Here is a 576,716-nt window from a genome sequence, read left to right on the forward strand (position 1 = left end):
CGGCGGGCTCTGAGAGCAAAGCAGGCCTGGCTGGAGTTGCCTCCTGCTGCTGGGATCCCCCATGCCGGATTCCCCAACCCTGGTCAACACTGATCGCCACTGGTTATTATGCACCAGGCTGCACTGATAGGAATCATTCTCATTAATATTCAGTAACTAACACTCACTATTAATTACCATTCCCAAATATCATAGAATATCAGGGTTGGAAGGGACCTCAGGAGGTCATCTAGTCCAACCCCCAGCTCAAAGCAGGACGGATACCCAATTAAATCATCCCAGCCAGGGCTTTGTAAAGCCTGACCTTAAAAACTTCTAAGGAAGGAGATTTCACCACCTCCCTAGGTAATGCATTCCAGTGTTTCACCGCCCTCCTTGTGAAAAAGTTTTTCCTAATATCCAACCTAAATCTCCCCCACTGCAACTTGAGACCATTACTCCTTGTTCTGTCATCCGCTACCACTGAGAATAGTCTAGATCCATCCTCTTTGGAACCCCCTTTCAGGTAGTTGAAAGCAGCTATCAAATCCCCCCTCATTCTTCTCTTCCACAAGACTAAACAATCCCAGTTCCCTCAGCCTCTCCTCGTAAGTCATGTGTTCCAGTCCCCTAATCATTTTTGTTGCCCTCCGCTGGACTCTCTCCAATTTTTCCACATCCTTCTTGTAGAGTGGGGCCCAAAACTGGACACAGTACTCCAGATGAGGCCTCACCAATGCCGAATAGAGGGGAACGATCAGGTCCCTCAATCTGCTGGCAATGCCCCTACTTATACAGCCCAAAATGCCATTGGCCTTCTTGGCAACAAGGGCACACTCTTGACTCATACCCAGCTTCTCGTCCACTATAACCCCTAGGTCCTTTTCTGCAGAACTGCTGCCTAGCCATTCGGTCCCTAGTCCGTAGCGGTGCATTGGATTCTTCCATCCTAAGTGCAGGACTCTGCACTTGTCCTTGTTGAACCTCATCAGATTTCTTTTGGCCCAATCCTCCAATTTGTCTAGGTCCCTCTGTATCTTATCCCTACCCTCCAGGGTGTCTACCACTCCTCTTAGTTTAGTGTCATCTGCAAACTTGCTGAGGGTGCAATCCATACCATCCTCCAGATCATTAATGAAGATATTGAACAAAACCGGCCCCAGGACCAACCCTTGGGGCACTCCACTTGATACTGGCTGCCAACTAGACATGGAGCCATTGATCACTACCCGTTGAGCCCGACAATCTAGCCAATTTTCTACTTATAGTGCATTCATCCAGCCCATACTTCTTTAACTTGCTGGCAAGAATACTGTGGGAGACCATGTCAAAAGCTTTGCTAAAGTCAAGGAACAACACGTCTACCATTTTCCCTTCATCCACAGAACCAGTTATCTCGTCATAGAAGGCAATTAGATTAGTCTAATTATTTGGGGAAGGATAGCTCAATGGTTTGAGCATTGGCCTGCTAAACCCAGGGTTGTGAGTTCAATCCTTGAGGAGGCCATTTCGGGATCTGGGGCAAAAATTGGGGATTGGTCCTGCTTTGAGCAGGGGGTTGGATTATATGACCTCCTGAGGTCCCTTCCAACCCTGATAGTCTATGATTCTAGTCAGGCATGACTTGCCCTTGGTGAATCCGTGCTGACTGTTCCTGATCACTTTCCTCTCCTCTAAGTGCTTCAGAATTGATTCCTTGAGGACCTGCTCCATGATTTTTCCAGGGACTGAGGTGAGGCTGACTGGCCTGTAGTTCCCAGGATCCTCTTTCTTCCCTTTTTTAAAGATGGGCACTACATTAGCCTTTTTCCAGTCATCTGGGACTTCCCCGGATCGCCATGAGTTTTCAAAGATAATGGCCAATGGCTCTGCAATCACATCCGCCAACTCCTTTAGCACTCTCGGATGCAACGCATCCGGCCCCATGAACTTGTGCACATCCAGCTTTTCTAAATAGTCCCGAACCACTTCTTTCTCCACAGAGGCCTGGTCACCTCCTCCCCATGCTGTGCTGCCCAGTGCAGCAGTCTGGGAGCTGACCTTGTTCGTGAAGACAGAGGCAAAAAAAGCATTGAGTACATTAGCTTTTTCCACATCCTCTGTCACTAGGTTGCCTCCCTCATTCAGTACGGGGCCTCATTCAACTTTCTTCTTGTTGCCAACATACCTGAAGAAACCCTTCTTGTTACTCTTAACATCTCTTGCTAGCTGCAACTCCAGGTGTGATTCGGCCTTCCTGATTTCACTCCTGCATGCCCGAGCAGTATTTTTATACTCATCCCTGGTTATTTGTCCAATCTTCCACTTCTTATAAGCTTCTTTTTTGTGTTCAAGATCAGCAAAGATTTCAGTGTTAAGCCAAGGTGGTCACCTGCCATATTTACTATTCTTTCTACACATCAGTATGGTTTGCCCCTGTAACTTCAATAAGGATTCTTTAAAATAGAGCCAGCTCTCCTGGACTCCTTTCCCCCTCATGTTATTCTCCCAGGGGATCTTGCCCATCAATTCCCTGAGGGAGTCAAAGTCTCCTTTTCTGAAGTCCAGGGTCCGTATTCTGCTGCTTTCCTTTCCTCCTTGTGTCAGGATCCTGAACTCCACCATCTCATGGTCACTGCTCCCCAGGTTCCCATCCACTTTTGCTTCCCCTACTAATTCTTCCTGGTTTGTGAGCAGCAGGTCAAGAAGAGCTCTGCCCCTAGTTGGTTCCTCCAGCACTTGCACCAGGAAATTGTCCCCTACATTTTCCAAAAACTTCCTGGATTGTCTGTGTACCGCTGTATTGCTCTCCCAGCAGATATCAGGGTGATTGAAGTCTCCCATGAGAACCAGGGTGTGCAATCTAGTAACTTCTGTGAGTTGCTGGAAGAAAGCCTCGTCCACCTCATCCCCCTGGTCTGGTGGTCTCTAGCAGACTCCCACCACGACATCACCCTTGGTGCTCACACTTCTATACTTAATCCAGAGTCTGATCATTACTGATCATTTTTAACTAGCACACAGGTGTATTGAGTATATTTGATCATCCATTACTCTTGATATTCATTACTATCTATACAGCTTCTTTAATATTTATTAACATCCAGAGAGAGGAAGGGGGATTATTACTAATAGGTCAGCTGTAAAAGACGTGTTCTTGGGGGGAGCAGCGACTAAGCCATCCTAAACAGCACAGGGCAGAGGGAAAGCACATTTCAGTTTAACATAATAACTCTCACCCAGACCTAGGGATCTATCTGCTGTCTCCTCCTGTCCAGATGCCACCCTTCAGCCTCAGATGTATTCCAAGCCATGGTTATCACCACCATGATCAACAGGGTGCACCTGCAAATCATCCACTAATAGCACACCAACCAGCCTCCTCCCCTAGGACTGAGACCATATAATCACCCTTATGCCATGGCTCCAAAAATGCCTTACGTGGGGGAAGGAGATCCCAATCTGCTCTATCCACCCTTCCAGTTTAGGGTGGACACCATATTGTATGCACCTGCTTTCCCCTCACAATGTGGGTCAGAGAAGCCACCCTGTATGGCTATGTCTACTGTGCAATTAAAATCAGTGCCAGCTGATGGGAGCTTCCTGGGCTCGGGCTGCAGAGCTGTTTAGTTGCAGTGTAGACACTCAGGCTCGGGTAGAAGCCAAGGCTTTAGGACCCTGCAGGGTGGGTGAGTCCCATAGCTTGGGCTGCAGCAGAAACCCAAACCTCTACACAGCAATTAAACAGCCCTTAGCCCAAGCCCCACAAGGCCAAACTGGCCCTGACCAGCTCTGGGTGTCTAATTACCATGTAGAAATACCTAAATATAGGCCAGAGATGCTCCTTTATCACATTCACTCTCCACATATCTGTCAGAAATCCAAGAGGATCCCTATACACCTGAGTAGGTGGAATCATAACTTCTGTTCCTCTGCGAGTGAGAGAGGAACTGGCTTGGATCAAGCATAGGCCCTGCTTGGTAGCCTTGCTTCTCAGCAGCACACAAGTGCCAGCTGCTATGTGCGTCTCTCCTTCAGTTGGCTCTTTGACCAGGCAGCACATTTCCAGCTCATCTGCTCATTCAGCCTTTATTGTACCTGCTGTACAATACTTCAGTGAGTCTGGGTGCACAATAAAGGTGAGATAATCATGATATCTGGGATGTCTCTGCTGTGGAGGATTTCATTCCTCCTAGCAGTGCTGTACTTAGGCATACGCAGCTGCATGGGCAGGACTAGCTCGAACTTTTTTGCCGCCCCAAGCAAAAAAAAAGAAAAAAAACCGCCACAAGGCCTGCCTTAGCCAAAAAAAAGGAGGTTGGAGAATCGCGGAAACACCACCCCAACAGGGGCCACCCCAGGCACGTGATTCCTTAGCTGGTGCCTGGAGCCGGCCCTGCGCATGGGGTACCACTGGGTCTTAGTGTCCACAGCCTCCGCTCTTCCTATCCCTGTTCTGATCCTTCCTGCAGGCTCCCACCAAAGCTGGCTGCTGCAGCCTGGTGAATCTTCCTCTGGAGGGGATCTAGCAGTTACAAGTGAAAAAGCTTCCAGCCTGCCAGACCTATTAGCATAACACTGAAACTGTTAAAGAGCCATTCAAGTGGTAATGAATCCATTTAACAGGCATTTGCCAAACCCCAGGTATATACTATCAGGTTTTGAATTTACTGACAAAAACAGTTGTACATTACTGTAATATTTACTCAGAACATGTTATTCTACAGGACCTTAGTTTAAAATTTGCTTTAAAAATATTTTGTTAGTGAGTTTGTGAAGATTATAAAATCACATCTCTAAAAAAATCCTTGCATAGATTTTTAGATGCACAATCATCTTTAGCCTTAAATGCTTGGATCTTCAGACATATAGTTTTTTAAATAAATCCTTCAAAAGACCACCCTTATCTAAAATACACATTTTAATTACTTATAGTAAAAAAAACTTGCTTCCAAAGTCTTCCTGTCCTTTCTGTCCATCCCTTTCTCCCTTCACACACACAACCCTCCACCCTTGAAGAGAGCATTTAAAGGGACAACACCCTTTTCCTTCCAGATAGCTGGACAGAGAGTTTCCATTTCTTTACTTCTGACTATCTGATAAATTAGTTTTAAGAGAACCCTCCAGCAAAATCAACACCTTAGTAAGATATAAAATCCTTTGTTAGGCCTAAAATCTTTGGAAACATATTTTTTAAAGGTTTCAGAGTAACAGCCGTGTTAGTTTGTATTCGCAAAAAAAAGAGGAGTACTTGTGGCACCTTAGAGACTAACCAATTTATTTGAGCATAAGCTTTCGTGAGCTACAGCTCACTTTGTAGCTCACGAAAGCTCATGCTCAAATAAATTGGTTAGTCTCTAAGGTGCCACAAGTACTCCTCATATTTTTTAAAGTTGGTGAAATTTCATAAACATGTCTATTGTTATGGAGATCACACAAAGTAAATTAGTGTTCCCTTTTTCTAAAAGCAATGAACATTGTTATGAACACACTAAACCTCTGTGACTGATTAATTCAATATAATGTTTTTGTTTCAGTGAGTTAAATATGTAGTAATCTGGAATGATTAATCTGGAATCATGTCTCCCCTTAGCCATCTATTTTCCAAGCAGAAAAGTCCCAGTTTTATTAATCTCTCCTCATAGGGATATGGAATGGCTTCAATCTGAGGAGAGATTAATAAGACTGGGACTTTTCATCTTGGAAAAAAGACAGCTAAGGGGAGATATGATCAAGGTCTATAAAATCATGACTGGTGTAGAGAAAGTAGATAAGGAAGTATTGTTTTACTACTTCTCATAACACAAGAACTAGGGGTCACCAAATGAAATTAATAGGCAGCAGGTTTAAAACAAATAAAAGGAAGTATTTCTTCACACAACGCACAGTCAACCTGTGGGACTCCTTGCAGGAGGATGTTGTGAAGGCCAAGACCATAACAAGTTCAAAAAAGAACTAGATAAATTCATGGAGGATAGGTCCATCAATGGCTATTAGCCAGGATGGGCAGGAATGGTGTCCCTAGCCTCTGTTTGCCAGAGCAGGAGTTTGCCTGGGAGTTCGCCTGGAGTGAGCCCAGTGAGGCTTACGTCTTGCAAACTGCTCTGAGGAAGCTCATAGTAGGAAGGTGATGTGGAAGGGGGGGGTTCAGCTGTTGTGACCTGCACTGGATGTGCCATGTTTGTCTTTCTTCCACAGGACAGAAGCGACTTTGTCTGTACAAAGTGCAAGCTGGTCTCCATATTGGAAGAGAAGATTGAAGGTCTGGAGCAACAGATAACGACCCTGCGTTGCATACGAGAAACTGAGGATTTTCTGGACAAAACTCAGGATAGGCTTCTAGGGGCACAAAGCTCTAAAGATATAGAGCAGGTTGCACAGAGGAGCCAAGAGGCCAGTGAAAAAGCTTGGCAACATGTGACCTCCAGAAGAGGTAAGCAGAATGTCCGGGTTCCAGTAACACAGACACAGGTAACTAACCGCTTTCATGTTCTCTCCACAGGTACCGTTGCGGAGAGTGGACCAGATGATATGTCTGGGGCGAGAAAGCAGAAGGAGACTCCGCTGGTTGGAAGGCATGAGATGCGATGTCCTGAGGTTGGGGGTTCCATGACCACCACTCCCAAGAGGAGAAGGTGGGTGGTGGTGGTCGGGGACTCTCTCCTCCGGTGGACTGAGTCATCTATCTGCCGCCCTGACCGGGAAAACCGAGAAGTCTGTTGCTTGCCAGGGGCTAAGATTCGCGATGTGACGGAGAGACTGCCGAGACTCATCAAGCTGGATGAGAAGCTGGATATGAGTCAGCAGTGTGCCCTTGTTGCCAAGAAGGCCAATGGCATTTTGGGATGTATAAGTAGGGGCATAGCGAGCAGATCGAGGGACGTGATCGTTCCCCTCTATTCGACATTGGTGAGGCCTCATCTGGAGTACTGTGTCCAGTTTTGGGCCCCACACTACAAGAAGGATGTGGATAAATTGGAGAGAGTCCAGCGAAGGGCAACAAAAATGATTAGGGGTCTAGAACACATGACTTATGAGGAGAGGCTGAGGGAGCTGGGATTGTTTAGCCTGCAGAAGAGAAGAATGAGGGGGGATTTGATAGCTGCTTTCAACTACCTGAAAGGGGGTTCCAAAGAGGATGGCTCTAGACTGTTCTCAATGGTAGCAGATGACAGAACGAGGAGTAATGGTCTCAAGTTGCAGTGGGGGAGGTTTAGATTGGATATTAGGAAAAACTTTTTCACTAAGAGGGTGGTGAAACACTGGAATGCGTTACCTAGGGAGGTGGTAGAATCTCCTTCCTTAGAGGTTTTTAAGGTCAGGCTTGACAAAGCCCTGGCTGGGATGATTTAACTGGGAATTGGTCCTGCTTCGAGCAGGGGGTTGGACTAGATGACCTTCAGGGGTCCCTTCCAACCCTGATATTCTATGATTCTATGAAGCTGGGAATGAGTGACAGGTGATGAATCACTTGATGATTACCATTCTGTTCTGTTCTGTTCATTCCCTCTAGGGCACCTGGCACTGGCTACTGTCAGAAGACAAGATATTGGGCTAGATGGACCTTTGGTCTGACCCAGTAGGGTCATTCTTATGTTCTTATTACTTTATGAAGACTTAAGAGTACATTTAAAATATAAAATCAGCTTAGAAATACTGATTTAGAAAATGTAAAACAGAGAAGAGCTGCATCATGTATTCCATAATATTTAATGTGGTATTCAGCAAGATAGTGACTCGCCCTTACTACAAAGTTTTTGCAAATAAATGTCTGACAAACTTTAGGGCAGATCAAAAAACCTGTGACTCACATTTTTTATTCCCAAATTTAGTGCTTTTAATTAGGTACCTCTGCATGTCCATTCTGCGTGAGGAAGAGGGTTTGGGGGTCTCTGCGGGGAACTGTGACTCTCCGTTGCCACGAGGTGGGCCAGGTATCTCACTATCCTTTGCTGCCTCATCCCTTCCCTCCCCCCGCACTCGGGCTGTGAGCCCAGGCTGCCGTCGGGCATAGGGGCACCAGTTTAATAATACTGCATAGGGCCCCATATATCCTAAGGACGGCCCTGCCTCCCGGCCCACAGATATTCAAGGGCTGGCTCTGTTGTTATGGACCCTCCTTCCACATGAGCAATGTCCACTGGAGTTTCCAAAGAGGAGAATACGTTTCTTTCCCATACACAAGTCTCACGCTTTCCTCTCCATTTTGTCTTAAATAATCTGCAAATAGATGTAAAATTCTTATACAAAATATACATAGTAATATCTGTTACTATAATTTGTCTTTAAAGATACTACACCCTGTATCCACATGCACATTAATTATACCAGACAAACCTAAAATGGAGGTAACACAAAACTGTGTCTTCTCACGAGAAAAAAGTAGCTATCTTCAGCAGCTTTGCAGGAGCCATAACTACATTCCTATACCCACACTGATCAGACTTGCATAGGAACACACCTTTTCCTTTAGATCAGACTACACCCCACTGCAATGAAACCCAGTGGAGCTGTTTATCTGCCAAGGACAAACCAGCCTTGTCTATGTGGGCCCCTGAGTGAATTCAGAGGTGCAGATTTTGGACATGCTTTTAGGGGCTGGAGTCAGGTCCCAACAATAGTACAATTTCTAACTAACGTAGAGTTAGTATTTACAAGATGAGATAGGGCTTGTAATGAAAATAAAAGGGATTCTTTACTGAGGCAGATAGTTTTCTCTGGATCTCCAGCATCCAGTCTAAAGAGGATCTCCCTGGATCCTGACCTGAAATGAGCACTCATAAGGGAAGTGATCATTATGCAGGACATTATTCGCTCTTAGAAATTTTTTTTTAAAAGTTGTCATTTAAACAACACACTCGAAATTCAGGCCATTCACTGTTATATTTCCAACCCCATCCTCAAAGCTGCCCCACCCTTCATCTCCTGCCACTTACAGATCTCACGATTCACAACACAGAACTTCAACCTGTGTTGAAGCAGAGGAGTTGACCACGCTACAAGTACTCCAGGAAGGTTTAGTGGCCTCACTTTGGATTCAAATAGATTTAAGACAAATTGTCAGAGCAGGACTATGGACAGTATTTGGTCAGACCAGTACTCCAAGCTGAATCCTGTGTAACCCAATGGGCAGTGTGTGTTACACATTCCCCCACTGTGCTGGATTCACAAGGATGTGTTAGTCTCTAAGGTGCCACAAGTACTCCTTTTCTCCTAGCTACAGGGTACACCTGCACTGCAACTGGGGGACATGGCTGCAGCTTTTGAAGCTGTGGCAGCACGGGGTAGCCCCACCCCCCCTAAGATTCTGGGTACATACTTGAGTGGCTTCCACTGGTGTAATGTAACCTGAGCCAGCTTTGATCTGCCTACACATACTCCAGTTACATTTCCTGACTGCAGTATAGCCTGAGCTACACGGGCTCGCTCTTTAGTTTAAGCCATAGGGACTCTTCCTTTCAGTTTGGAGCATCTCCAGTTCAGTCCCTAAGATGGTGGCCTTCCCAATACACTCTCATCTGTAACTGGGTTGCACTAGAGTCTGTGAAGAAAAAGTAGGCACCTGCTGATATTTCTTTGTGCCCCTCTTTCACTTTCTTGTTCTCCTCCTTTATCTGGTTCTGTTGCTCTCTTGGGGCCTGATCTGGTTCCCACTGAAGTCAATGAAAATTTTGCCATTGAATTTAATGGGAGCAAGAGGCCCTTGATAATCTCAGTTGTACTATGGCTGGGACCTGATCCCAGCCTTAAAAGCATGTCTGGAATCAGTGACACTGCTAAATCAAGCATGTTCTTTTGAACTCTAAAAGGCTTCCCAACCCTTTCCCCAGATTAAATATTTGCGGTGCATGGGTTTGTGGGGGAAGGGGTTTCTGCCATTCCTTGGTAAATTAATGGATTGCTAACTAATGGAAGAACTGACTCAGCAGGATTGTTTGCTCTGGAGGGGCAGGGGAGCAGGATGTGAGGAAAGCTGGGGGGTTACTCCAGAGTAGGTAGTGGACAAAGGTGCTTCTATTTCCTGGACTAGTAACTCTGAACGGTAGCTGGAGGCTGCATCCGGGATGGAAGGAATGCTGCGGGGCTGCATGCCTGGCTCTGCTTATCTATGCACCAAGGTCAGAGTGGGGGACCATGACACAGAACAGAGGAAGCCTTTGTTCACCTGTACTCTGTGGTTAATGTCCCCTATTTACTTGGCTAAAAGACAATGGAGAGGGAAGAAGGGGCAAGAACCCTGGAGCCACAGAGAATATGGAATTCAGACATACAGTACATAGCAAAGAGTGGCTGGGGCCCCATTCAGATCCAACTAAAGGCAATGGAATTTTTGCCAATGGGAATGGGACTGGGCCCTGTGGACATAGTTTGCTGTTGCTCTGCTCCTTGTACAGTTTTTCCCACCAGAGCTGAGTGAACGCAAAATGCTCAGATCTCAAAGCATTCCACATTCACATTGTACTGATTGAAATGATTGCACAAGGGAATTAGGCCTTCGTTTGCATTTGGTACCTTTGAATTGGTAACCCTCCGGAGGACTTTGACTCCCTCAGGGAACTGACGGGCAGGATCCCCTGGGAGAATAACATGAGGGGGAAAGGAGTCTAGGAGAGCTTGCTGTATTTTAAAGAAACTTTCTTGAGGTTACAGGGACAAACCATCCCGATGTGTAGAAAGAATAGTAAATATGGCAAGCGATCAGCTTGGCTTAACAGTGAAATCCTTGCTGATCTTGAACACAAAAAAGAATCTGACAAGAAGTGGAAGATTGGACAAATGACCAGGGAAGTCATGGAAAGTGTGGGCCCCTTACTGAATGAGGGAGGCAACCTAGTGACAGAGGATGTGGAAAAAGCTAATGTACTCAATGCTTTTTTTGCCTCTGTCTTCACGAACAAGGTCAGCTCCCAGACTGCTGCGCTGGGCATCACAGCATGGAGAGGAGGTGACCAGCCCTCTGTGGAGAAAGAAGTGGTTCGGGACTATTTAGAAAAGCTGGACGAGCACAAGTCCATGGGGCCAGATGTGCTACATCCGAGAGTGCTAAAGGAGTTGGCGGATGTGATTGCAGAGCCATTGGCCATTATCTTTGAAAACTCATGGCGATCTGGGGAAGTCCCAGATGACTGGAAAAAGGCTAATGTAGTGCCATCTTTAAAAAAGGGAAGAAAGAGGATCTTGGGAACTACAGGCCAGTCAGCCTCACCTCAGTCCCTGGAAAAATCATGGAGCAGATCCTCAAGGAATCAATTCTGAAGCACTTAGAGGAGAGGAAAGTGATCAGGAACAGTCAGCATGGATTCACCAAGGGCAAGTCATGCCTGACTAATCTAATTGCCTTCTATGATGAGATAACTGGTTCTGTGGATGAGGGGAAAGTGGTAGACGTGTTGTTCCTTGACTTTAGCAAAGCTTTTGACACCGTCTCCCACAGTATTCTTGCCAGCAAGTTAAAGAAGTATGGGCTGGATGAATGGACTATAAGGTGGATAGAAAGTTGGCTAGATTGTCGGGCTCAACGGGTAGTGATCAATGGCTCCATGTCTAGTTGGCAGCCGGTATCCAGGAGAGTGCCCCAAGGGTCGGTCCTCGGGCCGGTTTTGTTCAATAACTTCATCAATGATCTGGAGGACGCTGTGGATTGCACCCTCAGCAAGTTTGCAGATGACACTAAACTGGGAGGAGAGGAAGATACGCTGGAGGGTAGGGATAGGATACAGAGGGCCCTAGACAAATTGGAGGATTGGGCCAAAAGAAATCTGATGAGGTTCAACAAAGATAAGTGCAGAGTCCTGCACTTAGGACGGAAGAACCCCATGCACTGCTACAGACTAGGGACCGAATGGCTAGGCAGCAGTTCTGCAGAAAAGGACCTAGGGGTTACAGTGGACGAGAAATTGGATATGAGTCAAGAGTGTGCCCTTGTTTCCAAGAAGGCCAATGGCATTTTGGGATGTATAAGTAGGGGCATTGCCAGCAGATTGAGGGACGTGATCGTTCCCCTCTATTCAACATTGGTGAGGCTTCATCTGGAGTACTGTGTCCAGTTTTGCGCCCCACACTACAAGGAGGATGTGGAAAAATTGGAGAGAGTCCAGTGGAGGGCAACAAAAATGATTAGGGGTCTAGAACACATGAGTTATGAGAAGAGACTGAGGGAACTGGGATTATTTAGTCTGCAGAAGAGAAGAATGAGGGGGGATTTGATAGCTGCTTTCAACTACCTGAAAGGGGGTTCCAAAGAGGATAGAGCTAGACTGTTCTCATTGGTAGCTGGTGACAGAACAAGGAGTAATGGTCTCAAGTTGCAGTGGGGGAGGTTTAGGTTGGATATTAGGAAAATCTTTTTCACTAGGAGGGTGGTAAAATACTGGGATGCATTACCTAGGGAGGTGGTGGAATCTCCTTCCTTAGAAGTTTTTAAGGTCAGGTATGACAAAGCCCTGGCTGGGATGATTTACTTGGGGATTGGTCCTGCTTTGAGCACGGGGTTGAACTAGATGACCTCCTGAGGTCCCTTCCAACCCTGATATTCTATGATTCTATGAAGTCTCTTCCAGGGCTTGTCCATACACAGAGTTACACCTGTTTAACTAAAGGTGTGGCTTTACATCTTTGAATGGGTGCAAAGGCTGGGTGGATGCTCTTTTTGGTTTTAAACTAGGCTTATTTCAGTTTAGCTGATGTTGATATAGAGCAAGTTGAAGCTAAATTGAAAAACGTTTCTCTTAAACTGAAATGAGAAGTGTTCACATAGGGGTTTGCATCAAAACCAGTAGAAGTTTGTGTAGACGAGGCCTAAATCTTCCTCTCATCAACTTGTGTGACTGCAAAGAGCAGTGTGGAGTAATAATAGACATGGCTTGTGTAACCCATAGACCTCCTGAGTGTGGTGTTCTGTCCCATCTAGTGGCACCGAGACCACTTAGAAAGAGAGAGAGAGAGAAAACGAATCTGCTCTACAGCCTTAGGTAACAGCCAGTGGGCTTTTGGCTCATGCACTAAGCTCCAGAGATCCCAGGTTCAATCCTGCTGGGGTCTGTCAGCGTTGCACTTGCAGTACCATTATGTTGCTCATTGTGCTGGCTGGGATGATGAAAGGTTGCAAATCTGCTTGCACTCTAACCCCTTATCTGCACTTGGTCCAACTTCTGCAAAGTTTGCCCTTTGCAAGGAAACCTTCCGTAATTGATTTGCTCCCAAAGGCCAATGTTTTGGAAAGAGCGAGTTCACTCCACTGCCATTTTTATATTACACAATAGAGGGAGTGTTAGGGTTCCCTCCCTACTCTGAACTTTAGGGTACAGATGTGGGGACCTGCATGAAAGACCCCCTAAGCTTATTTTTACCAACTTAGGTCAAAAACTTCCCCAAGGTACAAATTTTTTTCTTGTCCTTGTACAGTATCGCTGCCACCACCAAGTGAGTTAGACAAAGATTTAGGGAAAGGACCACTTGGAGTTCCTGTTTCCCCAAAATATTCCCCCAAGCCTCTTCACCCCCTTTTTTGGAGAGGCTTGAGAATAATATACCAACCAAATAGGTAAACAAGGTGAGCACAGACCAGACCCTTGGGTTTTTAGGACACTAAAAACCAATCCGATTTTTAAAAACAGAACTTTATTATAAAGAAAAAATAAAAGAAGCACCTCTGTAAAATCAGGATGGAAGGTAATTTTACAGGATAATAAGATTTAAAAACACTGAGGATTCCCCTCTAGGCAAAACTTTAAAGTTACAAAAACAGGAATAAACCTCCCTCTTATCATAGGGAAAATTTACAAGCTAAAACAAAAAATAATCTAACGCATTTCCTTGCTTTACTTAAAATTTTTGTAATCTAGATGCTTATTTCTGGTAGGATTTTAAAAAATGATTTTTCCTACCCTGGTCCCTCTCTGTCCAAAAAAACAACAACAAAAAGAGCACACAATCAAAACCTCCTGCTCCCCCACAGATTTAAAAGGATTTTCTTCCCTTATTGGTCCTTTTGGTCAGGTGCCAACCAAGTTATTTGAGCTTCTTAACCCCTTACAGGAAAAGGAGAGATTTTATGCTATCCTTAGCTGTATGTTTATAACAGGAGGGATACTTTGTAAAGAACTGCAAAGTGGCTAGTATTCCTTCCTTTCTAGCCCAATCCCATGGTTCTTTTCCCATGAGAGAGAGGCATGATTTGGGCCCATAGCTTTTAGCAGGAACATAGATTTTCATCTGGAAATATACTTAAAGAAATTGATTTGCAGAAGAGACCCAAGAGTTCCCATTTAGACTCCTAAATCAGTGATAAGATTTTCAAAAGAGCTCATCACCTAAATACAGTGATCAACAGGAGAGAATAAAGAGAACAATGGGGCACTGAGAACTACAGTACTACATTAAGTAGCTAAAGGGGAGCAGAGTTCTTTTGAAAATCTGGCTTTAAAAGTATGTGCTGGTATCTAAAGACATTTTCTGTCATGGGTCAGTTTATTCATGATAATTAGAACATAAGGCTGGTACTTTCAAAGGTGCCAGTGGGATTTAGGCACCCAGACCCAATTGAACCTTTCAGTGGATGTGGGTGCCTAACTCCTCCAGGGTCCTTTGGAAAGACTGCAAGTTGTTTGGGGCAGGGAGCAGCTGTTTGTTCTGTTTGTGCAGCACCTAATGCAATGTGCTCCTGGGCATGACTGGGGCTCCCAGGCACTGCTGGAGTAATAATAATACATACTTCTGTGCTGACTGTATTAGGTCATTTTGTTTTCATATGAAAGTTGGCTTACATTTTTTACAGCCTGGTTCTCATTTACAGTAAGGCCTCTCTCTGGCAGTGAACTGGAAACTTAGAATGCGTGCAGCATCACACCCTGCTAATATGCATTTTCTCCCTCCCGCTCCCCCGTCTTTCCTTTTTCTTGTAATTTTCACCATCTTTTCACTACCGGAGAGGTGAACAGAAAGGGCCCTGAGTGTAAATGAGAATCATAGAATCATAGAATATCAGGGTTGGAAGGGACCTCAGGAGGTCATCTAGTCCAACCCCCTTTGGCCTTCTTGGCAACAAGAACCAAGCCCTTCAATTTGCATTGCCTCTTCTTATATGATTGGTACCTTTTTAGGATACATAGAACATATTGGAAAACACTGCACATCATTTTTCTAGATGTAGTGCTAGTGGGTTAATCACTGCCTTGCTTCCAGGCTCTGCCTCTGTGTTGACCAAGATGCAAGAGCCAGAAATTGGCAGAGAGAGAGGCAGATACAGTATGATAGGAACAATCCTTAGCTCTGGCACAGTGCTTTTCATCAGTGGATCTCAAAGTACTTTATATTTACTTGTCAGTACAAGGCCCAGTCTCAAAAGGAATTGTACTCAGGCGATAGTTCAGTGCATTTTTAGTCTGGCATATGCAACATGGATGATCTGTGCAACAGAGATTAATTACACTGAAAGAATGTATCAGAGTGAGCTGACAGATGACATGAAGAGAAGAAACTCTCCCTGTTCTGAAGGGACCACTTGACTTTTTTCAATTTTGAGGATTTCAAATGGCATCCAGTGCTAATTTCTGACATACTTGGTGTTTTAATCATCTTATTGTTACACAATGGATTGGCCAAAGTCCTCAATGAACATTCACCTCAAAGGCATTTCTTGCCTTGTTGGGATACCAGCTGTGGGGTTGGTTGGCAGAGAGCCAGCCTGAAGTGGTTTTAAAGCAGCAAGCATCAATAGCAACTTGCGAGTGGCAAATGGAACAATGTAGGCTGGCATGTCACATTGGGGGGCGTCTGTTTCAAGGCTGTTCACTAATACAGGCCCAAAGTCTTGGATTCTAACTGTATTTCCTCCTCCCTTGATAACGCCAAGCACAGAGCACTCCAAGAGAGCAGACCCCAGCACAGTGCTCACCAGAGACTTGACCCAGCATTCACTAAAGTCAACAGAACTCTCTCCATTGTTTTCAATGGGCATTGGATCAAACTCTGAACTTTACTCTGGGCCCAGTGCAGCTCTGGGCAGGAGCAAAAGCTTTTCTTTTCCATTTGCTCACAGATTTAGACTAGCAAATAGAAAATAATGCTGACAGTACTAGTGGGCAGTGTGGATAACTGCAGGGCAGATCGTACCCCCTGCCATAGCAGAAGGAAACAGAGCATGGACATTTGCCAGAGTGAAAAGTACAGGTTCACACAGTGGAGTGATAGCACAGCATCCAAACCCCTGTCAGGGGCTGGACTGGGCCCTTTATGAGGGAATTGGTCCAGCCCATCAGCTTCTCATGACAGCTGGGGCAGGGAGAACAGCAGAGTGAAGCTGCCGGAAGAATGAATCTCCTGCTGTGGTCCCTGAGGAAGGGAGTCATAGCTGGGTAGAAAGAAACCCCTGGCTGGAAGTTTAGTTTTCCTTTTGGGGAGAAGGCAAAGAAGACAGGCCAGGCCTTGCATCTTCTTCAGCTGCTGAAGAGCAGAAAGAGACAGCCCTTAGGGAACAGGGCCTGCGGTGAAAGACCTTTTTGTATTTATTTTTGACCTTTATGTTAAACAGCCAGACCCCAAGAAGGGTTGTTGCAATTGCACTCACAAAAGTCTTTTGTGTGTAGTCTTTTGTGTGTTCTCTCCACAGGTACCGTTGAGGAGAGTGGACCAGATGATATGTCTGGGGCGAGAAAGCAGAAGGAGACTCCGCTGGTTGGAAGGCATGAGATGCGATGTCCTGAGGTTGGGGGTTCCACGACCACCACTCCCAAGAGGAGAAGGCGGGTGGTGGTGGTCGGGGACTCTCTCCTCTGGGGGACTGAGTCATCTATCTGCCGCCCTGACCGGGAAAACCGAGAAGTCTGCTGCTTGCCAGGGGCTAAGATTCGTGATGTGACAGAGAGACTGCCGAGACTCATCAAGCCCTCGGATCGCTACCCCTTCCTGCTTCTCCACGTGGGCACCAATGATACTGCCAAGAATGACCTTGAGCGGATCACTGCGGACTACGTGGCTCTGGGAAGAAGGATAAAGGAGTTGGAGGCGCAAGTGGTGTTCTCATCCATCCTCCCAGTGGAAGGAAAAGGCCTGGGTAGGGACCGTCGAATCGTGGAAGTCAACGAATGGCTATGCAGGTGGTGTCGGAGAGAAGGCTTTGGATTCTTTGACCATGGGATGGTGTTCCATGAAGGAGGAGTGCTGGGCAGAGACGGGCTCCATCTTACGAAGAGAGGGAAGAGCATCTTTGCTGGCTAACCTAGTGAGGAGGGCTTTAAACTAGGTTCACCGGGGGAAGGAGACCAAAGCCCTGAGGTAAGTGGGAAAGCGGGATACCGGGAGGAAGCACAGGCAGGAATGTCTGTGAGGGGAGGGCTCCTGCCTCATACTGGGAATGAGGGGCGATCAACAGGTTATCTCAACTGCTTATATACAAATGCACAAAGCCTTGGAAACAAGCAGGGAGAACTGGAGGTCCTGGTGATGTCAAGGAACTATGACGTGATTGGAATAACAGAGACTTGGTGGGATAACTCACATGACTGGAGTACTGTCATGGATGGTTATAAACTGTTCAGGAAGGACAGGCAGGGCAGAAAAGGTGGGGGAGTAGCACTGTATGTAAGGGAGCAGTATGACTGCTCAGAGCTCCGGTACGAAACTGTAGAGAAACCTGAGTGTCTCTGGATTAAGTTTAGAAGTGTGTGCAACAAGAGTGATGTAGTGGTGGGAGTCTGCTATAGACCACCGGACCAGGGGGATGAGGTAGATGAGGCTTTCTTCCAGCAGCTCATGGAAGCTACTAGATCGCATGCCCTGATTCTCATGGGTGACTTTAATTTTCCTGATATCTGCTGGGAGAGCAATACAGCGGTGCATAGACAATCCAGGAAGTTTTTGGAAAGTGTAGGGGACAATTTCCTGGCGCAAGTGCTAGAGGAGCCAACTAGGGGGGGCGCTTTTCTTGACCTGCTGCTCACAAACCGGGTAGAATTAGTGGGAGAAGCAAAAGTGGATGGGAATCTGGGAGGCAGTGACCATGAGTTGGTTGAGTTCAGGATCCTGACACAGGGAAGAAAGGTAAGCAGCAGGATACGGACCCTGGACTTCAGGAAAGCAGACTTTGACTCCCTCAGGGAACGGATGGCCAGGATCCCCTGGGGGACTAACTTGAAGGGGAAAGGAGTCCAGGAGAGCTGGCTGTATTTCAAGGAATCCCTGTTGAGGTTACAGGGACAAACCATCCCAATGAGTCGAAAGAATGGTAAATATGGCAGGCGACCAGCTTGGCTTAATGGTGAAATCCTAGCGGATCTTAAACATAAAAAAGAAGCTTACAAGAAGTGGAAGGTTGGGCATATGACCAGGGAAGAGTATAAAAATATTGCTCGGGCATGTAGGAATGATATCAGGAGGGCCAAATCGCACCTGGAGCTGCAGCTAGCGAGAGATGTTAAGAGTAACAAGAAGGGTTTCTTCAGGTATGTTGGCAACAAGAAGAAAGCCAAGGAAAGTGTGGGCCCCTTACTGAATGAGGGAGGCAACCTAGTGACAGAGGATGTGGAAAAAGCTAATGTACTCAATGCTTTTTTTGCCTCTGTCTTCACTAACAAGGTCAGCTCCCAGACTGCTGCGCTGGGCATCACAAAATGGGGAAGAGATGGCCAGCCCTCTGTGGAGATAGAGGTGGTTAGGGACTATTTAGAAAAGCTGGATGTGCACAAGTCCATGGGGCCGGACGAGTTGCATCCGAGAGTGCTGAAGGAATTGGCAGCTGTGATTGCAGAGCCATTGGCCATTATCTTTGAAAACTCGTGGCGAACTGGGGAAGTCCCGGATGACTGGAAAAAGGCTAATGTAGTGCCAATCTTTAAAAAAGGGAAGAAGGAGGATCCTGGGAACTACAGGCCAGTCAGCCTCACCTCAGTCCCTGGAAAAATCATGGAGCAGGTCCTCAAAGAATCAATCCTGAAGCACTTGCATGAGAGGAAAGTGATCAGGAACAGCCAGCATGGATTCACCAAGGGAAGGTCATGCCTCACTAATCTAATCGCCTTTTATGATGAGATTACTGGTTCTGTGGATGAAGGGAAAGCAGTGGATGTATTGTTTCTTGACTTTAGCAAAGCTTTTGACACGGTCTCCCATAGTATTCTTGTCAGCAAGTTAAGGAAGTATGGGCTGGATGAATGCACTATAAGGTGGGTAGAAAGCTGGCTAGATTGTCGGGCTCAACGGGTAGTGATCAATGGCTCCATGTCTAGTTGGCAGCCGGTATCAAGTGGAGTGACCCAAGGGTCGGTCCTGGGGCCGGTTTTGTTCAATATCTTCATAAATGATCTGGAGGATGGTGTGGATTGCACTCTCAGCAAATTTGCAGATGATACTAAACTGGGAGGAGTGGTAGATACGCTGGAGGGCAGGGATAGGATACAGAGGGACCTAGACAAATTGGAGGATTGGGCCAAAAGAAATCTGATGAGGTTCAATAAGGATAAGTGCAGGGTCCTGCACTTAGGATGGAAGAATCCAATGCACTGCTACAGACTAGGGGCCGAATGGCTAGGCAGCAGTTCTGCGGAAAAGGACCTAGGGGTGACAGTGGACGAGAAGCTGGATATGAGTCAGTAGTGTGCCCTTGTTGCCAAGAAGGCCAATGGCATTTTGGGATGTATAAGTAGGGGCATAGCGAGCAGATCGAGGGACGTGATCGTTCCCCTCTATTCGATATTGGTGAGGCCTCATCTGGAGTACTGTGTCCAGTTTTGGGCCCCACACTACAAGAAGGATGTGGATAAATTGGAGAGAGTCCAGCGAAGGGCAACAAAAATGATTAGGGGTCTAGAACACATGACTTATGAGGAGAGGCTGAGGGAGCTGGGATTGTTTAGCCTGCAGAAGAGAAGAATGAGGGGGGATTTGATAGCTGCTTTCAACTACCTGAAAGGGGGTTCCAAAGAGGATGGCTCTAGACTGTTCTCAATGGTAGCAGATGACAGAACGAGGAGTAATGGTCTCAAGTTGCAGTGGGGGAGGTTTAGATTGGATATTAGGAAAAACTTTTTCACTAAGAGGGTGGTGAAACACTGGAATGCGTTACCTAGGGAGGTGGTAGAATCTCCTTCCTTAGAGGTTTTTAAGGTCAGGCTTGACAAAGCCCTGGCTGGGATGATTTAACTGGGAATTGGTCCTGCTTCGAGCAGGGGGTTGGACTACATGACCTTCAGGGGTCCCTTCCAACCCTGATATTCTATGATTCTAGAGTTTATTGAGGAGCCTGAAGAGGGGAAACTGAGACAGTTCCACGCCAGGTCACAAGGGGCATTCAGGAGGTAGCTGACCCTGTTATACTCCCTAAATAATAGGGATCTATCTGCAGGCTTTTCAGTCTGGATTAAGGCATAGGCCCGGTAGGTCCATGCCTGGGGCCCCAGCTCCTGTCATTACAGGATGAGATCGGAATTCTGCTTGCATTAAAAATCAACTATACTTCGAGCCCTTGTGGATGCAAAGAATACTTGAAAATATGTTCTGAGCATAACTGATGTCTGCAGACAGCCTGGAACAAGAGGTCCCAGAGGTGTGAACTGGCCCATTCATCTTAACTCGGACACCTGCTGCCATCCTAGGGAGGGGCAGAGCCATAACAAGGGGGGAGGCAGTGTGGGGGCCTCACATGGATTGTGGGTAGGACCTCAGATTGCCATCATCTGACACCAAGGCTTTCTAAGTGGTGCATGAGGAAATGGATGGGCACAGAGTCCAAGTGATCAGTGGACTGGCCACCTGTGGGCCATGAGGAGACATGTGACTTAGTCAAATGGACAGAAAGCATCTCAAGCAAACCTCTGTGTTGTGTACTGTACCTCTGCTCCTTCTCCACAGCTACAGAGGGCTGCTCTGTGACTCAGCTCACAGGGAAATCCTTTACTGCCTCTTTGTGTTTCATATAAATGCTGCTAACGACTCATTGCTATGGACACTGAGTCAGCTCCTCACCTGATGTAAATCAGCATCTCTCCATTGAAGCCAGATCCCCAGCAGGCATAAATCAGTATCTTTCCACTGAAATCAATGGAGTGATGTCTCTTTACACTAGCTGAGGATCAGGCCTGACCATTTCCTATTTGCCGAGTAGGATAGCTATGTGCTGTGCCTCAGACTTATCAGCTTGGCTGGATCTCTTGCCAGATACACCTGATTGTTAGGTAGCCACCTTGGCAATGAATAGCTCAGATGGAGTTTGCACTCTTTCAGTTATGTAGGAGGAAAACACTGGGCTTATTAATGCCTTAGAATGTCTCTCCACTGGCTGCTCCTCCCACAAGGCACCTGCTCCCAGCCTTCTCTGCCTTCCCTCCCCCACCTGCATGCATACCTGGCTGTACTGGGGAAGGTAAGGCTTGCACCACCAAAGGAGCTCTGCAGAGAGGAGGGGATCTTTGCCCTGGCTTTGTAGCCATGGCTGTGAAAGTTTCTCATTGGCGCAGCTATCTGTGAGTGATACTTTCCCACGAAGGTCAGAGGATGGAGCATTTCCAGAGGGCAGAGAAAATCTTGCTGACTGTGCTGGAGAAGGTCACTGCCATGGATTTCAGATTTATAGCGGATTATTCAAGAAACCTGGAAGCTTTTGAATTTGCCCTCTGTACCTCAGAGAATGCAGTAACTGTGGGGGTTCCCTTGTGGATTGCAGCTGATGCCCTCTGTGACCATGCACTCCTCAGGCTTTATGGAAATATGTTTATGAATGTATATATGGTATAACTGGAATATGTTTTATGCTACATATCTCTGTGAAGGTTATAGAATCATAGAATATCAGAGTTGGAAGGGACCTCAGGAGGTCATCTAGTCCAACCCCCTGTTCAAAGCACGACCAATCCCCAACTAAATCATTCCAGCCAGGGCTTTGTCAAGCCTGACCTTAAAAACTTCTAAGGAAGGAGATTCCAACACCTCCCTAGGTAACGCATTCCAGTGTTTCACCACCCTCCTAGTGAAAAAATGTTTCCTAATATCCAACTTAAACTTCCCCCACTGCAACTTGAGACCATTACTCCTCGTTCTGTCATCTGCTACCACTGAGAGCAGTCTAGATCCTTTGGAACCCCCTTTCAGGTAGTTGAAAGCAGCTATCAAATCCCCCCTCATTCTTCTCTTCCACAAGACTAAACAATCCCAGTTCCCTCAGCCTCTCCTCGTAAGTCATGTGTTCCAGTCCCCTAATCATTTTTGTTGCCCTCCGCTGGATGTTTTCCAATGTTTCCACATCCTTCTTGTAGTGTGGGGCCCAAAACTGGACACAGTACTCCAGATGAGGCCTCACCAGTGCCGAATAGAGGGGAACGATCACGTCCCTCGATCTGTTGGCAATGTCCCAACTTATACATCCCAAAATGCTATTAGCCTTCTTGGCAACAAGGGCACACTCTTGACTCATATCCAGCTTCTCATCCAGTATAACGCCTAGGTCCGTTTCTGCAGAACTGCTGTCTAGCCATTCAGTCCCTAGTCTGTAGCAGTGCATGGGATTCTTCTGTCCTAAGTGCAGGACTCTGCACTTGTCCTTGTTGAACCTCATCAGATTTCTTTTGGCCCAATCCTCTAATTTGTCTAGGGCCCTCTGTATCCTATCCCTACCCTCCAGTGTATCTAGCACTCCTCCCAGTTTAGTGTCATCTGCAAACTTGCTGAGGGTGCAATCCACACCATCCTCCAGATCTTTAAGAAAGATATTGAACAAAACCGGTCCGAGGACCGACCTTTGGGGCACTCCACTGGATACCGGCTGCCAACTAGACATGCAGCCATTGATCACTACCCGTTGAGCCCGACAATCTAGCCAGCTTTCTATACACCTTATCATCCATTCATCCATCCCATACTTCTTTAACTTACTGTCAAGAATACTGTGGGAGACCGTGTCAAAAGCTTTGCTAAAGTCAAGGAACAACATGTCCACTGCTTTCCCCTCATCCACAGAGCCAGTTATCTCATCACAGAAGGCAATTAGATTAGTCAGGCATGACTTGCCCTTGGTGAATCCATGCTGACTGTTCCTGATCACTTTCCTCTCCTCTAAATACTTCAGAATTGATTCCTTGAGGATCTGCTCCATGATTTTTCCAGGGACTGAGGTGAGGCTGACTGGCCTGTAGTTCCCAGGATACTCCTTCTTCCCTTGTTAAAGATGGGCACTACGTTAGCCTTTTTCCAGTCGTCCGGGACCTCCCCCGATCGCGACAAGTTTTCAAAGATAATGGCCAATGGCTCTGCAATCACAACTGCCAACTTCTTTAGCACCTTCAGATGCAGTGCATCTGACTCCATGGACTTGTGCTCATCCAGCTTTTCTAAATAGTCCCGAACCACTTCTTCCTTCACAGAGGGCTGGCCACCTCCTCCCCATGCTGTGCTGCCCAGTGCAGCAGTCTGGGAGCTGACCTTGTTCGTGAAGACAGAGGCAAAAAAAGCATTGAGTACATTAGCTTTTTCCACATCCTCTGTCACTAGGTTGCCTCCCTCATTCAGTAAGGGGCCCACACTTTCCTTGAATTTCTTCTTGTTGCTAACATACCTGAAGAAACCCTTCTTGTTACTCTTAACATCTCTTGCTAGCTGCACCTCCAGGTGTGATTTGGCCTTCCTGATTTCACTCCTGCATGCCTGAGCAATATTTATATACGCTTCCCTGGTCATTTGTCCAATCTTCCAGTTCTTGTCAGCTTCTTTTTTGTGTTTAAGATCAAGAAGGATTTCACTGTTAAGCCAAGCTGGTCACTTGCCATATTTACTATTCTTTCTACACATCGGGATGGTTTGTCCCTGTAACCTCAATAAGGATTCTTTAAAATACAGCCAGCTCTCCTGGACTCCTTTCCCCATCATGTTATTCTCCCAGGGGATCCTGCCCATCAGTTCCCTGAGCTTGTCAAAGTCTGCTTTTCTGAAGTCCAGGATCGGTATTCTGCTGCTCTCCTTTCTTCCCTGTGTCAGGATCCTGAACTCCACCATCTCATGGTCACTGCCTCCCAGGTTCCCATCCACTTTTGCTTCCCCTACTAATTCTTCCTGGTTTGTGAGCAGCAGGTCAAGAAGAGCTCTGCCCCTAGTTGGTTCCTCCAGCACTTGCACCAGGAAATTGTCCTCTACACTTTCCAAAAACTTCCTGGATTGTCTGTGTACCACTGTATTGCTCTGCCAGCAGATATCAGGGCGATTGAAGTCTCCCATGAGAACCAGGGCCTGTGATCTAGTAACTTCCGTTAGTTGCCGGAAGAAAGCTACCTCATCCCCCTGATCCGATGTTCTATAGCAGACTCCCACCATGACATCACCTTTGTTGCACACACTTCTAAACTTAATCCAGAGACACTCAGGTTTTTCTGCAGTTTCATAGCAGAGCTCTGAACAGTCATATTGCTCTCTTACATCCAGTGCTACTCCCCCACCTTTTCTGCCCTGCCTGTCCTTCCTGAACAGTTTATATCCACCCATCACAGTACTCCAGTCATGTTATCCCACCAAGTCTCTGTGATTCCAATCACATCATAATTCCTTGACTGTGCCAGGACTTCCAGTTCTCCCTGCTTGTTTCCCAGGCTTCTTGCATTTGTGTATAGGCACTTGAGATAACTTGCTGTTTGTCCTGCTTTCTTAGTATGAGGCAGGAGCCCTCCCTTTTCGTGTTCTCCTGCCTGTGCTTCCTCCCGGTATCCTGCTTTCCCACTTACCTCAGGGCTTTGGTCTCCTTCCCCTGGTGAACCTAGTTTAAAGCCCTCCTCACGAGGTTAGCCAGCCTGATTGGGAAGATGCTCTTCCCTCTCTTCGTTAGGTGGAGCCTGTCTCTGCCTAGCACTCCTCCTTCTTGGAACACCGTTCCATGATCAAAGAATCCAGTTATGATCTACTGAATCTATTCATCCTATTTGTATGCATGTGTCATTGTTGTATTCAAAGTTATGAATATTAGCTGTATACTTGTTTGATTTTAAATAGCATTAGTAAGGCATTTGGTCAGCTTCTTTAGAAAGGAATTTGCAAGTTAAGTGCCCAATCAAGAAGCACTTAATGCACAATGGATCATGGAAGGCTCCAATCCACATAAGAGGTCTACATGAAGATGTTCAAGGTAGCATGTGGACAATGGCTGCTGCCTGTAAAAACTGAATCATGCATGGACATGTGACTTGCCCAAGTGACTCCAGAACTCCATCCTGGAGCTGGACTTTACATAGAAGAGAGGAGGGGGTCTGCACTCACAAGAGAATGGCTATTTAAACCTCTGGCAGACCCCTCCATTTTGTCTTCAGCTAGCTAAAGAGGGAGCCTCTCCACCCCCAAGGATACCTGAAAGAAACTGGAACAAAGGACAGTAACTACAGCGGGTGTGAGTGGTTGCTGGACCCAGACTAGAAGGAGACTAGTCTGTAAAAGGAAGCTTACTGGAATTCCTCTGAGGGTGAGGTATTTATCTATATTCAGTTGTCTTACTGTATTAGACATAGACTTGCATGTTCTATTTTATTTTGCTTGGTAATCAACTTTGTTCTGTCTACTATTACTTGGAACCACTTAAATCCTACTTTCTGTATTTAATAAAATCACTTTTTACTTATCAGTTAACCCAGAGTATGTATTAATACCTGGGAGGGCAAACAGCTGTGCATATCTCTCTCTCAGTGTTATAGACGGTGAACAATTTATGAGTTTACCCTGTATAAGCTTTATACAGGGTAAAACGGATTTATTTGGGGTTTGGACCCCATTGGGAGTTGGGCATCTGAGTGTTAAAGACAGGAACACTTCTTAAGCTGCTTTCAATTAAGCCTACAGCTGTTAGGGGACGTGGTTCAGACCTGGGTCTGGGTTTGCAGCAGGCTAGCAGGTCTGGCTCAAACTGGACAGGGCACTGAAGTCCCAAGCTGGGATGGCAGGGGCAGCAGGGGTAGAAGTAGTCTTGGCACATCAGTTGGCAGCCCCAAGGTGGTTTCTGTGTCACACTCTCCTGCTGCAGGAGTGCTCTAGTAAACAGGGCCAGTCAGAGACAGTTACCAATGGGCACCATCAGATGTCAGGCTGCTGTGACCTAGGAGTGCCCAAAGAAGGAGCTGGCTGGGAAAATTGGACCAGAGAGGATGTGTTCAGTGTGGTGGACAGCGCTGAGTGCAGGGGGCACATACTGCCAGGCAAGGTCCTTAGGCTCCTGAAAGAGCTAATTTTCATTGCCATTGTCCACTGCAGGCACCAGTTCCTCATTAAGCCAGGTCTGTATGCCAACTACATCTGTGGGGGTGTGGGCCAGTGGAGCAGAGTGACCACAGGGGTTCTGTGGTTTGACTAGAGGCCTGCTATCTCTTTGCTCCTGGCCCAGAACGGGGGAAGGGGACAGAGATGCAGATGGCAAGAGACAAAAAGGGAAACAAGGAGAGGCACAGACAGAGGCTGAGAGGTGCGGGGAATGGGAAGAGGAGAAGGAGAGAGGAAGAAGATGGAACAAGTTGGAAAAGACACATCAGGTTATTCAGACCATATGATATGTGATATGACAAGAAAGGTCTTTAATAGGTTTCAGATCGATAACGGGTCAATAAACTATATAGAAGTGATGGTTGTTACCCCAAAATGAACATAAACTGAAAGGCTGGATTCCGAACTCCCATCGATGCCAGGAAAGAGAAAAGCTATTCAGTCAGAACTGGAATCTACCAGTAAAGCACAGAGCAATGACAGAGAAACTCAGTTCCCCTCTCATCCCAAGATACACTGCTTGGTCCACTGAGGACAGAGTGGCCCATTGATGGAGACATAAAAAAGAGGTTGCCAACTTTAGATCCCAGTGTCTGTTCAAACTCTGACTTAGTTAGTTACATACTCTGCAGAGTGGGGAAAATAAACAACAAAACAAAACCCCTAGGTTTCATCTAGAGAGGTTAATTTCTTCGTGTTGTGTAATGCTGTTGGCACAGGATATCTTCAGTGTTTCACTCTAGAGGTGGTTGCATTTCAGTGGTGGGTGAGAAAGCCCCATGGAGTGGCTATAGTCTAGAGTGCTTTGGGATTTTTCAGGTCGAAAGGGCTCGATATGCCATTTGATTACAATTCAGTACCACACTGAAATAAAGTTCCTTGACACCAGTAAAGTCAATGGGAGTTTTCCACTGACTTGAAAGGGGCCGGGGTTTCCCCACTGTAACTAAGGATACCCTAATAAAAGGTTACCCAGTGCATCTCAATGACTACAAAGCTTTGTTATGAACCAGCTATATATTCTACTTCCCTGTTCTTGTCTAGCTTCACTTGACTGTTGCCTTCAGTCTCCAGACGTTTTTATGTCACGCTTCTCCTGCTTCTCAATGACCAGATGACTGTTAAACTGTGGACATTGTCCTGGTCTCAGGTCTTGCTCTCTAGATTAAAAACATCACTGCTAGTGGTATGATAAAGAAGTGACCATATTGAAGTTAATCATAGGCTAGTGAGGCAGTGCTAACCTCTCTGCTCTGTGAAACAGAACTGTGAGTGGGACCAGTTCAAAGAGGGCTTACTACAAGCTCAGCTAAGCAGGACACTTGTTCCAGGTAGGGAGAAGACACTGGGGGGTCATCGCTTGATACAAGATCCAGAAGGAACTACGTAGGGTCTGGAAAGAGGTAAAGAGTCTGCAGAGAGGGAGCCCAGGCAGGGGCTGGGGAAAGGGGCAGGCTGAGGCAGGAAGTGGTCCAGGAAGGCAGTTAAAACATAGCTATTTACCACAAGCACCCAGGACTGGACCCTAGAGAAGAGGAAGGGCCAGGGTTCCCCTACCAGCCGCTGAGGAAGGGGCTGTGGAAACTGACCTGATACAAGGGGTAAGGACTGTTGGAAGCTCTGGGGAAAAGGGGTGTAAGGAGAACTGGGCCCAGAGTTGGGGCTAGGGTTGCCACCTGTCCAGGTTTTCCCAGGATTGCCCCTTTGTTGAGGTAGCAGACACGGATGAAATGGTTCAGATGTCCCAGTTAGTTGTACCTCAGAGGTGGCAAGCCTGGCTGGGGCTGAGGACCTGGCATAATGTCACTGGACAGTTGTTCATGGAACTCTGTTACCCTTGAAGGGATTGAATGTGACATAGTCAGAGGGCCAAGTCATATGATGAGGCAGACTGCTCCAAGGCCAAAGATGCTGTCGGTAGGGGTGTTAGAGGAGGAGGGACTGCTATCCCATGCCCAGCCACAAGCGGGTGCCAGCCAGTGAGTCACTCTTCTACGCACAACTGTTTGTCTGTCCGACCATCTGACTCACCAAACACCCACTTGTCTGTCTAGCTAAGCATCCTTCTCCATGTTTCCATCAACACATATTTCTGTCAGGTGCCACCTCATGCCAAGCTCACCTCAATCCCTGGAAAGTCATGGAGCAGGTCCTCAAGGAATCAATTTTAAAGCACTTATAGGAGAGGAAAGTGATCAGGAACAGTCAGCATGGATTCACCAAGGGCAAGTCATGCCTGACTAATCTAATTGCCTTCTATGATGAGATAACTGGCTCTGTGGATGAGGGGAAAGCAGTGGATGTGTTATTCCTTGACTTTAGCAAAGCTTTTGACACGGTCTCCCACAGTATTCTTGACAGTAAGTTAAAGAAGTATGGGCTGGATGAATGGACTATAAGGTGGGTAGAAAGCTGGCTAGATTGTCGGGCTCAACGGGTAGTGATCAATGGCTCCATGTCTAGTTGGCAGCCAGTATCAAGCGGAGTGCCCCAAGGGTCGGCCCTGGGGCCGGTTTTGTTCAATATCTTCCTTAATGATCTGGAGGATGGCGTGGATTGCATCCTCAGCAAGTTTGCAGATGACACTAAACTGGGAGGAGTGGTAGATATGCTGGAAGGTTGGGATAGGATACAGAGGGCCCTAGACAAATTAGAGGATTGGGCCAAAAGAGATCTGATGAGGTTCAACAAGGATACGTGCAGAGTCCTGACAGACTAGGGACTGAATGGCTAGGCAGCAGTTCTGCAGAAAAGGACCTAGGGGTTACAGTGGACAAGAAGCTGGATATGAGTCAACAGTGTGCCCTTGTTGCCAAGAAGGCCAATCCAATTTGGGCTGTATAAGTATGGGCATTGCCATCAGATCAAGGGACGTGATAATTCCCCTCTATTCGGCATTGGTGAGGCCTCATCCGGAATACTGTGTCCAGTATTGGGCCCTACACTACAATGAGGATGTGGAAAAATTGGAAAGAGTCCAGCGGAGGGCAACAAAAATGATTAGGGGACTGGAACACATGACTTATGAGGAGAGGCTGTGGGAACTGGGATTATTTAGTCTGCAGAAGAGAAGAATGAGGGGGGATTTGATAGCTGCTTTCAACTACCTGAAAGGGGGTTCCAAAGAGGATGGATCTAGGCTGTTCTCAGTGGTACCAGATGACAGAACAAGGAGTAATGGTCTCAAGTTGGAGTGAGAGAGGTTTAGGTTGGATATTAGGAAAACGTTTTTCACTAGGAGGGTGGTGAAACACTGGAATGGGTTACCTAGTGAGGTGGTGATTCTATGAAGATCCCCTTGCCTCACTTGAACACTGACATATACCGAGTTGGAATCAGTCTGGCTCACCTGACTGTTAGTATGGTTAAAACAGGAGCTAGAATGCTAAGAATGTGTTTAATCTTTAGAGTTATGGAATGCTGGTGAGCTGCTATGTGCATTAATCTTACTTATCACACCTGTATCCCATAGTGTAAGGTTATATTTGAGCGGTTGTATTGTGAGCCGCTGTGACTGTGTAAATCACCATACAGGAGAGCGACATTAATTAGTGCGAAGGGTTGATCCCAACAGAAGGTGTTACGCCCTTTCCAAAAGGACGATCTATCAATACCAGATAGACTATTGTGGGATGTTGCAACTGGAATTTCCGTATGTGCCACCAACAAGAGGACAAAAGACTTTTCTTGTTATTGTGCATCCTCCCTGTGAAGATGACTCTTCGCATCCGCTGAGCTTTGCAACTGAAAGCATGTGGGAAGAAGAGAATAAAACCCCTATCAAGAAGGGACTGATTATTTCTATGTTGCTTGTGAGGAGCAAGATATTTTTAAGAATAAGCAAGAGATCCCAAGCTGCTTAGCCTGGATTAGCCCTAAAGGACGTATAGAGCTTGTTGGTTATAGAAGCTTCTATTACCTTTTGAAATTGAAGATTGTAACTCATTTGTGTGTCTATTGTTTATCCGCTTTAACCTTTTAAATAACTTTCTTGTTTCCTTTTCATATTTAATAAGTCTTTATGTAGTTTATTATAGGCTAGAGGGGGATAGAATGAACTCACATGCATCCGAGCAGAGATGCCAGGTTCTTCATTTCAAAACTTTTTCTTAATTTCATCCATTGATCTCGCTCCAGCAGCAGCCATTGCCATGGTCTGTTGCCCTTGCCCATAGGTGCTGAAACAAGGTGAATTCTCATTCTCTCCCAGACTGTCTTGCCTGGTATGCAGTGGAGACTGGATGATGCACTACTGCTAAACATCCATCCAGGAAAAGCAGTTCTATTTTAAAGAACAGGGCAAGAGCTACCAGTCTCAGGGTCCTGCTCGGCTGAACTGGAACTTGTCTCCAAGGCAGACAAGGCTTAAAGAGGAAAGGGTGGGGGAGGGAAGAGAGGATCAGGAGATTTCTGACTGTTGTTTTCTAAAAGCAACTTCTGCCCTTGACCAGGTGACCTCAGCGCTGAAAGCCTAAAGGAAGAAGGTCTGCAGCTGTCCCTGCTGCTGTCCAGTGGCTGGAAAATGATCAGGTTCAACATTATCCCTGTGGTGCAGAGAAAGCAGAGTGCTCTGAAACTCCACAACAGATGCAGAGAAGGAAGTTTTGCAGAAGGCAGCCTGCAAAAAGTAACACGGGGCTGACTTCGTCCCCAGCAGCTACTATCACTGGAGGTAAACACCAAGCTATACTCCTGCCATCCGAACCCCTTCCTGAAACCTTACCGGGAGAGAGACAGAGGGTTTGTCTGCCATACAGACTACCAGTGGGGATGCAGTCTTAAGCAATGGAGTATAGTTCTGTAGAATTTAAAAGAGCTAGTGAAAAATGGAGGGAACTTCTTGATTCTGTAAATTTTGATGATTTTGTTTGCTGTTTTCCATCCAAATTTGAAGTTTCAATGAAAATTTTCATCAACATTTGAAAATGTTATCTTCAAAATTTGAAAAATTTCAATCAACTCTAAATAAAGTTCAGCCTTTCACTAGGAAGAAAAGTCCTAATAAAATGAGGACCCTGCAATGGAGTTCAGGGCCAGTGTAATACATGGTGAACCACAAGATCTACTGCTGAGTTCAACTGCCATACCATGCTGGCCGCTCCTGGGTTCTTCTATGGTGTTGTCATGATCACTACTATCTTCACCCTGGAGCACAGGGCAGATTCTGTTGCCTCAGCTGGGAGCTCTGTTACTGTCCCAGCTCTGTTGCTCCCAGCTGGGAATGCTGTTACTGAGCTATCAGTGATGGTCTCTCTTTGGGCTACTCATCCTGCTCTGTCTCCCCTGCTGCCAACCACAGGAACCCACCTCTTAGACTGGGATATTGGAGATCCACCACCAGCCCAGTCTTAGCCCCAGTGCCCTTTTGGGAGGTGAGGTCTCTGACTCCACAGAGGGGTAGGCAAGAAGTTTGGAGTCACAAAGCCACCAGACTGCCTCCCCCTGAGAGGGTGGTGTGACATTGCACTCCATTTGTTTTATGCAAATATGCTTATAAATGTGAATATGATGTAACTGGAATATGCTTTATGCAAAAGGTCTCTTGTAAGGTATCATTACAAAACTTATAATCTACTGAGTGTGTTCATCCTATTTGTTTGCATGTATTATTTCTATGTCTGGAGTTAGAAGAATAAGATATAAACTTGTATTACTAATGTAAACATGTTAAGTGGAAGCCATTAAGGGTTCTTCAAAATCAATGAACTGTAAATGGCTCTGTTTACTTGCAAACTTTCCTGTGTTAGTGTGGGCCAGCCCAGGAAGAATGGAGGCTGGGGTCTCACAGGATATGTGACCATGTCACATGATGCTGGAATCCATCTTAAATCTGGTACTTTTCCATTTAGAAGGAGGGGTGGGATCCCAGAGAGGCTAGTGGCGTTCATCATCTGGACCCATGGAAAAGAAGCCCTTGAGGAATTCCACCATGATTTCAACTATTTCCATCCCACCATCAACCTCAGCCTGGACCAGTCCACACAAGAGATCCACTTCCTGGACACTACAGTGCTAATAAGCAATGGTCACATAAACACCACCCTATACCAGAAACCTACTGACCGCTATGCCTACCTATATGCCTCCAGCTTTCATCCAGACCACACCACGTGTTCCATTGTCTACAGCCAAGCTCTACGATACAACCGCATTTGCTCCAACCCCTCAGACAGAGACAAACACCTACAAGATCTCTATCAAGCATTCTTACAGCTACAATACCCACCTGCTGAAGTGAAGAAACAGATTGACAGAGTCAGAAGAGTACCCAGAAGTCACCTACCACAGGACAGGCCCAACAAAGAAAATAACAGAATGCCACTAGCCATCACCTTCAGCCCCCAACTAAAACCTCTCCAACGCATCATCAAGGATCTACAGCCTATCCTGAAGAACGACCCATCACTCTCACAGATCTTGGGAGACAGGCCAGTCCTTGCTTACAGACAGCCCCCCAACCTGAAGCAAATACTCACCAGCAACCACACACCACACAACAGAACCACTAACCCAGGAACCTATCCTTGCAACAAAGCCCGTTGCCAACTGTGTCCACATATCTATTCAGGGGACACCATCATAGGGCCTAATCACATCAACCACAATATCAGAGGCTCGTTTACTGCACATCTACCAATGTGATATATGACATTATGTGCCAGCAATGCCCCTCTGCCATGTACATTGGTCAAACTGGACAGTCTCTACATAAAAGGATAAATGGACACAAATCAGACATCAAGAATTATAACATTCAAAAACCAGTCGGAGAACACTTCAATCTCTCTGGTCACTCGATTACAGGCCTAAAAGTGGCAATACTTCAACAAAAAAACTTCAAAAACAGACTCCAACGAGAGACTGCTGAATTGGAATTAATTTGCAAACTGGATACGATTAACTTCGGCTTGAATAGAGTCCAGGAGTGGATGGGTCATTACACGAAGTAAAACTATTTCCTCATGTTTATCCCCCACCCCCACCCCCCACTGTTCCTCAGACATTCTTGTCAACTGCTGGAAATGGCCCACCTTGATTATCACTGCAAAAGGTTCCCCTCTTCCTCCCACCGCTCTCCTGCTGGTAATAGCTCACCTTAAGTGATCACTCTGGTTATAGTGTGTATGGTAACACCCATTGTTTCATGTTCTCTTTGTATATAAATCTCCCCACTGTATTTTCCACTGAATGCATCCGATGAAGTGAGCTGTAGCTCATGAAAACTTATGCTCAAATAAATTGGTTAGTCTCTAAGGTGCCACAAGTACTCCTTTTCTTTTTTGCGAATACAGACTAACATGGCTGCTACTCTGAAACCTACCTGTAATCAGTTTCTTAATGTATTAGGCTTAGACTTGTATGTTTTGTTTTATTTTGCTTTGTGACTTACTTTGTTCTGTCTGTTATTACTTGAAACCACTTAAATCCCACTTTTCATACTTAATAAAATCACTTTTGTTTATTAGTAAATGCAGAGTAAGTGATTAATAGCTGGGGGAGCAAACAGCTGTGCATATCTCTCTATCCGTGTTATAGAGGGCGGACAATTTATGAGTTTACCCTATATAAGCTTTATACAGAGTAAAACAGATTTATTTGGGGTTTGGATCCCATTGGGAGCTGGGTGTCTGGGTGCTGGAGGCAGGAAACCTGCTGAGCATTTTTTAGTTAAAGTCTGCAGCTTTGTGGGCATGGACTAGACCTGGGTCTGTGCTGCAGCAAGCTATTGTGTCTGTCTCAACAAGGCAGTGTTCTGGAGTCCCAAGCTGACAGGGAAAACGGGCTCAGGAGTTACTTCACCTCACCAGGTGACAGTCCCAAGGGGATCTCTGTGACCGAACCCATCACAGTGGGATCATCCTCTGGCTAGAGTTTTGTCATGGCCAGAATTTAATTTGAGCTGGGGCTTGCCAGGGCTCAGCCCCAGCACCTCTTTTCATGCCAGGGTGCAGCCTTGGCAGCTCTTCTGTCAGTGTCCTTTAGTAAGGCATGCAATTCTACACTTGCCTGTAAGGCGTGACCTTGCAAGTACAGTGTATGAGAGGTCACACTGTGTGGAGGATGCCGTTTTGTTTTGCTTGAGCTCCGGCACCTCTTTACAAATGAAGCACTGGGCAAGGCTGGGCCTCCCAGGTCTGGATGGGCTCTGCAGTGTGAGGAGAAACACAAAGAGACATGCTTTAAACGGCAACTGGAGACCTCCCTGAACCAGGAAGAACTCATGTTTATTAAGCTTCCTGCTGCAACCATCCTGGTCCTCTCTGGTAAACTGTGGAGGACCAGGAACTCTATAACCACTCCACATCTCCCTTTATGATACATGATTAAAATTTAACCTATAAACCAATGTGTAAAAAGAAAAGGAGTACTTGTGGCACCTTAGAGACTAACAAATTTATCTGAGCATAAGCTTTCGTGAGCTACAGCTCACTTCATTGGATGAAGTGCATCCGATGAAGTGAGCTGTAGCTCACAAAAGCTTATGCTCAAATAAATTAAAAAAAAAATTGTTAGTCTCTAAGGTACCACAAGTACTCCTTTTCTTTTAGCGGATACAGACTAACATGGCTGCTCCTCTGAAACCAATGTGTGTACTCACACCACAATCCAAAATAAACTTAAATTCCTTAATACTATTTACACAGCTATGTCCCTTTATCCATTCCATTTAAGTAGTCCTGAACATTATTCTATAGATCACATCTTTGAGGGATTCTCATCAGCCTTACAAACCTTGTTTTCACTTTGGCTGAGTTCTCATGTAGTGTTCCCTGTGGAAACGGCTCAGTTCCTGACAGAGTACCTGCAGATTCTAGAGCCTCTCTTTGTCGTGCTGGGGAATACTGAGAATGAACCCAATTGCTCTGGAGAAGTCCTTTTGGAGTCTCTGCTTGGGAGGATCTGGGAGTTCCTGCTGAGTTTTGAACAGTTCCAAAAGCGAGGAGCTTTTATCTACAATTTTTTCCCTGGGCTCAGTTCAGGCAGTGCTTTAGTTCTGTACTGAACATTGAAGTTTTATTGCTGCTGAATTTTTGTTGCAGCATTCAGTTTTCAAATTCCTTCAGGTCAAGCCACTTTGGTTTAAGTCTACATTGAACTTGTTCTGGCAGCAATTCCAGCATCAGCCGGCTGACTTCAGCAAATTAGAGATGAACAACTAAAGCCTGAAACTTGCCAGAAATTGACTCACCTCTACTAAAGAAGACATCTTCCAACAGGCCTACTACCATATTAGCAGGACCAAAGTGATGTTCACAGAGCTGATGGCCTGCTTCTGAAAGGACGGCACTTTTTTATGCTGGCAGTATTTCAGAAAGATGCCCTCCAAAATCTATTTTAGGGACACCAAGATATAACCAAGTGCAGGGATGAGCACAAGAATTTACATAGTGACCTGATCTGAGGAGGAACCTTAATAGAGGGTACCATGATGCTATAGACTTCCTTGGCCTCCACTGCTCCCTGGCATCAGAGCTCCGGTACGAAACTGCAGAAAAACCTGAGTGTCTCTGGATTAAGTTTAGAAGTGTGTGCAACAAGAGTGATGTAGTGGTGGGAGTCTGCTATAGACCACCGGACCAGGGGGATGAGGTGGATGAGGCTTTCTTCCGGCAGCTCACGGAAGCTACTAGATCGCATGCCCTGATTCTCATGGGTGACTTTAATTTTCCTGATATCTGCTGGGAGAGCAATACAGCGGTGCATAGACAATCCAGGAAGTTTTTGGAAAGCATAGGGGACAATTTCCTGGCGCAAGTGCTAGAGGAGCCAACTGGGGGGGCGCTTTTCTTGACCTGCTGCTCACAAACCGGGTAGAATTAGTGGGGGAAGCAAAAGTGGATGGGAATCTGGGAGGCAGTGACCATGAGTTGGTTGAGTTCAGGATCCTGACGCAGGGAAGAAAGGTAAGCAGCAGGATACGGACCCTGGACTTCAGGAAAGCAGACTTCGACTCCCTCAGGGAACGGATGGCCAGGATCCCCTGGGGGACTAACTTGAAGGGGAAAGGAGTCCAGGAGAGCTGGCTGTATTTCAAGGAATCCCTGTTGAGGTTACAGGGACAAACCATCCCGATGAGTCGAAAGAATAGTAAATATGGCAGGCGACCAGCTTGGCTTAATGGTGAAATCCTAGCGGATCTTAAACATAAAAAAGAAGCTTACAAGAAGTGGAAGGTTGGACATATGACCAGGGAAGAGTATAAAAATATTGCTCGGGCATGTAGGAATGTTATCAGGAGGGCCAAATCGCACCTGGAGCTGCAGCTAGCCAGAGATGTCAAGAGTAACAAGAAGGGTTTCTTCAGGTATGTTGGCAACAAGAAGAAAGCCAAAGAATGTGTGGGCCCCTTACTGAATGAGGGAGGCAACCTAGTGACAGAGGATGTGGAAAAAGCTAATGTACTCAATGCTTTTTTTGCCTCTGTTTTCACTAACAAGGTCAGCTCCCAGACTGCTGCGCTGGGCATCACAAAATGCGGAAGAGATGGCCAGCCCTCTGTGGAGATAGAGGTGGTTAGGGACTATTTAGAAAAGCTGGACGTGCACAAGTCCATGGGGCCGGATGAGTTGCATCCGAGAGTGCTGAAGGAATTGGCGGCTGTGATTGCAGAGCCACTGGCCATTATCTTTGAAAACTCGTGGCGAACCGGGGAAATCCCGGATGACTGGAAAAAGGCTAATGTAGTGCCAATCTTTAAAAAAGGGAAGAAGGAAGATCCTGGGAACTACAGGCCAGTCAGCCTCACCTCAGTCCCTGGAAAAATCATGGAGCAGGTCCTCAAAGAATCAATCCTGAAGCACTTGCATGAGAGGAAAGTGATCAGGAACAGCCAGCATGGATTCACCAAGGGAAGGTCATGCCTCACTAATCTAATCGCCTTTTATGATGAGATTACTGGTTCTGTGGATGAAGGGAAAGCAGTGGATGTATTGTTTCTTGACTTTAGCAAAGCTTTTGACACGGTCTCCCATAGTATTCTTGTCAGCAAGTTAAGGAAGTATGGGCTGGATGAATGCACTATAAGGTGGGTAGAAAGCTGGCTAGATTGTCGGGCTCCATGGGTAGTGATCAATGGCTCCATGTCTAGTTGGCAGCCGGTATCAAGTGGAGTGCCCCAAGGGTCGGTCCTGGGGCCGGTTTTATTCAATATCTTCATAAATGATCTGGAGGATGGTGTGGATTGCACTCTCAGCAAATTTGTGGATGATACTAAACTGGGAGGAGTGGTAGATACGCTGGAGGGGAGGGATAGGATACAGAAGGACCTAGACCAATTGGAAGATTGGGCCAAAAGGAATCTGATGAGGTTCAATAAGGATAAGTGCAGGGTCCTGCACTTAGGACGGAAGAACCCAATGCACAGCTACAGACTAGGGACCGAATGGCTAGGCAGCAGTTCTGCGGAAAAGGACCTAGGGGTGACAGTGGACGAGAAGCTGGATATGAGTCAGCAGTGTGCCCTTGTTGCCAAGAAGGCCAATGGCATTTTGGGATGTATAAGTAGGGGCATAGCGAGCAGATCGAGGGACGTGATCGTTCCCCTCTATTCGACATTGGTGAGGCCTCATCTGGAGTACTGTGTCCAGTTTTGGGCCCCACACTTCAAGAAGGATGTGGATAAATTGGAAAGAGTCCAGCGAAGGGCAACAAAAATGATTAGGGGACTGGAACACATGAGTTATGAGGAGAGGCTGAGGGAGCTGGGATTGTTTAGCCTGCAGAAGAGAAGAATGAGGGGGGATTTGATAGCTGCTTTCAACTACCTGAAAGGGGGTTCCAAAGAGGATGCCTCTAGACTGTTCTCAATGGTAGCAGATGACAGAACGAGGAGTAATGGTCTCAAGTTGCAGTGGGGGAGGTTTAGACTGGATATTAGGAAAAACTTTTTCACTAAGAGGGTGGTGAAACACTGGAATGCGTTACCTAGGGGGGTGGTAGAATCTCCTTCCTTAGAGGTTTTTAAGGTCAGGCTTGACAAAGCCCTGGCTGGGATGATTTAACTGGGAATTGGTCCTGCTTTGAGCAGGGGGTTGGACTAGATGACCTTCAGGGGTCCCTTCCAACCCTGATATTCTATGATTCTATGATCTTCCCCTTGCTTGGGAGGATCCAGGAGAAAGGGCAAACCTGCTCATATTAATGTTGATTCAATCCATACCAGCTCTAGAAAAGCCCTGGAAAGACAATGAGCAGTTCAGCTGCAGCCTATACAGTTCTCTCACCAGGTACTCCACCAATTTCCCTGTCATAAAACTGCTCCATATTGCAGGCACACTGAAGGGCCACCATCTGGACAGCCTTCGCCTACTGGACCAGGTCAACAGTGAGGTCTGGAAAGAAGAGGGCAGGAAATGAGGGCTCACATTTAATCACTTAAAGATATGTTTTCCTGAGAGACCAGCTTGGGACACTGTACTTGTGACTGTGAATAGCCCGTATTCTGGTGTATGGCACCGTATTCTGATCTGAGTCACTTTGACCCTATGAGAATTGTGCACCTTACACATCTTTACTGAAAGAAACATTCAATTAACCTTGGCATACGAACCCAACAAGATGGGAATAATATAGCTAGGTGTGTATTTGTACCATTGTCTTATGCTGAACAGAATGCCAGGCCTGGTCAGGTGTATCAGAATAGTCACGCTCTTGTTCCCATGAGCCAGAGAAGGTACATAAGCCTTAATACTACTAAAGCTAATAGTGATTCTTGTTCCGCTCATGTGACAGGAGCGTGTGTTTCCAGCCCTGAAGATCTTGTGTTCTATTCCCTGTGCTCCATGTGTGATGGCTAGGGCTGCACATTTGTCATGGGTGGGAAACTCTCACAAAGAGTGTGATTTTTGTGTTTGTCTGTGACTTTTCTCCATGTCTATGACTCACCCCACAACAGCGGTTCCTGCAGCCGCTCCAGGTGTTGCAACCTGGTGCATCTGGTTGCAGCGCTGCTCAGCTTTTGCCCACCTGACCCTCCATAATGATTGCACGGAGGGGAGGGGGAACCTGAGCAGCACTGTGACCCCACACACCAGGTCACAACACCTGGAACGTGGAACCATGCCCAGCCACATGGAACACAGGAACTGCAGGAGCTGCCACTGCTGGGGGAGTGCAGGGCAGGCTCAGTGCTGGGGGAGTGCAGGGCAGGCTTACTCTCCAGCCTCCATCCCCCCAGGGACTCTCCTCCATAGCGGGCCAGGATTAGGGTTGCAGTACCAGGGGGAGAGGGTGCTTCAGTGGTGGTCAGGGCCCCATTGGTGGGGCAGTGAGGAGAGTTTTCTTTTTAAAAAAATCAGGGAGCAGGCACTGGAAGTGTAGCAACCCATGCCTTTTACTACAGTTACTGTGACTGCTCTGGGATTTTTGATAAAAAATAATGTGACAAATGTTCCGCTCTAGTGATGCTTGATACATGGGGAATGGAACCAGGGGCCTCCAGAGTTAAGAGCATGAGATGAGCTAAACAGCCAAGACTCTATAGATGGGGGTTACATATATTTTGGGCTCAGCCCCTGCCCGAGGGGCATGCTACTGACTCTCGCTGGCGCTCCCCTGCCCGAGGGGCGCGCTACTGAGTCTCGCTGGCGCTCCCCTGCCCAAGGGGGGCATTATTGACTCTCGCCGGCGCTCCCCTGCCTGAGGGGCACGCTACCGAGTTTTCCCGATGGCCCGAGTCAACACCACTCTCCGGCCCTGGACGCTTAACCCGACCACCAGGCTCCAGCCCACTCTGCAGCCCCACTGGTGCCCCCACATGGCCGGCGCGCCCAGAGGTAGGACTTGTTTCCGATGTGGTGAGTATGGGCATCTGCAACGGGGCTGTCCAGCAATGGACTGCAACTTTGGCCTGGTATGCGCCGGGGAGCGACGGGCCCGTCTGCCCTCCGTGGCCAAACTGACAGCTCCCATGAAAGTCGCCGGGGTCCCCGTGGTGGGTCTAGTCAATTCGGGCTGTGGGCAGACCCTTGTCCGCCAGGCACTCTTCTCGGACCCCCAGCAGACCATCGGGGAAGTATGGATTCAGTGCATCCACGGAGATGTAAAATCGTACCCCACGGTGCGGGTCCCCATTACGGTGCATGGAGTAACGCAGTTAATGAATGTGGCAGTGGCGTCATCCCTCGCCTATCCAGTGATCCTGGGCCGGGACTGGCCAGACTTCGTCGAGGTGCTCCAATCCCTACCCACCAAAGAGGCGTTCGAGGGAGCCCCACCTGAGAAGAGGACAGGATCTGACTTGAGCTCCGACCCTGGAGCGGAACCAGGACCCACCCCTGGGCAGGAGGCCCTGGAAATGGTGGGTCCCCCTCCTGACCTGGTGGACTTTAGCCGAGATCAAAGGGAGGATCCTACGCTCTGGTTTGCCTACGAGCAGCTGGCCCGGGTGGATGGTGAGGTCGTGGAGGCGCAGCGCACCACCCAGTGGCCCAGGTTTGAACTCAACCACTAGCAGCTCTACCACCTTGACCGAGACCCCCAGACCCAAGAGGTCCGGACCCAACTCGTGGTCCCCCGCATCCATCGTCGGGCTGTCCTGAAGCTTGCACATGACATCCTGGCTGCCAGCCATTTAGGGCAGGAAAAAACTGTGGCCAGGGTCCTGGCCAGGTTCTTCTGGCCCGGCGTCCACCGTGAGGTGAAGGAGTACTGTGCATCGTGCCCGGACTGCCAACATGCAACCCCAGCCGGGGTACGGAATGCCCCCCTGGTTCCGTTACCAGTCGTAGGTGTGCCATTTGAGCGGGTAGCAATGGACCTGGTCAGGCCTTTCCCAAAAAGCAAGGCGGGCCATCAATACATCCTCGTCCTGATGGACTACGCCACCCGCTTCCCGCAGGCCATCCCCTTAAGAAGTATCACCGCCCGCACTATCGCTGTGGAGCTCGTGAAGATCTTCGCAAGGGTGGGCCTCCCATGGGAGATACTCACTGATCAAGGGACCAACTTCACATCTAAGCTGTTCCGCCAGGTATGTGCCCTATTGGGGATTAAGAAATTGCAGACCTCGGTCTACCATCCCCAGACTGACGGATTGGTCGAGCGGTTCAACTGGACCCTGAAGGGGATGTTGCGGCGTTTCCCCACCCAGGATCTCTGCCAGTGGGACCAGCGGCTCCCTCCTTTACTACTGGCGATTCGAGAAGTCCCACAGGCGTCCAAGAAGTTCTCCCCGTTCGAGCTCCTCTATGGGCGGCGACCCCGCGGGGTGTTGGACCTCTTGAGGGAGACTTGGGAACACAACCCATCCGCAACACAGGGTCTCTTGCAATATGTCTTACAACTGCAGGGGTGGCTGGTGCGGGCGGGCGAGTTCGCGAGTGAGAACTTAAACACCGCCCAAAGAGCCCAGGAGCAACACTACAATCGGGGCGCCCAGGCTCGATCATTCGGGCCAGGGGACCGAGTACTCCTCCTGCTTCCCTCGGAGGAATCAAAGCTTTTTGCCCGCTGGCAGGGTCCGTATGAGGTCCTCCGCCAGGTAGGGCCGGTAACTTATGAAATTCAGCAACCTGGTCGCTGTAAGGAAAAGCAGATTTATCATGTGAACTCTTAAAACCTTTGCAGGACTGGGAAGGGCTCATAGTGGCCCCATATCCCCCCGAACCGGAACTGGGGCCCCAACCACCCGAGGAGTTGGATAATGGTGAACCCCAGCTAGCAGAGACACTCACCGTTGAGCAGCAAGACCAGGCACTCTGCTTAGTGAGGGCGTTCCCCAAGACGTTCACCACGAAACCTGGGCAGACTACGCTCACCTACCATGTGATCCAGATGGAACCCGGGGTGGTGGTCCCAGAGACAACCTGGCCATTGCCGAGGCGAATGCGGAAGGCCGTAGAGGAGGAAGTCCAGGCGATGTTGGAGCTGGGTGTTATTGAGCCCTCCCAGAGCGAGTGGCGGAGCCCCGTTGTCCTTGTACCGAAGCCCGATGGGAGCCGGCGGTTTTGCATTGACTTCCGGAGGGTCAACACCATCTCAAAATTTGACGCCTATCCGATGCCCCACATCGACGAGCTCCTCGACCGGCTCAGGGAGGCCTGTTATATCACCACTTTAGATCTCACCAAAGGGTACTGGCAGATCCCCTTGGATCCCAGGTCCAAGGAGAAGACCGTGTTTGCCACCCCTTCAGGGTTATACCATTTCACCCGGATGCCTTTCGGCCTACATGGGGCCCCGGCAACCTTCCAGCGTTTGATGGACCGGGTATTGCAACCACACACGAAATACGCGGCGGCCTACCTGGACGATGTGGTCATCTATGGCAATAACTGGGAGGAGCATCTTAACCAAGTAGCGGCAGTCCTCCGGGACCTCCGCACCGCCGGGCTGACGGCCAACCCGAAAAAATGCCGAATCGGGTGGGAGTAAACCACTTACCTGGGGTACACCTTGGGCCGGGGACAGGTCCGCCCCCTCGTCAGGAAGGTCCAAGCACTCCAGGAATGTCTGGTGCCGACCACGAAGAGGCAAGTACGTCAATTTTTGGGCTTAGCTGGTTATTACCGGCGGTTTGTACCCCACTTCGCAAGCATTACGGCCCCGCTAATGGATCTCTTGACCAAGGACAGTCCCCGCCGGGTGCATTGGTCCAACGAGTATGAGACGGCCTTTCGAACCATCAAAGAACGGCTGTGTAGCGATCCAATACTCTTCAGCCCCGACTTTCATCGTGACTTTATTGTACAGAGAGATGCCTCAGGCGTTGGGCTTGGAGGCGGTCCTCTCGCAGGAGGTGGACGGGGAGGAACACCCGATTGTTTACCTCAGTCGGAAGCTGTTCCCCAGAGAATGGAACTACTCCGTTGTGGAGAAAGAGGCCCTAGCCGTTAAGTGGGCAGTCGATGCTCTCCGCTACTACCTCCTCGGGGCCCCCTTTATACTGGTTACGGACCACGCACCCCTGAAATGGCTCAGTAAGATGAAGGACAATAATGCCAGGCTGATGCGATGGTATCTCGCTCTGCAGCCCTATGTCTTCACGATCCACCATCGGGCGGGACGAGACAATGCCAATGCAGATTTCCTATCCCGCCTCGGAGAAGGTGAGGACGCCAGCTCCGAAGATCGGGAGCTGGATTTGAGGGGTGGGGTATGTAGGGAGCCAGGGTGGCTCCCCTCCGAACCCGAGGGTAAAGAGCCACCCTCTGAGCCTGAGTGGGCGGGGCCAGGCCAAGCTTCCGCCAATCCCCGGAAGGGGAGGGGTGGGACAGGAAGTACAAAGGGCGGGGCCCTCTGCCCAGTGAGGAGAGCACCAGGGAGGGAGACAGACACAGGCTGCGGGCTGCTCCCTCGCGATCCTGCTGCTGACCCAGACGAAGCCCTGGGCAAGGAGGAGCCTGACCGGGGGGAAGGCCTGTGGCAACCAGGGCTGCTGGCCGCTGAATACCCAGAGGACCTGGAGGGGCCTGACTGCAGCCCGGGCCAGCGTGAGTCCAATACCGAGAGGGAGCGGGGGTGGCCCGCAGCGGAATACCCGAAGGAACCGGAGCTGCCCGCAGCGGATTACCCAGAGGAGATGGAGGGACCGGAGCAACCCGCCTGAGAGAGACCGGGTAGGAAGTAGCCCAGGGGCCCAACTACACCATGGGGTGGGTGTGTTTGGTCAGCGGGTGCAGATTGCCCCACTGACCCAGCAGCGGGACCTTCGCCTCCCACCACTGTCAGGGCCCTGGGCTGGAACGCAGTGGAGTTGGGTGGGCCTGCCTTCCCCCACCCCGGCGCTCCCCTGCCTGAGGGGCGTGCTACTGACTCTCGCCGGCGCTCCCCTGCCTGAGGGGCGCGCTACTGACTCCGGCTGGCACACCTTCCCGCTAATTCCCCAACACCCGGGAGGTGGGGCCGAGGCCTGCCACGGAGACCATTGCTCTCCATCGCCCCTAGGGGCTCGGAGGACCGACCGACGCCTGTCACACCACTGAATTTGTTTTTCACAACCTGAGCATGCACCAGCTGCTAACATTGCAGCCTGATGTTGAGGATGTTGTGCTAGTGGCAGTACCATCTTTAATAATTTGGAGATGCTCCATCTCATGGGACCTCAGCTAAGGTATTACGAGGCACCACGCTCTTGGATATGCTCCCTTTCATGGTTGAGACATGTTCTGTTCTCCAGAACCATAGATGGTGTTGAGGAATTTGTCCTTCAGATTTTAACCCAGTTAATACAACACTCCACAGCAGTTTGGAGTGCCCACTTTGGGCAGTGCTAACCTTTATGACTTGCGTATACTTCATGTTTTAGCATGGTATTAGAAGGTACTAGCCATTGTGACCAGTGCTCCATTTCTCAGTATCCCGGCGTGGCAGTAGGCCTGTGCTATGCTAATTACAGACACAAGTGTGTTAGTAGAAGAGTAACATGCCAGTGATGGCTGGTATGGAATTGTGCCCTGGCCTTGCTGATAGTTTCAATGTGATGATGCCTCCATGTAAATTGCCACAGAAATGCAGATTATTTTCAAGTTGCTGAATAATTTGAATCAAGCTTTCATTAGACAAAAATTAAGACACTTATTAATATGAAGAAAATCTTCAGAATATGAACCGAGTGTCCCTGATGTGCTGATGTCTGCTGGAGTCCGCACCTCTGGGAGACAGAACAGCCCCCGTCAAGTCAATGGGATGCAAATTAAAGTCTGTCCACTTTTAAATGTCCACATTAAGCATTTAGATACCACAATTACAAACATAAATAATGGGTAGAGGTTTCAACATTACTGAGGGATTTGGATGCCCAATTCCCATTAATGTTAGTGGTGCCTAAATTCCTTTGGCAGCTTTGAACATCCCAGCCATAGCTGTATAACCCATGATAGTTTACATGTTCTGTATTCTCCCTCTCTGAGTAAATCCTTTTGGTTTCCTCTAGATGGTGCTGCTGTGGGCCACTGATGTTCCCTTCCCCTGAGGACTGGGAGGACCTGGAAGGATCAGTCTATAGGCTCCTGGTGATCCTGCTTTGTTGCTTAGCAACCAAAAATCTCCCCCACTTCCTATATCCAGAAGAAAATCTTTTCCAAGGAGAGGATCTAGACCTGAGTGCTTTGTACCACAGAGTCGAGGGGTTTGCCAGCTCACCAGAGCACTTCCTCAAGTGCCATTTCACCCAAGCAAGGCAGAACAATCACCCGTGGCTAGACAATGGTATCAAGACCTCGCTGCAGCTCCCAGATGAGGACGGAGCCTACTAGGACCCAGCCTACTTTGATGTGCTGCTTAGTAAGGTAATTCAGAATCATGGGCCAGGATCCCATCAGAGTGCTGGAACAGTTGGAGGCCCAGATTCTCAGGTGTCTGTAGTGTAAACTGAACCCAGCAGAGGAGGGAAGGCTGACAGGAAGAGAAGAAACTGGGCTGAGGGAACTGGGATTGTTTAGTTTGCAGAAGAGAAGAATGAGGGGGGATTTGATAGCATCCTTCAACTACCTGAAAGGGGGTTTCAAAGAGGATGGATCTAGACTGTTCTCGGTGATAGCAGATGACAGAACAAGGAGTAATGGTCTCAAGTTGCAGTGGGGGAGGTTTGGGTTGGATATTGGGAAAAACTTTTTCACTAGAAGGATGGTGAAGCACTGGAATGCATCACCTAGGGAGGTGGTGGAATCTCCTTCCTTAGAAGTTTTTAAGGTCAGGCTTGACAAAGCCCTGGCTGGGATGATTTAATTGGGGATTGGTTCTGCTTTGAGCAGGGGGTTGGACTAGATGACCTCCTGAGGTCCCTTCCAATCCTGATATTCTATGATTCTATGAAAGCTGGTTACAGTTCCCTGATTCTCTGCCCTGGGTGCAAGATAGAGTGGGTTAGGAGATGCTCTAATCTGTGTTAGCTGACTGTGATCCTCAGAGAAACTTCCACCAGCTGGGCATTGCTGAAGCTCCTTGCCATACCCACACTGTCATGTGGCTAGAGGTAGGATTCCTCAGAAATATCCAAATAGGTCAGCATGGTGCTAGAGTGCTAGAGCCACACGCAGCTCTCTGGGGCTGAGAAATGCCTCTGATCGGCAGCATTTTCTGATCAGAGTGGGCCTCCCATCTAACTCCTCCTCTTTCCCTTTTGTTCAGTTCCAGGTTTATCACATCCAGGACAAAGAACAGATCTCTGCTCTGTCGAACATCTTGTCAAAGGCCGAGAAGGTGGTTAATGACCAGAGCTGAGCCAGCTCACCTCACATGGTCACGCCCTGAACCTATAGACTGAATGGGTTCCCCGCACATTTGCCTTTACTGCCTTGATCACAGCAGCTGTTCTGGGAACCCAATATCCATTGGCTTCACAGTGCACAAATGGGAAAAAGAGCAATTGGGACAGAGCTGAAATAAGCTGGTGGTGGAGGCTGGGTGTTGACACCTGAGTGTCACCAGAACAGGAGAGGGGATGGGGCTACCCATGGCGCATAGACCCTTTTCAGTCCTCTGCCTTTGAATTGCTAGATGAATGGACACAAGATACAGTTCTCTGTATATGACACACTCAAGTACACTACTACCACATGGCTGCATAGCTGAGCTCCAGTCAGTGTAGGGTAAGCCATGCTCTGTGGAATTACTCTTAGTATTGCCGATCACTTGTACTGTGTGGTCTGCTAGAGGAAGAATGGTGTTCTGTAGCAAATTAGAGTCACACACAATCTGTGCTGTGCCATATGTCACTGTTTATTAATCCAGTATGATCTATTCCGGGGTCATGCCCTGTGCATCAGTGAATTTACACATGTATATAGCATACGTTTTTTGCATGGGTGTGCCAGTAGAGCTTGGCTGTTGAAGGGAGCTTCCAAGTCCCTGATTGGTTGTAATATCTGCTTTGATGATGTAGTTTCCTGTTTGTGGTACTACTGTAAGCAGGATCATGAGCCCCTCCAGGCTGCTGTGCTCATGCTGAAAGGACCAACATGGCAGAGGGCAAGAAGGAGGAGGAATAGGAAACCTTGATCCCAGGAATCCAGGGGCCTGCAAGTCAGTGTGCAGCAGGGAGCATGAAGCTGTTGTGCTGGAGGGCAGGTGTGAACAGAGCGGGCATGGATGCACCAGTCCAGCCCTTGGCACTCAGCACATGCCTGCATGCCTGCTGTCTTAAAAGAGGGCAGGGTGTGAAAGGGGGAGAGCATAGGAAGAGAATGGGCCTGGCTGAGGAGACCAGGACTTAACTTTAGCTCGGTGCTTGCCTCTCTGGCCTTGCTGTCGCTGCTAGGCAGGAGCACCAGGGTGCCCAGCAGCACTCTCACTGATGCAGGTTCAGGTTCCACTGTACTCTCAAGTCCTTCCCATCCCTTTTTCTTCATCCTTCACCTGAATGCTGCCAGATAAAGTCCTGAGAGGGGGTGTAGGTTGATTCTGTAGCATGCTGCCTCTCTCAAACTCCTGATTTGGGTAAGATGGCAGCCCAAGCAGATCTGGAGTTCTGCAGCTGGCAACAAGTTGGAACGCTTTATCCCTCTCCTCATACATCTCATCTGCCCTTACCCCCTCTCCCCCCCGCCCAGTCACCTCCCCGCTCTTGCACTGTCAGTTCCACACTACCCTGATCACATCTTGGTCATTCATCAATAAAGCGAAAACTCTGAATATCTATGTGCAGATCCACCTGACACTGCTAATAATCAATTCTCAATGGAGCATGGCTCCCTGGGTATGGCATGGTTCATTTTTCCCCCGTAGGGTGCTGCAGCTGGTCTGGCGCTCACCAATATTTCATCGGGTACAACAGACATGAGGGAAATGAGAGCAGTGGCCCCACTTCAGCCTCCTGCTTGAGTTTGGGAGAAGACAGTGGCATGAGCAAGGCCTGAAATGATCTCTTTGTACTTGTGTCTGCAGCTGCACTAGGAGCAGCTCACAGCTTGTTCTTGTGGCAGTGCTGGAGGGCATCTTTCAGGGCATGCAGGACTTGGTCCGCATTGAATTTGGTGGAGTTATAGCCCATGAGTCCTATTCGAAGAACCTGAAATTGAGAGAAAAGGAAACTCAATAGAGAGTAGTAAATATTAATGAGATCAAATTGGTTTTCCAGGATCAGCCCAGTGACATGTCGGATTGCATGACTGCAGGAGATGCAAGGCTCACGGGGGAGGTGAGAACCATACCAGTGACTTCAAAAAAAAACACATACCATATAATAGGCCAGATTCTCCAGTGCCCTGCACCATGTACTGTCACTTATGCCTGGGCAAAGTGAATGCAAAGGAGGTGTAAAAAGGTAGCAGATCAGAATGGTGTCAAGCTCCCGGCACAGCCATACTGCAGTAGTGTACGCTGTAGAAGGTGCACGACAGTGGGGGAATCAGACCACATAGATGTAATTGTTTTTGTTATCATTAATTGAAGCAAATACAAGTAAAATGAAAACACAAGAAATCTTCAGCTTCTTTGGTGGCACCTGCTTTAGTTCTGCTGGCCAGTATGCCAAAGGTAAAATATACTAGGGAGCAAATTTGTGGCTGAGTTGCAGCTAGGGTGACCACCTACAGTTAGAGATAATAAATTACATGATATGAAACACTAAAACAAAGCTTATTTGTAAGGGGCCACCCCTCCCAATGCTTTATTCATCCCTTTGTATCATGTTATACTATTCCTTATGACTACTGGAGAAAAAAGAAAAGGAGTACTTGTGGCACCTTAGAGACTAACCAATTTATTTGAGCATGAGCTTTCATGAGCTACAGCTCACTTCATCGGATGCATCACGAAAGCTTATGCTCAAATAAATTGGTTAGTCTCTAAGGTGCCACAAGTACTCCTTTTCTTTTTGCAAATACAGATTAACATGGCCGTTACTGGAGAAAAGTACCTCATATATTGACATGGGTTGATCCAATTCCAATTGAAAGCAATGGGAGTCTTTCTATTGACTTCAGTAGGAGTTGGATCGTGCCTCCAATAAGGAATAGCTCTTAAAATAAGGAATCAGTGGTCAACCTAGGTTCTCCTAGCCAAGGCCCTGCAAGAATAGCTTTGCTTTTAAACTCATCCCTGTAATTCTGTAAGCTTCTCACAAGTGTTATGCCCAACCCAGAACAAGGTATACTCTCTACTGAGTCTTGGAAAAAGTGCTCAAAGTACTAGACCTAAAGCCAGCATAAATATCATGCTGTTATTGAAACTTCCCTCTCCTCTAATAAATTATTGCATTTGAACTTTTTCATTTTCCCTAGTCTCTTCCAGTTTAGGGTAATGATTGGTTAGTAACAAGCCTATGGAAAAAGACTCTTCAATGCAGCTCTGTCTTAGGTATCCTCTTTTAATTTGCATTCATTAACACAAACAAGGAAAATATGGAAAGAACAAAGGCTAGCTTTTCCTCTCCTCTGAAATTTGCTTATGCAAATTTGTCTACAAGCAATTCCATTCTCTCTTGGAAAGACCTACAAATGCTGCACCTTCTACCACACAAATAGTGTTGTGTGTTGCGGGGGGGAGGAGGTTGTTTGTTATTGCATCCCCTAATTAAACAGACTTCTTTGTTAGAATTCCCTCACAGAACGACTGGCCCCTTTAAAAGGAAATGGGTCCAAGTTCACCTGTGTCTAGTTAGTTGCCTGATAGAGGGCACCTGACCTCTATAGAGACCCAGGCATCAGTTGAGAAAGGGGAGTAGGAAGTAGCAGCAGGAAGGTAGAGAAGAGCAACTTGGCCAGCCCTGGGGACCATGAGGGAAACGGAGGCAGGACTCATCTGTATCGCTGTGGTTGGCTACAGAAGGGTGGTAAACCCTGCTACAGGTTCCCAATAGTCACTGCTTATTTCGCAAGTGGCTGTAAGAACACAGCATGCCAGGCCTTATCTTGAGAGCTTTTTCTCCAAGTTTGCTTGTGGCTGGATCTCAATGCATGAAGCCCTGAGGCAGTGGTTTGTATCAGTCTTGGGCTGCATTCCGTAGGGAAGGCTCCTCCCCAGCACTACACATAAGTCTATCTAGACGCCTCGAGAGATCTGCAACCTTGGCACCAGGCAGGCAAGTCACCATACGGTTCTCCCGGTCATCACAAACCCAGCTCTCTATGTTTCTAATGATTAAATCTCCCATTACTAACACCTGCCTTTTCCTAATGACTAGAGTTCCCTCCCCGGAGAGGTTCCCTCCCTCAGTGCGAGAGGATACCCCAACATCATCTGGAAGGAGGGTCCCAACTATGGGAAGGACTACTTGTGGCACCTTAGAGACTAACCAATTTATTTGAGCATAAGCTTTCGTGAACTACAGCTCACTTCATCGGATGCATCCGATGAAGTGAGCTGTAGCTCATGAAAGCTTATGCTCAAATAAATTGGTTAGTCTCTAAGGTGCCAGAAGTACTCCTTTTCTTTTTGCGAATACAGACTAACACGGCTGCTACTCTGAAACCTGTAACTATGGGAAGGTTTCCCTCTGTTCCCGTTGACTGCTCTCCTTCTCTGGGCTTTTCATCCTCCTTAACAGTGCAGGGGCTGTCTAACCAGAGGTGGGACAAATCTACAGTGTCCCAGAAAGCCTCATCAGCATACCTCTCTGCCTCCCTTAGCTCCTCCAGTTCCGCCACCCTGGCCTCCAAAGCCCATACACGGTCTCTGAGGGCCAGGAGTTCCTTGCACCAAATGCACATATACTCCACTCGCCCACAGGGCAGGTAATCATACATGCTACACTTAGTGCAATAAACAGGATAGTCCCCATTCTGCTGCTGGGCTTCTGCCTGCATTTTCTCCTACAGCTACCAAGGTTAATGACAGGGTTTTTATTTAAATCAAGAAGTTCTGATTATAGGTTAGTTTTGATTATAGATTATAGTTTAGTTTAAAGGTTTTAAAGAATGGCAAGTGTACTTTGTCCCCTTTCCAAACTTCCTCTCGAAACTCCCTGTTAGCAGTCCTTGGTCGCTTGCTCACTGCTTTATAAAGCCCTGGCCTTCTTGATAGCCCTGCCCCCGACTAAGGCTCAGCCAATGAACAGAGGCTTCGAGATTTCAAACCTTGTTTAGAAGCTCACAGCTTCCAACTGCTGGCCCCATAGCACATGGTCCTTCAAACAAAAAAACAGACAGACAAACACAAGTTCAGCACACAGCAAGTAACCCCCAAACACACACTACAGACAGCCACTTACCCCAAGGGTCCAGTATTTGCTCCTCCTTCACCTGGAGAACTCCCTCTCAAAACTCCCTATTAGCGGTTCCTGTTCGCAAAGTACCTGACTAGCCACAGAGACTTGCATTGTTCAACCCTGGTTGGCAGCTTGGACCTACCTTCCCCGCCGATGGTCCCAGGCCCCCTGAGATCTCTATTGCATGTTTATTCATAATAAACGTTGTGACCTCCTTCCAGTCATATCCCTCAGGTAGGACAAAGGTGGTGATTGTAGGGAGCCGCACCTCCTGAAAAACAGAGACATGGTGTCAGATCCACGCAGGAGGTCTCCTCTGGGCGTGTGCAAACAGTCCTCTTCCCCCTCCTCCCTATTCCTTCTGCACCTTGCTGCAAACCTTGCAGTCTGGAACAAAGATTCCTTTCTATGGGGAAGATCCTGCTTTTCCATCCTTGGTTGGCTGGGAATCTCCCAGCGTGTGAAACCTCCTGAGAAATTCAGAGCTGGGCGAGATCCCCAACTGTTAGCAATCAGCATAACTCTGCCAAAGTCAGTGGAGCTACACTGATTTACATGAGCCAAGAATCTGGCCTCATCTGTCCCAAACTATCCCCTTAACTCTCTCTTTCTCTCTAGCCCAGCCGGATGACACTGCGTCCACAGTGTCACTCTACCAACACCAGTGAGATCCAGCAGGTCTATACAGTGTCCAGTAATATCAGCCCAAGTCCTACCTGTTCCTTCACAAAGAGTTGGAGACCCAGCTGCTGCAGCCCTGCACACAGGTAGAGACTGTTCTCCTTGTGAAGCTTCCAGGAGTTCTCCAGCCCCTGGGCCAACGGGGAGAAGAGCAGAGCCATTAGCTAGGAGGTTACTGTCCTAGGGCCAGACATGTAACAGGCAGACACAAATCCTGGGTCAGATAGGTTGATTTCACGTTTCATCTTGATGGGGAGAAGAAGGCTCAGGTGATCCTTTATGGGACCGCTCATCTCCCAAGCACCAGTTCCCATCTAGTCCAGGTCTGGAACGACCACAATTTGTTACCCCTTGATGGCTGCTCGATGGCCACACAAACCGAGCCCAGTCCTCGGCAGTGTCTCCACCACAAAAAGCAGCTCCCCCAAGATTGGCCTCCTGCCTGGCAGGCTCAGCAAGAGGCCAGGACTGAATGGCAGTGGAGACTGGACTGGACTATTGCCCCTCCAGGAGATCCCTCCTGGTCAGGATCTAGGCAAACGCTTTGATGTTTGCGTGGCAGCTGCCCATACAGTGGTTAAATAAAAGACTTCAATCTCCAGGGCTGTCCAACTGGTTTCTTCCATAAGCACCAAGCATAGATTTTTAAAGGCATTTAGGTGCCTACAGAAGCAGACAGGCATCTAGCTCCATTTGAAAATCCCACCTGGCCTCTGTTTGATCTTTAAGCACCTAAATACTTTAAAAAATAGCAGTGTTGTCTTCAACTATATTTCTAAATAGCAATCCCAGCAACCAGCTCGGTGATGATAGTCACAGTCTTGTTTTCCCACTAATGTTCCTTCTCTTTGCCTTTCTCCACCCTGCCTGGCCCGAGTGCCTCCTGCCGTTGCTCACCTGTTCTGCAAGGATTGCCAAGCCCTCCCGCAGGCTGAAGAAGCTATTGATTGGTGCAGTATGATGGTATCTGTAATATACATGTGACATGCTGGAGAAGGGCTCATGACCACAATGACTAAATACATTATTGGATCAAATCAATACATTACAATCAATACTGAACCCTAGACAAATCCTGGAGGCTAAGCCACCAAAACCATACTTCAGCCTGACCTCCTCTTTCTATCCCACCATAGCAGGGGAAAAGGAAATGAATGAGGTTACTACACTGACATCAGAGATTGGAACTTCATGAAGACTAAGCAGGAGCACTGGATCTGCTGACGCCAAGGATGTGGATAGCAGGATGCTGTAAATTGGTGCTATGTGAGAAGTACTGTATTCTTTGATTCACCTCTCCTCTTCTAGTGAGGTGAGAGGGGTGGGGCATTAATTAGTTTTGGGGAAAGAATGAGGATTAGCTCAGGGTTAGGGTGAGGGTGGACACAAGGGGCTTCGGGTCAGGTTGAAGTTTAGATGAGAAGTAAGTATGTTGTGAGGTCTGAATGGATGTCAAGTATGGGGCTGGGGTGAGTGCTGGGTTCAGATGTGATTTGGGTGGGATTTCAATCCGGACTGAAGTGGAAATGCTTTGTGATTTGGATGAAAGTCCATCTGGACTCAGGTCGTGGTGTGTTAAATCCCTGGTCAGAGAGCTGCCTCCTGGACACCCCAAAGCTCGCCCCTCACATTCTTGGCTTGTCGTCACAGCCCCAGTAATTGGCCAGCCAGCCCATGTCCAGGAAGAAGGAAGGTGGCTTCGTCCTCCTGCTGAAAATCTTCTTCCTGACAACATGGATATGACAAAGCTGAGTAAACGATCCTAGGAGCTCTGCCCTCCAGCCAGAACCTTTACTTAGTTTTCCTACTACATGCACCACACAGACACACTCCTGGCTCCTCTGTGCCTCATTTTCCCCACCTGTAAAATGGGGATAACGATATTGCCCTCCTGTAAGGCACTTTGAGATCAGGCAAGGGAAGCACTAGATACAAGGTAGGTGTAGTTATTGTTAACTAGTTGAGCTTACTCCCACTGACTAGGGAAGGGAGGGGTTGCTTGGGTGGCACTCAGACGTGACACTGACAGAGGAACTGCTGGGACCGAAATCGATACAACAGATTAGATAATGGTGAGGTGGAAAGGAATCCCGCTGAGTGCCCCATGGGGGAGAAGGCAGCCACTGCACCAGTCAGAACCAACCCAATGAGATAGTGACAGTGCCTGGCTTCCTGCAGCTTGAACTGGCTGTGGGTGCAGAGGGCTCCTGTGTGCTGGGGAGGCTCTGAGAGGCCGGGGCTTCAGGGGTAATGCCTGCACCTCAGGCTTAACTGGAAGTTTTAGGCCTGGTCAGCGGTTGCTTTTACTCCCTTCTGCATATGATGTAGGGCCCAAGCTTGCCACCCTTCCTCCCATAGCGCAGCACGGACTCATGGGAGGGGTCCCCTAGATTCCAGTGGCACTGCCCTCAGGAGTGATAGCCCTGCTGCTTGAGGGCTGAGCGATCACCCAGCTGTACACCTAGGAATCAATGGTCTCAGTCACTGGGAGCGGGGATATTTCTGGGTGCTTGAACACCTTGGGCTGGACTTGCCCATGTGTAACAGAGGGTTGCATGTGGGCCACCTTTTCCCTCTTTCAGGGACATTGTTCAACCTGTGTAGGTGCTTCTACACATCTGTGGACCTTAGTCACCTGCTGCTTAGCCTGCCCTAGTGTTGTGTACATGAGCACCTCTACCTGGCCCTGTGCTTTCACCAATGTGTTTCACAATCCACAGGGATGGCAGCGTTGTCCTCACCTGGCTCGCTCACTGAAGGAGATAGGGGCACTGCCAGGGGGAGCATTCAAGACTTTTTGAGATCCCGAGTACAAGATGTCAATACCTGTGTTAAATGGAAAAGTAGTGTGTTAGAAACCCAGCCATTTAAGATTGATTGTGGAGGAAAGGCAGCAACACCATCCTTTCAGTCCTGACTAGCAACTAGCTTTCCGTTAGGAGTCCAGTTCTGCACCCAGGGCCAGATTAACTCTCCTGTGGGCCCGGGGCTATTAGATTTTGGAGGGCGCTGTATACGAGTCTTTTTCCTAGTTTAAAACAAAAGGATCACAATTATGGCATCGAAGCTATTAACGCTGTACTAAACTTGCCTTTTAATTAACATAAAGCCATTCTGTGGTTACATTTCAGTCTTAAAACATGTAGAATATAGTTAAGTTAATTCAAAATAGCCTACTTCTTACCTTAGAACAGCTGTTATATTTCTTTCTGGTCTTCAGAGCTGAGAAATCCTTGATGATGTCACTGAAATCTAGTTGACAAAGCAAGTCATACTCTATTGACATTAGAGTCAAATTATTCAGTTTCATCAGCTTGTTTTTTATTAGCGCCAGTTTTGAAAACGATCATTCTCCTCCAGTGTTAATTACTGGCAGTGTCAAAAAAATCCATAAGGCAATGTCTACATTGAGAAACACAGACTGCAGACGAAAAGTAGTGTCTTTACTGTTTTGTTTTTCTCGTGTTTTGTGAACTCCCTAAATTGAACCACTTCATCTGCAAAATCCTCTTGTAAGTTGTACTATATTTGTTTTGTAGTTTAACAGCTGAATCATGTTCTGATGCAGAAAGTAGATGAAGATTGTTCATAAATCCGAAGTAGCCGCATATCTCTTTGTATGCCTCATACCTGCAATGCAGCTCTGCAACAGGTTTATCAGTAACAATGTTGAAAACCTCCACACCAAATTTCTCTAGGCCTGACAACTTACTGTCTGGCTCCCCAGACTCGTCCTGTTGTTTTTTACGCTTCAGTTCACAGTGCTTTTCTGATTTATACTGTTGAGAAACTCGAGGTATCATTTGTTTAGTGGTAGTTTCAAAGCTGTCAAACTGAACTCATAGACCAGCCACAAAATCCTTTAAAGAGCCCACCAACTTTACAGCATTAGGCAAGTCAAGGTCAACAACCTGAAGTGCAGTGCTTGTTGCTTGAAATCTCTGCGGAACTGTGTTCCAGAGGTTGCAAAGAAAAACAATTTCCAGCTTGTCCATTTTCATGACCAGTGATCGAGCATCATTGTACATATTTGGGTTCTGATTTGGATCATCAACTAGTTTTTGGAGAGATTCCTGAATATTTTCATAATTCAGTCGTAGTGCTTTTGTAGCCTGGGAATGTGTGGACCACCTTGTATCTGAAAGAGCTTTCAGCATCTCGATTTGCTTATTGTCATTTGGCTCTAATCCTGCCGTAACAATTTGCCAGCGAATGGTTGATTTCGAGCAGAAATTAAAAAGTGACTGGACAAAGGAAAAAAACATGTTTGCCTCCAAGCAGCTGTTTACGCTCCTAACCCAACTAAAATGAGAGTGTGAGCTGCACAAGGTACCCATTCTACTAAAGGGTTTATCTCCCAAATTCGTGATTGCAGACCTCTGTATGCCCCTGACATGCTACTAGCATTGTCATAACACTGACCTCTGCAATTTGCTATGTCAATGTCCATCTTCTGCAAAACTGTCAAAACTGAATTACAAAGTGATTCTCCAGTATGACTTGTTATTGCGAGAAATTAAAGAAAACACTCTTGAATCTGCCCCTCTTGCGACACACTGCAGACAATGAACGTACGTTGATTTACATGAGATATGTCAGGAGTGGAATCTACAATAATTGAAAAGTTCTTTGCAATCTGCAACTGACTGTTTATTTCTAAAAGCACCCTTTGTCCCATTAAAATTACAAATTCCTCACAAATTGCTGAAGAAAGGTATGAAGACCTTCCTTTATCAGCATTCCCATATTTTTTTATATGTTCATTTAGAAAAGGATCAAACTGACTCAATAATTCCAAGGTGCCCAAGTAATTCCCATTATTGGGGGATCCAACAATTTCATTGTCTCCTTTGAAAGAAAGCCCACACTCCGCCAGAAACTTAACAACTGCAACAACCCATCTGAGAACCTCTTTCCAATAAGCATGGTCAGTTTGAAACTGTTTTTCCAGTTCTGAGTCAATTTGCCCTTTGGCTTGTGTCCAAGAAATCCTGGTAAGCATTGTATTTCTGTGACAAATGTTGTTCTCGTGCTAAACAACACAAACTGCATCATGTTTCCAGTCATTAAAGCCACAACCACTAAATGCCCTTGTATGAGAGGATAAATCTTCAATCGACACATAAAACAAAAAACAGACCCTGTTGATGGAGAATAAAGAAGCCACTCATGAGGTACAGATTCCCCATTTTGAAGAGTACGTGTGAAGAGGGTTTTTGATAAACACCATTTCTAATGTTTGTATTGTTTTTCAGATGCTGTAAAATCACAATTTTTGTTTTGACATAGTGTTGGCCCTTTTGTGATCCAATAAGATCACACTGTTTCATTTATTGGGCCCCAGCGTGCTGCATCAGTGCTGTATGGACAAAGTTAGCTGCGTTTTTACCTTCATCACATGGAGCTATTTCACTCTCATCCAAAACTGGCTGACTGACTGTGTCTGCTGTGGCTGCTGTCGTTCGCTTGTGAGGATTTGTGATGCTTGTTGACTTATTTTCCAAATCACTAATATCTGGTGCATTTGTTGGTGGTTTACTGAAATAGCCTGTCAATTTTGGTATTTTGTTTAACAACTGTTCCTCATGAATCGTTTTTAACTTCTGCGCTTTCCTCTTTTGAGCTCTGCTATCATATTTTCTAGGTGTACCATTATCCGACATTTTTATAAAACCCCTGCACAGGCACACAGATCCAAGCGATAAGAAATGGCACATGATTTGATTTTATCGCTTGATAATTATGATCAGGAAGTTGTTTTAATAAGATACATTGGTAAAATAGATTTGTTCTATCCCAAACCATAGATCATACATTTATATAGATATATATATATTTTCATGTATATAATTATGGATTTATTTTTGTGGGGCCCCCTTTAGCCCAAGGCCCTGGGTTGCAGCCCCCTAAACCCTCTGAGTTAATCCGGCCCTGTCTGCACCCTATCATTTCCTCAAAAATGCCTCATGTCTCATTACATATGGGCCAGCAGCTCCAACACACACCCTCTTGAACTTCAACCACTGACTGCAATACACCAGGACATCTCATCTCACACTGCACATACATTACCTTAGAACGACCATTCCATTGCCAGCCAGCCAAGCCAATCTGCATAATGCACAATTCACTATTCTCAACTCATTATCCATTACCCTAAGGATAGAGTGGTTTTAATATCCCATTAGTGCCTCTTAGTCACCCTGTGATCTGGTTCAAACTACTCCTGAAAGTGAATAGAAACTGCACCAGCAGATAATATCCCTAGTGAGCCATAGTGACATGACAAACTAATCATAGGTCCATTGAGGAGAGGGCTATGGGTCAGAGTTAAGGCTCTTTGTGAACACAAACTATAAGGATTTACAGTCCTGACTACATTTTCTCCAGTTTTGGGAGGAATTTCTCTCACAATGGAGAGAGGTAAATCAAGGGGTTCCCCAAAGGTCTGTACTGAGACCAGGGCTGTTCAACATATTCATAAATTATTTGGAAAAAGGGGTAAACAGTGAGGTGGCAACATTTGCAGATGACACAAAATTACTCAATATAGTTAAGTCCAAAGCTGACTGTGAACAGTTACAAAGGGATTTCACAAAACTGGGTGACTGGGTAAATGAAATTCAATGTTGATAAATATAAAGTAATGCACATTAGAAAACATAATCCCAACATACATACTCCAGAAAAAGATCTTAGAGTCATCGTGGATAGTTCTCTAAAAACAAATGCTCAATGTGAAGCAGCAATCAAAAAAGCTAACCGAATGTTAGGAACCATTAGGCAAGAGAGAGACAATAAGACAGAAAATACCATAATGCCCCTATATTAATCTACAGTACACCCTGTCACGGTTCCTCCCCCACTCTGAACTCTAGGCTACACATGTGGGGACCTGCATGAAAAACCTCCTCAGCTTATCTTTACCAGCTTAGGTCAAAACTTCCCCAAGGTACAAAATATTCCACCCTTTGTCCTTGGATTGGCCGCTACCACCACCAAACTAATACTGGTTACTGGGGAAGAGCTGTTTGGACGCGTCTTTCCCCCCAAAATACTTCCCAAAACCTTGCACCCCACTTCCTGGACAAGGTTTGGTAAAAAGCCTCACCAATTTGCCTAGGTGACTACAGACCCAGACCCTTGGATCTTAAGAACAATGAACAATCCTCCCAACACTTGCACCCCTCCTTTCCTGGGAAATGCTGGATAAAAAGCCTCACCAATTTGCATAGGTGACCACAGACCCAAACCCTTGGATCTGAGAACAATGAAAAAGCATTCAGTTTTCTTACAAGAAGACTTTTAATAAAAATAGAAGTAAATAGAAATAAAGAAATCCCCCCTGTAAAATCAGGATGGTAGATACCTTACAGGGTAATTAGATTCAAAAACATAGAGAACCCCTCTTAACCTTAAGTTACAAAAAAGATACACAGACAGAAATAGTTATTCTATTCAGCACAGTTCTTTTCTCAGCCATTTAAAGAAATCATAATCTAACACGTACCTAGCTAGATTACTTACTAAAAGTTCTAAGACTCCATTCCTGGTCTATCCCCGGCCAAGACAGAATATAGACAGACCCACAGACCCTTTGTTTCTCTCCCTCCTCCCAGCTTCTGAAAGTATCTTGTCTCCTCATTGGTCATTTTGGTCAGGTGCCAGTGAGGTTACCTTTAGCTTCTTAACCCTTTACAGGTGAGAGGAGCTTTCCCCTGGCCAGGAGGGATTTCAAAGGGGTTTACCCTTCCCTTTATATTTATGACACACCCACATCTTGAATACCGAGTGCAGAGTTGGTCTCCCCATTGCTACAAAGATATATTAGAATTGGAAAAGGTGCAGAGACGGGCAACAAAATGACTAGGGATATGGAACAGCTTCCATATGAGGAGAGATTAAAAAGACAGGGACTGTTTAGTTTAGAAAAGAGACATCCGGGGGGGGGGGGGGGGAGAGAGGGAGGGATCTGGTAGAGGTTTATAAAATCATAAATGATGTGGAAAAATGAATAGGGAAGTGTTATTTACCCATTGACATGACACAGGAACCAGGGGTAATCCAATAAAATTAATAGGCAGCAGATATAAAACAAACATAAGGAAGTACTTCTTCATACAGCACAAAGTCAACCTGTGGAACTCATTGTCAGGGGATGTTGTGAAGGCCAAAGTATAAGTGGATTTAAAAAAGAATTAGATAAAGTCATGCAGGATAGGTCAATCTATGGCTACTAGCCGAGATGGTCAGGACACAACCCTATGCAATGGGTATCCCTAAGCCTCTGACTGCCAGAGGCTGTGACACGGCAAGAGGGGGTAGATCACTCGATAAATTGCTCTGTTCTGTTCATTCCCTTGGAAGCACCTGGCATTGGCCAATGTCAGAAGACAGGATACTGGGCTAGACGGACCACTTGTCCAACCCAGTATGGACACTATTATGTTCTTCTGAACAGGAAATGCAGTTACAGCCCCACCCTCTGGATCCCGAACCCTAGGCCGGAGAGCCCCACCCTCTGGAACCTGAACCCTAGGCTGGAGAGCCCTACCCTCTGAACCTGAACCCTAGGCCAGGGAGCCCTACCCTTTGGAAAGTTAACCCTAGCCTGTGCAGCCCGAAGTGGTGGTGAACAGCAGAGAGGCTAACAGAGGGAGTTTGCCTGGGATCTGTCTGAAAGGAGGTACGCTAAGGGCTACATTAAGGAGGCTATGTTGCTGAGTATCTGAGTGTCTGTTGTGGTGACAGTTTGACCATGTGCTTGATTGGTTGTTTGTTTGAAAAGTGTGAATTGGGAATGCTTTCTTCCAGGTGAGCTTTGAGTGGGCCTGACTGTTATAAAAAGCCAGTCAGCTGTGAGCCAGCTGAGTAGCAAACAGCAGAGAGGCTAACAGAGGGAGTTTGCCAGGGAGTTCACCCGGGGAGAGCCCACTGAGGCTTACATCTTGCCGGCTTCTCTGAGTAGTTACTGCAACTCCTGAGGAAGCTCGTAGAAGGAAGGTAATATGGATGGGGAGCGTTCAGCTGTTGTGACCTGCACTGGATGTGCCATGTTTGTCTTTCTTCCACAGGACAGAAGCGACTTTGTCTGTACAAAGTGCAAGCTGGTCTCCATATTGGAAGAGAAGGTTCAAGTCTGGAAAAAGAAGTATCGACCCTGCGTTGCATAAGAGAAGCTGAAGATTTCCTGGACAGATGTCAGGATATGCTTCTACGGACACAAAGTTCTGAAGATTCAGAGCAGGCTGCGCAGCGGGGACAGGAGGACGGTGAAAAAATTTGGTAGCATGTGACCTCCAGAAGAAGAAAGGGGAGCGTCCATGTACCAGCAGCACAGATACAGGTAAGCAACTGTTTTCATGTTCTCTCCACAGGTACTAATGCGGAGAGTGGACTAGATGATACATCTGAGGGAAGGGAACAGAAGGAGACTCCGCCGATTGGAAGGCATGAGATGCACTGTCCTAGGGATGGGGGTTCCATGACCACCGGTCCCAAGAGGAGGAGGCGGGCGGTGGTGGTCAGAGACTCTGTCCTCAGGGGGACTGAGTCATCTATCTGCCGCCCCGACCAGGAAAACCAAGAAGTCTGCTGCTTGCCAGTAGCTAGGATTCACGATGTGACAGAGAGACTACCGAGACTCATCAAGCCCTCGGATCACTACCCCTTCCTACTTCTCCACGTGGGCACCAATGATACTGCCAAGAATGACCTTGAGCTGATCACTTCAGAATATGTGGCTCTGGGAAAAAGGATAAAGGAGTTTGAGGCGCAAGTGGTGTTTTCGTCCATCCTCCCCATAGAAGAAAAAGGCCTGGGTAGAGACTGTCGAATCGTGGAAGTCAACGAATGGCTATGTAGGTGGTGTCGGAGAGAAGGCTTTGGATTTTTTGACCATGGGATGGTGTTGCAAGAAGGAGGAGTGCTAGGGAGAGACGGGCTCAACCTAACGAAGAGAGGGAAGAGCATCTTCGGAAGCAGGCTGGCTAACCTAGTGAGGAGGGCTTTAAACTAGGTTCACTGGAGGAAGGAGACCAAAGCCCTGAGATAAGTGGGGACGTGGGATACCAGGAGGAAGCACGAGCAGGAGAACGCAAAAGGGGAGGGCTCCTGCCTCATACTAAGAAAGCAGGACAAACAGCCAGTTATCTCAAGTGCCTATACACAAATTCAAGAAGCCTGGAAAACAAGCAGGGAGAACTGGAAGTCCTGGCACAGTCAAGGAATTATGATGTGATTGGAATAACAGAGACTTGGTGGAATAACTCACATGACTGGAGTACTGTGATGGGTGGATATAAACTGCTCAGGAAGGACAGGCAGGGCAGAAAAGGTCGGGGAGTTGCACTGTATGTAAGAGAGCAGTATGACTGCTCAGAGCTCCGGTATGAAACTGCAGAAAAACCTGAGTGTCTCTGGATTAAGTTTAGAAGCGTGAGCAACAAGGGTGATGTCATGGTGGGAGCCTGCTATAGACCACCGGATCAGGAGGATGAGGTGGACGAGGCTTTCTTCCGGCAACTAACAGAAGTTACTAGATCGTAGGCCCTGGTTCTCATGGGAGACTTCAATCACCCTGATATCTACAGCGGTGCACAGACAATCCAGGAAGATTTTGGAAAGTGTAGGGGACAATTTCCTGGTGCAAGTGCTGGAGGAACCAACTAGGGGCAGAGCTCTTCTTGACCTGCTGCTCACAAACAGGGAAGAATTAGTAGGGGAAGCAAAAGTGGATGGGAACCTGGGAGACAGTGACCATGAGATGGTCGACTTCAGGATCCTGACACAGGGAAGAAAGGAGAGCAGCAGAATACCTATCCTGGACTTCAGAAAAGCAGACTTTGACAACCTCAGGGAACTGATGGGCAGGATCCCCTGGGAGAATAACATGAGGGGGAAAGGAGTCCAGGAGAGCTGGCTTGTTTTTAAAGAATCCTTATTGAGGTTACAGGGACAAACCATTCTGATGTGTAGAAAGAATAGCAAATATGGCAGGCAACCAGCTTAGCTTAACAGTGAAATCCTTGCTGACCTTAAACACAAAGAAGAAGCTGACAAGAAGTGGAAGATTGGACAAATGACCAGGGAAGCGTATATAAATATTGCTCAGGCATGCAGGAGTGAAATCAGGAAGGCCAAATCACACCTGGAGGTGCAGCTAGCAAGAGATGTTAAGAGTAACAAGAAGGGTTTCTTCAGGTATGTTAGCAACAAGAAGAAATTCAAGGAAAGTGTGGGCCCCTTACTGAATGAGGGAGGCAACCTAGTGACAGAGGATGTGGAAAAAGCTAATGTACTCAATGCTTTTTTTGCCTCTGTCTTCACAACAAGGTCAGCTCGCAGACTGCTGCACTGGGCAGCACAGCATGGGGAGGAGGTGACCAGCCCTCTGAGAAGAAAGAAGTGATTCGGGACTATTTAGAAAAGCTGTACAAGCACAAGTCAATGGGGCCGGATGCGTTGCATCCGAGAGTGCTAAAGGAGTTGGTGGATGTGAGTGCAGAGCCATTGGCCATTATCTTTGAAAACTCATGGTGATCGGGTGAGGTCCTGGACAACTGGAAAAAGGCTAATGAGGTGCCCATCTTTAAAAAAGGGAAGGAGGAGGATCCTGGGAACTACAGGCCAGTCAGCCTCACCTCAGTCCCTGGAAAAATCATGGAGCAGGTCCTCAAGGAATCAATTCTGAAGCACTTAGAGGAGCGGAAAGTGATCAGGAACAGTCAGCATGGATTCACCAAGGCCTGACTAATCTAATTGCCTTCTATGACGAGATAACTGGCTCTGTGGATGAGGGGAAAGCAGTGGACGTGTTGTTCCTTGACTTTAGCAAAGCTTTGACACGGTCTCCCACAGTATTCTAGCCAGTAAGTTAAAGAAGTATGGGCTGGATGAATGCACTATAAGTAGGAAATTGGCTAGATTGTCGGGCTCAACGGGTAGTGATCAATGGCTCCATGTCTAGTTGGCAGCCGGTATCAAATGGAGTGCCCCAAGGGTCGGTCCTCGGTCCAGTTTTGTTCAATATCTTCCTTAATGATCTGGAGGATGGTATGGATTGCACCCTCAGCAAGTTTGCAGATGACACTAAACTGGGAGGAGAGGTAGATACGCTGGAGGGTAGGGATAGGATACAGAGGGACCTAGACAAATGAGAGGATTGGGCCAAAAGAAATCTGATGAGGTTCAACAAGGACAAGTGCAGAGTCCTGCACTTAGGATGGAAGAATCCCATGCACCGCTACAGACTAGGGACCCAATGGCTCGGTGGCAGTTCTGCGGAAAAGGACCTAGGGGTTACAGTGGATGAGAAGCTGGATATGAGTCAGCAGTGTGCCCTTGTTGCCAAGAAGGCCAATAGTATTTTGGGATGTATAAGTAGGGGCACTGCCAGCAGATCGAGGGACGTGATCATTCCCCTCTATTCGACATTGGTGAGGCCTCATCTGGAATACTGTGTCCAGTTTTGGGCCCCACACTACAAGAAGGATGTGGAAAAATTGGACAGAGAGTCCAGCGGAGGGCAACAAAAATTATTAGGGGACTGGAACACATGACTTATGAGGAGAGGCTGAGGGAACTGGGATTGTTTAGTCTGCAGAAGAGAAGAATGAGGGGGGATTTGATAGCTGCTTTCAACTACCTGAAAGGGGGTTCCAAAGAGGATGGATCTAGACTGCTCTCAGTGGAAGTGGATGACAGAACGAGGAGTAATGGTCTCAAGTTGCAGTGGGGGAGGATTAGGTTGGATATTAGGAAAAACTTTCTCACTAGGAGGGTGGTGAAACACTGGAATACATTACCTAGGGAGGTGGTGGAATCTCCTTCCTTTGAAGTTTTTAAGGTCAGGCTTGACAAAGCCCTGGCTGGGGTGATTTATTTGGGGATTGTGCCTGCTTTGAGCTGGGGGTTGGACTAGATGACCTCCTGGAGGTGCCTTCCAATCCTGATATTCTATGTTTGTATGATTCTATGTATACCAACCCTATCCTGCAGAGTCTTACCCTTTGAAAGCCTACCCACAGCTCAAGGAGCCCCACACTTTGGTTCCCTAAGCGTAGTTTGGAGAGTCTTCTCCATTGTAACCTTAACCCCAGCCTGGGTAAGCCTACCCATGGAAACATAGCCCTAGTTTGGGAGCCTTGTCCTCTGGAATCATTCCTCTAGCCCAGATAGCCTTACCATGTGGGACATTAATGTTACCCCGACATGTCCTGCCCTTGGACCCCCTAACCCTAGCATAGGCAGCACTACCCTCTGAAAGCTTAACTAAGCTTGGGGAACGCCTGCAGTAGAAGATCTCATCACTACCCTAAACCCAGTTTCTCCCAACAGAAATCACTCTAGAGAATATGGTTCAGGATGAACCCTCTGGTAATCCTCCCCCCACCACCATCTGGAATGGCCCAGGAGCTCTGGTTTTTAAGACAATCACAGTTACCGTTTCCCCAGCCTCCCCTGTAGAGAGGACCTTTCTATCCACACATACATTCTTTCTTGTTTATTTTATGGGGCTGGTGAATACTCTAGTTAAGAAGATGAGTTCTTTGCTCCTTACCCTGTTGGTCCATGAGGATGGGAGCTCCACCTAATGATGCCACAGAGTCCACCAGTAGTAAGCACTTATATCTAGCAAAGGGAAAGGAAGAGCAGACATTACTTAGCAAACATCAACCTGTTTGTGTTGGTGTCTGAAAGCTTCTCATTCATTCTGGTTCTTATCATTTCTCTGACCAGACAATAGTTTTCCAGAGTCCTGGATTTCCCAGGACCCTCCTGAAATGTGTTAAGCACCATTGCAACAGCTCTAGCAGAGTCACTAACCTGCCCATTACTTTGCCTATGGACAGTGGTGAAAGAGAAACATGCAATTTTGTCTTACCTGGGAATGCTATTATACCCCACTGTTCGATGAGTATTCAACACCCCTCTGGGCACCTGATCCATAGAGGATCTGAGTCTGCAATAGCTGCCTAGGAGGGGCTTGGAACCCTAACCTGAGCCCCCTACCTTCTTGAACCCTAACCTTAGTCCAGTGGCTCTCAACCTTTCCAGACTATACCTTTCTGGAGTCTGATTTGTTTTGCATACCCCCAAGTTTCACCTCACTTAAAAACTACTTGCTTACAAAATCAGACACAAAAATACAAAAGTGTCACAGCACAGTAGTACTGAAACATTGCTACTGCCTCATTTTACCATTTAATTATCAACTAAATTAATTGAAATATAAATATTGTACTTACATTTCAGTGTATATGTAAGTGGACTGTTAGTCCCTTACTAAAACTCAGTGGAGTTTTTTTGGTTGGTTAGCTCCCAGTACTAAAAGTAAGGGGAAGGGTCAATGGGAAATCAGGACCCTGAGACTGACAGTCCCCAGGAGCAATGGGGAGAGGCCCATGCTCCAGATGAGCCTGATTGACAGGGCGGGCAGGCCAATGAGTGAGTCAGGAGGCATGGGTTGGGGGGGTCCCATCCTCTGTGTGAGCTGGAATTGCCTGGAACAGAGTGGGGCCAAGCTAAGGAGAGAGCAGGGGCCTGAGCTGAGCTGGGGAGTAGGGCTGTGCCAGCCAGAAAACCTGAGAATCATACAATCATAGAAGATTAGGGTTGGAAGAGACTTCAGGAGGTCATCTAGTCGAACCCCCTGCCAAAGCAGGACGAACACCAACTAAGTCATCCGAGCCAGGGCTTTGTCAAGCCAGGCCTTAAAAACCTCTAAGGATGGAGATTCCACCACCTCCCTAGGTAACCTATTCCAGTGCTTCACCCCACTCCTAGTGAAATAGTGTTTCCTAATATCCAACCTAAACCTCCCTCACTGCAACTTGAGACCATTGCTACATGTTCTGTCATCTGCCACCACTAAGAACACCCAAGCTCCATCCTCTTTGGAACCTCCCTTCAGGAAGTTGAAGGCTGCTAACCCCCCCGCCCCCCACTCTTCTCTTCTGCAGACTAAACAAGCCCAGTTCCCTCAACCTCTCCTCAAAAGTCATGTGTCCCAGAACCCTGATCATTTTCATTGCCCTCCGCTGGACTCTCTCCAATTTGTCCACATCCTTTCTGTAGTGGGGGGCCCAAAACTGGACTCAGTACTCCAGATGTGGCCCCACCAGTGCCGAATAGAGGGGAACAATCACTTCCCTCGATCTGCTGGCAATGCTCCGACAATGCAGCCCAATATGCCATTAGCCTTCATGGCAACAAGGGCACACTGCTGACTCATATCCAGCTTCTCATCCACTGTAATCCCCAGGTCCTTTTCTGCAGAACTGCTGCTTAGCCAGTCGGTCTCCAGTCTGTAGCGGTGCATGGGATTCTTCCGTCCTAAGTGCAGGACTCTGCACTTGTCCTTGTTGAACCTCATCAGATTTCTTTTGGCTCAATCCTCCAATTTGCCTAGATCACTCTGGACCCTATGCCTACCCTCCAGCGTATCTACCTCTCCCCACAGCTTAGTGTCATCCATGAACTTGCTGAGGGTGCAATCTATCACATCATCCAGATCATTAATAAAAATGTGGGAGGAGGGATACCTCAGTGGTTAGAGCATTGGCCTGCTAAACCCAGGGTTGTGAGTTCAATCCTTGAGGGGGCCATTTAGAGATCTGGGGCAAAAATTGGGGATTGGTCCTGCTTTGAGCAAGGGGTTGAACTTGATGACCTCCTGAGGTTCCTTTTAACCCTGATATTCTATAAAACAAAACCATCCCAAGGACTGACCCTTGGAGCACTCCGCTTGATACCAGCTGCCAAATAGATATCAAGCCATTGATCATTGCCCAATGAGCTAGCCAACTTTCTATCCACCTTATAGTCCATTCATCCAATCCATACTTTTTTAACTTACTGGCAAGAATACTGTGGGATACCATAATAAAAGCTTTGCTAAAGTCAAGATATATCACATCCACTGCTTTCCCCATATCCAGAGAACCAGTTATCTCATCATAGAAGGCCAGCAGGTTGGTCAGGCATGACTTGCCCTTGGTGAATCCATGTTGACTGTTTCTGATCACCTTCCTCTCCTCCAAGAGCTTTAAAATGGTTTCCTTGAGGACTTTCTCAATGATCAGAAGCAGCAGCCCAGGGAGCAGGTCAGTGATGGGAGCAGAGCCACAGAAGCAGCCCAGAGAGCAGACCTGTGCTAGGTGGAGAAGTGTAGCAACCAGAGCCAGAGGGGCCAGAGAAGCAGCCCAGGGGGCAGGAGGCAGAGCAGCAGCAGTACTGAGGCAGAGTGAAGCTGGAGCTGGGGCTGGGGCTGGAGCAGTCTGGAGCCGGGTGCGGTGAGCAGCTGGGGAGAGCAAGGGGGACACTGGGCAGTAGGTCCAATGCAGGGAGATGCCTCCCCTAGCCAAGAGGTCTTCCAGGTGGTACTGGGAGGGGGATCATAACCCTGACAGGGGGTGGGAGAGCTGATGCTGGGAAGAAGGGTTCTGCCACCTACAGCCTGAGGGTGTGTGCCCTCCGCCAGAGCAAGTGTCCGACCCTCAGCATCCCTGCAGCACATCCAGGGCCTGGGCAGGAGGCCTGGGACATGTGAGAAACAGACTGAACTGCCCTTACCCTCCAGAGATGGCTGGTTGTGGTGTCCCCATACCACAGAGCGGGGTGATGTATTTTCCTTTAACCTTTCCCATTTTTTCCTTTTTTTAAAAAAAATTTATTTCTGTTTAATAAATTGTGTTTGCTTGAACTATATGCAATGATCAGTGAGTCCTAGGTGGGAGGACCATGGGGCTCCGTGCACTGCCCTGCCCTGAGCACCAGCTCCGCACTCCCATTGGCTGGGAACCACAGCCAACGGGAGCTGGGGTGGTGGTGCCTGCGGGCAAGAGCAGGGCGCAGAGCCCCTTGGCCCTGAGCCCCAAATCCCTACCCCAGCCCTGAGCCCCCCAAGCCTGCCGCCTCCTCCTGAACTCCAAACACCTCATCCCCAGCCCCACCCCAGAGCCCACACCCCCAGCCCAGCGTCCGTACCCCCTGCTGCCCCCCCACCTCCTGCCTCAATCCACAGCCCCCTCCTGCACTCTGAATCCCTCGGCCCCAGCCCCCGTCTGGAGCCGCCTCCTGCACCCCAAACCCCTCAGCCCCATCATTTCTAGCCCCACCCTGGAGCCCGCACCCTCAGTTAGAGCCATCACCCCCTCCTGCACCCCAACCCCCTGCCCCAGCCCAGTGAAAGTGAATGAGGATGGGGGCGAGCGAGCCACCGAGGGAGGGGAAATGTAGTGAGCGGGGGAGAAGGGGGCAGGGCCTCAGTAAAGGGGCGGGGCTAGGGTATTCAGTTTTGTGTGATTAGAATGTTGGCAACCCTAATATAGAGCAGTATAAACAAGTCATTGTCTGTATGAAATTTTAGTTTGTACTGACTTCGCTACTGCTTTTTATGTAGCCTGTTATAAAACTAGGCAAACATCTAGGTGAGTTGATGTACCCCCTGGAAGACCTCTGAGTACCCCCAAGGGTCTGCATTCTGTTTGAGAATCACTGCCCTATCCTACATAGCCCTACTCTCTGGAACCCAAACCCTAGCCTGGAGAGCCCTACCCTCTGGAACCTGAACCCTAATCCAGGAAGCATTACTCTTTGCATCCCTAACTCTTGCTGAGGGAATCTTATCTGTTAGAACCCTAGCCCGTGGAGCCCTGCTCTCTTGAACCCTAACCTGAACCTAGGACGGCCTATCCTTTGGAACATTAACCCTAGCCCGTGAAGCTTGAAGTGCTAGAACACCAACCCTATCCTACAGAGTCTTACCCTTTGAAAGCCTACCCACAGCTCAAGGAGCCCCACACTTTGGTTCCCTAAGCATAGTTTGGAGAGTCTTCTCCATTGTAACCTTAACCCAAGCCTGGGTAAGCCTACCCTTGGAAACATAGCCCTAGCTTGGGAGCCTTGTCCTCTGGAATTGTTCCTCTAGCCCAAACAGCTCTACCATGTGAGACATTAATGTTACCCCGACATATCCTACCCTTGGACACCCAGATTCAGCACCTAGCAATGACCTGGCTGATGGTTGTTGTGCTGTGCCTGATTGCAGAACCCTCTCCTAACCAATGCGCTGTCTGTCACTTTGCCCCCCACATTCAGTCCCTCTGAATAGAGGCTGTTGATAGACGTTTGCTCCCCTTACTACTGCTTTGTCGCCTATCTCTTCTCTGCTGCACTTAGCAAACAATAATGTGTGTTCCCTGGGCTCTCGCAGGGCCACCTGCTGATCTCCCGTGACTTAGAACAAGAATAAAATGCAGGTGTGGCAACTTGGTGGTGGTGGAGCTTTGTGGTTTCTAGAGAGCATGATGCTCATTGGGCGTTGTTAGTAAGTGTAGTGATTGTTTTGAGTTTCCCAGCACACCCCGACATCCCTGCCTTCCTGTAGTGCGTCCATGGTCCAGACAGTCTGTCCAGCCACAGGGCACCGTGTGGAGGATCCCACTGACCTGTGGCAGAGCTCTCCAAGGCCATCCAGGGGCTGAAGCACCCCGCTGGATGATTCTCCATGTGTGATGAAAAACAGTGAGGGCTTGTGCTGCGCCAGAGCCTACATGGGAGAGAGAGAGAGAGAGAGAGAGAGAAAAAATTAAATACACCAACCAAGCTGAGGAGGCTCTGGCACAGGGGTGGGTAAACTTTTTGGCCCAAGGGCCACATCTGGGTGGGGAAATTGTATGCAGGGCCATGAATGTAGGGCTGGGCAGGGGGTTGGGGTGCGGGAGGGAGTGCGGGGTGTAGGAGGGAGTGCAGGGTGCAGGAAGGGACTCAGGGCAAGCGGTTGGGGTGCAGGAAAGGTGCAGAGTGCAGGAGGGGGCTCAGGGCAGGGGGTTCGGGTGCAGAAGGCATGCAGCAGGGGGCTCAAGGCAGGGGTTTAGGGGCTCAGGGCAGGGGGTTGGGGTGCAGATGCAGCAGGGGGCTAAGGGCAGGAGGTTAGGGTGCGGGGTGCAGGAGGGGTTCAGGGTATGGGCTCCAGCCCAGCGCCACTTACCTCGAGCGGCTCTGGGGTGGCAGCGGTGTGCAGCGGGGCTAAGGCAGGCAGGCTCCCAACCTGCCCTGGCCCTGCGCCACTCCTGGATGTGGCCAGCATATCTGGCAGTGGCTCCTGGGGGTGGGCTGGGGCAAGCGGCTCTGCAGCACGGTGCCCTGGTCTGTGTGTACCGCTCCCAGCCAATGGGAGCTATGTGGGGGGGGGTGCCTGCAGGCGAGGGAAGTGCATGGAGCCCTCTGCTCTCCCCTGTCCCCAAGGGGCCGTAGGGACGTGATGCTGGCCGCTTCTGGGAGCAGTGCGGGGCCAGGGCAGGCAGGGAGCCTGCTTTAGCCCCACTGCGCCATGGGGCTGGCAATCCCGCAGGCTGCAGTTTGCCCTCCCCTGCTCTGGCAGAAACCCTACCATACACAGAGAACAGGGGCATTTCATGGGCAAAATTGTCCCTTGTGTTTGCACTCTGCGAGGCAGGGATAATACGCAGCCCCCTCAGTCCTCACATCATGAGAGTAACCTGCCGTCATGAGGTGTAGAGATCCCATTCTACCACTGTCACTAAGGTAGGCTAGCCATCTTCTCAGCTGCAGCAACAGCTGCAGGATAAGAAGGCAAGCAGGGCCCAGGAGAGGGGGGCTGCAGAGGGACTACAGAGAAGGAGTTGCCTTCAGCTGCAGACTGGCAGGAAACTGGACTTATAGAGAGGCAGAAGTAAAGATTGTGAGTCTGGCAAAAGCCTCCAGGAGAGCTGAGGTAGATAGCAGCTCAGGGAAACATTGACGGTTTGTGAGGAGTCAGTCCCCACTGTTTAATGCATGGTCACTGGGCTGGAGCTTGGAGGAGTGGGTGGGCAGGCTGGGGTTCCAGCAACTTCTTGGAGCAAAGGGGTCAGAGTGCTCCTCCGGGGGCTTGGAATTACTGACCCTTCATTAGACTCCTGGTCAGTCAGACTCTTTATTGCCCCAGAAGGGAGGGAATATAAATGACCAGGCTGGAGTCATAGGAGCAGCCGCCCAGCACAGGGCCAATGACTGTTGGGGGAACGTGAGGCAGAATTTCTGCAACACCACACCCAATGCTGAGATGGCTTTGGCTGGCAAAGGCACTGTCAGATGCCTGCATGGGCAGTGGTGCACTGGGAGCTCTCCTGTGGCTGCTGTCAGGTGTAGGTATTGGTGGGCTGCAGAGGTTGCACACCTGCTGGAAGACAGGAGTGTCTGTGCAATGAGAGCAGTGCCACAAGATGCTCCTATTTATTGTAGACATGCACCATCATCATCTCCCACTTGTTACCTCAAACAAGCTCCTTCATGCTTCCTCCAACCTGCCCCTGACTCTTGGTGCTGCTCCCTACAAACCTCTACAAAGACACCTCATAATCCACCTTAAAACTCTCCTTTGCTGTGAGGCCTACCAAAAGCTGATCCTGATGGGCAGGATCCCCTGGGAGAATAACATGAGGAGGAAAGGAGTTCAGGAGAGCTGGCTGCATTTTAAAGAATCCTTATTGAGGTTACAGGGACAAACCATTCCAATGTGTAGAAAGAATAGTAAAGATGGCAGGTGACCAGCTTGGCTTAACAGTGAAATCCTTGCTGATCTTAAACACAAAAAAGAAGCTTACAAGAAATGGAAGCTTGGATAAATGACCAGGGAAGAGTATAAAAATATTGCTCAAGCATGCAGGAGTGAAATCAGGAAGGCCAAGTCACATCTGGAGTTGCAGCTAGCAAGAGATGTTAAGAGTAACAAGAAGGGTTTCTTCAGGTATGTTAGCAACAAGAAGAAAGTCAAGGAAAGTGTGGGCCCCTTACTGAAAGAGGGAGGCAACCTAGTGACAGAGGATGTGGAAAAAGCTAATGTACTCAATGCTTTTTTTGCCTCTGTCTTCACGAACAAGGTCAGCTCCCAGACTGCTGCACTGGGCAGCACAGCATGGGGAGGAGGTGACCAGCCCTCTGTGAAGGAAGAAGTGGTTCGGGACTATTAGAAAACCTGGACAAGCACAAGTCAATGGGGCTGGATGCGGTGCATCCAAGAGTGCTAAAGGAGTTGGCGGATGTGATTGCAGAGCCATTGGCCATTATCTTTGAAAACTTGTGGCGATCGGAGGAGGTCCCGGACGACTGGAAAAAGGCTAATGTAGAGCCCATCTTTAAAAAAGGGATGGAGGAGGATCTGGGGAATTACAGGCCAGTCAGCCTCACCTCAGTCCCTGGAAAAATCATGGAGCAGCTCCTCAAGGAATCAATTCTGAAGCACTTAGAGGAGAGGAAAGTGATCAGGAACAGTCAGCATTGATTCACCAAGGGCAAGTCATGCCTGACTAACCTAATTGCCTACTATGATGAGATAACTGGCTCTGTGGATGAGGGGAAAGCAGTGGACGTGGTGTTCCTTGACTTTAGCAAAGCTTTTGACAGTCTCCCACAGTATTCTAGCCAGTAAGTTAAAGAAGTATGGGCTGGATGAATGGACGATAAGGTGGATAGAAAGCTGGCTAGATCATCGGGCTCAAGGGGTCGTGATCAATGGCTCCATGTCTAGTTGGCAGCCAGTATCAAGTGGAGTGCCCCAAGGGTCGGTCCTCGGGCTGGTTTTGTTCAATATCTTCCTTAATGATCTGGAGGATGGTATGGATTGCACCCTCAGCAAGTTTGCAGATGACACTAAACTGGGAGGAGAGGTAGATACGCTGGAGGATAGGGGTAGGATACAGAGGGCCCTAGACAAATTAGAGGACTGGGCCAAAAGAAATCTGATGAGGTTCAACAAGGACAAGTGCAGAGTCCTACACTTAGGACGGAAGAATCCCATGCACCGCTATAGACTAGGGACCGAATGGCTAGGCAGCAGTTCTGCAGAAAAGGACCTAGGGGTTACAGTGGACAAGAAGCTGGATATGAGTCAACAGTGTGCCCTTGTTGCCAAGAAGGCCAATGGCATTTTGGGATGTATAAGTAGGGGCGTTGCCAGCAGATCGAGGGACGTGATCAGTCCCCTCTATTCAACATTGGTGAGGCCTCAACTGGAGTACTGTGTCCAGTTTTGGGCCCCACACTACAAGAAGGATGTGGAAAAATTGGAGAGAGTCCAGCGGAGGGCAACATAAATGATTAGGTGACTGGAACACATGACTTATGAGGAGAGGCTGAGGGAACTGGGATAGTTTAGTCTGCGGAAGAGAAGAATGAGGGTGGGAATTGATAGCTGCTTTCAACTACCTGAAAGGGGGTTCCAAAGAGGATGGATCTAGACTGTTCTCAGTGGTACCAGATGACAGAATGAAGAGTAATGGTCTCAAGTTGCAGTGGGGAAGGTTTAGATTGGATATTGGGAAAAACTTTTTCACTGGTGGTGAAACACTGGAATGGGTTACCTATGGAGGTGGTGGAATCTGCTTCCGTAGAAGTTTTTAAGGTCAGGCTTGACAAAGCCCTGGCTAGGATGATTTAGTTGGGGATTGGTCCTGCTTTTGAGCAGGGGGTTGGACAAGATGACCTCCTGAGGTCCCTTCCAACCCTGATATTGTATGATACCATGATTCTATGAACCCTGAGGATGGCTGGCGAGCCAAGACCCTGCCTGTTGTCTCATTGTTTCCTTGTGCTCCCCTGTCTGTCTGTAGCCATCTGTTGTCTCCTATCTTACACTTGGACTGTCAGCTCTTTGGGGAAGGCTCTCTTTGTGCTGTGTTTGTACCTCTCCTAGCACAGTGGGATCCTGGTCCATGGCAACTCTAAGGTGCTAACACAACACAAATGAATAATGTTGTTATGAAGCCATGTGGGCTTGTTAGTGATGAACACTCTCCCTCTACTGGACACTGTGGGTGTATCAGGCACTCAACTCTGCTAGGAACCTACACAGCAATCTCGGCGTGAGGGAGCCCTGCCTGAAAATGCTCGCATTACACTTAACAGACCCTAGGGAGCTGAGAGGGGCTGTATATTCTAGCAGTTAAATGCATGCGCGTCCAATGGAAACAGTGCATGGTTCTCTCTCTTACTTCTCCATGCTTTCTTCCTGTACTCCCTCATGTCTTTCCTCTGAAGAGCCAAGGAGACAACACTTAGCCCCAAACACTTATACAAACAAAGCAAAGGGTGTGTGGATGGCAACATGAGAAATGTAGGGCCAGGACATCAGCTTGTGTAAACTAGCATCGCTTCCATTGCACCAAGCTGGGGCTCAGCCCTTTGCTTTCCTGCTAGCAGTGAAGGACAGAGTTGCCACATGAGGGCTGCGTTTTTGGCAGGAGCCAGCGGAGACACACAGTGCCCCTACTGTCAGGTAGGATGGGGAATGCTCCTCTTCCCAATATTTCTCATGGCTGCAGGCAGAACTGGGCAGGGAGTTGAGGCTCTGCAGTCGTGCTCTGATAGTGTGAGTAGCTGCCCACCCTCCACTTGGTGAGCTGCAGGGTTCTCCTGGGCAGGGCAGCTACTTGTAAGCCCAGAAGATGCATTAGGGGACTGTTGAGAATAGTTTCTCCTCTGGGCATAACCCATTCTTGCTTTCTCTGCCTGCCATTGCAGCAACATAAGGATTCCTGCCTCTCCTTATGTCCCAGGAGGCCGCAGTCACCCAGGCTATTCTAGCCAACGCCAGTGCACTGCAGTCTAGTCCCAACGTCCTTGCTCCGATACATGCAGCACTCACCTCCTCAATCTCCTTTAGTGCAAAGTATTCTCCAGGGGGCTTCACCAGTTGGTGGACATCAGCTCCTGAAAGGGGCAGGACAGAGAGTCAGTGCCCTGGCAGAAGTGCCCTAGCAGACCCTGCTGTGCAGTTCCATCTCTAACAACAGCCCTGAATAGCACCAGTAGCCTCGAACCCCCAACATTAAACAATGAGGGACAGATTGTGCTGGCTGTGCTGCGATATGCAAGTGTGGGACAGGATGCACAGAGCCATTCCCCACAGGCACCTTGGCACAGTGCAACCAACATCCCAGGGTTGGTGCAATGATGCCACAAAGCACCCCGAAGGGGGTGGGGGTGGGGTCGCCATGGTGCCAAGCCTCCACTCATCAGTGGATGGACCATGACCAACTTCGAGTTGTTGTTCTGGGTGTGTAATAAGTCATGTATTAACTGGGAAGCAGAGACACCTGTCAAAGTCCAGCCTGGCCTCATGGGAATTTGTCCACCTGAAAACTGGGAAAATGCTGAAAGCCCTCCCAATATCACTGATTAGACTTATACACGCTGTGCCCCTGGGTAACAGCCCCCCTGTTCCCCATCCCAACCACTGGCTCACTAGAAAGGAAGGGAAATAGAAATTTCCCTGTGTGGGTCAGAGATGTAAAGGCCAGGAGGCACCATGGAGCACAAAGACTGTGTCAGTGTAACGTAGCCCAGTCAGATTCTCACTGAAAGACTGGGAACTGCAGCTGTCATAGCTTCCACTGGGGTATCACATACAGGGACTCCATGCATTTCTGAGAAAGGCAAAGGTGATGGTTCCGTGAGATGTCTGTTCCTTTTAAGGCTCCCTGGGTGGATTCAGTTCCCCTTTATTACCCCCAAAGGTCTGTATTGATGGCAGGGTCCCTGGACCTACTTCTACTCAGTGAGGTCTGCTCTATGCTGGGGTTTTTGCAGCAGGGTACTGTGATGGATGTGCCCAAAGCAAACCCTTAGTAATGCTTGTATTAGTGTAAAATACATCACTTGCACTGGTTTAATTTACCTAGTCTTGCAACTCCCCTGGTATAATTCATGACTTACACTAGTGCAGTGTGTCTACACCAGGCTTTTGCACTAGGGGTTTACACTGGTCCAGCTACCCCAGTGTAATTACACCAATGCATAGAACCCCAGTGTAGACAAGGATTTATGGCAGATCCTCAAAGGTATTTAGGCACCTAACTCTCATTTAAATCAAGTGGGAAATAAATGTCTTTGGGGATCTTACATACGGTTCAGTCCTGCCCAACTTCTTCTCTCCTTCAGCACCTGAAAGCTTTCTCTCTATTCTGCAGCAAGCCCCTTGCTAACAAAATCTGCCTTTGCCAAAACTTCCCTGATTTCTATGAGCTCCCAGAAGACAGTCAGTGGAAAAGGGAGAGAGGGCTATTTCTTCCAAATTCTCTCAGGCCTGCCAAGTGCCCAGCCAGGGCAGAGTGAGCAGGGCCATACTGTATCTGAGCAGCAAGAGTCCAAGTGAGCTGTCAATTACACTAGGTCAGTGTAATCACTCCAGAGTTGGACAAAGCAATTTGGCCCTAAGTGTCAAGATGCAGCATGTCTCTGTATAATGGTTCTGACCTAGCCACAGCGCACATTTTACTGAGATCCACTGGCAGTGAGCAAGAATCTAACTTAGTCCCTGGTCTGAGCCATCCTGGAGCTGTTTGTAGCTTGGGCCCTCAGACAGCAAACAGAAAGGGGGTCAAGTCCCATACCCAGTCTCTTGGAGATGTCTGTTGCGCGCTCGCCCCAGATTCCATTCACTGCTATCAGCACCACCTCTCCAGCCTCCACCGCATTCAGAAGCGCAGCCTCCATGGCACAGTGGCCAGGGCCACTGATGGCCAGAGTCAGTGAGTTCTGAGTCTGGAAGGCATACTGGATTCCCAACTTGATTTCATCCATAATCTGAGGAGAACAGACAAGATGCCAGGGTTAAAGCAGCCACCTGCAGTCTGGCAGTGTAACTGCATTGAAATCAACACCCACTAATAGTAAAAAGAAACGGAGTACTTGTGGCACCTTAGAGACTAACAAATTTATTTGAGCATAAGCTTTCGTGAGCTACAGCTCACTTCATCGGATGCATTGAATGCATCCACTGAATGCATCCAATGAAGTGAGCTGTAGCTCACGAAAGCTTATGCTCAAATAAATTTGTTAGTCTCTAAGGTGCCACAAGTACTCCTTTTCTTTTTGCGGATACAGACTAACACGGCTGCTACTCTGAAACCTGAGTTCATGATGTGACCCAGTAGTGCTGTCACTTACTGCAGAGTATTTGACTTTAAGCCACAAACACACTATATTTACAACTTTTAGCTATTTCTTACAGAAATGAGTTTTACCAAAAATAAAACCGATCCCTACCCCTATCTTTGTGGGAGGCCTCTCTTGTGGTGCCCATGGGGCACTGCTGAACTAGACAGACACTCTACTCAGTTCTGAAAGGAAACTAAAGAGCTAGAGACCAACACCAAACAGCTAGGCACAACGAATGCCAGACCCTGCTGGCACCGCTCATGGAGAGCTTTGCCATGGAAGCACTGAAGGAGGTTAGGGAAAGGATTTTGTTTCTACCCCTGAGTTCTCCAAATGCTGGGAGAATTGGGAATCCGACAGGCAGTGGATGGTGGTCTTCTAGGCAGTTCCCCAAACTGCTTGTCAGCTTGATCCAAAGCCCATTCAAATCAGTGGGAATCTTTCCACTGACTGAAAGGTCACAGGCTTTAGAGCAGCCTCAGAGTGTGAATGGGGAGGAATCAGAACTGTGGCTCTGAGTCTGCAAGAGCCTGAAGCACATGAGTCATCCCCATGGCCGTGAAGGCAGAGGCACATGCACAGAGGAAAGATTTCAAGAAACACACTGACACCAAAAGCTGAAAGAAGCCAGGAGAAATGACAGCCCAACAGTGACTTATAATTAGTATTGCTAAAGCACCTCTTCTGTACTCTAGGAGACTCAGAAAGTGACGTCTTGTGGGAATGGAACCCAGAAGAGGGGAAAAGAAGGTCAGGAGCAAGGGAAAGTGCTATCTAAAACATTGCACTGGTGCCTGAGGAGAGGGGGAGGCTGCAGATCAGGAAACACTTCGAATGAGTGACCACGTTCTGGAGAAGTTGAGTCATAGTCCTCACCTGGAACATTTCCTTGTGGAGGTGTCCAATTAGCTGCCGACCTCCTGCAGCCAAGATCCGAGGAGGGACGTTTGAGGGCCCAGGCCCCAGGAGCAGCCTGTCTGGAATGGCCAGGGGCTGCCACAGTACTGCAGGGGGTGGCACCAGCAGCTGTTGTGAAGACATTGCGCGATAACGTGGAGCTGGGAGCCCAGGCAGAAGGAGAGGAGCCTGAACCGTAGCCTGGAGCACTCGGGAGGCACTGCCCATCACTGCTCGATGCATCTTTGGGGCCTGAGATAACAGAATGAACCTTCACCCTGACAGCAACCAGCCCCGGGCCTGCTGCCACTAGCTGTCGAGCTCCTGTTCCTCTCTGACAGAGCCTCTGCTGGGAGTGGTGACTCAAAGGCTGTCAAACCCTCTGCTCTGTCACACTGACCTTCACAGTCCTGGCAATAAAAGCCTAAGTCTAAAGCAACACAGCCCACTTCCCAATGGCCCGGCTGCTCCCTGGCTCCTCCTCGATGTTCTCGCAGAGAGCTCCTCTTGAAAACACACCCCCATTGGCCCTCCTGGCCTATGAACTCTGCACCTGGTAGGAGCTGGCACTGACCGCCGCTGTTCATGTGGCACTAATAACGTTGCTGCTTCTTGCTTCAGCCACATAATTTCCTGGTGCGGGAGAAAATCCCCATGTTTGTCTAAGCTGCTCAGTCAGAGCGGTTTTCCCCATAGCTCAGTGAGATAACAAGACACTGCTGTGCTCTGCCAGACTGCCCTGTTGTGGTCTTGGTGAGGGTGCCCCGGTCCTCACTCCCTGTACTATGTCCTTTTTACCATGCCATGGTTTCTGGTAGCTCCAAGAGGCCGCAGCCATGCTACTGAGCACTCAGAGAAGACCTGCCCCGAAGAGCTTCCAGTCTCAATAGCCAAGATGTACAGAGGGTGAGAAGGAAAACAGGCACAGAAAAGTGAGGGGTCTTGCCCCAGGTCACCCAGCAGGGCAGTGGCAGAGCTGGGAATGGATCCCAGCTTTCCTGAGTCCCACTCCCGTTCAAGAAATCACTTTTCATCACTGTGGGTTACTCAGATACTGGTGTGTGAACAGTCCCAGGCTGCTTCCCTGGCACTTCCATTCAAGCATGCGTTTGTGACATCCAATCCCTATCCTGTGATCAGGGATGTCACAGACATTGCCTAGGAAGCGCTAGATTCTGCAGTGGGTTTGCAGCCTGAACACCAAAGCACAGCTTGTCGAAGAGGAGGAGTGTGGAATACAAAGAGCTCTGAACTCTCATGAGGTGTTTCTCTGTCTCTCTCTCTTTTCCTTCTCACGTTCTCCCTCCCTCTTCCCACATTTCGTCTGCTTTCCTTCCCTTCCTCCCCTCCTCCTCTCAGCCTTACTTGGGCCCGGAACCAAAGCCTGGGAAAGTTAGCAGGAATCATTCCATTGATTTGGGATCAGGCCCCTAGGCCCCATCACGTGCCAAAGAAATCAATGGGATGCTTACTATTGATTTCAGTAGTGCAGGATTAGGCCCTTGAATTAGCACTGTTACTAGTTGGCCAAGACTAGCAAGTGGAGAAGCAGGATTAACTGGGGTTAATAGCTGGCCACATCAGTGCGCTTCTCAGATCTTCGGATCTCAACTTACTGGTAGTGAAATTCCACAAACCAGTGCACAAGCAATAACTGCCCCCTGTGGTTTGCTGCCTCCCTCTCTCGGACGAGTCTCCTGCCCCGTGCTGTGCCTTTGTGTTTCTGTGATTTTCCTGGATGCTGCCACATTTTGCTCACTCAAGTCCCAATCCTCATTTACTGTCGATTAATCTCTGCAGTTTCTATATGAGTGCTTTCGTGGGGAGAGGGATAGCTCAGTGGTTTGAGCATTAGCCTGCTAAACCCAGGGTTATGAGTTCAATCCTTGAGGGGGCCATTTAGGGATCTGGGGCAAAAATTGGGGATTGGTCCTACTTTGAGCAGGGGGTTGGACTAGATGACCTCCTGAGGTCCCTTCCAACTCTGATATTCTATTATTATGATTCTATGACCCTGGATTTAAAAAAAAGAGAGAGAAACCAAAACATGTAGAGGCTAGGTACATTTCCCTTCATTGGGAAGCACTTTACAAGCTGAGTCAATGAGTATATAGGACTTCTGTCACTACCCACTGACATGCAGCTGTCTCTGGGCTGACACATAGCAGCTGTTTAACAGTACACAGCAGCAGTGAAGAAGAAAGATGTATTGAACCTTCAGGGGGGATTTAGAAAGGCAGACTGCAACTAGCCCACCTGGAACTTGGCTAGGGCTGCATGGCTAATGCACATGTTCACTCTTACAAAAATGCATTCCTTTAATCACCCAAGCGGTCAGGACCTCAGCTGTGTGTCTCACAAGAAAGCCAGCCTCAAGCAGTATGGTGTGGCACTGATTCAGTAGGTCCACAGGTAGAGCGGCATTTGGGGAAGCAACTTTTCCTGCTGCTTTGTGGCTTTTCCAGGAGGTCATCCATCCAAGTCCAACCTCCTCTGACAAGAGGACAGCCCAGAGTGGTGTCACTCTCTCAGGCCAGGGGGCTCCTCTAAACGCTTAAAAGCTAGGCTGTTTTCTTCCATCATGGATCAGAAATGGCAACCAGTCGTTGTTGGCTTCTGCTTTCTTCATGGCAAGAACTCCATGCTGGTGGTATTAGAATGGCTAATAATCCCCCACAGGGGACAGGAGCCCCCAGCTTGGTAATAGTAAGAGACAGGCATGTCACAGTGGTAATGCAGGCAGTGATGAGAAGCGGCTGTGCAGGAAGGGGCTGAAGAAAGGAGCAACATTCATGACAAGGTTTGAAGCTCTTAGCTTTGCCAGCCTAAAGCTCTTTCCCTTTTTATAATCCATCAGATGCCAAATTCTGCTCTGTCCCCCGGTACAAATCTAAAGTAACTCCGTTGACTTAGAGCCACTCAGGGCTTATGCTGGCATAACCAAGTGTAGTACAGGATTTACACCAATTTAACTGTGAGCAGCATTTCGCCCAGTTGCTTCATGCTTTAGGAGTATGGGCCCAGTCAGAGCCTCTGTGATGTCCAAGGAGCTCACGGTACAGTTTAGGATGTAGAATACAAACCTGGCCTTTGACCTCCTCCACCTGTGTGCTTGGCTGGGGCCTTGACATAAGTTGGAGCAGGGATTCTCAGCCTCTTTCTTTCTGGGGCCCCCCAACCAGAGGTGAAAGTAAGCTGGTACACCCCGGTACGGCATACTGGTAATAGCCGGTGCACCGTACTGGGGCAGCCCGGATTCCCCAGGGGGCAATTTAAAGGGTCTGGGGCTCCCAGCAGTGGCTGGAGCCCCAGGCCCTTTAAATTGCCTCCAGAGCCCCCACTGCTGGAGCCCTGGGGTAGCGGCTGCAAGGCTCTGGAGCCCTGCGGGGCTCTAGCGGCTATTTAAAGGGCCTGGGGCTCCCCTGCTTCTACCGCCCTGGCCCTTTAAATAGCCGCTAGAGCCCCGCAGCCGCTACTCTAGGGCTCCGGCGGCTATTTAAAGGACCGGGGTGGCAGAGGCAGTGGAGCCACAGGCCCTTTAAATAGCCCCTGGAGCCCTGGGGTAGCAGGGGCTCCGGGGGCTATTTAAAGGGTTGGGGCTCCAGGTGCCTCTGCCGCCTGGTCCTTTAAATAGCCGGTGGAGCCCCGCCACTTCCCCAGGGCTCCGGCGGCTATTTAAAGGGCCAGGGCAGTACAAGAGGAGAGCCCCGGGCAGCTGCTGCTACCCCAGTGTGAGGGCACTTCCTTACAGGGTGGCCTGGGACTGGCTCTGATCTCCTCAGCCTCGCCCCTTCCGTCCTAGGCCCCGCCCCTTCAGGGGCCCAGAGCTGGCCCTGGAGTACTGGTAAGTCACTGGACTTACTTTCACCCCTGCCCCCAACATACTCCCAAAATTCCAGGGCCCAGCAGGGGAGAGGCCAGGGCTCCAGGCTCCAGCTGCAGGGAGGCTCTGGGCTTCAGGCGCTGGGGGGAGAGGGGGCTTGGGGCTTTAGCCTTGTGGGGTAGAGCAGGGGTCTTGGGGCTCTAGGCTCGACTGTGTGGGAGGGTAGCTCAGGGCTCTGGGTTTCAGCTGCTGGCGGAGGAGCTCAGGGCTTGGGGCTTCTGCCATGTGGGGCACTGGACTTGGGGTTCTGGGCTCCCAGCTTTAGCCCCGCAGGGTAGGGGGACTTGAGGCTTTAGATCCACAGGACACTGGGGTGCTGGGGCTTGTGGACCCTGTGAAATGGCTCACAGAGCCCCGAGTCACAGAGGAGAACTGCTGATTTAGAGCATCTAGGAGCTGCTCTCAATTACACTGCCAGTTAAGCAGCCGGGGATCAATGTGATACAACGATGCCCTGGCACACCCCTTTCCCCAGGCCATACCCTACGCTATTACCTGCATGGGAATGTCTCCTGAGTTATCCTGGGGTAGCTAAGAGTAGGAACCAGTCTTCTTTGTTTGTTTTCCTCAAGACCCCAATTTGACTGGTTCTGGGGAAAGGTATTGTATGCCCAGATGATGGTGTGTGTGGGGGGGTAGAATTTACCACGATCACAAAGAGTCATACCGGCAGCCATGCCCAACATGTAGTTGTAAGAGTGAGGCTATCGGACAAGTGTTTACCCCACTGTTAATTAGTTCCCCCTTTGCCTGGTCCTCCTGCACCTTCCTGGCCAGCATGGAATATATGGAGTGTGTAACCGACTTGCGGAGGACTCTGTTTCACCCCAGCTGGGGAAGGCTGGCGTGTCACCTAGAGCAGCACCACAGCCAGGCTGTCAGACCCCCAGCTGCTTTTGTTCTTTATTGACTTAGCTGAGCTGTGTGTGGTTTTATTTTTCTTGTGAGACAACAGTGCAGTTGAAAGAGCACTCCCTTGACGTGAAAGCTGACTGGATAACTGCATGGGTGTTTGTGTAGGATAACTTACTCAATCAGCATGGTGGTGGAGCCAAGCCTCCCATCCAGGATTGCTTAAGCAATTGAGTGTTTAGGCAGAGCTGTGCGGTGAGGTTGCACTGTGTTAACCCACTGGTCAATGCATGTGACACAGCAGTTAGAGCTGAGCCACTGAAGAGTTGGATCTGGTGCAGCTCTTGGCTATAATAATAATAATATCTAGCTCTTATACAAGGCTTTTCTTGAGTAGATCTCAGTGCACTCTACCAAGGAGGGATCAGGATCACTATCCTCAATTTACAGATGGGGAAACTGAGGCACAGCAGTGCAGAGACTTACCCAAGGTCAGCAGCAGGCCAGTGGTAGAGCCAGGACTAGAACTCAGGTTTCCACCATGCCAGTTCCATGTGCTTCCATCCGCTTGATCACACTATAAAAGGTTGCTTTCTAGCAGCTCATGCAGTTAGCTCGGGAGCCCCCTGGTTCAGTGCTGAGTGTGTTGGCCAAGCTGGCAGCCATCACAGAGGTAGGGGCTGGTTTGGGAGTCAAACTGCAGTGGGTGTAAGATGCTTGGGATGAGCTTCCTCTGTCTGGAAGAAACATGTAACATGCTGGTCAGTGTGTGTTATGTGTCCCCATCCAGAAAGGCTGTCAGGCTGTTGTAGCCTCAAGCCAAAGAGCCTTGGCCAGGCTATAAAGGTTCATACTTTCAGCTCTGGAGGTCTCCAGGTCAATACCAGATGCATCAGCCAAGACTGCAGCTGTCACACAGCACAGTCTCCTGTCTGAGAGCTACAGAGGATGTGCATGTCCAGCAGCATCTTAACTGATGCAGCCCCTCTGTGTTTATTGCACTGGAGACCTGTCTGTTCTCTCTCATAAGGGACACTACAGTTCTTATCTGGGCAACACTTAGACTATGTCCCACTACACTCTCTGGAGCCTCAGTCAGCACAAACCAGTGGTCTGATTTATGAATGCAGAAGATACAGTTGCATCTACTTATAAGACCATGTAATGTGTTTGCATGTCCAGTAGACATGGAGCATAGCTGAGCTCTTGAATCCACATGCAAGAATTCAGGTCGGGGAACCCAGATTTGAACCAGTTTCAAGGACCTTAAAAACCCACCTCCCAGGATCAGGAGGCTTATTTTCCATCTTGGGTTCTGGGTTGGCCAAATCTCTTGAGATTCTTTGTGAGTTTGGGCCCATGGTGGTGGTGAAACCATACAATAATACTCATTGGCCCCCAGGGTTCTGATTTCAGGCCCATCTGGAGCCACTGCACCACAAGGAGAGAGTGCGTAAGAAGGGAAGCCTTCTTCAGTTTCACAGAGTCCTCTAGAGAGTCTACGAGTCCAATGTCTCCAAAGTCATAGAATCATAGAAGATTAGGGTTAGAAGAGACCTCAGGAGGTCATCTAGTCTGACCCCCTGCTCAAAGCAGGATCAACCCCAACTAAATCATCCCAGCCAGGGCTTTGTCAAGCCGGGGCCTTAAACTTCTGAAGATGGAGATTCCACCACCTCCCTAGGTAACCCATTCCAGTGATTCACCACCCTCCTAGTGAAGTAGTTTTCCTAATATCAAACCTAGACCTTCCCCACTGCAACTTGCCACCATTGCTTCTTGTTCTGTCATCTGCCACCACTGAGAACAGCCTAGCTCCATCCTCTTTGGAAGCCCTCTTCAGGTAATTGAAGGCTGCCTTCTCTTCTGCAGACTAAATAACCCCAGTTCCCTCAGCCTCTCCTCATAAGTCATGTGCTGCAGCCCCCTAATAATTGTTGTTGCCCTCTGCTGGACTCTCTAATTTGTCCACATCCTTTCTGTAATGAGGGGCCCAAAACTGGATGCAATATTCCAGATGTGGCCTCACCAGTGGCGAATAGAGGGGAATAATCACTTCCCTTGATCTGTTGGCAACGCTCCTACTAATGCAGCCCAATATGCCATTAGCCTTCTTGGCAAAAAGGGCACACTGTTGACTCATATCCAGCTTCTCATCCACTTTAATCCCCAGTTCCTTTTCTGCAGAACTGCCCCTTAGCCAGTCGGTCCCCAGCCTGTAGCGGTGCATGGGATTCTTCTATCCTAAGTGCAGGACTCTGTACTTGTCCTTGTTGAACCTCAGATTTCTTTTGGCCCAATTCTCCAATTTGCCTAGGTCACTCTGGACCCTATCCCTACCCTCCAGTGTACTACCTCTCCCTTCAGCTTAGTGTCATCCGCAAACTTGCAGAGGGTGCAATCCATCCCATCATCCAGATCATTAATGAAGATGTTGAACAAAATCGGCCCCAGGACCGACCCTTGGTGCACTCCGCTTGACACCAGCTGCCAACTAGATAGAGCTGTTGATCACTACCCATTGAGCCCTATGATCTAGCCAGCTTTCTATCCACTTTATAGTCCATTCATCCAATTCATACTTTTTTTAACTTGCTGTCAAGAATACTGTGGGAGACTGTATGAAAAAACTTTGCTAAAGTCAAGGTATATCACGTCCACCGCTTTCCCCATATCCACAGAGCCAGTTATCTCATCATAGAAGGCAATCAGGTTGGTTAGGCATGACTTGCCCTTGGTGAATCTATGTTGACTGTTCCTGATCACCTTCCTCTCCTCCAAGTCCTTCAAAATGGTTTCCTTGAGGACCTGCTCCATGATTTTTCCAGGGACTGAGGTGAGGCTGACCAGTCTATAGTTTCCCAGATTCTCCTTCTTCCCTTTTTTAAAGATGGGCACTATATTTGCCTTTTTCCAATCATCCGGCATGGCAATTGCCATGACTTTTCAAAGATAATGGCCAATGGCTCTGCAATCATAGTCATAGAATATTAATAATAGAATCACATCAGCCAACTCCCTCAGAACCCTCGGATGCATTAGATCCGGACCCATGGACTTGTCCTTGTCCAGCTTTTTAAAATAGTCCTTAACCTGTTCTTTCACTCACCTCCTCCACATACTGTGCTGCCCAGTGCAGCAGTCTGAGGGCTGACCTTGTCTGTGAAGACTGAGGCAAAAAAAAAAAAAAGCATTGAGTACTTCAGTTTTTTCCACATCACCTGTCACTATGTTGCCTCCCCCATTCAGTAAGGGTACCACACTTTCCCTGACCACCTTTTTGTTGCTAACATACCTGTAGAAACCCTTCTTGTTACCCTTCACATTGCTTGCTAGCTGCAACTCCATTTGTGCCTTGGCCTTCCTGTTTACACCTCTGCATACTCAAGCAATATTTTTATGCTCCTCCCTAGTCATCTGTCCAAGCTTCCACTTCTTGTAAGCTTCCTTTTTGAGTTTAAGCTCACCGAAGATTTCACTGTTAACCCAAGCTGGTCACCTGCCATATTTGCTATTTGTTCCTATGCCCTCAATAAGGCTTCTTTAAAATACAGCCAGCTCTCCTGGACTCCTTTCCCCCTCATATTAGCCTCCCAGGGGATCCTGCCCTTCAGTTCCATGAGGGAGTCAGTCTGCTTTTCTGAAGTCCAGGGTCTGTATTCTGCTGCTCTCCGTTCTTCTTTTTATCAGGATCCTGAACTCAACCATCTCCTGATCACCCACTTTTACTTCCCCTACCAATTCTTCCCTGTTTGTGAGCAGCAGGTTTTATGCCGTCCTACGTCTGCAAGAGAGTCCTATATCTGCTCTTTCTTGGGAGCCCAAGAACCTTCCTTAGAACCAATCTCTGCCTCGCTGGATGTAGAGCCTTGCACTGCTCCCTATATCCGGTGAATCCAAAGCAGAACAAGGTATTTCATTTACAAAACCAATACAGGGCAATCAACCCTCTTGCCCCAGCCTATCCTACCTGGTGTGAGCAGTGTGAGCAGCAGTGATGCCTGCCTGGTGTTCTTTTCTGCCTTCAGGTGTGCACAGGAATGAGCAGGCAAGGTTGGTGTGTCTTACTGTGTCCATCCCTCTCCTTCACAGAGCATGTGTGAGGGTTTGGGGCTGTTCCTCGAGATCGGCATGTCCCTTGGCTCTGAATTCTTCTGGGGGAGTTCCCCTAGGTGCCCCTATGGGGGTGGGCTGAGCATGTGGGGAGCGCATGTTGTTGGGTTTGCTCTCTTTGCCTTTGTATGCTCGAGTGTCTTGTTTTTAACTGATCCCCTGGGCAACACTTAATTTACTGCAACCTCAGGTTAAATTAATTGAGCAACTGGGCCCCCTCTCAGCTAGGGCGCCACTATCTAGGTGCTGATCCAAGGCCCCTGGATGTCCTTAAAGGGGTTCCAGAGAGAGCAGCGAGCTAAGCTTTGGAGCTAATAGGTTTCCAGGGCTGACACTCCCCTCCCCAGGCCAGCCAGAAAACCCCTGAAGAGAGTGAGCAGGGCAGGGGCGGATTCTGCCAGGAAAGTTTCATGAAGTCCCCCTGCTGTTCCCCTCCTCTCCCTGGCTTTTCTGCAAGAGGGAGTGATCGAGGCAAGAAAAATTATTGCCTAATTCAATTGATACATACACACAAGTAACAAGCATAGATCTCGCTCTCATGCAGACGCACACACCACCGCCCTCCACCCCCCAGTCATAAGGTTAAGATAAAACATCAGCCAGTCTCTCAGCGAGTTATCAATGTTTGCTTCCCTCTTATGACAGCACCAAAGTCAGTTTACTCTGCTCCTGATGTTTTTAAAAGGAGGGTGAAGGCTGAGCAGACTGCATTGCACTAGGCTATGTTTGGGAAAATCTTGTGTAAGCTGCTGATAACATGCAGCAGCACAGAGACCATGCAATGGTCACACTCTGATGGGACAGTTGTGCAAGGGGCTTTGTGTACTCAGAAGGCATGGTGGAAATTTTTCCAGCAGAACTGTGCATTTGGTGGAAAATTAGGTTTTTAACTAAAAAATGTGCATGGAAAAAGTCTTCTTCTCAAGGAAAACCTGAACTTTTCAACCTCCCCCTCAGGGGTTCAGTGTTGTGATGAAAAGGTGACAATATCCACTTGAAAAAAACCCAGAGGCTGACTGGGACTAGAATTCAGATCTTCTGAATCCCAAGCCAGTGTTCTAGCCATTAGGCAACACTGCCTTTGGCACCATGGAGCACTTCATCTTCCTGGAAACACTCCATTTCTGAGGCTGCAGAGCTTGCACTTTCCTGCTTCTCCTACTGCTTATCTGCAGATCCTGTGGTACCTCCCTTAGCAGTACCTCCCCTCCTCCCTCTGTCATTGTCCTTGGCCCTCTCCACCCCATGAAACTTAAGCACCAACCACATGGTTCAGCTAGGAAAGTTTTGTGTTGGTGACCCTCAGTCCTACCTTCCTGTCCTTAACCAGGCACCCTCTCTTCAGCCTGAGAGAAATAGTCTCTGTTCAGACCCTCTGTAACCCCTCCCACTCTCCCTCCACAACATGTCCAAACCCCACCCATTCCTTTCTGTTCCACAGGTAAGCCCCTTGTCTGGGCCTTGGTCACCTAGAGCCTTAGCCACTGTAGCCACTTCCTTCCCAAGCCTCGCTGTGTCCCACGACAGCCCATCCCAAGCCTGTACCATGTTTGATTGAGGCCACACTCAGGGATTCACTGCCAGGTGACTGAAGCAGAGGAGAGATGAGTGACAGAGTTGCCTGAATTCTGCAGAATGGGAGTGAGGGGCAAGAGGATGGGATCCACGAGATTGAAGAGCTGGCCCAGTCTGACTTTTGGTGCTCCTGAAATGTATCTTCTTAGATGGTGGCCTTGTTTCCCTCCTTTGCTGGTACCCCCTTCCCCCAGCCCTGGTTATGCTCGTGGCATTTGATTTCTTGGGCTGAGATTCCCTTCTGGAGCCCCTCTAGGTCTCATTAGCTGATTGGTTTTGGCTCTGATAGGAGGACAGCACTTGTAGTACGTGCCCCCGGGTGGAATGTGTTCAGACGTCAGGGTGAGGTAGTGGTGAGCAGTCTCTATAGTGAGTGGCGCCCCTTTCTGGCGAGCTTCTCTGATGATGGGCGGGGCTTGAGCAGAGGAGAGGTGGAGGATGTGGCAGGGCACCCTGTTAGGAGAGAGCATGAGACCGTTATCTTGCTGGCTGGGCAGCTCCCAGGCCAGTGACTTCACTCATCTCGTGATGATTGAGAGCAGAGCTGCAGTGTCACCACTAGAGGGGCCTGTGGGTTACGGGGAGGGCTAGTGGCCTTGTTCATGACTTAGCCACTGTCCTCAGTCTCATTGATGAGCTGGCAACACAAGTGGTAATTAGTGACCCCCAGCTGGGTCTCCTGGGGCTTAAAGAGAGACTGACCCCAGCTGTGGTGGTGAAGCACCAGAGCTAAGGAGGAGGGTCCTCTCTGGTAAGAGCCTGCAGAAGCCAGCATGAGAGCCACACAAGGAGCAGAGGGGAGCCCCAAGCTAGGGTGTGTGAGGCTGAGGGAATAGAGGAGACACCCAGGAGGCATGTGAGTTAGAAGAGAAGCTCTGCAGCAGGGAGATCCGTGGGGAAAGGAGGCAGAAGAACCCTGCAGGAGAAGCTCTGCAGGGCCAGGAGACGAGGCCAACACTGCATCTGGGCTGGAGGGGGTGCCTGAGAGGTAAGGACACACACTTATGCCAAATCACCACACCTATGAGATTGGGGGGAGGGGGGGGTCCACTGGCTTCCCTGCTGGAGAGGAAGCCTGGGTGTGTGTGAGCCTTTCTGCCCAGTGACAGGTTGTCCTCGGTTTACATTGCCACAGCTCTCTTGGCACGGACAGGGGCCTCACACCCTTTTGTGCAATGAAAGCAGAGAGCCAGATGGTGGGAGGGAGGGCTACAGAGAATGACTTTCTGGAGGTCAAAGGTCACTTCTGTTAAAGCTCATGTGTCTCCTCCCTGCTTCCCAGCCCCCAGGAGAACGGTTCCTTACTTATACTAGAGGCAGAGATCAGGGATGGTCTGGACGGCCTCCACTTCCATTGCATCAGGGCAGGAGTCCAGGAGTGCCCTGTACTCTGTGGGGTCTGCACAGACGCCAGAGAAGGAAATAGAGTCAGGTTTGCATCCTGAGGTGCAGAAGGTTTGTGCCTAAGGGACATAGTGATGTGCTCCTGGACTCCATGGGCTATTTACACCAGCGGAGGAGCTGACCCCAGAAGCGTACAGAGTAGCTAACTGCCTAGCAAGGGTTACAGCTAGGGGAGTTTTATTCCGTGACTCCCCTCTCAATAGGCTCTTGCTTGCAACATTCATCGGTGTTGTGGGGTGTCTGTGTGTGCCCTGCCCATTCATTGCCATGTGCAGATCTTGGAGGCTGACATGGGGGAATTCCTCCACTCCACTTGCAATCAGGGAGCATTTAAAGCCTGGGACTCCAGCCTGCAGCATGGACAGGAGCTCATCCTAAAGCAGGCAACAGAAGGGATGCACTCAGGTTATCAGACACCTGGTTCAGCCAGCCCTTCTGGATGGCTCCAGCTATGAGAGCCACATTTAAGCAAAATATGCCAAAGGATGAGCACCTAAACTACTGTCCATATGCCCCACGAGGCATCATCCTAGCCAATAACTCAGTATGTATATGGGTCAGTTCTGCTCCACAATGGATAGGGTCATCAGTTTCTTCATAGAATCATAGAATATCAGGGTTGGAAGGGACCCCAGAAGGTCATCTAGTCCAACCCCCTGCTCAAAGCAGGACCAATTCCCAGTTAAATCATCCCAGCCAGGGCTTTGTCAAGCCTGACCTTAAAAACCTCTAAGGAAGGAGATTCTACCACCTCCCTAGGTAACGCATTCCAGTGTTTCACCACCCTCTTAGTGAAAAAGTTTTTCCTAATATCCAATCTAAACCTCCCCCACTGCAACTTGAGACCATTACTCCTCGTTCTGTCATCTGCTACCATTGAGAACAGTCTAGAGCCATCCTCTTTGGAACCCCCTTTCAGGTAGTTGAAAGCAGCTATCAAATCCCCCCTCATTCTTCTCTTCTGCAGGCTAAACAATCCCAGCTCCCTCAGCCTCTCCTCATAAGTCATGTGTTCCAGTCCCCTAATCATTTTTGTTGCCCTTCGCTGGACTCTCTCCAATTTATCCACATCCTTCTTGAAGTGTGGGGCCCAAAACTGGACACAGTACTCCAGATGAGGCCTCACCAATGTCGAATAGAGGGGAACGATCACGTCCCTCGATCTGCTCGCTATGCCCCTACTTATACATCCCAAAATGCCATTGGCCTTCTTCAACATTTACCTCCGCAGAAAGTCAAATTCCAGTAGACTTTGAAGGTCAAGATGCCCCTCAGTAGACAAACCCTTCATTTCAACAGATCAAAGCTGTGTTTGTGCTAGTGGTTACCCAACAACTTTGCTCAGCTAATGCCCACTAATCTCTGACCCCATGCTAGGACAATGGGATTCTATGGTTATTATGATATTTGCTGCCCCATTGCTAATAGATTGGACCAATACAAACCTCCCAACATCTGCAAGCTGGCCCAGCCCAGACACCTCTTCTAACAGCAGCAGGGAATGGGATTCTCTCATCAGCCTCACAGGAGCCAGGGCCAAACCTTGGCCTCATTGAAGTCAATGGGAGCCTTGCCAGTGGATGCAGATTCGTTAGTAGCATCCCTGGGACATTGTTCTGTGTCCCTTCCCCAGTGTGGTTATACAGATCAGCTGAGTGGGAGGTATGTTCAGCATTATTGACTGAATCATTCACCAAGACTTTGTTGGACTGATCAGTTTCCTCTGCTTTATTTTGCAGTTTGCATTGACTGTGCAGCATTTTTTTTAGTGACTTGCAGCCAGGTTTCCAGAAGCACTAAGCATGTTGGCTCCCTGCACTGAAACTCCCCAGAGAGGAGGTGAGACCTGGGTATCTGCCCTTGCCCCTATTCCAGCTGGTACTTCATGCTGTTGCATTTGCTGAATAACACCCACTGACATGGTTTCCAGGGACGACTCCACCCCAGAAGGCTACATCCACACGGCACTGCCCTTCGGCAGACTGCAGCTTGTCAAAGTTTGCCAGAGCTGTGGCTGGGGGAAGACAGCTCCTGGAGGGCATAGAGAGACAGCAGCTTAGCTAGGCCCAAACCCCTTCCTTGACTGGAAGGGAGAATGCTACAGAGATGTAGGGAAAGAGTGCATGAGGAATGCAGGATGAGGAGAGCTGGGTAGACAGCGGCCTAGCTAGCTCCCATAGAGGATCATAGGCAGATCTCATTTTCCAGTGTGGCGCTGGGAGCAAAAGTGTGTAATATAGCGGGATGGGAGTAGACAGAGGATGATTAAGACAAAGTGGGGACCAGAGCTACCAACACTTTGGTGCTCCCCTAGAATCATAGAATATCAGGGTTGGAAGGGACCCCTGAAGGTCATCTAGTCCAACCCCCTGCTCGAAGCAGGACCAATTCCCAGTTAAATCATCCGAGCCAGGGCTTTGTCAAGCCTGACCTTAAAAACCTCTAAGGAAGGAGATTCTACCACCTCCCTAGGTAACGCATTCCAGTGTTTCACCACCCTCTTAGTGAAAAAGTTTTTCCTAATATCCAATCTAAACCTCCCCCACTGCAACTTGAGACCATTACTCCTCGTTCTGTCATCTGCTACCATTGAGAACAGTCTAGAGCCATCCTCTTTGGAACCCCCTTTCAGGTAGTTGAAGGATGCTATCAAATCCCCCCTCATTCTTCTCTTCTGCAGACTAAAAAATCCCAGCTCCCTCAGCCTCTCCTCATAAAAGTCATGTGTTCTAGACCCCTAATCATTTTTGTTGCCCTTCTCTGGACTCTCTCCAATTTATCCACATCCTTCTTGTAGTGTGGGGCCCAAAACTGGACACAGTACTCCAGATGAGGCCTCACCAATGTCGAATAGAGGGGAACGATCACGTCCCTCGATCTGCTGGCAACGCCCCTACTTATACATCCCAAAATGCCATTGGCCTTCTTGGCAACAAGGGCACACTGCTGACTCATATCCAGCTTCTCGTCCACTGTCACCCCTAGGTCCTTTTCCACAGAACTGCTGCCTAGCCATTCAGTCCCTAGTCTGTAGCGGTGCAATGGATTCTTCCATCCTAAGTGCAGGACCCTGCACTTATCCTTATTGAACCTCATCAGATTTCTTTTGGCCCAATCCTCCAATTTGTCTAGGTCCTTCTGTATCCTATCCCTCCCCTCCAGCGTATCTACCACTCCTCCCAGTTTAGTATCATCCGCAAATTTGCTGAGAGTGCAATCCACACCATCCTCCAGATCATTTATGAAGATATTGAACAAAACCGGCCCCAGGACCGACCCTTGGGGCACTCCACTTGATACCGGCTGCCAACTAGACATGGAGCCATTGATCACTACCCATGGAGCCCGACAATCTAGCCAGCTTTCTACCCACCTTATAGTGCATTCATCCAGCCCATACTTCCTTAACTTGCTGACAAGAATACTGTGGGCGACAGTGTCAAAAGCTTTGCTAAAGTCAAGAAACAATACATCCACTGCTTTCCCTTCATCCACAGAACCAGTAATCTCATCATAAAAGGCGATTAGATTAGTGAGGCATGACCTTCCCTTGGTGAATCCATGCTGGCTGTTCCTGATCACTTTCCTCTCATGCAAGTGCTTCAGGATTGATTCTTTGAGGACCTGCTCCATGATTTTTCCAGGGACTGAGGTGAGGCTGACTGTCCTGTAGTTCCCAGGATCCTCCTTCTTCCCTTTTTTAAAGATTGGCACTACATTAGCCTTTTTCCAGTCATCCGGGACTTCCCCAGTTCGCCACGAGTTTTCAAAGATAATGGCCAATGGCTCTGCAATCACAGCCGCCAATTCCTTCAGCACTCTCGGATGCAACTCATCCGGCCCCATGGACTTGTGCACATCCAACTTTTCTAAATAGTCCCTAACCACCTCTATCTCCACAGAGGGCTGGCCATCTCTTCCCCATTTTGTGATGCCCAGCGCAGCAGTCTGGGAGCTGACCTTGTTAGTGAAGACAGAGGCAAAAAAAGCATTGAGTACATTAGCTTTTTCCACATCCTCTGTCACTAGGTTGCCTCCCTCATTCAGTAAGGGGCCCACGCTTTCCTTGGCTTTCTTCTTGTTGCCAACATACCTGAAGAAACCCTTCTTGTTACTCGTGACATCTCTTGCTATCTGCAGCTCCAGGTGCTATTTGGCCCTCCTGATATCATTCCTACATGCCCGAGCAATATTTTTATATTCTTCCCTGGTCATTTGTCCAACCTTACACTTCTTGTAAGCTTCTTTTTTATGTTTAAGATCCGCTAGGATTTCATTATTAAGCCAAGCTGGTCGCCTGCCATATTTATATTCTTTCGACTCATCGGGATGGTTTGTCCCTGTAACCTCAACAGGGACACTCGTCCCCACCAGACACTACCTCGAAAGCCCTTAGCCCCTACAAATGGATTATACTTCCTAGTCCCCTGCCAATGGCAAGCCCCTTTATGTTCTCATCCCCTGTAGATGGTCTCCTTCTGCTATCGGGACCCTCCCTGCCTGGATCCCTGCTTCCCCTAGTTCAGCCTTGGGATGGACATCAGAATGAGGATCTTTGCCCTCCTCTCAGAATAAACTTCTCCAGAGTGTGAAGTCCTGAGGGTACTAGCTGTGGCCAGCAGAGAGCACTATTGGACCACATTTGTCATTCAGGAGCTGGGCCCAGTGGCAGCACTTGCTGGGAGCAGGCAAATTTGGATGCAGTTTATTTCCCTGAATGCAGCCGATGAAGTGAGCTGTAGCTCACGAAAGCTTATGCTCAAATAAATTTGTTAGTCTCTAAGGTGCCACAAGTACTCCTTTACTTTTATTTCCCTTGCAATTCTGAGCTGCAGTTTGTAGAGGGTTTGTCCTGCGTGCCAAGCTCCGTGGGGTGGCAGAGAATAGCTTCACCCAGCAGCACGAGCCACAAAGGAACTTTCCCCCAGCAAAGGCTAGGCTTTCCCTGACCTGGCAGGAGTTTAACAAATAGCATACACCCATTGAGCTCCCATTCTTTTGTCACCCCACACCCTTCACAGACAGAATAACTCAGCAGCATTGCAGAGGGAAAGGGCAACCAGAACAGCACATGTTCAACACCTGCAAAGAGTGGGCTAAAGTCTTGGGGCCAGATAGTCAGCTGGTGTAAATTTGCTTAGGTTCGTCCTTTATATCAACGGAGGGTCTGCCCCATTCTGTAGGGGGCCCTGATCCACCTCCCGTTGCAGGTGATGAAAAGATGCCCATAGATTTCAATGGGAGATGGTATGGGCCTAACTATCCACATGGAGAACAGGTGGGTCTCCAAGACCCATCAAACCCAGTGTAATGCACAGTGAGGAGCCACTTCACTCGCCGCTCCATCCTTCCCTTTACAAAGGTCATGCTATCATTGTATAGGCCCCTTCCAATGCATGGCAACAAGGAGGTAACCCATAGGTGCGTGTGGTAATGCTGCTCCCTCCCTGCCTTCGGTACCGTACAGTGGCATAGCCACCAGGGTTGTGACGCCTCCTGCAGCAGCAGCCTTGGTTGCAGAAGAGTAACCCTCTGAGGCCGTGTGCCCTGGCTCACATGTGTGGACATGAGGGTCTATGATCCCGGGCATCACTACCAGATCGCCGACGTCCAGCACCTGCGGGGAGAAAGGAACGCATGGACAATCCCGGGGGAGGGAGGTCATGTTAGAATCCACTCAGCCCGCATCAACATTGTTATTACCACTGAAAAGGCCCAATGTCCCTGGGTGGCTGGTCCTTTATGGGGAGATGGGTTCAGCCCCAGCCACTCTCCTGGGGGGAGGAGAGATGAGGTAAGCCATATGACCCAGTCAGGCCTTGAGGGTAGATAGGGATTTTCTGGATGGAGCCGAGGATGAGCCAAAGTCTCCTGCAGGAGTCCCAGAGAGATTTAGAAGGAGAGGCTGCTGGCTGGGTACTGTGAGCTGGCAGGCAGCATGTGCCTCAGCAGAGCTGTCTGGAAGTCTTTCAAGACTTTGTTGCCCCCCATGATGGAGCTGCTGGAGGGCAAGGAGAAGCACAGAAGTAGCTCTGGCAGGAGGGTGGTGGAGTCCCTTAGCAACGCAGGAAGGCTTTGGGAGTGGAGGCCGGGCTTCAAGGGTGTGGTGCAGACCTGGCAAAGCAAATACAAACTGAGCTGGGTCACTGAGGGTGCATTTTAAGCACTGTTACTACAGCAGCTGCCCCCAGATTATGATTACTGCTCCCCCCCCCCCCCCACACACACACACACAAACACACACACTCTTCAGGTGGTGCTAGAAGTGGCCTGAAAGGAGAGGGCTGCTGGAAGCTGTACAGTCACAATAAATCAGACTCCAGAAGAGGAACTTTTTATATTGAGTACTCTAGACTATGGAAAGTCATGGGGAGGCCCAGGAGGGGGAATGTGGGGTGCCTGAAGGGCCACCCTTTACCATGAAGGGGTGCTCTAGAGGTGATGTCCCTGCTACATCCAGTTTCTTGCATACAGGTTAGAATCCTGCAGTGGGACTGGGTGGGATCCTGTGGATCCCAGGACTGCTGCCATAACAGTGGGAGCAGGTAAAATGTACTTTGTTGTGGTCAGGAGTGGGTGGGGAATAAAATCCAGTCTGTGGAGATTTGCAAGAAAACACTAACTCTATCACCTTGTCCTGTATAGAATTTGAGCAATACAAAGCAAGTTTCTCTTTTTAAAATAAAAATTTTAATACTTTAAGCAAGGGATAGAAAGATTTGATGTCTATTATAACAGAAGTTAAAATATTTCTACACGGTGGGGCAAGACAGCCAATGTTAGTATAGTGGATTCGGAGCATTTCTTGGCAGGGGGCCACTGAGGTCCCCAATAGTAGCCCAGGAAGGTGGTAGAGGAGGGAAGCAGGGGAGGGGTCTGGGTTTGCACCTCACTCTGAGCCCCAGCCCCTCTCAACCCCTGAGAGTTCTTACCCACTTCTCCCTTGTGTGGGGAACCTTCAGTCCTTAGATGCTGGGAGAGGAAGTCTCCCTCACTTCAGTGCTCTGATTTTTCAACTCTTACAACACACCTTCCAACTCCAGTCCCCAGCTGCCTGAAGCAGGGGGGTTTTATTAGGTTCCTGACAGGGCTTAATTGACTACAGGTGCTCAAATTAACCTGTAGCAACCCTCCCTAGTCTACAGGGAACCATGCCTTAATTAGCCTAGGGCTTATATATTTCCCCTCTAGCACTGCTCCCTGGCCCTCCTGTATCACTATGGTTTAAGCAAGATTTCTTTTATTCTTTTAGTGGTAAAATTGTCATTTTAGTAATATGAGAGAATCTGTCGTTTTTGCAGGTGGAGGTGAGATAAAAATGCAAGAAACTATGTGGGAGTGGGTGGGAGTGTATTACGGGGCGGGATGGGATCAGCATTTTAAAAATAGTCCCATGCAGGGCTCTGTTGCAGACTGTCACCATCAGGAAGTGACTTCCAGAGCAATGGGAAGATGTGGATTTCCCAGTGGTTACCATGAATACCTCCGACAGATGTACTAGGCCAATGAGGTAGTAAATGTTCTAAAGTTCATCTACACCCAGGTACAATTCCTACAGACTGTCAAAACAGCTCCCTAATCTCAGACATGCTAGTCTGAGGGTCCCAGTTAATAAACTATTTACTTTGCTATTCTTTTCATGTCTCCAGTTTGCTCCTGTGCACTAGATCCTGCTAAGATCTTTCAATCAGGTATTAAAAATATGCCAAACAGATTTGATGGCTGACTTCACATGTTCATGTCTCTGATACCAAGGGCCAAACTTGCAAAAGGGTGTTCTTCCTATTGTGCGTAAAATTTGCCCTGGCCAAGTTTGCACCTCTAATTTAGAGGTGCAAGTGCTCAGATGTGCACCTTCAGTTCATCTAAGAAGTGTAACATTGTAGGTTCAAATTGCACCTACAGAATGGGAGGCTTGGCTTCAGCCTGTTTGAAAATACACTGTTAAGGAGGACCAGAGGCAACCTGTGCCTGCCGATAGTGGGGGGGCGGATTGAGGGCAGGCGGCTTCAGCAGTGTGACTGAGCATGCTCAGTACAAGCCAAGCAGCAAATCTGGGGGGAGAAGGACCCTGTCCCCTCTGAGGAGGATTTCACCTCTGAACGCTCTAGCACTTATCTGACAGAATAGAGGTGATCTTGATGAGCTGGGCCCAGCTGGTTTGCCCATGCTGTGAACTTCACCATAGCTGTGTGTGGGTGTGATTTTTGTGTCTCTTTCAGACCCATGATTCTGATTCAGGCCAATCTCTAGGCCAGATCCTCCACTGGTGTAAACTGGCATAGCCCATTGACTTAAACAGTGCTACACTAACTTATACCATCTGGGGATCTAGCCCAAAGTAATCAAGTTTTCTGGCTTCCCTCTCCTTATCCAGACACTGGTAAGCATCTGTTTTCCCCCATTACACATACCTGAAATTGTGATAACGGAGCACAGCTAGGGTATTTACTAAAAATGTTAGTGGGAACTTTAAAGGAAATGTGTCCTGGCCAGCCACTCTGGTATCTGAAAGCCCTGGCTCACTACGGTAAGAGTCAGCACTGAGGTAAAGAAAGAACAGCTTGATTACTCTCAGTGATGCCAGTTGAACTCTGGAGTAGTTCCATTCAAATGTGTGGAGTTACTCTCAGGTCACGGAGGTCACAGGCTAGCCATCTATGTGGAACTAATAAAATGGCCCAGCATCTTGCCTACAGTTAGGGATGGGTACTTAAGAGGCTGCCACTACATTATTTGTGCCAAGTTCCAGGGGCCTGATCTCACTTCCACCAGTATAATCCACTGGGTTAGACCCTTATGGTGTAAATCTGTCTGAAGTCTTTGGAGTCTGTGGATTCACCTGAGAATCTGCCTCAAGATTTCATTTTTTGTATTAATTTTTAAATGCAACTACTCTGTCCCTGATAGCTGTTCCTTCTAACGTCTCTCTAATCTTTGATACATGTAGATTTGGGACCAGATTCTTAACTGCTGCAAATCAGCAAAGCTGCCTCTGGTCCTTGAATTCTAGAGCTGATGAATATGAGACTGGCCAGAGCCAGCTGTCCTCCCCTTCCAGCTTTCTGGCCTGGATTAGCCCTGCTAAACCATTGCTAGCTTTGAGCAGTGGGCAGTAGACCATGGGATCCCCTTCTGAAGCTAGGCTTGATGAAAGGAGATGCCTGGCAAACTTCTGCCAACACGCCTCATTCTTTGTAACAACCTGCAGCTGTGGGTCCCTTGCTGCTCCTCTCCTGAGCCGAGATGTAGTTTAATAACTTATCAAGTGGTCAGGAGTACTGTGACAAAGCAGAGGGATGGGAGTGGTCCATCCCTTGTTTAAAAAGCTGACTGTCAACAGCAGAGCCACGTGAGTCACATTTTCCACCTGAATAAAAACTTAGCATTGGCTGTGCTGACAGCCTTCCGGGATTTGCTTTCAAGAAGCATCCCCAGGGAGCTAGTTGGCTGGAGGGAGCACACAGGGCAATGGGCCATTATTTGAAGAAGGCAAATCTTCAACTTGAAAATGCAAGAATTCATACTGGACACCTAACTCTATAAGTTACTCCAGCAATCAGGAGCCAAACATACCATGTGACCTTCATGTCCAATCAAAACAGCTCACATTTCTAATATGAAGTCGAAGATACAGTGACCTGCCTGCGAACTCTCTGCAGTGCAAGGGACCTGGTGAGAATAACTAACCAGGCTGAGCAAATCGTAAGCTGCTTGCACACAGACTGGGAACAGGAAAAGAAGTTCAGAATTACCATCTCTGCTCCACCAGCAGCAGGTCCTTGGGGAAGGGTCACTGGGCTGCTGGCTGGAATTGCAACCCCAAGGGCACTGCTGTTAGATGGGGCAGAGCCCACATTAATGGCATGAGCTGTTTGCTTTCCTCACCATCCCACTCTGACATTGTAGCCAGAGGATCTAATGCTCCACTCTCCACCTGAAGTCAGTGGAGTCTCAATGGCAGAAAGCTGGTGCACGGGAGTGGAGAAGCAGGCCCCATCTAAGTAATAGGAGGTGGCAGAATGTTTCACACTATGGGCTCCTTTCTGACCTCCCATCGTTGAGCTCTGGCATTCGGCAAAGGAGTCCCCTCTAGATATCCCTGGACCATGGGTTTCAGTGAGGCCTGCTGGCAGCCCCATCACACAGCACAAACACAGGGAGAGATGTAGAGTTATGTGCCCCAGCCTATAGCAACTTGGCAAAAAGGACAATGGCCCCACACCAAGTTCTGCAGCACATGTGATTAGCTGGAAGGTACCCCAGGCAAGCGTTGGGTCAGAGCTAGGTCAGGGGTGGCCAACCTGAGCCTGAGAAGGAGCCAGAATTTACCAATGTACATTGCCAAAGAGCCACAATAATATGTCAGCAGCCCTCCATCAGCTCCCCCTGCCCCGCTTCCAGCGCCTCCTACCCACTGGCAGCCCCGCCGATCAATGCCTCCCCATCCCTCCCCGCACCTCCCGATCAGCTGTTTCATGGCATGCAGGAGGCTCGGGGAGGTACGAGGGCATGGCAGGCTCGGGGAGGGGGCAGAAAGAGGTGGAGTGGGGGCAGGGCCTGTGGCAGAGCCAGGGGTTGAGCAGTGAGCACCCCCCAGCACGTTGGAAAGTTAGTGCCTGTAGCTCCACCCCCGGAGTCGGTGCCTATAAAAGGAGCCGCATATTAACTTCTGAAGAGTCACATGTGGCTCCGGAGCCACAGGCTGGTCACCCCTGAGCTAGGTATTATTATTATTATTGGTATAGCTGGTCATGCAAACCCAGCACAGCCTTCCCCCAGGGTTGTTTCCTCAATACCAGTTCATCTAGCACTTTGGCCCAAACTTGCCTTCTCTCCGCTGACAAGAGCCTGGCTCCTCTTGGGCAGAATGTCAGTTATCTTGTCGTTGCAGATGATGATTTCAGCCGGGCAGATGGTATTATCCAGCACAACCCTGTTACTTCTCACAGCCGTGACCTCTGACCCCACCTCCACTCTGGCTGCCCCTTAGTAGGATGGGTAAGAGAAAGGGAGCACACTTAGAATCCAAGGACATAGTGTAGTTAAGGAGAAGACCAAGCAGTTGGACTCTTTGGTGTTTAAGAGAAGTAAATTGACAGTGGAATATTGTTGTTGTGAGCAGGCTGGAGAGAAGGGAGCTGCTCCCAAAGTAAGCCATTTTGTGAGGGCATCTTGATAAAACACAATTCGATTCCCTCCTCTGCCTGCTTATGGTCTTTATTGTCAGATCAGAGCCCAGAGGTCCAACATGAGCTGGAGATCTCATGGAGCTAGGCCCGGAACATATACAGAGTCAGAGACTGTCCCTGTCCCCACAACTTACCATCTCCATAGACCAGAAAGGCACAGGGGTGGGGGGGACGGCAGGGGAGGGAGGCGCATTATTACTGTTGTATGGATGGGAAGCTATAGAGAGCGAGTGACTTGCGAAAGGTCACCTAATAAGCCAGGCAGACCCTGAACTGAGCCAGCACTCTGAGGCTAGTGCTTGAAGCCCAAGCACCCTTCCTCTCTAAAGTTCTGCTCTCTGCGCACCTGTACCCCCAGCATAGCCCCAAACATCCAGCATCCAAACATCTAAGTGGTGCTTGTTAATTCCTTCCTACATCTACAGCTCGGTCTTGCTCCAGTGAAATCAGTGGGAGCTTTGCTATTGATTTTAATAGTAGCAGAATTTGGCCCCACCCCTTTACAGTTGCAGATTTCCCCCTCGCTTTCCTTGTGAAGTGTTTTTCTTTTATGGGTGTGTGCGTATGCAGATGTGTGTGTGTGTGTGTCAGTTCAGGCCCTTATTCAATGGAGACCACCTCCTCCATCCCCCAGGAAACAGTATTTGAAGCCTTCCCATCCCATTGCACTGCTGCTGGGGGTTCTCACCCCCATCCACTTGCTAACTGCATGTGGAACCCAAGACAACAGCTCAAGCGGCCTATGACATAGAGACCTCTCCTCCTAGTGCTCAGTGGGTGTGGTTGGCAGTTTGAGGAGCTAAGACTGGCTACCACACCAGCTCAGAAGCAAGGACAGGGAACCACGAGAGACCAGCGGGGGTTGGCTAATGTTCAAAGGGATTGATGAGGCCCAGCTCCCTGACCAGAATGTTCACTGGCAGTTTAACTCTGTGGAATTGCTGCTTTTAACCCTGCGAACAGAGCCCTACCGGAGGAGGATTTCTGCCAGCTAGTCCTAAGTGTTCTTTCACCTGGAGGTTGGATCTGTTCCTTACTCACCTGTTTGGGAGGCTTCCCCATGTTTTGTAGACATCCTACGCTGGCACGTGCTCTGCCTTTCTACCTGGCACCTCCTCAGTATTGATTCCACTTCCCTGTCTTACGCTTGCGAATGGCTCCTCTGTCAGTGAAGCTCTGGAGCAGGGGAAACTTTCCAAATGACCCCAGTGGGGATTTTCCTCACTCCCTCAGCAGGGATGGGATAGTTAATGTTTGATGAGCTCTGAGCTTTGCAAACAGACAGCCACTTTTACCCAGTGCAGGCCAAGTATTTCCATGGCTTTGACCTTTGAACTCATTTATTTTGTTTCATTTCTTAGCATAACTTTAGTGCTGTGGCAAGCCACTGAACTGATGACAGTGCAACAAGGGACAAGTGCCAGCTTCCTCCCAGCCCAGCCAGTGAGCTTTGGGCACGTTGTGGGAGGAGCACCTCCAGGAGTGCTTCAGCCTTGCTGCTTATCCATGTCTTTCATTGTACATTCTTTGGAGATGGCTACAGTGGGTTATGTGAATCTGAACTTTCTGAGATCAAGTTCTTGCTTAGATTGTCAGCGCTCTGGGGCAGGGACTCTTCTGTGTTTGTCCAACACCTCGCACACCGGGCTCCTGGGCTATGGCTGAGGTTCCTATGTACTACTACAATAGAATCATAGAATCATAGAATATCAGGGTTGGAAGGGACCCCAGAAGGTCATCTAGTCCAACCCCCTGCTCGAAGCAGGACCAATTCCCAGTTAAATCATCCCAGCCAGGGCTTTGTCAAGCCTGACCTTAAAAACCCCTAAGGAAGGAGATTCTACCACCTCCCTAGGTAACGCATTCCAGTGTTTCACCACCCTCTTAGTGAAAAAGATTTTCCTAATATCCAATCTAAACCTCTCCCACTGCAACTTGAGACCATTACTCCTCGTTCTGTCATCTGCTACCATTGAGAACAGTCTAGAGCCATCCTCTTTGGAACCTCCTTTCAGGTAGTTGAAAGCAGCTATCAAATCCCCCCTCATTCTTCTCTTCTGCAGGCTAAACAATCCCAGCTCCCTCAGCCTCTCCTCATAACTCATGTGTTCCAGTCCCCTAATCATTTTTGTTGCCCTTCGCTGGACTCTCTCCAATTTATCCACATCCTTCTTGAAGTGTGGGGCCCAAAACTGGACACAGTACTCCAGATGAGGCCTCACCAATGTCGAATAGAGGGGAACGATCATGTCCCTCGATCTGCTCGCTATGCCCCTACTTATACATCCCAAAATGCCATTGGCCTTTTTGGCAACAAGGGAACACTGCTGACTCATATCCAGCTTCTCGTCCACTGTCACCCCTAGGTCCTTTTCCGCAGAACTGCTGCCTAGCCATTCGGTCCCTAGTCTGTAGCTGTGCATTGGGTTCTTCCGTCCTAAGTGCAGGACCCTGCACTTATCCTTATTGAACCTCATCAGATTTCTTTTGGCCCAATCCTCCAATTTGTCTAGGTCCTTCTGTATCCTATCCCTCCCCTCCAGCGTATCTACCACTCCTCCCAGTTAGTCAAAATATATTTGACTGACTCTGTAGGCAGTTAGATCTTGGAGAAATGCTGATTATTAACTATCATTTTAGAAGCTGTGCATGTCACTGATGATGTTTGTTTACTTCCTTTAGTCCCTCTGATTGGATAATTCCTTAGGTGCAATGCTGCCTCTGGGATATGGCAAGTAGACAAAAACATTACATGGTGTAAATGCACTCCAGGCACTACGTCCAATTATCTAGTACCTGCACCACCAAGTGCCTTCGCTTTATTTCTAATGATTTTTTTTTTTTGCATGGCAAGGAAACCAATACTGCATAAATGCTGCACTCTCTTCTTATACTATTAAGCAACTGATGGGAACACTGAGCCTTAGGGTGGCTCTGGGGGATCGGACTGTCATTTTGGTGGGTGTGCATGAAAACTCTGTGGGCATGGGTGGACCTTTTGGACCTTTTGGAGCCCTAATAGGATTTTAATGAAGTACCATGCTTTATTTGCATTTCTTTTACCCCTTCTCCAATATACACTGCACACGTCCTGGGAAAATGCACATTCCTTCCATATAGTTTAACCTCCATAACATTATATTAACCATATTAATTTTACACAAGGTGTAAGGAAGGAAACTGGAATCATGCTTGCTGGAAGTTCACCCCAATAAACATCGAATTGTTTGCACCTTTGGACTTTGGGTATTGTTGCTCTCTGTTCATGCGAGAAGGACCAGGGAAGTAAGTGGGTGAAGGAATAAGCCCCCTAACAACAACCATAATGTCAAAGGCACATTCAGCCCTAATGATACGTTAGTCTAGATTTGGAAATATATTAATTATTAATAAACCTCCAACCTAGGCTTTATTCTGTCCCCCTAGATAGGCAAATAATTTCCCCAACGGTAGGAAGAGACAGTCTAACACAAGCAATACCCATGCCTAACTAGTCAAAGTGAGCATTTAAAATACCCAGGAAAGCCATACTGAAGCTGACCTACTTATCCTTTCTCTACTCATCCTTTCTAATTAGTACAGCGGCAGAAACAGGCCCCAACAAGATCAGGGCCCCATTGTAGTAGGTGCTGTACATCCATGTAGGGCCAGCCCCAAGGTGCTTGCAATATAAATACACCAGACAAAGGCAACATACCTTGGCTAAGGCCACCCATGACTTGGGTGTGGGGAGTAAAACCCTGATTTTCCAGTCAGCTACTGCATCCTGCTGGCCAGTATAAGAAGTCAGAATGTATATCATAAAAGCAGGCGCAGCTCCATGGAAATCAACTGAGCTATGTAGATCTGCACCAGCTGAGGAGCTGTGCTCTTGCATTTCTCAAAAATACAAATGATTTTGTAGCTCTTCAGTTTCCCTGGATGGGCCAGAATCCAATTAACAAACCAGCCAACCAACTCTCTCCACCCACATTCCCCCCAAAAGCACCATTGCCATCCCCAGCTGGTGCCTTCCTTTGACCTGTGCTACAATTTTTAGCCTTAATGGAGACATTAAAAAAAAATCCTCATCCCTCTTAAAAGAAAGTCTCCATGTCATTTCATATACCATTAGTGTATAGGATACTGGACAGGAGTAAGAGTTAATAATACGTAGCTCTTTTCATCAGTAGATCTCACAAGTGCTTTACAAAGGAGGTCAGCCTCATTAGCCCCATTGAACTGATGGGGAAACTGAGGCATGGGCAGGTGCCGTGACTTATCCAAGCTCACCTTCCCACAGAACTCAGGTCTCCCAAGTCCCACTGTAATGCTCTATTCACTGATCACACTGCGAGCTGAGTTTGTTTGACAGCCTAAATCCTGAACCCTTGTGTGAAGTGCAGACTTTACCTGAGGATTTTCATGCCAGCAAGGGAGATGGAATCCTCCCCCCCAGGACACAGAACATCAGTTTAGCCACTGCTCTGGTAGCTGATCCCTGGGCTGCAGTACTAGCTCTGGCACCCTTTCTCAGTGGGGGCGGGGGTTGTGCAGCGCATCATAGAATCATAGAATCATAGACTATCAGGGTTGGAAGGGACCTCTGGAGCTCATCTAGTCCAACCTCCTGCTCAAAGCAGGACCAATCCCCAACTAAATCATCCCAGCCAGGGCTTTTTCAAGCCTGACCTTAAAAACCTCTAAGGAAGGAGATTCTACCACCTCCCTAGGTAACGCATTCCAGTGTTTCACCACCCTCTTAGTGAAAAAGTTTTTCCTAATATCCAACCTAAATCTCCCCCACTGCAACTTGAGACCATTACTCCTTGTCCTGTCCTCTTCCACCACTGAGAATAGTCTAGAACCATCCTCTCTGGAACCACCTCTCAGGTAGTTGAAAACAGCTATCAAATCCCCCCTCATTCTTCTCTTCTGCAGACTAAACAATCCCAGTTCCCTCAGCCTCTCCTCATAAGTCAAGTGTTCCTGACCCCTAATCATTTTTGTTGCCCTAATCATTTTTGTTGCCCTTCGCTGGACTCTCTCCAATTTATCCACATCCTTCTTGTAGTGTGGGGCCCAAAACTGGACACAGTACTCCAGATGAGGCCTCACCAATGTCGAATACAGGGGAACGATCACGTCCCTCGATCGGCTCGGTATGCCCCTACTTATACATCCCAAAATGCCATTGGCCTTCTTGGCAACAAGGGCACACTGCTGACTCATATCCAGCTTCTTGCCCACTGTCACCCCTAGGTCCTTTTCCGCAGAACTGCTGCCTAGACATTCGGTCCCTAGTCTGTAGCTGTGCATTGGGTTCTTCAGTCCTAAGTGCAGGACTCTGCACTTATCCTTATTGAACCTCATCAGATTTCTTTTGGCCCAATCCTCCAATTTGTCTAGGTCCCTCTGAATCCTATCCCTGCCCTCCAGCATATCTACCACTCCTCCTAGTTTAGTATCATCTGCAGATTTGCTGAGGGTGCAATCCACACCATCCTCCAGATCATTTATGAAGATATTGAACAAAATCGGCCCCAGGACCGACACCTGGGGCACTCCACTTGACACCGGCTGCCAACTAGACATGGAGCTATTGATCACTACCCATGGAGCCCGACAATCTAGCCAACTTTCTACCCACCTTATAGTGCATTCATCCAGCCCATACTTCTTTAACTTGCTGACAAGAATACTGTGGGAGACCGTGTCAAAAGCTTTGCTAAAGTCAAGAAACAATACATCTACTGTTTTCCCTTCATCAGCAGAACCAGTAATCTTATCATAGAAGGCGATTAGATTAGTCAGGCATGACCTTCCCTTGGTGAATCCATGCTGGCTGTTCCTGATCACTTTCCTCTCATGTAACTGCTTCAGGATTGATTCTTTGAGGACCTGCTCCATGATTTTTCCGGGGATTGAGGTGAGGCTGACTGGCCTGTAGTTCCCAGTATCCTCCTTCTTCCCTTTTTTAAAGATTGGCACTACATTAGCCTTTTTCCAGTCATCTGGGACTTCCCCCATTCGCCACGAGTTTTCAAAGATAATGGCCAATGGCTCTGCAATCACAGCCGCCAATTCCTTTCGCACTCTCGGATGCAACTCGTCCGGCCCCATGGACTTGTGCACATCCAGCTTTTCTAAATAGTCCCTAACCACCTCTTTCTCCACAGAGGGCTGGCCATCTACTCCCCATGTTGTGATGCCCAGCTCAGCAGTCTGGGAGCTGACCTTGTTGTGAAGACAGAGGCAAAAAAAGCATTGAGTACATTAGCTTTTTCCACATCCTCTGTCACTAGGTTGCCTCCCTCATTCAGTAAGGGGCCCACACTTTCCTTGGCTTTCTTCTTGTTGCCAATATACCTGAAGAAACCCTTCTTGTTACTCTTGACATCTCTTGCTAGCTGCAGTTCCAGGTGCGATTTGGCCCTCCTGATTTCATTCCTACATGCCTGAGCAATATTTTTATATTCTTCCCTGGTCATATGTCCAGCCTTCCACTTCTTGTAAGCTTCTTTTTTATGTTTTAGATCCGCTAGGATTTCACCGTTAAGCCAAGCTGGTCGCCTGCCATATTTACTATTCTTTCAACTCATCGGGATGGTTTGTCCCTGTAACCTCAATAGGGATTCCTTGAAATACAGTCAGCTCTCCTGGACTCCTTTCCCCTTCATGTTAGTCCCTCCTACCTAATGGATCCTACCCATCCATTCCCTGAGGGAGTCGAAGTCTGCTTTCCTGAAGTCCAGGGTCCGTATCCTGCTGCTTACCTTTCTTCCCTGTGTCAGGATCCTGAACTCAACCAACTCATGGTCACTGCCTCCCAGATTCCCATGCACTTTTGCTTCCCCCACTAATTCTTTCCGGTTTGTGAGCGGCAGGTCAAGAAAAGCATCTACATGTGAACCTATCCATTGTCTCATTGTCTGTCCATCTCTCCTGCTGGGCTACCCCAGAGATAGCTCCTGTGGAGCCCAGTTCCCCTGCGCCATGGAATACAGGTGCCCCCATTTCCCTATGCAAATGCACCATTGCCCACTGTGGTGCTGCTGCGCTAGGCAAAGGGGCTGGAACCCATGCTCTCAAAGGAGAAACGTGCTGGATTTTTCTATATTGTGCTTCTGTTTATAATTTATTGTCACGGACCCATCCAGTAAGAACACACCCAGAACTCCAGACGCTGCTGACAAATGTTAAAGTGACAGCTCTGATAGAGAGCCATAGATATTTCTTGAGCATTCCAGGTTGATTGGGCTGGAGAGGGTTAATATCTGTTTGTAGGAGGCAGAGGTGGCAAACAATTGGCTCAGTGTAAATTGTAAATTGTAAAATTATCTTGGCAGCTTTCCCTTTTCTCTGTGTTTTGATGATTTTTTGAAAAAGAAAGCAAAGCCAGCTGAAGGCTTCTGTGAAACTGGCTGATTGACAGGATTGGAAATGCTATTCACTAGAGCTGCTCCAACAATAAAGGCACAGCAGGCACTTACCTAGTGCAGGGAGATGCTTAGTGGTTCAGTGTGGAGCAATTTTTAATAAAGGTCTAGAGACAGGTTAGAAAAAGAACCACTGAGTTTAGCAAGAGTTTAGATGATTTTCATGCCAGCAGAGGAGCTTCTCTTTCCTCTTCCACCTCTGGACCCTCCAGAAGGATAGAAACTAAAAGTGTTATGGGCTGGGTTGTGAAGTCCTTCAGTCACCCTCCTGCTTGCATCACAGCATGTAACAGTGTGAATAAGAGAAGGAACAGTGGGGATGACAAATGGCTCTTGGTTTTGGGTTTTTTTTGGGTGGGCTCTGGGTGCCTGAAGACTTGACCAAGCCACTCAGTGACTCTGCCAGGTGGGCCTAAATGATGCAGGCACAGGGTACGGTGAGCACAGGGCATGCTCATTAGCTGTTTGAAACTGCCTGGTTGATCTCTATTGTGAGCAAGTAGCCTGACAATAGAGTCCCTCTCTGAGAACCAATGGGGATTCTAGGGGAGGGAGGGGAGTTTATAAATAGGAGGGGTGGGAGCCAGAGTGGAAATCTCAGTGGTGGAGCAGCGCAAGGACCAGAGGGTGCTGCTGCATGGATTGGGATTCAGGGCCTTTGCCACTTTTGTTGATTTAGACAGCAGGCCCCCTAACGCCTCTGGAGAAGATGAAGACTAGGATGGCTGCAGATTGAGCAAATTGCAGACCGTTGTTGCACAGACTCAAGAGAGTTTGAAGGAGACTGTGGGGCTATCCTTTGTTTCCCAACTTTAAAGAGCCAGCATGCCCTACAGAGGGATTGGACACCATTCCACAGAGATAGTGAAGGGTAAATTTTTCCTCCCAGAGAAGAGCCCTAGGACAGTGTATGTATGTACATGTGTATAATTATATCCTGTATTGCACTTGTGAGGAAACTTGACGTTGCAAGCTTCCACAGGGCTATCGCCACTCACTTCTCAAATGTCATGGCAGGTCTCGTCTTGGTATTCCTGAGCTTCAGGGCGGGGGAAAGCTACTCACAAAGTTCCATGAAAGTGGCCTTATGCATGCGAAAGTTTCACAGCCACTAGGAATCATCCCATACCTGCAACACTGTGTGGTCCCACCAGTCTGTGCTGTTTGCTGGGCCCAGAATTGGCATTCCACTGTATTAACATGCCCCAATGCCGCCATTGTGGGTGCTGGTGTTTTGGTGTGGTTTGTGTTTCCCAGATTAACAGGATTTAGGTGGGAAGGCTATGACAGATTCAGAGGCAGCAGTGGGAGTGACCCAAGTAGTGGAAGACACAATGAAGATGACTGGATGTGGAAGCTGCGGTATGTACATGGTCCTGGAGCGGGTACCTGGAAAGAGTTTTGTCTGCATGAAGTGCCATCTGATAGAGCTGATGGAAGAAAAGATCCGAGGATTGGAGACTGGGAGAGATCAGCAAGGAAAGCTACCTTGCAGGTGGAAAGTCTGATTGAGTTTAGAAGGGGGTTCGAGCGGATTATGGAGCAAAGACATGAGGCGGCTGAAGGGAAAATCTCAGACTTGCACATGGAAGCAGGACCGAAGAACTCTGAGGGGAGACTGCTGGGTGAAGAAAATGGACAGTGGAAGCATGTGACTACGAGAACCAGGAAGAGGAAAAGACGGGCTAGTGAAGGAGAAATAGAGCTCAAGAACAGATTTGCAGAGTTGGAAAATGAAGAAGGGGCTCAGCAGGTGGTCACTGAAGGTGGAAGGGAAAGGAAGAAGAGAAGAGCGGCTAGTCCTATAGGAAAAGGGGAAGAGTCAATGGAGACTACACCAAATATGAGCCCCAGGAGGATTCAGGATGGGTTGAAGAGGATTACAAGGGAGAATAGGAATGGAAAGAACTTGCAGCCAGAGGGAACAGGGGATAGACCACAGAATCGCACCGTCATGAGGAAAAGGCAGGTCTACGTGATTGGGGACTCCTTACTGAGAAGAATGGACAGGCCTGTAACCACAGCTGATCCAGAGAAAAGAAGACGTGCTGTCTTCCAGGTGCTAAGATATGGGATGTGGACCTGAGGTTGAAGAGGATCCTAAAGGGAGCGGGAAAGAATCCACTGATTGTCCTTCATGTGGGAACAAATGATACCGGTAGATTCTTGCTGGAACATATCAAGGGAGACTATGCCAGGCTGGGGAAAACACTTAAGGAAATCGAGGCTCAGGTGATCTTCAGTGGAATTCTGCCTCTTCCTAGAGAAGGGCAACAAAGGTGTGACAAGATTGACTATCAACAGATGGCTCAGGCAGTGGTGCTATAAGGAGAGCTTTGGGATGTATGGCCACTGGGAGGCATTCATGGACAGAGGACAGTTCTCTCGGGATGGACTTCGTCTGAGTAGGGAAGGAAATGGACTTCTAGGATGGAGGCTGGCACAACTGATTAAGAGAGCTTTAAACTAGGAATCTTGGGGAGATGGTTGGGATGTCCAGGTAATCTCCATGCTGGATTTTAACATTGAGAGGGAAGAAAACAAAGTAAGAAAGGATACAGCCATGGGTAGGAGAATGGACATAAGGAGGAAGGACAGTGTGGATATCAGTCTAATAGGTCATACTGGCTGTAGAATGTCCATGCCTCATTGAGTAAAGAATGTGAGCGAGGCCAAACAGCAAAAATTAAGATATTTGTACACCAATGCGAGGAGCCAAGGTAACAAAATGGAGGAACTAGAGCTACTGGTGCAGAAAGTGAAACCAGATATTATAGGGATAACAGAAAATTGATGGAATAGTAGTTCTGCAGAAAAGGACCTAGGGGTTACAGTGGACGAGAAGCTGGATATGAGTCAACAGTGTGCCCTTGCCAATAGCATTTTGGGATGCATAGGTAGGGGCATTGCCAGCAGATCGAGGGACGTGATCATTCCCCTCTATTCAACATTGGTGAGGCCTCATCTGGAGTACTATGTCCAGTTTTGGGCCCCACACTACAAGAAGGATGTGGAAAAATTGGAAAGAGTCCAGTGGAGGGCAACAAAAATGATTAGGGGACTGGAACACATGACTTATGAGGAGAGGCTGAGGGAACTGGGATTGTTTAGTCTGCAGAAGAGAAGAATGAGGGGGGATTTGATAGCTGCTTTCAACTACCTGAAAGGGGGTTCCAAAGAGGATGGATCTAGACTGTTCTCAGTGGTAGCTGATGACAGAACAAGGAGTAATGGTCTCAAGTTGCAGTGGGGAAGGTTTAGGTTGGATATTAGGAAAAACTTTTTCACTAGGAGGGTGGTGAAACACTGGAATGTGTTACCTAGGGAGGTGGTGGAATCTCCTTCCTTAGATATTTTTAAGGTCAGGCTTGACAAAGCCCTGGCTGGGATGATTTAGTTGGGGATTGGCCCTGCTTTGAGCAGGGGGTTGGACTAGATGACTCCTGAGGTGACTTCCAACCCTGATCTTCTATGATTCTATGACTGGACTACAGCTATTGAAGGGTGAAGGTGTTTAGAAAAGTCAGAAACAAAGGTAAAGGTGGTGGAGCAGCATTGTATATCAGTGATGAGGTTGGACCTTGCAAAGAGAATTAAAACCAATAGTAAAAGGTTCTATAGCCATATAAATAAGAAGACCAAAGAAAGAAGAAGTGGGACCGCTAAACACTGAGGATGGAGTGGAGGCTAAGGATAATCTAGGCATGGCCCAATATCTAAACAAATACTTTGCCTCAGTCTTTAATGAGGCTAATGAGGATTTTAGGGATAATGGTAGCATGACAAATGGGAATGAGGATATGGAGGTAGATATTACCATATCTGAGGCAGAAACGAAACTCGAACAACTTAAGGGGACTAAATCAGGGGGCCCAGATAATCTTCATCCAAGAATATTAAATGAATTGGCACATGAAATTGCAAGCCCATTAACAAGAATTTTTAATGAATCTGTAAACTTAGGGGTTCTACAGTATGACTGGAGAATTGCTAACATAGTTCCTATTTTTAAGAAAGGGGAAAAAAGTGATCCAGGTAACTACAGGCCTGTTAGTTTGACATCTGTAGCATGCAAGGTCTTGGAAAAAATTTTGAAGGAGAAAGTAGTTAAGGACATTGAGGTCAACGGTATTTGGGACAAAATACAACATGGTTTTACAAAAGGTAGATCGTGCCAAACCAACCTGATCTCCTTCTTTGAGAAAGTAACAGATTTTTAGACAAAGGAAATGCAGTGGATCTAATTTACTTAGATTTCAGTAAGGCGTTTGATACAGGGCCACATGGGGAATTATTAGTTAAATTGGAACAGGTGGGGATCAATATGAAAATTGAAAGGTGGATAAGGAATTGGTTAAAGGGGAGACTACAGCTGGTCCCACTGAAAGGTGAACTGTCAGACTGGAGGGAGGTTACCAGTGGAGTTCCTCAGGGATCTGTTTTGGGACCAATCTTAATCTTTTTATTACTGACCTCAGCACAAAAAGTGGGAGTGTGCTAATAAAGAAAGCTGGGAGGTATTGCCAATACAGAGAGGGACCAGGATATCATACAGGAAGATCTGGAAGAGGCCCTGGGGGGTTTTCGCCTTCCTCTGCAGCATGGGGCACGGGTCACTTGCTGGAGGATTCTCTGCACCTTGAAGTCTTTAAACCATGATCTGAGGACTTCAATAGCTCAGACATAGATGAGAGGTTTATTGCAGGAGTGGGTGGGTGAGATTCGGTGGCCTGCATTGTGCAGGAAGTCAGACTAGATGATCATAATGGTCCCTTCTGACTTTAATATCTGTGAATCTAAGATATCTCAATTGCCACATCCTGTGCTTTCAGGAACATCTGTGTCCATGTCCTCCTCACAATCTTCCTCCTGCTGGCGGCTCCTAGCTAGGCTCTGCACATACTCCGGGATAATGCGCAAGGTGTTTACAATGCTCACAAAAGCAACGCGCAGCTGAGCGGGCTCCATTCTTGCTGTGCTATGGTGTCTGCATGGATAACCCAGGAAAAAAGGAGCGAAATGATTGTTTGCCATTGCTTTCAGGGAGGGAGGGAGAGAGGTGAGACTGATGATATGTACCCAAAACCACCCGCGACAATGGTTTTGCCCCCATCAGGCATTGGGAGCTTAACCCAGAATTCCAATTGGCAGCAGGGACTGTGAGTTAGCTACCCACAGTGCACCACTCCATGAGTCGATGCTAAACACAGTACTGAGGACCCACTCCACCGATCTAATGCGTTCTAGTGGGGACATGCATGATCGACTGTATAAAATCGCTTTCTGAAGATCGCCTTCTATAAAATCGACCTAATTTCGTTTTATAGACATGCCCTTGGGGTAGTTAAGCTCTTGAACGAGCTTCCAAGGGAGCTTGTGGAATCCCCATCACTGGAGGTTTTTAAGAACAGGTTCAACAAACACCTGTCAGGGATGATCTACGTTTGCTTGGTCCTGGCTCAGCACAAGGGGCTGGACTTGATGACCTCTCAAAGTCCCTCCCAGCCTTACCTTTCTGTGATTCTATGAAGTGTGGAATTGGTACAGCAGAGAGACATGCGTGTCAAACATTCCATTTCATTAGATGTGTCCTGACTGGCATGTATGTGACACGCACATCCCTGCTATCAGATTCATGCCACAGGCATGTCAGCCAGTGGCTGACAAAGTGGAGCATATAAAGAAAACCAGCCAGGCACTGTTTGGTGTCACTACGATAGCTATGGATCTGATTCTCTGTTGCCCGCCACATCATGTACTCATTTACCACAGTGTGTGGGGGAAGTGCTACGAAGTCAGAGTGGTGGTGTATTTTTACATATGTTAAGGTGCTGGGCAATAAGGAATCAAGCCCAAGTGGGAGTTGGGATCTTGGGTTTAACAAAAAAGTACTTGGCCTTTAGGAGCTGGACAGCATGGTTGTGCTGAGAACAGGCAAGTGATTTCTGTGCATGTGACGCTGTACTGAGGCACCACCGTTCACCCTGGTGGGACCCATCCATCCCACGCTGACCCCAACTGAGGGCTTCCAGATGTTTCCCCAGCCCAATCTGTCCCTTCAGCCCCTCTGCATAAAGGCAGGTAGCTGAGCTTTTCAGCAAGAAAGCCAGAAACTGCAGGCTTGCGTTGTTACCATGACAACTGGCCTTCTGACAAAATGCAGTCAAATTCCAAACCAAGAAAAGTGGAGATGCAGATCCTGTGGTTGTTATGGTAACAGAAGAAACAGGCTGGTTATTGAACTTGTAAGTGCTGCAATCCATAAATATATGGACATTGGCTTAAAGATTTATGGCTTCCCTTCCTCGGTGCCCTGGTTGTATTCTGATGAACAGTGCCAACTTTCCCCTGTCAAGATGCCTCAGACCCCTTCCCTCAGGAACTGCTCATTCCTTGGTGAGACCTTTCTTTGCAGACAGCACCCTCTGCCTGCTGCTCCACTGGAGCGAGCAGGAAACACTTTGCAGTGATCTCCCCTGAATCCAACCATCTACTTTTACAGATACTAGGCAGGGAGATGAGGTGAGCCCCTGGTGAGCTGGTGACAAGAAACCCATCATCCCAGCTGGTATTGCTCAACCTCCAAGCACGCAGTAGAGAAGGATCTGGATGTGACGTTGAACTCCATATGCTTTATGAAAATATACTTATGAATGTGAATATGATGTAACTGGAATATGCTTTATGCAAAAGTTCTCTTGTAAGGAATCATTACAAAGCTTATAATCTATTGAGTGTGTTCATCCTATTTGTATGCATGTATCATTCTTGTATCTGCAGGTAGAAATATGAAGTATAACTCTGAGGTCCTATTGTAATTATGCAAAGTGTGGGCCATTAATTGTGGCTTAGAATCTTGATGGCTCCCATTGACTAGGACAATTGGTTGTGAATGGGATTATTTACCTGCAAGCCTTCCTGTGTACGTGTGGGCCAGTCCGTGGGTAATGAAGAATGAGGTCTCACAGGGACATGTGACCATGTCACCTGATGCTAGAATCCATCTTAAATCTGGTACTTTTCCATTTAGAAGGAGGGGTGAGGACCCAGAGAGAAAAAAGATTCCTGCCCTGTGCCAAAGCTGTAAAAGGGGGTGGAGCAGAACAAAGGGGACTAGTCATGAGAAAGCCCCTGTTTTCCACCTAAGATGTCTGCTGGAACTAACAAGGACTGTACCAGGGGAAAGGATTGGGCCCAGACTAGGAAGGAGTCTAATCTGTGAAAGAAGCTTATTGGGATGAGATATTATCTGTAATCAGTTTCTTAGTGTATTAGGCTTAGACTTGTGTGGTTTTTCTTCATTTTGCTTGGTGATTTACTCTGTTCTGTCTGTTATTACCTGAAACCACTTAAATCCTACTTTTTATACTTAATAAAATCACTTTTGTTTATTAATTAATCCAGAGTAAATGATTAATACCTGGGGGAGCAAACAGCTGTGCATATCTCTCTATCAGTGTTATAGAAGGCGGACAATTTATGGGTTTACTCTGTATAAGCTTTATACAGAGTAAAACGGATTTATTTGGGGTTTGGATCCCAGTGGGAGCTGGTTGTGAGGGTGCTGGAGTCAGGTAACTTGCAGAGCTGTTTTCACGTAAAGCCTGCAGCTTTGGGGGCGTGGCCCAGACCCTGGGTCTGTGTTGCACCAGGCTAGTGTGTCTGGCTCAACAAGGCAGAGTTTTGGAAGTCCCAGGCTGGCAGGGAAAACAGACTCAGAGGTAGAATCATAGAATAGAATAATAGAATATCAGGGTTGGAAGGCACCTCAGGAGGTCATCTAGTCCAACCCCCTGCTCAAAGCAGGACCAATCCCCAACTAAATCATCCCAGCCAGGGCTTTGTCAAGCCTGACCTTAAAAATATCTAAGGAAGGCGATTTCACCACCTCCCTAGGTAACGCATTCCAGTGTTTCACCACCCTCCTAGTGAAAAAGTTTTTCCTAATATCCAACCTAAACCTCCCCCACTGCAACTTGACTCCATTACTCCTTTTTCTCTCATCAGCTACCACTGAGAGCAGTCTAGATCCATCCTCTTTGGAACCCCCTTTCAGGTAGTTGAAAGCAGCTATCAAATCCCCCCCTCATTCTTCTCTTCTGCAGACTAAACAATCTCAGTTCCCTCAGCCTCTCCTCATAAGTCATGTGTTCCAGTCCCCTAATCATTTTTGTTGCTCTCCGCTGGACGTTTTCCAATGTTTCCACATCCTTCTTGTAGTGTGGGGCCCAAAACTGGACACAGTACTCCAGATGAGGCCTCACCAATGTTGAATAGAGGGGAACGATCACACGTCTCGATCTGCTGGCAATGCCCCTATGTTTACATCCCAAAATGCCATTGGTCTTCTTGGCAACAAGGGCACACTGTTGACTCATATCCAGCTTCTCATCCACTGTAACCCCTAGGTCCTTTTCTGCAGAACTGCTGCCTAGCCATTCGGTCCCTCATCTGCAGCAGTGCATAGGATTCTTCTGTCCTAAGTGCAGGACTCTGCACTTGTCCTTGTTGAACCTCATCAGATTTCTTTTGGCCCAATCCTCTAATTTGTCTAGGGCCCTCTGTATCCTATCCCTACCCTCTAGCGTATCTACCTCTCCTCCCAGTTTAGTGTCATCTGCAAACTTGCTGAGGGTGCAATCCACACCATCCTCCAGATCATTTTTGAAGATATTGAACAAAACCGGCCCCAGGACCGACCCTTGGGGCACTCCACTGGATACCGGCTGCCAACTAGACATCAAGACATTGATCACTACCCGTTGAGCCCGACAATCTAGCCAACTTTCTATCCACCTTAGAGTCCATTCATCCAGCCCATACTTCTTTAACTTGCTGGCAAGAATATTGTGGGAGACCGTGTCAAAAGCTTTGCTAAAGTCAAGGAACAACACGTCCACCATTTTCCCCTCATCCACAGAGCCAGTTATCTCGTCATAGAAGGCGATTAGATTAGTCAGGCATGACTTGCCCTTGGTGAATCCATGCTGACTGTTCCTGATCACTTTCCTCTCCTCTAAGTGCTTCAGAATTGATTCCTTGAGGAGCTGCTCCATGATTTTTCCAGGGACTGAGGTGAGGCTGACTGGCCTGTAGTTCCCAGGATCCTCCTCCTTCCCTTTTTTAAAGATGGGCACCACATTAGCCTTTTTCCAGTCGTCCGGGACTTCCCTGGATAGCCATGAGTTTTCAAAGATAATGGCTAATGGCTCTGCAATCACATCCGCCAACTCCTTTAGCACTCTCGTAATCTTAGCACGTCAGGTGACAGTCCCAAGGGGATCTCTGTGACCGAACCCGTCACACTGGAGTTGGTTAATTTCTCATTGGAAGGGAAAGGAGGGGGCAGAGTCAGGCTATTCTCCTTAGACTGCTTTTTAAAGCTGGTCAAACAAAGGGAAAACTCTCAATATTTTTCAGACTAATTTTTGTTTTGTTCGTTTTCTGACCGGGATGAATTTTTTTCCCCAGGAAGGTTTTTTTATTGCTATTTTATAAAAAATGCTATTTTTTGTTGGTGGTGCTGGTTCAAAAATAGGTTTTTTTTTAAACAACAGGCATCAATCTGGACAGTGGGCAATTTTAAGAATTGAAAAATACTAAATGGAAAATGATGACAAAGCCTAGATGCCATTTTCATGAAATACGTCATCAAATGGCCCTTTGGGGCAAACCATTTCCAAGGCAGGGAAAAAGTGACTTTCAACTAAACACGTTTTGTTCAAAAATGTCAGCCATCTCGACTGATTTAGTCATGACACACCTCAAACACCTGTTTGCCTTGAACTGCTGCGGCTGCAACAGTAGAAGCAGCGAGGTGGCTCACCCATGGAGCCATGTAGCAGGGTGACCCAGGTGTGCTGGCCACAGATGGGGAAAATGAAGATGGTCTGGTGACCGGTGGGACATCTGACCTGACGCAATCAGGCCTCTCCCTTACCTGGCCTGGGGGCCTGGCCTTGGGAAGAAAGAGGAAGTGATGGAGGATGCCGCAGAAAGGCTGTGCGGAGCCAGTGGAGAGCATGAGGTTGTCAGAGACCTGTGGATGACTCCTGGGAGGGTCTGCTTGGGAAAGAGCAGGAAGAAACTCAAAGGAGTGGCTGAAAGGAGAAATGGAAAGGAGCCCAGGAAGAGCTGAAAGCTGAGCGCAGAGGGCGGGCAGAAGAATTAGAGGAGTGAAGACAAATCCTTGGGAAAGGGGGGCTGGGCTCAGTTTGAGACAGGACAAAGACTTTTTGTTTTGTTTATTTTGAACTTGAACATAGAAACTCTGTTTCCCTAAAAGGGGTGGACTTTTGTTAAGGATTTAGCCATAGGGCTATTCACTCCATCAGGTTACAACAGCAAGCCATGTCAGCTGCTGCAGCAGGCTGAGCAGGGGCGTGCTGGAGGAGGTGACTGGTCACACAGGGCACCAACTGACATTCAGCAATGTGTTCAAGTTCTGAAGCCAAAAAGATTGCACAAAACAACTGTCCAGACAAAGTTGTTCCCAGCCCTAAGCCACAGCCCTTCACCAGAGGCGTCTTTTGTTCCAAATGTATGAAAGCTTATGCACTGACCAAAGGGCCGGGTTGTTGGGCAGGTATTCCCCCTTTGAAACACAAAAGGAAAGCCCCTCTGCTTTCATAATCCTCTGGTTAACACAACAACCCCAGGGTCTATGGCTAACATTGTACCTTTAAGCTATGAGTTTGGTGAAATCTCCAATATTTTATAGAATCATAAAAGATTAGGATTGGAAGAGACCTCAGGAGGTCATCTAGTCCAACCCCCTGCTCAAAGCAGGACCAACACCAACTAAATCATCCCAGCCAGGGCTTTGTCAAGCTGGCCTTAAAAACCTCTAAGGACGGAGATTCCACCGCTTCCCTGGGTAACCCATTCCAGTGTTTCACCACCCTCCTAGTGAAATAGTGTTTCCTAATATCCAACCTAGACTTCCCGCACTGCAACTTGAGACCATTGCACCTTGCTCTGTCATCTGCCACCACTGAGAACAGCCAAGATCCATCCTCTTTGGAACCCCCCTTCAGGTAGTTGAAGGCTGCTATCAAATCCCCCCTCACTCTTCTCTTCTGCAGACTAAACAGGCCCAGTTCCCTCAGCCTCTCCTCTAAGTCATGTGCCCCAGACACCTGATCATTTTCATTGCCCTCCACTGGACTCTCTCCAATTTGTCCACATCCTTTCTGTAGTGGGGGGCCCAAAACTGGACACAATACTCCAGATGTGGCCTCATCAGTGCTGAATAGAGGGGAATAATCACTTCCCTTGATCTGCTGGCAACGCTCCTACTGATGCAGCCCCATATTCCACGAGCCTTCTTGGCAACAAGGGCACACTGCTGACTCATATCCAGCTTCTCATCCACTGAAATCCCCAGGTCCTTTTCTGCAGAACTGCTGCTTAACCAGTCTGTCCCCAGCTTGTAGCAGTGCTTGGGATTCTTCCGTCCTAAATGCACTTGTCCTTGTTGAACCTCATCAGATTTCTTTTGGCCCCATCCTCCAATTTGTCAGGGTCACTCTGGACCCTATTCCTACCCTCCAGCATATCTACCTCTCCCTCCAGCTCAGTGTCATCTGTGAACTTGCTGAGGGTGCAATCCATCCCACAAAACTGGCCCCGGTACCAACCCCTGGGGTACTCTGCTTGATACCGGCTGCCAACTAGACATCAAGCCATTGATCACTACCCATTAAGCCTGACAATCTGGCCAGCTTTCTATCCACCTTATAGTCCATTCATCCAATTCATACTTTTTTAACTTGTTAGCAAGGATACTGTGGGAGATCGCATCAAAAGCTTTGGTAAAGTCAAGCCATATCACATCCACTGCTTTCCCCACATCCACAGAGCCATTTATCTCATCATAGAAGGCAATCAGGTTGGTCAGGCATGACTTTCCCTTAGTGAATCCATGCTGACTGTTCCTGATCACCTTGCTCTCCTCCAAGTGCTTCAGAATGGTTTCCTTGAGGACCTGCTCCATGATTTTTCCAGGGACTGAGTTGAGTCTGTAGTTCCCTGGGTTCTCCTTCTTCTGTTTTCTAAAGATAGGCACTATATTGCCTTTTTCCAATTGCCCGGGACCTCCCCCAATCACCACAAGTTTTCAGAGATAATGGCCAATGGCTCTGCAATCACATCAGCCAATTCCCTCAGCATCCTCAGATGCATTAGATCTGGACCCATGGACTTGTGCATGTCCAGCTTTTCTAAATAGTCCTTAACGTGTTCTTTCACCACTGAGGGCTGCTCACCTCCTCCCCATACTGTGTTGCCCAGGATGATATTTTATGTCAATAACATTGTTAGTCTGCCATCTTTATCACTTTGATTACAATATTCCTATCCCTCTCTAACATGCTCGGGAAAAGTCCTTTCCCAGTCCAAACTCTGTCTGTGTCTTAGCCCAATCATGAATTCTGGACAACCAGTAGGATTATGACATAGTAAGAGACTGAAACCTGAGCAGTGGCATAGGGCAACCGGTTTTATCCAGACTGCTAAAAACACGTTGGCTTCTATTATTGTTAATGACTCAAACTCCTAATAAATACAGGGTGGAAATGTTCTTTACGAAAGATTAAACAACACCCATTCAGCTGAAGGCCAAGAAATCAGATGTCTAGGTCTCCAGTCCTCCAAGGAGATCTCCATTTAAAAAACAAGGGAGAAAAAACTAGATATTTCTAAGGTAAAAAGCAAAGAAACCTTTCTTTAAAAAAAACCCCCTCTTTTGGGCCTCTGTCCATTATACAGAGATAAAAAAGAGCACACAGTTTTATTTTCCCTTAGTAGCTCATCATTAAAAGGTTAAAAAAATGCAAATACACGTTAAAACTTTCAGATACTGTTCTAGCAAGCAGAAGATCCAAAATATGCTGCCTAAAACAGCTGTCAGCTATGATGAAATCTTCTTTGGTCTAAATACTGCTAGGTTTTTTATTTGAAAACTGATGCAAAAAAAAAGGCAAGGAAATGTCCTTATGCTGGAGATAAGTCTCTAAAGATTCAAGCCCAATCCCGCTACCATCAGTGTGAGTCAGGAGTAACTCCACATGAGTCAATAGAATCATACCGGCTGTAAGGGAGATTTGAATCAGGCCCATAGCAATTACTGACGTGGGAAAATCTTTTCCAGATGTTAGTTTAAATAAGCAACCCCTGGGAAGCCTGAAAGAGTTAGGATAAAATTTAGCATAAGCTCAGAAATCGGGAATTCCTAAGCAGGTGTATTGGCGTGCAGGGGTCAACAGAAAGAGTGCAGGAGTAAGGGAGCTGTTTGGATGACTGGGTAGAGAGCATGGGGGGTGAGGAGGTTGTAAACTCAGCAAGGGGCATGGGAGAGGAGTGAAAATGTTGGTGGTGTGAGGGTCTGAGTTTCTTTAAGCCTGTAGCAGGAAGCCAGGTACCGGCTGGCTCTGGGTGGGGGTGTGGCTCTGGGGTGGAGTGAGGGATGAGGGGTTTGAGGTGCAGAAGTGTGCTCCGGGCTGGGATCAAGGGGTTCTGAGGATGGAAGGGGGATCAGGGCTGGAATAGGAGGTTGGGGTGTGTGTTGGGGGTTAGGGCTCTGGCTGTCAGTGCAGGCTCTGTGGTTGGGCTGGGGTTGAGGCGTTTGGGGTACAGGAGGGTGCTCCGGGCTGGGATCGAGGGGTTCAGAGGGCAGAAAGGGGATCAGGGCTAGAGCAGGGAGTTGGGGCGCAGGAGGAGGTCAGGGGTGCAGGCTCCTGGCGTCGCTTACCTCAGGCAGCTCCTGGAAGCAGCTGCATGTCCCCACCCTCCAGCTCCTACACGGAAGCTGTGGCCAGGTTGCTCTGCATGCTGCCCCATCCACAGGTTCTGCCCCACAGCTCCCATTGGCCATGGTTCCCAGCCAATAGGAGCTGCAGAGCTAGTGCTTGGGGAGGGCATAGCGCATGGAGCCCCCTGGCTGTCCCTATGCATAGGAGACGGAGTGGGGACACACCACTGCTTCCGGGAGCCGCGCAGAGCCCAGGGAGCCTGCCTTAGCCCTGCTGTGCTGCTGACTGGACTTTTAACGGCCTTGTCAGCAGTGCAGACTGGAGACGCCAGGGTCCCTCTTCAACCTGGCATTCCGGTTGACAACCGGACACCTGGCAACCCAATGAGGTGCGTGGAGTGGTGGGGCACCAGACTGGGGCACCAGACTGGGGCACACTGAGTGGTGTGGCATGTGGAGTGTTGGGGTGCCAAGGTGGTGCGCACAGACCGGTGGTGCATCAGGCTGGGGCACACTGAGTAGGAGGGTGCTGGGCTGGGAGGGGCTGAGCTGCAGGGGTCAGGCACTCATTAGGAACCAAGGCTTCAGTCATGACTTTGATTTATTCTTTAGCCTTTTTCTGTTGCCAGTGCTGGGGGTTGCAGGTGGGCTGGGCTGTCCTGTACAATACATCTGTCTTAAATATAAAGAAAAGGGTAGCATAAAATCCCTCATTGGCAGCTGTACTGAATCGCGTTACCTGAAAGGGGTAAAGTAGCTCAAATCACCTAGTTGGCACCTGACCAGAAGGACCAATAAGGAAAGAAGATACTTTCAAATCTGTGGGGGGTGGGAGGATTTGTTTGTGGCTCTCTTTGTTTGTTCCCTCTCCAGACGGAGGGAGGGACCAAGCAGGTACAACATCTCCTGAAAATATACCTGAAATGATACATATCAAATTATAGAAATCGTAAGTAGGCAAGGAAATGCGTTAGGTTATCTTTTGTTTTAGCTTGTGAATTTTCCTATGCTACAAAGGTAGTTTTATTCCTGTTTTTGTAACTGTGAAGCTGAGTCCAGAGGGGAGTTCTCTGTGTTTCAAATCTTTTTATTACCCTGTAAAGTTACCTTCCATCCTGATTTTGCAGGTGTGATTCTTTTCCTTTTTTCTTTATAATAAAATTCTTCTTTTAAGAACCTGATTGATTTTAGTGTCCAAAAGATAAAGGGTCTGGTCTGTGCTCACATTGCTAAGGCAATTGGTTGGTATATTATTCTCAAGCCTCCCCAGGAAAGGGGATGAAGGAGTTTGGGGGGATATTTTGGAAGTATAGGGATTCCATGTGACCCTCCCCTGAATTTTTGTGTAAATCACTTGGTGGTGGCAGCAATACCATCCAAGGACAAGGAAAGGAATTTGTGCCTTGGGGAAGTTTTTAACCTAAGCTGGTAGAATGTAAGCTTAGGGGTCTTTCATGTGGGTCCCCACATCTGTACCCCAGAGTTCAGAGTGGGGGGAGGTACCCTGACAACATCCATGTGTGGCCACCTTGCCTGCATGGTGAATGTGCCCATCGCATCAGGCAGGGCTCATTCACGAGCAGCAGACCCACCTGATCCTTGATCTTTCTTTTTTGTCTGTGATATTTGAAGAAGCCCTTCTTGTTGTCTCTAACATTCCTTGCCAGTATTTCAATCTGTGCCTTGGCTTTCCTGATTTTGTTCCTACACGCTAATAAATATTGATTTATTTATAAGTGGGTATACGAATGACACACATTGATTGCTCTGAAATAGAAGTCCACATATATCATCTCACCATAAACTTATGTTATATCCTTTTTAGTACTAAACTGTATATATGACATTACTCTCAAGAAGTATCAGTTCTGCTTCATGGGCAATGTGTGCTCTCAGTTAATAAATATTTGACTGCTGTTTCCCAGGATAAAAAATATCTTTATTTTGGTATCTAAATAATATTCTAATAAACCTACAATTATCCCTGGGTCACAGACTCATCTAATCAAGAGCTTTAAAAGGGAAACTTATAGCTGGCTTAAAAGAGAGACTTTTTTCATGAACATTTTCATGAAAAAATTTATCCCTAGCTTTTTTATTTAAAAAACTCAAAAATTTTCAACCAGTTTTAAACCCCATCTAGAACCTGGCTGTGTCCAGTGAAGAAGTTCCCTTTGCAGGTAAGAAAAGGGATCTATCCTTTGTTTTCAGTGTAGCCACAGGAAGTTGTGGGTAAGGAGGGCTAGTGCATAGAGCATTGGACTGGGATTCAGGACACCTCGTTCTATTCTCAGCTCTGGCCTGCTGGGTTATCCTCAGGCAATCCTCTGTGCTCAGTTTCTCCATCTGCAAAATGGGAATAATGGCAGTGCCCTCCTTTCATCTACTGATGAAAAATGCTACATAAGAGGTAGGTATTATGTCATTATTATAAATTTGCTCCATTGCAACTGCAGCCCTGATTTGAGGGTCTTCTCTTCCATAGAATCATAGAATATCAGGGTTGGAAGGCACCTCAGGAGGTCATCTAGCCCAACCCTCTGCTCAAAGCAGGACCAATCCCCAACTAAATCATCCCAGCCAGGGCTTTGTCAAGCCTGACCTTAAAAACTTCTAAGGAAGGAGGTTCCACCACCTCCCTAGGTAACGCATTCCAGTGTTTCACCACCCTTCTAGTGAAAAAGCTTTTCCTAATATCCAACCTAAACCTCCCCCACTGCAACTTGAGACCATTACTCCTCGTTCTGTCATCTGCTACCACTGAGAACAGTCTAGATCCATCCTCTTTGGAACCCCCTTTCAGGTAGTTGAAAGCAGCTATCAAATCCCCCCTCATTCTTCTCTTCCGCAGACTAAACAATCCCAGTTCCCTCAGCCTCTCCTCATAAGTCATGTGTTCCAGTCCCCTAATCATTTTTATTGCCCTCCGCTGGACTCTTTCCAATTTTTCCACATCCTTCTTGTAGTGTGGGGCCCAAAACTGGACACAGTACTCCAGATGAGGCCTCACCAATGTCGAATAGAGGGGAATGATCACGTCCCTCGATCTGCTGGCAATGCCCCTACTTATACAGCCCAAAATGCCATTGGCCTTCTTGGCAACAAGGGCACACTGTTGACTCATATCCAGCTTCTCACCCACTGTAACTTTCTGCAGAACTGCTGCCTAGCCATTCGGTCCCTAGTCTGCAGCGGTGCATAGGATTCTTCTGTCCTAAGTGCAAGACTCAGCACTTGTCCTTGTTGTACCTCATCAGATTTCTGTTGGCCCAATCTTCTAATTTGTCTAGGTCCCTCTGTATCTTATCCCTACCCTCCAGAGTATCTACCGCTCCTCCCAGTTTAGTGTCACCTGCAAACTTGCTGAGGGTGCAGTCCATGCCATTCTCCAGATCATTAATGAAGATATTGAACAAAACCGGCACCAGGACTGACCCTTGGGGCACTCCACTTGATACCGGCTGCCAACTAGACATCAAGCCATTGATCACTACCCGTTGAGCCCGACAATCTAGCCAACTTTCTATCCACCTTAGAGTCCATTCATCCATACTTCTTTAACTTTCTGGCCAGAATACTGTGGGAGACCGTGTCAAAAGCTTTGCTAAAGTCAAGGAACACATCCACTGCTTTCCCCTCATCCACAGAGCCAGTTATCTCGTCACAGAAGGCAATTAGATTAGTTAGGCATGACTTGCCCTTGGTTAATCCATGCTGACTGTTCCTGATCAATTTCCTCTCCTCTAAGTGCTTCAGAATTGATTCCTTGAGGACCTGCTCCATGATTTTTCCGGGGACTGAGGTGAGGCTGACTGACCTGTAGTACCCAGGATCCTCCTACTTCCCTTTTTTAAAGATGGGCACTACATTAGCCGTTGTCCAGGACCTCCCCCGATTGCCATGAAGTTTCAAAAGATAATGGCCAATGGCTCTGCAATCACATCTGCCAACTCCTTTAGCACCCTTCGATGCAGCGCATCCGGCCCCATAGACTTGTGCTCATCCAGCTTTTCTAAATAGTCCCGAACCACTTCTTTCTTCACAGAGTGCTGGTCACCTACTCCCCATGCTGTGCTGCCCAGGGCAGTAGTCTGGGAGCTGACCTTGTTCGTGGAGACAGAGGCAAAAAAAGCATTGAGTACATTAGCTTTTTCCACATCCTCTGTCACTAGGTTGCCTCCCTCATTCAGTAAGGGGCCCACACTTTCCTTGACTTTCTTCTTGTTGCTAACATACCTGAAGAAACCCTTCTTGTTACTCTTAACATCTCTTCGAGTTGCAACTCCAGGTGTGATTTAGCCTTCCTGATTTCACTCCTGCATGCCTGAGCAATATTTTTATACTCCTCCCTGGTCATTTGTCCAATCTTCCACTTCTTGTAAGCTTGTTTTTTGGGTTTAAGATCAGCAAGGATTTCACTGTTAAGCCAAGCTGGTTGCCTGCCATATTTACTATTCTTTCTACACATCAGAATGGTTTGTTCCTGTAACCTCAATTAGGATTCTTGAAAATACAGCCAGCTCTCCTGGACTCCTTTCCCCCTCATGTTATTCTCCCACGGGATCCTGCCGATCAGTTCCCTGAGGGAATCAAAGTCTGCTTTTCTGAAGTCCATGGTCCGTATTCTGCTGCTCTCCTTTCTTCCTTGTGTCAGGGTCCTGAACTCGACCATCTCATGGTCACTGCCTCCCAGGTTCCCATCCACTTTTGCTTCCCCTATTAATTCTTCCCTGTTTGTGAGGATCAGGTCAAGAAGAGCTCTGCCCCTAGTTGGTTCCTCCAGCACTTACACCAGGAAATTGTCCCCTACACTTTCCAAAAACTTCTTGGATTGTCTGTGCACTGCTGTATTGCTCTCCCAGCAGATATCGGGGTGATTGAAGTCCCCCAGGAGAACTAGGGCTCGTGATCTAGTAACTTCTGTTAGTTGCCTGAAGAAAGCCTTGTCCACCTCATCTCCCTGGTGTGGTGGTCTATAGCAGACTCCCACCACGACATCAGCCTTGTTGCTCACTCTTCTAAACTTGATCCAGAGACTCTCAGGTTTTTCTGCAGTTTCATACCGGAGCTCTGAGCAGTCATACTGCTCTCTTATAATACAATGCTTTTCTGCTCTGCCTGTCCTTGCTGAGCAGTTTATATCCATCCATGACAGTACTCCAGTCATGTGAGTTATCCCACCAAGTCTCTGTTATTCCAATCACATCATAATTCCTTGACTGTGTCAGGACTTCAAGTTCCCCCTGCTTGTTTCCCAGGCTTCTTGCATTTGTGAGTAAGCACTTAAGATAACTTGCTGATCGTCCTGTTTTCTCAGTATGAGGCAGGAGCCTTCCTGTCTTGCGCTCTCTGGCTCATGCTTCCTTCCGGTATCCCACTTCCCCACTTACCTCAGGGCTTTGGTCTCTTTCCCCTGATGAACCTAGTTAAAAGCCCTCCTCACTAGGTTAGCCAGCCTGATTGCGAAGATGCTTTTTCCTCTCTTTGTCAGGTGGAGCCCGTCTCTTCCTAGCACTCCTCCTTCTTGGAACACCATCCCCATGGTCAAAGAATCCAAAGCCTTCTCTCCGACACCACCTGTGTAGCCATTCGTTGACTTCCACAATTTGACAGTCTCTACCTGGGCCTTTTCCTTCCACAGGGAGGATGGATGAGAATACCACTTGCACCTGAAACGCTTTATCCTTCTTCCCAGAGCCACGTAGTTTTCAGTGATCCGCTCAAGGTCATTCTTGGCAGTATCATTGGTGCCCACATGGAGAAGTAGGAAGGGGTGGCGATCCGAGGGCTTGAGGAGTCTCAGCAGAAATAGATGACTCAGTCCACCTGAGGAGGGAGTCCCCGACCACCAACACTCACCTCCTTCTCTTGGGAGCGGTGATCATGGAACCCCCTTCCCTAAGACAGTGCATCTCATGCCTTCCAATCGGCGGAGTCTCTTTCTGCTCCCTTCACTTAGATGTATCATCTAGTCCACTCTCCGCATTAGTACCTGTGGAGAGAACATGAAAACGGTTGCTTACCTGTATCTGTATTGCTGGTACATGGACACATGTTTTGTTTGCATTTTTTAACCCCTTCTCCAATATACATTGCACACTAGGAAAATGCACATTTCTTCCGTAGTTTAACCTTCACAATATTAGCCATATTAATTTTACACAAGGTGTAACTGCCTTCAGAGTTTTTATGCACCCCCAGCAAAGCAACAGTCCGAACCCCCAGAGCCACCCCAAGGCTCAGTGTTCCCATCATTGCTTCCTTTTCCTTTTTTTTCTGTGGACACACACACTTTTTTTTTGGCTAACATTTTTTGCTGTGCACTTTTTTTTTTTTTAAACACAACTATACCCTGATTACACTTTCATCTTGTACAACCAGAGACAGCCGGGGCAGCCAAGTTAAGTTTCAATAGAAACCCTTTACATTCCTTTAGTGATTTTAATTACATTACTCAATAGTTAAATAATTTTGATTAGATTATTTTTTCACCTGCTGCCTGCAGCAGTCCCTTATAGACCATTTTTGCGGGAAGAGGGCCCTTTTTTTTAGAATTGCTGTAAAAGCTTCTGGGGGCAGAAGCATATAGTGGTGGTAGTAGCCACTTTACCTGACCCCTTGTATAATTTAATTATCAAGCTTTTATTCAATGTGACTGCACAGAGTTGCACATTCAGTTACATTTATATAACTGGGTTTGATTATTAAACCAAAAACTTTCTTCTTGTAACACCACAACTTTTACCATTTTCACAACTTCCAAATGTTTACTTTTTTTCAAACCCTGTATTGTTAATTTTTGCAAAAGGTATTTGTAACTTTTTACTTACTTTTTAAAATCACTTACTTTTACATTTAGTTCATTAAGATAGTGCAATTTGTTTGTAACAACTTAGTCACCAAGTACAATTATTGCCACATAGCTGCCTTACTTAATCTGTGCTGTTTTTACCTTGAGACGGTTTTAAAAGGCAGTAAAACATTTGTTTTTATGGTTACACATGGATTTTTTTACTTTAAAAAATTTTAGTGGAATACAGCAGAACTTCATTATACTTTGTTTAAAAATAACCATCAACATTTTACATAAATATCCAAATATCCCTTCATTAAAACTTTAGAAAAACAAAAGTGTGGAAAGGTGGGGAGAGAGAAGGGGGAAGAGGTGGAAAGAAACCAATTAAGCTTGTTAGGTTACTTTAAAGTACAGGCTACCAGCAGCAAATTAAGTAAACTGAGAAAAAGAAGAAGGAAAAGAAGAAGAGGATATAGTTAGCTTTGAGCCAAGAGTAGGCTTTCTGGGTTAAAACAGTTGGGAACCCTTACCCCAGGTTTTTATTTTGGCTTTGGAAGAAGAGTGGAGGTTGTTACCTGCTCCTGCAAACCCTGCCATTTTTTTACTTTGAAACCTTCCCCCCACACCCCGACCAAGTCCCAACTCCTGTCTCTAAAGTGGTTTGTTAACTCTGCTTCTGACTCTAAACCCTGTTGCGCCAAATTATCTTTAACCACCCCTAACTCATTTACAACCCTTCAGCAGCCTTTGCTGAAGCAGCACCAAACTTGAAAGATTACTGGCAGCTTCCCATAATGCTGCCCTAACTTCAAACCTCTCACAAGTGGACGGAAGTGCCTCCTTTCCCTGGAAGGCATCCAGTCCCTATGGGCAGGGACCTTCTTCCACTACCCATATACCAGGGAGGGTGGACTCCTCAGCCACCCCCCATCCCTCTGGGTCGCCTAACAATTCCTCCATTTCCTTTCTAATCTCATCCCAGGTTGACCCCTGTACCTGGTATGGGCCCTGTTCTTCCTTATCCATTTATCCAAAAAATCCTTTACCCTGGCTTGACAGAACCCGTAACCACCATCACGAGAGTTCGCTATACCTCCTCCAAGCAGTTGCGCGGACTGTTGGGGAGCGGGACTTACAGGTTGCCACTCACCTATCCGATGCGATGCATCTGAGTCACGGCACCAAGAGGTTAGGGGGCTTGTTCCTTCATCCACTTACTTCCCTGGCCCTTCTCACATGAACAGAAAGCAACAATACCCAAAGTCCAAAAGTGCAAACAATTTAATGTTTATTGGGGTTTACCAGCAAGTAATGATTCCAATTTCCTTCCTTAGTGTTCCCCTTCCCAGCTCTAACACCACAGAGCCTTGCCTGTGTCCCTGTTCCCATTCACTGTTCCCATCCCCACCCCCAGAAAAACAAACTTCCAATTTCTTCACCCCCATTCCCTGTTCCCATTCCTCCCCTTACTTCCTGATTAACTGCAAAATATATAGTAAAACTTTAGTTTTGCTTAGCTATACTTTAACCAATTATTTTACTGAAATTTAACTAACCAATGTTAACATATTGTAACATAATTATTTAAGCAGTTATATCCCACCACCTTAATTGGTTTACACCCAACAAAATTAATTAAACAGCAAACAAAAACAATTACAAAACCAGACCAAGATTATACAGACAAACAATAGGGAAATGGGGACTACAGTGATAAAACAACAAAAAAATAAGAATTTCACATCCCAGCTATAAATAAGTAAGTTCTTGCCAGAGAGAATGCTATCAAACTAAGTTTCCTTTAAAACTTCTAGGCTCTTCCCTTTCTCTGAAGATAGGTAATAAATATTATTAGGACAAAATTGTATTCTTAACAGCCCAATAGCACTTTATTTCAATGTGACTGGTTTGGAATGTTAAGAATGTAACCATACACTTCCCAGCTTATGGCTGCCTCTGCTGCTTAGCCAAAGGCCTTAGCCTAAAAACAGGGCCTCGGACTGTTACAGTAAAAAAAAAAAAAAAGGCCCTTACACAGGCAAACAGTGATTTTAATTCTTTCTTTTATACCTTGATAAATAGCTAAGTGATAAGAATACACCTAAATTCTTAGAGTATAGGCCTTTGCAGACAGGCCTGAACATCTATATCCTAACAGGTTTCAGAGTAACAGCCGTGTTAGTCTGTATTCGCAAAAAGAAAAGGAGTACTTGTGGCACCTTAGAGATGAACCAATTTATTTGAGCATAAGCTTTCGTGAGCTACAGCTCACTTCATGTGACACCATCATAGGACCTAATCACATTAGCCACACCATCAGGGGCTCATTTACCTGCACATCTACCAATGTGATATTTGCCAGCAATACCCCTCTGCCATGTACATTAGCCAAACCGGACAGTCTCTATGCAAAAGAATAAATGGACACAAATCAGACATCAGGAATCATAACATTAAAAAACTGGTAGGAGAACACTTCAACCTCTCTGGCCACTCAGTAACAGACTTAAAGGTGGCAATTTTGCAACAAAAAAGCTTCAAAAACAGACTCCAACGAGAAACTGCTGAGCTTGAATTAATATGCAAACTAGATACCATTAACTTGGGTTTGAATAGAGACTGGGAGTGGCTGGGTCATTACACATATTGAATCTATTTCCCCATGTTAAGTATCCTCACGCCTTCTTGTCAATTGTCTAAATGGGCTATCTTGATTATCACTACAAAAGTTTTTTTCTCCTGCTGATAATAGCTCATCTTCATTAATTAGTGGTATGGCTACTTCCACCTTGTCATGTTCTCTGTATGTATGTATGTATGTATATATATATATATATCTTCTTTCTATATGTTCCATTCTATGCATCCGATGAAGTGGGCTGTAGCCCATGGAAGCTTATACTCAAATAAATGTGTTAGTCTCTAAAGTGCTACAAGTACTCCTGTTCTTTTTATATCCTAACAGTGTGCACTAGCAGGGAGGCTCCCCCACTAACAGCTGAAATTATTGAGAGCTGTATTAAGTGGTGGGACTTGAAGACATCTCAGTAATTGGCTGGTAGCATAGTCAGTGGAAACTGACTATTGGCTGGCAAGGTGGGCAGTGGAGAGGACCGGAGTGGAGCCCTGCAGAGAGGCATGGTAATTGGCTAGCAGGGCATCTGATGTGGCAATTGGTTGGTAAGGCAGCTGGCGCAGGGGGCCAGAGCAGAGCCCTGCAGAGAGAGGCACGGCAATTGGCCAGCGGGGCAGCTGGTGGAGAGGTGTGGCAATTGGCCAAAAGGGCAGCTGGTGGAGTGGAGTGGAGTGGAGTGGAGCCTGGAAGGGAAGTGTGGTGAGCGAGTAAGGTGCCTTCTTACCCAGTCCCCCCCCCCCCCCCCCCCCCCCCCACACACACACACACACACACACACACTTAGGGTGAACGGTGAACTGTGCAGATGCATCTTGGAACTCTGGGGCTGCACTGACCAAGGACAGCAACTGTGAGTGGGGTGCAGAATGGGCATGTTAAAGAGACTTTTGGTTGCTGGACTTAAGAACCTGAGGGGATAAGGACACTGTCTAACTTACTTAGGGGTGGGTCTTTTGCTCATGGTTTATGTTTGTGAACGGTTTGTAGTGTTTTCCCACAGTAATGCTGAGTTACTTACCCTCTTTTATTAAATTTTTTAAAATAAAAATCTGTGCTTGCAAGAGGGGAAGCATTGCCTCTCAGAGGCGCCCAGGGGGTGATGTATAATTGTCTCAGGTCACTGGGTGGGAGCTCTAGCCGGTTTTGTGATGTATTGTTGAAAAGGAACCCCTAGACATTGAACCCAGCCCTTGTTGTTGCTAACTCTGACTGAAGGGTAGAATGGTTACATGTTTCAGTAACACCTACACAGCCAAACTTCATATCTTCACATACGATGATAGCACATAAAATCCAATGAGATATTAATGTTTAGCAGATCAAGACTTTTACAGTGATACCTCACAATGCATACTTTGTACAAAACTTATCCTAATTATATGACAGTGGTGAATAAGGGGGTGCTAGGGTGTCACACACACCATCCCCTGTTGTGCAGGCTGGGCTGGTGGGACCCCATTATCTACCATGCTTCAGTGGCCTGGGTCCCACCCTGTTTGGGTGGAGTTTAGGATGTTCCTTACCATAGTGAGTAGTTACTCAAGCGAATATACATCCCACTGGGGCCAATGGTTCACAATCTGGCCCTTGGTTATTCACAAGAGAGGACAGAATCCAGCTGTCTCCCTCTTACATGGGTTAGCCTGTGCAGGGTGAAAAGCAGGAGGAAAATGTATTTTAGTGGCTAGAGTCAGCAGATCTGCCTCTTAACCAGTCCCAGAGCAGATCTGGTGGGTAAAACTGCTATTCTACCTAATCACTTCTTAGAGTAGAACTTTAAAAGCATGAGCCTTATTTCCTACTAGTGGTTCCCTTTGACTCACTTTTCCCAGGCAACATGGATGAGGTGAATCATTAGAAAGGATGAGAATGAAGAGAGAGGAGTTATGGGGTGGATGGGAGTGGTATGGAAGAAGGCACTGAAACAGTGCACACAGAAGTAGGTGGGCATCAGAGATTGGGGGATGTGATGGAGACTAGGTCAAAGATTTTGGCAAGGTGGAATTCAAGTAGAGTGTTCGGGGTAAGGGTGAGGTGATGACACTTGAAGAGAGGAGGTAGAGAAGGGAAGGCATATGAGCAGACCAAAAAAAGTATTGTTTATATCACACTGGGGCCTAGAGACCCCATTGCACTAGGTGCTGTACACATAGTGAGAGACAAGTTCTTCAGGGCAGGGCATACAGCCTAAATACTCCAGGGAGACAGAGGGCCCAGAAAGAGGGAGTTGCTCAAGGTCACACAACAGATGGGTGGCAGTGCTGGGAACAGAATTCGGGTCTCCTGCATCCTAATCCAGTGCTCCATCCACTGGACCATGCTGCTCCCTACATACAGGCATCTTTTTAACAACACAGCTATGTGTCTTTGAGGTTATTTCTCCTTTAAGGACTGGGGAGGGGGGCGCAAGACCATCCCTGTCTCCCTGGAGGGTTGGGACAGCAGGCGAGATCTGCTGGACTGAGGGTCTTCGGGAATTATGCTGGGGCTCCAGCAAGTGCAGTTGTTGCGGGGGATGTGACTGGCGGGGTGGGCCTGCTGCAGGGCTGAGGGGGGCAGGATTTGGGTGAGGGTTGCTGAGCTGTGGGTCTGTGGGGGCAAGATTTGGAGTGGGGGCTGCGAGCTGAGGGATCCTGGGGGGCGGCAGGTGTTGGGGTGGGGGCTGCTGCGTTCGGAATCCCTAGGAGGGGCAGGGCTTGGGGATGGGGCTGAGGGTCCTGTGGGGGGACTCCACACAGGGCTGTGGCTGTGCGCTGTGGGGGAGGGGGCAGGAGTTGGAGTGGGGGCTGCGGGCTGGGGATCGCAGAGGGGAAGGAGTTGGGGAGACGGCTGTGAGCTGGGGGTCTCGGGGGCGGTGCGGTGTGGCAGGATTTGGGGACGGGGCGGCAGGTCTCGGGAGATTATGGGGTGCTGTGCCTGGTCGGTGCACGAGCGCAGGGTTGGGTGTGGGAGCTGTGTGCCTCGGGATCGCTCCCCCCAGTTGCCGCAGTGACGGCCCGGCCCCAGCCGTGATGTCACCCAGCGGCCCCCCGCTCGCGGGCTGGGCGCCCAGCGCAGCCAACCAGCGAGCGAGGGGCAGGGGCGGGCCGCGTACCCCTCAGCCAGGCGCGGCGGCGGCGGCGCAGAGCAGCTCTCAGAGCTCTGGGTGCAGCCTGCTGGTGTCTGCGCCGATCGTGGGGAGCCGCTGAGCCGCGGCCGAGGTAAGAGCATCCTCCCGTCCCAGGCCCGGCAGGTGCATTGGGCAGGGGCGGGAACCCCAGCAGCTGCCGCTGGGATTCCTCACCCCTGGGCAGCCGCCTGGGCGGACGCGTTTGGGTCAGAGCCCCGCTCCCTTGCGGAGAGAACAATGGAGCAGGTTTGCAGCGCCCTGCGCTGGAGTTCTGCACCCCCTAGGGCCACGGACCCTGCCCTGTCGCTGGGCTGGACCCCCTGCGGGGTTGGGGCAGTAGGGGGAGAGGCAAGCCTGATGAGATCATCCTGCCCCACCCAGGTGAAACAAACACGTAGCAAGCCCTCCCTGGGTGCGGGGAGCAGGGGTGGATCAGCTGATGTTAAGCCCCCTACGGCTGGTTCCTCGCCACCCTTGGCGAGAATAGGAGTAGCCAGGGAGATGGTGGTGGGGAGGGTATAATCCTAGGAGATTGGCGAGGCAGGAGTGGAAAACAGGCAAGGCTGGAGATGCAGAGTGTGGCGGGGGAGAATATTGCTTCTCCGGTAAAAAATAAATATTGCTGCTTGCTCATCAGGAATCCATGTAGCTTCCCAGCATTTCCCCTGCTCCCCGGATGCTTCCCTCGGGCCGTGTGTACCTGCCTGCCGTATCCAAAGTGCCTGTCCCTGAGGCAGGGGTTTGGGCTAGTGAATTCTGCTGGGATCTGCGCGTAAATAATAGGGATGGCAGTTTCCCCTGGCTCTTCTCTGACAGCCCTTTCTCCTGATCCCCTTTCCCTCTCTCATCCTGGGCAGAGCCTCAGCCCTGTGTGCTCCCTGTTATTTACCACCATTGCTCTATTGCTGCATGTATCCCAGAAAGAAATCCAGCGAGGAGGGTTAGGAGCTAGCCATGCCTCAGTACTAGCCATCACCCCACCCTGTTTGTGGCAGAGAGATGGGGAGAATGCAGAGTCATGGGGCCTGGGTCTGGGGCTGCCATCCAGTGGGCAGAAGCCATGGGATCCAGGCTGCTATGGGATCTAGCAACACCCTGTGCCTAGGTTCAATTGCAAACCAGGCTCCTTTGGAGAAATGGCATTTTCCAGAGAGGCAGAATGGGGCAGGGAGAGTGTAATCAAAATGTCCATCTCGCTGTCCAGGTCTGTCTCTGGGTTTGCTTGTTGACTTGTCTATCTGCATTCCACGTTCAGTTTGCCGTGGGAATGTTGTAGGGGCACTGACCAAAGGGCTTTTTGACGAATAAGCATCTTCAAGGGAAGCTGCGGATGGATGTGCATATTAGAGCCACCCTGTATGGTGGAATGCAGTGTCCCTAGCAGTGCAGCCGTGGTGGATGCTCTCATCTGATGCACGTGAGGGAAGATGTTACTCACCAGGGAGAGGTCTTCATTTCTCCTTTGGAAACAGCCTGTTTCCAAAATCTCAAGGGGCTGGGCAGAGAGTTTGGCTGGGAAGCCATGGCTGGGTGTCGGCCATTTTGCAGATTTTTGAGGCTGTGCTGCTGTCATGGTAGGGCTGGCAGCATGTGTGTATTTGTTGCGTGTTAGGAGAAAGAGGGAGGGTGTGTAGTGCTATTCTGTGGTTTGAGCCTACCCTACCACCTGAGCTGAAAAGGTCAAATGGCTCACAGCCCATGGTCTGTACGACCTTATCCTCCTAGACAAAGGGAAGAGGGACATGCCCCAGATGGGGGCGTGCCCTGTCCTGTCAGAGTCCAGCTTCGAGAATGATCTTGCGCCTCTGGCACTCTGGGTCAGTGGTGGCTGGAAGCGTATGGGAGGGAATGCTTCTGGACTTGGAGGGTCAGGGTTCAGAGCACGCTGTCTGCTTTGTCACTCAAGGCCATCTTGGGAACAACATGGCTGCCTGTGGACATGGCTGAGCGCACTGAGCACAGCTAGTGTCTGGGCACACACTGGGGAAGATCTGGTGGGCTGAATTCAGGCTCCTCTCTCTTCTGCTGAGGCCGGGCACAGCTCTGCAGTTGCTGTCTGTAGCTGGGGTGAAGGAGAGCACCGGCTCCTAACAAAGTAATGAGGGGCTGGGAGATGCTATTCTTGCCTGCCCCACTCTGTGAATTTGGGTGCGTCTGATCACTGGGAGCCTAACAACAACAACATAGTATCTGACGTTCCTACAGCACGTTCGCTCCAAAGCAACCCAAAGAATTCCATAGATTCTACTTTATCTGCATATCAGAGGGGTAGCCATGTTAGTCTGTATCCACAAAAACAAAGAGGAGTCCCGTAGTCTTTAAGGTGCCAACAGTCCACCAGACTTCTGTTGTTTTTACTTTATCTACAGGTGCCATTTACTTTATCTACCTGTAGCTATCAACTTCAGCCCTGCTGGGAAACAGCCCCATGGAGAGCAAATACTCTCAGGGATCAGATTGCAGGGGGAAAGCAGTAGCAGCAGTCTTAGCAGGCTGCCCCTACAATCACAGAGCATCTGGGTGTTTCTGCTAAAATGCTCCAGATCTGAAGAAGAGCTCTGTGTAGCTCGAAAGCATGTCCCTTCCACCAACAGAAGGGGTTTTGTAAAAGATATCACCTACCTACCTTGTCTGTCTCATATCCTGGGACTGATACGGCTACAACAACACTGCTAATAGGATTTAACCTGTCATCATTAGATTTCATTATCAACCCCAACAGAGATGGATGGGCAAGATGATACACATTGGAGCTAGTGGGTCTGCTTTTCTGCAGACTTTGTAAGACAGCCCTTCAGCTCAGCCTTGTCTTCCCTCTCCCTCATATAGCAGTGCTCCCCGGCCTCACTTCTGCAGGGGGGTGAGTAAATGGCTCCTGAAATGCCAGGAAAGGTCATGCTGACACTTTTATTCTTTTGAGGTTTGGCAGTGGCATCAGTTTAATACCATGTTAATTTGGAAAGGTTTATTTCCCAATCAGAAGGGCTGGGTACTGTTTTTCAAATGCTAATGACAGCAGCGTCAGCGCAACACAAACAGTGCTGGCTCAATTCAGTTCCCCTGGATTAGGACAGCAAATGTTTTTGGTTTTAGTGAAGAGGAGATTTAGGCAGTCAGAATGCAACCTCTGAAATGGGAAGTTTGGTTGAGACATCATGGCGCACATGCACACACACATTACACTAGCATTATTCTAACCCTTGTAATTAGTGTCAGAAGACTTCTAATTACCCCAGCAGGTCATGACCTCAGCTAGCTACTTGGTGCCCTCAGCTGCCACTGGCTCAGATGTAGGGGTGTGTGTGTGCGCGCGGGGGCAGGGGAATGTCTGCTCTTAAATCACCAGTGCCACTTCAGGTAAGCCTTGAATTTTTGTTGGAGTTGCCCATCTGCCAACTGACCATATATAGCTTGAGAAAGCTAACAAGAGCACAGCCCCAGGTCCTATGGCTTGGCGGACAAGTAGAAGGTAGAGAGCTGGAAACTTCAAGTACAGCTGAATACGAAGTTCTTGGTAAGCAGCTGATTGGCTGAATGTTAAGTATAAGAAGAGAGGGCGCCCAAAGATGCTCTCTTGACAGATTTCAGCCCTAATTATTTTCCTTTGTTTTTCTGGGAGTCCCTTCTCCCAGTTGCCACTTTTGCTTCTTCCCCCTCACATTCCCTCAGATTGTCACTTCACCAGGACACACAGCACCTGAAGCTTTAGCAGGGCCAAGTAAAGGGCCAAACTTGCAGCCTTTGGCTCCACTGAGTATTGCATCCTCGCACAGCCATTGTGTCCCATGAGGTTCCTGGGTGAGTAAGTGCTAGCCACCATGAGGAAGGGTTGCAGTGATAGCCCCAAATACCCATTGATCTATGGTGGCCCCAAATACCCATTTCAGAGCTGGGCCCACTGGATATTTAGCAAATCCCCGACGTGTCTAGTACCTGTGCCTAGAAGTAGTGCTATTCTCTGTTGGCGTCCACAGGGCTTGTTTTCCCCTGCCTGGTGAGCAGCCCTTCACATCCATGCAAAGGGAATAGAACATGTTACCATTCTGAGCTATGCGTGGGGGTCAGTGACTGCACACGGGCTGGGCAATGGGGACTCAGACCCACAGTGACTTCCTAAGCTATTGTAGATATGGTGAAGCAGGGAACTGGTGATATCTCCCTCAAAGCCTGTCAGTCCTTCTCACTGCCCCAGCTGTTGCATGGACATCCAGTGACTAAATACTGGGGTCATCTTGAACCACCTGCCATAGCTATAGGACTCCATTGGTACCAGTGGGGAATCAGATTCTTGAGGGACCTCATGTATCAATCATAACTTCTCTTGTCCAACATACACAGGAGACCTCCTGGCAAGGCTATTTCTAAACAAGGGGCAAAATATCATCAGCAGAGTGATACCCATTTATACTGTCCATCTGTTGCCTCATGGACCTTGTGTGCTTGGTCTGCACTCTGGAGGAGCAACTGTGTCAAGGCTGCCTCATCCTCCACTCCAGGAGAACAAAGCTTTGCTCCGGGGCAGGGGTCTAGTCTCTCTTCTGGTGTCTGCAGTTAGTGAGCCCAGCCCTAGTGTAGGTGGGTGTGACTCCACAACTCAAGCATCCTCCATCTTAATTCACTGAGATGGAAGCTGTCCACACTGGGTGTGAACTGGGTGCTGGGTGTCAGGAATCCTGGCATGGCTTTCAGACATAACATTTCCACGGAGCCAGCAGAGGCTCCAAGGTGTTCTCTCAGCCGCATGGCCAGTTTGGACCTTCCGCTGCACCAAAGGACGTGGTGACTGTCTACCCCTTTCAGCAGGGCTGCTGCCAAGCCCAAGCTGCCAAGTAGTTCGCAGTGAGTGGTAGCCCTTCCCCCGGCGTGGGAGCCTGTGACCCCACTGCACGCAGCGTGCATTCCTTACGCTGTCTGCCTACACAGCGACAGACTTCCTGCTGGTGCGCTTGGTTTTGAAAGCCCTGAATACATTTGAATTCTCCACAGTGTTGGGCTGGGCTAACTCCTCATTGAGTGGATCAGTGACTGCACTCACATACACATGCAGCCTTCGTTGAGGAAGCCCCTCTGGACCTGGCTTCCGCCCCATCGACACCCATCTCAGCTACCCTTTTGCTGCTTTAGAGGCATTGTTTTGTTTTTCTTTATGGTCACTGTTGCTGTTGTTCATTTTTCAGCAGCATCTGCCCCAAATGAAACTAGAACAATTGCTGCCCCAGAGAGCTGACAGTGTAACCAGACAAGGGGCAGGAAAGTCACACACCAGTGAAGTGACTTGCCCAATTCACCCAGCAGGCCATTAACCGAGCCAGGATTGGCACTTGCGCCTCCTGTCTGCTGATCCAGTGCCCTGTCCACTAAACCATGCTGCTTCTTTAGTTGCTAGCTGTATTATGGCTGTTTCCAAAGGCTGTAGTCATGTTCAGGGCCAGACTGTGCTAAGAGTTGTACCAACATGCAGTTCCTACCGTGCAGACTGGACAAGTTTATTACCAAAACCTCCGCAGCCCTTCAGTCTTCCCGTCAATTTGTTTAATTATTTTGAATGTTAAGATGGTGTTTTGAATTAACATCTATTCATTATATTTGCACATGTTCGTTTTAAAATTAAATATTTTTTGTTGTATGGAGTAAAACAAAAAGAATGAACACGACAGAGGAAATAATAGAGCCAAATTCACCGTCTCATGCAAGGCTGGCTGGTGTTTGCTCCGGGCCTTGTGTTGCAGAGAAAACCAAAGCGATGAGATGAGAGAGTGTAAGATCCAGGAAATGAAGGAGAGCTGATGCTCTTCACATAGCGGGTCCCAGAGAATAGATGCCATCTAGAGCCAGGACATTGTCATCACAGGACAATGACATCAGCCCACAGTCATCTCTGTGCTGTTTAATTAGGCCCAACAATGGACTGCCCTGTACTCCTTACGCAGTCATCTGTCATGGGAACAGACCCAGAACTAAAGACATTGGGCCAAATGGCTGGCTGGTGTAAACTGGCATTGCTACACTGGAGGTGATGGCCCTGATCCCCAGCTGGGATAAATGAGTGTTGCTCCTCTGACTTCAGCAGAGCAGAGCTGGTTTACACTAGCTGAGGAGCTGATCACAAATGCCATCCCAGATGTCATGCTCTCCTTTCACACTGCTCTTTCAAGCAATGTCATGTCACGTGACCTCTGGACTAGTTTTCTGTGTCAGGATGTGGGCAGGGATTTCTGGTGCTTCTGCATCAGTCATTTGTCTCGTAGGAAGCAGGGCTCTTGTGAATCAGGGTGAAATTCACGCAGGGCTAGTGGGAGGCCTTAGCACCAGTTACAGAGCTCTCTGAATAGGGCTCAGCCCCAGAGGTGCATGTCCCCCTGTGTGAGAGCTTTGGATTGGGAAGCCCCAGTAGGAACAGTTCTGGCTGGAACACAAAAAGAGTGCCCCGGTAGCGAGCTCCAAAGCACACCTCTCTCAAAGCTGCTGATTTTTGGACAGCTCCAGAGCATATGCAGGAGGTAGACAAGGGCTGGATCCCCATCCTGCACTTTGCTGTCACTCTAGTGCCTCCCCTAGACATACCGGTTCAGCTGGGGGCCAATGTATGCAAAAACAAACTTCTGGGTCAAGCGATGTATTCAGAAATCAGAACATCTGATCGTGGTTTCAATGTCTCATGGAGCTGGGGTGGGTTGGGATGGAGGCAGCTGTGGAAATAAAAGAGCAGGAGCAGTTGTGTTCTGCTGTTGCTGGGTTGCAGGGCTGATTCCAGCTCAGCCAACAGAACACAGACTGTATTCAGTTCCAGAAACACCATCCCTGGAATACTGAGGAAGGGGTCCCTGAATGGAGCAGCTGACATTCTGGGTGTAGGGCTTGATCCTATATTGTTCTGAGAGCTCTAGCCCGATCCAGTGAAACACTGAATCATGTGCTTAACTTTAAACACATGAATAGTGCCCTTGACTTCAGTGGGAGTGCTTATCTTTAACCATGTTTCCCTGGTTCAGGCAGGGCGTGCTGTATTGCAGTCTGGAGCCCCCAATGAGTGTCCGTTTAGAAAGGATTGGGTGCATCAGAGTTAAAGATGTTGGTTGCTTAAAGGCAGCGGCCATTGGTTTTGTGGGCTCCTGGTGGTGACAGCCAAGTGATTTCTGGTTCAAGGCTGCAGAAACTGGGCCCTGTGCCTTTTTTTGGTCCAACCTCTCCCCCTTACTCCTGATCTCTGTTCCCCTTGTCTGCCTCCCATCTGAAAGCAGAGAGCCAGCATCTGTATGGTGATAAGAGCCACTACTGCCTTCAGCGCTGCACTCACTGAATTATTGATTTGGAAAACAGCACTTATTATGGGCTCCTCCGCTTAGAGCAGAGGTGGGTAAACTACGGCCCGCGGGACCCTCCTGCCTGGCCCCTGAGCTCTTGACCCGGGAGGCTCGCTCCTGGCCCCTCCCCCACAGCCTCAGCTCACTGTGCTGCCAGCACAACGCTCTTGGCAGCAGGGCGGCGGGGTCCTGCTGGGCAGTGCAGCTGCAGAGCCACAGCCTGACCTGGTGCTCTGTGCTGTGCAGTGGCGTAGCTGGCTCCAGCCGGGCGGCGCGGCTGCCTGTCCTGGTGCTCTGGGCAGCGTGGCTGTAGCGCTGCCAGCCACCAGCACTCCAGGCAGCGTGGTAAGGGGGCAGGGAGCAGTTGGATAGAGGGCTGGGGAGTCCGGGGTGATGGTCAGGGGGCGGGGGTATGGTAGGGGTTGGGGTGGTCTGATGGTCAGGGAACAGGGGATTTTAATGGGGGCAGGGGTCCCGGGAAGGCAGTCGGGAAGAGAGGGGGTGTTGGATGGGGTGGTGGGGGGCAGTCAGGGCAGGGGTTCTGGGGTGGTCAGGGAGAAGGGGTAGTTGGATGGGGCAGGGGTCTTGGGGGGCAGTCGGGAATGAGAGGAGAGGCTGGATGCAGCAGCGGGGGGGATCCGGGGGGTGGGGGCGGTCTGTCGGAACTGGGCGGGTTGGATGGGGCAGGAGTCCTGGGGGCGGTCAGGGGGTGAGAAGCAGGGAGGTTGGATAGGGGGTGGGGGGCCGGGCTACGCCTGGCTGTTTGAGGAGCCACAACCTCCCCAAACTGGCCCTCCATACAACTTCGGAAACCCGATGTGGCCCTCAGGCCAAAAAGTTTGCCCGCCCCTGGCTTAAGAGGCTGGGCAGGAAAGACAGCTGGCTGGATTTTTCCAACTCTGCAAAGATGAGGCCCAGGCACAAAAGAGGGGAAATGAGAGATTGCTTTTGAACAGTGTTTTGCTGTGAGCACTGTCGGGTGTAGGGCTGTTGAGTCATGCAGCGTTTAGGGGAATTCAGGACTCGGGAACCGAGCTGCATCAGTAACAGGGAAGGAGGAGAGGTGCCTGATGGAGTTAGATGATGGTGTGATTTCTTGTGGAATGGCTGCCTTCCTCAGAGGATGCAATACAGTTGTAAGGAAAGATGCGAGCACTGGCAGGGGTCAGAACAGCTCATCTCTTTGGCATGTGAGAGTGAATTTTCCAGTTAAAGGGGTAGTGGCTGCTGACTCAGCATCTCTCTGTTTCTCTCCCCCCCCACCCCATGTCTCTTATTAACTGTTGACACAGGACAGTTGTCAGGAAGCAACAGAGGCAGCAAAGACTCTTCTACATGGGAGCTGTTGTCACCCCATCCCAGGGGGGTAGGATGTGAGCTTGCTCCCTTGTTGTGTGCCCCAGCGGGCTGAGCCATGTGGGGTTTATGAGCAGGCAGTGCCATGGATTAAGGAAAAGCTTGTTTGTTAATCCCTCCTAAATTAACTAGATCAAGTAGGATTAATCAGCATGCTTTGATAGGCCAGTTGTTTATCTCCCAGGCATAAAATGTCCCTGTGTCACACAGACACGTCCCTGTCTCAGGCTGTGATTGTGTCAGATCTCATGAGCTAAGCAGGGTGGAGCCTTTTGTGGGCCGAATTGGATGGGTAACCCCTGAGGAAAGCTCATGTGCTTCAGGAGGTGGCACGCTGCCCTCCAAGCCGGCATTGAATCGTGCCACCAAAGGGTGCTGGGTCACTGTGCTACTGACAGTGGCACCTTTCAGATTCGAGACAGGCCCTGTGCCTGCTTCATCAGTCTCTGTGTTGCCATTCTGCTATGGCCCTACTTTGCCATGTGGCTGCATCATGGCAAGCAGATGAAAAGGGCTCTCCTCTGAACTGCAGTGTGTGTGTGTGTGTGTGTGTGTATATGTGTATTTGTGTCCCTGTCCTAAAACAGCTGCTAGTAGATAGGATGAGGGCTGTGAGGGACAACCTTTTTTTCCCTCCCTTCACTTCCAAAAGGCATGATCTACCAGTGCAAAAGACAAGGGTAGCCTTGTCCAAACCCTATGTACCTGTGGTAGAAGTGGTTCAGTACTTGGTTAAATGTACATTACTGTACCCTCACTGTATTAACTAGAGCTGCTCAACACTTTTCTACAAAACAAAACAGAATTTTTGGCAAAAAATATCAATTTTAATTTAATTTTTTGCAGAGTTTTGTTGAAAAAACAAACCTCCATTTTTTTAAAATACATTTTGCCCAAAATGTTTGTCTGGTTTCACCTAATTTTTCTGAGAGAAAATATGTACCAGAAGATTGCAATGAAAAATTTCTTCTTGAATGAACATTCACAAATTATTTTTTTTTCATTTCCAAATGTCTGCTCTACAGGAAAATTTTGCTTTTGTCATTTTAAGCCAAACTGTCAATTCTGAACAAAAGTTCAAAATCTACATTTTGAAACAAAACACTTGCTTTTCATTGAAAAAGTCTGTATTTGTCATTTCAGTAATTCTGAATCAACTTTTTTCCCAGCTTTTCATTATGTGAAAGTTTGCTACTGTATTTTGATGTTTCATGCTGATTCAGCACAAAAAAACTGCAAACTGTCGGCCACCTCACGGACAATTGCCCAATCTGTGCTCATTCTGGAGGTATGACAGCCATTCACATAGCTACCCCGTCAGCTCTGGACTGGTCAAGAGACCTTAAGATCCAACTTTAGTCACAGCATTGCTTTCACTGTTCCACTATCAGCGTGCAGAAGAAGCAGCAGCAGCACAAAAATTAATGTTGAAACACTGGAATTTCCTCTGAGAGGGGAATTCCATTTTCCAACCAGCTACTACTGGACTCCCCAGCCCTCTATCCAACTGCTCCCTGCCCCCTTACCACGCTGCCTGGAGTGCTGGTGGCTGGCAGCGCTACAGCCACGCTGCCCAGAGCACCAGGACAGGCAGCCGCGCCGCCCGGCTGGAGCCAGCTACGCCACTGCACAGCACAGAGCACCAGGTCAGGCTGTGGCTCTGCAGCTGCACTGCCCAGCAGGACCCCGCCGCCCTGCTGCCAAGAGCGTTGTGCTGGCAGCACAGTGAGCTGAGGCTGTGGGGGAGGGGCCAGGAGCGAGCCTCCCGGGTCAAGAGCTCAGGGGCCAGGCAGGAGGGTCCCGCGGGCCGTAGTTTACCCACCTCTGCTCTAAGCGGAGGAGCCCATAATAAGTGCTGTTTTCCAAATCAATAATTCAGTGAGTGCAGCGCTGAAGGCAGTAGTGGCTCTTATCACCATACAGATGCTGGCTCTCTGCTTTCAGATGGGAGGCAGACAAGGGGAACAGAGATCAGGAGTAAGGGGGAGAGGTTGGACCAAAAAAAGGCACAGGGCCCAGTTTCTGCAGCCTTGAACCAGAAATCACTTGGCTGTCACCACCAGGAGCCCACAAAACCAATGGCCGCTGCCTTTAAGCAACCAACATCTTTAACTCTGATGCACCCAATCCTTTCTAAACGGACACTCATTGGGGGCTCCAGACTGCAATACATCACGCCCTGCCTGAACCAGGGAAACATGGTTAAAGATAAGCACTTGAGCACTTGGTTTTTTGATAACTTAATATTTCAGTGAAAACTTTTTTTTAATAAAAAGTGTTTTCAGGGAAAATAAATAAATTTCCTGGCCAGCTCTCATATTAGCATAGGACCAAATCTTGATATCCTTCCTCTGGTCTTCTCCAGGCCTTACTCAGTCAAATTTTTGTTTGAAACAAATGGGAATTTTGACTAGTGTAAGGACTGGGTAAAAACCAAGTAAGGACTGCAGGACTTGATGCATCTATTTTAAATGACAGGTTTCAGAGGAACAGCCGTGTTAGTCTGTATTCGCAAAAAGAAAAGGAGTACTTGTGGCACCTTAGAGACTAACCAATTTATTTGAGCATGAGCTTTCGTGAGCTACAGCTCACTTCATCAGATGTTTACCGTGGAAACTGCAGCAGACTTTATATACACACAGAAATCATGAAACAATACCTCCTCCCACCCCACTGTCCTGCTGGTAATAGCTTATCTTTAACAGCGTGTGAATTAAAATATGAATTTTAATATACTTAAACTGTAATTTTAATTCTTTCTTGCTCTATAAGATATGAGATCAACTGTTTTCTATATCACATGTAGGATATTCTACAGACCACATGCATGTTTTATATTATTTCAAATAAAGGGGTGATGCACAGGAAATTTATTTGTTCAAAGTCAGGAAAAAGTGGCAGTATCTGAGTCACCCAGCCCTAAAGAAGCTTTTCACTCAGATTTCAATCAATCTTGTAGGGCCATCCATGATAGTTCATACAATTTTAATTCTGAGCTGTTTATATCTTTTTATGGGTGTGGCCCTACCAAATGTTTGTCAGGTCCTCCTTTCTTATAGGCCTACTCATCAACTGTGCACTGTCCATGATCATCCCCTACATACCAGTTTATTTCCAGTTAAAGAAGCCTGGCGCCCAATTTTCCACATCCTCGTTGTAGTGTGGGGCCCAAAACTGGAAACAGTACTCCAGATAAGGCCTCACCGATGCTGAATAGAGGGGAATGATCACATCCCTCGATCTGCTGGCAATGCCCCTACTTATACAGCCCAAAATGCTGTTAACCTTCTTGGCAACAAGGGCACACTGCTGACTCATATCCAGCTTCTCGTCCACTGTAACCCCTAGGTCCTTTTCTGCAGAACTGCTGCCTAGCCATTCAGTCCCTAGTCTGTAGCGGTGCATGGGATTCTTCCGTCCTAAGTGCAGGACTCTGCACTTGTCCTTGTTGAACCTCAGATTTCTTTTGGACCAATCCTCTAATTTGTCTAGGTCTCTCTGTATCCTCACTCCTCCCAGTTTAGTGTCACCTGCAAACTTGCTGAGGGTGCAATCCATGCCATCCTCCAGATCGCTAATGAAGATATTGAACAAAACCAGCCCCAGAACCGACCCTTGGGGCACTCCACTCGATACTGACTGCCAGCTAGACAGGGAGCCATTGATCACGACCCCTTGAGCCCGATGATCTAGCCAGCTTTCTATCCACCTTATAGTCTATTCATCCAGCCCATACTTCTTTAACTTGCTGGCAAGAATACTGTGGGAGACAGTGTCAAAAGCTTTGTTAAAGTCAAGGAATAACACAACCATTGTTTTCCCCTCATCCACAGAGCCTGATCACTTTCCTCTAAGAGCTTCAGAATTGATTTCTTGAGGACCTGCTCCATGATTTTTCCAGGGACTGAGGTGAGGCTGACTGGCCTGTATTTCCCAGGATCCTTCTCCTTCCCTTTTTTAAAGATGGGCACTACATTAGCCTTTTTCAAATCATCCGGGACCTCCCCCAATCACCATGAGCTTTCAAAGATAATGGCCAATGGCTCTGCAATCACATCCGCCAACTTTAGCACCTTCGGATGCAGTGCATCTGACTCCATGGACTTGTGCTCGTCCAGCTTTTCTAAATAATCCCAAACCACTTCTTTCTTCACAGAGGGCTGGTCACCTCCTCCCCATGCTGTGCTGCCCAGGGCAGTAGTCTGGGAGCTGACATTGTTCGTGAAGACAGAGGCAAAAAAAGCATTGAGTACGTTAGTTTTTTCCACGTCCCCTGTCACAAGGTTGCCTCCCTCATTCAGTAAGGGGCCCACACTTTCCTTGACTTTCTTCTTGTTGCTAGCATACCTGAAGAAACCCTTCTTGTTACTCTTAACATCTCTTCGAGTTGCAACTCCAGGTGTGATTTGGCCTTCCTGATTTCACTCCTGCATGCCTGAGCAATATTTTTATACTCCTCCCTAATCATTTGTCCAATCTTCCATTTCTTGTAAGCTTCTTTTTTGTGCTTAAGATCAGCAAGGATTTCACTGTTAAGCCAAGCTGGTTGCCTGCCATATTTACTATTCTTTCTACACATCGGGATGGCTTGTTCCTATAACCTCAATAAGGATGCTTTAAAATACAGCCAGTTCTCCTGAACTCCTTTTCTCCTCATGTTGCTCTCCCAGGGGATCCTGCCCATCAGTTCCCTGAGGTTGTCAAAGTCTGCTTTTCTGAAGTCCAGGGTCCATATTCTGCTGCTCTCCTTTCATCCTTTTGTCAGGATTCTGAACTTGACCATCTCATGGTCACTGCCTCCCAGGTTCCCATCCACTTTTGCTTCCCCTACTAATTCTTCCCTGTTTGTGAGCATCAGGTCAAGAAGAGTTCTGCCCCTAGTTGGTTCCTCCAGCACTTGCACCAGGAAATTGTCCCCTACACTTTCCAAAAACTTCCTGGATTGTCTGTATTGCTCTCCCAGCAGATATCGGGGTGATTGAAGTCCCCCAGGAGAACCAGAGCTTGTGCTCTAGTAACTTCCATTGGTTGCCTGAAGAAAGCCTCGTCCACCTCATCCCTGATCCGGTGGTCTATAGCAGACTCCCACGACGACATCACCCTTTGTTGCTCACTCTTCTAAACTTAATCCAGAGACTCTCAGGTTTTTCTGAAATTTCATACCAGAGCTCTGAGCAGTCATACTGCACTCTTACATACAATGCAACTCCCCCACCTTTTCTGCCCTGCCTGTCCTTCCTGAACAGTTTATATCCATCCATGACAGTACTCCAATCATGAGGTTTCCCCACCAAGTCTCTGTGATTCCAATCACATCATAATTCTTTGACTGTGCCAGAACTTACAGTTCTCCCTGCTTGTTTCCCAGGGTCCTTGCATTTGTGTATAGGCACTTAAAATAACTTCCTGATCGTCCTGCTTTCTCAGTATATGTGGCAGGAGTCCTCCCCTCTCTCGCTCTCCTGCTCATGCTTCCTCTCGGTATCCCACTTCCCCACTTACCTCAGGGCTTTGGTCTCCTTCCTCCGGTGAACCTAGTTTAAAGCCTTCCTCACTAGGTTAGCCAGCCTGATTGCGAAGATACTTTTTCCTCTCTTCGTTCAATGGAGCCCGTCTCTGCCTAGCTCTCCTCCTTCTTGGAACACCATCCCATGGTCAAAGAATCCAAAGCCTTCTCTCCGACACCACCTGCATAGCCATTCATTGACTTCCATGATTCAAAGGTCTCTACCCGGGCCTTTTCCTTCCACAGGGAGGGTGGACGAGAACAGCACTTGCTCCTCAAACTCCTTTATCCTTCCCAGAGCCACGTAGTTTGCAGTGATCCGCTCAAGGTCATTCTTGGCAGTATCATTGGTGCCCATGTGGAGAAGCAGGAAGGGGTCGTGATCCGAGGGCTTGATGAGTTTCTGCAGTCTCTCCATCACATTGTGAATCCTAGCTCCTGGTAAGCAGCAGACTTCTTGGTTTTCCCGGTTGGGGCGGCAGATAGATGACTCAGTCCCCCTGAGGAGGGAGTCCCTGACCACCACCAACAGCCTCCTTGTCTTGGGAGCGGTGGTCATGGAACCCCTAGGACAGGGCATCTCATGCCTTCGAATTGGAGTCTCCTTCTGCTTCCTTCCCTCAGATGTATCATCTAGTCCATGCTCTGCATTAGTACCTGTGTAGAGAACATGAAAATGGTTGCTCACCTGTATCTGTAGTGCTGGTACATGGATGCTACTCTTTCTTCTTCTGGAGGTCACATACTGCCAGATTTCTTTACCGTCCTTCTGTCCCTGCTGCGCAGCCTGCTCTGATTCTTCAGAATGTTGTGCCCACAGAAGCATATCCTGACGTCTGTCCAGGAAATATTCATTTTCTTTTATGCAACACAGGGTTGATACTTGTTTCTCCAGTCCTCGAACCTTCTCTTCTAATATGGAGACCAGCTTGCACTTTGTACAGACAAAGTCGCTTCTGTCCTGTGGAAGAAAGATAAACATGGCACATCCTGTGCAGGTCACAACAGCTGATCACTCTCACCATCCGTATTACACCTTCCTTCTAAGAGCTTCCTCAGCTGTTGCAGTTACTACTCAGAGAAGTGTGTAAGATGAAAGCCTCAGGGGGCTCTCCCAGGGCGAACTCCCAGGTAAATGCCCTCTGTTTGCCTCTCTGCTGTTTGCCCATCAATCAGTTACTCTCTGAACAGCCTTCATTTCCTCTCCATAAGTATCTCAGAGGTGGTATTTTTTAGGTCTAAGTAGTACTAGTGTAAAAAATGACTTGTACCTTGATTGAACAGTGCTATTGTGGTAGTAGCCTTTTTTCTTTCCTACAGTAAGAGGACTAATAGTCTCCCTAGTATCCCTTTAGTTCTTGCTTAGTGTAATACATCATTCAGTAGAAGAAAAGACCCAGCTTTTGGAAGATACGGCAAAACAAGTTGGTTTGTTTAGCAACAAGGGGAAGACCAAACATATGGCTGTCAATGTCCCAAAAGCAACCATTAGAGTAAAAGGAGAAACCCTGGAAGAAGTAAGTCATTTTACCTGTCTAGACGGAGATGATAATTATCGTGAAATTGTGCTAGATGTTAAGCAACAAATATCAAAAGCAGCAAACAGCTTGCATGAGCTTGAAAAGATTTGGAATAGTAGCATGATTGGCACTGAGTCACCAATACAATTTTTTTAACATTGGCGTCATGTCTGTCCTCCTTTATGGAGCAGAGTCATGAGATCAATTCATTCTAAAGTAAATGCCTGCAGAAGATCTTTCAGAGTCCATTGGAAAGAGTTTCTTGCAACATCAGACATTCTTGAGCAAACCAGCCTAAAGCATCAAATATGGTAAGGAGGCGACTATGGACATGCTTTAAGGATGCCCCCAACACATTTTCCCATGTGGTGTCCATATTGTCACTTGACATGAAAGAGAAAGAGGGTGACCTAGAGGAATATTATGCAGAACAGCAGAGACAGACTCCAAATCCATCAACATGACACCCAGAAGCCTGAATGGACTAGCTCAAGACTGAAATACGTGGCAGAAAATGAACACCGTCTGTGAGGCTATGGGAGGATGAAGAGGAAGTAAGAGGGAAAGGGCTATCCGTGGTGATGACTCAAGGAGCAGTGTGATAAGGAGTTACACAACGAGAGATACATGGTGGGCAGTAAGGGTAGCCAACTTCTGTGTCAATAGCACTTGATGGTGTCTGGAAATCTCCAGGCACCTTCCAAAAAGAAATGCAATAAGGGCATGATGCAAAGCCCTCTGAAGCCAGTGGAAAGATTCCCACTGACTGATCATGCCCGAAGTGAGTGTGTGCTGCCAAGCAAATGAGTGAAAACAAAGGAAAAGGAAGTGAGTCTTCAGCGTTAAGCTAGAATGTGGTAGCAGTATCCAGACAGAATCCCTTTGAGCAGGTGCTAACTGGAGAGAGGGTAGTGGAAAACTACAACCATTCTATTCATGTACTGTCTCAGACAACCTGCAGTTCCCATTGAAACAGTGATTAGTTTATTGTGCTCAATGTCTAATCAAGATCAATAAAACAAACTAACAGTGCAGGAGACCCTTTGACTCTAGCTACCTCTAGTTTATCTTCTCCCTGTTTGGTCCCAGAGGCCTTCCCACTTTTGCTCACATGTCTCTGGGCTGCTCATAAGAGGCTGATCAGACAGTCACTCCACCCCAGTGTCTCCTCTCTAGGCTACGTTAACTTTTTCTCTGTCTGAGCTAGGCTTCTCCATGCACTCAAGAACTGCATTTGCAAATATGATTCTGTGCTTCAGACTGGGGAAGTGAGTTCCATCTGTACAAAATTCTAGCCAGCTCGAGGTTGGACGATGTTAACCTCCCAGGCAGGCCAGCTGCTGTGCAGTATTCCCATTCAGTAACCCTGTCGCCTTAGCTGTAAAACCAAGGCTGTAAAACAATCTCTAGGACAAAGATGAAACCATTCAGCTGGAAAATAACTCACTAGAGGATTATAAACCTCAAGATGGGAAATTAGGGGAGCTTTTGGATCCATGTTTGCCAGTTCAAGAAAATTCAGGAACTAGTCAAAACTAATCTAACTCAGATAGTGTATTGTGGTGGTGGTGGTTTTAGCGCCCTGCAACTCCAGTCAGGGATCAGGGCCCCACTGTTCTAGGCACTGTGCAACTGTCCCACAGGCTGTCCCTAGCCAAGGAACTGCACACAATCTAGGATTCAGACCACATACAACAGGGAATAAACCAGCCAAACAGGAGAAAAGGGGAAGGTGGAATAAAGGAGCAGCAGAAATAGGTGCATTTGCATGAGCTGGCAGTCATGGTGTCTCTGGAGCCATGGTGGGGTCACAAACCTAGCCAGATCCTGATAAGCTCCTAGTGGAAATAATAAGGGAAATGAACTGTGGTGATAAGGGTACACTCAAACTTGCCTACAGTAGTAGATGGAACCATTGGGGAGGAGGGATAGCTCAATGTTTTGAGCATTGGCCTGCTAAACCCAGGGTTGTAAATTCAATCCTTGAGGGGGCCATTTAGGGATCTGGGGCAAAAATTGGGGATTGGTCCTGCTTTGAGCAGGGGGTTGGACTAGATGACCTCCTGAGGTCCCTTCCAACCCTAATATTCTGTGATTCATTGCTGACCGTGACTTTGAACAATAGCCCTTGGTGGGAGCTGGCATTACTGAGCTAGTGAGGCTCACTCATGTATTCTCCCACTGAAAGCAGTTTTGTCCCATCAACCCTAGACTCAACCCACTTTCCAGAGTAGTTCAGGAGGAACCATTATTAGCAATGCAGACATTACTTAACACAGTGTCTTGGGGCAGATCTGGCAAGGTTCTCCTCAGTAGCCTGTGTCAGGCAAAGGGCACTGGCATGCTGTTTTCGCCAGTTGTCACTATCTAGTAGCACACACCAATTACAGCTACACTGTTCCTTTCCCATGCTGTAGCAGTATGGCCTGTAGGACAGGCAGTTCAGGAAACGGTTGCCCAGCACAGCGAGGAGGGCAGCAGGAGCGCTTGGCCAGAAGACAGGATGGGAGTAATGGGTTTGACAGCAGGGCTCAGTCTGGGCTGCGTCTGCATGCATTCTGCACCCAAGTTTGTTGTAAACTGAGAATGGGGCAGGGCAGAGCTCGCTCAGAGTGATGGCAAAGGCGGTCACCAGTGGGTGCACAGAGCAGACAGCTGGACTGGCCAGTGGGGTCAGGCTGGACTGATTGTCGGGCACAAAGTGCCACTCAAAGCAGCATGCAGTAGGCAAGTTTTAAACTGGGCAGCCCTCTGTTTGGGTGGTTTCCTCCCCAAAACTGGATGTGATTTTGTCTGCTGCCACTTTGAGGAGTGCACTGCCCTGCCTCTGCTGGCGTGACCGTGCATGCACTATGGGGAGGGGGAGAGTGGCACTCGCTCTTCAAAATGGCATCCTCTGTGCACCATGCATTCGAGGTCACACCAGCGGGGTGGGGTCATGCGAGCAGGGTGGATCCACACCACTCCTGGAAGCATCAGTGTGTCCGGTATTCTGGGAACGCGTGAGCATCCACCCCTGCTCAGCAAGTGTATAGCAATGGGGCTGTCAGGACCAAGAACATTTTTTGTCCTGCCATGAACGACAACTGGCAGTAGCAGCAGTAGTAAGCACACAGAACACAGTTGCGCTGGTAGCCTCCTATTGCAGGGCTGTGGGCTGGAATCAGCAGTGCAGCATCAGTATCATAGACTGGATGCTGTGTGGCAGCTGGGCGTTAGGAAAAGAGGCACTGAGCTAGCATTAGAGGGAGAATTTCAAGCCTCAAGAGAGCACTAGGACGTGTGACCTCCAGGATCAGACACAGCCATTGTGCAGGAGCCGAGGGTTCTGGCTGGAGGTTCCTAATCAGATGCGCACCAGAGTGTGGGAGCATTCAGAGGGGTGAGCTTGCTGGCTGGAGTGAAGAGCAAAAACAGCAGTGCCAGAGTTCTCCTTGCCATCATGGGACCAACAGCAGAGATCAGAGACACTTCTGCCCTTTGCAGCACTGGCAGCTATAGGAGTTCTCTGGAATCCAGAAGAGGTAATGGGAAGTGTAGGAGCAGACATAACAATAACCACCAGTGGCTGGCCAGAGCTGGCAAAGAAGGGGAAAGAAGCGGAGAAAACTGAGTCGTATCCACTTTCAGCTGAGGATCTGTTGCCGGTGCACTTTGCTGAGCCCTTACCAGTCTTATTCTATATCTAGTTCCTTCTGGTCTCAAATCGTGCAACCCAGGCCTTCCATTAGCAGTGCAATTTAATAATGCCTCTTTCCCCCTTCCATAGGTTTGAAAACCTGCTAGGCTTAGCAGCATTACAGGTTTCAGAGTAGCAGCCGTGTTAGTCTGTATCCGCAAAAAGAAAAGGAGTACTTGTGGCACCTTAGAGACTAACCAATTTATTTGAGCATAAGCTTTTGTGAGCTATAGCTCACTTCATCAGATGCATGTAGTGGAAAATACAGTGGGGAGATTTATATACACAGAGAAGATGAAACAATGGGTGTTACCTGATCTCTCTCTTTACAGTGTGTATGGTAAGGTGAGCTATTACCAGCAGGAGAGGGGAAAAAAACCCAACCTTTTGTAGTGATAATCAAGGTTGGCCATTTCCAGCAGTTGACAAGAACGTGGGAGGAAATAAACATGGGGAAATGGTTTTACTTTGTGTAATGACACATCCACTCCCAGTCTTTATTCAAGCCTAAGTTAATTTGCAAACTGGACACAATTAATTCCAATTCAGCAGTCTCTCGTTGGAGTCTGTTTTTGAAGTGTTTTTGGTTGAAGAATTCCAACTTTTAGGTCTGTAATCGAGTGACCAGAGAGACTGAAGTGTTCTCTGTCTGGTTCTTGAATGTTGTTGTTCCTGATGTCTGATTTGTGTCCATTTATTCTTTTACGTAGAGACTGTCCAGTTTGGCCAATGTACATGGCAGAAGGGCATTGCTGTCACATGATGGCATATATCACATTGGTAGATGTGCAGGTGAACAAGCCCCTGATGGCATGGCTGATGTGATTAGGCCCTATGATGGTGTCCTCTGAACAGATATGTGGACAGAGTTGGCAACGGGCTTTGTTGCAAGGATAGGTTCCTGGGTTAGTGGTTCTGTTGTGTGGTGTGTGGTTGCTAGTGAGTATTTGCTTCAGGTTTGGGGGCTGTCTGTAAGCAAGGACTGGCCTGTCTCCCAAGATCTGTGAGAGTGATAGGTTTTCCTTCAGGATAGGTTGTAGATCCTTGATGATGCGCTGGAGAGGTTTTAGTTGGGGGCTGAAGGTGATGGCTAGTGGCGTTCTGTTATTTTCTTTGTTGGGCCTGCCCTGTAGTAGGTAACTTCTGGGTACTCTTCTGGCTCTGTCAATCTGTTTCTTCACTTCAGCAGGTGGGTATTGTAGTTGTAAGAATGCTTGATAGAGATCTTGTAGGTGTTTGTCTCTGTCTGAGGGGTTGGAGCAAATGCGGTTGTATCATAGAGCTTGGCTGTAGACAATGGATCGTGTGGTGTGGTCTGAATGAAAGCTGGAGGCATGTAGGTAGGCATTAGTGGTCACTAGGTTTCCAGTGTAGGGTGGTTATGTGACCATTGCTTATTAGCACTGTAGTGTCCAGGAAGTGGATCTCTTGTGTGGACTGGTCCAGGCTGAGGTTGATGGTGGGATGGAAATAGTTGAAATCATGGTGCAATTGCTCAAGGGCTTCTTTTCCATGGGTCCAGATGATGATGTCATCAGTGTAGCGCAAGTAGGGTAGGGGCATTAGGGGACGAGAGCTGAGGAAGCGTTGTTGTAAGTCAGCCATAAAAATGTTGGCATATTGTGAGGCCATGCTGGTACCCATAGCAGTGCCGCTGATTTGAAGGTATACATTGTCCCCAAATGTGAAATAGTTATGGATGAGGATAAAGTCACAAAGTTCAGCCACCAGGTTTGCCGTGACATTATCAGGGATACTGTTCCTGACTGCTTGTAGTCCATCTTTGTGTGGAATGTTGGTGTAGAGGGCTTCTACATCCGTAGTGGCCAGGATGGTGTTTTCAGGAAGATCACCGATGGATTGTAGTTTCCTCAGGAAGTCAGTGGTGTCTTGAAGATAGCTGGGAGTGCTGGTAGCATAGGGCCTGAGGAGGGAGTCTACATAGCCAGACAATCCTGCTGTCAGGGTGCCAATGCCTGAGATGATGGGGCTTCCAGGATTTCCAGGTTTATGGATCCTGGGTAATACCCCTGGTCGGGGTTCTAGGGGTGTGTCTGTGCGGATTTGTTCTTGTGCTTTTTCAGGGAGTTTCTTGAATAGATGGTGTAGTTTCTTTTGGTAACCCTCAATCGGCTCAGAGGGTAATGGCTTGTAGAATGTGGTGTTGGAGAGCTGCCTAGCAGCCTCTTGTTCATATTCTGACCTATTTATGATGACGACAGCACCTCCTTTGTCAGCCTTTTTGATTATGGTGTCAGTTGTTTCTGAGGCTGTGGATGGCATTGTTTTCTGCACGGCTGGTAGCCCTGCCACTTCTACTCAGGTTCCGGCACTTCTGCAGGGGCCCCCAAATTGGCTGGGGTCTCTTAATCTGCCACTGTACGCGAGAAGAACCGCTGGTCCAGCTGGTGTGAACTGGCAGATCTGGGTGTGGGCCAGTACGAGGATAGCAGGAGTGACTTGGCAGAGCTGGATGTGGGGAAGCTTGCACAGCACTGCTCACGGCATCCCAGACTCTGTGGACAAAGCTCTCTGCTGCCATGTGCAGTCAGTTACACCAATACCAGATTGGAATAGCTGGCAGTAAGTGACTGCTCAGGTTAAGGGGCAGCGGGGACTCAAGCCATGTATCTCAGTATTTGATAGTCACCCGAATCCCCAGTACAAATATATCTTTCCTGCAGCACTGGTACACTTTCATAGAATCATAGACTATCAGGGTTGGAAGGGACCTCAGGAGGTCATCTAGTCCAACCCCCTGCTCAAAGCAGGACCAATCCCCAACTAAATCATCCCAGCCAGGGCTTTGTCAAGCCTGTCCTTAAAAACTTCTAAGGAAGGAGGTTCCACCACCTCCCTAGGTAACGCATTCCAGTGTTTCACCACCCTCCTAGTGAAAAAGTGTTTCCTAATATCCAACCTAAACCTCCCCCACTGCAACTTGAAACCATTACTCCTTGTTCTCTCATCAGCTACCACTGAGAGCAGTCTAGAGCCATCCTCTTTGGAACCCCCTTTCAGGTAGTTGAAAACAGCTATCAAATCCCCTCCTCATTCTTCTCTTCCGTAGACTAAACATCCCCAGTTCCCTCAGCCTCTCCTCAGAACTCATGTGTTCCAGTCCCCTAATCATTTTTGTTGCCCTCCCCTGGACTCTTTCCAATGTTTCCACATCCTTCTTGTAGTGTGGGGCCCAAAACTGGACACAGTACTCCAGATGAGGCCTCACCAGTGTTGAATAGAGGGGGACGATCATGTCCCTCGATCTGCTGGCAATGCACCTACGTATACATCCCCAAATGCCATTGGCCCTCTTGGCAACAAGGGCACACTGTTGACTCATATCCAGCTTCTCGTCCGCTGTAACCCCTAGGTCCTTTTCTGCAGAACTGCTGCCGAGCCATTCGGTCCCTCGTCTCTAGCGGTGCATGGGATTCTTCCGTCCTAAGTGCAGGACTCTGCACTTGTCCTTGTTGAACCTCATCAGATTTCTTTTGGCCCAATCCTCTAATTTGTCTAGGGCCCTCTGTATCCTATCCCTCTCCTCCCAGTTTAGTGTCATCTGCAAACTTGCTGAGGATGCAATCCACACCATCCTCCAGATCATTTTTGAAGATATTGAACAAAACTGGCCCCAGGACCGACCCTTGGGGCACTCCACTCGATACCAGCTGCCAGCTAGACATGGAGCGATTGATCACTACCCGTTGAGCCCGACAATCTAGCCAACTTTCTGTCCACCTTATAGTCCATTCATCCAGCCCATACTTCTTTAACTTGCTGGCCAGAATACTGTGGGAGACCGTGTGAAAAGCTTTGCTAAAGTCAAGGAACAACACGTCCACCGCTTTCCCCTCATCCACAGAGCCAGTTATCTCGTCATAGAAGGCAATTAGATTAGTCAGGCATGACTTGCCCTTGGTGAATCCATGCTGACTGTTCCTGATCACTTTCCTCTTGTGTAAGTGCTTGAGGATTGATTCCTTGAGGACCTGCTCCATGATTTTTCCAGGGACTGAGGTGAGACTGACTGGCCTGTAGTTCCCAGGATCCTCCTCCTTCCCTTTTTTAAAGATGGGCACTACATTAGCCTTTTTCCAGTCATCCGGGACTTCCCCCGTTTGCCATGAGTTTTCAAAGATAATGGCCAATGGCTCTGCAATCACAGCTGCCAACTCCTTTAGCACTCTCAGATGCAAGGCATCCGACCCCATGGACTTGTGCACGTCCAGCTTTTCTAAATAGTCCCGAAGCACTTCTCTCTCCACAGAGGGCTGGTCACCTCCACCCCATGCTGTGCTGCCCAGTGCAGTAGTCTGGGAGCTGACCTTGTTCGTGAAGACAGAGGCAAAGAAAGCATTTAGTACATTAGCTTTTTTGTTTCATGATAAAGGTGCTGTCTGATTGGGAGGGCCCTAGGGGGATGTCTACATTGCTTGTAAACCAGGGTTTGTGGAACCCGCACTTGAGAACTCGGTATTTCCAAGCCTGCGCTTGAGTGTCCACACTGCATTGGAAGCCTGGATTTCTGATTGCTGGACCTGGGTCTCATACTACACTACACAGCCCTTCTGACTAGGGGCTGTGACTTGAGTTGCTCAATGACAGGGCTTGGACCTGAGTCACAGTGGGACTCCGGCTCAGACCCACTCTCCTAGGTGGAGCCTAGGACTTGGGCCCTGAGTGCTTGCTGACCTGAGTCAGACAGATTCGTGTGTGGACAGTACTGGTCTCACACCTGATCTAAGCCTGGCTTTACAATGCAGTGTAGAGATACCTTAGGAGACTGCAACATAGTCGAGGGCATGGGTTGAGATTAACAGCTGCAGGATCAATCTGCAGTGTTCTTGACTGTTTCTGGAACTTGTTTTCCCTAAAATTACTGTCACTTCTACAAGAGTAGAATCAGGGGCCCCACTGTACCAGGCACTGTATGTACATAAGAATGGTCATGACCAGTGGTCCATGTAGTCTTCTGACAGTGGCTGGTGCCAGGTGCTTCAGAGGAGATTAACAGAATAGGGCAATTTATTCCCTATGGCATCCCCTGTCATCCAGTCCCAGCTTCTGGCAGTGAAAGGCTAGGGACACCCAAAGAATGAGACTGTGTCCCTGACCATCTTGGCTAATAATCATTGATGGACATAAGTTCAAGGATAATATCTAATTCTTTTTTGAACCCAGTTCTAGTTTTGGCCTTCACAACATCCCCTGGCAATGAGTTCCACAGGTTGACTGTGCGCTGTGTAAAGCATTACTTTCTTTTGTTTTAAACCTGATGCCTATTATTTTCATTGAGTGACCCCTGGTTCTTGTGTTATGTGAAGGAGTAAATAACACTTCCTTATTCACTTTCTCATTCCATTCATGATTTTATAGACCTCTATATCATATCCTCCCTTAATTGTCTCTTTGAAAAGGCAGGGACTGTTCATTTTAGTAATCTCCTCATATGGAAATTGTTCCATACCTCTAGTCATTTTTGTTGCCCTTCTCTGCACTTTTTCCACTTCTAATATCTCTCTTGAAACGGGGCACCCAGAACTGCATGTGGTATTCAAGGTGCAGGCCTATCATGGATTTATACAGTAGCATTATGGTATTTTCTGCCTTATTATCTATCCTTGCCTTAATGAGTCCCAACATTCTGTTAATTTTTGACTGCTGCTACACAGAGTGGATGTTTTCAGGAAACTATCCACGATGACTCCAAGATCTTTCTTGAGTGGTAACAGCTAATTTGGACCTCATCATTTTATATGTATAGTTGGGATTATGTTTTCCAATGTGCATTACTTTGCATTTATCAACATTGAATTTCATCTGCCATTTTGTTGCCCAGTCACCACGGTGGATAAAATTTTTTTTTTAAAATTTAAATAGCTTTTTGAGGAAAAAACCTTTTTATCAAAAATCCAAAGATCAAATATCTTTGACCTATAATGTCTTATGGAATAAGGATTATAAATTCTAATTCTATAGTATGAGACAATATATTCATGTAATGTTTAAGAAACATTTTATAAATGAGTTCCAATAGTTCATGGATAGAGATCCAATCTTTTGGGGTTCCAGGGGCTTCTGTATAGATTATTTAGGTTAATCTTTCTATCTACCCAATGGGTCTCAGTACTCAGTTTAGAAGATACCATCAGAGATGCTTAGTTTTGCAGTTCTCACACTGTGGATTTTTTACTCCAGAGATAACATGCTTATTAACAGCAAAAATGTTTTAAATAAATAGAGAAGTGAGAAATAACAGACCTCAACCCTATTGTCCCTCTGCAAATTTGTGTACACTGAGTCAATCCCTTACCTCCCTCTGAAAGTACAAAGTTTCAAAAAGTTCAATGAATAGAAGATTGTTGGGGATGGAAGAAGTCTGGAGATAAATGTGAAAAGGGAGAGACAGGCAGTAGAAACAAAAGTGAAACCGAGCAGCATATTCCAGAAGTCTTAAGGTCTTTCTGAGTGGTTGATTTGAGATCTACCAAACCATTCTCTCACTAGAAGGGAAAACCTATAATGGCAGCAGGCCGTAAAAGAGTCCCAGTTTGGGAGTAAGAACCATTCAAGAAATATACATTTGCTGATGATGATTTAAAAAAAAGTCACACCAGTGAACTGGTGGAAGTCGCTTAAGCACTTGGATTCAGAGACTGTTGAAGTGATGATCTCACTTTTAACAGCAGTAGCTTCTCCTGTAGAAAGAAATTTTCTTCCTTTGGACTAATTCATTCCAAATTAAGAAATAGATTGGGACCTGAAAAAGCAGGAAAGCTTGTCTTTCTTTTCCAGATTATGAACAAACAGGAAAACGAAGGTGAAGACGACTGAGTTAGCTGCAGAAGCCAATATTTTAAGTTTCTCATGTTGAGCTGGCTGACATGGTCTATTTAATTTTTTTAAATATTTCATTTAACTATTAATTAAAAACAATTTTAACAAAAACCAACCTGATAAACTTGGAATATTTAACTAAAATCAAAAATTCATATGCTTGTTTTGTTAAATTATGTGTTTGCTGTTGAAGAAAAATCCAGAATACATAATGTTGTTTTAGTTAAATAAAACAATTTAAATGTGTCTGGTGATCTCCTCCTAATACAGCACGGCAAGAAAATCCTCCAAATATTAATGATTAACCTGTTAAATTGGAGATTTCACCTCCCAATGACTTCATAAATATCTGCTTCAATTACCTTTGGTAAATAAAATAACCAAACAATCATTAGTTTTCTGATATAGCTGTAAAACTGATCTGAAAAGCTTTCCGAATAAATCACTTAAATTTATAGTGTGTACCTTCTAAAAATGAAACCTACATATGTATTAAGGTTATAACAACGAACAAGAATGCACTTTTATGTAGAAATCCATGATTAAATTGGGTCTTCCTGCCTAGTGATTTCAGTCATGATTTAAATCAAATCCACCCTGCCAGTCACCCAGTTTTGCAAGACCCCTTTTTAACTCTTTGCAGTCAGCTTTGGACTTAAAGTATCTTGTGTAATTTTGTATCATCTACAAACATTGCCTCCTCACTGTTTACCCCTTTTTCCAGATCATTTATGAATATGTTGAACAGCCCTGGTCCCACACAGATCCTTGGGGACTATAACAGAGTGTAGCAGGGCCCCCCTTGGTCCTACCTCTGCTCTGCTCCAAAAACCACACACAGACCCTCAGGTTCAGCAATCACCAGTGCAATATTTACAGGGTGCAATCCCATCACCCTATACAGCTTGGGATTTTCAGCCTTGAGGACTTCTAAGCCTCTGCACCCAGAAGAGAAGAGAAGAACTTCCTCTCTCTGGTTTCTTCCCTCCCCCCCACCATCTTCTTCTGGGCCTGTATATAGCCCCAGGCTGACAGCTGTTTCCCCTTTGCCAATCAGGCACAGGTTTCTCTAGCCAGCTCCAATTTACCTCTCTTAATTGGACCTGCTGTGACAGAGGGCTGGCTCAGGTGTTGCTGCCCAGCACCCCATCACAGGAACCCTGCTATTTACCTCTCTGCACTGTTAACACTGACCACTTATTCCTACCTTTTGTTTCCTATCTTTTAACCAGTGACTGATCCATGAGAAGACCATCCCTCCTTTGGTGAGGGGCCTTGTCAAAGCATTTCTGAAAGTGCAGGTACACTATATCCACTAGATCCCCTGTGCCCACATATTAGCTGATCCCCTCAAAGAATTCTAATAGTGAGAGACAGTCCATGTCAAAGAGCTTGGCGTCTAGATAGACAAAAGGTGGGAAAGAAAAGAGATGTTCTCAGAGTAGGTCAGCAGCTAGGCTCTCAGGTCTGCCAGGCTAGGCCCTATCCATTAGGCCAAATGATCTGATTAGAGTCAGGCAAATGATTGTGAAAAGGACATGTTTGTGTTCCATGTGTATTGCTAGTTTCTACAATTGAATGTGCTGAGTTTCAGCAAAGCAAGGTTTGTTTAGCTGAGAGCTGAAACTGGCCTCTGAAAATCAAACATACCTTTTCTGCTTCCAAAATCAGCGAGAGCAGAGATTCTGGAAGCAGAACTCAGCTGGTGACTTTGTTGATCATGCAGAAGGCAGAACAGACTACAGCTCAATTTTTCTTAGTTTTGGCTTTGCTGGACCCAGTCTGCTGACAATAGTTTTGATTAGTAAGGATCCAGTTGAGGGCCGAAATGGAAAAGGCGAAAAAATGTTGAATACCAAGATATCATAGAATATCAGGGTTGGAAGGCACCTCAGAAGGTCATCTAGTCCAATCCCATGCTCAAAACAGGACCAATCCCCAACTAAATCATCCCAGCCAGGGCTTTGTCAAGCCTGACCTTAAAAACCTCTAAGGAAGGAGATTCTACCAGCTCCCTAGGTAACGCATTCCATTGTTTCACCACCCTCCTAGTGAAAAAGTTTTTCCTAATATCCAACCTAAACCTCCCCCACTGCAACTTGAGACAATTACTCCTTGTCCTGTCCTCTTCTACCACTGAGAATAATCTAGAACCATCCTCTTTGGAACCACCTCTCGGGTAGTTGAAAGCAGCTATCAAATCCACCCTCATTCTTCTCTTCTGCAGACTAAACAATCCCAGTTCCCTCAGCCTCTGCTCATAAGTCATGTGTTCCAGACCCCTAATCATTTTTGTTGCCCTTCGCTGGACTCTTTCCAATTTATCCACATCCTTCTTGTAGTGCGGGACCCAAAACTGGACACAGTACTCCAGATGAGGCCTCACCAATGTCGACTAGAGGGGAATGATCACGTCCCTCGATATGCTGGCAATGCACCTACGTATACATCCCAAAATGCCATTGGCCTTCTTGGCAACAAGGGCACACTGTTGACTCATATCCAGCTTCTCGTCCACTGTCACCCCTAGGTCCTTTTCCGCAGAACTGCTGCCTAGCCATTCGGTCCCTAGTCTGTAGCGGTGCATTGGGTTCTTCCGTCCTAAGTGCAGGACCCTGCACTTATCCTTATTGAACCTCATCAGATTTCTTTTGGCCCAATCCTCTAATTTGTCTAGGTCACTCTGTATCCTATCCCTCCCCTCCAGCGTATCTACCACTCCTCCCAGTTTAGTATCATCCGCAAATTTGCTGAGAGTGCAATCCACACCATCCTCCAGATCATTTTTGAAGATATTGAACAAAACCGGCCCCAAGACCGACCCTTGGGGCACTCCACTTGATACCGGCTGCCAACTAGACATGGAGCCATTGATCACTACCCGTTGAGCCCGACAATCTAGCCAGCTTTCTACCCACCTTATAGTGCATTCATCCAGCCCATACTTCTTTAACTTGCTGGCCAGAATACTGTGGGAGACCCTGTCAAAAGCTTTGCTAAAGTCAAAAACAATTCATCCACTGCTTTCCCTTCATGAACAGAACCAGTAATCTCATCGTAGAAGGCGATTAGATTAGTCAGGCATGACCTTCCCTTAGTGAATCCATGCTGACTGTTCCTGATCACTTTCCTCTTGTGTAAGTGCTTGAGGATTGATTCCTTGAGGACCTGCTCCATGATTTTTCCAGGGACTGAGGTGAGACTGACTGGCCTGTAGTTCCCAGGATCCTCCTCCTTCCCTTTTTTAAAGATGGGCACTACATTAGCCTTTTTCCAGTCATCCGGGACTTCCCCCGTTTGCCATGAGTTTTCAAAGATAATGGCCAATGGCTCTGCAATCACATCCGCCAATTCCTTTAGCACTCTCGGACGCAATGTGTCCGGCCCCATGGACTTGTGCACGTCCAGCTTTTCTAAATAGTCCCGAACCACTTCTTTCTCCACAGAGGGCTGGCCACCTACTCCCCAAGCTGTGCTGTCCAGCGCAGCAGTCTGGGAGCTGACCTTGTTCGTGAAGACAGAGGCAAAAAAAGCATTGAGTACATGAACTTTTTCCACATCCTCTGTCACTAGGTTGCCTCCCTCATTCAGTAAAGGGCCCACACTTTCCTTGACTTTCTTCTTGTTGCCAACATACCTGAAGAAACCCTTCTTGTTACTCTTAACATCTCTTGCTGGCTGCAGCTCCAGGTGTGATTTGGCCCTCCTGATTTCATTCCTACATGCCCGAGCAATATTTTTATACTCTTCCCTGGTCATTTGTCCAATCTTCCATTTCTTGTAAGCTTCTTTTTTATGTTTTAAGATCCACAAGGATTTCACCGTTAAGCCAAACTGGTCGCCTGGCATATTTACTATTCTTTCAACACGTCGGGATGGTTTGTCCCTGTAACCTCAATAGGGATTCCTTGAAATACAGCCAGCTCTCCTGGACTCCTTTCCCCTTCATGTTATTCCCCAAGGGGATCCTACCCATCAGTTCCCTGAGGGAGTTGAAGTCTGTTTCCTGAACTCCAGGGTCCGTATTCTGCTGCTTACCTTTCTTCCCTGTGTAGGATCCTGAACTCAACCAACTCATGGTCACTGCCTCCCAGATTCCCACCACTTTTGCTTCCCCCATTAATTCTTCCCAGTTTGTGAGCAGCAGGTCAAGAAAAGCTCCCCCCCAGTTGGCTCCTCTAGCACTTGCACCAGGAAATTGTCCCCTACGCTTTCCAAAAACTTCCTGGATTGTCTATGCACCGCTGTAGTGCTCTCCCAGCGGATATCAGGAAGATTAAAGTCGCCCATGAGAACCAGGGCGTGTGATCTAGTAGCTTCTGCAAGTTGCCGGAAGAAAGCCTCATCCACCTCATCCCCCTGGTCAGGTGGTCAATAGCAGACTCCCACCACTGAATCAGCCTTGTTGCTCACGCTTCTAAACTTAATCCAGAGACACTCAGGTTTTTCTGCAGTTTCATACCGGAGCTCTGAGCAGTCATACTGCTCCCTTACATACAGTGCTACTCCCCCACCTTTTCTGCCCTGCATGTCCTTCCTGAACAGTTTATAACCATCCATGACAAGTAGTCCAGTCATGTGAGTTATCCCACCAAGTCTCTGTTATTCCAATCATGTCATAATTCCTTGACATCACCAGGACCTCCAGTTCTCCCTACTTGTTTCCAAGGCTTTGTGCATTTGTATATAGGCACTTGAGAGAACCTGCTGATCGCCCCTCATTCTCAGTATGAGGTAGGAGCCCTCCCCTCACAGACGTTCCTGCCTGTGCTTTCTCCCGGTATCCCACTTTCCCACTTACCTCAGGGCTATGGTCTCCTTCCGCCGGTGAACCTAGTTTAAAGCCCTCCTCACTAGGTTAGCCAGCCTGCTCGCAAAGATGCTCTTCCCTCTCTTCGTTAGGTGGAGCCCGTCTCTGTCCAGCACTCCTCCTTCATGGAACACCATCCCATAGTCAAAGAATCCAAAGCCTTCTCTCCGACACCACCTGCGTAGCCATTCGTTGATTTCCACGATTCGACGGTCCCTACCCCGGCCTTTTCCTTCCACGGGGAGGATGGACGAGAACACCACTTGCACCTCAAACTCCTTTATCCTTTTTCCCAGAGCCACGTAGTCCGCAGTGATCCGCTCAAGGTCATTCTTGGCAGTATCATTGGTGCCCACGTGGAGAAGCAGGAAGGGCTAGCGATCCGAGGGCTTGATGAGTTTCGGCAGTCCCTCCGTCACATTGTGAATCTTAGCCAGCTGGCAAGCAGCAGACTTCTGTTTTCCCAGTCAGGGCAGCAGATAGATGACTCAGTCCTCCTGAGGAGAGAGTCCCCGACCACCACCACCCGCCTCCTTCTCTTGGGAGTGGTGGCCGTGGAACCCCTAACCTCAGGACAGCGCATCTCATGCCTTCCAACCAGCGGAGTCTCCTTCTGCTTCCTCCCCCCCGATGTATCATTTGGTCCACTCTCCGCAATGGTACCTGTGGAGAGAACATGAAAACGGTTACTTACCTGTGTCCGCGTTGCTGGTACCCAGACATTCCCCCTTCTTCTTCTGGAGGTCACATGTTGCCAACCTTCCTCACTGGCCTCTTGGCTCTGATGTGCAACCTGCTCTAAATCTTTAGAGCTTTGTGCCCGTAGAAGCATATCCTGACTTTTATCCAGAAAATCCTCAGATTCTCATATGCAACGCAGGGTTGATATCTGTAGCTCCAGACCTTCGATCTTCTCTTCCAAGCCTGATCTTAAAAACTTCTAGGGAAGGAGATTCCACCACCTCCCTAGGTAACGCATTCCAGTGTTTCACCACCCTCCTAGTGAAAAAGTTTTTCCTAATATCCAACCTAAACCTCCCCCATTGCAACTTGAGACCATTACTCCTCATTCTATCATCTACTACCACTGAGAACAGTCCAGATCCTTCCTCTTTGGAACCCTGTTTCAGATAGTTGAAAACAGCTATCAATTCCCCCCTCATTCTTCTGCGGACTAAACAATCCCAGTTCCCTCAGCCTCTCCTCATAAGTCATGTGTTCCAGTCCCCTAATCATTTTTGTTGCCCTTCGCTGGACTCTCTCCAATTTATCCACATCCTTCTTGTAGTGCGGGGCCCAAAACTGGACACAGTACTCCAGATGAGGCCTCACCAATGTCAAATAGAGGGGAACGATCACGTCCCTCGATCTGCTGGCAATGCCCCTACTTATACATCCCAAAATGCCATTGGCCTTCTTGGCAACAAGGGCACACTGTTGACTCATATCCAGCTTCTCATCCACTGTAACCCCTAAGTCCTTTTCCGCAGAACTGCTGCCTAGCCATTCGGTCCTCGTCTGTAGTGGTGCATGGCATTCTTCTGCCCTAACTGCAGGACTCTGCACTTGTCCTTGTTGAACCTCATCAGATTTCTTTTGGCCCAATCCTCCAATTTGTCGAGGGCCCTCTGTATCCTATCCCTACCCTCCAGCGTATCTACCTCTCCTCCCAGTTTAGTGTCATCTGCAAACTTACTGAGGGTGCAATCCACACCATCCTCCAGATCATTTTTGAAGATATTGAACAAAACTGTCCCAAGGACCAACCCTTGGGGCACTCCACTTGATACCGGCTGCGAACCGTACATTGAGCCATTGATCACTACCCGTTGAGCCCGACAATCTAGCCAGCTTTCTATCTACCTTATAGTCCATTCATCCAGCCCATACTTCTTTAACTTGCTGGCAAGAATACTGTGGGAGACCATATAAAAAGCTTTGCTAAAGTCCAGGAATAACACATCCACTGCTTTCCCCTCATCCACAGAGCCAGTTATCTTGTCACAGAAGGGAATTAGATTAGTCATACATGACTTGCCCTTAGTGAATCCATGCTGACTGTTCCTGATCACTTTCCTTTCCTCTAAATGCTTTAGAATTGACTCCTTGAGGACCTGCTCCATGACTTTTCCAGGGACTGAGGTGAGGCTGACTGGCCTGTATTTCCCAGGATCCTCCTCCTTCCCTTTTTTAAAGATGGGCGCCACATTATCCTTTTTCCAATCGTCCGGGACCTCCTCCGATCGCCATGTATTTTCAAAGATAATGGCCAATGGCTCTGCAATCACATCCGCCAACTCCTTTAGCACTATTGGATGCAGCGCATCCGGCCCCATGGGTTTGTGCTCATCCAGCTTTTCTAAATAATCCCAAACCACTTCTTTCTTCACAGAGGGCTGATCACCTCCTCCCCATGCTGTGCTGCCCAGTGCAGTAGTCTGGGAGCTGACCTTGTTCGTGAAGACCGAGGCAAAAAAGGCATTGAGTACATTAGCTTTTTCCACATCCTCTGTCAGTAGGTTGCCTCCCTCATTCAGTAAGGGGCCCACACTTTCCTTGACTTTCTTCTTGTTGCTAACATACCTGAAGAAACCCTTCTTGTTACTCTTAACATCTCTTGCTACCTGCAACTCCAGGTGTGATTTCGCCTTCCTGATTTCACTCCTGCATGCCAGAGCAATATTTTTATAGTCGTCCCTGGTCATTTGTCCAGCCTTCCACTTCTTCTAAGCTTCTTTTTTGTGTTTAAGATCAGTAAGGATCTCACTGTTAAGCCAAGCTGGTCACCTGCCATATTTACTATTCTTTCTACACATCGGGATGGTTTGTTCCTGTAACCTCAATAAGGATGCATTAAAATACAGTCAGCTCTCCTGGACTCCTTTCCCCCTCATGTTATTCTCTCAGGGATTCCTGCCCAACAGTTCCCTGAGGGAATCAGAGTCTGCTTTTCTGAAGTCCATGGTCCATATTCTGCTGCTCTACTTTCTTCCTTGTGTTAGGATCCTGAACTCAACCATCTCATGGTCACTGTCTCCCAGGTTCCCATCCACTTTTCCTTCCCCTACTAATTCTTCCCTGTTTTGTGAGGATCAGGTCAAGAAGAGCTCTGCCCCTAGTTGGTTCCTCCAGCACTTGCACCAGGAAATTGTCCCCTACACTTTCCAAAAATTTCCTGGATTGTCTGTGCACCACTGTATTGCTCTGCCAGCAGATATCAGGGTGGTTGAAGTCTCCCATGAGAACCAGGGCCTGCGATCTAGTAACTTCCATTAGTTGCCGGAAGAAAACCTCATCCACCTCATTCCCTTGATCCGGTGGTCTATAGCAGACTCCCACGACGACCTCACCCTTTGTTGCTCACGCTTCTAAACTTAATCCAGAGACTCTCAGGTTTTTCTGGTGTTTCATACCACAGCTCTGAGCAGTCATACTGCTCTCTTACATACAGTGCAACTCCCCCACCTTTTCTGCCCTGCCTGTCCTTCCTGAACAGTTTATATCCACCCATGACAGTACTCCAGTCATGTGAGGTTTTCCCACCAAGTCTCTGTTATTCCAATCACATCATAATTCCTTGACTGTGCCAGAACTTCCAGTTCTCCCTGCTTGTTTCCCAGGCTTCTTGCATTTGTGTGTAGGCACTTGAGATAACTCGCTGTTTGTTCTGCTTTCTCAGTATGATGCAGGAGTCCTCCCCTCTCACGCTCTCCTGCTCATGCTTCCTCCCGGTATCCAACATCCCCACTTACCTCAGGACTTTAGTCTCTTTCCCCCGGTGAACCTAGTTTAAAGCCCCCCTCACTAGGTTAGCCAGCCTGATTGCGAAGATGCTCTTCCCTCTCTTCGTTCGGTGGAGCCTGTCTCTGCCTAGCACTCCTCCTTCTTGGAACACTATCCCATGGTCAAAGAATCCAAAGCCTTCTCTGCAACACCACCTGCATAGCCATTTGTTGACTTCCATGATTCGACGGTCTCAACCCAGGCCTTTTCTTTCCATGGGGAGGATGGACGAGAACACCACTTGCGCCTCAAACTCCTTTATCCTTTTTCCCAGAGCCACGTAGTCTGCAGTGATCCACTCAAGGTCATTCTTGACGGAATCATTGGTACCCACGTAGAGAAGCAGGAAGAGCTAGCGATCTGAGCGCTTGATGAATCTCGGCATTCTCTCCGTCACGTCGTGAATCCTAGCTACTAGCAAGCAGCAGACTTCTCGGTTTTCCTGGTCGGGGCGGCAGATAAATGACTCAGTCCCGCTGAGGAGAGAGTATCTGACCACCACCACCCGCCTCCTCCTCTTGGGAGCGGTGGTCGTGGAACCCCCATACCTAGGACATTGCATCTCATGCCTTCCAATTGGTGGAGTCTCCTTCTGCTCCCTTCCCTCAGATGTATCATCTAGTCCATTATCCTCATAAGTACCTGTGGAGAGAACATGAAAACGGTTGCTTACCTGTATCTGTTTTGCTGGTACATGGACGCTCCCCTTTCTTCTTCTGGAGGTCACATGCTGCCAGATTTCTTCACCGTCCTTCTGTCCCTGCTGCGCAGCCTGCTCTGAATCTTCAGAATTTTGTGTCCGTAGAAACATACCCTGACGTCTGTCCAGGAAATCTTCAGTTTCTCTTATGCACCGCAAGGTCGATACTTGTTTCTCCAGACCTTGAACCTTCTCTTCCAATATAGAGACCAGCTTGCACTTTATACGGACAAAGTCGCTTCTGTCCTGTGGAAGAAAGACAAACATGGCACATCCAGTGCAGGTCACAACAGCTGAACACTCCCCATCCATATTACCTTCCTTCTACGAGCTTCCTCAGGAGTTGTAATAACTACTCAGAGAAGCTGGCAAGATGTAAGCTTCAGTGGGCTCTCCCCAGGGTATGTCAGTGTATCCAGCACTTTGTTGAGCCTAGGTGAGATGTAGGCATGCACTCAGAATGGGTGCTTGCTCTTTCAGCAACAATGCGCAGCACCATGCTGCCTACTGGTGCCTGAATGCACAATTTTGTGCAAAGACCAGCGTGCCAGCATTATCTCCATTCAAGACATTCTTGAGCTCTTTTGACTTTTGTGCACTTGGCACTTCTGCATTCACTGGGCTTGCAAAAAACAAAACAAACCCATAGAGGATTTGGAGAGGGAAAAGGTGCTGAGAATAAGCCACACACCAAGCCATAAAAATCTGTGTGCAGTTTCCCTACAGAATTTACACCCATTTATATAGCACGCTCCCTATTGGAAAACTAGGATGACTCGGTACTTTTCACAACAGCTGAATGAGTGACAAATAATATTGTTTGCTGAGAAGGGCTTAATTTTCCCCCTCCCATCTAATCAAAACAAATTCATCCCTTTCCTCTCCTCCTCCTTTGCCCAGCTCCTCTTCTTCCACCCCCACTGCACCAGGGTGTGACGGAGAGGTGCTCATCACACTGTATGGAGGACAGGGCTCTGTTTGTGGAGTGCCTTTGTGTTCTGTCAGGTCTCTGCTGCCTGGGGCTAGCCAGAGCTGAGGTCCTGAGGGGCCATGTAAGGAGAAGCAGCATCTGAGGCATCGCTCTGAGCTCTCACTAGTTTTGCTGTGTTGCCTATGAGATTTCCCCTGGCGTGGGAGGATCGTCAGGAGCTGGAGAAGGCTCTGCAGAGTGGCATCTTTCCGGACTTGATTCTCCTCTCGCTTACCCCAGTGCAAGCCAGGAGTTGCTCCACTGAAATCAGTGGTGTTAACATAGGGTAAAATCAGTCTGCGGGGTGAGGGAGCGGGCCCTCTGTCTGTGGAGCAGCACAGAAAGGGGTCCAGGAGGCTGGAAGTAAAGTATGTCTGCAGGAGACTGCTCGCCGTCCTTGCCTCACTGTGTGCTCTCCAGAGCATAGCCCTCTGGGAGGTGAGAATGGGTAGTTATTTCTGAGGCTCTCAGTTATTGCTGGCTCATGGGAAAGCTGCAGATGGCTTTGTCTTCACTAATAGACAGTTAACTCAAGTTAAGAACACACCTTTCCTTTCTAGTGGAAACACGGTCTGGTTGTGCGCGCAGCCCCATCCTGTGGGGGCCCTGATCTCAGCGGGGGCCTCTGGGTGCTCCTCTGATGATGACTAATAAAGCCGACTAGGAGGGGGCATGCAGCAATGAGCTGCTGCCAGGAGGATGGGGTTGCAGGTCCCTACCTACCTGATGCTTTCACTGCACCCCTTGCCCTGAGCTGGCAAGCCTGGTGCTAACGGGCTGTTCTGGTCCTGGCCCAGGGAAGTCGAGGCTATGGTGCACTCTCTGGCTACTTGGAAAGCTTTAGCCTCGTGCTTGTCACTGGGTCTGAGCCCTGAGAGCATGGAAATGGTGAGCCTCCCATACCAGATGAGAGCTCACAGGGCTGGCGCTCCAGCTGGCAGCAATGGGTGGTGCTGCGAGGGAGCCCCCAGTCTCAGGGACACCTCAACAGCTGCCCTACAGCAACATCCTGCAGAGCTTAGACACTTTTCCTAACATGCCTTTCCGGGTCCTTCCAGGGCGTTCCTTGTGTTGCCAGGATTGCAATCCCTGCTGGAAAGGGTGACCTCAAGGCCAGCAAGATGGCGGGAGCATCTGTGAAGGTGGCGGTGCGAGTGCGTCCATTCAACTCCCGTGAGATGGGCCGGGATTCCAAATGCATCATCCAGATGACAGGAAACACCACCAGTGAGTAGCAGCCCTGGCCCTGCACACAAATGCCACTGGGGGCTAGGAATGAGGCGGGCTATACCCAGATCTGCATTGATTTCCACTGGGCTGGCTGCTGCTAATGGCAAAACAGCCACTTGAGGTCCTACCGGTGCTTGGGAGAGGACCTCTTCCCACTGCTGCCACCAGTATTGCTAGCCCCAATGTCGTGAGTTAGTCCCCTAAGAATCATGAGTCTGTCCTGAAAATCATGGGAGTTTTTTTTAAATCACACATTTTGGGTTCTTTTTCTTTGCCTTCTGGCTTTTGCACCTCTTAGATGCATATGGGTCATGTTTTCAGGGTTTTCTCAGCACCCGTGAGGACCAGAAAGCTGTTATGTTTTTGTTTTTGTTTTTAATAAAAGCTGAGATTCTTGTGTGATCATAGGCATCCAGGAGCTGGGACTTTAAAAAAAGCCTCAAACATAATGAGCCTGGTGATAAAATCTGAACTTCACACTCCAGATATGGAGCCTGATTGTCTGCCGTGTTGTACGGTGTGGCATCAGTTATGGCTTGTGCAAAGTGGCTGTGAAATACAAGCACTGGGGTGAAGGAGCAGAGAATTGTAATCTGGTAGCAATTTACATCCTCTTTGCTCTTGTTGAGCGCAGATGTAACCTCACTTCTGCAGGCGTAAGGCGGTGGGCCCATGGTGTGGAGCTAATGTTGGATAAACTCTCTTCTTGCTACCTTAGGGGTTTTATCCTGTCTCCCATCAGTGTGGTATCTCAGCATCTTCCATGTAAAGCAATACCAATCGTGAAATCCCCAGTGGACTCCATGGAGCCTGTGGCTCTCCACACTTTTTGGGGTATAAACTCTGCTTGGGGGATGTTTTGGTTGGCTGGTTACTGCTGGTTTGTATTGTTGTTTGAGGTGTCTGGTTAGATGTTGGAGTCGAAGTTGTCATTCTTGTGACAGTGGAAGGGCTCTTTCCTCACAGCAGTCCACTCCATGGGGGGCAGCATGGCCCAGCATCTAGAGCACTAGACTGGGACTCCAGAGAGCTGGGCTCTGTTTCCATCTCTGCCACTGCCTTCCTGAGTGGCTATGGGCAGGTCATTTTATCTCCCTTTGCTTTTGTTTCCCCCTCTGTAAATGGGGATAATGGTACTGCTCTCCTTTGGAAAGCAGTTGGAGATCTACAGATGGGCAATGCTAGGTATTCGTCATCTTCTAGTCAGAGCATCTGTAAGGCATTGTTGAATTATCACTTCAGCTCACCCTAGGGAGAGCCTTCAGATTCGCTGTCCCATTTGATTCATTTGCTTGTAGCACATTATGAAGAGGGCCATCATGGGTTGCTGTTGGCCATACGTAATTTCTCATTTCAGTCTCCCTCGTGTGGCTACCCTCCTTTGGTAACTAGACCATAGTGCAGAGTTACTATAAAATACCACAACCGTCTAGCACAGGACACCACCCTGGCATTTGATTCCTAATGGCAATATACCTTACCGCCTTATACTTCAGCAGGTGGTTCTGACTCTGGTCCTTTGGCTGATGGCTTTTAGGAGATCACCCCTCCTCTCCTTTGGGGGACTCAGAGTATTTTCCTGCACAGAAATCATCAAGCCCTTCCCACTCCCAGTTCACAGAGGTGTCCTGGACCAGCCAAAGCCTCACACCATCTCATATAAGCTGCAACATCACCATGTTCCCTCCACTGCAGAGCTGTATAATGCAGGTGACTATACTGGGTCATCTGGCTGTAACGTTGTCATGTATATATGGGCATCAACGTTACTGGGCTGTCTGGGACATGGTGTATATGCCACTTTTTCCCATTCATGGAAGCACTCTGGTAGTGGCTGCTCCCTTATGGTCATTTGGCCATTGCCACCAGTGCCACCTGGAGTGGATGTTTGACAAATCGAAGGACTATTTCCTGGTGATGCAGAGTCAAATCATCCCCCCCCCCATCCCCGCATCTCTGTAGGGTGCTTATGGCTGTATTGCATAGCTGGATGCTCATAGTTAGTGTGGCAGTCACCTCAATGACAAGGCTGTGTGATGTTCTGGATAGTCATCTAGTGCAGTGGTTTTCAAACTTTTTTCCTCGTGACCCAGCTGAAGAAAATTGTTGATGCCCATGACCCAACGTAATTATATCTTTTGACTAGAGTTTTCATAAAATTTTAATATTGCAATACATTCTAGCTTAACCCACTTTACATAACTAATACTAGACACTAGCCTTAGTAATCCTATGGTAAGGAGAGTGGGAGGTGGCCCAAGGTAGGGCAGAAGGTGGGGTGAGAGCTGCAGGGTGAGGCCAGGGATGAGGGGTTCAGGATGCAGGAGGGGGCTCAGGGCTGGGGCAGAGGGTTGGGATGCGGGGGGCGAGGGCTCTGGCTGGAGGTGCGGGCTTTGGGTTGGGGCCAGGGAGGAGTTTGGAATGCAGGCATACTGCCTCAGGGTTGGGGCCAGAGGACTCCCCCCAGCTCTCTCCCCACCGCTAGCTCCGGGGGAAGGGCCCCTCTCTCTCTCTCTCTCTCTCCCCACCCCTGCCGGCAGGCAGTACGGAGCACGGAGCTCTGGGGGAAAAGGCCCCTTTCTCCCTCTGCACCAACCTCCGGGGGAAGGGGCCCTCTCTCCCCCCGGAGCTCCGTGCTCCCTGTCGGCAGGGGAAGGGTCCCTCTCTCCCACCAACAGCAGTGAAAGCCAGGGGAGAGGCCCGCAGCAGCCCTGCAAGCCCCAACTTGCTCCCCTCCCCAGTTTCCACCCACCCCCTACCTCTCTCCTCTCCAGGTCCTTGATGTGCAACAATGATCATTATAATTTGAATCATCAAGGCAACCCAGTGCCTGACATTCCATGACCCAGTACTGGGTCGTGACCCATACTTTAAACAACACTGATCTAGTGCATCTAAAACACAGCTCAGAATGTGCATACATTGCTGCAAGCTCAGCAATACGAACTAAACATGTGGATACAGCCACTACCCCAGCTGGCCACAGTTCTCTTTAGGGGGGAGCCATACTATAAGAGAGTGGGATATTTCACCCACCAAGATCAAAATGGCTTGTAGGGCATTTCCCCTAGGTAATATTTTAGCAAGCAAGGAACTTCAGTGACTTCTGTGCCCATCTACCATATGCTCTCCAGCTGACATGGCTTGGATGTGCTGAGTTTGTTGGCTTACATTCAAACATATCATGGTTGTGGTAATAAAGCAGAGTCACTCAGGTCCATTTGCTCACCCGTGGCTGGGACCTGAGAAGACTCTTAACAGCAAAGCCATTTGAAATGGGGTGGAAGCTTTCAGAAAGGCTCTAGAATTAGAGTACCATAATCTTTAGCTGACTTCCAAGTATGAGACTTACAAACAGGAATTGATTTCTAAACACTGTATTCTTGGCAGAATTATGGGCGAGATCCTTGGCATAACTCCATTGGCTTCAGTGGAATGATATCCATGTACACCAGCGGAAGACCTGGCCCATCCGTGGTTCTCAGAGGTGGCCTATGGGCCACAGGGTTCTGCAGAGTTGCATCCATTTCGATAGTAAAGCATGCATGGACAAAACTAGTGTGGGTCCAGCTAGCCTAAGAAGGTTAAGCTCTCTCATATTGCTTGCAAAGTTCCCCTGCATGCCTCTCCCTGATTAATAACTGAGATCACTTAACAAGTCTCTTTCTCTGCTGTGTATTTCTTTGATGTAAATTCGGTCATGATTAAATTTGCTGATGACACCAGAATTGGAGGAGTATCAATCATAGTGGAGGGTAGAAGCAAACTGCAAAATGACCTGCTGAGACTAGGTCAATGGAGGGCTGCAATAGATGAGAGAATACTCATTTCTAGTGCATGTAAATTCCTCTGCCATAGATGCCAACTCTGTGGGTGCTCTGGGGCTGGAGCACCCATGGAAAAAAATAGTGGGTGCTCAGACCTACCGGCAGGCCCTGCTGACCAGCTCCTCCCCCTCCCTCCCAGTGCCTCCCCCCGCCACTGATCAGCTATTCAGCAGCGAGAGGGAGGCGCTGGGGGTGGGAGGGGCAGGAAGAGGTTGGGGCCTTGGGGAAAGTGTAGAGTGGGGGCAGGGCCTGCGGCGGAGCGGGAGGTCAAGCACCCCACCAGGGAAATCAGAAAGTCGGTGCCTTTGTCCTCTGCCGAGAAAAAGAGGGGAAATAGAATGCATGATAGGTGGGGGGAAGTAATCAAAGAGCCAGCCTGACTGCAGTAAAGCCGTTTATTTCCATGTTACCTGCTCTGTGCTCTCCTAATATATTTTTGTGTTTGTAAGTAAGTGTAATGGCAACCCTGGCCAGGTCATCTGCAGGGACTGGTAGAGCTAAAGGAGCAGGTCAGGGAGCTCAAGGACAGTAGCAGACTCCTAGACCTCTATACATGGTCCAGCCACCAGCAGGGGGACAAAGAGCCCTGCCGCGTTAGCATGAGAACACAATCACTACGGCTGCTGCAGGGAAGGGCGAGAGTGGGAGAAGTAGTCACTCCGAAGGAGTTGTCCTGTATGGACACAATTGAGAACTGTTGTGATTCCCCCACGTCACGAGAGTTCTTTGCTCTGGAAAACACCTCCCCTCCTTGGTCCACCCAAATGCAGAACTGTTACCCTTCTGATCGTGCTGCAAGGCCCAGTTCTTCTCCTGAGCACTGGAGGAGTGACGTTTGTTGAGTCTCTGCATTTGATCTTGAGGAGGCTAGGTACTGAGTATGGGCAGTTTGTTATTTGTTGGAATAGATCAGGTGGGAGATTGTAAGCATGAATTATTGTTGTGGGGATGGGGGCACAGCCCATGATGGGGGTTTGTGACTGTGATCTAGAATTGGGTGGAAAATGTTGACAAAAACTGAAAATGTGGAGGAAGCCATGCCCTACCCCCGATTGGGCAGAGCTGGGATAGAATCACAATCAACCCACAATGACATAGCTGCAATGTTAAGTCCTGGCATCTTGAAGCCAGCTTGCACTGATGAACAGTACATTACCTAGCTGGACTGGATATCCCCTCTGCTTGAGCCTGACATGCTTTGTCGATAGCAAAGGTAATAATAGTAACTTCGGCCCAAATCCTCAGAGGCACCTAAATACCTTTTGAGGACTTCAGAACCCCAAGGATGGATGCCTGAGTGTTGCCCAAATTTCAACAGAGTTGAATGTGATGCAGCAGGTGCATGAGAGAGCTTCTTAAACCGGGCATGAGACACCTACACTCTTATCTGCCAAGGGGAAGGGACTGCGTTCACATGACCCCCGAGAATGTGACTCAAGCTCTTCCAGCTTTGGAGAGCAGTGTCTCTGTGATGTTCCCCTGGTGTTATCGGGACCAGTGATCTGCTAGGTCACTCCAGTCCTCGACTCTGGGAGCCAGCCTAACCCTGCTCCGCTGTGAGAACCCCCACTCCCGGGCTGTTCACACACAGCCTCTGGGATATAAGCTGCTCCCAGCTATGTGAGTTAGCACTTTTGGCCAGCTGCTGCTTGGATTGTGCAACTGAATGACACTAGCCAATATCTCCGGTCCCAGACACAACCCTAGGAACCTCCATCTTGCAGTGGCCAGTTACGTCTGCTGGACGCTGCAAGCTTATGAGTTCATAGAATCATAGAATTTCAGGGTTGGAAGGGACCTCAGGAGGTCATCTAGTCCAACCCCCTGCTCAAAAGCAGGACCCATACCCAATTAAATCATCCCAGCCAGGGCTTTGTCAAGCCTGACCTTAAAAACGTCTAAGGAAGGAGATTCCACCACCTCCCTAGGCAACACATTCCAGTGTTTCACCACCCTCCTAGTGAAAAAGTTTTTCCTAATATCCAACCTGAACCTCCCCCACTGCAACTTGAGACCATTACTCCTTGTCCTGTCCTTCCACCACTGAGAATAGTCTAGAACCATCCTCTCTGGAACTACCTCTCAGGTAGTTGAAAGCAGCTATCAAATCCCCCCTCATTCTTCTCTTCTGCAGACTAAACAATCCCAGTTCCCTCAGCCTCTCCTCATAAGTCATGTGTTCCAGACCCTTAATCATTTTTGTTGCCCTCCACTGGACTCTTTCCAATGTTTCCACATTGGGGCCCACACTTTCCTTGGCTTTCTTCTTGTTGCCAACATACCTGAAGAAATCCTTCTTGTTACTCTTAACAGTTCATCAATTTAACAAAGAAATTGATATGTACCAGGCTTGTTATCCCAAGGGGAGTCTCTGACAGGCTTAAAACCAAAGTCTTCTGGTAGAATAAACAAAAAAATTTATTAACTACAAAAGATAGATTTTAAGTGATTATAAGTCAAAGCACAACAAGTCAGATTTGGTCAAATGAAATAAAAGCAAAACACATTCTAAGCTGATCATAGAATCATAGAATATTAGGATTGGAAGAGACCTCAGGGGTCATCTAGTCCAAATCCCCTGCTCAAAGCAGGACCAACACCAACTAAATCATCCCATCCAGGGCTTTATCAAGCCAGGCCTTAAAAACCTCTATGGATGGAGATTCCACCAACTCCCTAGGTAACCCATTCCAGGACTTCACCACCCTCCCAGTGAAGTAGTGTTTCCTAATATCCAACCTAGACCTCCCCCACTGCAATTTGAGGCCATTGCTTCTTGTTCTGTCATCTGCCACCACCAGGAACAGCCAAGCTCCATCCTCTTTGGAACCTCCCTTCAGGTAATTGAATGCTACTATCAAATCCTTGCTCAGTCATCTCTTCTGGAGACTAAATAACCCCAGTTCCCTCAGCATCTCCTTGTAAGTCATGTGCCCCAACCCCCTGATAATTTTCGTTGTTCTCCACTGGACTCTCCCCAATTTGTTCACATCCCTTCTGTAGTGGGCAGGGGGAGGGGGAAACAAAACTGGACACAGTACTCCAGGTGTGGCCTCACCAGTGCGAATAGAGGGGAATAATCACTTCCCTCGATCTGCTGGCAATGCTACTACTAATACAGCCCAATATGCCGTTGGCCTTCTTGGCAACAAGGGCACACAGCTGATTCATATCCAGCTTCTCGTCCACTGTAATCCCCAGGTCCTTTTCTGCAGAACTGCTGCTTAGACAGTCGGTTCCCAGCCTGTAGGAGTGCATGGGATTCTTCCATCCTAAGTGCAGGACTCTGCACTTGTCCTTGTTGAACCTCAGATTTCTTTTGGCCCAGTCCTCCAATTTGTCAGGGTCACTCTGGACCCTATCCCTACCCTACAGTGTATCTACCTCTCCCCCCCATCTTAGTGTTATCCACGAACTTGCTTAGGGTGCAATTCAGCCCATCATCCAGATCATTAATAAAGATGTTGAACAAAACCAGCCCCAGGACCGACCCCTGGGGCACTCTGCTTGATACCGGCTACCAACTGGACATAGAGCTGTTGCTAGCTACCCATTGAGCCCGATGATCTAGCCAGCTTTCTATCCACCTTATAGTCCATTCATCCAATCCATACTTTTTAACTTGCTTGCTTGCTGTCAACAGCTTTGCTAAAGTCAACAAATATCACGTCCACCGCTTTCCCCATATCCACAGAGCCAGTTCTCATCCTAGAAGGCAATCAGATTGGTGAGGCATGACTTGCCCTTGGTGAGGCATGACTTGCCCTTGGTGAGGCACGACTTGCCCTTGGTGAGTCCATGTTGACTGTTCCTGATCACCTTCCTCTCCTCCAAGTGCTTCAAAATGGATTCCTTGAGGATCTGATCCATGATTTTTCCAGGGACTGAGGTGAGGCTGACCAGCCTGTAGTTCCCTGGATTCTCTTTCTTCTCTTTTTTAAAGATGGGCACTATATTTGCCTTTTTCCAATTGTCAGGGGCCTCCCTCAATCACCACAAATTTTCAGAGATAACGGCCAATGGCTCTGCAATCACATCAGCCAACTCCCTCAGCACCCTCGGTTGCATTAGATCTGTCCCCATGGACTTGTGCATGTCCAGCTTTTCTAAGTAGCCCTTAACCTGTTCTTTCGCCACTGAGGGCTGCTCACCTCCTCTACATACTGTGTTGGCCGGCGCAGCAGTCTGGGAGCTGAACTTGTCTGTGAAGACTGAGGCAAAAAAAGCATTGAGTACTTCAGCTTTTTCCACATCACCTGTCACTATGTTGCCTCCCCCATTCAGTAAGGGTCCCACACTTTCCCTGACCACCACCTTGTTGCTAACATACCTGAAGAAACCCTTCTTGTTACCCTTCACATCCCTTGCTAGATGCAACTCCAATTGTGCCTTGGCCTTCCTGATTACACCCCTCCATTCTCTAGCAATATCTTTATACTCCTCCCCAGTCATCTGTCCAAATTTCCACTTCTTGTAAGCTTCCTTTCTGAGTTTAAGCTCACCGAAGATTTCACTGTTAAACCAAGCTGGTCACCTGCCATATTTGCTATTCTTTCTGCACATCAGGATGGTTTGTTCCTGCGCCCTCAATAAGGCTTCTTTAAAATACAGCCAGATCTTAACACTTTCAGTGCCTTTACAAACTTAGATGCTTCTCACCACAGGCTCGCTGGCTGCCCTTCAGCCAGACTCTACATTTGATCAGTGCTCCAGTCGCTTGGTTGTAGTGTCTGTAGATGGAGGTGGGAGAGAGAGAGAGCATGGCAAACGTCTCTCCCTTTTATCGTGTTCTTTCTTCCCTCTTGGCTTTGCGCCCCCTTCCGAGTCAGGTGAGCATTACCTCATCGCAGTCCCAAACTGACCAAGGAAAAGGGGGGTGACTCACTTGAGAGTCCAACAGATCCTTTGTTGCAGCCTAGACCAGTGTCCTTTGTTCCTGTGAGGCTGGGCTGAGTTTGTCCGATACATGCCCTGATGAGGTGTAAACTGCCCCTCTGCTCCTGGAGTGTTTTGCCTGGGCTTGTTTTAAGCCATGAGGACACATTTTCAGACTCATAACTATATACATGAAATTACAACCTATAACATTACTATAACAACAATGCTCAGTGCATTATGAGCCTTCTGAAGATACCCGACGTGACACGTTTTGCATTGGATACCACACAGTCATAAGGATGAACATGGGGGTGCAGGGTGTTCCCCCGAGGTACAGAGCATCACAGTCTCCCACAAGCAGGCTGTCTGCTGACACGGTCTCTTTAAAAAGTGCTGAGGAAAGACCCAGCCAAAAGCGAATGTCCATCCCAGCACTCTGTACAGCTCTCCGTGTAACTTCTGTAGAATCGGATAGAAGTGGCCATATGGGGGAAGTGATTAAAATAGACTCCTTCCTTCCTGGATGAAACATCCTACGTCACCAGCTTTGGGTCCGGGTGGATGCAGAAGTAACTAGCCCACACTGAGAGCACTAGTCTTGCTGCCGAGACAACGTAGGGCTTCTGTGGTGAGGCGAATGTCTCAGGAAGTCTTGTGGGCACATTGGTCCAGATGATGTTGACGAGGTTGCTCGCCTTCTGGAATGGGCTGCAGGGAGCTTCAGGAACTCCTCCCCCTTACACAAGGGGGGTCAAGGGTGCACCAGTTCCAACACCACATCCTGAACCCACCTCCTGGTGGATCAGGTGCCATGCCGGCCCTGCCAAGCCCAGCCTGAGTCATGGGGGTCAGGCAGAACTTCAGTTTTGCCTTGTTGGCTGGGAGGCAGGGGTTTGCAGTCCATTAATGGGTTGTGGGCTCCCACAGCACTGTGGATCCAGCTTCTTGTGTCTTGAATCCTTTCACATGCCCACTCAGCCCTCCACTCTGCCGATGATGTGTGCCTGGAGGATCTCTTCTTTCCCTTCTCCCACGTCTGTGCCACCAGGCATGGAACTATCTCCCCAGAGCTGTTCTCAACCAACCTCCTCCTCCCTGCAAACACCTCCCTCTGCCATGTGGCTTGTAAGTGAGTTGATTACACAGACCCAACATGATGAGCACATGCCTTACTGAGTGTCTGTGTGGTCATATTATTGCAACCCCTTGCCCATCTCTACTCCTGCTGTTCTTCTAGTTTACCATCTTCACTTAGAAAACTTGTGTCATGTCTGGCTTTAGCTCAGAAGCTGCTTGGAGAAGGGCTTTATTTCCTGCTGTAAAGTGAATAGCACATTTTTGGGTGCTGCTTATTATTCTAATACAATGGTAGCACCTAGCAATCTCAATTGAGCCCCATTGCACTAGGCACAGTACAGAAAGGTAACAAAGAAGGTAGCCCCGTCCCAGAGAGCTCTCAGCCTATACATCCAACAGGTGGATGAAGACAGTCAGAAGTGGGAGGTAACAAGGAAACAGAATGTGTGTAGCAGAAAAACAGAAATCCCAGCTGGCCACTTGCCTAAACCCCATGCCAGATGAGGGTGACTTGTAGGCATCATGGCAGAGGCAGCTTTTGTAGTATGAATGATTTGGTACCTGCCCAGGTAGGACAGTTGAGTATTTTGTGATGAAAGGAGGTCAGAAAACCCCCTTAGATGTGAATCTTCTAGAGAGGGGATCAAACCCAATGGAGTCAGGCCAGTAACAGGAAATCCCTATATTCCCTGCCTGTCCCAACATGCCATGGGAATTAATTCCATCTGGTGTGTTATAGTCCAGGATTTGCCACACTGCTGCGCCACTGTAGCCTCCTATCCTACCATTGTCATCTTCTCCTGGAAGGAGAATGGAATGTGGGACTGTCAAAGTGGTCGGCCCTTTTAAAGGGGTCAGGCTCAGCTCCACCTGTGACACAATAAGATTCTCTCCCCCCCCCCCCAGTGGTGAGAAGCAGCAAGGTCATGTGACTTAAAGAAGCCTATTAGGGGAAGAGCAGAGGAGCTCTCCCCAGAGGAATTTGTCCTCTCCAGGCTGGGGCGAAGGAGGAGGACTTCTGGAAGGATATGCTGAGAGCTGCTGCTCCATAAAATAGCAGGAAGACAGACCAGACCCTCAGGGAGGGGTTTTTGTGGCTGTTTGGACCTGGAGCGGGAAGGGTTTTTGTTAAACAACTCAGCTGGAGGGCCCGGTCACTGGAGCAGCCAAACCAGACTGGGGAGTTTTTGAGAAGCCCTAAGAAGGGGAAACAGAGGCAGAGCACCACAGAGCCATCTCAGACCATAAAGGGGCTATTGGGATGCAGATGTGACGGGTTAGATCACAGAAACCCAATGGGGGCTGCTACGTGATGGGCAGAAGTAGTCTTGGCACCTGCTTTCCTGCCCTGGCAGCTTGGGACTTCAGTGCGCTGCCTGGTTTGAGCTAGGCTCGCTAGCCTGTTGCAAACCCAGACCCAGGCCTGAACCACATCCCCTACCAGCTGTAGGCTTAAACTGAAATCAGCTTAAGAAGTGTTCCTGTCTTTAACACTCAGATGCCCAACTCCCAATAGGGTCCAAACCCCAAATAAATCTGTTTTACCTTGTATAAAGCATATACAAAGTAAACTCAAATTATTTGCCATCTATAACACTGATAGAGAGATGTGCACAGCTGTTTGCCCCCCCCAGGTATTAATACATACTATGGGTTAATTAATAAGTGATTTTATTAAATACAGAAAGTAGGATTTAAGTGGTTCTAAGTAATAGCAGATAGAACAAAGTGGATTACCAAGCAAAATAAAATAAAACACAAAAGTCTATGTCTAATACAGTAAGAAAACTGAATACAGATAAAAACCTCACTATCAGAGGAATTCCAGTAAGCTTCCTTTTACAGACTAGCCTCCTTCTAGTCTAGGTCCAGCAAGCACTCACACCCCCTGTAGTTACTGTCCTTTGTTCCAGTTTCTCTTAGGTATCCTTGGGGGTGGAGAGGTTCTCTTGAGCCAGCTGAAGAAGACAAAAGGGAGGGGTTTCCCAGGGGTTTAAATAGACTCTCTCTTGTAGGTGGACACCCCTCCCTCCTCCTGTGTAGGATCCAGCTACAAAATAGAGTTTTGGAGTTACATGGGCAAGTCACATGTTCATGCATGACTCAGTTTTTACAGGCAGCAGCCATCGCCCACATGCCATCTTGAACGTCTCCAGGAAGACTTCTTATGTGGATTGGAGCCTTCCAAGATCCATTTTGTGTTAAGTGCTTCTTGACTGGGCACTCAACTTGCAAATTCCTTTCTAAAGAAGCTGACCAAATGCCTTACTAAGGTTATTTAAAATCAAAAGTATACAGCTAATATTCATAACTTCAAATACAACAATGACACATGCATACAAATAGGATGAGTAGATTCAGTAGATCATAACCTTTACATAGATATGTTACATGGCGTATGTAGCATAAAACATATTCCAGTCGTGTGATATATATATTCATAAGCATATTTCCATAAAGCCTTATGGGGAGCACTGTCACAGCAGACACATGGCTACCAGGCTCCCTCTCTTTCATCTTTTGCTTACACACACATCATGTGACACATGGGGTCCCATGCCTGTCCCTGAAAGTGCTGGTTGGATCCTTCAGCGGCGTGGCAGCTCTGCGGCAGTAGAGAGAGCTGGTTCTCCCCCAAGGATTCTAGCCTTCCTGGCCAGGCTGAAGCTGATCTTGCAGGCAGCTGCAGGGGGAGAGCTCCTTGTCTCTGGCCAGTGGTGCTGGTGTGGGAGCTTTCATGACAAGGGAAGCAGTGAAGCCAGAGCCCTGCTGACAGGGAGGTTTTTATCAGTCACAAAACAAAGCCACCATTGAAACCTGAATAGCAAATGAGTGACGAATCCCCTCAGCTGGGCATGAGAGCTGTTTATTTTCAGTCTCCCATCAGACCCATGGGGTAGGCCAGCATGGCAGCTATACTGTGGAGGGCAGGGAGGGCTTCTTTTCCATTTAAGCGGGGAGGGAGAGAGAGGAGGCCTAGTGTGAAAGGGAATGATGTACCTGCAGGGAGGTCTTGGGCCTGATTAGCCTCTTGGTCACACCAGTTCTGGCCTGGTGGGACTCCACTGAGGGGTGCTTGGAGGGTTGCTAGAGGGCTTGCCCATGGTTGCTCCCTGGCTGTGTATGGATGCACAGTCAGCTCTGTTGCTGCACTGGCTGCAGGACTGTCTGCTCTGTGGTGCACTTGTAAGTTTCACTGTATCTTTGTCAGGAGATGGTAATAGCAGAGGATTTCTAGAGCAGTGATTCCCAAACTTTAACAGCCCGTGAACCCCTTTCACTAAATTGTGAAATCTCATGAACCCCCTCCTAAAAATGAATATTTCCAGGGATTTAAGTTTAAATTTCCTGAGCACTCTGTGGGGCTCCTGCTGCTGGACCCCGATGACCACCCGGGTCAACTGAGCTCAGACTGCAGGTCCTGCTGACTGCAGGGGTTGGGCTGCCAGCCCCAACTGCCCGGTCCTACTCTCCCTGGGGCTTGGGCTGCCAGCCCCGTTGGAGCGCTGGGATTTGGGTGGTCTGCTCCCCCACTGACAGGGGCAGGGTTCAGGCTGCCAGCCCCAACATCCCGGCCCTGTTCTCCCTGGGGCTCAGGCTGTCTGCCCTGCAACAGGGTCCTACCTGCTGCCTCCAATGCCCGGGATCCTCTGACCGCCATTAGTGAAATTTTTCTGGCGACCCCCCGTAACGTTCTGCGAACCGCCAGGGCTTCGTGAACCCAGTTTGGGAACCACTGTTCTACAGGGATACTCCCCCAATGTCCTTGAAAGTTGAGCTAACTGCATTCACGTGCCTCTCTGCACTGGCCTCACACGCATGCTTGCTGCCTCAGTCAGCAGAGAGACAATTCAGTAGGCTAATTGCATTTCTCCATGAAAGCGGCTGTTTCATAGTGATTTTCAGTCTGTGTGCTTTTGCTGGTTTTGCCGGCATGTCAGCGGAATCAGTAGAACCACCATCGGCCAGCGAGGTGCTCTGAAGCCTATCAGGTCCCATCTCTTTGAGTTTCTGCTTTAGATAATGAGGTAATGGGCTTGCTGGCCAATGTCATGTTCCATCCCATCCCAGATATTTTCAGGAAGGGTATAGACTTGTTGGTTGGGCTTGCGTGCGAGATAAGAATTCCACTGGCAATGGAACGATACATTATCGTAGCTGAAGTCAATCCTGAAGGAGCCTGGATCAGGGCTGCCCTGACAGTTTGCACATGTAGGATTTCTGAGAGAGTATTGAACAAGATGTAGGTGCTCTGACCTCTCCCCTGATTTAGTTGCCCAAGAGGCCTCAGTCTTTGCTTCATGGTCAGCTGGTGGAAGCAGAACGAATGCCCTCTGTCCTAGCCTGGGGCACAGGTGCTGTTTTACCAATTTGCCATGCAAGAAGCCAGGTCAGTGGTCTGATTGTTTATATTGTTGTGTTGCAGTGGCCCTTCCTTGCTAAGTCAGCTCTGCATCTTGGTGCCCCTTGTTATTGCAGGGAAAAGGTGCCTTATCCCTCTCCATTGCCCATTCCCAACTTTTCTGGGAACCAAATCCCCTTCGTCAAATGAGCATGTCCAAATCCCACAACAGAGTTTTCAGATCTTTTTCTCTCATGCACTTGCTCCATTCTCCTTCCAAGAATCTTTCCTACAAAGACAGTTTCCTCTTTCTCCAGTGGGGCAGGAGCCCAGGTGTGTGCAGTGCCATCCTTTCCCCAAATGTTGTCAAACTGAAGACTTCTTTGGGTGTGAATGGGTGGCTCTGCCTGGAGAATACTTGTTGCTGCAGTAATCAAATAAGATTTGCTGTAGGGCAAAACCCCAAGGGGACAGCTGCCTGCAGCTGGTATTAAAACTCCTGCCAATGAAAAGCAATAATTCTTTGGGGTGGGGAAGATTTCCATTTGGAGGACTGATCACAGCCTGGCTTCACAAATCACTAAGTGTCCTGGGAAATGTTTATCTTGTAATTGGTTAAGTACTACTGAGTTCAGCAAGAGGGAGAGAGGGGTGGGATGGGAGGAAAGGAGAGAGCCATTCTCTCTAATCCGTCTTCACCAAATTTCCAGCTTGCAGCTCTGTCCACTTGGCTTGCACTTCAGAAGCTTGGCTGCCCAACATCATTTCTTTGTTTGTCTTGAATGTTCCTCCCTCTGCGCTTCAGCTGACTCTGTCCTTTCCATTGTTTCTGGGAGATGCCCTGTCCGTAGTGCTCAATGGTGCCTATCAACTTTCTGAGAGGCTCTGAATTTCACCTGTCAAGGTTCCTCCCCCCCTCTGAACTCTAGGGTACAGATGTGGGGACCTGCATGAAAACCTTCTAAGCTTACTTTCACCAGCTTAGGTTAAAACTTCCCCAAGGTACAAATTAATTTTATCTTTTGTCCCTGGATCTCCACTGCCACCACCAAACTCTAACTGGGTTTACTGGGAAATGTAGTTTGGACATGTCTTTCCCCCCAAAATCCTCCCAACCCTTGCACCCCACTTCCTGGGAAAGGTTTGGTAAAAATCCTCACCAATTTGCATAGGTGACCACAGACCCAAACCCTTGGATCTGAGAACAATGAAAAAACATTCAGTTTTCTTACAAGAAGACTTTTAATAGAAGTAAAGAAATCCCCTCTGTAAAATCAGGACGGTAGATACCTTACAGGGTAATTAGATTCAAAACATAGAGAATCCCTCTAGGCAAAACCTTAAGTTACAAAAAAGACACACAGACAGGAATAGTCATTCTATTCAGCACAGTTCTTTTCTCAGCCATTTAAAGAAATTATAATCTAACACATACCTAGCTAGATTACTTACTAAAGTTCTAAGACTCCATTCCTGGTCTATCCCCGGCAAAAGCAGCATACAGACAGACACAGACCCTTTGTTTCTCTCCCTCCTCCCAGCTTTTGAAAGTATCTTGTCTCCTCATTGGTCATTTTGGTCAGGTGCCAGCGAGGTTACCTTTAGCTTCTTAACCCTTTACAGGCGAGAGGATTTTTCCTCTGGCCGGGAGGGATTTCAAAGGGGTTTACCCTTCCCTTTATATTTATGACAGCACCTACCTTGCATTCCCACTTTGAAGAACAGAACAGCAGCTGATCTCTCCCTTCCTAGCCTCCCCCACGCAAGCTTTGAGAGGAAAAGATCACTGCTTGCTTTCCAAAAGGACATTAACTTTTTCTCTCCAGACACAAGTCTCATGGAGAGCCAGGGCCGGATTATTCTTTTGTGGGGCCGGCGCCAAATATATTTGTGGGCCCCCATGGAGGCAATGGAACATGGTGCAGGGAAGTCGGTCCCTGAAGCAAGGGGCTGGCCAGGGGCACTGGGGTATGGCACGACGGGAGTAGCGCTGCTCCGCCCAGTGTGAGGACACAGTTTACAAACCGGCAGTTGCCAGATGCACACTGGCCCACCTGGCACTGTGTTGCCAGTGTGCCTCTTGAACCATGGGGGTGGGCTCATGCTGTGCCACACAACCCCCAATGCCCCCTGACTCCCTGTGCCCAGTACCCCCCCACAAATGCACAGCACCCTGCATACCACCACCCCTGCCCCATACACCTCAGCCCAACCACAACTGCCCAGCACCCCACACAGACCCTCCACTTCCTAGCACTTCAACACACACAGATCTCCCCCACCTCCACTGCCCAGAGTCCTTCCCTACAGCCCCATCATCACAACTACATAGCGCCCCCACTGCCTAGCACCCCAAAGCACATAATCTTCCCCCACTCCCCAGCACCTCCCACCCTCTCGTATCTGCCTCACATATCCATGCCCCCAGGCCCTGCTGAGCCAGCGCAGAGCAGGGATCCCCCCTCCTAGCACAGTGCTAGGGGGCAGGACAGCTGAAGCTCAGGAGCACAGAGAGGTCCTGTCCTCCAGGGCTCTACCCGCCTGGTGCTGGTGCTGCCCATGGTGGAGGAGGCGTTTCCTTGCATGGGTGGGGTAGCCACCAACTTCCCCAGCCTGCCGCTTCCACAGAGCAGCAGGGAGAGGCACTCACTGCCTCCAGGGAGCCCAAAACAGATGGTCACTGGCCCGGACTGGCAGTGGCTAAGGGCTCCTCTCCGCTGGGGGCAGAGAAGAGCCCCCAGCTGGCTGCCGGCCGAGAAAAGCAAGCAGTGGATGGGAAGAAGGGGTCATGGCATAGGTGCTGACTTTTGGTTTTGCTGGTGGGTGCCGCATCCTGCCTCTGCTTCCGCCCCCTCCCCCAAGCCCTGCCCCCACTCAACCTCTTTCTGCCCCCACTCTGCCCCATCCCCCTCGACTCCCCGAACAACTCATGCCTGCCGCCCCCTCCCATAAATGCTTCCTACCTGCTGTTCACTCCTTTCTGCCCCCTTCTGCCTTAAGAGTGAGGTATATGTGCTGGAGGGGTGCTCTCTCAGTTTTGAGGGGAGGCTATTTTTAGCATATTTATACACTTTCATTCTAGTTATTGAATATGTACTATCATTGATATCTCCCCTTCCTGATGTTTCCCACTTCTTGCTCTCTCTCTCTGCTCCCCACCGCCTGGTGGTTCTGTCTAGCACCTGCTCCCACCCACGCACTTAAAGCAGCTCTGTCTCCCCCAGCCCCACCCCCTGCGGCCAGCCCAGAAACTGACACAGAGAAAAATTTAATTCAACAGCCCAGCATAGAAATGGCCCATTCATTCATCCTGCTGTGTGGATGCTGTGTTGCTCCAGTGCCTCCCAGGGCTGAAGCCCACCCCGGCTTTGAAGGTCGCTCGCTGACTCCCTTACACACTCTGCAATTTTTGTGGGAGGGGAGCTCCTGGTGGGACCATGGCCGGAGGTGAGGGGGTGGGGGTTGCTTCCTCCTCTGGGCTGCTGCAGCCCAGCAGCCTGAAGCAAGACAAGCTCAGGTGTCCCAAGGTGAAGCAAGGCAGCGGCTCCTGACTTGAGGCTGATACAGGGGGGTGGATGCAGTGCAAGTAATTCCCTGGGAGCGGGGCGGGAAGGGTGTTGGATCCAGGGGAAGGGAATCAATCCTTCCTGATGTGGGGAGGAGGGGATGCTGATCTGGGAGGTGGGGGGATAAACTTCCTCTCTGGGAGGAAAAGCCTCTCAGGCAGGCTTGATTGGGGCAGGGGTGGGGGGGAACAGCTTTGAGCTGGGCAAGCGTTACTTTCCCAGGCATGAGAGCCGGCCATAGAGGAGAGCCTGCAGGGAGGAAGTGGCTAGAAGTACTGGTGATTTGTTGCCCCCTCCTGTCCCCCCACACACCGGGAAAGGGATGTGGAGCCCTGGGACCTGGGTCAGAACTATAGGGGTTGGGAGCCCCCAGAGCCCACATGGGAGGGGTCCAGGCACAGGCAGGGTCTAGGCTGGGGTGGGAGGCTGCTCATTTGCACCTGAGGCTGGGGCTGCAGTGAAGCCCCTCTCACCTTTGGCCATGGCCGGGCGCACCTGACTGGCTGGACAGAGCACGGGGAGGGGGCAAGCTTCTGGCCCCAATCCAAGTTCATTCATCAGACACAAGGGAAAACATGTCCTTTGGTTTGTCCCCTGCCTAGCACTAAGGGTGTCCACAGCTGGTTTCTCCTGGCTGGAGGGGTTACAGATCCTGGGGGAGACACCAGGGTGGGCTGAGAGTGGCTGGCTCAGTCCTGGAGAAACTCCCCAGCCCGTACTCCCCCCAGCAGTCCCCTGCAGCCAGCCGAGAAGCTGCCCGCCCATCTCCCCCCAGCCCCCTACCAAGAAGCTGCTCACATCCATCTCCCCCAGCCCTCCGCAGCTAGCCCAGAAGGTGCCATGTCATGCCATGCCATGCCATGCCCTGGCTGCTTGACCCCCTAGCCCATTTCTTTCTGCCCAGAAAATTAAAAGGACTCACACCTGCCTGCAGTGGGAGATGGGAGCCCGCTGGGATCTTTAGCAGCTGCAGGGGAAACAGCTGATAGGCAGGGACTTCGTGCCAAACAGCTGATTGGCTGCAGCCAGCCAAAGAGCTGATGAGGGCTGCTGCACATGCTAAATAGTTGATTGGCAGTTGCCAAAAGTTGATCTCCCCAGTGGTGCCTTTGGGTCATGGGGTGGGAGGGAGCCAGCAGGCAGGCAGGTCCAGGGGGTTGAGAGAAGCCCTGGGCTGGTCAGCTGAGTGGAGCAAACAGTGTGGGGGAGGAGCCGGGGGGTGCAGAGGAGCCAGCTGCTCTGGGTGCAGCGCAAGTGAGCCAGCCGGGCTGGGGCCCCTTTTGAGTGTGGGCCCGGCATCACTGGCACCATTGTAAACCTGGTAAAGTCGAGAGTGAGTGCACTGCTGAATTGAAAGCCAGGGAATCCATCAGGTTGTTCCCTTCGCTTCTTCCTGTTCAGGATTATTTGCCCTATACGGGCAGAGAGTTCCCTCAAGCTGCCTGTCACCGTGTCTCAGTGGGTTACAGATAAGGATGCCAAATTTAGCACAAATTGCTGAGAAAGAGGGCAGACTCACCCCAAACTGGTGGTTAGTCTATCATTAGATTATACTGAGCTAGTAACAAAGTGAACTTCTGTCTCACCACATTGGTTAATAAGTAGTCAAAGATGCAGTCTACATAGGCATCCCAGCCCTTGGCTCACCATTCAGACACAGGACTCTATGATGAGTGGTTACTGAAAACCAATTTAATCAAATATAGGGTCCTTCTAATCCCAAGGGATCAGCCACATAGCCAGGTCAATATATAACTCAGATCCTACCCAATAATCACACTGATGCCAATCCTTTAGTAACTAAAATTAAAGGTGTGAAGATAAAAGAAAAGAAGAAGAGAGTTAATAATGGTTAATAGATCATATACATACAAATAATTGCAAAGTCCTTAGATCAGGTTTGTAGCAGTGATGTTATAGACTGCTATCTTGTGAAGTCTCTGGTAACTTCCAAAAGGTTGGAAGGTCTAGTCCATAATTCAAAATGCTCCTTTTAGTTGTAAATCCACACTCCAGAGAATCAGGGCAGGAAAGAGGCAAAATGGAGATCTCTCAGGGGTCTTTTATATACTCTGTCATGTCTGAGATAGTAAATTTCCAGGCACAAAGCCCAGGTGCCTGGAAAATTACTGGCCCAAGATGGAGTTCAGGGTCACATGAGCACATCACATTTTCTTACATGCTTTGGTGTCTTGTAGAGGTAGCCATTGCCCATATTCTTTCTGAAGCGTCCATAGGAAAGGCTTACTGCAGTGAAGTGTCCTTAATGGTCCATCAGCACATAGCTGTCTGGCTGTAATGTAAATTCTGTTCCGTGGGTGTTACCCCGGAATACAATACATATATAAGGTACCAGTGCAGAGCCAATATTCATAACTTCAAATACAAAAATGATACATTCATATAAACAGGATACTCTTATTTGATAGGTTGTAACTTTTCCACTGACACCTTACATGACATACTTTGTACAAGATTTGTTGTAATATCAGTGATGTAAATGGTCATATTCAATCATACAGCATCACACTGCTGTTTCCACTAGTCTCCTTGAATCCAGTAAGAGTGGATCCACCATGCCAGGCCACCAAAGAAGCCAGACTGAGCCATGGCTTTCCCTTTGCTAACATGCTTTCTCAGATCACTTCCAGCCATGAGCGATGGGTATAATAGGCCAGGGAAGGCTCTGTCTTCCCTAGTTGCAGCCACTGCTGTGGGACGCTGGGCTGTGGCTGGCCCAGTGCTCCGCAGGTGCGGGGAGGTGGCTTGGGGTTCCAGCCACGGGGGGCGGGACCTCATGCAGAAGGGATGGGGCTGTGGGGCTAGCCTCCCAGAAGGGGGTTTCCCCCCCTTGTATCTGTACTGCAGGTGTCCCCAGCACAACCCTTCCTTCATTCCAAGGGGAAAACATTTGTGACAAGCTTTAGTTTGGTTTTAATGGTTTTTTGTCAAAATGCAAAATTTTGAAATATCAGATTATTTTCTTTTCCTCCCTTCTTCTGTCCCTCGTAACTTTTTGCCACTGAACGCCTTGCCCATTTCACGTGTTCTCACAATGTCTTTGCTCCTGGAAATCAAGATGAATGGTATCTAGTGGAGGGGTAGGGGGTTTATTTATTTTTTCTTCCTTTTCCTTTTCCTTTTTTCCCTTTCCACCATGGCGTAACTTTTCAGCACACCCTCTGCTTTGGAAAAACTACTGAGCAGCAAAAGGAAAATGAACTTCCTCTCTTTCCCATGGGTGCTCGGCCCCCCTCTGCCCCCGGCCCTGCCCCCACTCCACCCCTTCAATGAGGCCCCGCCCCTGCCCTGCCTCTTCCCACCCCTTCCCCGCCCCTATTCCAACTCCTTCCTCAAATCTCCCCCCGGCCCTGCCTCTTCCCTGCCTCCTCCCCTGAGCACTCCATGTTCCTGCTCCCCCTGCTACCCTGCCACCCCCCCGGAGCGTGCTAATGCTGCCAAACAACTGTTTGGTGGCAGCCAGGCGGGAAACACTGGGAGGTAGGTGGAGGAGCAGGGACGCAGTGTGCTCAGGGAAGGAGGACAAGGTGGGGTGGGGGGTGAGGGGAGCTTGGCTGCCAGTGGGTACAGAGAACCCACTAATTTTTCCCCATGAATGCTCCAACCCCAGAGCACCCACAGAGTCGGTGCCTATGGCTACACCATGGCAAAAAGGAAGAGAGAGAAATGAAAAAGTGGAAAAAGAAAAGGGTTAAACCCCTTCCCTCCCAAGCCCTGTCCATAATTTGTTTTACTCTGCTCAGTGGCAAAGAGGAAAAAAGAGAGAGAGAGGGAGGAAAAAAATGAAAAATTTAAAATTTTGAAATTAACAATATATTTTGTGAAAAGGGTCTGAAAAAATAAGAAGTTACTGCCTTTAGAACCCTGTGAAATGGAAACAAGTTCAGAATGTCACCATTTTTGTGTGACAAGGTGGGTGAGGTACTCTTTTATTGGATAAAATAAAAATAAAGAGAGTACCTCAACCACCTTCTCTCTAATATCCTTGGACCAACCTGGCTACAGCAACACTGCACACCCCATTTTTGTGTGACACTGCGTTTCCATTTTTTGACCAGCTCCAATATTGAGGCTGGAAGAACCCATCTGGAATGCAGAAGAGTTGCAATCACTTGGCTTCACTTAGAATCATAGAATCATAGAATATCAGGGTTGGAAGGGACCCCAGAAGGTCATCTAGTCCAACCCCCTGCTCGAAGCAGGACCAATTCCCAGTTAAATCATCCCAGCCAGGGCTTTGTCAAGCCTGACCTTAAAAACCTCTAAGGAAGGAGATTCTACCACCTCCCTAGGTAACGCATTCCAGTGTTTCACCACCCTCTTAGTGAAAAAGTTTTTCCTAATATCCAATCTAAACCTCCCCCACTGCAACTTGAGACCATTACTCCTCGTTCTGTCATCTGCTACCATTGAGAACAGTCTAGAGCCATCCTCTTTGGAACCCCCTTTCAGGTAGTTGAAAGCAGCTATCAAATCCCCCCTCATTCTTCTCTTCTGCAGGCTAAACAATCCCAGCTCCCTCAGCCTCTCCTCATAACTCATGTGTTCCAGACCCCTAATCATTTTTGTTGCCCTTCGCTGGACTCTCTCCAATTTATCCACATCCTTCTTGAAGTGTGGGGCCCAAAACTGCACACAGTACTCCAGATGAGGCCTCACCAATGTCGAATAGAGGGGAACGATCACGTCCCTCGATCTGCTCGCTATGCCCCTACTTATACATCCCAAAATGCCATTGGCCTTCTTGGCAACAAGGGCACACTGCTGTCTCATATCCAGCTTCTCGTCCACTGTCACCCCTAGGTCCTTTTCTGCAGAACTGCTGCCTAGCCATTCGGTCCCTAGTCTGTAGCTGTGCATTGGGTTCTTCCGTCCTAAGTGCAGGACCCTGCACTTATCCTTATTGAACCTCATCAGATTCCTTTTGGCCCAATCTTCCAATTGGTCTAGGTCCTTCTGTATCCTATCCCTCCCCTCCAGCGTATCTACCACTCCTCCCAGTTTAGTATCATCCGCAAATTTGCTGAGAGTGCAATCCACACCATCCTCCAGATCATTTATGAAGATATTGAATAAAACCGGCCCCAAGACCGACCCTTGGGGCACTCCACTTGATACCGGCTGCCAACTAGACATGGAGCCATTGATCACTACCCGTTGAGCCCGACAATTTAGCCAGCTTTCTACCCACCTTATAGTGCACTTAACCTGCCTTTGCCCATGCACTGTCCCAGGCTGCCTCCAGGCCCTGCAGCTTTCCTGAAGCCTGTTCCAACAGTTTTGGAAGGGACTATGCTGACTTGTGTACCTGATCCAATTGAAACTTCACTGGCCATGCATCTCCGCAGCAATAACATCTGTGAGCACTTAGTCCAGCTGGGCTGCTGTAGCTGACGGTAGTGACGTGAGGGGAGGGAAGGGACCTCATGGGTCATTGAGTCCAGGCCCCTGCTATCACAGGCAGCCCCCTCATGTAATCCCCTTCATGAATTTACAAAGCTCCATCTTTCAACTAATGAGTTTGTGTGCCCCCGCCGCCCTGTCCCCTCCCAGAAAGTGGTGCCAGAACATCACCACTCTGATGGTTAGGAGCCGCCTTCTGATTTTCAGCCTATGTTTATTCATGGCCCATTGTGCTCACTGGAACCATTGCTTGACTGCTGGCTTCCTCCGAGGCACCTTCTGTGCTGCATTGTGGCTACTCATCCACCCCATGCTCTCCTTTGGGTTTGCTGAGTGCTACATCACAATCTATGGTTTTTACATGTGTGACATTTGTCCTGGCCACTCACCAGGTCTGTGCATTCTCCCTCTCTTTGCTGCAGACCCTCTGTGTTCACTACATTTGTGCAAAACTCCTATTGACTTCAGTGGGGCCAGGATTTCACCCTAGATCTTTATTTTGTGGTTGTCTGGAAGCATGGTGAGGCTTTGCTACGCCACGTACTCCCTCCTTTTTGGTCAGTGATGTTAGCTGGGCTTTAGCCATTTTACATGTTCTCATGCTGTCAATTGCTCATCAAAGTCAAGCCTAGCACTCTGATTTATCAGCTTTCTGCAGACTGTGGATGCATTAGTCCCAAATCATGGTGTCCTGAACCATTTCATCCCTGTTGATAAATGCATGGCAGTTGGCACTCTGTCACAAACTGTGCTGTCGATTCATTTGTGATTATTCGAAGGCCAGAAAATGCAAAAGTGAAAGTTATCATGGCAACATGAACATATCCATTTCAGGAGGCACTCAGTTACTGTCATGCTGAAGGTATAGAAGTACTTGGATTGACTAAACAGGCTCAATTGGACATATGGGATGTTTTGCATTTCTAAGTGCAGTGAGTTACATTGAACTTTAATGTACAGAAGGCCCAGTTCTGCCTTCAGATATGCCGTTCCTGTCACTCTGGTATCTGAGGGCAGAATCGGGCCCTACATTGAATGTGCAATGTGGGCAAGTTTCGATGATTACAAAGACCCAACAATTTGCATTTCCTGGCCAGAAATCAGTGGAGCTGTGCGGATTTACAGCAGCTGAAAATCAAGCCCCTTGACCTGGGAGAGCTTAAACCTGTAACCTTAACATTACATTGACTCCAGCTTTGATGTGTGAGGTATGTATCCCTTGAGAATGCCTGGTGAAGTCACTGGGACCAGAGCACATGCTTAAAGTTTGTACATAGTTAGAGATACAGAAATACCCGGACTGAATGTTAGACCTCCCAAATGAACACACAGGCTTTGTGGGTTTATATCTTGGATTTCACCAAGGATACATATTTTAGCTGTTCATTAGACTAGCTCCACTTATTACTCCTGGGGGAATTCTGTGCCACTGTGTGCGTGCACAGAATTCATGTCCACTGCAGATTTATTTGCTTCCCTACAGAAAAATGATTTTTGAACAGGGAAGCAAAGAGAAGCTGCAAGAGTGGTCATACGCCCCTCCCCAGCAGCACAGGCATGTTGTTTTGGGTGCCAGAAGCAGCCAGCAGAGAAGTAAATCCTGTGGGGAGGGGCTGGGGATGCACAAGCTGGTGACTGCTACCCTGTGCTGGGTTCAGCTGCTAGTCCCAGCTGGGCTGGGGTTGGAGGAGGAGGATGGGACTTCCTCTTCCCCTGCAAAGGTGGCTGTGTTTGGGTCAGAACCACCCTCAGAAACCTCCTCCAGCTGCAGGAAGCTCTGCACACACACACACACACCCCTTCCTGCCCCCATTGAGCATCAGCTGCAGGGGGGGGATTCACTGTGCAGGGAGCTGCTCCCCTGTCCACCCAACCCCTGCGCATCTGGACGTCCCCCACACCCAGATCCCCCCATCGAGCTCATCCCCTGAATCTGGAGCCCCCCCGCACCTGGACTCCCCCTCAGCCAAGTCCCACCTCCCGTGCATTCAGACCCCCACTGAGCCCCTGCATCTGGTCCCCAGTCCTGCACCTAGACCACACGCTGATGAGCCCCCACACGCACCTGGATCACCCCAACGAGCCCCAACCATCTTCACCTGGACCTCCACCCTGCCAAGCCCCAATCCTTCAGCACCCGGACCTCTCCCCACTGAGCCCCTTGCACCCAGCCCCTCCCCCCCACCCCCCAGACCCAGAGGCCCCCCTGCTGAGCCCCAACCACCTTCACCTGGATCCCCCTGCAGAGTCCCATTCCTCCTGCACCTGGAAACCCCCCTTCCCAACAAGCCCCTCTGCATCCAGAACCCCACATACCTGGACCCTCCACCGAGCTGCCTGCATCCAGATTGCCTCAGAAAGAACCCTCTCATCCCACAACTTGGATCCCCCCACACTAACATCCCCACCCCACCACACACACACTTGGATCCTGCCAGGCTAGATTGGGGGCCAGGACTGGGCATTCGTTTGAGATTGTGTCCCTCCCGTTTGCTATGTTGGTGCACCTGGTGGAGGGGCAGGGCCCTGGGGTGTTTCTGGGCCAGGCCTGGCCCTTGTGTTGTGTCAGAGTAAGGTGCAGCCTCACTGCTGAGTCCGTGTCCTGGGGTGGGGGAGGAGAGAGGGCTGCAGGGTGATCTCCCACCTCCATGCAGCCAGTAGCCTGTGCTTCCCATTGCCATGCTGTAGCCTCCACATTTATTGTTTGAGAAAAAGAATACAGTAGAACCTCAGAGTTATGAACTGGCCAGTCAACCACATACCTCATTTGGAACCAGAATTACGCAATCAGGCAGCAGAAGAGACACCAAAAAGAAAAAAATGCAAATACAGTACTGTGTTAAATGTAAACTACAAAAAATAAAGGGAAAGCAGCATTTTTCTTTTGTATAGTAAAGTTTCAAAGCTGTATTAAGTCAATGTTCAGTTGTAAACTTTTGAAAGAACAACCGTAACGTTTTGTTCAGTTACGAACAACCTCCGTTCCTGAGGTATTTGTAATCTGAGGTTCTACTGTATGTAGAATTTTAAAATATCATGCACAGAATTTTTATTTTTTTGGCACAGAATTCCCTCAGGAGTAAATTCGTGAGCGGCTTGTGGCCTGATTGGATGTATGATATGTAGTTGCTATGGAGATATTAATTTTAACCCCTTTTTGCCATGAAAACAGCTTCTTGTTTATTAATTAACACCAAATCATTCTGCGATGTACGAGAGGCTGACTGAGTAATGCTGCCTATCAACACACCCCGACCTTCACACACTGGTATATGGAAAAACCTTCAACTTCCATGTCCTCTCCCCCAACCTCTTGTTCTCTTTGCCATTTTGGGGGGGAAATAGACAGTAAAGAAATTCAGGGCTTGTTTTTTAATTCTTCACTAATATATTCCTGCCAGCAAGTGAATTTCAACCGTTATTCAGCAGAGTCTTAAAGCATGCGTGGAGCAAACTCCATCTGTTTCAGCAAAGCCCTTAAGTAGATATTTAATTTCAAGTCCCACTGGGGCTACCCAATTGCTTAACACTAAGCACATGCCTAAGTGCTGTTCTGAGCCAGGCTCCTAGTGCAGACCAGTGGCAATGGGAAGGTAAGGAGAAGGGCAGACTCCAGTGCAGGCTTGCTCAGGTGCCATCTACATCTTGTGTAGTGGGCTCCCAGTATCCTGTCCTTCTTCAGCACAGCTCAGGGTATGTCTACACTACGAAATTAGGTTGAATTTATAGAAGTCGGTTTCTTAGAAATCGTTTTTATATAGTCGATTGTGTGTGTCTCCACACAAAATGCTCTAAGTACAATAAGCGCATTAAATCGGGCGGAGTGATTCTGCAGTACCGAGGCTAGTGTCTACTTCCGGAGCGTTGCACTGTGGGTAGCTATCCCACAGTTCCTGCAGTCTTCGCTGCCCATTGGAATTCTGGGTTGAGATCCCAATGCCTAAAGGGGCAAAAACATTGTCGCGGGTGGTTCAGGGTACATGTTTTCAGGCCCTTCCTCCGTGAAAGCAACGGCAGACAATCATTTCGCGCCTTTTTTCCTGGGTTACCTGTGCAGACGCCATACCACAGCAAGCATGGAGCCCGCTCAGCTCACTGTTACCATTCGTCTCCTGCATGCTGGCAGACACGGTACTGCATTGCTACACAGTAGCAGCTCATTGCCTTGTGGCAGCAGAGAGTGCAATAGGCCTGATAGCCATCGTCATCCTGTCCTAGGTGCTCTTGGCTGCATCGGTGAAGTCAGTCAGGAGGGCCTGGGCAGACATGGGCGCAGGGACATAAATAGGAGCGACTCGACCAAGTCATTCTCTTTAGTCCTGCTGGCAGTCGTATTGCACCGTCTTCTTTCGAGCATCCAGGAGATGAGGATGGCAAGCAGTCCTACTGCACCGTCTGCTGCCAGCCTAAGATGTAAAAGATAGATTGAGTGGATCAAAACAAGAAATAGACCAGATTTGTTTTGTATTAATTTGATCCCCCTTCCCTCCCTCCGTGAAAGCAACGGCCGGCAATCATTTCGGTGAGGTCTGTCAGGGACACCTTGAAAAGTTTAATGGAGATTCAGTCCTGCCTGGAATACCAGGGGGAGGGATAGCTTAGTGGGTTGGGCATTGGCCTGCTAAACCCAGGGTTTTAAGTTTAATCCTTGAGGGGGCCATTCTGTCTGACAGTTGTTTTTATTTCTCCTTGATGTCAAGCCACCCCCTTTGTTGATTTTAATTCCCTGTAAGCCATGTCGTCAGTCGCCCCTCCCTCCATCAGAACAACGGCAGACAATCATTCTGTGCCTTTTTTCTGTGCAGACCCCATACCACGGCAAGCATGGAGCCCACTCAGATCACTTTGGCAATTATGAGCACATTAAACACCATGCGCATTATCCAGCAGTATATGCAGCACCAGAACCTGCCAAAGTGAAACCGGGTGAGTAGGCAATGTCAGCGCGGTGACTAGAGTGATGAAGACGTGGACACAGACTTCTTTCAAAGCACGGGCCCTGGCAATGTGGGCATCATGGTGCTAATGGGGCAGGTTCATGCTGTGGAACACTGATTCTGGGCCCGGGAAACAAGCACAGACTGGTGAGACCACATAGTGTTGCAGGTCTGGGACGATTCCCAGTGGCTGTGAAAATTTCGCATGCCTAAGAGCACCTTCATGGAACTTTGTGACTTGCTTTCTCCTGCCCTGAAGCGCCAGAATACCAAGATGAGAGCAGCCCTCACAGTTGAGAAGCGAGTGGCAATAGCCCTGTGGAAGCTTGCAACGCCAGACAGCTACTGGTCAGTCATAGAATCATAGAATATCAGAGTTGGAAGGGACCTCAGGAGGTCATCTAGTCCAACCCCCTGCTCAAAGCAGGACCAATCCCCAACTAAATCAGCCGGGAATCAGCCGGGAATCAATTTGGAGTGGGCAAATCTACTGTGGGGGCTGCTGTGATGCAAGTAGCCAACGCAATCAAAGATCTGCTAATATCAAGGATAGTGACCCTGGGAAATATGCAGGTCATAGTGGATGGCTTTGCTGCAATGGGATTCCCTAACTGTGGTGGGCGATAGATGGAACCCATATCCCTATCTTGGCCCCGGAGCACCAAGCCGGTGAGTACATAAACCGCAAGGGGTACTTTTCAATAGTGCTGCAAGCACTGGTGGATCACAAGGGACGTTTCACCAACAACAACATGGGATGGCCGGGAAAGGTACATGACGCTCGCATCTTCAGGAACTCTGGTCGGTTTCAAAAGCTGCAGGAAGGGACTTTCTTCCCAGGCCAGAAAATAACCATTGGGGATGTTGAAATGCCTATAGTTATCCTTGGGGACCCAGCCTATCCCTTAATGAAGCCATACACAGGCAGCCTGGACAGTAGTCGGGAGCTATTCAACTACAGGCTGAGCAAGTGCAGAATGATGGTAGAATGTGCATTTGGATGTTTAAAAGGACGCTGGCGCAGTTTACTGACTCTCTTAGACTTCAGCGAAACCAACATTCCCATTGTTATTACTGCTTGCTGTGCACTCCACAATCTCTCTGAGAGTAAGGGGAAGACGTTTATGGTGGGGTGGGAGGTTGAGGCAAATCATCTGGCCACTGGTTACGCACAGCCAGACACCAGGGCGGTTAGAAGAGCACAGGAGGGCACGGTGCGCATCAGAGAAGCTTTGAAAACCAGTTTCATGACTGGCCAGGCTACAGTGTGAAAGTTCTGTTTGTTTCTCCTTGATGAAACACCGCCCCCCCTTGGTTCACTCTACTTCCCTGTAAGCTGACCACCCTTCTCCTCCCCCCTTTGATCACCTCTTGCAGAGGCAATAAAGTCCTTGTTGGTTCACATTCATGCAGTCTTTATTAATTCATCACACAAATAGGGGAATAACTGCCAAGGTAGCCCAGGAGGGGTGGGGGAGGAGGGAAGGAGAAGGCCACACTGCACTTAAAAACTTAAAAACTTTAAAACTTATTGAATGCCAGCCTTCTGTTGCTTGGGCAATCCTCTGGGGTGGAGTGGCTGGAGGGCCCCCCACCGCATTCTTGGGCGTCTGGGTGAGGAGGCTATGAAACTTGGGGAGGAGGGCGGTTGGTTACACAGGGGCTGTAGCGGTGGTCTGTGCTCCAGCTGCCTTTCCTGCAGCTCAACCATACGCTGGAGCATATTAGTTTGAAACTCCAGCAGCCTCAGCATTGAATCCTGCCTCCTGTCATTACTTTGCCGCCACCTATCATCTTCAGCCCTCTCTTCAGCCCACCACTTACTCTTTTCAGCCCGCCACCTCTCCTCGCATTCATGTTGTGCTTTTCTGCACTCTGACATTGTCTGCCTCCCCGCATTCATCTGTGTTCTGTCAGTGTGGGAGGACAGCATGAGGTCAGAGAACATTTCATCGCGACTGTGTTTTTTTTGCCTTCTAATCTTCGCTAGCCTCTTGGAAGGAGAAGATCCTGTGATCCTTGAAACACATGCAGCTGGTGGAGGAAAAAAAAAAGGGTACAGTGGTATTTAAAAAGACACATTTTATAGAACAATGGGTACACTCTTTCACGGTAAACCTTGCTTTTAACATTACATACATAGCACATGTGCTTTTGTTACAGATCACATTTTGCCTCCTCCCACCGCATGGCTAACTCCTCCCCGTGGCTAACAGCGGGGAACATTTCTGTTCAGCCACAGGCAAACAGCCCAGCAGGAACAGGCACCTCGGAGTGTCCCCTTAAGAAAAGCACCCTATTTCAACCAGGTGACCATGAATGATATTACTCTCGTGAGGATAACACAGAGAGATAAAGAACGGATGTTATTTGAACACCAGCAAACGTACGCTGCAATGCTTTGTTCTGCAATGATTCCTGACTACATGCCACTGGCCTGGCATGGTAAAATGTCCTACCACGGTGGACGGAATAAGGCTGCCCTCCCCAGAAACCTTTTGCAAAGGCTTTGGGAGTACATCCAGGAGAGCTTTATGGAGATGTCCCTTGAGGATTTCCGCTGCATCCCCAGACACATTAACAGACTTTTCCAGTAGCTGTACTGGCCGCGAATGCCAGGGCAAATTAATAATTAAACACGCTTGCTTTTAAACCATGTATACTATTTAAAAAGGTACACTCACCAGAGGTCCCTTCTCTGCCTGGCGGGTCCAGGAGGCAGCCTTGGGTGGGTTCGGGGGGTACTGGCTCCAGGACCAGGGTGAGAAACAGTTCCTGGCTGTCGGGAAATCTGGTTTCTCCACTTGCTTGCTGTGAGCTATCTTCCTCATCCCCAAAACCTGCTTCCGTGTTGCCTCCCACTCCATTGACGGAGTCAAAGCACAGGGTTGGGGTAGTGGTGGCCGAACCCCCTAAAATGGCATGCAGCTCATCATAGAAGCGGCATGTTTGAGGCTCTGACCTGGAGCGGCCGTTTGCCTCTCTGGTTTTCTGGTAGGCTTGCCTCAGCTCCTTAAGTTTCACACTGCACTGCTTCGGGTCCCTGTTATTGGCTCTGTCCTTCATGCCCTGGGAGATTTTAACAAATGTTTTGGCATTTCAAAAACTGGAACAGAGTTCTGATAGCATGGATTCCTCTCTCCATACAGCGATCAGATCCCGTACCTCCTGTTCAGTCCATGCTGGGACTCTGCACGGTCACCTCTGCTGATGAGCTCTGCACTCACCTGCAGCTTGCCACACTGGCCAAACAGAAAATGAGATTCAAAAGTTCGCGGGCCTTTTCCTGTCTACCTGGCCAGTGCATCTGAGTTGAGAGTGCTGTCCAGAGCGGTCACAATGGAGCACTCTGGGATAGCTCCCAGAGGCCAATACCGTTGAATTCCATCCACACTACCCCAAATTCGACCCGGCAAGGCCGATTTCAGCACTAAACCCCTTGTCAGGGGTGGAGTAAAGAAACTGATTTTAAGAGTCCTTTAAGTCGAAAAAAAGGGCTTTGTTGTGCGGACAGGTGCAGGGTTAAATCGATTTAAGGCTGCAAAATTCGACGTCAACTCTTAGTGTAGACCAGGCCTCAGAGTCACAGGGAGCCTCTGACCTCCATCTGGATTTGACTGGCCAGCTTGAGGACACACTTGGAGGCCTTGGGGAAGAAGGGCAGGGTGGCAGCGTATTCCAGGCCAGTTGGGAGGCAGTCTTTGAGGTGAATGCCAGCCTGCTGTCACTGGCTGGTGGCCATTCTGCAGAGGGTTGCAGAAGCCAGGACAAACTACTAGTTTTTACAAAGCCACCAGAGATACAGGGACATTTGCAGCTTTCAGGGACATACTGTCACCCTAAACCTGGAGGACCCTCAGCCCAAGACCACCCCAAAATAAGATTTAGAAGTGATTTTGAGCACCTGAAAAATCCCCCTCCTCGGAAAGCCCAAGGAAGCAGATTTGACCAATTTTGTACTGCCTCTTTTCACAGCAGGGCAAGGAAGCAGAGGGGCCAGAAACACTGCATTCTGACTTTCTTTTTGCAGAGCCCCTGTGGGGACTGATCTCTGAAGAAGGACTGGAAAGGGTGCCACCAAAGCGAAGGGGGTGCTCCTCCCCCTCTGGTCTCTATTGCTTGCTCACAGGTCTGGCTGGAAAGAGCCCTGCAGGAGTCTGTGCTGGGCATCATCTGCATGCAGCACTGAATTGTTGGTAATTAGTAGCTGCATGCATCAAATCTGCTGTCTCTCTCTGCTTAAATCAGTGAAAGCTGGCAGCTCTTACAGCAACACAGCTGAGACTCTTGGATGACATTTCTGGGGACATAATAAATTGGAGGGTTTTTTCTAACTCTGTGCTCCCCTCTTATGAATCCTACAGGCTCATCTGATTCCATAACTCTGTCTCCATGGATATCCTCTCTCTTTCTGCCCCTTTTAGACTGTGTATGCTACTGGTGCTAGTGGATCTGTGACTTCCACTGATAAAGCTAATGAAGTCGGTAAGCTCAAGGTGAATCCTGGCTCAGGCAGCAAGAAGGTTAAAGGAGTCACATGAAACTGTGTCCTGGGGATTCAGTCCGTTGCTGCTTTAGGGACAGAATGGCTGGAGAGATGGCAGCTTTCAGAGAACAGTCATTCATAGACATTGGATCAAGTCCCTATTGTCTAAGCCCATTGGAGCCTTTCCATTGACTTAACTGGACTTTTTCTCACCCACTGGATATTGCAGTTCGTAGTACATAGGTTTCACCCTTGAAACCTGGGCCAGTATCCTCTGTTGGAGTCTTCAGAGTATACTTGTTGCCTGCAGCATAGGTGGGGGAAGGAGAAAAGGCCAAGCATGGGGCCACTGTGTTCTGTTTTATACCCTGTCATAAATATAAAGGGAAGGATAACAACCTTCCTATATACAGTACTATAAAATCTCTCCTGGCCAGAGGCACAAAATCCTTTTACCTGTAAAGGGTTAAGAAGCTCAGGTAACCTGGCTGGCACCTGACCAAAAGGACCAATAAGGGGACAAGATACTTTCAAATCGTGGGAGGGGGGAGGTTTTGTCTGTCTGTTCTGTGTGCTTACCGGAGAGAGATCAAGAAAGCAAGCAATCCAACTCCATTAGCATTAGTAAGTACTAACAAGGAAATGCATTAGTTCACTTTTGTTTTGGCTTGTGATTTTCTCTGTGCTGAGAGGAAGGTATATTCCTGGTTTTCTTTTTGTAACTTTAAAGTTTTTGCCCAGAGAGAAATCCACTGTGTTTTAAATCTGATTGCCCTGTGAGATTAGCTTCCCTTCTAATTGTACAGAGGTGCTTCTTTTACCTTTTTTCTTTCTAATAAAGTTCTGTTTCTTTTAAGAGCCTGATTGAGTTCTCTATTGTCCTAAGACCCAGGGCTTTGGGTCTGTGATCACTTTGTAACCAATTGGTTAAGCTATTATTCTCAAGCCTCCCCAGGAAATGGGGTGTAAGGGCTTGGGGGGATATTTTGGGGGAATAGGAACTCCAAGTGGTTCTTTCCCTGATTCTTTGTTAAATCACTTGGTGGTGGTAGCATACCCTCCAAGGGCAAAGAGTTTGTGCCTTGGGGAAGTTTTACCCTAAGCTGGTAGAAATAAGCTTAGTGGGTCTTTCATGCGGGTCCCCACATCTGTACCCTAGAGTTCAGAGTGGGGAGGGAACCCTGACATACCCTTAGTCCATGTGCTTGGAGAACACAAGTCCAGGCCTGTCTGGTGGGCATTGCTGAGTCCCAAGGTGAAGCAATACCCAGGTGTGTCTCCTGTGAGTGAGTCATTAAATTGTAACACCTCTGCTGGACAATGGTTGGTGATGTCTGTTCAACACCCACCCGGGGGTTGGTTACCTCCAGGGTGGATAAAAATCAATATTTTTTTTTAAAAAAATCAAAAAGATCAGATTTTTTTTTAATTTAAATTGGATTTTTTGATAAAATGCTTTTTGTGGAAAAAACCTATCTAAAGATAGTTTTAATTAAGATACATTGTAGCTCAAAGATATCACGGAATAGGGTTTATAAAGAGAGCAGAGAGAGTGAAAAGTATTTTGGAAAAGTGAAATAGCCCCATGGACTAGTATTGGAGTGAGAGGTGGGTAGGACAGCGCACCTATCTGGAGAGCGGGCATGGATCTGCCAGACAAGGGAAGAGAGGGCACAGATATAGAACTACAGGTTAGGATGTCATCCAGGGATTGCATGGAGATTTTGTGTGAGTTAAATATGGGCAAAGAAACTGAGGAGGAGCCTTGGGGCTAGAACATGTGACCCTTACTCCCTTTGATGTGAGTGGCGGTCACACTGAGTGAGAGCTCACCAGTGAGAGTGGGGGTGGGTAGGTGTGCATAGTTTAACCCTTTATAAGCATTGGTTTCAATGCGATTCATAGAAAATGGGGGAAGGAAAACAATCAGATGCCTCACCCTGGTGCCTCAGCAACATGTTTGCACCTTCCTCCTTTCCCCTTTGAAAGATGGCACCTCTGTTCCTCTGGTTTCCATCCTGTCTGGTTAGTACCTTGCTCTTATTACCTGTGCTCTGAAGGGCACACTCAGCAGCTTGCTGTTCCCAGGTTGGTTCCCTAGCAACTGCAGTTCTTTATGGGAAGCCTTCATCAATCATTTAGACCCCAGGTAGAACAATCAAGTGAAAGAGTCTTTTAGTTTTCTTTCCCTCTTCCATTTGAAGAGCACATTGTTACAGGCAACATTAGTTTCCTGAACAGTCTGGGTGAAGACAGACCACGTCTTTCTACTCTGGAGCAATGAAAGGAATGTAGGTGTTCATTTGCAATAGCGATTTTATGTAGCAGATCACAGATGTACTTTGGCCTGGTGGAAGTTTAAGGTTTTCAGTAGGGCGAATTGGCCCAATGCCTGCTGGCTAAAATAGATGAACACATGAACTCGTGGAGCAGGTCCTCAAGAAATCAATTTTGAAGCACTTGGAGGAGAGGAAGGTGATCAGGAACAATCAACATGGATTCACCAAGGGCAAGTGATGCCTGATCAACCTGATTGCCTTCTAGGATGAGATAACTGGCCCTGTGAATATGGGGAAAGTGGTGGATGTGATATATTTGACTTTAACAAAACATTTGCTACGGACTCCCACAGTATTCTTGCCAGCAAGTTAAAGTACTATGGATTGGAATATCAAGCGGAGTACCCTAGCGATCTGTCCTGGGACTGCTTTTGTTCAACATCTTCATTAATGATCTGGATGATGGGATGGATTGCATCCTCAGCAAGTTTGCGGATGACACTAAGCTGGGGGGAGAGGTGGACATGCTGCAGGGTAGGGATAGGGTCCAGAGTGACCTTGTCATAAATATAAAGGGAAGGGTAAACACCTTTAAAATCTCTCCTGGCCAGAGGAAAAATCCTTTCACCTGTAAAGGGTTAAGAAGCTAGGATAACCTCTCTGGCACCTGACCAAAATGACCAATGAGGAGACAAGATACTTTCAAAAGCTGGGGGGCGGGAAAAACAAAGCCTCTCTCTCTGTCTGTGTGATGCTTTTGCCGGGGACAGAACAGGAATGGAGTCTTAGAATTTAGTAAATAATCTAGCTAGGTATGCGTTGGATTCTGTTGGTTTAAATGGCTGAGAAAATAAGCTGTGCTGAATAGAATGGATATTCCTGTCTTTGTATCTTTTTGTAACTTAAGGTTTTGTCTAGAGGGATTCTCTATGTTTTGAATCTAATTACCCTGTAAGGTATTTACCATCCTGATTTTACAGAGGTGATTCTTTTTACTTCTATTAAAATTTTTCTTTTAAGAAACTGAATGTTTTTTCATTGTTCTTAAGATCCAAGGTTTTGGGTCTGCGGTCACTTACCAAATTGGTGAGGATTTTTATCAGACCTTCCCCAGGAAGTGGGATGCAAGGTTTTGGGGAGGATTTTGGGGGGTAAGATGTTTCCAGATGGCTCTTTCCCAATAATAAACCCGGTTAGACGTTTGGTGGTGGCAGCGAAAGTCCAAGGGCAACAGGTAAAATAGTTTGTACCTTGGGGAAGTTTTAACCTAAGCTAGTAAAAGTAAGCTTAGGAGGTTTTCATGCAGGTCCCCACATCTGTACCCTAGAGTTCAGAGTGGGGAAGGAACCTTGACAGACCTAAACAAATTGGAGGATTGGTTTAAAAGAAATCTGATGAGGTTGAACAAGGACAAGTGCAGAGTCCTGCACTCAGAACGAAAGAATCCCAGGCACTGCTACAGGCTGGGGACCGACTGGCTAAGTGTCAGTTCTGCAGAAAAGAACCTGGGGATTATAGTGGACGAGAAGCTGGAGATGAGTCAACAATGTGCTCTTGTTGCCAAGAAGGCTAACGGCATGTTGGGCTGCATTAGTAGGAGCATTGCCAGCAGATCAAGGGAAGTCCCCTCTATTCCCCTCTATTGGGCACTTGTGAGGCCACATCTGGAGTCCAGTTTTGCATCCAGTTTTGGGCCCCCCACTACAGAAAGTATGGGGCAAATTGGAAAGAGTTCAGTGGAGAGCAACAAAAATGATTAGGGGGCTGGGGCACATGACTTATGAGGAGAGGCTGAGAGAACTGGGGTTATTTAGTCTGCAGAAGAGAGGAGTGAGGGGGGATTTGATAGCAGCTTTTAACTATCTGAAGGGTGGGGGGGATTCCAAAGAGGATGGAGCTTGGCTGTTCCCAGTGGTGGCAGATGACAGAACAAGGAGCAATGGTCTCAAGTTGCAGTGGTGGAGGTGGAGGTTGGATATTAGGAAAAACTATTTCACTAGGAGGGTGGTAAAGCTCTAGAATGGGTTACCTAGGAAAGTGGTGGAATCTCCATCCTTAGAGGTTTTTAGGGCCTGGCTTGACAAAGCCCTGGCTGGGATGATTTAGTTGGGGTTGAGCAGTGGGTTGGACTAGATGGCCTCCTGAGGTCTCTTCCAACCCTAATCTTCTATGATACTGACACCTGGATAAGTAATAGTAGGCACTGCCAGCCTGTAGACATTGGGCTTGATTTACAAAGGAGGCTAAGGTAGTTAGGTGTGCAGATCCATGGGAATTGGTCACCTAACTCCCTGTGAATATCTTCTTTGAAAATCCCAGCCTAAAGTCTGATCCTGGAAGCACTCAACATGCACAACCCCTGTTGGGTGTCAGATACACATCCCAGAACAGGGCTTAAAATTACACTTGTCTTGGTTAATGTGTGAAGTCAGTGGGAGTCCTGGGCATTGAGTGCTTCTCCAGATCAGACTAATAGTGTGCTGTGTGATTTCACTGCTAGAGACCAGGCAGGAGGTGAGGCACAAGGTCAAGAATATGGGCACCACAGGATGTGCTGCTAGCTGCCTGTCTTCCGTGTGCAGGGGACATGGCCACCCAAACTGAATAGCTAGTGGTCTAAATACGGGGCACTTTGGAATGATCTCAGTGATTATTGGATTCCAAGGGCGATGGCGAGTGGGTGAAGGACAGATACACTGTTGGCATTAGCCAGTGGGTTTTCAGTGTGGTGTCACCTTTGTGGTGGTTTGCCATGGGGCAGGCTGTTGCTGGAGCTCAAGAATTGGGGAGCAGGGTGCAAGGAGGTGTTCTGATCAAGGAGTTAGCTGCAGTGTGTCTGGAACACAGGCCTGTTGCTTGTGGGGTGCTGGCTGGCTGAACTGGAGCAAGGTGACTGTGCAGAGGTGTCCCTCTTCCCGCCTCTGCAACAACCTGGGGCAGCTGCTAGGTCTGTGCTCTGGCTAGGAACGACTCCCTGCAATTCCCCTGGGACTCCGGCGCAGCACCTGTGCTCCCCCTTCAATGCTCCTGGGGGTGCCATGGGCACAATCCAGCCTCCTCTGCATTGCCCATTCTCCCCGTCTTTATCAGGGCTGTCGTCACCGCTTTCCTTTGTGGCTCTTTGTGTAGCATGCGTACCCTCCTTCTCCTCCCTGTCCTTTTGCTCTGTGATCCGATGAGCCAACCCTCTCTAAAACAATGAAGCCAGCTGAACCCCTCTGATTCTTTTGGCACACAAGCTGCCTGTATCTCCTACTCTGTGCTGGCGGCTTCTTCTGGGAGGTCATTTGAAAGTCACCTGAACTTGCTGAGTAACTGATCTTGTGGTCGTTTCGCACATGCTCGCTGCTGACGTGTCTCTCCGAGCTCATGTGATTCTTTATATCTAATAGACGTTGTGGGGAGGGGGGATGGAAAAAGAAATGATGCATTTTCTGATTTCCATGGAAAAGTCCTTTTCAGGCGCGGGAGGGGGAGGGGAAGGTGGATTCCTTTTTTTCCTGCAGTTCAACACAATTGTGTTAATCTCACGGGGCCCTGCTAGTGGTGGCAGTAGGAGAGCTCAGCTATGGAGTCCCATGACGATCCATCCTCTCCCCTGCCCAGTTCAGCCTCTCTAGGTAGCCCCTAGGGGAGAGTGGGAGTCAGCGTGGACTAAACTGCCAGCAGGGCATCCCCCCTGCATCAGACACTGACATCACCATTGCCCAGGGGTCTGCCTGAGCTCAGCAGGTGGCTGAAGCCGAAGCGTGGGCTGACTGAGGGGGGAGCACTTTTAAACACCCCGCTCCCCCCATAACCACTAAGTCAGTCTGTGGCCTGGGTATCCACCTGGATTCATCTTTGCTTCTGGATGCCACAGCGGCAAAATCCAACCTACCCTAGCTGCAGCTGACAGGGAGACTTCTGCCTCCTCCTCCTGCCAGATGCAGAGCTGGCCTTGGTGATCCATGCAGTCACACCTTTTGAGCCTGGTGACTGGGGTCCTCCATGCCTAGGTATGCAATGGCTGACCTCAGAATAACTGCAGCCAGTTGGGAACACAGCCACGTGTGTACTCAGTGACGCAGGCTTTGCTCAAGGACTCCACCACCCTCTCTGCAATGGTTTGCCACTAAATAGCAAGTCAAACTCCTCTTGAGAGCCCTCCATGACCCTGGGCAAAGTGGCTTGGGGGACTGCCCCACCCTGTGTAATGATGACCCTCCATGACAGCCTCCCTCTGTCCAGCCAATAGCCCTGCCAGTCTCCAGAGGGAAATCCCACGGGCACACACAGCAGGCCTTTCTCAGGGGCAGGCCAGGAATCTCCATGTGGCTATGAAGCTCACTTCCCAGAGAGATCAGGATGGCCATGGATCATGCTGACTTTGGAGCTATCTGTAACACGTACTTCAACCAGCATTCCCACAGCATCATTAGATAAAGGCCAGCCCCTGTTGTTGGGGGCAGGGTGGGGGAGAGCGATTCCTTGATCTTTGTGCTGGCTCAGGAGGCGCTTGGATGCCATGGTGATGCAAACCATGGAAATGTCTGAGTAGTCCTGGAGTAGTCTGGAGTAGTCGCCTGATGTTAGCGGGACAGCGTGTGTGAGTAAAGCAGCATCATCTGGCACGGACTGTGTTAGTGCCCACTCCCTCGGGGTGCATGCCGGGTGAAGGTAGGAAGGTGAACAGCCTGACCTGGATTTCGGTGCCTTCCTGCAGTTCACGATGGGGACAGTCCCAGGGAGGAAAGTGTCAATAGTCCTTTGGTCCCCTCGCTGGTTGTTTGGAAGCTGGAAGGGGCCCCTACGGCTGCTGGAGCTGGGACGCCCTGCTAGCTGCATCGAAGTGATGTGCAGGAGTGATCATAGCACTGGTGACACACATGATGGGTAGGACAGGTTACTGGGCTGTGGGAAGCCAGAACCGGGCAGGAAGGCTGAGAAGGTGATGAGTCGTGGCCACTGCATGGTGTGCAGGGAAGGATGGCTGGTTTACATTGAGGATGGTATGTGATTTACTGTCCCTGGCAGACAGATGACTCAGCAGAGCTGGCTCCATGGCTGTCCCTGGTGATGGATACATCCCCCACTCTGCCTTTCCTATCGGTTAATGAAGTTTAACAGCTTGGGGGTCACATCCAGGTCTGGGGTGAACAGCTCCCCCCCGGGCTGAGAGCAGGGAGCGGTATTCATAAGATACTAAGGTCAGAAGGGACCATTATGATCATCTAGTCCGACCTCCTGCACAACGCAAGCCACAGAATCTCACCCACCCACTCCTGCGAAAAACCTCTCACCTATGTCTGAGCTATTGAAGTCCTCAAATCATGGTTTAAAGACTTCAAGGAGCAGAGAATCCTCCAGCAAGTGACCCGTGGCCCATGCTACAGAGGAAGGCGAAAAATCCCCAGGGCCTCTTCCAATCTGCCCTGGAGGAAAATTCTCACTGCTGCCTCGGAGGTTCCAGCAGGAAAGGGCAGGGCAGCCTCAAAGCTCAGTCTGTAGTGGCTGATGGCAAAGGGTTAAAGGTGGGCTCCTATCCTTTCACTGTAGGCATCTGAGGAGCCCAGATCACACCAGTGTCCTTTAGACTTCTCCATGCTGCTGCGACCATAGTGCTCCACCCACCCACCCAGGAGCCATGGGGTTGTTTTCTTGCTCCATTGGCTGGCAGGGGCATGTGGGAGGGAATGCTCTGCAGCAGCATGCCCAGTACCAGTGGCGCAGCTGATGTTTGCATTGCTCTGCAGCCACAGCTCCGGCCAGCTCATAAGCAGTTGTTACGGACTCTGGAGGCAGTTCTAGTCAGCCAGGTGGCTGCTGTGATCTGCAGGCCTTTGTGCAGTACAAGATGAATAAAGGGTTTGGGCGTATTTGGAGGGACCAGGCTACATGGGCTCTTTGTGGCATTTCTGGGCTGCCTGTTGGAAATTCACAGCAGGAGGCAGTATTTGTATTTCCATGCATCTGCAGCCCAGTATATGCCAGTACTTTCCCCGGTCCAACTGGCAGGGTGTGGACATCCTGCACGGGAGTTGCATCAGACTGCTTATGGAGGTCTGGCTCTAGCCAGTCCCCACCCCCTCTTCTCAGCCACAGCTTCAGGGAAAGATCCCATACCTGCTGGAGATGCAGATACCACCTTCTAAGCCTTTGCTAAGTGAAGCCATTACCTATTAATAAACCTTGTCCTGAGCAGGACTCCTGGTTGAAATGATGCCCCATTACTGGATTATATATGATTACCTCATTATTTCCCTACTATCAAAATAAATCCCAGCTCTTCCCAGCCCCAGTCTTATTGCACTTGAAACAAACTAGACAGCCAAGAACACCCAGGCATTTTCTCCTTGTGACTCAGCAGCCTCTATTGCCTCCCTTCTGAATGCCTACCTTGGAAAAGAGGCAAGCATGTAATGTAGTCTAGTTGGATGAAGACTGGGCTGTCTATTTGCCTGCCTTTCCCCTGCATCTCACTCCTTGCTAGTAGAGACCATCTGTAGGGGGAAAGGTGGTCCAGTTTCCATGCCCGTTCAGTGCCTGCCCCCTCTGCGGAGAGTGCCAACAAGGGATTTGATGGCAGTTTTGTCGTGTGGACACTGAGAACTGGACTGAGACCATCAACTCTTTTAACCACACCCAGCCATCAGATGGCAGCAGCAGCCTTCCAATGCTGGTGTAAGCCAGTGATCTAGAGGTGAGCAAGATCCATCTCCGTGACCTGCTGTGCTGTTCATTTCCAGTTCTTTATGGCAGGTGTCTTCAGGAAGGTTTGATTGCTAATGAGGGTGGCCAAATGCTGACGGCTCGTTCTACAGCATGTTTGTATCTATCTGTTTCTTTCTAGCCATCGTTAACCCAAAGCAGCCCAAAGAGATGCCCAAAAGCTTCAGCTTTGACTATTCCTATTGGTCTCACACCACGGTAAGTGGAAACCTGCTGTTCCAGGTGGATTTCCCTGCCCTGAGGCCCTCTTGCAATGGGGAGTTTGTTAAAAAGCTGGGGTTAGATGGGATGGAGTGATCCAAAGGTTTTGATATAAGGACTAGACGAGCTGCCAGCTGTGGAAGAGGGGGGCAGTCTGCTTGACCATTATGCTTTTGGGTTCACCTCCTTATGAGATGACTCAGCTGATCTGGTCCCAAATCAACCACTGGGTGGCGCACCAGAGCTGGTCGCCCTTTTCATGCATTCCCCCTTCCAGCCACTGTGAAAGAACCCAAGCCATGGGTTTGCAAACAGGTCCAAGGGCAGGGACACAAGCCCTTTCATTATGGCTAGATGGGAGCAGGTTCCCAGAACTATGGGTAGCAGCAACATCCTGATACTGTTTTCTGTTGTGACCCAGGTCACATGGTGGAAAAGGTCGAGAACTGCTGATCTAAGCAAAAAACAAACGAAAAATGATCTGTGGTAATCCCATGACAATGTAGCCCAGCCACACAGCTGGGGCCAAGGGAATGCAGTGAAAAGTCCTGTGCTATGAATACATTCACTAATTATTCTTCAGCTGTGTTTGTGCCCTTTGTGCACCTGCTTTCCACAATCGCTTTAGCCAAGGAGTTCACTGGCAAGGGTATTCACTAGTGGCTGAAAGCTCATTTTTTATTGGCTGTCTAGGAGCATTGCTTCCAGGAAATTGGCATCTATCCATTCCATTCCTCCACTCAGAGAGCAGAAACACGGTGACCAATCACAACATGAAGTAGGAATATAGGTGACCCATCCCAGCTTGAATTTTCATTACTTGCAACAAAAATGCTCCCAAACAATCTACAGGTTGAAAGTAATTCATGTCAAGTGTTTCAGTAATTCCACATAACAGACCAACCTGAGACATAGTAACAGTCTGCTTCCAGATGATTCACACACAACTAGCTGTGAAATCTGACTAGGTGTTGTCAATTATTTGCCCAGCTTTGTTCCTGGCTCCTCTGTGTCCCCTGTGCTCAGTGGGCACTAAAGAGCCTCAAATGTGTTCACTCCTTCCAGCCTTGTCGCTGTCATGGGTTGTACTGGAGATAGAAACCAGATAGCATTTCTGAGAAAACTTTTTACCAGGACCCATCAGCTGGAGCCAAGTCCCTTATTTAACAATCTATTTCAGTTTCAATCATCTAACTCAGAAAAGGCTCGAGGCACCCAAGGCATAGGTACCAGTGCAATCCAACCCAACACAGCTAGTCAAGCAGCAGCTTCCCTCAGCAGTGCAATTTCCATTTCCCCCACCTTAAACTCCCAAATACAAATCTTACCCCTTCCCAAATGCCTGCCTGTCACTCGCTGCCAAACTGGCGCCTCCCCCAGTCACTTTAGGGATGAGCTCAAGGCCAACACTCTTGTCTGCCTTCTGCACCCTGTCACTCCTTCTCCACAGTCCACCTGCAACTCCTCTGGAACCACAGCATCCACTTCATGGCTCAGCCCTCTTGCCATGTCACTATCTATGTTCCCCCCTTCCAGGGGAGGTTTAGCTCCTCAATTGTCCTGCCCCTTCCCCGGTGGTGAGTGGTAGGGGGGACCCGGGCCCACTGCTCCAGGTCCCAGCCTAGGGACCCTCTGAACTTCAGTCACTTACTGCATTCCTTTGCCTCTGCTATCGCTGCATTTCCTTGGGCCACTTCCCCATGGCCACAGACCTTTCTAGCCTCAGCAGCCTGCCAGAGCTCCTTCTCTTCTCCCTGGGTTCCTACCTGCACTGCTCTGTCCAGGATACTATTAGGTTATAGCCTATTCCAGACACCCTCCTCAAGCTTCAGGGAGCTACTGAGCCCTGCTCTGCCCTGAGGCTCTTTTTGTAGGGGCCTGCTGGGCCCTAATTGGCTGCTCCTCACAGCCACTTTCCCGTTAGCTGCTTTTCACACAGCCTCCCTAGGGCTCTATTACTGGCCAGTGTGGGGTGGATGCCCCATAACACTGCCCAAAAAGATGGGGCTTTGCACTGTGCCCAGGCTCTTTGAGAGCCAGAGAGGTCTGAATGGGAAAGTCTAGGGGTTCTTGTGGAGAATGCCTGCTGGCAGCTCCCTCTCTGAGGTAGCCCAGAGCTGGGCAGCTTTTCAGATCCTCAGACAGGTGTGTCACAATTTTAGGGAGGTGGAGTCTTGTCCAGCAATTCCCTAAGAGCGTCAGAACAGCCCCTTCGTCCCCATTCACATTATTTGTACCTTGATCAGGAAGCCAAGAGCTCTCAGTGTCAGCATTGGAGTGCCAGCAAGGGACTGGTGCTGAGAGGTTTTCCTTGGTGGCCCTACACCGTGGAAGTTAAAGGATTCCCTCCCCAGTTGATGAAACATTGCCAGGGATGCCCCAGTGTGTGTCTGGTCTTGATACATGAGTGACTCAGCAACAAGTAGTATGAGAAAATAATGTACGCTCTGATTCTCCTCTGACTTGCACTAGGGTGGGACAGGAGTAACTTTGGGGTGAATGGAATTGCACCCAGGTAAAACCAGTGCAAATGAGAGAAAATGAGGCCCAGATGTTTCCCATTTTTCTTGTTTTCTTTCCTTCCACTTTCTCTTTCACACCTTCCCTCTCTTCTGACCTCTGTCTCTGGTTTCTCCTCCCCGCAGCCCGAAGACATCAATTATGCATCTCAGAAGCAGGTGTACCAGGACATCGGGGAGGAAATGTTGCAGCATGCCTTCGAGGGCTATAACGTCTGTATCTTTGCCTATGGGCAGACAGGTGCTGGCAAATCCTACACCATGATGGGGAGGCAGGAGAAGGATCAGCAAGGCATCATCCCGCAGGTAACAGAGGCTATCACCATGCCGGGGAGAGCACGCTGCTGGCTGTGAACAAAAAGTACCCATAGCTGGGGCGGGGCAGGGCGGGAAGGAGAAGGAGGCTGCTGGGGAGTGGAGGGCAGGGTGGATGAATGGTTCTCATGGTGTGAAAGGCTGTTGCCCCCTGCATGTGGGGCACTGATAGCTGCTGAGTGCCAGTAAGGAGACAAGGAGCAGTTACTGGCCGGGAGAGGGCAGGGTGATGGCAGCAAGGACTGAGGAGTGAACATGGCTGTGGCACCAGCGAGCACAGGAGCTACCAACTAGATGGGAAACTGACACAGAACTGGCTGCCTGGAACTTGACAAAGGGCAGGGCTGGGAGGAAGAATGGCTCCTGTTCTCCTGGATTCTCTGCCGCTCAGGGCAGCTGGAAAGTTACAGATGGGAGGGGATGTGAAGCAAGGAGCCCAGGATGGGAATCAATGCAGAGGGCACGAGCTGCTTGGAGGCCACCAAACATCTGGGGAGTCACCTTTAGGGCTCCTGGAAAGGGTCAGGGCAGAGCAAGGGAGATCCCAGACCTGCCATGAATGGGAAGGGGGCAGTAAAAGCATCAGTCCACAGAACCTAGAGGTGAGGCAGGTGGAGGCTCTAAGCAGAGATGCCTGAGTGGCTGGGAAACTTTTGGGCTGAATGACTGAGTCATACAGTAACTCCTCAGTTAAAGTCGTCCTGGTTAACATTGTTTCGTTGTTACGTTGCTGATCAATTAGAGAACATGCTTGTTTAAAATTGTGCAATGCTCCCTTATAAAGTCATTTGGCAGCCACCTGCCTTGTCCACTGCTTGCAGGAAGAGCAGCCCGTTGGAGCTAGCTGGTGGGAGCTTGGAACCAGGGTGTACCAGCAGCCCCACATTAGTTCCCCGTTCCCCTAAGTTCCCTGTGTGGTAGCTGCCCAGCAGGCTGTCAATTGCTGGGAGTTCAGCTGTCCTCCCTGCACTGCCATGTGCTGCTCCTGCCTGCCCTCTGCCTTGGAGCTGCTCCCCGGTGCCTCCTGCGTGCTGTGCAGGGTGGGAGTAGAGGGGGGGCTAATGTCAGGGTGTCCCTCTCCCCCCTGCTTCTGCACTCCGCTTGCTTCATTTCCATAGAGTGGGGGGGAACGACACGACAGGGCTCAGGATGGAGGGGAGCTTCCTGGCAGCAGCTTCTGTCTCAACTTGCTGATCTACTTAAAAAGGCACTGTACTTAGAGTGGGGTCAGTATACTTAAAGGGGCAATGCGCATCTCTATCTCTCTCACACACGGTGTGTGTCTCTGTCTCTGTCTGCCATGCTGTCTCCCCTCCCTCCATTCGTGCTGCCTTGTAGAGTATGAGGCTACATTAACAACAATGGGTTAACCCTTGAGTGCTCAGCTGATTGCTAGTTCATCATTTAGCAGTAAGGCATTCCCTGGGAAATATCCCACCATCTGACTTCACCACCTCAACCAAGCTTCACAATCATCATCACTGTGTATCTGGTGAAAAAAATTTCCCTGGAACCTAACCCCCACTATTTACATTAATTCTTATGAGGAAATTGGATTCGCTTAACATCGTTTTGCTTAAAGTCACATTTTTCAGGAACATAACTACAATGTTAATCGAGGAGTTACTGTACTGTGTCCTTATATACATCTGTCCAGCCCTGCGAGAGCCAATGGCTGTGAGCGAGTGCCGGCTTTGGCCGGACTGATCCCTGCTGTGACTCCATGCAAGGCAGGGGAGTTCTCCCACACATTAACCTGGCCACGAAGGTCTGATTCATCCCTGAGCTGAAGCAGTTTAAATGCACAGTCCTGGTAGTGCCTTTGGCTGTGCCACTTACTCTACATGTCGCTCAGAGTCACTCAGAATAGTTGTGAGTGAGCACAGAGAACAGGCTCCCCTCCTGCCTGCCTGCCTGCCTTTCTGCTGCTGCCATTTCTGAAGTACAAGGAAGAATCCTTGTTTCCCTGGTGCCCCCCGCCCCCATGGCTCTGACTGCATTATGGAGCATGTAAGAAGCCATGTCTCCTTCTCTCCTTGTCTGCTGCAGCTGTGCGAGGACCTCTTCTCCCGAATCAACGACACCACGAATGACAACATGTCCTATTCTGTGGAGGTACGGAGCCCTTCCCGCTGACAGCGGGGGGGCATTCTGCCGGGGAGAGCGCCTAGTGAGGAGACAGTGATGATAAGTTAAGGTGGGCCGTTGCCAGCACTGCTGCATGGGCCTGCCCTGCTCTTGCCCTGAGTCAGTTACCCTGCTTTTTATTGACCAAAGAGGAGCTCCCATGTAATACTATCTGCAGCTCCGGGCTCCAGCCCTTGAGGAGGCCTGCCTTCCTTGCTCTGTCATTCACAGGCCCTAGTACCTTTGCACCTGCTCCCATCTGGGTCCAGGGAGGGGTCTAATGAACTACAGCTGTTCTCATGGGTCAGCAGTCATTGGCCTGCAGCCCTTGGGTTCCAGCACCTGCCTTCAGGATGGGACAATGGGAGAGTCCTGCCGTCATCTGGTTCCAGGCCCACCCCCGGATCTGACATCACTGTTGGGATACATACCCTCACCCAGGCCTGGCCTGCCTTCCCTGGCACTCCTTTAACTATATGGGGTCGCAGTTAACATCATTACATTGGTGACAATCTTAACTGATTTAAAAGTGCCTTATATCAGTTCAGCGTAATTCAGTAACAAACCTATTTAGAATCCAGTTTAGCTAACTAAGCAACTCTGGTGTGTCAACAAAGTAACTCGCTCTTCCATAGCCCCTTGTGCAGACTGGTGGGTGTGGCGTGCAGGGCCGGTGGAAAGCTAGCTGCATGCAGGGCAGGGTTTGCCCATGGCCCTTATGCCAGACTCTGCCCTCACTTACACTGACACAGCCATTGAAATCAATCGATCACTGCCTGGAATGGGGCGGCTCCTAGAGCAAGGCACTGCGTGTGTCAGGATGGGTGACAGAACTGGGTCTGTGTCCTGTGTGGTATGGGAGCCCCTTCCCCCATTGTCAGACACGGACCTTGTGCGCTTTGTCCCCTAGGTGAGCTACATGGAGATATATTGTGAGCGTGTGCGGGACCTGCTGAACCCCAAGAATAAGGGGAACCTGAGAGTAAGGGAGCACCCCCTCCTGGGTCCCTATGTTGAGGACCTCTCCAAGCTGGCCGTCACTTCCTACAATGACATCCAGGACCTGATGGACTCTGGGAATAAAGCCAGGTGAGAGGGGGGCACAGCCTTGGTTGCCTTTCCTTCCCTCCCCACCCCAGTGCTGTTCGGAGAATCCCCTGCTTTACATCACCCAGCCCGTGCCCCACATCCTAGGCCCCTGCCTTCTGGCTGGGAGGGCCTAGACGCAATTGCCCCAGAAATCTCTCGTCTTCTTTCCTAAGCTGGCTAGGTGGGCTGCTGGTGAGAGCCCCGTTGTGCTCTTGCCTCTGTATCTCAACGAGAACAAAGCAGACAGGGTCAGAGAGAGCAGCCATCAGGTGTGAAAGTAAGGTGGTACGGGCTGGTACGACGTACCGGTAAAAAGTAGCCGCCTGTACCAGCCCGTACCACTGACTTGGAAGCGCGTGAAAGCCGTGGATGGGGGGGCGCAAAGGGGGCAGTGACATTAAAGCGCTGCCATGGCAAAAGGACCCTGCTTAAAGCGCTGCCGCAGCAGTGTTGTAACATCCCTGTCCCTTCTCCACCCCCCCCCCAGCTGCCGATGTGGGGGGCAAAAGGAGCAGCTACCCCAGGGCCGGCAATTTAAAATCACTGTTGGAGTCGCGGGCGGCGTGGGCGGGCTGTCTGGGGAATGCTGAGAGCCCTCAGCCCCGTCCCTTCCGCCCAAGGCCCCACTCCTTTGGGGGGCAGGGGAGAACTGCCCCCCGTACCAGTAAGAGAGAAATTTTACTTTCACCCATGGCAGCCATACTGCAGCACCCACTCACTGACCCAGTTTTTTTTTTCTTGTCTCCTAACTGCTGTCCACCAGCCTCATGTTGCCCTGTGATGGAACCAATCCTGAGTCTTGCCCCCAGGGAGCTGTGGAGGTGGGACTGGGCGTGTGGGACATGGCCCAGAGCCCGCTGAATTCAATGGGGAGACCCTCATTGACTGCAGCAGGCTTTTGCATGAGCCCCTTAGAGACGGAGACGTCCAAACCAAAGCTGGGCATTAAGAGGTGGTCCAGCATGATCTCCACTTGCTCATGCTCTTCTCGGTCCTGCCTTGCGGAGTCACCAAGCTCTGCCTGATGTCATCAGCTGTGTACTCTGAGATAGTGCTGCAGGATTCCATGCCTCCCTGCCCTCTTCCCTCCACAGGACGGTTGCTGCCACAAACATGAACGAAACCAGCAGCCGATCACATGCTGTCTTCAACATCATCTTCACCCAGAAACGGCACGATGCAGAAACTGATGTCACCACCGAGAAGGTGAGCACAAAGGGGGGTGTTCCTTTAGTGGGGCAGGGCAGCACTTCCCCAGTTCCTGTGCTCTTGCTGGTGGAGAGAAGGCGTGACGGTTGGGCTAAAAGGGCTGAGATAAGAGGTAGATAAATAATAAGCATCTTTGTTAGGAGCTGAGATGAAGAAGGCTAGTGGAGAGCTTTGCAAGCCTAGCCTTCCATACCCCAACTTTCAGTGTCCCCTTCCCATACTGCACCCCCAGCCACACTCTCCACTGTCCTGTTGGGTCCTTTAGCTCGCTTTGGGTAGGGTTTTCAGCACAGTGGGGCACATCTGAGCCTTGCTATGCATTGTAGTGGCAATAACAGCGGGCAGTTTTCGCCCCAAAAGCCTTGTGTATGCCCCACCCTGGGTCAGCGCCAGGGGCTTGAGCCACTTATCTGACTTCTCCTCAAACAAATGAGGACTTGTGCCCAACCACCCTGCAGTTTGTTTGTTGACCAACTCCTGATTTTGCCAATCTCTGTTTGAATGGGCAAGGCTGGAAACCTGCTCTCCCTGACTCTGAAGAAAACAGGACTCAGACTCAAACTGCTGTTAATTTTTCAAAAATAAAGCTCTCCCTGGTGGAGACCATCAGGGCATATATTGAACCAATCCCTTGTTCTGGTGGCGGGGGTGCTGTGCTGCTGGCAGGATTGTCTTTTGGTGAGGTCCTGACTACTTATGGCCACTAAGCACCCCAAGTCACTCTTTGCAAGAGTAGGCATGTTAGCTGTAGCGTCCAGGCCCTATTCCAATTTGGATAATCACATTCTGCCTCCCCCAAATCCATCTCCCCACCCCTAACGGTTTCAGTTGAACCAAGTAGTTACTTCCTCCTCCAAACTGCTATGCAGAATGACTGGGCACTGCTAAACAGCTGCTGCATTTCACTCCAGAGGTGGTTGCATTTCAGTGGTGGATTGTGGTTCCTGTTTGCACCATTTGCATAGCAATGCATCAGGTGTTTGGGGACCCTTCTGGATGGGTGCAAGTCATTGTTGTGCCCTCAATGGCAAGCATCCCTCTCTGTTTATAGGTCAGCAAAATCAGCCTGGTCGACCTGGCTGGGAGTGAACGGGCTGACTCTACAGGGGCCAAGGGCACGAGGCTAAAGGTAAGAGAAGAGCATGAGTCAGGAGCTGTACTCGGTGCTGGGTGCTGTTTGGGGTGCTGTTGGTGCACCCCAGCCACGGAGAGGTGTGCTCATTTCTTTGGTGGATTTTCAGACAGCTGGAGTGCCAGTAATGACATCCTGATTAGCCACTAAACCCAGCACAACCACTGCTCCCAACTGGTTCGCTCTTGAGAACCAGCTACATGCAATGCCTTTCCTCTCCCCAGGGGGTCCCTGGCAGGGAGGGAGCTGGCTGTTGGCCATGTTTGCTGTGTGCATGGATCATCTGTGGATCTGAGCCTGGCTGTTCTGCTGAGCTGCAGACACCCACGCACCCTTAAGCTGATTTGTGTGTCAGGACCCTCTCTGTCAGTCAGCTTTTGGAGCCTAGGATTTTCTGTCTTCCTTCAACAGGAGGGAGCAAACATCAACAAGTCTCTGACCACGCTGGGGAAGGTCATATCTGCGCTGGCTGAAATGGTAGGTTGGCCAAGGAGGTCTGTCCACAGGGTGGGCCTCATTACATAATACCACACTGTGCAACCCTGAAGCACTGACTCCCATTGACACTTATGGACCCACTGACATGAATCAGTGCTCACCCCGCGAGTTAGGGCTGCTCATACTAGGCCCCAGTGATGCCATTGGATGAGCAGCCCTTGTAGTCCCTTGTGCCAGTGACTATGAAATGTCCCCCGAGGCAGACATTCCGGGAACAAGCCAGCAAAGAGCCCTCTCTTCCCATGACTCAAGTACATCAGCCCCTGAGCTCACTCCCTCTCGCACACACCCTTGCTGGCATAGAATGACAGGTATCACTGATGGACTCTGGCATCAGTTGGTGCCTGGCAGACTCCCCCACCCTGGAGTGGGGGAATCTTTAGAATGATCCACGTTGCATGGGACTGGCTGGAGTGTTGGTTGCATGGGACTGGTGGGGCAGGGCAGTTGGGGGGTGGGAAGGGTGAGCTGGGATCTCCTGGGAATGGAGATTGAGGATCATTGATGGATATATATTAATAGATACATCTTTAAGAGGAGCTAGAGCCATTAGGCAGCCAGGCAGAACAGGAAATGGAGCCAGGATCATGAGCATCTCTCACCGTTTCATCACTTTGTGGGTATGGGGATCCCTTCCCCTGCCCTCCGTCTGGCTTTGATTTTTCTCAGTATATGCTCTGTGGGAGAGGGGTTGTTTCCCTTTGTGTTTAGGATGCTACCGCAATCTAAATAATAACTCCCAGTCACATGTCCTGTGCCACAGCCTACCTGATGAAAATCCAGAACTTACCCTTAGCATAGGGGCAAGCAGGGTAGGAGGAGCCTTTGTGTCGTTCCCCCTCCCCCCCCCAACGCTCACTCCTCCATTGCAAGCTGCACGGTAGTGCTCGTGCTCAGAGCCTACTCTCCATGGAGAGTTCTTCATCTCTGAGAGGTAGAAGCTTTCCCTAGGTGATGGAGGGGAAGTTGCAGTTACCCACAGCCCCTTGTCCTGACTGGAGCAAACTGTCCTCCTCTTCAGCCTCTCTTTGTCTCACATGCTCATGCAATGGTAAACAATGTCTCTGGTTTCCTTTCAGGATTCGGGGCTCAATAAGGTATGTGCTTTGAGGGTTCTGTTCCTTGGCTTGGGTGATCAAACACAGGCTGGGGTAGGGGCATTGCGGATGGAAAGGGGGAGGTTACTGAGATGGAGCCCAGGACCATGCTGTTGCGTGGATTTTTAAACTGAGTGCCCCATTGTTTTCGGTGGGGAGCTCTGCTCTGAAACTCAGGCACAATTTGACCTCCAGTGAGGTTCTGTGCTGCAACCCTGTGGCTCCAGTGACTGGTGACCTATAGCAGAGGCTGTGCAGCAAAGAGCTGGCCAACAGCAAGGCCAGTCAAAACGGTACCAAAATGGCCTCATTCACTGCCCACAGAGTGGCTTTTAAACTTGGCTCCCTTCAGTTCCCTGCGTTTGAGATTAATATCTCAGTGGAACAGCTGTGGTGGAGAGGAGAGCTTTTGCTAGTCTGAATCAGCTGGAAATAGAGGGAGGGGTGACACAGGCTAGGCTTAGCATAGTGTGTCTCGGGCACATTGGCATTTCCTGGGACTGTGCTGCCATTGTTGCAAGATCAGTCCAGAGCTGGAAGTCACCTGTGGACTGTTGCTTCTCCTGTGTAAAATCTTTTGAGGGGAATGAAGGGGAGAGTTCACTGACCTAGGTATTGGTGTGTAACTGGGCTGGATGGGAGTAAGGGATGGACAAACTGGTTGTGCTGCAATAAGAATCAAACCGAACCCAAACCAAACATCTATTGAGGTCTGAAAATATTCAGTTCACTTCCCCCCAGTCTGTTATAGTCATCTCTGCCTTGCCTGAACTTCAGTCTCTCTCAGATGCTGGTATGGCCCCTGTTACGATAGAACCTGGCACCTCACAACACCTGTGTGAGGTCGGGAGGACCAAGGCCAAGTAACTTGCCCAAGGTCACACAAGGAGTCTGGGGCAGAGCAGGGACTTAGACCCAAGTCCTTGGCTAGTGTCCTATCCATTGGACATCACATCGTGGCTTGTTGGGGGAGGGGGTGGAAGTGGGAGGCAGAGTTGTTCTTCATGTTTTTCCGGTCTACTCTAAAGCAGAAAATCTCCATAGACAGACTCTTCTTGCTGGATTGCTAGAAGTAGATAATTCGGTCAGCATCCAGAGTTTGGGTCCTTATCGAACCTCTGAACCGTAGGTGGTTTGCTCCAGGCTAGGGGAAGCTCAAGAGTGTGCCTTTGGCCAGATGTGGCTGGAGGTCACTAGGTGAATAACCCTGCTTGATACTGTCTGAGAGCCCACTACCTTTGAAGAGAACGAGGTATCTCATCTCCCTGCTGTGCTCTCTTCCTCCAGAACAAAAAGAAGAAAAAGACAGACTTCATCCCGTACCGGGACTCCGTGCTGACCTGGCTCCTCCGGGAAAACCTGGGTGAGGGAAGGAGTCTGGTTTTCACTTAGTTTGCCCTGGTTCTGGCCTTAACTCACTGAATTTCCAGGCAACAGACCTCCAGAGGCTCCTGTCTTCTGAACTCTCATAGTCTCCCTGATTTAACTCCTCCCCCTCCCTTTGCCCTCCGGCTGTCAGGGACCCTTCACTGGGGCAGGGTTACGTCCCAACTCATTCAAAGCACTAGATGTTCCTGTGCTGGAGTTCTGAGTGACCATGTGAGCTGGGAGGGCTGTGGGGTGGGGATACCGTTTGGTATGTGTGCTCAGTGGGCAGAATGACAGGGATGCTCTGGCAGGAAGGGGAAAGCAGAGAGAACGGGGGTTAAAAAGAGGGCCCAGGAACAGATCTGCTTCATGGAGCCAAGGTGTTTTCTCTGGCAGGTGGTAACTCCAGGACTGCTATGGTTGCTGCTCTCAGCCCTGCTGATATCAACTACGATGAGACCCTCAGTACTTTAAGGTAGGCCTCTGTGACAACAGTTCATCGTCACGTCCCCTGCACAGGGGCTGGGGAACATGGAGTGTGACATCTGAAGTCACAGCCTTAGCCATTCCCCTCCTGTTGCCTTCACTGTTCCTTCATTCCACTATTGTTCCATAGCCCCTCACTGATACAGAGCTCCACTCTGGGCAGCACTTACCACTGCCCTGTGTCAATGTCAAAGCAGCAGACGAGGGTCCCTAACCATTCATTCTGTCCGTAGCATTACAGAGCACTGTCCTCCACCCCTGCCACTGGCCTTCCTAGTCCCTCTCCCAGCTTGGCACTAGACTACACTGTGACCCTCTCCTTTGTGTTGCTGGATTTGCTCTGTGCGTCCCCCGTCTGTTACTGCAGATGGGAGTAGAACAGGGAGCCTCATGGCCAGAAAGCTACAGCTCTGAGGGAGCCTTCGGCTGTCTGAACTGTGCTAACGAGGGCTCTGCGAGAAGCCATGCTTTGCATTATTATATGCAAATAGACCCCAGGTCTTCTGAATGCCAGTCCAATGCCCTAGTCCCTGGCCCATGCTGTCTCAGACCTGAAGTCTGAGGAAGTCTGGTGATTGGCCATGTGTCCCATTTCTGCAGGTATGCTGACCGTGCCAAACAGATCAGATGCAACGCCGTCATTAATGAGGATCCTAACAATAAGCTGATCAGGGAGCTGAAGGATGAAGTGGCTCGTCTGAGAGATCTGCTCTATGCCCAGGGTCTCGGAGACATCATTGACAGTACGTTCCTCTGTGGGCTCTAAGCTGGGACTGGGATTTGCTTAGGAGAAGCAAGATGGAGCTCTCTAAATTTCAGTTTACTGGGGTAGGACAGGCTCAGCCATCTTCATCCCCACCACGATGTGCAATGGCATTACATCACCAAGACATCTCCATTCCCTGCCCTGTTGCTCCTTGTAGTTCCTCTCCCTGACACTGCTTCTCCGCCATAGCCTGCTGGGAAAGCCCCCTACTGATATCAGGGAGATGCATGTGATCACCACAATCCTGGGGACTCTAGCCTACACCCCTCATGCTGACCGTGAACCCTAGTCTCCAGCCCCAGGGTGGCTCCACGGGGACAGGCTCATCCTCTGTGCTATCAGTCCCAGGACTGCTGTCCCACCAAAGAGCCAGTCTCAGCTCGGTGAGCGCTCCGTGTGTTGCTCCCAGGGAGATGTCCCCAGGCTGGGTCAATGTACGGGCTCTCTTCTCAACCTGAGGGGCATGCTTCTCTGTTCCTTAGTCCTATAAAGATGAACCTATTCTTGTTCTGTTTTCTTTTGTCTTTCTTCCCACTCCCTCTCCTCTCTTTCTCTTAGCTAACACTGCTCCAGGAGGACCTAAATGTGTGTATTTCCCATTGTGGGTATTGTGTGTGCTTCACTGCTTCTTCAAGACTCGGTCGTAGCAAAGGAACATACATACAGCATGGCAAAGGGGTCCAATTGCCTACAAGCAAGGGCCCAGCTATGGGAAGCTTGTGTGCTCTCACAGCTGTGCTGTGGAGGTGTTAAGGTAGTCATCTGCTCCTCCCCACCAGTACCCTGCCACAGTGCTCAGCCAGGACTCTGCTCCAGCCAAGGGATGCGCAGATCACTTAGGAGGTTTGGTGGGCAACTGCCTGCATTGGCAGAGTAACCTCTTCGCACAGGGAGCTCCCTTTCCTCATTAGAAGGCTCATCCTTGGCCCTCCTGTGAGGCTATGCTTGATGGTTCTCCCAGATCCACAAGCAAGGGGACCTCCACGGCGCCATCTGCTAGGGGAGGGGAGGGGGGCCTGGGATTGATATATGGCAAGGACAGGGGAGGCCATGCACCAGTCTTCCTCAAACTCTGTGTTAGCTCTGCACAAGAGGTAGTGCAGCCTTGAGCCATGTGGTCCTGGGTGCTGAGCTGGGGAAGCCAGACTGAGGCTAGCCAGCTTCTCTCAGTCAGTGCCTTGGCTGAGGTTTTGAGCCGATGTACCGGAGTGGCCAGAGGTTAGCTGAAGAATTTGCCTGCATTGTGCTCCCCTCCAAAACATGTGAGATGGAATTGGTTTTCTAAATGAACTTCCTGGGCCTCTTTTCTCCATGCTGTAGCTATGGTTCCTGCTGTTTCTGTGCTGTTGCTGCTTCTGCTGGGTCTGGGACTAGTCCCGATTCCAGTACTGGTTCTGCTGGCAATACCCTAACTATGGGCACTAAGTTATCTGCTTCCTACCACTGATATAAAATCACAAGTGTTCCCAGTGACCCAGCCTAGATCCTACTGCTGGTTGTACTGGGACCAGCAGGGCTACTGAACTAGTTCATGTGCTTCTGAACTTGAGAAAGTGAGCTGGGCGGCCCTGCAATCTGCGCCTTGTTTGTAAAAGAGCTCTCAACAGTCCAGCTGACATCCCTGGTCAGTGGCATAGCTAGAATCCATGTCAGTTTGGCAGAGAAATAGCCCCCAATTTCCCTGCTGTGGTCTCAGGCGAAATAACAGCTGATGGGAGCCTAGTGCAGGTAGAGTGATCTCAGCCCATTGACTCCTTCAGAATTAACAAATGCCTGACCGGGATCCCTTGGTCCATTGGAAACAGACTTATGAGTAAGGCTTCCTTTCCTTGTAAGAAGCCGGCCTGGATTTCTGGTCTTAGTTCATAGAAGATTAGGGTTGGAAGAAACCTCAGGAGGTCATCTAGTCCAACCCCCTCCTCAAAGCAGGACCAATCCCCCACTAAATCATCCCAGCCAGGGCTTTGTCAAGCCAGGCCTTAAAAACCTCTAAGGAAGGAGATTCCACCATCTCCCTAGGTAACCCATTCCAGTGCTTCACCACCCTCCTAATGAAAAAGTTTTTCCTAATATCCAACCTACACCTCCCCCACTGCAACTTGAGACCATTACTCCTTGTTCTGTCATCTGCTACCACTGAGAACAGTCTAGATTCATCCTCTTTGGAACCCCCTTTCAGGTAGTTAAAAGCAGCTATCAAATCCCCCCTCATTCTTCTCTTCTGCAGACTAAATAAACCCAATCCCCTAAGCCTGTCCTCATAAGTCATGTGCCCTAGCCCCCGATCATTTTTGTTGCCCTCCGCTTGACTCTCTCCATTTTGTCCACATCCTTTCTGTAGTAGGAGCCCCAAAACAGGATGCAATACTCCAGATGTGCCCTCACTAGTGCCTAATAGAGGGGAATAATGATATCCTTCGATCTGCTGGCAACGCTCCTACTAAGGCAGCCCAAGATGCCGTTAGTTTTCTCCGCAACAAGAAAACACTGTTGACTCATCTCTAGCTTCTCATCCACCGTAATCCCCAAGTCCTTTTCTGCTGAACTGCCATTTATCCAGTCGGTCCCCAGCCTGTAGCAGTGGTGGGATTCTTTCATCCCAAGTGCAGGACTCTGCACTTCTCTTGTTGAACCTCATCAGATTTCTTTTGGCCCAATTCTGCAACTTATCTAGGTCAGTCTGGACCCTATCCCTACCCTCCAGCAAAGCTACCTCTCCCCCCCCAGCTTAGTGTCATCTGCAAACTTGCTGAGGATGCAATCCATCCCATCATCCAGATCATTAATGAAGATGTTGAACAAAATGGGCGCCAGAACTGACCCCTAGGGCACTCCGCTTGATACTGGCTACCAACTGGACATAGAGCCGTTGCTCGCTACCCATTGAGCCCGATGATCTAGCCAGCTTTCTGTCCCCCTTATAGTCCGTACATCCAATCCATACTTTTTTAACTTGCTTGCTTGCTGTCAACAGCTTTGCTAAAGTCAACATATATCACGTCCACCGTTTTCCCCATATCCACAGAGCCAGTTATCTCATCCTAGAAGGCAATCAGGTTGGTGAGGCATGACTTGCCCTTGGTGAGTCCATGTTGACTGTTCCTGATCACCTTCCTCTCCTCCAAGTGCTTCAAAATGGATTCCTTGAGGATCTGATCCATGATTTTTCCAGGGACTGAGGTGAGGCTGACCAGTCTGTAGTTCCCTGGATTCTCTTTCTTCTCTTATTTAAAGATGGGCACTATATTTGCCTTTTTCCAATTGTCAGGGACCTCCCTCAATCGCCACGAATTTTCAAAGATAGTGGCCAATGGCTCTGCAATCACATCAGCCAACTTTCTCAGCACCCTCGGTTGCATTAGATCTGTCCCCATGGACCTGTGCATGTCCAGCTTTTCTAAATAGCCCTTAACCTGTTCTTTCACCAGTGAGGGCTGCTCACCTCCTCCCTATTCTGTGTTGCCCAGTGCAGCAGTCTGGAAGCTGATCTTGGCTGTGAAGGCCAAGGCAAAAAAAAAAAAAGCATTGAGTACTTCAGCTTTTTCCACATCATTTGTCACTAGGTTGCCTCCTCCATTCAGTAAGGGTCCCATACTTTCTCTGACCTTTTTCTTGTTGCTAACATACCTGTAGAAACCCTCCTTGTTACCCTTCACATCCCTTGCTAGCTGCAACTCCAATTGTGCTTTAGCCTTCCTAATTACACCGCTGCATGCTTGACTAGTATTTTTATACTTCTCCCTACTCATCTGTTCAAGTTTCCACTTCTTGTAAGCTTCCCTTTTGTGTTTAAGCTCACCAAAGATTTCTCTGTTAAACCAAGCTGGTCGCCTGCCATATTTGCTATTCTTTCTGCATATTGGGATGGTTTGTTCCTGCACCCTCAGTGAGGCTTCTTTAAAGTACATCCAACTCTCCTGGACTCTTTTCCCCCTCATATTAGTCTCCCAGGGGATCCTGCCCATCAGTTCCCTGAGGGAATCAAAGTCTGCTTTTCTGAAGTCCATGGTCCGTATTTTGCTGCTCTCCTTTCTTCCTTTTGGCTGGATCTGAACTCGACCATTTCATGGTCACTGCTGCCCAGATTGCCACCCACTTCTAGTTCCCCTACCAATTCTTCCCTGTTTGTGAGGAGAAGGTCAAGAGGAGCACAGCCCCTCGTTGATATTCCTTTAGCACTTGCACCAGGAAGTTGTCCCCACTCTCCAGAAACTTTCTGGATTGTCTGTGCACTGTTGTTGTGCTCTCCCAGCAGATGTCAGGGTAATTGAAGTCCCCCATGAGAACCAGGGCCTATGATCTGTAAACTTCTGTTAGATGTCTGAAGAAAGCCTTGTCTACCACATCCACCTGGTCTGGTGGTCTATAGCAGACGCCCACCACGACACCACCCTTGTTGCTCTCGCCTCTAAACTTAACCCAAAGACTCTCAACAGGCTTTTCCCCAGTTTCATACTGGAGCTCTGAGCAGTCATAATGCTCTCTTACATACAGTACAATTCCTCCACCTTTTCTTCCACATTTTTATATCCGTGCAGGGCTCTACTGATCAGCGCCTTTATCTCCCTCCCAGCGCCTCCTGCCCCGCTGTGGATCAGCTGTTTAGCGGTGTGCAGGAGGCCCTGGGAGGGGGAGGAGCAAGGGCAGGGTGCGCTCGACGGATGGGGTGGAGCGGGGTGGGGTGGGGGCATGGCCTGGGGCAGAGCAGGGGTTGAGCACCCCCTGGGAAGAGACAAAGTCGGTGCCTGTGGACCCGAGGGCTACTAACAAATGCCTCCAGGGCGGCTGCCCTCTTCGTAAGCCGCACGTGTGTCTCTGCGCCGTCTCCATGGGGTGTATGAGTTCCAGCATGCCACCTGGGGGCTGGAGATTTACCATAGTGCAGAGGGAGGAGAGCCATGAGTATCCTGGGCAAAAAAATGAGGAAAAAATCAGTAAAATCTGGGCCTCCAACATGTTGTGGTTTTAAGGGGGCCCCTCATGGCCTGCCAGGCACTGGGCTACTGCCTTTAGCCCCTCACGGAGTCCTCCTTGTGCACATAATCTGAAAGGCCTGATTCTGAGTGCCCTGCGGATGGGGGGAGTGCATTGGGCCATCCTGCCCTCCCTGATGCCCTCCACAACTACAGCCTGGCTGCCATGGGGTGAGTGTAAGGGGGCAAGGCCTGGCCAGCATCTCCCGGCCCACAAGGGAGTGTCTGATTGGAACAGGGCTGCGGCTACCATCCTGCCCTTGGCACCCCGGAAAGTTCAGACCAGGGGGAGCAGAGGCGAAGGTGCAGCAAAAGCCCAAAGCAACTTTGTGAAGCAGTCACGTCATGAAGCAGATGGGGTTTTAATGGAGAGGGAACTGGTTGGCTGTGCCGTGTTCTAGCCAGTCCCCTGAACAGGTTGGCAGCAGAGCAGGTGTCAGGACCGGCCTCCAAACATCAGCGAAGACCAGCAGCCTCTGCACACTTGCAGATAGTGACTCCTCAGAGAAGCCCCCACGGCCAGCTCGGCATGCCCCACGTCAGTCACTCCAGGCCTGGCTTCTAGAGATGCAGAGCACCCACAGCCTCAGCTGGGGTCAAACTCAGCACCTCTGACAATGAGACCTCGCAGCTTCAGCAAACTACGTGCACTGTACTGCTGACCCCATACCTGCCTACAGCCAGTCCAGAAAAGGTCTGGCGGTGCTTTCAGTTGGTTTTTGGCCTGCCCTCTTCCTCAGGCATTTCACCGGACCACTGGTATCTAGTATATCTGAGCAGTTTTTAAACTATCAGCACAGTAATTCCTTCCCTGCTTTCAGTGACCCCAGACAATGCCAGATCTCCAACATTGCAGAGCTGCCTTTCTTACAGCTCACCTGAGCAGGCCCCATCTCTCTCTCCATCACTATATTGGTTCTGGGGCCTAGATCCATGGCAGCCATTGCTATGCACCACCAGAAGTAAAGAGACTTTGGAGGCTTCCATGAGAACTCCCCTAGAAGTCCAAGTGTTGGGCCAAATGCAGGCAGGTGTATGCACTAACCCCACCCGCAGACTCAACACCAGGCCATTATCAGAAACAATTGTAAACACACACATGAAAGGGGATCACGTATCAATGCTGATGTGGCGTTAAAATACCAGTGTTCAGACAAACAGTGCAGCTGCAGTGTGAATGGCCCCACGAGACAATTTTTGTGTCAGCCCTCGTCATTTTCCTGTTTGCAAATTGTCCATGAAATGGCCAGGATTCCTAAAAATTTGGTTGTTATGCATCATAGTTGGACAGGTAAATTATATGAACGTACATCCGCCTACAGGCTGTTTGCCAACTGTCCCCGGTTCTCTTGTCAGTAGGGCCCTACCAAATTCACGGCCGTGAAAAACGTGTCACAGACTGTGAAATCTGGTCTCCCCCCATGAAATCTGGTCTTTTGTGTGCTTTTACCCTATACTATACAGATTTCACGGGGGAGACCAGCATTTCTCAAATTGCAGGTCCTGAGCCAAAAGAGGGTTTCAGGGGGGTTGCAAGGTTATTTGGGGGAGGGGGAGTCACGGTATTGCCACCCTTACTCCTGAGCTGCCTTCATTGCTGGGTGGCCAGAGAGGGGCGGCTGTTGTCCGGGTGACCAGCTCTGAAGGCAGTGCCCCCCCAGCAGCAGTGTGGAAGTAATGGTGGCAATACCATCTGATGCCATTCTTACTTCTGCTCTGCTCCCTTCAGAGCTGGGCTGCCAGAGAGTGGTGGCAGCTGACTGAAGGCCCAACTCTGCAGGCAGCAGCGCAGAAATAAAGGTGGCAATACCATGCCGTGCCATCCTTACTTCTGCGCTGCTGCTGGTGGCAGCTCTGCCTTCAGAGCTGGGATCCCAGCCAGCAGCTGCTGCTCTCCAGCCACCCAGCTCTGAAGGCAGTGCCGCCACCAGCAGCAGCGCAGAAATAAAGGTAGCAGTACTGCAAACCTCGCTACAACTCCTTTTTGGGTCAGGACCCCTACAATTACAACACCATGAAATTTCAGATTTAAATAGCTGAAATCATGAAATTTATGATTTTTAAAATCCTTTGACCATGAAATTGATCAAAATGGACGATGAATTTGGTAGGGTGCGAGGGATAGCTCAGTGGTTTGAGCATTGGCCTGCTAAATCCAGGGTTGTGAATTCAATCCTTGAGGGGGCCATTTAGGGATCTGGGGCAAAAATTGGGGATTGATCCTGCTTTGAGCAGGGGGTTGGACTAGATGACCTCCTGAGGTCCCTTTCAACCCTGATATTCTATGATTCTACTTATCAGCACTCAGTGTGACGAATTCCATTTGATTGGGCTCTGGTCATGGACTCTATAAAGATTAGATCATCCAATCAGAGAATAAAGAGGAGCAGTGACAGAAAAAATCTTTGGGGTGTTGTATGTCTCAGAGAGAGTGGAGGGAGCAGAAGTGCAAGATTGGGACATTTTCAGACTTTAAAGGCCTTTTCCCATTTTCTTTTGCACAAGAAAGAGCATTTGGCTCAGATTTAGAAATAGCTGTGGTCCTGCCTGGCTGAGGGCTGTCTAGCAGACTGACATTTCATTTCCTTTTGTCACAATAACACCAAGTGATTGTTGCTTCTTGGCTCCCCCATATCTCCCTGGTGATGGCTGTCCCCATGTCAGCAACTCTTTGGCCCCCCACTAACACTGTGCCATTGTGGCTGGTGCTACGTGTAGTGATTCCATAGGGAAGTTGTCCTGAGGTACTGTCACCCCGCCACCATTCAGCCTCAGTCTCTGACTGCACAGCAGGCACCTTACTCCATGTTCTGAGGCTGGATCACATGCACCAGGACCCCAGGCAACTTTCCGTTACTCCTACTTCTCCAGCCCCTCACTGAGTGATGATCACTCCATTTGGTTGGCTTTGTCACTCCCTTAGGCTCCCCCTGCTGCCTCCCAACAGCCTCCCGCTCAAAGACATAAACCTGTTAGACATGGGGCAGCTGTGCGAGCTCCCCCCGTGTGAATCACCTCATGCGTTCCTGGATTCCAATATTTGGACTAATGCTCAAGGGAATAAAACACCAGTCACTTAAATATTCTTGGGGAAATGACTACAAACCAGCCCAGCCATGGGAAGATTGAGTCATGGGTCAGGTTTTGAGAAGAGCCATCATCACTGTGATAATATCTTTGGATTTTGGTAGCTCCTAGGAGCCTCAGTCATGGACCAGGACCCTGTGGTATTAGGCATTGTACAAATACTTAACAAAAAGCTGGGCCCTGCCCCCAAGAGCTCACTGGGACCAGATCCAGCAGTTCCCATTGTGACACTCACAGCCAGATTTTCACAAGAGAGCAGCACCCAGTGCCCTAGGCTCTTCTGAACATCAAACCATATTGGGGCCAAAATGGCAACTGGGCTCTTCTGCCCATTTAGCCATTAGCCAACCCAATCATGAGTAAACTTTCCTGCCCTCTGCCTGGCTCTCTGTCTGACAAGCCAGGGGACATAATGGGGGATGGTGGTGTGGGTGAAGAACCATGTAGCAACACTTAGTGTGGCTGTTCTGGATGTGGTGTGAATGCTCCTTCTGGTGTAGAGATGGTGTGAGTGCCTCTAGCCCTGTTGCTGGCACATGACGCTGTGTGTATTTCTGTGTTTTAATTTCTAGCTTTCTGCTCACCGCATCATGTCACTTTTTCCCAACTGCCTTTCTTTTCTCTATCTTTCTTTTCCTTCTTCCTGTCCACGTGTCCATCCCTCCCTCTGTCCCCCTTCCCTGCCCCATAGACATGACCGACTTTGAGAACAATAATGGTAACCGTAGCCTGGCAGAACTGAGTCAACGCCCTGACAATCTCTCCACAGTGACCAATGCCTTAGTGGGGATGAGCCCGTCCTCCTCGCTTTCAGCCTTGTCCAGCCGAGCTGCCTCCGTCTCTAGCCTCCATGAACGCATCATGTTTGCTCCGGGCAGTGAAGAGGCCATTGAGAGGCTGAAGGTAAGAGCCTGAGGATGCTGACATCATGCTTTATGGAGATTGGGGAAGATGAAACACACTTGATCTGGCAACAGATCCATTTTATATTCCCATGGTGGCATTTGAACCTGCGGATAGCGACTGTAACAGCCCAGGCTCTGCGATTATTATTTGTGCGCCTCCTAGATTATCTGCAGCCTCCTGCTTCTTACAAAGTAATGAAATCAAATGAAGACAGCAGGTACTTTGACAAGGATACTTTGTGGAGTCCAGGCCCCCAAGATGACCTTCTAGAGATTTCCCCACAGGTTTAGAAAGCCTCCAGAAGCTCAATTCTTCAAGTGCTTGCACATGCCATTCCAAGTTAGGTGTGTGCACACCTTGAGCATCACTGTTGGAATTTTTTTCCTAGTGGTATCTGTTGGACCGGCTCTGGTGCCCCGTGATGCTGTGCTCTCATAGTGCCAGTATAAGGGGCCGTGCTGAGCCCGCGTTCCTCAGTTCCTTCTTACTGCCCGTAACTGCTGTTGGAACTCCCCTCTTTGCCTTGGCAAAGTTTTTCATAGTGGTTTTTTGCTTAGCTTTTATTGTAAATAGTTGTTAGTTAAGTAGTTTAAGTAGTTTTTAGTAAGTCTAGTATAGAAATTGGGACACCTCTCCTTGTCTGGAGAGGTGTTCCTCCTTCTGGGTGCCGGGGCATGCCTTAGTCTCCAGGGTTTACACCTGGCTCCACCTGTGGGAAGCCTATGCCCAACAGCAGCCCTCTCTTGAGCTGTCTTAAGTGTTTGGGATTGTGAGAAGGATACAGAAAAGATAGTTGCCAAATTTGTTGTGAGTTTAAGCCCACACACTCAAAAAATCTGGGCAGCAAGACTGAAAGTCCTCCTGATGGAGGCAGTATTGAGACCCACCTCGGAGCTGGGATCTGACTCGGCGTGAGCACATCATCTTCAGAGCGCAGTGCACCTCCCACTGCTAGGGGCTCTCAGCATTGCTCCTCATCACCAGTGCCCAAGAAGAAGCATTGCGGGCATGGTGAGAAGAGCTGTTCTTCCGCACCAAAGGGAGACAGAAGGGCAGACAAGTCAAGAGCTGCGGACAGGGATAGGGCGAGACCCGCACCGCACTGCTCCCCCGTTTCTGGCACCGCAGCAGCCACTGACACTGTCGCTTGCGCCAGCACCACAAACCCTCAGGAGGTCATCCAACCCCCTGCTCAAAGCAAGGCTGATCCCTAATTTTTTGCCCCAGATCCCTAAATGGCCCCCTCAAGGATTGAACTCACAACCCTGGGTTTAGCAGGCCAATGCTCAAACCACTGAGCTATCCCTCCCCCACTGCCTTGGTCCCCATGCTCCTTCTCCTCTTCAAAAATCAGACTCTGGTTCTGGCTCCTCACCTCGCCGCCATGGCCAAGGCCACATTCGCCACCCATCAGCATTGTCGGGAGCTCCGGGAGCCATGATGCCCTAGAACACTTGGCCCCTGGGCTCCGGCACTGGTACAGTGGCCTTTTTGGGCGGTTTGGCCTGGGTCAAGGCACCAGCTGTAGGCATTCCAACTCTGTCTACTCTGAGAGTAGGATGCCACTGGTACTGCGTGATGACACACTGCCACCTATCACTGGTATCGATAGTAGGACTGGCCTGAGCACTGCGCTTGGCACCAAATCTGGAGCACATCCCAGTACCAAAGCCAGTACTGAGGCTGGTATTGATCAGCACGAGCAGGCTTCCCAAGGGGAGGATATAGTGGAGGCTATGGCAGTGCATGCCTTCTCTTCGTCTTCACCTGATGATAAACTAATGGAGAAGGGGACATCCCTGCTTCAGGATGACCTGAGGGCCACCCAGGACTCATTAAATCGGGTGGCATCTAATCTGGGCCTGCAGGCAGAAGTTGTCAAGGAGCCTTCTGACAGCTTCTTGGACAATTTGTCAGCAGCGACTTGTGCAAAGGTTGCTCTATTCCTATATGAGGCCATTATGGGACCTATTAAGACGCTCTGACAGAACCCAGCTTCCTTCGCTCCTACTGCCAAGAGGACAGAGTGGAAGTACTTTGTGCTAGCCAAGGGTTGTGAGTTTTTATTTTCTCACCCCGCACCCCCAGATCACTCGTTGTGGCGGCTGCCAAGAAGAGGGACTGTCAGGGCCAGCCAGGGTCCACACTGAAGATGAAGAAGCCCCTGAAGCTCAACCTACTGGGCAGGAAAGCCAACTCCACTGGGGTGGAGGGTAAGAAGGGCTTCAACTTCACATAGCGAACCAGCAGGCAGTGCTGGGCCACTATGACTTTAAACGAGTGGGAAGCAACGAACAAGTCCAAAGACAGACTTCTCCGTGATAGCCAGCAGGAGTTCTCCACCCTTGTGGAGGAGGGCAAGATGGGAGCCTCTCTGCAGGCAGCCCTGGATGCCATGGACTCTGCGGCTACATCTATGGCCACGGCAGTTACCATGCACAGGAGCTCATGGTTACAGGCACCAGAGTGCCCACAGGAAGTACACCAGACCTTGCAAGACCTGCCTTTTGAGGGGCCCTTGCTTTTTTCAGAGCAAACTGATGCCAGACTGCATACCCTAAAAGATTTGTAGGGCAACTCTGAAGTCCCTGGGCCTGCATTCTCCAGCACAACCCAGGAGACCATATAGGCTGCAGCATTATGGGGATTTCTATGCCCAGCTAGCCAGGCATGATCAGCAGAGAAAGAGGAATAAGGGCCACCCACCGTCCTCGCTCTCGGAGTGGTCAGTAAGAAGAAACTGAGGGACGCGGACTTGGCAGAGCTCAGCAGGGCCCCTTGTACCGATGCTGTGAACGTTTGGCACCAGGGGGCACTGGAACCAGCTCGATGGATACCACTAGGGGAAAAAATTGACAGCGATGCTCAGGGCACGCACACACCTAACTCAGAATGGACATGTGCAACCCATCTCAAAGAACAACAGTCACAAAAAGGTTAGTAACCATCTTTTTCGAGGCCAAACATTTCAAAAGCAACCCAGGATTTTCAGTGCCCAATTTTGAACACCTTAAAGAGTGAAATTCAAATTTAGAGATTTTCAGAGGGAGGGTGCTTAAAGTTGTCTAAAAATCAGGGTTCTCTAAAGCATTGCAACTTAAAATTGAGGCACCCTGTAGCAGGGCGGTGACTCACCAGCATGGCACCTCCTGCTGGTCATCCAGGGAATTAGCTTTTCCAGTCTCTGGAGCACCCTCTGTAGGCCAATGTCCCGCTGGCCCCATGTCCCTCCCAGACCCTAGTGCCCCTTTACCTTGGGTGCTGCCCCCAAGCAGTACCCCCACAGATCTGGGTCTCCCCTCCCCAGTGAACCCCCAAACCTCTATCCCCACCTCACCTCAGTCTATGGCTACTGCCAGTCAGCATCTAGCCCCCATTCACTGCAGCAGACTGCAGTATACAAGCCATTCATCGTTGGCAAAAGGGGGTTTGGCCTGCAGCCTCTGCAACCCCAGTACCTAGTTTGGCCTTGCACAGAGCCTGCAGTCTGGGGAGTTGCTAGCTGGGAGCTCCTCTCACCTTTCCCCAGCCCTGCTCTGTTGCCTGCACCCATGGCTCCCAGACAGCTAGGTCCTTCTCCCTCAGAAGCTGGAGGGAGAGTGTCTAGCTCCTGGCTCATAGCCCTTTTATCAGGTCCAGCTGAGGTCTGATTGGGGTGTGGCCCAGCAGAGCCATCAGGCTGCAGTTTGGGCCCAGTTCTGCCCAGCTCTGAATGGCAGGTCTGAGGGTCATCTGCTTTCCTAACATGTTGTCTTCAAATACTGTGACTGGTGTAAGGGTTTGTTGAAAAACCTCTTACCCTGCCTTTTCCCTGAGGGATGCTTTATATTGAAACCAGCCTGGAACTGGGATTCACATTCTGCAGCCAGGAGACAGAGCTGTCTCATTTGTGTCCATTATACAAGATCATTGTGTGGTGTGACTGAGTAAATGCTGCTGTGACTGTGACCTCTGTAGAACAGAGGTTCTGGAGCAAAGCCTAAAAGAGCATTTGTAGTTCTGTTACCAAAGGTGACAGCAGTCACAAAATACTAACATTTAAACTCTGCTTGCCAGGAAACAGAGAAGATCATCGCTGAGCTGAACGAGACCTGGGAAGAAAAGTTGCGGAGGACAGAAGCAATCCGCATGGAGAGGTGAGTGTACAGCAGCGATGTTTGCAGGACTTATTCACTCAGTGCCCAGTTCACTTTATGCCACCTTTGTGCCTCCCCTCTGTGGGGGCTGGCTGGGGTCAGTTCATCTGCCTGTGCTGGTTGTAGCAGCATCAGCAGCCAGGAAGAGCCAGGATAGTAAGAGCATTGGGTCGTGCCCCAGTTTCGTCAATAGCATGGCTGGCACTCCTCCTCTACCAGTGACTCCTGTAGGGGGCTTTGCATAGAGCCAGGTATGCTGACACGACACATGCCTGTGATGTGTTCGGTCAGAGACCCCCCTTGGGACTGTCAGCTGACATGCTGAGATTACCTCTGAGCCCATTTTCCCTGCCAGTTTGGGACTCCAGAACCCTGCCTTGTTAAGCCAGATACGCTAGCTTGCTGCAACACAGACCCAGGTCTGGTCCACACCCCCAAAGCTGCAGGCTTTAACCAAAAACTGCTCAGCAGGTCACCTATCTCCAGCACCCAGACACCCAGTTCCCAATGGGATCCAAACCACAAATAAATCCATTTTATTCTGTATGAAGCTTATACAGGGTAAACCCATGAATTGTCCACCCTCTATAACACTCATAGAATCATAGCATATTAAGGTTGGAAGGGACCTCAGGAGGTCATCTACTCCGACCCCCTGCTCAAAGCAGGATCAATCCCCAACTAAATCATCCCAGCCAGAGCTTTGTCAAGCCTGACCTTAAAAATATCTAAGGAAGGAGATTCCACCACCTCCCTAGGTAACTCATTCCAGTGTTTCACCACCCTCCTAGTGAAAAAGTTTTTCCTAATATCCAACCTAAACTTCCCCCACTGCAACTTGAGACCATTAGTCCTTGTTCTGTCATCAGCTACCATTGAGAACAGTCTAGATCCATCCTCTTTGGAACCCCCTTTCAGGTAGTTGAAAGCAGCTATCAAATCCCCCCTCATTCTTCTCTTCCACAGACTAAACAATCCCAGTTCCCTCAGCCTCTCCTCATAAGTCATGTGTTCCAGTCCCCTAATCATTTTTGTTGCCCTCCGCTGGACTCTTTCCAGTTTTTCCACATCCTTCTTGTAGTGTGGGGCCCAAAACTGGACACAGTACTCCAGATGAGGCCCCACCAATGTCGAATAGAGGGGAATGATCATGTCCCTCGATCTGCTGGCAATGCCCCTACATATACATCCCAAAATGCTATTGGCCTTCTTGGCAACAAGGGCACACTGTTGACTCATATCCAGCTTCTTGTCCACTGTAACCCCTAGGTCCTTTTCTGCAGAACTGCTGCCTAGCCATTCGGTTCCTAGTCTGTAGCGGTGCATGGGATTCTTCTGTCCTAAGTGCAGGACTTTGCACTTGTCCTTGTTGAACCTCATCAGATTTCTTTTGGCCCAATCGTCTAATTTGTCTAGGTCCCTCTGTATCCTATCCCTACCCTCCAGCGTATGTACCTCTCCTCCCAGTTTAGTGTCATCTGCAAACTTGCTGAGGGTGCAATCCACACCATCCTCCAGATCATTAATGAAGATATTGAACAAAACCGGCCTGAGGACTGACCCTTGGGGCACTCCACTTGATACCGGCTGCCAACTAGACATGGAGCTATTGATCACTACTCATTGAGCCCGACAATCTAGCCAACTTTCTATCCACCTTATAGTCCATTCATCCAGCCCATACTTCTTTAACTTTCTGGCCAGAATACTGTGGGAGACCGTGTCAAAAACTTTGCTAAAGTCAAGGAACAACTCGTCCACCGCTTTCCCCTCATCCACAGAGCCAGTTATCTCGTCATAGAAGGCAATTAGATTAGTCAGGCATGACTTGCCCTTGGTGAATCCATGCTGACTGTTCCTGATCACTTTCCTCTCCTCTAAGTGCTTCAGAATTGATTCCTTGATGACCTGCTCCATGATTTTTCCAGGGACTGAGGTGAGGCTGACTGGCCTATAGTTCCCAGAATCCTCCTTCTTCCCTTTTTTAAAGAGATAGAGAGATATGCACAGCTGTTTGCTCCCACAGGTATTAATCACTTACTCTGGCTTAATTAATAAGCAAAAGTTTTCACCTAAGATGTCTGCTGAAACTAACAAGGATTGTACCGGGGAAAGGATTGGACCCAGACTAGGAAGCAGTCTAGTCTGTGAAAGAAGCTTATTGGAACATCTCTGAGGGTGAGATTTTACCTGTAATCAATAAAATCAATTAAGTATAAAAAGTAGGATTTAAGTGATTTCAAGAAATGATAAAACAAAGTAAGTCTCCAAGCAAAATAAAGCAAAAACACGCAAGTCTAAGCCTAATACATTAAGAGACTGATTATGGGGAAAATCTCACCCTCAGAGATGTTCCAATAAGCTTCTTTCACAGACTAGACTCCTTCCTAGTCTGGGCCCAATCCTTTCCCTGGTACAGTCTTTGTTAGTTTCTGTAGACATCTTAGCTGAAAACTAGGGTTTTTTTCATGACTGGCAGCCCCTTTTGTTCTGTTCGCCCCATTTTATAACTTTGGCACAAGGCAGGAATATTTTGTCTCTCTGGGTCCCCACCCCTCCTTCTAAATGGAAAAGCACCAGGTTTAAGATGGATTCCAGTATCAGGTGACATGTTCACATGTCCTGTGAGACCCTCGCCTCCATTCTTCCAGGGCGGGCCCACATGCACTCAGGAAGGTTTGCAAGTAAACATACCACTTACAACCAATTGTCCTAGTCAATGGGAGCCATCAAGCTTCCAAACCACCATTAATGGCCCACACTTTGCATAATTACAGTAGGACCTCAGAGTTATACTTCATATTCCTAGTTTCAGATACCAGAATGATACATTCATACAAATAGGATGAACACACTCAGTAGATTATAAGCTTTGTAATTATATCTTACAAGAGATCTTTTGCATAAAGCATATTCCAGTTACATTATATTCACACTAATAAGCATATTTCCATAAAACATTATGGAGTGCATTGTCACAATGCCCATAGCCCCTTTTCCGGAGGCAGTCAGAGGTGAGGGGACAGGTGCATTTTAGAAATGAATGAGATGAGAGAAAGAGAAGATAATGTCTCCGTACAACCATTTCAATACAGTGATCAGCCCTCCAAAAGGAAGAGGTGGATGGTCTTGTTGGTAAGGCACCAAATCAGTCTACAAGCTTTCTTCATGACCTCCTATAAAACATTTAATCTCTCTCTGCCTTGATTTCCCTCATCTGTAACACGGAGCTAATAGTACTATCCTGCTTCACAGCTGAGTCTTACTTCATTAACATTTATAAGACACTTTGAGATCCTCAAATAGCTGGCACTAGCTAAATATTATAAATGGAATGTCTGCCTTAATTTAGAGGGCTTCAAGGAAATGGAATTACTGAAATCATTAATATTCTTTATTGATGTAATTGTTTAATTGAACTCTCATGATGGGGGTCATTTTCCTAAGCACTGTACAAATATCTAACAAAGCCCATAGCTAGTCTGTGTAAACATATGTTCCTCTCATGGTTACCCTCCTCCATCTTTGCCCTCCTCCTTCCACTTGATTCGCCTTGTTTCCAATTGAACTGTGAGCGCTTTGAGGCAGGGTCTGTGTCTGTGCAGCCCTTAGCACAGTGGGATCCTGATCTCAGTTGGTTTCTCTAGGGGCTGCTCTGATGCAAAAAACTAACAACACAGGTTGTTTTGACAGACTTTTGCTTTTGCTGTTGCTCAGGGAAGCTTTGCTGGCAGAAATGGGCGTGGCCATGAGAGAAGATGGAGGCACGCTGGGTGTTTTCTCTCCAAAAAAGGTAGGTGGGATTTCTTTAATCTCTTCCATCAGACCAATCAGATCCTTCTAAAAATATACCTACTGCCCGGCAGCAGCACTTGGAAAATACCTCCCTGCTAAATTCCTATTAGTCCAACTCATTTCTGATTAGCACCGAGACATGTGAACTGACCCGTCTAGCTCAGTGGGTATTGACTTTGAAACATAAAAATGATGCGTTAAACATCAACCCTGTTCACTGTTTCACTGCTGATTGTTTTAATAGAAACATCCAGCTAATTTTCCCTTCCCTTTCCCAGATTGTGTTATAGTTCTTTTGGCATCCAGCCATTAAGGCCATGAGACAGTGTGCCTCAGTTTCCCCATTCACACACAGCAAACCAGGTTTTTTATGGTTTCTCTGCTGTGATAAGCTTTAAATCCGTTTACAGGTATTAATTGAAAAGTAGCATTATCATAAGGTTTAACATCCGTGTCAAAATTCTTATCCCCAAAACTTAACATTAATACCAAAATTTTTATCTCAGATGTGCGTTTCTAAGTGTCTTTATGATAGCACGTCCTCTGTTCAGATAGTGTAGTTTGAGGTTAGTTTGTTCATTACCCATAGTGTCCTTTGACTCTGTCCCATGTAATCAGTCACTGGCTTTTCCTTCCCTCCAGTGTTCCCCTCTGTGTGGGCTCTTAATTTAATCATGTTTCTGGAATTTTGGTGCCTAGGGTCTGGCAAGATAGGTGTTCAGGGGGATCCTGCACATTGGCTGGCCCTTTGGGGAGCCGTCTCCCAACCCCAGGACTGTAGATATGCAGAAAATCCAGCTCCCCTTTTGGGGTTACCCTCTGTTTCCCCCCTCCCTGCAGCACTGAGTCCCTCCCTGCCCCCTAGAGGGCTTTGATCTGTGCTCTCTGGGCTAGGTGTGTTTACCCTTTGATCAGATTCACTTTTTCCCAGCAGCTTTCCCATAACTGCTCTCTGTCTCATCAGCCTGGGGGAAAACACCTCCTTCTCTGTCAGTTGGATCATTCGCATTCTGGCAAACTACCACCTGGCAATTTTCTGGTCCCAACTCCTCTGTTATCACACACATTGGAGCTGCATCTTGATTTAGAGACACAGTTACTTTCCAAAAACTTATCAGAAATAGCATCCTGAAAAACTGGGATCTGGATTGGGGTACCTTTCACCACCCCTTTCTGTGAGACGTCAGCTGTGTGACTGCTCCCCTCCAGGAGGTCAGTTACACAGTTGCTTCTCAAAACCTGGGTCACAGGTGGAGTGACTGGGTGCACAGATGCTGACCCAGCCATCCTCCTAATGTCCTGGGCATCCTGCCCCAAGTGACTAGTGAAGAGACATTCCTGTACCCCCACTATTCCTTTCCCAGTTTTCTCCTCTGGGCCCCTTCCTAAGACACATTTCTCTGTGCCCCTAGGAAGGGTTCTATCTCTTGTTCAGCTGCAGAACTCTGCCAGCTAACAACTGGGACAGTTTCCTTAATCCCTGACAACACCTCTCCTGCCCCTGTGCTTGAGGGCATGTTGCCTTCTGCTGGAAAGGAGCTAGTCTCAGCCCCTCCCATACTTGGAAGCACACTGCCTCCCATACTTGGAAGTCACAGGATTCCTCACCAACCTCGGTGGTTTCTTGGATTCCCTGCCCCTTCTCTGGGCTCTCCTCTGGGACACATTTGTCTATGCTCCCTAGAGCGGGTTTGTCTCTGGTTCAGCTGCGACCTGCTGGCAGCTAGCAACTTGGACAGCTCTCTCCATGGCAGGCATTATACTCCCATCCCTTCCTGATGTGGTGTTGCCTCCAGCTGCGGTGCAGGAGTTGGTCTCAACCACCCTCCCACCTGGAAGGATGTGGCTTCTCCCTGCTGCAGAAGAATCAAGGAGACTCTCTCCCATTCTCTCAGCAGTTCCTGAGACCTTACCCTTTCCTTCGGGGATCTCAGCATAAAACTCCCTCCTGCGGCAGGCAAATACTTTAACCTGAGCTACACGGAAAAAATCATTACCAAGGAGCAGATTGACTAGGAGGTGTTCTATTACCCCCACAGTCAAAACACTTTCCAAACTTTCCCAAACCACATGGTAATCAAGGAATATGCTTTCGTCCACCCCCACAATCTCTGCCATTTGGCCAGGTAGCACACTGGCCTTTAGGACCACACTCTGCTTAACCAGAGAGATCTGGGCCCCTGTATCCCTCTACCCCAAGTACTCCTTGCCATTCATTTGGACAGCCTTAATATGCTCGATATCTGGTTCTGCAGAGGCTAACCTCACAAAACCAATATGATAGATTTCAATTGCTTGGGGGAGTTTCTGTGTTGAGGACAGCAGAACTAACATGAGCTATTGGTTGCCTGCTTCCTCTTAGCACAGGATGCGTATTCCTCAGGTGATCAGTGGAATTACACTGATAGCACCTTTTGGGCTCTTCTGCTTTCACAGGAGATTTGGGATGAGGGTTGGAGGAATGTTTTGGGGTAAGAGAATGTTTAGACTCCCAACCCCCTTCTCTCTTCCCAGGGGCAAAATGGGATCCTCCCTTCCCACCAGTTTTAACCCCCCTTTTCTGTGGCCTGCCCTCAGTTGATGCCTGATGCTGTTAGAAGGCACCAGCTAAAAAAGCCACAGACTTTACATCTTTGTCCCATAGACACTGCTTTACATCAGCCTTACATATGCTTAGGAAATGCTCCTGAACAAGAAGATCAACATTCCCTCAAAACTTACCACCTCTTTACCCCTCACCCATTTTCCCAACAAATCTTTCATTTTGTTTACATATTTCCCATTATTCATGCCAATATCCCTCTTAAGATTCCTAAATGTAACTCTATATGTTTCAGGGGTAATCTGAAAACTTCGCAAAACAGTATCTTTAAATTTACAATAGTCTAAAGCATCTTCAATAGGCATTCCATTGAATTAAGATTCAACTTGATAAGTTTATGGAGGAGAAGGTATGATGGGATAACATGATTTTGGCAATTAATTGATCTTTAACTATTCATGGTAAATAGGCCCAATGGCCTGTGATGGAATGTTAGATGGGGTGGGATCTGAGTTACTACAGAGAATTCTTTCCTGGGTATCTGGCTGATGAATCTTGCCCAGCCAGATTGCCATATTTGGGGTCGGGAAGGAATTTTCCTCCAAGGCAGATTGGAAGAGGCCCTGGGGGGTTTTCACCTTCCTCTGCAGCATGGGGCACAGATTACTTGCTGGAGGATTCTCTTCACCTTGAAGTCTTTAAACCATGAGTTGAGGACTTCAGTAGCTCAAACAAAGGTGAGAGGTTTATTGCAGGAGTGGGTGAGTGAGATTCGGTGGCCTGCATTGTGCAGGAGGTCAGACTAGATGATCATAATGGTCCCTTCTGACCTTAATATCTATAAATATATGAATACATTTCAAGCTTTTCCATTTAATTTTGCAGTTAGGATAGGAACTCTCTTATCATCAGGACAGAAGTGTTCCCATTTGTGGATTTTTGGAGTGATGGGAGTCATTGGGGTCGGAGGGTTCTAGTTCTGCTTCTCTAGCAGGTCCAGTTGGTGTTTTCACTCTCTTTCTCTTTTTTCTCTCTCTCTCTGTTTTTCTTCCACGGCCCTTCTGTGTGCAGCCTCCTCCCTGGCTGCCTCTGTCTCCATAGTTTCCCTGGTCGCAGCTGCTTCTTTGAGCCTCATTTCTGCCTGCCACATATGATACTTGTGGTCCTTTTCCTTCTCTGCAGCTTCCAGTCTGTCCAGCTCTACTTTTTGTAGCTGTCTTACTGGTAGTCATTTTTCTGCTTTCTTGTGCTTATTTCCCTCATCCAAAATAAACAAACAGAAAATAACAAAATTGTGACCTCCTCCTGACCGTTGTTAGCCACTACACTTAAGACTCACTTAAAATCACAAATATCAGTTCTTAAAGTGTGAACTCCACTTGGAGTAACAAGCTGTACAAACACCTACTTGCTGTGCCACTGTGACTTTCCCCTGGTGTTATCTGTTGGGTCACTCCAGTCCTCGATTGGGAGCCAGTCTTACCCTGCTCTGCTGTGAGAACCCCCACTCCTGGACTGTTCACGCACAGTCTCTGGCATGTAAGCTGCTCCTTGGATTGAGGAACCGAATGATACTAGCCAATATCTCTGGTCCCAGACACAACCCTAGGAACCTCCTTCTTGCAGTGTTCAGTTATGCCCGCTGGACACTGCAAGATTATATGAGTTCGTCTATTTAACAAAGAAATTGATATGCACCAGGCTTGTTATCCCAAGGGGAATCTCTGACATGCTTTAAATCAAATACACTTCTTCAGGTAGAATAAACAAACAGATTTATTAACTACAAAGATAGATTTTAAGTGATTATAAGTCAAAGCATAACAAGTCAGATTTGGTGAAATGAAATAAAAGCAAAATGCATCCTAAACTGATTTTAACACTTTCAGTGCCCTTACAAACTTAGATGCTTCTCACCACAGGCTGACTGGTTGCCCTTCAGCCAGGCTTCAGTCGCTTGGTGGTGATGTCTGTAGATGGAGGTGGAAGAGAGAGGATGCATGACTCTCCCTTTTATCATGTCCTTTCTTCCCTCTTGGTTTTGCCCCCCTCTTCAGAGTGAGGTGAGCATTACCTCATCACAGTCCCAAACTGACCAAAGGAAGGGGGTGACTCACTCGAGAGTCCAACAGATCCTTTGTTGTTGCCTTGCCCAGTGTTCTTTGTTCCTGTGAGGCTGGGCTGGGTTTGTCCCATACATGCCCTGATGAGGTGTGAACTGTCCCTCTGCTCCTGGAGAGTTTTTGCCTGGGCTTGCTTTAAGCCTTGAGGACACATTTTCAGCCTCATAACTATATACATGAAATTACAACCTGTAACATTACTATAATAACGAATTACTATAACATTACCATAACAACAATGCTCAGTACATCATGAGCCTTCCAAAGACACATGACATGATAAACTGTGCATTAGATACCACACAATCATATTATAAGGATGAATATGAGATGCTGCGTGTTCCTCCAAGGTACAGAATGTCACACCTATCTCCTGTAGTGTTCAGAGGGTAAATACACGAGCAGTGGTAAGGTGCTTAGATGCTATAATAAAGAGGTCATATAAGTATCATTAATAGATAGATACCCAGGAAACAGGTGTCTAATTAACACATAACTAGATGGGTAGAGAGAGAAAGTAAGGCCTTTTGCAAAAGTGGATCCCCATAACGAAGCACTTAACTCCATATTTGGGCACCTGGATAAATCAGAAAGTGCTGTGCACCCTGCAACACCTGTTGAGGTGTGGGGTAGTTAATCAGAGCTCAGCACTTTGAAAATCAAGCCACTTATTCAGGTGCCCAATAGCGCATGAGGAGGTGAATTTTATGCAGGCGTTATGGAGATTCTTGTCTACAGACACTTGTGCAATATCCTAACAAAAACCACCTTAGCAGTCCTCCCCAAGTGAGAGCTGATGTCCCAGGGCGAAGCAAAGGGTTAGCTTAGCACAGGCTGCAAAGCAGGAAGATCTAGATGAGAAAGTGAGAGGAAGAAGCAGAAAAAACCAGCTCAATGAGGGGGAGGAGGAAAGAAGCGACTGCATCATCTGTTGTGACCAGGCTTTAGTAAATTGGGTGGAGGATGCAGAGGAGACATTTTGACTACTCCCAATTGTCAGATAGACTCAGTAACTAATTCTTTCTCCTTGTGCATCTGCGGGCTCTCTTCCTGAGAGGCAGGGACTGAGGGGCTAGGAACCCAGCTCAGGAATCACCTAATCCTATAAAGCAGGAATTGCTTAAGGTCTGTGATCTTCATCTTTTAATAAATAACTCCTTCCACTCCTCAGTGTGTTGACTGTTTGCCCTTACATGAGGGACAGTTTCTGATTCTCTTTGCATACCATGTAGACTGGTTTTATGGTTGTGATTTTAGAGGATCTCCCACAAGGGATCAATCAGGTGTAAGATTATAACAATGTGAGCTTGCTCCCAAAAGTGCTCTGCTTCTGGCAGCTAAAATTCCAGCACTGAGTGCTTCCTCCTAGCAGCACGGCTGCTCCTTGGCCATTTGGGGGTGCGTTAGTTGTGCCATGGGAGGACTTGGCTGGCTGTAATTGAATAAAGAAGCTACCAGGTGCTGGTGAATTCAGGAATCTCAGCTCCAGCTCAAAGGATGTATAGGCCCTTCTGTGTTACAGTAGTATGTCCATGCCCCTTGGCTCACACGACCCACTTGACTTTTACTCAAATGCAGGGTGGTATTAGAAAGCTGAGGCAAATTTCTTTACATTTTCCAAGCCAGTTAGAGAAGCAACATCAATGCTGAACAGACCTGATTTCCCCAACCCCCATGTGGCGCCATCACTGGCACCTGTGCAAAGTGGGTGTGAATGGACCCTGCTGTGAATGGAAAGCCTGATATGCCCCCTTGGCATGAAAGTAAATGGCCTGGTCAGATGCAGGGCACAGGGGAACCAGGCCCCAGCTCTGCTGTTCCGGCTTCTGTTTTGATTTTTAATCAGCTTGTGTGGCACTGTTCAGGGAGGCAGGAACTGTCAAAGAAGTTAGAAGCCCAGTAAATGTCAATGGGAGTTGGGTACCTGACTCTCTTTAGCCACCTTTGAAAATCCCTATGTGACGTTCCCCTCTGGTGTTATCTGAATTGGTGATCTGTTAGGGCACTCCAATTCTTGACTCTGGGAGCCAGCCTTACCCTGCTCTGCTGTGAGAACCCCCACTCCTGGGCTGTTCACACACAGCCTCTGGCATGTAAGCTGCTCCCAGCTACTTGCAACCGAATGAGACTAGCCAATGTCTTTGGTCCCAGACTAAACCCTAGGAACCTCCATCTTGCAGTGTCCAGTTTTGCCCACTGGACACTGCAAGCTTTTATGAGTTCGTCAATTTAACAAAGAAATTGGTATGTACCAGGCTTGTTATCCTAAGGAGAGTCTCTGACACGCTTCAAACCAAACACACTTTTTCAGGTAGAATAAACAAACAGATTTATTAACTATAAAGATAGATTTTAAGTGACTATAAGTCAAAGAATAACCAGTCAGATTTGGTGAAATTAAATAAAAGCAAAACACATTCTAAGCTGATCTTAACACTTTCAATGTCCTTACAAACTTAGAGCATGTCTACACAGGCAAAGTTACAGCACCAGCAGTTACAACACCGCTCAGAGAGCGCTGAAGGAAAACTGCTGTTGTGTGTTCACACTGACAGCTGCCTCCGCAATAGCATGTTCACACTTGCGGCGCTATTCAGAGAGGTGCACTCTGGGCAGCTCTCCCACAGAGCACCTCTTTCTCTTCTGCTACTAAGACTTGTGGGAAGGCGGAAGAGGTCGCGGGGCATCCTGGGTCCTGACCCAATGCCCTGTGACACATTGCTTTGCATACCAGCAATCCCTGTGCTTCCATCTGCATTTGGCACCATCTTTCAATGGTTTGTATACTGCGCGCCCTGCCTCTTTCTGGCTGCAGGAATGGATCCTGAGCTGTTGACAAGAATGCTGTTCGGACTGACCAACACGTCACAAGTGGCAGTGGAGTTATCCTTAAACTACAAAGGCAAGAGGAGTGCAACATTGATCTCGCCATGCGAAGTAGCTACGACACAAGATTTCTTGTGGCATTCACTATGGTGCTGACCACTGTGGAACACCGCTTTTGGGATCGGGAAACAAGCACTGAGATCACATTGTGATGCCCGTCTGGGATGACAAGCAGTGGCTGCAGAACTTTTGCATGAGGAAAGCCACATTCATGGGACTGTGTGAAGAGCTTGCACCAGCCCTGTGGTGCAAGGACACAAGAATGAGAGCTGCCCTGCCATTGGAGAAGCGCTTGGTGATTGCACTGTGGAAGCTGGCTACTCCAGACTCCTACTGATGGGTCACTAACCAGTTCGGAGTGGGAAAGTCGAGCATTGGACTCGTGTTGATGGAAGTGTGCAGGGCCATTAATCGCATCCAGCTCCGAAAGACCATGACTCTGGGCAACATGCGTGAGATTGTGGATGGCTTTGCACAAATGGGCTTCCCTAACTGCAGAGGCGTGATAGATGGCACACACATTCCAATTCTGGCACCAGACCACCTAGCCAACGAGTACATTAATCACAAGATGTATTTCTCAGTGGTTCTCCAGGCGCTTGTGGATCACCGTAAGCGTTTCACAGACATTAACACAGGCTGGTCCGGAAAAGTGCATGATGCACGCATCTTTCATAACACTGGCCTGTTCAAGAATCTGCAAGCAGGGACTTTCTTCCCAGACCAGAAGATCACCATGGGGGAAGTTGAAATGCCCACTGTGATCCTGGGAGACTCCACCTACCGCTTAATACCGTGGCTCATGAAGCTATACACGGGGCAACTTGACAGCAGCAAGGAGCAGTTCAACAACAGGCTGAGCAAAATGCAGAATGACCGGAGTGTGCATTCGGCCATTTAAAAGCCTGCTGGCGATGCCCGTATGGGAAACTGGACATGGCCGATGATAATATTCCTATGCTTATAGCCGCATGCTGTGCACACCATAATATTTGTGAAGGGAAGGGTGAAAGGTTCACTCAGGGCTGGACAGCAGAGACTCAGCACCTGGAGGCTGAGTTTGAACAGCCAGAGACCAGGGCTATTAGAGGGGCACAGCGTGGGGCCATAAGGATCAGGGATGCTTTGAGGCAGCAATTTGAAGCTGAAAGCCATTAATATTTGTTGCTGTGCTCAGGATTGCAATGCTTGTAATGCTACGAGGTGATTGTTGCACATGATGCAAGAAGGGGCCTTAACATAGCTGTACATATGTTGCCTTGCAGTGCTCTTTTTGCTTTCACTTAATAGAATAAAGATTGCTTTCAAACAAACACAATTATTTTATTGAAAGACAACAACCAGAGGAGAGAGTCAAATGAAAAAATTAATCAGCAGGTAGGGGGATGGGGGGGAGGGAATGGGGGAATGGAAGATTTCAAGAGGAGGAGGGGTCCCGGGACAGCTATAGATTTATGTGTGTCTAGGGATCATACCCAACCTTCTCCTTTGGAGTACGATGCAGCGGGTGCTGTACTTCAGCAGGGCCAAACTACAGATGGATGGGTGTTGAGTGCAGTAGGCATTGGGAGTGAGGAGGGAGGAGTGGAATACTGCGGGTAGAGAGTAGAGCCAGGAGGTTGATAAGAGTATATTGGCGGGCGGAGCATGGGAAAGTTTTTTGCGACAGCGGCTGCAGGGGAGAGCAGGTGCAGAGCTGCTTGGTTTGAAGAGCTAGTATCTCCCTGGAGCATGTCCACTTGGTGCTCCATAACTGTTAAGAGCCGCTCCGTGGCTTCTTTCTGGTGTGCCGCGTTTGCCTTTTGTTCCCTCTTCTTGCTGTCCCGCCACTCCTTCAGTTCCTTTTTCTCGGCGGCGGACTGTATCATAACCTCATACATAAAGTCCTCCTTAGTCCTTCTTAGCTGCTTTCGAATTCTTCACAACCATTCTGCCGCCAATAAGGGAGGCTGGCCTCCCACGGTCATCTCTGTGAAGTTCAAATGCAACCTTTTACAGAAGCAGTATTGTTTGCAACACAGACAACACTTTTTCAGTGCTTTAAAACACAGCTGACGCTAACTGGCTGACTCCAGGCAAGCACACACAAGCCACAAGACCTCCAAAATGGTGAGTAGCCACAGGGGCAAAGTAAATCACTGTTCCCAGAACCTGCTGTACACTAGGCACATGGCTCTTGGGCACTTGGGGAGAGCCAGCACTGTGGCGGGAGGGGAGGGGGGCTGATAATCATTCCTGTCCCCACACTTTCCACAGAAGATTATCATTTTGGAAGATATCTCACTGTTGAGGGTGAGCAGGGCATCAAGGAAGGGTGTTCTCCAGGCTTGCAGCTTCCAACCTGGTCCCTATGCAGCTAGCCTGTGTGCAGCTATGGTCTCCCCCATCCGCTCCCCATGACGGCACAGTGGTGGGGGAAAGTTACTGTTGATGGGGCAAGAAACAAAGCAGCTCTGCCGAGGAACCAGCGGGAGCGGATTGCCCAGTATCTCCACAAGAGTTTCCTGGAGATCTCTGAGGGAGATTCCCATGAAGTGAGGGAGTGTATCAACAGCCGCTCAAACTAGGCATGATGTGGGAGACAAGCCTGCTTTCTGCAGCTTCCTGCCCCCAACAACTCTCTTCCGCAATTTCCAAAACCAGATCCACTTACCAGGGCCTCCTCTCCTGTTTCTGCTTCGCCAATATCCGTCTGCTGTGACTGGTGTGACAGGGTCGGGCCAGAGGGCTACAGGACAGTAATAGAAGGCAGATATATTAGCCCCAGGTTAAGTAGGTCCCTTTTCCATGGGTAAGGGAACAGAGAAGGTTCCAGAACAATCAGGAACCTTCTGGAGACAATTAAGACAGACAGGCTGATTAGAACACCTGCAGCCAATCAAGAAGCTGCTAGAATCAATTAAGGCAGGCTAATCAGGGCACCTGAGTTTAAAAAGGAGTTCACTTCAGTTTATGGTGCGCGTGTAAGGAGCTGGGAGCAAGAGGCACTAGGAACTGAGAGTGAGAACGTATACTGTTGGATGACTGAGGAGTACAGGCATTATCAGTCACCAGGAGGAAGGTCCTATGGTGAGAATAAAGAAGGTGTTGGGAGGAGGCCATGTGGAAGTAGCCCAGGGAGTTGTAGCTGTCGCACAGCTGTTCCAGGAGGCACTCTAGACAGCTGCATTCCACAGGGCCCTGGGCTGGAACCCGGAGTAGAGGGCGGGCCCGGGTTCCCCCCAAACCTCCCAACTCCTGATCAGACACAGAAGGAGTCGACCTGGACTGTGGGTTCAGAAAAACGGCCAAGCTGAGGGCTGCCATGAAGCTGCAAGGTGAACAAATCCGCCAATAAGCGCAAGACCCACCAAGGTAGAGGAGGAACTTTGTCACACTGGCTAGACTCCTCCGGGGTAAAAAAGAGCTCCTGACTGCATGCATCTCTGGCCTCCGAGTCATCCTCTGCCTCTGGTTCCCCCTGCCCCTCTTCATCCAAAATTACCTCCTCCTGGCTCGGTCCACTCTCGACTGGCAATGAAGCCAATGAAGTATCCACAGGGGACTTCACAGTGGAGGTGGGATCACCACCGAGTATCGCGTCCAGCTCTTTGTAGAACAGGCAGCTTGTGGGCACAGCACCAGAGCAGCGGTTTGCCTCCCGCGCCTTGTGGTAGGCATTCCACAGCTCCTTCACTTTGACCCTGCACTGCAATGTGTCCTCATCATGGCCCTTTTCTATCATGCATCTAGACATGTGTCCATAGGTATCTGCACTGCCTCCTCTCCCCAAATACCGATGAGGTCCAGTAGCTTGGCATTGCTCTAAGCAGGGGATTACCTGGTGCGTGGAGCAGGCATGGCCACCTGGAAAGATGCACTGAGACCACTGCATGCATCACAGAGCAAACAGGAAAGGGACTTTCAAATTTGCAAAGGAATGTATGGGGTGGGGCTGACGGTTGGTCACCTGAGGGCAGGGCAGTAGAGTTCAAACCGATGGCCAGAGAGGTGAGAACAGGCATTTGTGGGACACCTCCCGGAGGGCAATCACAGCGCTGTAATTGACCAGGGGGGTCTACACTGGCACCGCAGTGCTGTAGCCCCAGTGCAGAAAGCTCTACGCCTCCCCTCAAGGTGGTTTTTTTAGAGCGCTGCAACTGTGCAGTTTCTGCGCACTAAGTGGCTTGGCAGTGTGTGCACCTCGGGAGTTACAGTGCTCAAAGCTGTTTTACTGCGCACAAACTTGCCAGTGTAGACAAGCCTTTAGATGCTTCTCTCCTCAGTCTGGCTGGGTGCTCTTCAGCACCTTTGATCAGCGCTTCAGTCGCTTGGTGTGGTCTCCGTAGATGTAGGTGGAAGAGAGAGAGGAAGAGCATGGCAAATGTCTTTCCTTTTTATCATATCCTTTCTTCCCTATTGGCTTAGTGCTGCCTTCAGAGTCAGGCATTGCAATGCCAAACTGATCAAAGGAAAGGAGGTGACTCCCTTGAGAGTCGAACAGATTCTTTTGTTGCTGTCTAGGTCAGCGTCCTTTGTTCCTGTGAGGCTGGGCTGGGTTTGTTCCATACACGTCCTGATGAGGTGTGAACTGCCTCTCAGCTCTTGTAGAGTTTTTGCATGGGCTTATTTTAAGCCACCAGGATACATTTTCAGCCTCATAACTATATACATGAAATTATAACCTATAACATAACTATAACGACTACTATAACATCACTATAACAACCATACTCGTGCATCATGAGCCTTCCAAAGACACCCAACATGACAAACTTTGTATTGGATACCACACAGTCATTTTACACAGATTGTTGCTTTTTACACAGATTGCTGGTTGTTCCCCTGAGGTACAGAGTGTCACACCCTACCCCAAATATTCTCTCCTGGAATTATGCTGGGGCAGGAGTGGAGGCTCCGTGCAGTGGAGCAGCCTGTCAGGTGGCCGTGTTTTTGAGGGTGGGGCTGTCCTGTGACATGGCTTGGTGTCTGGCACGGTTACTGAGAATGCCTTTGACCCGTTGTCTCTTTCCCTCCTAGACGCCTCACCTGGTCAATCTGAATGAGGACCCCCTGATGTCTGAATGCCTTCTGTACTACATTAAGGATGGGATAACCAGGTGAGAGCATAACCGCCACAGAATCATGTAGCACCAGTGTGTCTGCTGAAATGAACAGCATTGGACTCTGGTTGTCTGAGTGCAGGGCAGGCCCAGGGCATGGGATCCCCCTCTCCTCCTCATTCACTGCTGAACCAGGTGTCGGTGCTCTGTTGCTATCAAACTCAGGTCACTAGTGACAAAGAGACCTGAAACTATGGAGGAATTGCAGCCCTGCCCTCTGCGTAGTCCCTGGGTCAGGCTGGACTTCCCAGAGAGGTGAACTGAAGGGGAATCTAATTGATGTGTTCCCATGGACTTAATGTGCTGTCCCGTGAAGGGGAGCTGGGCAGCGCTATCCTTGTGGAAGAATGTCCCATCCTGGGGATGGGCGAGGGCTGTCGTCTGCAGAAGCCCTGGCCCTACACTACCGGGTGGGCAGGGAGAGAGAGCAGATGCATATTCTAATTCCACCACTTGGAAGGGATGCATTAGCTGGTGTATACTGGCATGTGAAAAGTCACATTTCCCCATGACAGCTTCCAACTAAGATGTTTGCCTTGCTGCCCACTGAGGGTCTCCTGAGACCAGATCCAAAGCCCATTAAAATAGATGGAATGACCAGTGGGCTTTGGATCAGGCCCTTCAAGTGCGCTGCTGTAAACGGTCTGAAATCTGGTGTATTATTGCCAGGGAACCCTACTAAGTCTGTGTCTCCCCGCAGGGTCGGCCGAGAGGACGCGGAGAGGAGGCAGGACATCGTGCTGAGTGGACACTTCATTAAGGAAGAGCACTGCATTTTCCGCAGCCACACCAAGGCCGGTGGCGAAGGTACCCTCAGACAGACAGCCTCACACGTCCACACTCTGTGCTTTCACCCCAGTTCAGTCACATACCTGGCTACCTGCAGCTCCTTCTTAGTGTTTGCAGTCAGGGCACCCGAGCTCCTACTTACATCCAGGAGGACTGGGGCACTAATGCCTGTCAAGAGGCATGGAGGAGGGCACCTTCTCTCTACCTACTTGTCAAGGTGGGGTGTGTGGGAGTGCAGCCTTGACAGGATGTGCTGTGATATCACCGCCTGTCTCCTGGGTTGGGTCATTCCCATTTCCTTCCTTGCACTCGTTGAAGCACAGTCAGACCAATCTCCTGGCTGTGCCATCTTCCCCGGTCACACCCCTTGAAAGGCAGCTAGCAGTGCAGAGCATTGGCAGGACACTGTTGCCTTCCATAGCCATGCCACTGGCAGAAGTGAAGGGAAGCATCTCCAGGGAATTGCAGCTGATATGCTAATAGAGGCCATTCTGTAAGGCAAATCAGGAAGTAGAGAAGATGGGTGTGAAAGAAAAGAGTGAGCTATGAAGGCTGATTCCCTTGCCGAAGACATTCTGTGTTATCTGAGGTCATCCCTCCTGCAGAATGGGCAGTTATTGTTAATGAGGCTTGCTCACAGGATGTGGGGGGTAAATCTCTGGGATTGATTTGCGGAAAGGCCAGAGACTCAGGCTCTGTTTTTTTCTTAATCCCGCCACAGTCTTTCAGAATGCGCTTTGTAGCTTCGATGGGAGCATGGTCTAACCCCTAGAATCAGTGATACACGTCACTGGCCAAGCAGAGTGAGGCCAAGCACTTAGCTCAGTGGCATTTTGCTGTTTGCAGTCTTGGGATGCACAGGGAAACATTTTGTTCATTTTGGTGACTGGCGACCAGACCTGATTTCCGCCTTGTGCCCATTTGAAACTTAGGCAGTGGAGAGGTGGTGACATCAGAGGTAGCACAGCCAGTCATAACTTTGTCCCTCTAGTTCATTTGCATACTTCAATCCCATGTGTTGAAATGAGTCAGCAAGTGAAAGTGCAGGTCAGGATTCTGCTCTGCTTTGTCAGAGATGGGGGCTGGGGGCTCAGGACTGGAATAGTGGGGACTGCTTCAGGACAGGAGCTGTGTTGGTTGAGTAGGAGTGAGGCTGGAGATTTGAACTGTGGCTCCCGCTACACTATGGCTGGCCAGGGGTGCAGGAACAATTGGTGTAGTGAGGATGCTGACAGTCATTGAACCAAACTGTAATATAATGGAAACCACTTCAAGACGGGGGGTGCGGTGCACCCCCACCATGTTCCCTCTAATTTTTTCTATCCATGGGCAAAATGAATTTTGTTATGTGCACCATATTGAGGTAATGTGGGGATGTGCGCCAGCAGTAGAAACAAAAAACCTAGATATTTATAAAAAGAAAAGGAGTACTTGTGGCACCTTAGTGACTAACCAATTTATTTGAGCATAAGCTTTCGTGAGCTACAGCTCACTTCATCGGATGCATACTGTGGAAAGTGTAGAAGATCTTTTTATATACACACAAAGCATGAAAAAATACCTCCTCCCACCCCACTCTCCTGCTGGTAATAGCTTATCTAAAGTGATCACTCTCCTTACAATGTGTATGATAATCAAGTTGGGCCATTTCCAGCACAAATCCAGGTTTTCTCACCCCTCCCCACCCCCCCACACAAACCCACTCTCCTGCTGGTAATAGCTTATCTAAAGTGACCACTCTCCTTACAATGTGTATGATAATCAAGGTGGGCCATTTCCAGCACAAATCCAGGGTTTAACAAGAATGTCTGAGGGGGGGTGGGAGTAGGAAAAAACAAGGGGAAATAGGTTACCTTGCATAATGACTTGGCCACTCCCAGTCTCTATTCAAGCCTAAGTTAATTGTATCCAATTTGCAAATGAATTCCAATTCAACAGTCTCTGGCTGGAGTCTGGATTTGAAGGTTTTTTGTTGTAATATCGCAACTTTCATGTTTGTAATCGCGTGACCAGAGAGATTGAAGTGTTCTCTGGCTGGTTTATGAATGTTATAATTCTTGACATCTGATTTGTGTCCATTTATTCTTGTATGTAGAGACTGTCCAGTTTGACCAATGTACATGGCAGAGGGGCATTGCTGGCACATGATGGCATATATCACATTGGTGGATGTGCAGGTGAATGAGCCTCTGATAGTGTGGCTGATGTTATTAGGCCCTGTGATGGTGTCCCCTGAATAGATATGTGGGCACAGTTGGCAACGGGCTTTGTTGCAAGGATAGGTTCCTGGGTTAGTGGTTCTGTTGTGTGGTATGTGGTTGCTGGTGAGTATTTGCTTCAGGTTTGGGGGCTGTCTGTAGGCAAGAACTGGCCTGTCTCCCAAGATTTGTGAGAACACCCCTCCAACGCATTATTAAGGATCTACAACCTATCCTGAAGGATGACCCAACACTCTCACAAATCTTGGGAGACAGGCCAGTCCTTGCCTGAAACTGTTGAATTGGAATTCATTTGCAAATTGGATACAATTAACTTAGGCTTGAATAACTTAGGCTGCACAGCCTCAAGGACTCGCGAGCTACGCTTAAGTCGCTGGGTATGCACACCCCGGCGACCCAGAGGAAGCCCCTTTAGCCACAGCCTCCCCCTCAACGCCAGTACCAGCCTCGCCATAGGTATGAGCCTTACCGTAGGCGAGGCAGGGATCACAGGCGACGGCGCAACAACAATAATGCACCGGCCCAGAAACAAGGCCAGCACAAACCCCAGCCGGGCAGTATGCCAGACTTTTGAAGGTGCGCTCGAAGACAGCGAACCATAGAAGTCACCGGAACCGTCCCTTTGTTTCCTGAACTGCCTGCCCTGTTTCTCCCGTGCGTGGTCCACCATTACCTCAGACCTTTGGGTCTTACGCACGGTGCAGAACAGGTACTCACTGCAGTTTGCCTCCCTCTCCCCCCCACCCCTCTTTCCTGTCCCTCTTCAGGGACCCCTCTCACCAGCATCTCCTAGAGAAGGAAGTCCGCTTGCTGCTAGAGACAGGGGTGGTAGAGGCGGTGCCGCACAGCCTAAGGGGGAAAGAGTTCTACTCCCGGTACTTCCTCATCCCCAAGGCCAAAAGGGGCCTTTGTCCCATTTTAGTCCTGCACGGGCTCAACAAGTTCCGGGTCAAGGCCCGGTTCTGCATGGTCTCTCTGGGCACCATCATCCCTTCCCTGGATCTGGGGGACTGGTTCGCTGCCCTCGACATGAAGGACATGGACTTCCATATCACCATCCACCCAGCACGTCGGAGGTTCCTACGCTTCACCTTGGGCCAAGAACATTACCAGTTTGCAGTTCTCCTGTTTGGTTAGGCCGCAGCCCCAGGGGTATTCACGAAGTGCATGGCGGTGGTGGCAGCCTTCTTACGGAGGCAGAGAATCCGCGTGTACCCATACCTAGACGACTGGCTCCTGGCGGGCCGATCTGAGGCAGAAGTGTGGGGCCATGTGGCAGATTGTTCCGCGAGCTGGGGCTCCTGGTCAATGTCCCCAAGTCCATGCTCGTACCCACGCAGAGAGTGGAATTCATAGGGGCGGTCCTGGAAGCAGTGGAGGCCAGAACAAGCTTTCCAGTATCCTAATTCCAGGCTATCCAGCAAGCTGTGGCCTCCCTGCACCAGTTTCCAATGACAACGGCCAGGTGCTGCCTGCGGCTGCTGGGCCACATGGCAGCATGCACACACATGGTCAGGCATGCCAGACTGAGACTCAGGACTCTGCAGGCGTGGCTTGCTCGTGTGTACCGCCCAGGCAGGGACCCCTGGACTTGGTAGTGACAGCCCCAAGGGACGTGCTGGACTCCCTGCTGTGGTGGCAGTCCCAGCCTGTGGTTTGCGAAGGCATCCCCTTTGCCGCCCCACAACTGGACCTGACGGTGGTGACGGACGCATCAGAACACAGATGGAGGGCTCACCTGGGGGACCTCAGGACTCAGGGCTTGTGGTCTGGAGCAGAGCGGTCGCTCCATATCAATGTGAAGGAGCTCAGGGCGGTTCGTCTCTCCGCCAGACCTTTCACGCCACTCTGAGTGGTCACTACTGCCATGTTTTATATAAACAGACAGGGCGGGGCTCGTTCCTCGCCACTCTGTCACGAGGCTCTCCTCCTCTAGGACTTTTGCATAGCCCATGCAATTCATCTCGAGGCGTCCTATCTCCCGGGGGTACAAAACGAGCTGGTGGACTCCCTCAGCAGGTCATACCGCATGCACGAGTGGACGCTCAGGGTGGACGTCATGCTTTCACTCTTCTGCAGGTGGGGGTTTCCCAAGTAGACCTGTTTGCCACCAGGGCCAACGCCCAGTGCCCATGGTTCTGCTCATTCCAGGGCCGCAGCCCAGGCTCGCTCGCGGACGCATTTGCGATCCCATGGAGAGGGGGCTTGAGGTATGCTTTTCCCCTGCTCCCCTTAGTACACAAGGTCCTGCTTAAGGTACTCAGGAACAGGGCAGTGGTGATCCTCATTGCCCCAGCCTGGGCCCGCCAGCACTGGTACACATCGCTCCTAGAGCTTTTGGTGGAGGCCCCAGTAGTCCTGCCCCTACACTGGGACCTCATTACACAGGACGGTGGGTGGCTTCTCCACCCTGACCTGCAGTCACTGCACCTGACAGCGTGGAGACTCTGTGGCTAAACGCCTTGGAGAGCCAGTGCTCCTTTCCTGTGCAGCAGATTCTGCTTGGCAGTAGGAAGCCCTCCACTATGACGACCTATATGGCCAAGTGGAAAAGGTTCTCATGTTGGTGTGAACCCCAACAGGTGCGGCCATGGCAGGCCCCGGTGCAGGCCATCCTGGAGTGCCTCCTGCACCTCAAGCAGCAAGGGCTAGCCCCCGTCCTCACTCAGAGTACACCTGGCGGCCATCTCTGCCTTCCATCCGGGGTTCTCGGGGGGCTCGGTGTTTTCTCACCCAATGGTGGGATGGTTCCTTAAAGGGTTGGAGAGGGTGTTTCTGTACTCCCACCCCCAGTCCCTCCATGGAACCTTAACCTGGTCCTCTCTAAACTCATGGGACCCCCTTTCAGGCCCCTCACTTCCTGTTCTCTTCTCCACCTTTCGTGGAAGGTGGCATTTCTGGTGACCATTACCTCGACCAGAAGGGTGTCCGAACTGATGGCCCTCACCTCTGAGCCACCGTTTTCAGTATTGCACCAGGGCAAGGTGCAGCTCCGACGGCACCCCAAGTTCCTCCCTAAGGTGGTCTCCCAATTCCATTTGGACCAGGACATTTGTCTGCCGGTGTTCTTCCCAAAACCTCATACGGACCTGAGTCACTGCAGCTTGCACACCCTGGATGTGCGTCAAGTGCTGGCATTCTATTTGGAGCGCACCAAGCCCTTTTGTAAATCTACACAGCTGTTTGTGGCTGTAGCCGAGAGGATGAAAGGCCTCCCAGTGTCGGCGCAGCGGATCTCGTCTTGGATTACAAGCTGCATCCGGACGTGCTATGAGCTTGCAGGTGTTCCGGCCCCGGCGGTCATGGCCAACTCGACCAGGGTGCATTCCTGGCACAGGTCCCGATCCAAAAGATCTGCAGACCAACCACCTGGTCTTCGGTGCACACTTTCATGACCCACTACGCGGTCAACCAGCAGGCCAGAGAGGACGAAGCAGTTGGCAGAGCGGTTCTCTGAGCAGTTGTTCCGTGACTCCTACCCTCCTCCAGAGGTAAGCTTGTGATTCACCTAATGTGGAATGGACGTGAACAAGCACTCAGAGAAGAAAAAACGGTTACTTACTTTCTCGTAACTGTTGTTCTTCGAGATGTGTTGTACACGTCCATTCCACCACCCACCCTCCTACCCCTCTGTCGGAGTCGCCACAAGAAGGAACCGGAGGGGGTCAGGCCAGCAGGGGTATATATGCACGGCTCACTTGGGGGGCCCCGCCGGCCCGATGGGAGCCGCTAAGGGAAAAAGTTTCCAACGCTCGTGCATGCAGCGCGCGCACAGCTAATGTGGAACGGACGTGAACAACACATCTCAAAGAACAACAGTTACGAGAAAGTAAGTAACTGCTTTTTCCTGCATCCATGTGCCTGGATCATTTCCCTTTGCCCAGTCAGAACAGTTGTAGTTCATGTAAACAGTGCTCATGTGGTGCGGCAGGCAGAGATTCCTTAGCCTGCTGCACCCAGTGGGCAGTCTCGAGAGGAGAGAAGACAGGCAGGCAGCAGGGTTCGGGTTCAGGTTACTGGTGGGTGTTGCCTCAGTGCTGTGAGGGGAGGTTGTTATTAATATAAAATTGATGACGCCAAGAGGACCGGCAGCCTGGCTGACTCAACATTATACAGGTTTGCTGGCAGTGTCCTTTAAAATCGCTACAGGTTTAGGGATAGAGACTGCTTTCCTACCCCTCCGCTCACCTGCAGCAGCAATGGGGTGGGCAACCCACTGGCATACAAAAGCAATGCATTGTTAAAAGCTGGAGTGGCCCAATCCCTCTTTCACCCTATCCAGGAATCTCCGTGCAGCCTAGCTTGCTGAAGAGGTCAGCAGGTGGCAGTACCACAATATAATAGTTCGGAGGTTACTTCTCACCGAGTGACTAGAGAACAAATAATACAACTCCCAGATCCCCAGGCGGTCCCTCTGTTACTCAGTGTCATGTGCTGTCCCCTCTTACACATGCTGTATAGTGCTTTGCTTGGTGAGCAGCCCCCGGGCTGTCTGTGGGACCAGTTGTGACGTGGGAGGAAGTGGGGCATGTTCTGGCTCTCGGTGATTAATGCTCAAAGACTGATGGCAGGTAGTTTGCAGTCTGCAGATCCAGGCTGGACTTTGGCATGGAAGAGACAAATCGTTAAATGCCAGTGAAATAATGGGGGTAAGAAGGTGGTGAAGGCCTGCCATGTGGGAACATAAGGAAATTAACCTGACATTTATAACTAAGATATAGACACAGGGGGAGATCTTCAAAAGCACTTCAGGGGTTTAGGAGCACCAGCCCCATTGATTTTCAGCGAGACGCACTCCTAAATTCCACAGGCGCTTTTGAAGTACAACCTTGTTGTATGTGCTTGGGCTTGTATGTCTGGAGCAGGGTGTCCACTGGCATCAAGATGCTAAACAAACAGCCCTCCCTTCCTATCGCAGCCCATAGGGCCTGCACAGCCAACATTTCCAATGCAATCAGGAGACCAGCAACCCTTCAGGCCTCTGCTGTCCCTTCACACCTCTCCTCCTGTCTCTTTCTCTCTCCTATGCCTTTCTCACAGTAGTGGTGACACTAGAACCTTGCGAAGGGGCCGACACCTACGTCAATGGCAAAAAAGTGATGGAACCCAGTGTCCTGCGATCTGGTAGGTCCTGCTTCGGAGGGAGTGATTGACTCAGCATTGACAGAATGCTTTAACCACTGACCCACATAGATCCCCTTATAGAAACATACCAGGTCACCCTGTTGGGCAGATGGTGGTTCTAGTCTAGTGGCATCAGTGGAGTGACAGTGGGGGATAGTCAGTGCAGCTACTCATGCTCAAATGCTCTGTTGAATCAGGGCATAAGTCCTGGGACATGAGAGGCCTTGTTGGGGGAAATCCTGCTGTGCAACCCTTGCCACTGAGTTGGAGTTTCTGCTTATAGTGGAGACCTCATTGGTTAACTCTGAACTGCCCTCCCCAAAGGAAACCGGATCATCATGGGGAAGAGCCACGTGTTCCGATTCAACCACCCTGAGCAGGCTCGCCAGGAGCGGGAGCGGACCCCATGTGCAGAGACCCCCGCAGAGCCAGTGGACTGGGCATTCGCGCAGCGAGAGCTGCTGGAGAAACAAGGCATTGACATGAAGCAGGAGATGGAGCAGAGGTGAGGAGGCATGGGGGAGGCAGAGGAGATGAGGGATCATGGAGGGAGGGGAACATGGAGAGGTGGAGCAGAAGGGAAGGAAATGGGGTGCCAGCCAGTAACTGTGGATCTGTCCAGGTTTGTCATTCTGTCCTTCCTAATTCTTCACAGGCTTCAGGAACTGGAGGACCAATACCGCAAAGAGAGAGAAGAGGCCAACTATCTTCTTGAGCAGCAGAGGCTGGTAGGCACATATATTCTGCTTCTTAACTGGTTCATCAGAGCAACACTAGTTACCGTCAAGGCACAGACTGGGGTTGAGCCTCTAGTTTGAACAATGGATGGTTGTGCTGACATGAGTAGGGTGGATCTGCATCTTCTGAAGATACTACCCAGAATGGAAATATCATGTGTCTCCTCATCTAATGGGACCTTTTAGACCAGTGAACACAGCTGTGGGTAGGTTGGCTTTCTACAGGGGGTGGAGCCATTTGTCAGTTTTATGGGGATTGAGAGAGACCTGGTACAGGAAAGGGGTGGTCAAAATCAAAAAGACAATTGTTTGTGGGTTATTTCCTTATTTTCCCCCCTTTCCCTCAGGACTATGAGAGTAAACTAGAGGCTTTACAGAAGCAGATGGACTCCAGGTATTATCCTGAGGCCAATGAGGAAGAGGAAGAGCCTGAAGATGAAGGTAAAAGTTCAGTGAAAGCAGAGAGTGACAAATTGTGTGAGAGAGAATGAGCCTTTTATAGTTTTGTTGGCCAATGACACTTCCTAATGACTCTGGTCTGTTACGATGAAAGTCCGGAAGGTTATGCAGGTGTATTGGCAGGAGACTCTCTCTTATCATAAGAATGGCCCATCTAGCCCAGTATCCTGTCTTCCGACAGTTGCCAGTGCCAGGTGCCCCAGAGGGAATGAACAGAAAAGGTAATCATCAAGTGATGATGTGGAAAAAGCTGAAGTACTCAATATTTTTTTTGCCTCAGTCTTCACAGACAAGGTCAGCTTCCAGATTGCTGCACTGGGCAACACAGTATGGGGAGTAGGTGAGCAGCCCTCAGTGGTGAAAGAAGAGGTTAAGGACTATTTAGAAAAGCTGAACATGCACAAGTCTATGGGTCCAGATCTAACCCAATTGGCTGACGTGATTGCAGAGCCATTGGCCATTATCTTTGAAAATTCGTGGCGATTGGGGGAGGTCCCAGACGACTGGAAAAAGGCAAATATAGTGCCCATATTTTAAAAAGGGAAGAAAGAGAACCTGGGGAACTGCAGACCGGTCAGCCTTACTTCAGTTCCCAGCAAAATCATGGAGCAGGTCCTCAAGGAATCCATTTTGAAGCACTTGGAGGAAAGGAGGGTGATCAGGAACAGTCAACATGGATTCACCAAGGGCATGTCGTGCCTGACCAACCTGATTGCCTTCTATGATGAGATAACTGGCTCTGTGGATATGGAGAAAATGGTGGATGTGATATATCTTGACTTTAGCAAAGGTTTTGATATGGTCTCCCACAGTATTCTTGCCAGAAAGTTTCAAGCGGAGTGCTCGAGGGGTCGGTCATCTTTATTAATGATCTTCCATATGAGGAAAGGTTAATAAGACTGGGACTTTTCAGCTTGGAAAGAGACGGCTAAGGGGAGATATGATTGAGGTCTATAAAATTATGACTGGTGTAGAGAAAGTAGATAAGGAAGTGTTGTTTACTACTTCTCATAACACAAGAACTAGGGGTCACCTAATGCAATTAATAGGCAGCAGGTTTAAAATAAATAAAAGGAAGTATTCCTTCACACAACACACAGTCAACCTGTGGAACTCTTTGCCAGAGGATGTTGTGAAGGCCAAGATCATAACAGGGTTCAAAAAAGAACTAGATAAATTCATGGAGAATAGGTCCATCAATGACTATTAGCCAGGGTGGGCAGGAATGGTGTCCCTAGCCTCTGTTTGCCAGAAGCTACAGGGAATGAGCTATGATTCTATCACTTAGAATCATAGAATCATCGAATATTAGGGTTGGAAGAGACCTCAGGAGGTCATCTAGTCCAATCCCCTGCTCAAAGCAGGACCAACACCAACTAAATCAACCCAGCCAAGGCTTTGTCAAGCTGGGCTTTAAAAACCTCTAAGGATGGAGATTCCACCACCTCCCTAGGTAACCCATTCCAGTGCTTCACCACCCTCCTAGTGAAATAGTGTTTCCTAATATCCAACATAGACCTCCCACACTGTGGCTTGAGACCACTGCTACTTGTTCTGTCATCTGCCACCACTGAGAACAGCCGAGCTCCATCCTCTTTGGAACCCCACTTCAGGTAGTTGAAGGCTGCTATCAAATTCTCCCTCACTCTTCTCTTCTGCAGACTAAACAAGCCCAGTTCCCTCAGCCTCTCCACATAAGTCATGTGCCCCAGCCCCCTAATAATTTTCATTGCCCTCCACTGGACTCTCTCCAATTTGTCCACATTCCTTCTGTAGTGGGGGGACCAAAACTGGACACAATACTCCAGGTGTGGCTTCACCAGTGCCGAATAGAGGGGAATAATCACTTCCCTCGATCTGCTGGCAATGCTTATTCTAATACAGCCCAATATGCCATTGGCCTTCTTGGCAACGAGGGCACACTGCTGACTCATATCCAGCTTCTTGTCCACTGTAATTCCCAGGTCCTTTTCTACAGAACTGCTGCTCAGCCAGTCTGTCCCCAGCCTGTAGCGGTGCATGGGATTCTTAATAGAATCATAGAATATCAGGGTTGGTAGGGACCTCAGGAGGTCATCTAGTCCAACCCCCTGCTCAAATCAGGACCAATCCCCAACTAAATCATCCCAGCCAGGGCTTTTTCAAGCCTGACCTTAAAAACCTCTAAGGATGGAGATTCCATCACCTCCCTAGGTAACCCATTCCAGTGCTTCACCACCCTCCTAGTGAAAATGTTTTTCCTTATATCCAACCTAAACCTCTCCCACTGCAACTTGAGACCATTACTCCTTGTTCTGTCATCTGCTACCACTGAGAACAGTCTAGATCCATCCTCTTTGGAACCCCCTTTCAGGTAGTTGAAAGCAGCTATCAAATCCCCCCTCATTCTTCTCTTCTGCAGACTAAATAAGCCCAGTTCCCTTAGCCTCTCCTCATGGCATGTGCTCCAGCCCCCTAATCATTTTTGTTGCCCTCCACTGGACTCTTTCCAATGTTTCCACATCCTTCTTGTAGTGTGGGGCCCAAAACTGGACACAATACTCCAGATGAGGCCTCACCAATGTCGAATAGAGGGGAACGATCACGTCCCTCGATCTGCTGGCAATGCCCCTACATATACATCCCAAAATGCCATTGGCCTTCTTGGCAATAAGGGCACACTGTTGACTCATATCCAGCTTCTCGTCCACTGTAACCCCTAGGTCCTTTTCTACAGAACTGCTGCCTAGCCACTCGGTCTCTAGTCTGTAGCAGTGCATTGGATTCCTCCGTCCTAAGTGCAGGACTCTGCACTTGTGCTTGTTGAACCTCATCAGATTTCTTTTGGCCCAATCCTCTAGTTTGTCTAGGTCCCTCTGTATCCTATGCCTACCCTCCAGCGTATCTACCACTCCTCCTAGTTTAGTGTCATCTACAAACTTGCTGAGAGTGCAATCTACGCTATCCTCCAGATTATTAATGATCTGCAATTAATCCCATCAACCAGATCACTGATAAAAATGTTGAACAAAACCAGCCTCAGGACCGACCCCTGGGGCACTCGGCTTGATACCGGCTGCCAGCTAGACATCAAGCCATTGATCGCTACCTGCTGAGACTGACAATCTAGCCAGCTTTCTATCCACCTTATAGTCCATTCCTCCCATCCCTACTTTTTTAACTTGCTGGCAAGAATACTGTGGGACTATGTCCACTGTATTGCCTCGGTCCACATGCTTGTTCCCTCAAAGAATTCTAGTAGATTCATGAGGCATGATTCTTTTTCGAGTGATTGCTCATGTGTATTGCACCAAAGGTGTGCATGCTCGCCACATGCACCGGTTTCGGAAGTTTTTCCCTTAGCAGTACCCGTAGGGGAGGGTCCTTTGCGACCCCTGGAGTGGCGCCTCTATGGCATGGTACAAGGGGCGCTGCACGCTCCCCCCACCCTCAATTCCTACTTGCCACCAGTGAAGGTGCTTCGGAACTGCTCTGCTTCAGCTTTGCTGCAGATCGTCCCCAGAACTCTTGTTCATTCAGTGTATGTTACCTGCAGTTAGTAATTTGATTAATTTTAGTTTAGTTAGTTCATCCGGGGAGGGGCATGCCCCGTGCCCCAGGTTTTAAGTCGTGCAACACTTGTAGGTGACAGATGCCACTGAGTGAGCCGCACACAGACTGTTTGCTTATGCTGTTTGCGTGAAACCCATCTCAGCGATCGCTGCCAGATTTGCAAGTCGTTTAAGCCTCAGACTGAGAGAGAGAGAGAGAGACATTAGGTTTCAGGCCATCCTGATGGAGTCGGCATTGATCCCGACTCTGGCGCGCCGCTCCGAGTCGGCACCGGGTACCACGGTGTCAGTACGCGGCGACCCACCGGTGCCATCTACCAGTCGGCTCCGTTCCCCGTCTGTGGGGCACACCAAGAAGGCTAACAATAGGCCTTCTCCACCGTGGCACCGGAGCAAGACTGGTGGAGAGGCAAGACCCATGTTGGGAAGTCCTCGGTCCCCGTCGGCCTCTAGGCCTCCGACTCAGGTCGAGCAGAGTAGCCCGGCCCGTTTGAAGCAGGTTTCCCCAGATGTCTGGATGCCCTCCACTCCAGAAGCCCTGCAAGCGGCTCAGGATGTTATGTCCATGCCGGTACCAGGAGCACCGCCAATGTTGGCCCCGTGGTCCAGAGGCAAGCCGCCGCTGGGATCTCCACAGTCGCTCCCGACTCGGTACCGTTCTCAGTCGAGGGAATGTTCCCAATGCTGTTCATCGCTCAGCGACCATCCTGTGAGTAGTCCATGCAGGTCACTGTCGACCCCCACTAGGTTGTCTGGCTGGGTTCCGTCTGACAGAGACTCCAGGCACCGCTCTGCCTCAAGGAGCGGATACCGACAGGACCGAGGCAGACAACGCCGAAGGTCCTCTTCTCAAAAGGGCTATCATAGTCAGTCACAACACGAATGTTGACACCGTTCTCGTTCATTGTCTCGCTCCAGGACCCTGCCACAGCACTGCTTCCTTAGCCTTGGGCGCCGATTGCCGTCGTGGATCCTCCCGCTGGAGCCTATCGCAGAGCAGCTGCTACCGGCAGTACCATTCCTCCACGTCAGGGTCGCGGTCTCGTGGTCAGCACCACTCCTGGCACCGCCACTCCTCCTTGTCCAGGGACAGCAGCAGGTCGTACATCAACCCAGCCTCCCTTCGTAGTCGTCCATTGATGGGTCAGGCCAGCCAGACCGAACAGCCTGCTCCGCCAGTGCCACAGCAGGTGCACTGGCCCTGGGCCCCGTGGCCAGCACAGTGGTACCAGTGGGCACGGTGGGCCCTGACACAACCCCCGGTGGGGTTTGCTCAGTGGCTGGAGCCTCAAAAGGGCCATCGGCCTCCCTCTCCCGGCCTCCAAGGAAGGAGTCAGTGGGACGTGCATCTTTGGCGCCATGCCCGGAGAGCGACCAGGGGGTGGATCCTCCGGTGCCGGTGGACACACAAAATACTGCACCTACCTCCTTACGCTCCCCTGATGAGGTGATTATGGCCCCTCCTCCCTCCATCCCGCAGGAGGACTCTAAAGCCCACCAGAAGCTATTGAAAAGGGTGGCATTAACCTCAGCCTTCAGGCAGAGGAGGTGGAGGAGCCCTTGGACTCCCTTTTTAACATCCTGACTGCCTTGGTCCTGGGCAGGGTGGCCTTGCCACTCCATGAAGGGGTGGCAGAAATTTCAAATGCCTTGTGGCAAACCCCGGCCTCCTTGGCCCCCATCTCTAAGAGAGTGGAATGCAAGTATTTTGTGCCCGCCAAAGGACATGAATACCTTTACACCCACCCTGCTCCTAACTCCCTGGTGGTTGAATCGGTCAACCACAGGGAATGGCAGGGCCAACCAGCCCCTACTCTGAAAAATAAAGATTCCAGGAGGCTGGATTCATTTGCGAGAAAAATTTATTCGTCCTCAAGCTTCCAGTTACGGGTGGTGAACCATCAGGCTCTCCTGGACTGGTATGAGTTCAATCTGTGGGGCTCTCTGCCCAAGTTTGAGGACTTCCTCCATGATCGTGACAGGAAAGAGTTCATAGCTCTGGTGGAGGAGGGTACAGCGGCTGCCAGGGCAACCCTGCAGGCAGCGGCAGATGCAGCGAACACAGCCGCGTGGTCCATGACCTCCATGGTGTCCATGAGAAGGCCATCGTGGCTCCTACTGTCGGGGCTATCCGGTGAGGTGCAGAGCTCCTTACAGGACCTCCCGTTTGACAGCAAGGCTCTGTTTGCAAAGGAGACAGACATAAAACTGCATGGCTTGAAGGACTCCTGCACTACACTTAAGACTCTTGGCCTCTATGTTCTGGCTCCGGCTTGACTTAAGTTTAAACCATGGCAGGCTCCATCCAAGGCCACCCACTCTAAATACGAGCCCCCGTATAAAAAGTCGGGGGACTATAAGAAACGGCCACAGAGACAGTCTCGGTCTGTCCCCCAGCCTTCGTCCTCCAAAGGCAAACAGGCAGGGAAACAGCAGTTTTGACTGAATGCCCAGGGGGCGACTCACTAGTTCTCATCAGGGATCTACCCTCAATAAAGCCTCCCTTCTCCAACCGGTTGTGTGCTTTTCTCCAGGAGTGGTCACGGCTGACCTCAGACCGATGGGTCCTCAGCACCATCTCTCAGGGCTACACCCTCCAGTTTACCTCTACCTCGCCCAACCACCCTCTTCCCCCGTCCCTCCGGGGGGACCCCTCCCACAAGGCTCTGTTCGAGCAGGAGGTGGGGCAGCTCTTTGGCCTAGGAGCGATGGAGGTGGTGCCAGCAGAGTTCAGACACAAAGGGTACTACTCCCGCTATTTCCTTATTCCGAAGGCCAATGGGGGGCTCAGGGCCATCCTGGACCTGCAAGGCCTGAACCAGTACATGGTGAAGCTCAAGTTCCGCATGGTCTCCCTGGCCTCCATCATTCCCTCCCTGGATCCCGGGGACTGGTACGCCGCCCTCGATCTGCAGGATGCATACTTCCACATCCATATATTCGAGGGGCACAGACATTTCCTCCGTTTCAAGGTGGGATAGGAACACTACCAATTTACCGTCCTCCCGTTTGGCCTGTCCACTGCCCCGAGGGCATTTACAAAGTGTATGTCTGTGGTGGCGGCCTACCTCAGGCACCGTGGGGTCCAGATCTTCCCCTATCTGGATGACTGGCTGGTCAAGGACAGCTCTCAGTCGCAGGTGCGGGACCATGTGGTGCTCCTTCTGTCCACGTGCACCACTCTGGGCCTGTTAGTAAACGACACCAAGTCCACATTAGTTCCGGTACAACACATAGAGTTTATTGGGGCAGTTCTGGACGCCACGTCGGCCAGAGCCTCCTTCCCACCTGACAGGTTCAAGACCCTGAAAGGGCTCATCGACACAGTCACAAGGTTTCCAGTGACAACAGCCAGAGCGTTTCTCCAACTCTTGGGTCACATGTCGGCGTGCACATATCTGGTTTGTCACACCAGACTCAGGGTGAGGCCCCTCCAGCTCTGGTTGGTCTTGATGTTCTCCCAGGCCAGAGACAGGATGGACAAGGTCCTCACTGTGCCTGAACCGGTGATCGCCTCCCTACAATGATGGTCCTCCCCCATCAATGGAGCTGGTGTCCGACGCATCAGACCTGGGGTGGGGAGCCCATGTGGGAGACGTTCAGACCCAAGGTCTGTGGTCTGCACAGGACCTGGCCCTCCACATAAACGTCAAGAAGCTCGGGGCGATATGGCTGGCTTGCATGGCCTTCCGCTCACACCTGGAGGGCAGGGTGGGCATGGTTCTCACGGACTACACAGCCTCGATGTTTTACATCAACAGGCAAGGGGAGGCCCGATTCTCTGCCTGGAAGCCCTCAAGCTGTGGGACTTCTGTATAGCCCATGACATTTGCCTACAGGCCTATCACCTACCGGGCGCCCGGAACTCACAGGACTTCAGTGACTTCTCCTCTCAGCATGAGTGGTGTCATCACCCAGAGGTTTTGCACAGAGTTTTCCAAGAGTGAACCTGTTTTCCAGGTGGACCTGTTCGTGACTCGGCAGAACCGTCACTGTCCCCGGTTCTGCTCTGTGGGGGCTGGGACAGGGCGCTATCTCTGATGCCTTCCTCCTGTCCTGGTCAGGCCAGTTTCTCTATGCCTTTCCCCTGTTTCCACTGATCAGCAAGGTCCTGGAAAAGATAGACAGACAGGGCCTGGGTCCTCCTGATTGCCCCGGTGTGGCACAGGTAGCATTGGTACGGGACCCTCACGAGCCTGGTGGTAGCCCCACCGTGGCTGTTACCGTCCCACCCAGACCTCCTCTCTCAGGACCAGGGCTGCCTCCTCCATCCCAACCTAGCGGCACTCCACCTCACGGCGTGGCAGCTCAATGGTTAGACTGGGAGGAAAGGACGTGCTCGGAAGGAGTACAGCACGTGCTCGGAAGGAGTACAGCACATCCTCTTGGAAAGCAGGCAACCCTCCACATGCCGAGTCTACTTGGTTTTCCTGATGGGTGGCTGAGCAGGGCATTTCCCCCGTGGCTGCCTGGTTCCAGCTAATCTTGGACTACCTCCTTCACCTTAGAGCCCAGGGTCTGTCAAGGTACACTTGGCGGCCATATTGGCCTTCCATCCGCCGGTGCAGGGGCATGTGGTATTCTCCCATGCCATGACTGGCCAATTCCTTAAGGGATTGGATCATCTCTTCCCATACGTTAGGCCCCCAGTCCCGCAGTGGGATCTGAACTTGGTGCTGGCCTGGCTCATGGGTCCCCCCGTTTGAGCCACTAGCTACGTGCTCCTGGTCGCACCTCTCATGGAAGGTGGCCTTCCTGGTGGCGATCACGTCAGCTAGGCAGGTCTCGGAACTCAGGGCCCTGACCTCTGAGCCCCCGTTCCATAAGGATAAAGTCCAGTTCCGCCCACATCCTTCATTCCTCCCGAAGCTGGTCTCTGCCTACCACATGGGTCAGGACCTTTTCCTGCCGGTCCTCTGCCCCAAACCCTATGTGTCCAGCGAGGAGCGCCGTCTCCACAAGCTGGATGTGAAACGGGCTCTGGCTTTTTACCTGGAGCAGACTAAGCCATTCAGGAAGTCTTCACAGTTGTTGATCGCCTTGGCCGAATGCATGAGGGGTCGGCCGATCTCCACTCAGCAGTTCTCCAATTGGATCACCTCGTGCATCCATACCTGTTATGACTTGGTGGGAATCCCTCCACCGTCAGTTGTGAGGGCACACTCCTCTAGGGCGCAAGCCTTATTGGCTGCCTTTTTAGATCATGTCCCCATTCAGGACATTTGCAGGGCTGCTACATGGTCTTCAGTTCACACGTTCACCTCTCATTATGCGATCGTCTCCCAGACCAGGGAAGGTGCCGGGTTTGGCAGGGCTGTGCTCCGTACCGAGAATTTGTGAACTCCTACCCACCTCCAACAGATATAGCTTGGAATCACCTATTGTGGAATACACATGAGCAATCACTCGAAGAAGAAAAAATAATTACCTTTTCCGTAACTGGTGTTCTTCGAGTTGTGTTGCTCATGTTGATTCCACATCCTGTCCTCCTTCCCCTCTGTTGGAGTTGTCTGACAAGAAGGAACTGAGGGTAGGGGGAGCACGCAGCACCCCTTATACCGCGCCATGAAAACTCCACTCCAGGGATCGCTAGGGGCACTCCCCTATGGGTACTGCTAGGGGAAAAACTTCCAACACCGGTGCACGTGGTGAGCACGCACACTTATTGTGGAATAGACATGAGCAATACATCTTGAAGAACACCAGTTACGGAAAAGGTAACTGTCTTTTTCCTTTTACTAAAACCATGTTAACTCTTCCTCAACAAATTATGTTCATCTCTGTGTCTGACAATATTGTTCTTTATTATAGTTTCAACTAGTTTGCCCAGTACTGAAGTCAGGCTTACAGGCCTGTAATTGCCAGGATCACCTCTGGAACCCTTTTTAAAAATTGGTGTCACATTAGCAATCCTCTAGTCATCTGGTACAGAAGCTGATTTAAATGATAGTTTACAGACTACAGGTAGTAGTTCTGCAATTTCACATTTGAGTTCCTTCAGAACTCTTGGGTGAATACCATCTGGTCCTGGTGACTTATTGCTATTTAATTTATCAATTTGTTCCAAAACCTCCTCTAATGATACCTCAATCTGGGACAGTTCCTCAGATCTGTCACCTAAAAAGAATGGTTCAGGTTTGGGAATCTCCCTCATATTCTCAGCCGTGAAAACCAATGCAAAGAATTCATTTAGTTTCTCCGCAATGGCCTTATCGTCCTTGAGTGCTCTTTTAGCACCTCGATTGTCCAGTGGCCCCACTGGTTGTTTAGCAGGCTTTCTGCTTCTGATGTACTTAAAAAAATTTTGCAATTACTTTTTGTGTCTTTGGCTAACTGTTCCTGAAATTCTTTTATGGCCTTCCTAATTGTATTTTTACACTTCATTTGCCAGTGTTTATGCTCCTTTCTATTTTCCTCACTAGGATTTAACTTCCACTTTTTAAAGGATGCCTTTTTGCCTCTCACTGCTTCTTTTACTTCACTGTTTAGCCACGGTGGCTCTTTTTTTTTACTGTTTTTTAATTTGGGGTTGTCATAAATATAAAGGGCAGGGTAACCACCTTTCTGTATACAGTGCTGTAAAATCCCTCCTGGCCAGAGACAAAGTCCTTTTACCTGTAAAGGGTTAAGAAGCTCAGGTAACCTGGCTGGCACCTCACCCAAAATGACCAATGAGGGGACAAAATACTTTCAAATCTGGAGGGGGGAAAAGGCTTTTGTCTGTCTGTGTGATACCTTTGCCGGGAACAGATCAAGGATGCAAGCCCTCCAACTCCTGTAAAGTTAGTAAGTATAGAATCATAGAATCATAGAATATCAGGGTTGGAAGGGACCCCAGAAGGTCATCTAGTCCAACCCCCTGCTCAAAGCAGGACCAATTCCCAGTTAAATCATCCCAGCCAGGGCTTTGTCAAGCCTGACCTTAAAAACCTCTAAGGAAGGAGATTCTACCACCTCCCTAGGTAACGCATTCCAGTGTTTATAAGTAAATCTAGTTAGAGAATGTGTTAGGTTTTCTTTGTTTTGGCTTGTGAAATTCGCTGTGCTGGAGGAAATGTGTATTCCTGTTTTTGTGTCTTTTTGTAACTTAAGGTTTTGCCTAGAAGGATTCTCTGTGTTTTGAATCTGACTGCCTGTAAGATTATCTTCCATTCTGATCTTGCAGAGTTGTTCTCTTATCTTTTTTTGTTCTTCTAATAAAGTTCTGTTTTTTAAGAATCTGACTGGGTTTTTTGGGTCTTAAAAATCCAAGTCTGGTTTGTGCTCATCTTGTTTATTCTCAAGCGTCCCCAGGAAAGGGGGTTTAAGGGCTTGGGTGGCTATTTTGGGGAAATAGGAACTCCAAGTGGTCCTTTCCCTGTTCTTTGTCTAAATCACTTGGTGGTGGCAGCATACTATTCAAGGACAAGATGAAATTTGTGCCTTGGGAAAGTTTTTAACGTAAGCTGGTAAAAATAAGCTTAGGGGGTCTTTCATGCAGGTCCCCACATCTGTACCCTAGAGTTCAGAGTGGGGAGGGAACCTTGACAGGGGTATACATTTAAGTTGAACCTCTATTATGGTGTCTTTAAAAAGCTTCCACATCACTTGAAGAGATTTCACTTTTGACCCTGTACCCTTTAATTTCTGTTTAACTAACCTCCTCATTTTTGTGTAGTTCCCCTTTCTGAAATTAAATGCTACAATGTTAGGCTGCTGTGGTGTTTTTCCTGCCACAGGGATATTAAATTTAATTATATTATGGTCACTATTACCAAACAGTCCAGCTATCTTCACCTCTTGGACCAGATTCTGTGTTCCATTTAGGATTAAATCAAGAATTGCCTCTCCTCTGGGGGGTTCCAGGACAAGCTGCTCCAAGAAGCAGTCATTTAAGGTGTCAAGAAACTTTATCTCTGCATCCTGTCCTGAGGTGACAAGTATCCAGTCAATATGGGGATAATTGAAATCCCCATTATTATTATTGAGTTTTTTATTTTAATAGCCTCTCTAATCTCCCTGAGCATTTCACAGTCACTATCACCATCCTGTCCAGGTGGTCGGTAATATATCCCTACCAGTATATTCTTATTATTAGAGCATGGAATTTCTATCCATACAGATTCTGTGGTACAGTTTGATTCATTTACAATTTTTACTTCATTTGATTCTACGCTTTCTTTCACATATAGTGCCACTCCCTCACCAGCATGACCTGTTCTGTCCTTCTGTTATATTTTGTACCCTGGTATTACTGTATCCCATTGATTATCCTCATTCCACCAAGTTTCTGTGTTGCCTATTATATCAATATCCTCATTTAATATGAGGCACTCTGGTTCACCCATTTTATTATTTAGACTTCTAGCATTGGTATATAAGCAATTTAAAAACTTGTTCCTTTTAGCTGTCTGCCATTAAATGATGCAATTGAATGGGACTTTTTTTATTTGACTGTTTCTGATCAGACCCTGCCTGTATTTTATCATTTTCCATCCTCTGCTCCTCACTAGAACATAGAGATTATCTATTAATAGATCCTCCCCTAAGGGATGTCCGAACCATGTGCTCCTCCACACCTGTCGGCTTTCCTCCAGCCCTTAGTTTAAAAACTGCTCTACGACCTTTTTAATGTTAAGTGCCTGCAATCTGGTTCCATTTTGGTTTAGGTGGAGCCCATTCTTCCTGTATAGGCTCCCCCTTTCCCAAAAGTTTCCCCATTTAAGTATCAAAATATCAAATAACTGTAGGTGTCTGAAGCTGTGGTATTACAGTGTGTGGAATGCCACAAGGGGGATGATTATAATGCTGAATGAAGGAGGCAAAGGGTCAAGATTGTTGCTTGTTAAATCACTCTTGTCTGAATTCAGGGGCTAGAGCGCTGCTCATTTTCCAGCATTTTCAGTATCTGCTTTGGATGCTGACACAGCTATTATAATGGTTACAGCAGATATTCACACTGCACTCACACACCCCATTCTCCATACTCCTTGCGTTCATGTTAGTACTGCCTAGTGCTTCTTGATGTGCAGTTAACAAGAAGCAGCATACAAATGGATAAGGCACAGAGATGAAGAAATAGCATGAGGTCAGTGTCAGTGTTCCTTCCCCACTCTGAACTCTAGGGTACAGATGTGGGGACCCGCATGAAAGACCCCCTAAGCTTATTCTTACCAGCTTAGGTTAAAAACTTCCCCAAGGTACAAACTTTGCCTTGTCCTTGAACAGTATGCTGCCACCACCAAGTGTTTTAAACAAAGAACAGGGAAAGAGCCCACTTGGAGACGTCTTCCCCCAAAATATACCCCCAAGCCCTACACACCCCATTTCCTGGGGAGGCTTGAGAATAATATCCTCACCAACTGGTTACAAAATCGTCAAAGACCCAAACCTCTGGATCTTGGAACAATGGAAAAATCAGTCAGGTTCTGACTGGTAAAAATCATCTCTGTAAAATCAGGATGGAAAATACAGGCTATTCAGATTCAAAACACAGAGGATCCCCCCTCTGGGCAAAACCTTAAAGTTACAGAAAACAGGAATAAACCTCCCTCTTAACAGAGGGAAAATTCACATAAAACAAAAGATAAACTAATCTGCCTTGCCTGGTGTACCTATACTGGAGACTTGGATTAGGATGGGTTGGAGAAGATGGATTTCTGTTTGGCCTCTCTCAGTCCCAAGAGAGAGCAACCACATAAACAAAGAGCACAAACAAAAGCCTTCCCTGCCCCCAAGATTTGAAAGTATCTTGTCCCCTTATTGGTCCTTTGGGTCAGGTGCCAGCCAGGTTAGCTGAGCTTCTTAACCCTTTACAGGTAACAGGAAGTTGCCTCTGGCCAGGAGAGATTTTATAGCACTGTATACAGAAAGGTGGTTACCCTTCTCTTTATATTTATGACACAGGTTATCTGAGCTTCTTAGCCCTTTACAGGCAAAGGAGGGATTTTATGCTCCCCTTAGCTGTATGTTTATGACAGCTGCTGACAGAGTGGAGTTAGTTTTGGCTTATGCCCTCCTTGTGTGTCTGTGGTATTTCTCTTGGACCTTGCACTTTGATGCCCTCCTGACTTGTGTGTGGAACAGTTATTAGGACAAGAAGAGAAAACTGTATTTCCTCATGTGCCTCTATTTCAGAGCCAGTCACATAAAATCATCACTGGTAAAGTTTGCAGGTGACACAGAAAGTGGGGGAGTGGTAAATAACGATGAGGGCAGGTCACTGATTCAGAGAGATCTGGATCAGTTGGTAAACATGAGACAAGCAAATATGAGTTTTAACACAGCTAGCTGTAATTGTGTACATCTGGGAACAAAGAATGCAGGCCACACTTACAGGATGGCTCTATCCTGGGAAGCAGGGACTCTGAAAAAGATTTGGGGGTTGTGGAGAATAATCAGCTGACCACGAGCTCCCAGTGTGATGCTGTGGCCAAAAGAGCTAATGCGATCTTGGGATGTATAAACAGGGGAATCCTTAGGATTAGCTAAATTATTTTACCTGTCTTTGGCACTGAGGTTGACTGCTGCTGGAACACTGTGTCCAGGTCTGGTGCCCACAATTCAAGAAGGATGTTGATAAACTGGAGAGGTGTCAAAGAAGAGCCACGAGAATGATTAAAGGATTAGAAAACCTGCCTTGTAGTGATAGACTCACGGAGCTCAGTCTATTTAGCTTAACGAAGAGAAGGTGAAGGGGTGACTTGATCACATTTTATAAGTACTTACTTGGGGAGCAAATACATGATCATGGGATCTTCAATCTAGCAGAAAAAGGTCAAACACAATCCAATCTCTGGAAATTGAAGCTAGACAGACTCAGATTGGAAATAAGACATAATTTTTTAACAGTGAGAGGAATTAACCATTGGGACAATTTACTAAGGGTTGTGGTGGATTCTCCATCACTGGCGAATTTTCAATCATGACTGGGTGTTTTTCTAAAAGCTCTGCTCTAGGAATTATTTGGGGGCAGGTCTATGGTCTGCGCTATACAGTGGGTCAGACTAGCTGATCACAGTGGTCCTTGGTTGCCTTGGAATCTCTGAAATCCTCTCCACAGCCTGGATGGAATCAAGGCAGCGTGAGTGTCGGTGTTAGTGGTGGTAGGCAGAGGAGTGTTGGGGGTGTCCTTTGAAGGAAGTGACCTTGTCTCTTTGTCTCAACAGTGCAGTGGACTGAGCAGGAGTTTGAGCTGGCCCTCTGGGCCTTCAGGAAGTGGAAGTGGTACCAATTCACATCGCTCCGGGACCTGCTGTGGGGCAATGCAATTTTCTTAAAGGAGGCCAATGCCATTAGTGTGGAGCTGAAGAAGAAAGTAAGCACCTTCTCTCATAGAATCATAGAATCATAGAATACCAGGGTTGGAAGGAACCTCAGGAGGTCATCTAGTCCAATCCCCTGCTCAAAGCAGGACCAATCCCCGACTAAATCATCCCAGCCAGGGCTTTGTCAAGCCTGACCTTAAAAACCTCTAAGAAAGGAGATTCCACCACCTCCCTAGGTAACCCATTTCAGTGCTTCACCACCCTCCTAGTGAAAAAGTTTTTCCTAATATCCAACTTAAACCTCCCGCACTGCAACTTGAGACCATTACTCCTTGTTCTGTCATCTGCTACCACTGAGAACAGTCTAGATCCTTCCTCTTTGGAACCCCCTTTCAGATAGTTGAAAGCAGCTATCAAATCTCCCCTCATTCTTCTCTTCTGCAGACTAAATAAGCCCAGATCCCTCAGCCTCTTCTCATAAGTCATGTGTTCCAGACCCCTAATCAGTTTTGTAACCCTCCGCTGGACTTTTTCCAATTTTTCCACATCCTTCTTGTAGTGTGGGGCCCAAAACTGGACACAGTACTCCAGATGAGGCCTCACCAATGCCGAATAGAGGAGAATGATCATGTCCCTCGATCTGCTGGCAGTGCTCCTACTTATACATCCCAAAATGCCATTCGCCTTCTTGGCAACAAGGTCACACTGTTGACTCATATCCAGCTTCTCGTCCACTGTAACCCCTAGGTCCTTTTCTACAGAACTGCTGCCTAGCCACTCGGTCCCTAGTCTGTAGCAGTGCATGGGATTCTTCCATCCTAAGTGCAGGACTCTGCACTTGTCTTTGTTGAACCTCATCAGATTTCTTTTGTCACAATCATAGAATCATAGAATCATAGAATATCAGGGTTGGAAGGGACCCCAGAAGGGCATCTAGTCCAACCCCCTGCTCAAAGCAGGACCAATTCCCAGTTAAATCATCCCAGCCAGGGCTTTGTCAAGCCTGACCTTAAAAACCTCTAAGGAAGGAGATCTACCACCTCCCTAGGTAACTCATTCCAGTGTTTCACCACCCTCTTAGTGAAAAAGTTTTTCCTAATATCCAATCTAAACCTCCCCCACTGCAACTTGAGACCATTACTCCTCGTTCTGTCATCTGCTACCATTGAGAACAGTCTAGAGCCATCCTCTTTGGAACCCCCTTTCAGGTAGTTGAAAGCTGCTATCAAATCCCCCCTCATTCTTCTCTTCTGCAGGCTAAACAATCCCAGCTCCCTCAGCCTCTCCTCATAAGTCATGTGTTCCAGTCCCCTAATCATTTTTGTTGCCCTTCGCTGGACTCTCTCCAATTTATCCACATCCTTCTTGAAGTGTGGGGCCCAAAACTGGACACAGTACTCCAGATGAGGCCTCACCAATGTCGAATAGAGGGGAACGATCACGTCCCTCGATCTGCTCGCTATGCCCCTACTTATACATCCCAAAATGCCATTGGCCTTCTTGGCAACAAGGGCACACTGCTGACTCATATCCAGCTTCTCGTCCACTGTCACCCCTAGGTCCTTTTCCGCAGAACTGCTGCCTAGCCATTCGGTCCCTACTCTGTAGCTGTGTATTGGGTTCTTCCATCCTAAGTGCAGGACCCTGCACTTATCCTTATTGAACCTCATCAGATTCCTTTTGGCCCAATTTTCCAATTGGTCTAGGTCCTTCTGTATCCTATCCCTCCCCTCCAGCGTATCTACCACTCCTCCCAGTTTAGTATCATCCGCAAATTTGCTGAGAGTGCAATCCACACCATCCTCTAGATCATTTATGAAGATATTGAATAAAACCGGCCCCAGGACCGACCCTTGGGGCACTCCACTTGATACCGGCTGCCAACTAGACATGGAGCCATTGATCACTACCCATGGAGCCCGACAATCTAGCCAGCTTTCTACCCACCTTATAGTGCATTCATCCAGCCCATACTTCCTTAACTTGGTGACAAGAATACTATGGGAGACCGTGTCAAAAGCTTTGCTAAAGTCAAGAAACAATACATCCACTGCTTTCCCTTCATCCACAGAACCAGTAATCTCATCATAAAAGGCGATTAGATTAGTCAGGCATGACCTTCCCTTGGTGAATCCATGCTGGCTGTTCCTGATCACTTTCCTCTCTTGCAAGTGCTTCAGGATTGATTCTTTGAGGACCTGCTCCATGATTTTTCCAGGGACTGAGGTGAGGCTGACTGGCCTGTAGTTCCCAGGATCTTCCTTCTTCCCTTTTTTAAAGATTGGCACTACATTAGCCTTTTTCCAGTCATCTGGGACTTCCCTGGTTCGCCACGAGTTTTCAAAGATAATGGCCAGTGGCTCTGCAATCACAGCTGCCAATTCCTTCAGCACTCTCGGATGCAACTCGTCCGGCCCCATGGACTTGTGCACGTCCAGCTTTTCTAAATAGTCCCTAACCACCTCTATCTCCACAGAGGGCTGGCCATCTCTTCTGCATTTTGTGATGCCCAGCGCAGCAGTCTGGGAGCTGACCTTGTTAGTGAAAACAGAGGCAAAAAAAGCATTGAGTACATTAGCTTTTTCCACATCCTCTGTCACTAGGTTGCCTCCCTCATTCAGTAAGGGGCCCACACATTCCTTGGCTTTCTTCTTGTTGCCAACATACCTGAAGAAACCCTTCTTGTTACTCTTGACATCTCTGACTAGCTGCAGCTCCAGGTGCGATTTGGCCCTCCTGATAACATTCCTACATGCCCGAGCAATATTTTTATACTCTTCCCTGGTCATACGTCCAACCTTCCACTTCTTGTAAGCTTCTTTTTTATGTTTAAGATCCGCTAGGATTTCACCATTAAGCCAAGCTGGTCGCCTGCCATATTTACTATTCTTTCGACTCATCGGGATGGTTTGTCCCTGTAACCTCAACAGGGATTCCTTGAAATACAGCCAGCTCTCCTGGACTCCTTTCCCCTTCAAGTTAGTCCCCCAGGGGATCCTGGCCATCCGTTCCCTGAGGGAGTCGAAGTCTGCTTTCCTGAAGTCCAGGGTCCGTATCCTGCTGCTTACCTTTCTTCCCTGCGTCAGGATCCTGAACTCAACCAACTCATGGTCACTGCCTCCCAGATTCCCATCCACTTTTGCTTCCCCCACTAATTCTACCCGATTTGTGAGCAGCAGGTCAAGAAAAGCGCCCCCCCAGTTGGCTCCTCTAGCACTTGCGCCAGGAAATTGTCCCCTACGCTTTCTAAAAACTTCCTGGATTGTCTATGCACCGCTGTATTGCTCTCCCAGCAGATATCAGGAAAATTAAAGTCACCCATGAGAATCAGGGCATGCGATCTAGTAGCTTCCGTGAGCTGCCGGAAGAAAGCCTCATCCACCTCATCCCCCTGGTCCGGTGGTCTATAGCAGACTCCCACCACTACATCACTCTTGTTGCACACACTTCTAAACTTAATCCAGAGACACTCAGGTTTTTCTGCAGTTTCGTACCGGAGCTCTGAGCAGTCATACTGCTCCCTTACATACAGTGCTACTCCCCCACCTTTTCTGCCCTGCCTGGAATCCTCTAGTTCTTCTAGAATCCTCTAGTTCTTCTTTGAGTGCTTGTTCACGTCCATCCAACATTAGGTATGCGTGCGTCGCGTGCACGAGCGTCAGAAACTTTTTCCGTTAGTGGCTCCTGTCGGGCTGGCAGGGCCCCTGAGTGGCGCCACTGCGCCTTGCATATATACACCTGCCTGCCGACCCCCTCCGGTTCCTTCTTATCGTCCGTGGCGGCTTTGGAACAACCTCTCTCTCTTGGATGAGAGCATTCCCTTAGCCTTTCTCATAAATAGCTGTTATCAGTTAGTTAGCATACCTTTGTTGTGGACAATTAAGTGATTAGGTGCTTGAAGGCTTCCAGCACCCACCCCGGGCCATGGGGCATGCTGCAGGCCCATGGGTTTAAGGCTTGTGCCACGTGCCACAAGCCTGTGCCAGTTAGTGACCCCCATGGCTCATGTCTACATTGCCTGGGGGAAGAACATCAAACTGAGCGGTGTAAGATTTGCAAGACGTTCAAGCCAAGAATACAGAAAGAAAGATACTTTCATTTAAAGCAGTTGTTGATGGAAGCCGCGTTGCAGCCACCGGGCCCGCAGTGCCCAACGCTGGCTCCGGCTTCCTTGGTGCGTAGTACCCCGGAGCGGGAAGGCCACTGTACGGGCGCTGGACATGGAGGTGGAGGAGATCTGCAGAGCAGACACCTGGTCCTTGGTGTACACCTTCACAACCCATTACGTGGTCAACCAGCAGGCCAGAGAGGATGTGGCAGTTGGCAGAGTGGTCCTCCAATCAGTTGTTCCGTGACTCCTACCCTCCTCCAGAGGTAAGCTTGTGATTCACCTAATGTGGAATGGATGTGAACAAGCACTGAAAGAAGAAAAAATGGTTACTTACCTTCTTGTAACTGTTGTTCTTCAAGATGTGTTGTTCTCATCTATTCCACCACCGACCCTCCTACCCCACTGTTGGAGTCGCCAGCAAGAAGGACCCGGAGGGGGTTGGGCGGCAGGGGTATTTTTGCACGGCACAGTGGCACCACTTGGGGGACCCGCCTGCCCGACGGGAGCCGCTAAGGGAAAAAGTTTCCGACGCTGGTGCACGCAGCGCATGCACACCTAATGTGGAATGGACGTAAACAACACATCTCGAAGAACAACAGTTACAAGAAGGTAAGTAACCGTTCTTTCTTCTAGCTCCCTCTGTATCCTATCCCTACCCTCCAGCGTATCTACCACTCCTCCCAGTTTAGTGTCATCTGCAAACTTGCTGAGGGTGCAATCCACGCCATCCTCCAGATCATTAATGAAGATATTGAACAAAACCGGCCCCAGGACCAACCCTTGGGGCACGCCGCTTGATACCGGCTGCCAACTAGACATGGAGCCGTTGATCACTACCCGTTGAGCCCGACAATCTAGCCAGCTTTCTATCCACCTTAGAGTTCATTCATCCAGCCCATACTTCTTTAACTTACTAGCAAGAATACTGTGGGAGACCATGTCAAAAGCTTTGCTAAAGTCAAGGAATAACACATCCACTGCTTTCCCCTCCTCCACAGAGCCAGTTATCTCATCATAGAAGGCAATTAGATTTGTCAGGCATGCCTTCCCCTTGGTGAATCCATGCTGACTGTTCCTGATCACTTTCCTCTCCTCTAAGTGCTTCAAAATTGGTTTCTTGAGGACCTGCTCCATGATTTTTCCAGGGACTGAGGTGAGGCTGACTGGCCTGTAGTTCCCCGGATCCTCCTTCTTCCCTTTTTTAAAGATTGGCACTATGTTAGCCTTTTTCCAGTCATTCAGAACCTCCCGCAATCGCCATGAGTTTTCAAAGATAATGGCCAATGGCTCTGCAGTCACATTCACCAACTCCTTTAGCACCCTCGGATGCAGCACATCTGGCCCCATGGACGTGTGCTTGTCCAGCTTTTCTAAATAGTCCTGAACCACTTCTTTCTCCACAGAGGGCTGGTCACCTCCTCCCCATGCTGTGCTGCTGCTTTAGTTGTCTGGGAGCTGACCTTGTTCATGAAGACAGAGGCAAAAAAAACGTTGACTACATTAGCTTTTTCCACATCCTCTGTCACTAGGTTGCCTCCCCCATTCTGTAAGGGGCCCCCACTTTCCTTGACTTTCTTCTTGTTGCTAACATACCTGAAGAAACCCTACTTGTTACTCTTAACATCTCTTGCCAGTTGCAACCCCAAGTGTGATTTGGCCTTCCTGATTTCACTCCTGCATGCCTGAACAATATTTTTATACTCTACCCTGGTCATTTGTCCAGTCTTCCTCTTCTTGTAAGCTTCTTTTTTGTGTTTAAGATCAGCAAGGATTTCACTGTTAAGCCAAGCTGGTCGCCTGCCATATTTACTATTCTTTCTACACATCGGGATGGTTTGTTCCTGCAACCTCAATAAGGATACATTAAAATACAGCCAGCTCTCCTGGACTCCTTTCCCCCTCATGTTATTCTCCCAGGGAATCCTGCCCATCAGTTCCCTGAGGGAGTCAAAGTCTGCTTTTCTGAAGTCCAGGGTCCATATTCTGCTGCTCTCCTTTCTTCCTTTTGTCAGGATCCTGAACTTGACCATCTCATGGTCACTGCCTCCCAGGTTCCCATCCACTTTTTCTTCCCCTACTTATTCTTCCCAGTTTGTGAGCATCAGGTCAAGAAGAGCTCTGCCCCTAGTTGGTTCCTCCAGCACTTGCACCAGGAAATTGTCCCTGTCACACTCAGGCTCTCCGGGATTTTACCCCGAGTTATGTAACTGAGTTTTCGTTCCAATTTTTTGGAGGAAATTGGATGCCTCCACTTCCCCATGGTTGCTGGATGCAGAGCTAAGCACGTGCATTTCCCAGTAATTACCAAATCAAGAGGTGTTTGTGCACAGACAGTAAGCACATGGGACAGAAACTGCAGCCCTCTGCTTTAGTAGAGTCTCATCAGCTTGCATGTACCACCAAGATGGCAAAGCTGTGAATGAGGTCAATGACTGGGGCTCTCAAAGACTGGAAAACGTGTTCCTAGATGAGCCATATTACAGGTTCTACCAGAAGCAATGGGTCAGATTCGAACCTGGCGTAAGCACGTGTAACTCCATGGAAGTCACTGACACCCGCTTACCCAGAGGTCAGGGGTGGCCCTTTGTGCATCTCAGGAGTTATACAGAGTGGATGGATGCCAACAGTCCAAAGGCACTTACTGGGGATCCCCATTCACCATGAGCCCTCCACACACATACTGATTCTCTAACCCTCTGTCCATTCCCAGGTCCAGTTCCAGTTCGTCCTCCTCACAGACACTCTTTACTCACCTCTGCCTCCCGACCTGCTGCCCCCCAATGCTGCCAAAGATCGTGAGAAACGGCCCTTTCCACGAACCATTGTGGCTGTGGAAGTGCAGGACCAGAAGAATGGAGCAACACATTACTGGACTCTGGAGAAACTCAGGTAGAATAGGGCAGAGGTACTGTGGCACAGTCACTTGTATTGTACTGGGCGGGCTGGCACATTCAGGACAAGAAGAGTAGAGTTGTGGAGTCTCCTGTCTTGTGGTCCTAGCCCCTTGGTTTGAAGTTGCATGCACACGCCCATCAATCAGTGAGAGTTTATTCCTTGCACATTTATTACCACTGCCTTCACAAATAAACAAGAATGATCAATGAGCAATAATACATGGCAAAATAACATAGACCTGTATTTCATTATGTATCTAAACTGATACTTCCTCACTCATATGGTCCCCATGGTTCCATTAGGTCTATTGTTATAGCTCTCCCCACTCCACACCATGCACGGATGGAGAGGTTTCCCCTTCATAGGGTAACTGCACCATGGGGGCTGGAATTCAGTTCCTGTAGTTCAGGTTGTTTGTGTGTTGTTTACCCCAGAAGTATAGTGATATGGGGCTGATGTGTGTGGCTGTAATGCATTGGATACCCCAGAAGTACAGTGGTATGGGGATGGTGTGTGTGGCTCTGACTCGATGCTCAAGGGGCTGGAAGCTGCTCTAGATCCTTAAACCTCATTGTATACGTCTGTTTCTCTCTGTTTCTTCTTGCAGACAGAGGCTGGATCTGATGCGTGAAATGTATGACAGGGCAGCAGAAGTGCCTTCTAGCATCCTTGAGGACTGTGACAACGTTGTGACGGGCGGAGATCCCTTCTATGACCGTTTCCCCTGGTTCAGACTGGTTGGCAGGTGAGAGCCTTGTTCCTCCTTTTTCTAAATCCACCTGCAATCCAAACATACCCACAGAAGGAAACATTGCTTGGTTTGATAGGGACAACTGGTGCAGTGCGGAGAGACCATAGTGGTTGCTGTGGGTGAAAGGGTTGCACCAGGCAGCAAACTAATATCTAAGGAGCACTGTTTTCCACAATCAGTTTTCTCTGCCCTCTGCATGGGTGCTCAGGAGTGATTTTCTGGGACTCCTACTGCACCTAGGCACTTGGTGCCCTGCTACAACAAGTTGGTGGTGAACTTCTCATTGCCTTCTTTGAAGCTGTGCCTAATAACCACAAGACCCGGGCTCTCAACCTGGGAGTGGCAGCCCCCTGCCTTTACCATCTTGTAGCGTGGGAGGGGGATTCCGGGTGGGTTGGATGTTCCCCATGATGGAAAGGGGACAGGTTGAGGACCCTGCTGTCAGGTTTCCATGTCCATGGATGTGTGTTTGTGTGCACACACGCAGGCGTGCTCATTGGCATCTGAACATCTCTCGGTGTGCTGTACTGTATGTGCTGTGTCTCCTCATGTGCTTCCCACCTGCCAGTTGGAAGGGCACACTGCTGTCAGCTAGGAGGTGTCAAAGGGACTGGACCTGTCAGTAGGGTGCTGCCGAACGCGACCAACCTTGGTGCACTCAAGGCCTGATCCTTGCCAGTTAACAGCAATGGAAGGACTCCCCTTGATGCCAGTGGGCACTCTACCGGGGCCTTAGTTGACAGAGCTACGTTCCTGCTTTGCTGAATCCTCTGCAAAGTCCGAGGTGGCAGTTCCCATCTTTCACACCAGTTTTTCCACACTTGTTAGCTGGCGACACTGGGGGCTTCTTTGTAAGACACTTTGGACAGGCAGGTCTTATTTCCCTCTCCCCTCCTGAATAGCGACGGTCCTTGGTGTAAAAGAAAAAGCCTATTCTTTCTCTCTCTTCTGTTTGGAATAGCTGGTGTTAACCTGTCTTCTATCTTGTTGTACTAACCTTAGTTCAGATATCTCTGGCTGCAACAGCTCTCCTCTTTTCAACACATGCATGAGCGAGCGCATGGCTGATCTCACCCCCTCCCCCACCTTCTCGAACCCCGACTCCGACATCACCGAGCCTGCTGACGAGCAGCACGTGGGGAAGGAGGAGGAGGAGGAGGAGGAGGAGGACCTGGAGGAAGACATCTTTCCGGAGTACCCGCTGTATGATGGCCGGGATCCATTTTACGACCGCTCCCCCCTGTTCAGTTTAGTAGGAAGGTTGGTGAGGTTTTAGGAGAGCATGCTGGGAAGGAACTAGCTCTTTCGCACGAGAGAACTGCTTTCTGACACTGTTCCCATGTTAAGGGCATGCGTTCCACAGGCACTCGGGATGGGCTAGCTGAACAGTGTCCTTAAAGAGATGGCCAGCAGGGCAGGTGCACTGGTCAGTGTGATGGTAAGGCAAGTGTTGATAGGAAATGAAGAAGGGAGAGGCTATTCTAGCCAGCTCATCTTTAAAGAGTGAGCTTCAAGACAAGTATCACAGAGTCAATGGGGACCAGGATCGAGTGGCCACTGGATTCACATGGTCTCTTTAAAGAGAAGAGTTTCATGTGACAGAAAATTGTGTGGTGATGACACAGAGGGACACAGAACTGACCCAAAGCATTCCCTTTGCTTTAACACATTTGGGTTTCGGTTCTAATTTACTGCTGGAAACATTTATGATGAAATGTCTGCAAAATGGGTGGCCTTCTGCTCCTGCAGGGATTGTGAGGGTTACATCATTGCAGTCATGGAATGGAAATCCCATGCATGACTCTGACGTAAATCCTCACCAGCAAAAGGAGAACGTACAGGCTTCCGGGGAGTGGTGGAATGGCCGAGACCAAGGTGTAACGCAAGCACAGTGAACTGTAAGAGAAGGCCCATTGGTTCTGATCGTTAGGAGAGGGATTCAGAGCCAGCCAGTGGCCCCGAGTGGTGTGTGAGGAAGGGATGGGAGGTGCGGAAAGTGAGCCCAGTACTAAAAGACAGGCAGGTTCAGCTGATAGCGAGTGGGATTTCCCCAGATGACTCAGGGAAGAGCTGTGGGGAATAAGTTTGGCTTCAAAAGCTAAAACCAAGGGCTGTGGAGGGAGAGGATTTTATCTTTTTTTTAATTAAAGCCATATATTTTTAAGCCACCACTACTGTGAAGTGGTGACATTTCCACTTGCTGCTTTGGCTAGCACATGGCTGAAAATTGTTTTATGCAGTGGTTCGAACTAGAGCCATGTAGAAAAGTGTTGTGTGGGAATCAGAGCTGCCAGAAGTTTTCAGGTGGTTTGGAGAAAAGCTCTGGAGTGGGGAGAGCTTCTCTGCCCTGAAGGGCTGGGAGTGGACTCTGCCCAAAGAGAAAGAGAATTGTTTATTTTCTTTTGCTAGTGAATACAGATTGTTTCAATGGTTCATTCTGGAAAAGAACTCCAGATCTTGTGAAATTGGTGACATGTTTGATTTGATCGGCCACCATTTCATTCTACCAGAGAAAACCACCTGAAATTGCCAAGCATGGCACCAGATAGCCCAGTTCTGCTTCAGACTTTTCCAAGGGGAAAGAAGAGGTTTTGCCCATAATTGTCCCAGGCCCTGTCCTTTAAAAAATGGATCAAATTCAGACTTGGTGCAAGCAGCTGCAGCTTCACTGTAGTCAGTGGCATTGCTTCCACTTACACTGGGTCGTAATTTGGCCCGTGAGCTGCAAATATGTTTGTGAAAGCAAGAAACCCAGGCAAGAAGCCGAGTTCTCCTTTCCAGCCAATAGGACTTGGGCAATGGGAGCAAGAAGGGGAGGAGAAGGGATCAGAAAAGAGAGAGAGGGAGATGGGATAAGAGTCACTGCAGCCTCAGACCGAAAGAGCTGGGTTCTTCCACTTTTTTTTTCTCTTGGGGGAATCAGAGATTTTAAAAACAAACAAACCAAACTACCAGATACAACAATGATGAACCGAATCCCCCATCCTGTGGGATGTTCCTGGGAGGTCTTGCCTTTTGAATCTTCCCAATTCTTTTGAGTCAGATACGGAATTGGCTTTCCCTGTGCAGCAGCTGTGCCGATCACATTTCTTGTGAAGTGTGCTTGGATTGGTTTATGATTAGATCCTTGTCTTTGATTAGTTTCCCCCCTATTTTCTTTATTCTCTTTTTTTCTTTTTCTTTTTTAGCTGCTGGCTCTCTCTCCAAAGCTTGAGCAAAAAATGGGGGTTATTTCACTTTTGTCTTCTTTTTGAAAGGCTTTTCTTTGGTCTGAGCATGCCATCTTTGCACCTCACCAATCTTGTGGTTAGTGTCTCTGCCCTCCTTCCTTTTCCTTTAGCGACATATTCCCTCCCTCTCCCTATTCCTCTCTTCCTCTTCCTCCCTCTTCAACCTTTCTGGTTTCAGTCTGCTTCAAGATGTGCTCACCTGTAATTTCAGACTGTTATGATGGAAGCTTAACAGTCTTATGATCCACATTCCTCCCCATTAAGGAGGCCTCCCGCAAGATGCCCAAAATCAGATATGTATTCACAGACACCAAAATAAAGCCATCTCCAATAAGGGCATCATAGAGCATTCAGGTGGGCGCCAGACTCAATTCCCTCTGATCCCGGACACTCAAGAGGATTCCGATCCTCTGACCCTGCAGTTCCATCTTATGAGGTGATTCACTGGGAATGGAAGATATTCTGAATCTCTCAAGAAGGGCTCAGCACCTTGTAAGATTGGGGTTTAAAGTTGGTTCTTGCCTTGTGCTTTAATGACCCAATTCAACTGCCGCTGAAGTCAGTGGAAAGATTACCATTGACTCCAGAGGGAGCTGGCTCAGGCTCCAAGATGCATAAGTTCCTCTGGACATTTGAGGCCTGATCCTGCATCTATTGCAGTCAGTGGGATCACTGTCATTGCTTTCCCTGGGTGCAGGATTGAGCCCTTTCTGCAGGAATCACCCAGGCTTTATGATGATATTTCAGCTCAGCAGTCAAACCTCTGCTCTGAGGGAGGGCACTGGAGCCAAATGTACAGATAACAAAGCTGACCACATAGGGATAGTCACAGAATCTTGGTTCCCTCCCTCTGAAGAAGCACCTGAGCTACTCTGTGTGGTAATACATTGTTAATACAGTGGCCTTGCTTTCTTCAAACCTATGCCACTCCATTCATCAGAGCCAGGGCCAGCTCTACAGTTTTTGCCGCCCCAAGCAGTGAAAAAAACTGTCGCCGCGGATGGCAAAAGGGAGAAGTTGCCGCTGATTTGCCGCCGCAGCCGGCAGAACAGAGAAGCTGCCGCCAAATTGCCACCACGGCCGGCGGGACAGAGGAGCTGCCGCCGAATTGCTGCCATCACGGAAACACTGCCGCCCTAAGCACCTGCTTGGACCGCTGGTGCCTGGAGCCGGCCCTGATCAGAGCATGAGTGTGATGCAGTCCTGTAGACGCTTGCACCCTGCGCTCCTTCAGACTCAGGCTGGGGATGGCTCCCTATCAATCTGCTTTTGCAATCTGGAGACGAACTACAAACAACAGTAAAAGTTGTGGGGGGAGGAATTTTGTACAGCCAGTACCAAGTTCAGTGCTGATGATGGAACATGCTGACCACACACAATGCCACTATGGACTGAGGTCATTACAAAACTCCTGCTGAAAGGAACCTCCCACTTTTGCTGCCTGTTCTCATCACCCTGGACAAAGGCATGCTGCAGCTTTGTGAAAGAACTCAGACCCTGGATGGAAGGCAGCTGAGCAGGCTCACTACGAGTCAGAGGTGGTGTGGATAGGAAAGGGGGAAGCATTTTGAGGAGCTGACGTGATCCATGGCCTTGCCCACTGTTTGAGAGCATCTGCCCTCTGATCGTCAAGGGGAGGTGCAGTCCTGAGAGGCTGGTGAACAGTCTGCTGCTCCTAAATAGAGGCAGTGGCCAGCAAGGACCTATCCCCAGCAGACTGCAGTGTGGGCCTAGCCATGGGGATACTTGTTTACACCACTGCAAGGCTAGGCTTCCTGCAACATTATCTCAGCGCAGAGGGGAAGGATGAGATGGCCTCTTAGCGTCCCATCTAGCCCTATATTTCTGTGGTTCTAGGGAGACCACAGAGAGGCTTCAAACTCTTCAGAATGTGGCGGCCCAGGTTCTGGGTAGCCTAGACCAATGGGTGTACCACATTCTGCCTTGGCTTCCAAATCCTTTTCAAGGTTCTGGTTCTAGCTCCAGCGATGGCCATCTGAAAATGTCCTTTCAACAGCGAAGAGGGGTTGGTGCATCTGGCTGAGACTGGACTCTGGGCTGCATTCCGAAATTCTGGTCTAGTTACAGGTAGAATCTTAGCAGTTTATTCCTCAGTCAAGAAGAGACGGTAAATTGGTAAAAGCCTTCCGATGACCGTGCTGAAAGGGGAAGTGTGATGCTGCCAGGCCTACGGTTTTAAGGATGAAGTTTAAATGTGCAGGTTTTCAACATTAAAAGTCACCTGTTACATATATCAGGAGTCTGCTCCAGAGTGTGCCCTGCACAAGGCAAAACTGATCCCCCAGAACTAAGATCACCTACAGCCCCGTCTCCACTCTAGTGTCCTCTCTTATCCTGGATGTGTTCAGATTAGATTGGGGTTGCCTACATGACGTGAGTACCACCAAGGAGACAGCACAAACTGCAGCTGTCTTCCTCTCTCTTTGGCTGCCTTTCTCTCTCAGAACTTTTTCTACTTTCACAATGTAAAGGGTCAGAGAGTAGGGATGCAATCTTCAGTCAGCACCAATGCCAGGTGAAGATTCAGTTACTGTCCAGAATTAATGTTCTCATCCGAGTACAGTTTCACCCAGGTGTTAAAGTGCAGACCAGATGTACTCCATTCCTCTACTGATCCGGTTCTTCCTGGTGCACTGGAGTAGGTAACCATCTGTGACTCTTGCCAGCACCAGATCCCCGGCTTGGACAACCAGAAACCGAAGTGCTCCAAGGCACTGGCCACTCTTGAAAATGTTGCCCTGGGTCACCATACAGAGGCAATAGCAGCGAGAGATTGCAGCCAATTACCGTCCAAAGGCGCTGCCTCCCAAGTACTGAGCCCGGGTGGGGTCTCAAGGGCTGGGAAATGTTCTTGTAGGATTGCAGATCTGCTCAGGAGCAGATCATTCGTCTGGAAATCCTGGGGCTCCAGGCAGCCTCCAGCTTCTCCGTGTACATGAACGTAGTCATTGTGCTGCTTGCTCGTTTAGTTAGGGTGAGACTGAGCCCTAGGCTGAGCCCAGGGGACAGAGGGAAGGCACCTGTGACTCAGGCAGACATGATTGTCCTGAGGGAATGGGGGAGAAAGTGATTTCCTGCAGCCATTGACAACGTAGCACACTCCTCTTCTTGCGTCAGCCAGCCAGTGAATGGGGGTAGAGCCAGTGTTCACTCACCACCCCTCCTCCGGGTCCCCTGGCTGGTGGAGGGCAGGCAGCCCCAGCACCAAGAGTCACCATCCAGCAGGGCCCAACGTGGCTGTGCAGTGAGTTGGCAGCCCCCACTTCCGTGTGCTCCCCAAATGGCTGTGTGGAGCCAGGGCACAACCGAACCCTCCATGAGGACCACGTTTGCATAAAGAGAGCCCTACTAGAGCTAGAGCCCTACTGATTTCTGGGTGGCAGGATGGAACTCACGCTGGTCTGGCCAAGGAAAGGGGCTCTCCCCACCAGCCTGACAGGCAGCTTCTCTGCCAGGGAGTGCTCAGGGGAGGGCTCCAGGTCTCAGTCCGCCTCCTGCTGGCCGCTATTTATAATTGGTACAGTGAGGTGTCAGCATCATTACTCATGCATTCAGGGATCATAGAATCATAGAATATCAGGGTTGGAAGGGACCTCAGGAGGTCATCTAGTCCAACCCCCTGCTCAAAGCAGGACCAATCCCCAACTAAATCATCTCAGCCAGGGCTTTGTCAAGCCTGACCTTAAAAACCTCTAAGGAAGGAGATTCCACCACCTCCCTAGGTGATGCATTCCAGTGCTTCACCACCCTTCTAGTGAAAAAGTTTTTCCTAATATGCAACCTAAACCTTCCCCACTGCAAACTGAAACCATTACTCCTTGTTCTGTCATCTACTACCACTGAGAACAGTCCAGATCCATCCTCTTTTGAACCCCCTTTCAGAGAGCTGAAAGCAGCTATCAAATCCCCCCTCATTCTTCTCTTCCGCAGACTAAACAATCCCAGTTCCCTCAGCCTCTCCTCATAAGTCATGTGTTCCAGTCCCCTAATAATTTTTGTTGCCCTCTGCTGGACGCTTTCCAATTTTTTTAAATCAGTCTTGTAGTGTGGGGCCCACAACTGGACACAGTACTCCAAATGAGGCCTCACCAATGGCAAATAGAGGGGAACGATCACGTCCCTCGATCTGCTGGCAGTGCCCCTGCGTATACAGCCCAAAATGACATTGGCCTTCTTGGCAACAAGGGCATATCCAGCTTCTCATCCACTGTAACCCCTAGGTCCTTTTCTGCAGAACTGCTGCCTAGCCACTTGGTCCCTAGTCTGTAGCGGTGCATGGGATTCTTCTGTCCTAAGTGCAGGACTCTGCATTTGTCCTTGTTGAACCTCATCAGATTTCTTTTGGCCTAATCCTCTAATTTGTCTAGGTCCCTCTCTATCCTATCCCTACCCTCCAGCGTATGTACCTCTCCTCCCAGTTTAGTGTCATCTGCAAACTTTCTGAGGGTGCAATCCACGCCATCCTCCAGATCATTAATGAAGATATTGAACAAAACCGGCCCCAGGACCAACCCTTGGGGCACGCCGCTTGATACCGGCTGCCAACTAGACATGGAGCCATTGATCGCTACCTGTTGAGCCCGACGATCCAGCCAGCTTTATATCCACCATAGAGTCCATTCATCCAGCCCATACTTCTTTAACTTGCTGGCAAGAATACTATGGGAGACAGTGTCGAAAGCTTTGCTAAAGTCAAGGAATAACACATCCACTGCTTTCCCCTCATCCACAGAGCCAGTTATCTCGTCACAGAAGGCAATTAGATTAGTCAGGCATGACTTGCCCTTAGTGAATCCATGCTGATTGTTCCTGATCACTTTCCTCTCCTCTAAGTGCTTCAGAATTGATTCCTTGAGGACCTGTTCCATGATTTTTCCGGGGACTGAGGTGAGGCTGACTGGCCAGTAGTTCCCTGGATGCTCCTTCTTCCCGTTTTTAAAGATGGGCACTACGTTAGCCTTTTTCCAGTCGTCTCGGACCTCCCCTGACCGCCATGAGTTTTCAAAGATAATGGCCAATGGCTCTGCAATCACATCCGCCAACTCCTTTAGCACTCTCGGATGCAGCGCATCTGGTCCCATGGACTTGTACTCGTCCAGCTTTTCTAAATAGTCCCAAACCACTCCTTTCTCCACAGAGGGCTGGTCACCTCCTCTCCATGCTGTGCTGCCCAGTGCAGTAGTCTGGGAGCTGACCTTGTTCGTGAAGACAGAGGCAAAAAAAACGTTGACTACATTAGCTTTTTCCACATCCTCTGTCACTAGGTTGCCTCCCCCATTCTGTAAGGGGCCCCCACTTTCCTTGACTTTCTTCTTGTTGCTAACATACCTGAAGAAACCCTACTTGTTACTCTTAACATCTCTTGCCAGTTGCAACCCCAAGTGTGATTTGGCCTTCCTGATTTCACTCCTGCATGCCTGAACAATATTTTTATACTCTTCCCTGGTCATTTGTCTAATCTTCCTCTTCTTGTAAGCTTCTTTTTTGTGTTTAAGATCAGCAAGGATTTCACTGTTAAGCCAAGCTGGTCGCCTGCCATATTTACTATTCTTTTTACGCATCGGGATGGTTTGTTACTGCAACCTCAATAAGGATGCATTAAAATACAGCCAGCTCTCCTGGACTCCTTTACCCCTCATGTTATTCTCCCAGGGAATCCTGCCCATCAGTTCCCTGAGGGAGTCAAAGCCTGCTTTTCTGAGTCCAGGGTCCATATTCTGCTGGTCTCCTTTCTTCCTTATGTCAGGATCCTGAACTCGACCATCTCATGGTCACTGCCTCCCAGGTTCCCAGCCACTTTTGCTTCCCCTACTAATTCTTCCCTGTTTGTGAGCGGCAGGTCAAGAAGACCTCTGCCCCTAGTTGGTTCCTCCAGCACTTGCACCAGGAAATTGTCTCCTACACTTTCCAAAAACTTCTTGGATTGTCTGTCCACCGCTGTATTGCTCTCCCAGCAGATATCAGGGTAATTGAAGTCTCCCATGAGAACCAGGGCCTGCAATCTAGTAACTTCCGTGAGTTGCCGGAAGACAGCCTCATCCACCTGATCCCCCTGGTCCGGTGGTCTATAGCAGACTCTCACCACGACATCAGCCTTGTTGCTCACACTTCTAAACTTAATCCAGAGACTCTCAGGTTTTTCTGCAGTTTCATAGCAGAGCTCTGAGCAGTCATACTGCTCTCTTATATACACTGCAACTCCCCCACCTTTTCTGCCCTGCATGTCCTTCCTGAACAGTTTATATCCACCCATGACAGTACTCCAGTCATGTGAGTTATCCCACCAAGTCTCTGTGATTCCAATCACATCATAATTCCTTGACTGTGCCAGGACTTCAAGTTGTCCCTGCTTGTTCTCCAGGGTTCTTGCATTTGTGTATAGGCACTTAAGATAATTCGCTGATCGTCCTGCTTTCTCAGTATGAGGCAGGAGTCCTCGCGTCTTGCGCTCTCCTGCTCATGCTTCCTCCCGGTATCCCACGTCCCCACTTACCTCAGGGCTTTGGTCTCCTTCCCCCGGTGAACCTTGTTTAAAGGCCTCCTCACTAGGTTAGCCAGCCTGATTGTGAAGATGCTATTCCCTCTCTTCGTTAGGTGGAGCCCATCTCTGCCTAGCACTCCTCCTTCTTGGAACACCATCTCATGGTCAAAGAATCCAAAGCCTTCTCTCCAACACCACCTGCGTAGCCATTCTTCGACTTCCACGATTCGACGGTTTCTACCCGAGCCTTTTCCTTCCACAGGGAGGATGGTGAGAACACCACTTGCGCTTCAAACTCCTTTATCCTTCTTCCCAGAGCCACATAGTCTGCAGTGATCCGCTCAAGGTCATTCTTGGCAGTATCATTGGTGCCCACGTGGAGAAGCAGGAAGTGGTAGTGATCCGAGGGCTTGATGAGTCTCGGCAGTCTCTCCATCACATCGTGAATCCTAGCTACTGGCAAGCAGCAGACTTCTCGGTTTTCCCAGTCGGGGCGGCAGATAGATGACTCAGTCCCTCTGAGGAGGGAGTCCCCGACCACCACCACCCACCTCCTCCTCTTGGGAGCAGTGGTCGTGGAACCCCCATCCCTAGGACAGTGCATCTCATGCCTTCCAATCGGCGGAGTCTCTTTCTGTTCCCTTCCCTCAGATGTATCATCTAGTCCACTCTCCGCATTAGTACCTGTGGAGAGAACATGAAAATGGTTACTTACCTGTATCTGCATTGCTGGTACATGGATGCTCCCCTTTCTTCTTCTGGAGGTCACATGCTGCCAAATTTCTTCACCGTCCTTCTGTCCCTGCTGTGCAGCCTGCTCTGAATCTTCAGAATGTTGTGTCCATAGAAGCATATCCTGACGTCTGTCCAGGAAATCTTCAGTTTCTCTTATGCACTGCAGGATCGATACTTGTTTCTCCAGACCTTGAACCTTCTCTTCCAATATGGAGACCAGCTTGCACTTTGTGCAGACAAAGTCGCTTCTGTCCTGTGGAAGAAAGACAAACATGGCACATCCTGTGCAGGTAACAACAGCTGAACGCTCGCCATCCATATTACCTTCCTTCTACGAGCTTCCTCAGGAGTTGTTGTAACTACTCAGAGAAGCCTGCAAGATGTAAGCCTCAGTGGGCTCTCCCAAGGCGAACTCCCTCTCTTAGCCTCTCCACTGTTCGCCGCTCAGCTGGTTCACAGCTGGCTGCCTTTTTATAACAGTCAGGCCCACTCAAGGCTCCCCTGGAAGAAAGCACTCCCAATTCACACTTTTCAAACAATCAAGCACAGTCAAACTGACAAACTGCCCTGCTGCCTGGGCATTGAACTCGCAGGGCAAAATTCTCAGCTGGGGTAAATAGCATAGTGAGTGGGACTCCATTGATTTACACCAGCTGAGGTTCTGGCCTGTGGTTCCTGGATGTGACTCACTGAGCACTGTTCGCTCCCTGTCTGGTGTCACATGGTGCATAGGGCCCATCAAGCAGTCTTTACACCGCAGGCAGCCGTGCTGATTTCCATGGCAGTAGGGTACTATTTAGCACGCCGCAGGGTGATTGATTCGGAGGAGCCAGGTGCATTCACAAGGTGGGTGCTTGTTGCATGGAGGCTCTACCAGCTGGGCACTGATTGAGCAGGCCCCTGTACTTGGTGCAGACACAGACCCCTGGTTGAAGGCAGGCTTGACCCTCTTGGGGATAGGTTTTCATACACTGGGGATGTGCCGGGCCTCTCTTAAAGCAGGCTGAAAACCCACCATTGCAATAGCTTCTCAGTCTCAGACTCTGGACAGTTGTCTGCATTTCTCAGCCTGTCTGCAGGAGGCTCTGCACTCTAACCAAGAACTTCCTTTCCTTCACTCTCTCTCCTCTCCTTCCTCCTCCTCTTTTTCCCTTTTCCTTCCTGCCTCTCTCTTCCTCTGCCTCCTCTCCCACAGCCCACCCTGATCCCCTCTTGCCTGTCCCCCTCCCCACACCCTTTAATCTGCAGCAGACCCGTGGTTGTTTCACAGCACCTTCCGTCCTATTTCTCCAGTTCTCCACTGCAAGAGGTCCTCTTTCTAGCTTCCTTGTTGCACCAACACAGCCCCCTCCTCAGCCCTCCCCACGACGCTGTCGCGCCCATGGGAGATGACAGGCCGAGAGGTACGCTGGTGCTCACTAACTCGCTGCCACTTTCGCAGGAACCTGATGTTACTGTAGCTCTGCCTCACACCAGCCTCTCCTAAGCACGCTGAATCCCCCCCACACACACACTTCTGGCTGGCCCTGGCTGCCTTTCTTTAGTTTTGCTTTGCAGCACCATGTTGTGATGTAAGCGGTGAACTGTGAGCCCAGCTGCCATCTGGCCATGGAGCGTGTTTGGAAACCCCAGGGTGGGGGTGCAGTGACCCCTCTCCTGTTTTACTTGACTCTTTCAGGGCATTTGTGTATCTCAGCAACCTGCTGTACCCGGTGCCGCTGGTGCACCGCGTCGCCATTGTCAGTGAGAAGGGCGAGGTGAAGGGCTTCCTGCGCGTAGCAGTCCAGGCCATCTCAGGTACAGTGGGTGAGCAGCAACTGGTTTCCAGTGGCAGGCAGATGCTCTGAGCTGGCCATGCCCTAGTGCCATAGTGAGTCTGGAGAGCCAGTTCTCAGGGCCATTGCATTTCATGGAGACATATGCCCTTTCCTGAGCGTGATGAGCCCCGTGCTGTGTGCTCTGGCTGGTGACACCAATCCATTAGTCCACTAGCCTAAGCGTTTCTTCAGACCTTGCTCTCCTTGTTGCATTGTGCACAAGAACTCCCCCCCCACCCAAAGTGGGCCCATGCAGTATTGCACACACACGGGATTTGCTGGGAGGTATGCCACTCACAGACCACCATGCAATGTCTTCCTGCTCTAGGAATACAAGGACATCCAGCTTCCTGTGGTAGGAATTGTGGGTGCTGTAGGCCAATAGGCATCACCTGTACTGTCATTAGAATTGCCACAAGAGGGCACTCATCACTCTGTGGGTTATATTGTATGCGGCTCCCGGCCCATGCAACTCTTCTGACTTCAGTGGGTTACATGTGGTGTAAATCAATTCAGCATCAGCCCCCGTGTGCATGCGTCAATACGTTCCAAGATCCATGCCTTACCGGGACAAATTGCTATCTCCTGGGGTGAGAAGGAAATTATTTTGTCCGATTCTTCAGTCCCAGGCTTCCCCATCAATTGGATCCAACCTGATCTGGAAGGACCTCTCATTCATGGTATGCAAGGGGAAGTGGGGCATGTCATAGATTTATCATAAATAGAGCCCGACCCTGGTGGAACTGACCCATCTGAATTATCAGTCACCTTGAGCAAGGTGAATCATAGATGGGGTCAGTTCCACCAGGATCTGTCTCTATTCATGATAAATCTAGGGCTGAGGAAAATTAATAGCAATGCTTTTTTCTTGCATTTTTCGTTTCAGGTACTTATTCTGCTCTGCAAGTACAACCACCATCCCCAACATGTACATGCACACACAGCTATTCTAATAGGATGCTCTTGCAAAGAAACTGAAAACTCTGCCATGTCATGTCATGGTTTTATGATCTGGGCTATCATCCACTTAACTAGCAAGGGCATTAGTGTGGTGCTGTTGGTACCAATTTATAGATGAGTGTGCACATAGATGGCTGTTAGCTAATGCAGAATTGTTGACCATCTCTCTGAAACAAAGGCTGGAAAGCACTTCTTGCAACGTTTCCATGATTGCCTTTTGAAATTCACTGGTTTTCATCAAGTTCTGCAGTCAGTGACCACTCAAGCGTTCCTTGATGAAGAAACTCAGGGAGCAGTGTATGAAAGGTCACAATCCAGGAGACCTTGACTCTGGCTGCGATCTGCTTTGGGAGTGACTTTTTCTGGCCTTTCTGTAATGTCTTGCTATGTTTCCTCTTTCAGCGGATGAAGAAGCCCCGGATTATGGTTCGGGAGTACGGCAGTCAGGGACAGCCAAAATATCCTTTGATGATCAGCACTTTGAGAAGGTACAGTATGGCAGCCAGCCCCAGGTGAGAATATCTTTCTGTGAACTTAGCTTGCTGGGGAGCGTATTGTTTCCTGTTATTATTCATATCCTGATAACAGTCCATTCCTAATATTTTATCCTATTGGTCTCAGACTGCAGAAGAATGGGAGTGCCCTAGATATGATGCACTTTGAGATGGGAGAGGGAGTGATGACCACATCCCTCGTGGGCCTGAATGTTGGCCTCAGCCACACCAGTACAAACATTGTGACTGCAGTGGCCTGCTAGCAGAGTGGCGTGGGCACTACCCTTGCTGAATGGAACTGGAGCCTCTGGTTCATTTCACGCAGGCCAGTGAACAGCTGCTAGATGACAGTCACTCAGTACAGACCTAGGTCAGGTTTGAACAATGTCGTAGCAGCCAAAGGCTCCCTCTCTCATAACGGATCCCCTGGGCCGCTTGACCCTGTCCCTTCGGCCAATCTGTGCGCCATATGTTAACTCTGAGGCTTCACATGTTGCGGTCACAGAACTGGTGCCATTACTGTGGTAGGGGAGATAAAAGCTGCGGCCTCTCATGCCTGGCTGGGTGTCTGCCACGCAATACAGAAGGGAAGGCACACCAGGCAAGAGACGGAAAGGCTGCTCATGGCCGTTAGCAAGGTGAGCGTGCCATCAGGACCACGGCCTCCCTACACACACGGCCTCCCTGTTCCATTTCCTCTTGTGCCTGGCAGTTCCAGTCTGAGGCCTGTCCCATGCCGGGGATGTCTCGTTCGGGGACCTCGCAGGAGGAACTGCGGATTGTTGAAGGCCAGGGGCAGATAACTGACATCGGACCTTCTGCAGATGAAGTCAACAACAACACCTGTGCAGGTGAAAGGCTTGTTTTAGTCCAGGGGGAAGTGGCTTTGGGCGGGAGCTGTGTACCTAATAGGAAGCAAAAGAATGTTTCACTGCTCACTGGATTGCAAAGGGCCAGAGCCTCAGCTGGGTGTGAACTGCCAGCTCCATTGAAATCAGTGCTTGTGTTGGTGTGTGGCATGCTGGACGTTCACTAGGTCTTGACAGATGCTGTCTGGAGTTTTTCTAATGTCTCTCCTCCTTCCGCAGTGACTCCAGATGATCTCCTCCTGAACAATCCAGAGAAAGTTGCTCTAGATGAGCCATTGGAAGCAGTTCTGGACCATCTGACGCTGGGCAGCATCTTCACCTTCCGAGTGACTGTTCTGCAGGCCTCCAGCATCTCTGCAGAATATGCAGATATCTTCTGCCAGTTTAAGTGAGATGTCCTCAGATCCCTCTGCACTGCTGGCATTTGTTCCCTCTTCCTGTCACTCTGCCTTTGCCTCAATCAGAAGGCTGCACTCCCCAAGGAGCGTCATGAACAGATAGCAGGGGCATGCAACCGCCCTGCCCTTGCTAGATTCCTAAATGAAATGGGATCTCGGCTACATGGCAGGGGGTCTCTGGGCAGCCCTGAGATGGAACAGGGCAAGCGCCTCGACCTAAATTGGCCACACTGTCCTCTTCGCTTCTGAATTTTTGTCCATTGCCTCATGAAAGAGGGAAAGAACCGAGAGAGAGGCACGCAGTGCAGAATGAGTCTGTTCATTCACATGGGGACTGATCCAAAGCCTGCTAAAGTTAGTAGACGTCTTTCCATGGACGGCAGTGTGCGGTGGATCAGGCCCATGGAGAGCTGGCTTTCTGTAGCAGCCAATCTAAACTTATAGAGTGCAGCCCCCTGGGGGGAGGGGAAATGAGTCATGTTCATTCAGACCTGGGGTAGTCTACGCTGGCTCCCACCTCACTCTGTCATTCTCATTTCACCCTGCTGACCACACAGCCGCTGTAACAATCTTCCCCCCTTCGCAGCTTTATCCATCGTCACGATGAGGCCTTTTCAACGGAGCCCTTGAAGAACACAGGACGAGGGCCACCTCTAGGGTTCTATCATGTCCAGAACGTTAGTATCACTGCCCAGGCTGTTTTCTCTCTGCCCCGTGATATTCAGGGTCTGCCCAGAGCATAGAAACCTTCTAATCCAGTACTCCCCAAACTTTTTCTGTTGCACCCCTCCTTACCCATAAGGGAGTCTGTCCATGTCCTGCTGGGGCCCAGGGACTGCGGCCGAGAGTAGAGCCGCAACCAGGACTGGGGCCAGGGCTGGGGCCAGGGCCAGGAGTGGAGCTGCAGCTGGGGCTGAAGGTGGGAATGGAGTGGAGCTGGATGCAGGGTTGGACTGGGTGGCACTTCCTCCTTGCCCCCGTGGAGCCTGACTCGGGCCCTGCCATGCCCCCGTGAATGTTCCTTCATGCCCCCCTCATGAATTAACGGGTTGTCACATATGTCACACTTGAACAGCAGCTGGCAACAAATACATTGATTGTATTTTGGTGGGGGAAGAAACCATGCGTGTGTCCTTCTGACTGTCACGGGCACTTCTTCAGCTACCCAGTGAGCAGCACAGCCTTGCCTGTGTTCATGGTTCTCCGTCACAAACACCAACAGTCCGTTTCTGGCCCACCATGTGCCCCTGTAGTCCTCTGTTTCCAAACAGGACAGGACACAGCACAGGTACGCAGTGGGAGGAGCACACAGCTACTCTCCTCCACCCAGGCCCCCTGCCCTCCCCCAAGCTCCCCCTTTTACTTCCTGGTCCTCCCAATTGTATATCCTCCCAGTAACTAAGCCAGTTACCTGTTAGCCCAGCACTGCCCCCCAAGTGTCAGTAGTCTCCACCAGTAACAGGTTGGTAGGCTCCAATTACACCTGCAGCCTTCAGTGACCAGTGTGCTACAGCCAGCTCTCTGTCACACACCCCTTGCTGAACTTTCCCAGGGTAGGTTTTTGTCAGCAAGTTAAGTCTCTTCTAGACAAGAGGGTGTCTGTGTGAGAGGAGAATGGCAGAGAAACCAGAGAGTGCTACAAAGAAAACAAACAAAAGACTCTCTTCAGGGGAGGGATAGCTCAGTAGTTTGAGCATTGGCCTGCTAAACTCAGGGTTGTGAGTTTAATCCTTGAGGGGCCCATTTAGGGATCTGGGGCAAAAACTGGGGATTGGTCCTGCTTTGAGCAGGGAGTTGGACTAGATGACCTCCTGAGGTCCCTTCCAACCCTGATATTCTAAGGAGCCCAAACTTTCTAGACCCTTGTGTCTAACTTGCCATGCCCCTGAACAATCATCTCTCTCTGAAGCAGCACAGGGCCTCAGGCTAACAGCAGGCTAGCTCCGGCCTAAGACCAGGTCATTAGGGGTTGTTATCCTTCCCCCTTCTCTTCCCTGTGTCCACGCTCACATGACCACAAACACTGTCACAGCCTGGGACTGGCTTAAAGGTGAAGCCTGGAAAACCAGCTCCAGAGAGAAGAATAAAGGCCATTGTTAAGGTTCCTTCAGTCCTGCTGGTGAAGGTCATGGCTCCTATTCCTGCTCTTCATATTTATTTTGACATTATTAGCCTCTCCTTCAAGGACCTGGTATAGAAAAGCTGTAGAGCTCTGTAGTAAGCCCTGGCAATATGGGTCCAGATTTTTCTGATGCTAAATGTCTCTGTGAGAAGCCTCAAGGCCTATCTCACCATTTTGCTCTGGAAGACAAACCACTCCCATGCAGAAATATTCACCCCTCCTCCTCCTCCTGCATAGATCAAAGGGCTGCCTTAGTTTTGGGAAAAATAAACCAGCAGCATTATGCCATCATTGTGTAAGTATGACATAAGCAAAAACCCATCAGAGGGGTGAGCTGAGCCTGTTTCCTTGGAGAAATACCATTTACTGGTAAGCAAAGTATTGTGTCTTAGTTGCTGGTCTGTTTGATGTCTGACCTAATAAGGCTCTGATCCATCACATGTGTAACCTTAAGAGTGTGAATAATCCAGTGGAAGTCAAATGCTTAAATCCTTTCCTGGATAGGGGCCTAGATGAATGGATTGCTGCTGTATGTCATTTTAAAGTGTTGTTGCTTGTCCCCTGCTCCCCTCTCTCTCAGATTGCAGTGGAGGTGACCAAGTCGTTCATTGAGTACATCAAAAGCCAGCCGATTGTGTTTGAGGTGTTTGGGCATTATCAGCAGCATCCCTTCCCTCCTCTCTGCAAGGACGTGCTCAGGTCAGTGTGTTGTAGGGAAGGGGTAACATCCAGAGGATGGGCTTACCCCTCTTGTTGACTCAGACTTATTTTTTAATTCTGTAACCAGAGCCTCATGTAGGATCTGGACCTAGGATCTGATAAAACCTATCCAAATCAATGGGAATCATTCCATTGGTTTCCTTGGGCTGTGGATCAGGTCTATAAATTCTGTGCAAAGACTCTCTGGTATCTACAGCTTAGCAGTACTGAATTCTTCAGCATCTCGAAGCTTTAACTAAGAATCCAGAGTTTTCCATTCCTCTAACATGTATGAAAATAAAGATGGATCTTCCTAAATTCTTGGCCTCAACATCATGTGGCAGTGGTTTCCACAGTCTAATGAGATGTCGCCTGCAAAAGTATATTGTGACGGTGCAAGGCCAGATGGCTATAGTAAAGTAGTGGGGAACAGGTATGTTAGCCCCAGCCTAAACAAATCCCTGATAACATGGTAACCAAATGGCAGTTGCTCCAGGTTCATCAAGACACCTGGGGCCAATTAACATCCTTCTAGAAAGCAGTGGCAATAGCTAGGTTGATTGGGACACCTGAAGCCAATCAAGGGCTGGCTGGAACTAGTTAAAAGCCTCCCAGTTAGTCAGTGAGGTGTGTGTGTGTCAGGAGCTGTAGGAGGAAGCCATGCTCTTGGAGGAACTAAGCAGTACAAATCTATATCAGGTGCAAGGAAGGAGGCCCTGAGGTAACTGTGAAGGAGATTTTGAGTGAGGGCTGCTGTGGGGAAGTGGCCCAGAGAATTGTACATGTCCTATTTCCAAAAAGTCAGCTACCACAGCTGCTACTAATAGGGTCCCTGGGCTGGATCCCAGAGTAGAGGGTGGGCCTGTCCCTTCCCTGATTAATCACTGAGACTGGGAGACAAGAGAGACTGCAAGGGAGAGTTGCTTCTTCTCACCTCCCTTGCTGACTTATGATGGAGTGGGAGGGATAGCTCAGTGGTTTGAGCATGGGCCTGCTAAACCCAGGGTTGTGAGCTCAATTCTTGAGGGGGCCATTTAGGGATCTGGGGCAAAAATTGGGGATTGGTCCTGCTTTGAGCAGGGGGTTGGACTAGATGACCTCCTGAGGTCCCTTCCAACCCTGATATTCTATGAAAGTGGTTCAGTAAGCTGTGACCCTTGCCTCTAAAGAGAGAAGGGCTACGTGGAGGGTCACAGTGAGCCTCTGAGGCTAGTGAAATCCACCAGGAAACACAGGAGACAAGGACAGAGCTTTGTCACAATATCCTTTTGTTGGTTTTGAGTTTTCTACCTTTCAACTTCATAGAGAGTCCCCTTGTTCCTGTGTTTTGAGGAGGGGAGCTCTGGCTCTACCTTCTCTAAACCAGTCATTTATTTTGCATACGTTCTTTCATCTGAGTCTCTTCTCTCCACAGCCCACTGAGACCATCCCGACGCCACTTCCCCCGGGTCATGCCATTGTCCAAGCCAGGTAGGCCATTGTTTTTCCCCTTCTAAAGCACATTAAGCTTCAGAAGCCACAACTTGGAAGTACATGGAAATTGGGGGAGAATTGGTCATTCCTTGCTGCACTGCTCTGCGATAACACCATGGTCACCTGGTTTTGTTCCCAGTAAGGGTCTGTGTGGTGGGAAATGGTGTTTCAATAACAGGCTATGGGTTCTCATGCTGTTTTGCTTGATGCATTGCATAACGTTCTTAAGATGGCTTCTGTAAATCAAGCCACTCCACTGGGGGGGAAGGAGACCATTCCAGGCTAGCTAGTATTCGTGGTGTATTGGTTCTTTGACATGTCCATGTTGCCAGCCATGGTGTGTAGCTCTACAGAGAAACTGTTCATCTGGGGAACTCCTCAGTGTTGCAGGTGGGGGGAGCTATTTCTGTGGGAATGTTCACTAGAGAACAATCTTGGTGGCGAGATGAACAGGAAGGCCTGATGATGCTAGCCACGTTGCCTTTTGCATTTGCTGCAGAAAGGGGCCCAGATAGCGATGGCTGAGTGTAAAGCGGGGTGCTGGCTGGAGCGGCCCATGGGCCGCACAGTGAGTGATGGCTAGCACAGGCGGTTTGATTTTTTACTGGACCAGGGTTACTGCCTTGCGTTGACTCGGTAGCAGAGAACAGGACCTCAGAAAATCTTGACAGTATCAAGAAATCAGCAGTAGGATAATTCAAAGCGCTCTTAACCTGCCAAGTCTGCTCATTAGGATCTTGTTAGCTCAGAAGCAGGCCTATCCACTGGCATGCTGAGTACCTCCTGCACTCCAGCAATCCTTCCTCATCCCTTTCCCTTCCTGCAGGGATGCCTCCATCCTTTCACTAGCCGTTGTCGTCCATGAAGAGCCATTCCTTGGTGGTCCACTAGCACTATAACCTCATTGTTGAGTATTCCACTTGCTATAGGAAAGGGTTCCTGGACTGACATTAAATTGCCTCCCGTTGGCGTGCGCATCCAGACTGCAGAATACCCATCCCGGGGTGTCTCCACTTCCTCCACTCTTACATCTCCCTGCCTCCTTGTTAGGCAGAGGTGTGCTACAGATCTGTCCTGACAAACATTGATTTGAGTGGGACACCTGTTTAAAGCAGGTTTCAGAGTAACAGCCATGTTAGTCTGTATTCGCAAAAAGAAAAGGAGTACTTGTGGCACCTTAGAGACTAACCAATTTATTTGAGCATAAGCTTTCGTGAGCTACATCATTTTCGTGAATTGCATCCGATGAAGTGAGCTGTAGCTCATGAAAGCTTATGCTCAAATAAATTGGTTAGTTTCTAAGGTGCCACAAGTACTCCTTTTCTGTTTAAAGCAGCGGCTCGGAGAGCTCAGGAGTGGTTAAAGAGGGCTGAAGTGTGCAACATTGGCAAAGCAGACTGCATCCCCTGTCTCCACAATGTCCATTCGCTCCTGCTCTGTGTCTCAACTGTTTTGCTTTGTTTGGGGTTTTCTGTTTGTTTCCCTTCCCTTCACCCTGAAGAGCATGAAAAACCCCTCCAGCTGATAAAATATTTGGTTCCCGATGTGCTAGCCAGCTCACTTCTGGATGCACTCTCTGGGCATGATCTCTCTCTGCTGCTTTGCTCAGCCACCTTGTTCTTGCTGTGAGAGTGGGAGGAGTCCAGCCCTGTGCCCTTCCCCACCCCCCTCCCACCTGTAATGAACTTGCTGTGAGAAAGGCTCTGAAACCTGGTTGGTTCCTGGACACTGCTGTGGAAGATCCCACTGCTACTCGGGTTTCTAGCCATGCCTCCCCTGGGGAATGTGTCCGTGTAATGGCTGGGGGACACCCATAGAGCTCAGTACTGAATGGCATTGCCATGCCTGTTCCCAAAGCAGTACACAGCTTTCTGAGGCTACATGCATTTTGGCATCTGACACCTGAGTCCCAGTGGTTTTCCTCTCAGCCTAGTGTCTTGGTTTGCTGTTGCCTCTGTGTGTCCTGCTTCTCCGTTCTGTGATTTGGGGTCAGGCCTCTGGCTGGAAGTGCCTGAGCGGGGCTGGCCTTTCAGAGGGCAATGCTCAGCCAGAGCATAGCAAAAGCAGCAATCACTTCTTTTGCGTGTGTCTTGTCTCTCATATACACTGTGTGGGCCTGATCCTTTGTACCCTGGCTCCCCACATCGGCCCACTGGCGTCAGTGGGACTACGGACAGGAGTATGCACCACAGTGGGAGTAAGGGTTCACAGAATCTGACTGGGTTCATGTATCAGTGCATGTTCTCCCCTCTTCTCTTGGCATGTTGGGGGTCAGAGGTCAACTCCAGCTGGGGCTAGATCTCGGCTAGCTGCTCTCCTAGACAGTCACTGCCAGTGTCCTGGCTCTGACTGACACTCATCTCCTGAGTGGTGCAGTGAGTCCAGCTCATACTTCAGCAGCTTCTTCTTTCCTGTTTTGTAAGTCTTATTTTCTGCCCGCTGTAGTGCCAGCGACGAAGCTGAGCACCCTGGCGCGTCCCAGCGCCGGGCCCTGCCAGTGCAAATACGATCTGATGGTCTTCTTTGAGATCTGCGAGCTGGAGGCCAATGGCGAGTAAGTACCGTCCCCTCCTGAGGGCTGACCAGGGAACCAGAATGTCCCACTGTCGGGGGACCCCATCCTGGAGAGCTGTAGGGGGAATCCTACCCTGGGGAGCTCACCTGTCAGGGAAGGTCTAGACAACACTTAGTCCTGCCATGAGTGCAGGGGACTGGACTATATGACCTCTCGAGGTCCCTTCCAGTCCTGTGATTCTATGCCAAACCACAGTGTCACCGTTTGAGATGTCTCTTGCAAAATGGAACGAGTTTCTCCCCAAAGGACAGCGTGGTCCAGAGAGCTATGGGAATTGTGCTTATGTAGCTGCCTCATGTAGAACAATGAGAAAAGGAAATCAGCCAGTAATAAAATTGCCTTCCTCCCCACCCCATCAGCCAGCCACCTGGTTGATTTAATTACAGCTCTTCCAGATGAAAGGTCTACTGTATGTGGGAGCAGCTGCCCCAGTGCCAGGTGCAGGGCACATGTAGGGGGCCCTGCATGACCAGCAGCAGGCTTTGAATTGCTTGGTAGCTGTAGGAAGAGCCTGGGGAGAATCTTTCCAAAGCACACTCATTAATGAGCCTATGTGCAGCTAAGGGAACTTACAGGGGCATTCAGAACTTCCACTGCGGAAGGAGCATGGGCCTCCCAATGCATTCCAGGCAGGATTTGCCGGTGAAAGATTGACAAGATGTTGGGAGTCGGGGCAATAAGTGATGCAAAAAAAATAGCCTGCCACAAGTAAACAAATGAGGGACATGGGAGTACGCTAGTGTGCAGCTGGGGAGCGTGGGACAAATGCAGCAGAAAAGCATTTGCAAACAAACCACAGTTCCTTGGGCTAGTGCTTGCAATGGCTTGGCACTCGTCTAGACTCTCACCTCCAGCCTAGAGTTCTCATTTGAAGGAGTTCTTTATTCCCTGGCTGTTTGGTGTCACACTGATGGTGAAGACATCTCACATCTGCCCTGCTCCCACAGCCACCTCTTTCTGGGATTCACACAAGAGATTCGGTGACAGTGGTTCATCGATAATGTGCAGATAGGGCTGCTTTTAGATGACCCATGCAGGGGGCAGACAAAACACCATGAAACTTGGGAGAGCAGTCACATGGCGCCAAAGGGAATTCTCACAGGGATCCACTGGAAAACAAACCACAGGTTTAAAAAAAATGTTGGCACAAATTATTGGTCGGGCAATTGGGCATAACAATTAAATGTCTAAAATCACAGCCTGGTTGTGGGTAATTTGCAACTGGGACCAAGGGGCAAAACTCAGCCAATAAAGGATTCAAGCACCTCTGAGTCTGGGCGTTCTAACGGCTCCACTGATGATCAAAGACATCCAGTCACCTGCTGCTGCTTCTGAGAGAAAGTCTGTTTGCTCCTTGCATGGCCTCTGTGGAGTCTGGGCCTGTGTCTGGTCTCCAGTGTGCTGGGATGGGCTCAGGACATTGGTATGCCCTTTTGCCAGCTGAAGGGCTGAGTCTAAATCTCTTCCAGTGATCAGAACCCTCCCTGCATGGCACTGGCAACACAAATGGGAATCAGAAAAGGGGGGGTGTGTGTGTGTGGAGGGCCCTAGGGTCCTGTGATGTGCACCTGTGTGAGCCCTTGTGCCCTGGTGGGTGCATGTGTAAGATCTCCAGGGACCTGTGGGGTGCGTGTAAGGGATCCCCAGGCCCTGGGGGGTACATTTGTCAGATCCCACGTGTCCTGTGGGGTGCCTGTGTCAAATTCCCCAGACCTCGGGCGGGGAGGCAAGTGTGAGATCCCCCGGGACCTTGTGGGGGGATGCGAGTGTGAGATCCCCTGGGACCTCGGACATGCATGTTCAAGATCCCCCAGGCCCTGTGGGATGTGTGGGTGAGATCCCCCGGGCCTTGGAGGGTACGTGGATGAGATCCTCCAGGATCTGTTGGGTGCATGGGTGGGATCCACTGGGCTCTGAGTGGGACATGTGTGAGATCCCCCTGAACCTCAGGGGATGCGAGTGTGAGTTAGGTCCTGCTTTGAGCAGGGGGTTGGACTAGATGACCTCCTGACATCCTTTCCAACCCTGATATTCTATGATCCCCCGGGCCTTGTTGCGTGCCTGTGTGACATCCCCTGGGCCTTGAGGGGTGCATCGGTGAGAACCCCCGGGCCCTGGGGGGTGCATGTGTGAGATCCATTGGGCTTTGAGAAGGACATGTGTGAGATCGCCCAGGACCTGTGGGTGCTTGTGTGATTCCTCAGGACCTTGGGAGATGCGAGTGCATGTTTGAGATTGGGTTCCAAAGACGATGGATCTAGACTGTTCTCAGTGGTACCAGATGACAGAACAAGGAGTAATGGTCTCAAGTTGCAGTGTGGGAGGTTTAGGTTGGATATTAGGAAAAAAAATTTTCACTAGGAGGGTGGTGAAGCACTGGAATGGGTTAGCTAGGGAGGTGGTGGAATCTCCTTCCTTAGAGGTTTTTAAGGTCAGGCTTGAAAAAGCCCTGGCTGGGATGATTTAGTTGGGGATTGGTACTGCTTGAACAGGGGGTTGGACTAGATGACCTCCTGAGGTCTCTTCCAACCCTGATATTCTGTGATTACCCCCGGGCCTTGCAGGGTGCGTGTGTGAGAACCACCAGGCCTTGGGGGGTGCATCGGTGAGAACCCCCAGGACCTGGGGGGAGCAAGTATGAGATCCCCTGGGGGAGGGGGAGGTGTGTGAGATTCCCCCTGGACCTCAGGGGATGCAAGCGTGAGATCCCCCGGGCCCTGGAGTGTGTGTTTGTGAGATCCCATGGGACCTGGGGGGAACATGTGTGAGACCCCCGGGACTTGGGGAGTAAGAACATAAGAAAATAAGAATGGCCATACTGGGTCAGACCAAAGGTCCATCCAGCCCAGTAACCTGTCTACCAACAGTGGCCAATGCCAGAGGGAGTGAACCTAACAGGTAATGATCAAGTGATCTCTCTCCTGCCATCCATCTCCACCCTCTGACAAACAGAGGCTAGGGACACCATTCCTTACCCATCTTGGCTCATAAACTTAACCTCCGTGAATTTATCCAGTTCTCTTTTAAACCCTATTATGGTCCTAGCCTTCACAATCTCCTCAAGCAAGGAGTTCCACAGGTTGACTGTGCGCTGAGTGAAGAATTTCCTTTTATTTGTTTTAAACCTGCTACCCATTAATTTCATTTGGTGGCCCCTAGTTCTTATATTATGGGAACAAGTAAATAACACTTCCTTGTTCACTTTCTCCACACTACTCATGATTTTATATACCTCTATCATATCCCCCCTTAGTCTTCTCTTTTTCAGGCTGAAAAGTCCTAGCCTCTTTAATCTCTCCTCATATGGAACCCGTTCCAAACCCCTAAACATTTTAGTTGCCCTTTTCTGAACCTTTTCTAATGCCAGTATATCTTTTTTGAGATGAGGGGACCACATTTGTACGCAGTATTCAAGATGTGGACATGCCATGGATTTATGTAAGGGCAATAAGATATCCTCCATCTTATTCTCTATCCCTTTTTAAACGATTCCTAACATCCCATTTGCTTTTTTGACTGCCGCTGCACACTGCGTGGACATCTTCAGAGAACTATCCACAATGACTCCAAGATCTTTCTCCTGATTAGTTATAGCTAAATTAGCCCCCATCATGTTGTATGTATAGCTGGGGTTATTTTTTCCAATGTGCATTACTTTACATTTATCCACATTAAATTTCATTTGCCATTTTGTTGCCCAATCACTTAGTTTTGTGAGATCTTTTTGAAGTTCTTCACAGTCTGCTTTGGTCTTAACTATCTTAAGCAAAAAGAACAGGAGTACTTGTGGCACCTTAGAGACTAACAAATTTATTTGAGCATAAGCTTTTATGTGCTACAGCTCACTTCATCGGTTGCATAGAATGGAACATATAATAAGAAGATATATATACATACAGAGAGGGTGGAAGTTGCCATACAAACTGTAAGAGGCTAATTAATTAAGATGAGCTATTATCAGCAGGAGAAAAAAACTTTTGTAGTGATAATCAAGATGGCCCATTTAGACAGTCAACAAGAAGGTATGAGGATACTTAACATGGGGAAATAGATTCAATATGTGTAATGACCCAGCCACTCCCAGTCTCTGTTCAAACCCAGGTTAATGGTATCTAGTTTGCATATTAATTCAAACTCAGCAGTTTCTCGTTGGAGTCTGTTTTTGAAGCTTTTCTGTTGCAAACGTGCCACCTTTAAGTCTGTTACTGAGTGGCCAGAGAAGTTGAAGTGTTCTCCTACCGGTTTTTGAATGTTCTGAGTCCTGATGTCAGATTTGTGTCCATTTATTCTTTTGCATAGAGAGTGTCCGGTTTGGCCAATGATTTAAAGGACAGGTTACAAACTATAGTTAATAGTTCTGCAATTTCACATTTGAGTTCTTTCAGAACACTTGGGTGACTGCCATCTGGTCCCGGTGACTTGTTACTATTAAGTTTCTCAATTAATTCCAAAACCTCCTCTAGTGACACTTCAATCTGTGACAATTCCTCAGATTTGTCACCTATAAAAGATGGCTCAGGTTTGAGACTCTCCCTAACATCCTCAGCCGTGAAGACTGAAGCAAAGAATTCATTTAGTTTCTCTGCGATGACTTTATCGTCTTTAAGTGCTCCTTTTGTATCTCGATTATCTAGGGGCCCCACTGGTTGTTTAGCAGGCTTCCTGCTTCTGATGTACTTAAAAAACATTTTGTTATTACCTTTTGAGTTTTTGGTTAGCTGTCCTTCAAACAGTATGTGTGTGAGATCCCCCTGGACCGTGGGGTGGTGGGGTGAGATCATTCGGACCCTGACATGGGGAGGAGCACCTCCATCTCCCATCACATCTCACTGATCTTCCCTTTTTCAGTTACATTCCTGCTGTCGTTGATCACCGTGGAGGGATGCCGTGCCATGGAACCTTTCTGCTCCACCAGGTATGGTCTTTGCCCTGCTCCTTGTCCCTGCGCCGCCCCACTGGCCCATCTTCCTAGTCCCCATAACAACTGGGTGTTGGGCTGTTGGTTTTAACCACTGCCCTTTTCTCTCTGGCATGGTGCTGGCAGGGAATCCAGAGGAGGATCACTGTGACGTTAGTGCATGAAAACAGCAGCCTTGTCCGCTGGAAAGAAGTGCGAGAGCTGGTTGTGGGTAAGCAGAGTTGCTGGTTGGCAGGGTCTGAGGAGACGCCTCACTCCTGCGTCCTCACGCCTGTGCACTCCCTCCCGTTCCCTTCTCTCCCATAATCTCTTCTCCCTCATACTTTATCCAGGCTCCCGCTCCTCCTATTCTGTCAGGCCTGTTGTGGGAAATAATGCAGATGATCGCTGGGGGCCAGCTGGCACCCCCTTTACTCATGCTCAGCAGCACATCACTAAGCAAGGCGCCCCCTCCTTGAGTACCAGGCTACCCCCAGGAGCCAAGGCTGAGCTGCCAGGCCCTTACCGCTGCAGCAGGGGTCCCGGGGCAGATCCTCAGCTGCTGTCAATGGTCAGAGTTCCATTTACTTCAACGGAAATTGCCACCAGCTGAGGCAGTGCCCCCATTGTTCTTACCAGCATCCTGGATTAGACTAGGGGACCTCTGCTAGCTCTTTGAGCCCCCATTTGGGGAAGCGGGGCTCTCTCAGTGCCTGCTCTCTACCCAGGGCATAGTGGAGGAGAAGGGCAAGGAGCTTCTCTCATTTCATAGCCCATGTAAAGGCCAGACTGTGCTTTGGGGAGCTCAGGACTGGCTCCATCCATGTGTCCTTACGGGTAGGGGAGGGGACAAGACGGAAGGACATGCCTCTCCCTCTCCGTGGCCTTCAGATGCTACTGGCCTTTGGGGCTGGCCAGCCATGTGGAAGGGAGTGAGGCAGACCTACAGAGGGGTGTGGTAGCAGGCATACAGATCTCCTCCTAGTGGTTCCCCTGGGGATGAGCTTGGGCAATCTGGTCTCTAGTTCTAGCAGGAGGGGATGGATATAGAGCCTGTCCCAAGGGGCTGAAAGAGGATATGATGCTGACATTAAGCATCTTCCCCTGAGTCTCACTTTTACCATTTACCCTGCTATGCAGCTTAGAACAGTGAACTGTCCCCATTGAGCTGTGCCCCACCCCCAGCTGCCCATCCTCCAAACGGTGTGTTTTGATGTGTGTTGGCAGGTCGGATCCGAAACACCCCAGAAGGGGACGAGTCTCTCATCGACCCCAACATCTTGTCTCTGAACATCCTGTCGTCTGGATACATCCACCCTTCCCAGGATGATCGGTGGGTCTGGCCTGGCCTTGCCGTCTCTTCATTTTGCCCTGCTGTCCTGTGGTGCTAGGCAATGTCTGGTCCAGTTAGGTTGGCAAGGGCTGTCTCTGTTCATGAGGGCTTCTCTCCCTCCTGCCCCTAAGGTCTTGCCCATCAGGGTCTTCTTGCTGCTGCAGGACCACTTAGGGACGGTGGTTGTGCTGAGTCTGCATTTCAGAGGGCACTGGCAGGATGGCAACATGGCTGCACTACAAGGCAGGAATAGTGGAGAATGTAAAGAAGCCCAGGGATTCGAGGTGGGCTTCCCAAATCCCCTCCCACACACAAACACACACTCTTTGATGGCATCTCAGAACATTATCTAGCTGACAGCTTTCACCCGAGGCTGCTGAGGCAGATCTTCCTTGCACTGCCCAGGGCTGCCATTGGCATGTGCCAAAGGAGGCCTAACCTCCCAGTGACATTTTCAAAATATTACACCAACATCAAAGGAGTCTTTGGATTTTCACCCACCCCTGGATTTTAAGATGCCATCCCCGCCCCTGCGTTGTAGCAGCATTAACCAAGGGTGGTGAGGCCCCATGGCCCTACATTCAACTGATAGGCAATGTTGTATGCAGCTCTCTTTAGATGCTGAGACTGTCACCTAGGCTTCTCTGAGACCCAGTATAGCTGTGTGCTGCAGTGTCAATCAGATGCCTAGATGCACTCTGCTAGTGCTGATGCTTTTGGCTAAGTCTTAAGGGGGTGGCAGCAAACACCAGAACTCGGAACCCTAGCAGCAACCTTGGAATGAATAACCAGTCAGTGGTGGATGCGGAGTGACTGATACTGGCACCACAGAGCAGAGCTCCAGGTCACTGCTGCAGCTCAGGGCAGCCCCAGCAAGAGGTCTAGCCTGGAGAGCTGTCACGGGTTCATGCTGGGATGGATTCTGGGTGGAAGTGGTTGTACAGTGTGTTTTAGGACAAGATTGGGAGCACATTCAGCAGGAAGCAGGGGCCTTCACTAGTCACAGTGCTTGCTTGTAATTCACATAGAGGAGATGAGAGATCATCACTGGCAACGTAGGTAACATCCGCATTGTGTGTGGCCATTGTGAGGCATTGCACTGCCTGTCCTTGGAGAGTGGCAGGAAGGAAACTGAGCTTGTCCCTGTCACAGCTTCCTCCCTGCATCCTTGGGGATGTCTCCTCTTCCTTCCTCCTGCCAGGGCTGCCCTGCCTATGGGCACCTGGTGTAATTGAGGGAATACAGTTTAAAACCCAGAAAGCTCAGTACAAGAGAAATGGTCAATCCCACTGTGACCTGTGTGCTTGCTTACTTAACCTGCCTCACCCAGCAATGCCCACAGGCCAGCGCTCTGCCCCAGGCCAGCAGAGCCCTTCGCCAGCTGGGTGGATGACCGAGGGGGCAAGAGCAAGACAGCAGGTAGCTGGAGTGAGTACTTGAGGGGAGTGGGGAAGGTCAAGGGTGGGCCAGGCGTAATGTGAGTCATGTGACGAGCAGTTGCGTCTGAAGAGTCATTGAGCAGTGAGTGACCCTGAGGAAAGGATTGGATCAGGGCAGTAGAACAGGCTCCACTACATGCTGTCAGATGCCATGCAGGTGACGCTGTGTGAGGGTGACAGCAGCAGTATTCAGAGGGAGCAAGGACTCAGAACAGCAGCACTGCAGCACCTCTCTGGGTAGCTCAGATCGTTTGTTCCTGCCTCTCCTGAGCAAGACAGAAATTGATACAAACAAACAGTGTAATAGATGCAGCATTTCTCAACCTTTTGTTCTTCTTCGAGCTTGTTCACGTCCATTCCACATTAGGTGCGCGCGCTGCGTGCACAAGTGTCGGAAACTTTTTCCCTTAGCGGCTCCCGTCTGGCTGGTGGGGCCCCCTGAGTGGCGCCACTGCGCCGTGCATATATACACCTGCCGCCGACCCCCTCCAGTTCCTTCTTACCGTCCATGGCGGCGTTGGAACAACCTCTCTCTCATATGAGAGCAGTCCCTTAGCCTTTCTCATAGATAGCTGTTATCAGTTAGTTCGCATACCTTTGTCGTGGACACTTAAGTGATTAGGTGCTTGGACGCTTCCAGCACCCGCCCCGGAGCATGCCGCAGGCCCACAGGTTTAAGGCTTGTGCCACGTGCCGCAAGCGTATGCCAGTTAGTGACCCCCACGACTCGTGTCTACGTTGCCTGTGGGAAGAACATCAAACTAAGCAATATAAGATTTGCAAGGCGTTCAAGCCACGAACAAAAAAAGAAAGAGACTTTCGTTTGAAGCAGTTGTTGATGGAAGCCGCATTGCAGCCACTGGGCCCGCAGTGCCCGACGTCGGCTCTGGCTTCCTCGGTGCGTAGTGCCCCGGAGACATTGGGAGACCCAGCACTGACTAAACACCGAAGCTGTGGGCCCCAGAGCACCAGAGTAGGCCCCGGCACTGCTCGTCCTCCCCAGTGCGGCCCATGGTGCAGCCAAAAGGAAGGCGCGGACGTTCCCCGCGTCGGAGGCCGGCGCCTTCGAAGGCCCCGAGCGCCGATAAGAGCAGGAAGGCCGCTGTACCGGCGCTGGCACTGGTGGCTTCAGCACCACAAGCCCCACCGAGCCCAGGCCTAAGTGAGCTCAGTGCAGACAATGGGCTCGAGGACTTAATGGATCAGCCCTCCACCCCTGGCCCCTTTGAGGTGGCAAAGGACCTCAGTGTGCTGTCGGCGACGAGCTCTGTCCCAGACAGGGAGAATCCTCCAGCACCTATGCCATGGGAGCCGTCGAGGGGTAAGCTGCCAATGGTGTGCAATTCAAGGACATCGTCCCAGCATCGCTCCCAGAGTCAGTCCCGGTCAAGCTCCACGTCTGTGGACTCCCAGTTATCCGCGGCTCAGAAGGAAGTCGCAGTACCAGGAGTGGGTTGGCGCAAGGAAGTAATGGAAGAGGCATGATGCTCTCCGGCACCGATTAGAGACCAGCACCAGGAGGAGTTGAGACGGCCCTCGCCAGAGGACTCCCACAGATGCCGATCCCAGTCCCGAGAACATCGGTCCCATTCCCAGGGATTTTGGTACCAGTCTCGCTCCCATTCAGTTAGGAGCCACTCGTCAACCTCCCGCCAGCACAAATCGTCAGCACCGCAGTGGCCTTCGCGGTCGGCGTCGCCACAGTTCGGCACCAACTCCAGCCATTACAGTTACTTGCACCATGCTCCGGACAGCAAGGACCTTCAGACAGGGTGGCACCCCCAATGGGGGCCGCTTGGTCATTGGCCCTTCTGGACACCTTGGGCCTATCAACAGTGCCAAGGGGCCCCGTCCAGGGTGGGCTACTCGGTGCAGCGGTCTCGGTCCCCGCATCAACGCCCGATGGCGCCAGAAGCTACAGTATATGGGCCTCCAGCATCCCCCCCAGGATAAACCAGAGAGACCAGCACTGAGTCCAGTACCACCCCACGATCTCCCGCGCCAGCCCGAGCTGAAGGCCCCTCCGAGGGGGGGAGGGTAGCTGGAGGACCAGCCAGAGGGGGTTTAGCAGCTGCTAACCTCCTCGTCATCCCCGGATAAGGTGGTGACGGGAACAGCAGTGTCTGACCCTCCACCCATAGACCACAGAGCCTACCAGGAGCTACTGCGTAGGATCACCCAGAACTTGGGATTGCAGGTCGAGGAGACGGTTGAGCAGGAGGACCCCATGGTGGACATTTTGATCCCCGAAGGTCCATTTAGAATAGCGCTCCCGCTCATTAAGACCGTCCAATCGAATTATAAGACTATATGGCAGACCCCAGGCTCCAGGGCTCCAACGGCCAAAGGTGTGGAGCGCAAGTACTTTGCCCCATCAAAGGGCTACGAATTCTTGTTCTGCCACCCATGTTCATGCTCCCTGGTGGTCTCGGCAGTGAACAAAAGGGAGCACCATGGACAACTGGCCCCGGCACCTAAGGCCAAGGAAGCAAAACACCTGGACCTTTTTGGCAGAAAGATGTACTCGTCAGGGGGTCTTCAGTTGAGGATTGCGAACCAGCAGGCCATCCTCAGCATGCATAATTTTAACTCCTAGGCAGTGGTGGGGAAGTTTAAGGACAACCTCCCGCAAGGTTCCCAACAGGAGTTTATGGCCCTGGTGGACAAGGGCAAGTCAGTAGCTAAGACCTCTCTCCAGGTCTCCCTGGATTCAGCAGACGCGGCGGCCAGAACAATTGTGTTGGGGGTGTGTTGTGATTGACAGTTGTGACAATTGTGTTGTGATGAGGCACTCAGCGTGGCTGCAGGAGTCAGGCCAGCCACCTGAGGTCCAGAGTACACTTCAGGATCTCCCCTTTGAAGGGTCCGGGCTCTTTTCGGACCAGACAGACGCGAGGCTGCATAGCCTCAAGGACTCGAGGGCTACACTTAAGTCGCTGGGTATGCACACCCCGGTGATGCAGAGGAAGCCCTTTAAGCCACAGCCTCCCCCTCAGCACCAGTACCAGCCTCATCATAGGCATGAGCCTTACCGTAGGCGAGGCAGGGATAACAGGTGATGGTGCAATAATAACAACAACAATAATGCGCCGGGTCAGAACCAAGGTCAGCACAAATCCCAGCCGGGCAGTAAGCCAGGCTTTTGAAGGTGCACTCAAGGACAGCATACCAGACCAGTCACCGGATCCGTCCCCTTGTTTCCTGAGCTGCCTGGCCCATTTCTCCTGCGCGTGGTCCAGCATTACATCGGACCATTGGGTCTTACGCACGGTACAGAACAGGTACTCGCTGCAATTCTCTTCCCTCCTACCCCCCTTCCCCGTACCTCTTCAGGGACCCCCATCAAAAGCATCTCCTAGAGAAGGAGGTTCGCTCACTGCTAGAGGCGGGGGTGGTAGAGGCGGTGCCGCACGATCTAAGGGGGAAAGGGTTCTACTCCCGGTACTTCCTCATCCCCAAGGTCAAAAGGGGCCTTTGTCCCATTTTAGACCTGCACAGGCTCAACAAGTTCCGGGTCAAGGCCTGGTTCCGCATGGTCTCTCTGGGCACCATCATCCCTTCCCTGGATCCAGGGGACTGGTACGCTGCCCTCGACATGAAGGACACATACTTTCATATCGCCATCCACCCAACACATCGGCAGTTTCTGCACTTCACCGTGGGCCAAGAACATTACCAGTTTGTGGTTCTCCCGTTTGGTCTAGCCGCGGCCCCATGGGTGTTCACAAAATGCATGGCAGTGGTGGCGGCCTTCTTACTGAGGCAGAGAATCCGGCTGTACCCATACCTTGATGACTGGCTCCTGGTGGGTTGATCCGAGGCGGAAATGCGGGGCCATGTGGAGGTGGCTTGGAGATTGTTCCGCAAGCTGGGGTTCCTCAATGTCCCCAAGTCCACTCTCGTGCCCACACAGAGAGTGGAATTCATAGGGGCAGTCTTGGATGTGGTGCGGGCCAGAGCAAGCCTTCCAGTATCCTGATTCTGAGCTATCCAGCAGGTGGTGGCCTCACTGCGCCAGTTTCCAATGACTGCTGCCTGCGGCTGCTGGGCCACGTGGCAGCATGCAGGCATGTGGTCAGGCATGCCAGACTAAGACTCAGGACTCTGCAGGCGTGGCTCGCTCAGGTGTACCGCTCAGGCAGGGACCCCCTGGACTTGGTAGTGACAGCCCCAAGGGACGTGCTGGACTCCCTGCTGTGGTGGCAGTCCCAGCCTGCGGTTTGCAAAGGCATCCCCTTTGCCGCCCCACAACCAGACCTGATGCTGGTGACGGATGCATCAGACCACGGATGGAGGGCTCACCTTGGGGACCACATGACGCAGGGCTTGTGGTCCAGAGCAGAGCGTTTGCTCCATATCAATGTGAAGGAGCTCAGGGCGGTTCGTCTCGCCTGCCAGACTTTTCACACCACTCTGAGTGGTCACAACGTGACAGTTCTGACAGACAACACTACTGCCATGTTCTTTTTAAACAAGCAGCTGTTCCTCACTGCTCTGTCGCAAGACTCTCCTCCTCTGGGACTTTTGCATAGCCCATGCCATTAACCTCGAGGCGTCATATCTCCCGGGGGTGCAAAACAAGCTGGCGGACTACTTCAGCAGGTCGTATAGCATGCATGAGTGGATGCTAAGAGCGGATGTTGTGCTTTCGCTCTTCCGCAGGTGGGGGTTTGCCCAGGTAGACCTGTTTGCCACCAGGGCCAATGCCCAGTGTCCACGGTTCTGCTCGTTCCAGGGCCACAGCCCAGGCTCAGTCGCAGACGTGTTTGCGATCCCATGGGGAGGGGGCTTGATGTATGCTTTTCCCCCGCTCCCCTTGGTACACAAGGTCCTGCTCAAGGTACGCAGGGAGAGGGCGGCGGTGGTCCTCATCGCCCTGGCATGGCCCCGCCAGCACTGGTACACAACGCTCCTAGAGCTGTCGGTGGAGGCCCCAGTAGTCCTGCCCCCAACCTCATCATGCAGGACGGCAGGCGGCTTCTCCACCCCGACCTGCAATCACTACACCTGACGGCGAGGAAGCTCTGTGGCTAAACGCCTTGGAGAGCCAGTGCTCCTTTCCTGTGCAGCAGATTCTGCTTGGCAGTAGGAAGCCTTCTACCACGGCGACCTATATGGCCAAGTGGAAAAGGTTCTCGTCTTGGTGTGAGCCCCGACAGGTGCGGCCGGGCCAGGCCCCGGTGCAAGCCATCTTCGAGTACCTCCTGCACCTCAACCAGCAGGGGCTGGCCCTGTCCTCACTCAGAGTGCACCTGGCGGCCACCTCCGCCTTCCATCCGGGGTTTTCGGAGGGCTCAGTGTTTTCCCACCCAGTGGTGGGACGGTTCCTTAAAGGATTGGAGAGGATGTTTCCGTACTCATGCCCCCCCAGTTCCTCCTTGAAACCTTAACTTGGTCCTCTCTAAGCTCATGGGACCCCCGTTCGGGCAAATGAAAGGTGACATTTTTGGTGGCCATTACCTCGGCCAGAAGGGTGTCTGAGCTGAGGGCTCTCACCTCTGAGCCACTGTATACAGTGTTTCACAAGGATAATGTGCAGCTCCGATGGCACCCCAAGTTCCTCCCTAAGGTGGTCTCGCAATTCCATTTGGGCCAGGACATTTGTCTGCCAGTGTTTTTTCCAAAACCCCATACAGACCCAAGTCACCGCAGCCTACACACCCTGGATGTCCGTTGAGCACTGGCATTCTATTTGGAGTGCACCAGGCCCTTTCGTAAATACGTGCAGCTGTTTGTGGCTGTAGCCGAGAGGATGAAAGGCCTCCCAGTGTCAGCGCAGCAGATCTTGTCTTGGATTACAAGCTGCATCCGGACGTGCTATGAGCTCGCAGGTGTTCCAGCCCCGGCGGCCACGGCCCACTTGACCAGGGCGCAAGCGACTTCCACAGCTTTCTGCGGCGGTTGGCAGAGTGGTCCTCCAATCAGTTGACTCCTACCCTCCTCCAGAGGTAAGCTTGTGATTCACCTAATGTGGAATGGACGTGAACAAGCACTCGAAGAAGAAAGAACAGTTACTTACCTTCTCATAACTGTTCTTCGAGATGTGTTGTTCACGTCCATTCCACCACCAACCCTCCTACCCCTCTGTCGGAGTTGCCAGCAAGAAGGAACTGGAGGGGGTCGGGCCGGCAGGGGTATATATGCACAGCACAGTGGTGCCACTCAGGGGGCCCCGCCTCCCCGACAGGAGTCTCTAAGGGAAAAAGTTTCCGATGCTGGTGCACGCAGCGCGTGCACACCTAATGTGGAACGGACGTAAACAACACATCTCGAAGAACAACAGTTACGAGAAGGTAAGTAACCGTTTTATACCAAGGACCAGCTTGCTGCCTTCCTAAATTGTATCAGGGAAATCTCAGGGCCAGTGCCGTCCACGGATCAGTCATTGAGAAACAGTGTAACAGACAGCTGGAAGAATTAGGGCTAGATCCTGAACTACTATAAATCGGGACCATTGATTTCATTGGAGCCACACAATTTACACCAGTTGGGGATCTGACTCAGTGACTCCAGTGGAGCTAGGTCTGATTTGCACCAGCTGGGGATCTGGCCAATTAAATCTGACAGCACTGTGTGACTGGGCCCATTCTTTTGCCCTGCTCCACACATGAGAGCAATGCAGTGGCACCTTGGGAATTTCTCCCTCTTTTTCCTCCGCATTTGAGCACTGCACGCTAGAAGAGCTCATTCTGGCCAGGGGATTTCAGCCCTGGCATGGAGTTCTCCAGAGAGTGAAGAGTTGCTTGTCACAAGACTGTTTACCAAACAAAGGGGGAGGTGTTGCTTACAACTTGAGGGACCCAGGGCATCACGTTTGTATCTAGCTTTCTGTCCCAGAATCTAAACTGGGTGTGTGAAAATGCACTACTCTCTCCCAGGGTTGCTAGCCTTGGATCACTGCCTCTCTCCACAACCGGGATCAGAAGCCCTCAGTAGCATGGGCAGAAGGAGTGGTGCAGGGAGGAGATGGGGTAACTGGAACATGGGGAAAGGAAAAGAGGATTGAGTTTCCACAGGACAGTGGAAGGAAACATCTTCACCAATTCCCTTTGCTTCAACCCTGCATGGGCTTTTTGCTTGGTTTGGCCTAGCAATGGGGAGACCCTGGATGTAGGGACAAAGGGAGGAGAGCCAATGGAATGGGATGCATCTAATCCTCTTTCTGAACTGCTTTTGCTCCCTGCTTTGCTCTTGTATGTCCTTCAGTCTTCATTGCAGCAAGCAGGCCCTGGGACCATCCCCTAGGCTGCCCTTCTCCCCTACCACTGATGTTTCAGGGTAAGTTGTTCCTGATGAGAACCAGGAAAGGCCTCACTGTGGAGGTGTTAGCTAGGCCCTCAAGGAATTGGCTTTAGCCTGTAAGCGCCAGCAGCCCCAGACTCTTCCCCCACAGGCTCAGGCATGCTTTAGGTTTCCATCTGCACATAGCCCCTGCAGCTAGGATTGTCACTCCTGCTCCTCACCCTAGCCAGACGAGATAAGGATGTTTCTTGTTCGCACTCTGTCACCACCGTCAGGACCAGGATCTGGTCTCTTTCTCTTTACTACTCCCCAGGCCACGGCCATTGCCCCTCAGCACGCTGCTCACACATCCACGCGTGCCTGTAAGGTGTCTGGCCCCTTGGCTGTAACCCTGCCACCCTACATGAGGCAAGGAAGGGCAGTGGGGGCTGTGTGAAGGCATCAGGCTTCTGAATCACTTCCTTACAATGCTGCTGCTGTCCATTTGAACCCGCACTAACCATGTGATTGTTTTGTGTTTTTGCAGGCAGTTTCTTGATTCGGATATGCCTAGGTAGTATTTGTTTCCCTTGGGGTTTTTTCTTCACTTCCTCTCCCCTCCTTGGCACTCTTCCTCCCCCTCAGAGACAGCATTTTAATTTCCAGACACTCCATCCACTGGTTTCCCTTTCTCTTCCACATCTTTGGGCTGCTCTTTCGTTATGTTTCTGTCCCTTGGGCTTCCCTGTTTGTTTTGGATCGCTCTCTCGTTAGCCTCTGTTCCTCTGGCTGGCTTTTCCTTCAATTTTGCTGCTGTTGTAACTTTGTGACATTTGGCAAAGACCATCCTTCCCCCTCTTGTACCCTCTCCCAACTTGGGCCCAGGAGCATTTTGGGGAGCTGGGAGCTGACCCAGGCTGCGTGAGAGGCTGGACTGCAGTGTATGGATGGGAAGGACACTTTGGAAAAGATACTGTATGAAAGATAGAAAGAGGAGAGAAATGGAAGCAACGTAGCTGAGTTTGGGAGCAAAGTACAAGCTGCATGTAGAAGGAAGGGACATAACAGGTGAAAACCTGGCTCCACTGAAGTTGGTGAGAGTTTTGCCATTAACTCCAGTGAGGCAGGATTTCACCCAAGCTTGTTATTCTCTGGCCTGCTTGACAGAATTTCCACCAAAGAAACCTCCGTGGAGTCTCATATTCACTGGCTTGAATTCTCAGTTTTGCTAAGGCCCCTTAACATCCCTCTGCAAATTTAATGGGGCCTCAAAGTGAACACCCATTTTAAGGCCCTTTTCCATTGCCAGATTAGTATAACGGGACCTTGGCATAGTTGAAAATCAGGCCCCAAGGTTTTTAGGGTCAGAAAGGATTATTATGATCATCTGGTCTGACCCTCTGAGTGCTGAAGGGAGATAACTGGCCAGATCCTCAGCTGGTGTAGAGAGCATGACTCCATTGCAGGTTTACACCAGCTGAAGAGCTGGCCCCTTGTTCTTTGGACATTACCAGGGAAAAGTGTTTGGAACTGTAAGTTAATGCACTCTCTTCTCAGAGTCAAATCTTGATACGATGGCAGGCTGCAGAGAAACTGGGGTTGTCTTATTACTATGTAATAGTTTTACTATTGAATTGACTTCAGTGGAGCTGGCCAGTTTGCACCAATGGATATCTGGCCCATTGAAGTCAATGGAGTTGTGCCAATTTATACCAGTTGGGAATATGGCCCCCTGTACATGCATACACACAAGAAGCAGTGCTAAGGTATGTTCAGCCGTAGTTCTCTTAACTTTTGAATGCTCAACTGTGCATAATTGTCAGATAATTTGGGGGTTTTTTTGCATGTAATTTCTTTTTGTTTAAAGAAAAAGAATAAAGAAAAGTTCCCAGTTCCATAACTAATGGGCACCAGCCAGCAAAGGGCAACTGGTGCCTGTCAATATCATTAATAAACTGCTCACTTGTGGGGAGGGGAGGAGGAAAAGCAGAGATGTTGAGGCAGAGGAGAGGCTATAGGGAAATAGGTGCACAGGGGAGACTGCGGGGGATATATAGATGATATGTGTAGATGCTATATATACACCATTGCGATGGGAGTGCTGGAAATACAGAGGCAGGCAACAAAAAGTAGGAAGAGGCAAAGAGGAGATATGAGACTATAAAAAGCCAAAAAATTGTGGAGAAGGGACCCTTGATTGACCTTCTTGCTCTGTCTCACGCTTCCCATGTTGAGAGAGACAAGGTGGGTGAAGTAATATCTTTTCTTGGACCAACTTCTGTTGGTGGAAGGTAAAAGTCCCTGAAGAGTTCTGTGACGGTTGGAAGCTTGTACCTTCCACCAACAGAAGTTGGTCCAAGAAAAGATATTACTTCGTGTATCTTGTCTCAATCATATGCTGGGACCAGCATGACTAAAACAACACAACAAACTTCTCATTTTGTTACGTATCAAAAGACAATTGCAAGTTAGTAGCCATGGGAGGATGGGATTGTGACATTACCCAGGGTACAGTCTGGACTGTTGAACAGCTGTGTCCCCTCAATTCTCTAGCCTGGGGTGCCTTTTACATTGCTTCACTGTGAGTAACGACTTCTGGTCTGCTCACACAGAGCCCCCAGCATGTAAATCACTCCCAGTTTTACTGTGTGAGTGATGTAGACAGCCACTCTTGAATTACAGTGCAGGGTAACACCAGCAAATTCTCATTCCCAGACTTTCCCGCAGAAATGTGCATCTTGTGCTGCCCAGCACCCTCCTAGACAACACAAGCTCATATAAAGTCTGTCATTTATTATTAGAAAATGATATGCACAAATCCTGTTAACTTTCCCAGACACTTCAGTCCAAGCACACTGGTGTAGATAAAACACTAAAACAAGTTTATTAAGTACAGAAGGATAGATTTTAAGTGATTACAAATAATGAAGCATAAAAGTCAGAATTAGTTACAAGGAAATAAAAGGTAAAACACAACAAACACCTAATTTAGCTTGTTAAGTTAATTCAAAGCACTAATTTCTCACCATATGCTCCTGCAGTCTTACTCACTGAACTCCTTTCAGAAGCATCTCTCCACAGTCTAATGATGCTTCCTTTGTCTTTCAAGTGTGTGTTGATGGCCGTGAGTAGCTGTCAAGGTTCCTTCCCCACTCTGAACTCTAGGGTACAGATGTGGGGACCTGCATGAAAGACCCCCTAAGCTTATTCTTACCAGCTTAGATTTAAAACTTCCCCAAGGTACAAACTTTGCCTTTGTCCTTGAACAGTATGCTGCCACCACCAACTGTTATAAACAAAGAACAGGGAAAGACCACTTGGAGACGTCTTCCCCCAAAATATCCTGTCAAGCCCTACAGATCCTTTCCTGGGGAAGGCTTAATAATAATATCCTCACCAATTGGTACAGGTGAACACAGACCCAAACCCTTGGATCTTAAGAACAATGAAAAAGCAATCAGGTTCTTAAAAGAAGAATTTTAATTAAAGAAAAGGTAAAAGAATCATCTCTGTAAAATCAGGATGGTAAATACCTTACAGGGTAATCAGATTCAAAACATAGAGAATCCCTCTGGGCAAAACCTTAAGTTATAAAAAGACACAAAAACAGGAATATACATTCCCTCCAGCACAGCTTATTTTACAAGCCATTAAAGAAAAGAAAATCTAACGCATTTTCTAGCTAGATTACTTACTAACTTTACAGGAGTTGTAAGGCTGTATTCCTGATCTGTTCCCAGCAAAATTATCACACAGACAGACCAAACCCTTTGTTCTCCCCCCACCACCCCCAAATTTGAAAGAATCTTGTCCCCTCATTGGCCATTTTGGGTCAGGTGCCAGCGGGGTTACCTTAGCTTCTTAACCCTTTACAGATGAAAGGATTTTGCCTCTGGCCAGGAGGGATTTTATAGCACAGTATACAGAAAGGTGTTTACCCTTCCCTTGATATTTATGACAGTAGCAATGAAGGGAGAGATGATTTGGGCTTCTGTTCCCCATTCTTTATACTTTTATTTTTCTTTGAGAATCATCTCCAACTGAGGTTCAAGAGACAGCAAGTCTGTGGGGATAGGACTCTCCAACTGTTTCTTTGCCAAAATGTAGATTTCTTGCTCACACCTTTTTACCTACCAAAGAATGGCCGCTTAACCAGGTGATAGTCCATTTGATTTTATTAACACGTGACAGAGGCGTCAGTTTGGATTTTGTCTCTGAGGAACTGGTTTGTGCCTGCTTTTCTAAACTTGGAGCATGTCTCAGCAATATCGTACCACAGAATTTTATAACTTTACATACAATGTTGCCACACACATTTACCAGGACTATAATGATCAGCAAATTATGAGTTTTCAAATGATACCTCAGAAGGCATACTTTGTACAAAACTTATCATAGTCTTGTAAAAGGGGTAAACATAAGGGTACAGACCATAACAGGGATATTAACATCCTCTCCTTGTCAATGGTTGATTGTAACACACTAACCCATCACATTCAGAGTAGTTCCATTGCAGCCTCCTAGGCCTGGAGGAAGGAGGCAGCCATTTTGGTATTTTTGAAGGAGCCTAAAGGAGTTAGGCACCCAGCTCCTTTTGAAAATCCCAGCCTTCTTCTCCTGTGCCCAAGCTGCTGGCGTACAGACAACAGAATAACCTGAGGAGAGGAGATGGGGAGGGGGAACGCTGTAACAAAGGACTCACCATCCCAGCAGTAACCACTGGTTCATGTCACCTGGTAATTAGCTGCTGGCAGTGCCTGGCACTGACCTCATGCTTCAGAGAATGGAAAATTTATTTTAGCAGTTCTCATAGGAAGAAATATTCCTTCCCAAGCGGGTGGTCAGCTTGTAATGGTCACACCGACTCACCTGACCAGTGTTGACGCTTATGTGCATAGAGCATCCATTTTAGGGCTTTAGATTTTCTGATCATCTCTGGTTTCAGAGTAGCAGCCATGTTAGTCTGTATCCACAAAAAGAAAAGGAGGACTTGTGGCACCTTAGAGACTAAAAGGCTTTAGTCTCTAAGGTGCCACAAGTCCTCCTTTTCTTTTTGCTGATCATCTCTAACATGCAGAGTGTAGAACTTCACCCATTGATTCCTGCATCAAGCCAAATAGACTGTGGTTGCACTAGAGAATCTCTGCATTGCCTTGTTCTTGCTGACATAACCAGATAAGACTTTAAAAATGGTTCTGATGAGTTCCTGTAATAGAATTCCACAGGGTGAATACTTCCCCCCAAGAAGTATTGTCTTCTTCCTAATTGATTCCACTGTGACAAGGGCTAATAGAGCTTTGCCTCTCAGCACACCCGGGAGGAGAGGAGAGCTATTCTTCCTATACAGTGGTACAGTCCAGGAGTGAATCCCGAAATCTAAAGCATTGAAAGAAGGGAAGAAAGTTGCATTACCTGAGCAGGGAGTACTGGCCATTCTTCTAGCCCCCGCACGTGGGATGGTTGGGGATTTGATGCGCACCTGAATTTGTCTTTGCCTGTGTCTCTTAGATAAACAGCTGCTTTAGGACCTTCTCAGTGCCGTTTGAAATGAACACAAAGTCTCTCATTGACTTCAGGAGGTGATTAGACTTCTTATACATCAGAGATTCAGGACAGCAGATACAGGAGAGTGCTTGTATTTTCATTTCCTGCTCTACTGTCCAGATCAGGAGCGGGCAAACTTTTTCACCTGAGGGCTGCATCGGGTTTCTGAAATTCTATTGAGGGCTGGTTAGGGGAGGCTGTGCCTCCCCAACCAGCCAGGCATGGCCCAGCCCCTGCCCCCTATCCAAACCCTCCTGCTTCTCGCCCCCTGACAGCCCCCCCAGGACTCCTGCCCCATCCAACCGCCCCGTTCCCTGGCCCATCCACCTCCCCACCCCCGCTCTTGGTCCTCTGACCGCCCCCGTTCCCCCCGCCCCAAACTGTCCACCACCACCCCATTCAACCCCCCCTTCCTGACTGGCCCGCGGGACCCCTGCCCCATCCACCCCCCCACCCCCTGCTGCCCTATCCAATCTCTCCTCTCCTTCCTGACTGCCCCCAGGGACCCCTGTCCCCATTCAACCCCCCCATTCCCCACCCTCTGACCACCCCAACCCCTATCCACGCCCCTGACCACCCCCCAAACTCGCCTACCCTCTATCTACCCCCCACCACTCCCTGCCCCCTTACCGCCCTGCCTGGAGCACCAGTGGCTGGTGGTGCGGCTGCACCAGGACAGGCAGCCGCGCCACGCAGCACAGAGCACCGGGTCAGACCAGTGCTGCACCCCTCTAACCACCGAGTTGGGCTGGCCCTTTTTTCACACTGCTTGGTTGGAGACAAAGCCAGCCTCACCAGACCCTGCTATCACCCACACGACAGCAGGTGGCGCCACACACCAACTGAGTTACTGTAGTACTTTCCCTAAGCCACTCAAGGACAAGCCAACTTCCCAGTTCCCCCTGCCTTGCACCCATGCGGGGCTATAAACCCAAAATTATACCATCATACAGGGATCTGTACAATGTAAGCTCCTTAATAAAAGTTCACCTTCCGCTCGATGTGGGAAGGATATGCAACAAGCCTGTGTTAACCAAGCTGAGATTTTTTCCCCAGACACTTCACTCAAAGGCTCTCTGGTTTAGATAAAGAAAAACACCCCAAGTTCGTTAATTACAAAAGATAGATTTTAAATGATAGCAAACCTATCAAAGCAAATAAACAAAACGCAAACTAAGCCTAACATAATAGATAGATTGGATATGAATTAGCAATTTCTCACCCTGGCTGATGATACAAGCAGTTCACCAGGTTTCCATATACAGGCTAGAAATCCTTTTAGCCTGGTACCAGCACTTCTCCCCAAGTCAGTCTTTTTTCCTCGAGTGTTTCCAGTTCTCTTGTGTGGGGAGTGAGGCCACTAGATGATGTCTCACCCCACCTTATATAGCTTTATCATATGGCAGGAACTCTTTGTTCCAAACTCAGTTCCCAGACCAGCTTCTGAAAAAAAATACAGGTATCAAAATGGAGTTCAGTGTCACGTGGTCTGATCACATGCCCTTGCATGCCCTGCTGAGTCATAGCAGCCATTACTTACACGCTGGTTGGAGCGTTCTTAGGAAGGCTAAGCTCTTCCATGGTCCATTGTCTTTGCTGATGGGCTATTAGCACTGTTTACTTTCTTCATTGTTGTACCTGAAAGGCTTGCTGTGGGTGTTCTCAAATGTGCTTACTCTGGAAATACCTGATACACAGTCAATATTCATACCTTCAAATACAAAAATGATACATGCAAATAGGATAATCATATTCATCAAATCATAACTTTTCCAATGACACCTTATGTGACCCATCTTGTACAAAATGCATCATAATTATGCCATAATTATATAATATACCATGACAAATATGGGATGTAGTGTCACACAGATGATATTCCAGAGGGACTCCTTAAGACAAGGATCAAGCGTGGTGACATCTGGCAGCTATGGGGTGGTGTGTACAGAGCAGGTGAAATGGTTCAGGCCAGGCTTAGCCAGCTGGTGCTCACTAAGCCTGACCTACATTATTATTTTGCCTTAGTGAGGATATGGTCTGACAGTTTCTCCCAGTGTCCCCACAGTGCTCCGTATCTCCTGGAAAGATAGAGGCTGTCCTATGTGATAGGGGCAGACTGGGGCATCCCTCAATGAGGGCAGAGTTAAGGTTGGGGGGTGGGGCTGGTTTGCACTTTAACTCTGAATTGCCAGCTGTGCAGGGAACTAAGAATATAACCTTGCTGTTCTGGAAGGGTACGAGGCACTGCTTTTCAACCGTAACTCTGCGTCAACAAAGGTTTTGGGCAGTGAATTTAAGCACTAAGGACCTGATCCAAAACTTGTTGAAGTCGGTGGGAGCTTTTCTCTTGATTTCAATGGGCTTTGGCCTTTGGTGAATTAACTCTTTAGCCATCAGAGGCAGAGTAAAGGGCACCAGAAGCCTGGGAACTTTATTTTGGAGTGTTTTTCCTACCCCTAGGCTAGATTTGTGAAAAGGAGTAATGGACTAGATACCTGAGATTCCTTTTACTGAATCCTTAGTCTTTGGTCTGATTCTTTATTTTGCAGTTACCCATTTATGGCAGGAGTAACATTAGGAAGAAATCTGTGGAAGCCAATACAGGGACTGAGAGCAAATTCTCAATGGCATAAAAAACCCCAACGCCGAATCTAGAGTATTCCTAACTACTAGAGACTGATTTCCTTTGATGAGTAAAGTGTTGCAGAATCAAGTTTTAAATTAGAAATGAAACTCTGCCATCATTCTTTTTAGTGGAGAAAGGGAAGACTTTATTCCACTAGGGTTTAGATTTAGGTTTTGTTTTTAACTCTACTTTGAAAATCTAGCAGGGTTTGTATTATGCAAGTGCTCTTGCTTTTCATGGCATTTGTGGAGCTTTGCATTACTTGTTAAATACAGGACATGATGATTTCTGTCTCATAAATCAACGTGCATTCGCTTCCAAGGTAATTACTATGCAGCTCATATTTTTTACTAAGCAAATTCTTCTTTAATTACAGACAAGTCACATGGCCATTGTGCATTTGCAACTCTAAGTTTTTCAAATATTGGGCCTGACTGTGATCTCATTTACCTCAGTGCCGTGCCACTGAATTCAGTTTTCCGATTTACACTGATGAAACTAACATCAAAATCAGGCCCACAATATTTTGTTTGGCTAATTCAGTATTATTGTCTGGTCTGCTCAAGCCCTGTACTCAGGGCAGGACCCATTGCCAGGGTCATGGGGGGCAAAGGTGGCTTTCCACCCACAGTTTGGCCTCCAGGGTGTCATTATGCCAGCCAGGCCTTTCCTGAATGCTCTGGCTAGGCCCCTCACTGGCAACATCCCCTGCAGTGAGGGCTATGGGAGTGGCTAGTGTAGTGGCAACATAGCTTTAGCCCCCCAGGGATTTCCCACCCTGGGGATGCTCAGCTGGCTGGGTAAGCCTATCTTACAGCACCTTTGTGCCACCAAACCAGAGCATGGGTGGGACATGCCATCTCTTTCTGGTTCTCAGGTCTTTGCAAAGGGGTTTGCAACAGACTCTTGTGGTGGAATTCAACACATGCTATGGGAAAGCATTTAAATCCTACCCCACAACTGCACCTCAGGCCCAAACATGTGGGATCATACCAGAGCAGGCACATCAGAATATCTTTCCAGTTTGGGGGCGGGGTGGGAGGAGGGGAGAAGAAGGGACATGGTTTGTGCTTTACAACATTTGACTAGTTTGGTTTGGTTTCTTTAGGGAAGCACATTGCAAAATCATAGAATCATAGAATCATAGAATATCAGGGTTGGAAGGGACCCCAGAAGGTCATCTAGTCCAACCCCCTGCTCAAAGCAGGACCAATTCCCAGTTAAATCATCCCAGCCAGGGCTTTGTCAAGCCTGACCTTAAAAACCTCTAAGGAAGGAGATTCTACCACCTCCCTAGGTAACGCATTCCAGTGTTTCACCACCCTCTTAGTGAAAAAGTTTTTCCTAATATCCAATCTAAACCTCCCCCCCCGCAACTTGAGACCATTACTCCTCGTTCTGTCATCTGCTACCATTGAGAACAGTCTAGAGCAGTATCTACAGTATTTACTAGTATATACAGTATTTACTTTTAAAAACAATTTGCACTAGAGTCCCCTGTTCTCTTTGCTGGAACTAACCGTTTGCTCAGTCTGCTGCAAGTTATCCTTAGCTTCATTCTGCAATATGAAAAAGCTGTTGGCTTCAGGATTGAAAGCATGCATGCATGAATGAACAATGACAGAACTTACACAGTGCATTGGGCTAATTCACTAGTCTGGGGACCAGAATGCAAATTTTGGATCAGCTGACAAATGAAAAGGGGGTGTGGTGGCCTCACCCACTCCTCATTTTGATATACTGCAAAACCACCTGACTATTCGATGCAGTTTGTTGGGATTGGGAGACCCTACTCAAGAGAGGCCCCGGACTGGAACAGCAGGGGAATTGCAGCTCAGGATCAAAGTACATTGGCAGAAACTCTGAATTTGAATGACTGGAAACAGGGTACCCTTCCCCTCTCCAGAGGAAATAGGGCTGAAGTTGATTTTTGGTCTAATGTGTGGGAAGGAGCTCTCAAAACAAATGGCTCTCTTGGGGCATCCAGATAAAAGAGCACTCACAGAAGCAGGTATATGCTGAGGGTCCACAAGATCTGCACTGCTCACTCTTTGCTCTTACATTTAAAAGGTGCATATTTAGTCCCAAGTTCTCAACCACACAGCATGCTGTGTCTGTGGCTCTCTGAGATGGTGCATCATTGACATTAATAACATCAGTTGTCCACCAGCATGATAGAAATGATGCACGCTTAATGGCATCTTTCTTGGAAGGGAGCTGAAAGGCTGTTGTGGTATTAGTGAACATGCATGCTAAAACTTCTCCCATCTCTGACCGCATGAGGGGCAATGGAACCTAGTTTCAGCAGGTTTTGTAGTCCATGCCCCAAGTAGCATGGACAATGGGTTCCTCTTTTGTTACAAAAGAGGCTGTTCTCTGCGGGCAAGGGCAGAGATCCATTGATACAGCAGGGCAGGAAAGCCCATTAACTGAATGAACAGAATCTAAATTCCCCTATTGTGGGCAGGGTGGGTGTGGAAATCCTTTACATATCCAGGGTTCTGTGAAACTGTCTGGCCCAGGGTTCGTCCTGTTATATCACCACAACGAGGATGGAGAGAGAATGTGATCTTTGTTTCCTTCCTGGTTCTCCACCAGCAGCAAACTTACAATTAGAAAAGGAGTACTTGTGGCACCTTAGAGACTAACCAATTTATTAGAGCATAAGCTTTCGTGAGCTACAGCTCACTTCCTCAGATGCATCTGAGGAAGTGAGCTGTAGCTCACGAAAGCTTATGCTCTAATAAATTGGTTAGTCTCTAAGGTGCCACAAGTACTCCTTTTCTTTTTGCGAATACAGACTAACACGGCTGTTACTCTGAAACTTACAATTAGCTCTGACTGCCACCTCTCCACACCTACCCACACACCCTGGAGCTGTGGAGTTAGCTTGTTACCAGACCCCATATCAACAATGCTTTCTAACGTTTTAATTTCTTTGTGTGGTTGTATGTTGTGTGCTTGTCCTGGGTTGCCTTCCACTTACAGCATTTCACTGGGAAATTACACTAGGTAATTCTCACTTTTCTCACCCGTACTTGCTCGGTCTATTCCCTTCTGCTTTTCTCTCTTTCTTCTCTGACTTGTTCCTCTGCTTTTTGCTCCTTTTTCTTATAATCCTCCTTTTCTTATCTTATATCCTTCCCTTTGGAGTTACCTGTCCTCCAGTGACTTGTTTCTAACAGTGGTGCTGGTCTTTCTCATTTAGTTTCAGTGTTTGCGACATGTTCCAGAACAATTATCTCATGTTATTTACAATGTGGTGTTTAAAATGAGATAACAGTGTATCAACAAACATGGTCAATTGTGCTTTAACAAGAGTCTCTCCTTGCTCCCCAGAGTGGGATCCAATCCAACGCATCGTTTTCTAAGAACAGTCCTGGGATCTTGTTAAAGAGATGTTTGACTATGTTGATACAGAGTGTTGGTGAGCTGTGATGGTGGAATGTCTGTGTGGAAATGGTTTTGAACCATGTTTTCTTGAGTATGCTCAAACGGAAATTAGGGGGAGTCCTGAGTAGATGTCATCTTTGATTGGCTTCTGAATGTGACTTTCAAAAGTAGTCTTCAGTATGCTGGAAGGTAAACCCTAAACACTAGAGCTGAGAGTCAGATGGGCTCAACAAAGAGACTGTCAGCATAGTGGGCTGATCTAATGACCCAAGACAGGTCAGGGATTTTGGGACCTGAGCTTAATTTGTTCCAGCCAGAAAATATTGACCCTAAAAATGATAGGGCAAGAAGAGAGTTCCCATCACCTGACAGTGCTGAAGTGTCAGGCTGTGATGTCCTTCATGGAAGTCCTGTCTCTAGAAGTGGTATTTCCAGGAAGTGCAGCAGAGCACAGATACGACCAGTTCCGATTACCTGTGGGCAGGATTGATATCTTTTATGGTACCAGCTTGTCTCTCCCAAAACTGCATTAATTTGGCAGGCAAACTTCCCAAAAGCCCAGCTCTATATTCCAATATATGCACATATTTACTTCTTGAGATCAGTGCAGCTAATTTCACAGGAGAAAGGACAATGAGTGGATGTGTTGGTGGCCAGAGTGTAGGTGTCTAGAAAGAATGAGCCTAATTTCACAGGAGAAAGGGACAATGAGTGGATGTGTTGGTGGCCAGAGTGTAGGTGTTTAGAAAGAATGAGCCTGGGCCCTGATTCAGAAATCCATGTCTGTTCAGCAAAGCATGGAAACATGCTTAATGTTAGGCACATGCTTACATCCCTTTGACTTCAAAGCCACTTAAGCAATACTTTAAGTTAAGCCAATGTTTAAATGCTTTGGGGCCATGGATATTAAATTCCTCTTTCAGCCCTCTTAATTTAGCACAGACATTAAATGAGGGGAGCAAGGGGACAATGAACATGGAGGGTCAAATTCACCTTGGCACTATGGAGTTCACTGGAGTTGAACTTGTTTAGACAAATGCTCAGCTGGCTCAGAGTCTGTGGCTTTGTGCCAGAGATGAACAGTAGGAAGGAATTAACTCTGCCGAGCTTTGATGGACATTTTGAGCTCACAGCTTAACCTTGGAGGGAAGTGGTCTGTTTTGGTGTCAGGTAAAAGGTAAAAAAATCACTGAGAGCGTAAAGTGCCTGAGAGAGACGACAGCAATCACTCCGCTAAGCATCCTCACTCTCTTCCGTTCTGACCATGCTCACAGAAAAGTCAGTCTTCCTTCACATGGAAGGAAGCCTATTTGACTGCAGAGATGTGGCCCTGAAGTGCTGCACATTTCTTTGACTAGAGGCAGTACCTGGTGCTGATACAGCTATTTCCTTTTCTCCATCTCCTCTAGCTTTCTTTCTGTCCTTCTCTTGCTCTCCCTCCACCTCTTTCTTGCACTCCTCCCATTTCCATAGTATTGCCAATAGGCTGCATCCCACTGCTTTCAAACCTTTTCTGTCCAATTGCAATCAACACAGAAGATTCTTCCTCATATTTGTAATGCAGATCCCTCAATTGAAGCTTTCTTATGGAAATGTTACAATATCTTTCAGAGCAAGTGGGGGGGAACATGTGTTTTCTCCTCAGCCTGCCCCTCCTGAGAGTTGAACCTGAGAATTCCAGAATGGCTGCTCATCTGTCACAAATGTGGTTACGTGTGTGCATGTTACATGTTTCTGCAGCTCTAACTTAAGGTGTAGTTGTGTTTTTACCAGCCCTCTGCTGTTTCCTTCCAGGACGTTTTACCAGTTTGAAGCAGCGTGGGACAGCTCCATGCATAACTCCCTGCTGTTGAACCGAGTCACCCCTTACAGAGAGAAAATCTTCATTACCCTGTCCGCTTACATTGAGGCAAGAACCTTCCTGTATTCTTTAACCTGCCCATCAGTGCACAGAGTAGGCAATATGATCTGTGAGAGCAAGGTTCTTCCACCTCCCCTCTACTCCAGCCCCTTGCATGAGCTACTCAAGTTCTTCAAAGTAACTCAAGATGTTTGCGCAATGTACACTATCCCTCATGTGCAGACAGTTTTAACACTACCAGATAACCCAGAGCTGCAGTGCCTGAGTCCCCACTCCAGCATGCCAGTTTTACAGTAAGGTAGCTCCACTGAAATCAGTGCAGTGCAGAATTAGAACCATCAGGCTCGGCTGGGTATATTGCTATACCTCTGGCAGTAACAGGGCGTAATGGGTGCTCGTTGCCAAAGCCCATGCAGATTGCTACTCCACACCCTGTGCAGGTGGGCAGGGAGTGGGTGCAGCCACCACTAACACAGCAGCCCGCCAGCCTGTGCACCAGAACCAATGCTTGGGAGAAAGTTAGAATCTGAGTCATGCCCTGCTTGTAGAGCAGTGCAGCTACACACAAGCCCTTCCTCAGGCTGCATTGTCAGGTGACAGTCCAGCACTTGGTGTTTCTGCAAGCTGTGTCCATCTCTCTGAGCTTGTGTTCTCCTCCAGATGCTCAGAAGTTCCCTGCAGTGTCATGGACGATTGTCTTCCAGTGCCAGGGTGCTGTCATAGGGGTAGGGCCGTTGGATTGGGCCAGGTCCTCAGTTGTTTGGCGACTGTTGTCCGCAGGAGTGGTCCTGTGCGGAGCAGAGTGTCTCCTCCAAGATCAGTGCGAGTCAAGGGTGCTTCGCACCTGGTGGGATGGGGCCCAGTGCTAACAAACAAAATAAACAGTGCAGTTTGGGGGTACGTGGAAAGATCAGTCCGGGCAGCGTCTGGAAGGAGAAACGCTGAAAACTAGACAGCTGGTGTCAGGAACACAAAGAAGAAGGTCACTGCATGTAACAGAGAAGAATGGGCTGGTTGTAATCAGCAGCAGGGGAAAGGCAGGGTGCTACTTAACATTCATTGAGCATGTTCCTGAAAAGGCAGTGCCCAAAAGTGCCCTTGCTTGGTTTAAGCCTAGTTTTTCTCAAGGCTATTAACACTGTGAGAACAGGCATTTTCTCTAAGATTGGCCCTCCCCTTCCAAAAGCTTTTTATCAGAGTGGTGGGGAAATCGTCTTGCAGAAGCCCAGGACCAGGGGAGCAGAATGGCTTGGCCCAGTGGAGAATCAAGCCCACAACCCTCTGCTGAATATTCTTTATAGAGTCGGCAATTTGGCCTTTGTGAAATCCCAAGAGTAAAGCAGGAAAGAAATAATCCAGTTGATATCCACTTTCCCTGGGCATGCTTGAGTCATTCTAGAATGGCTGGCCTCATAGTTTGAGGCATGTACATTAGGAAACGACATATGATAAAGCCCTGGAATCACTATTGTCTAGTCACAGTGCAATCTTCTCTCTGAATATGGACCACTCAGACACAGTCTTTACTAACATTACAGACACTGTCATCCCTCACTCAAACTGATGGGGAGGAGCTGATGTTAGCCTCATTAGGAGCCATCTCCATAATTCTCCCTTCATCCTTTTTCTCCACCCTACTGCAGATGGAGAACTGCACCCAGCCAGCTGTGATCACCAAAGATTTCTGCATGGTCTTCTACTCCAGAGATGCCAAACTTCCAGCGTCTCGCTCCATCCGCAATCTCTTTGGCAGTGGGAGCCTGCGGGCCTCAGAGAGGTAGAAGAATCTCCTTTCCTTTTCAAAAGGAGGAAGGAAGACACTGAAGAATAATTAGCAATGGTTATTAACAATGTCTTAGCTGTCCATAGTGCTGGTCACCCCAAACCTTCCCAAGGCACTTAGGCCCAAATCCACAAAGATATTTAGGCACCTAGCAGCTTTTAAATATCCCACTAGGCTTCTATCTGCCCTTACCACTCTAAAGTGAATAAACTAGTTCCACACACTGCAGGATCCTGATCAGAGGATCCTGATTTATTGATGTAATTGTTTCCAGAGGAGCTCTGTGTTAGTCATGCAGGGGGCGTGATAACCAGAGCTGGCCAGGAAATGATTTTTTTTTTCTTGCAAAAAAGGTTGAGGAAAAAGATTTGTTCATTGTTGTTGAAAGTTTTCAGATTTTTATCAAGAAGGTGTATTGGTTTAAAACTGATACCAAATACCAAACAAAAGTTGTTTTTTGACAAAAACCTGAAATTTATTGACTGAAACAGAATTTCTTTTTGCAAAAATGTCTTGAGGTGGGCGGGATTCAGGGCTGGAAAAGTTATGATGTCTGTTGTGGAGGACTTTTATTTTGTTTGCTGGTGTGTATGTATTAGGGTTGAAAGAGCGGTCTGTTCTATCATGCTATTGCACTGTGGAATGAAACTGCTGGGGCACCCAGAGCATGGGATGGGGGCTTTGTTATGTTTGTAAAAAACTAAATGGAATAGCCTGTTCTGAGGGGTTGGATTGGTAACATAGCCTTGAACAAGCTGCATCAAGTGCAGTCCTATAGTAAGGGTATCGCAGGAAATATAGTCTGTCTGGCACAGCTAGAAATCATGGACCTGGTTCCCCGGGGTGAAAGGGAGCCGGTAGGGGCCAGTCCTGTGTACGAGTAAGAACCCGCATCGGCCCATACCCAGCCCACAGTAAAGCGTTGCCACAGCAGTGCTTTAATGTCCCTGCCCCTTTTGCTTCCCCTGTCGGTGGGGGGCGCAGCAACATTAAAGCGCTGCCGCGACAAAGGACCCTGCAGCGCTTTAACGTTCCTGCCACTTTTGGCCCCCCGGCCGCCGACAGGCAGGGGGTGGGGCAAAGGGAGCAGCTGCCCTGGGGCCTGTGATTTAAAAGGGGCTGGGGCTCTGGACGTAGCAGCAGCGGCGTCTGGAGCCCTGGGCCCTTTAAATCAACACGGGAGCCCTGGGCCCTTTAAATCAACACGGGAGCCCTGGGCAGCACGGGCCAGCCAGACTCGAAGGGCTAGCTGGGGGATGCTGACCCCCCACAGCCCCGCCCCTTCCACCCGAGGCCCCACCCCTTCTGGGGGCCAGAGCCGCCCCACCCTGTACCGGTAAGTGGCCTCAGTTACTTTCACCCCTGCTGGTTCCCCAGGGCCTCACACCTTGTGTAGACAGTGAAATCTGTGCACAGTGGGTGTGTGTGAAATGCTACCTTTCTGATCTGGAGGTGACTTCCGCTCACTGCATAGGGGCAAATGATTGCACAAGGTGCAAAGTAATGAAGAATCAGGCCCTGTGTTCCCTGGTGATTGTGCAGTGTTGCATGTTCACGTGCACTGTTCTCTGCCAGACGGGACATGAGAACAGGGACTAACGCTGAGGTTCTGGAATGGGCTATGATTATTTTTCTCTCCTTTCCTTCCTTCCTTGTCCGGAAATCAGTGCATTATAACAGCCCCAGGATCCAGATACTGTGTTCCATGGGAGGATGCGGGCTAACCTGGTTATCTAGTAGTGGCACAGTGTGCTGGGGCTCTAGGATTGCTGTTCTCAAGCTGGCAAGGAAGAGGAAGTGCCTCATGACGCCCACCTACCCACTCAGCCAGCACGGAGGCATTACTGATGGGCTCTGAAGGGACCAATGTCCAGTCCTTTTCAGCTAGACTAGTCCATCTGGCATTGACCTGAGAGTGGGATAGTAAAGGAGATCAGCTGGAAGGCAGGCATAGGGTTCCCAGGGATGTCCCTGGGGGAGAAGAAAGATCACTTGAGGGTGTTTAATGCACTACTAACCCTTTGTTGCAACGTGCTAGAGAGCAGGAGGTGGACTGCAGGCCCCACCACAGCTCTCTGAGCATGAACATTCAGGAGGAGAATTTGAAGGACATTGCCAGAGCAAGAGCTTGTTCAACGCTCTTCTAACAAATTATGTACCACATTGTTATTGCTGGCTAGTCGCTTTGTAATGAGAATTAGGGCAAACCCACCATTTTCACAGCTGGGACCTGAGCCCCATTTCCCTAGCTGACACCTCTCAGCCACTGCATCCTGCAGAAAAGGGTCTGTGTGAGGAGCATTTGCCCTCAGCAGTGTGTAACCTTTTGCCTTCCATTTGCTTGCAGTAACCGTGTGACTGGGGTGTATGAGCTCAGCCTTTGCCGTGTGGCTGATGCCGGCAGTCCAGGTGGGAAGTTCATCTCTACCTCTGGGTTGCTTTAGGGGTTATTTTACCCATGGGGACTCCATTGCTGGAATTTAAAGGGGACCAAAACCCCTGGGATTCATTTTGGGGTTGGATTGTTTTGGCTACTTATTTTTTAAAAGGACTTAAACTTTGAGGGCCAAATCCATCCCTGGTGTAATGCCATTGGCTTAAGTGGATTAATATGTGTGGCCCTTTCTGTCTTTATTAGATGACAGGTTGTGAAGGTCAGCACCTGCAGCAAACCAGCATATCCAGTCCCATGCTGGGCAGGGGGGAGACAGAGAACGGATAGTCTATGCATGTCATTATCTCCCCAAAACCTCACACACACACACACACACACACACACACACACGATACCGTGCTGCAGTGCAGATATATGGAGCATGTCTACAATTAGATATGCATCACCTTAGGCCATTCTCCATCTTACCAGCCCCAGTCTAAAGGCATGAACAATGATCTCTAAAGCGGAGATCCTCTCTCCTGCAGGTATGCAGAGACGACGCAGGCGTGTGCTGGACACCTCTGTTGCATACGTGCGGGGCGAAGAGAACCTGGCTGGGTGGAGACCTCGAAGTGACAGCCTCATCCTGGATCATCAGTGGGAACTGGAGAAACTCAGCCTCCTACAAGAGGTAAGACTCCACCCTAGAAACCTATTGCCAGGAACTTCAGTCAACCAATGGACCTTGACTTGTAATGGCCAAATGCAAGGTGAAACATCCTGTTTAACTGGCAGCTTCTCCTACCCATATCCACTAAGGTGTATCTGATGCTTTGCCTTTGAGGTACACTAGAAGCAAATACAACATGCAACAGCTGGTGCTGCTTTCCCACCATTTGACTCCATCCCCATGACTTCTCTTGCAGAGCCCAAGCACTGGTGTGTGGCAATTTGGACCTACAAAACTTTAGCTGGGAGGGCTATGCAGAGATCTCTTACTTTTTTTTCGAGTGCTTGCTTCATTAATGATCTGGATGGTGGGATGGATTGCACCCTCAGCAAATTCACGGATCACACTAAGCTGGGAGGAGATGTAGATATGCTGGAGGGTAGGGATAGGGTCCAGAGTGACCTAGACAAACTGGAGGATTGGGCCAAAAGAAATCTGATGAGGTTCAACAATGACAAGTACAGAGTCCTGCACTTAGGACGGAAGAATCCCAGACACTGCTAAAGGCTGGGGACCGACTGGCTAAGTGGCAGTTCTGCAGAAAAGGACCTAGGGATTATAGTGGACAAGAAACTGGATATGAGTCAACAGTGTGCCCTTGTTGCCAAGAAGGCTAATGGCATATTGGGCTGCACTAGTAGGAGAGTTGCTAGCAGATCTAGGGAAGTGATTATTCCCCTCTATTCTGCACTGGTGAGGCCACATCTGGAGTATTGCATCCAGTTTTGGGGCCCTCACTACAGAAAGGATGTGGACAAATTGGAGAGAGTCCAGCAGAGGGCAATGAAAATGATTAGGGGGCTGGGGCACATGACTTACGAGGAGAGGCTGAGGGAACTGGGCTTATTTAGTCTGCAGAAGAGACGAGTGGGAAAGGATTTGATAGCAGCCTTCAACTACCTGAAGGGGGGTTCCAAAGAGGATAGAGCTCGGCTGTTCTCAGTCATGGCAGATGATAGAACAAGAAGCAATGGTCTCAAGTTGCAGTGGGAGAGGTCTAGGTTGGATATTAGGAAAAATTATTTCACTAGGAGGGTGGTGAAGCACTGGAATAGGTTTCCTAGGGAGGTGGTGGAATCTCCTTCTTTAAGAGGTTTTTAAGGCCCGGCTTGACAAAGCCCTGGCTGGGATGATTTAGTTGGTGTTGGTCCTGCTTTGAGGAGGGGGTTGGACTAGATGATCTCCTGAAGTCTCTTCCATCCCTAATCTTCTACGATTCATGTCGATTCCAGGCTAGGTGTGTGCATGCCCATGTGCACAACTCCTAGAGATTTTTCCCTTGGTGGTATCCATAGGACCGGCTCTGGCACCTCCGGGAGCCCCACGCTCATGCGCTGGTATATGAGGTGCTGCTGGCACTGTGCTCTCTCAGTCCCTTCTTACTGCCCGTGATGGTCGCTCAAAGAAGTAAAAACAGTTACCTACCTTTTGTAACTGTTATTCTTTGAGATGTGTTGCTCATGTCTGTTCCGTGACCTGCCCTCTTTCCCCACTGTCAGAGTCAATGGCAAGAAGGAACTGAGAAGGCGCCAGAGTTGGCCCTACAGATACCACTAAGAAAAATCTTCAGCAGCCATGCATGTGGGTGCACACACTCCTAGCATGGAACGGACAGGAGTAATACATCTCAAAGAACAACAGTTACGAAAGCTAGGCCACTAGCTGGCATTTTGTGGAGTTTCTGATAGTTGTGGTATAATGTCATCTTAAAGTGTCCCCATAGTAGCCCATATCGGATCTGTGACATTCGTTCACTCCAAGGTACTCATCACCATGTGTTTGAACAAGGCAATGCAGTGGGAAGGGAATAATGCAAGTGAAGTTAAGTGCCAGAAACTTGAACTTGAGAGTGAATGTCTTTGTCCAGGTTGAGAAGACGAGGCATTACCTCCTCCTGCGTGAGAAGCTGGAGACGACCCAAAGATCAGGCCTGGAGTCCCTGTCCCCATGTTCCAGTGAGGATTCCGATTCCCATAGCACTTCCTGTGTCTCCTCTCCACTCTCGGCAGATGGTGCCTCAGAGGACAGGAGCTCGCCCTTGGAGACCCCCAGCGAGAGGCAAAAAGAGCTTGCCGTCAAGGTATTGTATTGCAGCAAGCTAGCCCCTCTAGAGGGCTCGACGCTGGGGAGCAGATGGGCAGCAGCATTCTACATAGGCTGGAGAGAAGGTTGGAAGGCCACAGAGAAGGGAGTGGCCCTCATTGAGGTGCAAGGAGGTGACAGCATGGAGGAGGGTTTCAGCAGAGGCAGTGGTTAGGGGAGGAGGCAGTGGGCAGGAGATGTGGAAGGAGAATCTGTGGAAGGTCTGAGGCAAGCAGGGGAATCCATGACATGGATTTGGTGCTCACAGCTGTTCCTCCTGATCAGCAGAATGTTGCCTTTGAAATATTTATCCAGAGGAAGCTGAGACAGAGCCGCGCATTTCAGGCCTGGCAGAGAAGGGCAGATGGGGAGAGTTACTGGTGGGACTGGAAGACGTTTATGTGTTCATGGGGAGAGGTCTTGCTTGCCAACTGGATGTTGCCTTTTGTTTCCCCTGCAGTGCTTGCGTCTCCTCACACATACATTTAACAGAGAGTACAGTCACAGCCATGTCTGCATCAGCGCCAGCGAGAGCAAGGTAGGACCAACTTCCCAGCACCATTAGCACTCCCTGCTTCGAACAATGATGTGATAAGCAGTATGGAAGTGCTGGTTCTGCTCAGACAGTGACACTTACTGGTAGTTAGCTCCTGGCCTGGCCTGCATTGGGAATCTTAGCAGGAGATTCCTGCTGGTATGCGGACAAGGCCTCAAGGTGCCATTTCACTCCACATTAAGCAGGCTCTGTGTGCTAACACCAATGGCATGCCACAGTCATTGCTACTGGAGAGGTGCATGGTGCTGCATTCCATGAGATTACCACCTCCACGTCTATCTCTGCTTTGGCTGAGCAGAGGAGGGGAGGAGAAGTTGCCTCTCCTAATATCTGTCTCCTGGTCTGACTGCAGTTCCTCCCTTATGGGACTGAGAAGGAGCGGGATCAGTCTTGTGAATCTAGTGCCTTCCAGAAACCCACCCCCCGGCTACTAGCCTAGAAACACTGGTGCTCTGGGACCTCAGGGCTAGAGGGTCAGCTCCAGAAGGAGGCCAGCGTCAGCACTGTGACAAAGCTTCTCACTTTGCCTCCCACTTACTTCTCCAGAGCAGAGCACAGGAGGGCAGGGCCCAGTGGGTCTGACCCTGCCAGTCCCTGATACCTTTTCCACTGGGAGCACGCAGGAGTGGAAAGGGAAAGGAAACAGGAGGGAGATGTAGGCAAGGGGTGGGAAAGAGCAGATGATCTGCCCTGAAGATTACCTATGTGGGGAGAAGGAAAGTCTGGTGACCTGCCCCGTCCCTGGAGTCTGCATCTGCTAGAGGGCTGTAAAACTTTCCCTAGCTGGTAAACTGTGGGGAAAAATCAAGGGCATTAGTATATCTAATATCGGCTCTAACCAAAAGGCAAGAGCTATAAAAGATAGCACCCTCAACTGTGTTATATCGGCCTAGCTCCCTTCTCCTCTAGGGATCACACTGACTTTGAGAAGCTGTCCTCCATCTGTTCAGAGTAACCTTTAAAAGACCCCAGTAACCATGCAAATATGGAAGAGGAATTGTCTCTGCAGCAAGGGAGACCGCTCGTTACCCAGCTAGGCCCAAATTCGTACCAGGAATAAGCAGGTGAAACTCCATTGTCTTCAGTTCACCAGACCGAACTTTGGCCTTTGCCCTCCAGGCTCATGTCCTATAGCTCAGATTAGATTTTGATTCCAGGAAATGATTTCTTTCCTCCTGCAGCTGTCAGAAATGTCTGTGACCCTGCTGAGAGACCCCTCCATGCCAGCTCTTGGTGTCACCACCCTGACTCCCTCTTCCACCTGCCCATCACTGCTAGAAGGACAGTATAAAGACACTGAGGTCAGGTAAGAGATGCACCCAGACCACTGTGGGCTGAGAAATTCACACTGAGGCCCAAACAAACATGTACAGGGTCAGCCTGATTGCTAGTCCATACACCAACCCACCATGAGATTGGGCATAACCATCAGTCTCTGTGCAGAAGAGATACAGTGCCAGCATCACGGGAGGTTTGAAGGCCAGAAGTGATGAGCATGCACAGTGATTTGGAGGGGGGGATTCCACAGGGATATAGCCTTGCCTGGGTCTAGCCACTGCTATCAGTAGGTCACTTTCGTGCGCACCAAGTTAGCCAGTTTTCAGAAGAAAATCAGAGATGGCTATTGGCAAAAGTCACTGTGAAGGTATCATTGTAATTAAATACCTTTCTTCCCCTTCCAGAACCTCCCATCTCTCTTCCAGGGCAGAAAGCCCTGAGCCAGAACCCGTAGTGGAGGGAGAACTGAAGAAATCTCCTACATGTGGGTCTGAAGATGAGAAAGAGACGCAGCGCTTACTGGTCCCCGATATTCAGGAGATCCGGGTGAGGTATGAGCAGTTGGTTTACTTGAAGCAGGAGGTGTCAGTGTACTTTGAATGCCCTCATGGCTGGAGCTGTCCCTGCTAGAGTGGGCAGTTGTTCCTGTCTCAGTATAGCCACATGCAGCTCCCTCCTCAAATGGCTGGAAGCCTAGCTGGGGACATAGGAAGATGGAAGGTATTCAGACTAGCTGCTGCTAAGTGACAAGAAGGTCACAGGGCAGGAGGTTCAAGGCTGGCAGTCTGCATCTGGAGAGGTGGGATTTGCGGGAAGGAGGTGAGGGACAATCTGCAAAACAGCAAGAGTAGGGACAAGTACTTGGGGTTTTAACCCTTTTGCTGGGTGGTTTTCTTCAGTCACTAAGCATGAGACTGCCCTGTCTTGCCCTCTGCAGTCCCATTGTCTCAAAGAAAGGCTACCTGCACTTCCTCGAGCCTCACACCAACGGCTGGGTGAAGCGCTATGTGGTTGTGAGGCGCCCCTATGTCTACATCTACAATACAGACAAGGACTCTGTGGAGAGAGCCATCCTCAACCTCTCCTCTGCTCAGGTGGAGTACAGTGAGGACCAGCAGGCCATGCTCAAGGTAATTGCTGGAGGTCATGATATGGGCAAAACAGGGGAAGCACAGCTCGTGTCCAGGGCTGTGCTACAAGTGCAAGGGGGGAACCAGAATGGCAGCACATGTCTGAAACCATGTTAAAGGTAAAAGGGAGGGGCTGCAGTGATGACTATGGGCCAAGGATGGGGAAAGACCATAGGGATCAGAAACTGGTACATGAAAGGAACAGTGATGTTCACAACATGGTGTTGAAGGGAGAAGAGAGTCTAGGAGCACAGTGGTATGCTAATACTCCCCACAGAGCCAGCTTTAGGGCGATCCTGTGCTGCTCGACAGCTCACACCTAGTTCCCTTGATATCACGGGGTCCCAAAGGGTGAAATTGCACCTTTAAAAATGAGAAATGTTCTCATGGTGTCAGAATCCACTCTCCTCTCTGCAAAGAAGCCACAACAGAGCTCTGATCTGTGACTGTTCAGAAAAGCAGAGGAATTTCACATTCAAGGAAACGTAGCCTACTGTGATAGCATCTTCCCTGGCATTGTCTGGGTCCTGTTCTATGTCCCTTCATGCTCCAAGCTGTGCTGCATGTTGCTCAGTGTCATCTCAGGTAGCCTGGTGGACTCATTCATGGCATTGGTCTGTTTCAGACCCCCAACACATTTGCAGTATGCACGGAGCATCGTGGAATCCTTCTTCAGGCAAGCAGCGACAAGGACATGCACGACTGGCTGTACGCATTTAACCCTCTGCTAGCTGGATCCATAAGGTACCTGGGGACATTTTAAACCATTCCGTTAGGAGACAGCCTGGTAACCTGTTGGTAATGCTCTAGGCTGCAACAGCAGAAGCTTGGTTTTGATTGTCCAGCTTGGTTTCTTGCTCCCCAAATCTGCTCTGTCATGCCTCTTCCTACCCAGTTATCAAGCATCTTCCATATATTTTTGAAGGTGGAGCTGCAGGAAGCAAGGCCTGCTGTGTGCTGATTGTAAAATTATTGCAAGGGGTTGGCAGCATCAAATGAGCAAAACAGGGCAATTCCCAGAGACTCCTTCCCCTCCATCCACTTCAGCTCTGTCGCCTTGTGACAAGGGGTCTTGGTTTAATGTTTTTCTACAGAGAGATGGTGCTACTCTTGGTCCCTTTCATTTGTATTTCAAATTGGATGTTGAAGTCTTATTCCTTGCTCTCAGAACCATTGCTTATAAAATTCACATGCTGCCTTTATGTAGCCCAATCTGCTTCACAGACTCTATGCAGATGCAGACACTGCATCATAAGGGGTTAAAATTGCAGGCGGGCAACACGGTGACATAGTCTTTCTGCACTGACAATCCAAAATTTTGCTCCAAATCCCAGAACAGCTAGGTTTCTCAATAACTCTGAATCCTAATGATGATGGTTTAGTAATGCTGTTGGATTGGGGTACACCATGGGGGCAGGTTGTACAAGCACTTCTCTGGTGGCCTCATTGTTTTGTGCAGCATTTAGGAGTTCATTTTAACTGTGATTTCAACTGTGCCAGCTTAATGTTACAAGGACACAGTTCCCCCCCACACACACACACACACCGAAATAAACACAGAAATTCAGGGCTAGATCCTCAGCTGATGGAACTAGGCATCAGTCTATTGAAGTCAATGGAGTGACACCAATTTATAAGAACGGCCATACTGGGTCAGACCAAAGGTCCATCTAGCCCGGTATCCTGTCTTCCAACAGTCGCCAATGCCAGGCACCCCAGAGGGAATGAACAGAACAGTTAATCATCAAGTGATCCATGCCCTGTTGCCCATTCCCAGCTTCTGGCAAACAAAGGCTAGGGACACTTCAGAGCATGGTTTTGCATCTCTGTCCATCCTGGCTAATAGCCATTGATGCACCTATCCTCCATGAATGAATCTAGTTCTTTTATGAAACCTATTTTATATCAGTCGAGGATCTGATCCTTAATCCCTAGAACAAAACATCATAATTTCAGTAGTGGAGTTAAAAGAAGATAAAGAAATAAACAGAAATTCTCTGTAGTCATTGTATAAAGAAACATACCTACCCACCCTCCCTTTGATTGATTCTGGTGCTGCCCCCTGTCAGGTACACATGGATTAATTGGGCTGTGGATGGGTCTGGTCTCATCTGGTCTGTGCCGATGTTAAACCAGCCCATAGTTTCTGTGTGTCTTGCACCTCTTTCTACCTCCATGATAGGGTCTCTCACAAGGAGAGTGTCTGTCTCCCTTTCTATCTCTCCGCATTCCTTTTCTAGTCCTTTGACTCCTTTTGTCTCCTGGTTTCCAAAACAGATCCAAGCTGTCCAGAAGGAGAACAGCCCAGATGAGAATCTAACCTAAAACCGCTCTCCACTTCATCTGTCTGCCGGCAGGATCAAGATTGCTGGTTCTATACAAGAGTCCCTATCTTAATGTCAAATCTTTTATGCCATCCACCACCCCAGCTGCCTGCTCCAGAAATGGATCCATCTCGATTTACACCTTCACTGGGAAAATGCATTTCTGTTATATCTGCAAAAGCCTAGTACAGCCTGGTCATGATTTCTTGTGCACGTGATCTTCTGCCCATCTCCTCATTGAGTGACCTTGGTGTCACATGAACCTGTAACTTTCAAAAGCAGGAGCTGTGTTTTTTATTTTAAAGCAAGGCTACAATTTAAGGAGGCAGGAGCATTTGAAAGGTCAGAGATTACAAGTCATGAGGAATTGCTTCCATGTGAAGAGAAAGTGATAGATTTAAGTACTGATACTTCTTAATTTATTGACATATAAAAAAAGGTAGATTAAGTTATGGTAGTTTGAGATTTATAAAGTATTTATTTCTATTTACTTCACTGCAATCTGTATGTTCAGTTTTTCCCGTTTTGTTGCTCATGTCTGCACACATAAAGCCTCTCCCAGGGAAGGCAGAGCCTTGGAAGGTGGGCCAGTGGGGAGGGGGTTGTCAGGCTGTTTTGTGATGCCATCTTTGTCTTCTTTCTCAATCCCCAGCACTGGGAGGTCTGGATGGATTCAGGAGGTCATGCTCCCACCTGTGTGCAAACATGTACACACTGACTTCAGAACTCTCACCCTCCTGCCCCCACTGACCCCAGAGCTCAAACCACTTTTCCTCCAGGTGGTGACTGGATAGTACACTATGCCATCCCAAACGAGGCAATCCACACATAGCACAGCAAAGACATGCACACAGACAAGTCACCACACTTATCGAAGCACTTTGTGTGTGTATCCCATCCCCTCCATTCCCCCAAGTGCTTGAAACCCAGGTAGACTGCAATGATGATAGGTTCTGGTAGGTTCTACACAGGAGATTTGGTTTGGGGTTCTTACCTCTATTCTGTCTGTTTTCAGGGCCCAACCTCAAATGGGGTGAAAGGGATGGAAAGGGGATCTGAAGTTCTGGAAGGGCAGATGGTTCTGTCAATCCACTTTTGGGGTAGGGTGCTGTTCGAACGCTCCCAATGAGTACAATGCAGCCTGCCTCTCAATATCCTCAGTCACCTTCTAGTAAGTATGCAGGCCATCTATACTGTACTGTACTAATCTCTGGCCTGGGCTGTACTGTACTAATCTCTAGCTGGGAAACCTCCAATAGGATTAATCAGTGTCACAGGGACTCACACTGCAGATGGGACTCAAGAATCCTATCTGATAAAACCCACCCAGCTGGGAAGTGGGGAGAGGCAGGAGGGATTGCATCCCGACAGTGAGTATAATATGGAGAGAGATGACAGACCTGTCTTGTGCATTACTTGCAGACCTGCATTCTGTTTAGCTAGCAATAGCTTGTTCTGGGCTACCAGGTGGCTACTGCAACCAAATGCTGGTTCATTAGTGAATCCTGGGGCATTGCCCATATAGTTACATCTGTGCAGATGGTCCGAGTTAATAAAGGGTTGTTATGGGGGGGGGTGGTGGTCAAAGCTAGATCATAAAATTACACTGGAGCCTAAATTCAGAACAGTTGTCTTGAACCAGATGGCTGAGTCTCACTGTCCTTTTCTGAAAGGGCTTTTACTTCTCTTCTCTTTCATATGGGAAGAATCTGTTTGCAGCAATTGAATGGGTAGCAAAGAGAATGGCATGGGGGTGGGCAAGGATGAGAGAAATTGCGACTTCTCTTTACTTTTATATGTGATTACATTGTCTTATTCCCCTCCCCCATTTAAAACATTAACTTCATCCTCTTTCCCCTTGCCTCACCTCTCTATCAGGCTTAGACTGCCTACATAGAACAGCTAAGTTGGTGGGGGAAGCATACCAAAGCAGACATATGACATCATTAATAACCCCTCTCCCCATGGAAAGGACCTGGTCAGGTAGTGCTGACCTTGCTATAAGCTTTTTAAAGTAACTTAAGCAGCAAAGGTCTTTATAAATTTTTAATTACCCAGATTGTTTAATTAAGATTTCCAGTTGGTTGTATGCACCCAACTCCAGGCAGAAACAGGGGGAGCTCACCCTCCCTCCATACATATACCAGGACCATCGCTGGTCCATGCTTCATTGTCACACTTCACGGCTGACCTTAATTTGCACAGGACGGCTGTGCCTTGGTTCTCTTAGGCACTTTTCCATCCTTTCTGTTGTGTTTGTTGAGTATTGTATGTGTGGCTCCAAGTGGACATGGTCTATGCAGTGTATTTCTCCGTTCACTTTTTCTTATTTTGGGGAGGCTAGGGCATAGAGTAAGGGGACATGTGGGGAGCCCAACAAAGCCTCCATGCAACCTCAATGGGCTGGTAGAGATGTCACACACACACACAAAAGCTCCCAGCAAACTGCCCACCACCATGCTGCAGTGTGAAGAAAGATTTCATTCCCCAGCCTCTGCCTCCTGTCTGCACAGAGACAGTGCATTTGTATTGAGCCACTGTTTACCTCAGCTCTCATTTAGTTGGGGATTGGTCCTGCTTTGAGCAGGGGGTTGGACTAGATGACCTCCTGAGGTCCCTTCCAACCCTGATATTCTATGATTCTATGATTCATGCTGCATGACAAGTGCTTTTTTTTCCCTCTGGACCCCGATTTGCTTTTGACCAGCTCAACGGCATCACTACGAGTCCCAGGGAATTTCATTCTATCTCACAGACCTGGATGGCACTGCAGGTTCCTGCAGGGAACAGTGTCAGTGCAGGTGGCAGTGCTTGTTCCTTTCAGTGGGCTCTTTGTGCCAGTCCTACATGGGCAGATGGGTTAGACAGCAACTTGCTGACCCAGGTGAAGGTCTCTTGTTTTTACAGCTATTCCTTATGGACTTAGAATTATTTTTTTAAATACAGGACTGAATTTTAATAATTAAATTAAATGCCTAATGCCTGGGATAAGTGCTTTATACATACAAACAAATCTTATGTGTTATTATCTACACAGAGAGAGATGCTTTGCCTTCAATGAGAATCTGCAAGAGAGAAACTCCAAACTATGGCCTCAGTTCAGAAAAGCATGTTTAGCACATACTTATGTCCATCCGTATCCAGCAAAGCAATCAAGCATGTGCTTAAATCACACTGAATGGAATTAAGCACACATCTAATGTTTAGCACAGGGGCAGGCAACCTATGGCACACGTGCCAAAGGTGGCACACAAGCTGATTTTCAGTGGCACTCACACTGCCCAGGTCCTGGCCACCGGTCCGGGGGGCTCTGCATTTATTTTAATTTTAAATGAAGATTCTTAAACCTTTGAAAAACCTTATTTACTTTACACACAACAATAGTTTAGTTATATATTAAAGACTTATAGAAAAAGACCTTCTAAAAACATTAAAATGTATTACCGGCACGCAAAACCTTAAATTAGAGTGAATAAATGAAGACTCGGCACACCACTTCTGAAAGGTTGCCGACCCCTGGTTTAGCACATGCCTCAGTTTTTTGCTGACTGCTGAATCAAGACCTAGAACAGTTAGAGCACTCCCCCTTGTGTATATATCCATATTAATCAGTCTTAAGTTCTAGGGTTTTTTAATTCTCAATTCTTTGTTCTATCTCCCAGCTTATAAGGGAGCTTTCATAGAAAGGACTAGGGCTCATTCTAACGGCTAAACCTCACCCAAAGAACTGATTGTCAGCTGGTGAAAATACGTTTCAGCAATCTCTGCTCTGGCAGCAAATAGGTCCTTCCACTGAGGCCCTGATGATGGCCAATGGAAAGTCTCCCATCAGCTTCAGTGCATTTTGAATCAGGCCCTTGGTAAAGACCACTTGGCTTGAGTACCTATTTTAACATACTTCATAGTCAAAAACTTGTTGTTTTGATGCAGTTTCTAAGAAATGTCCTGAATGGCTGGTACTGTCCTATCAAGAGCTAGTGTAAACCAAAGTGTTCTGGAGCCAATCTTAGGAAGCATATGAAATTTTAAGCCCCTTTCTTTGGTAAAACAGGCTTATTAAATTTCCATTCTCATCCCAACTGAACTCTGGATTTTCAGTGTAAATCAAGACATTCTTGGACTTCTGTTTTTTGTTTTTTTTTTATCTCTCATTCAGTCTCATTCTCAGAGATTTCTCCAGGTTAGAGCTGTCTAGAGTGGAGGTAGCTAGGTTATAAAAGTATATCACCATGCTTCCTTATATACATGCCTGTATTTGTTTTGGACTAGACACAGAATCACAGGAGACAATGGGAGAAAAATGAGGAAGGGATGCAAATGCCAGTGTTGGGTCCTCTGGGAATCCCTGCCAGATCAGAGAGGAAGGATGGCTTGGGGGTGATACTGTTATGGGTCTTGCCTTAGGTCAGCGATCCTGAAGAGCATGGTCTTGATGGTTTGGTTATGGAGAAGACATCTGGTTTCACTCAGTCAGTGCTGTGTGCCTGAGGCCAGCAAACCTGCAGAGTACACTACTTTTCTGAGTTAGAGACAGGTCTGATCCAAAGACAGTGGGAGTCTTTCCATTGACACCAGTGGGTTTGGATCAGGCCGCAAATATAAAGATCTAGAGTTGAGGAATAATGACTGCTTATGGGACTTATACTGGCTCCCAATAAAATATCCAAATAGCAGCCATCTGCTGTTCAAGTGGATTCCCCAAAAGGGTTATTTTCTTTAGTACCATCTGGGGAATGGCTGGAGAGTCCTAATTCTATATCTTCTATATGTGGAGAGTCCTGGAGAGTCCTCTTCTATATCTGACACCCCACACCTTTCCTTAACTTACCATCCCTGCTGTTGAGAGTCCCACCCAGAGAGACATACATTCTCAAAAATTCAAGTAGATGATACATGCATCAGCCCTTAGAATAGCTGAGACTAAATTCTATTCATTGTTCTTTCCATGGGATTTGAGGATGAAAAGGGTCTTCAGGATTTAAATATTAAAGATTGCGTAAATCTTTTAGCTTCGGTCAAAGCTGAGGCATAGAAACTTTGTTGTGAGGGTAAGAATGGCACAGGAAAAGACCCATATAGTCCTTATAATGAAGAAACAATCCAAAATGGGTGCATTTGGAGAAGTCATCCAGTATATTTCAACATGTGTAGATGAATTTGAAAACTAATTGAATTCAGTGTGACACAGCTGAGTTGTAGACTGGTCACTCAGAAGTAACAGCAGTTGCACAGTAATAGAAGCATACTGTTCCCTTGGTGTAACAGAGGTCAGTGAGATAGAATGATATCATCAAAGTTAATCATGACTTATCAGGAAGGTAGGATAAGAGGTAATTTAATTGAACAAGTTTGTCATGGGGAAACAGCTTCGAAATCAATGGACTGTCTTTGCCTGGCCTTTTGTAATCATGCAAAGGGCAGTCATTTGTCTACATCAAGTTTTTCGTATGAAGCACCCATCCTGATGATCTTCAGCCAACAATGAGGTACTCACTCAAAAAAAGAAATACCAGTTCTTCAAAGGGCCCTCAGAGAACTGCTGGTTTTGTAACCACAGAGAAAGATTTCCCAAATTGACCTCAAAAGAAACAAGCAAGAAGAAGTTGAGTTTTTACCATGGGAAAGGAGGCAGCACTTGACTGAGAACTGGAGGAGCTCACATAAGCATTTCCAGCTGTTACCAGTGATGCATGTCATAAACAGCAGCAGCCCGTAAGAGCTTACACCTTTCTAAGGTGCTCTTACTGTCTCTCTTTCTGTCTGAAAGAAAAGGAGTACTTGTGGCACCTTAGAGACTAACCAATTTATTTGAGCATAAGCTTTCGTGAGCTACATCCGATGAAGTGAGCTGTAGCTCACGAAAGCTTATGCTCAAATAAATTGGTTAGTCTCTAAGGTGCCACAAGTACTCCTTTTCTTTTTGCGAATACAGACTAACACGGTTGTTACTCTGAAATCTTTGTCTGGTAATCAATGAGCTGTATGAAGGAACTCTTCATGAGATTCAACTTGTTATTAAGATCTTACTGTAAAATGAAGGCGGTTGTGGTTACTTTTATTTTATTTTGGTTGGGGGATTTTTTGGGGGGGGGGGTTGGGTTTGGTTTTGTTTGTTTTTGCCTGTGCTTCCATTATCTAGTTTGTCCACATGAGTTCTTCCTGTGATGCCATCCCCAAGTGCTGGGAGACCATTTCTCTTGCTTTGTATATATGTGATTGCTGTGGGCACACCCTGTACTACTGTATAATAACAAAATTACTGAAGTCATGAGTCTAGTTTTCTCGATGTCTTAAACTATGAGTGTTGGAATTTAGGGTATTAAACTGTTTGTGTATACTTAAGGCATTGTTCAGTTAAGAAATAAATGTGGCATTTATGCAAATACTGGACAATGACTCCTTGGTCATTTTTTTTCTTAAAGAAATAGGTGGGGTCAGGTTTAATAACATGTAATAAGGTTTTAACTCAACATATCTCTAGGGATAAATTAGTATGACAAAAGAATTCTCTTCTCAACCCAGTAAAGGGTGGTCTATTAGATTAAATCTCAGGAAAAACTTCCTAACTTGAAGAACAATAGGACAATGGAAAAAACTGCCTCAGGAGGTTGTGGAAGCTCCTTCACTGGAGATTTTAAAATGGAGGCTAGATAGCCATCTGTCTTGGATGGTTTAACCACAACAAATCCTGCATCTTGGCAGGGGGGTTAAACTAGATGACCCTTGCAATCCCTTCTAACCCTATGATTCTATGATGCTGTAGCTTCAAGGGGGTACTTATATGTATGTTCAGATATTTTATACCATATTTTATACCATTTGAGCTTTGTCATACTAGTATATAGTAATAGAACAGTAGCACTTAAGGTGATAAACACAATGGGGTCAATTGCCCTCTCATTTAGCACTCGCTTACACAAAATGCTCAGCACTCTGGCGCCAATACAGCAAAACATTTAAGGATGTAAGTAGTCCACTGACATCAATGGTTACAAGCGTAAGTGCTTTAGTAGACTGGGACCAGAGTGCTCAGCACATTACTCTTGGGGGAATTTGCACCACTGCACATGCAGAATTTGCAAAGAAATTAATGTGAATGCAGAATTTCCTTTTTCTCCCACAGAAATGGGCTGCAGAGCTGCTAGCTGCCACTAGGGGTCGCTGGACCCAGCAAAGCACAGCTCACAAATAAAAGACACCTGCCGGGGAGAGGGGGAAGGAGCTGGAGGGTTCCTGGAAGCTGCAGTTCCTGGCACATCCTGAAGGAAGGAGGCGGCCTGCAGGAATATCCACACAAGCCTGGGGGACCCAGCATCAGGCTGTTTCTCCCTCTGGATCCCTGGGCTCTAGGGGTTAGGAGGTGTCAGATTCTGGGCTGTGGGATGCCCTGCAGATGGGCTCAGGGGGGACACCTAGCTGGGCTCTGGGGGGCAAAGGGGACGAGTGTCTGGGCTGGGGTGGGCCCCACAGCTGGGATCTTGTGGAGAGGGGGTGCAAGTGTCTGGGCTGGGGTGAGGAGGGGGTGTGAGTGTCTGGGCTGGGGAGGCCCCAAGTTGTGGGATAGAGGGTGCGTGTGAGTGTCTGGGTGGAGGGGGCTCTGTAGCTGGGATCTGGGGGGTAGGGGGTTCATATGTCTGAGCTGGGGGGCACTCCATGGCTGGAATCTGGCAGGGTAGGGAGTGTGGGTGTCTGGGCTGGGAGGGCACCCCACAGCTGGGCTCTGAAGGTTAAGGGGTGCAGGTGTCTGCCCCCGCTACTGGGCTCTGAGGGGGAGGGGGCAGAGAAACAGGGATTTCTTTAACTCTCCACTCCTAGAGGAAAATTTTTGTGCCTGTATTGTTACTGACATAGTTGCTGACATGTATTTTGAAATAAATTACCAAAACAATTGAAACTGGCATGATTTTATAGTGTTATTTTGACAAATATTTGCAGAATTTTAAAATATTGTGCACAGTTTTTAATTTTTTGGCACAGAATTCCCCCAGGAGTAGCACATTGCAGAATCGAACCTTTTACACTGGTCTGTCTCCACTGACTTCTGTGGAGTTACTCCTGATTCACACTGGTATAAGTGAGTGGAGAATCAGACTGAATCCTCCCAGACTGAACTTCCTACATAGAATAGGTAATGGTCTAAGAGTTCATAAGCCATTCATCCCTACCCAAAGGAACCCTGAAGCTAGTCACCCAAATCTTTGATTAAACGCTTCTGCTAGTCATAGGCAAACACACTCTGAGCACAAAAAACCTAAGGAACATCTTAAAGCAGGCAATGTAGAACACACAAGGTGCTGCACAGTGATGTATCAAAAAATATACCATAGGTGTCAGCACCATGAGAATAGCAGAACTCTGTTATAAAGACTTAAAAGCTGGAAAAAGTTCTGGCACAGGACAATAGGGATTAGATCATTTCCAATTCAGAGGATATTTACAGCACTGCAGTATTCACTTATTTGCAGTGTGGCCTACCTTTAGAACAGGGGATACTACTATAGTAGATTTAATTGCAGGTGGAGGTTTTAATGGCATCTGCTGCGTAAATGTCAACCCAAGGCAGCATTATTTTTCTATGCCCCATGCCCTGGAATGGGGAATTCTCTTTTGGGCAGTGCCTGGGGCAGCTCCTAGCATCAGAAACCTTGACAGCTTGACTTCATTGGAGCTGTTTTGCAGGAGCAGGGCACCTGTGGGAACAGTGGATCCACCCCTATGCATCTGGTTTTTCTTCCCACTGTTCCTGAGAATCACGGTTGGCTCTTCCAGGGAGGTTGGTGCAAACCCAACCTTCTTCCCTAACAAAACAACTGGGAAGAGAACTACAAGAGGGGGAACCTCATGAAGATTTCTTCCCCCAGAGATCATCCTGGGCCAGAGTTCTATGGAAAGGGACAACTGGGTTCAGTGTTTCTACTTTAGATTGGTTCATCTGGCTGAGATAATTATTCCTGAGGCACTTAAAAACCGTCCCAGTTGAAGAAGAAACCATTGTGAATATAATGAGCCAAATTCACTGCTGATGTCTATGTGCACAACTCTGTAAAATCCAATGGATTCACTTCACTTTAGACAAGCAGTGAATTTTACTCCATGTGAGCCTGTCTAGCATGGACAGTGCTAATAAGTGCCCGTCTATTGAGGTAGACCTCAACTCTCAGAAGAGCTGTCTGAAATGTTTTCATGAAACTGTTCCTTATTTTCCAGCTAGCTCCAGTTCTCAAATTTTGCATTCTATTTCTGGGCAGCAAACACAGAGGTCATAGGTGTACTCTAGCTAACACTGAAACTTTCATCTTATCCCTTCCCATCTTCCTGGTTTTGAGAATATAGATGGAAACCATCTAGAGAGATAGTGATATATGGCACCATAGGCATGCACACAGGGTGTGCCGGGTGTGCCCAGGCACACCCTAATGCCCTGAGCTCCGGCTGGGAAGGCTGCTCCTCCCCCCTCCCCTGCTGGAGGCTCGGGGTGGGGGCATGAGGAGGAAGAGGAGGAGGCTGCAGCAGTTGCAGGCAGCGGTGGCGTCAGAGCCGTGTTTACATCACTGCTGGCCCCAGCAGCGCGGGGTGAGTGGAGTCGGCCCAGGGGCCCAGCTCCACCAATATTTGGGGCCGGGTGTCCCACCTGCCGCCCCCCACATCTCCTCCAGCTCCCTCTTGCTGCCCCCACACACCTCCCCGGGCCCTGGAGCAGAGTGTCCCTGCTTCTTCCATGCAGCTCCATGCTGCCTCCCTGCAGCAACTGCTGCTGTAGGGTCTTAGTACCCCCGATCTCAACTGCCAGGGCACACTGACTCTGAACCTGCCCTTCCACCTCAGACCCTCCCCTTTTCCGGCAGGACCCTCCACCAGCACAAGGGGCCCCCTCGTCCGCAGTCACCACTCCTGCCCCAAGCTGGACAAGGAGGCAGCCCCATCCCTCACCCCCAGTGAGGCTACAGTCAGGGGCAACAGCAGGGGAGGAGGCGCATGCAGCACCCCCCAGCACCCACCACAGGGGAGGCGAGAGAGATTCCTGGACCTGAGAGGGGCCCTGGGAGCACATGGATTGACAGTGGTGGGGGTGAGTGTGCTGCTGGGGGGGCAAGAAAGGGGGGCTCCTCCCGCAGAGCTCACTGCTGCCAGCAGGGAAGGGGCTGGGGGGAGTCCTCTCTGGCCCCTGTCCCAGAGCAGCCTGCCTGCACTCCAAACTCATCCCCAGCCCTGCACCACCCCAGAGCCCTCACGCCCAGCCAGCGCTTTCACCCCCCCCCCACTGCACTCTCAACCCTAGCCCTGAGCCCCTCTGACACCACAAACCCCTCATCCCCAGTCCCAGCCAGAGCCCTCATCCCCCTGCACCCTAACCCTCTGCCCGAGCCCCCTCCAATACCACAAACCCCTCATCCCCAGTCCCAGCCACAGCCCTCATCCCCCTGCACTCCAACCCTCTGCCCCAGCCCTGAACATCTCTAACACCCCAAGCCCCCAGCCCCAGACAGAGCCCTCACCTCCCACACTCCGACTCTCGCCCTGAGCCCCCCCCCCACCCAAATCCCTCATCTGCAGCCACACCCCACAGCCCTCACCCCACACCCCTCACCGCTGCACCTCCTCCCATCCCCAAAATCCCTCCCAGAGCCTGCACGCTGTACCCCAATCCTCTGCCCCAGCCTAGGGCCTGCACTCCAGACCTCCCCCACCCAAACTCCCTCCCAGAGCCTTGGGCAGGTGGGGGGCAGAGTTTGGGCAGGGGCGTGTTCTGGGCACCACCAAAATTTCTACAAACCTGCCACCCCTGGTGACAGGGTCCCCCCTGCCCACACAGGGTGTATTTGTTGCCTGTACAAACTTCCCCAGCAGCTGTACAGAGTGGTTGTAATTGTGTCACACAGCAAACCCCACACTGCTACCATGACTCCCTTGGCCCCCTGCCCAGGCCCGCCCAGCCAATCACCACTTCCCCAGCACTACATGTGACCTTTGTTGACTTACGTCAGTCATAGCACTCTTCCACCACTGCGCTCCAGCTTGGTTGGCGCTCTTTGCGCCCGCCCCGTAAGTACCATCACGTCATTGGTCAAGGGAATGTCCAGGGGGTGTGTCATATCCATACTTCTAAGGGTAGCCTAGAATTCCTCCTTACCTGTCAGGGGTTAAGAAGCTCAAATAACCTGGCTGGCACCTGACCAAAGGGACCAACGGGGAAAGAAGATACTTTCAAATCTTCGGGGGGAAGGCTTTCTGGTGTGTTCTCTGGGGAAAGCAGAGAAGCATCAGGTCAAAAAAACTCCTTCTCCTATAAACCATCCTGTACAAGACTTTGATATTACAAAAAGAGTAAGTAAATAAGGCAAGGCGGGTTAGATTATCTTTTCTTTTCAACTTGTGAATTTTCCCTTTGCTAGAGGGAGGCTTATCCCGGTTTTCTGTAACTTTAAAGTTTTGCCTAGAGGGGAATCCTCTGTGTTTTGAATCTGATTACCCTGTAAAGTATTTACCATCCTGATTTTTCAGAGGTGATTCTTTTACCTTTTCTTTAAATAAAATCCTTCTTTTAAGACCCTGAGTGATTTTTCCATTGTTCCAAGACCCAGGGGCTTGGGTTACATTTGTAACCAATTGGTTAGGGTATTATTCTCAAGCCTCCCCAGGAAAGGGGGTGTAAGGGCTTGGGGGGATTGCTGGGGAAAGAGGAACTCCAAGTGGTCCTTTTCCCTGGTTCTTTGTTAAAATCACTTGTGGTGGCAGCGTTACTTAAACCGAAGGGAGAATTTGTGCCTGGGGAGTTTTCAACCTAAGCTGGTAGAATAATCTTAGGGGGTCTTTCATGCAGGTCCCCACGTCTGTACCCTAGAGTTCAGAATGGGAGGGGAACCCTGAAAGGGTGGGATTTGGTGGGGACTCTGTTCTGAGGGGCGGTGTGGTAAGGGGGCCGGGCCAGGCCAGGCCAGGGGGGTTGGATACGGGCCAGAGGGTCTTGGGGGCAGTCAGGGGACGGGGAACAGGGATGTTGGATAGGGCATGGGAGTCCCAGGAGGCCTGTCAGGGGCCGGGGATGTGGCTAGGGGTCGGGGCAGTCGGGACAGGGGGGTTGGATAGTTGGTGGAGTCCTGGGGAGTGATTAGGAGGTGGGGGGGGTCTCTGGAGGGGGCGGTCAGGGGACAAGGAGCAGGGGGGTTGGATGGGTTGGGGGTTCTGGGGGGGGCCCATCGCGGGGGGATATGGAGAGGGGTCAGAGCAGGCAGGGAGCAGGGGGAGTTGGATGTGTCAGGAGTTCTGGGGGTCCTGTTAGGGGGCTGGGAGCGATTGGATAGATGTGGGAGTCCTGGGGGTCTGTCTGGGGGTGGGGGTATGGATAAGGGTCAGAGCAGTCAGGGGACAGGTAGGGGGTAGAGTCCTAGGGAGGCAGTTACAGTGGGGGGGGTCTCAGGAGGGGGCAGTCAGGGGACAAGGAGCAGGGAGGCTTAGATAGGGGGTGGGGTCCTGGGGGGCAGTGAGGGTCAGGGTCCCAGGAGGGGGCAGTCAGGGGACAAGGAGAGGGGGGGTTGGTGGTTCTGAGCGGGGCAGTCAGGGGGCGGGAAGTGAGAGGGAGTGGATGGGGTCGGGGCGGGGCTCCCTGGGTGCACACCCTAATGAAATGTGCTGCGCATACCTATGTATGGCACATGAAATATTAGGGGACAAAACTAAAAACACTGCAAGCTCTCAGAGAAAGTTTTGCAGATTCTGTTCTATTATAGTCCATTTCTGATACCATGACCATCACCATGGTATCTCAGCACCTTTCATAGTGCCTTAAGCTATGTGACTAGCATGATCTGTCAATGTGAATATGGTATTTGGAAACCCAGAATTCCTAAATATGATTAATATATTCCTGTAGTGACCAAGGAAAAGATTTCTGCTATATAGCCTTCTCTGTCATGTGGAAAGCAAAATCACGTGGGGAGTTAATGAATAAATATGGCTGGCCTTGCGGACAAAATTAAATGTTAATATCAGCAGGACAAATACTAGTGTCAGAAAGTATTTTGTGAACTAAAATGGGATGGTTCCACCCCACCCTCCGGTGTATCATATTTTCACACAGGGCTCACATCAAGGTTGTATTGGATTATGTCACAGAGAAATAGATCCTGCTACATGTGGCACAGTTAGTAAGCGGGCATAGGGGCGGGGTGGGAGGGAGAATTGTACAGTGGACACCGGAGTTAGTGGATACTGACCTCTTACCATGTAACTGGAGCATTAAGCTTCTATAACCCTGATCCATGTCAGGTGACTAGACCCAAGAAGCAAAGAGCAGCCTCCTACCAGCACTCTTCTGTGTCACATCCTCATTGCATGGCATCAGGAGCTAACTAAATCTTTGGTAAACAGAAGCTGCTTGACTCCCTCACTCTGAAGGGAAAGTTGACAAAGGAGGTAATGGAAGAGTCTCCAAACAGTCCTAGAAGAAGCACTGAAGTGATGTGCTCCAGCTGGCTTAGGGTTGCCACCTCTGATACAAAAACCTGGGCCATCCAGGATTAGCCTGAACCAGAAAAACTGTGTGTACCGAGCAGCGTTACATATGCCCCAGGACAGTTACCTCTAAAAAAACTCTAGGAAAACCTGGACAGCCCTAACATGGCTCCATAGATTTCTAACCTCCCCCCGACTTGGGCTTTGAGTTCTTCCCACCTAGCACCAAGTGGCTAGGCCAAATCGTGCCTTTGATGCTCACAATGCAAGCACGCAGGTGGCACAGGCCGAGCCCCACAGCATGTAGGTACAAGACTGCTCCTTAGAGCAGCGCTGCCTGGAGCGATGGCGGGCCTGGCACTGAGGGGCAGCAAGCACACCAGGGCCATTGCACCTGGGTAACACACCTGCCCTGCCCTGCCCTAGAACCCCCTGCCAGAGCCTGACCTCAGGCGAAGGCCAGACCTGCAGGCCCTGCTTGCCCCGCGATGGCCACAGCACAGTGGTATGGCCTGGCCTGACCTGGGGACCCCCATTTCCCACCATGTGATTAGTAGCTGAGAGAGGCCTTAGGACCTGCTTCAAAAAAACTAGCCACTAGCAACGGCCCCAGGCCCCTACCCCCGCCAAGTGATTGACAGGAGGCGGCTCTGGTCCCACCCCTCGGGGTGATTGGTAGGCGAGAGGGCTCTGGTCCCGCCCCTCGGGGGTGATTGGCCGGCGAAGGGTTCTGATCCCGCCCCGCGGGGTGATTGAGGGAGGGTGGAACGGGGCCTTAGCAGGAGCAGGAACTAGGAAGCGGCTCTGGAGTCTCGGGCCGGGCTGGATGGATTTGTTCGGGGACTTTCCGGAACCGGAGCCGGATCCCTCGGCAGCAGGTGAGCGTGGCCGCACCTTTTCCCGCCGCAGGGGGTCGTGGCCGGGGCCGAGATCTCCCAGCGGGCCCTGCGCCCCTCTGGGCGGGGCCAGCCTTAGCAACCACCGCTCTCCCGCGCCCGGCTGCGGCGTGAGGTGAAACATGCGGGCCTGACCCGGCTCGGCCGCGCGGGGTGACGCTTCCTGGCCCGTACCGCTGGCCTTATGTGCCCGGGTCCTCCTGCGCCACGCTCAGTCTTGGTGCCGCGGGAGGCCGCGGCGGGCTCCTCGGGTCGGACCAAGGGGCTGGTTGTGGTCGCTCTTGCGACGGGCAGCCATGGGCGAGGGGCGGGTGGCCTGAGACCCGCGGCCTCTGCAGCCCCTGCTCGCTGTGAAGGGCGGGCGAAGCGTACCTGTGGGCTCCAGCCAGGGGACAACTGCAGCCTGGCCCCCGCGCACGCCACCCAAGGGCGGGTGCAGAGCCCAGCTTCGCCAGGTGCGACTGATAGCGCTCTCAGGGTTGAGTCTCGTCCTCCACCTCTGGGAGAGTGGTCCAGGGCTTGGCTTCGCTTATGGGATCAGCCCAGGGCTGTTTGGTGTCTGGTAAAACTCCACTGCGCTGTGTGCGCGAGGAGGGGGGGCTGAGGAGGGGCAAAGTGAGAGAAGAGACATACTGTATAGCAAAAAGAAAAGGAGTACTTGTGGGAGCTTAGAGACTAACCAATTTATTTGAGCATAAGCTTTCGTGAGTGAGCTGTAGCTCACAAAAGCTTATGCTCAAATAAATTGGTTAGTCTCTAAGCTCCCACAAGTACTCCTTTTCTTTTTGCGAATACAGACTAACACAGCTGTTGCTCTGAAACCTGTCATACTGTATAGCGTCCATCTAGATTTGAGGGGGAGAAAGGAGAGAAGAGGCAGAAATATAAGGCAGGGAGTGAGTGGAATGCAGGTTAGAGAGAGGTGGATAGGGTCATTGAAGAAAACTCAGGGAAGAGACACAGCATGACTGAATGTAATTTCTCCTCTTTCTTTCCCATGAAAGAAGGTAGAACAAAAAAGAGAGATGTAGTTGCATTAAAAAAATAAAGAGAAAGTTGCTTGACAATATAATGCAGCTGTTATTCAGTCCCTTTAAATTGAAGGGTATGGGGCTTTGGAGGGTGAGGCAATGCAGGTATTTTTCATTCTGGTTAGTAGACTTAGGCCATGTCTATACTACATAGTTTTGTCGACATAAGGCAGCTTACATTGACCTAGTTATGAAGGTGTACACACTGCAGTGCTCCTCCTGCCATTTTAACTTTTGTGTTACTCCAATATAATAAAACCACCTTGAGGAGAGGCATACAGTGTAGGGCAACTTAGAGCTACTCAGTGTCAGGTGCAACCTAAGCAATGCAGTGTTTACACTAAGTGTCCTCCAGGAGGTATCCTACATTGCCCATCCTGTGCACTCTGGATACCATTTTTAACTCCACTGCCATGCAGCCAAGTACACAAGTGAACATCCCTCCCCTATTAAAGCCCTGGAAAGTTTTGAATTTGTTCAGTATGGAGACCTCATATAGCATGCTGGCTCCATGCAGCAAACGTGTTCCTGTGTGGAGTCCATGGGAGGTGGTTGATTTCCTGGGTCTGTGGGGAGAGGAAGCTGTGTAGGCACAACTCCACTCCAGCTGCAAGAACTTGCTCAGGGCAGGGAGTAGAAGGGCTATGACAGGGACATGCAGCTGTGTGTGTAAAAATCTGAAGAGCTGCGGCAGGCATAGTAGAAGGTAAGGGAAAGGTGTGGAGCCACAGATATGCTGCTCCTACAAGGAGGAGGCTAGGGTTAGGATGGTGGTGAATAGCATCCCTGTGGAGCTCCTCTTATGTCTTCATAACGCACAGCTAAAATACTGAAGAACAGTGCAGGATCCATGCTTTCGGGCACAGATGGCTGGCTTGCAGGTTACCAGAGTGGTTGAAAAGCAGCTGGAAACCTAATAGGATGCCCATGGAATGATGAGATTGAGAAACCTGTAGTATCTGATGCTAAACCTGCTCCCGTGAGGCATTACAAACCCCAAACACCCTTTGGTCAGTTGCCCAGTGGGATAGCATCAGAGGGGTAGCCGAGTTAGTCTGGATCTGTAAAAGTGGCAGAGATTCCTGTGGCACTTTATATACTAACAGACGTGGGATAGTTAGTCATGGTGCACCGATCTCTGTATCGATGCAAGAGCTGCTACTGTGGACACGAGTTGCATAGTGTGGACATGCAACAGCAGTTCAAATACAGCAGTGGCTGTATGTCGATGTACCATAGGTTGACAACTTTGTAGTGTAGACATCGCCTTAGTCTTTGGGATAGTAGGTATCGGTTAGCCGACGGCCAAGGATGTTTGGTGAGGTGCCAGCTATGCCCGTTTATACCATCCGTGACTTTAACCGCAAGGACGCACTGTCCCTTTGCGGCGGGCAGCCCGGGCTAGGCTGACGGATGCCCCAAGGTCCTAACCACCCGTGACTTTAACTGCTAGAGCTCAGAGCTCCTTCGCAGCGGGCAGCCAGGATTGACTGACAGGTGCCCCAAGAGTTTGCCCCGTGGAGGCAGCACAACTCAACGCTAGGCTCTTAGTACTCTCACCTAATGGCCGGGCTTTAGAGCCAAAACGGCTGAGGTTCTTTAATTGTGTCGGCTGCTTTACAGTAAACCAGAGAAAACAAGTCAGGTTTATGCACAAATGGTTACCAAAATTTATTAAGCTAGATTCTAATCATGTGGTTACAAAATTGCTAGTGCCTACTTACTTAAATGTAGAGATGTTACACACACACAAACAAGTTACAAAACTGAAGCCACAATCCCAAAGAAAGAAAACAAAGTATAGAGCTCTATTTCAAAATATGTGTACACTAAACATAGGAGATCAGGTGTGGGTGCTTCTTACCCTCCTTGCATCTCTCGATTCCAGCGGTGCCAAGCCAGGATCGGTCACTCAATTCCGTGGAAAGACGAATAAGGGACAAGGCGTAGGGACCCTCTTAGCTGCAGTAGCCTTGGGAGGCTGTCACTTATCTGACCAGCAGATAGATAGTGAAAAGCACTCAAAAATCATGGTGCTGTAGGTCCCCTACTTATACCTCTGTACTGCTTTATTCTCTTTCTCCTTTCTTATGCCAAATTGAGGCTGGTCTGTCTGGGTGACGCCAGCTTTCGCAAGAGTAGCTTACACTTGCAAGGGAGAGAAACAATAAGTGTCGACTACTGGACATTTCTTTTATCAGGGTAAATATTTTCCCACCTAGGATGTTGGTGTGTGTGCATCACGCTATTTAGTAGGGGCTAAGAGCCATGTCTGTCACAGGGCCTCTGCCTGCTGTGAGCTTAATCCTTGTATCTGTTGCCAGAGGCACATTGTAGCAGCACACCTGTGCTTTTCACAGCTTCAAGGGCTGTGCTGGAATATATGTTAAGTGCCCTGTTCCGGCTTCCTCCTGTGTTTCCAGCAATGCTGGTCTGGGGGGGGGGGGGCACCTCTCTGTATGGAAATTATATGGTGGGCCAGCTGGGGCAGGGGATTGGGTGCACGGGGAGGATGAGGGTTCTGGCTGGGAGTGCAGACTCTGAGGTGGGGCTAGGGATGATGGGTTTGGGGTGCAGGAGGGTGCTCCTGACTGGGATGGAGGGGTTTTTTTGGGCAGGAGGGGGCTCTTGGTTGGGGCAGGGGATTGGGGCACACGGGGGGGGGTGAGGCTCTGGCTTGGGGTGCAGACTCAGGTGGGGCTGGGTTCAGGATGGATAAAAATCAATTAGTTTTTTTTAAAGAAAAATAAGAATTGGATTCTTTTTATTTAAATCAGATTTTTCTGATAAAATGCTTTTTGAGGGAAAGATAGTTTTAATTAAGATACATTATAGGTCAAAGATATCATCATATCATGGAATAGGGATTATGTATTCTAATTCTATAGTATGAGACAATATATTCATGTAACGTTTAAGACACATTTTTGTAAATGAGTTCCAATAGTTCATGGATTAGGGACCCAATCTTATGGGGTTCCAGGGGCTTCTGTATAGATTATTTAGGTTAATCTTTCTAGCTACCCAATGGGACTGAGTGCTCAGTCTAGAAGATACCATCAGAGATGCTTAGTTTTGCAGTTCTCAAACTCTGGATTTGTGTCTCCAGAGATAACATGCTTGTTAACAGCAAAAATGTTTTTTAAATAAATAAATAAGATTTAGGGGTGAGAAATAACAGACTTCAACCCTATTGTCCCTCTGCAAATTTGTATACACAGAGTCAATCCCTTACCTCCCTCTAAAAGTGCAAAGTTTCAAAAAGTTCAGTGAATAGAAGATCATCGGGGGTGGAATAGGTCTGGACAAGGAGAAGTCGTCTAGAGATAAATGTGAGAAGGGAGGGACAGGCAGTAGAAACAAACGTGAAACTGTTTGAGCAGCATATTCCAGAAGTCTTGAGGTCTTTCTGAGTGTAGCCTTCATCTATTTGAGAACTACCAAACCATTCCCTCACAGAAGGGAAAACCTGTAATGGCAACAAGCCGTAAAAGAGACCCAGTTTGGGAGTATTTTAATGAAGTTCTTCTACCTGTGGGTAAGACAGGCATGCTTGCAGAATGAAATGCAAAGGCCTGGTTGGCCAGATGAAACAACATCATGAGAAGTGTTCCTTCTCAGGAGGAAGCTGCGTTGAGGATGATGAAAGGAACATGTCTGAACATGCAGGATCTTCAGGTTGGTCAACTTTTTTTATTTCATACTACTTTCTTAAGGACTGCCTCTCTTCCTTCTGGACTATTCTTGAATTTTCATGTTTGAGCAAAAAATGTAGTTGTTACTCTATGGTACTAGCATTTTAGATGTAGTTGTGATAAAAAATAAATAGCTGAAATAGGCAGATCTTCCTTTTACAGTTTCACCTTTAAAGTAGTACTGAGTGTCAGTGAATGCAATGAGTAATACTAAATGAGTAGTATGGTGGTAATAATAATTAAATAACTGCATTGACTTATTTTGTTTAGAAGAATCCATCCTCAACGTACAGGATTCTGAAGACTATCCACCTTCAAGAATCACCATCATTTTCTATAGTTTCAGAGTTATCTGCCAATAATAATGTTTCAGTCACATCATGTATGTCACGTAGCCACGTATCACCTGTAGCAGAAAGAAAAAAAGAATCTCTATCATCTAGAAACAACCCATCCTGGACAACAATCCCTCACTTTCACCGGCCTTGGGAGGCAGGCCAGTCCTCGCCCACAGACAACCCGCCAACCTGAAGCATATTCTCACCAGCAACTACACACCGCACCATAGTAACTCTAACTCAGGAACCAATCCATGCAACAAACCTCAATACCAACTCTGCCCACATATTTACACCAGCGACACCATCACAGGACCTAACCAGATCATCACCAGTTCATTCACCGCACGTCCACCAATGTAATATATGCCATCAATGCCCCTCTGCTATGTACATCGGCCAAACTGGACAGTCCCTACGTAAAAGGATAAATGGATACAAATCAGATGTTAGGAATGGCAATATACAAAAACTTGTAGAAGAACACTTCAATCTCCCTGGACACACAATAGCAGATTTAAAGGTGGCCATCCTGCAGCAAAAGAACTCCAGGACCAGACTTCAAAGGGAAACTGCTGAGCTTCAGTTCATTTGCAAATTTGACACCATCAGCTCAGGATTAAACAAAGACCATGAATGGCTAGCCAGCTACAAAAGCAGTTTCTCCTCCCTTGGTGTTCACATCTCAACTGCTAGAAGAGGGCCTTATCCTCCCTGATTGAACTAACCTCGTTATCTGTAGCCTGATTCTTGCTTGCATATTTATACCTGCCTCTGGACATTTCTACTACATGCATCTGACGAAGTGGGTATTCACCCACGAACGCTTATGCTCCAATAATTCCGTTAGCCTATAAGGTGCCACAGGACTCTTAGTCCGGATCTGTAAAAGCGGCAAACACGGCTACCCCTCTGATACTTGAAACCATAGATAAGTTTGTGATAAGAACCAGCAGATTACAAAAAGAGGTAATTGATGAAAAAATTGCCCGGTTTGTTTATGCAACAAACTCTCGTTTCCGTATGATTGAGAACCTACACTTCATTAACATGGTTCAGTCATTAACAGTCCACCCAACAGAGCAGATGTTGCAGGAAAATTGCTGGATAAAGTGTATGAAAGAGAAATTGAGCAGTGTGCAAAAGGTCTAGAGGGTGAAATTGTTAACCTGAGTCTTGATGGGTGGAGCATTGTCCACAATGATCCTGTTCTATATGCTTGTGTGACAACAGAAGAAGGGAATGTCTTCCTTACAGAAACAGTTGATACAGCAGAATACTTACAAGAAGTAGCAGTAAAAGCTATAACAAACTGTGGAAAAAACAATTCAAATGTCTAGTATGCAGCTTGGTCACAGAAAATGCTGCAAATGTATCCAAGTTGAGAAGAAATTATTTTGAAGAGAGTCCCCAGCTAACAACATACGGTTGCAGTGCTCATTTGATGCACTAGCCAAATGACTACCAAAGACTTCAGTGTTCCAGAAATAAAGGCTAATGTTGAAATTGCAAAATACTTCTGTAACACCACTTTGCAGCAGTTGCTCTAAAAAAAGGTGGGAGGAACCAAGCTAACTCTCCCACAAGACATGCTGTGGACCTCAGTAGTGGACTGTTTTGAACGCTGTATCAAGCACTGGCCTAATCTGATGACAGTTTGTGAATAAAATCGTGAAAAAATAGATGGCACTGTCCCAGCCAAAGTTCTCAACATTGGGCTTAAGAGAAATGTTGAACACCTGCTGAGTACCCTGAAGCCGATTTCTGTAGCCTTGAACAAAATACAGGGAAATCGCAATTTTATTGCTGACGCTGTTGACATTTGGAAGGAACTGAATGAGATCTTAAAAAGGGAAATATGCAATGACCGTTCTTGTCCCATTCATTCTTTTTTTAAAGCTTGTAATTTAACTCTGTCTCCAGCTCATTTTCTTGCAAATATTCTCAATACTCAGTACCAGGGTCAAACATTAACTGCTGAAGAAGAGGAGTTAGCTATGACATGGACATCCAGCAATCATCCCTCCATAATGCCAACTATAATAAACTTCAGAGCTAAGGGTGAACCATTCAAGAAATATATATTTTCTGATGATGTTTTAAAGAAGTCATACCGGAGAACTCGTGGAAGTCACTGAAGCACTTGGATTCAGAGACTGTTGAAATGGTGATCTCACTTTTAACAGCAGTAGCTTCTTCTACCAGTGTAGAAAGAATATTTTCTTCCTTTTGGACTAATTCATTCCAAATTGAGAAGTCATTTGGGACCTGAAAAAGCAGGAAAGCTTGTTTGTTTGTTTTTCTCTTCCAGATTATGAACAAACAGGAAAATGAAGGTGAAGATGACTGAGTTAGCTGCAGAAGCCAATATTTTAAGTTTCTCATGTTGAGCTTGCTGACATAGTCTATTTAATTTTTTTAAATATATTTCATTTAACTATTTTAGTTTAAAAACAATTTTAACAAAAACCCAACATGATTTTAAAAAACATGCATGTTTAAATTCAAAAATGCATATGCTTGTTTTGTTAAAATATTATGTTTGCTGTTGAGAGAAAAATCCAGAATACATAATGTTGTTTTAGTTAAATAAAACAATTTTTAAATGTCTGTCTGGTGATGTTCTCCTCCTAATACAGCATGACAAGAAACTCCTCCAAATATTAATGATAGTTTACCTCCCAATGACTTCATAAATATCTGCTTCAGTTACCTTTTGGTAAATGAAATAACCAAACATTCATTTTCTGATATAGCTGTAAAACTAATTTGAAAAGTTTTTCAAAATAAATCACTTTAAAAATGTATAGTGTACCTTCTAAAAATGAATTCTACATGTATCTGAGTTGTGAAGAATATGTATTAACGTTATAACAACCAACAAAAATGCACTTTTATGTAGAAATCCATGATTAAATAGTTTTCCTGACTAGTGATTTAAATCAAATCCATCCTGGCTGGGGATGAGGGGTTTGGGGTGCAGGAGGGTGCTTCAGGCTGGGATCAAAGGGTTTGGAGGGCAGTCGGGGCTGGGGCAGGAGGTTGTGGTGCATGGGTGCACTCAGGATCCAGGTGGCGCTTACCTGAAGCAGCTCCTGGAAACAGTGGCCTGTCTCCCCTCCGCCTCTCACGTGGGGGTGGGGCCACGCTGCTCTGCATGCTGCCCTGTCCGCAGGCACTGTGCAGTGGCCATGGTTCTCGGCCAATGGGAGCTACAGAGCCTGCACTTGGGGCAGGGGCAGTGTGCAGAGCCCCCTGGCTGCCCTTGTTTCTGGGAGCTGCGCAGAGCTGAGCAAGGCAAGCTCCCTGGCTGGAGCACCGGAGCAGGGAAAGCTCCCAACCCCGCCCTGCAGCAGGAGCTCAAGGGCCAGATTAAAAGGTCCAATGGGCTGGATGCAGCTTGTGGGCCGTGGTTTGCCCACCCCGTGTTAGCATTATCCTATTAGAATTAATGTCCATTTGGAATTTTGGGCATAATAATGTCCTCAAAATGTCATCTGTTTTGATTCTCTTCAAATTGTGGATGTTTGGGTTGGTAAAAGGGATGCTAAATGTTTAAATGTATGGAAAATATGCATGTAAGTCCTAAGCTTTTTTTTATCTGGCACTAATATACCATAGTGTTAGATAACCTAGAATGGTCCTACTTGGCCTTTAAATCTAAGGTATCTAGCCTGACCTGCATAACACAGGCCAGATCACCTCACCTAATTTCTACATGAAGCCCATAACTCCTGCTTCAGCTATAACATCTTTTAGAAAGATATCTAGTCTTAGCTTAAAGACGGCAATCCACCACATTCCTAGGTAAATTGTGCCAATGGCTAATTTATCCTCACTTTAAAATGTGCCTTATTTCTAGTTTGACTTGTCTAGCATCATCTTTCAATCACTGGATCTTGTTTTGCCTTTTTCTGTTAAATTAGGGAGCTGACTCCTATCAGAAATCTCTTGTGCATGTACCTGTGGACTGTGATAGGTTGCCTCTGAACCTTCTCTTTGATAAACTAAATAGATTAAGCTTTCAGACTGAAATACCTGAGATCTCTTTGCAGTAACAGCTGTTATATCCTGGAGCAGTGCATTTAGAAACTACTGTTGTCATAGACAGAGGGGTTCACAATTCCATTCTGTGTGTGAATCACCCATTCGTGACCGGCCTGGGTACTTTAATCATATTGTTACTGTTTTCTGATGGGTTTCAGGGACCGAAGTACTAAAAGGAGGATCTTTGCTTTTTGATGATCTCCCACCATCCAGCAGCTCCGGTAAGGGAATATAACCTTCTCCCACATGCCTGACCTTTCCCTGCTTACAGATGCTTCCCCACTTTTTCTACAGTGGCTTGTCTAAAACCTGTTTTTCAGTTAGACTGGTCACTAAATCAGTCTTCATGGCTAGGGATTTACATTTTTAGCTAAGAGGCTGGGAAATGTTTTAAATGAGCACACTATTTCATCTTCTGCAAGAGAGGATAGAGAATAAAGACACTTTTGTGGGGAGGAGGAGGAATGATTTTTGTCAGCTTTTTTCCCAGATGATAATCTTTTTGTGTCTCCCTCTACTTCCATTAGTTAAGCTGTTCAATTCTTTTCTATTCTTTGTTTCTTTCTAGTCCTTTTGGATTTTGTGCATTCCCCTTTTGTAGTGATTCATAAAGTAAAACTATTTCCCCTTGTTTATTCCACCCCCCCACCCCCCACTGTGCCTCAGATGTTCTTGCCAACTGCTGGAAATGGCCCATCTGTTTCCCCCCCCCCCCCCTTGCTGGTAATAGCTCACCTTAAGTGATCACTCTGGTTACTGTGTGTATGGTAACACCCATTGTTTCATGTTCTCTATGTGTATAAATCTTCCCACTGTATTTTCCACTGAATGCATCCGATGAAGTGAGCTGTAGCTCATGAAAGCTTATGCTCAAATAAATTTGTTAGTCTCTAAAGTGCCACAAGTACTCCTTTTCTTTTTATTAACTTGGTGCTCTGTAGGGCCAGATTCTGCCCATCTTACTCATGTTGAGCATACTTGATTATACATACAATCCTACTGATTTTATGTGCATAAAGGGTGGCAGAGTTCAACCCTTAGTCCTTTTTTCCATCTTTTATGGCAAATATTAGTTTTGATACCACTTTTTATAGGAGTTCAGAACTATTTTAATAACTTATTCATATAATTATCAGTATGGTTTTGTATTGTGCACCCTTGTGAAATATATTGGTGATTTACTAGAAGTCATTAAATCCACTTTACTGGGTGTGTATTTTGTCAAGAAAAATAAATGTTTAAATTAGGTCTTTCTGATGTAAACGTATCCCAGACAGGTTTCAGAGTAACAGCCGTGTTAGTCTGTATTCGCAAAAAGAAAAGGAGTACTTGTGGCACCTTAGAGACTAACCAATTTATTTGAGCGTGAGCTTTCGTGAGCTACAGCTCACTTCATCGGATGCATACCGTGGAAACTGCAGAAGACATTATATACACACAGAGACCATGAAACAATACCTCCTCCCGCCCCACTGTCCTGCTGGTAATAGCTTATCTAAAGTGATCATCAAGTTGGGCCATTTCCAGCACAAATCCAGGTTTTCTCACCCTCCACCCCCCCACACACAAACTTACTCTCCTGCTGGTAATAGCCCATCCAAAGTGACCACTCTCTTCACAATGTGTATGATAATCAAGGTAGGCCATTTCCTGCACAAATCCAGGTTCTCTCACTCCCTCACCCCCCTCCAAAAACCACACACACAAACTCTCTCTCCTGCTGGTAATAGATAATATATCCCAGACAGGATTTGAACTCAAGGCCAACTGCTTCCTTAAGTGCATATGCATTTCAGGTGTTCTGATAAGTCGCCAGAGGGATACTCCTGGGGGAATTCTGTGCATGTGCAGACATGCAGAATTCATCTGTCTCGCATTGTTTTTATGTGGGAATACACAAAACACATTTTGCCTAAGAAGTGCTGCCATTCTGCCTTTTGTCCACCAGAGTCTGCTGTGGTGCCAGAACAGCCAGCTGTGTTCGTGCTAGCTGTTCTAGTGCCACAGTGGCCTCTGGTGGGCAAAAGGCTCACAATTGCAGCATTTCTTAGGTAAAATGTATTTTATGCGGGAAAATACAAAATTCTATGTCCAATGCTGCAGAATTCCCCCAGGAGTAGAGTTTATCACAGCACCCTGCCTGCAGAGCCAGATTAGGACAGAGTGGGACACACAAGGCTGCTGGCAGGGTCACAGACAGGGGTTCAGTATGGCTAGTGGAGCGGGGGATGACAGACTGGAGCATGGGCTAGTAGGGTGACAGCATTGAGCCTGGGGATGCGGGAGGGGGGCTGCAGAAACCCAGGGGGATGAGGGGTGGAGGGACAGGGGCAGATGTGCCTGACTGAATGGGAGGGTCAGCCAGGGTCTGCATGAGGGAGGATTTCCAACACCCTAACAATCCCTCTTCTCTTCCCCCCCCAAAGAAAAACCTCACACCCAACACCCTTCAGATTCACTCCTAGGCTCCTTCCCTCTCCCTCAGCTCTTCCATTACCCCTGCCTCCCCCATGCCTGTGCGCTGCTTCTGACAGGTGCGGGAAATACAGTTCTGTACTGTAATTTTAAATGAATTACACAATTCTCTATTAATATACATTGTAAGGAATATGTCAAAAAAAATTACCAGAATCTTTTTGTCTGTATTCATAGAATATCAGGGTTGGAAGGGATCTCAGGAGGACATCTAGTCCAATGCCCTACTCAAAGCAGGACCAATCCCCAATTTTTGCCCCAGATCCCTAAATGGTCCCCTTAAGGATTGAACTCACAACCCTCGGTTTAGCAGGCCAATGCTCAAACCACTGAGCTATCCATCCCCCATACTTGCTGACAGATATTTTGAAATTACAAAAATAATTGTAACTGGCATGATTATATTGTTTTGACAGAATATGGAGAATTTTGCAGAATTGTTACTTTTTGGTGCAGAATTCCCTCAGGAATAAGAGGGAGCCCAGATAAGCTGTATTGGTCATTGTTTTGTTAGTTCAACAGTAAGAGGAAAAGACTCCCTTTTTAGCTATATATTCTTTTCTTCCCTGTTAAAATGACTGTTTGTTTGTGGGAAATCTGCACAGAAATATAGCCTGAGGTCTGACCTACTTCAAACAATTCGCTAAAGTTCATTTCCAGTTCAAATATATATTGTAATGTTTTTCCACCCTCCAACTTAGTTAGGCCCCAATTCTGCGAAGACTTAAACCTCACTAACATTGACTTTATGGGACTACTCATGAGGTGTAATCGGACTAGTCACATTCCTTAAAGTTAAGCATGTGTAAGCTTGGCAGGAGTGGGCCTTAACCACTATAATAGAAAAGGAGTACTTGTGGCACCTTAGAGACTAACCAATTTATTTGAGCATGAGCTTTCGTGAGCTACAGCTCACTTCATCAGATGTTTACCGTGGAAACTGCAGCAGACTTTATATACACACAGAAATCATGAAACAATACCTCCTCCCACCCCACTGTCCTGCTGGTAATAGCTTATCTAAAGTGATCAACAGGTGGGCCATTTCCAGCACAAATCCAGGTTTTCTCACCCTCCACCCCCCCACACAAATTCACTCTCCTGCTGGTGCTAGCCCATCCAAAGTGACAACTCTTAACATAATCAAGTCGGGCTATTTCCTGCATAGATCAAGGTTTTCTCACATCCCCCCCGCCCCCATACACACACAAACTCACTCTCCTGCTGGTAATAGCTCATCTATGTGAGAAAACCTTGATCTATGCAGGAAATAGCCCGACTTGATTATGTTAAGAGTTGTCACTTTGGATGGGCTAGCACCAGCAGGAGAGTGAATTTGTGTGGGGGGGTGGAGGGTGAGAAAACCTGGATTTGTGCTGGAAATGGCCCACCTGTTGATCACTTTAGATAAGCTATTACCAGCAGGACAGTGGGGTGGGAGGAGGTATTGTTTCATGATTTCTGTGTGTATATAAAGTCTGCTGCAGTTTCCACGGTAAACATCTGATGAAGTGAGCTGTAGCTCACGAAAGCTCATGCTCAAATAAATTGGTTAGTCTCTAAGGTGCCACAAGTACTCCTTTTCTTTTTGCGAATACAGACTAACACGGCTGTTCCTCTGAAACCAACCACTATAATGATTCTTTCAACTCCATATCATACTCGCGTAGCTAAAAAGAAATATCTCTACAAGAAACCCCCTTTCTGTTTTTGAAGTTAACCAATAATCCGTTCAGGCTGAACAGTTTTAAGGAAATATCTCCAACTTGAAAAATCCCGTTTCTGCCTAAAGAGTTGTTTGTTACTTGTAACTACAGTAGGTAAAAACTAGGATTATTGTAACTGGGTGAAGTTAAGATTTTTTTCTCTATTTTTAGTTTGTTTTGTGCTTTTGACAGCACTTTGTGTAGTCAGCTTTGCTGTCCCTTCCCCCCCCCCCCATATAGCTCTATTTATGTAGCTGAAAATATCTTCAAACACCAAAAGAGGAGCAGAAAAACTCTTGAACTTTTAAAAAATAACCAGAACCTATTATTTAAAAGGTGCTCTCTGGAGTTTTTTAAAATAGTCAGTGTGACGGGTTGGATCACAGAAACCCCTTTGGGACTGCCACCTGTTATGCCTAGACTACCTCTGAACCCATTTTCCCTGCCGGCTTGGGACTTCAGTGCCTTGCCTTGTTTGAGCCAGACACGCTTGCCTGTTGCAAACACAGATCCAAGTCTGAGCCACGTGCCCTTACAAGCTGCAGGCTTAACTGAAAACAGCTTAAGAAGTGCTTCTGTCTCCCGCACTCGGATACCCAGCTCCCAATAGGGTCCAAACCCCAAATAAATCCATTTTACCCTGTGTAATGTCTATACAGGGTAAACTCATAAAGTGTTCGCCCTCTATAATACTGATAGAGAGAGAGAGATGCATGGCTGTTTGTTCCCCTAGGTATTAATACTTACTCTGGGTTAATAAGTAAAAAGTGATTTTTATTAAATACAAAAAGTAGGATTTAAGTGGTTCCAAGTAATAACAGACAGAACAAAGTAAATTACCGAGCAAAATAAAATAAAACACGCAAGTCTAAGCCTAATACAGTAAGAAAACTGAATATAGATTAAAATCTCACCCTCAGATATTTCAATAAGCTTTTTTTCACAGACTGGACACCTTCCTAGGCTGGGCCCAATCCTTTCCCTGGTACAGTCCTTGTTCCAGCTCAGGTGGTAGCTAGGGGATTTCTCATTTCCCCCGTTGTTCTGTTCCACCCCCTTATATATCTTTTGCACAAGACGGGAATCCTTTGTCCCTCTCTGGGTTCCCACCCCTCCTTCTAAATGGAAAAGCACCGGGTTAAAGATGGATTTCAGTTCAGGTGACATGATCACGTCACTGTAAGACTTCATTACCCACTTGCCAGCATACAGGGAGACTTGCAAGTAAACAGAGCCACTTACAACCAATTGCCCTGGTTAATGGGAGCCATCAAGATTCAAAGCCACCATTAATGGCCCACACTTTGCATAATTACAATAGGACCTCAGAGTTATATTTCATATTTCTAGTTTCAGATACAAGAATATGTTTATACAAATAGGATGAACACACACACAGTAGTTTATAAGCTTTGTAATGATACCTTACAAGAGACCTTTTGCATGAAGCATATTCCAGTTATATTCACTCTCAATAGTATATTTTCATAACATCATATGGAGTGCACAGTCACAGTCAGCGTTGTAGTATTTGTTTGATAGCATTCCTTTCTCCAAGTAACATACTGTGAATAGAAAAGGAGTACTTGTGGCACCTTAGAGACTAACCAGTTTATTTGAGCATAAGCTTTCGTGAGCTACAGCTCACTTCATCGGATGCAACAAATACTGTGAATAATCATGATGTCCCAGCTCTTAATCATACATGACATCAGATGGTTGTAAGGACATGAACATCTACTAGGTATTTGCTGTGAACTGAAAGCCAAGGGCTCAGCAGGGTAGATGGATGTGGTTCAGAAGAAAAAGCCCTGGTTAGTAGAAAAGGAAGAGAGCAGAATGGTAGAAGAACTGAGGTATACTGCAGTTTCTGTGGGGAATTCAAAGTGCTTAGAACATCAGTGTTAATGATCCAGATTTCTTCCATTTGCCACTTCTGTGTGTCCTCTGCTTCATGTAAATACTTAGCAGCGTTATCTGAAATAACCTAAAAGAATTTCTGCCCCTTTATTTCCTACAATAGCCGAGGTTTCTAAAGGAGTCATTTTAACTCTTGTAAATCAGAAGTGCTTTAGCTAGAAATGAGTTCTGACGATTTCCAGGAAAGTGGCAGTTTCTGTCTTGTGCAGTAGTGGTCTATAGTTTGGGTGGAGAGGGTCATTTGGGGCAAGGATTGTTCTAGAACAATGGGGCATTCCTTTTCTCCCGTGAATAACTTTTCAAGTGTGTTCTGACTCTACTCTGTGTCTTAGGTAAAGAAGCACAGACAGGGCCTTTGCTTTTTGATGATCTTCCACCGGTCAGCAGTGCTGACTCAGGTAAGAGGACTCTAATCGTGTTGTCGGCATCTGCCTAGCTTCTGTTTGCATCAGCATCTCTTCTCACGCTGAAATTTTATCTAAACCTTTTTTAATTATACATAAGTATAGGATAAAATCTTTCAGAATATCTACATGTTTGAGTGTCCATCTTCTTCCTCCTCACTCATTTCTTCAACTAATATAAATTGCTATCTTAATATGGATCTTTCATATTTTTTGAAATGTTAACATGGGGCATATTAAAAACATCAGCATAAGGCCTAGGTCCTCCCATTGTGTGCTAATAATTGTTTATATGCTGGAGAGGTATGCATTTAAACTGATCTGGTCTGAGTAAGCTGGCATTTTGTAGCTTTCACATGTCTGTGGGACAGAATCAGAATTCTGCTCATGGGGTGGAGGAACTCAATTTACATGTTGTTGACTGCTTTCTTGTGTTTCAGGGACAGGAGGACCTTTGCTCTTTGATGATCTCCCACCAGCTAGCAGTGGGGACTCAGGTAAGGGACTGTAACAGCCTTCATGAGGCTCCATACATGTCTTTCCTCATGGAATTTGTCAGCATAGCTTATCATACTGGGATTGTGATTCATCTTGTTTGTTCCAACAATCTTGCCTGTATCTTGGTGAGTATTTGGGCAGTTGCACTGGTAGTGGTGTCATATTCATGTAACACAAAATCTAAGTTAATCAAATGTGGATCTATCTGCAGAAACAAGTGCACAAGTTCCTTTCCATAACATCTCTGATGTCCTTGAAAGACTGCAGATAATGGGTTTTATAATACAGTAGTTCTCAACCAGGGGTGTGCAGAGGTCTTCCAGGTGTACATCAACTCCTCTAGATATTTGCCTAGTTTTCAACAGGCTACATAAAAAGCGCTAGCAAAGTCAGCACAAACTAAAATTTCATACAGACAATGACTTGTTTGTACACTGAAATGTAAGTACAATATTTATATTCCAGTTGATTTATTTGATAATTATATAGTAAAAATATGAGGAAAATAAGCAATGTTTCAGTACTAGTGTGCTATGTCACTTTTTTGTATTTTTGTTTCTGATTTTGTAAGCAAGCACTTTTTAAGTGAGGTGAAACTTGGGGGTACAGAAGACAAATCAGACTCCTGAAGGGGGTACAGTAGTCTGGAAAGGTTGAGAGCCACTGTTGTACTTTATGCTTTTTGCAGGTTGGAGTGAACTTTACACTGCTCACTTTAGAGAGCACTGGCTATAGTTATACATGCCACAGTTAAGCACTGCACAAGCTTCATACAGCCTTGCTGCTGTGACTTGATCTTGGCCAAAACTGCCTACTGCTGTTACAATTGTGGATTCCTCTTAAAGCAAGACTGCCAGATTTGCCAAATTTTCATTATGTAGACAGATAGTCCTTAGGGACTAGGAGGAGATTCATTCCATGAGCATTGAATCCACTGTCCCTTCAGATGCCATGATAATTATATTTCTGCTTCATCACCCCCAACTTTATTTTGTAGTCCATCCTGTCTCTTGTATATCTTCTATATAAGAATAGTATTGTCTGTCCTAGAAAGTAGTAACCATCCTTGACAACTATCATGCATGAAAAAGTTTGACTCAGACTCACAATTTATCAGACCACTCTGTATTAGCAGAGCAGCTTTGCTAATAAAACATTTAGAAGTGAGCCCCCCGAGTGGGGCTTGTGTCTCTTAATTTATACAGTTTTTTGGAGAACAACTTACAGAGAAGTTACAGACAAAAGAAGAAAAAGATTTTAGTCACCACCCTTCGAGATCCCTGAGACCAGTCACGTATCTTCAATTACCTGCCACCCTTAACAATCTCCTTTAACAGCTTCCAGTTAACTTAACTAATTGCCCTTCACACCTTCCATTCTGATGCCTGCTTCTTAGACGTGCTGGCTCTATCTTAATTGCTTCTCCATTCAAAAGCTAACTGTCCCTATGTGTGCTCCCTCAGATACTTTGTAACATGTTTTGGCATGCCCTCTCATATACAATGTATCCAGCATGTCCCCTTATACAACCTTATACTTCCACACAGTCATGTTGCAAAAACTAGAAATTCCTCAGCTTTAAACTTTTGGTTTTAACATATCCAAGCAGTTAACCAAGATCAGTCTGGTAGCTAGGAAACTAACGACAGGACCAAAGTGGGGGAGAGGGGAGTCTGCCAACCAAAATTTACCAGACTAGTAGTAGTACTGTAGGTCCATAATCCTTCAGTGTAAAAGGAATTGTTCTCTTCAGTGTAAGAGGTGAGTGATTCCCATCAATAAAAACAAAAAAGGGCAGAAAACACTTCTGCAAAGTCTTCAGATATCTGAATTTTTGCTGTCTTCTAGCTTCACGCATCACTGAGCAGGTCTCAGCAGTAGGAAATCATGGGAAAGGAGAGAAGAGGAAAGTCTCAGAGGAAGAGAAGAATGGCCATGAAGAACTTGTGGAAAAGAAAGTTTGTAAAGGTTTTCAGACAGTTTGAAAACAAATGTACTCTGTTTTGTACTCTTTAAGTTGGGTTGAGTAAGTCCAGATCAAAGCTGATCTTTGGTTCCTTAGTACACTTTCTATGGTTATTTTTAAGAAATGAAGTGTGCTGCCTGCTGGCAGAGTTCATACTTAGATCCCAGGGTTTCGATGCATCCCCTAGGTATTCATTTGGGAGGCTATTAGCAGTTGTGCTGAACCAGCCCAGAAGTATAATAGTGGGTACTTTCACAACCATCCAGAGACCTGCAGTCAGAGCACAAGTCCTGGAGTAGCAAAGGTGTGGAAGTGACTATCTGACTCCTGGCAGAGGTTCAGACCACTTTGCCCTGCTAGCATCTTGTCACTCCATCAAATGGTTGCAATGAAATTAGAAATCCTGAGAAAACTGGCTTAAACTTTCACATCTGGCTTGCTTGCTTTTTGGTACAGATGTGTAAAACACAGTAGTGATACAGATTTCCTAACATTGCACTAGGCTTTGAGAACTGGATTCGTTCAGTAGGTTCAAACCAAGAAAGATAAATTTGATTGAAACAGCATTTGGTTTAGCTTTATTTTATCTATTGTTAGCAGCCTCATTAGATTTACTGTTTCATCAAAAGAGTTTCCATGGAGTGCATCCCTCTCCTGGTCATGCGTGATATCCCAGTCTGATGTAGCTTTAGCACTCAAGCATGGTTGTCCTGCTTCAGTAGGATACAAACTGCCTTACAGTTTCTGATGTGGGGACACTTAATACTAGTGTCACAAAGCATGTCATTTTCAGCAAAAGGTTCCAAAAGCTGACCCTTTTTTAAAAAAAAAAATTTTTTTTAATTTCAAGTATAGCCCATGCAGGGCAAGACGTGCTTCTTGTCATGATGCCATGGGATTTTCAGAATCTTGCATAGAGCAAAATGATCACAAGTTTGTAAATCAGGCTCAGGAGACGGAGACGTTTCATGTGTTTAAGTTTTGCTTTGTTTCTCACTAGCATCTGGAGGCATCTTTGGACTGAAAGGTTATATGGCAGAGAGAAAAGGTGAACGAGAAGAGATGCAGGATGCACATGTCATCTTGAATGACATCACTGAGGAGTGCAGACCCCTGCCCCCTCAAATGTAAGTAGGCCAGACCTCCAGAGCCAGGGAATAACATTGTAGTACACAAGAGTCATAGAATATCAGGGTTGGAAGGGACCCCTGAAGGTCATTTAGTCCAACCCCCTGCTCGAAGCAGGACCAATTCCCAGTTAAATCATCCCAGTCAGGGCTTTGTCAAGCCTGACCTTGAAAACCTCTAAGGAAGGAGATTCTACCACCTCCCTAGATAACGCATTCCAGTGTTTCACCACCCTCTTAGTGAAAAAGTTTTTCCTAATATCCAATCTAAACCTCCCCCACTGCAACTTGAGACCATTACTCCTCGTTCTGTCATCTGCTACCATTGAGAACAGTCTAGAGCCATCCTCTTTGGAACCCCCTTTCAGGTAGTTGAAAGCAGCTATCAAATCCCCCCTCATTCTTCTCTTCTGCAGGCTAAACAATCCCAGCTCCCTCAGCCTCTCCTCATAAGTCATGTGTTCTAGACCCCTAATCATTTTTGTTGCCCTTCGCTGGACTCTCTCCAATTTATCCACATCCTTCTTGTAGTGTGGGGCCCAAAACTGGACACAGTACTCCAGATGAGGCCTCACCAATGTCGAATAGAGGGGAACGATCACATCCCTCTATCTGCTCGCTATGCCCCTACTTATACATCCCAAAATGCCATTGGCCGCCTTGGCAACAAGGGCACACTGCTGACTCATATCCAGCTTCTCGTCCACTGTCACCCCTAGGTCCTTTTCCGCAGAACTGCTGCCTAGCCATTCGGTCCCTAGTCTGTAGCGGTGCATTGGATTCTTCCATCCTAAGTGCAGGACCCTGCACTTATCCTTATTGAACCTCATCAGATTTCTTTTGGCCCAATCCTCCAATTTGTCTAGGTCCTTCTGTATCCTATCCCTCCCCTCCAGAGTATCTACCACTCCTCCCAGTTTAGTATCATCTGCAAATTTGCTGAGAGTGCAATCCACACCATCCTCCAGATCATTCATGAAGATATTGAACAAAACCGGCCCCAGGACCGACCCTTGGGGCACTCCACTTGATACCGGCTGCCAACTAGACATGGAGCCATTGATCACTACCCGTTGAGCCCGACAATCTAGCCAGCTTTCTACCCACCTTATAGTGCATTCATCCAGCCCATACTTCCTTAACTTGCTGAGTCATGACAAAAAGATGAAAGAGCTCCCATTAACTTTGCCTGAGCTCTTGACAATGATCCCTCACTCTGAGCAACTACTGCTTGTGACTAAATATTGCTTTGTGTGGTGGTGTGGGTGATCTGCATTGTATTCCTAGATCTGCCACTGACTTTGAGAAAATCATGTAAGGTTTGATGATGCAAAAGGTGCCTCATTTGTTAGGTGGTCCATATCAGGTGCCTAAGACCTGACTTTCTTATTTTTATTTATTTATTTTTCCCCGTGAAGTGCTGAGTACCCACCACTCCTGTTGACTTCAGTCAACTCCTCCTAGTACCTCTGGATATCAGGCACAAGATACCTGAAGGCTCTCAACTTGAGTATAACTGTTTTAAGCCTTGCCTTTGGGGTTTCACAACAGTTAGTTAAAATCCCAGGTATGACAGTGATGAGGAGCTTGGATACTTGAAGAAGAGAAGCCATCAGGTATCAAACTCTCAACTTTAACAATCTGAAAGATATAATTAATTTAAGGGGAAGTGGTGGAATGTATCATTTTTAAAAGCAACACTGACAGACCATAAAAGATCATTTTAAAAACATTCTTTTAAAGCTAAATATGTGATCTAAAGCTTGTAGAACAAAAGGCAATTTGACAATAATTAGTATGTCCCCACGTCTCTTGTGTATTGCACAGCTGTAGCAACCATTCTGCATGAAGAGAATTCTGGGATGTGTTGGATTGGCATCTGTGAATAGCAAATTCTGAAATTGTTGGATAGAGGCTCCAGAGTTGGAGTGCCCATGAGGTGCAATGTCTAGCTGTTGTTAAATGTAGCTGGGGGCCATAGCCTCTCTTCCTTTCCTTCATTTCCTGGGGGAGATGGGGAAAGTTTTAGTACTCCACACATGCTAGCTCTACGCTTTTTAGAGGAAACACTGCATTTTCTGTTCCAATACAGGTTGGGAGAGCAGCTGTGGACACAAGCCTCTTTACTAAATCTTAACTTCTGGTTGATATCAGCCCTTTCACAGCTAGTTTACATTCATGTTTCTTCCTTTGCAGAACCCGTGTCTCGTACTTTGCTGTTTTTGATGGCCATGGGGGAGTTCGAGCTTCAAAATTTGCAGCACAGAATCTGCACCAAAACCTGATTAGGAAATTTCCTAAAGGTAGGAGAGGGCCATATGGGGACATGTGCATCATCTGTCATTCCTCATGACTTGCTGCTGTGGTGTGTCTATTAAGAAATTACTTTGGATAGCCCGAGTCAGGGACATAGCTGTGTGTGGAGTATTGGGTGACCATGCCTCTAGGCTGGAGACAGGAGAGGTGTGATAAGTTGTTGAGTAGATTTGTTAGGCTATCAAGCCAAAAGCCATAACGGTGTTAGCTAGGTTAGGCAAACTCTATGGAATAGCCATAGCAGATGTATGAATATGGCTGAGGAAAATAATAGCATTACATTAGGTGTCCCTTGTCTTCAAGGGTGAATAACTAGGCTGTATTATACAAGCTGGCCATGCACGTTTATATCTGAATCTTTGGCAGTTGGGCACATGGGTCATGTCTGCCCTATGTAACTAATGTGTGCAGTGTGACCTGTTTATGCATGTCAGACAGGTGAGGAAGGAGGCAAGGATTAGATAAGCATGGTGTTTCAAAAGGAGCATACACCACTTTCTCTTGTGTTACAGGAGAGGTAGTCAGTGTGGAGAAAACAGTGAAAAGATGCCTTTTGGACTCTTTCAAACATACAGATGAGGAGTTCCTGAAGCAGGCCTCCAGCCAGTAAGTATAAATGTCCCCCAGAGCTACTTGTAACTATTAAAAATGTCTACCTCTCCCAGATCCCGATTCTGAGTTGTATCTCCTGAGTGGTACAGCCAGAAGGTGCAACTTCTACAATGGGACAAAGGCGACCTTAAGTTGTCATTGCTTCTTGCCAAGATTCCAATTGGCCTATATGCAAGTTGGAGCCGCAGCCTTCAATGCCTGCTGATAGGCTGGCAGAGTGGCCATAATAGCTGGAGTGTAGTGCACTCCAACCCTGCCCCCTACACTACAGGCTGTACAGGACAGCAGCATAGGGCTACCCTACCCTGTAAGGGTAAGACCAGGATTGTCATGGGGAGTGAGGCACTATGGGGCCAGAATGTGAGCCAAAACTGGCTTCTGTCCCTTTCTTCTATAGCACCTTTTGTGACCTGTATCCAAGGAGATCTTGCATATTACTAAAATAACAGTTAACGATCAAATAACTTAAGATATCAAGTGATAGCAATAGTTTTTTAACTTAAATCTGCAAGCTCATAGCATGACAGAGTGGCATGTTCCTAGCACAAGGAATTCCAGATATTCAGGGAGTTCTGCATCGCCCTCTATCCAGAATTCAGGTGGCTACCAGCAGATGTGCTCCCACATAGAGCAATGGTCATGACCAAGGATTCTAGTGAATCACTGAGATTTTTTTTTTTATGCCTTAAGCTATATGTAGTTAAACTTTTATCTGCCTGTCCCATGTTACTAGTTAAATCTTGCATTATTTTCAAGACTGCTCTCTAAAGCAGTGGTTCTCAACCAGGGATCTGGGACCCCCTGGGGGGTTGTGATCAGGTTTCAGGGGGTCCGCCTAGCAGGGCTGGCATTAGACTTAATGGGGCCCAGGGCAGAAAGCCAAAGCCCCACTGCATTGGATTGAAGCCCAGGGCCTTGCCACCCGGGGCTGAAGCTGAAGACTGAGCAACTTAGTTTCACGGGGTCTCCTGTGGTGTGGGGCCATGAGCAATTGCCCTACTTGTTACCCCTAACACTGACCCAGGCTTTTATATGCAGAAAAACAGTTATTGTGGCACAGGTGGGCCTGGGAGTTTTTATAGCATGTTGGGCAGGCCTCAAAAAGAAAAGATTTGAGAACCCCTGCTCTAAAGGATGGATGGTCTGATGGTTAACGACTAATATTTGAATCATCCTTCTAACGGACTATACTTTTTCTTAGCTTTGTTCTAATGGAGACTTATTTTCCTTGAGGAAAAACACAGCCTATCCCCACGTGGGGGGGGGACCACTAACACTTTGAGGTGCCACCATGTATCGCTTTATACTTAAGCAAGTGTGACAGACCCAGACCAGTGGGGTACAGGAGTCTGTTAGAAGGCAAATATACTGGCCACTCGATAAACCGTTTTCTGTTCCCTGAGTGTCCAGAGCAGGGGATGCCCTAGAGCAATCCGGAACCTGCTAGAACCAGTTAAGACAGGCAAGATAATCAAGACACCTGGAGCCAATTAAGAACTTCGTAGAATCATTATGGCAGGCAGGCTAATCTGGACACCTGGTTTAAAAAGGACCTCCCATCAGTTAGTAGGGGAGTGCGCAAGGAGCAGGGAGTGAGAAGGCATGCTGCTGGAGGACTGAAGAGTTCAAGCATGATCAGGCTTCAGGAGAAAGATTCTGCAGTGAGGATAAAGAAGGTGCTGTGGGAAGGCCATGGGGAAGTAGCCCAGGGAGTTGTAGCTGTCACGCAGCTGATACAGGGAACATTGTAGACAGCTGCTATCCACAGGGCCCTGGGCTGGAACCTGGTGTAGAGGGTGGGCCCAGGTTCCCCCCAACTCATGATCAGACACAGGAGGAGTTGACCTGGTCTGTGAGAAACACTAGAAGGGAAGGTCTAAATTGGAAAGGGATCTGGCCTGTCCCCGACCCACTAGGTGGGACACAGAGACTGCGGGGATTGTTCTCTGTTTTCCCCCAGGTTGGCCAGTCATAAGCTGAGTGGATGGCAGGTTTGAGCCATTAGCAAAGTGGCCAAACTGAGGGCTGCCGTGAATCTCTGAGGCAAGCAAATCCGCCAATAAGCGCAGGACCCACCAAGGCAGAGGAGGAACTTTGTTACACAAGTTACATGCTGGGTTAATCCAACTTGGTTACCAGCCTTGCATATCCTTTCCATTTCATAACTTTTCATCTATAACACATCTGGAGAGAATATCGATACATCTAGCAATGGGCTTAGAAATTTCACTTCATATGTACAACATCACAAACCAAACTCCAGCTCAGCCCTCTAACCCTAACCAGTTAAACAAAACAAACGTGACCAGTGTAGGCACAAAAAAGTACTAACAGAATTCGTTAAAACAATTATTAAATATCTTTCCCAAACCTGTGTTTTTAAAAAAAACAAAACTCCATCTAACCTGTATATATTATATTCTGTAATCTACACGGCTGCATTTGCAAACTTGTTAGTTACATCAGCATTTGAAATTATGGAGAAATTTAATTAGGCTCTTCAGCATCAGGAAAACACAAATGAAAGATGATTTAGGAGCAGATAAATTTAAGAAATGACACTCAGAATTGTTATACTGTTATGTCTGGTCCACAGTAAGGAAAACAGTGCTGCAGCTATAATCCAAGCAGCATGTCTGATTTTACACCATGCTGTCTAGACACTTGTTGAACTACAGAAAGCCAAATGTCCGGAAAACAACTTAAACAGGGAGTGGGGATTACTGAAGCTGGAGGATGGTGGGTACTGTGGGTGATGATTTGAAATAGTATGAGTGAGGAATACCAGGTATGAGGGGAGCAGTGAGTAGATTGCATATTCTCCTCTGTTACTGTTTAGTTCCTCACCATCCACCTGCCCTGCACTCTATGGAAGTTGCCACTTAAGGAGAACTTCCATTATTTTTTAGGCACTGAGAGCTAGGCAGTTACTGTGAAACTTGTTCTGTCATACCCTTAAATGAGTTCCCTGGAGTTGAGTGTAGCATGGAATGGGAGGAGAAGAAAAATGCAGAGAGGTAGCTGTTACCTGCAGCCATCCCTTAGAACCCCACCTTGGGGGTGCCACCCACAGTTAGAAATTGCTGCTCTATGTTGCTAATCTGTCTTCATCTTAGTATGTATCTTGTCTATATAAACCTGTTTTATATAATTAATTTAACAAAAACCTGTGAGCAAAACGGGGAGAACTCCCAAACAGAATCTTGGTGTTTTTGTGCTAGTTGACTTCTGAATGTCTTGCAATGGAGGCATCCTTTGCAGGGTTTTCTGAACCTTTAGAAATAGAACACTGGGTTAACCTCTAACAAAAACCTAGCTTTTTCCATTGTAACCTTATTTCTGGTGCCTCCAGGAAGCCTGCGTGGAAGGATGGGTCCACAGCAACCTGTGTCCTGGCTGTGGATAACATCCTTTACATTGCCAACCTTGGAGACAGCCGGGTAAGTAACTCTAAGAAACCTACTATGTAGATTTTAATTGTATAACATCCCCAGTACTTGCAGGAGGAATGGATTTCCACCCTTTATAGGGATTCCGGTTGGGAGATGCTAAAGTAATTGATTACACTGATTACATTTAATTGATGCTAAAGTATTTGATTGACAATCATTCTTTACTGAGCTTCACTGGAAGATCCTGGACAGGAGTAGCTGGGAGCTCCCAACTGTTCCTACAAAGATTCCTCCTTGAAGAGGCTGAGACTTAGAGTAGCTGTGTGTTCCTCTAGGCTCTAACTTACAAGAACATAAAAACGGCCATACTGGGTTGGACCAATGGGCCATCTATCCCAGTATCCTGTCTTCTAACAGTGGCCAATGTCAGGTGCTTCAGAGGGGATGAACAGGAAGTCTGTGTCCACAGTCTCTGTTTGCCAGAAGCTGGGAGTGGATGTTTGGATGAATCACCTCGATGACTTCCTGGGAGTGAACAGGAAGTTAAGCCCATTCCTGCCCCTAAAGCTGCATTTTTTTTCACAGGAATTTAAGAGACACACTCCTATTCCCCCAGCAGTCCATGTGACTTCACTTGTGTTTCCCCCTCCCCCCGGGCTTTTAGCACAAGATTCTTTCTCACTGCTAACCAACCCTGGGACAGATTCTGCCACATTAAAGAAATCATTCTCCAGTAGAAACAGTGCAAAATTGTGTGCCACTGTTGCAACAGTCAGTTCAGCCTGCAAATCACTAGTTTGCATGCGTACTTTAGCTAAAGGGGCACGGACTTAGTAACCTCTCACCAATTCTAATCCTGCCATTTTCCCTGGCAACAAATCCTCCTGGATCAGGTCCTCCTGACCACAGAAGTCTCTATCCTTAAACCAACGAGTACTTTCCCATTAAATTTAACAGCATGCATATGCTAACTGCTTGGTTGTGTAGAAGCAACATTTACAAATCCTATGTGGAAAGAAGCAGCAGCCTGGCTCTGAGAAGCAGGCAGCTCCTGCTGCCTGTTCTCTCTTAACCAAGGGCAATTATTGCTCAGGTGCTCAATGGACTTACAATGGTAGCACCTCTTGGGCTCCTCTGCTTGTACAGGAGATTTGGGACAAGTAACAGGAGTGGGGAGGTGAACTCCCAGCCTCCTTTTTCCCGGGGTATAACGGTGATTCTGCTTTCCCCCAACCCTGTACCCCTCTGCCAGTGGTTTATGTTTAATTGCAGCTTGTGATTGCTCGTAAGAGTTCGCAAACCCAGCTAATTCACCCACTGCATTCACCGTTTTATCCCACAAATACAGTTTTACATCATCACTGCACATATTCAGGAATTGTTCCTGAGTAACCAAATCACACATCCCTTCCAAGCTTGTAATGCCTTTCCCCGTCACCCATTTATCTACCAAATCTCTCTCTTCATTTATATAAGCCACATTACTCAAACCAGATCTCCTCTTAAGACTTCTGAATTTAACCCTGTAGGTTTCAGGTGTAATCTGAAACTGTTTCAAAACCAGTTCCCTAAATTTACCATAGTTTGAAGCATCATCACTAGGCATCTTACTGAATATGTCCAGAGCTCTGCCAATTTTGCAATCAATGTGGTCATTTTTTGATCGTCAGGGATAGTATGGTCAGTCTCTCAAAGGTGATTTAAATATTGGGCAGTATCACTGGATTCATCATACTGTGGACATAGTCGCTCCCATTTGTCGATTTTTGGGGAAGTGGAACCAGCAGCTAGAGGGTTTTGTCTCTTTTACTCCATAAGTCAGTTTATGCTTCTGGGCCTGTATTTCTCTGTCTCTTAACTCCAGGGCTCTCTTGTCCCTGGCTGCTTCTGCTTCCATTGCCCTTTTGTGGGCAGCTTCCTCCCTGGCTGTCTCTGCATTAATTTCCATTTGTTTTAATTCCATCAGTCCTCTAAGTTCATTTTCTTTCTCAGCCATTTGCAACCTGTGCAGTTCTATCTTTTTCTGAGTCTCACTCACATTGCTGATTTTTCCTGCCTCTATTCCCTTCCCCAAAATAAGCAAACAGAAAATAACAAATCAAAGAATATCAGGATTGGAAGGGACTTCAGGAGGTGATCTAGTCCAACCCCCTGCTCAAAGCCGGACCAATCCCCAACTAAATCATCCCAGCCAGGGCTTTGTCAAGCCTGACCTTAAAAACCTCAAAGGAAGGAGATTCCACCACCTCCATAGGTAACGCATTCCAGTGCTTCACCACCCTCCTAGTGAAGGTTTTTTCTAATATCCAACCTAAACCTCCCCCACTGCAACTTGAGACCATTACTCCTTGTTCTGTCATCTGCTACCACTGAACAGCCTAGATCCATCCTCTTTGGAACCCCCTTTCAGGTAGTTGAAAGCAGCTATCAAATCCCCCCTCGTTCTTCTCTTCCGCAGATGAAACAATCCCAGTTCCCTCAGCCTCTCCTCATAAGTCATGTGTTCCAGTCCCCTAATCATTTTTTCTTGCCCTCCGCTAGACACTTTCCAGTTTTTTTTCACATCCTTCTTCTGGTTTGGGGCCCAAAACTGGACACAGTACTCCAGTTGAAGCCTCACCAATGTCAAATAAAGGAGAACAATCATGTCCCTCGATCTGCTGGCAATGCCCCTACTTATACATCCCAAAATGCCATTGGCCTTCTTGGCAACAGTGGCACACTGTTCACTCATATCCAGCTTCTTGTCCCCTGTAACCCCTAGGTCCTTTTCTGCAGAACTGCTGCCTAGCCATTTGGTCCCTCGTCTGTAGCGGTGCATGGGATTCTTCCGTCCTAAGTGCAGGACTCTGCACTTGTCCTTGTTGAACCTCATCCGATTTCTTTTGGACCAATCTTCTAATTTGTCTAGGTCCCACTCTATCCTATCCCTACCCTCAGCGTATCTACCTCTCCTCCCAGTTTAGTGTCATCTGCAAACTTCCTGAGGGTGCAATCCACGCCATTCTCCAGATAATTAATGAAGATATTGAACAAAACCGGCCCCAGGACCGACCCTTGGGGCACTCCGCTTGATACCAGCTGCCAACTAGACATGGAGCCATTGATCACTACCTGTTGAGCCCGACAATCTAGCCAGCTTTCTATCAACCTTGTCGTCCATTCATCCAGCCCGTACTTCTTTAACTTGCTGGCAAGAATACTGTGGCAGACCATGTCAAAAGCTTTGCTAAAGTCAAGGAACAACACGTCCACTGCTTTCCCCTCATCCACAGAGCCAGGCACTTGTCTGTTCTCCAGCCACCACGCCCAAAACCCACTCTAATGACAGGTTTCAGAGTAGCAGCCATGTTAGTCTGTATTCGCAAAAAGAAAAGGAGTACTAGTGGCACCTTAGAGACTAACCAATTTATCTGAGCATAAGCTTTCATGAGCTACAGCTCACTTTATCGGATGCTGTAGCTCATGGAAGCTTAGGCTCAAATAAATTGGTTAGTCTCTAAGGTGCCACTAGTACTCCTTTTCTTTCTGCGAAAACTCACTTAAAATCACTACCAGTATCTCAAAGCAATCAGCTGTGCTTGCTGCACCACTGTGACGGCTTGGGTCACAGAAAACCCCTTGAACTGCCACCTGAGGTACTGAGACTACCCCTGAGCCTGTTTCCCCTGGCAGCTTGGGACTTCAGTGCCCTGCCTGGTTTGAGCCAGACACACTATCCTGCTGCAAACCCAGACCCAGGTCTGGACCATGTCCCCCAACAGCTGCAGGCTTAACTGAAAACTGCTTAAGAAGTGTTCCTGTCTCTAACACCCAGATGCCCAGCTCCCAATGGGGTCCAAACCCCAAATAAATCAGTTTTACCCAGTATAAAGCTTACACAAGATAAACTCCATTGTTTGTTTGCTCTCTATAACACTGATAGAGAAATATGCACAGCTGTTTGCTGCTCCCCCCCCCCCCCAGGTATTAATACATATTCTGGGTTAATTAAGTAAAAAGTGATTTTTATCACTCCCACCCCCCATGGTTACTGTCCTTTGTTCCAGTTTCTTTCAGATAGCCTCTCCACCCACAAAGGATATCTCTTGAGCCAGCTGAAGACAAAATAGAGAGGCCTCCCAGGGGCTTAAATAGAACTGTGGTTGGAGACCCCCTCCTCTCCTATGCAAAATCCAGTTCCAAGATAGAGTTTTGGAATCACATGGGCAAATCACATGTCCAAGCATGACTGAGTTCCTTGCCAGCCAGGCCACATTCCTGGGAAAGCTCTCCAAGTTCATTGTTAGCTTAAGTGTTTCTTGATTGGGAACTTTAACTTGCAAATTCCTTTCTAAAGAAGCTGACCAAATGCTTTAATTAGGCTATTTAAAATTAAACAGGTTTCAGAGTAACAGCCCTGTTAGTCTGTATTCGCAAAAAGAAAAGGAGGACTTGTGGCACCTTAGAGACTAACCAATTTATTAGAGCATAAGCTTTCGTGAGCTACAGCTCACTTCTTCAGATGCATATCGTGGAAACTGCAGCAGGCTTTATATATACACAGAGAATATGAAACAATACCTATTCCCACCCCACTGTCCTGCTGGTAATAAATTAAACAAGTACACAGCCAGTATTCATAACTTAGAACACAGAAATGATACATGCATAAAATAGGATGAATATATTCAGTAGATCATAACCTTTGCAGAGAGATGTTACACGACATATGTAGCATAAAACGTATTTCAGTTATGTCATATATTCATTCATAGAATCATAGAATATCAGGGCTGGAAGGGACCTCAGCAGGTCATCTAGTCCAACCCCCTGCTCAAAGCAGGACTGATCCCCCATTTTTGCCTGAGATCCCTGAATAGCCCCCTCAAGGATTGAACTCACAACTCTGGGTTTAGCAGGCCAATGCTCAAACCACTGAGCTATCCCTCCCCCCATTCATAAGCATATTTCCATAAAACATTATGGAGTGCCATGTCACACTGTACTCCACTTAGACACAATTCTTGATTTCATCTTCCTCTTGTGGTTTCTGGGACTAACTGCTCCAAGAAGTAGTCATTTATGGTGTCAAAATACTTTATCTCTGCATCCTGTCCTGAGATGACATGTACCCAGTCATTGTAGGGATAGTTGAAATCCACCATTATTACTGAGATTTCTGTTTGTTAGGGTTTTTTTATAGCCTCTAATCTCCCTGAGCATTTCACAGTCACAATCACCGTCTTGGTCAGGTGGCCAGTGGTGTATCTCTACTGCTATATTATTCTTATTCAAGCATGGAACTTCTATTTATGGAGATCTTCTGTGGTACAGTTTAGTTCATTTTTAAGATTTGTGCTATATTTGACTCTCTATGCTTTCTTTCACATATAGTACCACTTCCCCACCAGCATGTGTCATTCCTATATATTGGGGGTTCTCAAACTGGGGGTTGGGACCACTCAGTGGGTCACAAGGTTATTACATGGGGAGCCACAGGCTGTCAGCCTCCGCCCCAAACCCTGCTTTGCCTTCCAGCATTTATAATGGTGTTTTAAATTTATACGGGGGGGAGGGTCGCACTCAGTGGCTTACTATGTAAAAGGGGTCACCAGTACAAAAGTTTGAGAACCACTGCTATATATTTTGTACCCTGGTATTAGTGTCCCATTGATTATCATCATTCCACCAATTTTCCATGGTGCCTATTATATCAATATCCTCATTTGATATCTGGCACTCTTAATAATATTAGAGTTAATATTCTTAATATTTAGACTTCTAGCATTTGTATATAAGCACTTAAACTTGTCGATATTTAGCTGTCTGCCATTATGTGATGATATGCCCTTCTGCAAACCTGTTGTGTTCTTTAGCCGTCTCCTGGTGGACTCCAGGTTGTGCTAGATACCTGATTATATCTTTTAGTTAGTGGTGTCTTCAATTTATTTTAAAAATCCCATAAATTACTTGCATTTCAAAAATAATTTTAAGATCAATCTTCTTTGCCAAAGGGATGAAATTCAGTACAATAACTTTTGGTCTTGCCATGAGTTTTTATTTCCTGGGGAATTGAACCTGAAAACCTTTGTTCAGGGAAGAGATCCTTTGTTCTGCATTTGTTTGGTAGAAACTTTATACTACAGGCTTAACACCACTTACTCACAAGGGGTTTTTGTCAGCACAGGCGATTTTGTGTCGTTACAACGAGGAGAGTCAAAAACATACAGCCTTAAGTCTCAGTAAAGAACACAACCCTACCCAATATGAGGAGCGAATGAGGATACAGAAGGCTGGAGGAAATGTCAGGTAAACAAGAGAAGAGATGGGAATGAGCCTGAACTCTCATGTGGTTTGGGTGTGCTCAGCACACCCAGCTCCCATAGAAGTTGATTGTGCTTACCATGTTTGAAAATCAGAGCACATAGGAATCTTGCTAGAGAAGCAGTTGTTTATGGGGTGCCCTCCAAGAATCCTGTAACTGGAATGGTAGGCTGAAATTAATTTTCCTGGCCTTAGAAAGAAACCGAGGGTGGATTTGTCCTAGAGGCATGGTACTATGTTGCACTGGCAGGAGGGTGGAGCAGTGTTATGTGTCTTTGAGTGAAAGCCAGATGGCACTAAACAAGCACATATAAACTAAAACAGCAAAAAATTGCTCCTTGAGTGTATCTAAAGCTGCTTCCTCATTTCCTTGAAATGTTATGCATACAGTGGCACCCTTAGTTCATCAACCAGGAGTTTGTCTGTATAGACGGTCAATGTATGGCAAGGTGAGATGTAAATCTACTCCATGCTAGTGTGCTGTACGCTAACCGTCCACATGGATCCTGTTGATGCACACTGAAAGTTCTGTAGTGTGCTTTTATATACTCGCACTCAAATTCTACTCTGCTTTGAAATGGATGTCCGCAGGGTCCACCCAAACAGTTAGTGAGCAGCAGGCTAGTGCCAGGTAGATTTACATCCCAGCTTGCCATACACTGTACAGAAAGGTTTCAGAGTAACAGCCGTGTTAGTCTGTATTCGCAAAAAGAAAAGGAGTACTTGTGGCACCTTAAAGACTAACCAATTTATTTGAGCATAAGCTTTCATGAGCTACAGCTGACTTCATCAGATGCATACTGTGGAAAGTGTAGAAGATCTTTTTATACACACAAAGCATGAAAAGATACCTCCCCCCACCCCACTCTCCTGCTGGTAATAGCTTATCTAAAGTGACCACTCTCCTTACAATGTGTATGATAATCAAGGTGGGCCATTTCCAGCACAAATCCAACAGCTATTAACAACAGGAGGGTGGGTGGGTGGGTGTGTTTGGGGGGGAGAACCTGGATTTGTGCTGGAAATGGCCCACCTTGATTATCATACACATTGTAAGGAGAATGATCACTTTAGATAAGCTATTACCAGCAGGAGAGTGGGGTGAGGGGAGGTATTTTTTCACGCTTTGTGTGTATAAAAAGATCTTCATCAGTTGCATACTGTGGAAAGTGTAGAAGTGAGCTGTAGCTTACGAAAGCTTATGCTCAAATAAATTGGTTAGTCTCTAAGGTGCCACAAGTACTCCTTTTCTTTTTACTGTATAGACAAGCCCTTAGTAGTGATTAAGGTTTGAGATGTTCCCTATATTTAAAATGGGTACTCTTTCTAGAGCTGGAATGGACTTCTTTTAAAGTGCACTCACTCTGTGTGCATGTGAACACATAGACACTTTCGGTCTGGTGTATATTAATACTTAAATATCTACTGTATTTTAATACTTGATCACTTTCTTGAAGACTTCCTTTTGACACAGTCAATGTTTCAACTAGTTACATCTTGACTTTTTTTACAGGGAAGTCAAAATCAGAGTGAAAAGATGTGTGGTTTGGTTTTGTTTTTTGTTTTTTTTTTTTTAATTCCTAAATGTTCGGAATGCACGTGCTTCAAACTCCCCTGGAATCTTATCTTGTAGGGTGTGGGAATGGGTGGGCTAAGGCTTGTAATGCTAGCGTTCTCTGGAAATGGCATGTCCCTTATCTTCAGAGGGCACATGCCATTATTTGTGTTTATCACCAATCCATCTCTGCAAGTAGGAAGGAGATGAACAAGTCTCTTAGTTCTTTGCAGACTTTAGGCAACATCTCCATTGGCTAGGAGTCTACCCATGTTTCAGTGGTTAAATGTTTTATGACAGAGAAAGAGGGAGGAAGGGAACTGTCAGCACACTGAATTATTGCAGGTTAACAAATAAGAGAAGCACCTGAATGGCATTCATCTGAGTTTTTGGTGGTGGAGTAGGTTCTGCCTACTGTTTTGGATTCAGAGGTTTACATTCAAGTAACACATACTTTAGGTCTCCGTGCAGTTGCCTCTATGTATTAGTCATCACATAATACAAGTAGTGCTGTGTATTCATAGACTATCAGGGTTGGAAGGAACCTCAGGAGGTCATCTAGTCCAACCCCCTGCTCAAAGCAGCACCAATCCCTAATTTTTTCCCCAGATCCCTAAATGGGCCCCCTCCAGGATTGAACTCACAACCCTGGGTTTAGCAGGCCAATGCTCAAACCACTGAGCTATCCCTCCCTCATATTGATACTATATAAAGATACACCAGTAAAGCTTAACTAAAGAGAACTAAATAGGCAGTGTCTCTGAAAAGATAGGGGGTGAGCTGATGAGGGATGGGGCAGCTTGAAGAAACAAGCAACTACCAACTGAAGAATCGGGCCCTAGGCAGAGATGAGGCCATGATTGGAGGAGAAGTGTAAGTGGATTGGCAAAGGGATACAGATATTTGGATGGAGCAGGTCTCTGCATGGAAAGTCTTTTGAAAAGCCAGTTGGGAATTTTGAATTAGTTCAAAGTAGGGCTGTCAATTAATTGCAGTTAACTCACGTGATTAATTAAAAAAAATTAATTGCAATTAATCGCACTGTTAAACAATAGAATAATAAATTTCAATTTGTTAGTATTTTTGATTTTCTACATTTTCAAATATATCTATTTTAATTACAACACGGAATATAGTGTACAGTTCTCACTTTATATTTTTGATTACAAATATTTGCACTGTAAAAATGATGATAAAAGAAATAGTATTTGTCAATTCACCTCATACAAGTACTGTAGTGCAATCTCTTTATCCTGAAAGTGCAACTTACAAACGTATATTTTTGGTTACATAACTGCACTCAAAAACAAAACAGTGTAAAACCTAAGAGCCTACGAGTCCACTCAGTCCTACTTCTTGTTCAGCCAATCACTAAGAGAAACAAGTTTGTTTGCATTTATGGGAGGTAATGCTGCCCACTTAATTACAATTTCACGTGAAAGTCAGAACAGATGTTCATAGAATATCAGGGTTGGAAGGGAGGTCATCTAGTCCAACCCCCTGCTCAAAGCAGGACCAATCCCCAATTTTTTTCCCCAGATCCCTAAATGGGCCCCCTCAAGGATTGAACTCACAACCCTGGGTTTAGCAGGCCAATGCTCAAACCACTGAGCTATCCCTCCCCCCTCTGTTCACATGGCACTGTTTAGCTGGCATCGCAAGATATCTGTACCAGATGCGCTAAAGATTCATATGCCTCTTCGTGCTTTGGCCATTGTTCCAGAGGACATGCTTCCATGCTGATGATACTTGTTAATTTAAATTTGTGACTGAACTCCTGGGGGGAGAATTATATGTCTCCTGCTCTGTTTTACCCACATTCTGCCATATATTTAATGTTATAGCTGTCTCGGATGATGACCCAGCACATGGTGGTGGTTTGTTTTTAAGAACACTTTCACTGCAAATTTGACAAAATGCAAAGAAGATACCGATGTGAAATTTCTAAAGATAGCTACAGCACTCAACCCAAGGTTTAAGAATCTGAAGTGCCTTCCAAAATCTGAGAGGGATGAGGTGTGGAGCATGCTTTCAGAAGTCTTAAAAGAGCAACACTCTGATGCAGAAACTACAGAACCCAAACCACCAAAAAAGAAAATCAGCTGTCTGCTGGTGGCATCTGACTCAGATGATGAAAATGAACATGCACTGCTTTGGATCATTATGGAGCAGAACCTGTAGTCAGCTGGATGTATGTCCTCTGGAATGGTGATTGTAACATCAAGGGACATATGAAACTTTAGCGCATCTGGTACGTAAATATCTTGCGATGCCGGCTACAACAGTGCTGTACAAACATCTGTTCTCACTTTCAGGTGACATTATAAACAAGAAGCCGGCAGTACTATCTTCTGCAAATGTAAACAAATTTGTTTGAACGATTGGCTGAACAAGAAGTAGGACTGAATGGACTTGTAGGCTCTAAAGTTTTACGTTGTTTTGTTTTTGAAAGCAGGTATTTTGTACATAATTCTACATTTGTAAGTTCAACTTTTATGATAAAGAGATTGCACTACAGTACTTGTATTAATGTGAATTGAAAAATACTTTTTTGTCTTTTACAGTGCAAATATTTGTAATCAAAAATATAAAGTGAGCACTGTACACTTTGTATCCTATGTTGCAATTGAAATCAATATATTTGAAAATGTAGAAAACATCCAAAAATATTTAAATAGTATTCTATTATTGCTTAATAGCGTGCATAATAGCGATTAATTTTTTTAATCTCTTGACAGCCCTAGTTCTAAGATGGCTAGAAAGTCAGTGAGGGTGATGGAAAGAAGGCATGATACGGTTTTCTCGCTTTTAAGGCCCTTCATGGCTGCTTCTTATTATTATTTGGGGGGGAGGGATAGCTCAGTGGTTTGAGCATTGGCCTGCAAAACCGAGGCTTGTGAGCTCAATCCTTGAGGGGGCCATTTAGGGATCTGGGGAAAAAAATGGGGATTGGTCCTGCTTTGAGCAGGGGGTTAGACTAGATGACCTCTTGAGGTCCCTTCCAACCCTGATATTCTATGTTTCCCAGCCTGTCATTTCATAAATGGTATTGAGTTGTCAGCCCTTATCAAACTTGCTCTACTGTTGATGTCAGCTTTCATTGCTCTTGGCTGCATCTTCGTGCTTTCTCCCATGCCACCCACTATGTATGGGCAAAGCCTCCATTTTGTCCTTCAGATCCTTCCGTAAAACTCACCTCTGCCACAGTGTTTACAAAAAAAAGTCAGTGGTTAGGCTGCTGGTTTGCTGTGACAGCTGCTTATTATGGTGGTCAGAATCCTCTTGTTACTCTCTACTCCTGTATGATGTTTCAGTGTGTTGGCTCTTGTCTTACACTTTAGGGCAGGGATTGTCTTATGTTTGTACAATACTTAGCACAATAGTCTCTAGGCACTACTATAATACAACTAATAAATAAAAGATAGCACATCAGCTATGTAAGACTTTCCCCATTATCCTGTACCTCTACCCTAACATGCAGGGACCAACCCTTGTGTTTTGCTAAGGCTACCAATGAGGGTGAAGATTAATGCTTGTCTGTGGTTTCTATTTGGATACCTGTCCACTAGGAGCTACAGTGACACTGCCAAGGCAGGCCTCTGTCAGATGGTTTTTCAGTGCTTTCTGCTACTATTGATGGTGCCTTATGTTGAATTATGCCAGGTGCACGATTAAGGTAGGATTTTTAAAGGTGCTTGTTGATTTCATGGGGAGAAATTTAGACCAGCATTGAGTGCTTTTGAAAAAATCCCATGCTCTGGGCATAACTTGATGTATTTAAGCTTTGTTAGGTATCCCTAGAGTGTGCGGTTATTGACCTTGCTGGAATTGAATCAGTGACCTGGAAATGAAAGGCCCATTGCCAAATGTCCCCAGGCTCTTGACAGTCTTGAAATGGGAGGGGCACATGGTATCTCCCTCCTTTTTGTGCACATAACTCATGTTTTCTGCATGCCACAGCTCCTTTAAAAACAAAATCTGCCTCCAAGGCTTGTGTCCTGCATATCCCTGGCCTGCCAGAAAGCAGATCAGCATGTGCAGTTTGAAGAAGTTGCTTGGTACAAACATTGTAATGATGCAGTGGGTTGCTCTCTCTTGTCAGTTTGCAGGAAGAGAGGGTACAAGAAGAGGCATGTTTAAATTTGTGCAATTTCTTAACACTACTTCGGCATGAGCAAGCACTCAGATTCCATTTTAGGTGTGTGCACGCCCATGTGCACAGTAGTCCTCATTTTTTGCCTTAGCAGTATCCAGAGGGCCAGCTGTGGCTCCCCCTGGAGTGCCGTAGTCATGCGCTGGTATATGAGAAGTCGCAGGCCTTACATACTCTGTTCTTCTTACTGCCCCTACAGTTGGTCAGAGTGACTTTGCCTCAGCAAGTGGATAATGATTTTTCCCAGCATCTATTGTCTGTTCTTTGTATATAGTTGTTAGTAATTAGGTGTTAAGTTATAAGGCTTCCTTTAGTAAGCCTCAGCAGGGACTCCCCGGTCTCCAGGTTTCAAGCCTTGTTCAGCCTGCAATAGGCCTGTGCCTGTTGGTGACCCTCATAGCCACTGCCCCTTGGGAGAGTAGCACATAAAGGACAAGTATTGAATTTTCAAGAACTTTCAACCCAGAACTCAAAAGAAGCGTGACATTCGTCTAAGGGCCTTTCTTATAGAGGCTGCACTTTGGCCAGCATCGGAGTCTTCCTGCTCCGACTCTACGCCTAGCACCTCCCCATCAGTGAAGAGCGTTTTGCCCGGCACCAAGCTCTGCCCGGCACCGCTCCCCTCCGCCAGTGTCCAAGAAGCACCTAAAAAAGTGAGGCTCCCTGGCACCAAGCAAGGAGGGATGGGGTATTGAGCAAAGGACCCAGTTTGGGCCATCTGCCCACTCCAGAGCCTTGAGGGGGTGCCTCTCCTGTTAGATCCCCCAGCCTCTCTTCCCCACCCCCCGATCCAACTCCTGGGAGCGGTAGGGGACCTTAGCACCTGGGAGCACCTTTGACGTCTGTTACCCTCCTGGCGCCTAGGGAGAAGAAAGCAATTCCAGCCACCCCTGCCTCCTAGGCCTTGGCCTCCCTGCCAAGTCTCCTTTAGGAGAAAAGAGAGAGAGAGACAGGGGGTTCAGTCATCATTGGGTGACTGGGAGGTGGAGGAGCAATCAGCCTGGCCTGGCAAGACACCAAAGGGGCCAGAAGCACTCATTTTGAGAATGCACTCAAGGACGGCACCCCAATCAGTTCTCAGAATCCACCTTCCTCAACTGCCTGTGTCCCTTCTAGTCGGCATGGTCAAAAGTAACCTCAGACCGTTGGGTGCTGAAGGACATAAATTCACACCGTGTAGAGGTCAAGCACAGGAGTTTTACATACAGCACTGGCGGAGTGTCACCTCGCTTGTTAGGCTCAGAGATACTGTCAATCAATTGATTACAATGGAATATATGGATTTCCCATGGGCAGGGGAAAGTGACTGGGTAGGCAGTCCTACACCGCCCCCCTGCCCCCACCCCTAGATAGGTTTAGCTGCAAGACATGATAGCACAGTAGCCAATGGTCAAAGGTTACATAATGTCTCCGCCCATGGTCTCAAGTTCACAAATTAACATTTAGTTAATACTTTAATGTATTAGTATAAAAAACACAAATCCATATACCACATTATTACATCAGCAATGGATTTTAACCCTTCAGTCCCTCCTCTTGACCTTAGGGTTTCCTAACCCGCCAGGTCAAATATACCAATTTCAATGTACCCAGTCTATTTCGGAGTCACTGGTAAAGCACCAATACCATCAGGAATGTCAGGATAGACTCCCCACATAACTTGACAAAATAGCACCCAGATCCATCCCCAGGGGACCTTATCACCTGAGATGGCATCGCCAATGATCATCGTTTTAACCTCCCCTGCCTGGTTCTGCACCTTTGAGTACTTCACAGCGGCCTGGTCCACGGTTTCCCCTATCAGGGTGTACCTCAGATGGCCTTCCCTAATATATCTCTGGCCCTTGGCCACCAACTCCTCGATCTTTGCCTGCAGGGCCTGTAGACCCTCCTCTAGATACTTACTGCCATAGTGCCATTCCGGATCCCATGTTAGTTTACCCATCATTGGCGGAGTATGGTGGAGCTGCGTCCCATCAGCAGTCAGGGTTGCCCTTCGGGAAACCGTTATGCACACGGCTGGATGCCTTGAGGGGCAGAGCTTTCCATTTAACTTGATGGAGTGGTACTGGGCAGTCACACACCAGTAGGTACAGTTCATCTGGACCAGCTCCGTGTGTACCAGTTTCTCCGTGATGGCCACTTTGAACGTAGACTGATTCATTAGAATATTATATGGGCATGTACACACAATTTCCTTATCCAAGTGGGTGCAACATTCAATAGGATGCAATGCTCTCCCAGCAACCTTGGAGTATGCAACGCTTTCTATCTTAATAACATGACCCCTCCTCCATACTGGCATGGAGGTCACCATCCTGGCTTGCTGTAAATGAGGGATGCCCAGAGATACCAAAAGGTTAAAGAGTATACTGTGACCTGTCTAAACCGGTCTTTGGACTCTCATTGATTCTCTGTTTCCCTATGCCCACGGAGGGGTACTAGGGACATAGGGTCCCACCACTTCCATAAGGGCTGGGTGGACCCGGCTATCAAGGAGATCAGAGATCAGTTACAGTTCCCTGTGTGGTGATGGCCAAAGCTTGTTCTGCTCTCCAACAACTCTCCTCCAGTGCCTTTATTTTGGATACCATGTCAGTATAATTGGCACATGATCTTTCATGAGTGTTTGTTTGGTTTCTTTCCCAAAAACTCCCACACAAATTCCAGTATCGAGGTTTGTGTTTCCTCCCAAGCCATCGTGGCAATATGCCATGTAATTATGTTCAAATGAGGGATAACCCAGGACCTTGTATTCCTCTTCACTAGTAGTACGCAGCTGTCCCCCTTTAAAGGTAATCCGGACACTGGTTGCATTAAGTATAGACACTGTCCCTCTAAGAGGGCCACAGCATCGTCTGAGGGTGTCACCCTGCTCAAAGGGGTAACTCATGTACTTCCTGAGTCCTTCCAAATGCCTCCATTAAACTCCATAATCTCTGGCACCTGACACCCGCGAATAACAGGGCAGTCAGCTGTTATCAAAATTGTAATGTTACTAGTCTCCCTGTTGTTATGAGCATCAGTGTATGATTTTATTTGGACCTTTTTACGTTCCACGTGTGCTCATGTCCTAACCATAGTGCCACCATTACCTCTGGCCAGACTTGTTTATTGGCCACTGCACGTGTTCTGCAAAAGCTAAGTTTCTTTAGTGCGGCAATTAAAGTGAAGCAAACCCGGAGGAGGGGGGTTAGTGACCCATTCCCAGTCCTCCTTTTCACATGGCACACTGCTTGCGTCCTTCCACATGCACCACAGGGACAGCAGGAGCCTCCCCATGGTCACTCCGGTTGTCCTGGTCACCCTTCAGTCCTTCCTCCTTCACTTCCTTTTGTTCACCTGTGGAAACATTGTTAGTATTGACAGATGCTGATTCAAACAATTTCAACTGATTTTGGTGCCTCCAAAATGTTCCCAATTTCCCCTCAATCTTTGCACATGTATTAGTAGTCAGAAGGACCCTCACAGGGCCTTGCCATCTCGGCTTTAAAATTCCTTTAACCTCTGGGTAAATGCGACACATTACCAAATCCCCAACTTTAAATGCAGGTTTGTCCAAAGTGCTGTTATCATCAAGTTGGGTTTGATTTTCTTTCACTTGGTTGTATAGATCCTTTAACTCTCTGTCCAACGCCTTGATGTAGTTCTGCAGCCTGTCTGCAAAAAGCCACGACGCTCCCCCTCCCCCTCCCCAGAGGGAGGATCACAGTGCTAGGCATTCTCATTGCTCTTCATAGAATCATAGAATATCAGGGTTGGAAGGGACCCCAGAAGGTCATCTAGTCCAACCCCCTGCTCAACGCAGGGCCAATTCCCAGTTAAATCATCCCAGCCAGGGCTTTGTCAAGCCTGACCTTAAAAACCTCTAAGGAAGGAGATTCTACCACCTCCCTAGGTAACGCATTCCAGTGTTTCACCACCCTCTTAGTGAAAAAGTTTTTCCTAATATCCAATCTAAACCTTCCTATCATTCGCTCAAAGGGCGTGAGCTGAATCAGCCTGTTTGGGCTGCCTCTGATTCGATACAATACAACAGGGAGCATACTAGCCCATCCTCTTGTATCCAGTACTGCTTTTGTTAAGGCTGCTTTCATTGTTCTATTCATTCTTTCCACCATTCCCGAGCTTTCAGGGTGGTATGGTATATGGAATCTTTGCTTTATTCCTAGTGCCTTACATGCCTTTTTCATTACTCGCCCTGTGAAGTGAGTTCCTTGGTAGGAGTCTATTGACAGTGGCAGACCCCATTTGGGTATTATTTCTTTTGCTAGGATTCGAACTACTGTTGTGGCAGTGCAGTTCTTGTTTGGGAATGCCTCTAGCCATCGGGTAAAAGTGTCAATAATTACCAAAATGTAAGTGTACCCCCTGCTTTGTGGCAAGGGTTCAGTAAAATCAATTTGCAGATTCTGCCACGGTCCATCTGGCCATGGTTGGTGATTCAGGGGCACCTTTTTCCTTCTACCCACATTCACTTGTGCACATGTCATACATCATTTGAGAAATAATAAAGCATCTTTTTTCATAGAGGGCCACCACCAGTGTTCCTGGACAGCTCTCATTTGTCTCCACCCCAGATGAGCTAGAGAATGGATGGCATGGAGCAGCAGAGCTTGTATGCACTCTGGGGCTACCAGCTCCTCCCCCCCGGCCCATACCAGAGATTATTTTTATACACACAACGTGGCTCTTCCAATTTATTTTTTTTCTTCTGGGCTTATGGTTGCATATAGCTTTTTTAAAATTCACTTCCTCTTCTGGCACTACAGCTGCACAAATCTTAATAGGACTTGCTTGTGCAATTTCTTTGGCCCGTTTATCTGCCCAGTAATTTCCTTTTTGTTTCTCGCTTGAGATTTTATTATGTGCTTTTATCTTTACTACTGCCAGTTTTGATGGTAGTTTGGTAGCTTCTGTTAGTCTTCAAACTGCCTCCATATTCTTAATTGGCTTGCCAGTTGTTGTTATAAACCCTCTACGTGACCACATGTCAATGTAGTCATGTACTACTACGAATGCATATCTGCTGTGTATACAGTGAGCTTCTTATCTTCCCCTACTCTCAAAGCTTCAGTGGGGGCTGTTAGCTCCGCTTCTTGTGCTGACTTTGATCCTTCCGTCTGACCTGATGCTATTACTGTCCCATGACTGAGTACCACTGCCCATCCGGTGTGTGGCACTCCATTTTCGTACTTTCTTGATCCATCTACATACAGAATTATATCTGAATTCTCTAATGGCTCTTCTTTAACTCTCCCCAACACTTCCTCTTCCCTATCTATAAGACATGCGTGTACCTCTCCCTCTGTGTTCAGATATTCAGCTACATTTATTCCTTTGTCCCTTACTATAGAGAAATTGGGGTTTTGCAAGCACAATATTTATTCCCACTGACTCCTGCGGGCATCTGTTACAGATCTTAGCCGTCCGGTATTAAGGAGATCAAAAAGTGTATGGGGTGTATATAACACTCGTTTCCCCCTGAGAATGTATGATTCACAAGCTTTTACAGCCTGCCCATATGCACTCTGGTAGTCTCTGGGACACAGGGGATTAATACAGCTGAGTATTGAGTTTCACTATGGCTGCAATAAAGGTGGAACGGCTTTCCCATATCTGGTAAGCTCAGGCTGGGGGGCGGAGGCTAAAGCCTGTTTTATTTTTATAAATGACTCCTCTAGTTCTGTGCCCCATATTACTAACTCATTTGCAGGCTTTCCTCCTCTAGTGAGGCTTTGAATTGGTTCCACCATCTCTGAGTACTCCAAAATATATATTCTACAGAAATTGAGGAGTCCCAGCACCTTCCGGACTTCCTTAACTGTCCGTGGTTTTTTTAACTCTCTAATTGCCTGCTTTCTGTCTAAGTGCTTTCTCTCCCTGTGATATGTTATGCCCTAGGTATAAAACCTGCTGCTGTTGCAATTAAGCTTTTTTCACACTTAATTTAAATCCTGCCTCGGGAAGATATATAAACAGTCTGTTTAGGGTTTTTAAATTGTCCTTTTCATTTGAACTGGCAATTAGCAAGTCATTTACATACTGCAATATTACAGGTTTCAGAGTAGCAGCCGTGTTAGTCTGTATTCGCAAAAAGAAAAGGAGTACTTGTGGCACCTTAGAGACTAACCAATTTATTTCAGCATAAGCTTTCGCGAGCTACAGCTCACTTCATCGGATGCACAGCTCACGAAAGCTTATACTCAAATAAATTGGTTAGTCTCTAAGGTGCCACAAGTACTCCTTTTCTTTTTGCAATATTACAGTATCCCCTTCCAAAGGCACTTCTGCTATTACTTCTGCCATCGCCCTGTGGAAGATAGAGGGAGAATTATAGAACCCCTGGGGTACTCGGGTCCAAGTGTACTGCTGGTCTCCCACTGTAAATGCAAATTTTTCCTGACTCTTTTGCAAGGGGAATACTCCAAAATCCATTAGCTATATCCAGGACTGAAAAAAGAAAAGGAGTACTTGTGGCACTGATGAAGTGAGCTGTAGCTCACGAAAGCTTATGCTCAAATAAATGTGTTAGTCTCTAAGGTGCCACAAGTCCTCCTTTTCTTTTTGCAAATACAGACTAACACGGCTGCTACTGTGAAACCTGAGAATACTGAGTGGCCTGGTTTTAGCAAATTAAGAATAGTGGCCGGGCTTGCCACAATAGGATGTGCCTTTGGAGTCACCTGGTTAAGGTGGGTGTAGTCTATAGTTAACCTCCAGGTCCCATCTGGCTTCCGGATGGGCCAAATTGGGGAGTTAGTTGTGGAGGTGGTTTTTCTAATCACCCTTTAGATTCCACATTAGTGACTATAATTTTAACTTACTCTAAGGCTTCTGGTTTAATCGGGTACTGCCTGTGGGTTTTATGAGTTGGTCTTTCTACAGATATAGGCTTCATGTTTACTAGCCCACAATCTTGTTTATCTGTTGCCCACCCTTCAGGGTGAAGGGATCACAGTGTTTCTACTGGACTCGCCCCTTCCCCCCCCCCCTTTCTGGTATTATTGCCTTATTACTGGCAATCATGGCTATATTTTGAGATGATCTCTCCTGTTTGGACCCTCCGGCCCATTTAATGCAGCTAGCTCTGGGGTTGATTACTCCCCCAAGCTCCTTAAGGAGATCTATGCCACAAATTGTGTCTCTCTGCTCGGGGCAAACCCAGATTTGACTGACTGTGACCATATCTTCACATTCTATTTCTACTGGCTGGCTTAGGATTGCTTTTAATCTTTCCCCCTTCCACCTCTTCAATCCATATGGTTCGATGGGTGTGGGGGAGATCTTGGCTGGTTATCGATACCAAGGCTCCTGTGTCTATTAACATGTTGCACAGTCAGCCCCCCACTCGTGCATCAAGAAACATCCTGGGGTCATCTTTGGTTCCAGCCACAGAGGCTGCTGATACTTATTTGCTAGCCAGGAGTTTGAGCAACTCCTGGATTTGTTTATCTTTTTTGTTGTTCTTGTGTACTAGTTGTATCAGTTTTATTCTGCTTGTTTGGCCACTGGCCCTCCTTACACCCCCCCCTCCCTCGCAGGGTGAAAGCAGTCTTCCTTTATGTGGCCACTCCTTTTATAATTGCTGCATGTTTTGATTTTATTTTTATTTTTACAGTCACATGCCAGATGTCCAGGCTTATTGCACGTGAAGCAGGTAGTGGTTCTGATTGCGTGAACTGCTGTAATTTCCTCAAAGGGGGTGGTTGCTACTACCTTCCTCTTTTTTCTGTTTTCTACTTCTGTGGCCCATTTCAATACTGCTGAGTAGGTCTCTCCCACTGAGATGCCTAATGCCAGGACTGCTTGGTGGTCTGCAGACAGCCCTTCCTTTAGGATTTGGAGGAATACATCATGGTCTCGGGATGTTATATTCTCCAGACCTGAATAAGCTCGGAATGCATTCCATTTCTTTTCAGCATAAGACATGGCAGACTCCCCCTTCTGCTGAACCACTGATTGCAGAGCCCCCCAGTCAGTGGTCTGGGCTTCTAGAGCAGCAGATAGTGCATTTTCTGAATCCTGTTACACTGTCTGGGTTTGGAATTCCTGCTGGTTCTCCAGCCTGATCCCCTCCCGCAGTGTTGGAGTTATGATCTTCAGCCCAGTGCCCCATCTTCCATTTATTTTCTAAGTTGTCCCACACATCCTGGGGCATTTACACTTTACCAGAATGTGAACGTCCTTCCTATGGGGGCCATGTATTTCAACCAGGCCTTCCAGCTTGTCCCAGAACTCAGTATTCTTGTTATCACGTCTGAGTTCAGGTACATCAGACAGTAACGCCTGTTTTTCCTGGGGGGTGAAGGGACGATAGATTTCAGTTGTTTCTGTCCTGAGTCCCCTTACTGGTTCACCCTCCACATTAACATTTCTGAACCTCCTTAATTGTGTTTTGATTAGAGCCATAAGCTGTACTTGCTCCCCTCTGGCAATTAATCCTTGTGGTGCTCCTTTATTATCTCTGTGAGTGCTTAAATTTGGCCTTTCACACAAAGAAATGTATGGAGGGGGTTCAGATTCCTCCCCTTTGCTTTGTGCTGCTGAGTTTTCCCACAGATAGTTAATCGGTGGTGCAGTTGGCTGACAATTGCCGGGAGTGTGCTCTATCTGGAGGCGTGTCCCAGGCATGGTGAATGTAATTCGTTTGCTCTGGGATCTTTTCCAGTCTCCGGACAATTACATATTTTAAAGCACAAGCTCTTATCTTTCAGAGCTTTGTTCTCAGATTTTAAAATTGCATTTTTTCTTTGAGGTTGAGTATATCCAATAACACTGTTACTGCCTTGTCTGTTTTGTCACTTTTTTGGTTATTTCACCAAGTAACCAGATCTGCCTCTGGTCCGGCTGCCAAGTAGTTTGTTTTTTTAGCTGCTGTCTGCCAAGTTTTGACATGTTTATATTGCAAATACTCTCGAGGGCTGATTATCGCCTCTCCTTTTGATGCCATGGGTTTTTAGTCACCCCGGCTGCTGACCTTGTTTGGAACTTACATTTTCCCCCCCCTCTAAATGCCATAGTCTCAACCTCTACAGCCTGTCAGCCTTGATGGGGATTTACGTTTCCCCCTTTTTTCCTGAAAAACTGCAGTCTCAATCTCCATAGCTTGACAGTTTGATGAGGACCCCCCTTTTTGAATACCGCGCGGTCTTAAGTTACACACAGTTGCCGGCCTTATTGGTTGGAGATTTTGTGCTGTTCGAAAGCATGTACATCACATGCCGGGGGGGCACTCCCCTGGGACTTGCAATGTTACTTGCAATGAGGAAATGGGACCACCAGTTTGCATTGCCTACCACTTGCATACCCAGCCAGTCCTGGGCTTAACTCATGGCCAATCGCTTGCTGGTGGTTTATCCAAGTCCCCCGTAACACCCCCTTAATTTAAACAGTACATGACCTTCTTGCGCACGTCTCCCCTCCCAACTGGTACCCTTCTTTAACCCCTCTGCTTGGACTACACGTATCTCAGTTCCTTCACACTTAAATTTAAAAAAGTGGAAATGAAATGTGTCTGAAAGGGGATGAGAGACTTCTGTCCCTGGCCTGAGGAGGTGGTAAAGTAAACATACTCACCTTCTTTTTTGGATTTCGGTCTCAGATCCTCAGTCAGCTCACAAGCCTGTATCCCGGACAAGCCCCCAAACTGAAGGACATAAATCCACACCGTGTAGAGGTCAAGCACAGGAGTTTATTACATACAGCGCTGACTGAGTGTCACCTCATATGTTAGGCTCAGAGACCCTGTCAATCAATTGATTACAATGGAATATATGGATTTTCCATGGGCGGGGGAAAGTAACGGGGTAGGCAGTCCCACACCCTCAGATAGGTTTAGCTGCAAGACGTGATAGCACAGTAGCCAATGGTCAAAGGTTACATAATGTCTCTGCCTATGGTCTTAAGTTCACAAATTAACATTTAATTAGTACTTTAATTAATGTATTAGTATAATATATATAAGATGAATTCTGAGTTGGGGTCCCTAGGAATGAAGTAGCTCCTTTGATTGTCCAACAGATACATATCTAGGGGTAAAAGCAAAGAAACAGTGAAAGTATATGGCAATAAAGATTGTCTTTTAAGTTGTTCATTTGTGTTTTAAGGTAGGCATTGGTCCCTGGGAAAGGGAGGTGGGAGGAGGCCATATCTTACACTGACATGCTTGAACCTTTCATAAACTCAAGGTTGGATGTGTGGGAAGAACATCTCCCTACAGAAGAAACTAACACAACAGAAACAGGGCTTCTTTGTTCTATTTGCAACTTTGAATAAGACACAATTATTGCCCCCAACATCTGGCGTTTTGCTGACCAGGCATATCTTAGCAAAAGCAAGGTTATCTTTGGTTATTTTGCTTTCTCTTAGCTATTGCTAGGCCTCTGATCTCTTGACCAAACTCTGGACTTTGGGCCGAGATCAGGTACATTCCACATGTCACGATCTGGGCCTCTTAATAAACTAAAAGAAATCAACCCTAATACTGGCGCAACAAACAGAATTCATAGCGGGGGCGGTCGTCAACTCCATGCGGGCAAGGGGCTTCCTCCCAGAGGCCCGTTTCTGAGCCATGACAGACCTGATCTCGCATGTGAGGGCCTGCCCGCTCACCACCGCTTACAAATGCCTAAGGTTGTTAGGCCACATGGCAGCCTGTACTCTACATGGTACGTCATGCCCAGCTCCATCTCAGACCCCTGCAAGCATGGCTGGCATCAGTCTGCATCCCCAAGAGGCACCTGGCTGATCTCAGCACGCAAGTTCATTGGTCACAAGATGATCTCTCCCTCCACATAAACATCAGAAAGCTCAGAGCAATTTGCTTGGCCAGCCAGGCTTTCCTGCCTCATTTGAGGGGCAAGGTAATCCAGATCCTGATGAACAACACCGCCACAATGTTTTATATCAACAAGCAAGGCGGAGCCAGGTCATCAGCGCTTTGCCAAGAAGTTCTTTGGCTGTGGGACTTCTGTGTGCAGCATGCCATCCATCTTGTGACAGTGCACCTCCCGGGGCCAGGAACATGTTGGCAGATCCCCTCAACAGGACTGTCTCATATCTCCACGAGTGGTCACTCCACCTGGAGGTGGTCAGCATGATCTTCCAGATGTGGGGAACTCCCTGAGTGGACTTGTTCACGTCCAGATAGAACAGGAAGTGCCACGTATTCTGCTTAATTTGGGGGATCGACAGAGGCTCCCTGTATGATGCCTTCTTACTCCTGTGATTGGGGGCCCTAATGTATGCCTTCCTACCAGTGTCTTTAATCGACAGGGTCCTCATGAAGATCAAGCAGGACAAGGTGAGGGCTTGGCCTCGCCAATACTGGTTTAGCACAGTGCTGGACATCTCGGTGGTTGCTCTGCTGCTGCTGCCACTCTGGCTAGACCTGCTGTCCCAGAACCAGAGCAGACTTCTGCACCTGAACCTGGCCACGCTGCACCTTATGGCTTGGCTGCTGCATGGTTGAATGCAGAGGAGCGGGAGTGCTCGGACCGAGTCCAACAGGTACTGTTGGGGAGCAGGAAACCCTCCACCAGGGCTACCTACCTGGCCAAATGGAAACAGTTCACGTGTTGGGCCTCGGACCAAGGTCTCCGGCCAAAACAGGCCTCACTGCAATCGATCCTGGACTGTCTTCTACTCTCAAGCTACAGGGCCTGTCTCTTTCATCGATCAAGGTCCACTTAGCCTCTATTTTGGCCTTCCACGCTCCATTCCGGGGCAGGTGAGTCTTTACTCACAACATGACAGTGCAGTTTCTAAAAGGTCTGGAGTGGCTGTATCCTCAGGTCCATGATCCTGTCCCTCCTCAGGACCTGAATCTCATACTGTCAAGGCTCAAGGGCCCCCCTTTCAAGCCATTGGCTTCCTTCCTGTTCCCTTCTTCTGCTTTCATGGAAGGTCTCATTCCTCATGGCAATAACATCAGCCTGTAGGGTCTCTGAGATTAGGGTGCTTACCTCGGAGCCGCCCTATAAGGTGTTCTACAAGGACAAGGTTCCGCTGCAGCTACACCCAACTTTCCTACACAAAGTAGTTTAACAGTTTCACACCAGCCAGGGCATACGAGGTTTTGGAAAGAAGCCTGGTAAGTATACGTCATATGAGCATAGATTATACTCTCTGGATGTCGGGGGGGCTCTAACTGTTTACACCAGTGGTTCTCAAACTTTTGTACTGGTGACCCCTTTCACAAAGCAAGCCTCTGAGTGTGACACCCCTTATCAATCATTTTATACATTTAACACCATTATAAATGGTGGAGGCAAACTGGTGTTTGGGGTGGAGACTGACAGCTCGCGACCCCCCCATGTAATAACCTTGTGACCCCCTGAGGAGTCCCAACCCCCAGTTTGAGAACCCTTGGTTTACACAGAAAGGACTAATCCATTCCATAAGTCAATGCAAATATTCGTCTTGGTGGCAGACAGGATGGAAGGGCCTTCTTGTGTCCACCCAGAGAATTTCATTATGGATCACCACCTGCATTTCGTTTTTGCTATGAACAGGCGAAAGTGCCCCCATGGACGATTATAACTGCCCACTCAACCAGGGCATAAGCCTCGGTGGAGGCCTCCCTGGCTCAGGTGCCAATCCCAAGATATCTGCAGGGCTGCTGCCTGGTCGTCCATCCACTTGTTCATGTCCCATTACACACTTACCCTGCAAGCCTGGGATGATGTTGGCTTTGGTAGAGCAGTGCTATAAGCCGCGCAACTGTGAACTCTGAGCCCACCTCCAAGGATACTGCTTGTGAGTCACCTAGAATAGAATCGAAATGAGCAAGCACTCAGAGGGGAAAAAATGGTTATCTACCTTTTGTAACTGTTGTTCTTCAACATGTGTTGCTTATATCCATTCCACTACCTGCCCTCCTGTCCCTCTGTTGGAGCTGCCAGCAAGAAGGAACTGAGAGGGCGTAGGGCCAGCAGAGCCTCATATACTCGCACTTGAGCGTGGCACTCCAGAGGGCACCATAGCTGGCCTTATGGATACCACTTAGGCAAAAATGTCTGACAACTGTGCACGTGGGCGCGCACACACCTAGAATGGAATGAACATGAGCAACACATCTCGAACAACGGCTACAAAAGGTAGGTAACCATTTTTCCTCTCTGGACGCTCATTTTTACCATCCCAATAAACTAGCTTTCTTTCCTTGTCCTCTTAACAGGCTGAAGGGATTGGGGTTGAGGATGAGAGCAGGGGAAGTAGAGCTCTCTTTTATAACCAGAAGCAATTAACAGTAAACAAAAATTGAAAGCTAAACAGCCATTTAGATTAGGATCCATTGTTTAGGACTCAGCTTAGTAACAAGGATGGCTAGTGGTTGAGGAACAACAGAACAGCACTAGAAAGCTTGTCCACCCCACTGTCTTACTGATGCACTAATATTTTTAAAGCAGTATTTTCTGTGAGAGGAAAAGAATGAAGCCTCCAAAAAGTAGCCCCATCTACACCTTTGATCTTCAGGTGAGTCAGCCAGATCTTACGATCAGTGGTATCAAAGGCAGCAGATAGCTCTAGTTATCTCTGATTGAGAAGAGGAGATCATTGATCAGAGCCATAACCACAGTAGAACCCAGACTGTGAGGGATCAAGGAGGTCAGAGGCATCCAGCTACAGGGAATATGTCACAACTTTCCCACTCTTAACTAAAACAGAAGATTAGAGCCTAGTCAATAATTTGACACATTGTCAAGGTCAAGAGCAGGTTAATTGGTGAAAAAATAGCCAGGTCCAGGTGCTTCATTTTTTCTGTCTTAGTATAATACTACATATGATGATCCCACTCTGTACTCTTGCCTCCCCCGGTACAATGGTTTTTCCATAAAAAATTATAATCCTCTACTGAGTTTGTAACGGTAACTCACTTTCATTAGCAAATTGCTTGTGGTCCATTCTTAATCCTCATGGTTGTTGACAGAGTATCATTCGTTGCTGTACTTAAATGCACTATGATGCTCACTATCTTTTGTCAAAAATATCTCCTATGTGTAGCCTCTCCTTTTTGAAGTCAAGGTTGGGGTTTTGTTAACACTGACTTCAACAAGCCCTGGTTACACATGCTGTGCTCAGTTCTTATGCTTTTGAATTATATTTTCCTGCCCTATTAGGTTGAATGCCTCTCAGTTTAGGACAACTCCAAAGAAAATAAAATGGTTAATCCTACTGATGGTTTCTTTCAATCTCTCCCTATCTTCTGTCATTGTTGAAGTTTCTGTGCGGAGTTTCAGAGTAACAGCCGTGTTAGTCTGTATTCGCAAAAAGAAAAGGAGGACTTGTGGCACCTTAGAGACTAACCAATTTATTAGAGCATAAGCTTTCGTGAGCTACAGCTCACTTCATCAGATGCATATCGTGGAAACTGCAGCGAGTTTGCTCACCCTGAATTCTATGACTTAAGATATGGGAGACATGGGATGAAATCCAACCTATTTTTAGGCAACGGCAAAACTCCTCCTGACTTAAGTGAGGGCAGGGTTTTACCCACAGTGTCTAAAGAGTAGACCATCAAGAATAGCTCCTCTGCATTTCCTCCCAAAGCGTCTGCTTGAGATTGTGCAGTCAGTCTTCCAGCGAGAAAGGAAGGGATGTGTGCAGTGTTGGGAAAGCTGATGTCCTGCTGAATTATTTTGTCCCAACTGGGCTTCCTTTCTATCATTCAGAGACGGGCGAGTGCTGGGTGTGCTGGAGGTTTCCCGCTCCATTGGGGATGGACAGTACAAGCGCAGTGGTGTCATTTCTGTGCCAGATATCAAACGCTGCCAACTCACACAAAATGACAGGTAAAGCATGTCCAAGTAGAGGGTAAAGCAAGGTATGTGTTCATTGCCATTTCTGTTTAGCAGTTCATAATGCAGATTCTTCTCAAGTCAGGTCACCAGAGTCTCCTTATTCTCATCACTGTGATGGCTCTTTTCTTACATTTTGTTTTTTGATGGAGAGTTAATTGGAAGGGTTCATCGTGTGTGGAGCTGTGTATGCATATGTAGCAATTACAGAACTACAGACGGACTAAACCCCTGCACTAAACAGCTTACCATCTACAGTAATTCAAATGCGGTATTATAGGCAAGGCTGATACCTCCTATTATTAAGGTTGCCTGAAAATTCCTGCTTTTAAGACCCTGTTTTCATTTGCTTGTAAATTTGCCAAATTCTTACCATTTGGACTGAAATGTTGCATGTGGGGGCATGCCTCAGGCTTAACTATCTTGGAATCATAGAATATCAGGGTTGGAAGGGCCCTCAGGAGGTTATCTAGTCCAACCCCCTTCTCAAAGCAGGACCAATCCCCAACTAAATCATCCCAGCCAGGGCTTTGTCAAGCCTTACCTTAACCTCTAAGGAAGGAGATTCCACCACCTTCTTAGGTAACCCATTCCAGTACTTCACCCTCCTAGTGAAAAAGTTTTTCCTAATATCCAACCTAAACCTCCCCCACTGCAACATTACTCCTCCTTCTGGTATCTGGTACCACTGAGAACAGTCTAAATCCATCATTTTTGGAACCCCCTTTCAGGTAGTTGAAAGCAGCTATCAAATCCCCCCTCATTCTTCTCTTCTGTAGACTAAATAATCCCAGTTCCCTCAGCCTCCCATAAGTCATGTGCTCAAAGCCCCCTAATCATTTTTGATGGACTCTTTCCAATTTTTCCACATCCTTCTTGTAGTGTGGGGCCCAAAACAGTACTCCAGATGAGGCCTTACCAATGCCGAATAGAGGGGAATGATCACGTCTCCCAGTGTGCTGGCATTGCTCCTACTTATACAGCCCAAAATGCCATTAGCACCTTGGCAACAAGGGCATACTGTTGACTCAGCTTCTTCTCCACCGTAACCCCTAGGTCCTTTTCTACAGAACTGCTGCCTAGCCACTCGGTCCCTAGTCTGTAGCAATGCATAGGATTCTTCCATCCTAAGTGCAGGACTCTGCACTTGTCCTTGTTGACCCTCATCGGAATTTTTTTGGCCCAATCCTCTAATTTATCTAGGTCCCTCTCTATCCTATCCCTACCCTCTAGTGTATCTACCACTCCTCCCAGTTTAGTGTCACCTGCAAACTTGCTGAGGGTGCAATGCACACCATCCTCCAGATCATTAATTAAGATAATGAACAAAACCGGCCCCAGGACCAACCCTTGGGGCACTCCACTTGATACCGGCTGCCAACTAGACATGGAGCCATTGATCACTACCCGTTGAGCCCGACAATCTAGCCAGCTTTCTATCCGCCTTATAGTCCATTCATCCAGCCCATACTTCTTTAACTTACTGGCAAGAATACTGTGGGAGACCGTATCAAAAGCTTTGCTAAAGTCAAGGAATAACATGTCCACTGCTTTCCCTTCATCCACAGAGCCAGTTATCTTTTCACAGAAGGCAGTTAGCTTAGTCAGGCATGACTTGCCCTTGGTGAATCCATGCTGACTATACCTGATCACTTTCCTCTCCTCTAAGTGCTTCAGAATTGATTCCTTGAGGACGTGCTCCATGATTTTTCCAGGGACTGAGGTGAGGCTGACTGGCTTGTAGTTCCCCGGATCCTCCTCCTCCCCTTTTTTAAAGATGGGCACTACATTAGCCTTTTTCCAGTCGTCCGGGACCTCCCCCGATCACCATGAGTTTTCAAAGATAATGGCCAATGGTTCTTCAGTTACATTCGCCAGCTCCTTTAGCATCTTCGGACGCAGTGCATCTGGCCCCATGGGCTTGTGCTCATCCAGCTTTTCTAAATAGTCCTGAACCACTTCTTTCTCCACAGAGGGTTGGTCACCTCCTCCCCATAGTGTGCTGCCCAGTGCAGTAGTCTGGGAGCTGACCTTGTTCTTGAAGACAAAGGCAAAAAAATTGAGTACATTAGCTTTTTCCACATCCTCCGTCACTAGGTTGCTTCCCCCATTCAGGAAGGGGCCCACACTTTCATTGACCACCTTATTGTTGCTAACATACCTGAAGAAACCCTTCTTGTTCTCTTAACATCCCTTGCTAGCTGCAACTCCAAGTGTGATTTGGCCTTCCTGATTTCACTCCTGCATGCCTGAGCAATATTTTTATACTCCTCCTTGATCATTTGTCCAGTCTTCCACTTCTTGTAAGCTTCTTTTTTGTGTTTTAAGATCAACAAGGATTTCACTGTTAAGCCAGGCTGGTCGCCTGCCATATTTACTATTCTTTCTACACATCGGGATGGTTTGTTCCTGCAACCTTAATAAGGATTCTTTAAAATACAGCCAGCTGTCCTGGACTCCTTTCCCCCTCATGTTATTCTCCCAGGGGATCCTGCCCATCAGTTTTCTGAGGGAGTCAGTCTGCTTTTCTGAAGTCCAGGGTCCGTATTCTGCTGCTCTCCTTTCTTCCTTTTATCAGGATCCTGAACTTGACCAAATCATGGTCACTGCCTCCCAGGTTTCCATCCACTTCTGTTTCCCATGCTAATTCTTCCCAGTTTGTGAGCAGCAGGTCAAGAAGAGCTCTGCCCCTAGTTGGTTCCTCCAGTACTTGCACCAGGAAATTGTCCCATACACTTTCCAAAAACTTTCTGGATTGTCTGTGCACTGCTGTATTGCTCTCCCAGCAGATACCGGGGTGACTGAAGTCCCCCATGAGAACCAGGGCCTGTGATCTAGTAACTTCTGTTAGTTGCCTGAAGAAAGCCTCATCTACCTCATCCCCCTGGTCTGGTGGTCTATAGCAGACTCCCACTTCTAAACTTAATCCAGAGACACTCAGGTTTTTCTGCAGTTTCATACTGGAGCTCTGAGCAGTCATACTGCTCTCTTACATACAATGCAACTCCGCCACCTTTTCTGCCCTGCCTGTCCTTCCTGAACAGTTTATATCCATCCATGACAGTACTCCAGTCATTTGAGTTATCCCACCAAGTCTCTGTGATTCCAGTCACATCATAATTCCTTGACTGTGCCAGGACTTCCAGTTCTCCCTGCTCGTTTCCCAGGCTTCTTGCATTTGTGTATAGGCACTTGAGATAACTCACTGATCATCCTGCTTTCTCAGTATGAGGCAGGAGTCCTCCCCTCTTGTGCTCTCCTGCTCGTGCTTCCTCCTGGTATCCCACTTACCTCAGGGCTTTGGTCTCCTTCCCCTGGTGAACCTAGTTTAAAACGCTTCGCACTAGGTTCGCCAGCCTGCTTGTGAAGATGCTCTTCCCTCTCTTCGTTAGGTGGAGGCTCTCTCTTCCTAGCACTCCTCCTTGAACATTTCAGACATAACAGAATGAGGCTAGAGAAAAATACATTATTTTTTGCTTATGTTAAAAATTCAGGCAGATATTCTCTTGAACTGCTAGCACCCCATACTCTGGAGCAGTGACTTGATATTTGGTAGAGAGGGATGTACTTTTTGCCATCTCTATGAAAATGTGCTCAAATTCAGCCAAGATGATATAAGTCTTTGAAAAATCATCGCTCACACATGCTCAGCAAAGATTTACTAAAACATCACAGCTAATATCTCCAAAGATTCTGTCTGCACTAGGCATACTCCATTCTGGGGCTAGAGCAGACTTCCCTTGCAATTTTCACTCTGCTGCTGGGGGTCATGCCAGGGTCAGAGTTGGGAGCCAAAATGGAGACCAGGGGACTCTTGTGCTCAGTGCTCCCCCCTGCTAGTTCCAGGCATCATGGAGGAGGAAAGTGCCTTATTTAAATGCAGAGGGGACCTGAGCTGGAAGGGATGGGCAGTAGAATGGAACAAGGAGAGGGGACTGACTGGGAAACTGTGGTGTGGAGACGGGAGGGGAAATCAGAGGAGATACCTGATGAGTCAGGGTGGGAAAGGGGACTAATTCTGGCTGGGGAAAGACATCAGAGTCAAGTTAGGAAATGCCTGATTTAAGGGTGCTTGTGGAGCCTTTGAAACACTAGATGCTGTAATGTGGGATGCCCTGGTGGTTGTACTGGGGCACCAGCCCTGCTGATACCCCTTATATTCCCTTGCTTTTATCCACTTCTCAGGGGAGAGAGATGGAAGAACAGAACTTTCAAGGGAAGAGCGAGTTCCTGCAGGAACAGAAATAACTGTATATGGGCAGCACACAGTGACTTTGCATAACAAGTCATTGTATTCATTGTTTGTAGAGCCCCATCATATGTCCTGACATAGGAACTCTGCTACTCCATCTTTATTACACTTTTAGCAAGTTCTCTAGTTTGTGTGTAGGCAATATGTAAGGAGGATACCCTCTGGGGGCAGTGCTGATAGCAGTGCTGTAGTTTGAAAACTACAGTCGTATTCTCATGCTCCCCTTTTCACCCATTCCGCTATAAAGTGGTGATTCTGAGTCGCTTTTACTCTACCTGCAGAAGCAAGGATTAAATTGCATCAGTTTCCAATCACCCATTTTGGAAAGTCTTCCTCAATGATTCTAACAGAGGGCATCTAGTAAAATAAATTGGGGATTTTGTAGTTGGAGGGTGGAAGGGCCTACCCCTATTGCTAGGGCCCTACCAAATTCACGGTCCATTTTCGTCAATTTCACGGTCATAGGATTTCAAAAATCATAAATTTCATGATTTCAGATATTTAAATCTGAAATTTCATGGTATTATAATTGTAGGAGTCCTGACCCAAAAAGGAGTTGTAGTGGGGGATTGCAGTACTGCTACCCTTACTTCTGTGCTGCTGCTGGCGGCAGCGCTGTCTTCAGAGCTATGTAGCTGGAGAGTGGTGGCTGCTGGCTGGGAGCCCAGCTCTGAAGGCAGCACCACCACCAGCAGCAGGGCAGAAGTAAGGATGGCACGGTATGGTATTTCCACCCTTACTTCTGCACTGCTGCCTGCAAAGCTGGACCCTCTGTCAGCCTCCGCCACTCTTCGGCCACCCAGCTCTGAAGGCAGTAACGCAGAAGTAAGGGTGTCATGGCATGGTATTGCCACCCTTACTTCTGTACTGCTGCTGGGGGGGCGCCCAGCTCTGAAGGCAACGCAGAAGTGAGGATGGCAATATCGCGGGGGCCCCTGGCAACTCCCTTTTGGGTCAGGACCCCTAATATGAGAAAAACTGGTCTCCCCTGTGAAATCTGTATAGTGTAGGGTAAAAGCACACAAAAAACCATATTTCACGGGGGGACCAGATTTCATGGTCACAAATTTGATAGGACCCTACGTATTGCCTAGCGTTGATTCTCTTTCAGGTTCATTATGCTGGCCTGTGATGGCCTCTTCAAGGTCTTCTCACCAGAAGAAGCTGTGAACTTCATCATGTCCTGCCTGGAGGTGAGGAGAAGGCAGCTCTAGGGTGGACTTGCATGTGCAGTTTCATCAGTGCAGAAGGTGTGAAATACTAGCATGCTGGGAAGTGGACAGCATAGAAGAGAAATACACTTTTAGGTGGAGCCAGTGTGCTCTGGCAGGTTATTGATGAGAGCTATTCTAAAATACTGTAGGATTTCCCCATTCTCAAATGATTGCTTATTGCCATTATTTGTCCTGTTTAACCCATCTGTGCTTCATGGGACCATCACCATTTTATTGTCTCCCAGCCCCAGTATGAAGGAGAGTTGCTCCTTAGCCAGTATGAGAGAGCTTTCCTTGCACATTATTAAATTCCATGTATGAGCAATCTGGGCTTTTTCCTAGAGCTGGAAGAAACAGAATCCTGAAGAACAGGAGGCTGTTTAGTGTTGCCCACGTGAAGTTGTGATTGGATTATGCAGCATAAAACTGTAGTCCACATGAATGCAGAGCAGTGTGAAATGTTTATGCTCAGCAGAACAGGTTTGTGTGAGTAGTATGGTCAACTTCCTGTTTCAACAGGACAAGAATATCCAAACACGAGAAGGGAAATTATCAGCTGATGCTCGATATGAAGCAGCCTGTAACAGGCTGGCCAACAAAGCAGTGCAGCGAGGTTCTGCGGATAATGTCACTGTAGTGGTGGTCCGGATCGAGCACTGAAGAAAAACATGCAGAGATGCAGTCCCGAGCTGCATGTGATGGATTTAAATGCAACAACAAAGTTTGTGTGAGTGTGTGTGAGAGAGAGAGAGAGAGCGTGAATCTGGGGGGGAGGGGGCATGTGTCTTCTCCCTGGATGCTCTTCATTGTAAATAAACTTCTTTTTCTAATTGTTTTAGTTCATTTTTTTGTTTGTCATATTTTATAAATGAATTTCTGTACAGGACAGATTGCATTTCCTGCTATTACAGTTGGGGCTTCATGTGGAAATTCATCATTCAGTTTCAACTGCCTAATGAAAGTCTAAGCAAATCACAATTCTTAACCATAGGTATTGGAACTGTATTTGCAAGAACATGCCTTTTTATTATTGTAATTTTGAGCCAGTTAAACACAGCTGTGAGGGGAGGAGTGAGAGGAGACTGCCAAATAGAAATGGACAAAATCTGTAGGGAAAAGAACAATTGTCTTGAGGCTTTTAACAGTAATTGCAGCCAAAGGCAAGATCAAAACTGGATAAAAACCATGAAGTAGCTGCTGATGTTGAATAACTGTTTGAAAACTACAGTCGTATTCTCATGCTCCCCTTTTCACCCATTCCTCTATAAAATGGTGATTCTGAGTAGCTTTTACTCTACCTGAGGAAGCAAGGATTAAATTGCATCAGTTTCCACTTACCCATTCACAAAGGGCTAGTCTACCATTCTGGAGCAGTGACTTCATTGTATTTAGACTAGCTGAGAATGGTATCTGTGTTATTAAGCATGGTTATGTAATATAAAGAAGAAGGTTGACGGATGCATCTGGTCTACAATTCTGAAATTCAGCCTTTGTACAAAATGTTTGTCAAGCCCAGGTCTGGTGTGAAATAGAGCAAAAACAGTGGAGGCACTTCCTCAAAAGCCATTTACTCTTTCAAAGAAAGGAAGAGAAATCCTGGGTGCTAACAAATCTACTATCAGAAACTAAAGAGCAGGTTTAGGCTTGCCTCTGGTAATTGTGTAGTGACATGAACAGGCAGAGGATGAAATTATTTAGGGGCTTTGAAATTAATGTAAGGAGGGGAGGGGGAAGAAAGCCACAAATGAGAGGAAAAATAACGTCACTGGTAACAGTCCTCAGAACAAAAACTGAGCCTGCTCCTATTCCTCCTTTACCCGTCCCCCATTTGTCTCAGCTTATCAAAATAAGTGGGGTTGTGGCAGGTGGGAGATGCCTGTAATGTAATGCCAGCTGGGAGTGTGACTGCCATCAGACAGGAGTGGATGGGGCATCTCTTAGCACAACTCAAGCCAGTTGCAGAAGTATATTCCATATTACAATATCATCCAATAAATATTTCCATAAAATGCTTTATACCATACATTTATCTATACTGCAGGGAGAGAAAAAACCATACAGGGCTCTTTAACCTGGAAAGTAGGAGTTTCGCAATAGCTGTAGCTTGGAGACAAATTGCAATCTGCTTTTGGAGGATCAAGGCTAATCTTAGCTTTATTGTAGTCAAAGATGGGAGGCCTGCTGACGTTCCCAGAGTAGGGTGGCCTAGGTGAGCAACTTACTGAGAGACCACCCAAGACAGTTTAGCTGTCTTCGTCTACACTTTTTATTTAATGTTTCAACACTTGCTTTAGTGTTCTGCTGTGAAGAATAGCAACCCATTATGATGACATCCTGAACAGAAGTCCATTTTGAACATTCTGCTGCTGTGCAGTGTTACCTCTCAGAGGGCATGCTGAGTTTTCTCTTCCATCACTAAATAGCAATAGGCTGGTTTTATTTTAAGGACACAAGTAGATTTAAGCAATTAAGGGACTGTTCTGGTTCTTCAGCTGTTTGTCATGCTTGCTAGCAGATTGGCTCTGCAAGTTGCACCATGTCCCCTACTCCCACAGACTTCCCAGGGGACTGCTCACCTTGCAGGTTCAATGCCTAAGAGTAAACACCTGCTTTTGGATGCCTCTTCATCACAAGAAGAGCGGTATTTTTCCCTTGTGTTAACTAATGTAGTAAAATCCTAATGAAGACAAGGCAGTTAACTTGTGTGAAATAGTAAACTTTGGGAGTGTCCCTCTGATCTTACCTTGACCTGCTATGAGAAACCCTGACGTTTGCCTTGGTCTGCTGATTTGTGTGAAAGCTACAACATGGTCTGTGTTCACTAGGATTTTACCACGTAGTAAGAACACAACTTGTTTTCCTAGCAAAGAGAAGGCCTTTCAGGCTTGAATTCTTTGCGACTTCAGTGGGAGTTCAGCTACAGTAAAGACTGTAGGAATTTGGTGTGTAAGTTGCTACATACCATAAAAAGCTCAACTGGCTGCACCTAATTTTTGAACTTGGGGCTTATGTCCTACTTCGTATGTTACCAGGGCCCCAAATGACAGACTTGTAAAGCTTTTCTAAGACAACTGTTAGGGTATGGCTACACTGCAATGAAACACCCGCAGCACTGAGACTCAGAGCCCTTGTCACTTGACTTGGGCTGTGGGGCTAAAAATTGCTGCATAGATGTTGAGGCTCAGCCTGAACCTCAGTGTCTTCACTGCAATTTTAACCCCACAGCCTTAGACCTGGGCCAGCTGCAGCCATGCTGCTGGTCTTCTTTTGCAGTAGAGAGGTACTTATAGTTTTCTAACCAATGAATTATAAGAGCTGGTTTGTAGAGAGCACTAGTATTTTATGTAAAGGACAGCTTATGTAGCTTTTTTCTGAAAGATTTTGTGAAAGTGCTGCCCACAGCAAATGCTCTAGTCCGAGTTAACTTTGTTTCCTGAAACAGTTTGCTGTGAAAGCAGTTCCTCCAGCAGGACTGGAAAAGCTTTCTTGGTAGCAAAAATAAAATTCAGAGAGAGTTGAGCCCCTTGTCCTGCTATCATGAAGGTGGAGCTGAGTGCACTTCTAGGATATCTCACTGAAGTTTCGGCAGGAGCTCAGGAATTAAGTACATGGTACTAAGAAATGAGACTGCATCTTTTTCTTTCTCTGCCTTTGTTATTAATTTAGGGCCCATTCCTTCAGCCCTTATTTATCCATGTAGTCCCACTGGGTTAATCGGAGTTAGACTGCCTATCGGGACCAAAGCCAGGCGTAATGGTGCGTATCTCCACCACCCATTGACTGGGCTCTCTGCCATGGGCAGAGAATGGGGTGGTGGTGTGAGTACGCTGTTCTTAGGAAGTGGAAAATCACTGGATAGCAATTCACGTTCTAACTAGTCTGCTGCCTTATCAGGACACTGCTCTGCATTGAAAATTAACTTCCAAGTACCAGCGCCTGCTGCTAGCAAACCTTAACTGATAAGCTATAAGAATACATAATCTGGCTTTGGCCTGCTCAAAAACTGAACAGAAAAAAACTGCCAAAGAGCTAGTCTATGGCTGAAGGCTTCTTCAAATCACCTTTTCCCAAGCATTCATGCTTGACGGGGTGGGGACGGGTTCCTTTATAAAAGTTGATCTGGCTTTAGAAGTCAGCCATGTTATAATTTGTCCATGTAAAATAAGCTTCAAAATCTGGCCATAGATTAAATTAAATTAAAGGGGGATGGATTTAGTGAGTCCTCCCTTTTTCATGCTTCCAATTTTCTTCCTGGCTCTCCATCATCTTTGGATGCTTGAGATCTTGTGCAAAGTACAGTGTCTGGTGGCTGGGTTTTGTAGCACAAGCAGAATCTATAGAGACTGCTGCTCCTGACCTCACTATGCTTTGCTCCCTGTGCTTGGGTGGGAGGGAATTAAGGTGGTTCTTGCCGAAGAGACCAATTCAGCTTATAGCGTGTAGGGGTAGGTGGTTTGAGACCATTCACACCCCTAAAAGAACAGCACTGAAATCCGAGCCACTTCGAACAGTAAGGGATGATCCAGTGGCATTGTCTACAAAAACTGAGGCATACTGGCCAGCCTGAAAGGGAGAAATGAGAGTGACAGTGAAAATAGTCCCAGCTTGCTACAATCAGCACACAGAAGAGTGTGTCATGTAAATACAGCAGATCTATAGAACAATAATTATGTAGGTTGTGATACACTGCTTAAAGTTGTCACGTTTTACACTTAAAGCAGAACATGTCCCTTGTTCCAGCTCCTCTGGGTATGGTCACGCTGCGCCACTAACTCCAGGGTGACCCAGACTGGTGCCCTCAGTGTTTCCAAGTTCATGCTTGAGTGTTCACATACTATTATAAACCTGGGTTTACAAGTGCTGGACTCATAGCTATGCTAACAGCCATACTGCAAATGCAGACCTTCTGACTTGGGTCTGGGGCATGACCTGTATCTATAGTACAAAATTACAGGACTGAGACAGGACTTGGGCTGACCCACCCTCTAGCAAGGTCATAGAACCTGGGTCAGATTGTGTGTGGGCTTGGGCTCAAACCTGTGTCAGAGCCTGGACTAAGTGTGCAGTGTTTATACCCTATATAGCATACTAGCTGCATCAAGGGCATTGTAAAAAGCCTGGAAGAGGAAGAAGAATTCCCCCACCACAGACAGAGTAGGCCCTGCCCTAGAGAATGCCATGGCTGAGTGGGCAGGGCTGCTAAGCTCATCCTGCACAGCGCTGCAGCCAGGACAGGCTGCTACAAGCCAATAGCACATGCTGGTTTGGTTCAGGGCTCAACCAATCTCCAAAATCGGATGGTTCTGAATTATCCACCAGAATGTTACCAAGTGGGAAATGCCAAAGTTAAGGTTATAATGAGGACTCTGCTGTTTTGCATCTCCTGTGTATTTTGTACACTCTCCAGCCCCACTGGAGCATGCACTGAAGCCTGCTGTCAAACAGACGAGTAGCCCCACTGAAATGTTGAAACTTACTTTTGCTGTTTTGCTAAACTATCCGCTCTTCAAAACCAGACCCTTTGGGCTGAGACCAAACATCTGAATGTGACCGATCTGTATCACTATCAGGAAACACTAAAACAGTGCAGTGCAAAAGCTCTACCCTTTAGTAATGGGTGTCTGTCAATGGTGGGAGTTGGTCTATCAGTGCTATGGTGCATTATCCCTTTAGGTGCCTTAGGCAGCTGGCTTCCCCATTGTCTTGCACCTCATGTAGGCATTTACCCAATCAAAATAGTAGCATTTTACATGCACTTTATACAGGTGGTAATGACTACACAAACTGCCAGGCAGCGGGGAATCAGGCCTATGGTATATAGTACCAGAATAGTTGGCTGGTTCTATGGATATAAGCCACTAACTGTAGGCAAGGACACCCTAAAGACCAAACTCTGCAGTACTGTGGCAGGTCACTGCAGGGACTCAGGTCTACATCCTCAAAGATATTTAGGTGCTTTATCCTGTTTAAATCAGATACCTTTGAGGTTCTGGGTCTCAGCCCCCAGAGAGATGGAAGGCTGATCATGCCAATATTATTGAGGCTGGTTTTGAAAAATGATGCAGAGTCAGACTGAGGAATGAGCTTCCTGCCCAGCCACAGAGGAAAGCCAGCACAGCTGGCAGAAGCATGTGACTGTCATCTTCACAGGTTGGTTCCAGTAGCACCCACAACACAGGGCGCTTTCTGTAGAAAAGGACATGGCCACCTGCATTGAAGAGCTTGTAAACCACAGTGGCTTTCTGCTGCACTTGGGAATGGATGTGCTCAATTAGGGCATGTCTGCAACGCAGTCGGAGGTGTGATTACAGATGGGGTAGGTATACTCCTGCTCACTTTGAGCTAGCTAGCATGCTGAAAATAGCATGGACTTCAGCATGGGCTGTACAAAGCTGCCTGGCCCTCCATGGGTAAAGTTACTGTGAAAAGTTAGCTGCCCAGTTATGCTGCATTCTCATGTCAATAGCATACTGCACAAGGTGGGTCTGCCCATAGGAACACCCCTTTGCCTCATTAGTTTGCCCATGTTTACCTGTAAGTACAGGACTCCACTGACTGAGATGGTGAAAAGTTCACTGCTGTCCAAACCAGCCACCGTCTCCAGAGAACTGAAGACAAGAAACAGCAATATCAGCACTGAGGTGACCTGCGCGATCCATGTACCACCAGAATTCACCTACTAGCCAGTTATCTAGAGTAATAGAGAGTGATTGCCTCCCGCATCCTCAGTTCCAGACATTAAAGAGATGGGGAGGACTGCACAATGACCTGGCAAACTTGTCTCCTCTCTGCAAAGTTGCTCATCACCCTCTGTGTCATTATTTACATTTCATTCTAAATTTTGTTTTAAAAACCAAATCAAGTGTAGTACTCAAGAACAGACTTGGGCGCTTGACAGCCTCTTGCCACAGAGTAGGTGCAGCATGGTCAGAGGCTCAGTAGGCCTTCTCATGCCCCCATGCTGATATATTTATCTCAGCTCTGTTCTGGAGGGTTCATCCCATCCATCAATTTATTATGTGAACTAAGGGGCTAGCTAGCACACCTATAGGGATAGAGTGCTTTTCCCAACTAGGACATTGGCTCACAGAAGGTCATAGAGTTATGGCCGTAAGGGACCAGCAGATTACCCCCTCTGATCTCTATATTACTGGTCCCCTCCACCCCTCCCTGCCCCCAGCATCCACAGACTCAAACCAACAACGGACATTAGAAAAAAGTATTACAGCCCACAGGAGACTTGAGATATGCCATAGGAATAGACTAGGCAGGCCCAAGGTGCACCAGCACCCGCGGCCCCTGCAATGGCAGGGAAATGATTGTGAGATAGCTCCAGATAATCATGGACAGTGACCTGCCACACGCTGCAGAGGAAGGTGAAAAAGCCTCAATTCACTGCTAATCTGACCTGGTGGAAAATTCCTTCCTGACCCCATGTATGGCCATCTTACCCACCCTGGTTGTGGCTGGAAGCCATTACAATCTGATGGCAATGGGATCACTCATATGAAATGAGTCATAGAATCATAGAATATCAGGGTTGGAAGGGACCCCAGAAGGTCATCTAGTCCAACCCCCTGCTCGAAGCAGGACCAATTCCCAGTCATATGAGTTGGGTTGATTTAGTTGAGGTTGGTCCTGCTTTGAGCAGGGGGTTGGACTAGATGACCTCCTGAGGTCCCTTCCAACCCTAATCTATGATTTCTTAGTGGCCAGCACAAGCCAGCCATTAAAGTTAGCATTCATGCTGACAGTGTCAGCAGGGGGCCAGTGATGGAAGGGGCATGGCACCTGACCTACCTTTCTGACTGAGAGGGTGTCCCTCCAGAACACTGTAAATATTCTATTTTCTAACTAACAAAGTTACATATAATTAAAATCCCATTTTAGTAGGAGTTATGCAGGCAAAGACACTTGGGATACATATGTAATAACATGGGGAGCTATATATATATATATATATATATATATATATATATATATAGAATGCAGGAGGTTTTTCCAACCTAATGGGATTTGGGCATTCAAATCCCCTAGGGAGCTTTGAAAATCTTAGCCCACATGCACACTACTAGCCCAGCTAGATGCATGGGTTCTGTATGTATATGCCTCCGATGGTAATGACAGATGCACAAGCCTCTTCTGGCACAATCCTTGCTAAAATTGGCCTCCTTTACAGTGCACCTTGTGGAGGTGAGATTTGGGGCGGTGCACTTTTTCTGGAAAACAACCCAGAGTTCTAGCTGAGCCCAGCATATTGAATTTAATTTGGTCCCATGCATGGACCAGCTCTGTGATCAGCTGACATTAGCCAGGAGGGGTTGACAACATTCCCAAATAACTAAATTGCACAACTCTGCAGGACTATGGTTTTCCTTGGTTTGTGGCACTGTTTTGTGAGCAGTACCAGACACAGAGTGCGTGCACTGTGGAAATATTTTTGCTCTTTGTCACAAAGCTATAGTGATGATACTTCATCTCTCCCATGTTGACTACCAGACAGATAGGGCCCACTATAAACTATGCATCCAGGAACCAAAGTCAGATGTGGTCGAAGTTGCACATTGGTAAGATGCATGTAAGTAAGAGTGAATCTAAAGCCCGGTCTACACTAGGAACTTAGGTCAGTATAACTAAGGCTGTGTCTACACTGCCACTTTCAGCGCTAAAACGTTTGTTGTTCAGGGGTGTGAAAAAACACCTCTGAGCAACAAAAGTTTTAGCGCTGAAAAGCACCAGTATAGACAGCGCTTTATCACCGGGAGCTGTGCTCCCAGCAATAAAGCTATCACCGCTCGTTCAGGGTGGTTTTGTTTTTATCATTGTGAGAGCGCTCCTCCGGCAATAAAGTGCTGTAACATGGGCAGTGCAGACATACATTAAGTCACTTGGGAGTGTGAAAAAATCCCCTGAGCAGTCCAGTTCAACTAATCTAACTCCTGGTGTATACAGTGCTAGGTCAATGAGAGAATTCTCCTGTTGACATAGCTACTGCCTCGCAGGGAGGTGGAGTACAGTTAATTCAGATTAACCTTCCTAACAGTCCCCATGCAGACAAGCCCAAAGACTCCGCTATTAATTTGGCCCATAGAGCATGGTTGTGGTTAGAGCTGGCTGAAACTGGCATTTCCATTCCACAGATAATTCTGATTTTTTTTTTAAAAAAAACCATTCATTCCGAAATAGAACAAAATGCTGAAATTTCAAAATGTCCTGTGGAATGAAAATTTCAAAAACAATTTCCATTCATAACTATTGAAACATTTCATTTTGAGAATGTTAATTCACTTTGCTTTGACATTTATATATTAAAATATTAAATATATGTAAATGAACATATGATATCCGTTAAAAATCAAAACAAAATGAATCAAACTCATAATAAACCCCATTTTGACACTCTCAAAATGAACCGAGAAAATTGAAGAGTCGTTTCAACTTTTTTGCTTCAAGCATGTCATTGAAATTGACATTTCTGTGAAGCATGTGGATTTTGATGAAACTGTACTTTTTTGGTGGGAAACTGTTCCACTGACATTTTTTTGACAAGTAATAGCTGTGATGATACTGTTAGATCCAGTTACAAGCCCCAGTCCAGAACAGTGCTTGGTGCAGTTCAGGACTGGGGCGCATAAAGGACACACAAAGGTGACAAGCCAGTTGCTAGTTTTAAGTTAGATCAGCCTTAAGGCTGCTCTAGTTTAAACCCAGCTGTCAATGGCCCCCAGAGGCTGTTCAGGCTGCTAGGAATCACCAGAGTGCAGGGATACCCCAGACAGGATCTCTCTCTCTCCCAGCCAGATCCCCTACTCTGAGAGATAGGAAAGGGGATAGTGTGGAAGCAGCTACAGAGGCTCCAGGCTAAACTGGGATTTCCCCTACATAGGGAATCCTCCACCAGCTCCCAACAGCCACAGTGGTGCCATGATCTGTGTGCCCTATGCACTGTAGGCCCCTCCTTTTTGTGCACTCACTTTCTGGACTAAGATAGAGAAAAACTTCTTTTAAATGTAAAAACTGTCTGGCTGTGCTAGCAGGGAGGGCATGCCTCTACCAGGCACACTCACATGTTGTGTTGACACAGAGACTGGACGCAGATCAGTACCCGCAGGCGATCTCTCGCACGCTGTTGCCCTTTCTTCTGTTGTTCTCCATGAACTATAAACACAGAAGAGCTAATGAGACAGGGACGAGATGTTCTCCCCTTCTGAACAGAACTGGCAGCCTTAGGCCTCAGCCCCCAAGGGAAGCCCGACTTGCCCACACAGCTGGCCAGCCAGAATGCTCTGGTCGAATAGCTGGTTTAGGGCCCCAGCTGGTGTAATTTAGTGTAGCTGTATGGTTGTCAGTGGAAGTACACCAAGTCACACCCGCTCTATGTTGACTCCAATGGAACTATGCTGATTTACACCAGCAGAGGATCTGGCACAGTAACTTCAATGGAGGTACACTTACTTATGCCAGCTAGGTTTCTGTCCCAGAGAGTCCTGGAGGATGACTAGGTTGGAGTATAAGAATATTGCTCAAGCATGCAGGGGTGTAATCAGGAAGGCCAAAGCACAATTGGAGTTGCAGCAAGGTATGTGGAGTAACAAGAAGGGTTTCTACAGGTATGATAGCAACAAGAAGGTCAGGGAAAGTATGGGATTCTTACTGAATGGGGGAGGCAATGCAGTGACAGATGATGTGGAAAAAGCTGAAGTACTCAATGCTTTTTTTGCCTTGGTCTTCACAGACAAGGTCAGCCCCCAGACTGCTGCACTGGGCAACACAGTATGGGGAGGAGGTGAGCAGCCCTCAGTGGTGAAAGAACAGGGTAAGGACTATTTAGAAAAGCTGGACATACGCAAGTCCATGGGGCTGGATGCAATGCATCCGAGGGTGCTGAGGGAGTTGGCTGCTGTGACTGAACAGCCATTGGCCATTATCTTTGAAAACTCATGGCGGTCAGGGGAGGTCCCAGATGACTGGAAAAAGGCTAACGTAGTGCCCATCTTTAAAAACGGGAAGAAGGAGCATCCAGGGAACTACTGGCCAGTCAGCCTCACCTCAGTCCCTGGAAAAATCATGGAGCAGGTCCTCAAGGAAACCATTTTGAAGCACTTGGAGGAGAGGAAGGTGATCAGGAACAGTCAACATGGATTCACCAAGGGCAAGTCATGCCTGACCAACCTGATCGCCTTCTATGATGAGATAACTGGCTCTGTGGACATGGGGAAAGCGGTGGACGAGATATATCTTGACTTTAGCAAAGCTTTTGATACGGTCTCCCACAGTATTCTTGCCAGCAAGTTAAAAAAGTATTGTTTGGATGAATAGATGGGTAGTGATCAATGGCTCTGTGTGTAGTTGGCAGCCGATACCAAGTGGAGTGCCCCAGGGGTTGGTCCTGGGGCCAGTTTTGTTCAACATCTTCATTAATTATCTGGATGATGGGATAGATTGCACCCTCAGCAAGTTCACAGATGACACTAAGCTGGGAGAGGTAGATAAGCTGGAGGGTAGGGACAGGTCCAGAGTGACCTAGACAAATTGGAGGATTAGGCCAAAAGAATGAAATTCAACAAGGACAAGTGCAGAGTCCTGCACTTAGGACAGAAGAATCCCAGACACTACTACAGGTTGGGGACCGACTGGCTAAGTGGCAGTGCTGCAGAAAAGGACCTAAGGATTACAGTGGACGAGAAACTGGATATGAGTCAACAGTGTGCCCTTGTTGCCAAGAAGGCTAACGGCATATTGGGCTGCATTAGTAGGAGTATTGCCAGCAGATAGAGGGAAGTGATTATTCTCCTCTATTGGGCACTGGTGAGGCCACATCTGGAGTATTGCGTCCAGTTTTGTAGCCCCCACTACAGAAAGGATGTGAACAAATTGGAGAGAGTCCAGTGGAGGGCAACAAAAATTATTAGGGGACTGGAACACATGCCTTATGAGGTGAGTCTGAGGACACTGGGCTTATTTAGTCTTCAGAAGAGAAGAGTGAGGGGGGATTTGATAGCCTTCAACTACCTGAAGGGGGTTCCAAAGAGGATGGAGCTAGGCTGTTCTCAGTGGTGGCAGATGACAGAACAAGGAGCAATGGTCTCAAGTTGCAGTGGGGGAGGTCTAGGTGGATATTAGGAAAAACTATTTCACTAGGAGGATGGTGAAGCACTGGAATGCATTACCTAGGGAAGTGGTGGAATCTCCTTCCAACGAGGTTTTTAAGGCCTGGCATGACAAAACCCTGGCTGGGATGATTTAGTTGGGGTTGGTCCTGCTTTGAGCAGGGGGTTGGACTGGATGACCTCCTGAGGTCTCTTCCAACCTTAATCTTCTATGATTCTATGATTCAACAGCATCGCCATGCTGTGGTGCCAGGCAGCAGGAAAGCTTACCGATGTGCAAGGTGGCAGTGAAGGTGTAGTACCCTGCGACAGGTGCTGTGTATTGGCCGCTGGTCAGGTTCAGCCCCAGGCCTCGATGGAACACCCCCTCTTTCTGAGGCTAGTAATAAAGAGAAAGGCAAGACTGTGCACACTGCAAGACGCCATCCCAATTCTGCATATTGCACTAGGAGATGGGCGCTAAGCTAGCAGTGTCCTCTCAGGAAACAGACATAGGCTGTGTCTGTAGTGCAAGCAGAGGGTGATCACAGCACACAGAATATAACTGTATCTACATTAGGCCTCTTACTGCCACAGTTATGCCATAAATTTTTTAAGTACAGACCAGGGCTAACAACATATTTGACAAATTTGTCTTGTTTTCTAGTTGTTCACAGATTATCTGACATCTGACCATGTTTGTTTTCAAATGTGTTTGTTACTCAGAATTATTCATCAGCTAATACCTGCAAGCAAACTTTGATCAGTAGGTTAAAAAGGGAGGATGGCTGGTGAAGGACTTTAGAAGGCTCAGAGTTAGGGTTGCCAGCTGTCCAGTTTTTGACCGGAAAGTCTGGTTGAAAGGGGACCTGTACGGTGTCCGGTCACAGGTACTGACGACACCAAAAGTCCAGTTACCACAGGTGGGAGGGGGCCAAGGGAGGAGGCACTGGGTCATCAACCCACGCCAGTCCTTACTCAACTGGGGCCGTCTCCCATCTGCATCTCATGGGCGGACAGGCAGGCTCCAGTCCAGAGTAGAGAGGGTCCAGCTGCGGGGGGAGGCACGGGGGGAAGGGATCAAGGAAGGGGAATTGGGGACAGTAGTGAGTGATGGTGGGGGCCTCAGGGAAAGAGGCGGAGCAGGGGCGGGGGAAGAGGTGGAGGGTAGAGGTTCCGGCTTTTCTGCTGTAGTGTCCGGTTTTCAGAAATTAGAAAGTTGGCAACCCTACTCAGAGTCCAATTCCTAGCTCTGCCACAGACTTCTTATGTGGCTGTGGGCAAGCTGCATAATCTCTCTTTGCCTCTTTTCCTCACCTGGAAGATGGGGATAATAGGACTCCTTTAGTCTTGTCTGTATACGTTGTAAAGCACAACCTATACAGACAGGGCAGAGAATTCTTCAGGGCAGGGAATTCTGCGTTGTGGTGACACTATGTGGAGAACTCGTGGGAAAAAACCACATAATTCTTAACTGTGAGTGTAGTATATGGCATCATTATAAGTCAGAGTTTTTAAGGTTGTTCTGGGTGTCTTAACTGCATTAACAGGTCTTAATATACAGTAGAACATCAGAGTTACGAACACCAGAATTATGAATTGACCGGTCAACCACACAGCTCATTTGGAACCGGACGTACACAATCAGGCAGCAGGAAAGACCAAAATAAAAGCAAATACAGTACAGGGCTGTGTTAAATGTAAACTACTGAAAAAAAAAAGAGAAAGATCTGACAAGATTAAAAAAATGATTTGACAAGGTAAGGAAACTGTTTCTGTGCTTGTTTCATTTAAATTAAGATGGTTAAAAGCAGCATTTTTCTTCTGCATAGTAAAGTTTCAAAGCTGTATCAAGTCAATGTTCAGTTGTAAACTTTTGAAAGAACCATCATGTTTTGTTCAGAGTTACGAACAACCTCCATTCCCGAGGTGTTCATAACTCTGAGGTTCTACTGTATCTAGATTTCATGTATGTTTAACCTTAACTCTGAATTTCCTGGTCTGTAATGCTTATTTTGGGGCTAAAAATAAAATCCCTGTAAAATTTTGTATCCTAAATTACTGATGTGTACTCAGCCTTATCTCCATTGGTACATAAAAGTTTGTCTAGGGATTTTAATTGGCCTGCAATTGGCTAGGAGGCTAAAAGGAAGTAACCCCCCTTCCCCCACCCCTGGCACACACACCTATAGTATGGCACAAATGGCAAGGAGCATTTGGGAGGTTAGGACCTGATCTAATGCTCACTGAAGTCAATGGGAATCTCCCCATAGACTTCCATGGGGGTTGGATTGAAGTTATATTCATCTTCCTCAAAGAGATCAGATGCTGGGAATATAGCTGTGAGAATAATGGATTTTTTTTAATTCACTAGCAATTCTGAAAAATTGGGGAAAAAAAGAAGACGCAATTTCAAGCTGAACCAAAAATAAAATGTTTCAGCAAATTAAAAAGTAGAAAAAAATTTGTTTCAGGTCAAACAAAATATTTCATTAGGCAAAATTGAAATGTTTCATTTTGATTCCAACTATTTTAAAACATTTTTATTGGGTTTTTTAAATAAAATTAAAGAAATTTTTGAAAAAAAAGGTGTTTTGAGCCAAAAATTTGAAACGTTTCATTTAGAAAAATGTCAATTTTTGTACTTCGTTTTTTCACCAAAACAATTTGGTGAAACCAACATAAATTCGGGAAACATGTCAGTGTGACTGAATCTGCATTTTTGCCAGTCCAGAATGACAAACTCCCTCCCCCACTCACTATGTAATAGATCCGAAGCTCTTGCAGGGATCTCCGTTCAATGGAAATGTTTCTCCGTATCCGGCAGTGGAAGGCTGCCTCCACTCGATGCTGTGGCTTACTCCTTGCCAACGGACCAGCAACCAGTGCCAAGATGTCATCTTCTCCTCTCTCCTCCTCTTCCTCACCTTCCTGGCAACCTTCACAGGCCTTCAGGCTCATCCTCTCCCGCTCCTTTACCACCTCTGAGAGAATGCCCCCCCCAGAGAATCAGTTTTAGGAGTCACCAATTTACAAAGGGTTCTGAAAAATGACTGCTCCCATTGGAACCAATGGTAAAATGCCCCTTGATGTCAATGGAAGCAGGATGGACACTGGTGTGAATTCTAGTCAAAGCCCAGCAAGCTGGCACCATCCAGTGAGACTGAATCTCAGTCATCCCTGCTTCATGTGCTTGATCCAGGCAAATGTTCTGTCCTGGTCATTTTAGGCAGCAGTGAGGTTTGTTGGCGAATGCTCCCATTTGTTTTCATTGCAGTCATGAAGCCAGGAAAGGAATATTAGTTCTCTGGGGTTCCCAATTATTGTTGCTGAGTTTGATTCTTAAGTGTTGAGCCAAAAAACTAATGGGAAGTCCTTTGAGGTGTTGGAGATAAACAGGGAATGAGTTTGTGACATACACAAATCTCACCACACAAGCACACACCTACCACTGCAATCAGTGGGAGACTCTCCAAAGACTGCATCGGGGGTTGGATTGGGGCTTAAGTCACTTCCCTAACATCCACACACACACAGAGACAAATACGTACCTCATCACCAAGACGTGTGTTAGCAATTATTATTTGTGACATTAGACAAAGTCCACATTTGAAATGTGTAGTTAGTCATGTCCTGATGTGTGAGTGAAAAGCTGAAAGTGTAAAGCTGCTCCTGGGGCTGGAGTTTGAGTCTGGCTGAGCACCAGTGTAAGAGGGAGTGAGACACCACCCCAGACATACACCCCTGCTCCGGTTACCTGGTTTTTGTATCTGGGCAGGCAAGCTAAGCAGCACTGCATGCCAACTTACTGCCCCTGCACCCACCAAGGTGTCGACTCCCCACATGCACTAGACAGCAACCACTAAGGGCTTGTCTACACCGGCACTGTACAGAACTGCAACTTCCTCGCTCAGGGGTGTGAAAAGCCAGGCTGCCAGTGTAGACAGTGCACCAGTACTGGGAGTTGCACTCCCAGCGCTGGTAGCTACGCCTCTCATGGAGGTGGGTTTTTTTAGAGTGCTGGGAGAGCTGGGAGAGCTCTCTCCCAGCGCTTTGCCGTGACTACACAAGCCACGTTAAAAGTTCTGCCGCGGCAGGACTTTAGCATTGCCAGTGTAGACTAGCCCTTATTCTCCTTAACCTCAACCCCAAGGGAGGGGAGATCAGATTCACAGGGTGACCTTGCCCCCCCCGGTAGGACATGAGCTCTTGTCCCTTCAGTGTCACGCTCCCTGCAGCATGAGCAGGGCCGGATTAAACTTTTGTGGGCCTGGTGCCAAACATATTTGTGGGCCCCCATTGAGGCAGTGGAGCATGGCGTGGGGAGGTCAGTCTCCAGACTGAGGGACTAGCCAGGGGCATGGCATGGCAGGGGCGACCCCGCTCCACCCAGCCCAGTGTGAGGGCACTATTTACAAACCGGTAGTTGCCAGACGCGAAGTGGCCCTGTGATGCCAGCATGCCCCTTCCCCTTGGGGAGCGGGCCCATGCCACACCAGAGAGCCCCCTGCCCAACACCACCCCTACTCCCTATGACCAGAGCCCCCCCGGATCCACTATGCCCAATGCCCCCCAGACCTCCCCCAGAAATTCACAGTGCCCTGCACAACACCACCCCTGCCCAGCACTCCCCTGCCCACAGCCCCACCACAACTGCCAAGCACCCCCCACAGAACCCCCACTCCCTATTGCCCCAACACACACATCTTCCCCACCCCCTCACAGCCCAGCACATCTTCCCACCCCCAGCCCCCTGCCAACTCCCCAGTGGCTGCACTCGTCAGTGAGCTGAGCCAGCAGCACAGCCAGGGTTGGTCCTGGGGCCGGGAATTGCTCTGTCCATTCAGGAGTGGTGCGATCAGCCAGGCCAAGGCCTCCCTCAAGATGCACTTGCCTGGAGGGGCCCAGCCAAGCCCCCCTACCTCTCTACCCCCTCCCCAGGCTGAGACTGGCCAGGATTCTACACCAGTCCCAGGTGGCTCAGCCCCAAGGAGACAGGCAGGGCCACACAGGCTTGGAGCCAGAGGTGCACTGGGGTCCTGCCAGGGGGCAGAGAGGAGCAGGGGGTTGGGGCCAGGGGGTGTAGAGGAGTTTTCAGCCAGCGGGCAGGCAGGCTGAGAGGAGCAAGTGGTGGGCAGGGGGAGAAATGGGGTCTCGGGCCGCAGTGCAAGCAGAGCAGGCCAGGGCCCCTTCTGAGCGTGGGCCCAGTTCCATGGAGCCACTGGCACCATTGTATACCTGGCACCGAGCCTGGGGCACCAACCTCCCCAGGCCAGCTGAAGTGCCTGTGGAGATGCACTCAGCACTGGCTTTCATACTGTACCTTTCAACAGCAGCCGGAAGTCCTTCAGCAATTCTTCTGGTGTCACCAGGGATCCGGGAGGCCCCTGAGGGCCTGGGGGACCTGGTGGGCCTGGCAGGCCAAACTGGAACCCCAGACAGAGCACAGAGCTGGTCAGTTCAATGTGTCTTTAAATTAGGGCACAGCTAGCCAGTGTAGATCCAGTAAGAATGGCTCCATCCCACAGTGCCAGCCTCTAGTCACCCACATCCTGGCACCCTTCCCCTTCCCACTGTCCGAAAGGGCACCTGCCTCTTCTGAACTCTGTGCTGGAATCTCAGCAGGATTAGCCGTCTCTGCTGGGTTGGTCACTGTTTTCAGCCCCACCCTCTGGGTCTGTTCTGGGCTCAGGAGTAGGGCTGTTACACCAGGGATGCCATGGGCCCAGACTAGGCTCTCTGGAGTGGGGGCACAGTAGGCTCAGGCCAGGGCTCTCGATGTGGGGGTGGGGTGCAGTGTGCCCAAGCTGAGCATCTCTGTGAAGGGAGGGACGCAGTGGGCCCAGGCTGAGTAGTTCTGTGAGGGGAGGGGCACAGTGGGCCCAGGCTGAGGATCTCTGTGAGGGGTGGGACGCAGTGGGCCCAGGCTGAGTAGTTCTGTGAGGGGAGGGACACAGTGGGCCCAAGCTGAGCATCTCTGTGTGGGGAGGGGGCGCAGTGGGCCCAGGCTGAATAGTTCTGTGAGGGGAGGGGCACAGTGGGACCAGGCTGAGTAGTTCTGTGAGGGGAGGGGCACAGTGTGCCCAGCCTGAGGAGCTCTGTGGGGGGAGAAGCACAATGGGCCCAGGCTGAGTAGTTCTGTGAGGGGAGGGGCACAGTGGGCCCAAGCTGAGCATCTCTGTGAGGGGAGAGGCGCAGTGGGCCCAGGCTGAGTAGTTCTGTGAGGGTAGGGGCACAGTGGGCCCAAGCTGAGCATCTCTGTGCGGGGAGGGGGCGCAGTGGGCCCAGGCTGAGTAGTTCTGTGAGGGAAGGGGCACAGTGGGCCCAGCCTGAGGAGCTCTGTGAGGGGAGAAGCGCAATGGGCCCAGGCTGAGCATCTCTGTGAGGGGAGGGGCGCAGTGGGCCCAGGCTGAGTAGTTCTGTGAGGGGAGGAGCGCAATGGGCCCAAGCTGAGGAGCTCTATGGCGGGTGGGGCGCAGTGGGCCTGTGCCAGGGATGTCTTGTGGGGTGGATGCAGCAGCCCTGGGATCTCTGTGTGAGATGGGGTGCAGTGAGTCTGAGCCAGGGCTTCCTGGGGTGGGTTGTGCAGACACACCGGGGATGTGAATACATACCTTGAATTTTTTTGATTTGCCTTTGCCCTGTTTCTTGCTGTTCACCCCTTTGTTTGATTGTTTCATAAAGAGCATCCAGGCATCCCGGGGGTCGATGCTGCGAGACCGCTCAGGAAGGGGTTCCTGTCAGAAGATCAAAGAATAAGAACACAGAAAGTGACAGTAACCAGCTCTGTGGGCTGCTGAGTGGCATTCAGGCACAGGTGGGTGCCATTCTTCAACGCTACTCCCATTACACAGCAGGGGCAGGAACTCACCAGCCGGAAACCAGCCTGTGCTTTGCTGGAGTGTTAATGAGTTTCTGACCACTGTGACTGCCTTATCTGCTGGTCAGGGAGCTGTGCCCTGCTCACAGCATGCAGGATATGGGGAACTGGGCTACCTGGGGTACCGCTGAAAAACTCTGGACTCAAAGAAACTCTGTAGAGGGCACTCTTCCCTCTGGGTGGGACTAACCCAGTACCCCAGCACCAGCAGCTGCAATGTTTCTGGGGCACATGTTTTGGAGGGGGTGTAAATAGAGGTCATTATACAGCCCACAGTGCTTCTTGCAGCCATGAATATTAGCCCAGCGTGGGGGTGGGTTGTGGGCATATGAGCCGGTGGTGCTGGTGTTCTGGTGCATTACGGGGGGGGAGGTATGGTGCATTAGTGGAGCGGTTTGGTGAGTTACAGCTAACACAGGTCCACTTAAAACTTCACAAGAGCACAAATCAGCGTCTTGGTGAAGTGCTAAGTCTTTCCCGCAATTTCAGTTTGTCAGCTGTTGCCCTAGACTGTTGCTGTACCTGTTTCACCTAGCGGTAGCTGCATTTTAGTGGAAGGTAAGGTAATTCTTGTATGGGTCTATCTGCGCTGTAGTCAGAGGTGTGACTGCAAGCCATGTAGCCATACCCTAGCCAGTGTGAATAACAATAGCAGTGATGTTGTCTAAGCACGGGACTCTGGTATGTCCTTATGTGGCTAGCCCATGCTGCTGCCTGTGCTACTGCAGCTTCTGTGTTACTGGCGTTGACTAGATCCAGGCTAGCTCAGGTTTATCTGCACATGCTGCAGTCACGCCTCTGACTGCACTGTAGCCATAACTAAGGTGACCAGATGTCCCAATATTTGGGTCTTTGTCTTATGTAGGCTCCTATTACCCCCACTCCCTGTCCCAATTTTTCACACTTGCTATCTGGTCACCCTAGCCATGACCCATGTGGCAAATAAGGCCAGAACCTCCCCTGGTGTAAAGTGGCACAGCTCTACTGAAGTCAGTGTCAACCCACACCAGCTCAGTGTCTGGCCCATGAAGTTTATAAAGCCCCTAGTGTAACACTACGTTAATTGTATCCAATTTGCAAATGAATTCCAATTCAACAGTCTCTCGCTGGAGTCTGGTTTTGAAGTTTTTTTGTTGTAATATCACAACTTTCATGTCTGTAATCGCATGACCAGAGAGATTGAAGTGTTCTCCGACTGGTTTATGAATGTTATAATTCTTGACATCTGATTTGTGTCCATTTATTCTTTTACGTAGAGACTGTCCAGTTTGACCAATGTACATGGCAGAGGGGCATTGCTGGCACATGATGGCATATATCACATTGGTGGATGTGCAGGTGAACATGAAACAGACATGAAAGTTGCGATATTACAACAAAAAAACTTCAAAACCAGACTCCAGCGAGAGACTGTTGAATTGGAATGCATTTGCAAATTGGATACAATTAACTTAGGCTTGAATAGAGACTGGGAGTGGCTAAGTCATTATGCAAGGTAACCTATTTCCCCTTGTTTTTTCCTACCTCCCCCCCTCCTCAGACGTTCTTGTTAAACCCTGGATTTGTGCTGTAAATGGTCCACCTCGATTATCATACACATTGTAAGGAGAGTGATCACTTTAGATAAGCTACTACCAACAGGAGTGTTGGGGACACTGGGGCATGGCCACTAGGTAACTCGAGGGGATGGAAGACCACAAGTGTTGATGAAGCCCCCTCACACTAGGCCCAGGTGTCCTTGGCCCCCCCTCCCGCCTGGAGGCACTCGCAGCAGCTCTGCGTACTAGGCCCAAGTGTCCTTGGCCCCCCCGCCTGGAGGCACACACAGCAGTTATGCTGAGGATCTGCAACAATATGCTGCAGAGTCAGACTGCCTGAAACTAAGCAAGGCCAAACAGGGCAGATATGGAAGAACAATGCTGAATAAAGCAGCTTTATGTATAGTTTAACAAATGATACAGAGAACCAGGGAACTAGCTAGGAACTGGATTGGCTAGCTATATGGATACTTGAGGCAGCTTGCTATTGGATAAGTATGCTGGGAAAAAGGATGTATAAAAGCCTGTGTGACTTCCTGCTCTGTGTACAGGATTTGAGATTCAAATCTCCCTGTACTTACTTGAAGCTTCAAATAAACTTTTCTGCTTCTCCACCCCGTTGTGATTATTGCGTGTAGCACACCGGGTAACGAACCACTCAAGCTGTTGTTCAGCCTCTCGGCACTGGGTGCTGGCAACAGCTTTTGGCGTCCCTGGGTGGGCCAGAGGCTGCAATTTAGCCTTGCCCGGACCCCTCCTGGAGGTCGAGGATTGCGGCGAGAACCGATGCCCAGCGCACACCGGTGAGTTCATCGGGGGCCTCGGAGGAGATGCAATTTGATCGAGCCCAGAGGGCACAACGGTGCAGCGCACTCATATAGTGGAGAAGCAGTTGTGGTAGACGACGGTGAAGAACTGGTCCCTTGGATAAGGTAGGAACCTTTTGAAATCCGGATTGTATGCTCTGTTGGAACCTGGGGACGCCCAGAGTTACCCTGTAAGTATGGAACAGGGACAGAGCTCAGGGGTTAGGGCACGGTGTACGCCCCTAGAGTGCATTCTAGCAAACTGGAAGGTATTTGGTGCGGATCCGATGACTAAGAGCCAATTAAAACGATTCTGTACAGTTAACTGGCCTCAATATCAACTAGAGGACCAGGAGTGGCGGCCACCAGGAGGGTCAATTAATTACAACACGATCCTTCAGTTACTCCTGTTCTGTCAGAGAACAAGGAAATGGAATGAACATATGTATGCGCATTTGTTTCTGACTTTATGTACTCGACCAGATATTTTACAGCACTGTAATCTGACTCCGACTGGTTCGGTAGCAGCTAATGTTAGTCCTCAGACCCCCACCCCCACTGTAATGGCAGAGCCGGTGTCCCCTTCAGCCCCTACACCCACACCTTGTAAGTCCCCAATGGTTGGCCTATACCCCTTAATCACCGAAACTAAAGTCACCCGGTCTGGATCGGACAGGCGTCTGGCCACGACTATGCAGGTTTATACTCATGTGCCCTTTAATCCTGTGGATTTGGCTGCTTTCAAAGCACAGGCAGAAGAGTTTTCCACCAACCCAAGCAGGTTTATATCAGTCTTTGAGGGGTGCCTCAGTAGTCACAAGCCGCACTAGGATGATTGTAACATCCTCCTGCGAACCCTATTGTCTGAGGTTGAAAGACAACAGGTTGTGTCCAAGGCAAGGGAGGAGGCGCAGAGACGGTATGACCGGGATCGTATTAATGTCCCTGACCCAGATGCACAAGTCCCCCTAGCAGACCCCAGGTGGGATCCAAATGATCATGGGGATATGACCCGCCTTACCTCCTATATGGAGTTGCTTTTGCATGGACTCTGTCACTCGGCTGTCCGACATAATAATTGGGCAAAGCCATATGAAGTAATGCAGGATTTAAAAGAAAGCCCAGGGGCCTTTCTACAGCATATTCGGGACACCATTCAACAGAATACTAATGCAGACCCCGATGATCAGGCAACTGAGTCAATTATTAAGGGAATTTTTACAAGCAGAGCAGCCCCTGATATTAAGAGAAAGTTACAAAAAAAGGAGGATTTAATGGGCATGACCATGACACAAATCTTAGAGACTGCAAACCGAGCTTATAGTCTGAGAGAGACAGAGAAGGAGAGAAAGCAAGTGAGATTGATGGTAACAGCGGTACAGGCCAGCACTAAGAGAGGTGGCCGGGGTGGAAGGGGCCGTGGACGCGACCGTCCGGGCCCTCAGGAGAGACGACTGGGTCGCAACCAGTGTGCCCTGTGTCAACAGGAGGGACACTGGAAAAATGAGTGCCCAAAGAGAAAAGAAAAGGGGGGTGCCCCTATGATGGTGATGGCGGAGCAGGAATAGGGGTGTCAGGGGAGACGGACCACCCTACCCCCGGAACCCCAAGTAAAGATGTGGGTGGGAAGCTCAGAAATAGATTTTTTAGTGGACTCTGGAGCGGCCCGAACTGCCGTAAATCAGCCTCTCCAGTTGCCAGTAGCAGATTCCCTTACTGTGGTGGGAGCCACAGGCAGGGACACCAAGTGCCCAGTGTATGCCCCAGCGGAATGCACTTTGGGAAATAGGACTATATCCCACAAGCTGGTATACCTCCCTGAGTGTCCAACACCTCTGCTGGGACAGGATCTACTTTGTCGCCTCGGTGCCACCCTGCATTTTACTGAGGATGAAATAACCCTTACCTTACCCCCTGAGAATGCATGGATCATGACCCTTGCAGTTGAGCCCTCAGCCATGCAAGCCCCAGAATGGAGCCCGTGGGAAGACCAGGTGTACCCCCTCGTGTGGGCATCAGGGATTCCAGGAAAGGCCACCCACCAGACCCCCATTACTATTCAGCTCATACCAGGGAAAGGCCCAGTGCAAATAAAACAGTATCCAATCAAGAGGGAAGCCAGAGAAGGTTTACAGGAAACTATAGATCGATTCCTAAATGTATGGTATTCTCCGGGAATGTCAGTCAGCCTGGAACACTCCCATTCTATCCTTACAGAAGCCTGATGGCCCGTATCGGCTGGTACAGGACCTAAGGGCAGTCAATGAACGGGTTAAGGCTCTGCACCCTCTTGTCCCTAACCCGTATACCTTATTGGCTTCTATAGGGGGACAGTATACCCATTTTTCAGTCCTTGATCTGAAAGATGCTTTCTTTACCATCCCAGTTGCCACCCCGTCACAGGAGATCTTCTCCTTCGAGTGGGAGGACCGAAAAAGGGTTAAAAAGCAACTTTGCTGGACAGTGTTGGCCCAGGGGTTTAAAAACTCCCCCACGCTCTTTGGCCAGGCTCTGGCCAGGGACCTAGAGGAGTGGGATAATGAGGAGGCCCTCCTTCTGCAGTATGTAGATGATTTGTTAATTGCCACTGTGGGCCAAACACCCTGCCTTAAAGCCACCGTGAGCCTCCTGAATTTTATTGGACTCTGGGGATATCGGGTAGCACGGAGTAAGGCTCAAATTGCCCTCCCAGTGGTATGGTACCTCGAATTTCACATACAGCAAGGGGAGCATCAGCTTTCAAGCGAAAGAAAGGAAGCTATATGCCAAGTTCCTACCCCAAGTAACCGTAAGCGGGTCAGGGCATTTCTGGGTATGGCAGGCTTTTGGAGGATATGGATCCCAGAGTTTGGACTGTGGGCTAAACCCCTGTACGACTGTGTAAAAGGAGCAGATCATGACCCCTTCTATTGGACCCCAGAGGCTGACAGGGCATTTAAAATCCTGAAAAGAAAATTGATGGAAGCCCCGGCTCTGGGCCTGCCGGATCTCTCTAAGCCGCTTCAGTTGTATGTACATGAACGAAGGGGATTGGCCCTAGGAGTGCTCACACAGCTGTTAGGAGCATGGATTGGATCAGGTTGCAAAGGCTTGGCCGGCATGTTTACCGGCCGTCGCAGCTACTGCCCTAGTGCTTGAGGAAGCTGAGAAGCTAACATTGGGAGGGGTTATGCAAATCTATACTCCCCATATGGTCCGAGCCTTATTGGATGCAAAGGGAGGGCTTTGGCTCACCCAGGCTCGGATTGCTCCGGTACCAGGCTAAGCTGTTAGAGAACTCTGAAGTCACCCTACAACCTTGCCCCTCCCTTAACCCAGCCACTCTCTTGCCAGAAACAGAGGAACAGAAACATGACTGTTTAGAGATCATAGATGTCCAGTACTCCAGCCGTCCGGATTTAAAGGATGTACCCCTCCCAATTGCAGATTATGAGTGGTACACTGATGGTAGCAGTACTGTAATAGATGGGCAAAGGAGGAAGGGTTATGCTGTTGTGACCCTGCATGACACTGTGGAAGCTGAAGGTTTGCCTGCTGGGACCTCTGCCCAGCTTGCCCAACTAATAGCCCTGACCCGTGCACTTGAACTGTCAAAAGGAAAGCGGGTCAACATTTTTACTGATTCAAAATATGCTTTTGGTGTGCTGCATGCTCATGCTGACCTATGGAAGCAAAGGGGAATGCTGACAGCCCAAGGCTTCCCAGTTAAGTACGGGCCCCAAATCCTCCTGCTCCTAGAAGCTGTACAACTTCCCTCGGAAGAGGCGGTGGTACACTGTAAAGCCCATCAAAGGGAGGATCAAGATGTGGCCAGAGGTAATGCCCGGGCAGATAGAGAGGCTAAGCATGCTGCCACCCTGCCATCCCCTCAGACTGAGAACGCCCATATGCATGCCCTTATCCCATCAGTAGGGGAGCTTCCACCCCTCAGTACTCTGGGGAGGAGACAGCTAACTGACAAACTCGGTCTCCGGGAAAAGGAGAGATGGCTCCATTCCCCAGAAGGGAAGGTCCTCTTACCAAAGGGCCTAATCCGGCCAGTGCTGCAGAAACTACATCAAACCACTCATGCTGGCAGGGAAGCACTTATCCAACTAATGGGAAAATACTTTATCACTTCCGGACTCCAACCCCTGTCTGCCCAGGTACAAGCGGACTGCTTAGTCTGCCAAAAGAATAACCCCCGACCGGGACATCCTGTGCCACCAGCTGCCCTAGAACCCACTCCGGGCCCTGGACAAGTGTGGCAAATAGACTTTACTGAGTTTCCCCGGACCCAAGGGTTCAAATATCTCCTTGTTATAGTGGATCGGTTCAGCGGATGGCCAGAAGCCTTCCCATGCCGTAATTGCACTGCCAGAACAGTGGCCTTCAAGTTTGTTAAGGAGATCATTCCTCGCTTTGGACTCCCCCTATGGATGGAATTTGACAATGGGACACACTTCACATCAAAAATCATTCAAAGCATCTCACATGCCTTACAGATCCCCTGGAAACTCCATACGCCCTGGAGACCGCAAGCCAGTGGGGTAGTGGAGCGTACCAATCAGACCCTTAAACGGCATCTCTCAAAAGTGTGCCAAGAAGCCTCACTGCGATGGCCTGATGCTTTGCCCCTCATCCTACTCCGTATCCGTGTTCTCCCAAAGGGTAGATTAGGGCTCAGTCCCTTTGAAATTATGTTTGGAAGGGCATAAATGAATGAATGGCACCCCGGTTCTGTCAAGGGAATGGGAGCTGGGTAATGGTTTTTTGTCACAGTATATGTGTTCCCTGTCTGCTATTCTCTTGTCTCTTCACAGGTATACCAAGGATTCCCAGCCTCTCCCCTTGGACACTCCCGTCCACTCCTTACAGCCCGGTGACTCTGTGCTTGTTCGCACCTGGAAAGACGAGCCCCTCCAGGAAAAGTGGAAAGGACCCTATACCGTCCTGCTGATCTCCCATACAGCGGCAAAGATCGAGGGACACAAGAACTGGATCCATCACTCTTGTCTGAAGGCAGTACCCGCCCCCTCGTCAGCGGAACAGTGGACCGTCCAACCTGCTGACTCCTCATCTAGTGACGATCTCGGGCTAAAGCTACTGTTTAAAAGACACAAATAGCGGGCACCTTAATACTAAAATGGACCCACCCAGGTACTGGAGACCCTGGGTTGGGAAGACTCTGGTGATAATTAATTGGGTAACATTGTTATTCTCCGTATTGGTATTTCCAAACTGTGCATATCGGGAGCATAACTCCTTTGTTTCGCTTGCGCACCATGTTGCTAATTTAACAAACCAGACTGATTGTTGGGTATGTGCTCCAACTCCACTGTCCCCCAAAACGGGAATGCCCCTTGACATGCTAGCAGAATTAGCCACCAAAGAGCAGGAAAGAACGGACTCGCCGTTCTGGAATAAGACCTCTTTACAGCAGGCCACCTATCAGGACCAGGAGTATTCAGTTGCAGTACTCACTGAGGGAGTGTTATGTTTTACCCGAAACCAATCTGATCACTATGGGCGTCCTGTGGGAAAAAGCTCCTGTGTTATTACACAGTGGGCTGATGGATATTGGATAAAGACCAACAGGGGAGGCCAGCAGTGTGGGTGTAATGGTTCCTCCCCTTTTAGGGAAACTCTTACAAATACTCTTACCACAAAAGAAAGGTTTGGAAATATAACTTGCCGTCCAGTTAATATCTCCAATGTAGCAAGCCAATGGTGGGTTTGTAGTGGTCCCTATGGCGAGTGTAATTTGAACGGCACAATTAGAAACGCCCCCACTTGTACCCAATCAAAAAAATAAGATGCCCCCTTAGGGGCATATAAATTGTTTAAAAAAGCAGCCAAAGCAGCCTTAAATATCCCAGGAATCCCCTTAAGAAACAGTCTTACTGGGCCTTACAGGGTCACTATTTTGTATGTGGCCGAAAGGCTTACAAGGTGCTGCCAGCCAACTGGACAGGTAGCTGTTATATAGCTCATGGAGTTCCTCATCTGTCCATAACTGCCACACTGCCCAAAGGAAAGATTAGAAATGCCCGAGACACCTCCGTTGAGTCACGAGAAAAGACTCTGCGGTGACTGACTACAGCATTGGAGGGCAATATGAAGAATCCCCTCACAACCGAGAAGCTTGTAGGGTGCTCTGTACTGAGAATAGCGCCACTGGTTTCAGGCCCAGCCATGGCATGCATAGGCCGCTATACTATAAGGCTGCAGATGGTACTTGAGAAGGTGGCCTTAGAGTTAGAGGACTCGGTTAGTGATTTAGGGTCAGCAGTAAAAACATTAAATAAAGAGGTACAGCAGCTCAGGACGTTTTCCCTCCAAAACAGGCTGGCTTTGGACTATCTCTTGGCATCCCAAGGAGGGGTTTGTGCCCTCGTCGGGCCCCGATGTTGTGTATATGTAAATGATAGCAGTTATGAGATCTATGAAAAGGTGGTACAGGCTGAGGCCCATGCCTGAGCCGGAGCACAGGTTGCCTATACTGCCCCAGAGAACGATTGGTTGCAAACCTTGTTTTCAGGCTGGGGTTTGTCGTCTTGGCTTGGTGGTTTATTTAGCCTATTATTGAAACTTCTCTTTCCTGTATTGCTTATATTACTGGTATTACGAACCCTCCCCCCGCCTGGAGGCACACACAGCAGTTATGCTGAGGATCTGCAACAATATGCTACAGAGTCAGACTGCCTGAAACTAAGCAAGGCCGAACAGGGCAGATATGGAAGAACAATGCTGAGTAAAGCAGCTTTATGTATAGTTTAACAAATGATACAGAGAACCAGGGAACTAGCTGGGAACTGGATTGGCTAGCTATATGGATACTTGGGGCAGCTTGCTATTGGATAAGTATGCTGGGAAAAAGGATGTATAAAAGCCTGTGTGACTTCCTGCTCTGTGTACAGGATTTGAGATTCAAATCTCCCTGTACCTACTTGAAGCTTCAAATAAACTTTTCTGCTTCTCCACCCCGTTTTGATTATTGGGTGTAGCACACTGGGTAACGAACCACTCAAGCTGTTGTTCAGCCTCTCGGCACTGGGTGCCGGCAACAGGAGAGTGGGTTGGGGGGGGGGGGAACACCTGGATTTGTGCTGAAAATGGCCCAACTTGATTATCATACACATTGTAAGGAGAGTGATCACTTTAGATAAGCTATTACCAGCAGGAGAGTGGGGTGGGGGGAGAGAAAACCTTTTGTAGTGGTAAACACCCATTTTTTCATGCTTTGTGTCTCTCCCTGGCTGTTGCAACAGCAGCTGTGATTGTGGCAGAGGCAGTGGTCTAAGGCCTGCTCTTCCCAGATATTTAGCCTAGCTGCCTCTGAAATCAATGAGTGCTGGGGGAAGGGAGAGAGGACAGCAGGCCCTCAGCAGGAGCCCCTCTGGAAGATTACCAAGCGGTGTTGGCAGATGCCAGAGGAACAGGCTCCAGCAGACCAGCTGCTATGGTCCACCTCCTGTGGTCCGCCCAGGTGTGATGTGTGTCATGGGGAAGCCTTGGCTCCACCAGTGACACAGAATACATATTGTGGCTAGGAGGGATGGTTGGATGAGCGACTCACACTTGGTCCACAGAGTCTGGAGGGCTGTATGGCTGAAGGGAAGAGAACATGCCTGAGGTTTCATTTCCATCAGATGGGAATAGTGAGGCACAGGGAAGCTGTGTGACTTGTCCAGGATCACACAGTAAGCCACCAGCATTGTGTGGATTAGATCCAAGATCTCCTGAGTCCCAGTCCTGTGCTCTGGTCACCCAGCATGCTGCTGCCCTTCACAGGGCTGGACAGCAAGAGCATGAGTCTCCAGTCAGTATTAGTTCAGTTTATACCAGCTGAGGAGCTGGACCAGAGACAGCTCCATACACAACTGCATGGGCTACTTTGGTGCCATCTAACTTGCCATCTAACAGTGAACATTGTCACTTCCAAGTCCCTTCTCACATTGCATGTGTGTTATTTCCCCAGGCATGTTGGAGTTTATTAGGCTTCAAGCAGAGAGTACAAAAATCCACAGAATAAACATCCAAAGAACTAGGTGCCATCTCAGCACTACCAGGCACTTCTTGTGTGCCCTTGGGCCAGCCATTGAACTTTTCTTTTGCCCCAACTCCCCCATCTCTACCACACGAGGGTGATGTGGGAAGGTGCTGGGACAGTGCAGGAGCAGCTAGATATCTTCCATTTGCTGTACTTACCATGTCTCTCCACCTGCTCATTAGCAAGGGAATTGTACACCAGTGGGAGATGCAGGCTGGACTTCCAGATAGCCATCCCAAGGAGGCCAGTCACTTCCGCTAGTAGTGTAGAATTCCTCCATATACCCAAAGGAGGGGACCAATGGAAGCCCAAGTGGAGAAGGCACTGTTAGCTGCTGGCCAATGTCAGTGGTCTTAGAGGGAAGGTTGCTCCCTAAAGGGGTTGACAATACAGCATGGCTAGAAAACTGCCAGCCAAGGAATGACATGTCCAGTTACTTAAAAGGCATATCTCACCTAATCAATTCCCTGCAACTGTGGAGGCCTATGGCACTGGTGGCAGCTGGGGCTCTCCTGTTCTCTGCACACAGCAGGTTAGTCTCCTGAGGACTGAACCACTTTAGTCTAACTAAAGTCATTGGGTTCAATACATGGGTATCTAGGGGAGGTTTAATGGCCTGTGATATACAGGAGATCATAATAAATTAGTCCCTTTGGGCTTTGAAATCTATGAAATAACTGCCTAAAAACTCCCATCCTCATGGGAAAACCATGGGCCTGACAAATAAGTTTTGTGCAGTTTTATGTCATGCACTTGGCAATCAATTCAACCAGAGCCAAATGTACTTTCCATTGGTGGCAGAGGCACCTATAGCCTAGCTGAGGTGCTTTTTAATATGTATTGTAAATAATAATGGTCTACGGTCTATTCCAAGTGAACAAAAGTCATCTTCAAAATATCACCATCTACAGATCAACATAATAATACAAATGTCGGGCTGGAAGGGACATCAAGAGGTCATCAAGTCCAGCCCGCAACGCTGAGGCAGAACCACATATACCTAGACCATCCTGACAGTTGTTTGTCCAACCTGTTCTTAAAAATGTGCAACGATGGGGATTCCACATCCTCCCTTAGAAGCCTGTTCCAGAGCTTAGTTACCCTTACAGTTGGAAAGCTTTTTCTAATACCTCACCTAAAACCCCTTGTTGCAAATTAAGTTCATTACTGCTTGTCCAACCTTCAGTGGAGATGGAGAACAACTGATCCCTGTCCTCTTTGTAACAGTCTTTAACGTATTTGAAGATTGTTATCAAATCTGCCCTCAGTCTTCTTTTCTCATGACTAAACATGCCCAGTTTTTTAAAACTTTTCCTCATGGGTCAGGTTGCCTAAACTTGTCCAGTTTGTCCTAATTTTTCCTAAAGTGTAGTGCCCAGAACTGGACTCTACTCCATCTGAAACCTCACCAGTGCCATGTAGAATGAGACAATTACCTCCAATGTCTTACATGACCCTCATGCTTATATAATCCCAGACTGATTTTAGCATTTTTCCCAACAAGTCAACTCATATTCAATTTGTGATCCACTATAACCCTTTTTGCAGTACTACCACCTAGCCAGTTATTACCCATTTTGTAGTTGTGCATTTGATTTTTTTTCTTCCTAAGTGTGGTACTGTGCACTTGTCTTTAATGAATTTCATCTTGTTGATTTCAGACCAATTCTCCAATTTGTCAAGGTCATGTTCAATTCTAATCCTGTCCTCCAAAGTGTCATCTTAATGTCCCCCATACATTTTATAAGCACACTCTCCACTTCATTATCCAAGTCATCCATTAAAATATTGATTAGTACCAGACTCAAGACAGAGCCCTGCAGCACCCCACTAGATACGCCCTCCCAGTGTGATGGTGAACCATTGATAACTACTCTTTGATTGTGATCTTTCAACCAGTTGTGCACCCATTTTATGGTAATTTAATCTAGACTGCATTTCTGTAGTTTGCTCATGTCATGTGGCACTGTGTTAAAAGCCTTACTACAAATCAAGACATAGCATGTCTACAGCGTCCCCTCTATCCACTAACCCTGTCAAAGATGGAAATTAGGTTGATTTGGCATGATTTGTTCTTGACAAATCCATGCTGGCTATTTCTTATAACCCTCTAGATGCTTACAAATTGAATGAGAAGCAGAAGAGCTCGAGAAAAAAGGTGTAACACAGGCTGATTGCCCAAGTGTATAATTAGGTGGGCCAGAACTCAGTTTATAATATCAATGTTTATTTTTAACCATTTTAACCATTAAATGTCCACATTTGCATAAAATTATGGCAGGGGTGTCTGCTATTGCCAGCAGACATTGCGATTCCAAATGTTAAAGCTTTATAACTCTTAAAACACAAATTGTCAACGTCCCATGGCAAACAATACAATGTGAATATCCTTAAATCAAAACTCGAATAATTTCTCAAGTAGCATATTTCTTACTTTGCCTATCCGTAAATTTCAGTGATCATCAATGGAAATACTTTTTTGTTGGTTTGTGTGTGTATGGCAAAAATCAACATTTATTGACATTTACCAATAAAATTCTAATCCTTCCAAGCCTACATACCCAACAGGCCAGCACTGAGATTTGTTGCAAGTTAATTTTGGGTAAGAACAGGCCTGAATGATCATGGAATCTGAATTTTTAATGTGCACTCCTGGAGCAGCACTATAAACTCCACTGCACTGACTCCAGTGTGTTGTGTTCCTTGTGTTTTAAACAAATGCTCTGTGCACTGCTGCTGCTAATTTGGAATAGCCTGAAGATCCCAAGTCATCGGTATGGCTAGCCTCACAGCTTTTTGCATACACAGTGAGCTGGGGCACTTTTCAGATTGCTGGTGCAGCACTTTGGACTCTCTGAGCAGGACCTGCTGGCAGAGCCCCCAGGGTCCACACATTTTTTAAGCAGCTAATGTGTTTCTGTGCTGACTGATTCGCAAAGCTGCCTTAGCTGGGCTCCCCCAGCTATGCAGCTCACCCAACTTAAGGCATTTACGTATCTCCCTAGCGCAGTGCAGTGGGCATTGTTGTAATGAGGCCAAAGAAGGCCCCTGGGGGTCGGATGGGATATAAAAGAATACCCCGGTCAAATAGTAACAGCTGGCATCTCTAGCCATGTGTTTTCCACCCATTCATAAACTACTGGACACAGCTTCCGTCTTTCCCCTGATCTGAGAGCGGAGGAATGAGGGTGGGAAATTCATTCTCCTGAGCAGCGCTGCTCTTGCCCTCTCGCCCAGGAGAGACTTTAACCCTGCCAATAGCACCTTTAATAACTGCTTGAGCAGATAAGTGGAAAGAGATTTCTGGGTGGATAAGGACTGAGCCTTCTGGTCCATCAGCTGCTCCAATAGGACAGATTGAATATGTGAGGGCTGGAGTTTAGGGCTCCTCTTAGAGCAATTCAGTTTTATCCTTCAGAGCTTGTCTGCACTCATGTAGGAATGTGGGTTGGCAAATTATTGAGGCAAATGTGGTGGTAGTGGATTAGAGTCTAAGTTGGGATAATTTACACCTTCTCCTGGCCCCTCAGGTTAAATTATATTATCTTAACCTCCTACAAACCTACTTACACAGTCACCTTTGCACATCACCCCTGCATTTGGCCCACTGGATTTGTTTTTAAAGTAGCACAGATATTTGTCAACCAGGAACTCACGATTACCTTCTTGTAACATAAGAATAAAGGGACAGTCATTGCAAGTGAAAGACTGCCAATTTAAAAAGCAATCAAAGGATTTTTTTTGTATAATGCACAATTGATCTATGGAACTCATTGCCACAAGGTATTAGTGAGGCCAAGAGCTTAGCTGAATTGAACAAATGATTAGACGGTTGTACAGTTAATCAGAACAACATCAATGGTGACATTAGATAACATACAAAATTTTAGAAAGTCTCTGAAACCTAATGTTTCAGGATATAAGCTGTCACTAACTGCTTGGGGAAAGGAAGAAACTGTCTCTCCATAATTATGAGGATTCTTGCCCCTGCCTCTGGCGTATCTGTACTTGGAGACAGACTCCTGATCTGGTGGATCACAGGTCAATCCCACTGCAGTTCTTTTATGTGACACAGTTGATCAGCTGTAACCTATAAGCTGCAAGACAAACTCTGTGGTTGTATGTTTTCAACAGAGCTGAGAAAATGTTTGCTGTGCAAAATATTTATGACAAATCTGGAAAAATTTGGGTCATTTGCTAACATTTTATGAGCCAGCAGACTTGCTTTCAGAGCGCTTGGTTTGTGCTAGATTCTCGATGCTTTCTCGTGGCAAAAGTCAGTTGTTCATTGACAATAAACAAGTGTGGTCACCCAAAGGTGAAAAAGTGATCATAAAACCATCCCTACCCACTCTGTGTGTGTGTGTGTGTGTAAAAAAAAAAAAGTAATCACACAACTCAAATTCCCTGAGTAGATTTTACTTGCAATCACATTCACTCAGCTCAGAAATTAGATTGTCTGCGCATCACCCACTTTCCTGCTTTGGTTGCTCTGAGTTTAGATCTTTGCTCAATTCCCTTAAACTAGGTGCTGGTAGAGTAAGTGCTTACCGGGTCGTTAGAGGCTGGCAGAGGCATGCTGCTTTTTCCCTGCCTTGTGGGATACTCATTCCACTGGGATTTCTTCTCCCGGCTTCTTCTGCTTCCAAGTTTCTCCGACCCCACTGAGCCAACGCATGAGGCCACTGCCAGGAATCCCACACACAGTAATAGGAGCCAGCGGCTGGCAGGGAGGTATCCAGCCATTCTTCAACACAGGGCACCAAAGAGGTGGTCCTTTCTTTCAGGGAGCCAGAGTTTCTATGGCCACCCAGAGCCAGACATTGCCCGTAAGAGCAAGAAGAAATCAGACTGTGTCCCGTCAGGAATGGCGAGTTTGGGAGAAGAGATGATACTCCACCAATGTCAGGCCTGTCCTCCCATCAGCACCAGCTCAGGAGATGGGTTGCCCTTGCAGAACAGCCAGCTGGTACTCGACAGCTGAGCCACCTGACCCCAGAAGAGGGCAATGCGTCCTACTTTGTGAGGGGAAAACACATTGTGTAGGCTCAAGAATCCCTTAGAGAAATGTCCCTGTACTTCAGAGTACTCCCTGCTCCAATCTGCACGTGAGAGCTTGGACCAAGAGTCTGGGCATGGGCTTAAAAAGCCACCAGCTGGGGCTGAGTTCAGCTGGGAGAGGGCTATCCCCCTTGCTTGCCTCCTTTCTTGGGCTGCCTTTGGAGCTGTAAATACGGTCTCTGCCCAGCAGCTCTCGTGTGCTCCTTTCCTTCACAGCTGGAGGGGCCAGGAGAATGCCCAGTTTCTCTGCTGGTGGCACTCACTCCAGCCTGGCCCTGGCTGGGATCTGTGGCTCATGAGAGACACCCATGCCTGGTGCACTGCCCTCTCTCTCCCTGGGTTTCTGTGGGCACTGCTCCTGGCGCAGCAGACCTTGGCTGTCTCAGTCTGATATTCTTGCTTACATCCACTCTTTTTAATGAGCTTGAATTCCCCGCCTCATAGGCACTGCTTCACGCATGCACTCCAGGGAGCCAGAGAGCCCCCTCCTGGCTCCAAGTGTTAGGTGCAACCATTTCCAGCCTCTGGCTCCATGAGCTAGAGACTGGCAGCTGGGAACCCAGGGACAGGTGCACAGAGGCTCCAGTCACACTAAGTACAAGGCAGTTTTCGTGGAGCGGGCCACAAGCGAGGGGATTGAAGCAAATCCCCAGCCAGCACCCTCTAGACTCCTTTCAGCCCACAGTGATCTGAGTGACCCTCACTGTGTGTCTGGCTATGGCTGCAGTGGCTGGAGCTACCAGCTCATCCTGAGGGGCAATGGTCCCTGTTTGCCCAGCGAAGAACTATCCGCATCCAGGGCTCTGCATGCTTTGTGCAAGTGATTCTTCAGCAAAGCTTCAGCGGTACCATAGGGTATTCCTGCTCAGGACAGCTGACTTCACCACTTACTAACTGGAGGCGCTGCATCATTTCCCCCTTGAGCTCCCCAGGCCCTTCCATGGGCCATCCTGAGCACCCAGCTGCCAGTGCCTCGCTGGCTATGGATAGGATGCGTGTAGGCTGCTCCACTCATTAGCAAAGGGAGGTCTGGCCTCCAGTTACCATGAGCACCTAGGGATATGCCACATTGGTGGGTGCTGAACTCATAGGAGGAGTTCTAACCTGCTCAGTTTCCTGCAGCAGCTGGGACACACTAGGGCTTTACCCTTTAAGGGAGTCCCCTCTCCTGACCGGGCAGCAACAGTGGCCAGGGCTTGGAGCTACCATGACAACTTTGCTCTGGCCCTAATGTGGGGTCAGTCCTGCCTAGGGCATGGAAGTGTCTAGTGCCAACCCTGAAGCAGTAGTCTCCTTTACCCACATGGGCTTTGGGTTAAAACTGGCTCAGGTCCCCCAGGAGCACACAGGGAAGAGAAGGATTTTATCAAATATACACCAAAAATACTGGTGCCAGAGCTTGCCAGTGGCTGTGGAGCAGGGAGCTCATCCCACACGTGAGCACATTTGGCTGTCAGTCTTGCCAAGTGCTGAGCACCTGGCTCCAATCAGCAAAGCACTTAAACACATGCTTAGCTTGAAGCAAGAGAGTGGAGCCTCTAAAGGCTCCAAAGAGATAGAAAGTGGGATCCCAGCCCCACTGAAGTCAATAGAACCAGGATTTCTCCTGAGTCATATTGGGGAACCCCAAAGCTTTTTGTTGTTCCAATCAGGGAGCAGAAACCATATCATGTGACCGGAGGCAGATTACCACTTTGTGAGACCCTGGGCCACAGCAAGTGGGGGCCCCTCCCCACCCCTTCCACCTGCAGTCTCTCCCACCCTCCTCTCCAGTGTTCCTACCAGGGAAATTGGGTTGGGGCGCAGGAGGTTCCCCCACTCCCTGGCAGGAGCACCAGGCAGGCGGAGCAGCACAAGCTCCCACGCCCCGACCCTGCTCCCCGGCAGGAGCGCCAGGTAGACAGAGCAGGTTGGAGTGCAGGGGGGTGCCCATTTTTCTAAGGCCCCCCAATTGGCCAGGGCCCCTGGGCATGGGCCCCGTTGTCCCAGTGGCTAATCCACCACTGCATGTGACTGATTTGACTGTGCATGAGTCCCCCCTTATCCTTGAGCACCCCCTTGTGGCCTGGGGACTAACACCAGGATTAAATCCCACATCCCCTCTTGGGCCCTAAGGCCGGCACAACAGGCTCTCTTTTCCCTTAATAATACCTCCTTGAGGCCAGATTGTTACAAAAATAAACAATCCACAATGAAAGGCCCCAATCAGGCTCACCCCCAGGTTCACCCCCAGTGCATGTGGTCCTTAAAATCTCACAAGATCTAGGCTACTAATGTAGCATATACCACACTCTGGCATCTGCCACCACACACAGGCACATCTCTGGCCTTCTCCTGTCCTGCTGCCAGCCCACTCTTCCCATAGAAACCTGCACTCCCCAGCCTCTCGACTGGGAGTGCCTCTTCAGCAGGGGAGCTGCCATCAATCCCCCTGTTCCAGTATCCTTTCCTAGCTCTCCAGCATGGACACATCACCAGGTAAGTCCCTCCTTGCTCCTCCTGCCTTCAGCCCTACTACCCTGGCTCAGGGAGCTCAACGGGCAATCCCCTCTGCTGCTCTTCAGCCTTGCCTCCAGAAACCAACAGCTTCCTTAAAGGACCTTGTCCCTTTGTTTGTCCCTGATCCTTTATAGAAATTAAGAAGGTGCCACCCCACCTTCTTAATTCACCAAACTGGGGCACCTATCCTGGCACAGAGGCGCTGGACCTGCTTCATTTAATGGGGCCAGCCATCCTGTGACAGTAACTCATCATACTACACAAACAGTGCCTTGTCAAATAGTGCATGAACAACCTGGAGCCCAAACATGTTGGAATAAATAATGACCAGTGATAAATAGACAACAATGCATAGCAATCAAAACCCACCAATGTCTTTGTTCAGCTGTGCTCTGTGTCAGCTCAAAGTATGCCCTGTCCTCACTCCCCCTGCTGCTATAAGCCTTGGCCATCCTTTGGCCATCTCCTGCCATGATTACTGTAACCTCTTTTCCAGCCACCCACTTCTCTCTCCACACTGTCAAAAATACTGCAGCTACGCTCATCTTTCCCCCAGTTACTCTGACTCCCTTCCCTGCCCCCTTGGCTCTTATCACACCAAGTTCAAGTTCTTTGTCCTCCCCACACCCTTGCTTATGTCCTATGCTCTTCTCAATCCTCTTGGCTTGCTGCACCATAAGGGACTGAGCCAAATCCCATGGATGTTGATGGGAATCTTTTCCTTGACATCAGTGGTCTGTTTCTCTCACTCTCGGCTACCTCAGAAGTTATTGTCCTCAGCCTCTGCATTCTAGGACAACTTGGGCTGCACACCCAGACTATGGCCATCCAGAGTGCACATCTCTTTCTCCCTGCACTCAGTGCCTGTGGAATCCTGGGGCATCCATGGGTAGCTCTCACTCACACTTAGCAGCTGTATTAAGCACTGCACATGGCTCCCACTATTTTAGGCATAGCTTCAGTGTGTGAATTTACACTCTGCTAAGATATAGCTTGCAAGTGTGACTCTCCATGACATGGTCCTGGCACACTAAGAGTAGGGTGTTCCCAAGAGACCATTAGCCTAGGGCTAGCTACGTTTCCTACATTCTGAATGTTAGTGAGAGCTCCTTACAGCGGTGGCTCAATAAACAGTGTGGGCTTGGCAAGCAGAGTAATTCCATGTGCCATAGGGTACCAGCGGAGCCATCTCTAGACCTACAAACCCCTCTTCATTAGGGTCAGGCACTTGGTCATCCTGGAGCAACAAGGTGGAATGAGCCAGCTGACACGGTCTGGTAATAGCACCTGTGACATCATTAAAATCTTCCAACAGGATGACGCTGTTGCTAGAGTCCAGTTCAGCAGGCTAATGGAGGTGACTTGGGCTTGTTGCCATGTGGACCAAGTTATTTTCCTAAACAGTGAGCAATATTAATGATGTCATAGGGGCTGCCAGAGGGCCAGATCTAATTGGTTTAGTCCTCCAGCAAATCCACATGTAATGATATCTCTGAGCTATGCCATAGCCCGGTGTGGAAGGGCTGCAGAGTACTTGCCTGTTCTGATTGCAGCACAGTGCTGAGACAGTATTATTACCCATGCTTGGTGTATGAGAATAGTCCAGTCTGACCACTGGAGTGGCCTTCTGCAGTATCATAGTGGTCAAAGGTCATTCTGAAAGCAGACCCTGCATAGATAGAGACCAACACTCAATTTTTAAGTCTCCCTTCCTCATAAATCAACCAGTTAGTTTAAACATTAGGGGCTGTGTTGTTGGGCACCTTTGAAGAGGCTCAGATGGGACGGATGCATGGAAATGTAAAGGGCACCGGGGGAGGGGAGTAAAGAAAGCTGGAGTCTTCCCCTTCCTCTCCTTCACGCTCCAGTGAAATCTAATCCTCATTCTTGAGCTCTCATGTCACTGTCTTGGCCCACAGCTCCCAGCAGACTGATGTAGCCAAGCTGTTCGTTCTCGCTCCCCGTCAGAGGGAAGAACCTTGCAGATGAAGTCATGGGAATGAAACCTCCAGCCATCCCTGAAAGCAAAGCAGTGTGGATGGAAAGTCAACGTGTGGCCTCTTGCCTGTCTATGGGACTCCCCCTTGAGGCCCAGCAGTCAGTAACCAAGTGAAACTAACCCAACCAAACGCTGGCAGTGTCTTCCCACCATACACAAGCCTGGTCAGCCCAGGGAGGGACAGCTGAGCATAGGGAGATGGTTTCCTGTATGCTATGGCAGGCTGCTTGCCAGCTGTCAGTGGGACAGGGTGAAGAGGAGCAAAATACCTTTGCCTCGGTTACCTCCTCTGGGGTCCAAAGGGTTTGCAGCGCATGTAAAATGAGCTGTGAGTATGTCCCACATATGGCCTGGACACTTGGCTCTGTTGTTTGCAGGCTGTAAAGCAGACAAGCTTCGCGGGGAGGGGATGGAATGCAGGGCATTCATATGAGACTTGAAATATTTCTATTAAATGCATCAAAAAAAGGTACAATCACTGGCAGCTGCAGGGCTGTGATAACTCACCTGTGACTGCTGGGGCAGGGATGGGGGGCCTGCAGCAGCCTTTCCAAGCAGGGGTTTTGGAACACACCCTAATCCATGTGTGACACTATGCCCTATATTTTTCATAGAGATATTGTTATGATATGAATATGACATAAATAAGGTATGTTTTATGCAAGATGAGTCATGTGTGATATTATTAGAAAGGTTATGATTTACTGAATGTGATTATCCTATTTGCATGCATGTATCATTTCTGTATCTGAAGTTAGGAATATTGACGATCAGTTGCAAAAGTGTTCGCATCTGTGGAACACCCACCAGACAAAATGCAATCAGTCTGGCTGGTTAGTCAATAAACCATTAGGGAAAACAATAGGTCTTTGAAGATCCCACCACCCTGAGAAGCTTTCTGGGATGCTGCTTTGACACTGCAGGGTCATGTGATCATGTCACTTGGTACTGGACACCATCTTAAACTGCTGGTATTTTTCCACTAGTAGGGGGTGGGGATCAAACTGGGAAACAAAGAATTCCCACCATATATAAATCCTATTTAAGGCTGGGAAGTGAGTTAATCAGCATCGGTTCTTCACTGAATCCCCGCCCAAGATGACTGCTAAAAACACCTAAGGCCTTGGGTACACTTGCAAGTTAGAGCACATTAAATCAGCCCCGGGCACCCTAACTCCTGAGGTGTCCACACTGGCAAGGCACTTAGAGCGCCTGGACTGTGCAGCTGGAGCATCCCTGGTAATCCACCTCCATGAGAAGCCCTGGCTGAAATGCCCGGGTGTCAGTGTGGACGATGTGTTGCATTACTGCACTGTGATTGGCCTCCAGAAACGTCCCATAATCCCTTGAAGTCAGGTGGTCACTGTTGTCATTGTTTTGAACTTGGCTGCAGGCATGGGGATATCCCCTTTCAAAGCTCCGTTTCTGACAGCCAGCATGCTTATCTGCTCCGGGACAAAGCAAACCATTACTGTGGAATGCTGCTGCTGCCAAGGCAGGCATGTGTGTGTGGGGGGAGGGGAGGGGAGGCTGATGTCTGAACTTACAAGAAAGTATGCTGGCACACTCTCTGCCCCGCAAAACACACTGTCTCTCCCCCCACATACATACAAGACACTCCCTGTCACACTCCACCCCCCCCCATTTGAAAAGCACACTGCAGCCACTTGAATGCTGGGATAGCTACCACAATACACTGCTCTCTGTGGCATTGCAAGAGCTGCTAATGTGGCCACGCCACTGCGCTTGCAGCTGACAGTGTAAACACACGGCAGCACTTTCCCTGCTTCTGTCTCCGAGGGCTGGTTTAACTCCTGGCACTCTACATCTGCAAGTGTAGCCATGCCCTAAGACTGAACTGGGGAAGAACTGGAACCAGGCTACAAGGTGTCTGGCCTGTGAAAGGAATATCTGGAGTTCTAAGATGCAAACAAAAGAAGTTTGTCTGCAAGAATCCCTGTAACCTGCTTAAAATAGCATTTGGGATGAGAAATTATTGCTTGTAGCCAGTTTCCTTAGTGTATTAAGCTTAGTTTGCGTGTTTCCTTTATTTGCTCAGTAATCTACTTTGATCTGTTTGCTATCCCTTATAATCACTTAAAATCTATCCTTTGTAGTTAATAAACTTGTTTTGTTTTCTGAAACCCAGTTTGTGCAATTCATGGGGGTGGGGGGGTGGGGGGCAAAAAACTCTACATATTTTCCTCCACATTGGGTTGGGGGGGCGATTTTCATTAGCATATGCTGTACAGATCTCTGTGCAGTGCAAGACAATACAATTTTGGGTTTACGCTCCAGAGAGGGTGTGCACTTAGGCAGTCCCCAACCTGATTCTTCCCACGCAGAGCTGATCTCAGTGTCTGTGTCTCTCTGCAGCTGTGCATGTCCTTACCTAGAGGAGGTAGAGGGTGTGCTAGAGGAGGCTTGAGGGCTGGATCAGCAAGATAGGGTGAGAGAGCCCAGGCTGGTGGAACGGGCAGGCTTAGTGGGACTCCAGTATATCAGGTGGCACCCCGAAAGCAGGGAAAACCCATCACACAATGGACAGGGCAGTACAATGACTCTGGCAAGCTCTCCATCTCTCCTAGCAGTGACCAGGTAGGAGGTTTGATTTCTGGCTGAGTGGGGCACCATCAGTATCTGTGTGGGGATGAGGGAGCACACTCACCTTATCCACAGGGACAGGAAAGCAAGAGCACAGAGTGCACAATGAGCACACTACACTGCTGCTTGCTCCGGGGGTGGGGAACTCTACAGGAGTTGCTGGTGCTAGTTCAGCTGTCTCAAGTGATGTGGCATTTTTTAAAACAGGCCCAGGACTGTCATGCCCAAGCAGCGGTCCCTTTTTTATAGACTCATAGAAGATTAGGGTTGGAAGAGACAGGTCATCTAGTCCAACCCCCTGCTCAAAGCAGAACCAACACCAACTAAATCATCCCAGCCAGGGCTGTGTCAAGCCAGGCCTTAAAAGCCTCTAAGGATGGAAATTCCACCACATCCCTAGGTGACCCATTCCAGCACTTCACCAATCCTCCTAGTGAAATAGTTTTTCCTAATATCCAACCTAGACCTCCCCCACTACAACTTGAGACCATTACTTCTTGTTCTGTCATCTGCCACCATGAGAACAGCCAAGACCCATCCTCTTTGGAACCCCCTTTCAGGTAGTTGAAAGCAGCTATCACTCACTCTTCTCTTCTGCAGACTAAACATCCCAGTTCCCTCAGCCTCTCCTCGTAAGTCATGTGCGCCAGACCCCTGATCATTTTCGTTGCCCTCCGCTGGACTCTCTCCAATTTGTTCACATCCTTTCTGTAGTGGGGGGCCCAAAACTGAACACAATACTCCAGATGTGGCCTCACCAGTGCCAAATACAGGGGAATAATCACTTCCCTCTATCTGCTGGCAATGCTCCTACTAATGCAGCCCAATATGCCGTTGGCCTTCTTGGCAACAAGAGCACACTGCTGACTCATATCCAGCTTCTCGTCCACTGAAATCCCCAGGTCCTTTTCTGCAGAACTGCTGCCTAGCCAGTCGGTCCCTAGTCTGTAGCGGTGCATGGGATTCTTCCGTCCTAAGTATCTCAAGTCTTAGCCAGGTGGTGAGTAAACATCCTTTAATATATTCTGTCTGAGAAAGGGCAATATTGCCACCATCTAGACCGTACTGAATCAGGGGCTGCAGGGTGCTCAGCCTGTGAAAGTCCTGTGATTCCTCCAGGTAGGATTAAAGATGTGTTACACAAACTACAGATTATATCATATTTTGCAATGCATGAACTCCGTGTGGGTTGATGGTGGTGCAGGAATGAAAGAAAGACCACTGCCCTTTAGTGGATGGAATCAGAACTGCTCCACTGTGCTGTTTCAGACTGGCAGATTCACCTTCAGCTAATGTGGCAGAGGCCTGTGCCTTTGAAGTGGGCATAGCCTGGTTCTCTCCCCATTGCCACCATGCAGCTTTCAGTGGTTTGGGTGTGGAGCACAGTGCCAGCCCTGCAGGCCATGACTCTGTTCTAATATGGACTAGGTACCTGAGTCTGGTAACAAGGGGCCAGTGCAGACACAGCACTAAGCCAGAGCCAGCGCAGGGCAAACTTCCAGTTTCAGTAGGTAGGAAAGGTGACAGGTGACAAAGAGGGCGAGCATCTCATTGCAGGCCCCAGTGCACAGTAGGAAGAAGGCCCTGAGCTGCAGGCAGAGGAGTGACATTGGAAAGAAAACAATACAGCAATAGAGCCAGGGGAGAGCTGTTTATTTTCTGCTGTGCTCTGAAACAGTGCTTCAGTTCAGTTTGCAAACATGGTAAGAAGAGTAAATGGTGAGACACATTAGTGCCAGTTATCTGACTCCGGAGATGCCTGCTTAAACTGGATACAAATTGGGACCTCAGATCCCCTAAAATGATCATAACCTGGTTAGCAACATTGCTTCACACACTGAACATTTGGAGCCAGATCCTTGGAGCTGCTGAGGTCCATGTGTTGCCAGAGCAGCACGTAATGCCTTTAAAGCTGCCACAAAGAGCCCATTACTGATTCCCCAGAGCTGGCAGAATCCTGGACTAGCACAGGAAGCATGTCAGGGTCAGCTGTGCCTTATTGCTGTCTGGCCAGCAACAGCATTGCGAGGGGACCATTCTAGCTCTTGCAACTTAGAGCAGTCCTGTGACTCCTCTAAGTTGTGCCAGCCACCAGTTTGGCCCCTGGCCAGCCCAGGATGGGCGGGGAGACATAAAGGTGGTTTAGTGCTACCTTTGCCTTTCCTCCTAAATACACTGAACATGAGCCTCGCAAAGTTGAACACTGCACCCTTTATTTTTACACGATAAATTTTTATTTCACTAGGAACATTCTGAAACAATTCTGCTGAGCACATCCAATGCTGCATGGCTGTTACTGTGCTGCAGAGAGCTGTCAGCTCCCAACAGCCATGCCGAAAGAAATATTGTCTAGTATGGTAGCCATTCACCATTATCTTGGTTAGAGAGGTACCATGGAGCGTGATCGCACACTTGGTCAGTTCCCACCCCGGAGTAGGTTTGCAGCCTGTTGTGAGCAGGATGACTCGGATCTGGCCATGGGCTGCTCAAAACCCAGGAAAATGGTGCAGAAAACAGCAATATTTCAAAGTTGTTGCCGTCTTGCAGGCTCCGAAATTTTTTCTCAAAATTGTCTGCTGTTATTTTTATCAAAGTCATTTTCCAAATGTTACATTTAACAACACCACCATGATTCACTTGAAGCTTCGATGAACATTTGGCAAAAATATTGTGGCAAATGTTGCTAATGTCAGCAGCAGCTGGAGGTGTAATTCCTGGCTCAGGTTGACATACACGCTTTAGCTCTGCTCATGCTAGCACCCAAAATTAGCAGCCTGGACACCATGGCCTGAGGGTGGCTCAGGCAACCACCCAAGCACAACTCAGGCTGGGGATCCTGGGTCTGTCCTCAGGCAGCTAGCCACGCTGCTATTTTATGTGCTAGCTCAAACAGAGCTATTGTGTGTTCATTGGCCCTGTCATAAAAATAAAGGGTATACAGTGCTAGAAAATCCCTCCTGGTCAGAGGCAAAACCCTTTCACCTGTAAAGGGTTAAGAAGCTAAAATAACCTCGCTGGCACCTGACCAAAATGACCAATGAGGAGACAAGATACTTTCAAAGCTGGAGGAGGGGAAACAAAGGGTCAGTCTGTCTGTGTGATGCTTTTTGCTGGGAACAGATCAGGAATGCAGTCTCAGAAACTCTGTTAAGTAAGTTAGTAAGTAATCTAGCTAGAAATGCATTAGATTTCCTTTTGTTTAATGGCTGGTAAAATACACTGTGCTGAATGGAATGTATATTCCTGTTTTTGTGTCTTTTTGTAACTTAAGGTTTTGCTTAGAGGGATTCTCTATGTTTTGAATCTGATTACCCTGTAAGGTATTTACCATCCTGATTTTTACAGAGGTGATTCTTTTACTGTTTCTTTAATTAAAATTCTTCTTTTAAGAACCTGATTGCTTTTTCATTGTTCTTAAGATCCAAGGGTTTGGGTCTGTGTTCACCTGTACAAATTGGTGAGGATTTTTATCAAGCCTTCCCCAGGAAAGGGGGTGTAGGGCTTGGGGAGATATTTTGGGGGAAGACGTTTCCAAGTGGGCTCTTTCCCTGTTCTTTGTTTAACATGCTTGGTGGTGGCAGCATAGGGGTCAAGGACAAGGCAACGTTTGTACCTTGGGGAAGTTTTTAACCTAAGCTAGTAAGAATAAGCTTCGTGGGTCTTTCATGCAGGTCCCCACATCTGTACCCTAGAGTTCAGAGTGGGGAAGGAACCTTGACAGGCCCAAGATGAGAATCATACCTGTCAGCTGCAGTGTAGACAAACCCTGGGTCTCACTGACTGGGGATGACCCACCCCAAAAGGGTTTTGGTGGAGAGGCTCTTCTCTGAACCTTCTCCAGGAGGTTTGTTTGGAGAGGGAGCTGGTGATCCCAGGTTGAGCTGAGTCAGGGTGATAGATAAAGCAGCACGGGAGGATTTAGCAGCATCAGTGGAGATGACATGGCTAAATCATAGCCCGACTCTGTGAGAGGAGCCCCCACAGAGATTGCTTTGCTGTCTTCAGACTCTTGATGGGCCAATGGCTGCTCTCAGTTTCACTAGTGTAACTCCAAAGTGACCCAGTGAAGTCAGTGGAGGCACTCTGTATTTCACTGATGTAACTGAGAACAAAATGTGGCCCCATAGCACAACACTCAGTGAATGTGGAAGACAGGACTGACAAGCGCTCAGCTGTAGGCTTTGAACCCGGGTTGTAGATGAAAGAAACAGTTTGAAAGAAATGACTTACTTGCAGACAGCAAAAAAATAAAAGAAATGACCAATTACCAGGCCCTTTTCTCTCTGCTCATTAGCATCACTAAGAGCTAAGTGCAGATGGTGGCAGCAAAAACACGACTCCTTTCTACTAAAGCAGCAGCTGACTCAGTATTGGGCTGAGGCTGTCTGAATGGTCTGGACTAGTTAGGGCCATGGCATAGAGACCATTAAATAAAATGAGTCTCACACATTGTATGGAACATTCTGGCTATCACTTCCGATAACACTCAAGGTGCACACACAGGACAGGCTTCACCAGGGTTCCACTCGGCATGCTTCCTGTGTTGCTACAGAAATCCAGCTTCAGATTCGGATTCTCTTGATGGCAGAGTTTGGCTCAAGCGTCTAGTCCACATCAGTTTGGGTTATCTTTTTTCCTACTCTCAGTATATATGCAGGCGGAGCCTGCAGGAGCCTCACAGGACTTAGCAACGAAAGCAACGGGAAAAAGACAAATTACAAAATCAAACCCACCATTGCCATGGAAGAGCTGTATTTCAAGACCATTTCATGAGCTAGGCCTAGGGATTTCAGTATGTAATGTTGACTGCTCCCAGCAGGTGTCACTGTACAGCAGGAGGGTTTATTACCTCTAATCCAGTGGTCTCCAACTGTTTTAGACACAAGATCACTTTCTGAATTTAAGTGCAACCCAGGATCTACCCCGCCCCTTCCCTGAGGCCCCATCCTGCTCACTCCATCCTCCATCATTCGCTCTCCCACACCCTCACTCACTTTCACCGTGCTGAGGCAGGGAGTTGGGGTGCGGGAGGGAGTGCAGACTCTGGGCTGGGGCTGAGGGGTTTGGAGTGTGGGAGAGGGCTCTGGCCTGAGCCTGGGGCAGGGGGTTGGGGTGCAGGAGGGGGTGAGGGGTGCAAGCTCTGGGAGGGAGTTTGGGTGCAGGAGGGGGCTCCAGACTGGGGCTGAGTGCTGAGGTGCACAAGGGGGTATGGGGTGCTGGCTCTGGGAGGGGCCTCAGGGCTGGGGTTGGGGTGCAGGAGGGGGTGCACGATGCAGTCTCTGGGAGGGAGTTTGGGTGCGGGAGGGCTCCAAGTTGGGGCTGAGTGTTGGGGTACAGGAGGCTGTATGGGGTGCTGGCTCCAGGAGGGGGCTCAGGGCTGGGGCAGAGGGTTGAAGTGTGGGAGGGAGTTTGGGGTGCAGGAGGGGGCACAGGGTGATGGCTCTGGGACGGGGCTCAGGGCTGGGGCAGGGGGCAAGGGTGCGAGAGGGGTGAAAATTCCCGCTGAGCAGCACTTACCTTAATCAGCAGCGCAGCGGGGCTAAGGCAGGCCCCACACCACTCCTGGAAGCAGCCAACATGCCCGTGTGGCCCCTGGGGGGTGGGGGGACATGGCTTTGCATGCTGCCACTCTCTGTAGGCACTGCCACCACAGCTCCCATTGTCCGCAGTTCCCTGTTCCCAGCCAATGGGAGCTGCGGAGGTGGTGCTTGTAGGCAGGAGCAGCATGCGGAGACCCCTGGCCCCTCCTCCAGGGGTTTTAGGGGCATGCTAGCTGCTTCCAGGAGTGGCGTGGGGCCAGGTTCTCAGCAGGCAGAGAGCCTGCCTTAGCCCCACTGTGCCACTGGACTTTTAGCAGCTGGAGATCGCGATTGACTGTCAGAGGTCCCAGGATCAACCAGTCGATCGTGATCTACCGGTTGGTGACCACTGCTCAAATCCAAGGTCCACATGAAACATGAAGGCAAAAATACATGCAAAAATGGTGATAATTCAAACAAATAAACCATCACTTTGTCCTTCCAAATCCTGGGCAGGACCACTCAAGCCCTAAGTGAGGGTCCCAGCCTCTCCTACTGGACATGGTTTCCCAGGAAGGGCTCTGTCCACTTTGATGTATCCATGAAGATGGAGGAAGAGCTGTGGTAGAGCCAGAGGCACGGCAGGGCTCCCTCCCTTGTCCAAATATCTTTAGCACAATCATAAACTTCCATCTCCACCCGGTAGTCACCATCCAGGCCCTTCCAGCGTCCACCTGTCACAAAGAGTTTGCCTCCCAATGGCACCATGCCTCCGTTTTCATGCAGAGTGTGAAGCAGCTGCACCTGAAGGAGATATCAGTCATGATATAGGGCTATAGCTCACTCACACCACATCACAATATATGGAATCCAGGCTGCCTTACACAGGAGGCAGTCATTATATACAGACAGACAAACAGAGTTCCGCACAGCTTGAGTTCCAGCTTTGTCTCTGGTTCTTTACCAGGCGCCACACCCTGGTTGGAACTCTGTACTGCATACAGAAACATGGAGGGTCTGAGTAACATCCTGCAAGTAAACATCTTTCCATCTCCATTTCCTACAAGAGGAAAGGGGGTGGAAGAACAGGTTTGTCTTCAGTGCAGAGTTAACTCAGGTGATTGACATCCAGATTAGTCCAGTCTGGGTGTGTGCAGCCACACTGAAAAGCCACATCCCAGTTGCTGAGCCCTTATTGGCTCTACACTCTCTAGGACTTCTAGGGGCACATCCCATGGTTCTTCGCACTGCAGTGAACTAAGCCCCTCTGGGATTCTTTCCCAGTGAATTGTGGGAGAACTTGTCTGTCCTTCTGGGCATGCAGGGGGAATTGTGGGAAGGCACTGGAGGACTGTCAGCACTGGAGGGATTTATCCTCTGTCCTCACTGCAAAGTGGATGGGTTACCAGCCCACATAAAAGCAGTCCAAGTACTCTATCTAACACATAACCCAGCCAGGCTGGCTTTCCTGGGCTGAAAGTCCCACTAAACCCAGGTGAGCTCTTTTGGGGGTCAGGGAGAACTCGCAAGGAAGACCCTGAGTGAATTGCACAGGGCACATATGCAATAAGGAGACACTTCTGGGCTCAAATCTCAAAGAGCTCATAAGTGGAATGAGGTTCTGGGATCTCAACCCAGCTCCTAGAGGACCCAGCAGCATTGTTAAGATGTGATGAGACATCCATGTTACTGAGCTGAATGGGAATTGCCATGACTTGTGTGCATCAATCATATCTAGTGCTGAAGTGGGGCTGGCACGTTGTTCCAGCGATGCCCTGGGGCCCAGCACTTACTGAAGAATTTAAAGCTTTCATTAAAATAAATAAATCATTTTCCAAATGAGCCACTGAAATCCATAGGGAGGGCTTCAGGTGCGGAGCACCTCTGAAAACCAAGCTGCTTTCATGCAGATACTTAACTGGGAATTTAGGTGCCTAGATGTGAAACTTTTGGCCTAAGTTTGTAGCTCAGATAGCTGTAAAGTAAACTTTGTAAATCCCACCCAATAAATACAGGTAGCTTATAACAATAGCAGCCTAATAGCCTGAGTACTGGACTAGGATTAAGGAAACCTGGGTTCTAGTCCTGTCTCTGCCACTGGCCTATTGGGGAATTTGGGCAAGTCACTTCACTTCTCTGTGGCTGAGTCTCCAGCTGTAAACAATAGAGATAATGATAGTTTGTGCATTACTGATGAAAAGTGCTGGTGAGAGCCCTGCAGTATTATTATTAAAAGAGCTCCCAGGTGTCCCAGAAACATCTTAACTAATTTAATCTGTCTGTGGTATTTCTATGGTGCCTATCACACTGGGATTTACATGTCAATGAGGAGTTAAATCTGAAGCCACTTACATATCATAAGAACGTAAGAATGGCCCTACTGGGTCAGACCAAAGGTCCATCTAGCCCAGTATCCTGTCTTCTGACAGTGGCCAGTGCCAGGTGCCCCAGGGGGAATGAACAGAACAGATAATCATCAAATGATCCATTGCCTGTCGCTCATTCCCAGCTTCTGGCAAACAAAGGCTAGGGACACCATCCCTGCCCATCCTGGCTAATAGCTATTGATGGACCTAACCTCCATGAATTTATCTAGTTCTTTTTTGAACCCTGCTATGGTCTTGGCCTTCACAACATCCTCTGGCAAGGAGTTCCACAGGTTGACTGTGTGTTGTGTGAAGAAATACTTCCTTTTATTTATTTTAAACCTTCTGCCTATTAATTTCATTTGGTGACCCCCTAGTTCTTGTGTTATGAGAAGTAGTAAACAACACTTCCTTATCTACTTTCTCTACATCAGTCATGATTTTATAGACCTCAATCATATCTCCTTTTAGCCGTCTCTTTTCCAAGCTGAAAAGTCCCAGTCTTATTAATCTCTCCTCATACGGAAGCAGTTCCATACCCCTAATCATTTTTGTTGCCATTTTCTGAAACTTTTCCAATTCCAATATATCTTTTTTGAGATGGGATGACCACATCTGCACACAGTATTCAAGATGAGGGCGTACAATGGATTTATATAGAGGCAACATGATATTTCCTGTCCTATAATCTATCCCTTTCTTAATTATTTCCAGCATTCTGTTCGCTTTTTTGACTGCCACTGCACATTGAGTGGATGTTTTCAGAGAACTATCCACAATGACTTCAAGATCTCTTTCCTGAGTGGTAACAGCTAATTTAGACCCCAGTAACAGCTAAATTAGACCCATAGTGACATGGCTAAGTAGGTTTCAGTAGTTCACTCAGCCAGGGTGGCTGGCTATTACCGGAGCTCCACTTCCATAACCCCACCTCAAAATATATACAGGACAAAAGTGGCATAAGACCCAGCTAGGGTCACAGGCCCTATCCCTTCTTTCTGAGTCTATCAGTATCACTTTTATTACAGTAGTGTCTAAGCTGAGACAGGGCTCAAGGCCCCACTGTGCTAGGTGTTGTACACACCTGGAAAGCAATGACAGTTACTGGGAACTTACAGGCTATGACAGGTGGTGAGAAAAAGCTGGGGCAGGGGGGGAAGGGAGTCCTGACCAGAGCAATACCCAGAAGTTGCGGTGCTTACACTGAATCCTGACACCAGGACAGGTGGGTGGGATGACATGAAAGAAATAGACAAAGTAAAGCTGGGGCTGTAACTGAAATCAGCCAAGTTACCAGCCCATTCTGTCTGCCTGCTTGCCCCACTTTGCACAAGGACACTTGATCAGGATACCTTCAGCTTCTCCTAGACCAATGGTTCTCAACCCCTTGGGGGCCACGAGAGGGTTCAGGGGGTCTGCCATGCATAGCTGGTATTATACTCGCTAGGACCCAGGGCAGAAAGCCAGAGCCTCACTGCACAGGACTGCAACCCAGGGCCCAAAGCCCACCACCCAGGGCTAACGTCAAAGCCTGAGCAATTTAGCTTCACAATGCTTCCTGTGGCATGGGGACCTGAGTAATTGCCCTGCTTTCTACCTATGCAAAAGATGTTGTGGCACAGCTGGGCCATGGAGCATGTTGGGGGGGGGGGTGCTCAGAAAGAGAAAGGTTGAGAACCCCTGTCAGAGATGACCGGTGTCAGAGTAGCAGCCATGTTAGTCTGTATTCGCAAAAAGAAAAGGAGGACTTGTGGCACCTTAGAGACTAACACATTTATTTGAGCATACAGCTCACTTCATCGGATGCAACTGTCAGAGATGATGCTACTAAAGCTGTGCTGGGTGATCCTAGACCTGAGGAGCACTCTGCTCTACAGGCAGAGAAGGAAGGAGAACTGTGCATTCTATGCTGAAAGAGTTAACAGACCAGTCCCAGAACTGGAACCAATGGGTGACCAATGGAGCACTGAAAGTTATTCATAAGCAGAAAAAAAGGAAGCTGAGGGAGGGAGAGACTGGCAGGGCTTTCTCTGCACCTGTCTGGAGTATTGGCAGCTTGGTCAGCTGAGCACTGACGCCATGTGAACAGCTGCAGCAGGATTTCAGAATGATCTTGTGTAACCCAACCCTGCAACAACATTAAACACACAGCTCCTTGAAGGCCAGCGGGGCCCAGGGAAGTGGGTTATGCCATGTTGCTTCCTGAGGCCCCCTCACTCCAAGTCAGGTCTTTTTGGGGCTCTGGGATAGGCATTTAGGGGGTTAGAACAAAGCTACCAGCTACCAGCTTCCCTTTGGCCGGAGAATCACTCAGAGATGAGAACAAGCCTCTGTTTGAGGGTCCCATTGCCAGGGACTCGGGTGGTAGAAGCAGCAATGGCTGGGGCTTTACTTTGAGCTGTGGGGAAATGAATTTGGGGGTCTCAGCTCACTGGCCCCTCACTCCAACCCCAGTTCAATAGATGGTTGTGGCAGACACTTACACAGAAGGAATGCAGAATGGAACTAGCCTCCAGGCCAAATTGCCCACAAGCCACAGAAGAAGTGGTCTGACCCAAGGCCATGTTAGTGGGTCAATGTGGAGAAGCCTAGGATTGAATAACTATTGTGACCAAGCCTTGCTTTCTCCCAACATAGGGTTATAGAGAAGGGGTGTCCTGATACTCTGGGTTAGGCACTATGAAATCCACATACATATCAAATAGAGCCCTCCTTCCAACATGGCACTGGGGAATCCATGTCCAGCATGGTGCACCCCAGTGACCCACTCCACCTACCTTCTGCCAGATGTTAGCATCTGGATCATACACATACACCTTCTTTGTGTTGTCCCCAATGAGGTAAACTGCTCCATGCAGGGAGGCACAGCGCGGGGCAGAGAGGTACTTTGGGATGAATGGGGATGCGATTACACTCCACACATCTGCCAGAAACAGCCATCATCAGTTAGTGAAAGTGCTTAGGAGCCTTGACTAGTAATAAAGTTATCACAGGGTGTTAATGAGTCACAGGGTGATAGAGTCACAAGGACGGGAGAGAGCAGGCTGGCCCAACATAGTAGCTTGCTGGGCTGATTCCCATATCACTTACACTGGTGTAAATCAGGAGTCAACCCATTTACATTCATGGCATTATATGGGTGTAAATACTCTCAGAATTAGGCCCTATAACTGACCTCTTACCATATGGGCCTTGGGCAAGGCAGTCATGAGGGGTTTTCGCCATGCATTGTCTGACCTGATTAACATTAGCCTGGCATGTAATTCACTTGTAGGGAGCAAACTGTGGTCCTGAGACCAGTTGGACACTGGCATGGATGTGAAGAGGCAAAAGAGGGAGCATATTTTGGAATTGTCTCAATTTATCTATCTTTGTGCTAGTTTCAAAGGTTAAAGCTTCTGGTGAGTCCATATGCGGTTAAACTGGGCTACAGTATTTAAATCAGCTAATGGAGTGAAGACACATCTCTTCTTTCACAGGAACTAGACAGCACCAGTCTCGCTTTAACCATTCTGGTGTATCATTTAGGGACAGAGCAAAGGCTGATTCTGGGTACCAGCTAACATAGGCTTGTCATATGACTCCTTTACGCAAGGTATTCTAATGCTCACTTTGTATAACTTTGTATAACTTTATATAACAGTCACTTTGTATAACTTCAGGGCAATGTATCTAAGACCTTCTGAGTAAGAGGATGGCTGCCAGTAAAGGGTTTCCTAAACATGTGAGCCACTAATAGCTCCAAAATAACTTTCCAGGCTCATAGATCATCATATTGTCATGTGCCACTGCCATATCATGCTGATGTCATATGCACATTTGTCCCTCTAAGACACATTTAGTGGCAGCACTGGAAAGGGAATCACAAAGGAGCCAGCACACCTCGCCTTCCAATGAAGAACCACATCAGATGGGGGAAAGAGTGTCCACATGGTAGTGGGAGACACAGGGCCAGAATGTGAGACCCTTACTCCCCCTGGGAAACAGTTACTCACTTGAGCAATATTATTATAATAATACCCAGTTCTTATGTCATGCTTCTAATAAATTGCTCTCACAGTGCTTTACAAAGGATTCAGTATCATGATCTCAATTTTACAAATGGAGAAACTGAGGCACAGAGAGGTGATGGGGCTAGCTCAAAGTCACCCATGGGCCAACTGCAGCACCAGGGGTAGAAGCCAGCTCTGAGTCCCAGTTCAGTGCTCTGTCCACTAGGCCACACTGCCTCCGCTTGCCTTCAATAGACCTAGCTTGTGTAAGTTAATACTCACTAGGGAGAGTAAGAGGTTCACAATCTGGCCCACAGTGAACATTTCCTGAACTAGAAGAGAACACAAGTCTGGGGTTCACTTTGGGGAAGAGATGATAGCTGAGGCTGACCCAGTTTGCTCATCCATAATACTCTAAATCACTGTGTAGGTAGCACTTTTACCTCATTTAAATTTGGTTCATGCTCACTAATGTTCTCATACTGGGTCTTATGAAACTCCATGTAAGTAAATTACCAGAGACAGTTCAATGTCTTGTACGTTTTAAATAACTGGAAATGGCTACATGAAACGGGCAGCAACTGTTTGGAGTTTTACCGTACCTAAGGGAACAAAGCACCAACCCTAAGCTGGTGGAAATCAGTATCATTCCATGGAGGGCAATGGAGCTATGCCAAGTCACCCCAAGTTAAAGAATTTAGGTCTTGACACAGAATGAGTGCCGAATTTACAGCGTCTCTCAGGAGGAATCCTTGCTTCCTGCTGCACAATGGGCACCACGTTCCCTGGCCCCTGATTCGAGATGAACAGGCTGACACAAACATAACTCACGCATCACACACTCACATATGCTCTGGTTCTATTTCATGCAGGACAACACACGTTGTAGGTGAACACGTTGATGCACGTGCACCAGGACTGGCACAGTACTGTTGGGAGGGACCTTTCTGAGGCTTGGGCCTTTGCATCCAAAATTCCTGTTGCTGTTCCTTCTCCTTACCTATGACAGGGTTGTAACACTGCAGTGTTAGTGCATTGTACTTGACAGCACAAGAGCCAATGAGGTAGAGCTTCCCCAGACATCCAGTTGCAGTGAAGTTGCTAACATACTTCAGGGCAGGGCTGATGGGGCACCAGCTATTATTATAAGGGTCATAGCACTCCACCTCCACCGTGTCCACTGTGGTCCCTACATACCAAGAGAGGAGACAGGTGAGAGGTTAGCACAGCACAGGGAGTATTATTTGCATTGCAGTAGCATCGGGAGTCCAGAGCCCCACTGTGCCACATGCTGTACAAACACATGACAAAGAGACAGGCCCTGACCCAAAGTGCTTCCAATCTCAGTACAAGACAGGAGACAACAGACGGATACAAAAAACAGGGAGCACAAGGAAACAATTTGACCAGAGCGATCAGCATGCTGAGCATGCTGGTCTGCAGGCTTCTCAGCAGGGGATCTGAAGGAGGACAATGAGCTGGCCTTATGGGTGTCTCCATACAGAAGGGCCTTATCAGAGACTGACAGACAAGAGAGAGGGGAGGTGGCCAGAGAGACGGATGGTGCCTACCCCCAATGGCATAGATCTCTCCATTGAGGACAGCACTGGCATGGTTTGTTCTGGGTTTCAGCATTGGTGCAATGAGTTTCCATGCACCCTCCTTGAGACGGAAGCACCAGGACTGGGTTGTGGACCAGGTGTCATTCTGCGTCCCCCTGGAGCCACCTAGGAAGAGAATAATCCATCACACACAGAGAGAAAATGTTGTAAGGTGGAGTCAGCCCTGCCCAGGGTAGTGGTCCTACACTGCATCTTTTGCCTTGACATCTAGGCCCCTTTACAGGCATTAAATTAAACTGTGATTTGAAGACAACTTTACAAAGAACACAGCACCACAGGCTGCTGGCTGCAGCTCAATAGAAGCAAACCCCAGAAAATAAAAACAAACTAATCTAAAGTCCAAACAAACAAAAGGTCACCAAATTTAAACTCAGGCAGATTGTGAGAAGGAGTAAAATCCACAGGAGAGAACCCTCTACTGAAAAGCCCAGCTACTGCCAGGCCTAGCGAGATGAACTTCAGCAGGTACCAACCATGGTAGATAGAGAGACAAGGGGGTCTCTCTCGAAAAACCACACCATCCAAGCATGAAGTACAGCCTGGGACATAATTAATTCATGGCACTGTGGTGTCATGGGCCATTCTTCCATTCATTAATTTAATTAAATCAATCAAAGAGCACTGAACTTTCACAACCTGAAAATTGCTGAACTACTGCCCAGGAGCTATGTGATAGCACTGAACTTCCTCAGAGTTGCTGCTTATTAGCAAAATGTCCTCTGGATGCCATGGAAAGAGTAACATTTATTAAATTAATTTGTCATTTATTTTCTCTGTTTCATTAAACAGAAAAAAATACCCTGTGGGGCCACCAGCCCAGACACGTGAAGGGAAACACAAGGAATTCCAAAGGTTAGGTTCCAGCTTAGGTTCAGCGGAGGGGTTGGATGAGATCCCCAAGTTACATACCTGTGACATAAACATAATTATTTAGTGCCACCAGAGAAAAGCCCCATTTATTGTAGTCTGGAAAGTCAGGAAGAGCCATCCATCTTTCTGAAACACAGAAAAGTCATAAAGAACCTAAAGGCTTAGACCAGATCCAAAGGCATAAGCCACTACATACTTCCCACTGCTTCTGTCTTCCCAACATATGACCGAAATGCAAGACAACATGCCTCCTCTGCTCTAAATAACGGGTAGGATCAGAACTGTTAAAATGGTCCCTTCCCCAGATTTCCCTACCCCCCTCCAACACTCCCCTAGCTATTTGGCACAACTGGTCTTTAGGAAATTCACTGGAGCCAGATCCTCATGTACTGCTGCAAATGGAAGGAATATTGAACAGGAGTCTTTACAGCTCGCCAGTAACAAAAACTGGCCAAACTCCACCAAGTTTTTGCAATACATTGAACTGCACAACTGCCATTCATTTCACTCTGGATGTATTCTTGGAAAGGAAAGTAGGAAGCCTAAGAACAGCTCCTATTCTATTCTGAACAGTGTTACGCAGGCTCCCTTAAACAACACCCCAATATTCCTCAGCCATCTCTGCTGTAATGCTGTAGGAGATAGGTGAGGAAAGCTTACAAGTGTAATTCTGATGGAATCCTTTCCTCTTTTGGTATCCAAATGGCTCCACCCACAGTTCTTAAAGAATCGAAACTAAACTGGCCATTAAAATGGAAATCTCCTCATTCTGTGCGCCCCATCCCAGCTGGTGTAAATCAACACAGTTCCACTGACCTCATGGAGCTACACCAATTTACAACCAACTGGGGATCTGGCCCATTACCTTCAGTGGCATTACAATAATTTACACCTACTGGGGATCCGGCCCTGATACTGTAGACATGTACTAGAATCCCTGTGTCTGCCTCTGGCAGTCACCAGTGCTTTGAGCTTCCACCATACCTGTCTGTGCCACACTGTACATGGCGTGAGGGGAAACCTGCCCCACGCCTGTGGAAATCAGTTTGTGCCTGGAAGTGTGAGATTGCGTACACTTCTCATACCATGCAGGACTACAATGGCTACCCACTGACTATTCCACTGGTGCTGGAGTGTATCTCTTCTGTACGATACTGAAGCATACCTGTGTTAAAACTGTTCTGCTGTCTGATGGCCTGACCTACAGCTCACTGAAGTCAGTGGGAATCTCTTCATTGACTTCAATGGACATTTGCTCAGGCTCTTACAACATAGCACGGGGAGGCTGAGACCCGGCTATGTTCATTTGGCTACAGGGGAATTGTGTGTGTTAATTAGCTCTGGTCCTTGCGTACATAATGTTGTCAAAGTCTCCTGCAATTGCATCAGTCTGCCAGGATTATGCCCTGTCTCCACACCCAAGCTGCAGAAAGTCTGACTCATGGGCTTGTCACCTGGGGAATAGAGCTAGCATTAGGCTGTGCGATTGCGAGAGCATCAGCCTGTGGGGAAACCAGCTGTTCAGCGAATGACAAAAGCCAAGGACACCCAGAGCATTACATCACCCTGGTAATGGCTTCATTCTAGGATGAATGCGGCTGATTACTGTGCGTGTCTAAATCTCTGATGTAAAGGGTTCGCTGGTAGTTTAGCCCCTGGCATGGCCACGTTGTTTGTGAGCCACCAGCACAGGGCCCCGCAGCATGGTTCCAGGACCGCTCTCAGGAACCGAGGCCTCTGAGATACTAAGGAGCTTGCGGCTTGTTATGGACTTGGAAACTGTGACCAGACTCTCGGCACCCAGGCGTCTTTTTTTGTTTGTTTTTAATCTGCAATTTAGAACCAATTGGACACTAGAGCCGCGTGAGGTGTGGGGCGCTCTCATCACCCACCCTCCCAGGGCCAGTTCAGGCCTCCATTAGTGGCCCTGTGGATAAGGATGGGCAATAGTCAGAATAAATGAGTCCAATCTGGCTCCACTGAAGTCAGTGAGAGTTTGGCTGCTGGCTTCCATGGAATCAGGATCCAGCATCCTGGGACGGATATGGGGAGGAAGAGTCTATTTTTTGGTCTATGGGGAGACAATGACTGAGAGACTCCATTCCTTCTTGTGCATAGGGTCTGAATGAGACCCCTGTCTTCTCACACAAATGGCTTTCACACCTCCAGTTTGAAAACACTGACATGTAGTTTACTTATTTTAATCTCGACCACCACCCTTTACAGGCCTGGGAAGCAACTCTATTTACAGGGACATACCAACATCACCCCTCTTTACCAGAGAGGGGTCATGCTAGCCCTGATCATGCTAGCCCCTCCCACTTTCCTTTTCTGTCTCTCTTTCCCACTTTGCACTTCCTTCTTATGCACCTTTCTGCTTTTCCAGTTAATGGGTTAACTATCTCCTTAGCTCCCTAGCAATTAGCCCCAGCTTTTCTCAGTCAGGCCCTTCTCGGGGAAATTAATTGGCCTTCCAGTGAGCAGACTGCTAGTTCAGCTGCTGGTTCTCAGTCCTGCCACATGTATTTTATACAAACAATACTAGCTGGCATTTCAAAGGGGGGTTGGCATCATCCCCTCCTAACAGACAGAAAACTGAAGAGGTGCCAACATTTTCAAAGGTAGCCCCTGAATTTGGGCCCCTTTGTTTAAAACTATAGCGCCTAAGTGATGTGGCTGAGCCAGAGTCAGAGCTGGGAAGAGAAGGCAGGTCTCCTGATTTCAGGTCCTTCATCCTCTCTAGGGGACCACACACCATCAGCAAACCCACCCACACACCCCGCACAAACTACACCAAGGCACGGTTAGCTGTGTGAGTTCATCCTCTTGATCCTACTCAATAGCTTTGGACAGGTGACACACAGAGGCTAAGAAGAGACCAGAACACATAGGAACTGGCAGAAGTTTCTCTCTCAAGCTTAAGAGAGAAAGACTGCATATCTATTGCATCACACACTTTGCCCACAAAACTTTTAGGGCCAAATCCAGGGCTCCATCTTCTTAGCACTAATCCAGCAGTGCACAGGGGATGGAGAGTGGTTCGAACAAGGCAGCGGTGTAAGACCTCCAGTAGACAACAGAAACTCCACTCCAATACTGCAGTTATTCAGCCATCTGCATCACTGAAGTCCTGCCTGAGCTGGATGTAACCCTGGGTGTAGCAAAGAGGCAGGTCTCCCTCAGAGATTGACAGTGAGGGAAGGCCAGACGCCCCCCGGTGGGTGGAACCAGGAAGGCCACGCTCACCATGCCAGAAGCACAGGGGCGGAACAGGAAGTATAAAAGGCGGGCCCTGTAACTCATTTGGGTAGCAGCTGCTAAAGGAGATGGACATGTTTTCCCCACTGTTGAGGCAGGAGCCTGCAGAAGACTTCAGTTACCCTGAGGACTTGCCCAAGCTACCAGAGCTGCCAGACCCAACCAATGCTGAAGAAGTGCTGGGATTGCCACTGGCAGTATACCCTGAGGAGACAGAGGACATACAAGTACACCTTGAGAGGAGGGTAGGAAGGAGCCCAGGGATAGCCAGCTGTAGTCTGGCTGCAGGGGCATCTGAAACACGATCAGTGTGTTGCAGTGGGATTCCTTGCTGACCCAGTGGCAGACTGCCCTGCTACTGTTAGGGCCCTGGGCTGGGATGCAGTGGAGTCTGGTGGGCCTGCATCCCCCTATCTTTGGCAGTACTCCCCCTCTTTAGGCCAAGAGGCCTGTACTTGCCTGTCTCCCCCCAGAGCTGGGTTGACAAATTGGACCTGACCTGACCCGACCCCTTGCTGGAGCCTCCTAGTCTGTGTTCGGTGCTCACCCTTCCCTGAAGTCTAGAACCCAAGACTGTGTTTGGTACCCTGCCCTGTCTGAGGGCCTGAGTTCCCTGACTATACCCTGCCTGAGGGTTGGGCTTTAGATTGTTTGGTGTCCTGCCCTGCCTGAGGGCTTGGGCCCCTGAACCACTCACTGCTCTACCCTGCTGAAGGGATCGAGCACCAAGACTGCAACTTTCCCATTATCTTAGATTGTTCTTACAGGGTATGGCCTCCCTCAGAGATTGACAGCAAGGAAGGGCCACACATGCGTATGCTGGGCCTGGCCTGAACCTCAGCTAGAAACAGGCTTGGTTTTGCTTGCTTACTGGTCTTGGGATTGTAAAAGGCAAAGTTCTGGGAGACTGGCAACTGCACGTCTTCTGCCTCATGCTCTTCCAGAGCTCGACCCGCGACCACCACCAGCACTTCCTCCAGCTTCTGTGGAAGGGCAAGTAGGCTCTTCTGGACAAAGGACCTGTTTTCCACCTTATAGGAGATAAAAGAAACATGTCACCAGGCTCAGCAGCTAGGCCCAAGCTCCTCATTCTCCTGGACAGGAGTTCTAGAATGGCAGTAAGTCTTTTCTGGTGGTGGGTGGAGAGCCAGGTGGCTTCCTCACTGGCTCTAGTGGCTGCTTCTCCCTCTGCAGGAGGCTGTCTGCAGACAGTGCTGTATCACTTACACTCAAGGGCATATTCTCAAGCTTTCCTTGGCCACCAGAAGGACTACAAACCTTCTGTGTTAAATGCAAACTGAGATTCCAATGTCATCACGTGGCTCTGGAATCCAGGGCACATGCCTATGAGTTTATCCAGCCTTGGTGCAATGGGAGTTTTGGAAACGTGCATGCTGCCAGCCCAAAATCATCTACGTTATGGAAAATGGGATGGGAGGGGGGAGAGAGAGAGCAAAGCCTGCTGAGCAGGGAGTTGGGGGAGCCCCATCCACTGCAGCCTCAGCTTGGGCCAGCATTCCCTGCTGCCTGCTCTCTGCCTGACATGCTCCTTCAGCCCCGAGGCTGCTACAATTCACATTATCTGGGTAGAAAAATCACTCTGTCTCCCTCCTTTAGCCCTGTGTGGACTGACCTTGCTACTGCTGCTCCCAGGGCTCACAGTGTAGACTGTGTGTTGCATTGCTGCTGGACATCCTCCCACTAGCACTATCTGCCCAAGCAGCACAGCTTGCTTATTGCCTATTAACCACTGTACCTGCCTGCCCAGCAGCTACAGCTCTGGAGCCCTGTGCCAAGCTGGGTTAACCATGGTGGCTGGCATAGGTCCCTTCCCATTCACTGGGAGCATTTGGAGGGGGTTTCTGTGCTTGCTTATCCATTGAAAGCAGGTGCCTTTCCTGCCCACAAAGTCCTGTGTCTCCGTGACCCTCACCCCCGCTGCACTCTTCACAAAGAGAACATAAACGTCAAATTACTGTCTACTAGCCATCAAAGGAAACTCTTCCAGTGTCGATTTGATTTAAATCACTAGTCAGGAAGACTTGATTTAATCATGGATTTCTACATAAAAGTGTATTCTTGTTGGGTGTTATAACCTTAATATATATTCTTCACAACTCAGAGATATAGGTTTCATTTTTAGAAAGTACACACTATACATCTTAAGTGATTTATTTTGAAAACTTTTCAGATTAGTTTTACAGCTATATCAGAAAATGAACAATTGTTTGGTTATTTCATTTACCAAAGGTAATTTAAGCAGATATTTATGAAGTCATTGGGAGGTGAACTATCTCCAATTCAACAGGTTAATCAATAATATTTGGAGGATTTTCTTGCCCTGTTGTGTTAGGAGGAGAACATCACCAGACAGACATTTAAATTGTTTTAGTTAACTAAAACAATGATGTTATGTATTCTAGATTTTTTTTCTTCAACAGCAAACATATAATTTAACAAACAAGCATGTGAATTTTTGAATTTAGTTAAATATTCAAGTTTTTTAAAATCAGGTTTGTTTTTGTTAATTGTTAACTAAAATAGTTAATGAAATATATTTTAAAAAAACAAATTAAATCAACTATATCAGTTAACTCAATATGAGAAACTTAAAATGGCTTCTGCAACTAACTCAGTTGTCTTCACCTTCATTTTCCTGTTTGTTCATAATCTGGAAAAGAAAAACAAGCTTTCCTGCTTTTTCAGATCCCAAACGATTTCTCAATTTGGAATGAATTAGTTCAAAGGAAGAAAATATTCTTTCTACACTGGCAGAAGAAGCTACTGCTGTTAAAAGTGAGATTATCACTTCAACGGTCTCTGAATCCAAGTGCTTAAGTGACTTCCACCAGTTCACTGGTGTGACTTCCTTTAAAACATCAGCAAACATATATTTCTTGAATGATTCACCCTTAGCTCTGAAGTTTTTATAGTTGGCATTATGGAAGATGATTGCTGGATGTCCATGTCGTAGCCAACTCCTCTTCATCAGCAGTTAATGTTTGACCCTGGTACCTAGTATTGCAAAAAAATGAGCTGGAGATAGTGCTTGTCCCATTTCATTTTTTTAATGCTTGTAATTTAACTCTGTCATTGCATATTTCCCCTTTTAAGATCTCATTCAGTTCCTTCCAAATGTCAACAGCACCAGCAATAAAACAGCGATTTCCCTGCACTTTGTTCAAGGCTACAGAAATAGGCTTCAGGGCGCTCAGCATGTGTTCAACATTTCTCTTAAGCCCAATGTTGAGAACTTCGGCTGTGACAGTGCCATCTATTTTTTCATGATTTTGTTCAGACTGTCATCAAATTAGGCCAGTGCTTGATACAGTGCTCAAAACAGTCAACTACTCAGTTCCATTGCACGTCTTGTGGGAGAGTTAGCTTGGTTCCTCCCACTTTTTTAGAGCAACTGCTGCAAAATGGTGTTACGGAAGTATTTTGCAATTTCAACAACATTAGCCTTTATTTCTGGAACACTGAAGTCTTTGGCTAGGAGGTGCATCAAATGAGCACTGCAACCGTATGTTAGCTGGGGACTCTCTTCATTCTCTTCTAAATTTCTTCTCATCTTGGATACATTTGCAGCATTTTCTGTGACCAAGCTGCGTACTAGACATTTGAATTGTTTTTCACAGTTTGTTATAGCTTTTACTGCTACTTCTTGTAAGTATTCTGCTGTGTGTGCATTTCCTAATGTATCAATTGTTTCTGTAAGGAAGACATTCCCTTCTTCTGTTGTCACAGAAGCACATACAACAGGATCATTATGGACATTGCTCCACCCATCAAGACTCAGGTTAACAATTTCACCCTCTAGACCTTTTGCACACTGCTCAATTTCTTTCCTCCAGTTTATCCAGCGATTTGGCTGCAACATCTGCTCTGTTCGGTGGACTGTATCCTGGTCTTAATGACTGAACCATGTTAATGAAGTGTGGGTTCTCAACCATACGGAAACGAGAGTTTGTTGCATAAACAAACCGGGCAATTTTTTCATCAATTACCTCTTCTTGTAATCTGCTGGTTCTTATCACAAACTTATCCATGGTTGTCAGGTCCGGCTCTAGGCACCAGGAAAGCAAACACGTGCTTGGGGCAGCACAATTCCAGGGGTGGCATTCCGGCCACCCCCTTTTTTCCCCCCTTGGGCACTTATGCTCTCGGAGGATCCAAAGAACTGAGGAAGAGGGACGCCTGCTGAAAGAAACATGCTAGCTCCAGACTGGATGCCGGGGCATAGACATTGACAAGAGGCAACATGAGCCCTTCCACCCAAACCCGGAGGTGCAGCATGTGCATCTAGTCCAACCCCCAGCTCAAAGCAGGTCCAATCCCCAACTAAATCATCCCAGCCAGGCCTTTGTCAAGCCTGACCTTAAACTTCTAAGGAAGCAGATTCCACCACCTCCCTAGGTAACACATTCCAGTGTTTCACCACCCTCCTAGTGGAAAAAGTGTTTCCTAATATCCAACCTAAACCTCCCCCACTGCAACTTGAGACCATTACTCCTCGTTCTGTCATCTGCTACCACTGGGAACAGTCTAGATCCATCCTCTTTGGAACCCCCTTTCAGGTAGTTGAAAGCAGCTATCAAATCCCCCCTCATTCTTCTCTTCTGCAGACTAAATAATCCCAGTTCCCTCAGCCTCTCCTCATAAGTCATGTGTTCCAGACCCCTAATCATTTTTGTTGCCCTCTGCTGGACTCTTTCCAATTTTTCCACATCCTTCTTGTGGTGTGGGGCCCAAAACTGGACACAGTACTCCAGATGAGGCCTCACCAATGTCAAATAGAGGGGAATGATCACATCCCTCAACCTGCTGGCAATGCCCCTACTTATACATCCCAAAATGCCATTGCCTTCTTGGCAACAAGGGCACACTGTTGACTCATATCCAGATTCTCGTCCACTGTAACCCCTAGGTCCTTTTCTGCAGAACTGCTGCCTAGCCATTCAGTCCCTAGTCTGTAGCAGTGCATGGGATTCTTCTGTCCTAAGTGCAGAACTCTGCACTTATCCTTGCTAAACCACATCGGATTACTTTTGGCCCAATTGTCTAATTTGTCTAGGGCCCTCTGTATCCTATTCCTACCCTCCAGAATATCTACCTCTCCCAGTTTAGTGTCATCTGCAAACTTGCTGAGGGTGTAATCCACACCATCCTCCAGATCATTTATGAAGATATTGAACAAAACTGGCCCGAGGACCGACCCTTGGGGCACTCCACTTGATACCAGCTGCTAACTAGACATGGAGGCATTGATCACTACCCGTTGAGCCTGACAATCTAGCCAGCTTTCTATCCACCTTATAGTCCATTCATCCTGCCCATACTTCTGTAACTTGCTGGCAAGAATACTGTGGGAGACCATGTCAAAAGCTTTGCTAAAGTCAAGGAACAACACGTCTACCGCTTTTCCCCCATCCACAGAGCCAGTTATCTTGTCACAGAAAGCAATTAGATTAGTCAGGCATGACTTGCCCTTGGTGAATCCATGCTGACTATACCTGATCACTTTCCTCTCCTCTAAGTGCTTCAGAATTGATTGCTTGAGGACCTGTTCCATGATTTTTCCAGGGACTGAGGTGAGGCTGACTGGCCTGTAGTTCCCAGGATCATCCTCCTTCCCTTTTTTTAAAGATGGGCACTACATTAGCCTTTGTCCAGTCGTCCAGGACCTCCCCCAGTCGCCATGAGTTTTCAAAGATAATGGCCAATGGCTCTGCAATCACATCCGCCAACTCCTTTAGCACTCTCAGATGCAGCGCATCCGGCCCCATGGACCTGTGCTTGTCCAGTTTTTCTAAATAGTCCTGAACCACTTCTTTCTTCACAGAGGGCTAGTCACCTCCCCATGCTGTGCTGCCCAGAGCAGCAGTCTGGGAGCTGACCTTGTTCGTGAAGACTGAGGGGAAAAAAAAGCCCTGAGTACATTAGTTTTTTCCGCATCCTCTGTCACTAGGTTGCCTCCCTCATTCAGTAAGGGGCCCACATATTCCTTGGCTTTCTTCTTGTTGCTAACATACCTGAAGAAACCCTTCTTGTTACTCTTAAAATCTCTTGCCGGTTGCAACCCCAAGTGTGATTTGGCCTTCCTGATTTCACTCCTGCATGCCTGAGCAATATTTTTATACTCTTCCCTAGTCATCTGTCCAGTCTTCCACGTCTTGTCAGCTTCTTTTTTGTGTTTTAAGATCAGCAAGGATTTCACTGTTAAGCCAAGCTGGTCACCTGCCATATTTACTATTCTTTCTACACATCTGGATGGTTTGTTCCTGCAACCTCAATAAGGATGCATTAAAATACAGTCAGCTCTCCTGGACTCCTTTCCCCCTCATGTTATTCTCCCAGGGAATCCTGCCCATCAGTTCCCTGAGGGAGTCAGTCTGCTTTTCTGAGTCCAGGGTCCATATTCTGCTGCTCTCCTTTCTTCCTTGTGTCAGGATCCTGAACTCGACCATCTCATGGTCACTGCCTCCCAGGTTCCCGGCCACTTTAGCTTCCCCTACTAATTCTTCCCTGTTTGTGAGCAGCAGATCAAGAACAGCTCTGCCCCTAGTTGGTTACTCCAGCACTTCCACCAGGAAATTGTCCCATACACTTTCCAAAAACTTCCTGGATTGTCTGTGCACCGCTGTATTGCTCTCCCAGCAGATATCAGGGTGATTGAAATCTCCCATGAGAACCAGGACCTGCGATCTAGTAACTTCCGTTAGTTGCTGGAAGAGAGCCTGATCCGGTGGTCTATAGCAGACTCCCACCACAACATCACCCTTGTTGCTCACGCTTCTAAACTTAATCCAGAGACACTCAGGTTTTTCTGCAGTTTCATACCAGAGTTCTGAGCAGTCATACTGCTGTCTTACTTACAATGCAACTCTGCCACCTTTTCTGCCCTGCCTGTCCTTCTTGAACAGTTTATATCTATCCATGACAGTACTCCAGTCATGTGAGCTATCCCACCAAGTCTCTGTTATTCCAATCACATCATAATTCCTTGACTGTGCCAGGACTTCCAGTTCTCCCTGCTTGTTTCCCAGGCTTCTTGCATTTGTGTATAGGCACTTGAGATAACTTGCTGTTTGTCCTGCTTTCTCAGTATGAGGCAGGAGCCCTCCCTTTTCGTGTTTTCCTGCTTGTTCTTCCTACTGGTATCCCACATCTCCACTTACCTCAGGGCTTTGGTCTCCTTCCCCCGGTGAACCTAGTTTAAAGCCCTCCTCACTAGGTTACCCAGCCTGCTTGCAAAGATGCTGTTCCCTCTCTTCGTTAGGTGGAGCCCATCTCTCCCTAGCACTCCTCCTTCTTGCAACATCATCCCATGGTCAAAGAATCCAAAGCCTTCTCTCCAACACCACCTGCGTAGCCATTCGTTGACTTCCACGATTCGACAGTCTCTACCTGGGCCTTTTCCTTCCATGGGGAGGATGGACAAGAACACCACTTGCACCTCAAACTCCTTTATCCTTCTTCCCAGAGCCACGTAGTCTGCAGTGATCCACTCAAGGTCATTCTTGGCAGTATCATTGGTGCCCATGTGGAGAAGCAGGAAGGGGTAGCGATCTGAGGGCTTGATGAGTCTCTCCATCACATCATGAATTCTAGCTCCTGGCAAGCAGCAGACTTCCAGGTTTTCCTGGTCGGGGCAGCAGATAGATGACTCAGTCCCCCTGAGGGGAGTGTCCCCGACCACCACCACCTGCCTCCTTCTCTTGGGAGCGGTGGTCATGGAACCCTCATCCCTAGGACAGTGCATCCTGTCCCACTGGTGCCACGCCACCTGACTCAGCCCTCAGCACTAGGGACAATGGTGGAGGAAGAACTGCAGCCCCGGATGGGCCAGGAGAGGGGGGAAAACAAAAACCGCCTCCCCAGGGCCCTCGTAAAAAGAAAATGAGGCAAGGCCGGGGGCGGCAGCAACAGGAGAAGGAAAGGAATAAAGGTTAAGGATAGTAGCAGGGGCTGAAATGGGGACAGGAACAGGGGCAGGGGACTGAGGGCAACCCCACCCAAGGGGGAAGAGGGTAAGAAACCTGCAGGGATTGAGAGGGGCTGGGACTCAGAGCGAGGAGCAAACCCAGACCCCTCCCCCACTTCCCAGGCCACTAGCGGGGCCCAAGAGCAGGGGCCAGGGGTGGCATCTTAGCCTTGCCCCCAAGAAAAGTGCAGGACCCACCAAACGAACATCGGCCATATTGTCACATACTATAGAATTTATAATCCCTATTCCATGTTGAGATATTTTCGAGCTATAAAGTATCTTAATTAAAACTATCTTTAGATAGGTGTTTGTTTTTTTCCATTGATTTTTATCCACCGTGAACTCTTCCCCACTGAGGGAGGCAGTTACTGTGAGTAATACTGCTGTGGTAAGCCTGAAAAGCCTTCGAGGATGCAACTGATCTGCAAGGTACTAATATATGGGATCAGTCACTTCACATGAGGTCCAGGTACCAGATTCTTGCCTTTCAGCAATAGAGCTGATCTACTTCTTTCCTTGGCTGCACAAAAACCCAGCTAGGTTTTGTGGTGGCTGTCCAAGGTGAATTATATTATTTGCAGCTAATATTTGTGTTAGGTGCAATTGCAGCAGTTCACCTTGATCTAACATGATCTCTAAGGCATGGGTCCTAGGAGCCATTCCCTTCCTTTCTGTGTATGGCAGTGCAGGTTAAGTGAACGCACAGGCTCTCAGTGGAGGGCCCTCAATGCTAAAATTTGTTCCCCTGCATCATCAATAGAGCTGGATTCAAGGTCTGTCTCTAGTATCCAAGATTTCCCTGTGGTGATCCAGGTGGATATTTGCTTTGGAGGAAGGTTCTAGTTCTACCTTTTGATAAAAGAACCAAAGACTGTGGGCCAACTCCTCAGCAGGAATAATTAAGAAAGGGATAGATAATAGGACAGGAAATATCATGTTGCCTCTACGTAAATCCATGAATACTGTGTGCAGATGTGGTCATCCCATCTCAAAAAAGATATATTGGAATTGGAAAAGTTTCAGAAAATGGCAACAAAAATGATTAGGGGTATGGAACTGCTTCCGTATGAGGAGAGATTAATAAGACTGGGACTTTTCAGCTTGGAAAAGAGACGGCTAAAAGGAGATATGATTGAGGGCTATAAAATCATGACTGGTGTAGAGAAAGTAGATAAGGAAGTGTTTACTACTTCTCATAACACAAGAACTAGGGGGTCACCAAATGAAATTAATAGGCAGCAGGTTTAAAATAAATAAAAGGAAGTATTTCTTCATACAACACACAGTCAACCTGTGGAACTCCTTGCCAGAGGATGTTGTGAAGGCCAAGACCATAACAGGGTTCAAAAAAGAACTAGATAAATTCATGGAGGATAGGTCCATCAATAGCTATTAGCCAGGATGGGCAGGGATGGTGTCCCTAGCCTCTGTTTGCCAGAAGCTGGGAATGAGCGACAGGCAATGGATCACTTGATGATTACCTGTTCTGTTCATTCCCTCTGGGGCACCTGGCACTGGCCACTGTCAGAAAACAGGATACTGGGATAGACAGACTTTGGCCTGATACAGTAGGGCCATTCTTATGTGTAAATCAGCATTGCTCTCGCTGTTTTTACCTGCATCCTGAGATGTGGTGAGTGGGGTATATTTCAAAAAGTGAAGCAATAGGTAAAGGTCACTCTGTTCCATTGTTTGGAATAAACCAAGAATGAATGTGTTATGGAAATTGATTTTTGGATTTATGGAACAACTTTCCACCTCTCCAAGAACTCAGACTCATTAGTTTGGTTCAGATTAGCACCCAAGAATCTCTGTGCTTGTTCAAAGGTACCCCAACTAATTCAGTAGTCTGGGAATCTTGTGAACACACAGTATCCGTGGAAGCATTCTGGCCTGGTCTGGTTCCAGCTGGGTTTGAAATATCCACCTTAGAAGTCTTTCCTGTGGTTTTTATGCCTCCAGGCTCTACCAAAATGCAGTGCTAATGCATGTGAAAATGAAGAAACAATTAACAAACTATGACAGCCTTCCAGGAGCTGGAGGGGTGAGCTCAAATGTTGGGAGAAGGTTTTCAGTTGGTTATTTGACCTGACTTGTCGCCTCAATTTGTCTGTTCACCATTTACACATTTTAAATATAGTCCCTTGAAGGCTTTAGACAGGAAAGTGTTTCTGGTATAAGCTAAGGGTAAATTTAAACTGATATAGCTATCCTAGTACAAAAAGAAAAGGAGTACTTGTGGCACCTTAGAGACTGCTCAATTTATCTGAGCATGAGCTTTCGTGAGCTACAGCTCACTTCATCGGATGCATCCGATGAAGTGAGCTGTAGCTCACGAAAACTCATGCTCAAATAAATTAGTTAGTCTCTAAAGTGCCACAAGTACTCCTTTTCGTTTTGCGAATACAGACTAACACAGGTGTTACTCTGAAACCTATCCTAGTACAACGCTCCTCCTATCCCACCATTCCTGGGCAGACACTCTCATTCTAGGACAAGAGGAGCCTTTATCCCATTAAACTTGGGCAGGAGGTTAAACTAAACCAAAAAAGGCCACTTATCTACCGGACTAGGAGTGTCCTCAAAGTGGGCTATAGTAGTGCGACTATAACTGGTAGACCCTTCCCAGGCAGGGAAGCTAGGAATGGCTGTGGTCACTGAGTGGGGATGGATTGGGGTAAAGCTCCTACAGAGCCTACAGTGGATTTCTGCACTGAGCTGGAAGAGGCTTGGCTACAGAGATGATTTAGGGGCCTCTGAGCCTGCACTGGATTCCTGTGCCTCGCTGACTCTGGGAAAAGCCCCACTTCCCTCTGCTGGCCTTTAGGGCATCTCCCTCAGCATTTCTATAGCACCTTCTAAAGCACATTCACCATCAGAGTGGAAAGGTAGTCTGACTTGGACTCTCACACCTAGGAATCTAGTTGCACACTGATGCAGATCATTTTCCCCCTGGCAACCTCCCTCCAGGACAGAAGCTCCATCTATACAGGGCCATTCTGATACCTTACAGCACTGACCGTGCTTCGGTATCTGGAGATGACAGCCTTGCAAGCTTCCGAATCCTGGATCAGCGGCTCAAATGAGAGCAGGTTCTGCAGGTACTGGTCTGGGAGTGAAACCAAGTGCACCAGGTCTAGGAGCTCCGGCAAGTGCTTGGCTCTAGATGCTTCATCATACCTCACCCACCTAAGCACAGCTTCAGCTAGGCTCTGTTCTTCCTGTACCTGCAGCAGGTCATTGGACAAGTAGATTACAAGCCTCTCCTTGGATAGCTGGAGAAACTCCTCCTGGTGTGATACAGCCTCAAAATTCTCCTGCAGGAAAGCCCAGGCCTTTGAAGACACCTCTGGGCAGCCATGGTTCTCCCCAAACGCACAGATGCCCAGGCAGTTGGTTGCATCCATCTGCTGTCTCAGGTAGCGGCTGCAGACTTTCCGTATGGTGGAGAAATGGAGCTGGTTGGAGGTCCGGATTAGCGCCTCCACATTCCCCTGGTTGATGGTGATCTTTCCTGTGTAAGCAAAGTCGATCAGAGTCTCCATGACAACAGGATCCACCTCTTTGATCTCCACACGGGCTGAGATGCTCTCAATAAAGTCGCCAGTGAACATGGCATTGAAGTAGTGGCTGCAGAGGGCCAGGATGCCACGGTGGCAGGGGAACTCATGCCCACCCACAAGCAGCGTGATGTCGGAGAGCTTCGGATTGGAGCGCAGGCTCCGCAGGCCTTCCAAGATGGCCTGGGGGTGGGATGGGAGGGAGAAATCGAAGTCATCAACGTTCCTCACCATGGTGCTGTCCTCTGGTAAATCCCACTCCTTTTTTTGGGGCTCTAACATGGAAACTCCACTCTGCTTAATAAGCAATGAAAGAGGGGAATGAATAATTGGCTGGTTGCCCTGAAAGGGAAGGTCAGTAATAACTGTCTCCTCCCAGCACCAATGGGTGTTCATAAAGGCTGATTCTCCCAAAAAACTTATAGGCACAAGCAGGATTGATGACGAGTGCTTCTGTGACTTGTGTGTCAATGCCCTCATCTCCCTCACGTCCCTCCACAAAGCACATGTCTCCAGAGGTTCCAGGCTCATAGGTGTACCCCAGAGCACTTCCCCTTGCTGGACTAAGTGCCTCTATCCTGCAGCCCCTGACATCACTGACTGTCTCCTGTTGGGAACCAATTTCTAGCTCCTCTTAGAAGGAGGAGAGAATCTGATTGAATGAAACATATTTTCAGGGGCCTGTGTGGCTTTTCCCCCAGGCTTCCCCCTCCCAATAAACAGCTGCAAAACTAGCCCATTTTCCTCCTCCAAAACCCTCCTTAAACCTCTCCTTTGCTATGAAGCTTACAAGAACCCTGACAGTGTTTAGGCTGCTGGTGTGCTGAGACTGCCTCCAAGCATGCTGACTGATAGCCTCATTGTTTCCTTGTATTCCCTCCACCACATTTGTCTGTCTGTATGCATCTGCTGTCACTCATTTTATATTAAGGGTATGTCTAAACTTTCCAAACTCTAAACTACAGCAACACAGCGATGGCACCGCAGCCCTGACGTTGTAGCACCATAGTGTAGATGCTTCCTACATTAACAGAAGAGGGTTTTCCATTGTTGGCGTTAGTCCACCTCTCCGAGAGGCAGTAGCTAGGTCAAGGAAAGAATCCTTCCAACGTGCTCTGGAGAGAGGAGCTGTCTGGCAGTTCCCCGTGTGCTGGGTAAAGTAAGAATTATTCCCTCCACCTAGCTGAATCTACAACAGGGGTGAAGTCACCCTACCTCTGTCGCACCAGGTGTGGAATTCATCACAGTGCTAAGCTGGAGCGAGGTCAGCCTAAGTTTTAGGTGTAAACATAGCCTTACACCACAGGGATGGTTTGTTCTGTGTTTGTGCAGCGCCTGGCATGCTGGATGCCTGGCCCATGACTGTGGCTCCCATGTGCTACGATAATAAAACAACCAGTGGGCATGAAAGTGATATGGACACATAGGAAGAGACAGTCCTACCATGAAGCGCTGCCAGTCTACCCAGACAGAGGAAATAGGGGCACAAAAAGGTGCAATGACTAGCCCAGGGTCCCACAATCAGTCTGTAGCAAAACCAGGAAGACTTTCCTGACACTCAGTCCAGTCCCCTGCCACTGGCCATTGACTACAATGCTGCTACCCCAATTTTCACCATCAGAGGATCTGGCCTAACATGATCTCCTCCTCCCAGAATCACCTGTTTACCTCCTCTCTCCCTCTAGCCTTGTTATAGCTTCAAATCCCACTAAGCGTTTGCACGTTCCTCCAGAGACATTTCCCTGCAGAGAGCACATGGCAACCGTGAGGGAGCATGCTCTAGTTTCAGGCTACCCAAATTTACCAGGGGCCCCACAGATGGGGGCGCTCTGAAGCCTGCACCACCATTCCTGACACACTCTGGAGAGAAGGGTTGGGGGGAAGGGCTGAAGAGTGACTCCCCTGGTGCCGCAAGGTGAGAGCAGCAGTTTGGGGGCCACTTTGGAAGGCTCCCTGCACTGAAGAGGAGCTGTTATTAACTGGGGCTTCTCTCCATGTGCAGTACTGTGAGCCTAGACGCCAGCCAGCGCTGTGCCCTCACTGTATGCTGTGCCCTCCATCCAGCACCTTTCCACGCTGGCACAGGCCAGTACTAGCAGCCCCAGCTTACCTCTCAGCTGCCCCTGAGATGACTCTGTCCAGCCAATCGATCGACTGGCCTGTTTGATCAGTGGCGCTTGGGTGGCTTGGGGAGGACGGGAGGCAGCCAGATTCCCAGCCGTGGGAGCTCAGCACTCAGGAGGGACACAGCTTAGGGACTGCCTGGCTGGAGACCAGAGGGGTTATTTTTAGACAGCAGCCTGTCCGAGGGGTGGGGGAGGTGGGAAGTTCTTTGACACTGATTCTCTGCAGGCCACCTGCTCTTAAAGTGACCCGCCAGGCGAGAAAGGCAGGGGGCTGGGAAGGAGGCAGAGGTGGAGCTGCATAAGCAGGGCTTTGCTGGCCTTTGGAAGGCAATCTCACCAGCTAAATGACTGCTTTGTCCCCAGGCCACCTTTGGTGCAGGCCCCTTCCCACCCCAGGGGAAGTCTCCTCCATGAGTTCAGGGTGACAGAGCACCTCCCCCCAGGATCGCCTGGGCTTGCTGTCCCCCGAGTGACTGAAGTGGCTAGGCTGGCTTTGAGTGCAGACAACACTGCTCTCTGGGGACACAGAGCTTAGCTCCCAAGCTCATTGGGGCAGGACCCTAAGATGCGCCTGGGTTTTTGTGGCAACAGTGCCTGTGCCAAGGCTTCATTCATTCTGCTGGGGAGCAAGTGAGGCTGGGTCCCAAAAACACAGGGGTTGCTCCACTGTCTGTGGTGAGCAAGGATTGCTCCTGTGTGTAATGCTTTGAAGGGTCAGGCCCCCTCCTACCCCCGTTTGTACACACCTGTACATTTGCCAGAGAAAAGCTGGTGACTACCCCACTAAGTTCCTCAGCTGTAGCTAAAGAGCATCTTAAACACTAGACTAAAACACCGTCCCACACTGACAAGGTTGAAAGCATAGCCCCTTTTGGAATCAGTGTGTGTTTGTCTCTGTGCCACATGCAATTAACTCTGACCCCTGGTGTTGTTCTTGCATGGGAGAATCCCAATAAACACCTTAGCCATGGTGTGGGACCCGCTGTTGGTTTGAACTGCTCTGCTTTGGTAATTACAAAGTAGATGTATTTATTTTTTACTTCACCCAATAAAAAGTAATAGAAGGCCTAAAACCCAATAGTTACCAATGCAATGCATCCAAGACACTGCCACCCAGCAGCAAATCAACAGCTCTCTGCACAAGAGAAGCCAGTTCACAAAAACGAAATTTCCCACCAAACCCTGGTCTTGTTACAAATCCAAACCTCCAGCCAAACCCCCCGCAGATCTCAGCCCTTCCCAAATATCTTCTACCAGCTACACTTCTGTACCAAGGGCATATCAGCAGACCTGCAGCAGTGTCACAGGACAGGAGAGAGGCCTCTCAGAAAGGCAGGCCCTGAGTAAGAACCTTAAACTCCACCTGGAACTCCCCAGGCAGGCAGATGCTGGAGCCCTGATATCAAGTGCTGATGGGGAGCAGCTCACCAGACTGCCCCGGTTCAGCATTTTGATTGATTTAAGGCAGGGGCTCCCCCACCCATCCCCCACATGCTATTAAAAACTCCATGGCCTACCTGTGCCACATCAACTGTATTTCTACATATAAAAGCCAGGGCCAGCATTAAGGGGGTGGCAAGCAGGGCAATTGCCAGGGGTCCCACACCACAGGGGGCGCTGCAAAGCTAAATTGCTCAGCTTTGGCTTCAGCCCAGGGCGGCGGGACTCGGGTCCCTGGTCTCCAGTTCCATGCTGTGGGGCGCTGGCTTTCTGCCCTGGGCCTCAGCAAGTCTAATGCCGGGCCTGCTTGGTGGACCCCCTGAAACCTGCTCATGCCCCCCCCAGGGGGACCTGGACCCCTGGTTGAGAACCACTGATTTAAGGCATGTCCCCATTGTAATGACGTAATCCTGGAGTGCAAGAGTGAGAACAGCAAGATGCACATACCGGGAGGCGGTAGGGTCACAACCTGGAAAAAGCTGTCCTGGTCACTCCTGCAATATGATTCCCTGTAGGATTCATATGAGGTTCATGCGCTTGGCAACATTCAGGGCACACCTGGAGTGTTGTATAGGAGCTGTGCACACATGGCTCCTCTCAAGGGCATGAACGTTGGAATCTTGCCCAGATGACATGAAGCGTGGGAAGCCGCCCAGGACTGGGCTCAAGGCCCGAGAGCAAGGAGTGCGGTAGATAGAAATTGGTAAATAAGAATGTTAAACAAAGCCAGTGTATTTCTTTTATCTGTTGGAGAATGTAATGCGCGAGGGGAGAGAAAAGAATAAAGGAGAGAGTGGAAAGCTGACAGGCAGAAGTCGGTTGGCAGACCAGCTCGCTTGCTTGCTAAAAGCTCTGTGCTGTCTTGTATTTGAACCGCCACAATTCCCTAACAGCAGCTGGACGTCTAACAAGCCCATCACATATCAAACTCAGGTGGCAAACAGCAGACACTCCTCTACATTAGGGCCAACAGAATCTTTACCATGTGGTGTGGCAGCTCCTCCAAATTGCGAACATCACGGCATACTCCTCTGGATTGAGCTTTCACCTGTGTGTTTTTATCCATGGACCAATCACTCAGTCCCTTCAGCTGGGTGAGACAAAATGGACAGACAGAGCTGTGACATCAGCACTCTGAAAATACCCCATCTCCCTGCTTCTTCCTAGCTCTCCTCCCAGCCTTTCCACCCCAGAACAGAATAGGAGGTAGAGCAGGACCCTGTGGGAAGCCTCAGTGGTAATCTCTGCAACACCTCTAGCCTGGGGTTTCATCCTCTTATGTGCTCCCAAGGACCTACCCAGCGCACAAGCCACTATTCCATCTGGATGCTGTGTCCCTGGACACAGCCCTACATTTGGGACTTGGGGGTTGAGCTTGATGATCTTTGCTGGTTGATCTATCTAAATGTTCTGAGTCTCTAAAACTTGATGGCACCCCCAACTGGAGTGCTCTGTGACACAGCAAAGAGATTTTTGTCTTGACTTAATTGGTGTTGCAAATTGCTCTATGCTCCTGACTCCAGTAATAGACTGCTGAATGAGCTCATTGCAGCTCCAGGCTTGTCATGAGTGGCACAGAAACCGGAGGACACTTATCTTCTGTTTCTAACAAGGGTACTCACAACAACAGCAATGCTGCCACTGCCACACAACCTGGAGTCTCGCGCTTTAGTTCCTCCAGTCCCCAAACTGTATTTATTTCTCTGCACTGAAATACAGATAAGGGGTGGCCTGGGTCTCTGGATCAGCTCTGTTAAATGGAGGTTACTTACCTCTAACTGGAGTTCTTCAAGATGGACTCTTCATAGTCCAAGGTACCTGCACCGATAGGCACATCCCACAAGTGAGAATATGCAGAGGACATAGAAGAAAAAGCATCATTCAATTCAAAATAGCTCAGCAGATCAGTGATTTGAATCTGTATGCAGGGGAGCAAGAGAATGATCCCTTTCAACACAATCTATTCCCCTGATTCTAACCAGTCAATAACTAAACAGTTAATAACCCAGTGAATATATTTTTCCTCTCCTATCTACAGTTCGCATTATTCTTGGCTAAATATAGTATGATATGCTACTTATCTCGCTCCTTAGCTAGAAGGCCTTTAAATGCCTCCATACTTCTCCCACAGGAATGCCCACAAATAAATAAAGACAGCAGTGACGCTGGAACCGAGATCTGTAGCTTTCTCACCAGCAGCCGGGAACCTGATTCTAGGGTCACATGTAGCAGGGTACAGTGGACTGATAAGACTGAGAGCACTATCAAGTGCTGCTTCCTCAGCGTACACAGAGCTGTCTGGGGAGTAGACACCCTGCCTACTTACCTTTGGGACTCTTCTGGATGCTCAAGGATATCTACTCATTTTCCAGTACACATGTGCAGCTTTTTCCTCTCTCATCCCTGGGCTGTAACAGTGAAACCTCAGAATTTCATAGATCCAGAGAGTCTAAGGCCATTGTAATTATCTAGTCTGACCTCCTGCATAACACAGGCCAGAGAACTTCACCCAGACCTTGGGTTTGGACTCAATTATATCCTTTCGGAAGACTTCCAGTCCCTAAAGATGCCAGGTGGTGCAGAATGTGCCCAACCCTTTGATGAATTATTCCCAAGGTAATTAACCCAATTTAATGAATTGCCAAGAAAAACAGAGATGATCTCAATGAGACAGAAAACTTGTTTATTAAGCCTCAGCCCACGCAAAAATCTTTAAAAGATCTCTTTAAAACTTTAGACAAAGAAAAAGTATGCGCTTTTTAAAAATAAACAATTATAAAATGAAATATATGATTCGGTATGTAATCGTAACAGGAGATGAAGTACCAAGGAAGAGAGCTTATTTCTTTTGGAGAATTTTAGTAAATCGGTAGTGTTTTCTGTTAACTATTTACCTACTTTTGAACGTTATAAATCACTTAGGTGATCGCTGGGGATTTTTGATCTTTATGGAACCCTCCAGCTCATGCAGGCTATCGAGGTGAAATGGTCATGAAGTACCAGCTTTCTCCTCTCTCTCTCTCGAGTAAATCAGGAGTCACCCCACCAAAGTCACTGCAGTTACATATAAGTGAGAGGACAATTAGGCTCAGACAATCAGGCATTGGCTCACAATCACCATTCCAGTGCCTTATTTATAAGGTTTGCCCAGCTCTGGTGTCTGACTTGTGGCACACCTGACATTTACTTTCCCCCTTTGGGGGGGCCCTTCTTGAGATGATGCACCATCCAGTCACTAAAAGGTGGGGGAAGCTCCTTCTTGAGCCCAACCATGATGCACCAAGTACAAGCCAGAGATGACCTGAGCCACTCCCTCCCCTTCATCTCTGGAATTCCCTGCCCCTGCCTGCTGACCACCACAGATCCACCCCAAGCCAGAGAATTTCTTGGTTTTAATGTCCCACAAGTCTCCTCACAAGACTTTTCCTCAGTCCAGAATCCGGCCTGTGCAGTCCATGTCAGTCTCTGCATTGGCCAGGAGATGGCAGGGGTGACATATGCAGAGCCTAGCATGAGGCTGCTGGCCTTTTACTGCTGCCAATCATTTCCTTAGCTGGCATTGCCGGTTGCAGCTGAATTTGTCCTTTGATACTCCCTGTATCCTCAAAGCCATCCCATGGTACTAGGGTCTGTGAGTGTTTGTGCAGAGGGCAGCCCATTGGCAGGTTCAGCTCCATCTGGGGCTTTCCATAGCGTTCAAAGTCATGCTATGCAGACAAAGAATCACAGGAGATTCTCCTGCCAGAGATAGAATAGCTGGGTGGGCTGGGGTGGAGGGGATAGGTGGCGAGCTGTCTTGTTGAAGAAATGGCAGCTTGCTTGAAAAGAAGAGGCATCTTAACAGTTGAAAAGGCTGAGGGGAAGAGCCTTGGAGTAGATTGTCAAAGGCACAATGGGAGCCGGCTGCCTAATTCCCTCTTTGTGCCTTGGAAAGTCTTCCTGCTAGTTCCGAAATCTATTCAGAAATCTCTCCATCAGAAAAATTTCTGAGCTCTTCAAGGTCTATTCCTTGACATATTTGAGAGATGGGGAGGGGGAAGAACCAGCATCCCAGGTGCAATACAGCCCCCAAGCTCCCATTCACACAAGGCCAAGGGAAGGCAGTTCCAACATGGCCAAAGGAGCTCACTCCTCAAAGTTGAAGTTGAAGATCTCAGCTTCTTTCTCTTTCCAGAAGGCAAAGCTGCGGTCAATGTATCTGCAGATCTCATCATTGTTGAAGCTACCTAGCTCAGAACAGTTTCCTGGATCATGTCCACCTTGCTCAAGAGCAGCACTCTGAACCCAAACTCTGGACACTGGCTTTAGAGAGCTTTCCGCTGATGCTCTACTTGGTTCCAGCTCCCAGGCTAGGTCCTTGGCGTTACCAAAAAACATGATCTTAATGTCTTCAAAGCTATCTTTCCAGCCGCGCTTGCCACCACTGATTTCATCAGTCACTGCCTTGTGGAAGGCTCGCAGGGTCTCCCAGCAGCGTCTGCTCAAGTGGTCGTTCACCTCGAAGCAGAGGAGGTGCCTCATCTTGCTTTCCTCCTGAGGAAGGTCCAGTTCCAGGATGTGGAAGTCGCCAAGCATAAAAAGGTCAAGAGTCAGGCTGTTGTAATCGGTGGGCACTCCATTGACGTGGGGCAGGAACTGCTCCAGGGAATAGATAGCCTGCTGGCGGTTCAGGCTGCAGATTTGTCGTGAGGGCACCTGAGAGGTGATGTCCTTCCTGTTGCCAGTCAGGTTCTTGATGGTGCTCCTTTGGTGAATTAAATAGCTCAGTTTTCTCATTTCCACCACCGGCTTCTCCTCGGGAATCTGTTCCTTTCTGACCGCTAGAGCTGCCTCCACCTCTCCTATTTTCCTGACTCTCTGGGACTCAAGCTTTTTCCTGGCTGTGATTTTCAAGGAAGCAGATTTCTTCCAGTGGCACAGAAACAGCATCACTATTCGTTCTTTCCTGAGGCTAGCGGACTCTGCCACTGGAACAAGAAACCTGCTCACATCTGAAGGTTTCCTCTTTGCAGCTGATCCCAGGGTCACTGGCATTTTTCATCTCGCCAAACGCATGCTCTTCACAGACTAGTTTTCTCTTGCTCTTACTGCTGCTCCACTGATTTTGAGAAGCAACATCCTCGCCTGACCAGCACCCTCCTGAGTGTTCCCAAGGCCATTCTTAGCTCCAAGGCCATTCTTTGTTCTGGGAGAATATGTTTCTCAAAATTACCTCTCTGCTTCCTGTCAGAGACGCCATACTCCAGAATCTCTCTCTCTGCTCTCCCCCACTTGGACACTTACCCTCACTAGGCACGGATGATTCTTTTGGGGATGGCATCTCCGCCTCCTTCCTCAGGCCGTTTACATTAGTGAGCAGCACAGACATCCTTTCACCATGCCAGAGATTCGGCTGCACCAGATAGGAAGCGCCTGGCCATCCTGGTGCAGGAGCTGGCTGTTGACGGTGATATGGACAATGGGGGCAGGCAGGATGGTCTGCAGCTCCTCCACCAGGCACCCCAGCTCTCTCTCACACTCTTGACACCTGTTCCTCAGCTACAGATTCTCAATCTACTTCTCCAAGTAAAGTAGGTCGCCCTCAGTCAGCAACTCCCCGAAGGGGCCCAGGATACCATTGTGGGCCTGCAAATACCTCCAGTCCCACATCTCAACTGAACTGCCTCCATTGCTCTGTATGCGGGAGACAGAAATTGAGAGATTACAGAAGGTCATTAATGTAATCTTCTAGAGCCAGGTTTTCAGATCACCCACACACACACAGCCCACATACACACTGGTGTGATACAAAGGCACTGACATCCCAGCAATATGATGAACTTGCACAGGATTTGGCTCCCACTGCTTCTGCGATTGGTGATTAGAGAGGTAGTGACTTCTAAAAAATGGAGACGGGTCCGCCTCCCTAACACACGGGTCCAGGGCTCCCCCTTGCTTTGAGAAGGTCTCTGTGTCTATTGGTCTAAGGGCCATGTTGGCTTGAAAGTCATTGGCATTGTCTGAGTGCACAGTCCTTGCTCTGGCACCACGTAGCTTTCATTGGGTCTGCACTGAAGCTGAACAGCATGGTTTTGACCAATAGTTTTTTTCACTGAAATAAGCATTTTCAGGTCCTGAAACCTATTTCTCAAGTTTGGGTCAAATTCAGTGAAAGATTTTGGTCAAACTTTTTTTCCGAGTTGAAAAGTTTGTTTGTGACCGTTTTCTTTCAAAATGTTTCATTTCAACTCTTCAATTAGAAATGGCCATTTGAACTGACATTTGGATGATAAAAAACAAACACACCAAAAAAGGGTGAAACACTTCAAAAATGGCTGATTCAAAACACAAAGAAAAAAATTTCAAATTGACCTGAACATCTCAAGTCAACTAAAACATTTTACTTTAATTTTCATTTTGAAAAAAGTTTGGGGAAAGAAAGATTCTGGTTTGAATCGAACTGGACTTTTCCTCAGAAATATTGGTCCCCCGTCCCCCCCCCGAACCAAAAATCCATTATTTTTGAGGTCCTTGTCTGCACTGAGTTTCAAGAATAGACAAAAGCCTGAACCCTGCCCTGCCCTGGGACTGTGGGCTGAACCCTGGTGCCATTCCACTGAGGTAATTATACCAGTGACGGAAAACCAGGAGTGCAATGATCTCATGATATTAGCATTCAAGACTGAGGTAAGACTTGACGTAGCTGAGAGAAACTTAGGGCGTAAGCTGGGAAGAAGCAAAGAGGAACAAGCAAAGCAAGAAGAAGCCTATAAAGACTTTCTAACCCAGCCTACAACAGCCAGTTCTCCTTCAGTCAGCACAGTACCATTCCATCCTGCCCTTGCCCTCTCCTGCTTCCAGTCGAGCCTGCAGCTTCCTCACCATCTGCTGCCGCTTCCACTCAGGAATTGAGTGGTGATGTTCATCATGGGTGGGCACCAGGGCGTGGAGGTCTGATCCGTACGGCTCATCTAGTGGGAAGATGCAGCTGTTCTGCACAGGATCTGCTGGTGCAGTCTTCTCACCCTGCACAGTGATAGGAATCAGCTCGTGTTTTTCCAGTACAGCTAGTTTTTAAGAGGACTTCTTGCAGTGGACCATGCTGTCTGGGTTGCTCTGCTCAGGTAAAGCATCTTTGAATAGGTGCGGCTGTCACGTATTCCAAAACAGGAAGATGCTGGCGTAGGTCAGGGGGTGGCCTGGGATGGAAGCGACTATGTCTGGAGAGGATTGCAATCCTGTACCAGCCGAGTGGTCACCAGGAGCTGTTCCAGCCACTAGGAGCTGTGCCACCCAGCATAGATTGGCCTCGAGGCTGCTTTAAGATACTTTGGGGTTCAAACCGACTTCTATGTGCAGTCCTGACCGAAGGGTAAATGGAGGGCTTTAAGCCACCACTTTGTCCGCTCCTCCTCAACTGGATTCTGCACCAAGCACAGCCAGCCTGATTTGGGGCTCTAGCTAAAGATCGAATTCCAAGAGTCTGTCTTGGAGAACGTTTCACTCTGAATTTCACACTATGAGTGTATGTTTACACACCCAACCCTTTCAGCCATCCATCAGCACTGCAGGCTGGGAGCCCAGGTTACGGAGTGCCCTCTTACTGCCCGGCTGAATTGCTGAGAGCTGGAGTATGTGCAGATAACCAAAGAGCAAGTCTGTGACATGCACTAGCACCATCCAGAGGCCCTGGCGGATGGCACATGCTCAGGTTGTGAAGTACAGGAGCCTCAGGAGGAAAGCATCCTCTCCAGCCACGTTTGGATGTGTTCAGAGCAGGACAGCACATTCAGCAGCACAGCAGCCACTAACGTTTTGCTTGAGCACAGATATTCATGACGGTGGGCGGGAGTTAGATGCCAAACTCCCACACCAAGCCTCGGCAGCAGCTACGTCCTGGTCAGCACGTCAGCCCTCTGTGACAGCCAGGGTTTGGGGGGATGAAAACGGCCAGTAATGGTTTTGATCATTTTCTTAACTCATTTTGGAAAAAAAAATTGAATTTGGTACTAAAGTGTTTGTGAAACATGACTGTCAAAAGAACAAAGGTCTACATGCCACAACTTTACTCATTTTTCTGATTTCTAGAAGCTATCCAAATGGCCTTGGGGATGCGGAGGGAGAGGCAAGGAACCTGAGTAAATACCTCGCCAGCGCTGTCCCCTGGGGTTTGTTCTATTGGCTGCTAACACTGATTGCAGCAGTGGTAAATATAATGGGATGTTAGTGTGCTATTCCACAGCCAGTGTATGCATCTGCTGAAGGAGCTACCCTCCTTTAGGCAGAATCCTCTGGTGGTGTAGAGCCACCATACTGGCTTCTACACCACTCCCCAGCCTTCAGCCAGCAGAGGCGTTGGGCCTGGGAGAAAGGGAGTCTCTGACTCAGGAAAGATTGGCGATGCCGCCAGAGACAACAAATTGTAGCTGAATGGAGATTGTTGCCTTGAGCACTGATCAAAAACCTCGGAAGTTCAGCTGAAGAGGCATCTCTGACGAACAGAGGAGAGGTCAAGCGGAAATAGAAAGTCCAAAGGGAGCTGCGGAGATGAGTCAGCAACATACGGAGTGTGCGAACAAGGCTGTGATCCTGACCTTCTGCAGGGATTTGCACAATTTCGACTCTCCTATGAGTAGTTTGCTGGGCTTGCTAGTTTTCAGCTTGTTGAAGGACCTTCTGGTTGGAGGGAGAGAAAATACAGACTTGTGGAAAAGAGGTTCAGGGCAATGGGAAGAGTAGGGCATGCAGTTAGACAACAGATTGAGACCCTGTCCTTTACAGGCTCTATGCTTGGGGACAGAGGGTAAATGAGAACAATTTTAAGGGGGTATTTCGCTTTAGCAGTACAGTGATTTGCATTATTAAGAATACAGACTGAGTAATGGTATTAATCAGCAAGGAAAGTCAATACTCTATTAGCCCTAGAGAACACATTTTAAATTATTACAAAATTTACATCCATTTCCAATTTCGCTGTAAAATATTTGCAAATATAATACAAATATTTTGGAGCAGCCTTCACCTGGCATAGAGGATAGAGTTCCATGGAAGTCAATTTTCAGTTTTACTGAAGTCAATGGCTAGAGGCTAGTTGATACCACCTGAGACTCTAACCCATAAAGTGCATAAATATTTGCTATTTTACAGTTCCTGTGAATACTGATAGTCACTAGTATATACCAGTGAAATACTACAGGATTGCCCCAGGCCATTTAAGACTGGAACAGCCAGGAAGCTCTAACATTCACATCTGTTGGTGAGCGTTTCAGAAGAAATACGAGATCCTGGACTCACTGGCTATGTTCTGATGTGTGTGGATAATTCCTTCTTTCACCATGGCTAGGTGTGTGGCTTACTCCCAGCGGCAGAGGATGATTCACTGATGTCCGAGACTGGAAAGACACAGAGAAAGAAGGGCTCTTCAATCTCTGAAAATGTGAAACAGGTTTCAGTGTCTACATCTTCCAAAATAACATGGGGTCTTTCTACTGCTTTCCTTTTGGCTCAACCAATTAGAGCAGCTTCATGGCCACTTACTGGTAGTGCCAGTTAGCACAGCAGCATTGTGAATCTTCCCACAGATCTTGGCTTCACATCAGCTGGTATCAAGCAGATATAGCCCTTCCAACGTTAGGAATAATACATATCTACACAGCATTGCCCTGTGAATGTCCACTCAGATTCCAGTCAGGTGAGACTCCTCACTGCTCCTTACTGGGAGATTCAGCACTTGAGTGGACTACTCAGAGAAAAACAACAAACAATATTTCTTTAATGCTTTTGCCCCTTCTTCTGTTCCCAAATTATAAATGAACAGACTTAGATTTTTACAAATGTGTTTCATTATCTGAAATTATGTGTTCAATTATGTGTTTCAATTTAAAGATTCCTGAGACTTCTGGTATTTGCCATTTCTAATTCGCTCACATGTCCTGAGTTACTTGCTATTGTTCCTGTGACTTGACCGGGTATTTTCCAATCCTTCAGCTGCTTCTTTTCAGTTTCAGCTCAAGCAGTTGCACCAATACATGTTGGCACAAGTATTTGCGAAACTCTCTTCTTCCGCAAATGTTCTTGAGAAGAAACTCCCCTCTGAAAATGTTCAGGAAAGACAAATATAAATACTATGGAAGGAAATTCATGGGGTTAGATTCTGCTGTCATTTACACTGGAAGTTTAGGGAGCCGTGCCAGTGTAAAACAGGCATAAGCAAGAACAAAATCGGGTCTAGTGCTGTCATTCAAATAAATATTTGCAGAATTTGCCCAGCTCTAGTTAAGCAGTTTCTTTTAAGACACTTTACCAATATTAATTGCTCCAGTAGTGTGCCAAAGTTGATCCCCTCTAGGAACCTTCGAAAGAAAACAAAGATGAGCTCTTACACCAATCCCCGCCCTGCAGGCTGTGGGGTACCTTGCCATTCTCCATCCTCGCGATGGCCTCACTCGACATCCTGAGGTGCTCCTGTCCACTCTCTGGTCGGTAGTAGTCGTCAGTGTGCTGATTCTTTATTACTGGAGTCCTTTTGACACTCCTGACTACTAGAAGTCCTCCACTGAGCGGACTACTGGGACATAGACAACTGTGAAAGAGGACAGGGAAGCACAACACCTGATCATCCAGTTGCCCAGTGCAGGGGGGATGAACAATTATCCTCCAAGGAGGAGTTTGGGAGGGAGTCATCTGTTAGTATTGCCTCTTCCATAATGGCCTCCCTTAAACCATAGGTTACTGCTGCAAGACAGATCTCATTCTTCTCAAGGGGGACTAGTGCACCTGTGACAATAATGCCACATGGAAATTAGTTGCAATCCTACTTGTCCTCATTTGGAAGGACCGTTATTAAAAAAACCCACCGAGATGGACTAGCAGAGAGACAATGACCCCTTTTGCATAAAACAAGTACCCTGCACTACACTATACCTCTGACTAATTTCAGGGGGCGGTGCAGAACAACAGAGCAAGAATGGCAGGTTTTCTGAGATGGGTGGGAGGGATGTGAGGGGATGTTCCAAAGTTCTGATACCCAAAGGGACAATAGTAGCAGACACAGAGACAAACGAGCCGTTATCTATGTCCCTTCACATCATCATTGGGGGGGAGGGATAGCTCAGTAGGTTTGAGCATTGGCCTGCTAAACCCAGGGTTGTGAGTTCAATCCTTGAGGGGGCCATTTAGGGATCTGGGGCAAAAATTGGGGATTGGTCCTGCTTTGAGCAGGGGATTGGACTAGATGACCTCCTGAGGTCCCTTCCAACCCTGATATTCTATGATTCTATGATCAGCGTCAGCAGGTTTAGGCACTAGCCTGTCACTGTCTACAGACCTGTCACTGACTGCAGTCCAAATGAATATAGAGTCATTGCTCTCGTGGTCCCTTCAACTCATCAAGCCTGAGCTCCTATACAGCACCACAGCATCAGCACCACTCAGTGCCTGCACACTTGACCGAAGAAGCAAAATGAGTCTCACATCCCCCCCTCCCCCCCCGGGAGACCAGACTATTATGTGCCACAGGCAGAGAACAGGAGGGCCCAAGGTGTCCCAGTCCCAGAAGACCCCGCAGTACAGGGAAATGATTAAGTGAAATATGCTCAGATAATCCTGACAAGTGCCCTGCATCCACATGCTGCAGAGGAATGTGAAAACCTCCAAAGGCAAGGCCAGTCTGAACTGGGGGGAAATTCCTTCCCGACCCCATACATGGCGATCAGTTAGACACTGAGCAAATGATGAAGAGAAAGCCAGAGACGGTGTCTCCACAGAGCCCTGTTCCAGTCCAGCGTGTCTCATCTCTAGCTGTGGCTGTATTTAATGCTTCAGAGAAAGACAATAAAAAAAACTGTCCCCAATACATTGCGAGAGAGAGAAAATCCGTTCCTGACTCCTGCAGGTGTCTGGCAGAAGCCCTGAAGAATGACCTTTAGGAACAAAAGGCATACATTGGAAGTGAGCCCACAGAGCTGCCAAGCCCTGTCCCCGACCATCACAAACAATCTCATAAATTTGTCCAGTACTCTCTCAAAACTAAAGTTATTTCTCCCCACAACTCCTACTGGGAGATTGTCCCAGAACCTCAGGTTTCTGCTGGTTAGAAGCCTTCTAATTTCCAGCGTGAATTTTCTTCGTGATCAGTTGTGATCAGTTGTTCCATTAGCATTTAGCTTAAATAAACTTCACCCGCACTGTATTTACCCTCCAATGTACTTATAGAGACAAATATTTCCCCTCTCAGCCTCTTTTTTGTGAGACTAAACAAGCCAAGCTCTTCCAGGCTCCTCTCACATGATAGAGCCTCTGTTCCCTTGATCACCTAGTATCTCTTCTCTGCATCTAGTCCACCATCACAAAAGGTGGATTTAAACTTGATCAAGTGAACTGTTTGATTGTAAAAAGTCTATACAAGCTGTATCAGGAGTACTCCAAACCGTGAGCAGTTATCTACTAGTGTAGTAACCCTCTGAGATTAAAAAGAAAAGGAGGACTTGTGGCACCTTAGAAACTAACCAATTTATTAGAGCATAAGCTTTCGTGAGCTACAGCTCACTTCTTCAGATGCATATCGTGGAAACTGCAGCAGGCTTTATATATACACAGAGAATATGAAACAATACCTATTCCCACCCCACTGTCCTGCTGGTAATAGCTTATCTAAAGTGATTTCCAGCACAAATCCAGGTTTTCTCACCCTCCACCCCCCCACACAAATTCACTCTCCTGCTGGTGATAGCCCATCCAAAGTGATAACTCTTTACACAATGTGCATGACAATTAAGCTGGGCTTGACTCCCTCCAGTGCAGTAGGGGCTGCAATCTGCACCATCCTGCACCACCAGGGCAGTTCTAACATTAGGGTAGACTTCACCCTCTCCCTTTCTCTTGCCATTCCACTGGAAATTTATGCTTGGGGCACCACAGGAGCACCGCATACTGACACTGGCTGGAAGCTGCACTGGTTCACTACATCTCTGGGATGCCCTGCTTGGGCTGGTGCCAGCCCAGCTCAGGAGGCATACGTTCAGTACGACCTGTATGAATTCAGGATAGTATCTCAGTATTAGCCAGCCTAAATGTACTTCCTGTCTAAATAAAATTGGCAAAATGCAATCCATCCTCATAGCAATGTAATTATAGACATTTTAAAACACATGAATCATTACTTGACAAATGTATTAGACTGAGCTTGTCGCCATTCTGTAGCTCAACTCCCAGTTGGAAGAGGCAGGATGGGGAGCTAGCTCCGCGAGAGGATGCTTCACTCGCTGACCGTGCTTAAACTCCTGGATGTCTGCCACCTCTCTCAGGCAGTACATAGACAACAGTGTTGAAAGCTGCAGAAATATCCAGGAGAATTAGAATGAATGTCTCTCTTTATCCATTTACATACTTCATACATCAGTGCCCTTAGAGCGGTTTCCATCCCATATCAGTGCCTGACTCCGGCGTGTGCTGCGACTAGAATGTTGGCCTCATTAGATGGACTTGCTACTGACCTTTTGTTAGCTTCCATATCAGCGTGGTCAGGAATGAAACTTTTGACATTAGGAGGCAGTTGGCTAGAACCAATGTATCCAGATTTCGTCAGTGTCGGTCGGATTTCACTGCATGTTTGAAGCAGGAAGGGACCAGTCCCTCCCTAATGATCAGTTGACCATTTCTTCACGAGTGGCTTCAACTGCTTATAACTAAGGCTGTCAGTCGTTCATGTAAGTCACAGGAGTCATGGAGTCTTTGACTTTCCTGGAAGTCTGTGACTTCCAGAGCAGCCGGTGCAGGGTGACCCCAGGGCAGACGTACCGGTCACTGCTTGGGGTGGCCCCAGGCAGCTGGTCCCGGGAACTGTCCCAGAACAGTAGTCCAGGAGCAGCAGCGGGGCCCCATGCCTCCCTCCACCCGAAGCAGTAGGGGCCACCTACAGCCGAGAAGCAGAAGCATATACTGATGCTGCCCTCCCAGGAACAGCGGTGTCCGAGGAGTGCACCCCCTAACCCCCCGCGCCCAGTACCTAACGCATAACTAGGGGTAGTTTTAGTAAAAGTCATGGACAGGCCAAGACTTTTTGTTTATTGCCTGTAACCCGTGACTAAATTGTAGCCTTACTTATAACTTTCACCAGCGAGTATGGGAATGGGTCAGAGCCACAGCTGTAGGGTTGAGACTCTTTTAGCATAGCCAGGACTGCTTTAATGTGCTTGTACTCTCTTAGTTTGGTGGGTTTGGGGGGCGGAGCAGATCCATGATGCTTTTTGCTGAGTTTTGTTGCAGGCTAATTGACTGTTTGTTTCCCTGCCAGCCTGAGCACAGGCCTGGGCCCCCAGCTGCAAGTGGAGACTGCTTCGTTCCCCACGGTGGCTGAAGTATCGTTAACGTAGTGAGGCAGAGTGGCCTCCTGAGGACCCAGAGTGGGAGTGTCCCCGATTGAGCCACTACAATACATATAGTAATTGTAAAGTTCTTCTTTTAGGCTTGTAGCTGTGATGGAATAAACTGCTGTCTTAAGTCAAGTCTCTGGCTGCTTCCAAATCATTGAAAGGTCCTCAGTCCACGGGTTAGAATGCGCCCATTAGTATAGTCCAGAGGCTTGGGCAGGATAGAGGCTGGAGCAGGATAGAGGCAAAATGGAGGGGTTTCCAGGGCCATTTATATCCTCTGCCATGTGGAGGGAAACCCATTGCTTCAAACAAAAACCTCAGCCCAGCTAGTAGAGAATCACAGGTGACCAGATAGTGTTTGGAGTCACATGGGCAAGTCACATGTTCATGCCCAGTTTCGCTCAGTCATTGCAGGAGGCCACTACCTATTTTCCAGATAGCACATTTGCAGGACAGTCCACTCAATGTAGATGGGTGTCTACTATGGTCCCTTGTGAGTTAAGTGTCCTTTTGACGGGCCACTCAATTTGAATAGTCCCTCCAAGATGTGCTGGCTAACTACTTCATGAGCATTTCCGCAGGAGCAAACATTTGAAATCCAGGTATAGAGCCAATGTTCATAATTTCAAATACAAAAGTAATACATGATTACAGATAGCATAATCACAATCTGTGACTCATAACCTTTTCATAGACATCTTACATGCCACCTTTTACACAAGATGTGTTGCAAATATATAACTGGGGTTGCAACAATGATCTACATGATCATATTTTAATCAGGTAAGGTCACACATGTGTTCTATATATAAATCTACAGTATTTACAGCTATATAATCTCTCTCCATGTATCGCAGATAGTCAGACTCTACCACTCTAGGGGTATCTATCATTGCTGTGTGACCTTGAACATCAGTGCCCCTCAGTCCCTCCTATTCTCTCCCTGTAGCAAATAATTGTTTAGTTTTAAGTGGGCTGTGATAGTTTGGTCTAATTTTGGCTGTTGTGTTTAGTGTGTGGGTGCTGCGTGGTGCTGGTGGCCTGTGATACACAGGAGGTCACACTAGAAGACCTGGTTGCCCCCTCTGGCATTTGACTCTGTGATTCTTTGCTTTTTGAATATTGCTAGTAGATGGATGAAATTAAAATCAAATGCTAACTGCTAATTTTTAAAAACTATTGCCTTTTTGATAGAATCAACACATTCGCTGTAATAATCCATTTAGACTCAAGCTGTCGCTGCTGTCCATCACTATCATACTAGCTTTCCCTACGCAGAACACTCTTCTAGTAAAGGCAAACACTGTGGGAATGGATGACAAAGGGAAAAACAAGGAAAAGACTCGATGTTAGCTTTTCGCAATTGAGTTATACAAAAGCATTCCACTGAAATCTGAACTAGTCTTGTTCTTCGGCAGAAGATACTGAACAAGGCTTTATTTGTGGAGAGGTTGACACTATGAAGGGGATAAATGAAAGCAGATATCGGGTTCGGAAATAGCCCTTCTTTCCTTTCTTTCTAACCTATTCTGCTTTTGTTCTGCAATCGCTGGATGGGATGCTATTCGGTACTGTAGATGCTATTCGGTTCCCGCGAATTAGAGCCTGGTACCTTTATTATAGGGAATATTGCTGATGAGCTGGGGCTGGGTATCAAACATGTCTCCTCGCCGCGGCGGATTGTGTTTTGTGCAGGGAACTGAACGAAAGCTTGGAGAAGTGAATTTGCAGAATGGGGCCCTAATTGTCAGTGAGACGATGGACAGAGGAGAGCTATGTGGGCGAACAGGAAGCTGTCAGATGAAATTTGAGGTTGTCATTGAAAATCCTCTCTCCTACACTATTGTCGGCTGGCAGTCCTGGTTACAAATGACAGCTCGCGCAGATTTCTCCAGAGTGGAGAAGTATCGCTCCCAGGAGCTGAGTCAGCAATGCCTGGCATGGTGTTCCCACCAGTCGGCTCTCACGATCCGGATGTTGGGAATACTTCTTTGGCCCCTTACAAACTTACGAGAAGTGAGCATTTGCTTTAAAAGTACATACGTGTCGTGAATGGAATAAAATCCCAATGTTAGTGTTACAAAAGTCACAGCAGGGAGAACAAGAGCCGATCCAAAATATCACTGTGAAAGCGAAAGACAACGGGATTTCCCAAAGATACGTCTGCATCGGTGTGCTGGATTCCAACACCGCCGGTCCCGTGCTTGGTTAAAACAGCTACGCTGCCAGACTAGCGGAGGATGTGGTCAAAGACGCATTGATTATTCAGCTGAATGCTACTGATGTATTTGAATGGAAGAAAAGAGTACACTTTGGGCACTAACGCTGCACCTGAAGTGCAGAGAATATTTTCTACTGAGCGTGATACCGGGCAGATACTGGAAGGGCGGGGGTGGATTTTGAGAAAAGGTGCAGAATATGATGTGGAAGTGCAGGCGCGGGAGGAAAGTCAGTTACTATTGGCATGCCATTGCAGTTCTTGTAAAGGTTGTGAATGGCAATGGCAATGTCCCAGCAGTGACGGTAAATTCCCTTTCTAATCCTATCGGGGAAGACACTGCAGCTGGGACGATGGTCGGTCTGCTCAGCGTCATAGACCGGGGCTCCGAAGACAACGGGAAGATCAGCGGCCACATTCTGCAGAACGTACCGTTTCAGCTGCTGTCCCTGCGGAAAACACATTCTCCTTGGTGACCAGCGGCGTCTTGGGCAGAGGGGCGGCCACCTACAACATCACTATAGTTGCCTGTGATTGCGGCTCCCCTCCCCTGCCTCGCAGGGAATCCCTCCGAGTGAGAATTTCCTATGTAAATGACAAGGTCCCCTGCTTCGAATCGGCCTCGTACACGGTCTGTGTGCCAGCGAATCACTCTGAGTCTGGCCGCCTCCATTTTCTCGGTGGCCGGCGTGTGGCCCCTGATGGCTGGAAATGGCCGATTGTCCTACGCCATCTTGAGCGGCGAGGCGCTGGGGGACCGCTGGTTTCCATCAGCTCCCGGGGCGGGGATATTTACGCGCTGGGCACCTGGGCCTGCGGGCGAACGAAGAACTTCAGTGTCCATGTCCCGGCGGCGGACGCTGGGGTCCCCTCCCTGAGCGGCACAGCCTCTGTGCACATCTTCATTCTCGACGAGGATAACAACGTTTGTTGCCTGCTGCCAGCTGGGGAGCCGCGGGTGTTGCGGGAAAGTGCCCCGCGCTGCGAGCTGCGGGCACTTGGCTCAAAGGCTGCGGGTTTCTGACGGCGATCTGGGCTGTCACACGTGGCTCTCCTTCCAGCGGGCCGCTGACCGCAGCCTGTTCCGGGTGGGGCTGCACATGGGGAATCAGAACGCTGCGGCTGGGGAGCGAGGCCGGTGACTGTGGTGAAAGATCAGGGAGACCCAGTGCTTTCTACAGCCATAACCGTCACCCTGAACTGATCGAGCAGCTCACCGAGGGTTTGTCTTATATGACAGTGTGACTGATAGTCACCCTGGGGTGCATTTCCTTTATTTTCTTCTTCAAACTAAGACAGACTCCAGAACCCTGCCTTTTGAGACAGACACACTAGCCTGCTGCAACCCACACCCAGGATCTGGGCCAACCGATGCCTCCTAAATTGGTTTGTGAGTGCATCTTCACACTCATACAGTGCAGAGCAGCTGGTCCTTAACCATCATGGATCTGCCCCCCCCCCCCAACCCACCAAACTAAGAGAGTACAAGCACATTAAAGCAGTCCTGGCTATGCTAAAAGAGTCTCAACCCTACAGCTGTGGCTCTGACCCATTCCCATATTCGCTGGTGAAAGTAATAAGTAAGGCTACAATTTAGTCACGGGTTACAGGCAATAAACAAAAAGTCTTGGCCTGTCCATGACTTTTACTAAAACTACCCCTAGTTATGCGTTAGGTACTGGGCGCGGGGGGTGAGGGGGTGCACTTCTCGGACACCGCTGTTCCTGGGAGGGCGGCATCAGTATATGCTTCTGCTTCTCGGCTGCAGGTGGCCCCTACTGATCCATGATGCTTTTTGCTGAGATTTGTTGCAGGCTGTAGGCACTTGGGATTGATGAAACGAAGCTCTTTAGCGTTGGATTTGGCAGCATGGATGGAAGCTATCCTGCTGCTTACCTTTCTTCCCTGTGTCAGGATCCTGAACTCAACCAACTCATGGTCACTGCCTCCCAAATTCCCATCCACTTTTGCTTCCCTCGCTAATTCTTCCTGGTTTGTGAGCAGCAGGTCAAGAAAAGCTTCCCCCGTAGTTGGCTCCTCTAGCACTTGCACATTGTCCCCTACATTTTCCAAAAACTTCCTAGATTGTCTATGCACCGCTGTATTGCTTTCCCAGCGGACATCAGGAAAATTAAAGTCACCCATGAGAACCAGGGCTTGCGAGCTAGTAGCTTCTGCGAGTTGCCGGAAGAAAGCCTGGTCCACCTCATCCCTCTGGTCCCGTGGTCTATAGCAGACTCCCACCACTACATCACTCTGGTTGCTCACACTTCTAATAGAGCATCCCATGTGATGCGGAATGCATCTCCTAGGAATCCATGTCCCAGGCGCGCTCTAGAGCACAATTTTGAGGGCAAATGTTCTCCGGAGTGGCAATGATGTCTATGGTGGGGAATCCCAAGCAGATGAAGATGTAATGAAGGACTCACGTGTCGAGTTCCCATTCATGATCGTGGGAAAAATCCCCTCCAGTTTGCAGTGATGTTTTGGTGTCCAGGGAGGTATGCGGCTGAGATGGCGATGCCGTTTTGGATACATCGTTGCATACTTTTGGTGCCTCAGAGCAGAGAGTGGGACGTCGCCTGTTGAGGTAGAACATGCAGGCGGTATTGTCCATCATGACTCTGGTGCAGTGTGCGATCCCTGGGATAAAGTGTCTGCAGGCATTGCGGACTGCTCGTAGCTCTAGGAGGTTAATGTGCAGAGTGTATCTGGTTAAGGACCAGCTGCTCTGCACTGTATGAGTGTGAAGATGCACTCACAAACCAATTTAGGAGGCATCGGTTGGCCCAGATCCTGGGTGTGGGTTGCAGCAGGCTAGTGTGTCTGTCTCAAAAGGCAGGGTTCTGGAGTCTGTCTTAGTTTGAAGAAGAAAATAAAGGAAATGCACCCCAGGGTGACTATCAGTCACACTGTCATATAAGACAAACCCTCGGTGAGCTGCTCGATCAGTTCAGGGTGACGGTTATGGCTGTAGAAAGCACTGGGTCTCCCTGATCTTTCACCACAGTCAGCGGCCTCGCTTCCCAGCCGCAGCGTTCTGATTCCCCATGTGCAGTCCCACCCGGAACAGGCTGCGGTCAGCGGCCCGCTGGAAGGAGAGCCACGTGTGACAGCCCAGATCGCCGTCAGAAACCCGCAGCCTGTGAGCCAAGTGCCCGCAGCTCGCAGCGCGGGGCACTTTCCCGCAACACCCGCGGCTCCCCAGCTGGCAGCAGGCAACAAACGTTGTTATCCTCGTCGAGAATGAAGATGTGCACAGAGGCTGTGCCGCTCAGGGAGGGGACCCCAGCGTCCGCCGCCGGGACATGGACACTGAAGTTCTTCGTTCGCCCGCAGGCCCAGGTGCCCAGCGCGTAAATATCCCCGCCCCGGGAGCTGATGGAAACCAGCGGTCCCCCAGCGCCTCGCCGCTCAAGATGGCGTAGGACAATCGGCCATTTCCAGCCATCAGGGGCCACACGCCGGCCACCGAGAAAATGGAGGCGGCCAGACTCAGAGTGATTCGCTGGCACACAGACCGTGTACGAGGCCGATTCGAAGCAGGGGACCTTGTCATTTACATAGGAAATTCTCACTCGGAGGGATTCCCTGCGAGGCAGGGGAGGGGAGCCGCAATCACAGGCAACTATAGTGATGTTGTAGGTGGCCGCCCCTCCGCCCAAGACGCCGCTGGTCACCAAGGAGAATGTGTTTTCCGCAGGGACAGCAGCTGAAACGGTACGTTCTGCAGAATGTGGCCGCTGATCTTCCCGTTGTCTTCGGAGCCCTGGTCTATGACGCTGAGCAGACCGACCATCGTCCCAGCTGCAGTGTCTTCCCCGATAGGATCGGAAAGGGAATTTTCCGTCACTGCTGGGACATTGTAATTGCCATTCACAACATTTACAAGAACTGTGCAACGCTAACTGACTTCCCTCCCGCGCCTGCACTCCCACATTATATTCTCCACAATTCACTTCACCTTCCACCCCTAACTCCCCGTTATCAGGATCGATAGAAAACATTTTCTGAACATTGATTGTCGTGTTGCTGCCAACAATTTCCTCTAGCCTTCCATTTCCTCCTTCATTTAAATCGGTGCCATTCAGTCACTAACCAGGATGCCTTTGTCCACAATCTCCACTAGGCAGATAGTGTAGATGTTTCCATGAAATGCAGGGGCGTTATTGTTAGACTCCAGCACAGTGATACTCATCCGGCGGGTGCCAGATCTTTGGGGAGCCCCATTGTGTTTAGCTGCTGTTATTCGAGTCTGAGTCGATCCTTTTTCTCTGTCCAATGACTCTTCCAGTATTAAAATTGCCACTTTATTATGTCCGCCACGAGGCTCTACTTTCAAAGCAAAGTGTGCATTTGCCCAAATCTCATATGTGACCAAAGAATCAGTACCAAGAGGATCTTGAGCCCTACTATAGGAAGTACACTGCCCACTAAAACAGATTCAGCCACGTGGGGAAATCATCCAGGATTTCTAGTTCCACATACTACATTGCAAGATTTTCAACCACAATCTTAAATTTCAGTGCACAACGTCCTGTCCGCCCACGCAGCTCTGCTCTGTCCTTTTTCACAGTGACGATCAGGGCTCCATTCTGCATTTTCAGCTCCACAAATTCTCCGTTCCTGACACAGTCCGCAGCCTGCGAGCTGGCAGGTTTCTGATATTATCCAGTTCTAGATCCTCGGCCATATTCCCCATAAAAGCACCAGGCTAGCGCTTCAGACACTCAGTAACGAGCCTCTTCAGAGACAGACACACAGAACCAGCATGCAGTAAATAGGTCTCTTAAGTACCAGCCCTGAGTCCGACATCTTAGTTTGCTTCTGTTCTTCATAGTAACCGCTTCATAAAGGCTTGGCAATAAGATCATTTCTTGTCTCTGCCTCGCTGTGGTTCACGATGTTGTGCAACAAAATAAAGAAATAATTAAAATATACAGATACATTCCTTTGAAAATACCTTTCTTTTACCTTTGCCTGTTTACTCGTGTGGTGACCGTTGTCTTTAGTGACTTGCTTTGCTGACTGCACTGTGAAAGGGGAAAATCATCCGCGATCCTTGTCCGTAACTGTAGACAACAGCGACATCTTGAGTCTAAACCAAAAATTGCTCGAAATGAATCGCAACATCAAAACCTCTATCAAGAAAATGCTTCATCAAATGTGAAGAGGAAAGATAAATGTGGGAATGTCATAAAAGCTACAAACACATATTTTCTACTGATTCTTTTGCACGTGTAGGCTGTTATAGTATCGGGTTCTGTAATTTAAAAACCAACGAAAAAATATAAGTCTTGACCCAGTTATAATATGTCCTCTTACTACAGCGTCCATTTTCTTTTACTGCATACCCTTAGGCTCCGTATCTCTTGCTAATGACGCATCTCATATACTTTGGCAAATAGGCCGATAAATGAAATATTTAAAGCTAGACATAAATAATTAGGATGTAATTGTTAGTCGTCAATATTGGGAGTTTGTCTCCTTACATATTAGTCATCATCGTATGCGGATGAATTAGAAAAATAGTATAAAAGCATTATCATATGTTTATTAAATGTTTGCCTCCACTGAAAGTACCTAGTTATCTACAAAAGGTTAAACTTCATTCCATCTTTGTTAAGAAACTAACATATCTTACAAACGAAAAGAAGAAAGCAAAGCTTTTTACTCAAAACAGCTGACTGAACAAAACATCTCCTTCCTAATCGGAAGCTTCCTGAATTTGGGCTGTCAGGCACAGATCGCAGTCAAGGAGAGAAAGTTAAAAAACCTTGGGTTTTGTCATCCCTGAGTCTAAGTTCTAAAAAGCACTATGGCTCTCTTCCCTTGATCACCTGGTATCTCTTCTCTGCATCTAGTCCACCATCACAAAAGGTGGATTTAAACTTGATCAAGTGAACTGTTTGATTGTAAAAAGTCTATACAAGCTGTATCAGGAGTACTCCAAACCGTGAGCAGTTATCTACTAGTGTAGTAACCCTCTGAGATTAGGACATTATGGGTTTGACTCCCTCCAGTGCAGTAGGGGCTGCAATCTGCACCACCAGGGCAGTCCTAACGTTAGGGTAGACTTCACCCTCTCCCTTTCTCTTGCCATTCCACTGGAAATTTATGCTTGGGGCACCACAGGAGCACCGCATACTGACACTGGCTGGAAGCTGCACTGGTTCACTACATCTCTGGGATGCCCTGCTTGGGCTGGTGCCAGCCCAGCTCAGGAGGCATACGTTCAGTACGACCTGTATGAATTCAGGATAGTATCTCAGTATTAGCCAGCCTAAATGTACTTCCTGTCTAAATAAAATTGGCAAAATGCAATCCATCCTCATAGCAATGTAGTTATAGATATTTTAAAACACATGAATCATTACTTGACAAATGTATTAGACTGAGCTTGTCGCCATTCTGTAGCTCAACTCCCAGTTGGAAGAGGCAGGATGGGGAGCTAGCTCCGCGAGAGGATGCTTCACTCGCTGACCGTGCTTAAACTCCTGGATGTCTGCCACCTCTCTCGGGCAGTACATAGACAACCGTGTTGAAAGCTGCAGAAATATCCAGGAGAATTAGAATGAATGTCTCTCTTTATCCATTTACATACTTCATACATCAGTGCCCTTAGAGCGGTTTCCATCCCATATCAGTGCCTGACTCCGGAGTGTGCTGCGACTAGAATGTTGGCCTCATTGGATGGACTTGCTACTGACCTTTTGTTAGCTTCCATATCAGCGTGGTCAGGAATGAAACTTTTGACATTAGGAGGCAGTTGGCTAGAACCAATGTATCCAGATTTCGTCAGTGTCGGTCGGATTTCACTGCATGTTTGAAGCAGGAAGGGACGAGTCCCTCCCTAATGATCAGTTGACCATTTCTTCACGAGTGGCTTCAACTGCTTATAACTAAGGCTGCCAGTCGTTCATGTAAGTCACAGGAGTCATGGAGTCTTTGACTTTCCTGGAAGTCTGTGACTTCCAGAGCAGCCGGTGCAGGGTGACCCCAGGGCAGACGTACCGGTCACTGCTTGGGGTGGCCCCAGGCAGCTGGTCCCGGGAACTGTCCCAGAACAGTAGTCCAGGAGCAGCAGCGGGGCCCCATGCCTCCCTCCACCCGAAGCAGTAGGGGCCACCTGCAGCCGAGAAGCAGAAGCATATACTGATGCCGCCCTCCCAGGAACAGCGGTGTCCGAGAAGTGCACCCCCTCACCCCCCGCGCCCAGTACCTAACGCATAACTAGGGGTAGTTTTAGTAAAAGTCATGGACAGGCCAAGACTTTTTGTTTATTGCCTGTAACCCGTGACTAAATTGTAGCCTTACTTATAACTTTCACCAGCGAGTATGGGAATGGGTCAGAGCCACAGCTGTAGGGTTGAGACTCTTTTAGCATAGCCAGGACTGCTTTAATGTGCTTGTACTCTCTTAGTTTGGTGGGTTTTGGCGGGGGGGGCAGATCCATGATGCTTTTTGCTGAGTTTTGTTGCAGGCTGTAGGCACTTGGGATTGATGAAACGAAGCTCTTTAGCGTTGGATTTGGCAGCATGGATGGAAGCTATCCTGCTGCTTACCTTTCTTCCCTGTGTCAGGATCCTGAACTCAACCAACTCATGGTCACTGCCTCCCAAATTCCCATCCACTTTTGCTTCCCTCGCTAATTCTTCCTGGTTTGTGAGCAGCAGGTCAAGAAAAGCTTCCCCCGTAGTTGGCTCCTCTAGCACTTGCACATTGTCCCCTACATTTTCCAAAAACTTCCTAGATTGTCTATGCACCGCTGTATTGCTTTCCCAGCGGACATCAGGAAAATTAAAGTCACCCATGAGAACCAGGGCTTGCGAGCTAGTAGCTTCTGCGAGTTGCCGGAAGAAAGCCTGGTCCACCTCATCCCTCTGGTCCCGTGGTCTATAGCAGACTCCCACCACTACATCACTCTGGTTGCTCACACTTCTAATAGAGCATCCCATGTGATGCGGAATGCATCTCCTAGGAATCCATGTCCCAGGCGCGCTCTAGAGCACAATTTTGAGGGCAAATGTTCTCCGGAGTGGCAATGATGTCTATGGTGGGGAATCCCAAGCAGATGAAGATGTAATGAAGGACTCACGTGTCGAGTTCCCATTCATGATCGTGGGAAAAATCCCCTCCAGTTTGCAGTGATGTTTTGGTGTCCAGGGAGGTATGCGGCTGAGATGGCGATGCCGTTTTGGATACATCGTTGCATACTTTTGGTGCCTCAGAGCAGAGAGTGGGACGTCGCCTGTTGAGGTAGAACATGCAGGCGGTATTGTCCATCATGACTCTGGTGCAGTGTGCGATCCCTGGGATAAAGTGTCTGCAGGCATTGCGGACTGCTCGTAGCTCTAGGAGGTTAATGTGCAGAGTGTATCTGGTTAAGGACCAGCTGCTCTGCACTGTATGAGTGTGAAGATGCACTCACAAACCAATTTAGGAGGCATCGGTTGGCCCAGATCCTGGGTGTGGGTTGCAGCAGGCTAGTGTGTCTGTCTCAAAAGGCAGGGTTCTGGAGTCTGTCTTAGTTTGAAGAAGAAAATAAAGGAAATGCACCCCAGGGTGACTATCAGTCACACTGTCATATAAGACAAACCCTCGGTGAGCTGCTCGATCAGTTCAGGGTGACGGTTATGGCTGTAGAAAGCACTGGGTCTCCCTGATCTTTCACCACAGTCAGCGGCCTCGCTTCCCAGCCGCAGCGTTCTGATTCCCCATGTGCAGTCCCACCCGGAACAGGCTGCGGTCAGCGGCCCGCTGGAAGGAGAGCCACGTGTGACAGCCCAGATCGCCGTCAGAAACCCGCAGCCTGTGAGCCAAGTGCCCGCAGCTCGCAGCGCGGGGCACTTTCCCGCAACACCCGCGGCTCCCCAGCTGGCAGCAGGCAACAAACGTTGTTATCCTCGTCGAGAATGAAGATGTGCACAGAGGCTGTGCCGCTCAGGGAGGGGACCCCAGCGTCCGCCGCCGGGACATGGACACTGAAGTTCTTCGTTCGCCCGCAGGCCCAGGTGCCCAGCGCGTAAATATCCCCGCCCCGGGAGCTGATGGAAACCAGCGGTCCCCCAGCGCCTCGCCGCTCAAGATGGCGTAGGACAATCGGCCATTTCCAGCCATCAGGGGCCACACGCCGGCCACCGAGAAAATGGAGGCGGCCAGACTCAGAGTGATTCGCTGGCACACAGACCGTGTACGAGGCCGATTCGAAGCAGGGGACCTTGTCATTTACATAGGAAATTCTCACTCGGAGGGATTCCCTGCGAGGCAGGGGAGGGGAGCCGCAATCACAGGCAACTATAGTGATGTTGTAGGTGGCCGCCCCTCCGCCCAAGACGCCGCTGGTCACCAAGGAGAATGTGTTTTCCGCAGGGACAGCAGCTGAAACGGTACGTTCTGCAGAATGTGGCCGCTGATCTTCCCGTTGTCTTCGGAGCCCTGGTCTATGACGCTGAGCAGACCGACCATCGTCCCAGCTGCAGTGTCTTCCCCGATAGGATCGGAAAGGGAATTTTCCGTCACTGCTGGGACATTGTAATTGCCATTCACAACATTTACAAGAACTGTGCAACGCTAACTGACTTCCCTCCCGCGCCTGCACTCCCACATTATATTCTCCACAATTCACTTCACCTTCCACCCCTAACTCCCCGTTATCAGGATCGATAGAAAACATTTTCTGAACATTGATTGTCGTGTTGCTGCCAACAATTTCCTCTAGCCTTCCATTTCCTCCTTCATTTAAATCGGTGCCATTCAGTCACTAACCAGGATGCCTTTGTCCACAATCTCCACTAGGCAGATAGTGTAGATGTTTCCATGAAATGCAGGGGCGTTATTGTTAGACTCCAGCACAGTGATACTCATCCGGCGGGTGCCAGATCTTTGGGGAGCCCCATTGTGTTTAGCTGCTGTTATTCGAGTCTGAGTCGATCCTTTTTCTCTGTCCAATGACTCTTCCAGTATTAAAATTGCCACTTTATTATGTCCGCCACGAGGCTCTACTTTCAAAGCAAAGTGTGCATTTGCCCAAATCTCATATGTGACCAAAGAATCAGTACCAAGAGGATCTTGAGCCCTACTATAGGAAGTACACTGCCCACTAAAACAGATTCAGCCACGTGGGGAAATCATCCAGGATTTCTAGTTCCACATACTACATTGCAAGATTTTCAACCACAATCTTAAATTTCAGTGCACAACGTCCTGTCCGCCCACGCAGCTCTGCTCTGTCCTTTTTCACAGTGACGATCAGGGCTCCATTCTGCATTTTCAGCTCCACAAATTCTCCGTTCCTGACACAGTCCGCAGCCTGCGAGCTGGCAGGTTTCTGATATTATCCAGTTCTAGATCCTCGGCCATATTCCCCATAAAAGCACCAGGCTAGCGCTTCAGACACTCAGTAACGAGCCTCTTCAGAGACAGACACACAGAACCAGCATGCAGTAAATAGGTCTCTTAAGTACCAGCCCTGAGTCCGACATCTTAGTTTGCTTCTGTTCTTCATAGTAACCGCTTCATAAAGGCTTGGCAATAAGATCATTTCTTGTCTCTGCCTCGCTGTGGTTCACGATGTTGTGCAACAAAATAAAGAAATAATTAAAATATACAGATACATTCCTTTGAAAATACCTTTCTTTTACCTTTGCCTGTTTACTCGTGTGGTGACCGTTGTCTTTAGTGACTTGCTTTGCTGACTGCACTGTGAAAGGGGAAAATCATCCGCGATCCTTGTCCGTAACTGTAGACAACAGCGACATCTTGAGTCTAAACCAAAAATTGCTCGAAATGAATCGCAACATCAAAACCTCTATCAAGAAAATGCTTCATCAAATGTGAAGAGGAAAGATAAATGTGGGAATGTCATAAAAGCTACAAACACATATTTTCTACTGATTCTTTTGCACGTGTAGGCTGTTATAGTATCGGGTTCTGTAATTTAAAAACCAACGAAAAAATATAAGTCTTGACCCAGTTATAATATGTCCTCTTACTACAGCGTCCATTTTCTTTTACTGCATACCCTTAGGCTCCGTATCTCTTGCTAATGACGCATCTCATATACTTTGGCAAATAGGCCGATAAATGAAATATTTAAAGCTAGACATAAATAATTAGGATGTAATTGTTAGTCGTCAATATTGGGAGTTTGTCTCCTTACATATTAGTCATCATCGTATGCGGATGAATTAGAAAAATAGTATAAAAGCATTATCATATGTTTATTAAATGTTTGCCTCCACTGAAAGTACCTAGTTATCTACAAAAGGTTAAACTTCATTCCATCTTTGTTAAGAAACTAACATATCTTACAAACGAAAAGAAGAAAGCAAAGCTTTTTACTCAAAACAGCTGACTGAACAAAACATCTCCTTCCTAATCGGAAGCTTCCTGAATTTGGGCTGTCAGGCACAGATCGCAGTCAAGGAGAGAAAGTTAAAAAACCTTGGGTTTTGTCATCCCTGAGTCTAAGTTCTAAAAAGCACTATGGCTCTCTTCCCTTGATCACCTGGTATCTCTTCTCTGCATCTAGTCCACCATCACAAAAGGTGGATTTAAACTTGATCAAGTGAACTGTTTGATTGTAAAAAGTCTATACAAGCTGTATCAGGAGTACTCCAAACCGTGAGCAGTTATCTACTAGTGTAGTAACCCTCTGAGATTAGGACATTATGGGTTTGACTCCCTCCAGTGCAGTAGGGGCTGCAATCTGCACCACCAGGGCAGTCCTAACGTTAGGGTAGACTTCACCCTCTCCCTTTCTCTTGCCATTCCACTGGAAATTTATGCTTGGGGCACCACAGGAGCACCGCATACTGACACTGGCTGGAAGCTGCACTGGTTCACTACATCTCTGGGATGCCCTGCTTGGGCTGGTGCCAGCCCAGCTCAGGAGGCATACGTTCAGTACGACCTGTATGAATTCAGGATAGTATCTCAGTATTAGCCAGCCTAAATGTACTTCCTGTCTAAATAAAATTGGCAAAATGCAATCCATCCTCATAGCAATGTAGTTATAGATATTTTAAAACACATGAATCATTACTTGACAAATGTATTAGACTGAGCTTGTCGCCATTCTGTAGCTCAACTCCCAGTTGGAAGAGGCAGGATGGGGAGCTAGCTCCGCGAGAGGATGCTTCACTCGCTGACCGTGCTTAAACTCCTGGATGTCTGCCACCTCTCTCGGGCAGTACATAGACAACCGTGTTGAAAGCTGCAGAAATATCCAGGAGAATTAGAATGAATGTCTCTCTTTATCCATTTACATACTTCATACATCAGTGCCCTTAGAGCGGTTTCCATCCCATATCAGTGCCTGACTCCGGAGTGTGCTGCGACTAGAATGTTGGCCTCATTGGATGGACTTGCTACTGACCTTTTGTTAGCTTCCATATCAGCGTGGTCAGGAATGAAACTTTTGACATTAGGAGGCAGTTGGCTAGAACCAATGTATCCAGATTTCGTCAGTGTCGGTCGGATTTCACTGCATGTTTGAAGCAGGAAGGGACGAGTCCCTCCCTAATGATCAGTTGACCATTTCTTCACGAGTGGCTTCAACTGCTTATAACTAAGGCTGCCAGTCGTTCATGTAAGTCACAGGAGTCATGGAGTCTTTGACTTTCCTGGAAGTCTGTGACTTCCAGAGCAGCCGGTGCAGGGTGACCCCAGGGCAGACGTACCGGTCACTGCTTGGGGTGGCCCCAGGCAGCTGGTCCCGGGAACTGTCCCAGAACAGTAGTCCAGGAGCAGCAGCGGGGCCCCATGCCTCCCTCCACCCGAAGCAGTAGGGGCCACCTGCAGCCGAGAAGCAGAAGCATATACTGATGCCGCCCTCCCAGGAACAGCGGTGTCCGAGAAGTGCACCCCCTCACCCCCCGCGCCCAGTACCTAACGCATAACTAGGGGTAGTTTTAGTAAAAGTCATGGACAGGCCAAGACTTTTTGTTTATTGCCTGTAACCCGTGACTAAATTGTAGCCTTACTTATAACTTTCACCAGCGAGTATGGGAATGGGTCAGAGCCACAGCTGTAGGGTTGAGACTCTTTTAGCATAGCCAGGACTGCTTTAATGTGCTTGTACTCTCTTAGTTTGGTGGGTTTTGGCGGGGGGGGCAGATCCATGATGCTTTTTGCTGAGTTTTGTTGCAGGCTGTAGGCACTTGGGATTGATGAAACGAAGCTCTTTAGCGTTGGATTTGGCAGCATGGATGGAAGCTATCCTGCTGCTTACCTTTCTTCCCTGTGTCAGGATCCTGAACTCAACCAACTCATGGTCACTGCCTCCCAAATTCCCATCCACTTTTGCTTCCCTCGCTAATTCTTCCTGGTTTGTGAGCAGCAGGTCAAGAAAAGCTTCCCCCGTAGTTGGCTCCTCTAGCACTTGCACATTGTCCCCTACATTTTCCAAAAACTTCCTAGATTGTCTATGCACCGCTGTATTGCTTTCCCAGCGGACATCAGGAAAATTAAAGTCACCCATGAGAACCAGGGCTTGCGAGCTAGTAGCTTCTGCGAGTTGCCGGAAGAAAGCCTGGTCCACCTCATCCCTCTGGTCCCGTGGTCTATAGCAGACTCCCACCACTACATCACTCTGGTTGCTCACACTTCTAATAGAGCATCCCATGTGATGCGGAATGCATCTCCTAGGAATCCATGTCCCAGGCGCGCTCTAGAGCACAATTTTGAGGGCAAATGTTCTCCGGAGTGGCAATGATGTCTATGGTGGGGAATCCCAAGCAGATGAAGATGTAATGAAGGACTCACGTGTCGAGTTCCCATTCATGATCGTGGGAAAAATCCCCTCCAGTTTGCAGTGATGTTTTGGTGTCCAGGGAGGTATGCGGCTGAGATGGCGATGCCGTTTTGGATACATCGTTGCATACTTTTGGTGCCTCAGAGCAGAGAGTGGGACGTCGCCTGTTGAGGTAGAACATGCAGGCGGTATTGTCCATCATGACTCTGGTGCAGTGTGCGATCCCTGGGATAAAGTGTCTGCAGGCATTGCGGACTGCTCGTAGCTCTAGGAGGTTAATGTGCAGAGTGTATCTGGTTAAGGACCAGCTGCTCTGCACTGTATGAGTGTGAAGATGCACTCACAAACCAATTTAGGAGGCATCGGTTGGCCCAGATCCTGGGTGTGGGTTGCAGCAGGCTAGTGTGTCTGTCTCAAAAGGCAGGGTTCTGGAGTCTGTCTTAGTTTGAAGAAGAAAATAAAGGAAATGCACCCCAGGGTGACTATCAGTCACACTGTCATATAAGACAAACCCTCGGTGAGCTGCTCGATCAGTTCAGGGTGACGGTTATGGCTGTAGAAAGCACTGGGTCTCCCTGATCTTTCACCACAGTCAGCGGCCTCGCTTCCCAGCCGCAGCGTTCTGATTCCCCATGTGCAGTCCCACCCGGAACAGGCTGCGGTCAGCGGCCCGCTGGAAGGAGAGCCACGTGTGACAGCCCAGATCGCCGTCAGAAACCCGCAGCCTGTGAGCCAAGTGCCCGCAGCTCGCAGCGCGGGGCACTTTCCCGCAACACCCGCGGCTCCCCAGCTGGCAGCAGGCAACAAACGTTGTTATCCTCGTCGAGAATGAAGATGTGCACAGAGGCTGTGCCGCTCAGGGAGGGGACCCCAGCGTCCGCCGCCGGGACATGGACACTGAAGTTCTTCGTTCGCCCGCAGGCCCAGGTGCCCAGCGCGTAAATATCCCCGCCCCGGGAGCTGATGGAAACCAGCGGTCCCCCAGCGCCTCGCCGCTCAAGATGGCGTAGGACAATCGGCCATTTCCAGCCATCAGGGGCCACACGCCGGCCACCGAGAAAATGGAGGCGGCCAGACTCAGAGTGATTCGCTGGCACACAGACCGTGTACGAGGCCGATTCGAAGCAGGGGACCTTGTCATTTACATAGGAAATTCTCACTCGGAGGGATTCCCTGCGAGGCAGGGGAGGGGAGCCGCAATCACAGGCAACTATAGTGATGTTGTAGGTGGCCGCCCCTCCGCCCAAGACGCCGCTGGTCACCAAGGAGAATGTGTTTTCCGCAGGGACAGCAGCTGAAACGGTACGTTCTGCAGAATGTGGCCGCTGATCTTCCCGTTGTCTTCGGAGCCCTGGTCTATGACGCTGAGCAGACCGACCATCGTCCCAGCTGCAGTGTCTTCCCCGATAGGATCGGAAAGGGAATTTTCCGTCACTGCTGGGACATTGTAATTGCCATTCACAACATTTACAAGAACTGTGCAACGCTAACTGACTTCCCTCCCGCGCCTGCACTCCCACATTATATTCTCCACAATTCACTTCACCTTCCACCCCTAACTCCCCGTTATCAGGATCGATAGAAAACATTTTCTGAACATTGATTGTCGTGTTGCTGCCAACAATTTCCTCTAGCCTTCCATTTCCTCCTTCATTTAAATCGGTGCCATTCAGTCACTAACCAGGATGCCTTTGTCCACAATCTCCACTAGGCAGATAGTGTAGATGTTTCCATGAAATGCAGGGGCGTTATTGTTAGACTCCAGCACAGTGATACTCATCCGGCGGGTGCCAGATCTTTGGGGAGCCCCATTGTGTTTAGCTGCTGTTATTCGAGTCTGAGTCGATCCTTTTTCTCTGTCCAATGACTCTTCCAGTATTAAAATTGCCACTTTATTATGTCCGCCACGAGGCTCTACTTTCAAAGCAAAGTGTGCATTTGCCCAAATCTCATATGTGACCAAAGAATCAGTACCAAGAGGATCTTGAGCCCTACTATAGGAAGTACACTGCCCACTAAAACAGATTCAGCCACGTGGGGAAATCATCCAGGATTTCTAGTTCCACATACTACATTGCAAGATTTTCAACCACAATCTTAAATTTCAGTGCACAACGTCCTGTCCGCCCACGCAGCTCTGCTCTGTCCTTTTTCACAGTGACGATCAGGGCTCCATTCTGCATTTTCAGCTCCACAAATTCTCCGTTCCTGACACAGTCCGCAGCCTGCGAGCTGGCAGGTTTCTGATATTATCCAGTTCTAGATCCTCGGCCATATTCCCCATAAAAGCACCAGGCTAGCGCTTCAGACACTCAGTAACGAGCCTCTTCAGAGACAGACACACAGAACCAGCATGCAGTAAATAGGTCTCTTAAGTACCAGCCCTGAGTCCGACATCTTAGTTTGCTTCTGTTCTTCATAGTAACCGCTTCATAAAGGCTTGGCAATAAGATCATTTCTTGTCTCTGCCTCGCTGTGGTTCACGATGTTGTGCAACAAAATAAAGAAATAATTAAAATATACAGATACATTCCTTTGAAAATACCTTTCTTTTACCTTTGCCTGTTTACTCGTGTGGTGACCGTTGTCTTTAGTGACTTGCTTTGCTGACTGCACTGTGAAAGGGGAAAATCATCCGCGATCCTTGTCCGTAACTGTAGACAACAGCGACATCTTGAGTCTAAACCAAAAATTGCTCGAAATGAATCGCAACATCAAAACCTCTATCAAGAAAATGCTTCATCAAATGTGAAGAGGAAAGATAAATGTGGGAATGTCATAAAAGCTACAAACACATATTTTCTACTGATTCTTTTGCACGTGTAGGCTGTTATAGTATCGGGTTCTGTAATTTAAAAACCAACGAAAAAATATAAGTCTTGACCCAGTTATAATATGTCCTCTTACTACAGCGTCCATTTTCTTTTACTGCATACCCTTAGGCTCCGTATCTCTTGCTAATGACGCATCTCATATACTTTGGCAAATAGGCCGATAAATGAAATATTTAAAGCTAGACATAAATAATTAGGATGTAATTGTTAGTCGTCAATATTGGGAGTTTGTCTCCTTACATATTAGTCATCATCGTATGCGGATGAATTAGAAAAATAGTATAAAAGCATTATCATATGTTTATTAAATGTTTGCCTCCACTGAAAGTACCTAGTTATCTACAAAAGGTTAAACTTCATTCCATCTTTGTTAAGAAACTAACATATCTTACAAACGAAAAGAAGAAAGCAAAGCTTTTTACTCAAAACAGCTGACTGAACAAAACATCTCCTTCCTAATCGGAAGCTTCCTGAATTTGGGCTGTCAGGCACAGATCGCAGTCAAGGAGAGAAAGTTAAAAAACCTTGGGTTTTGTCATCCCTGAGTCTAAGTTCTAAAAAGCACTATGGCTCTCTTCCCTTGATCACCTGGTATCTCTTCTCTGCATCTAGTCCACCATCACAAAAGGTGGATTTAAACTTGATCAAGTGAACTGTTTGATTGTAAAAAGTCTATACAAGCTGTATCAGGAGTACTCCAAACCGTGAGCAGTTATCTACTAGTGTAGTAACCCTCTGAGATTAGGACATTATGGGTTTGACTCCCTCCAGTGCAGTAGGGGCTGCAATCTGCACCACCAGGGCAGTCCTAACGTTAGGGTAGACTTCACCCTCTCCCTTTCTCTTGCCATTCCACTGGAAATTTATGCTTGGGGCACCACAGGAGCACCGCATACTGACACTGGCTGGAAGCTGCACTGGTTCACTACATCTCTGGGATGCCCTGCTTGGGCTGGTGCCAGCCCAGCTCAGGAGGCATACGTTCAGTACGACCTGTATGAATTCAGGATAGTATCTCAGTATTAGCCAGCCTAAATGTACTTCCTGTCTAAATAAAATTGGCAAAATGCAATCCATCCTCATAGCAATGTAGTTATAGATATTTTAAAACACATGAATCATTACTTGACAAATGTATTAGACTGAGCTTGTCGCCATTCTGTAGCTCAACTCCCAGTTGGAAGAGGCAGGATGGGGAGCTAGCTCCGCGAGAGGATGCTTCACTCGCTGACCGTGCTTAAACTCCTGGATGTCTGCCACCTCTCTCGGGCAGTACATAGACAACCGTGTTGAAAGCTGCAGAAATATCCAGGAGAATTAGAATGAATGTCTCTCTTTATCCATTTACATACTTCATACATCAGTGCCCTTAGAGCGGTTTCCATCCCATATCAGTGCCTGACTCCGGAGTGTGCTGCGACTAGAATGTTGGCCTCATTGGATGGACTTGCTACTGACCTTTTGTTAGCTTCCATATCAGCGTGGTCAGGAATGAAACTTTTGACATTAGGAGGCAGTTGGCTAGAACCAATGTATCCAGATTTCGTCAGTGTCGGTCGGATTTCACTGCATGTTTGAAGCAGGAAGGGACGAGTCCCTCCCTAATGATCAGTTGACCATTTCTTCACGAGTGGCTTCAACTGCTTATAACTAAGGCTGCCAGTCGTTCATGTAAGTCACAGGAGTCATGGAGTCTTTGACTTTCCTGGAAGTCTGTGACTTCCAGAGCAGCCGGTGCAGGGTGACCCCAGGGCAGACGTACCGGTCACTGCTTGGGGTGGCCCCAGGCAGCTGGTCCCGGGAACTGTCCCAGAACAGTAGTCCAGGAGCAGCAGCGGGGCCCCATGCCTCCCTCCACCCGAAGCAGTAGGGGCCACCTGCAGCCGAGAAGCAGAAGCATATACTGATGCCGCCCTCCCAGGAACAGCGGTGTCCGAGAAGTGCACCCCCTCACCCCCCGCGCCCAGTACCTAACGCATAACTAGGGGTAGTTTTAGTAAAAGTCATGGACAGGCCAAGACTTTTTGTTTATTGCCTGTAACCCGTGACTAAATTGTAGCCTTACTTATAACTTTCACCAGCGAGTATGGGAATGGGTCAGAGCCACAGCTGTAGGGTTGAGACTCTTTTAGCATAGCCAGGACTGCTTTAATGTGCTTGTACTCTCTTAGTTTGGTGGGTTTTGGCGGGGGGGGCAGATCCATGATGCTTTTTGCTGAGTTTTGTTGCAGGCTGTAGGCACTTGGGATTGATGAAACGAAGCTCTTTAGCGTTGGATTTGGCAGCATGGATGGAAGCTATCCTGCTGCTTACCTTTCTTCCCTGTGTCAGGATCCTGAACTCAACCAACTCATGGTCACTGCCTCCCAAATTCCCATCCACTTTTGCTTCCCTCGCTAATTCTTCCTGGTTTGTGAGCAGCAGGTCAAGAAAAGCTTCCCCCGTAGTTGGCTCCTCTAGCACTTGCACATTGTCCCCTACATTTTCCAAAAACTTCCTAGATTGTCTATGCACCGCTGTATTGCTTTCCCAGCGGACATCAGGAAAATTAAAGTCACCCATGAGAACCAGGGCTTGCGAGCTAGTAGCTTCTGCGAGTTGCCGGAAGAAAGCCTGGTCCACCTCATCCCTCTGGTCCCGTGGTCTATAGCAGACTCCCACCACTACATCACTCTGGTTGCTCACACTTCTAATAGAGCATCCCATGTGATGCGGAATGCATCTCCTAGGAATCCATGTCCCAGGCGCGCTCTAGAGCACAATTTTGAGGGCAAATGTTCTCCGGAGTGGCAATGATGTCTATGGTGGGGAATCCCAAGCAGATGAAGATGTAATGAAGGACTCACGTGTCGAGTTCCCATTCATGATCGTGGGAAAAATCCCCTCCAGTTTGCAGTGATGTTTTGGTGTCCAGGGAGGTATGCGGCTGAGATGGCGATGCCGTTTTGGATACATCGTTGCATACTTTTGGTGCCTCAGAGCAGAGAGTGGGACGTCGCCTGTTGAGGTAGAACATGCAGGCGGTATTGTCCATCATGACTCTGGTGCAGTGTGCGATCCCTGGGATAAAGTGTCTGCAGGCATTGCGGACTGCTCGTAGCTCTAGGAGGTTAATGTGCAGAGTGTATCTGGTTAAGGACCAGCTGCTCTGCACTGTATGAGTGTGAAGATGCACTCACAAACCAATTTAGGAGGCATCGGTTGGCCCAGATCCTGGGTGTGGGTTGCAGCAGGCTAGTGTGTCTGTCTCAAAAGGCAGGGTTCTGGAGTCTGTCTTAGTTTGAAGAAGAAAATAAAGGAAATGCACCCCAGGGTGACTATCAGTCACACTGTCATATAAGACAAACCCTCGGTGAGCTGCTCGATCAGTTCAGGGTGACGGTTATGGCTGTAGAAAGCACTGGGTCTCCCTGATCTTTCACCACAGTCAGCGGCCTCGCTTCCCAGCCGCAGCGTTCTGATTCCCCATGTGCAGTCCCACCCGGAACAGGCTGCGGTCAGCGGCCCGCTGGAAGGAGAGCCACGTGTGACAGCCCAGATCGCCGTCAGAAACCCGCAGCCTGTGAGCCAAGTGCCCGCAGCTCGCAGCGCGGGGCACTTTCCCGCAACACCCGCGGCTCCCCAGCTGGCAGCAGGCAACAAACGTTGTTATCCTCGTCGAGAATGAAGATGTGCACAGAGGCTGTGCCGCTCAGGGAGGGGACCCCAGCGTCCGCCGCCGGGACATGGACACTGAAGTTCTTCGTTCGCCCGCAGGCCCAGGTGCCCAGCGCGTAAATATCCCCGCCCCGGGAGCTGATGGAAACCAGCGGTCCCCCAGCGCCTCGCCGCTCAAGATGGCGTAGGACAATCGGCCATTTCCAGCCATCAGGGGCCACACGCCGGCCACCGAGAAAATGGAGGCGGCCAGACTCAGAGTGATTCGCTGGCACACAGACCGTGTACGAGGCCGATTCGAAGCAGGGGACCTTGTCATTTACATAGGAAATTCTCACTCGGAGGGATTCCCTGCGAGGCAGGGGAGGGGAGCCGCAATCACAGGCAACTATAGTGATGTTGTAGGTGGCCGCCCCTCCGCCCAAGACGCCGCTGGTCACCAAGGAGAATGTGTTTTCCGCAGGGACAGCAGCTGAAACGGTACGTTCTGCAGAATGTGGCCGCTGATCTTCCCGTTGTCTTCGGAGCCCTGGTCTATGACGCTGAGCAGACCGACCATCGTCCCAGCTGCAGTGTCTTCCCCGATAGGATCGGAAAGGGAATTTTCCGTCACTGCTGGGACATTGTAATTGCCATTCACAACATTTACAAGAACTGTGCAACGCTAACTGACTTCCCTCCCGCGCCTGCACTCCCACATTATATTCTCCACAATTCACTTCACCTTCCACCCCTAACTCCCCGTTATCAGGATCGATAGAAAACATTTTCTGAACATTGATTGTCGTGTTGCTGCCAACAATTTCCTCTAGCCTTCCATTTCCTCCTTCATTTAAATCGGTGCCATTCAGTCACTAACCAGGATGCCTTTGTCCACAATCTCCACTAGGCAGATAGTGTAGATGTTTCCATGAAATGCAGGGGCGTTATTGTTAGACTCCAGCACAGTGATACTCATCCGGCGGGTGCCAGATCTTTGGGGAGCCCCATTGTGTTTAGCTGCTGTTATTCGAGTCTGAGTCGATCCTTTTTCTCTGTCCAATGACTCTTCCAGTATTAAAATTGCCACTTTATTATGTCCGCCACGAGGCTCTACTTTCAAAGCAAAGTGTGCATTTGCCCAAATCTCATATGTGACCAAAGAATCAGTACCAAGAGGATCTTGAGCCCTACTATAGGAAGTACACTGCCCACTAAAACAGATTCAGCCACGTGGGGAAATCATCCAGGATTTCTAGTTCCACATACTACATTGCAAGATTTTCAACCACAATCTTAAATTTCAGTGCACAACGTCCTGTCCGCCCACGCAGCTCTGCTCTGTCCTTTTTCACAGTGACGATCAGGGCTCCATTCTGCATTTTCAGCTCCACAAATTCTCCGTTCCTGACACAGTCCGCAGCCTGCGAGCTGGCAGGTTTCTGATATTATCCAGTTCTAGATCCTCGGCCATATTCCCCATAAAAGCACCAGGCTAGCGCTTCAGACACTCAGTAACGAGCCTCTTCAGAGACAGACACACAGAACCAGCATGCAGTAAATAGGTCTCTTAAGTACCAGCCCTGAGTCCGACATCTTAGTTTGCTTCTGTTCTTCATAGTAACCGCTTCATAAAGGCTTGGCAATAAGATCATTTCTTGTCTCTGCCTCGCTGTGGTTCACGATGTTGTGCAACAAAATAAAGAAATAATTAAAATATACAGATACATTCCTTTGAAAATACCTTTCTTTTACCTTTGCCTGTTTACTCGTGTGGTGACCGTTGTCTTTAGTGACTTGCTTTGCTGACTGCACTGTGAAAGGGGAAAATCATCCGCGATCCTTGTCCGTAACTGTAGACAACAGCGACATCTTGAGTCTAAACCAAAAATTGCTCGAAATGAATCGCAACATCAAAACCTCTATCAAGAAAATGCTTCATCAAATGTGAAGAGGAAAGATAAATGTGGGAATGTCATAAAAGCTACAAACACATATTTTCTACTGATTCTTTTGCACGTGTAGGCTGTTATAGTATCGGGTTCTGTAATTTAAAAACCAACGAAAAAATATAAGTCTTGACCCAGTTATAATATGTCCTCTTACTACAGCGTCCATTTTCTTTTACTGCATACCCTTAGGCTCCGTATCTCTTGCTAATGACGCATCTCATATACTTTGGCAAATAGGCCGATAAATGAAATATTTAAAGCTAGACATAAATAATTAGGATGTAATTGTTAGTCGTCAATATTGGGAGTTTGTCTCCTTACATATTAGTCATCATCGTATGCGGATGAATTAGAAAAATAGTATAAAAGCATTATCATATGTTTATTAAATGTTTGCCTCCACTGAAAGTACCTAGTTATCTACAAAAGGTTAAACTTCATTCCATCTTTGTTAAGAAACTAACATATCTTACAAACGAAAAGAAGAAAGCAAAGCTTTTTACTCAAAACAGCTGACTGAACAAAACATCTCCTTCCTAATCGGAAGCTTCCTGAATTTGGGCTGTCAGGCACAGATCGCAGTCAAGGAGAGAAAGTTAAAAAACCTTGGGTTTTGTCATCCCTGAGTCTAAGTTCTAAAAAGCACTATGGCTCTCTTCCCTTGATCACCTGGTATCTCTTCTCTGCATCTAGTCCACCATCACAAAAGGTGGATTTAAACTTGATCAAGTGAACTGTTTGATTGTAAAAAGTCTATACAAGCTGTATCAGGAGTACTCCAAACCGTGAGCAGTTATCTACTAGTGTAGTAACCCTCTGAGATTAGGACATTATGGGTTTGACTCCCTCCAGTGCAGTAGGGGCTGCAATCTGCACCACCAGGGCAGTCCTAACGTTAGGGTAGACTTCACCCTCTCCCTTTCTCTTGCCATTCCACTGGAAATTTATGCTTGGGGCACCACAGGAGCACCGCATACTGACACTGGCTGGAAGCTGCACTGGTTCACTACATCTCCGGGATGCCCTGCTTGGGCTGGTGCCAGCCCAGCTCAGGAGGCATACGTTCAGTACGACCTGTATGAATTCAGGATAGTATCTCAGTATTAGCCAGCCTAAATGTACTTCCTGTCTAAATAAAATTGGCAAAATGCAATCCATCCTCATAGCAATGTAGTTATAGATATTTTAAAACACATGAATCATTACTTGACAAATGTATTAGACTGAGCTTGTCGCCATTCTGTAGCTCAACTCCCAGTTGGAAGAGGCAGGATGGGGAGCTAGCTCCGCGAGAGGATGCTTCACTCGCTGACCGTGCTTAAACTCCTGGATGTCTGCCACCTCTCTCGGGCAGTACATAGACAACCGTGTTGAAAGCTGCAGAAATATCCAGGAGAATTAGAATGAATGTCTCTCTTTATCCATTTACATACTTCATACATCAGTGCCCTTAGAGCGGTTTCCATCCCATATCAGTGCCTGACTCCGGAGTGTGCTGCGACTAGAATGTTGGCCTCATTGGATGGACTTGCTACTGACCTTTTGTTAGCTTCCATATCAGCGTGGTCAGGAATGAAACTTTTGACATTAGGAGGCAGTTGGCTAGAACCAATGTATCCAGATTTCGTCAGTGTCGGTCGGATTTCACTGCATGTTTGAAGCAGGAAGGGACGAGTCCCTCCCTAATGATCAGTTGACCATTTCTTCACGAGTGGCTTCAACTGCTTATAACTAAGGCTGCCAGTCGTTCATGTAAGTCACAGGAGTCATGGAGTCTTTGACTTTCCTGGAAGTCTGTGACTTCCAGAGCAGCCGGTGCAGGGTGACCCCAGGGCAGACGTACCGGTCACTGCTTGGGGTGGCCCCAGGCAGCTGGTCCCGGGAACTGTCCCAGAACAGTAGTCCAGGAGCAGCAGCGGGGCCCCATGCCTCCCTCCACCCGAAGCAGTAGGGGCCACCTGCAGCCGAGAAGCAGAAGCATATACTGATGCCGCCCTCCCAGGAACAGCGGTGTCCGAGAAGTGCACCCCCTCACCCCCCGCACCCAGTACCTAACGCATAACTAGGGGTAGTTTTAGTAAAAGTCATGGACAGGCCAAGACTTTTTGTTTATTGCCTGTAACCCGTGACTAAATTGTAGCCTTACTTATAACTTTCACCAGCGAGTATGGGAATGGGTCAGAGCCACAGCTGTAGGGTTGAGACTCTTTTAGCATAGCCAGGACTGCTTTAATGTGCTTGTACTCTCTTAGTTTGGTGGGTTTTGGCGGGGGGGGCAGATCCATGATGCTTTTTGCTGAGTTTTGTTGCAGGCTGTAGGCACTTGGGATTGATGAAACGAAGCTCTTTAGCGTTGGATTTGGCAGCATGGATGGAAGCTATCCTGCTGCTTACCTTTCTTCCCTGTGTCAGGATCCTGAACTCAACCAACTCATGGTCACTGCCTCCCAAATTCCCATCCACTTTTGCTTCCCTCGCTAATTCTTCCTGGTTTGTGAGCAGCAGGTCAAGAAAAGCTTCCCCCGTAGTTGGCTCCTCTAGCACTTGCACATTGTCCCCTACATTTTCCAAAAACTTCCTAGATTGTCTATGCACCGCTGTATTGCTTTCCCAGCGGACATCAGGAAAATTAAAGTCACCCATGAGAACCAGGGCTTGCGAGCTAGTAGCTTCTGCGAGTTGCCGGAAGAAAGCCTGGTCCACCTCATCCCTCTGGTCCCGTGGTCTATAGCAGACTCCCACCACTACATCACTCTGGTTGCTCACACTTCTAATAGAGCATCCCATGTGATGCGGAATGCATCTCCTAGGAATCCATGTCCCAGGCGCGCTCTAGAGCACAATTTTGAGGGCAAATATTCTCCGGAGTGGCAATGATGTCTATGGTGGGGAATCCCAAGCAGATGAAGATGTAATGAAGGACTCACGTGTCGAGTTCCCATTCATGATCGTGGGAAAAATCCCCTCCAGTTTGCAGTGATGTTTTGGTGTCCAGGGAGGTATGCGGCTGAGATGGCGATGCCGTTTTGGATACATCGTTGCATACTTTTGGTGCCTCAGAGCAGAGAGTGGGACGTCGCCTGTTGAGGTAGAACATGCAGGCGGTATTGTCCATCATGACTCTGGTGCAGTGTGCGATCCCTGGGATAAAGTGTCTGCAGGCATTGCGGACTGCTCGTAGCTCTAGGAGGTTAATGTGCAGAGTGTATCTGGTTAAGGACCAGCTGCTCTGCACTGTATGAGTGTGAAGATGCACTCACAAACCAATTTAGGAGGCATCGGTTGGCCCAGATCCTGGGTGTGGGTTGCAGCAGGCTAGTGTGTCTGTCTCAAAAGGCAGGGTTCTGGAGTCTGTCTTAGTTTGAAGAAGAAAATAAAGGAAATGCACCCCAGGGTGACTATCAGTCACACTGTCATATAAGACAAACCCTCGGTGAGCTGCTCGATCAGTTCAGGGTGACGGTTATGGCTGTAGAAAGCACTGGGTCTCCCTGATCTTTCACCACAGTCAGCGGCCTCGCTTCCCAGCCGCAGCGTTCTGATTCCCCATGTGCAGTCCCACCCGGAACAGGCTGCGGTCAGCGGCCCGCTGGAAGGAGAGCCACGTGTGACAGCCCAGATCGCCGTCAGAAACCCGCAGCCTGTGAGCCAAGTGCCCGCAGCTCGCAGCGCGGGGCACTTTCCCGCAACACCCGCGGCTCCCCAGCTGGCAGCAGGCAACAAACGTTGTTATCCTCGTCGAGAATGAAGATGTGCACAGAGGCTGTGCCGCTCAGGGAGGGGACCCCAGCGTCCGCCGCCGGGACATGGACACTGAAGTTCTTCGTTCGCCCGCAGGCCCAGGTGCCCAGCGCGTAAATATCCCCGCCCCGGGAGCTGATGGAAACCAGCGGTCCCCCAGCGCCTCGCCGCTCAAGATGGCGTAGGACAATCGGCCATTTCCAGCCATCAGGGGCCACACGCCGGCCACCGAGAAAATGGAGGCGGCCAGACTCAGAGTGATTCGCTGGCACACAGACCGTGTACGAGGCCGATTCGAAGCAGGGGACCTTGTCATTTACATAGGAAATTCTCACTCGGAGGGATTCCCTGCGAGGCAGGGGAGGGGAGCCGCAATCACAGGCAACTATAGTGATGTTGTAGGTGGCCGCCCCTCCGCCCAAGACGCCGCTGGTCACCAAGGAGAATGTGTTTTCCGCAGGGACAGCAGCTGAAACGGTACGTTCTGCAGAATGTGGCCGCTGATCTTCCCGTTGTCTTCGGAGCCCTGGTCTATGACGCTGAGCAGACCGACCATCGTCCCAGCTGCAGTGTCTTCCCCGATAGGATCGGAAAGGGAATTTTCCGTCACTGCTGGGACATTGTAATTGCCATTCACAACATTTACAAGAACTGTGCAACGCTAACTGACTTCCCTCCCGCGCCTGCACTCCCACATTATATTCTCCACAATTCACTTCACCTTCCACCCCTAACTCCCCGTTATCAGGATCGATAGAAAACATTTTCTGAACATTGATTGTCGTGTTGCTGCCAACAATTTCCTCTAGCCTTCCATTTCCTCCTTCATTTAAATCGGTGCCATTCAGTCACTAACCAGGATGCCTTTGTCCACAATCTCCACTAGGCAGATAGTGTAGATGTTTCCATGAAATGCAGGGGCGTTATTGTTAGACTCCAGCACAGTGATACTCATCCGGCGGGTGCCAGATCTTTGGGGAGCCCCATTGTGTTTAGCTGCTGTTATTCGAGTCTGAGTCGATCCTTTTTCTCTGTCCAATGACTCTTCCAGTATTAAAATTGCCACTTTATTATGTCCGCCACGAGGCTCTACTTTCAAAGCAAAGTGTGCATTTGCCCAAATCTCATATGTGACCAAAGAATCAGTACCAAGAGGATCTTGAGCCCTACTATAGGAAGTACACTGCCCACTAAAACAGATTCAGCCACGTGGGGAAATCATCCAGGATTTCTAGTTCCACATACTACATTGCAAGATTTTCAACCACAATCTTAAATTTCAGTGCACAACGTCCTGTCCGCCCACGCAGCTCTGCTCTGTCCTTTTTCACAGTGACGATCAGGGCTCCATTCTGCATTTTCAGCTCCACAAATTCTCCGTTCCTGACACAGTCCGCAGCCTGCGAGCTGGCAGGTTTCTGATATTATCCAGTTCTAGATCCTCGGCCATATTCCCCATAAAAGCACCAGGCTAGCGCTTCAGACACTCAGTAACGAGCCTCTTCAGAGACAGACACACAGAACCAGCATGCAGTAAATAGGTCTCTTAAGTACCAGCCCTGAGTCCGACATCTTAGTTTGCTTCTGTTCTTCATAGTAACCGCTTCATAAAGGCTTGGCAATAAGATCATTTCTTGTCTCTGCCTCGCTGTGGTTCACGATGTTGTGCAACAAAATAAAGAAATAATTAAAATATACAGATACATTCCTTTGAAAATACCTTTCTTTTACCTTTGCCTGTTTACTCGTGTGGTGACCGTTGTCTTTAGTGACTTGCTTTGCTGACTGCACTGTGAAAGGGGAAAATCATCCGCGATCCTTGTCCGTAACTGTAGACAACAGCGACATCTTGAGTCTAAACCAAAAATTGCTCGAAATGAATCGCAACATCAAAACCTCTATCAAGAAAATGCTTCATCAAATGTGAAGAGGAAAGATAAATGTGGGAATGTCATAAAAGCTACAAACACATATTTTCTACTGATTCTTTTGCACGTGTAGGCTGTTATAGTATCGGGTTCTGTAATTTAAAAACCAACGAAAAAATATAAGTCTTGACCCAGTTATAATATGTCCTCTTACTACAGCGTCCATTTTCTTTTACTGCATACCCTTAGGCTCCGTATCTCTTGCTAATGACGCATCTCATATACTTTGGCAAATAGGCCGATAAATGAAATATTTAAAGCTAGACATAAATAATTAGGATGTAATTGTTAGTCGTCAATATTGGGAGTTTGTCTCCTTACATATTAGTCATCATCGTATGCGGATGAATTAGAAAAATAGTATAAAAGCATTATCATATGTTTATTAAATGTTTGCCTCCACTGAAAGTACCTAGTTATCTACAAAAGGTTAAACTTCATTCCATCTTTGTTAAGAAACTAACATATCTTACAAACGAAAAGAAGAAAGCAAAGCTTTTTACTCAAAACAGCTGACTGAACAAAACATCTCCTTCCTAATCGGAAGCTTCCTGAATTTGGGCTGTCAGGCACAGATCGCAGTCAAGGAGAGAAAGTTAAAAAACCTTGGGTTTTGTCATCCCTGAGTCTAAGTTCTAAAAAGCACTATGGCTCTCTTCCCTTGATCACCTGGTATCTCTTCTCTGCATCTAGTCCACCATCACAAAAGGTGGATTTAAACTTGATCAAGTGAACTGTTTGATTGTAAAAAGTCTATACAAGCTGTATCAGGAGTACTCCAAACCGTGAGCAGTTATCTACTAGTGTAGTAACCCTCTGAGATTAGGACATTATGGGTTTGACTCCCTCCAGTGCAGTAGGGGCTGCAATCTGCACCACCAGGGCAGTCCTAACGTTAGGGTAGACTTCACCCTCTCCCTTTCTCTTGCCATTCCACTGGAAATTTATGCTTGGGGCACCACAGGAGCACCGCATACTGACACTGGCTGGAAGCTGCACTGGTTCACTACATCTCTGGGATGCCCTGCTTGGGCTGGTGCCAGCCCAGCTCAGGAGGCATACGTTCAGTACGACCTGTATGAATTCAGGATAGTATCTCAGTATTAGCCAGCCTAAATGTACTTCCTGTCTAAATAAAATTGGCAAAATGCAATCCATCCTCATAGCAATGTAGTTATAGATATTTTAAAACACATGAATCATTACTTGACAAATGTATTAGACTGAGCTTGTCGCCATTCTGTAGCTCAACTCCCAGTTGGAAGAGGCAGGATGGGGAGCTAGCTCCGCGAGAGGATGCTTCACTCGCTGACCGTGCTTAAACTCCTGGATGTCTGCCACCTCTCTCGGGCAGTACATAGACAACCGTGTTGAAAGCTGCAGAAATATCCAGGAGAATTAGAATGAATGTCTCTCTTTATCCATTTACATACTTCATACATCAGTGCCCTTAGAGCGGTTTCCATCCCATATCAGTGCCTGACTCCGGAGTGTGCTGCGACTAGAATGTTGGCCTCATTGGATGGACTTGCTACTGACCTTTTGTTAGCTTCCATATCAGCGTGGTCAGGAATGAAACTTTTGACATTAGGAGGCAGTTGGCTAGAACCAATGTATCCAGATTTCGTCAGTGTCGGTCGGATTTCACTGCATGTTTGAAGCAGGAAGGGACGAGTCCCTCCCTAATGATCAGTTGACCATTTCTTCACGAGTGGCTTCAACTGCTTATAACTAAGGCTGCCAGTCGTTCATGTAAGTCACAGGAGTCATGGAGTCTTTGACTTTCCTGGAAGTCTGTGACTTCCAGAGCAGCCGGTGCAGGGTGACCCCAGGGCAGACGTACCGGTCACTGCTTGGGGTGGCCCCAGGCAGCTGGTCCCGGGAACTGTCCCAGAACAGTAGTCCAGGAGCAGCAGCGGGGCCCCATGCCTCCCTCCACCCGAAGCAGTAGGGGCCACCTGCAGCCGAGAAGCAGAAGCATATACTGATGCCGCCCTCCCAGGAACAGCGGTGTCCGAGAAGTGCACCCCCTCACCCCCCGCGCCCAGTACCTAACGCATAACTAGGGGTAGTTTTAGTAAAAGTCATGGACAGGCCAAGACTTTTTGTTTATTGCCTGTAACCCGTGACTAAATTGTAGCCTTACTTATAACTTTCACCAGCGAGTATGGGAATGGGTCAGAGCCACAGCTGTAGGGTTGAGACTCTTTTAGCATAGCCAGGACTGCTTTAATGTGCTTGTACTCTCTTAGTTTGGTGGGTTTTGGCGGGGGGGGCAGATCCATGATGCTTTTTGCTGAGTTTTGTTGCAGGCTGTAGGCACTTGGGATTGATGAAACGAAGCTCTTTAGCGTTGGATTTGGCAGCATGGATGGAAGCTATCCTGCTGCTTACCTTTCTTCCCTGTGTCAGGATCCTGAACTCAACCAACTCATGGTCACTGCCTCCCAAATTCCCATCCACTTTTGCTTCCCTCGCTAATTCTTCCTGGTTTGTGAGCAGCAGGTCAAGAAAAGCTTCCCCCGTAGTTGGCTCCTCTAGCACTTGCACATTGTCCCCTACATTTTCCAAAAACTTCCTAGATTGTCTATGCACCGCTGTATTGCTTTCCCAGCGGACATCAGGAAAATTAAAGTCACCCATGAGAACCAGGGCTTGCGAGCTAGTAGCTTCTGCGAGTTGCCGGAAGAAAGCCTGGTCCACCTCATCCCTCTGGTCCCGTGGTCTATAGCAGACTCCCACCACTACATCACTCTGGTTGCTCACACTTCTAATAGAGCATCCCATGTGATGCGGAATGCATCTCCTAGGAATCCATGTCCCAGGCGCGCTCTAGAGCACAATTTTGAGGGCAAATGTTCTCCGGAGTGGCAATGATGTCTATGGTGGGGAATCCCAAGCAGATGAAGATGTAATGAAGGACTCACGTGTCGAGTTCCCATTCATGATCGTGGGAAAAATCCCCTCCAGTTTGCAGTGATGTTTTGGTGTCCAGGGAGGTATGCGGCTGAGATGGCGATGCCGTTTTGGATACATCGTTGCATACTTTTGGTGCCTCAGAGCAGAGAGTGGGACGTCGCCTGTTGAGGTAGAACATGCAGGCGGTATTGTCCATCATGACTCTGGTGCAGTGTGCGATCCCTGGGATAAAGTGTCTGCAGGCATTGCGGACTGCTCGTAGCTCTAGGAGGTTAATGTGCAGAGTGTATCTGGTTAAGGACCAGCTGCTCTGCACTGTATGAGTGTGAAGATGCACTCACAAACCAATTTAGGAGGCATCGGTTGGCCCAGATCCTGGGTGTGGGTTGCAGCAGGCTAGTGTGTCTGTCTCAAAAGGCAGGGTTCTGGAGTCTGTCTTAGTTTGAAGAAGAAAATAAAGGAAATGCACCCCAGGGTGACTATCAGTCACACTGTCATATAAGACAAACCCTCGGTGAGCTGCTCGATCAGTTCAGGGTGACGGTTATGGCTGTAGAAAGCACTGGGTCTCCCTGATCTTTCACCACAGTCAGCGGCCTCGCTTCCCAGCCGCAGCGTTCTGATTCCCCATGTGCAGTCCCACCCGGAACAGGCTGCGGTCAGCGGCCCGCTGGAAGGAGAGCCACGTGTGACAGCCCAGATCGCCGTCAGAAACCCGCAGCCTGTGAGCCAAGTGCCCGCAGCTCGCAGCGCGGGGCACTTTCCCGCAACACCCGCGGCTCCCCAGCTGGCAGCAGGCAACAAACGTTGTTATCCTCGTCGAGAATGAAGATGTGCACAGAGGCTGTGCCGCTCAGGGAGGGGACCCCAGCGTCCGCCGCCGGGACATGGACACTGAAGTTCTTCGTTCGCCCGCAGGCCCAGGTGCCCAGCGCGTAAATATCCCCGCCCCGGGAGCTGATGGAAACCAGCGGTCCCCCAGCGCCTCGCCGCTCAAGATGGCGTAGGACAATCGGCCATTTCCAGCCATCAGGGGCCACACGCCGGCCACCGAGAAAATGGAGGCGGCCAGACTCAGAGTGATTCGCTGGCACACAGACCGTGTACGAGGCCGATTCGAAGCAGGGGACCTTGTCATTTACATAGGAAATTCTCACTCGGAGGGATTCCCTGCGAGGCAGGGGAGGGGAGCCGCAATCACAGGCAACTATAGTGATGTTGTAGGTGGCCGCCCCTCCGCCCAAGACGCCGCTGGTCACCAAGGAGAATGTGTTTTCCGCAGGGACAGCAGCTGAAACGGTACGTTCTGCAGAATGTGGCCGCTGATCTTCCCGTTGTCTTCGGAGCCCTGGTCTATGACGCTGAGCAGACCGACCATCGTCCCAGCTGCAGTGTCTTCCCCGATAGGATCGGAAAGGGAATTTTCCGTCACTGCTGGGACATTGTAATTGCCATTCACAACATTTACAAGAACTGTGCAACGCTAACTGACTTCCCTCCCGCGCCTGCACTCCCACATTATATTCTCCACAATTCACTTCACCTTCCACCCCTAACTCCCCGTTATCAGGATCGATAGAAAACATTTTCTGAACATTGATTGTCGTGTTGCTGCCAACAATTTCCTCTAGCCTTCCATTTCCTCCTTCATTTAAATCGGTGCCATTCAGTCACTAACCAGGATGCCTTTGTCCACAATCTCCACTAGGCAGATAGTGTAGATGTTTCCATGAAATGCAGGGGCGTTATTGTTAGACTCCAGCACAGTGATACTCATCCGGCGGGTGCCAGATCTTTGGGGAGCCCCATTGTGTTTAGCTGCTGTTATTCGAGTCTGAGTCGATCCTTTTTCTCTGTCCAATGACTCTTCCAGTATTAAAATTGCCACTTTATTATGTCCGCCACGAGGCTCTACTTTCAAAGCAAAGTGTGCATTTGCCCAAATCTCATATGTGACCAAAGAATCAGTACCAAGAGGATCTTGAGCCCTACTATAGGAAGTACACTGCCCACTAAAACAGATTCAGCCACGTGGGGAAATCATCCAGGATTTCTAGTTCCACATACTACATTGCAAGATTTTCAACCACAATCTTAAATTTCAGTGCACAACGTCCTGTCCGCCCACGCAGCTCTGCTCTGTCCTTTTTCACAGTGACGATCAGGGCTCCATTCTGCATTTTCAGCTCCACAAATTCTCCGTTCCTGACACAGTCCGCAGCCTGCGAGCTGGCAGGTTTCTGATATTATCCAGTTCTAGATCCTCGGCCATATTCCCCATAAAAGCACCAGGCTAGCGCTTCAGACACTCAGTAACGAGCCTCTTCAGAGACAGACACACAGAACCAGCATGCAGTAAATAGGTCTCTTAAGTACCAGCCCTGAGTCCGACATCTTAGTTTGCTTCTGTTCTTCATAGTAACCGCTTCATAAAGGCTTGGCAATAAGATCATTTCTTGTCTCTGCCTCGCTGTGGTTCACGATGTTGTGCAACAAAATAAAGAAATAATTAAAATATACAGATACATTCCTTTGAAAATACCTTTCTTTTACCTTTGCCTGTTTACTCGTGTGGTGACCGTTGTCTTTAGTGACTTGCTTTGCTGACTGCACTGTGAAAGGGGAAAATCATCCGCGATCCTTGTCCGTAACTGTAGACAACAGCGACATCTTGAGTCTAAACCAAAAATTGCTCGAAATGAATCGCAACATCAAAACCTCTATCAAGAAAATGCTTCATCAAATGTGAAGAGGAAAGATAAATGTGGGAATGTCATAAAAGCTACAAACACATATTTTCTACTGATTCTTTTGCACGTGTAGGCTGTTATAGTATCGGGTTCTGTAATTTAAAAACCAACGAAAAAATATAAGTCTTGACCCAGTTATAATATGTCCTCTTACTACAGCGTCCATTTTCTTTTACTGCATACCCTTAGGCTCCGTATCTCTTGCTAATGACGCATCTCATATACTTTGGCAAATAGGCCGATAAATGAAATATTTAAAGCTAGACATAAATAATTAGGATGTAATTGTTAGTCGTCAATATTGGGAGTTTGTCTCCTTACATATTAGTCATCATCGTATGCGGATGAATTAGAAAAATAGTATAAAAGCATTATCATATGTTTATTAAATGTTTGCCTCCACTGAAAGTACCTAGTTATCTACAAAAGGTTAAACTTCATTCCATCTTTGTTAAGAAACTAACATATCTTACAAACGAAAAGAAGAAAGCAAAGCTTTTTACTCAAAACAGCTGACTGAACAAAACATCTCCTTCCTAATCGGAAGCTTCCTGAATTTGGGCTGTCAGGCACAGATCGCAGTCAAGGAGAGAAAGTTAAAAAACCTTGGGTTTTGTCATCCCTGAGTCTAAGTTCTAAAAAGCACTATGGCTCTCTTCCCTTGATCACCTGGTATCTCTTCTCTGCATCTAGTCCACCATCACAAAAGGTGGATTTAAACTTGATCAAGTGAACTGTTTGATTGTAAAAAGTCTATACAAGCTGTATCAGGAGTACTCCAAACCGTGAGCAGTTATCTACTAGTGTAGTAACCCTCTGAGATTAGGACATTATGGGTTTGACTCCCTCCAGTGCAGTAGGGGCTGCAATCTGCACCACCAGGGCAGTCCTAACGTTAGGGTAGACTTCACCCTCTCCCTTTCTCTTGCCATTCCACTGGAAATTTATGCTTGGGGCACCACAGGAGCACCGCATACTGACACTGGCTGGAAGCTGCACTGGTTCACTACATCTCTGGGATGCCCTGCTTGGGCTGGTGCCAGCCCAGCTCAGGAGGCATACGTTCAGTACGACCTGTATGAATTCAGGATAGTATCTCAGTATTAGCCAGCCTAAATGTACTTCCTGTCTAAATAAAATTGGCAAAATGCAATCCATCCTCATAGCAATGTAGTTATAGATATTTTAAAACACATGAATCATTACTTGACAAATGTATTAGACTGAGCTTGTCGCCATTCTGTAGCTCAACTCCCAGTTGGAAGAGGCAGGATGGGGAGCTAGCTCCGCGAGAGGATGCTTCACTCGCTGACCGTGCTTAAACTCCTGGATGTCTGCCACCTCTCTCGGGCAGTACATAGACAACCGTGTTGAAAGCTGCAGAAATATCCAGGAGAATTAGAATGAATGTCTCTCTTTATCCATTTACATACTTCATACATCAGTGCCCTTAGAGCGGTTTCCATCCCATATCAGTGCCTGACTCCGGAGTGTGCTGCGACTAGAATGTTGGCCTCATTGGATGGACTTGCTACTGACCTTTTGTTAGCTTCCATATCAGCGTGGTCAGGAATGAAACTTTTGACATTAGGAGGCAGTTGGCTAGAACCAATGTATCCAGATTTCGTCAGTGTCGGTCGGATTTCACTGCATGTTTGAAGCAGGAAGGGACGAGTCCCTCCCTAATGATCAGTTGACCATTTCTTCACGAGTGGCTTCAACTGCTTATAACTAAGGCTGCCAGTCGTTCATGTAAGTCACAGGAGTCATGGAGTCTTTGACTTTCCTGGAAGTCTGTGACTTCCAGAGCAGCCGGTGCAGGGTGACCCCAGGGCAGACGTACCGGTCACTGCTTGGGGTGGCCCCAGGCAGCTGGTCCCGGGAACTGTCCCAGAACAGTAGTCCAGGAGCAGCAGCGGGGCCCCATGCCTCCCTCCACCCGAAGCAGTAGGGGCCACCTGCAGCCGAGAAGCAGAAGCATATACTGATGCCGCCCTCCCAGGAACAGCGGTGTCCGAGAAGTGCACCCCCTCACCCCCCGCGCCCAGTACCTAACGCATAACTAGGGGTAGTTTTAGTAAAAGTCATGGACAGGCCAAGACTTTTTGTTTATTGCCTGTAACCCGTGACTAAATTGTAGCCTTACTTATAACTTTCACCAGCGAGTATGGGAATGGGTCAGAGCCACAGCTGTAGGGTTGAGACTCTTTTAGCATAGCCAGGACTGCTTTAATGTGCTTGTACTCTCTTAGTTTGGTGGGTTTTGGCGGGGGGGGCAGATCCATGATGCTTTTTGCTGAGTTTTGTTGCAGGCTGTAGGCACTTGGGATTGATGAAACGAAGCTCTTTAGCGTTGGATTTGGCAGCATGGATGGAAGCTATCCTGCTGCTTACCTTTCTTCCCTGTGTCAGGATCCTGAACTCAACCAACTCATGGTCACTGCCTCCCAAATTCCCATCCACTTTTGCTTCCCTCGCTAATTCTTCCTGGTTTGTGAGCAGCAGGTCAAGAAAAGCTTCCCCCGTAGTTGGCTCCTCTAGCACTTGCACATTGTCCCCTACATTTTCCAAAAACTTCCTAGATTGTCTATGCACCGCTGTATTGCTTTCCCAGCGGACATCAGGAAAATTAAAGTCACCCATGAGAACCAGGGCTTGCGAGCTAGTAGCTTCTGCGAGTTGCCGGAAGAAAGCCTGGTCCACCTCATCCCTCTGGTCCCGTGGTCTATAGCAGACTCCCACCACTACATCACTCTGGTTGCTCACACTTCTAATAGAGCATCCCATGTGATGCGGAATGCATCTCCTAGGAATCCATGTCCCAGGCGCGCTCTAGAGCACAATTTTGAGGGCAAATGTTCTCCGGAGTGGCAATGATGTCTATGGTGGGGAATCCCAAGCAGATGAAGATGTAATGAAGGACTCACGTGTCGAGTTCCCATTCATGATCGTGGGAAAAATCCCCTCCAGTTTGCAGTGATGTTTTGGTGTCCAGGGAGGTATGCGGCTGAGATGGCGATGCCGTTTTGGATACATCGTTGCATACTTTTGGTGCCTCAGAGCAGAGAGTGGGACGTCGCCTGTTGAGGTAGAACATGCAGGCGGTATTGTCCATCATGACTCTGGTGCAGTGTGCGATCCCTGGGATAAAGTGTCTGCAGGCATTGCGGACTGCTCGTAGCTCTAGGAGGTTAATGTGCAGAGTGTATCTGGTTAAGGACCAGCTGCTCTGCACTGTATGAGTGTGAAGATGCACTCACAAACCAATTTAGGAGGCATCGGTTGGCCCAGATCCTGGGTGTGGGTTGCAGCAGGCTAGTGTGTCTGTCTCAAAAGGCAGGGTTCTGGAGTCTGTCTTAGTTTGAAGAAGAAAATAAAGGAAATGCACCCCAGGGTGACTATCAGTCACACTGTCATATAAGACAAACCCTCGGTGAGCTGCTCGATCAGTTCAGGGTGACGGTTATGGCTGTAGAAAGCACTGGGTCTCCCTGATCTTTCACCACAGTCAGCGGCCTCGCTTCCCAGCCGCAGCGTTCTGATTCCCCATGTGCAGTCCCACCCGGAACAGGCTGCGGTCAGCGGCCCGCTGGAAGGAGAGCCACGTGTGACAGCCCAGATCGCCGTCAGAAACCCGCAGCCTGTGAGCCAAGTGCCCGCAGCTCGCAGCGCGGGGCACTTTCCCGCAACACCCGCGGCTCCCCAGCTGGCAGCAGGCAACAAACGTTGTTATCCTCGTCGAGAATGAAGATGTGCACAGAGGCTGTGCCGCTCAGGGAGGGGACCCCAGCGTCCGCCGCCGGGACATGGACACTGAAGTTCTTCGTTCGCCCGCAGGCCCAGGTGCCCAGCGCGTAAATATCCCCGCCCCGGGAGCTGATGGAAACCAGCGGTCCCCCAGCGCCTCGCCGCTCAAGATGGCGTAGGACAATCGGCCATTTCCAGCCATCAGGGGCCACACGCCGGCCACCGAGAAAATGGAGGCGGCCAGACTCAGAGTGATTCGCTGGCACACAGACCGTGTACGAGGCCGATTCGAAGCAGGGGACCTTGTCATTTACATAGGAAATTCTCACTCGGAGGGATTCCCTGCGAGGCAGGGGAGGGGAGCCGCAATCACAGGCAACTATAGTGATGTTGTAGGTGGCCGCCCCTCCGCCCAAGACGCCGCTGGTCACCAAGGAGAATGTGTTTTCCGCAGGGACAGCAGCTGAAACGGTACGTTCTGCAGAATGTGGCCGCTGATCTTCCCGTTGTCTTCGGAGCCCTGGTCTATGACGCTGAGCAGACCGACCATCGTCCCAGCTGCAGTGTCTTCCCCGATAGGATCGGAAAGGGAATTTTCCGTCACTGCTGGGACATTGTAATTGCCATTCACAACATTTACAAGAACTGTGCAACGCTAACTGACTTCCCTCCCGCGCCTGCACTCCCACATTATATTCTCCACAATTCACTTCACCTTCCACCCCTAACTCCCCGTTATCAGGATCGATAGAAAACATTTTCTGAACATTGATTGTCGTGTTGCTGCCAACAATTTCCTCTAGCCTTCCATTTCCTCCTTCATTTAAATCGGTGCCATTCAGTCACTAACCAGGATGCCTTTGTCCACAATCTCCACTAGGCAGATAGTGTAGATGTTTCCATGAAATGCAGGGGCGTTATTGTTAGACTCCAGCACAGTGATACTCATCCGGCGGGTGCCAGATCTTTGGGGAGCCCCATTGTGTTTAGCTGCTGTTATTCGAGTCTGAGTCGATCCTTTTTCTCTGTCCAATGACTCTTCCAGTATTAAAATTGCCACTTTATTATGTCCGCCACGAGGCTCTACTTTCAAAGCAAAGTGTGCATTTGCCCAAATCTCATATGTGACCAAAGAATCAGTACCAAGAGGATCTTGAGCCCTACTATAGGAAGTACACTGCCCACTAAAACAGATTCAGCCACGTGGGGAAATCATCCAGGATTTCTAGTTCCACATACTACATTGCAAGATTTTCAACCACAATCTTAAATTTCAGTGCACAACGTCCTGTCCGCCCACGCAGCTCTGCTCTGTCCTTTTTCACAGTGACGATCAGGGCTCCATTCTGCATTTTCAGCTCCACAAATTCTCCGTTCCTGACACAGTCCGCAGCCTGCGAGCTGGCAGGTTTCTGATATTATCCAGTTCTAGATCCTCGGCCATATTCCCCATAAAAGCACCAGGCTAGCGCTTCAGACACTCAGTAACGAGCCTCTTCAGAGACAGACACACAGAACCAGCATGCAGTAAATAGGTCTCTTAAGTACCAGCCCTGAGTCCGACATCTTAGTTTGCTTCTGTTCTTCATAGTAACCGCTTCATAAAGGCTTGGCAATAAGATCATTTCTTGTCTCTGCCTCGCTGTGGTTCACGATGTTGTGCAACAAAATAAAGAAATAATTAAAATATACAGATACATTCCTTTGAAAATACCTTTCTTTTACCTTTGCCTGTTTACTCGTGTGGTGACCGTTGTCTTTAGTGACTTGCTTTGCTGACTGCACTGTGAAAGGGGAAAATCATCCGCGATCCTTGTCCGTAACTGTAGACAACAGCGACATCTTGAGTCTAAACCAAAAATTGCTCGAAATGAATCGCAACATCAAAACCTCTATCAAGAAAATGCTTCATCAAATGTGAAGAGGAAAGATAAATGTGGGAATGTCATAAAAGCTACAAACACATATTTTCTACTGATTCTTTTGCACGTGTAGGCTGTTATAGTATCGGGTTCTGTAATTTAAAAACCAACGAAAAAATATAAGTCTTGACCCAGTTATAATATGTCCTCTTACTACAGCGTCCATTTTCTTTTACTGCATACCCTTAGGCTCCGTATCTCTTGCTAATGACGCATCTCATATACTTTGGCAAATAGGCCGATAAATGAAATATTTAAAGCTAGACATAAATAATTAGGATGTAATTGTTAGTCGTCAATATTGGGAGTTTGTCTCCTTACATATTAGTCATCATCGTATGCGGATGAATTAGAAAAATAGTATAAAAGCATTATCATATGTTTATTAAATGTTTGCCTCCACTGAAAGTACCTAGTTATCTACAAAAGGTTAAACTTCATTCCATCTTTGTTAAGAAACTAACATATCTTACAAACGAAAAGAAGAAAGCAAAGCTTTTTACTCAAAACAGCTGACTGAACAAAACATCTCCTTCCTAATCGGAAGCTTCCTGAATTTGGGCTGTCAGGCACAGATCGCAGTCAAGGAGAGAAAGTTAAAAAACCTTGGGTTTTGTCATCCCTGAGTCTAAGTTCTAAAAAGCACTATGGCTCTCTTCCCTTGATCACCTGGTATCTCTTCTCTGCATCTAGTCCACCATCACAAAAGGTGGATTTAAACTTGATCAAGTGAACTGTTTGATTGTAAAAAGTCTATACAAGCTGTATCAGGAGTACTCCAAACCGTGAGCAGTTATCTACTAGTGTAGTAACCCTCTGAGATTAGGACATTATGGGTTTGACTCCCTCCAGTGCAGTAGGGGCTGCAATCTGCACCACCAGGGCAGTCCTAACGTTAGGGTAGACTTCACCCTCTCCCTTTCTCTTGCCATTCCACTGGAAATTTATGCTTGGGGCACCACAGGAGCACCGCATACTGACACTGGCTGGAAGCTGCACTGGTTCACTACATCTCTGGGATGCCCTGCTTGGGCTGGTGCCAGCCCAGCTCAGGAGGCATACGTTCAGTACGACCTGTATGAATTCAGGATAGTATCTCAGTATTAGCCAGCCTAAATGTACTTCCTGTCTAAATAAAATTGGCAAAATGCAATCCATCCTCATAGCAATGTAGTTATAGATATTTTAAAACACATGAATCATTACTTGACAAATGTATTAGACTGAGCTTGTCGCCATTCTGTAGCTCAACTCCCAGTTGGAAGAGGCAGGATGGGGAGCTAGCTCCGCGAGAGGATGCTTCACTCGCTGACCGTGCTTAAACTCCTGGATGTCTGCCACCTCTCTCGGGCAGTACATAGACAACCGTGTTGAAAGCTGCAGAAATATCCAGGAGAATTAGAATGAATGTCTCTCTTTATCCATTTACATACTTCATACATCAGTGCCCTTAGAGCGGTTTCCATCCCATATCAGTGCCTGACTCCGGAGTGTGCTGCGACTAGAATGTTGGCCTCATTGGATGGACTTGCTACTGACCTTTTGTTAGCTTCCATATCAGCGTGGTCAGGAATGAAACTTTTGACATTAGGAGGCAGTTGGCTAGAACCAATGTATCCAGATTTCGTCAGTGTCGGTCGGATTTCACTGCATGTTTGAAGCAGGAAGGGACGAGTCCCTCCCTAATGATCAGTTGACCATTTCTTCACGAGTGGCTTCAACTGCTTATAACTAAGGCTGCCAGTCGTTCATGTAAGTCACAGGAGTCATGGAGTCTTTGACTTTCCTGGAAGTCTGTGACTTCCAGAGCAGCCGGTGCAGGGTGACCCCAGGGCAGACGTACCGGTCACTGCTTGGGGTGGCCCCAGGCAGCTGGTCCCGGGAACTGTCCCAGAACAGTAGTCCAGGAGCAGCAGCGGGGCCCCATGCCTCCCTCCACCCGAAGCAGTAGGGGCCACCTGCAGCCGAGAAGCAGAAGCATATACTGATGCCGCCCTCCCAGGAACAGCGGTGTCCGAGAAGTGCACCCCCTCACCCCCCGCGCCCAGTACCTAACGCATAACTAGGGGTAGTTTTAGTAAAAGTCATGGACAGGCCAAGACTTTTTGTTTATTGCCTGTAACCCGTGACTAAATTGTAGCCTTACTTATAACTTTCACCAGCGAGTATGGGAATGGGTCAGAGCCACAGCTGTAGGGTTGAGACTCTTTTAGCATAGCCAGGACTGCTTTAATGTGCTTGTACTCTCTTAGTTTGGTGGGTTTTGGCGGGGGGGGCAGATCCATGATGCTTTTTGCTGAGTTTTGTTGCAGGCTGTAGGCACTTGGGATTGATGAAACGAAGCTCTTTAGCGTTGGATTTGGCAGCATGGATGGAAGCTATCCTGCTGCTTACCTTTCTTCCCTGTGTCAGGATCCTGAACTCAACCAACTCATGGTCACTGCCTCCCAAATTCCCATCCACTTTTGCTTCCCTCGCTAATTCTTCCTGGTTTGTGAGCAGCAGGTCAAGAAAAGCTTCCCCCGTAGTTGGCTCCTCTAGCACTTGCACATTGTCCCCTACATTTTCCAAAAACTTCCTAGATTGTCTATGCACCGCTGTATTGCTTTCCCAGCGGACATCAGGAAAATTAAAGTCACCCATGAGAACCAGGGCTTGCGAGCTAGTAGCTTCTGCGAGTTGCCGGAAGAAAGCCTGGTCCACCTCATCCCTCTGGTCCCGTGGTCTATAGCAGACTCCCACCACTACATCACTCTGGTTGCTCACACTTCTAATAGAGCATCCCATGTGATGCGGAATGCATCTCCTAGGAATCCATGTCCCAGGCGCGCTCTAGAGCACAATTTTGAGGGCAAATGTTCTCCGGAGTGGCAATGATGTCTATGGTGGGGAATCCCAAGCAGATGAAGATGTAATGAAGGACTCACGTGTCGAGTTCCCATTCATGATCGTGGGAAAAATCCCCTCCAGTTTGCAGTGATGTTTTGGTGTCCAGGGAGGTATGCGGCTGAGATGGCGATGCCGTTTTGGATACATCGTTGCATACTTTTGGTGCCTCAGAGCAGAGAGTGGGACGTCGCCTGTTGAGGTAGAACATGCAGGCGGTATTGTCCATCATGACTCTGGTGCAGTGTGCGATCCCTGGGATAAAGTGTCTGCAGGCATTGCGGACTGCTCGTAGCTCTAGGAGGTTAATGTGCAGAGTGTATCTGGTTAAGGACCAGCTGCTCTGCACTGTATGAGTGTGAAGATGCACTCACAAACCAATTTAGGAGGCATCGGTTGGCCCAGATCCTGGGTGTGGGTTGCAGCAGGCTAGTGTGTCTGTCTCAAAAGGCAGGGTTCTGGAGTCTGTCTTAGTTTGAAGAAGAAAATAAAGGAAATGCACCCCAGGGTGACTATCAGTCACACTGTCATATAAGACAAACCCTCGGTGAGCTGCTCGATCAGTTCAGGGTGACGGTTATGGCTGTAGAAAGCACTGGGTCTCCCTGATCTTTCACCACAGTCAGCGGCCTCGCTTCCCAGCCGCAGCGTTCTGATTCCCCATGTGCAGTCCCACCCGGAACAGGCTGCGGTCAGCGGCCCGCTGGAAGGAGAGCCACGTGTGACAGCCCAGATCGCCGTCAGAAACCCGCAGCCTGTGAGCCAAGTGCCCGCAGCTCGCAGCGCGGGGCACTTTCCCGCAACACCCGCGGCTCCCCAGCTGGCAGCAGGCAACAAACGTTGTTATCCTCGTCGAGAATGAAGATGTGCACAGAGGCTGTGCCGCTCAGGGAGGGGACCCCAGCGTCCGCCGCCGGGACATGGACACTGAAGTTCTTCGTTCGCCCGCAGGCCCAGGTGCCCAGCGCGTAAATATCCCCGCCCCGGGAGCTGATGGAAACCAGCGGTCCCCCAGCGCCTCGCCGCTCAAGATGGCGTAGGACAATCGGCCATTTCCAGCCATCAGGGGCCACACGCCGGCCACCGAGAAAATGGAGGCGGCCAGACTCAGAGTGATTCGCTGGCACACAGACCGTGTACGAGGCCGATTCGAAGCAGGGGACCTTGTCATTTACATAGGAAATTCTCACTCGGAGGGATTCCCTGCGAGGCAGGGGAGGGGAGCCGCAATCACAGGCAACTATAGTGATGTTGTAGGTGGCCGCCCCTCCGCCCAAGACGCCGCTGGTCACCAAGGAGAATGTGTTTTCCGCAGGGACAGCAGCTGAAACGGTACGTTCTGCAGAATGTGGCCGCTGATCTTCCCGTTGTCTTCGGAGCCCTGGTCTATGACGCTGAGCAGACCGACCATCGTCCCAGCTGCAGTGTCTTCCCCGATAGGATCGGAAAGGGAATTTTCCGTCACTGCTGGGACATTGTAATTGCCATTCACAACATTTACAAGAACTGTGCAACGCTAACTGACTTCCCTCCCGCGCCTGCACTCCCACATTATATTCTCCACAATTCACTTCACCTTCCACCCCTAACTCCCCGTTATCAGGATCGATAGAAAACATTTTCTGAACATTGATTGTCGTGTTGCTGCCAACAATTTCCTCTAGCCTTCCATTTCCTCCTTCATTTAAATCGGTGCCATTCAGTCACTAACCAGGATGCCTTTGTCCACAATCTCCACTAGGCAGATAGTGTAGATGTTTCCATGAAATGCAGGGGCGTTATTGTTAGACTCCAGCACAGTGATACTCATCCGGCGGGTGCCAGATCTTTGGGGAGCCCCATTGTGTTTAGCTGCTGTTATTCGAGTCTGAGTCGATCCTTTTTCTCTGTCCAATGACTCTTCCAGTATTAAAATTGCCACTTTATTATGTCCGCCACGAGGCTCTACTTTCAAAGCAAAGTGTGCATTTGCCCAAATCTCATATGTGACCAAAGAATCAGTACCAAGAGGATCTTGAGCCCTACTATAGGAAGTACACTGCCCACTAAAACAGATTCAGCCACGTGGGGAAATCATCCAGGATTTCTAGTTCCACATACTACATTGCAAGATTTTCAACCACAATCTTAAATTTCAGTGCACAACGTCCTGTCCGCCCACGCAGCTCTGCTCTGTCCTTTTTCACAGTGACGATCAGGGCTCCATTCTGCATTTTCAGCTCCACAAATTCTCCGTTCCTGACACAGTCCGCAGCCTGCGAGCTGGCAGGTTTCTGATATTATCCAGTTCTAGATCCTCGGCCATATTCCCCATAAAAGCACCAGGCTAGCGCTTCAGACACTCAGTAACGAGCCTCTTCAGAGACAGACACACAGAACCAGCATGCAGTAAATAGGTCTCTTAAGTACCAGCCCTGAGTCCGACATCTTAGTTTGCTTCTGTTCTTCATAGTAACCGCTTCATAAAGGCTTGGCAATAAGATCATTTCTTGTCTCTGCCTCGCTGTGGTTCACGATGTTGTGCAACAAAATAAAGAAATAATTAAAATATACAGATACATTCCTTTGAAAATACCTTTCTTTTACCTTTGCCTGTTTACTCGTGTGGTGACCGTTGTCTTTAGTGACTTGCTTTGCTGACTGCACTGTGAAAGGGGAAAATCATCCGCGATCCTTGTCCGTAACTGTAGACAACAGCGACATCTTGAGTCTAAACCAAAAATTGCTCGAAATGAATCGCAACATCAAAACCTCTATCAAGAAAATGCTTCATCAAATGTGAAGAGGAAAGATAAATGTGGGAATGTCATAAAAGCTACAAACACATATTTTCTACTGATTCTTTTGCACGTGTAGGCTGTTATAGTATCGGGTTCTGTAATTTAAAAACCAACGAAAAAATATAAGTCTTGACCCAGTTATAATATGTCCTCTTACTACAGCGTCCATTTTCTTTTACTGCATACTCTGAGATAGCGCGTCTCTTGCTAATGACGCATCTCATATACTTTGGCAAATAGGCCGATAAATGAAATATTTAAAGCTAGACATAAATAATTAGGATGTAATTGTTAGTCGTCAATATTGGGAGTTTGTCTCCTTACATATTAGTCATCATCGTATGCGGATGAATTAGAAAAATAGTATAAAAGCATTATCATATGTTTATTAAATGTTTGCCTCCACTGAAAGTACCTAGTTATCTACAAAAGGTTAAACTTCATTCCATCTTTGTTAAGAAACTAACATATCTTACAAACGAAAAGAAGAAAGCAAAGCTTTTTACTCAAAACAGCTGACTGAACAAAACATCTCCTTCCTAATCGGAAGCTTCCTGAATTTGGGCTGTCAGGCACAGATCGCAGTCAAGGAGAGAAAGTTAAAAAACCTTGGGTTTTGTCATCCCTGAGTCTAAGTTCTAAAAAGCACTATGGCTCTCTTCCCTTGATCACCTGGTATCTCTTCTCTGCATCTAGTCCACCATCACAAAAGGTGGATTTAAACTTGATCAAGTGAACTGTTTGATTGTAAAAAGTCTATACAAGCTGTATCAGGAGTACTCCAAACCGTGAGCAGTTATCTACTAGTGTAGTAACCCTCTGAGATTAGGACATTATGGGTTTGACTCCCTCCAGTGCAGTAGGGGCTGCAATCTGCACCACCAGGGCAGTCCTAACGTTAGGGTAGACTTCACCCTCTCCCTTTCTCTTGCCATTCCACTGGAAATTTATGCTTGGGGCACCACAGGAGCACCGCATACTGACACTGGCTGGAAGCTGCACTGGTTCACTACATCTCCGGGATGCCCTGCTTGGGCTGGTGCCAGCCCAGCTCAGGAGGCATACGTTCAGTACGACCTGTATGAATTCAGGATAGTATCTCAGTATTAGCCAGCCTAAATGTACTTCCTGTCTAAATAAAATTGGCAAAATGCAATCCATCCTCATAGCAATGTAGTTATAGATATTTTAAAACACATGAATCATTACTTGACAAATGTATTAGACTGAGCTTGTCGCCATTCTGTAGCTCAACTCCCAGTTGGAAGAGGCAGGATGGGGAGCTAGCTCCGCGAGAGGATGCTTCACTCGCTGACCGTGCTTAAACTCCTGGATGTCTGCCACCTCTCTCGGGCAGTACATAGACAACCGTGTTGAAAGCTGCAGAAATATCCAGGAGAATTAGAATGAATGTCTCTCTTTATCCATTTACATACTTCATACATCAGTGCCCTTAGAGCGGTTTCCATCCCATATCAGTGCCTGACTCCGGAGTGTGCTGCGACTAGAATGTTGGCCTCATTGGATGGACTTGCTACTGACCTTTTGTTAGCTTCCATATCAGCGTGGTCAGGAATGAAACTTTTGACATTAGGAGGCAGTTGGCTAGAACCAATGTATCCAGATTTCGTCAGTGTCGGTCGGATTTCACTGCATGTTTGAAGCAGGAAGGGACGAGTCCCTCCCTAATGATCAGTTGACCATTTCTTCACGAGTGGCTTCAACTGCTTATAACTAAGGCTGCCAGTCGTTCATGTAAGTCACAGGAGTCATGGAGTCTTTGACTTTCCTGGAAGTCTGTGACTTCCAGAGCAGCCGGTGCAGGGTGACCCCAGGGCAGACGTACCGGTCACTGCTTGGGGTGGCCCCAGGCAGCTGGTCCCGGGAACTGTCCCAGAACAGTAGTCCAGGAGCAGCAGCGGGGCCCCATGCCTCCCTCCACCCGAAGCAGTAGGGGCCACCTGCAGCCGAGAAGCAGAAGCATATACTGATGCCGCCCTCCCAGGAACAGCGGTGTCCGAGAAGTGCACCCCCTCACCCCCCGCGCCCAGTACCTAACGCATAACTAGGGGTAGTTTTAGTAAAAGTCATGGACAGGCCAAGACTTTTTGTTTATTGCCTGTAACCCGTGACTAAATTGTAGCCTTACTTATAACTTTCACCAGCGAGTATGGGAATGGGTCAGAGCCACAGCTGTAGGGTTGAGACTCTTTTAGCATAGCCAGGACTGCTTTAATGTGCTTGTACTCTCTTAGTTTGGTGGGTTTTGGCGGGGGGGGCAGATCCATGATGCTTTTTGCTGAGTTTTGTTGCAGGCTGTAGGCACTTGGGATTGATGAAACGAAGCTCTTTAGCGTTGGATTTGGCAGCATGGATGGAAGCTATCCTGCTGCTTACCTTTCTTCCCTGTGTCAGGATCCTGAACTCAACCAACTCATGGTCACTGCCTCCCAAATTCCCATCCACTTTTGCTTCCCTCGCTAATTCTTCCTGGTTTGTGAGCAGCAGGTCAAGAAAAGCTTCCCCCGTAGTTGGCTCCTCTAGCACTTGCACATTGTCCCCTACATTTTCCAAAAACTTCCTAGATTGTCTATGCACCGCTGTATTGCTTTCCCAGCGGACATCAGGAAAATTAAAGTCACCCATGAGAACCAGGGCTTGCGAGCTAGTAGCTTCTGCGAGTTGCCGGAAGAAAGCCTGGTCCACCTCATCCCTCTGGTCCCGTGGTCTATAGCAGACTCCCACCACTACATCACTCTGGTTGCTCACACTTCTAATAGAGCATCCCATGTGATGCGGAATGCATCTCCTAGGAATCCATGTCCCAGGCGCGCTCTAGAGCACAATTTTGAGGGCAAATGTTCTCCGGAGTGGCAATGATGTCTATGGTGGGGAATCCCAAGCAGATGAAGATGTAATGAAGGACTCACGTGTCGAGTTCCCATTCATGATCGTGGGAAAAATCCCCTCCAGTTTGCAGTGATGTTTTGGTGTCCAGGGAGGTATGCGGCTGAGATGGCGATGCCGTTTTGGATACATCGTTGCATACTTTTGGTGCCTCAGAGCAGAGAGTGGGACGTCGCCTGTTGAGGTAGAACATGCAGGCGGTATTGTCCATCATGACTCTGGTGCAGTGTGCGATCCCTGGGATAAAGTGTCTGCAGGCATTGCGGACTGCTCGTAGCTCTAGGAGGTTAATGTGCAGAGTGTATCTGGTTAAGGACCAGCTGCTCTGCACTGTATGAGTGTGAAGATGCACTCACAAACCAATTTAGGAGGCATCGGTTGGCCCAGATCCTGGGTGTGGGTTGCAGCAGGCTAGTGTGTCTGTCTCAAAAGGCAGGGTTCTGGAGTCTGTCTTAGTTTGAAGAAGAAAATAAAGGAAATGCACCCCAGGGTGACTATCAGTCACACTGTCATATAAGACAAACCCTCGGTGAGCTGCTCGATCAGTTCAGGGTGACGGTTATGGCTGTAGAAAGCACTGGGTCTCCCTGATCTTTCACCACAGTCAGCGGCCTCGCTTCCCAGCCGCAGCGTTCTGATTCCCCATGTGCAGTCCCACCCGGAACAGGCTGCGGTCAGCGGCCCGCTGGAAGGAGAGCCACGTGTGACAGCCCAGATCGCCGTCAGAAACCCGCAGCCTGTGAGCCAAGTGCCCGCAGCTCGCAGCGCGGGGCACTTTCCCGCAACACCCGCGGCTCCCCAGCTGGCAGCAGGCAACAAACGTTGTTATCCTCGTCGAGAATGAAGATGTGCACAGAGGCTGTGCCGCTCAGGGAGGGGACCCCAGCGTCCGCCGCCGGGACATGGACACTGAAGTTCTTCGTTCGCCCGCAGGCCCAGGTGCCCAGCGCGTAAATATCCCCGCCCCGGGAGCTGATGGAAACCAGCGGTCCCCCAGCGCCTCGCCGCTCAAGATGGCGTAGGACAATCGGCCATTTCCAGCCATCAGGGGCCACACGCCGGCCACCGAGAAAATGGAGGCGGCCAGACTCAGAGTGATTCGCTGGCACACAGACCGTGTACGAGGCCGATTCGAAGCAGGGGACCTTGTCATTTACATAGGAAATTCTCACTCGGAGGGATTCCCTGCGAGGCAGGGGAGGGGAGCCGCAATCACAGGCAACTATAGTGATGTTGTAGGTGGCCGCCCCTCCGCCCAAGACGCCGCTGGTCACCAAGGAGAATGTGTTTTCCGCAGGGACAGCAGCTGAAACGGTACGTTCTGCAGAATGTGGCCGCTGATCTTCCCGTTGTCTTCGGAGCCCTGGTCTATGACGCTGAGCAGACCGACCATCGTCCCAGCTGCAGTGTCTTCCCCGATAGGATCGGAAAGGGAATTTTCCGTCACTGCTGGGACATTGTAATTGCCATTCACAACATTTACAAGAACTGTGCAACGCTAACTGACTTCCCTCCCGCGCCTGCACTCCCACATTATATTCTCCACAATTCACTTCACCTTCCACCCCTAACTCCCCGTTATCAGGATCGATAGAAAACATTTTCTGAACATTGATTGTCGTGTTGCTGCCAACAATTTCCTCTAGCCTTCCATTTCCTCCTTCATTTAAATCGGTGCCATTCAGTCACTAACCAGGATGCCTTTGTCCACAATCTCCACTAGGCAGATAGTGTAGATGTTTCCATGAAATGCAGGGGCGTTATTGTTAGACTCCAGCACAGTGATACTCATCCGGCGGGTGCCAGATCTTTGGGGAGCCCCATTGTGTTTAGCTGCTGTTATTCGAGTCTGAGTCGATCCTTTTTCTCTGTCCAATGACTCTTCCAGTATTAAAATTGCCACTTTATTATGTCCGCCACGAGGCTCTACTTTCAAAGCAAAGTGTGCATTTGCCCAAATCTCATATGTGACCAAAGAATCAGTACCAAGAGGATCTTGAGCCCTACTATAGGAAGTACACTGCCCACTAAAACAGATTCAGCCACGTGGGGAAATCATCCAGGATTTCTAGTTCCACATACTACATTGCAAGATTTTCAACCACAATCTTAAATTTCAGTGCACAACGTCCTGTCCGCCCACGCAGCTCTGCTCTGTCCTTTTTCACAGTGACGATCAGGGCTCCATTCTGCATTTTCAGCTCCACAAATTCTCCGTTCCTGACACAGTCCGCAGCCTGCGAGCTGGCAGGTTTCTGATATTATCCAGTTCTAGATCCTCGGCCATATTCCCCATAAAAGCACCAGGCTAGCGCTTCAGACACTCAGTAACGAGCCTCTTCAGAGACAGACACACAGAACCAGCATGCAGTAAATAGGTCTCTTAAGTACCAGCCCTGAGTCCGACATCTTAGTTTGCTTCTGTTCTTCATAGTAACCGCTTCATAAAGGCTTGGCAATAAGATCATTTCTTGTCTCTGCCTCGCTGTGGTTCACGATGTTGTGCAACAAAATAAAGAAATAATTAAAATATACAGATACATTCCTTTGAAAATACCTTTCTTTTACCTTTGCCTGTTTACTCGTGTGGTGACCGTTGTCTTTAGTGACTTGCTTTGCTGACTGCACTGTGAAAGGGGAAAATCATCCGCGATCCTTGTCCGTAACTGTAGACAACAGCGACATCTTGAGTCTAAACCAAAAATTGCTCGAAATGAATCGCAACATCAAAACCTCTATCAAGAAAATGCTTCATCAAATGTGAAGAGGAAAGATAAATGTGGGAATGTCATAAAAGCTACAAACACATATTTTCTACTGATTCTTTTGCACGTGTAGGCTGTTATAGTATCGGGTTCTGTAATTTAAAAACCAACGAAAAAATATAAGTCTTGACCCAGTTATAATATGTCCTCTTACTACAGCGTCCATTTTCTTTTACTGCATACCCTTAGGCTCCGTATCTCTTGCTAATGACGCATCTCATATACTTTGGCAAATAGGCCGATAAATGAAATATTTAAAGCTAGACATAAATAATTAGGATGTAATTGTTAGTCGTCAATATTGGGAGTTTGTCTCCTTACATATTAGTCATCATCGTATGCGGATGAATTAGAAAAATAGTATAAAAGCATTATCATATGTTTATTAAATGTTTGCCTCCACTGAAAGTACCTAGTTATCTACAAAAGGTTAAACTTCATTCCATCTTTGTTAAGAAACTAACATATCTTACAAACGAAAAGAAGAAAGCAAAGCTTTTTACTCAAAACAGCTGACTGAACAAAACATCTCCTTCCTAATCGGAAGCTTCCTGAATTTGGGCTGTCAGGCACAGATCGCAGTCAAGGAGAGAAAGTTAAAAAACCTTGGGTTTTGTCATCCCTGAGTCTAAGTTCTAAAAAGCACTATGGCTCTCTTCCCTTGATCACCTGGTATCTCTTCTCTGCATCTAGTCCACCATCACAAAAGGTGGATTTAAACTTGATCAAGTGAACTGTTTGATTGTAAAAAGTCTATACAAGCTGTATCAGGAGTACTCCAAACCGTGAGCAGTTATCTACTAGTGTAGTAACCCTCTGAGATTAGGACATTATGGGTTTGACTCCCTCCAGTGCAGTAGGGGCTGCAATCTGCACCACCAGGGCAGTCCTAACGTTAGGGTAGACTTCACCCTCTCCCTTTCTCTTGCCATTCCACTGGAAATTTATGCTTGGGGCACCACAGGAGCACCGCATACTGACACTGGCTGGAAGCTGCACTGGTTCACTACATCTCTGGGATGCCCTGCTTGGGCTGGTGCCAGCCCAGCTCAGGAGGCATACGTTCAGTACGACCTGTATGAATTCAGGATAGTATCTCAGTATTAGCCAGCCTAAATGTACTTCCTGTCTAAATAAAATTGGCAAAATGCAATCCATCCTCATAGCAATGTAGTTATAGATATTTTAAAACACATGAATCATTACTTGACAAATGTATTAGACTGAGCTTGTCGCCATTCTGTAGCTCAACTCCCAGTTGGAAGAGGCAGGATGGGGAGCTAGCTCCGCGAGAGGATGCTTCACTCGCTGACCGTGCTTAAACTCCTGGATGTCTGCCACCTCTCTCGGGCAGTACATAGACAACCGTGTTGAAAGCTGCAGAAATATCCAGGAGAATTAGAATGAATGTCTCTCTTTATCCATTTACATACTTCATACATCAGTGCCCTTAGAGCGGTTTCCATCCCATATCAGTGCCTGACTCCGGAGTGTGCTGCGACTAGAATGTTGGCCTCATTGGATGGACTTGCTACTGACCTTTTGTTAGCTTCCATATCAGCGTGGTCAGGAATGAAACTTTTGACATTAGGAGGCAGTTGGCTAGAACCAATGTATCCAGATTTCGTCAGTGTCGGTCGGATTTCACTGCATGTTTGAAGCAGGAAGGGACGAGTCCCTCCCTAATGATCAGTTGACCATTTCTTCACGAGTGGCTTCAACTGCTTATAACTAAGGCTGCCAGTCGTTCATGTAAGTCACAGGAGTCATGGAGTCTTTGACTTTCCTGGAAGTCTGTGACTTCCAGAGCAGCCGGTGCAGGGTGACCCCAGGGCAGACGTACCGGTCACTGCTTGGGGTGGCCCCAGGCAGCTGGTCCCGGGAACTGTCCCAGAACAGTAGTCCAGGAGCAGCAGCGGGGCCCCATGCCTCCCTCCACCCGAAGCAGTAGGGGCCACCTGCAGCCGAGAAGCAGAAGCATATACTGATGCCGCCCTCCCAGGAACAGCGGTGTCCGAGAAGTGCACCCCCTCACCCCCCGCGCCCAGTACCTAACGCATAACTAGGGGTAGTTTTAGTAAAAGTCATGGACAGGCCAAGACTTTTTGTTTATTGCCTGTAACCCGTGACTAAATTGTAGCCTTACTTATAACTTTCACCAGCGAGTATGGGAATGGGTCAGAGCCACAGCTGTAGGGTTGAGACTCTTTTAGCATAGCCAGGACTGCTTTAATGTGCTTGTACTCTCTTAGTTTGGTGGGTTTTGGCGGGGGGGGCAGATCCATGATGCTTTTTGCTGAGTTTTGTTGCAGGCTGTAGGCACTTGGGATTGATGAAACGAAGCTCTTTAGCGTTGGATTTGGCAGCATGGATGGAAGCTATCCTGCTGCTTACCTTTCTTCCCTGTGTCAGGATCCTGAACTCAACCAACTCATGGTCACTGCCTCCCAAATTCCCATCCACTTTTGCTTCCCTCGCTAATTCTTCCTGGTTTGTGAGCAGCAGGTCAAGAAAAGCTTCCCCCGTAGTTGGCTCCTCTAGCACTTGCACATTGTCCCCTACATTTTCCAAAAACTTCCTAGATTGTCTATGCACCGCTGTATTGCTTTCCCAGCGGACATCAGGAAAATTAAAGTCACCCATGAGAACCAGGGCTTGCGAGCTAGTAGCTTCTGCGAGTTGCCGGAAGAAAGCCTGGTCCACCTCATCCCTCTGGTCCCGTGGTCTATAGCAGACTCCCACCACTACATCACTCTGGTTGCTCACACTTCTAATAGAGCATCCCATGTGATGCGGAATGCATCTCCTAGGAATCCATGTCCCAGGCGCGCTCTAGAGCACAATTTTGAGGGCAAATATTCTCCGGAGTGGCAATGATGTCTATGGTGGGGAATCCCAAGCAGATGAAGATGTAATGAAGGACTCACGTGTCGAGTTCCCATTCATGATCGTGGGAAAAATCCCCTCCAGTTTGCAGTGATGTTTTGGTGTCCAGGGAGGTATGCGGCTGAGATGGCGATGCCGTTTTGGATACATCGTTGCATACTTTTGGTGCCTCAGAGCAGAGAGTGGGACGTCGCCTGTTGAGGTAGAACATGCAGGCGGTATTGTCCATCATGACTCTGGTGCAGTGTGCGATCCCTGGGATAAAGTGTCTGCAGGCATTGCGGACTGCTCGTAGCTCTAGGAGGTTAATGTGCAGAGTGTATCTGGTTAAGGACCAGCTGCTCTGCACTGTATGAGTGTGAAGATGCACTCACAAACCAATTTAGGAGGCATCGGTTGGCCCAGATCCTGGGTGTGGGTTGCAGCAGGCTAGTGTGTCTGTCTCAAAAGGCAGGGTTCTGGAGTCTGTCTTAGTTTGAAGAAGAAAATAAAGGAAATGCACCCCAGGGTGACTATCAGTCACACTGTCATATAAGACAAACCCTCGGTGAGCTGCTCGATCAGTTCAGGGTGACGGTTATGGCTGTAGAAAGCACTGGGTCTCCCTGATCTTTCACCACAGTCAGCGGCCTCGCTTCCCAGCCGCAGCGTTCTGATTCCCCATGTGCAGTCCCACCCGGAACAGGCTGCGGTCAGCGGCCCGCTGGAAGGAGAGCCACGTGTGACAGCCCAGATCGCCGTCAGAAACCCGCAGCCTGTGAGCCAAGTGCCCGCAGCTCGCAGCGCGGGGCACTTTCCCGCAACACCCGCGGCTCCCCAGCTGGCAGCAGGCAACAAACGTTGTTATCCTCGTCGAGAATGAAGATGTGCACAGAGGCTGTGCCGCTCAGGGAGGGGACCCCAGCGTCCGCCGCCGGGACATGGACACTGAAGTTCTTCGTTCGCCCGCAGGCCCAGGTGCCCAGCGCGTAAATATCCCCGCCCCGGGAGCTGATGGAAACCAGCGGTCCCCCAGCGCCTCGCCGCTCAAGATGGCGTAGGACAATCGGCCATTTCCAGCCATCAGGGGCCACACGCCGGCCACCGAGAAAATGGAGGCGGCCAGACTCAGAGTGATTCGCTGGCACACAGACCGTGTACGAGGCCGATTCGAAGCAGGGGACCTTGTCATTTACATAGGAAATTCTCACTCGGAGGGATTCCCTGCGAGGCAGGGGAGGGGAGCCGCAATCACAGGCAACTATAGTGATGTTGTAGGTGGCCGCCCCTCCGCCCAAGACGCCGCTGGTCACCAAGGAGAATGTGTTTTCCGCAGGGACAGCAGCTGAAACGGTACGTTCTGCAGAATGTGGCCGCTGATCTTCCCGTTGTCTTCGGAGCCCTGGTCTATGACGCTGAGCAGACCGACCATCGTCCCAGCTGCAGTGTCTTCCCCGATAGGATCGGAAAGGGAATTTTCCGTCACTGCTGGGACATTGTAATTGCCATTCACAACATTTACAAGAACTGTGCAACGCTAACTGACTTCCCTCCCGCGCCTGCACTCCCACATTATATTCTCCACAATTCACTTCACCTTCCACCCCTAACTCCCCGTTATCAGGATCGATAGAAAACATTTTCTGAACATTGATTGTCGTGTTGCTGCCAACAATTTCCTCTAGCCTTCCATTTCCTCCTTCATTTAAATCGGTGCCATTCAGTCACTAACCAGGATGCCTTTGTCCACAATCTCCACTAGGCAGATAGTGTAGATGTTTCCATGAAATGCAGGGGCGTTATTGTTAGACTCCAGCACAGTGATACTCATCCGGCGGGTGCCAGATCTTTGGGGAGCCCCATTGTGTTTAGCTGCTGTTATTCGAGTCTGAGTCGATCCTTTTTCTCTGTCCAATGACTCTTCCAGTATTAAAATTGCCACTTTATTATGTCCGCCACGAGGCTCTACTTTCAAAGCAAAGTGTGCATTTGCCCAAATCTCATATGTGACCAAAGAATCAGTACCAAGAGGATCTTGAGCCCTACTATAGGAAGTACACTGCCCACTAAAACAGATTCAGCCACGTGGGGAAATCATCCAGGATTTCTAGTTCCACATACTACATTGCAAGATTTTCAACCACAATCTTAAATTTCAGTGCACAACGTCCTGTCCGCCCACGCAGCTCTGCTCTGTCCTTTTTCACAGTGACGATCAGGGCTCCATTCTGCATTTTCAGCTCCACAAATTCTCCGTTCCTGACACAGTCCGCAGCCTGCGAGCTGGCAGGTTTCTGATATTATCCAGTTCTAGATCCTCGGCCATATTCCCCATAAAAGCACCAGGCTAGCGCTTCAGACACTCAGTAACGAGCCTCTTCAGAGACAGACACACAGAACCAGCATGCAGTAAATAGGTCTCTTAAGTACCAGCCCTGAGTCCGACATCTTAGTTTGCTTCTGTTCTTCATAGTAACCGCTTCATAAAGGCTTGGCAATAAGATCATTTCTTGTCTCTGCCTCGCTGTGGTTCACGATGTTGTGCAACAAAATAAAGAAATAATTAAAATATACAGATACATTCCTTTGAAAATACCTTTCTTTTACCTTTGCCTGTTTACTCGTGTGGTGACCGTTGTCTTTAGTGACTTGCTTTGCTGACTGCACTGTGAAAGGGGAAAATCATCCGCGATCCTTGTCCGTAACTGTAGACAACAGCGACATCTTGAGTCTAAACCAAAAATTGCTCGAAATGAATCGCAACATCAAAACCTCTATCAAGAAAATGCTTCATCAAATGTGAAGAGGAAAGATAAATGTGGGAATGTCATAAAAGCTACAAACACATATTTTCTACTGATTCTTTTGCACGTGTAGGCTGTTATAGTATCGGGTTCTGTAATTTAAAAACCAACGAAAAAATATAAGTCTTGACCCAGTTATAATATGTCCTCTTACTACAGCGTCCATTTTCTTTTACTGCATACCCTTAGGCTCCGTATCTCTTGCTAATGACGCATCTCATATACTTTGGCAAATAGGCCGATAAATGAAATATTTAAAGCTAGACATAAATAATTAGGATGTAATTGTTAGTCGTCAATATTGGGAGTTTGTCTCCTTACATATTAGTCATCATCGTATGCGGATGAATTAGAAAAATAGTATAAAAGCATTATCATATGTTTATTAAATGTTTGCCTCCACTGAAAGTACCTAGTTATCTACAAAAGGTTAAACTTCATTCCATCTTTGTTAAGAAACTAACATATCTTACAAACGAAAAGAAGAAAGCAAAGCTTTTTACTCAAAACAGCTGACTGAACAAAACATCTCCTTCCTAATCGGAAGCTTCCTGAATTTGGGCTGTCAGGCACAGATCGCAGTCAAGGAGAGAAAGTTAAAAAACCTTGGGTTTTGTCATCCCTGAGTCTAAGTTCTAAAAAGCACTATGGCTCTCTTCCCTTGATCACCTGGTATCTCTTCTCTGCATCTAGTCCACCATCACAAAAGGTGGATTTAAACTTGATCAAGTGAACTGTTTGATTGTAAAAAGTCTATACAAGCTGTATCAGGAGTACTCCAAACCGTGAGCAGTTATCTACTAGTGTAGTAACCCTCTGAGATTAGGACATTATGGGTTTGACTCCCTCCAGTGCAGTAGGGGCTGCAATCTGCACCACCAGGGCAGTCCTAACGTTAGGGTAGACTTCACCCTCTCCCTTTCTCTTGCCATTCCACTGGAAATTTATGCTTGGGGCACCACAGGAGCACCGCATACTGACACTGGCTGGAAGCTGCACTGGTTCACTACATCTCCGGGATGCCCTGCTTGGGCTGGTGCCAGCCCAGCTCAGGAGGCATACGTTCAGTACGACCTGTATGAATTCAGGATAGTATCTCAGTATTAGCCAGCCTAAATGTACTTCCTGTCTAAATAAAATTGGCAAAATGCAATCCATCCTCATAGCAATGTAGTTATAGATATTTTAAAACACATGAATCATTACTTGACAAATGTATTAGACTGAGCTTGTCGCCATTCTGTAGCTCAACTCCCAGTTGGAAGAGGCAGGATGGGGAGCTAGCTCCGCGAGAGGATGCTTCACTCGCTGACCGTGCTTAAACTCCTGGATGTCTGCCACCTCTCTCGGGCAGTACATAGACAACCGTGTTGAAAGCTGCAGAAATATCCAGGAGAATTAGAATGAATGTCTCTCTTTATCCATTTACATACTTCATACATCAGTGCCCTTAGAGCGGTTTCCATCCCATATCAGTGCCTGACTCCGGAGTGTGCTGCGACTAGAATGTTGGCCTCATTGGATGGACTTGCTACTGACCTTTTGTTAGCTTCCATATCAGCGTGGTCAGGAATGAAACTTTTGACATTAGGAGGCAGTTGGCTAGAACCAATGTATCCAGATTTCGTCAGTGTCGGTCGGATTTCACTGCATGTTTGAAGCAGGAAGGGACGAGTCCCTCCCTAATGATCAGTTGACCATTTCTTCACGAGTGGCTTCAACTGCTTATAACTAAGGCTGCCAGTCGTTCATGTAAGTCACGGGAGTCATGGAGTCTTTGACTTTCCTGGAAGTCTGTGACTTCCAGAGCAGCCGGTGCAGGGTGACCCCAGGGCAGACGTACCGGTCACTGCTTGGGGTGGCCCCAGGCAGCTGGTCCCGGGAACTGTCCCAGAACAGTAGTCCAGGAGCAGCAGCGGGGCCCCATGCCTCCCTCCACCCGAAGCAGTAGGGGCCACCTGCAGCCGAGAAGCAGAAGCATATACTGATGCCGCCCTCCCAGGAACAGCGGTGTCCGAGAAGTGCACCCCCTCACCCCCCGCGCCCAGTACCTAACGCATAACTAGGGGTAGTTTTAGTAAAAGTCATGGACAGGCCAAGACTTTTTGTTTATTGCCTGTAACCCGTGACTAAATTGTAGCCTTACTTATAACTTTCACCAGCGAGTATGGGAATGGGTCAGAGCCACAGCTGTAGGGTTGAGACTCTTTTAGCATAGCCAGGACTGCTTTAATGTGCTTGTACTCTCTTAGTTTGGTGGGTTTTGGCGGGGGGGGCAGATCCATGATGCTTTTTGCTGAGTTTTGTTGCAGGCTGTAGGCACTTGGGATTGATGAAACGAAGCTCTTTAGCGTTGGATTTGGCAGCATGGATGGAAGCTATCCTGCTGCTTACCTTTCTTCCCTGTGTCAGGATCCTGAACTCAACCAACTCATGGTCACTGCCTCCCAAATTCCCATCCACTTTTGCTTCCCTCGCTAATTCTTCCTGGTTTGTGAGCAGCAGGTCAAGAAAAGCTTCCCCCGTAGTTGGCTCCTCTAGCACTTGCACATTGTCCCCTACATTTTCCAAAAACTTCCTAGATTGTCTATGCACCGCTGTATTGCTTTCCCAGCGGACATCAGGAAAATTAAAGTCACCCATGAGAACCAGGGCTTGCGAGCTAGTAGCTTCTGCGAGTTGCCGGAAGAAAGCCTGGTCCACCTCATCCCTCTGGTCCCGTGGTCTATAGCAGACTCCCACCACTACATCACTCTGGTTGCTCACACTTCTAATAGAGCATCCCATGTGATGCGGAATGCATCTCCTAGGAATCCATGTCCCAGGCGCGCTCTAGAGCACAATTTTGAGGGCAAATGTTCTCCGGAGTGGCAATGATGTCTATGGTGGGGAATCCCAAGCAGATGAAGATGTAATGAAGGACTCACGTGTCGAGTTCCCATTCATGATCGTGGGAAAAATCCCCTCCAGTTTGCAGTGATGTTTTGGTGTCCAGGGAGGTATGCGGCTGAGATGGCGATGCCGTTTTGGATACATCGTTGCATACTTTTGGTGCCTCAGAGCAGAGAGTGGGACGTCGCCTGTTGAGGTAGAACATGCAGGCGGTATTGTCCATCATGACTCTGGTGCAGTGTGCGATCCCTGGGATAAAGTGTCTGCAGGCATTGCGGACTGCTCGTAGCTCTAGGAGGTTAATGTGCAGAGTGTATCTGGTTAAGGACCAGCTGCTCTGCACTGTATGAGTGTGAAGATGCACTCACAAACCAATTTAGGAGGCATCGGTTGGCCCAGATCCTGGGTGTGGGTTGCAGCAGGCTAGTGTGTCTGTCTCAAAAGGCAGGGTTCTGGAGTCTGTCTTAGTTTGAAGAAGAAAATAAAGGAAATGCACCCCAGGGTGACTATCAGTCACACTGTCATATAAGACAAACCCTCGGTGAGCTGCTCGATCAGTTCAGGGTGACGGTTATGGCTGTAGAAAGCACTGGGTCTCCCTGATCTTTCACCACAGTCAGCGGCCTCGCTTCCCAGCCGCAGCGTTCTGATTCCCCATGTGCAGTCCCACCCGGAACAGGCTGCGGTCAGCGGCCCGCTGGAAGGAGAGCCACGTGTGACAGCCCAGATCGCCGTCAGAAACCCGCAGCCTGTGAGCCAAGTGCCCGCAGCTCGCAGCGCGGGGCACTTTCCCGCAACACCCGCGGCTCCCCAGCTGGCAGCAGGCAACAAACGTTGTTATCCTCGTCGAGAATGAAGATGTGCACAGAGGCTGTGCCGCTCAGGGAGGGGACCCCAGCGTCCGCCGCCGGGACATGGACACTGAAGTTCTTCGTTCGCCCGCAGGCCCAGGTGCCCAGCGCGTAAATATCCCCGCCCCGGGAGCTGATGGAAACCAGCGGTCCCCCAGCGCCTCGCCGCTCAAGATGGCGTAGGACAATCGGCCATTTCCAGCCATCAGGGGCCACACGCCGGCCACCGAGAAAATGGAGGCGGCCAGACTCAGAGTGATTCGCTGGCACACAGACCGTGTACGAGGCCGATTCGAAGCAGGGGACCTTGTCATTTACATAGGAAATTCTCACTCGGAGGGATTCCCTGCGAGGCAGGGGAGGGGAGCCGCAATCACAGGCAACTATAGTGATGTTGTAGGTGGCCGCCCCTCCGCCCAAGACGCCGCTGGTCACCAAGGAGAATGTGTTTTCCGCAGGGACAGCAGCTGAAACGGTACGTTCTGCAGAATGTGGCCGCTGATCTTCCCGTTGTCTTCGGAGCCCTGGTCTATGACGCTGAGCAGACCGACCATCGTCCCAGCTGCAGTGTCTTCCCCGATAGGATCGGAAAGGGAATTTTCCGTCACTGCTGGGACATTGTAATTGCCATTCACAACATTTACAAGAACTGTGCAACGCTAACTGACTTCCCTCCCGCGCCTGCACTCCCACATTATATTCTCCACAATTCACTTCACCTTCCACCCCTAACTCCCCGTTATCAGGATCGATAGAAAACATTTTCTGAACATTGATTGTCGTGTTGCTGCCAACAATTTCCTCTAGCCTTCCATTTCCTCCTTCATTTAAATCGGTGCCATTCAGTCACTAACCAGGATGCCTTTGTCCACAATCTCCACTAGGCAGATAGTGTAGATGTTTCCATGAAATGCAGGGGCGTTATTGTTAGACTCCAGCACAGTGATACTCATCCGGCGGGTGCCAGATCTTTGGGGAGCCCCATTGTGTTTAGCTGCTGTTATTCGAGTCTGAGTCGATCCTTTTTCTCTGTCCAATGACTCTTCCAGTATTAAAATTGCCACTTTATTATGTCCGCCACGAGGCTCTACTTTCAAAGCAAAGTGTGCATTTGCCCAAATCTCATATGTGACCAAAGAATCAGTACCAAGAGGATCTTGAGCCCTACTATAGGAAGTACACTGCCCACTAAAACAGATTCAGCCACGTGGGGAAATCATCCAGGATTTCTAGTTCCACATACTACATTGCAAGATTTTCAACCACAATCTTAAATTTCAGTGCACAACGTCCTGTCCGCCCACGCAGCTCTGCTCTGTCCTTTTTCACAGTGACGATCAGGGCTCCATTCTGCATTTTCAGCTCCACAAATTCTCCGTTCCTGACACAGTCCGCAGCCTGCGAGCTGGCAGGTTTCTGATATTATCCAGTTCTAGATCCTCGGCCATATTCCCCATAAAAGCACCAGGCTAGCGCTTCAGACACTCAGTAACGAGCCTCTTCAGAGACAGACACACAGAACCAGCATGCAGTAAATAGGTCTCTTAAGTACCAGCCCTGAGTCCGACATCTTAGTTTGCTTCTGTTCTTCATAGTAACCGCTTCATAAAGGCTTGGCAATAAGATCATTTCTTGTCTCTGCCTCGCTGTGGTTCACGATGTTGTGCAACAAAATAAAGAAATAATTAAAATATACAGATACATTCCTTTGAAAATACCTTTCTTTTACCTTTGCCTGTTTACTCGTGTGGTGACCGTTGTCTTTAGTGACTTGCTTTGCTGACTGCACTGTGAAAGGGGAAAATCATCCGCGATCCTTGTCCGTAACTGTAGACAACAGCGACATCTTGAGTCTAAACCAAAAATTGCTCGAAATGAATCGCAACATCAAAACCTCTATCAAGAAAATGCTTCATCAAATGTGAAGAGGAAAGATAAATGTGGGAATGTCATAAAAGCTACAAACACATATTTTCTACTGATTCTTTTGCACGTGTAGGCTGTTATAGTATCGGGTTCTGTAATTTAAAAACCAACGAAAAAATATAAGTCTTGACCCAGTTATAATATGTCCTCTTACTACAGCGTCCATTTTCTTTTACTGCATACCCTTAGGCTCCGTATCTCTTGCTAATGACGCATCTCATATACTTTGGCAAATAGGCCGATAAATGAAATATTTAAAGCTAGACATAAATAATTAGGATGTAATTGTTAGTCGTCAATATTGGGAGTTTGTCTCCTTACATATTAGTCATCATCGTATGCGGATGAATTAGAAAAATAGTATAAAAGCATTATCATATGTTTATTAAATGTTTGCCTCCACTGAAAGTACCTAGTTATCTACAAAAGGTTAAACTTCATTCCATCTTTGTTAAGAAACTAACA

At 48.3% G+C, this 576,716-nt stretch overlaps 8 protein-coding genes across 28 annotated transcripts; 3 read left to right on the forward strand and 5 right to left on the reverse strand.

Annotated features, from left to right (window-relative positions):
- The first annotated feature begins 21,444 nt into the window (after positions 1 to 21,444).
- MAB21L4 (mab-21 like 4) lies at positions 21,445 to 46,332 on the forward strand. The gene is given in 8 exon segments (XM_073358696.1): positions 21,445 to 21,633; positions 25,937 to 26,186; positions 30,621 to 30,796; positions 34,322 to 34,433; positions 38,333 to 38,554; positions 42,999 to 43,016; positions 45,064 to 45,398; positions 46,240 to 46,332. Coding segments are annotated over 8 exon segments (1,395 nt in total).
- Positions 46,333 to 46,809: 477 nt separating this feature from the next.
- On the reverse strand, positions 46,810 to 79,261 carry AGXT (alanine--glyoxylate aminotransferase). Its single transcript, XM_073360489.2, has 11 exons — positions 78,758 to 79,261; positions 77,335 to 77,527; positions 75,588 to 75,652; positions 70,390 to 70,490; positions 65,499 to 65,569; positions 54,679 to 54,763; positions 53,567 to 53,662; positions 52,835 to 52,904; positions 51,973 to 52,068; positions 51,399 to 51,527; positions 46,810 to 48,118 (listed from the first exon to the last, which is right to left on the reverse strand). Exons 1-11 carry the CDS (start codon positions 79,019 to 79,021, stop codon positions 48,011 to 48,013), a joined length of 1,278 nt encoding a protein of 425 aa, XP_073216590.1. The 5' UTR covers positions 79,022 to 79,261; the 3' UTR covers positions 46,810 to 48,010.
- A 4,744-nt stretch (positions 79,262 to 84,005) lies between these two features.
- Positions 84,006 to 103,005, reverse strand: LOC140916810 (allantoinase, mitochondrial-like). The gene is given in 9 exon segments (XM_073358698.1): positions 84,006 to 84,250; positions 86,623 to 86,682; positions 87,484 to 89,654; positions 90,507 to 90,664; positions 90,770 to 90,979; positions 92,525 to 92,636; positions 96,071 to 96,222; positions 101,436 to 101,593; positions 102,839 to 103,005. Coding segments are annotated over 7 exon segments (1,077 nt in total). The 5' UTR covers positions 102,873 to 103,005; the 3' UTR covers positions 84,006 to 84,250; positions 86,623 to 86,682; positions 87,484 to 89,401.
- A 31,868-nt stretch (positions 103,006 to 134,873) lies between these two features.
- On the forward strand, positions 134,874 to 357,205 carry KIF1A (kinesin family member 1A). Of its 16 annotated transcripts, none has more exons than XM_073360490.2 (49): positions 134,874 to 134,893; positions 173,032 to 173,200; positions 214,852 to 214,928; positions 217,577 to 217,756; positions 219,815 to 219,880; positions 220,803 to 220,981; positions 222,076 to 222,187; positions 223,242 to 223,319; positions 223,734 to 223,799; positions 224,900 to 224,917; positions 226,205 to 226,280; positions 226,682 to 226,760; positions 227,372 to 227,514; positions 228,096 to 228,122; positions 236,289 to 236,500; positions 240,560 to 240,639; positions 244,357 to 244,432; positions 257,005 to 257,084; positions 257,788 to 257,894; positions 265,136 to 265,219; positions 265,544 to 265,724; positions 265,875 to 265,947; positions 266,304 to 266,397; positions 281,114 to 281,262; positions 288,034 to 288,212; positions 288,826 to 288,963; positions 289,972 to 290,229; positions 301,115 to 301,233; positions 302,616 to 302,725; positions 303,420 to 303,558; positions 303,796 to 303,964; positions 304,561 to 304,651; positions 306,677 to 306,795; positions 308,210 to 308,265; positions 310,714 to 310,822; positions 315,692 to 315,758; positions 315,888 to 315,972; positions 316,968 to 317,073; positions 339,091 to 339,205; positions 340,801 to 340,934; positions 343,288 to 343,349; positions 343,863 to 344,008; positions 345,915 to 346,127; positions 346,590 to 346,667; positions 347,867 to 347,991; positions 348,368 to 348,514; positions 348,901 to 349,093; positions 349,719 to 349,837; positions 351,371 to 357,205. In XM_073360490.2, the coding sequence occupies exons 1-49, from the start codon at positions 134,876 to 134,878 to the stop codon at positions 351,411 to 351,413; spliced, it is 5,544 nt and encodes a 1,847-aa protein (XP_073216591.1). In that variant the 5' UTR covers positions 134,874 to 134,875; the 3' UTR covers positions 351,414 to 357,205. The 16 variants fall into 16 exon arrangements, with proteins under 16 accessions (XP_073216591.1, XP_073216592.1, XP_073216596.1 ...); XM_073360491.2 differs by having other exon boundaries at positions 265,139 to 265,219; XM_073360493.2 differs by having other exon boundaries at positions 134,875 to 134,893; positions 302,616 to 302,701.
- An 8,410-nt stretch (positions 357,206 to 365,615) lies between these two features.
- ILKAP (ILK associated serine/threonine phosphatase) lies at positions 365,616 to 424,403 on the forward strand. Of its 6 annotated transcripts, none has more exons than XM_073360509.1 (14): positions 365,616 to 365,747; positions 370,340 to 370,474; positions 375,035 to 375,097; positions 381,310 to 381,375; positions 381,822 to 381,878; positions 383,728 to 383,847; positions 384,846 to 384,972; positions 387,169 to 387,275; positions 387,801 to 387,894; positions 391,253 to 391,340; positions 397,462 to 397,583; positions 417,982 to 418,101; positions 423,471 to 423,552; positions 424,093 to 424,403. In XM_073360509.1, the coding sequence occupies exons 1-14, from the start codon at positions 365,696 to 365,698 to the stop codon at positions 424,231 to 424,233; spliced, it is 1,374 nt and encodes a 457-aa protein (XP_073216610.1). In that variant the 5' UTR covers positions 365,616 to 365,695; the 3' UTR covers positions 424,234 to 424,403. The 6 variants fall into 6 exon arrangements, with proteins under 6 accessions (XP_073216610.1, XP_073216612.1, XP_073216614.1 ...); XM_073360513.2 differs by lacking the exon at positions 370,340 to 370,474 and adding an exon at positions 370,762 to 373,165 and having other exon boundaries at positions 365,665 to 365,747; XM_073360510.1 differs by having other exon boundaries at positions 365,668 to 365,747; positions 370,344 to 370,474.
- A 3,353-nt stretch (positions 424,404 to 427,756) lies between these two features.
- Positions 427,757 to 458,408, reverse strand: ERFE (erythroferrone). Its single transcript, XM_073360515.1, has 8 exons — positions 457,470 to 458,408; positions 442,277 to 442,399; positions 440,986 to 441,088; positions 438,423 to 438,646; positions 435,954 to 436,062; positions 433,641 to 433,731; positions 430,106 to 430,181; positions 427,757 to 428,136 (listed from the first exon to the last, which is right to left on the reverse strand). The coding sequence occupies exons 1-8, from the start codon at positions 457,662 to 457,664 to the stop codon at positions 428,038 to 428,040; spliced, it is 1,020 nt and encodes a 339-aa protein (XP_073216616.1). The 5' UTR covers positions 457,665 to 458,408; the 3' UTR covers positions 427,757 to 428,037.
- A 12,495-nt stretch (positions 458,409 to 470,903) lies between these two features.
- On the reverse strand, positions 470,904 to 494,489 carry KLHL30 (kelch like family member 30). The gene is made up of 7 exons (XM_078854316.1): positions 493,716 to 494,489; positions 483,580 to 483,712; positions 479,490 to 479,576; positions 478,530 to 478,685; positions 477,959 to 478,147; positions 475,744 to 475,889; positions 470,904 to 471,404 (listed from the first exon to the last, which is right to left on the reverse strand). The coding sequence occupies exons 1-7, from the start codon at positions 494,487 to 494,489 to the stop codon at positions 471,153 to 471,155; spliced, it is 1,737 nt and encodes a 578-aa protein (XP_078710442.1). The 3' UTR covers positions 470,904 to 471,152.
- Positions 494,490 to 501,573: 7,084 nt separating this feature from the next.
- Positions 501,574 to 508,252, reverse strand: ESPNL (espin like). Its single transcript, XM_073358699.2, is given in 7 exon segments — positions 501,574 to 502,822; positions 502,824 to 502,966; positions 503,019 to 503,090; positions 503,093 to 503,191; positions 503,194 to 503,494; positions 504,683 to 504,826; positions 508,214 to 508,252. Coding segments are annotated over 7 exon segments (1,674 nt in total). The 3' UTR covers positions 501,574 to 501,946.
- Positions 508,253 to 576,716: the final 68,464 nt, after the last annotated feature.

This window comes from Lepidochelys kempii, chromosome 9 (assembly GCF_965140285.1).
Source record: "Lepidochelys kempii isolate rLepKem1 chromosome 9, rLepKem1.hap1, whole genome shotgun sequence".
Taxonomy (NCBI): domain Eukaryota; kingdom Metazoa; phylum Chordata; order Testudines; family Cheloniidae; genus Lepidochelys; species Lepidochelys kempii.

Coding starts and splice junctions, on each gene's coding strand:
- ILKAP (XM_073360509.1), top strand. CDS start 365,696: ATGGATTTGTTCGGGGACTTTCCGGAACCGGAGCCGGATCCCTCGGCA. Junction 381,376..381,821: donor GGTCAGCAGTGCTGACTCAG/GTAAGAGGACTC, acceptor CTTGTGTTTCAG/GGACAGGAGGACCTTTGCTC. Junction 383,848..384,845: donor GGAAAAGAAAGTTTGTAAAG/GTTTTCAGACAG, acceptor GTTTCTCACTAG/CATCTGGAGGCATCTTTGGA.
- KLHL30 (XM_078854316.1), bottom strand. CDS start 494,489: ATGGTGAGGAACGTTGATGACTTCGATTTCTCCCTCCCATCCCACCCC. Junction 478,686..479,489: donor TAATTATGTTTATGTCACAG/GTATGTAACTTG, acceptor TTCTCTTCCTAG/GTGGCTCCAGGGGGACGCAG. Junction 478,148..478,529: donor AGAGATCTATGCCATTGGGG/GTAGGCACCATC, acceptor CTTGGTATGTAG/GGACCACAGTGGACACGGTG.
- ERFE (XM_073360515.1), bottom strand. CDS start 457,664: ATGGCTGGATACCTCCCTGCCAGCCGCTGGCTCCTATTACTGTGTGTG. Junction 438,647..440,985: donor CTTCCGGCTGCTGTTGAAAG/GTACAGTATGAA, acceptor GCATTCTCTCAG/AGGTGGTAAAGGAGCGGGAG. Junction 428,137..430,105: donor GTGGAGTCCTGTACTTACAG/GTAAACATGGGC, acceptor TCTCCCTTTCAG/GCTGGCCAGTATGCCTCAGT.
- KIF1A (XM_073360490.2), top strand. Junction 257,085..257,787: donor ATTAAGGATGGGATAACCAG/GTGAGAGCATAA, acceptor GTCTCCCCGCAG/GGTCGGCCGAGAGGACGCGG. Junction 266,398..281,113: donor GGAAGAGCCTGAAGATGAAG/GTAAAAGTTCAG, acceptor TTGTCTCAACAG/TGCAGTGGACTGAGCAGGAG.
- AGXT (XM_073360489.2), bottom strand. CDS start 79,021: ATGCATCGAGCAGTGATGGGCAGTGCCTCCCGAGTGCTCCAGGCTACG. Junction 70,491..75,587: donor CACTAAAGGAGATTGAGGAG/GTGAGTGCTGCA, acceptor TCTCCCATGTAG/GCTCTGGCGCAGCACAAGCC. Junction 54,764..65,498: donor CATCCTCATGGACCAACAGG/GTAAGGAGCAAA, acceptor CATTTAACACAG/GTATTGACATCTTGTACTCG.